This window comes from Lissotriton helveticus, chromosome 2_1 (genome assembly GCF_964261635.1).
Source record: "Lissotriton helveticus chromosome 2_1, aLisHel1.1, whole genome shotgun sequence".
NCBI classification, from domain to species: Eukaryota; Metazoa; Chordata; class Amphibia; order Caudata; family Salamandridae; genus Lissotriton; species Lissotriton helveticus.
The window spans coordinates 1820776974-1821353689 of NC_136059.1; the positions used below are offsets into that span (position 1 = coordinate 1820776974).

The 576716-nt window shown below is 42.5% G+C and overlaps 1 long non-coding RNA gene across 1 annotated transcript; it reads left to right on the forward strand.

Moving 5' to 3' along the window:
- Positions 1–92249: 92249 nt before the first annotated feature.
- LOC144819941 (uncharacterized) lies at positions 92250–391378 on the forward strand. Its single transcript, XR_013607631.1, has 4 exons — positions 92250–92283; positions 247477–247575; positions 334947–335008; positions 391319–391378. It is a non-coding gene; the product is annotated as an uncharacterized LOC144819941 (long non-coding RNA).
- The last annotated feature ends 185338 nt before the right edge of the window (positions 391379–576716 follow it).

The window sequence follows — 576716 nt, forward strand, 5'->3', positions numbered from 1 at the left end:
TTGGCAAGCCGGGGCCAAGATAAAAGGGGGGTCCCAAAACGTGTTTTCCCCATGTTAATTTCCATAGGGCGGTCTGTCGCACTTTTAGCTCGAACGGCTGAATGGATTTTCACCAAACTTGGCAAAATTGTAGGGACTGGTAGCCCGATGTGCCTTTGCTATGTCTCAAGATATGTGCTCCAGAGGATTTTGATTAATTTAGGTTAAAAAAAATGTATATATCTAGAGCCACGCGACTTGCGCACGGAAAGCTGATTGGCTCTCGGGTGTCTGTAAACATTCGAAACAGTCCGCAGCGGCCGCCATCTTGTGTCTCGGTAGGATCGAGACACAAGAGGTGGCAAAAATAAAGGGGGAAATAACCAAAAGGGGGCAGGGTAGACCCCCCCTGACCCCCTAGGTTTGATGTGGGGGCCATAAAAGGGTCCCGCGGGACCAAACATTTTTTTATTTTTTTCGATTTTCGCGGGGGGAGCGCACGGTACGCGTACCGGGGAGCGTACCAGGGAGCGTACTTTGGTGAAAAATAGTGAAAAATAATCATTTTGAGTGATTAGAGGTAGGGTAGCTCTGAAAAGAGCTTTTGGGTTCTGTGGCTGTTTTAGGTACCTACAAGTACGTCCCACACACACCCACACGCACACAACCCCACACCCCCACAGTCACACACTCCCCACACATACCTCACACACGCACACCTCCACCCACACCCAAACACCCCACACCCCCACACCGACACCTTACACATCCACACCCACACCCACACACCCCACACACCCACACACACACCTCACCCCCCAACACACACACACACACGCACACACAGATACATCACAGACACACCCCACACATCCCACACACACATCTCCCTCCCCCCACAGACACACACACACCTCACAGACACACCCACACATCCCACACATACACACACATCCTACACACATATCCCCCCCACACACACCCCCCACACACACCGCACACACTCACTCCTCCACCTACACCCAAACACCCCACACACCCACACCCACACACAGAGCTTACACAGCCACACCCCCACCCACACCCACATACCCCACACACTTACACACACCTATACACCTCACCCCCCGACACACACACACACCTCACAGACACACCCCACACATCCACCACACACACCTCCCCCCACCACACATGGGGAAAACTCAGTGAAACAGTAAAATAATAATTTAAAGTGCTCAGAGGTAGGGTAGCTCTGAATAGAGTTGTTGTGTTGTGTGGCGTATTTAAGTACCAACATGTAGGTACCAATGCAGAGTTTTAAATTCAATGTAGTCCGTCTCCTTTGTAGATAATTTGTATGTTGTTACAGAAGTTATTGTGGTATATGGAATCCATAGAATAGTCTGTCAGGAAAGTAGAAACAGATCCTTTAAGCACACCCTGAGAAGGTCTAGGGGATCAGAGGTAGTCTATCCTGCTCCCTTATGATATTTTCCAGTATTACATTTAATCTCTTCTAAATGTATAGAAAATTGGCGGTGATATCGTGCATTAGAGACAGACTGTGAGAGAAAGGAGGCAGGAGATAAAAAACAGATGTCAAATACACTTTGGAGATAATATAGTGAGAGAAAGGAAGTAACTATGAGCAAACTTACTATGTATCACAAAAGAAAATTGCACAGTATACTATAAGTCTCACATTATATTATATTCATTTTGGTACTATTTCATTGATTACATATAAAAAAGAATAATGTCTGGAACAATTTTTAATTATTAAATATAAATTTATTGCTCTGATTTTTCAAAATGTAATAAGACTTCCAACATTATGTCGTCGGGAATGTCCTCATTTGGATTACATGATTCCATTTCTTCCACATATTTGAGAAACTCTTCATCAAGAGACTGATCCAAAAAATCTGAATCGTTATTCTCTTCCTCTGGGTTGTCCTGAAGATCAAGTTCGAATGAAATATTACATTTATTTGGATCTCCTTCCATTATGTTGCTGTAAATTGCATAAAAAATAAATATATCAGTAGAGATAGGGCAATGTTGGGTTTAAGTTCAGAGAGGTACTTTTGAGTTTTTAACAGTCAAGTTATCTTTGGGCAGTGTATGGTATCAGGCAGGAAGTAGAAATATAAAAAAGTGCATGTGAAGAAGCCTAAGTAAATTTATAAATATACTAGAGAAGCCTAAATCAATCCATAACTATAACAGAGAAGCCTATCTGAATCTATAACTATAACAGAGGGACAGTAAAAAACTATCATAAAACGTTTTTCCAATTTAACTTAAAATGCAGAACATAGTTCCCCTTAAAAATTAACAAATTACCTTTCAGAAAGGAGTTGATGTTTTCAGAGGAAATCCTTTATAAATGTACCTCAGGTAGTAGTACTCAAAATGGCCGTGTTTCCCTCTCATTTTTCATATATATTCATGTTCATAACCAATGAAATGTCAGCACATAAAAATAAAAAATGAAAGTAACATTTTCATTGGTTGCAAATTCTAACACTTTCATATGTGTTTTAGTCATGTAATTTACCTCAGGATATTTAGACAGTGCTGCAGCTCAAATGGCTCAATGGAATTCCACCAAATTTGGGAAAATGGTAGGGACTGGTATGTAGTATGACCTATTCTATATTTGGTGAAAGTGTCTCCAGTGGTTTTTATGTAAATTAACTTTTAACATTTTTGGGAGAGCTTCCCGGTGCGCGCCCCGGTACACGTACCGGCAGCGCTACGGGAGTCCACCATTTTGTGTTTCGGTAGATTTGAGACAGAAAATGGAGGACAAACAACGTTGGGAATGGGTATAAGGGGGCACGGTAGGCACTCCCTGACCCCCTAGGTTTTCTGAGGGGGTGTTAGGAGGCCCATATAGACCAAAAAAAACAAACCATTATTTTCACATTTTCGCGGGGGGAGCGCCTGGTACGCGCACCGGGAAGCGTACCGGGGAGCGTACTTTGGTGAAAAATTGTGAAAAAAATTCAGAAAAAGATAATCATTTGGAGTGATCAGAGATAGGGTAGCCCTGAAAAGGGCTTTTGGGTTCTGTGGCTGATTTAGGTACCTACAAGTAGGTACCAATGCACAGTCTTAAATTCAGGAGGAATATTCTATTCCCCTCATCTGAAAAGTGCACACCATCTACTCTGTAGATATCTTGCATGTTGTAACGCAAGTTATTATTGGATATTGAACCCATTCCATAGTCTCTCATGTAAGCAGAAACAGATTTATTCACATGTTTCCGTCCTTTCTCAAATTGTGGACAAAATTGATTGGACCACTTCCATTTCTGCCTTTGGCATATATTGGAATATACCAAGGCAGTTTGAGGAAAAAATGCCATCAATTGATCAAAGGTGTCCTTTAAAAGCATTTCCAGACCTACCCCAGTCAAAGTGCCCAAGTCATTTCCTCCACAGTGCACAATTAAAAGGTCAGGGTGTGGCAAATGCAAAAAGGTTTTCACCAATGGTATCAATTGGTGACATTTCAATCCTCTCTGGCCAATCCATTTAATCTTCACATTTGGTAAGTCAAGGTTGTGAAAATTTCTGGTAGCTGCATACCTTTGAGCCCAGTGGATATAGCTATGTCCAATAATCCAGACAGAATACATGGTGAGAGGAGATTCTGATGCAGTCAGATGAAGTGTGGAAAAGAAATGGCAGTTGGAACAATAGGAGTTTGCAAAAAAAAAAACTGTGGAATTTCAGTGCTCTTGAATCACAAGCAATGATTGGTAGAATGAGATAGTTGAAAACTGAAAGTTAGGCTGCATGGTTGTGTTCTGTGTAAGAAGTAATTTGAATGGTTAAAAAAAAGTCATTTAAAGAAACATTGCACCAGATAAGCTGGTGTATTCGCAGGTCAAACATCCTTGCTGAGGTGATTTGCAACATTGTAAAATAAACTTTTAACCCTGGGAGCTCAGTGAGGAGGGAGTTGCTATGGTAACAGATAGAAAGGGCTGAGGGGGGAAGGGTGTTGGTTTGAAAATACAGAGGAAAGAGATTTGATTGGTTACCATGAGCAATATGTGTGTAGAATTAGAGGGTTTCTGTGCCTTTATGGTTTGCAGTGCCTGGAGAACATACCTTTTGCTCTGCTAAAGAAATATTGGTGTGTGTATCTGACACTGTTCTGAATCTCCTAAAATATTTGTAAAGGTGAGTTATGATTAATTTAATATGCATAGAGACTTGTATACTCTATGGAGAATATTTGGAAGCAAATTGTGGTTTTTTAATGTTGCTTTGTGTCATGCTTTTTGATAATGCTTGGTAAAAAGTTTTTACTGCATAGAGTAATTGTATTTTGTAAAATTGTGAAGTTTTAGTAGTGACATGGAATGCTTCTACATAGGACCTGTGCTGTGTTTTTTAAATGTGATGTCAAAAACGATTTTGGGAAAAATGAATGGCTTTTACATTTTTTAAAAGGAATAAAGAATGTGTGCATGTTTAAAGAAATACATTTGACTCTTTACAATGATGTTACCTGTGTTAACTCAGTGTAGGAAGCATATTGAGTTTGTTTGCATAGAGGAATTGTATTTTGTAAAATTGTGAAGCTCTATGTGAAAGCTTTTGCCTCAGTCTTATCCCTGGTTTTTACATTTTTGAGTATAATGTGGCGCAGAGGTTTAAAAAGTGATGCATCTAACTACATGTGTCACTTTTTAAATATGGTGCAAAAAGGTACATGTTTGGGCTTTCCTGGGGAGCGTAGGTGGTGAGGCTTGTGTCTAAGAGTGCAGTGGACTAGGCTTCATGAAGCCTATCCCCGACTGCACTCTTAGACACAGGTGTCAATTTGACTCTTTACAATGATGTTACCTATGTTAACACAGTGTAGGAAGCATATTGAGTTTGTTTGCATAGAGGAATTGTATTTTGTAAAATTGTGAAGCTCCATGTGAACGCTTTTGCCTTAGTCTTATCCCCGCTGTGAGGCAGATGGTTGTACATAGGATCTGTGCTATTTTGGGGGAAATGAATGGTTTTTACATCTTTGAGTATATTGTGGCGCAGAGGTTTAAAAAGTGACGCATCTAACTACATGCGTCACTTTTTAAATATGGTGCAAAAAGGTACATGTTTGGGCTTTCCTGGGGAGCGTAGGATGTGAGGCTTGTATGTAAGAGTGCAGTGGACTAGGCTCCATGAAGCCTATTCCTGTCTGCACTCATAGACACAGGTGTCAATTTGACTCTTTACAATGATGTTACCTGGGTTAACTCAGTGTAGGAAGCATATTGAGTTTGTTTGCATAGAGGAATTGCATTTTGTAAAAATGTGAAGCTCCATGTGAAAGCTTTTGCCTCAGTCTTATCCCTGTTGTGAGGCAGGTGCAAGATTTTGATGTAACAGTGTCCTAAAAGTGATGCAGTGAAATCTCATAGATTTTACTGCGTCATTATTACGATGCTTTTTGTGGAGAAATGACCCCTCTCTGTACATTACACTTGACAGAGGTATAATGTGGTGCAAAAGGTTTTACAAATGACGCATCTACCTACATGCGTCACTTTTTAAATATGGTGCAACAAGGCACATGTTTTATGACGCCAATGCGTCACAAAAAGTGATGCTTCAGTAGCGCAAAACTGACGCATGGCTTTATAAATGAGGATCAATTATGTAATCTGTGTTACCTGAGATTAGGAAGTAGATTGTGCAGATGAGGTGAGACATGTCCAGAGGGACAGAGGAGGTGAGGTTTATGATCAAGACTGTATTGGGAGAGAGGCCTTTCTCTGGAAGCATAGGTGGTGAAGCGTGTGTATAAGAGTGCAGTGGACTTATACACAGGTCTCATATTCTTTGTACTTGTGGACAGAGCTGTCTTCCACTATAATCTTCAATACAGGCCTCACGTTTTGTGCACCCCTGGAGAGTCCTCACCTGATCTGTAACCCTGAATAGATCGTTTGCTTTTTGTCATTGCTTTGTTGTTTGGTAATAGTGGTCTATAATGTGCTACTTTTTTCTTTAACACAGATTGAAATCGTTATTTGAAGAGTAAGCAAAGATGTCCACAAGGGAAAGGACAAGAAAAAAACGTAACCGGGAAAAATCAAAAACAGCAACGGAATTACAGCACTCTTCCACAACAAATACTTCAAAAAACAGGAACCAAGCTCCTGGTAAGACAACTAAGTCTTTTTTACGTAACATATGTACATCCCAAAAAAATGATGGACAGCATGTAGAAAAAGAAAATGAGAGAGTAAAATTGAAAAGGAAGGAGAGAACTTCAAAGAATCCTAAAACTGGAGCAGGAGAGAATAATATGTATAGGAATAGAAGGCAGAATCAGTTTAGAGACATTCGTAGACGAATGTTTTGCAATAGAGTGGTTTTAAATTTGTTAAAAAACATTAGGAAAGGTAAACGGAGAGCTGCTTTTTATAAGAAAAAGAAAAGTGTAGAGAAGATTGTTGATCAGGCTTTTGAAGTTAAGAAAAAATTATTTATTTTAATAATCAATAGAATTAGGACACTTAACAAGACAATTGATGTTTTCAAATCAAACAGTAGATGGAAAAGAGTAATTAATCGGACTAATTTTTGTAAAGTTTTTTCTGGAGAATGGATGCACAGTTCAAGTTGTGAGCCATTTTTTAATGAGGAGAGTTACTTCCAGGAGAATGATTTAGTGCATGCAGTTGACACCAGTGGTCGAGCGTATGAAGTGAAAGACGGTTGTCCGAGTGAAAAAGAGAAACTTGTGCCTAGAGAACCAGAAGAGGTGTTATCTGATGGAGTTTTAGGGAGACGTACTAAGGGTCCAGTGTACACTTGGAAGTGTAGTCGTATTTGTAGTGTGCGACAGGAATCAATTGATTTGTTTTGTAATTTCTTACGTACATATAGTAAGAAAAGTCTAAAGCAGAAAATGAAGATGTTGCAAGACTTAGATCCTTGCAGAGTGAGAGAAAAGACAGGTTTGCAAGGCCATTCACTGGCTTGTCTTTCTAGAAAAGTCTGTCAGAGTGTTTTTCATCATTTTAGGATGTTAGCAGTGCATCATACCAAATTGAGGAAATTAGTGAGAATGTTGTATTATGCAAAAAGTCCAGCACTTAAGCTTAAACAATTAAACAGTGCTCTTTTGCATGGAACTGAATTAGATGTGAAGAAGATTTGTGAAGAAATTGAGATTTGTTATTTTGATAAAAAAAGAGGATAGTGTAGAAATTGACACAGCAATTCAAGGTAATGTGGAAGACAATGTACAGCTTTCAAGTACAGAAAAGTTTGAGCAGGAAATTGCCAGGTTTAAGGTGAAATCAAGTGAAAGGCCGAATTTTACATGTGTGTGTTGTCGACGAAGTCATTATAAGCATCAAACTAGATTAGTTGATTTATACGTAAAACGGGAAAAGGTGAATAATTATGAGTGGAAAGATTTTGCAACTTATTTGTGGGTGGAGAATTGTTTTGATTTGAGTTCTGATCAGCGTATTTGTAAATATTGTTATGATAAATTAAATCAAAACAGAATGCCTGCTGGAGCTGTTCATAATAATCTGGAGTTGGTAGACATTCCCCCTGAATTGATGGATTTAAATACATATGAGTCTATTTTGATTCAATGTGTCCACCCTTTTCAGGCAATTGTTCGCATGGAGCCTAAGATAGGGTAATTGCCTCCTACAGATTTGTTGAGAGGATTAAAGGGAAGAGTTGTTTATTTGCCTCTAGATTTCAAAAAAAATATTGATACAATTGGTATAGAAAAAGTAGAAGAGGAACCTTTAGTTATTCTAGTTAATGGGGTTCCGACAAAGAGTAAAAAAATCTGGCAAGATTTAGTGGATGTTAGGAAAGTCAAAAAGGCAACGTTGTATTTAGTCAAAAACAATGAGTATTACAAACATGTTTATGTTGCAGCAGAGGAAACAGCTGCAGATGAAGACAGTGATTGTTCAGGTGGCCAAATTGAAAAAGTTGATGTCTCTAGAAGTGAAGAAATATATGAACATTATACTGTTCATCCTTTGCATTCCAAAGAAGTAATGGGGAATGCAATTGAATTGTTTCAAATGAAAGCAGCAAAAGGAAGTCCCGTTAGTGTATGGGAAGAAAGTTTGGAAGCTCGTTGTTTTCCTTTTTTTTTTTTTTTTTAAATTTTTTATTTGGCAGACAAGTCACAACTGAAAGACAATGTAGCAAAAAAAAATAACATACCATAATTTAGAGTGATATCAGGGATAGCATCAAAGTACAAATTAAACCAGTATTCTTTAGATATTACAGCTTCAGCCTAACAAAAAGACTTTTTACACATAAAAGTTCATCTTATAACACTTAACTTTTATACAAAATTAGCCCAAATCCTTTCCATTCTATCTACAGATTTCCGGCTCCTGTTCTTAGCAAGAGCTTTTTCCATAGTGTATATCTCATGTAATAACATTAGCCACTCAGTCTTATGAGGTGGGTTCGGTGATATCCAGGCTCTAGCTATTACCAATCTAGCACATGAAATTGCTATGTATAACCAATTTAGATTATTTTTGCTGCTCTCATGTATAGAAAGCAAAACCATAGGTAAATTAAGTGGAGAACTAATCAGTTGTTTTTGATATAAAATAATTTCTATTTCTTGCCAAAACGATTTCAGTGCTGGACAGGAATAGATCATATGAATAAGATCTGCTGCCACCAGGTCGCACTTAGGACATTTGGTACGTTCAATATCTTGTGACCATTTGGCAATAATCTGGGGCGTATGATAAAGTTGGCTGACCGTCCTGTATAATTGAAGCTTTAAGCTCGAAGAATAAACCATTTTGTTAAGAATTGTTAAAGCATTTGAGATATTCTGTGGTGTCACATTGATTCCTAATTCAAGCGTCCACTTTAGGGACAGTCGAGGGCAGTCATCCAAGTTATGCTGGATTAAATGTTTGTAACCTGTGCTAATTAGTGATTTCTCTTTAGAGCTGTACAAAAATTCCCAAATGTCCGAGCTAGTAATTTCTTTCAGGTTCATTTTCCGTAAAAAATAGTCCCTTACTTGCAGATATTTGAGTATCATTTCACTTGGTAGCGAATATATTACTTGTAAAGTCGAGAACTGTAGAAAGCCCTCAGGGCCATATAGGTCTCCCAATCTCTTAATCCCATAGTTAGCCCACTCTCTCCCGGCTTTATCGTTAAAAATACCAGGTAACCCTGGGTTGTCCCACAATGGTAAGTCTGAGTGAAAATATGTGGTGTCACAAAATTTCATAACTAATTTAAAAATCGCTACCACGTCCTTTGCGGTCTTAAATTTGACGCGTTTGAAAAAATTTGGGTCCTGTATTCTTGTTAAGAATTGTGATGAATTAATGCCTAACATAAATTGGTGAAAGAAAAAAATGTTATTCCTATTTAATAAACTCCTAAAGCGTCCTATAAAAGATGCAAAATAATATGACTTAAAGTCCGGAAAATCTAATCCGCCCTTCTCTAGGGGTAACTTTAGTATCGCCATAGACCTCCTGGGTTTTTTGTAGCTCCAAATAAAGCTACTGCATATTCCTTCTAATTTCTTAAAAAATATATTATTAACTCGGAGGGGAATGGAACGAAAAAAATATAAGAATTTGGGCAGGATATTCATTTTTATCAAATTAATTCTCCCCAGAATATTCAATGGGATTTTGTGCCATTTTTTAAGCGTTGATGTAACCTGCTTAAGTAAAGGTTCATAGTTCAGTTTGGTTATTTCATTTATTTTAGAAGATATAGTCACCCCTAAATAAACAGCCGACTTACATAGCCCAGTGACTGATTGGTTAGTTTGATAGTTCATAATAGTTTGGGTCTTATTAAAGTTTAATTTATAACCGGAAATGTCACCGAATTTTTCCGCTTCTTCTGTAATTCCTGATAGAGCATCTATTACATTAGTGGTAAATATAGCTAAGTCATCTGCATATGCAGTAATTTTAAGAATTTTATGTTCGTGTTCTACCGACGTTATCTTCTCTTGGTTCTGTAAGGCATTTATAAAAGGCTCCATAGAGAGGGCAAACAACAGGGGTGAAAGTGGACACCCCTGTCGAGTCCCCCTTAATATTGTGAAAGTTGATGAAAGTGCCCCTGCATAGCTGATTTTAGCATTAGGATCCCTGTATATGGCCTGTATACCTCTGAGGAAGCGTTCTCTAAACCCATACTGCATTAATACTTTCCACAGATAATCCCACCCCACTCGGTCGAACGCTTTTTCTGCGTCCAGTAAAATCATACCGAGTGGGGTGAGATTAGTTGCCGCTATATCGAATGCCGTAATCGCCATATTAACATGGGCAGTAGTATCCCTCCCAGCTATGAAACCGTGCTGTTGCTCATTAACAAGCTGCGGCATAAGAGATGCCAATCGCATTGATATTAATTTAGAATAGGCCTTAGCATCCGTATTTATTAGAGAAATAGGCCGATATGACCCACATTCCATTGGAGGTTTGTGTTTTTTTAGAAAGAACATAATTTTCGCCGTTTTCCAAGATTCCGGGGCTTTGCCTAATGTGCCTATTGAGTTCACAACTGAACAGAAAAGAGGAAGTAATTCTTCAGCACAGATTTTATATAGTTCGATAGGGATCGTATCCTCCCCAGCCGCTTTATTAGAGGGGAGTGAGAACACAGCTATGCGCAACTCTTCTATTGTATAGTTCTGTTCCAGATTATCTAAAATCTCCTGATCTAAAAAGTGTCTTACGGGAAGATTATCATTTAGGTAAGATTGGATCTGCTCTGAGCTAACCCTGGTCTCTGGGGTGTACAATTCTTCATAATAAGAAACAAATCGCTCCCTTATATCTACCGGCTGTGTATATATGATACCATTGGGGCCCTTTATAGATTTAATTAATGTCGATGCTCGCTCTTCCGCTACCTTATAAGCCAGAAGCTTTCCTATTCGATCCCCAGATTCGTATTGTGAAATTTTGTATTTAAGTATCTTACACCTGCTATTTTCCCTGAAAGAACTTTTCATATCTGTACGTATACTCATAAGTTTATTTTCCAGAAGTGATATATCTAAGCTATTCCGATGGTCCTCCTTGAGCCTGTCGGCCAATAATTTTTCAATATGTAAGATATTATCTGTCATTACCTTTGTTTCTTTTTTCCTTGTTGCATTTTGTTTAAATATATATTGTTGCGCAGTTCCTCTAATAAAGGCCTTACAGGCATCCCAAACAGAAAGTATACTAGCTGTATCTTGGTTAAATGTAATAAACTCCTTTATCTGTGTTTTAAGCAAAGTTACAAAGACCTCATCCAAAAGTAAGTATCTTGGAAAAGTAAAAGAGCGCCCTTCTTTTATACCTGAGGCTAGGTCAAATGTAAATATTATGGGGTTATGATCCGATGAGATTTTTGGCATGACCTTCATATCTCCCCTACTCAGTAATTTATCTGAAGCCCAGGCCAGATCAATCCTAGAGCAGAGTTTATGGGGAGATGAATAATATGTATATCCAGGTAAGCCTGGGTATAGGCTACGCCAAATATCTTTTATATTATGTATTTTAGCTAGCTCTAGTATAGCAGCTCTAGTTTTACGCATACGTAATCCTACTCCCTTTTTAGTTGTGTCCTGTTGATAATTCAATACACAGTTAAAGTCTCCCATTAGAATAAGCTCTCCTGACCAAGATAATAATTCAATATTTAACCAATCAAATAACCGTGGCTCATCTTTGTTAGGACCATACACCGAACAAAAAACATATAGTGTACCCTTCAGTCGTATTTGCATTATTACCCACCGCCCGGCCTTATCTGCCGCCGTTTTAATAACTTCCCCTTGCCAATACCTTTTCTTTAAGATAGCCACCCCTCTTATTGGTGCATTTAAAGTCGTGCAGATTACCATTTCGTACCCCAATTGACTCAGCAATCTCGTTGTTTTCCACAGCTATTTCCAACAGGTCGAGGTGGACGATATGACGATCGACCACTTCAAATTCCTGCATCTGAATATCGAACTGTAAGATTATATGCTGAAGATCCAAGGTTTCGTAAATGCATTCCCTATTTGTTTCATCTACTGTATGAAAGTGACTTGTCTGGGCTTTCTTATGCAGTAAACCATATACTGAAAAGTGGAGCACATCTGCAAAATGTTTCGGCGAGGGACTTTATGGAGAAAGTGAATCTGCAAGATAATATTTTGGAATCTCATCTAATCAATCTCATGGCATGTCAATGTGGTACAAACGAGTATTGGTACCGTCGTCATGGGGAATAGAAATGTATGCTAAGAAACTTAGGAACTCCTACATGGTTCCTCATTCTTAGCTGTGCCGAGTATGCATGGGATGACTTACTCCAATTTCTACGAGAGGCAAATGCAAATATATAAAATATAGAATTCAAAACACCTGGAGAATTGTGTTCTTTGGATCCAGTGAATGTATGCAGATATTTCAATCATATATTTGAAGCTATGATGTCTTTTATTACCAACAAAAAAAATCCTCCCCTTGGAGAGGTTTTGGATTTCTTTTGGAGAAAGGAGTATCAAGCGAGAGGTGCTCCTCATATACATATGTTGTTATGGATTAAAGATGCACCCAAATTTGGAACAGATTCGGATGAAACAGTGATGAGCTTCATTGAAGAGTATTCAACATGTGCTGTTCCTAAAACTACCAAAGAAAATAGTTTAAGGCAACAAGTTTTACGCTTTCAATCCCATCGTTGTGGAAAGTACTGTCGTCGAAAATTCAGAAACAAAGACAAGTTCTACACAAAATGTTGTTTCTCCTTTCCACGACCAGTGATTTCTAAAGAAAGAGTAAATAATTTGATGTCTTCTCTGCGACATAGTGTTATGAGGAAATCACCAAAAAATACATACAATTTAAAAAGAAACGAAGAGTCCAAGTACATCAACGACTACAACCCAGTGATTTTGTCCATGTGGAATGCTACCATGGATATTCAATTTGTTGCTGACAACTCTATTGCTGTGGCTCGATATGTGACGTCTTACATCCCAAAAAAAGAAAAGACAGAACTGAAAGAAATGTGGGAGGACATTTCACATGAAAAGAGTCTAAGCAAGAAATTATACAGTTACGGTCTGAAGATGTTGTCGTATCGAGAAATTGGAGCATATGAATGTTCTGATCGATTGTCATCAGCAAATCTCTATGCCAAATCTAGAACCATCATTTGGGTGAGTCTAGGTCTTGCTGCAACACAAAATCGAGTTTTGAAATCTGTACAAGAAATAGAGTATTTGGCGGAGAAAGAACCAGAAAGTACAGATATTTTGAAGACCAACATGTTGGATACATACTATCCAAATAGAAGTAGTCATCTTGAGAACGTTTGTTTGTATGAAGTTCTGCAAAACTATCTTTATAAGAGAACCATCAGAGAAGATATTAACAATGGAATATATGCTATCTTTGGGTGTGAAGGATGTCTAGTGAGACAGAAAAAATGCCATTTGATTAATCATCGAAAATTGAGTTGTGAAAATCCAGAGAAAAGGGAATTTTACTATTTGGCTCTTTTGCAACTCTTTAAGCCATGGCGTACAGAAGAGGAACTACTTATAGATTTTCTCTGTTACGAAGATTCTTTTAATGCAACCAAGGATACCATAGAATGTCCTGTTTTTCCAAATTATCTGCAAATGTTGAACGAAGAAATAGAGCAAGAAGCCACAATTGCTGCAGAGATTGCTAGAGACAGTTCCCAAGACAGTCAGAGTTCTGCTTCATTGAGTCAGGATCCACTTGGAGGACCAAGTATCCAAAATGAAGCTGCCACTGCCATGGATGAGGTGGGAAGAGCTATGGAACAAGCTCAAGATGATGAAGTTAACTTGTAAGATTTTGGTAAAACAACTAAACTTTGAGCAGAAACAGATATATGACGAAGTCACAGAACAGATTGAACATGGATTCAGTCATGAGAAAAAAGAGTGCTCATGTACATCATTTAAGCCTGTCCAACTGTACGTGAGTGGAGAAGCGGGAACTGGAAAAAGTTTTCTGATTAAAGCAATAGCAACTTATTTGCAGAAAAGGACTGAATCACCGCTGTCTTGTGTTGTTACCGCTCCAACTGGGCTGGCAGCACATAACATTAAAGGGATTACTTTACATCATTTACTGATGCTGCCAGTGGAGCATGATAACAAATTGGAGTATCACAAGCTATCTGGAGATGCGTGTCCGAAGTTTCGAGAGTCCTGAAGAAAATGATACTTCTTATCATTGATGAAGTAAGCATGGTGTCAAATATAATGCTTGCTTTTGTGCATTTGAGAATGCAAGAAATTCTTAAAACAGACTATGATTTCTTATTTGGAGGAAAACATATTATTGTTTTTGGAGATCTTCTGCAGTTGACTCCAGTGAAAGGACAACCTGTGTTCAAAATGCTCACACATGAAGATACCAGGAAGTGCTTAGGAAGCATTGGAAACGTTAATATATGGTTAAACTTCAAATATGCAGAACTGCTTCAAAATATGGGGCAGGCAAAGGATGAAGATTATAAAAATATTTTACAAGATGTAAGGATTGGAAAAGTAAGTCAGCAAGGGAAAGAAGCTTTACATGGACGGTTAATTTTCAAATTTGTACCCAAATGAAAACATTCTTCCAGAGAATATTTTTAAGAAAATCTGCCATATGTTTGATGCCAACTCTGAAAGAATGTTCCATGTTCAACAACAAAATGTTACATTTAGAAAATGAAGAGATAGTGAAACTGGAAGCTACAGATAAAATAGAGCATATGGGAGCAACAATTGTTTTGTCTGAAAATTTGAAATCAAAATTGGATTCATTAGAGAAGAGTATATCTAAAACTGCTGGTTTTGAAAAGACTATGAATGTGTGTTTGAATTGTCATGTCATTTTGAGAAGGAATTTAAATGTTGAAAGAGGTCTGGTAAATGGAGCAATGGGTCATGTTGTTGGTTTTGTGAATTACAAAAATAGAGATGGAATTGAAATTTTAAAAATTAAATTTGATGGCATTGATGAAATAGAACAAATTTGTCATTGTTCAGCTAGATTTTTGCTCGTGAAAGACTTATATGTTCGCCGAAAACAGTTTCCCATTTGTTTGGCATATGCGGTGACAATTAATAAATCTCAAGGTTTAAGTTTAGATAGTGCTTTGGTGAACATTGGAAGTTCTGTGTTTAAAGAGGGTATGGCATATGTGGCTTTATCACGAGTCAGAACTTTATCAGGATTGTACTTGATTGAGTGTGATGAAACAAAGATTTGTGCTGATCTAGATTGTGTTAAAGAATACAATAGGTTAAGAAGAGAGTATGCTTCACATTTGCCTCAATATCCTCTGATTGAAAAACGTGTGGTAGGCCGAAAAAGAAGAAATTGCAGTGAGGTAGTAGCAAAAAGACAAAAAGTAGATGAAACTGTAATTGTAAGGAGAAGGAAAAAGGATTCTGTTGAGGATGTTGTTGGATTTCAGTTTGAAAACAGTTCTGGTGTCAACTGCTATGCTAATGTAGTAGTTAATGTTGGTTTTTTTCTTCAAAATTTACAAAAACAGATTGTCGAAAATCGGGAACAAACATTGTGCTGTTTATTGAATTCTGTGTTAGAGAAATGTAGTAGTGATAGAGCAAAAATAGAAAGTGTTTCAGAAATTAGAAATCTTCTAGACATATGTTCAGGTCAAAATCAATTTTCACAGAATATTCAGCAGGATTGTCAGGAATTTTTAATGTATATGTTTGATGTATTGCAAGATGAAGGAGTAGATATAAAAAATCTTTTTAACCTTTCTTATCAATGGCAACATGACTGTGATAACTGTGCTTCATCAAGTACTACTAGAATAGACTCTGAAAGATTTATATATTTGACTTTACCAGACTGTAAATCAGTGCCTTTTAATAATCTAGTTAAAGCAGCGGATCACAATATGGTGTGTACCCAATGTAAGTCTGCAATGCTGTCCACAATATTTCTACAAAATTATGGTCACTATGTCATTTTCATGTTCCTACGATGTAGACCTGATGGAACTAAATTGACAACTTCTATTAAAAATGTAGTGGCTTCTCAGTTATCGATATCAGGAAGAACCTTTGCAACTGTAGCTATTATTTTTCATGACGGTCCTTCTACAACATCCGGGCATTACACATGCTATTTAAAAACTTCTAAAGGTTGGACCCAATGTAACGACACTCATTTGACTTTCAAACAACGTTTGCCTTTTGGCTTTATAAATTCATACCTAGTGTTTTTACAGCCAAAATTTAGGTAAAGGTAATTGGCCTATGAAGACGGGAGGAGTACTGATATATACTCATACATCTGACATTATTTGGCCAAATGGAAAGGTGCAGGAATGAGTAAAGAGTCATGACTGAAAAAAAGGACTATATGAAAATATTGAAAATATTTCAGATGTTCTTGGAGTTTTTCTTCTAGAAAGTAGATGAAATGGATTTTTTACTGAACAGCAAAGTACTTTGCAATGAGAAAAGGACCTCCATAATATACTATTTGGCCTCAAGGAAAAGTAAGTCAATCAAAGATTAGTGTACATTTGTTATTTGTCAGTATCTAAGGTTTTTTTTAAAATACAATCTTTTAGATTATGTTTTTTTCTTCCCGCTGTCATATGATGAGTAATTTGAACTCACTGTTTTAAGTGAAATTCAATATATTCTGAGAACAGCAAAAATAAACTATGTAACATGTTGTACAAGTTATTCTATACTTTGGATTGTGTAAATTAAATTGTATTCCCATTCTCTGACACTCACTTTCCTTTTTCCATCCTCTTTGAGCTCTTTTAACTCACTTATAATGTCTTTCTCTCACTCTCTGTAACCCCTGTTCTTTTACTCCACTTCTTTGACAAGCCCTCATTCTCATTTCAACTGTCTGCATCCCCTCTCTCCCTTGCATAACTTTTCAGCTTTCAGTCTCTCTGCTTTACTTCCCTTTTCCGTATTTTCCTCCTTTGCTCTTTTAGTAATTCCTGTTTACTCACTCTGCAGTATTATCGCACTCTATCACTATAAATCACCCACTCTCCCTCGCTTATCTTTGTTTGCTCCTTACTTTTGACATTTTCTATCTATTTTTCGTTCACTACTTCTATGTCCTCAGAGCCTCACTCTCCTTGTGTTATGTTCACTTGTGTTTATCTACCTTCTATCATTTCTTTTACGACAACTTCACTGCTCCTCTCTCATCGTTCTTCATCCCATTTCTTTTACTCTAGTTCCATTACTATCCCTCATTTCCTTTCTTTCATTGTCCTTCTCTTTACTTTCATCACCAAATTATTTTCTCTCAGTACCACTGTTTTAGTCGTCTTCTCCTCTCTTTCCTTTTTTTGATCCCTTACTCATTTCCTTTTCTCACTCATTGTACTCCACCTCACTCACTTTTTCTCTTAGTGTGTCTCTCTACTAACTTCCTCATTCCATTTCCCTCAATCGTTGTATATTATCATCTCTCCCTTCCTCCTTTCATTCTATGAGTGTTCTTCACTTACTCTCAGTTATCTTCTATTCCTCATTCTTCTAAATGCATCCTTAATTAGACTGTTTTCTGTCTCAGTCATTATCTTTTTACTTACTACTGTTTCCTGATTTAGTTTTGGTAACTCACATTGTTTTAGTATCTTTCTTACCTTCATTTCATTTCTCTGTTCTTCTCTCTCTTTTTCTCAGTGAATCTATATGCCTTACTCTTTGTAATTTGCTCTCCTTCTATTTTTTTCCCCTCTTTTTGTCCTTCTACCTTAGTTTATTTCCCTTTCTGTGTTCTTCACTCTAACTTTATTTCTAAATAGAGCGTTATGATTTTTAACCTCTTCATTTGGATCTTTTAATTTAAAATACATATTTTACTAATTATAACTTATTTTTTCTTCTCTCTTTCACAGATACAAAGTGTAGTTAAAAAATGTATTTATTATATGGTAAGTATGACTAAAAAAATGTAGTTTGTTATCACCCTTTGCTTATTCTTATTCTACATGTTTACTCCCCTTTTCTGATTTCCCATCTCATATTCAACTTCATTCGATCCCTATTTTTTACTTCACTTACCCTCTGTTCCCTTCCTTTGCTTCTTCACTCATTCTCTTTTTCTTAATTATTTACCTTACTTCTACACATAAACCTCATCCCCCTCCTAACACATACACACACCTCTAACATACATCCCACACACACACCACACACACACCTCATACACACAAAAAAACTCCCACACACACTCCTCAAAAACACACACACATTCCATACACACACATACATCCCACACATATACCCCCACACCCACACACCCCTGACACATATCTCACACACCCTCACCTCTACCCACACCGAAACACCCCACACAGCCACAATCACAGAAACACCTTACACACCGACACCCCGACCTACACCCACTGACTCCCTATAACTCACACAAACTGCATTACTTATCTTTGTTTGCTATTTCACTCAAACCCATTCAGGTACTGTGTAGTAAATTACTTCTCTACTGTTCTCCATACTTCTCTACTGTTCTCTAGTTCACAGTGTCAGTTGGTCAACTCAGGCTGAGCTGCTTGGAGCTTGCTCCTGGTGGGGCTACATCTGTACTTCCTATCTTCTCCTACTCATCTATCCTAGAAGAGAGCTACAATAAAGGATTATCTAACTATACAGCTGGACTGTGTATCTTCCTTTACCACAACTTGGCGGCGATTGTGAACCTACGCGTGGAGTAAGGAGAAAGGCCGACTAATTCAATTTAAGTTGGTTGTGTGCGTTCTGTATAGCTTATGAATATAGTGTATTGCCGCATGGTCCATTTAGTCTTCTCACATAGAGTGTACCCGGTTATTTGGGGAGGTTGTGGGGGGTAGTCAATGTCCACATCAGTTACTAGAGTCAGTATCTTGTGGTGCACCCTATATCAGTTCCCAGGGTGAATTTCCTGAGGTGTACCCTACTTTGGGGGGGTGGTAGTGTTTGTGGGTAGTCAATGCCCATATCAGTTCCCAGGGTGAATTTCCTGAGGTGTACCCTACTTTGAGAGGTGGTAGTGTTTGTGGGTAGTCAATGTCCATACCAGTTCCCAGTGTAAATTCCCTGTGGTGTACCCTACTTTGGGGAGGTGGTAGTGTTTGTGGGTAGTCAATGCCCCATTTCAGTTCCCAGGGTGAATTTCCTGAGGTGTACCCTACTTTGGCGAGGTAGTAGTGTTTGTGGGTAGTCAATGCCCATATCAGTTCCCAGTGTAAATTTCCTGTGGTGTACCCTACTTTGGGGAGGTGGTAGTGTTTGTGGGTAGTCAATGCCCATATCAGTTCCCGGTGTAAATTTCCTGTGGTGTACCCTACTTTGGGGAAGTAGTAGTGTTTGTGGGTAGTCAATGCCCCATATCAGTTCCCAGGATGAATTTCCTGAGGTGTACCCTACTTTGGGGAGGTGGTAGTGTTTGTGGGTAGTCAATGTCCATATCAGTTCCCAGTGTAAATTTCCTGTGGTGTACCCTACTTTGGGGAGGTGGTAGTGTTTGTGGGTAGTCAATGCTCCATTTCAGTTCCCAGGGTGAATTTCCAGAGGTGTACCCTACTTTGGCGAGGTAGTAGTGTTTGTGGGTAGTCAATGCCCATATCAGTTCCCAGTGTAAATTTCCTGTGGTGTACCCTACTTTGGGGAGGTGGTAGTGTTTGTGTGTAGTCAATGCCCCATTTCAGTTCCCAGGTAATACTCTGCGCTGTTTCCAAATTTTTGTTCGTTCAGTTTTTCAGGGTCAGTATCCTGGATATACCCTATTTAGGGGAGGTTGTAATATTTTACAGGGTTAGTACCCTGCGTTGTTCCCTATTTTTGGTGGAGATTGTTTAGACACCTTTTCATTTTTAACACTATGCTCCTGTCGAAGTTTACCTGCTTGGAACTCGTGGCCAAGGGTTTCATGATGGTAGGACTTTGAGTGAGGAGTTTTATCATATTTTCAGTGTCAGTATGTCTTGACCAGAGGAACTTTTGGTTTCTTTTCAGAGCGTTTTTCTCTAGGGAATCTTTGTTATGGGGCTTACACTCTTCTGGTTGTCTAGAGTGAATGTTACCCCTGTTGTATCCCTCCTATTTCCCTAAGGGAGGGGGATGAGGCAAGTAGTAGTAAAATTTAGTAAAATTTAGCATCTTATTGTATTCCTGCTCATCTATTATTTAGCATCTTATTGTATTTTTGCTCATGCTAATGATACTTCATGTCGTACAATATTAGATTTGTGTATCTCATTTTGTACTTTCTTGCAAATGTTATATGTGAGGTATCTTGCCTATCTTTCTCTTTATTCTGCTGTCATTCCCTAAGGAAGGAGGATGTGTAGTAAATTACTTCTCTACTGTTCTCCATACTTCTCTACTGTTCTCTAGCTCACAGTGTCAGATGGTCAACTCAGGCTGAGCTGCTTGGAGCTTGCTCCTGGTGGGGCTACATCTGTACTTCCTATCTTCTCCTACTCATCTATCCTAGAAGAGAGCTACAATAAATGATTATCTAACTATACAGCTGGACTGTGTATCTTCCTTTACCACATACTGTTTATTTTCTCTGTCCTTTGTGTTTGTCACTCCCCATCTCTTATCCTAATTCAATTTTTCACTCTCTTTCACCCCTCTTTACTTATACTAACTGGTCTTTTCTTACCCTCCCTCACCGTTCTTCATTTATCCCAGTTACGCCACTACCGTTCATTCTCAATTTTTTTCTGTCCTATCTTTTTCTTTAAACACCCACTCACATTCTCCCACTATCTCTAGTTTAGTGTTCTTCCTCTCTCTTCCCTTCTTTTGCTCCTTTAGTGATTTTACTTTTCTCATTTTCACCCTATTACACTTTGTCTGTTTTTAACTATGTAGTAAACAATCCCCCTGTGTTTCTTCCTCGAGCTCTCTTTATCTTAACATTACTCTCTTTGTGTTCTTCCCTCATGCTAACTCCTTCATTCATTTTTTTTTCTTTTTTTTTTTGGTGCGCTCCCCGGTGCGCGCCCCGGTGCACGTACCGGTGCATGTACCGGTACGCGTACCCTGCAGAAAAAAGATTGACACAGATTCTTTAAAAATATAGGTTTATTTTTATAAAGTAAAGGTAGTTCTAAAAAGAACTGTTTTTTTCTTCTTTTTGTTGTTTTATATTTTTTTTATGTTTTTTTGAACATTTTGTACTTTTTTTGGCTTTTCTGAACACTTTTATATTTTTTTTGTATTTTTTATGGGGAGAAACAAAAAACAGGGAATTGTAAATGGCTCAACTGGAGCATGAAAAAAATCAGGAAAAATTTGGTTTTTTTTGGACACTTATGGTTATCACCAGAAACCATGATAAGTTCAATGCTTTGCTCAACATAAGCAAGTAACTTGTTACAATATTTGCATAAAATTTTGCGATCATTAAACTTTGGTTGGATAGTAGCCAATGTGTCTCTTGCCCCCGAACCCGATGGAGTGGGTTCTTTTGATGTTGAGCATCGAGACGTTGATGGGGGTAGTTTACTGCAGATGTCCCTTAACTCTGCATTAGAGTAGTTGTTTGGATGCCAATGCATCATGTGGCGAATCATCGTATAATTCCCGAAGGAATACTTTTTGTTAGGGTTCCCCCTGGATAGCTCATCACCACAAATTAAGCAAGTCACCTTTGCTGCGTTGACTTTTTTAAAACCCCTTGGGAGTTTGTAGAACTGCCATATAAAGTGCTCTTTGGGTTTGTAGGGCTGTTTATCTTCTGGCAGGAACTCCCTTGTCTGTGCCTCCTCATCCTCCTCCTCTTCCTGTTCACCACCAATATAATCTTCTGGTGGTCTTTTTGATGGTGGTGGTGGTGGTGGTGGGACAGATGCTCCAGCTGCTGCTGCTACTGTAGCCATTTTAAAGTAGAAAAGATTAGAGACAGATCTCCACACAGGTCTTCCTCAGTCAAAGGACAAAGTCAGAATAAGGAAAAAAGGAGGGGGTTTCATCATTTGGAAAACAAAAGTGTTCTGAACCAATGAAAAGTGTTATTTTCAAGTCACATGATCCAAGCTTTCATCATTTGGAAACCAAAACTGATCTGCACCAATGAAAAGTGTTATTTTCAGATCACATGACCCGACGCGCTTATGCTACGCGCCCCGGGGCGCGCCTCGGGGCGCGTCGTGTAAGCGAATCGAGACGTTGCTCAATCGTATGCGATCGCGTGCTTCCGGGTGCGCTTACGCAGTGCGTCATATGACGCATCACGCGACTACGCGAAACATCATGATGTTGTATTCGTTCGCGGGAATAGCGCTCTCGGGACGCTCCCCGGTACGCACCCCGGGGCGCTCCGTAGCATTGCGCTCACCCGTACGTTCACCGGTACGCGCCCCGGGAGCGCCCCGGGGCGCGTACCAAGGCAAACAATAAAAAAAATAAAAAAAATATTCACACAATTTAAAATTTGTTATAAAAATTATTACTTTCATACCTATAGATATTTGCTATTAAAAAACCTATGAAATTCACTGAAAAAACCATAGGTTTCACACCAGTTATAGTTAGGAATTAGCATTTAAAAAACCTATTAAATTCACTGAAAAAACCATAGGTTTTACACCAGTTATAGTTAGCTGGAAGTTTTACTCGCATAAAACCATTGAAATTTCCACGTTCTAGTTAGTTGGACTCACTATAACTTGCGCGTGCAATGCACTGCTGATGAAGTCACATATTACATCACTCATGACATGGTCGGTGACATCACTCATGACATCACTGATGACACCATCCTTGTGACAGAGTGACAGACCTCCTTTCACTGTAATGTAACCCTTGAAACACATATTCAAAAATAGAAACTAAAATTTTCAAAAAAATGGAGATACCCATACCAGTTACAACAACCAATTCAGTAATTCCACCATCTATATACACATCCACTCATTCACCAACAGTTCTATGTAGTCACTCATACATATACTCACTCATCATATGTAGTGATACACCTATACATCCTGTTACACACCGACAGTCATCCAAAAGATACTGTCACACATACTCACACATGCAAATAAACTATTAAACATCCATTTATTTGCATATACAGTTATACACACACTACCACTTTACTTTTATGGAAACTTACACATACTTACTCTCTTAAACAATCACTTATAGAAACACATACTAATTTAAAAAGGAACTCTTACAATCCCTCACTCTCACATATACTCACTTATATACATCAATATTCACATATACTACATTAAAACATATGTAGTTACTGATAAAGACACTAGTGAGACAGTCATTCACTCACCAACATACACATATACACACTCATCCACCCATATAGTCCTGCACATGTGCTGTATTCAAAACACATACAAACTGAGAGTCAGTCATTCATGCATCTATGTGCTAAGTAATACCCCCACCAAACCATACAAACACTTATACTGATACTAAGAAAAACATCTAATAACCCATATACCTACAGATGTAGCTACACACCAACCCATGCAGCCACTTATACACAAAGTGTTACATTATTACATATATTTCAATATTTAAACATTACTCACTATTATTTATTTTTCAGAAAGACACACATTCACTGGATGGTGTCATCAGTGATGTCATTTGAGATGTCATCAGTGATGTCATGAGTGATGTCACTGACCATGTCATGAGTGATGTAATATGTGATGTCATCAGCAGTGCATTGCACGCGCAAGTTATAGTGAGTCCAACTAACTATAATGTGGGAATTTCAATGGTTTTATGCGAGTAAAACTTCCAGCCAACTATAACTGGTGTAAAACCTATGGTTTTTTCAGTGAATATATATATATATATATATATATTCACTGAAAAAACCATAGGTTATAGACCATATATAGTTAGGAATTAGCATTTACAAAACCTTGAAAATTCACTGAAAAAACCATAGGTTATAGACCATATATAGTTAGGAATTAGCATTTAAAAAACCTTATTTTACTCACACAAAACCATTGAAATTCCATATATAGTTAGTTGCACTAACTATATATCGCGCACCCGCAATCCACTGCTGATGATGTCACATATTACATCATTCATGACATGGTCAGTGACATCACTGATGACATCACTGATGACATCTCAAATGACATCACTGATGACATCACTGATGACATCTCATTTGACATCAATGACCACATCACTGATGATATCATTCATGTGACAATACAATGCATCTCCTCACATTTTAATATAACCTCTGTTTCACTGTTGTACTTCCTCAATGCCATCAAATTTAATTTTTAAAAATTCAATTCCATCTCTATTTCTGTATTTCACAAAATCAACAACATTACCCATTGATCCATTTACCAGACCTCTTTCAACATGTAAATTCCTTCTTAAAATTATACGGCAGTTTCAAGCACACATTCAGAGTCTTTTCAAAACCCGCAGTTTTAGATATACTCTTCTCTAATGAATCCAATTTTGTTTTCAGATTCTCAGACAAAATAATTGTTGATCCCATATGCTCTACTCTGTCAATAGCTTCCAATTTCACAATCTCTTGCTTTTCTAAATGCAACATTTTGTTGTTGAATTTGGCACATTCTGCAAGAGTTGGCATCAAACATATTCCAGATTTTTTCTCAGTAACTTTCTGAAAAATATTCTCAGGCACAACATCTTCGAGATGTTTTGCATGTGTATACCACTTTTCAAGATGTGGTTCACTGCATATGACAGTCCAGACAGATCGCTTTCAAACAGGAGATGAAACAAATAAGGAATGCATTGTCGAAACCTAGGATCTCCTGCATACAATCGCAAAGTCCGGTATTCAGAAGCAGGAATTTGATGAGGTCGCTCATCATATCTTCCTTCCTGACCTGTTGGAAAAAGCTGTGGGAAACACCGAGCTTCCAAACTTTCCTCCCAAACACTAATGGGACTCCCTTTCGCTTGTTTCATTTGAAACAACTCAATAGCATTCCCCATGACTTCCTTGGAATGCAAAGGATGAACACTATAATGTTCATATATTTCTTCACTAGTACAGGGTTCTACTTTCTCAATTTGACCAGCACACAAATCGCTATCCTCTTCCTCACTTACTTCCTCTTCTGCAACATATACATTTTTATAGTACTTATTATATTTTTTCAAATACAATGTTGCCCTTTTGACTTTCCTAACATCTACTAAATCTTGCCATATTTTCTTATTCTTTGTCGGAACCCCATTAACTAAGATAACAAGAGGTTCCTCTTCCACTTTTTCTACTCCAATTGTGTTAATGTTTTTCTTCAAATCTAGAGGCAAATAAACAACTCTTCCCTTTAATCCTCTCTGTAAATCTGATGGAGGCAATTTCCCTGTCTTTGGCTCCATTCTTACAATAGCCTGAAAGGGATGGATACTTTGAATCAAAATAGATTCATAAGTATTTAAATCCTTCAATTCAGAAGGAATCTCAACCAATTCCAGATTATTATGAACTGCTCTAGCAGGCATCTGGTTTTGATTTAATTTGTTACAACAATAAGTACACACACGTTGATCCAATCCCAAATCAAAACAATTTTCTACCATCAAGTATGTTGTAAAATCCTTCCATTCACTATTATTTTCCCTTTCACTTTTTCCATATAAATCCACTAACTTAGTCTGATTCTTATAATAAGTGCGTCGACAACACACACAAGTGAAATTTGGCCTCTCACTTGATTTCACCTCAAACGTCGCAATTTCCCTCTGGAAATTATCTGTACTGGAAACCTGTACACTATCTTCCACATGACCCTCTTCTTCTTGGTCAATTTCAACATTCTCCTCTTTACTTCCAAAGTAACAAAACTCAATTTCTTCACATATATTCTTCACATCTATTTCAGAACCATGCAAAAGAGCAGCGCATAATTGTTTAAGCATAATTGCTGGACTCTTAGCATAATACAACATTCTAACTAATTTCCTCACTTTATTATGATGCACTGCTAGCATCCTGAAATGATGAAAAACACTCTGGCATACTCTCCTGGAAAGACAAGCCAGTGAATGACCATGCAAACCTATCACTTCTCTCACTCTGCAAGGATCTAATTCTTGCAAAAACTTCATTTTCTGCTTCAAACTGTTCTTACTAAATGACCGTATAAAATCACAAAGCAAATTGATGGAATCCTGTCGTACACTGCAAATACTACTACACTTCCAGGTGTACACAGGACCCTTAGGACGTCTCCCTAAAACCTCATTACCTAACACCTCTTCTATCTCTGTTGTCACAAGTTTTTCTTTTTCAACTGGACAACCATCTTTCACTTCATAAGCTCGACCACTGGTGTCAACTGCATGCACCAAATCATTATCCTGGAAATAACTCTCCTCATTAAAAAATGCCTCAGAGCTGGAACTATGCATCCATTCTCCAGAAAAAACTTCACAAAAATTACTACGATTAACTATTCTCTTCCATCTACTATTTCTTTTGAAATCATAAATTACCTTGTTTAGCTTCCGAATTCTATTGATTGTCAAAATAAATAACTTACGTTTAATTTCAAATGCCTGATCAATAACTTTCTCAACAATTTTTTTTCTCTTATAAAAAACCACTTTCTGCTGACCTTTCTTAATATTTTTTAACAAATTCCCAATTATCCTGTTGCGGAACATTCGTTTACGAATATCCCTAAACTCTTGTTTCCTTCTACTTTCATGCATAGAGTTATCTCTTACTCTAGCAGTAACATTTCTCATTGGCCTTTCCTTACCATTTGAATTCTGTCTCCTTTTCTGGAGTGAAACATTTTCTGTAGTAATATTTTTTTTACTACACATATTTCTTATGACTGTTTTTCGACTCTTACCCGGTGCTTTCTTGGTGACTTGACAAATCTTTTTGTTAGAGGACTGCTGCATTCTTCCATGGTCCTGCTGTCTTTGACGTTTTGCAGCCTTTCTTACTCTTTCTTTGCTAGGCATCCTAAAATCTTGAAATAATCTGCAGTTGAATCTGTGGTAAAATATAATAAAAAATGTTATTAACCACTATTACCCAACAGTAAATTAATAACAGTCATCCAAAACTTAACACACTACTTAAGTATATAATATACTGAAGCCTATCTCCAATTTTTCACTGAACAGGACTCATCTCTTCTTAACCTTGGATAAACCTCACCTACTCTGTGTCCCCTGCACATAATTAAATGTAAAGGGGCAGATTTATATTAACTAGCACATCCCCAGGGATGCACCAGTTAACGTGCACCGCTGCTCTGCCACCCACGGTGTGCCGCATTTACAATCAGATAGGACAAAGCTACATCAAAACCCTGCGCCTGCTTGAAGCAGGCATAGATCTTGACGCAGGTAGGCTGAAAGCTAAAGCAACAACTAAGTATCGTGTGCAGAAGTAACAAAAAAGGAAAAATGGCGTTTAAACCAGTAATGAGCCCATGCTAACGTAACACAGTGTAAAAATATCCAGGATCTACATCAGTTTGGGGTTCACGAACCTGGCAGGTACAAGGCACTGAGGCTTTCCACCGTGCATGTCTCATCCCAAATCATATGTTGTTTGTGAATGAAACAATTTCCCAGACCAAATGCTTTGGATTGGCTACTTCTAAAAAATTAAACACCCCTACTATCCCGGAGTTAGAGGAATATGATGGTTGGAGTAATTTTACTCGTTGTCCATTAAAGATTTACAGGCCCTACTCCGTAATTCTTCCTTTAACATTTCCAGTATAAATCCAAAAGGTTCACTGCTTTGGCAACGTGCCTTATCCACGGTTTAATAACGCTGCCTTTTGCTTTATATAAGTTTTCAAATTGTATGAAATATATACCAATAGGTCGTTATTAACCTTTAGGTAGTGGTTTTCTTCATGAGGTCTGGTCGCTTCCATACACATACAGATTTTCAAAGATGATCAAGACCTTTATCTGAATGGAGAGGAATGCACTGAGACGCCAGATCATTCACTAATGTGTAGGCACATACAGTTACACGGTTCATGCAACAAACACCGACCAAATATGGCTTGCGTGTTGCAGGGCACGCCAGTTCCTGCTATCATCCCCACGTTCAAGTTCTTGGAAAATGGTAGTTATTTGATGCTCAATAATGAAGATTGTTCTGGGTTAATTAAAAGTATTCATTTTATCGTAACAGTAAATGAACGGGTTATTTGCTGCAGAAATGTTCTATTTCCTCCCACACATGAACATAGGGAGTTTTCAATCTGGCCACAAATACCAACCTTGGGAGCACATTTCAACAGCATGGCAAGAATAAGAGCTCTTTTGTCTCAGAGAGAGGTGGCCTTGAGTTCGGCCCGTGAAACTTTCGTGCTTCACATAGCGAACACCCGTACAGAGGTGCAGACCCTTTTAAATACAGATTCGACTTTGCATTTCAGCAAGATTACCCATTCATTTCCATGCAGCAGGAGGCCCATAGGAATGAAGGTGCAATTTGCGATTAGCAATTACCTCATCGCAAATTACGAATTTTTCCGACGGTGCAGGGGTGTCTCAAGAACACCCTGCTGCACCCCTGAAAAAAAAAATTGGGGTCATATGGCGCACATAAATTTTGAAAACATTCCTTTACCTCAAAAACGATTTTCAACTCATAATTTGAAAACACTGCACATGGGGAAATGACTTAAAATGTCCTTAAGACACATAAAAGCATTTTTTGATTGCCTTTGCAGCATGTTTCAGTCACCTTTAACATGCCTATGTAACGGAAACATTCAAAATCTAAATTTGCCATGCACAGGTGGGAGCATATTTACAAGCAATTTGCTCCACAGACAAACTTCTTACATTGAAATGGGAAAAATAACATCAGAGACTCTCAATTACCTTATAAAGAAGCAGACACCATTATGTCCTTCTCATCAATATTAAAACCATTGCTTTTTCTCAAAAACGATTTACAAGTCATAATTTGAAAACACTCCACAGCTCCTATGCACATAAAAGCCCTGTCAGTACTAATACTTCACATTTTCTCCAATTACAATTTCTCAAAGAAACAAAATCTATTTGTGAAACACTTGAGACAAAGCAACATTTGAAAAACACAACTTTCTTCATAATTTTCTCCTTAAAGCACACTATTTTCTATCTAAATTAAAGAAATTTTTTCTCACCTTAGCAAATACTTTGAGTTTCAAAACAGTCTCAGAAACACACCAATTTGTCTTCAGCAGAGCAAAAGGTATGCACTCCAGAGTCTGCAGCTATCAAAAGCACAGAAATGCTGTAATTCCTCACACAGATCTCTCATGTCACCCAATCAAAACTCTTCCCTCACTTTTTTTCAAAGCAAAACCCTTCCCCCCTCTGCCCCCTCTCTGCTTTTTCTGCATAGCAACCACCTCTTGCAAGACCTCTCACACAACAATGTTGCAATTGAACTCTGAACTCTCAGTGCACCTGCATATCCAAAGCATTCTTTCATTTAATGATTTTTTCTTCGCCACTCAAAATACATCTTTCAACGAACTCATCCATGCACACTAACTTTCTGTTTTCAGCAATCAAAATCCACCAATCACTCTTACTGCTTCATTAACACAGAAACTCCTCAGTTTTTTTCATTTTACACTCTCATTTTTTCAACTGCCATTTCATTGCCACACTTCATCTGACTGCAGGAGAACCTTCTCTCGCCATGTTTTCTGTCTGGATTGTTGGACATAGCTACATCTATTGGGCTCAAAGGTACGCTGAAAACAGGAATTTACCTAACCTCAATTTACAAGATGTGGAAATTAAGTGGTTTGGCCACAGAGGATTAAAATGTCACCAATTGATACCATTGGTGAAAACCTTTATGCATTTGCCAAAACCTGACCTGTTAATTGTGCACTGTGGAGGTAATGATTTGGGCACTTTGACTGGGGTAGGTCTGGAAATGCTTTTAAAGGACACCTTTGAGCAATTGATGGCACTTTTTCCTCAGACTGCCTTGGTATATTCAAATATATGCCAAAGACAGAAATGGAGGTGGTCGAACCAATTTTGTCCACAAATTGAGAAATCGAGGAAGCATGTAAACAAATCTGTTTCAGCTTACATGAGAGACCATGGAATGGGCTCCCTGTACAACAATAACTTGCGTTACTACATGCAAGATATCTACAGAGCAGATGGAGTTCACTTCTCAGATGAGGGCAACAGAGTTTTCACTCTGAATTTAAGACTGTGCATTGGTACCTACTTATAAGTACCTAAATGTACCATAAACCCAAAAGCTCTTCTCAGAGCTACCCTACATCTGATCACTCACAATTATTATTTTACTCTAACTTTTTTCACTAATTTTCAAGAAAGTACGCTCCCCAGACCGCTTCCCGGTTCGCGAACCGGGCGCACTCCACGCAAAAAAACTAAAAAAACGGTATATTTTTTTTTTGCCCTGCGAGACCCTTTCAAAGCCTCCACATCAAACCTAGGGGGTCAGGGAGGATCTACTATGCCCCCTTATGGTCATTTGCCCCTTCGCTTTGGCCTCCTCTTGTCTCTCGATCCTACCGAGAGACAAGATGGCGGCCGCTACGGACTGTTTGGAATGTTTACAGACGCCGAAAAACCAATCAGCTTCGCAAACCTCCGTAACGCGAAAAGTACGAGAAGCGGAGCGCTGTTACAGATATATATCTTTTTTTGAACGTTAATTTCTCAAAATCCACTAGAGCACATATATTGAGACCTAGCAAAGGCACATCGGGCTACCAGTCCCTACAATTTTGCCAAGTTTCGTGCAAATCCATTCAGCCGTTCGATTATTATTATTATTATTTTTTTTGCCCCGCGGTGCCCTTTTAAAACCTCCACATCAAACGTAGGGGGTCACCGACGATCTACTATTCCCCCTTATGGTCATTTGCCCCTTCGCTTTGGCCTCCTCTTGTCTCTTGATCCTACCGAGAGACAAGATGGCGGCCGCTACGGACTGTTTGGAATGTTTACAGACGCCGGAGAGCCAATCAGCTTCGCTTCGCAAAGCTCCGTAACGCGAAAAGTACGCGAAGCGGTGCGCTGTTACAGATATATATCTTTTTTTGAACGTTAATTTCTCAAAATCCACTGGAGCACATATATTGAGATCTAGCAAAGGCACATCGGGCTACCAGTCCCTACAATTTTGCCAACTTTCGTGCAAATCCATTCAGCTGTTCGATTATTATTATTTTTATTTTTTTTTGCCCCGCGGGGCCCTTTTAAAACCTCCACATCAAACCTAGGGGGTGAGCGACAATGTACTATGCCCCCTTATGGTCATTTGCCCCTTCGCTTCGGTCTCCTCTTGTCTCTCGATCCTACCGAGAGACAAGATGGCGGCCGCTACGGACTGTTTGGAATGTTGACAGACGCCGGAGAACCAATCAGCTTCGCTTCACAAAGCTCCGTTGCGCGAAAAGTCCGCGAACCAGAGCGCTGCCCGGTCCGCTGTTACAGATATATATATTTTTTTAAACGTTACTTTCTCAAAATCCACTGGAGCACATATATTGAGACCTACAAAAGGCACATCGGGCTACCAGTCCCTACAATTTTGCCAAGTTTCGTGCAAATCCATTCAGCCGTTCGGGCTAAAAGTGAGGCCAACCGCCCTATGGAAAACTCAATGTTAAAAACACGTTTTGGGACCCCCCTTTTTTCTCGGCCCCCCCTTGACGAACCCCCCCAAAATTTTCAGGGGCTGCTCAGAAACAAAATGTGCCATTTTCCTGAAAATTTCAGCCAATTCCGTCCACAAACGCCAAAGTTATTAGACATAGAATTTTCAAAAAACCCATAGAGAAAAAATCCTAACTATATATACCTACTGGCGACCGCCAGTAGGTAATATATATATATATATATATATATATATATATATATATATATATATATATATATATATATATATATATATATATATATATATATATATATATATATATATATATATATGTATAACCTACTGGTGGTTGGCAGTAGGTAGTTATAGTTAGGACCTAATTTCCATAGGAAATCCACAACATTCTATTTGGAATAACGTTGGCGCCGGTGAACGAATCTTCACGAATTTCTCCAAGAAAATGACCTGCTCTGCTCCGCTCCTTCCCTGAAAGTTTGAGGGTGATTCGTCAAGTGGGGGGCCGAGAAAAAAGGGGGTCCCACAACGTGTTTTCCCTATGCAGTTTTCCATAGGGACTTTTAGCCAGGGCTACAGCCCGAATGGCTGAACGGAATTACACCAAATTTGGCAGAGAGGTAGAGTTCGGTTCACAGATTGTGCTTTTTGTTAAATGGTGTAAATCCGTTCAGTAGTACCTGAGAAAATCAAAAGTAAAATCATAGTGATATCTAGTGACGAAGTACTGTACGGAATTCCGTACAATTGCGAGCACGAGCTGCATGTTGATTGGATGTCAACTGTCTGTCAACACTCCAAACCAGGAAGTGTTGGCAGCCATATTGTGCCTCGGTAGAACCAGTCGCAAGAAAACAGTAAAACAAAGTAGAAAAATAAGGGGCAGGGTAGAAACATCCTGACCATCTAGGCCTGCTCAGGGGGTCCCACATGGATCGTTAGGCCCCCACAACTTTTTTTTTAAAATCGCGTGGTACGCGATGGTACGTGTTTTGGGGGAAAAAAAGACCTATTTATTGTTAATTAGCCCCCGGGGGGGTCAAATATCGGGGGAAATTTTTTTTCATAATGGGGGGCCTTCTGCAGTGCCCGGGGTGACGAAAAGCAATGCCGGCTCCCGAAGGACGCGGGGAGCCGGCTGGGACCATGGGGGCTCATAAAAAACAGTTACTTTCAGAACTAACTTTACTGGTCAAAAAAAGAGCTATATTTCTATGATGGTATGTAAAACTTTCCGGGGTTTTTTCTTCACCAGTTGTACTCTACGCATGCACAGCCTTGTTTCCAAGCCCACGCTTCTTTGTTTCTTTTTAAGTTCACCAAGCAAACCTCTCCTCATTTCATGTATTAAATATGCCGCTTTCTTCTGCCGGGTCGTGTGCCTCATCCGCTGCTATACTTTTGTAATATATTAATAATCATATTCTATCTATATGTATTTGAAACGTATTGTCGAGGCGCCAAACGTTAATTACATACTCCGTCCTCCGCCATTTTAGTAGTTTTCCTCCGTTAATTTTATCATACCTGCTACCTGCTACTTTCATTTTACCCCCCGCCTATCTTCTGTGTGATCCTTGAGATTTCCTGCCACAGACACCACGTCCTTGGCCTCCAATCTTATCGGACTTGGTCACACGCATACCTAAAAACTAATTTGAAGCACTTAAGGCACATCCATTACAACGCGTGACCGTCACCACAAAGCCATTATCGTGCTTATGCCTTTATCATGCGTGGTAAATGTATACTAGTTGTAAAAGCATGCGTGGTAAAGCCAAATGCTTGCTAATGAATTTGTGGTGACGGTCATGCGTGTTTATGACCGCGTTGTAATGGCTGTTTCCCCCCAGGACACTGCAGGAACCGGGTCTGGGCATGGCAGACTCCAGGGCATCAGGCGGTGGGCAACGTAGCCTCCCTCACACAATTTAGAAATCTCCGGGTGGTGGTCGTTTTCGTGGTTTGAGGGGCGTCATTGAGGCCCACACAGTTAATTTTGTAGGGGGGTAGGTTTTCACGCGAAAATGTCGCAAGAGGTTTGTAAATGTTGTACACATTGTTTTGTTTTACTTTGATTTCCTTTTTATGTTGTAGTCCATCCAGAAAAATATAACTTATTGTACAGCCAGTACTTTTCAACCGTACTGTCAACCATCTTACTATTGTACTTCAAATTAAAAATATTATTTTTGTTGTGGACCGCCACCCCCCCCAAAAAAAATAAGTATATCGTTGTTTTTATTAACTTTTATTAAAGCAACAATAACTGTAAACGTAACTTAAAGATAATATAATAAACAACTGGAAAAATAACTTTAATAAAACAGTATTAAAAACAAATTGTGATGTGGACTCCAAAAGACATAGGATAGGTAATCTGCAAAACAAAAAAGAAAATTAGAGTTTAAAGTTATGTAGATGTGACTAAATAAAGTAAAGCATTACAAGTGAAGGTAACACTACGATTTTATGTGTGCAGTGTACCTAGTACATTTCACTTCTGTTATAGCCCCGCGTTCAAGTGGTGTCTATATGGAAGTGCCTACTGCGTTACTGACACAAAAGTGGCACAACAGGATTGTAAGTATGCCTATTTATTTCTAATGCATTGCAATGTAGGCATTGTATATCTTGGCCGCTGTGCTTACCTTGCATAAACACTGCAGCCACCAGAATTCACAACTTCAATTCAACTCTGATTCTGCACGTCAAAGTAGACAGCAGTGTCTATAACTTTAAAAGAGAAAGAGAAATGATGTCACAGAGAGTGAGAGAGAGAAAACAACATTAAAACTGTGAGAGAAAGTTATAGATGTAGTAGTTAATACAGGAGAAAATACTCATAGCTCACCTTTTGCCTCCGTTGTGTGTCCACGGATGTGCTGCTTCAGAATACACCCTCAACTTGCTCGATATGTAACATCCTACATACCAAATCAGAAAAGACGGAATTGAAAGAAATGTGGGAAGAGAATTTCCTACGAGAAGAGTCTGACTAAGAAATTATATACTAACAGTTTGAAGATGTTATCTCATTGAGAAATTGGAGCGTATGAATGCTCGGATGGCTTATCTTCTGCAAGTCTATACTCCAAATCTAGAAGAATCATTTGGGTGAGTCTAGGTCTTGCTGCAACATGAAATCGAGTACTCAAATCTGTACAAAAAAATGAATATTTACCTGAAAATGAGCCAGAAAGTACAGATATTGTGAAAACAAATATGTTGGATACATATTATCCAAATAGAAGTCATCATCTTAAGAACATTTGTCTCTATGAAGTGCTGCAAAACTATATTTTTAAACGGAATATTACAGAAAACATCAATAATGGTATATATGCCGGGATTGGTTCTGAAGGATGTTTGGTGAAGCAAGGAAAAGAACATTTGATTAATCACTGTAAACTGAGTTGCAAAACTCCAGACAAAAGTGAATTTTAATGTCAATTCTTAAAATTGCGTACCTAGACTATTGCACCCCATTAACTCGCAGAGTCTGGATTTGAGAGTTTTTCTTGAAAAGTCAGACGCAGATTTAGAAGCTCCTTGTGCCACTTTTCCCATGTTAAAAGTGACACAAAAGTGGCACAATAAGCTTGTAGTTCTGTTTCTCAGACTGTTGTAACCTATCTGTTGTCACTGCTCGGAGTTAATTATACATTTCTACACAGTCTAGCTGCTGCACACCACCCACTCTCTCCTTTCACAAATAATTTGTTGTTGTTTCGGAAACAAAATTCTTTGCTCACCTAGTGCCATTGGTGTGATTCAAAGAGGGTGCTCTACGTGTCGAAGCAGCCTTCACTGTAAGCAAGAGAGATCACCACTTCAACTCAGATAAGGTTCTATAGAGCAGACTGGAGACAGCAGCGTCCAAAACTTTAAAGAAGAAAGAGAAACGATGTGAGAGAGTAAGAAAGAGAAAGAGAGAAAAAAGGACATTAAAATGTGGGAGAGACACACACGATGGTGGGGGGGGGGTGCCTGAAGCCAGAGACGCAACCACAGTCAAAAATATCGGGGGGGGGCTAGAATTTTTTTTGGGGGGGGGGGCTTAACTTCAAGCAAAAAGCCGAGTGGAGCTACAAGCGGGGCGGGAGACATCAAAGCCTCATTAACAAGCAAAAAGTCTTTAAAAGACCTGTGAAGTACTCGGGTGCAACTGTGTGTGAGCCCAGGAAGCTATCTCATTCTAGCTGAAGCCCCGTTAGCCCAATGGGTGTTGCACACCTGCTGCCTACTACACATTCTCTCCTTTCACAGATAACTTGTCGTTCTTTCAGAAACAAGCTTCTTTGCTCACCTTGTGCCATTGCCGTCATTCAAACAGGGAGCACTACGTGTCGAAGCAGGCTTCTCACTCCTTGTTAGAATGGCCACAGATCATCGCAGAATACACAAACATAGATCTTTGTAAGTTTCTTTTGGTGGGTGTCGTCAATTTGGAAAACAAAACCTGAAAGATAAAAAGGAAGTTAACATTGTGTGTAATTTTTTTATGAAACGAGAGAGGAAATAAGAGAGTGATTGAAAACAATACTCGCATCTCACCTTTTTGTCAACGGTGTTTTTCACCACGTGCCGGACATAATCCATCCTGAACCTCTACATCTAAAAGATAATAAAAGAAAGATGTTATGATTGGTAATTGTTACTATATTAATTTGGAGTTATATAACATCGCGCTTTTATACACGTTCCTTCTCACATTTGTACCAACTGTTTGTATTGGTAATATTCCGGACATTTCAGCAATTATAAAAACGTTTCCTGCTAATGGGAAAAAAATGTATACATGTAAATTAATACACTATATAGGAGTGGGTTCGTCTAAAATACTAAGTTGCGTTTTTGTATCTAGTCTGCTACAACCCTGACTCCCTCCGATGCGTAGTCAAGCCTCACTGCTCACCTTTTCGTGGAAAAGACACCTTCTACATGATGTAGTCCCGATCTCCAACAAAGAAGTCTCATATATGGTGCCGAGTATTGATATCTCTATGGCTAACGACATACTCGTATTCCCATCATCATCATCGCAGGTTCTTCACCCGCTCAGTGCTTCGGGCACCACTAACTCAGTGACCAAAGAGGCCACGCATGTAGTAGTGGGCCCCTTGTTCGGTTCTTTGGGAACAACTCTAAAATGGCATTCAACACGTGCTTTTCGGCTTTTTTATACATAGGGTCACATGTGTAGTGACAAATGGGCTGGATGGGTGTGGTGTGGGTGTATACGAGCCATGAGGGAGTGTGTGTGCCGATCTAACAACTAGACCTGGAACAAAGAAATCCCTCATGGCTGGTATACACCCACACCACACCCATCCAGTACATACGTCACTACACACGTGACCCTATCTACAAAAAAGACGGAGCGTACAATTCCCCCACGGTCCCGCCGACTTCTCATGACCGTCATGTTCGAATAGAGCATGCGCAAATGAAATGAGAAACATTAGGGGTACACGGACTGATGGTGAGCATGGTGGGGCGTATTGTGCGCATGCGTACCATTAATACACATGCGCTGAGTGAAAGTGAGAACAGATTTCACAGTTGTGTCTTTCAAAGTTCAAACTAAGTTTGCTATGGGAGGGCGGGAGCCGCAATACTTCTGCCTTCTCATAGCAAACAACAGTATCCCGGGTGTAGGCACCCCGGGACACTGCAGGAACCGGTTCTGGGCATGGCGCTCTACAGGGCTCTCGAGGGCACCAGGCGGAGGGCCACTGAGCCAGTGTCACACAATACAGAAATCTCCGGGGGGTGGTTGTTCCCGGGGTTTGAGGTGCACACACTTTTAATTTTTAATTGGGGGACTGTGGACGCGCAAGTGGCGCAAGGGGGTTGTAAATGTGGTACAGTGTTTTGTTTTACTTTGCTTTCCTTTCTGTCTTGTAGAGGATCCAGGCTAAATATAATGTTTTTTGTACCGCCAGTACCTTTCTGACTGTTACCATAGTAACAGTTCATGGAACACTTGCGTGAGCACAGAGGTTAGAAGTTCACCACAATATGTTGCTAATTGAAATAGTTATTGTGCTGGAGATTTATATTTTTTTCATAGGAACCGTTAGTCGTACAAGAAGTCAGCGGAAACATTTGTTAGGGATTCCTTCCTGTTCGGGGAGTATTAGGGTAACATGCTCCAAGTGGGACTTTATGAAGCTTAATGATCATTGGCTGTGAAGTATTAAAAGTAGAAGGTTTGGCAGTCATTCCTTGCTCGTCTGTTGAACAACATGGACATTTTATTGGCTAAAGTGTTCAGAGCACAAGTTTGCTCCTTATTGGGTGGGAACGGTTCACTGTTGTCAGTGATATTGTGATGCATTTTCCAAAGGAGTATGGGGAAAGAAAGTAGTAGAGGGCAGGTTAGGAACACTATTAACTCTGTACAGTGCCCATAAGGTGGTAGAGAGGGATTATGAGGGAAACCATTTTTGTTATGTGTTTCAAGGGCCATTGATATAATTGCCTTGTGGTGTATAAATCACGGCAGTAAAATGACAGTGTCTTGCGCTGTTTTTTTTATCAAGTTTGTGGGTGACATACTTCTTAGGAGTACTATTTACTTATAATATGGTGTTTACTTTCCTGGTGGAAAGGTGTGGTTGCGCAGCAAAAAATTCTGTCTAGGTTTGAAACAGTTTTTATTAAGCACATAAAAATGAACTTTCTTCAGAAACTGTCGCTGTATATATGAAAGGGGTGACAATTAAAAATGGAATTTCATAAAATATCAGTTAAGCATGGCTATATACTTCTTTTTTGTGCTACAGTTTGTAAAAGTGTTGCCCCATATTCTTGATGATGTAAGAGGGCATCAGTTACTTTTAGATAAAGTAGAATAGAAGTGCTACAACAAACACTCACGCCCTACATTATCTCAGATCAAGAGAACAAGTAAAAAACAGTTAAATACAAATGATTTCATATTACATAGAAATGCATGCATTATTATTTTTCAAATTTGTATTCTGTACAATTCAGGAACGTGCTGTCGTAGTGCTTAGAGGTTGCAGACTGTTCCGCTAATAAATCACATACTCTCTAAAGAATATATATGATGGTACTCTTATAATATAAAGTACAGGTCATATATATTCTTTAGGGAGAAGGTGAATAGGAACCGCAAATAAGAATAGAAATTAGAAAATAACATTCAGATATGTAGGGTTTATTAAACATTTAAAGCAACAAAGTATGCATGATAGCTATATTTTTTTGTTCTGCTGTTTCGTACAATATGTTTCTTGAAAAAAATATCTGATCAAGTACTTTTTAATATTTGAAAGTTATATTATAGATGGCGCTGAAAAATCTCCGATTCCTCTTCTGTAGCTATAGGACAATCTATTATAATATAACGATCGATACCATTGTTAAAGTAAAAAGAAAAGGAAAATAAAGTTATGTATTTACCAGAACATCCATAATGAAATACTTTCGAGCGGTAATTATTTACTGAACTTCTTTTCTCCGGGAGGTGAAAAAGTTTGATCTTCGTGGTGACGGGTCATAAACTCCTCTGAGATCATGACGGTGAGAATAATAATATGTATATATTCTCACAGCACATGATCACAGATGGAAAATAGACTGAAAACCGCAAGCCGGTAACGTTGCTAACTTATCGTTACTCTTTGTGACGACGGATCATGAACTCCACTAAGAACACCAAGACTGTTAATGTTATAATATACATATTAACAGTATGTGATCTCTAGGGGAAAACACAATACCAAGTGGAAGATGGTGACGTTGATTGTAAATGTTTAGGGTATGCGTCGATGGGTCACCAAGACCTCTCAAGCGAAGTACAGTGTCAATATTATAATATAAATAGTCACTATAGAGTGAAAGAAGCCATAAAAGGAGCAATGTTTGTTATAATCTATCTGTTTCTGAAAACAAGCTGCTGACGTTACAGAGAAAAAGCGAAAAACATGAAAATAACATTTTTTTCTAGATATAAATGTTTAAATATTGACAAATAGCCACAAACTATTACTAAGTACTATTTCTATGCCATATTGAAACAACTTACAACTCCGGAATATGTTTGTTGACGCAAAAAGGGAATCCGATGCTAGAAAACGGAACCTGCAACATAGAATGGCGACTCAGAAATAACTCGCGAAAACGAAACTAATTGCACAGTAGGTGTGGTTTAAATAGTTTTTGGTTGTTTAGTAGTCAACGGAAGGAAGCTGTGGGACCGCCTATTTAGATGGCACGTTTTGCAGTTTACACGTGCTCAGGTTTTAACTGTTTTTCTTCTGCACGTGTTCAGAAAAGTTACAAACTGTGAAGCTCTAAAGGTTTAAATTTCGATCGTAACACGTATAAGGTATTATTATCTACATACGTTGGAGAGTTTAAAAAGTGTTATTCGGTAAACTGTGTTCTTTGCATTTTCATGATTAAAAACATCTAAATACAAGACATAAAAAAGTATTAATATTTGGTATTGGAATGCTTCTTAATTTTGTAAACTTATCCTGGGTAAGGTGTGCTGGCGCTTGGGGCGTTGGGAAGATTAATAAATAATAAATACACTGTTCTATGCACCTGTAAACTTGGCTTTTAAACTTTCATATGCCCAGTCTGTATCTTTATGCTTCCCTCAAACATTCTGCTACTGCTACTGCTACTTTAGTATTGTAGTGAGCCATACAGCAGTATGTGTTTATCTATACACTGTTTTAAAAGTAAAGCTGCTATATATTCAGCCAGACACTCTCCTTGCAGAACTCTAAGCATTCAGTCAGTTCCCAAGTAGTCATGCACGAAAGTAGGCCTTAGGGCATGAACTGCTTCAAATCTGTATAGACTATGCATGCACTCTTGTATGCACCTGCAAACTTGCCTTTTAAACCTTTAATTGCCTATTCTGTATCCTTACAGTTCCAATAAACACTTTCACACTTCTGTTTCAGTATTGTAGTGAGCCATACAGCACTATGTGCTTATCTATACCCTGTTCTAAAAGTGAAGCTGCTGTACATTGAGCCATACACTCGTCTTGGAGAATTGTGTAATTGCTTTTAGCACCTTCGACGCTCATGACGAGCTGAGCTCGTCATGAGCCATGGCACTCCGGTGCACATGACGAGCTCAGCTCGTCATGGCCCGTGGAACGCTCAGGTGTGGGGAGAATTCCCCTGCTGTGCTGAGCGTTCCACGGGAGTCAATTCACCTGTGACGAGCTCAGCTCGTCATAAGCACCGGAGTGCCGTAGCTCATGACGAGCTGAGCTCGTCATGAGCAGGGCCGGAGGCCGTGAGCAGGGAGTGTAGGTAGGGGGCCCGAGGCCGCCAAATCCCTGCCAGGGGCCGCCACGCAAATATGTATCTAAGGATAGATATTGGCGTGGCGGCCCCTGGGGTTTGGCGGCCCTGTGCAGGTGCACAGCTTGCACATGCCTTAGGCCGGCCCTGTCATGAGCATGGGGGTGCTGTGCGCACCCCTCCCCCCCAGCACAGCGGGGGAATAACCCCCGCAGCGAAGGGGTTAAAAGTAATATACGATTGTTAAAAGTTTTAAAACAAACTATTTTCATAATTACCCTAGATAATGTATTTTGTTAGTATGTACACTTAATCCATAAATACATGTTTTGAAACAACTAAAAACATTTGTGCCTTTCGCGTACGGGGCGCCGTACATGACGTCACACGGAAGCTTTGATGCGACGCGTAACGTCAAAGCGTATTTGTAGCATATGCGCGAGTACGCGCTGAGTACGATTAGCTGTACAAAGTATGGTGCGATCACAGTACGCGTACGGTACGAATACCAAAAAAACAACGAAAAAGGAATTATATAGAATTCAATTTGAATATATTGGGAAAAAAATAATTAATAAAAAAAATATTTTTCAAATTAGTTTTGTTATTATTTTACATTTAGAATATGAAATGTAATTTATAATTAAATGTAAGAAATTAGTATAAAAATAAATAAATAATGTAATTGTCTGCATGGTGGTCATCCCAGGCATGGAGTAATGAATCCTCAAGCATAGCAGTGGGCTATTTCTAGAATAGGGTCATGGAAGCGCAAGCTATCATTCTGGTATGGAGCATTTATAGGAACTGGGGATTGTTTGGAGGAAGAGCTTGTGAGGCGTTGGGGCAGTGTACTCCAGGAAAATGGGGAGGATTTGCGGATACTTTGGTGTGATTCCTTCTCTATGTTACAGGCAGTGGTTAAACCAGCTAACCTTAGAAGGAATCACTTGCACACTGCTCACAGGGTGTACTGGACTCCAGATAAATTGTCCAATATCTCAACAACAATCTATAATTGTCCCAGATGCAAATATCCTGCTGCCGACGATCTGCATGTGTTCATGGATTGCCCAAAGATCGGCCACTTCTGGATGGAGGTTTGTGGTTTCCTGGAGGAAGTATTGGGCCTGCAGATTGAAGTAAGTGCAAGGCTAATCTTTTTCGGTCTTTGGTGTGGTGTGAAGGCCCTAGCCTCAAGGTTTGCATTTTATGTAGTAATTATTGCAAGGAGAGAAATCTGTAGATCCTGGAAACTTGAGGCACCCCCTTCCTTTGCTGACTGCTTAAAGAACATCATTATGGTCAGCCAATCGGACATGGCTTGCGATATCTCTAGTGTGGATAAGATCTGGGCAGCCCTAGAAATGTGGAGAGAGAAGTAAGATCAAGTCCTATGCTTATGCCGGAGGGCTGTGGGTCCAGTCCTCCCTAGTAACAGGTGGGCCTCAGGTTGTGGAAAAGTAAATTTTGCCATGTTCTGTGTCCCTACGTGTCCCCCATCTTATGTTGCATGTGCATGATTAATATGCATATGTATTCCCCATGATCGATTAAAGACGCAATTACAGTTGTGTCCATCTCTAGTATGCCAGTTTCCAGTCCTCGTGAAAGCTACGAGTATTAGGCCTATGTAAAGCTACGTTGCCACGTTTCTCAGTGTGCACGTTATTTCATTGTAAAGTCCCTGTTTCTAGGCCTCAAAAGGGCCCGGACTCAGATTCAGCTCCTGTCTCCTGAACCCTCGCTGAGGAGCGATACAGCCCCCACCTGTATCCCTGACCCTTCACTTACTTCCTGCCTCACAGTGCCCGGCTCGGCCTGGCTCTGCCTGCCAGTCTGCCAAGAGTATGTTATGATTCTAGTTATCAGTCCAGCCCTCCTTCTCCGCATTCCTTAGCTACTGAATCGCATCAATAGTTTCAGTCATCGTCTAGCCTTTACGTCTCCATGTAAGAGAAATACTGTATTAATGGTCATTTAATATTCCTCAACACACACTACATGTAGAATAATGCATGCACCAGTCTTAGTGTCTGTTAGCCTTTGCCCTGATAACTTTTGGATTCTATCAACATGTTCTCTAAACATCAGATACTAGATAGTGTTTAGGTACATGTCGCTCTGACTCTCCAGACTTTCGTCTCTCCTTCTAGCTCAGAAGTCATAGCTCCCAGCTTCTCCCTAGTATCACGTCACTGCCAGCTTGCGCGCACCACTAGGTCAGAGGTCCCGGCTCTTTAGGTAGCCCCCTCCATGTTTCCGCCCCATTTATGACATATTCTGTTACGTTTACATCACATGTCTACGAATACGCCTCATGTTACACCTACTTTCACCCTTATCTTTCGCGACTGTTACTGACCCCACCCACTGCTCCGCCTATCGTATGTATTGTAATGCAATTGTTTTAGTATATATACTTGTGCACTGTTATTAAATGTTACGCCGATACCGATCCTGCCCCCGGCAGCGCTGCCATCCTATTCCTGTGCAGGTTGTCCTGTTCCTGTCCTTTATGCTGTATTAAACCTGCAAACTCCTACTACCTCGAATCTTGACTCTTATTTATTGAGCTATCTGTTATTACTATATCCAGTCAAAAATAGATCCGGTATTATTTATTTATATACCACATAATGGCGCCCGAATAGGGACTTGCCCTTTCCCCATGCGCCGGTGAAGCCACGTATGCCCCCTGATCCTCTGCAGCCGTGACGGAACCATACCGTGCACGTGCAGATATTTCTGCTTCAAGTATCCCTCAGGCCCACTGAGGAGACGGAGGTTGCGGTCCAGCATCCAGACGAGGCGGTGGAGGAACGCGGTGAGTCCCGACCAGAGCCCAAGCCGAGAGTCCAAGGTCCGAGGTATCCGGAGGCCCACCCGTAACAGAAGTCCGAAGTCCGTGTCCGTCCGGCGTCGAAGCAGTCCAGTCCAGTCCGAGGCCTTCCGTTCTTGCTGCCCGGTGAGTACCGTTGCTGGGGTAGTATCTAGACAGGGCCAATCTAATTGACTCTGGTCCGTGGGTTTGGTGGTACACAGACCCAACACGAAGTGTCCACTCCGGTGGATGCGGGTCCTGACGTGTCTCTTTATGAGACCGGTAAGTTCGTACTGTTTTAGCAGTGCATCTAGTTTCTGTTCTAGTCAGTTCTGTTCTCGAGAAAATTCATGTATTCTGTTTTCAGTATTCCAGGTAGTATTTTGTCAAGACTGTTATTTTAAAATGTCATTCATGTATTTTTATGTCGTGGTATGAAAGTGGTGTAATTATCGTGTTCATTGTGTATTGTATTGTGTCTAGATTACAGTTCAGTCATGCCTTTGTTTTCCAAACTACGTCAGTTAAGAACTAGAAAAGGTCTGTTAGAAGAAGCAGTTCCTGTCCCGCCTAGGGACAGTCCAGGTCATTTTATGTATCAGAAGCATGGCATAAGTGCCATATTATATCTAGATTTATGGGTGGAGTACACCAAAGAGTTAGAAGAAAAGTATAGATGGCCCGTATCAGGCACATGGGATGCCGAGTGCATCATGCGAGTAGAAGAAGTATTATGGAAAAAGAAAGCCAGACAGTCACAGAAAGATGCCATTGAGTTATGGCGCAAAGAATCTCATAAAAGAACCGAAAAAGAAATCAGAAAGTCAGAATTAAGTAGAGAATCCTCAGAAAGAGTCCAAGTAAAGGAACTAATCGAAATAGGTGAACGAGTTAAAACCGAACAGTCAGACAGGCAGAGAAATGCCCTTAGTAAGGGTATGTACCCTCTTCTTGCCGAGGGCTTGCCAAAAGCAACCCCGGAAGCATCCAGTAATTTTCCGCCACCCTTAGTTCCGACCAAGCTACGTCACAAACCGACCGCAGCTGATATTTTTCTCTCGTCCTATTTGGACGACACAGTCCCAGAATATGCAAATCCTGTTCCGCCAGTCCCTGTAAATCATGCAATTCCTGCTCCTCCAGACACCGGGGCACCTTTTGCAGTACCTGCTACGGTACCCCCGGTCCAGCCCATAGTACAACTTCCCGCCACATCAGCCACTCTGCCAGCACGAAGAGTATCAGTTGATGACTCCAGTATAGGGGCCGCAGGAGGAGGTCCTCCTGGTACCCCGCCGCCACACCAACGTGTAACGTTAGTCGAGTTACATGAACGTGCGTTACAGCGTACGCCCAAATATAAGTCCGTTGCAGAAATCCGACGAGCTCTTACTGAATGCCGCTATGATCCAGTCACAGGCGATGATAGTACGGTTATATATTCCATACGTGTAAGACGGGTGACTGGGTATTTGGACACCCTACCGGATATGAAAGAAGATCTAGACAGAATATATCGTTTCATCCGTACAGGGGATGATCCAGAAAGTATTGGCGAAGCCATGTCTCAAAGGAAAGCTGAGATCCAGCTCATGATATTAAAGTTTCTGATCAATTGTTTAATACGGGAACAAGATTCCCCGACTAAAGATCCGACCGAAATGAGAATTCTGACAAGGTGGAGTGATAATATAGCCGAGGGTAAGCACAGAACTATCAGTAGTATAGAGAGTATGTACAAGAAAATTCGTAAGGAGATAATAAGGTTACACGAACAACGTAAAACAGCACAGGTAAGCGAGAAAGAGAATGACTCTCCTACAGAAGAGGTAGAGGACGAGAATACCGCCAGAATAGCGTATGTAGGAAAATCTAGATTTCCAGACCGCCATTTACGCCTAGAACACAAGAAAATCTTTCATCATCCAGCACCAGAACAAGGTTCTCTAGAACAAGTATTTCAAGCTACCGATCAAATTCTGAAATCACGAATCGGTTATAGTGAGTTAAGTACTATGCATGAACAAGAACTAGTCCGATCAGCAGTCCGATGGGCTACTGATTCTACCACTTTTCCAGACGAAATAGTGGCACAAATGTTTCTGAAACTGCCCCCAGCCGAGCAGCGACTGGTGGGTATGTATATGATTCAGCACCTCATCACATTGTATGAGGGTCAACATTCTGATCCAGGTCCGTTACATGATGTCCTGAACGAGTTACTCCAGTATAGATGGAAAGGTTTAGGTACCGATTTAGTTAGTGTCATTCTAGAACAGCGTTACAAATATAGTATGTTTTTGAACCCGCATTTTGTTCATGTCTCACCTCCAGAAAGTAAACCGTTTTACATAGATAGACAGAATCCGTTACGAGAAGTACACCCAGTCAGGACAGCAGATGGTGAAATGCAACGAGTATTTGTTTACACCCCGATTACAAAGATGGAACTCTTAGAGATGAAGAAATTAATTCCCTGTCACGACAAAGATCCAGCAGGGTTCCACCGAGAGTTAAAAGACATGCTCCGTATGGGAGAATATACGTATCCAGATATTATTAAAATGTTAAAAGTCCTGTTGCCTGCGGGCATATATGAGAAACTCAAGGAAAAAGAATGGGAGGTGGGAGAGAAAAAGATCGATTGGGCAGTTCTAGAAGCTGAAGATAAGATACGAGTACCAGGTACCGGTCTTGGAGAGAAATGTAAAGAATTACCAGAACTGTTAATACAAGTTTTGCCCAGATTGTTAGCCACTAAAAAGGAAGACTGGGATGCAATCTCAGCCTGTAAACAGAAACAAGATGAAGACACTAGTGATTTTTATTCTAGATTTGAAAAATGTTTCATAATAAACAGTGGATTGAAGACGAGTAGTGAGTCATACCCTCATCTTTTTGTTACTAAATTAGTCGAGAATTCGAGTCCACAAGTTAAAAATCAAGTTTTGAAAGTCGAAAGTACATGGCAAGCTAGTACCCCGTCCCAGATGTTACAGATGCTCCAGTATCACCAGAATAGAATCAGAGAAGAGCAAGAACACGAGAGAAGACGTATGAAAGACACGAAAATGAAAGTACTAGTTGCACAATCTGTTCCTCAAGACAGTCAGAAGAGGGGTCCGAATCAAGCCAGTCATCCTGCAGCTCCCGTTAAAGGGACATGCAATTATTGTAAACAGCCAGGTCATTTCATAAACGAGTGTGCAGTTCTGAAACATAATATAGCTACCGGTAAAACTAAAGAAAGACCACGTCCGCCTAGACAAGAACAAGTTTCACAGACTTCTCAGCCACAGAACGCACAACAGACAGTTCCAGCACCGCAGCCTATCGCTGCAACACAGCATGTTACACAGCAGATGTACCAGTATGCACAGACAGAGTATCCAGAGTATCAAGCATACTCATGAAACAGCCTAGAGAAGGAGGTAGGCTTGCCTCTCATCGAGATTCCTGTAGATCAAGAAGGTCCCTATGTACACAGTCAAGTATTAGGGAAAGACAGAAAGTTTCTGATTGATACAGGGGCAAGTAGGACTACCATTAGTCACGACGAGGTTCCAGGGGCTCCGCTCTCAGGCTCTAGAAATGTTTCCCTTGGATTTTCAGGAAAGCCTATTGTAAACGAGATTTCAAAGCCAGTTACTCTAGAAGTAGGTCCATTGTCCCGCACTACTGATCTATTACTTACGAAATCATGTCCAGAAAATTTGTTAGGCATTAAGACACTGAAGGAATTAGGTGCAGTTATTTGCTGTTCCCCAGAGGGAATACGTTTGTTTTTACGTGACTTCAAGGGTCACTATGTTTTACGAGATTTTGATCCAAGATTGTCTAATGTTCCGCAGCATCTATGGGCGCAAGGTCCAACTGATGTTGGTTTTATGCAAATCACACCCCATCGTGTGACTCTCAAGCAAGGTGTAGTGTTACCACGAATCAGACAGTACAGATTGCCACCTGAGGCTGTAGCAGCCTTATCCAAAATTATTGACGAGCTCATGGCTCAGGGAGTAGTTGTAGAAACTGACTCCAATGTATGTAATTCTCCTATCATTCCAGTCATGAAGCGTACTGATCCAAATGCACCCCCAGTATATCGATTAGTGATTGACCTTCGAGAACTCAATAAATGTATCATTCCCCAGTACCCAGTTGTTCCCGATATTTCTTCCCTTTTGACAGCCATTGATTCCGAAGCCTCATTTTTCACAGTCATAGACCTCAAGAACGCGTTTTTCAGTGTCCCCATTCATCCAGACAGCCAGTTCCTTTTCGGTTTTTGTTTAAATGGAAGGAGCTATAAATTCACACGAGCTCCTCAAGGTTTCACAGAAAGTCCTAGTATTTACAGTCAAGCACTTAAGAGACAACTAGACAATATTCACATGCCAACTGACACTGCCCTGCTCCAGTATGTGGATGATCTACTGATCACAGCCCGTTCTGAACGTGCTTGCGAGCGAGCATCACTTACAGTTCTGTATTTCCTTGCCGAGATGGGGCACAAGGTGTCCCCTTCAAAGCTTCAATTTTGTGTCCAGCAAGTGATCTACTTAGGCCACTTACTGTCCAAGTGGGGTAGGCAGTTGACACCAGACCGTATCCAGTTAATAGCGAGTCTTCCTCAGCCCAAGACCCAGAAGGAGGTACGTGCTTTTATCGGCCTTACTTCTTATTGCAGACAATGGATTTCTCAGTATGCATTTCTAGCCAAACCACTGATACAGTTAACGACACAGGAGGCAGCCGTATCGACTGTCCTCCCTTGGACATCTGAGCATACACTTAGTTTCAATGAGTTAAAGAAAGCTTTATGCCAAGCTCCTGTTCTAGCTACACCGAACTACAGTAAGCCTTTTACACTTTTTGTCACAGAACGTGATGGTACAGCATTATCTGTTCTTACACAAGATCAAGCAGGTCAATACAAGCCCTGTGCTTATTTTTCGAGCACATTAGATCCAGTAGCCCAGGCTCTGCCTGCGTGCCTCAAGTCAGTTGCAGCCACAGCACTAGCTATCAGACAAAGTGATTCCATAGTATTAGGTCACTCCTTGACAGTACAAGTTCCACACTCCGTGGAAGTTCTTTTAAACCGAACACAGACTCAGCACTGACAATTGCACGTTTAACAGGTTATGAACTGACACTGTTCCAGCCACACATAGAAATCAGACGCTGCAACGTTCTAAATCCTGCTACACTGTTACCGTCAGCTAATTCGAATCCTGCCACACACGACTGTGTGGAAGCAGTTAACACTATGACTAAGCCAAGACAAGATCTGACAGATATTCCATTACCAGATCCTGACCTGACACTTTATGTGGATGGTTCATGTATGAGAACGAGTACAGGAGAACTAGTTGCCGCGTATGCAGTGACTACTGACACTGAAGTTATAGAAACACACCGTATTGACACCCTGTCTGCTCAAGCAGCAGAGCTAGTTGCTCTGACACAAGCCTGCATACACGCCAAGAACCTGAAAGTGAATGTTTACACAGATTCACGCTACGCATTTGGAGTTGTACACGACTTCGGAGTGCTCTGGCAGGAGAGAGGTTTCATGACTTCTCATGGAACCAAGATTCAGCATGGTCTCCTTATTCAAGCTCTGTTAGATGCCATACATTTACCGACATCTATTGCTATCATGAAATGCAAAGCACATACGAAAGTTACTGACATTATTTCCCAAGGAAATGATCTAGCAGATCGAACAGCCAAGCTTACAGCACAGACACCAGACATACCAGTTAACAAGACACTGACATCCACTCTAGAACAGACTACTTGTATGACAGTTAAGGACCCTACTCAAGATATCATAGATATCCAGTTACATGCTACTCCCGAAGAAATCAAGAAATGGTCCGAACAAGGAGGGGTCCAGACAGATCAGGGATGGGTGACGAAGGGTAGAGCCACATGGTTTCTCCCCGACTCTATGGTTCAAGTCATTATCAATACCGCACATAGTCCAGCACATTTAGGAGAAAAAGCTATGTTAGACAGTATCCAGAACATCTGGTTCAACAAGCATTTACGAGCTGCAGCCAAGCAGAAAGTCCGTACCTGTATGATATGTTTTCAATTCAATCCAGGTAAAAGTGTCCCGGTGGAACAAGGTGGATTCCAGCCCCCTGACCACCCTTTTGAAGTCCTCCAGATGGATTATATTCAGATGGAGCGATGTCGAGGTTTCAAGTATGTCCTTGTAGTTGTATGCGCTTTGTCTAGATGGACGGAAGCATATCCAGTCCCAGATTACACAGCCGCGACCACTGCCAAGCAGTTGGTTCGTGAATTCTTCCCCCGTTATGGACTCCCTAGGGTCGTATATTCTGATAACGGCCAGCCATTCTCATCTGAACTGATGAAACACGTTTCCCTGTTGTTAGGATACCAGTGGAAGTTCCATTGTGTACGCCATCCTGAAGCAGCCGGTCTAGTAGAGAGACATAATCAAACCTTGAAAATCCGTATTGCCAAAGTGTGTCAAGAAAAAGGTGTGGACTGGTTAGTTGCTCTGCCAGTCGCTCTGTTTTATATGCGCATGGTCGCACATTCCAGATCAGGTCTGTCCCCTTATGAGGTCGTTTTTGGCCGCCCCCCTAATATGTGGGGTACACCTAGACCTCGAAGTATTACAGATGTTTCAAGTAATATGCTGACAGATTACCTAGCTTCCTTGATGTCTGCCCTACACTCTTGTCGTTTACAGGTTGCCGCCGCATTTCCAGACAATACCGAGGTGGCACCGCATGAAATCGTTCCCGGAAGTCTGGTTCTCGTAAGGAACTTTGATCGTTCAAGTCCGCTGGAGCCCCGCTGGAAGGAGCCCAAGCAAGTTCTCCTGGCCACCCGTACTGCCGTCAAGCTGGAAGGCAGGAAGGGCTGGGTACATTTGTCGCATGTAAAGAAGTTTTATGGACTAAAGACTGTTTCCAAGAACATTTCCGAGGATTTTAAAGACTGCCAAAGTACTATTCTCAAGGACTGTCCCGCAAAAGACATTGATACAAACCCCTCCCTGTTAGAGAAAACTCCGCAGCAGGAGTATAAGTTAAAGTTAAGGTCTAGTGAAATAAGTCAGCCAGTTTGATTGTCTAAGTCCTCCCCTAGGTGAAACGGTTAGACCGGTTTCTGACATGTATAAAATAGACCCCCATAGAGAGAGAGTTAGTGAGAACTCTAAAAGTTGCATTATTATTTTATGTTTTCTGCTATATCTCAGCCTTATGATTACCTGCACGAGTTATGCATTTTATTTATGTTTTCCAGTTTCTCATGTAAATAAGTCTTCTAATACTACAGTAGAGCATACGTTTAGTGATCTGCCTCCTCATGAACTATCTTATCGTCTTGCTATGCGAAATAATTCCTTTATCCGCATGTTACATTATTCACACCAGACCAGCAATGCCACTAATTGTTGGGTATGTGGTCGACTCCCCCCTTTCCAGACACCGAAGGGAGTTCTGCCACTGTTTCCTTATCCATTTTCACATAACGGTTCATGTGGAGCATGGTCCACGTTAACGTCATCCTCAAATGATATGTCCTTTCTGAACAGTACATGTTTTCCAGACAAGAAAGGTCTTCCCCACAGAACAGGGTTAGATCTAGAAAATGAAGTTTATAATTTGGGTAATTATTCTTCGAATCTCATGGTCCTGAATGTCCAGTCTGATACTACTCCAGACTTACCTGCTATGTCAGTACTACCAGTCAAAGGTGAATTATGTGTCAGAAATAATGGTTCCGTACATGTAGGACATAGTGATTGTACTACTATTGTCAAGTATAGTGACAGTGGGAAATCTATTTTCAAAGCTTCACGTCATTCATATTTTGTTTGTGGTCAGACCGCATATGTTCGTCTGCCCCTCGATTGGGAGGGAACCTGTTACATTGCCTTCCTACTGCCACCAGTTTTTCTAGCCCCACCTGACTATCATAGGAACTCCCACCTAGTGCATACTAGACACAAGAGAGACCTCCCGATTGTTGATTATACTGAAACTGCTCTAGAACAATACATAGACATCAATAAAGGTGTCTTTCCCTACTTAGGTACTGTCGTGAATAGTAAACTGATACGTAGATTAACCAGAACACTTGAAGCAGTAGTGATTGAGACTACCTCTGCTCTAAGTAACTTAACCGAAGAGCAATCTTTTATGAGAATTGTCGTGCTCCAGAATCGTCTCGTCCTTGACGTCATACTGGCCGATAGGGGCGGGGCATGTAGAGTCATCGGATCTAGTTGCTGCATTTTCATTCCTAATAACGCGCCGTCTGTTTATTCAGCTATAACCAGACTTCATAAAATTGCCCATCAGTTACACCAAAATCCAGGCACCTGGACATGGTCCGGTTGGTTCTGGAATATAATTTCCGCCTGGGGATGGAAAGTGTTGTCCTTTCTAGGTATTGCAGTAGCGATCATATTCAGTTGCTGCCTCTGTATACAATGTGGCCCTGCGATTTGCGGCATTTGTGCTACCTCTTGTATTCCTAGTCCCGAGTCCCGTTCTAAATCCAGTTCCAAGAAAATTCGAGACGAGCAAATGATACTGTATGAAATGATAGATGGTATCATGAATATTGATGTTTCCTGATGGAAACGTAGTGACAAGGAGGGAATGTGGAAAAGTAAATTTTGCCATGTTCTGTGTCACTACGTGTCCCCCATCTTATGTTGCATGTGCATGATTAATATGCATATGTATTCCCCATGATCGATTAAAGACGCAATTACAGTTGTGTCCATCTCTAGTATGCCAGTTTCCAGTCCTCGTGAAAGCTACGAGTATTAGGCCTATGTAAAGCTACGTTGCCACGTTTCTCAGTGTGCACGTTATTTCATTGTAAAGTCCCTGTTTCTAGGCCTCAAAAGGGCCCGGACTCAGATTCAGCTCCTGTCTCCTGAACCCTCGCTGAGGAGCGATACAGCCCCCACCTGTATCCCTGACCCTTCACTTACTTCCTGCCTCACAGTGCCCGGCTCGGCCTGGCTCTGCCTGCCAGTCTGCCAAGAGTATGTTATGATTCTAGTTATCAGTCCAGCCCTCCTTCTCCGCATTCCTTAGCTACTGAATCGCAACAATAGTTTCAGTCATCGTCTAGCCTTTACGTCTCCATGTAAGAGAAATACTGTATTAATGGTCATTTAATATTCCTCAACACACACTACATGTAGAATAATGCATGCACCAGTCTTAGTGTCTGTTAGCCTTTGCCCTGATAACTTTTGGATTCTATCAACATGTTCTCTAAACATCAGATACTAGATAGTGTTTAGGTACATGTCGCTCTGACTCTCCAGACTTTCGTCTCTCCTTCTAGCTCAGAAGTCATAGCTCCCAGCTTCTCCCTAGTATCACGTCACTGCCAGCTTGCGCGCACCACTAGGTCAGAGGTCCCGGCTCTTTAGGTAGCCCCCTCCATGTTTCCGCCCCATTTATGACATATTCTGTTACGTTTACATCACATGTCTACGAATACGCCTCCTGTTACACCTACTTTCACCCTTATCTTTCGCGACTGTTACTGACCCCACCCACTGCTCCGCCTATCGTATGTATTGTAATGCAATTGTTTTAGTATATATACTTGTGCACTGTTATTAAATGTTACGCCGATACCGATCCTGCCCCCGGCAGCGCTGCCATCCTATTCCTGTGCAGGTTGTCCTGTTCCTGTCCTTTATGCTGTATTAAACCTGCAAACTCCTACTACCTCGAATCTTGACTCTTATGTATTGAGCTATCTGTTATTACTATATCCAGTCAAAAATAGATCCGGTATTATTTATTTATATACCACAAGGTACGTGAACAGGAGTGGGACTCGGATACAGCCATACCTCTGTGAAGACTCTACCTCTCCTTTCAAGCCAATTACAAGGGCGGTCTCCAATCAGTGCTTGCATGAAGGAAGTGGCATGTTTGAGGCCAAAAAAAAAAGAAAGAGATACCAATACCAGTTACTACAACCTATTCAGTAATTACAAAATCTACATACACATCCACTCATTCACCAACAGTTCTATATAGTAACTCATACATGCACTCACTCATCATATGTACTCATACACCTATACATCCTGTTACACACCGATACTCATCCAAAGAGTTACTCACACACATACTCACACATGCAAATAAACTATCAAAGATCCATTTACTTGCATTTACAGCTATATACACAGCACTACACTTACCTTTACAGAAACGTACACATACTTACTCTCTTAAACAATCACTTATAGAAAAACATACTTATTTATACAGGAACTCTTCCAATCTCTCACACTCTCACATGTACTCACTTATATACACAAATACTCACATATAGTAGTTTAAAGCATATGTACTTAGTCATAAAGACAGTATTGAGACAGTCATTCACTCACTAACACACCTATACACACACTCATCCACCCATACAGTCCTGCACACATGCTGTCTTCAAAACACATACAAACAGTGAGACACTCATTAATGCATCTATGCGGTAAGTAATATCCCCCACCGAATCATACAGACACTCATACTGATACTCAAAAAACCAACTAATAATCCATATACACACTCATGTAGCTACTCACCAACCCATACAGCCACTTATACACAAAATGAGACACTGATTGCTCGCTAATACATGTATTCACTAAGATACACTTAATGAGTCAGTTATACAATCAATTTTACCAATATAAAACATCCATTTAGACACGTATTTACCCATTTATTCTTCTATCGACCTTCAAATATACATTAAAAAAATACATATAAAAAATATTTATTTTTTAGAAAGACACACCTTCACTGGATGATGTCATCAGTGATGTCATGAGTTATGTCATTTGAGATGTCATCAGTGATGTCATGAGTGATGTCACTGACCATGTCATGAGTGATGTAATATGTGACGTCATCAGCAGTGCATTGCGGGCGCACGAGTTATAGTTAGCTGAACTAACTATAACGAGGGAATTTCAAAGGTTTTGTATGAGTGAAATGTCCAGCTAACTATAACATGTGTGAAACCTATGGTTTTTTCAGTGAATTTGCAAGGTTTTTTAAATGCTAATTCCTAACTATAACGTGTGTGAAACCTATGTTTTTTTCAGTGAATATATATATGTGGTGTGTGTGGTTTCTCTGCACTACAAGCCTTTGAAAAGGAAGTAATTCGAAACGCGTCAGGCTAATATTGTGGAGCTGTGAAAGGTGATAGAAAGGCAACGCTCTATACATGGGAGCAGGGCTGTACTTGGGGCCCGTGTCAGCATTCGAGTGCCTCTTGTAAAAGGAGCCAGTCCAGAGCGTGATGTTTAAGGCGGCATCCTTGCCGCCAAGAGTGCAACACCCCGGAAGGACTGGGGGCCATCGGGGATGACATCCAGCATCTTCGAAATATGGAATATCTGGCAGAGGATGAGGATGCGTTTCCTTACTGGGGCTCATTTGTGAGTTTTATTTCAGCAGAACATTGCACGTACTTTACCTGTACTGCAACTCCCAGCATTAAATGCGCAGGCTTCTGCAAATCAGCCCATAAGGGGCGCGCAATAAAGGAAAATACCGAGCAGCAGTGAGGTGGTGTGCGTGGTTTCTCTGCACTACAAGCCTTTGAAAAAGAAGTAATTCGAAACGCGTCAGGCTAATATTGTGGAGCTGTGAAAGGTGACAGAAAGGCAACGCTCTATACGTAGGAGCTGGGCTGTGCTTGGGGCCCGTGTCAGCATTCGAGTGCCTTTTGTAAAAGGAGCCAGGCCAGAGCATGATATATATATATATATATATATATATATATATATATATATATATATATATATATATATATATATATATATGTATATATTTATATATATATATATATATATATATATATATATGTATTCCAATGGCCTCAGCTTTTCAGGGTGCACTCAACAGCGCGCCACCACGAAGGTCACCGACATCTCTCGCCATCATCCGGGAAGTCACGCTCGCCTGACGCGTTTCTGTGGTCCAATTACCACTTCATCAGAGGCGTTCTCCTGCTTTTCATTGGAACGCGCTTCATTGACGCATGCTCATTTATTCATTGTCATTTGTGGAACTTACATGATTTTTTTAATTAATCCACACTGCATGCTGGTCATAGTAGTTCTTTTGCGCTGCATTGATTGTTCCATTAAAGCAGATTTGGAGATAATGTTTGTTTCCTTTAGTAGGATCCGATTTGTGAAAGCGAGTCATTTTACCCACAACGTGCTGTGCTGACAGATTGGAAGGGTTCCTCTGCCTTGGCCGCTCGCTTGTCTGAGCCGGTGCATCCTGCACGGGAAGGCTCCTGTGTGAATTTTTGTATTCCAATGGCCTCAGCTTTTCAGGGTGCACTCAACAGCGCGCCACCACGAAGGTCACCGACATCTCTCGCCATCATCCGGGAAGTCACGCTCGCCTGACGCGTTTCTGTGGTCCAATTACCACTTCATCAGAGGCGTTCTCCTGCTTTTCATTGGAACGCGCTTCATTGACGCATGCTCATTTATTCATTGTCATTTGTGGAACTTACATGATTTTTTTAATTAATCCACACTGCATGCTGGTCATAGTAGTTCTTTTGCGCTGCATTGATTGTTCCATTAAAGCAGATTTGGAGATAATGTTTGTTTCCTTTAGTAGGATCCGATTTGTGAAAGCGAGTCATTTTACCCACAACGTGCTGTGCTGACAGATTGGAAGGGTTCCTCTGCCTCTTGGGTGTGGTTTAAGCAATGCCCGGTAAATACGATCGCATGAACGAACATTTCTTGAATGCAGCCCCTGATGACGGGACCAAGCTCCCAGAAACGCGTCGGGCAGATTTGATTTTATGTGAAATGAGGCAGTGCGCTAAGAGAGAAGCCCGCAGGGCGGAAGAATGTCGAGTGCCTCCCCAAAAGCTTAGGCACATTGGACAACAAAATTCTCATCGGCCGCCCGGTCGGGGGGATGGCACCATCGACTGCAGCAGCGGACACCAAGTGCGGCAGTCGAGGCTAATCGCTTCCAAACTTGTTGGAGGTTGAGGACAGGACTCCATGAGAAAATTATAGCGCACTGAACCTTAACACAGCCTACTAAGGTATGAACACTTGCATCACTCTTCAAGAATGACCTAATAAAAACTACATGCATCAAACGGACTACCTATCCCAGAAAGCATGGCAAGACGGTGTACTGAACACACGCCTCCCTTGGGTGTGGTTTAAGCAATGCCCGGTAAATACGATCGCATGAACGAACATTTCTTGAATGCAGCCCCTGATGACGGGACCAAGCTCCCAGAAACGCGTCGGGCAGATTTGATTTTATGTGAAATGAGGCAGTGCGCTAAGAGAGAAGCCCGCAGGGTGGAAGAATGTCGAGTGCCTCCCCAAAAGCTTAGGCACATTGGACAACATATATATATATATATATATATATATATATATATATTACCTACTGGCGGTCGCCAGTAGGTAGTTATGGTTAGGACCTAGTTTCCATAGGAAATCCGCAACATTCTATTGAGAATAACTTTGGCGCCGGTGGACGAATCTTTGCGAATTTCTCAAAGAAGATGGCCTGCTCTGCTACGCTCCTTCCCTGAAAGTTTGGGGGGAATTCGTCAAGAGGGGGCTGAGATAAAAGGGGGGTCCCCAAACGTGTTTTCCCCATGTTATTTTCCATAGGATGTTTAGACACGGCTACAGCTCGAACGGCTGAATGGATTTATACGAAATTTGGTAGAAAGGTAGAGTCCGGCTCGCAGATTACGCTTTTCTTTGAATGGTGTAAATCTGTTCAGTAGTTGCTGAGAAAATTTACTTTGAAAAAATATATATTGAGCTACATTGGGCTATATATATGTTAGAGCCCAAATGTAGCCCAATGTAGCCCAATGTAGCCCAATGTAGCCCAATGTAGCCCAAAGATGGCCACCAGAGACAAAAAAAAGCAAATGTAGCCCAAATATCAGCCAGATGTAGCCCAACTATAGCCCAATGACAGAATGTCCCAGAGTGTTCTAAAGAGCAACTAGGGCGCTAACAGTCTTACTTATGACAAAAGTATGGCACACCTGAAGTCATCTTGATTGGAATAAAGTGTTAACACTTAAAACATTTAATTTGCAAAGGAACAAAATGAGGGGGTTCATTTTGCCATAGAAATTATGATTAGTGCTGAAGAAAGAAAAATTAGGGCACATTTTGAGTGACTTCTCAAATCCTCTTATATTTCATTAAAAAAATTAATTCTGATATGCAGTCTCCCAAGATGGCCACCAGAGACAAAAGATCCCAAATGTAGCCCAAATATCAGCCAGATGTAGCCCAACAATAGCCCAATGACAGTAGTTAGGACCTAGTTTCCATAGGAAATCCGCAATATTCTATTGAGAATAACTTTGGCGCCGGTGGACGAATCTTTGCAAATTTCTCAAAGAAGATGGCCTACTCCGCTCCATCCCTGAAAGTTTGGGGGGGATTCTTAAAGTGGGGGCTGAGATAAAAGGGGGTCCCAAAACGTGTTTTCCCCATGTTATTTTCCATAGGACGTTTAGACACGGCTACAGCTCGAACGGCTGAATGGATTTATAAGAAATTTGGTAGAAAGGTAGAGTATGGCTCGCAGATTACGCTTTTCTTTGAATAGTGTAAATCTGTTCAGTAGTTGCTGGGAAAATTAACTTTGAAAAACTATATATTGGGCTACATTGGGCTATATATATGTTAGAGCCCAAATGTAGCCCAATGTAGCCCAATGTAGCCCAAAGATGGCCACCAGAGACAAAAAAAAACAAATGTAGCCCAAATATCAGCCAGATGTAGCCCAACTATAGCCCAATGACAGAATGTCCCAGAGTGCTCTAAAGAACAACTAGAGCGCTAACAGTCTTACTTATGACAAAAGTATGGCACACCTGAAGTCATCTTGATTGGAATAAAGTGTTAACACTTAAAACATTTAATTTGCAAAGGAACAAAATGAGGGGGTTCATTTTGCCATAGAAATTATGATTAGTGCTGAAGAAAGAAAAATTAGGGCACATTTTGAGTGACTTCTCAAATCCTCTTATATTTCATTAAAAAAATTCTGATATGCAGTCTCCCAAGATGGCCATCAGAGACAAAAGAGCCCAAATGTAGCCCAAATATCAGCCAGATGTAGCCCAACTATAGCCCAATGACAGAATGTCCCAGAGTGTTCTAAAGAACAACTAGAACGCTAACAGTCTTACTTATGACAAAAGTATGGCACACCTGAAGTCATCTTGATTGGAATAAAGTGGTAACACTTAATACATTTAATTTGAAAAGGAACAAAATGAGGGGTTTCATTTTGCCATAGAAATTTTATATATATATATATATATATTCACTGAAAAAACCATACGTTTTAAACACGTTATAGTTAGGAAGTAGCATTTAAAAAACCTATGAAATTCACTGAAAAAACCATAGGTGTTACACACGTTATAGTTAGGAAATAGCATTTACAAAACCTATGAAATTCACTGAAAAAAACATAGGTTTGACACCAGTTATAGTTAGCTGGAAAGTTTACTCGCATAAAACCAATGAAATTCCCACGTTATAGTTAGTTGGACTCACTATAACTTGCGCGTGCAATGCACTGCTGATGACGTCACATATTACATCACTCATGACATGGTCAGTGACATCAGTCATGACATCACTGATGACACCATCCTTGTGACAGAGTGACAGACCTCTTTTTACTGTAATGTAACCCTTGAAACACATATTCAAAAATAGAAACTAACATTTTCAAAAAATGGAGATACCCATACCAGTTACAACAACCAATTCAATAATTCCACCATCTATATACACATCCACTCATTGATCAACAGTTCTATATAGTCACTCGTACATATACTCACTCATGATATGTAGTGATACACCTATACATCCTGTTACACACCGACAGTCATCCAAAAGATACTCTCACACATATTCACACATGCAAATAAACTATTGAACATCCATTTATTTGCATATACAGCTATACACACACAACCACCTTACTTCTATGGAAACTTACACATACTTACTCTCTTAAACAATCACTTATAGAAACACATACTTATCTAAACAGAAACTCTTACAATCTCTTTCTCTCACATATACTCACTTATGTACATCAATATTCACATATATTAGAGTAAAACATATGTAGTTACTGATAAAGACACTAGTGAGACAGTCATTCACTCACTAATACACACGTTTCCACCCATACAGTCCTGCACATATGCTGTCTTCAAAACACATACAAAGAGAGAGTCAGTCATTCATGCATCAATGTGTTAAGTAATACCCCCACCAAACCATACAAACACTCATACTGATACTAACAAAAACATCTAATAACCCATATACATACACATGTAGCTACTCACCAACCCATGCAACCACTTATACACAAAGTGAAACACTAATACATATATTTAAATATTTAAACATTACTCTCTAATATATGTATTCACTAAGATACACTTAATAAACCAGTTAACCAATCAATTTTTTTTTAAAAACATCCAAGTAAACACTTATTTAAACATTTATTCTTCCATCAACTTTTACATATACATATATAACACATATTTATTTTTTAAAAAGACACACATTCACTGGATGGTGTCATCAGTGATGTCATGACTGATGTCACTGACCATGTCATGAGTGATGTAATATGTGACATCATCAGCAGTGCATTGCACGCGCAAGTTATAGTGAGTCCAACTAACTATAACGTGGGAATTTCATTGGTTTTATGCGAGTAAACTTTCCAGCTAACTATAACTGGTGTCAAACCTATGGTTTTTTAGTGAATATATATACATATATATATTCACTGAAAAAACCATAGGTTTCACACCAGTTATAGTTAGGTGGAAATTTTACTCGCATAAAACCATTGAAAATCCCACGTTATAGTTAGTTGGACTCACTATAACTTGCGCGTGCATTGCACTGCTGATGACATCACATATTACATAGGTTTTAATAGGTTTTTTAAATGCTAATTCCTAACTATAACTGGTGTGAAACCTATGGTTTTTTCAGTGAATATATATATATATATATATATATATATATATATATATATATATATATATATATATATATAACTGAGCAAAGCCCTTGAGCTATGAGAGGCAACACTGCTCACCACCGGCCCTCCGGCTCTGGAAACCTGTAGCTGCTCGCATTCTTGAGCTTCTTTGTTTAATTGCAATTCCGACGTGTTTCAAGGCTATACACGCCCCTTAATCATGGAGTCAGCAACAAAGGGAATAATCTTTTCACCGCATTTCTCTGACGGCCTTTTATTGCTGCAGGGAAAACCAGGTGGTCGTGGCACATGCCGGGGCATGCTGGTGATGGTAGTCCTTAGTAGCGGTGAAAACCAGTGTAATGCCCTAAGTGGGCTCAGTCCCTTTGTACAATATGCTTTATAATAGACCTTAAGTAGGTCGAAGTTCGAGTCTGCTTGCTTCGTTTGCTTAAGGCGGTGAGCACTTTAAGAAACTGGAAATCGTTTCGCCTTCTGAGCTCTTCTCTCCCCGGCTGTATTTCCTCCTGTACTGAGAGAAGTGGTTCCCCTCTCCACGGCCAAGGAAACCGTGTGATTAATGACTGAGCAAAGCCCTTGAGCTATGAGAGGGAACACTGCTCACCACCGGCCCTCCGGCTCTGGAAACCTGTAGCTGCTCGCATTCTTGAGCTTCTTTGTTTAATTGCAATTCCGACGTGTTTCAAGGCTATACACGCCCCTTAATCATGGAGTCAGCAACAAAGGGAATAATCTTTTCACCGCATTTCTCTGACGGCCTTTTATTGCTGCAGGGAAAACCAGGTGGTCGTGGCACATGCCGGGGCATGCTGGTGATGGTAGTCCTTAGTAGCGGTGAAAACCAGTGTAATGCCCTAAGTGGGCTCAGTCCCTTTGTACAATATGCTTTATAATAGACCTTAAGTAGGTCGAAGTTCGAGTCTGCTTGCTTCGTTTGCTTATGGCGGTGAGCACTTTAAGAAACTGGAAATCGTTTCGCCTTCTGAGCTCTTCTCTCCCCGGCTGTATTTCCTCCTGTACTGAGAGAAGTGGTTCCCCTCTCCACGGCCAAGGAAACCGTGTGATTAATGACTGAGCAAAGCCCTTGAGCTATGAGAAGGAACACTGCTCACCACCAGCACTCCGGCTCTGGAAACCTCTAGCTGCTCGCATTCTTGAGCTTCTTTGTTTAATTGCAATTCCGACGCGTTTCAAGGCTATACACGCCCCTTAATCATGGAGTCAGCAACAAAGGGAAGAATCTTTTCACCGCATTTCTATGACGGCTTTTTATTGCTGCAGGGAAAAGCCCGTTGTCGTGGCACATGCCGGGGCATGCTGGTGATGGTAGTCCTTAGTAGCGGTGAAAACCAGTGTAATGCCCTAAGTGGGCTCAGTCCCTTTGTACAATATGCTTTATAATAGACCTTAAGTAGGTCGAAGTTCGAGTCTGCTTGCTTCGTTTGCTTATGGCGGTGAGCACTTTAAGAAACTGGAAATCGTTTCACCTTCTGAGCTCTTCTCTCCCCGGCTGTATTTCCTCCTGTACTGAGAGAAGTGGTTCCCCTCTCCACGGCCAAGGAAACCGTGTGATTAATGACTGAGCAAAGCCCTTGAGCTATGAGAGGGAACACTGCTCACCACCAGCCCTCCGGCTCTGGAAACCTCTAGCTGCTCGCATTCTTGAGCTTCTTTGTTTAATTGCAATTCCGACGCGTTTCAAGGCTATACACGCCCCTTAATCATGGAGTCAGCAACAAAGGGAATAATCTTTTCGCCGCATTTCTCTGACGGCCTTTTATTGCTGCAGGGAAAACCACGTGGTCGTGGCACATGCCGGGGCATGCTGGTGATGGTAGTCCTTAGTAGCGGTGAAAACCAGTGTAATGCCCTAAGTGGGCTCAGTCCCTTTGTACAATATGCTTTATAGTAGAACTTAAGTAGGTCGAAGTTCGAGTCTGCTTGCTTCGTTTGCTTATGACGGTGAGCACTTTAAGAAACTGGAAATCGTTTCGCCTTCTGAGCTCTTCTCTCCCCGGCTGTATTTCCTCCTGTACTGAGAGAAGTGGTTCCCCTCTCCACGGCCAAGGAAACCGTGTGATTAATGACTGAGCAAAGCCCTTGAGCTATGAGAGGGAACACTGCTCACCACCAGCCCTCCGGCTCTGGAAACCTCTAGCTGCTCGCATTCTTGAGCTTCTTTGTTTAATTGCAATTCCAACACGTTTCAAGGGTATACACGCCCCTTAATCATGGAGTCAGCAACAAAGGGAATAATCTTTTCACCGCATTTCTCTGACGGCCTTTTATTGCTGCAGGGAAAACCACGTGGTCGTGGCACATGCCGGGGCATGCTGGTGATGGTAGTCCTTAGCAGCTGTGAAAACCAGTGTAATGCCCTAAGTGGGCTCAGTCCCTTTGCACTATATGCTTTGTGAAAAGATTATTCCCTTTGTTGCTGACTCCATGATTAAGGGGCGTGTATAGCCTTGAAACGCGTCGGAATTGCAATTAAACAAAGAAGCTCAAGAATGCGAGCAGCTAGAGGTTTCCAGAGCCGGAGGGCTGGTGGTGAGCAGTGTTCCCTCTCATAGCTCAAGGGCTTTGCTCAGTCATATATATATATATTTATATGATGTACCATCCTTCAAAGAAGAGATCAGAGGCCAAAGGGGTTATCAGGTCAGGAAAAACGCTTTATTCAGATTGTCCCAGTGGCGGCGAATGCATTTCGGCTTGTTGCCTTCGTCAGCACCCTGCACTGTGAAGAGTCCTTCTCCAATTGCCTCCGTCCTGTGTAAAATACTTGCTAGCACCAGAGTCCCCTCCCCCAGATGCAGTCAGCACACCTGTGAATGTTCGCCGTAAATATCTCGAACTTCAATTCCCAGCAAGCACTGTGCTGGCGTTGCTGAGTTGGTGGTGTGAGGGAGTAGGAGTAAACATAGGTTGGTGCCAGCCGCAGGTGAGTAGTGAAGTAATCAAAGTTCAAAATGAAACCACGGTCTCTGCCCTGAGTCCCCTTCATACTGCAGCCGCCAGTCCTCACAGTTCCACACACAGGCAAGGGCAGTCAAATAGAGACAGCACGCCCCTTCGAGAATAAATACCTCAGTCTGTCCATGTTGGCCCGTGGTTCCTGGCGGACGCCGGATTATTTCGATCCCTCGAACACTAAAGCGCTGCAAGCAGCGTGGTGCCAGCTTAAAATCCGGGTCACTTGATGCCGCAGGGCCATCTGTTCTGCGCCTCTGGCCAGCGCAGTATATATGACGTACCATCCTTCAAAGAAGAGATCAGAGGCCAAAGGGGTTATCAGGTCAGGAAACACGCTTTATTCAGATTGTCCCAGTAGCGGCGAATGCATTTCGGCTTGTTGCCTTCGTCAGCGCCCTGCACTGTGAAGAGTCCTTCTCCAATTGCATCCGTCCTGTGTAAAATACTTGCTAGCACCAGAGTCCCCTCCCCCAGATGCAGTCAGCACACCTGTGAATGTTCGCTGTAAATATCTCGAACTTCAATTCCCAGCAAGCACTGTGCTGGCGTTGCTGAGTTGGTGGCGTGAGGGAGTAGGAGTAAACATAGGTTGGTGCCAGCCGCAGGTGAGTAGTGAAGTAATCAAAGTTCAAAATGAAACCACGGTCTCTGCCCTGAGTCCCCTTCATACTGCAGCCGCCAGTCCTCACAGTTCCACACACAGGCAAGGGCAGTCAAATAGAGACAGCACGCCCCTTCGAGAATAAATACCTCAGTCTGTCCATGTTGGCCCATGGTTCCTGGCGGACGCCGGATTATTTCGATCCCTCGAACAATAAAGCGCTGCAAGCAGCGTGGTGCCAGCTTAAAATCCGGGTCACTTGATGCCGCAGGGCCATCTGTTCTGCGCCTCTGGCCAGCGCAGTATATATGACGTACCATCCTTCAAAGAAGAGATCAGAGGCCATAGGGGTTATCAGGTCAGGAAACACGCTTTATTCAGATTGTCCCAGTGGCGGCGAATGCATTTCGGCTTGTTGCCTTCGTCAGCGCCCTGCACTGTGAAGAGTCCTTCTCCAATTGCCTCCGTCCTGTGTAAAATACTTGCTAGCACCAGAGTCCCCTCCCCCAGATGCAGTCAGCACACCTGTGAATGTTCGCCGTAAATATCTCGAACTTCAATTCCCAGCAAGCACTGTGCTGGCGTTGCTGAGTTGATGGCGTGAGGGAGTAGGAGTATATATATATATATATATATATATATATATATATATATATATATATATATATATATATATATCGTGGAGGACGGAAATCCAATTGAAAGAAATCCAGACGAGCCCACCGTTTGGGTTTTGTTCAGCTTTTATTTTTCTTTTGCCACAAGCGAGGACGATGCGTTTCGTACCCAGGTGTGTACTTGGTCACATGACCTTACGCCTCCATTAGAATTCTTAAGTAGAGGTAAGTCATGTGATAGTGAATAAACACAATAAACAGACTGTTGCCCCACAGTTTAAACAAATATAAATTGTCATAAACAAAACAAAATTGTATTCATGATAATGTCGTATATTATCAACACAGTATTTATTTTGTTACTGTTTGTAATTAGAACTAAAGGGCAAGGGAAAATTTATATTCTAAGCTTGTCCAGCTATGATAGTGTAGATGGAAGATTACCACACCTTTACGTGTGATCATTAAAGGGTATAGTACACTTAATTTAGGGTCTAGTGCCCATTTGAACAGTATAAGTATCAAGGTGATTGGTCATAGCAAGGATTGTACTATTATTCAATGTGGTATCAATGAAGAAATAAGAGAGCGACCAGAAGGAACTTCCGTGCTAATAACAGTAACCATGGTCTTCACATGCCCCAAGATGGTGTTGTAAATTCTGCGGAAAATAAAGGAAGAAATATAAATAATAGTTATGGGTTTTTTCGACTTTCAAAACTGATAATAAACAGTACAAAAACGATACATTCACCCTAAAAAGGAGGGAAAAAACTTGGCAGCTTTGTCCATTTCTTCCAGAAATTTGTGAACACATCATACACGAGTAAAAACTCAACATTAATATTCAGGTTGATATTGGGGTGACATATTAAAAACTGTGAGGCAAGTGCAAAGTGTACAACCAAGAGGGTAAGGAAGGGAGAAAAAAGGGGGGAATTGAGGAGAAGGGAGAAAATAGAAGTGTCATCAGGGTGTATTTTTCGAGTTAAGGAGCAAGATAGATGTTTTAAAGGCAGGAGTGTAATTCCTCCTCCTGATTAGGTCCATGGGGGAAACGGGAGCCTGCTTCAATTATAAAGCGTGATTCAAGTTTCCTGAGGGCAGCTGTTCTATTCCCCCCTCGAATATTTAGAGGAATTGTGTCAAGACCAAAGAATCTGACTTTGGTCCAATCTTTGTTGTGGAAACTGGAGAAATTGCAGGACGTGCTGTAGCTCTTCATTAGTTATTGCTCACCAATATATATATATATATATATATATATATTCACTGAAAAAACCATAGGTTATAGACCATATATAGTTAGGAATTAGCATTTACAAAACCTTGAAAATTCACTGAAAAAACCATAGGTTATAGACCATATATCTTTAGGAATTAGCATTTAAAAAACCTTATTTTACCCACACAAAACCATTGAAATTCCATATATAGTTAGTTGCACTAACTATATATCGCGCACCCGCAATCCACTGCTGATGATGTCACATATTACATCATTCATGACATGGTCAGTGACATCACTGATGACATCACTGATGACATCTCAAATGACATCACTGATGACATGACTGATAACAACATCCAGTGATTTTTTGTTTCTGTAAAGTTTAAATATGTCTTACATATTGAAGAATGAGTGGATGTGTAAGTGTCTGGACGAAGGATTTAGTAGGTGCATGACTGACTGTATGACTGAGTGATTAAATGTGTCTCACTGAGTGCATGGGTTAGTGACTAAAGTGTCTTAATTTGTGCATCATTATGTCTGTTGTTCTATAAACTGCTGCATGTGTTGATCAGTAGCTATATGAGTAACTATATGGGTTATTGATTGATTGCCCAAGTATTTGTATGGGAGACTGAGTGTGTGTGTGTGGCTGGCTGGGAGGTGTATGACTCTGTGCAGATCAATGTGTACTTGTATCAATGATTGTATAAGAAGGTAAGTATGTGTTAGTATATGTTTGAAAAAGTAAGGTGCTCTATGTTTAACTGTATAGACAAGAAAATGGAAGTGTCATTGATTCTTTACAGGACTGACTAGGTGTGTGAGTAACTCCATGGATGAGTGGCAGACTGTGAGTGTCTGTATAGGTGTATGAGTGCATATGATAGTGTTGTAAAGATGAGTGATTGTATGTATGAATGATTGTATGGGTGAATGAGTGAAGGTGTGTGTAGACGTAGGAATCAGTGAGTGTGTATGTAGTAACTAGTATTGGTGTGTCAATGGTTTCAAAAATTATACTCTGTATTTAACACTGGGTGAAACAGAGGTTATATTAAAATGTGAGGAGATGCATTGTATTGTCACATGAATGATATCATCAGTGATGTGGTCATTGATGTCAAATGAGATGTCATCAGTGATGTCATCAGTGATGTCATTTGAGATGTCATCAGTGATGTCATCAGTGATGTCACTGACCATGTCATGAATGATGTAATATGTGACATCATCAGCAGTGGATTGCGGGTGCGCGATATATAGTTAGTGCAACTAACTATATATGGAATTTCAATGGTTTTGTGTGGGTAAAATAAGGTTTTTTAAATGCTAATTCCTAACGATATATGGTCTATAACCTATGGTTTTTTCAGTGAATTTTCAAGGTTTTGTAAATGCTAATTCCTAACTATATATGGTCTATAACCTATGGTTTTTTCAGTGAATTTTCAAGGTTTTGTAAATGCTAATTCCTAACTATATATGGTCTATAACCTATGGTTTTTTCAGTGAATTTCAATGGTTTTTTAATAGCAAATATCATAAGCTGTCGAATGTCAAGTACGTGGTAAGTAAAAACATTTTCGTGTTTATGCACACTGATCTGCTTTGAATGCTGCCCCCCCCCCTCATTTCTATTAGGAATACTCTCTCTTTGCAGATAGTGAAAGGTAGTTAACGCAGGCCTTTGCCCCCGTTGTAATACGTCGTGCCTGCTTCTCTCTCCATTTGATTGATTGTTATCCAAGCATTTACTGTTTTAGAATTGGTTCTCTTTGGTTCATTCTCTATTTACAAACAAACACAGAGTCGCAATACTCTGTTTAGTCTTTGCAGATAACGAAAAATCGTGTAAAAAAACAAAAGGAATCGAGCAAAATCAGTAGGCCACTAATGGGATCTCTTTTTGACCTCGCTAAAATAGAAACATTAAGAACAACCCCTCATGACAAATACGAAACTAGTGAGATGAACTGAACTCCACACCATGATGGCTGCAATACAGCTCGGCTCCGCCACCCACCCCGCCCAAAATAACGATAAAGAGCGGCTGCCATGATTGCTCGCGGAATGGCCACGACGGAGCTACGAAATGGTGGTGCTCTCATGCTAACGCCAGCTTCAGTCTGAAACATCCAGAAACACTGTAGACTACCAATTCGATCAGTTCCGGTAGCGCCCCAATGTAACCCGGTAGAGAAGAACTAGCCCTCCCCTCTTTGACTGATGGTTCTTGTTGCCTGTCCCTTCTGTTGTCATTTAACAGAACTATTTAGCCTGCTGAAAGGGGTTGTGTTCCGACCGCTGGTTGGTGGAGACATTTTGACTATATTCTGGACCTGCGTTGTCGCGTAATGCGTCATATGACGCGCCGCGTTAGCGCATCCGGAAGTCATCCGGGGCGCGACGCGCAGCGCGTAACGTAAGCATAACAGGTCATGTGACTTGTTAATAAAACTTTTCATTGGTTCATTTTACTTTTCTTATTCTAATGATGAAAGGCTTAGTCATATGACCTAAAAATTACGCTTTTTATTACTTCCGAACATTATTTTTTCTTAAATATATGTTATAATGTTCCAGGCTAATGTACTTTCCCGGAAAATTTACAACTGTCCTGCAAGTAAAATATATTCTTTTTTCGAGAAAAAGGGCGTTTCTTCGTCCCATGACGGAGCCGTTGAGCAAAAGAGGGTCGACCTGCTGTCTTAGTCGCCGATACGCCTGAATATGAGATTCTTATCGATCACTTTATGTTGCAGGAGTAGAAAACACAACAGCCCTTGACCATTTATCTTTACTGCGTTCCTGCGTATTATACCTTTTACCCTTTATGTAATTGGTCTGCTTTATTTCACTTGCCTTTTAATGATTCTAAAACAGTGACTATTATTAAAAACTTTACCAATGTATATACTACTACCATGTTTTCTTTTAAAAACCTTTATTGTGAAAATTTCATTATACAAATACGAGCCTATAACCACGTGGGCCGGCCACGGAGCAAACTGTAATCGTATATGATGAGTAGACATTTACACTGTAGAGGAACGTAACGGGCGGGCCATTAGGTTGCAAGAACTAAGGTGTCTAAAAGTTGCGGAATCGGTGGACGTACATTTTATAATTAAAATACGACAGGGCCAGTTACAATAAAATTATCTAGATATACATTTGCGGGCAAGTACCATGCGTGACGTTAATTCGAACTTTCAATAGTGCAGTAATCAATAACACATCAGAACTTAATATCAATAGGGATGTCGAAATACTCAATCAATTCTCGTCCCCGCCCGCCATGTGCTTCAAAACTGCATACGTATCTCGTGATTTCAAGGTTCTGCAACCAGTACACAACAAGGAGTTACGAGTCCCATTTATTCCGGCGCCATTTTGGGCGAGGACGGGCAGGTCCAGGATATAGTCAAAATGTCTCTACCAACCATCGACTATGATGATGTTCATATGCTGTATTTATAGAGTAACACTCATCTGTCCACATGAAATTAATTTGCCACAATCTAAACATGTCATTTTAATCTTTCCAAAGTTCTTCTAAATATTTGGGACCGTTTCCCTTGCCTCTGATGCTGTCAGTGCCACTTCTTTGATGAATGTACTGGCAGGTCGGGGGTTCTCCTCCAAATCTCTCTTTTATGCAGCACTATAATTAATTGGTGCCACCTCTCCATATGACGATGCATGGTATAGTTACCATAACTATATTTTTTTTCGGTTCCTCTGGAGAGTACATCGTGGCAGATGAAGCGTATAACGTACCGGGCATTTACCTTTTTTTGCATGTAGAGGAAAGGAAAAAAAAAAAGAGCGTCCGAGTTCTAAGGTGTCCCAGGGCCATTTTAGTGGACCAGGCCCAAATCCAAAGAACAGGCCGCCATTTTGAGAGTCCTGTTGCAGCCGCCTGTCGCTGTAGCATCAAGAGCGGCCAAAACTCAGCTGAATGGCAACTGAAACGGTAAAGGGGCGCCCCACTACAGCAGACGAGCCTCCACCTAGGAAGGCCCGTTCACGCCGCCTCCCCCCCCCCCTTCGGGCACCCCACGCCGTTATTCGGAGCAGTATTGTAGGATGGCCACACCAGTGCAGCAACTTGCTAGACACCACCTCGGTGGTAACCGAATCTCAGCGCCTTGTGGTGTCTTCTATTCAGAAAACATTGTTGTGCTGCCTTCGACCTATTCGCCGCAAGTGCGCACGCAACTCAGCTGCATAGCTTGCTAGACACCACCTCGGTGCTAACCGAATCTCAGCGCCTTGTGGTGTCTTCTATTCCAAAAATATTGTTGCGCTGCCTTTGGCCCCATTCGCACATCGGTCCGCTACTGCCGCCATCTCACAGGCCAACGGGGCGCCCCACGCCGACTTTCAGCATTGTAGGATGGCCACACCAGTGCACCTTACTAGACACCACCTCGGTGCCATCCGGATCTTGGCATCTCAGCGCCTTGTGGTGTCTTCTATTCAGAAAATATTGTTGCGCTGCCTTTGGCCCCATTCGCACATCGGTCCGCTACTGACGCCATCTCACAGGCTAATGGGGCGCCCCACGCCGAGTTTCAGCATTGTAGGATGGCCACACCAGTACAGCAACTTGCTAGACATCACCTCGGTGCCATCCGGATCTTGGCATCTCAGCGCCTTGTGGTGTCTTCTAGTCAGAAAATATTGTTGCGCTGCCTTTGGCCCCATTCGCACATCGGTCCGCTACTGACACCATCTCACAGGCCAACAGGGGTCCCCACGCCGACTTTTACCATTGTAGGATGGCCACACCAGTGCCACAACTTGCTAGACACCACCTCGGTGCCATCCGGATCTTGGCATCTCAGCGCCTTGTGGTGTCTTCTATACCGAAAATATTGTTGCGCTGCCTTTGGCCCCATTCGCACATCGGTCCGCTACTGACGCCATCTCACAGGCCAACGGGGCGCCCCACGCCGACTTTCAACATTGTAGGATGGCCACACCAGTGCGGCAACTTACTAGACACCACCTCGGTGCCATCCGGATCTTGGCGCGTTGTGCTGCCTTCGGCCTATTCGCACATCGGTCCGCTACTGACGCGAACTCACAGGCCAACGGGGCGCCCCACGCCGACTTTCAGCATTGTAGGATGGCCACACCAGTGCTGCAACTTGCTGGACACCACCTCGGTGCCATCCGGATCTTGGCGCGTTGTGTTGCCTTCGGCCTATTCGCACATCGGTCCGCTACTGACGCCGCCTCACGTGCCAACGGATTTTCTACGCTTTTTATACCCTATGCCGCATAACAGGTCATGTGACTTGTTTATAAAACTTTTCATTGGTTCATTTTACTTTTGGTTTCCTAATGATGGAAGGCTTGATCATATGACCTAAAAATAACACTTTTCATTGGATGAAAACTTTTTTTTTCCCAAACGATGAAAGCCCCACCTTGTTTCTGGATGTTTCACACTGAAGCTGGCGTCACCATGAAAGCACCACCATCTCGTGGCTCCGTCGTGGTCATTCCGCGAGCAATCATGGCAGCCGCTCCCCACCAGAAGTCTGCAGGAGTCGGGGGCCCCCAAAACTTTTGTTGAATCCTCAAGGCGGAGGGGACGCTTTCGAGAATGGGGTCCAAGACCTAGCAGACAAGCGTCCGATTTCCAAGGTGTCCCAGGGCCATTTCAGTGGACCAGGCCCAAAAAGAAAAGAGCCTGCCGCCATTTTGAGAGTCCTGTGACAGCCGCCTATCGCTGCACCGCAAGAGTGGGCGCAACTCAGCTGAATTGCGGCTTTTGACACAGTGGACCAAAAGCGGACGGAATGGCAACTGAAACGGTAAAAGGGGCGCCCCACTACAACAGACAAGGCTCTATCCTGGAGAGGCCCGTTCACGCCGCCTCCCCCCCCCCCGGGGCGCCCCACGCCGTTATTCGGAGCAGCATTGTAGGATACCAAAACCAGTGCGGCAACTTACTGGACATCACCTTGGTGCCATCGTTCTGCTGCCTTGGAACTATTCGCACAACAGTTTGCTACTGATGACCCACCCCCCGCGACGCCCCACGCCGGATGCCGAAATCAGTGCGGCACCCAGGCAACATCACCTGGGTGCCGTCCAGAAATCTGGACGTTGTGCTGCGTTGGGACTATTCGCACAGCCGACCGCTACTTCGTTGTTTTTCCCTAAAAATGTTTATATGTTTTTACTGTTTTTGTTTTGTTGTATATATTTATAAGTTATTAAAGTTTTATAATCTTACTACTTTGTTGGAGTGCTATATATTTTTAATGTGACACATAATTGTAAAAACTTTGATGTACAAAGAGTCATCCCTGGAATCTTCCGCTTCAGGCTCGGTCCCCTCCCCAATCACAATACAGGATGGTTTTCAGATAGTAGGAACGCGTGTGCTGTGACGGATCTCATCGAGTGTGGGCCTTGATCTACTATAACTCCTTTGAAGAGGGGTGATTCTTTACAGCTGGGGCCATAAACTACATCTGCAGGGCTAGCTGATAGCCTAGGACCGGCCTGGACAATCGGACACAGAGGAAAAGGAGTGTCAGAGGGTGCGGTAGTGAATAGGGCGAAAGGGAGGTGTCGGGCGGGCACAGGGTGTGATTCTCAGGGAAGAGCAGCGCAGATGGGGGGAGGTTTATTACCCATGCATAAGACAGAGAACGAGGGTGACCAGTGCCTGGGGGAGATGCTTGCGAGGGTGGGGAGCCATGCTAAGGATCGACAGCGTGCAGAGAGTGGGTCTGGTCAAGGCATCTAAAATGACTGCCGTGCACGACAAAAGTGTGGCATTTGAAAAAAGGCAAGATGGCGCAGACAATGTTTTTCAACACTTCCTGATTTCCTTCGAATCGAACGTTAACAGACGTTGGGGCATATTACCAAAGTTAAGCGATATTTATCCCTAACGATGCTTAGCAACGAATTTTTTACCGCTAAGCATCGTCAGAAATTATCGCAGATAAACCTTGCTATTATCAAGGTTTATCGCAAATGCCATAAAAAACGACCACAATGCATTAATATCGCTGAAAACTCAGCGATATTCATGCATTACCGAGCTAATGCTCTTAGCCATGTTATCCACCTCCCATTGGATAACATGGCTAAGAACTGCTCAGGGCAGGTGGTAGCTTTTGGAGATATTCGCGCTTAGCGCGAATATCTCCAAAAGTTGGTAATAGGAGATAGCGATGTTAGCGACTGTTTCCAGTCGCTAACATCTTGGCATGCCCACTTTGCATGTCATTAGTGATAAATATCACTGACATGCAAAGTGGGGCCCAAGATGGTCACTATCTCCTACTAGCGGTCGCTAACTGGTGTTAGCAACAGCTAGGTAATACAGAGATAATTTTATCTCCGCGAAGCGGAGCGCTGTTACAGATATATATCTTTTTTTGAACGTTAATTTCTCAAAATCCACTGAAGCACATATATTGAGACCTAGCAAAGGCACATCGAGCTACCAGTCCCTACAATTTTGCCAAGTTTCGTGCAAATCCATTCAGCCGTTCGATTATTATTATTATTTTTTTTTTGGCCCCGCGGGGCCCTTTTAAAACCTCCACATCAAACCTAGGGGGTCAGGGAGGATCTACTATGCCCCCTTATGGTCATTTGCCCCTTCGCTTTGGCCTCCTCTTGTCTCTCGATCCTACCGAGAGACAAGATGGCGGCCGCTACGGACTGTTTGGAATGTTTACAGACGCCGGAGAACCAATCAGCTTCGCAAAGCTCCGTTACGCGAAAAGTACGCAAAGCGGAGCGCTGTTACAGATATATATTTTTTTTGAACGTTAATTTCTCAGAATCCACTGGAGCACATATATTGAGACCTAGCAAAGGCACATCGGGCTACCAGTCCCTACAATTTTGCCAAGTTTCGTGCAAATCCATTCAGCCGTTCGATTATTATTATTTTTTATTTTTTTGCCCCGCGGGGCCCTTTTAAAACCTCCACATCAAACCTAGAGGGTCAGGGAGGATCTACTATGCCCCCTTATGGTCATTTGCCCCTTCGCTTTGGCCTCCTCTTGTCTCTCGATCCTACCGAGAGACAAGATGGCGGCCGCTACGGACTGTTTGGAATGTTTACAGACGCCGGAGAACCAATCAGCTTCGCTTCACAAAGCTCCGTAACGCGTAAAGTCCGCGAACCGGAGCGCTGCCTGGTCCGCTGTTACAGATATATATCTTTTTTTGAACGTTAATTTCTCAAAATCCACTGGAGCACATATATTGAGACCTAGCAAAGGCACATCGGGCTACCAGTCCCTACAATTTTGCCAAGTTTCGTGCAAATCCATTCAGCCGTTCGGGCTAAAAGTGAGGCCAACCGCCCTATGGAAAACTCAATGTTAAAAACACGTTTTGGGACCCCCCTTTTTTCTCGGCCCCCCCTTGACGAACCCCCTCCAAATTTTCAGGGGCTGCTCAGAAACAAAATGTTCCATTTTCCTGAAAATTTCAGCCGATTCCGTCCACAAACGCCAAAGTTATTAGACATAGAATTTTCAAAAATCCCATAGAGAAAAAATCCTAACTATATATACCTACTGGCGACCGCCAGTAGGTAATATGTGTATATATACATCAATTACAACTGGCCCTTAAAATAGTAGGCCCACTTGGGCTCGATTTGAAGCAACTAGGACCTCATGACAACGCAGTCTTAATATTATAATATGATTTGTATTGATTTTAGTAGTTTCAAAGGTTATATTTTATTGTATATAACTATTTAAGTGGCTTTTAACTTTTATAGCATTTTAAAAGTTGTATGTAATCGTTGCAATGTAGGCTTTATCAACTATAGGTCTAGTTGTTACATCTAGCACAGTCTGGTCAAAAAATTAATTTTTACACACTTACCGGCTGCGACTATGACTAATTATCATTGATTTGTGAACCTGTGCAATTCAGACATTTATGTCGAGATATGAAATGTGTTGTAATAATATGGAAACTACATTAGTATGTTTTCTCTATCTATTACATGTGATGGCACTGCTTGCACTTTAAAAGGGTGATCAGCCCTCTTGACGCTTGTCATGTGATCAAGGCTATCTCTAGCCGAAACGCGTCATGGCGGACTGGTGCTGGGCTAAAACTCAATAAAAAGATTTGCACCTTCTTCGGGTCTCGCTGTTCCTGTTTGCTGCCTGACAGTTTTGCTGTTTGTCTATTGCGTAGCAGGAGCTTCACGTACCTTATATATGTGATCAAGGCCGTTTTGTGACGGCCGAAACGCGTCATGCCGATGGCGAGGGAAAAATAAAGCCACATCTTTGAAATTCTACCTTGGTGTTTTGAGATCTGTTCCGCGGTGGTGCGAGGAGACGCATTGCTGGACTCTTGTTTCGATATATATATATATATATATATATATATATATAGAGAGAGAGAGAGAGAGAGAGAGAGAGAGAGAGAGAGAGAGAGAGAGAGAGAGAGAGAGAGAGAGAGAGAGAGAGAGAGAGAGAGAGAGAGAGAGAGAGAGACAGACAGACAGACAGACAGACACACAGGGCCGTATGAGAAAGGAAGTAGTGGACTCAAGCAGTTAGTAGGGTATAGGAGAAGAAAAGCTGTAGAATTAAGACAGGTATAAAAAGGGAAGGGAAGGGGAAAGATTGAAAAGATGGAGGAAGGAAAGAAGAGAGGAAAGTTATGACAGACAGGAACAGAAGGGGCTTATGAGAGAGGGAGTTAAAAAAGAGATGGACAGAGTGTTAGAAGAAAAGAGATGGAGGAAGAGGAGGGGAGGAGAGGAGAAAGAAGAAGGGGAGAGGAAAGACGAAGTGAAGGGAAGAAGAAAAAATGAATAGAAGTGAGGAAGATAGGATGAGAGGAAATAAGGAATAAAAGGATGTGGGGTGGAAGAAGGTAAGGAGGACTGAAGGAAATAAGGGAAAGGAGGGAGATTGGTAAGTGAAGAAGAGAGTATTGTACAAGGAAAGAATAAGTGAAGTAGACAGAACGGGAAGGACAAAGGCAGGAAAAGGGTAAGACAGAAGAATAGGCATGCAGCATCTTTTCACGGCAAACAGTCCTGTGTCATGGTAATCAGAAATTCCACTCATGTTGAGACTGCTAATCCCACTTGTGGTAATTCCACCCATGTTCATTCTCCTAACTCCTAAAAGGACTGTCACTTATGGTTCTTGTTTTCTCCTAGCATATTTATGCTTCTTATTTTTCAGGTTATTGTAAATGTGAACTGAATCTATAAATAGGGTGTTTTGCATAAGTCTTTTTCCTTTGGAAGCACCACTAAAGGCACAAAATAATTTAACATGATTGATTAAACTTGTTCACTGGTAACAGACACTCTCCAAACTGTCAAAAATCATATTCACGTGCTAGAATAATTAGAGCGACACTCTTCACGTTGTAACATATAAACTTTGACGTTTTTTATTTGCATTTCACGTGTCAAAACCACAGGCGCGACCCCGCCCGAATTCTTTTTTTAAAAAAAAGCTATTTTTGAGCCCTTTCTTTTTTAATCTTTCTCACACCTTTTCATTTCTCCCTTAGTCCGAGGCACAAGATGGTTGCCAACACTGCCTGGTTTGAAGTATTGGCAGCCAATCAGAGGCAAGCTCGTGCTTGTGTGGTTAGGCTCCACCCAGATATCAAAACTTTTTTTTTTTAATTTCTCAGGTACTACTGAAGGGATTTACACCATTTAACAAGAAGGGCTCTTTCTGAACAAAGGGCTACTAATCTGGAGGACAGTGTGCGTCCACCACCTGGTGATAAAATGTGTACAAGGGGTTTGTGATCAGATTTAATAGTGAATTTTGTACCCCACAAGATTTGTCCAAAGTGCTCAGCACCCCAAACACACGCCAGAAGCTCTCTCTCAATCACCGAATAGTGACGTTCAGATTCCCTTAACGTTCTTGAGGCATAAGCCACAATCTATTCTTTACCCCATTCCTCTTGGATAAGTACTGCACCTAGCCCACAATTGCTCGCATCCACCATCACAATACAGTGTTTACCAATAACAAAAGGCTTAAGACATGGGGCTTTGATTATCAAATCTTTCACAGTGGTAAAGGTTGCAGTCACAGTGTCAGTCTAAACATATTTAGCATTCTTTTTTAGCAGGCCCCTAAACGGTTCAATCACAGTGGCATAGTTTGGAATGAACTTTGCATAGAATTCTACTAAGCCTAAAAAGGCCACCAATTGCTCTTTGTTTACAGGAATAGGAGCCGTGCTGATATTCTCCAAATGTGATGCTTTAGGTTTGATACCATCTGCACTGATGCAATGCCCCAAGTATTCCACCTCCTTCCTTTTGAACTTGAATTTATCTGCTCGAAGTGTTAGACCTTTGTCTGATAGCGCTTTCAGTACTTCTGTTAAATTGTTGTCATGTTCCACTTTGTTTTTACCAAAAACCAAAATGTCATCTTGAAATGCTATTGCTCCAGTAAGACCATTTAATGTTTTCTTCATCAACCTTTGAAATACAGCTGCTGCACTAGCCAACCCAAAGGGCATCCTGCAAAACCTGTATAGCACCTCAGGCGTAATGAATGCCGTCAAATCTCTTGAATCCTCATGAAGAACCACTTGGTGATATGCACTTGCAAGGTCTAAACATGAAAATACCTGTGCATCAGCTAAGGTTGAAACCATCTCATGAAGATTTGGTAGAGGATGAGAATCTACACAAATAGCATTATTTTAAGTGGGCAAATCTATGCACAAACGAAGATCTCCCCCAGATTTAACTGAAATCACCACTGGAGAAACCCACGGAGATGATTCTATAGCTTCAACTATTTTTTTTTCACACATCTCATTAAGCATCTCTTTCAGCTTGTTTCAATAGGATAAGGGAACATTCCTAACCCTATGCCTGATAGGTAAAGCATTGGCATGTACTTTTATGCGATGCTCAAAACCTCTATACCGACCAAGTTCATCCGTAACAACATAGGATATTTCTTTTCAACTTCACATGCAAATGAAACATTAGCATTCTTGGTGGACCCCGAATTTGTTGAGTTTGCTGCAATAGAAAATACAGGAGGGTCAGCATTAGGATCCAGATTTATACCAAGTTCCTCTTGATGAGGCCAACCTAATAATGCTTCTCCTACTTTAGTAACATATATTTTCCCTCGTGTACTACGTTCATGGAAAGTCAACTCAGCTGTACCCATCGAGCTGTAATTTATGTCCGGTGTAACCACTTGGTGAAATGTCAGGTTGAATAAGTTTAGTATCTGGCCAAATAGTCTTGACCAAGGAATGAGGTAAGATGGTATACCATGAACAATAGTCCACCAAAACTTTGGTAGGAATCCCATTAATTCCAATATGGCAGGAAGGAAATTTCTTGTTACCAAAGCCCTTATTTACACATAGTATAGTGTTAACATCATATTCACAATCATCCGATTCTTCATATTCCTGAATGACATTAACTCTCCTAGGAGCTGATCTACACACCCTTGGGAAATGTCCTTTTTTGTTGCATCTAGCATACAATTTATCCAAAGCAGGACACGATTTCGAGTTGCCCAAATGATAACTGCTGCCACATCTAAAACAGTACACTGTGATCATCCTTGAGTCTTGCTTTTGCCATCTGTACCTGTTGTCAGATCTATAATAATTTTCATTCCTGTTCTCAGGTCTGTAATAGTTTTTGTTCCTTGGATTAGTGAACTTTTTCTGACTATCAAAATCTTTCTGCTTGACATACTCTTTATTAACAATATGTACCTCAGACTTCTCACAAGACCTAATCTCATCAACAAACTTTTCTGAATGTTCGATAGATTTCGCTATCTCTATGGCTGCATTAAGAGACATATCTGATGTGATCCAGAGTCTCTGTTGTATCTTTTTGTTATTTGTTCGCATAAGGATCTGATCTCTAAAGACTTGGTCAGAGTTAATATGCTCAAAATCACAAGTGACTGCAAGGGCTCTCAAAACAGATACATAGTCATCAATAGATTTGTCACTTTTCTGTTTCCTGAAAAATTTAAAATCGCTCCATAACCATATTTATTTTTTTCCACACCTAATGGAAAGTTGTTTTGAAGCAATTTGATACACATTTAGATTCAAACTGTCACTTAGAGGTGGTACATTTTTGTACTCTTTAAGGGCTATGCCACCAACACAATGTTTAAGTAGCGCTAACTGTCTGTCTGGATCACATTCTTCTCCCTCAAGCACTTCCACATATGCCAAAAACATTGCTTCCCATATATCCCATTCAATCTGTGGCTCTCCTGGTAGGGTGAGAAATGAAGGTGGGGGTTGAATCCCTGCCATACTTGTAGTAAATAGATATAAGTGTTAATGATTTACAGGGTGTGTGCGTATCACAGATGATTAATACTGAATTTGTGACACGTAATATGTGAGTGCGTATCACAGAAGGAAATTCAACTTACTTGCCTTGAAGCAATTAATTCCGCTTTGCCAAAATCTTCCTGAACACTTAAAATTTTGTGAAAACAAACCGGTATCATTCCTTTCACGAAGACTTCCTAGATACCATGTGATTCCAACAGCCAATTATGATGAAGTGCAATATGAGATTAATCCGTGAGTGGATGATAATTGCCCAATAATATTACAAGTTGCGCAGCAAGAGGTTTCCCAAATTAGTGACAGCCAATAGTCTGTGAGGAAACAATTTCTGTAAATGAAATAATCAAAATAATCCAAACGATGTCCTTCCTCCGTGCGGGTGCTTCCCCAAACGTCGCCAATGTTGCAAAAGTCTGTTTCTCTCAATAAACATGAAGAAATGACAGGAGGCAGAAGATGATCCTAAGAGACATTTATTCCTCATCCAGTGCGAGTCTCAGGTACAAACGAATGAATCCTAACTGTCCTCTCGCTTCCATATATCACCACTCATTCATTCAAACACATACATACCACGCGGCCGCCGACCTGTCACACACACACACACGTGACACATTCAAACACATACACTCACACGCGGCAGCCAGCAGCAACCACACTAACACGCGACTACATTCAAACAAGGTATCCACGCGAATATTACACCAAGTTGACATGCGCCCGTGCGCGCCCATGTCAACTCCAAATAATAACATACCACACTGCCGATCCCGAGCTGCATTCTACTTGGCTGTCAACACTCCAAACCAGGAAGTGTTGGCAGCCATCTTGTGCCTCGGTAATTGAGTTGCGGGGGACACACAGCCTCCCCACAGCTCGGAGACCACCAACTCCTGGTGCTTTTTAAAAATATTGGCAGGGGCACATGACCCCCCGCCACGCCCGGTGCTTTAATTTTTTTTTAAAACCAACCTGTGTGGGGGTGTTGAGCTCCCCCACATGCCCCGGGGACCGCCACTGCCCCGGGGCACTCATTATTCAAATTCGGGGGTCAGTACTGGACCCCCAGAAAACACCACCCCTGGGGCTGTGTAGATATTGGGAGAAGGCCCCGTGGCCCCCCTCCTGGAGCCTGTGATGGCCCTGGGGACCGCCACCCCCTAGTGCCAGCTCCTGCAGTGTCCCAGGGTGCCAACCCCCGGGCCACTGCTGTTTGCTATGGCAGGGTTGCTCCTGCTCTGCCATAGCAAACTTGGTTTGGGTTATAGAAAAGAGAGGAGGAAACCTGCACTCTCTTCCAAAATGTAAACCAGATTGCTTTTGCAATGGAAAAGCAATGCCGGCTCGCGCAGGACGCAGGGAGCCGGCAGGGACCGTGGGGGCATTGGGGCTCCCCCCACGATCACCAACGGAGAGGGCCAGCCCCGGGGGATGGGGTCCCCGGGCTAGAAGTGGCCCGGGAGGAGGGTCACACGGCACCCCCTCCTCAAAAAAGAAATAATAATAAAAAACAATAGAGGCCGGCCCGAGGGGATGGGGTCCCCTGGGCTAATAGAGGCCTCAGGAGGGGGGTCACGCAGCCCCTCCATAAGAAAAAAATTACATTTATGTGGCCATGCCCCGGGGGATGGGGTCCCGGTAGTTGGAATTGGCCATGGGAGAGAGGGCCACGCGGCCTCCTTCCTGGTAAAAAATTTTTTGTAAATATGGGTAAGGCCCTGGGGAATGGGGTCCCCAGGGCCCACAAAAAGTAAAAAGAATGGGGGCCACACAGACCCCCTTCTACCTTCTAAATAAAACAAAACCCTGGATTGTGCCGGAGGCCCCGCCCCCTCACAGCAACAGTCTGCAAACAATGGGGAATTAATTCTCCTTCAATACTGGGGGTCCCCGGGGGCCAACTAGCCCACCAGGTACCTCCAGTAAGCGTCACAGGGCTGCGTTGCAGAGATGTGGTACAGGCCACACCCCTTTTTACACTATTCTGCAAGCCAGCTCTGTGGTGCTTACTGGAGGTACCTGGTGGGCTAGTTGGACCCCAGGGACCCTCAGGATTCAAGGGAACTTAATTCCCCAACTTAAAATGAGCCATGGGGCATGTTTGCACAGTGGTGAAGGGAGGGGGCAGGGTCTGAGGTGACATGTGTGCAAACACGCCCTGTGGCCTGTTTTAAGTTGGGGAATTAATTCCCCTTCAATCCTGATTGCCCCTGGGGTCCAACTAGCCCACCAAGTACCTCCAGTAAGTGCCAGAGGCCTGTGTTGCAGAGAGGTGGACCAGGCCACGCAGCTTTTTACACCTCTCTACAACGCAGCTCTGTGATGCTTACTGCTGGTACCTGGTGGGCTAGTTGGACCCCAGGGATCGTCAGGGTTCAAGGGGACTTAATCCCCCAACTTAAAACACGCCACAGCCGCATTTGCACAGTGGTGAAGGGAGGGGGCGGAACCTTTCTGCACCTCTGAGTTAGAGGTAGTTTTAATCCCCCTGCCCTATTGTGTACTAGGGCCTTACAGAGGAGGTCCTGCTAATCACAGCGGTACCCAAACGCATAGTGTTCCCTAGTGTATGTAGGTGTTTTCACTGTATTCTAAGTGTCTTTTAGCATAGCACTGACTCAAGGCCTGGTTAGGCAGAGTCAGTTACCACAGGTAACCGTCTTAAAAAGTTAAGGGCACAAGATGATTTTGCAACAAGGCCTCTTTCTGCTCCTCTGTTTGTTCTTTCTGCACTTCTTGCTTCTTCCTGCTCTTCTCTTCGTCTTTGTGGACTTCTGTTGCTTCTTTCTGCATTTCATTTGCTTCTTTCTGTCCGTTTCTTCTTCTTTCTTCCCATGTCCTACCTCTGTAGGCATAGTTAGAAACTAGCATTTAAAAAACTTTAGAAGTCACTTTAAAAACTATAGGTTTCAGGCCCTTTATAGTACAAAATTAGCATTTAAAAAACCTTCGAAATTCACTTAAAAAGGATAGGTTTCAGGCACGCTAAAGTTAGAAATTAGCATTTAAAAAACCTTTGAAATTCCCTGAAAAAACCATAGGTTTCAGGCATGTTATAATTAGAAATTAGCATTTAAAAAAAACGTAGAAATTCATTGAAAAAAACATAGGTTTCAGGGGCGTTATTGTTAGTTGGACATTTCACTGGTAAAAAACCATCGAAATTCCCCCGTTATAGTTAGTTGAGCTAACTATAACTCGCACGCCCGTAATGCACGGCTGATGATGTCACATATTACATCACACATGACATGGTCAGAGACAATACTCCCCTGGAGTGAGTAAGCTCCTTTGATTATCTTGGAATCAGACTATCAGAGGGTATAGCCTGGAAACACCACCTCAATAAGGCCTACCTTAAATTCTCACAAGTAACCGAGGCTCTGAGGAAGGAGCACTGTTTCTCTTACACCAAGCCAATTTCACCTGTGAGGAAATTATATAGCTACAAGGATGTGAGTAGTGGCCTTTATAGGGCAGAGCTGTGGGGTATGGTGAGAGTATGCGACCTCACAGCCATGAAGAACAAGTCCCTCAGAAATCTGGTATCCCTCCCGCAAAGTAGTCCTCTCTGCCCATTAAAGCTTGATATGGGCATCAAGCCTAATAATGACCTAGTGAAGCTTCGCCTCATGCTTAATTGGCAGAGATTGGTTACCATTCTGGAATGGCCACCCTAAGTCTCAGCCTTCAAAGAGGTTTGTGCCCTAGGTACTATAAAATAGGCTGGATCAACATGTCAAAGGCCTCTTATCCAGCATTTGTCTATCAGGACACAATATTGGCAGCCCACCAACCCATTACCAGAAGTCAGATCAAACTATTATACTGGGATTGGGTCGAGCAAAATGCACACTCTAACAGTAATCAGGGCAGACTAACCGAAGAATTTAGAAGCATTAAAACCTGCCACTCCCTAGAAAGCTACCTTGATATTATCAAGGTGCCGGCCGATAGGAAGCTCTACATACAATTTGTATATTTACAACAAGGGGTGGTGAGGGACAGAGTCTCTGAATTAAGCAGAATACTCTCACCCAGTCAAGAGATCAGGGCAAGATCCAACACCGTTTTTTAGCTCACTGCACCATACCAGTTTCAGAACCTGGCTGTATGCAAATTAGTCTGTTCCTGTCCCAGTGCATGATGGGAACAGGGCAAACCAAACTACAAAAGCCAATTCTTACACTGGGAAGGAAACAAGCTTCCGGGGACCGGTTTCTCGCATTACAGCCGTCTTTGGCCCGGCTTGCTTGAATCCTGATGGTGCAATGAGCAAGGGACTCATGTCTGAGTATACCCTTCCACGCTTAGGGTGGACAAAAATATTTACAACAAGGGGTGGTGAGGGACAGAGTCTCTGAATTAAGCAGAATACTCTCACCCAGTCAAGAGATCAGGGCTAGATCCAACACCGTTTTTTAGCTCAGTGCACCATCCCAGTTTCAGAACCTGGCTGTATGCAAATTAGTCTGTTCCTGTCCCAGTGCATGATGGGAACAGGGCAAACCAAACTACAAAAGCCAATTCTTACACTGGGAAGGAAACAAGCTTCCGGGGACCGGTTTCTGGCATTACAGCCGTCTTCGGCCCGGCTTGCTTGAATCCTGATGGTGCAATGAGCAAGGGACTCATGTCTGAGTATACCCTTCCACGCTTAGGGTGGACAAAAATATTTACAACAAGGGGTGGTGAGGGACAGAGTCTCTGAATTAAGCAGAATACTCTCACCCAGTCAAGAGATCAGGGCTAGATCCAACACTGTTTTTTAGCTCACTGCACCATCCCAGTTTCAGAACCTGGCTGTATGCAAATTAGTCTGTTCCTGTCCCAGTGCATGATGGGAACAGGGCAAACCAAACTACAAAAGCCAATTCTTACACTGGGAAGGAAACAAGCTTCCGGGGACGGTAGTCTGCCAATTGAAGCACTTACAAACATCTGGCTGATTAATAAAGACCAGCCAAAGGGCTGCCCCTGTTGCCCATGCCCGCACAAATCGATATGTCATGTTCTTTTTGCATTTATATCGTATGTAAACCTAGGGCAAATGGCCAAACCCAATTTAAAGGCAACTTGGGACTCGAAATTTTAGAGTGGCCCTGCGCATTTTGAAACCAGACGCAAGACCTTTATTCGTGTGCGCAACTGCCAAATTTTTGGGCCATACCTGGACGATTAGAAGTAGGGCACTGCCAACCCCCGTTTCCACCCATGAGTGCCACAGATGCGATAACCGTCCCCCAATTTACCAATTGCAATAATGGTTAATATTTTTAAATGTAACTAGTCCATCGTCTTTGAACATTATCAGACTCTTACCTTTCTATTCTGTTTTATTGTGAATACTGGTGTATTTTAAACACGTTCTTTTATTATGTTGTGTAATGTCTATGAATGTAAATTTTAGTGCCAGATATTCAGACATATTTTATATGAATGCATTTGCACTTTATATAGTGATTCTGTCACACTGCACAGTAAGGCTTTGTTCACTCGTGGCCTGGAAGTCTTGCCTTGTATGACAATTGTGGTGTTCAAGTACTGTTCGCTCGCTGTTACAGTTACAAACATTTTTGTTACATTCTTTATAAATTGCATTGCTCCGAACAACTACTTGTATGTTATTTCCTAATTGGAATGGATGATGTTCACTCTGAATGTTTGTATCTTTTATGGTACTTTTGCTGGAATAAAGAGTTTGATGTGATGTGTTTGAGACTGCTGGTGTAGGCTTTTCTCCATGTGATGGTATTCAGGATGTTGATGGCTTGTTCACTAACATGCTGTGTTTCTGATAGTACAGGGGCCTCCATACTAATTTGTATTTTACATGTGTAAAGCGCGCAGCTACCTAACAGGTTCTCCCAGTGCTGGATGTTTGGAGGCCACCACAGTTGAACAGAATTAAAGAAAAAGATATAGAAAAAACAGGGAGGTCCAACATAGTCACAAAACAACAGCATCTTTAAATTCTTATGGAAGGCCAACAAGGATTGACATTTTCTGAGGTCAAGCGGAAGGGCATTCCAGAGCGTGAGGCCAAGACAGGAGGAGGAGTGACCCCTCTTACGGGCCATCCAAAACCTGGGAACTGAGAACAATGAAAGACTGGAAGAGCGCAGTTGTTGAACCGGAACATAGAGTGTGAGTAGGCTTTGAATGTTAGAAGGAGCAAGGCCCCATTTGACGTGAAACATGTAACAGAGGGACTAAAACTCAATACGATTACTTATTCTAAGCCAATGAAGTTGATGGAGTAGAGGAGAAGCGGAGGCGAATCTCGGCAGATGAAAAAGAAGATGGGCAGGAGCATTCTGGATCACCTGTAGCCAATGTAAAGAGGCTTTATCAACACCCAGATAAAGGACATTACCGTAGTCCAACCTGGATGTCACCAATGCCTGCAAAATAGTTCTCAGAGCGGCCAATGGGGTTAATCAAAGGTATTTTATGATCCATCTGAGAACAGCAAAACAAGATGAAGCAACCCTGGAGACCTGAGATTTAAAAGAGAGCTTTTGATCGATAATAAAAACCCAAATTCTTGACTTTAGACACAGGAACAGGTACAGGGCCCAAATCATCAGGCCAGTGTTGGATACCTCCACAGCTCAGGGTTATTACCCAAAATCTAGGTTTTAGAACTGTTAAGCTTCAGAGCATTACTGGTCAACCAGGCAGATACATTCCTCAAGCCACACTGCAATAAGGAAGGAAAGAAAGGGAGAAGACGATCTGAGTATCATCAACATTGGAGAAGACAGTCAGACTCGACCTTTCTGCAATGTCAGCCAAGGGTCGAACATATATATTAAAAAGTAAAGGGGTCACAATAGAGCCCTGAGGGACTCCAGAGGTTAGCTGTAATGTGTGCCATCCCACATTGTTAAAAAACCCCTGAAATGTACGATCAGTAAGAAAAGACCTCAGCCATTTCAGAGCCAAGCCCATAATCCCACAGTCTTCAAGGCATTCTAACAGAATGGAATTAGACATCGTGTCAAACGCAGCGCTTAAATCCAACAGGATGAGCGCAGAGGTTCACCAAGAGTCAAGTTGTAATCTGAGATGCTCAGTGACCCCAAGGAGAGTGACCATGTCTGAATCCAGAATGAGATGGATGAAGCAAATTAGAAGTTATAACAAAAGAGGAAAGTAAGGTATTAATATGCCATGCCAAAATTTGAGAGAACACAGAAAGAAGAGAATTAGGACGAAAGTTGGATCAACAAAGCAGGTCAAGACCTTCCTTTTTTAATAAAGGAAGGACAAGAACGATCTTCCACACCTTAAGTACCAAACCTTTTTTTAAAGATTTATTGAGTAAGTCCAGAATCAAAAAAGAGTACTGTGTCATCCAGGCGACTGAGTATGGGGGGAAGGGATCAGCAGGAGAGCCAGACTTAATAGAGCTCAATGACAGCTTCAAGGACAGTAAATCCAGGAGAGGCCAAAAGCTGTTCTGTGGTGTTATCTGTTCGCGGTACTCATGTGCAGAGGTCTGGGGAGATAATTCATGGGAACCTGGCAGAGAGCAAGTAGGAAATAATATGATTCCTTGTTGAACAACATCAGCCGCGAGTTGAGCATGGATAGAATTAGCTTTGTCATCAAAGAACAATGCTAACTCATGACATTGTGGTTGAGTAAGTAAAGGGGAAGGCAGAAACGCACTGGTGGCCGAGAGTTGATTCACCACCTTAAACATAGTTTCCTGGCAGTGCTGAAAGCTAGAGATCGTATCTATGAAAAAGGTAGCACGTGCCGATCTAATTAGAGCATGATATTTCTTTAAAGCTCCCAAGTACTCTAATTTAACATCAGGCAGATAAAGTTTCCTCCATTGCCTTTCTAATGCTTTACAGCACTTTTTCAGAGTAAACCAAGGTGCAGGTCGATGTGTCCTGAACTGAGGTTTTGAGACAAGAGGCAAGACAGCATCAGTGGCTGGAGAGATCCAATAATGCATACTAACTTGAGCTAAGTCAGGAGAGGAGACAAGAACAGGGATATTATCCAGAAGCACATTATTCAAGGAAGCTAAATTAGGTTTGGACCAGTTCCTGATCTTCTCTGCAGCGGACGTGTGCAGCTGGTGCACCGCTGGAGCACTGAAGGCACCTGGACTACACCCAGCGCCAGAACCCCTGGCCCCCTCCACGCACCCAAGTCTGGACGAGAACACACCTGCTACCAGGCCACCCGAAGCGTACACTTCACCTGCCGGACCTGCAACTTCACCAGCATCCACCTCGCCAAACCTCTGCCCAGGAAAGAGCCCAACTACCTCAGATGCATCCTCCTCAACACCCACTCCGCCCGCAAACACGCCATTGAACTCTGGGACCTCCTCGACTCAACCTCCCCGGACATCGCCTTCCTGACGGAGACCTGGATGAACCCCTCCTCGGCACCCGACATAGCCATAGCATCCCAGAAGGCTACAAGGTCACCTACAGGGACTGTACCAATGGAGTAGGAGGAGGAATTGCCATTGTCCACAGGAACACTCTCAGAGTCTCGACCACCACAGACGACACACTCAGCACCGCCGAACACCTGCACTTCCAAATCCACACCAACCCCAACACCATTCTCAGAGGAACCCTCATCTACAGACTCCTCGGACTCCGTCCACAGTTCAGCAACTCCATCGCTGACTTCATCACCACATACGCCCTCGCCTCCATGGACTACATCCTCCTCAGGGACCTGAACTTCCACCTTGAGAACAACAACAACACCACCACCCTGATCGCCAACCTCGCCAACCTCGGACTCAGACAGCTCGTGACAACACCCACCCACGCCACCGGATACACGCTTGACCCCATCTTCTCCGCTAGCCCTCACGTCTCCTTCAACCACACCATCGAACCCCACTGGACCCACCATCATTGCATCCATTTCACCTTCAGGAAGCCCACCATCGCACCCAACAGGTGCCTTGTCGCAGCTGGGGCAAAGTCAACGAAGACCAGCTAACCACCACCCTCACCCAGAGGCCACCCGCCGACTCCGACACCACCGCCCGCAACCTAAGACAGTGGATCGACAACTGCGCCAACACACTCCCCCCGCTCAAGAAACTCTCCAACAGCCACACCAGCAAGAAAGCCACCTGGTTCACCGAAGACCTCCAGGCCTCCAAACGAACATGCTGAAAACTAGAGAAGAACTGGCTCCGCGAGCGAACACCGGCCAGCTACACAGCCCACAAGAACGCCACCAGCAGACACCATCACCTTATCAGAGCCACTAAGAAGGTCTCCTTCAAAGACCGCCTAGACAACCATGCACACAACAGCAAAGAGCTCTTTAACATCATGAAGGAACTCTCCAACCTCAGTTCCAACACCAACGATATCCCACCTTCGCAAGCCCTGTGCGACTCGCTGGCCATCTTCTTCGCCCGCAAGATCGCTGACATCCACAACAGCTTCAATGTTACGACTGCCCCGACTACCACTGAGACATCTGCCACCGCGACCACCACCCTCACCAACCTCCTGCTCTGCTGGACCTGCATCAACGACGAGGACACCAGCAAGATCATGAACACCATCCACTCCGGATCACCGTTAGACCCATGCCCACACCACATCGTCAACAAAGCCAGAACAGCCATTGCACGCCATCTCCGGAAAGTAATCAACATCTCATTTGAGACAGCAACCTTCCCGGAAAGCTAGAAACACGCCGAGATCAACGCCTTACTCAAGAATCCCAAGGCGGATCCCAAGGACCTGAAGTACTTCTGGCCCATCTCCCTGCTCCTGTCCCCGGCACAGGCCATCGAGAAAACCATCAACAAACTACTAACCCGCTACCTCAAGGAGAACAGCATCCTGGACCCATCACAGTCCGGGTCCCGCAGCAACCATAGCACCAAAACCACTCTCATTGCCGCCACTGAAGACATCAGGACACTGCCTGACAATGGAGAAACAGCGACCCTCATCCTTCTGGACCTGTCAGCCACCTTCGATATGGTCTGCCACTGCACACTATGAACACGCCTACACGACACCAGGATCCAAGAGAAGGCACTTTATTGGACCACCTCCTTCCTCTCCGGCAGAACACAGAGCGTCCGCCTCCCTCCCTTAGCTCTGAAGCTACCGAGATCATCTGTGGCTTTCCCCAGGGCTCATCCTTCAGCCCAACGATGTTCAACATCTACATGGCACCCCTGGCCCACTTCACCCGATAGCACGACCTCAACATCATCTCCTATGCCGACGACACCCAGCTTAACCTCTCCCTCACTAAAGACCCTCACACCGCCAAAACCAACCTCCATGAAGGAATGAAGGCCATCGCCGAATGGATGAGGAACAGCCGACTGAAGCTGAACTCGGACAAGATGGAGGTCCTCTTCCTAGGATCTTCGCCTCAGCTTGGAATGACTCTAGGTGGCTGACAACACTAGGAACGGCTCCGACACCCACCGACCACGCATGCAACCTAGGGGTAATCCTCGACTCCACCCTCTCCAAGACCAAGCAGGTCAACGCCGTCTCCTCATCCTGCTTCAACACCCTCCGAATGCTCCGCAGTATCTTCAAGTGGATCCACACAGAAACTAGAAAAACAGTCACCCAGGTCCCCGTCAGCAGCAGACTGGATACGGAAACGCCTTCTACGTAGGAACGTCGGCCAAGCTCCTGAGACGACTGCAACACATCCAGAACGCCTCGGCACGTTTGATCCTTGACATCCCCTGCCACAGCCACATCACACCCCACCTGAGAGACCAGCACTGGTTCCCCATCAACAAGAGGATAACCTTCAAGCTCCTCATCCACGCACACAAAGCTCTCCCTAACACCGGCCCAACATTCCTCAACAGACCACTCAGCTTCTACACCCCCACCTGCCAGCTCCGCACTGCCGGCCTCGCCCTCGCCACAGTCCCCCGCATCCGAAGAACCCCCGCAGATCCTTCTCCCACCTCGCCACCAAGACCTGGAACACCCTCCCCACCAACCTAAGGCAGACCCAAGACCTACTGGCCTTCCGAAGACTCCTCAATGCCTGGCTCTTTGATCAGTAGCAGCTCCCCCCCCCCAGTGCCTTTGAGACCCTCACGGGTATGTAGTGCGCTTTACAAGTGTCCTGATTGATTGATTGATTGATTAACTGGACAGGAAGTGCCACAGAGATAATAGAGAGATTAGAGAAATTAGGGTAAAGAAGATGACCAGCAATGTGAGTGGGAAGAGAATGTAATAGTATAAGAATAAGAATATTCATGTCCTCAATAAAAGTAGAGGCAGATTTATCTTCCAAGTTCTCAAGGTGGCCATTGAGGTCACCAAGCACAGAGGAGCCAATAGTTCACAAAATGCTGAGCACCAATTGAGCAATGGTCCAGGGGGATGATAGACAAAAGCACCAGAGAAGGTAAACTTATGAGTAAAAGAAATAGAAAAAGCCAAAGATTCACAATTCGGGATCTGGAGTTCCACAATTTTACAATTGTAATTAATTTTATAAATAATATCTATACCTCCCCCAACCTTGTGGGGTCAATTATAACCCAACAATGAAAAGTTGTTAGGCACTGCTGCAATAATATCAGGTACAGAACTATCACGATGCCATGTCTCCATTAAAAAAACAACGTCAAGGTCTTCATCAATGAGAAAATGAAACAAATGGAGCTGATGTTTGGACAGGGAGTGACAGTTCAAGCTAAACCAGCGAAATTCCCTCTGTGATGAAGAACTGTTTACCAAATATTAGAAGACTCAGACACCCCTTCTGAGTCTTGCCAGCTACCAGTTAAGGATTAGAAGTCCACTCAAAGCAGCAACAAGGGCACTGCAGTACAGGAGAGTGTGGATTGAAAATTTGACGTCTAAGGCTATGCAACATTAAGGATGTGTAGCGTCTTGAGCCTGACTGATAAAGGCGCGGGTTTCTGGCCCATGGTCACGGCCGGGTACGGACAGGGGCAGACGGGCTTGCCTTAGGCGCGCCTTCGTTGCGCCAGGGGAACGCCTGCTGCGTGCACCCACTTGCCAGCCTGCATTAAGTAGTAGAGTGAGTCAGAGGCAGCCTACCACCTACCCGGAAGCAGAAAAAATGCTGGGAATGACAAAGTGCAAAGTGACTCCAACCACGCCCTCCACTCAAACGGCACAGACCAGGGCAGTAACCTGAATATGTAAAGTGCAATAGGTGAATTAAAACGAATGATTAAAATAAGGCAATAGTTAAAACAAAAAGCAGTGATGATAAAAACAATCTGTAGCCAAGCGCGATAGTATCGCTATTGTAACAAGCATGCAATAAAGCGGCCGTAACTCACAACAGTCAGCTGCGCATCTGTTTGCCAGCCTGCATTAAGTAGTAGAGTAAGACAGAGCAGCCCACTGTAGAGCACATCTTTACACCCACCGCCTATCCGGAAGCGGAAAAAATGCTGACGTGGCAAAGTGCAAAGTGACTCCAACCACGCCCTCCACTCAAACGGCACAGACCCGCGGTGGACCAGGGCAGTGACCGGAAGATGTAAAGTGCAATAGGTAAGTTCAAATGAATGATTACAAGAAAGCAATAGTTAAAAGAAAAAAGCAGCGATGATAAAAACAATCTGTGGCCAAGCACGATAGGATCGCTATTGTAGCAAGCAAAGCAGCCGCAGCTCACCAGAGTCCTAATGCAATGCTCTTGTTATTTGAGCACCATCACTTTTCAGATGTGTTCTTCTTTATTTTGCATTCTAATGTCACATGAATTGACAATTTAATTTCCCAATATTTTAATTGTAAATAGTTGTCTTTCGTTGTAAATTCGTTTGTGTGATTTTAAAGCTGGGTGGGTGAATTCATGTTAACGTCTTGCCATTAATGTAGTATGTGTGGGATATGTGATTGTAGTAGTAGACTGTTGAGATGATTTTGTTTCTTCATCTGGATTGGAAAGTGCTGCTAAGCAAATGGATTGGCAACGGTAACTATTCTGACTATAGATTAAGTACCACCGTTTATGTTTGCTTAATGTGATGTATGTAGCTTGCCATCAGTGATTTGACAATGTTCTGTTCTGTGTCCCTCCTTATGACTGCATTTTAGTGTAATTATGGCTTTGCTTGAGTAGACCCATAATGTTTTGCACTGCTCTTAATTCGCACAATTATTTCAGATATGATGATGATTATGGATTTGACTAATCAAAATTAGTGGATGCTTGAATGTTTATGCAATCAGAATGAAATTTGCAGTTAATACAGCATATCCTATCAAAAGGCAATGATTTTTAAGTGGCATACTGAATTGCAGAGCAATTAAAAGGCTAACTTAACAAATTCCATATTCCCAGCTATGAAAGTAGTAAAGTCAGACAGGGGATTTAAATCTAGCATTCAAACAAAGCAGCCATGTCAACCATTCTTAAAAAAGTAGTTTGAAGGAATGCTTGTGGCTTATGCCAGGCCAAATACTAAACCATCAACTATTATGCACAACATGCTTGCCCATCCTTTGTAACCTGATGGAGGCAGACAGACAGAAAGGCGTACACACACACACACACACACACACACACACACATGCACAAGACCTATGAATAGAGTAGCCCCTACCATCTTACATTTTTCACTACATTACTCTACTTTGTTCTGGTCCACCCTGTTGATCTTTCACTTCGAGTACTTCCCCTATACTTGCTGGCCAAATGTCCTTGCTTTTCTTCTATTTCAATCCCCGTCAATTTCTCACTGAATATTTCACTCACTTGTAACTCCCAACATTATATCATTTAAACTATGGTTATGTAGGGGCATATTTATTACAAAATCACCCTATCACCTTGCTGTGCTGTGTGATAGGGAAAGGACAATAACCATATTTAACATAAAACAGCACTTTCCTGTCATGTTCCTGAGCTGGAGCACAATGTGCTGCTTGACGTTAACCCAGGCACCCTTGCACCATGGTGCAAGGGTGCCTGCATTGTAAACAGGATTGTTTTTGTGCAGGAAGGGACATTTACGTGTATAACACAATCCTCTGAGGCATTTTCCTCTTTCAGTGTGTGCTGCACAATGCAGCACATAGAGAGAAAGAGGAAGTGACCAGGAGAAATTAAGATATTTCTCCTTGTTACGCCTCACCTGGAGAAGCAAAGCATTTCGATGCATCCCCAGGTCTACCAGTAATGGTAAATTTGGGAACGCACCAAAATACATGGGTGTCTGCGCGTGAACACCCAGACTCCACCCATGGAATGCCTCCTTGGGGCGGAGTAATGCAACAAAGTGATTTGTGCTGCATTGCGTTACTCTAGATTTATCAAGCCATGCAAGGCCATGCAACGTGGCATTATGTGGCTTGATAAATCTCACTTAATACTTGAGTCACTCTTGCACCCCAATGCGTGGTGCAAAGTCAACACAATTCTTTAATGAATGTGCCCCTTAGATTCTTGAATAAACAAGCATTGGTGTGGCCAGTGCACCTTGGAGCCTCTTGCCAGAAAGGAATGTGGGCCGCCTGGCCTCCAGGCTGGACAGTAAGAGTCAGTCATAAAAGGGGAATGGCGTCGCCTTCACATAACTGGGCTTCAATTCAACTGCATCTACTTCAATATTAATAGCATGCCCCAGAACTAAAATCCCAGTATACCTCGGCCCCAGCACAAGCAGCATTAGACTTCCCACCGGAAACCAAGCTCTCTGCCTTCTGCAGCTAGGAACGGAACTTTCATCCTTCACGACCTGTCTGGATGGAGCAGCAGAAAGGCAAAATGGCAGCTTTGACACCGGAGCCTTATTACAAGGCCCAGGACTTTGGTTTACATAGCATGCAGGTGGTGCGGTTCTCGACACAAGAGCACAACCAGTGTAAACCTGGCAATGCCATAACTTCCAACACATGAGAGGTTCTTCATTAGAAAAATAATATTTGTGTAAAACGCTGGGAGAAATTTAAAATGCGAGAGGATGCTTTCATTTAATCATTGTGGTTAGTACGGCCTAGTCGCAATGAATAAATGAAAGCAGTGTGACTAGGTCCTTCACTTAAATCGTCATCTTGCTCATGTATTTGCTCCTCACTAATTGTTGAGTTGTCTTTGTTTTAATATATTATATTGGAATGAACCCCCAGTGCCACGTCTGAGCTTTTCATTTAATTTATAGTTTTAGTTGTACCAGCTGTATAGGCAAATTGAGCATGGAACAGGTTGACTTTTCTTTGTTTATTCAGCTTTTTTTCACACTGGTAGTGTACATTGTTTTGTGTTAATTTCCATTTCATGTGTAAATTCTTGCCCTCTAAAAATAGAGAGGAGTGAGTTTGAAAAGTGGATGTGGCCTTCTAGGTTTGAATCTCAATGGCGGCCCAAATCTTGTGATTGCTGTGCATGCAAAAAATAAATGCAAGCTTCTCTGATGTAACTGGTGCTCATGTAAAGCATCCCAGTACCTTCTGGTACTGACTGCAAATAAGTGCTTCCATTTTTAAATCACTTTAAGATACTGAGATGGAAACGTTTTTATTTACTATCTTCAACCACTTAAAGCTTCCTTTGTTTTCACTATACATATTTCGGACAGGGTTACCTTCTTCCTAGATGAGAGGCTGAGATTGCCGGAAGCTTCACTGCTGGACACCTGTGAACGCTCAGCATTCACCATTTGAAGAGATTCTTAGGTACATGGTGGCTAGAATATGTCCAAAGACAAGAGATGCTACCACAGTTTGGTCTCTCGGAAGCATTCCCAAATGTTTGTGATAAGGTCTAGTTAACAGCCATAGCACACAAATCTCGATGTGACACATATTAATCATGATGATATTTTCAGAGGGATTTATTATAACAAACTGTTCCTATGGAAATTAGGCTTCAAGTCAATAAAGCTGACTGTGTGGGCTCTCTGGAAGCAATGTGTGATTTGCTTGGCCTGTAGTAGCTCACGATGAATTTCACTGATCAGAAGTAGCTCTCACTAAAGAAAAGGTTGGAGACCCCTGCTCTAGTAAATATTAAGAAGAAATCATTTTTAGGATCAGTTAAAGGATGTACGATGGCCACTCCAGTTCTATTTCAGGTAAAACATATAGAATGCTCTCCTCAATAGGGATATTGGTATCCTTTTTTTAAACTTATCACTGCCTCTTGTTTCCTTTCCTCTATCTCATACCAAAAACTCACTCCCTCTCATTAATTTTTCCTGCTCTCAGTAAAGTTCTGCTCTGGAAGCCTTATTCCAAATATCTCTTTCAGTACTTCCCCTGGGTGTCTAGCATCCATCTTCTTTTTCACACTTTATTCTTCCTTTCTCTTTTTTGTCATTCAAGTTTCTTTGTTCCAATCCACATTATTCAATTTGATTTGTTCTTACCACCCATCATCACCTGCACATCAGTTGAATCTTCTCACATTACCCAATTTCTACCTTTGCATCTCCAAACAGTTCTTAACATTAGTAATTTGAATACAGGGAAATTATACATGAACTTACTCACTTTGGAATGCATTGCGTGTTAAAATCACATCTTGCCATGATTCATGAAGGGCAATTTGGTTGAATGTTCCCTTTCTTTTACCCACTTTGTCCTCTCTTTTTTCCCTATATCATAGTTTGTATTGTTCACATTATGGAGGACCCATTCCTCCTCTTTAGCCACTGAAGCACCAGGAATCATGTTTTTTCTTTGTCAAAGCTTTCTTCAGATGTAGCTAACTTTGTGTTTGTATGTATTTAACAAAAGACATGGAAAAATGTGGCACTGTATGCAGTGGGACCCCTTGTGACTTCGAACTGCATCTATAAGCCAAAAAATGAGGGGAGCAAAAGGATTCTTTCGGACTTTCAAACATTCTCCCAGATCAGGAAAATTCAATTCAAATGGAGTGATGTTCCATGTTTTGTACTTTAGGGGAATCTTCCTTTAAGTCCACAACTACCACAATCAAGTAGTATCCTCTTTATGCTGCACTGACCCTCATACATGCTATGTGGCATGCTTCATCATCAAGTCAAGCTCTACGTTGGGTAGGGTGAGCAATACCCAAGTGGCTCCAAGGCGGGCTATTTTCAGCTATTTATTTTTTAGCTCAAAGGGCCTTTGTTCTTTGCTAGAGCTTTTGCAAGTGATATAAATTTCCCTTTTGTAAATTTTTGTTGAGGAGTTTATTATTATTTAATTTGCACTTTCCAAAGTACGATTAAAACCAAAGGCCAGATTTGCGGGAATCATAAGCCCAAACTCCACATATTTCTGCCTTCCTGTCCTCACTGGTCATAGGTATTCTTCAGGGCTTCTATTACCGCAGTATACTGATCTAAGTGTATGAACATATTGTGTATTTAGACAGGTAAATGTAGTAAGGCTTCACTGTTTATGGGCAAACACATATATAAAAACCTCAATCACACACACACATCTATGCTAAAAATATGGTTTCACTAAACCTGATTCATAGGAGGCTCTTTTGGACCTGTGAAATAAAAGGCATGCAATCATATCCGAATTGTCTCAAGCTTGAACCTCATACCTATGAAAAACATGCAGAATCGTTTTTGAGCAGGAAGGGTTACCTCTCTGCAAAAAAACAATCCTTAGAGGAGTATTCCTCTTTTAATGTGTGCTGCAGAATGCAACACACACAGAAAGAGAAAGTAACAAGGATCAATTAAGATATTTCTCCTCAATAAGGTTCCACTGGGAAGACAAATCTTTTTGGTGCATTCCCAGGTTTACCCATTAATCAAAATCCATGGAGTGTATGGAGACACCTTTGCAATGCCCATGGAATACCTTCCCACTGCAGAGTAGGGCCATGCCTCGATTTTCTGTTTCTCCAGATTTACGGAGCCACTCGGGCCCCACAGTGTTGCAAACGAGATACAAGCCGGGTCATAAATATGGACCTTAGTGAACAAATAAATGCAATTTTCTCTTTGGCAGTCTCTAAGTGTTAAATGCCCTTAGATTCTGAGCCTCCTAGGGAACATGGTGTTGGTTTCCTCATAGTGGCAGTGTAACATAAATACATCAACTATTGAGAATTACAGGTCCAACCACAATCACTTGCTCGATCTCTAGATCTACCTTAAGAACTTACTGCCTCTAGAGAATACACAGGAATTGTGCCTAAGGTTTCTTTTTCTAATGAGACAGAATATTGAGTCCAAAAAAATTCAACCTACACAAATATCGCATGCAAGATTATCGTTGTCAAGTATATTGATTTGTAGGTAAGTAATATTGAATTTAAAAATATAGAAGTAATTAATATAAGTTGCAAAAATATAGTTCTTTAAAATATTGATTTTTTAATTAGTGTCATGTATTTTTGTATATATTTTAAATGTATCTGATGTATTTTTTTGCATTGTTTGTTTTTTAATATATGTGTAACATTTTTTGTAGTTATCAATTTTATATTAATTAAATGTTTTGTTTTTTAGTTCCATAGCAGGTTCTGGGTTTATAGGGGAATAAGGGAATAGGGTGTGAAGTAATTTAATCATAGAATAATAATGAATATTTTGTATTTATTAATATTTATTTAATTGAGATTTAATAGTGTTAACCGTGGGAAGTAATTAATTATTATTTATTCATTTGTTGTTAATTAATATTGTTTATTTAATTGGTAATTAATTATGGTAATTGTGCAATTTTGTTTAGGGGCAGGTTTTGTGGTTTATAGGGCTATAGGGTGTGAAGTAATGTATTTTTAATTAATTAATAATACTTTGTTAATTAACATTTATTAATTAATTGAAAATGAAATATGGAAATTGTGTAATTCATTTCAGGTGTGGATAGTGGGTTTTATATGGGTTAAGGGTGGGAAGTAATTTATTTTTGATTAATTCATAATTATGCGTTAAGTTATATCAATTAATGTATTGAAAATTAATCACAGGAATTGTGTGAGTAATTTTGGGTGTAGGTTGTGGAGATTATAAGGGTAAAGGGGGAGAAGTAATTTATGTTTAATTAATTAATAATTAGTTGTCAACTAATATTAATTAATTATTCAATAATTGAATATGGAAAGTGTGTAATTATTTTTAGGTGATGGTTGTGGGGTTTAAAGGGGTACAACGTGGAAACTAATTTATGTTTAATTAATTATTATTTATTTGATCATTAATATTAATTAATTAATTGATATTTAATTAGGGTAATGGTTTATTTTTTTGGGTGTGGGTTTTCTTTTATGGAGGTAAAGGGTGGGAAGTAAATTAATTTAGCTTACTTTATAATTAGTTGTAAAATACTGTTAGTTTTTTAATTGAAAATAATTTTTAATTCTGTTATTAATTAATTAAGTTTAATTTTAGCTGACGGTTGTGGGGATTATAGGGGTAAAGTGTGGGAAGTTGATTAGTTTTTATGAGTTATCATTTGTTTTTTAATTAATAATATTTCTTTAATAGGTAAATAATTCTGTTAATTATGGAAGTACGTTTTTTACTGCAGGACAGGTGAAAGGCGTCCAGCAACTGATGAATAAATTCATTATTTATGCAAGACACAACATAGTTATCTTTCTATGTGAGAAGGAACTTTGGAGAATGTGTTACAGACCTTGCTTGATTGGTCCGATTTATTGGCGCGCCCTTTGTTTTGGTGTTGCGTCAGTTTTAAACCGAGCACCTGTGTCCTGTATATATGTGTATATATATATATATTATATATATATATATCTATATATATATATATAGATATATATATATATATCAGCCGCGGGCCGTGGAGGGAGTTACGGTGGGGCAGGGAGGCGGGGAGGGGGAGGGGCGGGGTGGAGGGTGCTAAAAACAGGCATATGGATCATTGCAGGTAAGTACACAATTTAATTAATAAAACGAAATTCGTAACGCGCACAGCATTGCTTTTTGCCATGCACTGCGCGCTACGAATTTCGATTTATTAATTAAATTGTGTACTTACCTGCAATGATCCATATGCCTGTTTTTAGCACCCTCCACCCCGCCCCTCCCCCTCCCCGCCTCCCTGCCCCACCGTAACACCCTCCACGGCCCGCGGCTGATATATATATATAGACACAGTGGATGCACAAACAATGGGATCATTATTATTTCTGTATTCCCTGAGACTGCCCATCGGAATGAGTGAGCCCCTCTCTAGATGTGATAATATTTAAATGTTATTGACAATCACTAATATCTTCACTTCAAAAAGCATTCAATATGTCAATGCATTAATCACTTTATTTCCTATGCCTTGTATCCTTATTTGTAATATTATGAGGGTTTAAAAACACATTCATATTTAATGTATGTTTTTAAATGACATGATTTGGCAATATTTCTTTTATTTCTATACACTCTGCGTCATGCATTCCACTGTCACTTTAGATATGTGGGAAATTCTTGGATGGTCATGTGACCAAGATCTCAGTCGAGATCGAAAAGCGTCTTCCCTGTCTGCCTAAATAAACCTGCAACACTTTTTACCTGCATACCTGGTGTGGCTCGCTATTTCTGCACGGATTGGCAGAAAATCTCGTGGAATGTGGTAGCGGTGGCGTCCGGTTCACGAGCCCCGGCTCGCCTGGAAGGGAAGTGCTTTTTCGCCAACCCGACGTCTGGACCCCTAGAGAGCACGCCCACTGGCAGTAACTCTGAAGAAACCTCAGTGCTGAAAGGAGCGTCTCCTCCGCACGATATGTACACCTTTGACCGGGAGTTGACAAGAGCGAGCGACCAACGCGGTAAGAGAATTGAAATCTAACTTTCCCGTATTGCCCGTGACACACTCGCTCTTCCTTCCGGTGCATTGGTAAAATTGAACTTTCCGCTCGTGTAAGGTGACGTACTGGAGCGTTTCAGAGTGAAACCAGAGCCCGCCTGTGAGACTGCTTCACGGCACAGGGTGCAGGAATATTTCCAACGAAGCAGCGGTGTTTAAATATGGCAGCAGAATGGATTAAGGGGAGAGAAGCATCCGCAAACCTTATTTTCAAAAAGAAAATGTTGAAAATAATGGGAACCCTAGCAGCCAGCACACAGCAACACCAGAGACCACTAGTGTTAAACAACTGGGAAATCAACTGGAGAGACTGAGAAAGAAAGAAACCAGCCGGTGGTGGGAGGCCACTTCCCTGCAAAACTATCTAGAGGTTAGCAGGATCCCACGAGGTCTGAGAATTTTCATTATTCCTACCCTGAACTGCCCCAAACCCCAACTACTGAAGGACTGGACTGGAAATACCAACACCTGCTCCAGGAACACGCTACACATGTTAATAAAAAATGCATGTGATGAGCATAAAGAACTAATTGAGCAAATCGAAGCCCTGATGGTGGAATTCTCTAAATGCTCAGACCAGAATGAAGTTAAAAACACATTAAAACTGGTTGATGAAAGGATTACAATCTTTGAGAAAGGAGTGATTGAAAGAAAAGAAAGAAAATGTTCCTGTGATGAAAGAGATTATAAAAGCGGCAGAATACTAACATTTGCACGCAAATTTAACAAAATCAGAGCCAACATGGCCAAAGACAAAGCACTGGGGATCATGGCCAAAGACAAAGCAATGGGGATCGTGGATAGAGGAATCAGTGGCTCCACAACAGATGTGAGTTCCGACCTAGAATAAATTGACAGTGCTGCCTCCAATCATGGGTAACTTTCTTCTTTTTGTGAGGAGGTACGTCTCATGCAGATGAACCAAGAACAATCGTACAGGGGAAAACTAGGGGGAAAAGGAAGAGGCGCCAACACAAGAGCAAGAAAAGATTGTGGAGGAGAAGAAAGGAGCGGCAATATTGGCATGGGAACGAGAAGCCAGGATCCCAAGAAATAATGGCTGACAACACCCAGCAGCTCACGGTAATGAACCTGTCATGTAGACCTATCACAACCGCAGAAGAAGAGGTTTTAAAATTTGGTTTATCTTTTTGTCCAGATAATAATGTAGACTATGCCAATACTCCAGTTGACCTATACAAATGTGTGCGTAAGGTTATATTGTATAAATTACACAGCTCACAACTGAATACCATGACCAACAATGTAACTGCACAAATCTCTAATGAGGGCACTGCACCAACACTAGCGATAGCCGATATACCAGCTGTAGTGGACATGCAGGATCTATTAGACCAAAACGCGATATCCAGCCTTGCACCTGATCCACTGCACCCAGAGGGACATAACATAACACTACTTTCTTTAGGATTACCCACTGACATGATAAGTCTGACACATTTCAGAGCCCCCTCTAGGTATGTACCTCAGACACCCAAAGATAACATAGACCTATTTCATGAGACTGTCAGCAATGACATACTTAAACTCATGGATACCAGCCCCAAGAATAGAAACATGAAGAAAGAACACTGGGATGCAATTTCCAGTTTGCATAAATATGACAGCATTGTCATCAAATCTTCTGACAAGGGGGGTAACATCATGATAATGGACAGGGAGAAATACATACTAGAGGCAAACAGGCAAATCAACAACACTATCTGTTATGAGAGGGTTGACAAAAACTACCTTATTAATCTACAAACCAGATACCACAGTCATCTCCAGGACTAGTCTGACAAAAAACTCATCAGCTGGGATGAGAGAAAATTCCTACTTAATGAGACCCCTACCACACAGACATTTTACCTACTCCCTAAAGTACAAAAAGATGCCATCAACCCCCAGGACTTCCGATCGTATCCTCCAAGAATAGCTTACTTGAGAAAACATCTGAATACGTTGACCACTTTCTCTTCCCTTAGGTCAGAGACCTTAATTCATACCTCAGAGACACAAAGGACTTCCTCCAAAAAATACACAACATACATTGGGAAAACGACTATTGGATGGTATCTTTAGATGTAGAAAGTCTCTATACGAGCATTAGACACCCAGGTGGTCTCAGAGCATGTCAGCATTTTCTCAGAGCAAGAGACAATTAATTGCTTGAACACACACAAATGTTACCTCAAATGATCGAGATTTGCCTTACTGAGAATGTTTTTATGTTCAATGGGAGGTGGTATAAGGAACTGCAGGGCACTTCCATGGGTACCTGCTTCGCCCCCTGCTATGCGAATCTGGCGGCTGGCTGGTGGGAGGAGCAGGTACTCTGGAGTGAAGAGCTAGACCCAGGGTCCAGTAACAACAGACTATGGCTCAGATACATCAACGATGTTTTCTTTGTGTGGGAGGGCAATGGAAGTGATCTTCTTGAATTTGTGAAGCTACTTAACGGCAATTCCATGAACCTTAAATTTACTATGCAACACAGCCAACACAGCATTGACTTTCTTGACATTAGGCTTACTATTGAGGAGGGGAAACTCACAACTGACCTTTACCGTAAAAAAACAGCAGGCAATTCCATTTTGCACTCAGCTAGCTGCCATCCACCTAACTTCAGATGGAGCGTTCCCTATAGCGAGTTCCTACGTGCTAGGGGAAATTGCAACACAGAGGTCACCTACCAAAAAAAACAGACAGGACATGATGCAAAGATTCAGGAATAGAGGTTACCCGGTAAATAGGTTGCAGAAAGGGGCAACCAAAGCTGACTCCATCCGCCACCATGATGCGCTATACTCACCACCTAAATGCACCAACACAGTGAATAACTCAGAGACACAGGTCAGGTTTATTACCACCTACAACACACAAGCCAGCCAGCTTTGAAACATTCTCAAGAAAAGATGGCACATTCTCACACAAGACCCCCTCCTGAAAGACAATTTGGGCCAATCACCTCCAGTGACAAACAGGAAAACTACCTCACTGAAAGACATCCTAGTCAATAGTCATCTGCAACCCAAGACCAAAACAAACTTGGTTAGATCAGAAAGGAGGGTTCTACAAATGCAATAAGTGCAAGGCCTGCAGTCACAGTAACAATGTGAGCGAAGTATCTCTGAGGAGAGCAAGAAGGAAATGACGCATCACCAAAAACATTAATTGCAATACTGATTTCGTAGTGTATGCTATCACTTGTCCGTGCGACAAGTGGTCTGTAGGTTCAACAACCTTTCCAGTAAAAAAGAGAATCCTTGAGCACTGGAGAGCGGTGACCAACCGTGACTTCAGCTTTAGCACCACCAGACACTTCAGTGAAACACATGAGGGGGGCTGGACGAAGGGTAAATACTTTGGCCTGGCCACCATACCCAGAAACACTAGGGGTAGTAACAGAGTACAGGCTCTACGCAGACTAGAATCTAGGCTGATATTGCTGGCTGGCAGTACATTCCCTAATGGCATGAAGAATGATGAAGAATTATATATACACCTGTAATTAATTGAGTTTGGTTCTCAACCACCAGAAATGAATTTTCGTTTGACTATTAACAGAGCTTGTACTGTTATTTTTTAACTCACTTTGCCAAATTTTCATGTCAATTTATATATGTATCAGAATGCATTGTATAACTCAACCACACGTTGGGGGCGCATTACATAGGCACTTTAGATAGCAATTAGAAACTTACTTTGTACCATTGTACTGCATTGATCTGCTTTGCTTTTATTTTGACAGACCACCGCCCTGACCTGGTTGGAAGGATAGTCACTACAATAATCATAAGAGCACATGAGAACCAGCCTGTTCCCACTGGCCATCTCTACTATAGACTCACTTCAGCAACGTATTGTGGCGACTTGTTTTTATTTTGATTTATACCCCCACTGATACCATCACAAACCCACCTACCTTTCACATTACCGACACAACTTCACCTTATGGTCCACTAAGGTACTTTACCTTGATCCACCCACACGTCTGGGCACCACAGTGGATGCACAAACAATGGGATAATTATTATTTCTGTATTCCCTGAGACTGCCCATCAGAACGAGTGAGCCCCTCACTAGATGTGATAATATTTAAATGTATTTGACAATCACTAATATCTTCACTTCAAAAAGCATTCAATATGTCAATGCATTTATCACTTTATTTCCCATGCCTTGTATCATTATTTGTAATATTATGAGGGTTTAAAAACACATTTGTATTTAATGTATGTGTTTAAATGACATGATTTGGCAATATTTCTTTTATTTCTATGCACACTGCATCGTGCATTCCTCTGTCACTTTAAATATGTGGGAAATTCTCGGATGGTCATGTGACCAAGATAAAAACACAACGTGGGAGGAGGGTCTACAGGGGAAATGGTTTAATGACCTACGTGCACCCTATCCCCTACTCTAACTCACAAAAAACACAAATGGGGTGCTACTGGTCAGAAAAGGCTAGAAAGTGTCTGTTTTCTAATGAATGAGTGTGTGTGTAGACTAATAAGGGTGACAAATGGAGAGAAGAAAGGAAAAGAAAACCCATCAGCCCACCCATTGGCGGAACTTCATCATCTGGGATTTTTTGAATGCAGACTGGTATCCACTAGGTTCTTCACTAGTAAGTATTGTGAGGAGACTCTAGTGTCGGATCCGCCAGTGATGGAAAGCCAGGCAGCAGATAAGTTATGAGCTGTGGGTAATGAAAAAGTGCAGTGCTCAAAGAATATGTACTAATGAAAAGTGATAAAGAAGTGATATTTAAAATTGACTAACATGGTGCCTAAGAACTAATTTTATTGAGACGGTCACCATGATGACAAGGTTAAAAGCAGAGTGTGGATAGTTATCAACAAATACTACTATCCATTGGTGGATTAACTGGTCGACATGTTTCAGCCAAAAAATGGCTTTCTTCAGGACCTACTATTACAACACTACTGCAACTGTGACAAAGAATAGTGATAACTAAATACCATGCAGGAGCAGTTAACCTACCATCTGTTGAAATACTTAATGGTAGGATCTGAAGTCATGGTTGTGAAAAATCCTCTCCTGAAACACAAAAAGTGTACACACACACAATATAAGATATGAAAACAACATATATGTAATAAGACATATAGCAGCCAAAGAGACATTGCTCAATCATTATTAGTTGTGTAATCACTCACCCAAAATGTGCTTGGGAGTGGCCTCACCTCACCTGGCACTCGCTCAGGTAATGAGGCCCCGCTCTGGGGAAATGGAAACATAAATACCATTGTATCACATCTTGTATGGTACATATACACTTCATTCATAAATCTCTTAATGTCGAGAGTGGGCAGAAAAAACGGCAGTCTAAGCTAGCCTAGCCAGCTGATGATCAATGATTTTGAAAGTTAAATAATTATAGTTGTTAAAACCAAATGCGCACGAAAAATTGCCACTTGGAGTTATAACACTGCAGATCCACAGGTGTCCATATTGATCAAGAAATGACCATGATGTTTGTATGATCGTGTTATGAGGGACACCTGCTGAGCATAATGGGAAAAAGCTCAACAGGAGAAACAAGAAAAACCTCTTAACTTGGTCCCCAGAGATGGGTACATGACCTTATGGCAGACAATCAAATTAAGGTTCTCAGACTGAGATGTATAAACAATATTACATACAGTTAAAAAGTCGCCAAACAACGTCATAAGACGGAGTTAGATTAAGTAAAATGGACCTCTTATATGTTCTACCCCACTGCACTCACCTGTCCGTCGGTACCTCAGACCCTTACTGAGCTGAGGGGAAGGTAACATGACGAACAGGCTGGCCGTTTAAATACAACTTCTGCGGACCTCAAAGAAAGCATCTAATGAGTGGTAACAGCCTCCGGAGGTGTGCCCAAGGGTCGTGCTGTTCCGACATCGGTAGAAACAAGCGGACCAGAGAGAGAAACGATCTCGCCCGCAGTAGAAGTATCATAGTTCTAGGCAGATATTTGGAAGGCTTTACCTGATTGGTCTGCGCGATTAGAATTATCGCGCTCGCTATTGGTTACACAAATAGCCAATATGAGCCTAGTTTAAACAAAACGGCTCAATCAAGCATCGGCAAGGCGTCCAGAGTTTCCCTTATCATGGTGCATCAGAACGGTTCCAAATGTTGAGACAAAGCAAGCTTTCTATTTGTAAATAAATGAGATGGCCAACGGGAAACGTCAATGTACTTGACGGCTCCGTCAGGCTGCAGCGCGGCATACAAAGACTGACGTGTCACCGCCTATTATCGCGCTCACTATTGGTTACACAAATAGCCAATAGGAGCATAGTTTTAGCAAAACGGCCCAATCAGGCAACGGCAGGGCGTCCGGAGTTTCCCTTGCTATGGTGTATTAAAAAATGTTCAATCGTTGAGACAAAGCAAGCTTTCTATTTGTAGATGAGAAACGTTGAAGTACTGTCAGGCTGAGCGGCATGCAACGATTAATTTGTCACCGCTTATTGTAAACAGATCCAATGTGAAACGGTACAATCCCTTTATCAAGAATTAATTACAAAATTAAAATTAATTATCGGGTCAACTGAGCAACAAAAAAACCCTTAAACGAACAGTCTAAGTACCGTTCCATAGACCTGACCAAACCCTTCAAGGAGGAGTATAAGTGCACGAGTGCACCTCGTGTTAGGGAATGAATAGCAAAGTTTGTGAAAGAATCGAAGGTACGAAACTTGCTATAAAGACTTTATAGAATCTGAAAAACAGTGGATACTCGTGGTGTAAACATAATTTGGTAGAGAATGACTGGGGGTGCAGCCATTAAGCTGAATCAGCTAATCATTCAGCTGTATCTGTTGACATCGAGGTTGACTCAGATTAGATAGTCGTCAGAGGAACACCCATGATCATGGTGAAGATAGTATTAAAGTGTCATAAATGTCACGATGGTCAAATAGGTTGTCAATGTTTAATAGAATCTTCAGATTTGAACCCACGGGATCTCGTCATTCAACCCTGCAGTATCACACTTCAATCTAAAAATCCACTTTTGTTCCTTAACAAAAAGGTAATGGGAAACATCACTGACATGCTGAGGGATGAAGGGTTGTTCCAATATTATCCACTTCAAATCCTCAACGGTATGTTTCATGGTCAAGAAATGATTCGTCAGGCGTGTTGCCTGTCGGTTTCTCCTGATTGTACTCTTATGTTCGTGGATCCTAAGCTTCACCTTTCTCGTGGTTATTCCAACATAGCAAAGGGAGCATGGACATGATATCATATAAATTACCCTCTCGCTATTGCAATTGGTGTGATACTTCAAGATCCATGGGCGCTCTCTGCCGATGTCTACTGTTAAGGTCTTTTCTGTCTGGGGACACACAGAGCCCACACCGCATGGGTAATGACCCTGGACCGATGGTAGGTTCTATAATGTGGTAATGGACTCTTGTGAGAAAGAGCGAGGCCTATTGTGCACTAGACCATCGCGTACATTTTGACTCCTCTTAAAGGCGAACAATGGAAACGGAATTGTCACTCCGGCAGTATTCAAAATCCGCCAGTTCTTGCGGACTATCTTTTGTACCTGCGTGGAGGCCGTGCTGAAAGTACTTACGAAAGTCAAGTTTTTCAAGGCTGGTTTTGTAACTGGGAGGGCAAGTAAAGCCTCACGGTGGTTGTTGGAGGCCCTTTTCCGTGCCTTGCGTATCAGGGCATTGGGATAGTGTCGTTGTCTTAACTTAGTGCTCAGGTCTTGAGACAGGTCATCAAAATCACATTTCTCAGAACAATTTCTGCGCACCCTGAGGAATTGCCCGAATGGGAAATTTTCCCGCAGGGAGCATGGATGGTGACTGTGAAATTGGAGGAGAGAGTTCCTAGACATAGGTTTGCGATATAACCTACTGGCCAAATGACCATCTTTCGGAAACATGAGTAGATCCAAAAACGGAAGCTCTGACTCACTGTACTCAATGGTGAATTTAAGAAATTGATTCTGGGCATTGAGCCAACTTTGGAATGCAAGTATTGAGGTGGTGTCTCCACGCCAGACAACCAGGACATCGTCAATGTATCTCTTCCACAATATCGTCTGATGGTAAAACGGATTATTGTGGTCGAGTACAGACTGTGTCTCAAAAAGATGGACATATAAGTTCGCCAAGCTAGGGGTGAAAACGCTCCCCATTGAGGTACTTGATGTCTGTAGGTATAGTGAGTCCTCAAATTGGAAAACATTCTCTGTCATGGCTATCCTGGCTAGCTCCATGATAAAGCTAATAGGAGTAATGCTGTCATGAACTTGGGCTTCCAATAAGCCTCTTACTGCCAGTAGGGTCTCCTCCTGCGGAATGCATGTGTACAGTGATTCAACATCGAAACTGACAAGGATGTCAGTATCGATGTTGAATTCAACCTCAGGCAGCAGACGCAGAACATCCTTTGTATCTTGGAGGTAGGTGGGCATGGTGCGCACCAAAGGCCTCAAGAAGAAATCAACAAAAGTGGAAAGGGGCTCCAGGAGGGATCCGATGCCAGAAATTATGGGTCGGCCAGGAGGTGGTCTGGCTGGTTTGTGAATCTTCGGCAGTGCATAGAAGTACGGGGTCACTGGGTGGATGGTTACCAGGAATAAGGTTTCTTGTGGTGTAATCCAGCCCTCCGCACTTGCTTCTTCCACTAGGTTCTTTATTTCTGCCGCTAGTCTTGTGGTGGGATCTACAGTAAGTAAAGTATAGGAGTTAGAGTCCCCTAGCTGTCTCAAACATTCAGCTCGATAAGAGGTGGTGTCGAGAATTACTATCGCACCACCCTTATCGGCGGGTTTGATGGTAATCAGGGTGTCTCTAGAAAGTGTGTCCACGGCCATTCTTTCTGCCCTTGATAGATTTTGAAAGGTGTCCTGATTAGATAGATTCAAGGAGCCAATCTCATGGGTAACTGCCTTCTCGAAAGCGCTGACCATCGGGAGTACCTGCTGAAGTAGAGGAGTAAAGGTGGATTTCCTCTTGAGACCCGTATTAATGTCTTTCTCAATATGCTCCTGATCTTCAATGTGATCAGAAAAGAAGAAGTGAAGGCGAACCTTTCTGAAGAATTTTTCAATTTCAGTATGTAACTGGAAAGCATCACCACTATACGTGGGAACAAACCCGAGTCCTTTGTTAAGCACTTGGTGCTCAATGGAAGTTAATGTACGTGAGCTCAGGTTAACTACTAAGTCCTCCTCGCTTCCTGGGGTGGTTGTTGTTGACCCCGTCGGCTGCGAGTGTAGGGAAGTTCTTGTACGTCTTCCCATTGTACTAGGGGCTGCCCCCTCCGTCTGCCCCGGCTCCGGCCACGGCCCTGTCCTAAAAAAACGTGTCCGTCGTAAAATTGGGGCTGCGGATGGTACTGTGGCATGGGTTGTGGAAACTGTGGGTATCCCCATGGTGCTGGAGGCCAACATGGACCTGGTTGGAAATAGTTCCCTATTCCAGTCCTCTTGCGATTAGGCGGTTGTATTGGCCTCTCCCTCTCCATTGTGTAGCGCCACTAGTGCCTGGATCTGATTCATTGGAATCAGCATCTGAAGAGGATGTAGAATAATTAGATCCGTACCTTTTTTCCCTTTCTAGTGAAGTCAGGTGGTGTATAGCTTTCACTAGTGTACGGATAGATTTTTTCAAATGAAAATTTGATTAGATCCTTCTTAAATTTTTCTATCTTCGTGAAGAAGATAGAGTCCTTGTACTCCTTGCTAGTTTTATTGGCTTCATCCAGTTGTTTCTTGAACTGTCTGTCGGTAAGAGTGGCTTTAATCTGGCCCTCTAATACCTGTATCTCGACCAGAATGGCGTCAGATACTTTTTTTGCAGTCGTGATGATAAGGATGAGCCAATCGCGGGTGCATCGCCACGCGATTTGTGTCCAATCTTTAAGAAAGGTCTTATCTGTAAGGAATAGTCTTGGGACATTAGTCACTAAAAGACCAGTGGGAGAACATTTCCCATGAAGGTATTCTGCCATAATTTGCCCATGTATAATGGTGCGTGTGTGACTTTTTTTCAAATTAAGGATAGTATCCCAATCCCCTAGCGGCACCGATCCCGTTGTTGGTATAGAATCAAGCATACTCGGATTCTCAACAAGAATTGATTGTAAAGTGTGGTCATCGAAGGCCAGGCCCGCGAATTCTGCCATCCCAAAAAACCCACCCAGAATCACCACGGGAGAGCTAACGGCAATCCTAATTGAGGTTGCCTGAATATAAAGACCCGCAGCCGTGGCTGCACTATAGTAACAAAAAACACAACGTGGGAGGAGGGTCTACAGGGGAAATGGTTTAATGGAGAACAAAAGAAGGAGTACCACCCAGTGGAAATCACAGTTCCTAATGGGGTGCAGGCTGGAACAAAAGGGGGAAAAAACTCTCCTTTTGTTAAAAAAACCCTCACTCACCACCTAGTGGTGACATGCTTCATAATCGGGGTCCACCCTAATGACCTAGCGTCATCAGGGTGTGCTACAACACCTGATTACAGTGGAGCTGGTTGTGAGTGAGGATGCGTGAAAAGGAAAAAAGTATGTGTGTTAAAAATTGTCCTGGTTTAACGTAAGAAATTAAAGTTTTATTTATAAGCAACTGGACAATATTAAAAACAAAAGTGCGAGATAGAGTGTGGGTAATTATGAGCCCATGTATCTCTATGTGTTGTCAGGTCTACATGTTTCAACCATAAAGGTGTAGGTTCACCAGGTTTTCTTCAGGACCGTTGCCCTGAGAGTGGATGGTGTGCGTCCCCTAAAAGGCGCGCCCAGTCCTACTCTCTGGGACCACAATAGTGACAAAAAAGTAGATGTCTGTGGTAAACGCTAAAACCCGGTTGGGTTTGCGTGAAAAATCAAAATACCTGCAAAGGAAATTGAGGAGTAATGTCAGATAATCGGTCTATGTACAAGCCTGTAACGTCGTGCAGTGTCTCACATTCGTGTCTGCATGCTGATGATCCCATTAGGACAGGTATCTATTGCTCGTGTAAAGGGTACCGTTTCTCAGTGCCATGATGTGGAGGTACCTGGGTTGTAGTATAAGCGGTATACTGCTTGACTTATCTTGTGCACAATGTAGATTTTACGTGCGTCAATATCTATTCGATGCATACGCCTGACATCCAATTTATGTGGCGTGAACAAATCTTGCATGCCTATAGTGCGGGCAAAATTATTTTTAACGTGCATCGACTGCCATGCTCTGCATGCATCACTCGTACCGGACTCACAAACAAAAAACATTTAAAGACACACAAGGGTTTAGCTTACTCGTATTAGGGTATTGTGAAACCTCATAGGGCGGGGAGAGGTTAACCTCGTGGAGAGAACGTATTCTGAAACAAAGATCGGTGGAATGTTTCAAGAATAGCGTCTGACTAGGAACAGTGGTTAAGAAAGATCGGGACCAGGCGCAGAGGTCTGTGTAGCCCGCGGGTCCCGGAGCAATAATTACTTACAGTTCTGTGAGGAGGTCACTGGCCGAATACCTACTGCGGTCCTCCGCCCTGTTACAGAGAGAACGGGCGCCGCGGCCGGGATGTAAGCTTTCTGCTTCCGCAATAGGCGGAGTTGACTGCCAGTCACGTGTGGCGGCGCCAGCGCCGTCACTGTGGCAAAGTCAAAGACGGTGGCTGCAGTAGCTCAATCTCGCCCTGAAATGTAGGGTTCGATTCCCGTGATGGGAATCGGTCTAAATGAAAAGACATGATTTATTAGTTGCCAGGTTCAGGTCGAAGTGACCATAAAGCATAAGCTTTGAGGGGGGCCCAAAGTGGTAAATAGTTGAAATTGTGCTGCTTCGAGGGTCAAACAATGTAAAGCCCTGGGGAGCAGGATATTTTAATATTGGGAGAAGTTGGTCTGACGGGACATTGCTGGGGGTACATGGCTCAACCATTGTTAAAACATGTACATGGTGTCAAACATTGCTAAGGAAGTCACATAGAAATAGGATTTAATGGTGTTATAGCCGGGGTCAAGGATGTAGAGCCCTGCAGAATAGGCTATTGGACTATGTGTGGTGGGATGGTCACCCCGCCCATTACTAAGTGTTCCATCCAGAGGGGGAAAAAAATGCGGGAATCGAACCCTACATTTCAGGGCGAGATTGAGCTACTGCAGCCACCGTCTTTGACTTTGCCACAGTGACGGCGCTGGCGCCGCCCCACGTGACCGGCAGTCAACTCCGCCTATTGCGGAAGCGGAAAGCTTACATCCCGGCCGCGGCGCCCGTTCTCTCTGTAACAGGGCGGAGGACCGCAGTAGGTATTCGGCCAGTGACCTCCTCACAGAACTGTAAGTAATTATTGCTCCGGGACCCGCGGGCTACACAGACCTCTGCGCCTGGTCCCGATCTTTCTTAACCACTGTTCCTAGTCAGACGCTATTCTTGAAACATTCCACCGATCTTTGTTTCAGAATACGTTCTCTCCACGAGGTTAACCTCTCCCCGCCCTATGAGGTTTCACAATACCCTAATACGAGTAAGCTAAACCCTTGTGTGTCTTTAAATGTTTTTTGTTTGTGAGTCCGGTACGAGTGATGCATGCAGAGCATGGCAGTCGATGCACGTTAAAAATAAGTTTGCCCGCACTATAGGCATGCAAGATTTGTTCACGCCACATAAATTGGATGTCAGGCGTATGCATCGAATAGATATTGACGCACGTAAAATCTACATTGTGCACAAGATAAGTCAAGCAGTATACCGCTTATACTACAACCCAGGTACCTCCACCATGGCACAAAGGGATGTACAAAAGTTCCCCGGGAAGAGTGACGGAGAGAGGTGTGTGTGCTAGTAAGTGGGGGGAATCCCCTTGTTGGAACTAGAACCCTCACACACCCAGCAAGCTAGGTGTCATGCTTCATCATATGGGCTCTGCTCCTCGTCAGACTGGCGCTGCAATGTCTGACGGGCTCCCGAAACCGGGGCTCTTTATCGGAGATCTTCTGTTCCCGCCATATGGTGCATGCGTGTGAGAGGGCCTGGGGAGTGTGGTCGTGACGTGAATGTTAAATTAAAAAAGGTGAGTCAGTCCACATATTAAATTTATTCTCGTAGTAGACTCCCTTGGTTAAAAACAAAGGATGGTGGTGTGGGAGGGGAGAGACAATTACCCTGACACTATTAGAGTGAATTGGACTACTACCCTCAATTATCGGTCAACATGTTTCTTGCCTGATGGCAATTCTTCAGGACCTAATGGAATCGTACCACACTGTGAAAATTGTAGTGAAAACTATATAAATATATATACATAAAAGTGAAGGGTCAAAAACTTGCAGGCAGGTATACGACCGTATTTAGTCAGTAATACCAGGATGCAGGCCAGTCGGTCCTGCTGCAGTGTGAATGCCTGTAGAAATGAGATTGGGTTAAAAGACATCATACAGGATAACTGCATTAATGAAGTTACACCCTGAAAGGATAGTGAGCGCACACACACCCACAATAACCGTGCTAGATTAAAAAAACGATCATGAACGCTGATAATAATGGCAAGCCATTGATGTGGACAATTAGTACAAGCCATTGCATGCATCGGTCGGAAGTGACATGAAGAAACAATTTTGTACAGTGCTGTACAATCTGAGGAGTGTTATCTAGGTAACCTTACCCTAAACAGGATCCCTGATGGACCTCTCAGTCTGCTCCCGTGGGACCGGCTGGGGAGGTATGGTACCTAATTAGCAGGAGACAATGGTTGTTTACAGAGTGGGCAGTCTATCGACATATTTGTCTGGAGTGCTGGCACCCAGGCGTAGACTAACCCGGTGGCACTCGAGACAAGGTAAGGTAGGGTGCCTCCCTACGTGCCCCGAGCAATGGAATCGTCCGGTGTGCCCCCCACTGCCTCAATCGGCCAGGGCTACACCGACCACCGGGGCGAGTACGGCCAACAAGACCAGCGCCCGCCGTCTGTGCGCCGAGCCCCAAACGGAGCGTCAAGGACCCAGCGCGAGCCGGCAAAACAGCCGAGCCAGGTGGCCGCGTCCGTCCCGCATTTAAAGAAAGGCGTGCTGCACCGTCGTGCAGCGGGAGGCGGCCATCCAGAGAGTAACATGCCCATCTTTTTTACAAGACACCCGGGATGTCCTCCGACTTATTGAATCATTTGAGGGGAGGGAAGGTGTGGACCTCCTCCTCACGATGGATGTTGAGGCGCTCTACACCAATATCCCTCAACAGGCCACTCTGGAGGCAGTGGAGTCCACCCTACTGTTGGAGGACTGGTCCTCTCCAACTCCGGTTTCATTTATCATGGCATGTGCATCCTTGGCTTTAACCGAAAACTTTTTCCAATATGGTCCCCAACTTTACCATCAAATCCAGGGGACCTCTATGGGTTCTACATTTGCTCCAAGCCTGGCATGTATTTACATGGCGACCTTTGAGGAAAGAGTTATCCAGTCTGCACACAACCCCTATCGTGACAATATCACCTTATGGCGCAGGTATATTGACGATATCCTGGTCTTTTGGAAGGGTGATCGCAGGACCTGTGAGGCCTTTTGCAGCTGGATTAACCTTCAAAATCAATACCTTAAGTTCACGGAAACAATATCAACCACCACCATCCCCTTCCTGGACTTATGCATCAACCTCAATCCTACCAGCTTGAGCACGACCCTGTTTCGTAAAAACACTGACAGAAACAGTCTTCTACTATTCCAGAGCAATCACCCACGGGCCTTAAGGGATAACCTGCCCTTTGGCCAATTCCTCCGGATTAGGAGGAATTGCTCGGATACAGAAGATTTCCAAAGGGAGGCCACTCTGCTACAACACAAACTACAAGACAGAGGGTATCCAACTAGGTTAATCAAACAGTCACGTAAAAGAGCCCTGAATAACCCTAGAATAAACCTTTTGGAAGAACATCCTAAAGCCCAAGATGAGTTGATAACATGTGTGACCTCTTTCACTCCCAATTCCACATCTCTCAAAAAAACAATAAATAAACATTGGCCAATAATCAACTCGGGAGGGCTAGAAATTCCAAAGCCCAGATTCGCATTTAAAAGAACTGCAAATCTCAAGGATGCCCTTATACACACCCGCCCGAGACATAACAACAGTGATAACCAGAGGAGACTGTGGGACCTTCCCCCAGTGGTTGGTCATTTCCCCTGTGGCGGATGTGCGGCATGCCCCCAGACATCCCAATGTAAAGAAGTAAGATTTTCTGACACATTTCGTTGGCAACTACGCAAGCACACCAACTGCAACAGCACCAACTGTGTCTACATGATTACTTGCCCTTGTGGCAAAAACTACATAGGAATGACCATGAGGCACATAAAAGTAAGGATTTTAGAGCACAAGAGCAACATCAGGTGCCACAAAACACATACCAAACTTTACGAGCATTTTTTCCAAAACAAACACACAGAAAACAGTCTCACTTGGTTGGTGTTAGAAGCCCACCGAGTCATTTCCAAAAAAGCCCTGTTCAGGATTGAACAAAGATGGGTCCATCGTCTTCGATTGGACCTTGTTGGATTAAATGACTCTGTCCCTTGGGTATCTTTAGGCACATGACCTTATGATCTATACACTGATGCGACGTCCATCACGAGCAATGATATGTCTAGTACTGCATCCCTGCTATGTTGAGACCATTTTTACAATTGATTAGTAGGTCATTTGGATACTCGCAGTCACATGCTCTATGACCCAGCCTCTAAAAGGAACAACTATCATCTTCCACATCTGCTTTCCTCTACAAACTTTCACCTCTCTAAGATGGCCGCCATAGCCATCAGACCGTCTTTTAGCGAGTGTAATACTATATCCCGGTTATGTTGAGGCCATATTACAATTGATTATCTGGTGATTTGGATACTCGCAGTCACATGCTCTACTGCCCTGCCTTTATAAGGAACAGTTATCATCTTCCCCATCTGCTTTCATCTTTAACTTTCACCACTCCAAGATGGCCGCCATAACCAACAGACCGTCTCTTGGCTAAGTCCCCCTCTACACAACACATGCGCAGTCATGGGTGGGGGCGGTCCCATAATGGAAAGCGATGCTGCAGCAGGCAATCTCGATGGCGCTTAAATATGGCCCGCGCAGAGAGACCGTCACCAGCTGCTCTGCGTCATTATCCAGACGCTGCTCGTGGGGTAGGTGAATCGGCCCGGACTGCTGCCGCCGAAGGTGAGACTTTTTCATGTAGCCGCCTTGATACGCTGACGACTGACCAGGTAAGCTCTTTCGTGAATCCCCACTGTATCCCTTGGGCATGTTACTCTCTGGATGGCCGCCTCCCGCTGCACGACGGTGCAGCACGCCTTTCTTTAAATGCGGGACGGACGCGGCCACCTGGCTCGGCTGTTTTGCCGGCTCGCGCTGGGTCCTTAACGCTCCGTTTGGGGCTCGGCGCACAGACGGCGGGCGCTGGTCTTGTTGGCCGTACTCGCCCCGGTGGTCGGTGTAGCCCTGGCCGATTGAGGCAGTGGGGGGCACACCGGATGATTCCAGTGCTCGGGGCACGTAGGGAGGCACCCTACCTTACCTTGTCTCGAGTGCCACCGGGTTAGTCTACGCCTGGGTGCCAGCACTCCAGACAAATATGTCGATAGACTGCCCACTCTGTAAACAACCATTGTCTCCTGCTAATTAGGTACCATACCTCCCCAGCCGGTCCCACGGGAGCAGACTGAGAGGTCCATCAGGGATCCTGTTTAGGGTAAGGTTACCTAGATAACACTCCTCAGATTGTACAGCACTGTACAAAATTGTTTCTTCATGTCACTTCCGACCGATGCATGCAATGGCTTGTACTAATTGTCCACATCAATGGCTTGCCATTATTATCAGCGTTCATGATCGGTTTTTTAATCTAGCACGGTTATTGTGGGTGTGTGTGCGCTCACTATCCTTTCAGGGTGTAACTTCATTAATGCAGTTATCCTGTATGATGTCTTTTAACCCAATCTCATTTCTACAGGCATTCACACTGCAGCAGGACCGACTGGCCTGCATCCTGGTATTACTGACTAAATACGGTCGTATACCTGCCTGCAAGTTTTTGACCCTTCACTTTTATGTATATATTTATATAGTTTTCACTACAATTTTCACAGTGTGGTACGATTCCATTAGGTCCTGAAGAATTGCCATCAGGCAAGAAACATGTTGACCGATAATTGAGGGTAGTAGTCCAATTCACTCTAATAGTGTCAGGGTAATTGTCTCTCCCCTCCCACACCACCATCCTTTGTTTTTAACCAAGGGAGTCTACTACGAGAATAAATTTAATATGTGGACTGACTCACCTTTTTTAATTTAACATTCACGTCACGACCACACTCCCCAGGCCCTCTCACACGCATGCACCATATGGCGGGAACAGAAGATCTCCGATAAAGAGCCCCGGTTTCGGGAGCCCGTCAGACATTGCAGCGCCAGTCTGACGAGGAGCAGAGCCCATATGATGAAGCATGACACCTAGCTTGCTGGGTGTGTGAGGGTTCTAGTTCCAACAAGGGGATTCCCCCCATTTACTAGCACACACACCTCTCTCCGTCACTCTTCCCGGGGAACTTTTGTACATCCCTTTGTGTCACGAGTCTATAGGACGAGTACACTGGACCCCGTAAAATATTGTCCTATCCTAGTCCCTCCCCTTTGTACTGACCTCCACATCATGGCACTGAGAAATGGTACCCTTTACACGAGCAATAGATACCTGTCCTAATGGGATCATCAGCATGCAGACACGAATGTGAGACACTGCACGACGTTACAGGCTTGTACATAGACCGATTATCTGACATTACTCCTCAATTTCCTTTGCAGGTATTTTGATTTTTTACGCAAACCCAACCGGGTTTTAGCGTTTACCACAGACATCTACTTTTTTGTCACTATTGTGGTCCCAGAGAGTAGGACTGGGCGCGCCTTTTAGGGGACGCAAACCATCCACTCTCAGGGCAACGGTCCTGAAGAAAACCTGGTGAACCTACACCTTTATGGTTGAAACATGTAGACCTGACAACACATAGAGATACATGGGCTCATAATTACCCACACTCTATCTCGCACTTTTGTTTTTAATATTGTCCAGTTGCTTATAAATAAAACTTTAATTTCTTAAGTTAAACCAGGACAATTTTTAACACACATACTTTTTTCCTTTTCACGCATCCTCACTCACAACCAGCTCCACTGTAATCAGGTGTTGTAGTACACCCTGATGACGCTGGGTCATTAGGGTGGACCCCGATGATGAAGCATGTCACCACTAGGTGGTGAGTGAGGGGTTTTTTAACAAAAGGAGAGTTTTTTCCCCCTTTTGTTCCAGCCTGCACCCCATTAGGAACTGTGATTTCCACTGGGTGGTACTCCTTCTTTTGTTCTCTATTGATATACCAAGGGGTACAGGAGTATTCCCCCGTTCACTTGGTGAACCAAATACCTTGCTCTCCCCTCTGTTTTTCATGAAATGGTTTAATGACCTACGTGCACCCTATCCCCTACTCTAACTCGCAAAAAACACAAAGGGGGTGCTACTGGTCATTTATTTACAAATAGAAAACTTGCTTTGTCTCAACATTTGGAACCATTCTGATGCACCATGATAAGGGAAACTCTGGACGCCTTGCCGATGCTTGATTGAGCCGTTTTGTTTAAACTAGGCTCATATTGGCTTTTTGTGTAACCAATAGCGAGCGCGATAATTCTAATCGCGCAGACCAATCAGGTACAGCATTCCAAATATCTGCCTAGAACTATGAGGCTTCTACTGCGGGCGAGATCGTTTCTCTCTCTGGTCTGCTTGTTTCTACCGATGTCGGAACAGCACGACCCTTGGGCACACCTGCGGAGGCTGTTACCACTCATTAGATGCTTTCTCTGGGGTCCGCAGAAGTTGTATTTAAACGGGCCGTCCTTTCCGTCATGTTACCTTCCACTCAGCTCAATAAGGGTCTGAGGTACCGACGGACAGCGGGGTAGAGCATATAGGAGGTCCATTTTACTCCATCTAACTCCGTCTTTTGACGTTGTTTGGCGACTTTTAACTGTGTGTAATATTGTTTATACATCTCAGTCTGAGAACCTTAATTTAATTGTCTGCCATAAGGTCATGTACCTATCTTTGGGGACCAAGTTAAGAGGTTTTTCTTTTTTCTCCTGTTGAGCTTTTTCCCATTTAGATCAGCAGATGTCCCTTATAACACGATCATACAAACATCATGGTCATTTCTTGATCAATATGGACACCTGTGGATCTGCAGTGTTATAACTCCAAGTGGCAATTTTTCGTGCGCATTTGATTTTAACAACTAGAATTATTTAACCTTCAAAATCATTGATCATCACCTGGCTAGGCTAGCTTAGACCGCCGTTTTTTCTGCCCACTCTCGACATTAAGAGATTTATGAATGAAGTGGATATGTACCATACAAGATGAGAAGCAATGGTATTTATGTTTCCATTTCCCCAGAGCGGGGCCTCATTACCCCGAGCAAGTGCCAGGCAAGGTGAGGCCACTCCCAAGCAGATTTTGGGTGAGTGATTACACAACTATTAATGATTGAGCAATGTCTCTTTGGCTGCTTTATGTCTTATTACATATATGTTGTTTTCATATCTTATATTGTGCGTGTGTGTACACTTTTTGTGTTTCAGGAGAGGATTTTTCACAACCATGACTTCAGATCCTACCATTAAGTATTCCAACAGATGGTAGGTTAACTGCTCCTGCATGGTATTTAGTTATCACTATTCTTTGTCACAGTTGAAGTAGTATTGTAATAGTAGGTCCTGAAGAAAGCCATTTTTTGGCTGAAACATGTCGACCAGTTAATCCACCAATGGATAGTAGTATTTGTTGAAAACTATCCACACTCTGCTTTTAACCTTGTCATCATGGTGACCGTCTCAATAAAATTAGTTCTTAGGCACCATGTTAGTCAATTTTAAATATTACTTATTTATCACTTTTCATTAGTACATATTCTTTGAGCACTGTAACTTTTCATTACCCACAGCTCATAACTTAACTGCTGCCTGGCTTTCCATCACTGGCGGATCTGACACTAGAGTCTCCTCACAATACTTACTAGTGAGGAACCTAGTGGATACCAGTCTGCATTCAAAAAATCCCAGATGATGAAGTTCCGCCAATGGGTGGGCTGATGGGTTTTCTTTTCCTTTCTTCTCTCCCTTTGTCACTCTTATTAGTCTATACACACACTCACTCATTGGAAAACAGACACTTTCTAGCCTTTTCTGACCAGTAGCACCCCCTTTGTGTTTTTTGCATGTGACCAAGATCTCAGTGGTGATTGAAACGCGTCTTCCCTGTCTGCCTGAATAAACCTGCAACACTTTTTACCTGCATACCTGGTGTGGCTCGTTATTTCTGCACGGATTGGCAGAAAATCTTGTAATATATATATATTTCCTCTCAAATGCCCTGAGCTTTACAGAGGTCACACGATGCAGCTCCTATCATCCGGTCTAAAAGCGAGGCTGCTTGCAGTTTTTTGCATCCATTTCATTTGAAGAATTCCCTTTTCTGTTCCCGACGCGTTTCGAGGCCAGCGCCTCTTCTTCATGGGCTGCTACACAGGGGAAATGACTGACTCACCAGTGTTGTCTCTTTAGTTGCTTTATTGAGAACACCACCCACTTTGGGTGTTACACACAAGAGTTGCACAATAGCATGCTGGTTCACGTAGTCTCTAAGGTGAGTCGAAAAATTCATTGTCTCTGTGAAATAATTTGAAGCTTGTTTTAGTCCTTGAGTAGGTTTGGTTGCCAAACTGCAGGCTTCGTTTTGCCATGGGGCTGCATGCTTACACGGAGAGAAAAAGTTCCTTTCCAAGCCTTCCCTTTCAATTGTTGGAAATGGTGCTCCTCTGCCACGGCCAAGGCTGCCGTGTATTTACCATTTCCTCTCAAATGCCCTGAGCTTTACAGAGGTCACACAATGCAGCTCCTACCATCCGGTCTAAAAGCGAGGCTGCTTGCAGTTTTTTGCATCCATTTCATTTTAAGGATTCCCTTTTCTGTTCCCTTAAGGATTCCCTTTTTATGTTCCCGACGCATTTCGAGGCCAGCGCCTCTTCTTCATGGGCTGCTACACAGGGGAAATGACTGACTCACCAGTGTTGTCTCTTTAGTTGCTTTATTGAGAACACCACCCACTTTGGGCGTTACACACAAGAGTTGCACAATAGCATGCTGGTTCACGTAGTCTCTAAGGTGAGTCGAAAAATTCATTGTCTCTGTGAAATAATTTGAAGCTTGTTTTAGTCCTTGAGTAGGTTTGGTTGCCAAACTGCAGGCTTCGTTTTGCCATGGGGCTGCATGCTTACACGGAGAGAAAAAGTTCCTTTCCAAGCCTTCCCTTTCAATTGTTGGAAATGGTGCTCCTCTGCCACGGCCAAGGCTGCCGTGTATTTAACATTTCCTCTCAAATGCCCTGAGCTGATGCACAAGTGTTAATGTAGCCATAGTATTAAGAACAATATAGCATTCAAAATCAAACGCTCATTTGCACAAAGTACAGGTCAATTTCTTCCTGTGTTTTAATATGCACATGTCACTTTCATTTCTTAGGCGCCGATTCCTATCTCGCTGGGAGAAGGCTCCGTCCGACTTGGGCCTGGAGGGCCTTCTGACCGACTCGTGTCTGGGGCTCCGAGCGCCCGAGTATGATGCAAACAAGTGCCGACAGACACGGGTTTCTCGGAGCCCCTTAGAAGTCAATGGGAGCCTGTTGTACGATGCGTACATAGGCTCCCATTGATGAAAAAGGTACTTTGCGCACAAGGGCGCCCCCTGTAGTGGGGGCGTGTCTGTGCCACCTGCAACGTACATGCATGTGTAGGGGGGACTGTGATAGACTCATACGACTACGGGTGAAGGGGGGTCCGGCACGGACCTCCGAAGTCTGCTTCCCAGAGTGTTTACGTGTCGGAGGCTCTGACTCAATCCGGCTGTCCGAATCGTGCATCGTACTGGCTCGGTTAGAAATCAGCTCCATTGTACAGCATGGTTTGCTTACGGACAAGATGTATGGAGGGGTACAGACCCAGAAACAATTTAGTGGGCGATTTCGCATTTCTCACATTGTACTTACTTGCTTGTACAGCTGTACGAGTCAGTCGGAAAACACGCATACGGCTCGTACTTTTTCCGGCCAGATCGCGTTTGAAACCCTTCCAAACAAGATCGGAATCGGCCCCTAAATGGTGTAATGTCACTTTAATAATTTGTTGAAACTTTATTGAAGGTATAAAACTCTGTAAAATGGCTGCTACTTTAGGTTTGACAAAGACATACACTTCTTACATGTTTTTTTATTTATTTTTATTTTTTTATTTAATGTGATTTTATATAGCGCGAACTTTACCCGAAGGTGTCAGAGCGCTTTACATAAGAACCAGTTGCTAAACATAAGGACTTAGGATTACATGCGTTACATAAACGATACACACAGAAAAAAAGTGCAAATGTACAAGAGGTAAAGTCACACAAAGAAGAGACTGGTGATTATAGTTATGTCTATATACATAGGGAAGGGATGTGAATGGATATACTCTAAGAATCACATAGGAATGGTAGAGAGTACAATGGTCTACTGCATATACTAGTGATTAGAGTTATCTCTATATACATAGGGAAGGGATACGAATGGATATACTCGAAGAGTCACATAGGAATGGTAGATAGTACAAAGGTCTACTGCATATACTAGTGGTCAGAGTTATCTCTATATACATAAGGAAGGGATATGAATGGATATACTCTAAGAGTCACATAGGAATAGTAGAGTACAAAGGTCTACTGCATATACTAGAGATTAGAGTTATCTCTATATACAGAAAAGAAGAGTTATATTAAGTGGGGTCGGAGGGGGATGCAGTCACAACACCAAGGGAGGGACAGAGAAGGGCAGGAAAGTGAGACAAACGAGAGAGGGAAGCAGATATTAATGAGTAAGACAGTGAGGAGTGTGTCAGAGGCAACAGGAGAGACAATAGAAAGGTCGAAAGGACAGAGGGGGAGGTCAGAGATCGCTAAAATGGCGGAGGAGAAAGGTAGAAGAAGAAGCAAGTCATAAAAAGAAAATGGTGGGGAGCACAAAGGTCCAAGTCCGAAAGTCCAGGAAGAGGGCTGACATAGCCAGCAAGTCCAGGGGGAGAAAGGCAGTCCGCAGCAAAGTCGCAGCCTCATCGTTCATGAGGAGCTGGGGCAGAGGAGTTCAATCCGGAGACCAGGGGGTCATGGAAGAAAGACCACAGGCGCCAAGGCAGAACGGGAGGCAGCAAAGTGTAAAACAAAGTTTGAAGGGAAGGAGGGGCCTCTCATCAGAACCCAGTTAAACACAATGTGGGTGGTGGCGTTGTGCGTGGGGGGTGAAGGCTGTGTTGACGCTGTTGGTGCGGTCGCGCTCCCGCGCGTTGGCCGTGTGGCGCTGGCACGGCTCCCGGTGCAGCCGGTGAGTTGTGTGTGGGTTCATCCGCCCTGGTAGTTGTGTGGGTATTGGCGGCGGGCTGGCAGTGGGGCAAGCAGGCAGCAGACATGGCCTGAGAACAAGAGGCTGGGTTAGTAACTCATACTTGAGGATTACCCCTGATGAATGCATTTGGGGTTGAAGCAGTTAAGGTCACCTGTTAGGGAAGGGGTGCACATAACACTTTAAATGTATTGCAACAGTCATGCACGAGGTGCTCTATACAATGAGGCATTAAAGTTGGAGTTATTAAATCTCCTTGTATAATTGGTGCAAGGTTGGGCATGTGGTTGGGAGTCGGAGTAAAAATAGAGTCCTCTCTTAGCGTGGTTTGATTTCCAATTTTTCCCCCTTTATTGTTACGGAATGAAAGTTATCATTGTCTCCTTCCTAAGTCGACTATAGAAAAACTACTCTGGTTAAAGAAGGTGAAGTTCCCAGATTTTGGGAAGAGGGCTCATCACTTTTTATAAGGGCAGGTGCAAGCACTGGAACTAAACTAATGGAGAGTCTTCTTTCCGTCAGCACAATTTCCATGCTAGTGTCCCTCACTGCCCTTTCCAAAATTATGTATATAGAAGTACTTTTAACAGTGGGGTGGACCCCCCAGCGGCTTTCTTTTTCACCATAATTAGTAATCGGGTCAGGCGATTAGAATCAACATGTCCAGGTACACAAAATAACAGTAAAGAGTAGGGTAGACAGAGATAATACCAAATAACAAACAGCAAGTACCTTTATAGTGTAAGGGGTGATTCTGCCAGATCAGTTTCCGACGAGCCCAGAATACACCTTCTGTGCACTTTCAAACATTATTCACATGCTCTTCCAACTACCCTCACAAGACCTCCTGGGAGTTACAGTACCCCTCCACACACTGAAACATGGATATCATATAGACTGCATTGAGATCACACATATGCTTTGGAGACAGTTGTAAAGCTTACATGGAATAAACCGGTAAGGGTGTAAGGAGGGTTTGAAGATGAACAGGTCACGGAACCCCCAGCTCTTGTCCCCCAACCACAAGCAAACAACATTCTTCCCTGTGTCCTCCACATGTCCAGGGGGGTCAAAATCATCTGGCATTCTGAAGTGGTCTGAGGCCTCAGTAGCAGTGGTAGGTTGTGGGCTCTCTCTGGCAGTGATCAGTCAAATGCAATCCAAACAGCTTGGTCTCTCTGTTATGGGGATCCCTCGCCAAACTAAGCCAAGGATCACTTGCCAGTACCCCCAGATGGAGCAAGGGTGTGGGGGGAGTGTGTAGTGGCTTTAGTGGAAACCAGGCTACTCTCCTCTCCTGGCTTGGGAGGAGGATTGGGAGGTAGCAGGCAGGCAAGAGGCAGGGGTGTTATTTAGTGCTGGGTTGTTGATGTTTAGCTGCCGAGGTGGATGAGACCCTGGCTCCATGATGAGCTGTGCGCAGATGGCTAGCTCTGCTGCGGGACGCATCAGCAGTTCCAAGTCTGCTGCGTTGGTGTCTCGACTCTCCAGTGAGTCTCTGTCATCGCTGGGGGCCATGGAGGATGCAGGTAGCACAGTAGGGACTGGCCAGGCGACTAACGTCTGTCGTCCAGTTGCTGCTGGAGACAGGCTCAGGTTTGGGCCCAGGTGGCGGCAGTACTATGTTTCACCTCTGGTCAGTCGTGACCTGTGGGCTGCTATTTGTGTACAGATGGTCTGCTGGAGGGCCTGGCCACCAAAGTTCTTGGGCTGGCTCCTCACAGCCCACCAGGCTGGCCCCATGGTGTGGAGCTGCTGGTTTCGCCCTTGCCCTCGCTTCCACACCAGATCGTATGAGCTCCAGAACACCTCAAAAAGACCAAAATGGTCTGATGAAAGTACGGTAAAAATAGCATACATCTGATCATATCTCATTGATAGGCCTTGCATCCTCAAAGTATATGCTCTTTTAATGTAGGAAGTATCCTGTACATTTTTATGTTAATAACCACACATAACAAATGGTTTATCGGGCTAATCAGCAGCTACTATTGGGTAACAAAGGACAATAGGTGTTACTGTAGAACAAACAATAACAGTAGCTACTACTTAATAACGAAGAATAGACACAGGTAGCTCTGAATAACAGAGCGCTCAACCTAAGCTTTATTTGCTAGACAGCAATTTCTAATAAGAAAAGCGAAAGGATGGTACAAAAAACCCTGCTAGTTAGCCATGACCTAATACGCAACATAAGTATTAGGAGGTATTTGATTTAATTCATTTCAATATATTGAATGATCTAGAAAGAGAAATGACTGCATTAAAGCCCCTTTTTCTTTTCATGTTATAGAATTATAGAAACATATTCCATTACATTCTGATAATGAATGGATTTGAGCAATTACTATAACGCTTAATCAGACACTGCAAGATTTTGCTTAACAAAGAGGATAATGTGGGTTCAAAAAGGTCAGCAGTTGGACTCTGACACAAAGTAGGTTTTTCTAATAATATAGAGAAAACCCTGATTATATGTTCCTGGAATTACTAAACTATCCTTTGTAGCCGCATGAAACCTATTAACACGTGGTATTGTAAACTAAATGAATATTTAATGACTGGGGACTGCATTGATACCCAAATAGCTTTGTTTCTTCTAGTTTAAGTATTTTCACTACAGAACACACTTTTAAATAACTTTCATTTTCAAATGCATCTCTGGATTGTATACATATTGAATCCACAGTAAACCTGCAAACATTACACCCCCTTCAAAATCTGTGAGCTGCCAAGTTAAATGTGTTGACGTTTATCATTTGATGCTTCTGTTGTGAGCTGTTTTTTTTCATTGGTAGATTCAGTCAAATGTTTATTTATTTATTTATTCATTTTGCAAGTGTCTGGCTCCCAGCACAGTGCCCCTCTGTAGCGCAGAAAATAGTCTAAACTGCAAATCTTGGTAATTCCATCACCCATCCCCTCTGCACCCTGGATTGAAAGTAAATTCTTATTCTGAGTGATATTACTCTGTTTTGCAACCCTGACTGAAGCATTGTGGGCTGTAAACTCATAATAGCTACAATCACCTTTAAGGAAAAAACTGGGCTTTCTTCTAGCATATCCAGAATATTATCAAATTAGACCAAATCAGGGCACGTTGCTTGCATGGCTCTAAGATGGGCGCAGCCTGAGCGTGCTCCGGCAGCCGCCGATATTATCCTACATGATTTTGCGTCATTGAGGCTATAGATGGCTTAATCCTTGCTGGTAGTAGCTGATATACTGCTAGTGGAGCATCAACCAAAGTTTCGGATCGCTGAGTGCCACACAACCGGAGATCAGCCATGTGGTGTCATCTGTTCGAGCCAGTCTGCAGCTGTCTGAGGTGATCCGCTGTGCAGGGTCGTGCCCATGTAGATGTTGTCCCTCCCGTTACCTTTACCTGCATGCTGTCAGTGTCGCATCCACTCCTTCTGACGGCCGAGCCGGACTCCTGTGCTGCAATGCCACCCTCAGCAGACATGATCACCGTGAGCGTTGATGCCTGTAGATTTGGGCCTACGCATTCTGGTGTACAGCAGGGACCTGGAGCGCTGCGCCTGAACAGCCTGTTGTGTTGCCATGCCCCTGTAGCTGGGACTCCCACGGACATACATCGAAGTTCCCTGCTTCCTTGCCCTGTGACTGCTAGTGTCATCTCCGCCGTGGGCTGCCGCGTGCGAGGTGAGGATGGCGTGGGCTGCCTGCTCTGCTGGGTGGGATGCGCCTGCTCCCGAAGTATGGGGCAGAACTGAAGATAATACCAAGATAAGTCATACGGGGGCCCACAGGAATATCCTTCCTAATTATCAAGTCAAGTCAAGTCAAAGATCTTTATTCGGATTTGTAAAACATCCATGAAAGTACATGTAGATCACAACAATCATCCAAAAAACATGATACAACAATTATTTACAAACTAATAAAAGATGACATAATTGACCATCGTTGTACATTACATAAAGTGCAAATTTCGGCAGAAATGATGATTTCAGGTAATATTTAAGGCTCACAATGAGATACACAACAGTTAAAAACAATGCGGAATTAATGGCTATGATATGTGCAAAAAACAGCTACTTGTGCAAAATAAGCAGTGTGCAAACTGAGCAAAAGATAGTGCAAAACTTTTCAAACCATGTTCAATGATACTCTGGAACGAACAGCAGCTTTAAGAAAGCAACTGACTCTTAAAATTACTTCGTCAGAGCGTAACATCAGTAAGTCTCCAAGAGCTAAGTTAAAATCCATCTGGGCAGTCTTACGAAAATATGGGATTAAAAAATGTTTAGTGTATTTTACATAAAAGCCACAAAAAAACGTAAAATGTAAAAGGCTTTGTTTCCTGCCATGGTTACAGGGGCAATTTAGATTTCCCAAATTTCTGTTAAAGCCTAACGGGAAGCATAATAAGTTCTTAATGCTCCCATCCCTGAACCGGAACAGCAGGCTCCTGTTCCATTTACTCAGCTTTTTACACAGGTAGCCTTGGGGCATGTCATAGGACGTGTCGCTTGGCGCCAAGAGGGTTATGTACCTTATAATAGCTGGTTTTACAAGCTCTTTCTTTTCCCTCTCATTATTGTAAAGTTTATACAGAGCCTTTTTTACCAAATTCTTGTGTGTGCGGTCTATTGTATGGGGAGATGTAAATAAATGCCCCTGCTCCACACTTGCTAGACTTTCTTCCACCGCCCTGAGCCATGGTATATGATTGGCCCGCTCACTTTTTAGACAATCCAAAATGATGTCACGGGTCAGAGACGCAGCTGAATTCATCCATATTTTCAGCCAAAACAGGGCGGATCTAGATCTTATAAAATCCTCTGTGTACTGGAGGTCCAATTCTCGGTGGCACACGAAAGTTGGGGCAGAAATAACCCCCCCAAAATCTTCCTACAGAACCTGTTCTCCTCGGTCTGTATATTAGTACAGTTTGTGTATCCCCACACCTCAGCAACATAGGTTCCTGTGGGTAAGCATTGGGTCTTATAAATTTGTAGCAATGGTATAATAACCTCAGCATATTTGGGTTGACGGAGAGACGTTATAGAATTAATAGCTTTGCCCAATTTATTTCTCCCCAGGGCAACATGAGGTTGCCATGAGCCAGAATCGGTGAACAACAGGCCTAGATATGGAAAGTGCTTGTGCTTTTTAAAACATTATTCCCTGTCAGGATTTGATTAATCTTATGTTTTTTTGGGTCACAACACATTAAGAATGATTTATTAAAATTTGTGCAGAGACCAAGATCTGCCATATACGTGACAAATCCTGAAATTAAGGTTCGCAGTGCATTGAGTGTGCGGCCCATAGGGACCGCATCGTCCGCGTAAAGAAGGGCGGGGAGTGGTCTACCATTTACTTGCGGGATGTTGCTTGTTAACTTACACACAAAACTGCTTAATTCATTTATGTACAAAATAAAAAGCAAGGGGGACAGGACGCAGCCCTGTCTGACCCCCCTTCCAATTAAAATGTCACTGGAGACTTCACCAACATTATTCAATCGAACACGGGCTCCCAGATCACTGTGTAGGTGGGCCAAAAAGTAAACCAAAGGTTCATCTAAACCATAATTCAACAAAACTGACCATAAACGAGAACGGTTAACAAAATCAAAAGCAGAACTTAAATCCATGAAACCTAAATACAAAGGGGATTTTTTTGCGATAGTGTACTTTGCCATTAATAGATTTAAGTTTAGGCATTGCTCCACAGTTCTCACGTGGCTTCTAAAACCTAACTGGCATGGGTGTAGAATAGCATTATCCTCTGCCCAAACTCTGATCCTATTAAAGAGGACCCTAACTAAGATCTTCAAGGTGTTATCTATTAAGGATATCGGACGATAACAGGCAGGGTCCGATCTATTGCCTTTTTTGAAAATAGGCACGATAATACTATTTGACCATGTTACTGGGAGTGAAGTGTGGGAGAAATGATTGAAGATGTTACACAATAAAGGAGCCCAAAAGTCTGGTTCTGATTTAATTTGGTCGATAGATAGACCATCGGACCGTGGAGCTTTATTCCCCGCACTTTCTGAGATGGCATCTTCCACCTCCATTAGGGTGATATTCAATGTAGTTAAGGGGGGGGCAATACCCGTGGGATTAAGTAGAGCCTCGTAGATTTTCGAAAAATGATCCACCCTCACATCCCCTGGTATATTGCAATTTATGGGAGTGATGTTTGTTCCCAGTGATCTTAAACTCTTAACTTCGCTCCAGAACCCGGTGACATCTCTCAACGACGCTGAACGCACGAGGGAGTCCCAGTGGTCTCTTAGTAACTCCTCTGATCTTAATTTAAGTGTGCGCTTGTAGCTAGCCCTCAGTCTCCTCACCACAGACTGGTCCCGTGGATCCGCTGTGAGGGCAGCCCTTAGTTCCCGGTTAGCTTTAGAACATGAAGTGTCAAACCACCTTGGTTGTATATGGTTTGTGGCTAAGGCTGGTTTAGAGATCTCTGTTGTAGACTGAAGAATGACTCCACAAATGGATGTTGCAGGAAACAGCTTTATTGCAGTACAGAACAGGTAAGCCCATCCCTCATCTGGCCAGAGCTCCAACTGCCAACAGGGCGAAGGAGAACTCCAGAACCAAGAACACTAACAGGAATCTAGAGTGCCAGCTCAGGAGAAGAGCTAAGCACTGTACAACATATCTTCCCCTCTTAACAAGAAAAGAAAGCAAAATTGTATAAGAAACATAACAAAAATCAATGTACATAATCATTCAGATATGTGGGTGGACGACGAGAGCGAGGACACCTCAACTTAGCTTCCGATGAGGAAGAAGAAGAAGTAGTGGGAACAGATGTAATAGAGGCAGGATCAACCAAGGAATTATCATGTGTACACAAAGAAGTGGAAGCATCCCCGCTACCCACCTCCCCCCGTACAGTTGGTTGAGAAGTGGAAGAAGAGCTACCATCAGAAGTTAACAAATACCCATTGCATCCCCCTGAACCACTAGCCATTAAATCATCAGAATGAAAGTCCTTCTTCTTTTGGTATAGTGCTACTCTCCTATAATTCCAACTTTCCCCATTGGCCAAAACAACAAAATGCGGAAAGACTCTTTTAACCCTGTAGGGACCTCTAAACTTGCTAAGACCCTTAGAACACCTGCCTGGCTTTACTTTGACCAGATCGCCTACAGATATGGGTAAAGAAACACTACTTTGGGATAAGGACACCTCACCATCAGAACATCTCAACCATGCAGGAGTCAACCTTGTCACAGGAGCACGCCCTCGCATTAACTCAAAAGGGGATTTTTCACCATTCCTATGAGGTGTTGACCGGTAGGCCCAGACAAGTTCTTGCACCCGCTCATGGGAAAAACAACCACCTTCAACAAACATTTGAATCACTCCCTTTACGAGACGGTTTACCCTCTCGCAAAGACCATTTCCTTGCGGATTGTATAGACTCGTCTTGTGATTCTTGATGCCACACTCACGCACAAACTGAGCCATTTTCGAAGATGTCAGTTGAGTTCCATTATCTGAGATAAGAACGGAAGGATATCCTTCATTCAAGAACACACCTTTAAGAAAGTTAATGGTGGTATCGGTGTTTATCTCCCTCACAAACTGTACACAAAGCCACTTCGAATAACAGTCAATTATAACAATGGCATAACGTTGATTTAAGGGTAACTCACACATAGGGCCTATGAAATCCAAACACACGCTGTGCCAAGGTGTATTATCAAAACCAATTTTCTGTGATGACTGGGATCCCAAAACTTTCAGACGTTTCTCTCCCTCCTTGCAGAAACTACATCTTAGGACACAATCCACTGCATCACCATCAACAGAGGGCCACCAAAAGTTTTCCTTAACACGACGTTGTGTGAGGCTTTGGCCCAAATGACCCTCATGGGCCAAATCAAGAATCCTACACCTTAATGAACCAGGAGGAACATAACGATCACCCCTCATCAGAACATCCTTCCCTTTTAAGGAAAGTTCATCCAAGACCTTCAAAAACGGTCTAACCTGAGGTTCAACTGTGCTCTCTCTTCTTGCTCCTTTCGAGACAAGGTTTATGACAGCCTTTAAAATTTGATCCTCCTCCATACCTTTTGACCACTCATCATGAGAAAAAGAACCACCTCCCACAAACATAACATCTTCTGCTATAGCAACCGCTAAATCATCTAAAACATCCTCTACAGAATCCTCACCACTAGAGGATCACACAGGAAGCCGTCACAAGCAATCCGCCTGGATGTTTTTCCAGCCATGGATGAATTCAATTTCACACTGGTAATCCTGTAGGCGAGAGGCTAATCTTGCCAACCTCGGAGACCCCTTTCCAGCACCTCCCGGAGCCAACACTTTTAAAAGGGGTTTATGATCTGTGCGAAGGATAAATTTGTAACCCCACAAATAGGTCCTAAAATAACTCGTGCCCCAAGCAGCTGCAAGAGCTTCACGCTCTATAACCGAGTAATTCGATTCCGAAACAGACAAAGGCCTAGACGCAAACGCTATGGTCTTCTCTACCCCTCCGTGTTTCTGCAAGAGAACTGCACCAAGACCTACAATACTAGCATCCACCATCAAGATAGAGGACCGAGCAGTATCAAAAGGAGTTAGGACATTGGCAGATTTAAGCTCCTTTTTGATCATATTGAAACACGACCCGTGCTCAACAGTCCAATTGAACTTAACACCCTTCTTCAATAAGTACCTCAAAGGAGCAGTCTTTGAAGAGAAATCCTTCACAAATTTCGAGTAGAACTCGATCAGACCCATGAAGGATCGAAGTTGATCTTTATCAACTGGGAAAGGGGCGAGTTCAATGGCCTCTAACAAATTCTTCTTAGGTTTAATTCCTTCCTCAGACAGGCAAAAACCCAAGTACTCTATTTCTTTCAAAAGAAATGCACACTTCTCCCTACTCAATGTTAGACCAGCATCATCCACTCTTCGTAACACATTCTGTAAAATCTCATTGTGTTCTTCCAGGGAATCTCCATAGATCAAGATATCGTCTTGAAAGTAAAGTACTTTATTTAGCCCTTTAAAAACTTCAGACACAAGTCTCTGGAATACACTAGCGGCAGAGACAAGTCCGAAGGGCAATCTCGTGAATTGGAATGTCCCCTCGCTAGTGATGAATGCAGTAAGATGTTTGGAACTGTCATCTAAGCAAATTTGATGGTAAGCATGCTTTAGATCCAGTTTACTAAAGAACTTGGCTCCTTTGAGTGTTGAAACCAACTCATTAATGTTTGGTAGAGGGAATACATCTGCAACCACACATTTATTCAGTGAACGCAGGTCTACACAGAACCTAATTTTAATGTCTGGCTTCTGGGAAATTACTACAGGCGAAACCCACGGGGACGCCTCAATTGGTTCGATAATACCACCTTGAAGCATTTCTTCTAAAGTGGATTTAACTTCTTTACGTAAAGCAAAAGGGACTCTCCTCATCTTATGTTGAACAGGACAACTACCTTCTTTGAGAATTATGCGATGAGAATATCCTATAAGTTCCCCCAATTGGTCTCTGAAAACATTTTTAAACTCATCCAGTATCTCATCAATAGAAGATTTATCAACTATTGACACAGGATCATCAGACCTGGGATCCACCACAATGTGCAAATCATATTGATGGTGACGACCTAATATGGCTGGCCCTTCAGTTGAAATGTAAACTTTTCCAGGCGCTGATCTATTTCTGAATTCAATCTTTGATTCGAAGTAGCCTAATAGGTCAATTTTCTCGCCTTGATAACCAGACGGAAAGATGTCACACTCTTTCAAAACTCTTTCACCCCACACACTCTTCATCAGGGATAGCGGGATAATGGTCCACTTTGAACCTGTGTCAACCATGAGAGTTACTACTTTCTCATCAATTCTAAACTCAGCTTTAAAAGGATTTCCTCTTTGATCCTTGCAAGAACATACAGTGTCAGACAGAACTAATATCTTGTTCATTTCACGTTTCAAATCACCACACTCATTAACTACAGTCACCCTTGAACTATTTTTGTTTTTACACATCTTTGCAAAGTGTCCCATCTTCCCACAACGTAGACACTCCTTGTTATTTGCAAAGCAAAACTTGGCATCTGAAGAATGTGAAAAAACTCCCACACCTCGAACACATTTTTTGGCTATTCTTATTACCTGATACTTGTTGTATATTCTTTTTTTGAAGAATATAGCCTTTTTTCCTAACAATAGCAATTGCCATAGCTTCATCATCACTATTGTCACTAATCACACTCTTATTGGAAACTTCTGCAACTTTAGTTTCCAAACCACTCTTCTGCAACTCTCTCATACATTTCTCACTCTATTCTACTACTTTAGCCAACTCTATTGCAACTTTCAACGTTGGATTCTTCGCTGCCCATAAACGTTCCTGGACCTTCCTGTTATTGGCTTGAACAATCAGTTGGTCCCTAATCAGTTCATCCGCCATTTGGCCAAAATTGCATTTCACTAATAGTTCACGTAGTCGCGCAACAAACTCGTCGATGCTCTACTCCGCCAACTGTTTGTTTTTGTAGAATTTATATCTCTGTAGGACAAGGTTTTCCTCTTTACCAAATCTGGTTTCAAGTCTTACTACTGCTTCTTTAAATTCGTCTAAATCCGCCTGTGACCCAGAAGGTAATACTAGTGGTAAATATTTGAATAGACGCTGTCCCTCTTTGCCCAAAGTTGTCATCAAGAGAGCTTTCTTGCGTTTAGGTGAGAAGTCTTCTCCGTCTAGAGCCTGGATATAATTATTAAACATTATTATCCAGTCTTCCCACATTATAGGTGGATTCCCCGGCTCACAAAAGAATTGTGGTGGTAGTGCAACATTGATCGCTTGAGCCATGAGATCAGATTGGATAAAATATCACAATGTAATGACAATTATTTTGCGAGAAGCTGCTGTCACACGATAAAGTAAAGTACAGATTGACACTGAAGAAACAAGGAAAACAGTCCGCTTATATTTTACCTTTGTTTGGTATAAGCGCTTACTCCAATTTAGGATATTGAAGGTCCGTTACACAACGCTGCTTCTGACAGTCCGCAGTGAAGTTCCCGGTGAGATGCGTCGCTTAGCAACCACCGACAGACAGTGAAGATATAAATTAAAATGGCCGACCACGTCGTGCGTAGCGTCAGTCAATTCTCTGACGTCAGGATCAGAGAGTAGATGCGCATGAGAGTGGATGCGCTTCAGCAATGTGGTTCACGTGTGGCGTCGGAGATACGCGACTCACCAGGTCACGTCAGGATCACGCACACCGTCCAAGAAGAGACGTTGAAGGAGGTGACGTCACTCACTCCGACGAAGGAGACACAAACAGGAAAAATCCTCCGGATATCTCCCAAACACCACAATCGACTCCGCAGAGACACCACCGCAATGAAATTCTATCTAATGTCGCATACCACGCGGGGTTCGTGAGGAATTGGCGCTTCTGTTCTGTAATTCCTTTTCTAGCTGCAAATCTTCACGAGGAAGCTGTGGCCAGACACATCGCCAGTCCAAGTCGCCAAATGTTGTAGACTGAAGAATGACTCCACAAATGGATGTTGCAGGAAACAGCTTTATTGCAGTACAGAACAGGTAAGCCCATCCCTCATCTGGCCAGAGCTCCAACTGCCAACAGGGCGAAGGAGAACTCCAGAACCAAGAACACTAACAGGAATCTAGAGTGCCAGCTCAGGAGAAGAGCTAAGCACTGTACAACAATCTCCTTTTTTATAGCCTTACAAAGGCCTTAAAAAAGGCCTCGACAATATCATATTCGGGACTATCAGTGGATAGACAGACTGACACTAGTAGGGGGTGCTTTTGAATGGTACGAGTTAAAACCCCCTTGTTATCTATCCCTCCCTAATTATATTGGAGCACGATTACAACTTCTGGCTAGAATGTAGCTCATTATAACAATGTTGCTCTTTGGCACTAAGACATCAGGTCTTGTGCGCACGAGGATCCTTTGCTCTGGACTTTGTTTTGTGTGGGGCAGTGGCAGGAATACACTTTGATCGTTTCACCAAACACTGTGCGGAAATGGCTGACGTTGGCTCTGTCACTCTATGGCCCATTTTGTAGGCTTGCCTGAGCCTTCGCTACTCGTAAAGTTGCTGGTGCCTCAGTGATTAGTAGGACCCGGGGGCACTTGGTACTTTTTAAATCCACCACTGGCAGCTCCTGGTTGCCAACGTCATGGGGAAAATGGATAAAACCCAGACAAAGCTCCACTTTGATCAATGTAAATCTGCCAGGCACAGAGGGGAAGACTCCGATACTGCTAAGGCTGACGGCTCGGTTGGCCCCTCCGAGAGAAATCCTGGGGGCAATGCAGCGTAGTCTTACCTCAATAGATGCTAAAATGGACTCCCTCTCGTACTGTATGGACAGGATGGCTGAAAGGATGGACAAACACGTGAAGAGTATCGATCTAGCTGAGCGCAGAACCTCAGATGCCGAGGACACCCAGACAGAGATGGGGGCTGCGCAAAAACAGATGGAGAAACTCAAATTGGCGATGAGAGATGAGGCTGAGGACCTGGAGGCGCGTTCCAGGTGCAATAATGTGCGCCACTTAGGTCTTGCTGAGACAACCTCCACTGGCCCTATGGAATCATTTATAAAGAAGCTTCTGGTACAGCTCCTGGGCTGTGACACATTCTCTGACATCTTCATCGTCGAGCAGGCTCATCGCTCGCAAGGTCCGTGGCCCCCTCTGGGCGCCTCTCCAAGCCCGGTGATAATTCGTCCATTAATTACTGGGACTGGGATGCTGCGTTGAAGCATACAGGAGAACTGAAAACCCTCCCGTATGAAGGTTCGGAGCTGTCCCTTTTTCCAGACTTCACACCACTGGACCAGGAAGCTCGAAAGCTTGGTCCTGTTAAACATAAGCTGACAGAACTTCAGTTGGACTATGCAATGTTATACCCGTCCAGTTTGAAAATTAACTTTGATGGTAAAGCCAAATTTTACGCTGATCCAAATGTACTGCAGAAGGATCTAAAAAAAGTACAGTGCTGAGAGGGCAAATAGTTCTCCCCAATCCCAGGCAGAAGATGGTGTTTCGATGGAAGGTACGGAGACTGGCAGTGAGCTGCAGGCAGTTTCTCTATCCCCCTCCCTGCCATGACTGTAAAACTTTTTCTCTTATAGAAGATTAATATTAGTCGTTGCCTTCCCTCCGAACACTGGCTCTGTGAGATAGTCCTCATACTGTGCAAATATGTTTTGACTTTGTAAAGTACTACCATAGCACAGTTTGGTATGCAAATCATATGACGCCTCGTTGGAAAGATTTAAACTTGGGCAATGCCGGCCTACCCCGTGACACCTTGGGTCTGGCAGCCATTCTCCTTGTGTGTAACACCTAGGTACTCATTTTAGGGATCGGGCTCTGTTGGTAGGAAGTAAATTTGAGGGGGGTAGAGGGAAGGCCAGGAGGGAACAGTGTTTGCCGTTTCTAATTTTTTTATATGAAGTAGGTGGGTGGTTGGGGGGGTGTTTAATGTTGCATTTCAGTCAGGATGTATGTCCCCACAGCGGTGTTGCATGTTTACGGTAGGATCTAGGAACAGCTCATATTTGTATCTGCATTGTATAGATAGATTCACATATGCCAAACACTAGTGATCGCCTGGCGATTGTCTGGTTCCTTTCCTGGAAAGTCAGAGGTCTAAATGACCAAAGGAAAATACGTGAAGTGGTGGCTTATTTGTACAGGCACGAAATATAAGTGGCTATCCTACAGGAGACACATCTCTTCCCGCAGACTGGTCTGCTGTCCCAACGCCGAATGAAAGAACTCCCTATGGTTAGCTCTCCCAGACAAACATGGTGGTTTCCACAGTATTCCCTATTGGACACTGTATTCCGTGCAGAATTAGGCTCGGCCATAGACAAATTCTTCCTTACCTATCTGGGCAGCGTTCCCACCATGGGTGCAGTAAGGGAAGCTTTTAAACCTTACATAAGTGGGATAACAATCTCCAAACATGCGGGTGTTCTAAAATCCATACGCACACAGCTCTCTAAAGGCAAGACCACCCTGCGGTCCTTGGAGGGTGCACTGCAAGAAACAGGGGGCCCTCAGATACTAGCACAGATCCGGACCAAAATAAGTAAATATCAGGAGTTATCGGACAATGGGGTCAAACATCTGGGGAAATATGCCGTGGCAAGGTCCTCTTCTGAAGGGGACCGGCCCAGTGCAACACTTGCAGCGACTGTTAGATCTCCGAGGGGAGATAATCAAAAAATGCAAGTATATAACTCCGAGCAAGTCTTGGTGGACGGTACCCCTGCCATACTAGACGCTTTTGCGGATTATTATGTGGCCTCTACTCCTCAAGGGAAGCCACGACTCAGGAACCGGACGATGACTACTTAGCCCATATAGCTATGACTTGGCTGGCCAATAGCGATAGGGAGCGACTTATTGGACCTCTGAGGCCCACTGAAATTACAGCAGCATTGAAAGATATGCCTAATGAAAAGGCCCCGGGGCGGATGGCTTGACAGTAGCTTTTTACAAAGCATACATAGATAAGTTATTCCCTCACCTGGTCAATCTCTTCGAAAAGATGGCAAAAATGGGGACAATGCCCCATCAATTGCGGAAGCCATCATAGTTACCTTGCTCAAGCCTGGGAAGCTTCCAGAACAATGTTCCTCCTATAGACCACTCTCACTATTGAATACTGATATGAAACTGTTCGCAAAAGTGTTGGTGAATAGACTGTCCCCCTTACTGCCTAAACTGATTGGACCAGAACAAACGGGGTTTGTCCCCGGTATGTCACTGTCCAGCAACCTTCGGACGCTGTTTGGCACCATAGCGCTTATTAACCCAAAAATCAAGGTGACTGCTCTGTTTATTGACATAGAAAAAACATTCAACTCAAATGGAGGCTCTTATATGCTGTCCTGCGCAGAGTGGGGGCTGGCGATATCTTTCTGCACTTAATAAAAGTGCTCTATACCGACCCGACAGCCAAGGTAAACATTAATGGCCTGACATCACGTAACATACATATCACTAGGGGCACGAGGCAAGGGTGCCCCCTCTCTCCTTTTTTATATGCGCTGATGGCAGAAAATTTAATGTGCGTGATGCGCGAATATCACGCATATCGTCGTATAAGGTCCCCCAATTACAATCTCACATACGCAGATGATACTTTGTTGTATATGCAAAATCCAGAACAGAATTTAATCCCCATGTTACACGAAGTAGAGCGCCTTGGCTTGCACTCGGGGCTCCATATCAATTGGCATCAATCGATTATTTTCCCACTGACCTTTGTCACTGCTCCAGTGCAGACTCCGTTCCCACTGGAGTGGACGACTGACCCGGAGAGGTATCTGGGCATTAAGATACACACAGATGCAGATCTGATGTTGTCTCAGAATTATGGATGTGCAGTGCAGAAATTGTCGGACGCTGTGGAAAAATGGATAAAGTTACCACTCTCACTAGTTGGTCACGTGGCATTGTCAAAGATGGTGGTGCTTCCCCGCTTTTTGTTTTGTTTGTCAACATACCTATTGGTTTACCCCAGTCTTTTTTCTCCACATTGCGTAAGCTGTTGAGCCGTCAGGTCTGGGCTGGGAAACAGCCGAGGGTAAAATGGGAGGTCCTAACAAAACCTTATTCAGAGGGGGGACTAAATGCCCCAGACATGGAAAGATATTACAGGGCAGCACAAACCTTACATGCACATGTATGGATACATGGCCCTAAGAACATACCGCATCACCTCATCGAGCACAATATGGTGTCACCAGCTTCTCTGCCCAGTCTGTTGACGGGGGCGGCTCTAATCTCCCCGCGCACTATAGATCGAGTAAACTGCACTGGACACCAATTCTCTAAAATAGCCTGTAGGCATCATATACAACTGATTTACTCTGCTAAGCTGCCGATCCAATGGTGTGATTTGCTGCCACACAAAGAGGACAGAGCAATAATGAACACTCTATCGAAGTTAAATATTCACTGTATGGGGGACCTGTTCTTGGATCGGGTCTCTAAGACGTGGGTACATGTGTCCGCGCAGACGCTGGGAGTGATGGTGCTGGATACATTTAACTATTACTGTCCTACTAAGATCATACATGGGTGAAGCAGACGGGATGCCATCACTCACATATCTATTACAGACACAATCTCCACAATGTGGGATTACAATGTTATATTACCTATTTCAAGGTCCCCATGCCCAGAACAAACACAAATTTCAATTAGACTTGGAGAAGGAACTAAGCATGGATATCACTGATGCACAATAAGCCTGGTGTTTAGCTATTGTTAGATCCATCTCCTTAAATGGCAGACACTATCTGACGCATTTTAAATATATACATAGAACCTATGTCACTCTGGCTAGGCTACATAGATATGGGTTGCGAGAGGATAATAAATGTCAATGATGTGATGCTAGGAATGCAAATTTCACGCATTTGGCTTGGGATTGTCCAGGGCCACCTCCTGGAATAATGTCTTTGGGATTCTTTCTAAAATGCTGGGCTGTGAGTTGTCAGAGACGCCATTGGTTGCGTTATTGGGGTTTGACAAGCAAATGCCAAAGGGAGTGAGTACGCTTGCAGCTCTTGGACTGCTGTTGGCTAAAAGGAGCGTGGCCATACGATAAATGAGAGGTCCTTTGCCCACTACTAACAAATGGGAAAAAGATTTAGCTTACTGCTTAAACCAATCTGATAATTATAATGCTTTGATGGCTGTACGCTGCGCACCCAAGTATATATGGGGTTCGTATCGCCAATATCTGCTGGTTACAGAAGAAACCACAGACTCACAGAACAAACCTGACCACACCTGGGTGGGGTGAGAGAAATGTGCTAGATGCTATGGTCTCACTATAGTGATTCGTCAAGGACTACTCCTTCATCAATATGTTCTCACTAAAGGGATAAAGGAAAGGGGACTACACTTAAGGGCATGGTATTATTGTACTGCAGATGGCTATATTATTGGAATTTTGAAAGTTGATCTACAGCTGTACCGATCATTGTGTGGGCTCCATCTACACTGAGGAATGCATAACATACTAATTGCGGAAAAGTATGTTTATGAGTAATGTTTGTTATTCATTGTGAAAAAATGAGAAATAAAGTAAAAAAATATATAGACCCAATCTTGATATTTTCTTACAGTCCACAGAAATAAAGTCACGTTTAGCTTTTACAATATCGAAGATGTATTCATTAATAGAGGTTGCACTTACAATTTCCCTTTGGTAAATTTTTTGCTTTGATATGCATGATGCACTGCAAGTATTACAGGAGTTGTTTAATAAAAAAAATGCAACCCCAAATTGGTAGAATGTGTTGCTTTTTTCTATAACTTTGGTGTATATGAAGAACTTTTTGCTAATTTTACTGCATTTTGGGGCCAAAGATCAGCATTTTTTGTGATATATATTTGTTTCTACTTCTCTTCACTTCGAGCCTCTTTAACAATCAGTAGATTATGGAACACCACAGCTAGTCTTGCAAACATCTCTGGTTGGTCTCCAAAAAGAAGGATTGGAATGTTTCTCTGTCCAATTTTCCAGATATCCAGGAATGCTTTCAGCAACCTTTTGAGTATGTAGGAACAATGACACACCTGTCTTGGTCTACACAAGTTTCAGTTAATTAGCCTCCTAGGTCATATCACAACAGGCCTACAGAGTTGGTATCAACTCCGTTCACTGGGTAGGCCCATTTGTTAATCAGAGTTGCATTCTGGAGACTTGGTCTGTTCCTGCTGTTCATGCCTTAGTATTCATTGGACAGAGGACATTGGGAAAGATATCTGCCAGTTATATACCATTATAAACTGCAACTGTATTTAGGAATTGAACCAATACCCTTGTTGTGAGGGGGTGGTTGGTGGAATTCTGCAAGGCTCCACAATGTCATCTTTCCTTTTTAAATACAACAATATGCCATTTTCAGAATGCATGGTTCTTCATGTAGCCAAAAACACACAGATATTCCTGAATTTGAAGAATATACCTGGAGTGGCTGTAATTTATTTTGGAACATAGTGTGTCTTTTCATGTCTGTCCCTCAGTGATCATATGGTTGATATCCAGACATTTTGAAACTCAAAACCAGTTTGACGGATCTTCTATTGATTACTTGCTCTCTGGGGCAGGAGATGGTGGGTATAGATGAACATTTGCAGCTACAGAATAGTAAGTCATTTTTATCCTATTAGATTTGGTCAGGAAATTATGTATTTTCTTTTGTATATTTATTTGATGTCATTGTTAGGTATTATATTTTAGATTTTGTATTTACTTTTTTACCTTTGATTTTATTTGTCATTTTAAGCTTTGGGGTTGATAAGTGGGTCATTTAAAAATGTTTTTAGATAACACTGTTTTTGCTATTTATCATATGTTGTTTGGATAGATTTAAAAAAATAATTGCTTTACTATTTAGTTAAATGTATTTTTTCATAGGCTGGTGTGCATCTCTGGTAAATTTTGTTGGTTATTGTATAGATAGTTTGTTATTTATATTAGGGTTTTTTATATGGAGTCTAAGTAGTGTACCCCTTTGTTCCTAATACTGAGTTTTACTTTACATTGTAGCATGTCCTAAATTAATTTTTTTAAACTAATTTTAGATTTACTTGGGTTACTGTTTGCTCCATTCTTGGTACATTTGTCTTTTTTGTAGGGCTTCTATGAATTTGTTTAGCATATCTTGTGTTCTTCTTAGTGTATGTTAGAAGGCATTCTGACATTATTCTATTGCTTTGTTGGTTTTGGCTTCTTGACAGCTAGTGCTCTTGAAGACATTGCAACATGGTATTTGGAATTTGGGTTGATGTCTGTGTTCAGAGTCCTGCCACCCCATGTGTCTTCAAAGGAGTCTATTGGGGAACTTAGGGGGTTATTAGGATGGCGGACAGGCTGGAGTCCGTCCTCCATCCTGGTGTAAACCGGGACCCTCCACCATACGTGTGGTGGTCCCGCAATATGAATCAGGATGCGACCGCCACCATGGCGGTCACATCCTGCATCTTTAACATTGCAGTGGGTGCTGCTGACAGCAGCACCCGCCGCAATGTCAAAAATGCAGGTTCTGCATTTCAGTGCACTAAGTATCAGGCACCACACGGTGCCTGCCACTTGGTGCACTGAAATGTAGGGGGGTACCATGGGTGCACATACACCCCCCCAACACTCTGGGGGCCTGTAACAGACCCCCAAACAGAACCTCCACCAGCCTTTTCTTGACAGAATTGCTGGCTCAAGGGCTGCATCATAATATGGTGGACGGTGCCTGCTAGGCACCACCACCATTTATAACTCAATGGGCTGTCCACTGGGCAATAGTACCGATTGCCTGTGGCGGTCAGTGGCGGACGGTCTTTGTGTCCGCCATTGTCCCTGTCTGGATTACCCTGCCATCATAATGTGGCAGGGGCAAAATTCACTTTGGATGGCGGATGGATCGCCACCGCACGGTTGATGGTGGCCATCCTTCCGCCATCCTAATAACCCCCTTAGTTTGTATTTGTTTAGTTGGTAGAATGGACTTAATATAAGTAAGATGTAGCGGTTAGCTACCTCTGTCACAGGGATGTAGGCTAGTGCAATTTTTTTTCCAAAGGCAAATTGGCTGTTTGTTGAATATTCTACACTAGGTACAGATGTTGGTAGGTGTCTTTAAATAGCCTAGTTAAAATGGTAGTAACAGCCTTGTATGGCTGCATGCAGGTATATTTTAAGTATTGTTTGCTTTATCACTTGTTCAAAGTCAGTTAATATTGTATTTGGGTAGCAGTTGTTTGTTCTAATTTTTAGTTGATTTAGACATTCCTAGTAAGTGCTACCCTGTTTCTTAAGTAGCGAGGCATATATGAATTGTATATTAGTGTTTTGATATTTGCCATGTATGCTGTATATGTGAGTGACTGCTTTAGGACACTTTGAATGTTTTATCCGTGCTTGATATCTGATTATTTTTTTTAGGTTATTTGCTGCAGCAAATATAATAATGTGTTTCTCATTGTTAAGGTTGTCATGTAGGAGGACGGCTTCTTCATTACGCATGGTGGTTTAGAAATCAGGAATTAGTATATCTTGTAATATTCTAAGGGCAGGAGTAGTATCACTGGTAGCTGTTTTTGTTTCTGCTAGTAAGCGTTTGAAAGTAGGTACAGCTAGTAGTTGGCCTGTGATGTAGTCAGGTACTTTAGGCCGTATATCTTCTAATATTTTAGCACTGGGATCTTGGGAACTGGTGCTTGCCTCTCTTATATCCTGTAGTACTGATGTCGATTTTGGTGACACTTGGGAAGTGGTTGTGTTCTCTCACATGAATAACAACATCATCTTTTGTAGTAGCACTCCCTTCATAATAATTAGAGTATTCATTTTGGACATTAACAATTTTAGTGCTTGTACTTGCCTGTAAGTGTAGCCCATGATAGACAACAATTGTTTCACTTTCTGTGATCATATGTATCTAGCTATTTTTTCATTATTTCTGAAAATAGTTTAACAATATAATGAAATACCTCTTTATAATTTAATTTACATTTGTAATGTACTTGCAAATTTATGGCAACCTTTTTCTTTTTATACTTACTTATGTTGTTGATGGTAATTGTAGACCTTTTTTTTCTATTTTCCATTTGAGATGTTATAATGTGGATCAGGTGACTTTTTTCTGTTGAGGAAAAAATGTTGTGTTAATGTTATTTTAACCCCTTCAGTGCTCATGACGAGCTCAGCTCGTCATGAGCTACACCTCTCTGGTGCTCATGACGAGCTGAGCTCGTCCTGACCTCGCCCGTTCGATGGAACGCTCGCATGCTGGGCTGATTCCCCTACTGTGCTGAGCGTTCCATTGAAACGGGCTCGGTCATGACGAGCTCAGCTCGTCATGAGCACTGGAGAGGTATAGCTCATGACGAGCTGAGCTCTTCATGAGCACCGGAGCGCCGTACGCCCCCCGCCCCCCAATACAGCGGGGGAAAAAGTCCCACACTGAAGGGGTTAAACATGTATTTGTTGGTAGCTAGTAGGGGCGGAGGGGTTTTATTTTTATTTTTTAGCGTCTAAGGTTTAGTTGATATTTAGAACTGTTTTCAATGTATTTATGTGCCTTTTCCCAGGTTCTTGACTGCTAGCGTTTCTTCATGGGTTTTTTAATTTGTGGATGGTGTAGTAAATATTCAGCAATTTCTAAAGTATATGACATAAAATATAGATTGTTTGGGTATATATTTATTTTTAACAATTTTTATTTCAGTTATCTTAAGGCTTGTTTAATTGATTGCTTTACTTATTTTAGAAGATAGTTTTATGTAGCTTCTACTTCTTTTTCTGTATTGCTCTAGAAAATTTGGCAGAGCACCATCCTCTCTTGCAGCCTAGGACGTTTTTGGTATAGTAAGTGCTTAAATGTTGTGTTCCTTTTATATTGCTAGTTTTTGTTTATTATGTAGTTTCATTGGCTACTTTGCTTTACAGTTGTTTTTATTGGTTAGTGATCATTAAATTTGTATTTTGTTTCAGTTTGTGCCTTTCGTTAGTTTATGCATTTATGTTGTGTTTTTAGAGTTTGTTTTTATTCTGGTTAAAGTAAATAATGTTATATTGTTTCGTCTGTCTGTAATTCCTTTATCATTTGTAATATTACCATATTTGATATTATAATTTGCAAAATATATGTCAATTTGTATATTCATTTAAAGATAGTGATATTTTCGTTTCTTATATTTGTGGTATCGATATGAGTAAAATTTTGAGATTTTTAACTGCAATATTTTGGTAATTGAAAGTTGTGTTTTATTAGTTAGGTATTGAATGGTGATATTTTTAATAACAATATTAATTTTCTGATATTTACATGAAGCAATATTGTTACCATTGATCCCCAGATTTAAGCACATGTATCCATTGAGGATGCTGCTATAATTTTTGGAGGGCCATTCAGGCCTCCTGGGACGTAGAAAATGTCAATGAAGATTTAGGTATTCTAAGTAGCAGGTATATGGCCATGGGGTTGTGATGAATGAATATGTCATCAATCACTCACACTGAGAGAAACAACTTCACATGACTAAAAGATGAGCATAGGAATGTCCAATAGGCTAAAGTATGAATCTTTGCTATTTAGAGACTGCACAATATATTTAGAAATTAGTTAGCAGACATTATTTTAAACTTGACTATGTAAAGCATGAAAATAATTTGGTACGGTTTTAAACTGGTAGTCAAAAACCTTAGAGGTCGACAATTGGATAAACCACATTTTTAATCTAGGTACAGGTCATATTTAATATGACTTTCCAACTTTTTTATGATTTTACAAATTCCTGTCAGTGGAAATGATCAGCTCTTGGACAGCTAAGCGTAGATTAATCCAGCTCTCGATAATTACTTCAGAAAAGGCAAAGTGAGCGTTAATATTTTACTTAAAATGGTCATGAGTAAGAATTATCTATGGCTGAATGCTATATGTGTAGCTACTCATAATTTCAGAACTTTAAAACCTCTAACTGGTGTTTGATAAGTAAACCTATTTTTCAATCATGCATAAAGAAGAAGCCAAAGGTTTACAGTAATATCGCATTATCATTATCTTGTTAATAAATGCATTATGTGGAAAATGTAGGCAATTATATGCAAACAAGCTATTTAAAGCAAACACAAGAAGATGATGGACTCATTTTCTGAAACTTTTCAGACACTCACCCCCAGTCACATATCTTCATCACCACAGTACAGACCCATCCATAATCAGTCTTGACCCTATTCCTCATGGGAACAGTCCAGCTCGACCTGCCAACCTGGGTCTTCCCTGAACTGGAAACAAGCATTATGTGACCAGTTTCGGGGTAAAAGCTCACCCGTAGCAGTACCCCGGACCCTTGGACTCCAGAGGTCACAACAGGGTTTATGCTGTGTCAGCTTCTTTGAATTGGGGCCTGAGCCCTCCACCAGGGTGTAAATTTAAAAGGGTGATCCAAAATCTACTATTTCTGTACCAAAACTAAGCAGTAGTAACCGGGGGAGCACGACTCCAGCTCCCACTCACCATTGTGCCAGTGATGCCGCTGCTACACTAGGAGGCGCTAAAACATACCCAGGGCTGCCACAGCATGGGTGACTCAAACTAAGCAGCAGTAACTGGAGGAGCAGGACTCCAGTCCCCACTCACCATTGTAGAAATGATGCTGCAGACGCCGCAACAGGAAGCACTAAATCACACCTAGGGCTACTGCTGCTCAGGAGACCAAAACTAAGCAGCAGTAACCGGGGGAGCAGGACTCCAGCCCCCACTCACCATCGCAGCAGTGACGCCATCGATGCCGCACCAGGAAGTGCTAAAACACGCCCAGGGCTCTCGCAGCACAGGGTGTGCGCGGAAAAAGGCTGATCTCTCTTGGGCGGGGCCTACCCTCTTGGCTGGTCACTCTTGGAAGCGGAGGCAGTGAACGTGACATAATATCTGCCTTAATTGCCCAGGTACTACTACCTAAACGTCACAAGCCAGCGTAAGTCCTGGAAGACGCAGCAGCGTGGTGAGCACTTGTTCAATTGTTCAATTGTTTTCATTTTGGATGCCCCTTGCTCTGACAAGCTCTTTAGTGTCAGTAGGAAGCCCCCACGATTATTAACTATGGGGAAGAGAAAAGCTGCTAATACTAATCAACAAAATGGCTACTATTGATTCATTTTAGCAAAAGCGGTGGGGGCCATCACTAAGGAGATCGACAAAGCAGAGAAGAGACTATTCATGGGCTCGACTGGTCCCCAGTGCCTGAACTTTTGCATGTTCACTTATTAGAAGCAACTACTACGAGCCCTCAGGCTGTTACTATTGATAGTTCGCAGGTTGCTGCCACAGGGGCTGTGACATCAGGGGTAGGTGAGCAATGTGCAAGTGCTCCCTCACCAGGTCCTTCGGAGGTGGGTTGTGGGGTTCCCCAAGTTAACAACAAAAAGGGCATGGAGTCAAAGATTTCACTGGTACCCAGTAGACTGTGCAAAGCAAAGAAGATAAACGGGCCCACAAGGAGAGTGTAGGAACCAAAACCATCCATTAGCCTGATGGACATAGGGAACTTAGGAATGCTCTGAGGGAAATAGTTACAAATCTGAAGACGGATCTATTCCCTCAGCTCTGGGGCAAATTGGACAAAGTGTTATAAGACTCCAGAGAGACACTCATTAAAGTGGAGAATATGCTGAACTCTATCTCCAAATTACCTTCCCCAATCAGTGCCCTGTCACAGGCAGTAGGTCCTAGTTTGCTCGGGCAAAATAAGCCAGAAAGTTTACCACTAAATTATAATATATCACTGGGGATAGGGCCCCTTAGACACGTAATGGATCCGGGTAAGGAGTCTGGGAGTAGGACTAATTCTGTGATTTGAAGACAGGAGTTAAGGGTGTCTGGGACAAACATTCTGCAAGACCTATCAATGAGATATGATCAGAAGTCCGAGAATAGGCAGTGGACCAGTACCAGTTCTGCTGTATGTAGACTATGCTGTGCTTATAGAACGCAGCCCAAGAGCGATGCAAGTTTTAATCAGTGGGTTTGTCTCCTATATGAATGGGCTGGATCTGTCCCCCAACTACACCAAGTAGTTTGTGTTGGAAGTTGGTTGTCGAGTGACTAGCACAAAATCCTACAAGGCAGGTACTTTTTACATAGCCAAAGTTCCTGCCTTTACATACCTTGGGGTTTTATTTGACGCCAAATTAAATTTAAATAACCTGAAGGAAAAGAAGGTACTGGATTTGAAGAAAGCAATGGGAGCCATTGTAGATGGTGCACACAGATTAGGTACACGGTCGCCTGGGGTGATTTTAAAATTATATCAATCAATCTGTTTCTTTAAGGTCCTGTATGGGAGCGAGATCTGGGGTTACAAGGTTGAACTACAGACGGATGTTAAAAGTCCCTAAGGGTACTCCTGCATACTCCGTTCACGAAGATTTCGGGGTAAAGTATATCACTGACTTAGTTGCAGTCAAGCCACTGCTTTGTTGGGTGAATATTTGGTCCAATGAGGGGCCTCCTTTAACCAAGCTGTAATTTTGGAACGCCTTTCATTGGATCATGCCTTCAAAATCCCCTGGTTAAGATATCTCAAGGAAACACTCTGTGCCCTAGGAGGATCCGAATTTTTATAAATTTTAAAGCAGTGAAGAAAAGAGTATAAAAAACAAATTAATTAATTATTCTCTAAGAAAGTTAGTGCCAAGCGAGAAGGAAAGGAACTCCTTAAGTGGAAAGTTAGAGCACATACCTTAGATAAATCAGTGTTGGGAATAGAGTATTACCTCACTATTTTAAGCAGCGCTGATGATTGTTTTTAATCACCCATTTTATATTTAACATGTTTCATTATTTAGTTTCCTCTCCTCCTGGCTTTGTAGCACGAGCCGAGGATAGAGGGCTCTGTGGCTGCGACAATAGGTCTCCACTGAATATTTTGCATTTTATCTTTTTATGCAAATATTTTACATATCCCAGGCGCTGTATCTTAAACCCTGTTTAAAGGAAATGGGATTTAGACAGGCTTGAATTGCACTTTTGCACATGCAACTTCTACAGAATGAACACACTTTATTTGTGGTTATGCACTTTCTAAGAGCAATGATAAGGTCTAGGGAATCATGATATGATTGAGAAAGAGAGGGGTATTCGTTAACAGTTCCATACTGATATAGGAGTTTGAGAATTAGTGAGCACTTACAGTTGGGTATATGTCGGAGGTTTTCCAAGACCAGAGTATATTGTCTGATGCCATTTTAGGATCGTTTAATATAATGAAATATGTTTTTTAAGAATTTGATACTGTTTTAATATATTGTATAATTTATGGCTGTGTTCATTGCTGAATAAATATTGTTTAATAATAAGCATGGGAACAGTCCAGGTAGAACTGTCAAGCCAGGTCTTCCCTGGACCGGAAACAAGCATTCTGGGACCAGCTTTGGGGTAACAACCCTCATCAGCCAGGCTCACTTGAATCCAGTGGCAAAGAGAGCAAGGGACCCACATCTGGGTATACCCACCCAACTTAGAGTGAACAAAGCAAACACAAGTAGATGATGGAAGAAGCGCTGAAAGTTTTCAGACACTAACCCACAGTCACAGATTTAGTTTGACTCCACTATTGGTCTTTAGCTTACTTCGCCACCCCAGTTAAGACCCAGCCATATGCAAATCAGTCTTGACCCTATTATTCATGGGAAAAGTCCAGCTAGAATTGCCAAGCAAGGTCTTTACTGGACTGGAAACAAGCATTTTGGGACAGGTTTCTGGGTAACATCCCATATCAGCCAGGCTAGCTGGAATCCAGTGACATAATGAGTAAGGGAACCACGTCTGGGCATACCCTGCCAACTTAGAGCGAGCAACACAAACACAAGAAGAGGATGGACAAAGTGCTGAGTTTTTCAGACCCTCATCCCCAGTCACAGATCTGGGTTGAATCCCTCATCGTTCTTTGGCTCACCTTGTCACCCCCGTTCAGATCCATTCATATGCAAATCATTCTTGACTCTTTTCCTCATTGGAACAGTCCAGCCCAAACTGCCTGGCCAGACCTTCCCTGGACCGGAAGCATGCATCCAGGGACTGGTTTTGGGGTAACATACCTCATCAGCCAGGCTAGCTGAAATCCAGTGGCAAAGTAAGCAAAGGATCCACGTCCTGGGAATACCTTGCTGTTAACTTAGAGCGAGCAAAGCAAACACAAGGAGGTGATGGACGAAGCGCTGAATCTTTTTACACACTCATCCACAGTCACAGATCTGGGTTGAATCCATTATCGTTCTTAAGCTCAATTCTCCTTACCAGTTCTGACCCATACATATACACATCAGTATTGACCCCATTCCTCATTGGAACAGTCCAGCACAAACTACCAAGCCAGATCTTCCCTGGACAGGAAACAAGCATCCTGGGACTGGTTTCAGGGTAATACCCCTCATCAGCCAGGCTAGCTTGAATACAATGACAAAGTGACAAGGGAGCCATGTCTGGGCACACCCTGCCAACTTAGGGCAAATAAAGCAAACACAAGTAGATGGTGGACGAAGCACTTAAACTTTTCAGACACTCACACCCAGTCACAGATCCGAGTTGAATCCATCATCGTTCTTTAGCTCACTTCGCCACCCCAGTTCAGACCCAGACATATGCAAATCATTCTTGACCCTATTCCTCATGGAAACAGTCCAGCCAGAACTGCCAAGTCAGTTCTTCACTGGACCAGAAACTAGCATCCTGGGACCGGTTTCAGGCTAACACAGCTCATCTGCCAGTCTAGCTGGTATACAGTAGCAAAGTGAGCAAAGGACCCACGTCTGAGCATACCCTGCTAACTTAGAGTGAACATAGAAAACACAAGGAGATGATCAATAAAAGCCCTGAATATTTTCAGACACTTACCCCCAGTCACAGATCTGAGTTGAATCCATCATCATTCTTACACTCAATTTGCCAATCCAGTTCAGACCCATTCATTCACAAATCAGTCTTGACCCTATTCCTCATTGGAACAGTCCTGCACAAACTGCCAAGCCAGATCTTCACTGGACAGGAAACAAGCATCCTGGGACCGGTTTCAAGGTAACACCCCTCATCAGTCAGGCTAGCTTGAATCCAGCGGCAACATGAGCAAGGGACCAACATCTGAGCATGCACTGCCAACTTAGGGCAAACAAAGCAAACACAAGGAGATGATGGAAAAAGTGCTTAAACTTTTCAGACACACACCCCCAGTCACAGATGTGGGTTGAATCCATCATCGTTCTTTAGCTCACTTTGCCACCCCAGTTCAGATCCAGCCAAATGAAATCAGTCTTGACCCTATTCCTCATGGGAATAGTCCAGCCTGAAATGTCAAGCCAGGTGTGCCCTGGACCAGAAGCAAGCATCCTGGGACCTTGCTTGGTGTAACACCTCCCATCAGCGAAGCTAGCTTGAATCCTGTGGCAAAGTGAGCAAGGGACCCACGTCTGGGCATACCCTGCCAATTTGGGGCGCATAAAGCAAACACAAGATGATGATGGACGAAGCGCTGACATTTTTCAGACATTCACCACCAGTCACAGATCTGGGTTAAATCCTTCATCATTCTTTAGCTCAATTCGCCACCCCAGTTTGGACCCAGCTATATGCAAATCAGTCTTGACCCTATTCCCCAAGGGAACAGTCCAGCCCGAACTCCCAAGCCAGGCCTTCCCTGGAACGGAAACCAGCATCCTGGGACTGTTTTTGGGGTAACATCCGTCATCACCCAGGCTAGCTTGAATACAGTGGCAAAGGGAGCAAGGGACCCAGCCATATGCAAATCAGTCTTGACTCTAATCCTCATGGGAACAGTCCAGCCCGACCTGCCAAGCTGTGTCTAAACTGGGGTGGCGAAGTGAGCTAAAGAACGATGATGGATTCAACCCAGATCTGTGACTGTGGGTGAGTGTCTGAAAAGTATCAGCGCTCCGTCCATCATCTCCTTGTGTTTGACAACTATTTAAAGCCATTTCAATGTGTTTTTTTATCATGGAAAGCCCATTCTAGTTTTTAATAGGTGCAGTACAATACAGCTCTCTCTGTTTTCACCTACAATACATGCAATCAGATACTGTTCTACATTGTGCTAGTCTTGCAAAAAAAGAGAATGTAGAAACTAGTTGAGGGGCAATTATGATTTACTGAAATCAAATTGTGCCAAATGGTACCTGTTAGAATATGGGTTACTGGTTGACTGGTGTCAATAACCACATTCCTAGTCATGGTAAGAGGCAGGCTAGCTTGGCACAGAGCAGTCAGGCTTAACTTTAGAGGTTATGTTTAAAGTATTTCTACATAACTTCAAACAGTATAAAATGACACAAATTCAATAAGGAGAACTTGAGATATTGAATTTCAAAGTTTGTAGGTAAAGATAGTGCCTAAAAAAGTAGGCTCTATTTGGGATATATAATCATTACTGAGATAAAGTGAAATGTTCAGGGTGACCATGATAGAGTGCAGGCCTGATACAGGGACTTTGTGAGGCCCGCTGAACAAAAGTACCTTAATCCTTTGTACGTCAACGTTGAGTATGAGTGGTACAGTTGAGGTGATGTGTCGTGCCGATTAACACAGTGGAGATGAGTCACTGGTCTTGAGCCGCACAGCAGCTTCAATACCTCGGTCTCCAATGAGTAGTGAGCTGCAATACGGAGGTTCAGCGCCGTCGTTGAGCCTGCTGTCGAAGGAGATGACCTTGCAGTGGGAAGAGCATTGCACAGTGGTTGTTCCAAAGGCAATGCCCCTGAACCGATCCAAGGAGCAGCAGCAATGTATCTGTTCGACAGCACATTAGTCGGTACACTGAATCATGCACCTCAGGCTCACTTCCATGTGTCCAGGATTGGGGTGGCAACACTTGGCAGGACGGACTCACAGATGGAAGAGGCCAGGTGCAGAAGCAGGGTGGTTGGAAGTCTTTTATGCCCCTGAGACTTCAGGAGGCCAGCCACCTAGCCCTTGGAGTGACTCTGGATTCTAGTGATGCAGGTCCAGTCCTTCTCACTCAGGCAGGAGGGCAGTAGGCTAGCAGAACATCAGGGCAGCACAGCAAAGCAGGAGCCCAAAAAAGCAGTATTTCAACAGGGTGACTGTCCTTAAGAAGCATAGTAGTCTTTCTTCCTCGTAGAGTCTTCACAGGTCCAGAAGAGTACTGAAGTGGTGAGTGTGAGGTGAGTCTGAGGTCCAATACTTATACCTAGTTGTGCCTTTGAAGGGGGAGATTTCAAAGACATGCCTTTGATGCGCACAGAGGTCCTCGCTTCCTGCCCCCGTTCCAGACTCACTATGGGGGGTATGCGGCCCTTGGTGTGGGGACAGGACACAGCCTATTCAGGTGTGAATCTGGTGTGTGGCTGCCCAGGGGAAATACACAAACCCCAACTGTTGCAGACCTGCAGATGTGATCAGAGACAGGCAGCTGGCACCAAAATGCTAAAGTAAGAAAATGCCAACTTTATGAGAGCTAAAGAATGATGATGGATTAAACCCAGATCGGTTGACTGGGGGTGAGTGTTTGATTTGTTCAAACGCTCCGTCCATCATCCCCTTTGGTATAACTTTATAAAAATGGCATTTTTAGAACTGTAATTTAAAATCTGACTCTACCATAAGGTTGTGTTTTAAAATGTGATTTCAGAGACACCAACTCTATCTCTTCACAATTGGGAATTACACTCAGACACTCAAACAAGAGAATTCCAATGTTATCCTATAGGAGAGAAAGGCCTTGCATTAGTGAAGAATGAATTTGAGAGTGGTGCACTACCAAGACATGTAAAAGTTAAAAGTATAAGCCCTGCCTTTTAGATACATTGTACCCTGCTCTCTGGGTTGTCCAGGACCTACCTGAGGGATCAGTTGCATGCATAAAAAGGGAGGAATTCGGCCTAGCAAGAGGTTTATCTTGTCAGGTTGAAATGGCAGGTAAACTGCATACACAGGCTCAGTAATGTCAGGCTTGGGACATGGTAAAGGACTACTTAAGTGGATGGCAAAATAAGTGGTGCAGCCTACTAGTAGCATTTAATTTCCTGTCCCTGGGCACATTTAGTGCACTGTACTAGGGACATAGAAGTAAATTAAATATAGAAATTAGGGATGAACCAATAGTACCATTATTTAGGGAGGGTGTTTATGGACTTTAGCATTGGTTAGAAGTGGTAAAGTACTCAGAGTCCTAAAACCAAAAACAGATCAGAAGCATTGGAGGCAAACAGGTAAAAGTTTTGGGTGCAGACCAACCTACGGTTGAGTGGTCTCACAGGGATGGCTATAGAGACCCAGTAACTTAGAACAGAGTACCTCTATTCTTGGTTGTTCAGAGTTGAGTTGCCTTCCCTGCTCTGTCTCCAGACTGATTAAAGGGGGTACACAGATCTTTGTGTGGAGGCAGGACACAGCCTATTCAAGTGTAACTAGGTCTGTGCCTAGCTTCACCTTCCCAGCCTGCCAGTGATGGCCAATCCAGGCACAGCTAAGCTCTCTATTGCCTGTGGCCGTCGAGGAGGAATACACAAAGTCCAGTCATGTGTCCCAGAGACAGGCTTCAGACACTAAATGGCCAAGGCAGAAAAACGCCAAATTTCTACAAGTGCCATTTTCTAAAATCGTAACATAGAATCCGACTTTACCATAAAAGAGGATTTTTCATTCTAAATTTCGAAGACACCAAATATGAAATGTCCACCTGTACATACCCATTTAGAAGTTACAGGTTATTAAAGTTAATAAGGTACCTCTGAAGTTATCCTATAGGGGAAGCAGGCCTTGCAGAAGTGATCAAATGTTTTAGTTTTTCACTAGAAGGACATGTAGAATTCTAAATTAAAATACATTGGACCCTGCCGTGTGGGCTGTTTAGGAGCTACCCTAGGAGTGTACTACATGTATGAAAAGGTTGGTTTGGGCCTGGAAAAAGGTTTATTATGCCAGATCAAAGTGGCAGTTCATAACTGCACACACAGGCAGCAATGGCAGGCCTGAGACTTGTTTCAGAAGGTTACTTAAATGAATGGCACAAGAAGTGCTGCAGGCCCACCAGTCGAATTTAATTTACAGGCCCTTGATGTAAGTAGTACCAATTTTACCATGTTTAGAGGAAAGAGAACAAGCACTTTAGCCCTGGTTAGTAGTGCTTAAGAGCACATAGTTTAAAGGTCAACAGAACCAAATTCAGCAAACATAGGAGGGTAAAGGCAAACAGACTTACTAAAGCAGTTGGCATGGGCTAGAGACTCGAAAATCATGATTGAGATATAGTCATTCATAAAGCAATGTATAGATAGTTATTAGCCTTCAGGAAAAAAGAAAAGGCACTTTATTTTACACCTATTCTACAGGTTCCAGACTTTACACAATAAACTGACTTCTTTCTTCTTTTAAAACACTTTTATTGCTTGCTATTTTCAAACAACAGTACAGCACAGCACATCATTATCAACATCAAGCAGTAGCTCCAGAGGAGCCAAACACACAAAACATTGGTTATTGCCCAGCAGCATAGTGATGTCATCCACCGATCAGACATGAGTCTCTGGCAGCATCTGCTCCTTTTAAATAATAGACCCTTTTTTTGGAACGCTTGTAGAATAAGGGACGTCAGGTGGGTTAACCAACTCTTTGATCAATTATTACCTTGTTCCTTTCCCCAATTTCAACTTTTTTTTCATTGTCCCCGATCCTTTTTGCAGCAATTTACTACTCTCATGGCAATTATTCTCGACCTATATTACTCTCTTCCATCTTCCTCAGCACAGGTACCTCACTCTCCTCTCCTCAAAATTCTCACTACCCTCCCTAAAGCGGCTCTCATTTATACGTTTTTCTCCTCTCCTAATCCAGATTGTGCTAAAACTAAATTGGCATTTTCCTGGGAAGAGGACTTTAAATGTACTTGGTCTGTTGCTCTTTGAAAAAAATGTTGGTCCAGATCCTTAAAAGTTTCTAGTTCTGCTTCTCTTACTCAATCTCTATTTTATCTATATCATAGAATTTATCTTTCTCCTATTTCTTTGTCACGTTTCTCAGCCTCTTCTGATTCTAATTGTTGGACATGTGGAACTCCCAATTCTGATCTTCTTCGTCTCTTCTTTCCCTGTCCTGTTGTTTCTACATTCTGGGAAAAAAAATGGTCATACCTTACTAGCATCTTTACACTTTCTGTTCCTTATTCTATAACTCTTCTCTTTTTGGGCAGTCTTTCTGACTCTTTACACCTTCCTACATACTCACATGGTCTTTTCAATCTCATGCTTGCTCTTCCATTTCAACACATCTCATCTAATTGGAAATCCCTTACAAACATCTCCATACAAGGTTGTGGAACACCTTATGTCATTTCCACAGACTTGATGTTGCCTTTGCCTCCTCCTGCAAACCAATCTGTAATAATGATCTCTTCTGGTTGCCTCTAACTTCATACTTGAATCGTTTGGCCCTAAAGAAACCTCTGCATACCAATTCAGAAAATGTTATACCTCCTTGAAGAACTTTGACTCTCTCCTTTTTGTCACCTTTTACAGGTTTCGTACTGTTTATCTATACCATTTGTTTATATTCTGTTATAAATATTTAATATTTATATATTGCAATGTTAATTTCTATCCCCCTCCCCCTCCTTCCTTTCCTATCTTCTCCCTTATTTCCCCTTTCCCTCCAACCTTAAAACCCCATAAAATGCTTTGATGTTTTGATATTTGATATCAGCACTGTTCATGTTCTATATTATATTTGAGCATATTTTCTGTTTCTGCTGAAGTCTTTACATGTAAGCAATTTCTTCAATAAAGCTTTTCAAACATAAAAAAAAGAGAGTGCTCTCTCATAGTTTAGGGCCAGGTATTCTTCCTTATCTATGTGAGAAGTTGGCCTGGTATATGATGCTCACTAGTTCTAGTGATCACCTTGTACCATGCCACACAACCCTTATGGTGGAGGTTGTAAAGTCAACCTTATAGACAAGCTATCCTAGGGGTAGCATGGACTAAGCAGTCTTAGGCTAAACTCTGTAAATGCATGTGAAGCAAGCTGTTTTACCATAAACAATCCCCTTGAATACCAAATGAAAGGACACCACCCAGATATATATTGAAAATATATACAGATTTATTTCTACAAATATCCCCTATACTCTTTATGAGCACAGAAGCAAATGCATTAAAACAAAACACAGTTTAAATATACAAAAGTTGCACAAATATGGATGAGCCCTAGGGGCCACCTAAACCATATACTAAAATAGTGGTATAAGAATCACTATGGGGAAAGTGAAGAGGCCTAGGGCCTGGGGAATCGCTGGAGCTGTTCGGGACTAGCAGTGATGAAGTCGGGAAAGGCCCGCGGGACTCGGGTGCAGCGCTTACAGTGCACGCATGCACCAATGCAATGTCAATGGTGCGTAAAAGTTACAAAGTTAGTGTTTTAGGAACCTTCCGCTGGACCTACAAGGATAAAACTTTAGACACAAGCACTAGAGGTGTATACCAGTGTGGGAACACCGGCGTTGCTGAGTTACCTCACCCACAGGAAGCGGGTGCACAGGTGCGAAGTATTGTCGGGTTTCATCACGCAGGTCGATGGTGCTTGGAGCTGAAGATGCTGCAGGCGGGTCGTCAAGGAGAGTTCCGGTGGATCCAAGGGTGGATCTGAAGAGGTGAAGACCAGAAAGCAGAGGGGACAATGTTCAAAGTCACTAGCCAGTGACTACCATGGAACCAGGATGGAACCAGGCGATGTCGGGTGCAAACGGGTGGTGAAGTGAAGATTGGCTCTGCAGCCACGGAGACACGAAGAGGTCAAGGATGTCCAGGAGTCGATCACGAGCTGTCCCACGTAGGCTCTCGCTGATGGCAGTGTTGGCAACTTGATTGGAGCAAACAGGCCTTGGCTAAAGCAAGCCACGCAGGAATCGATGCAAGCTTCTCACTCGGACCAGCAAGGTCAGAGCGGGTGCTCCTTTTCAGGGGAGCAAGGGCCAGTCTGGAGCAACCAAACCAGCAGTGTAAGTTGTAGTTTTCGTCGCCAAGATGGCCACTAGCCGCGTGGCAAGTGACCGGGATGGCGCATCGAGTGGCAAAGTGCAAAAGGGCCCCACGCAGATCGTGGAGATGCTGGGGGGCTGATCTTCAGTGCAAATGCTACTCGGTGTTAGGGCTTCTCAAACTTCAAAGCACAGCATCGAGGGTGCCTCGGGTGCTGCGCAGTCAGCTCTTCGGGGGTCTTCCAAGATGTCCGGTCCACGTCTCTCGGTGCCTCCACGGGTCTCTTCTTTTCAGGGACTGTGGATCGGGCTCTGAGATGTCTGGGAGTCTGGGTCTTGTCAGGCTCTGGGCTTGGGCTCCGGTGGGAGGCGGCGGCAAAGCAGACATCGAGTTGCTGGTTGGTGCCTGTATTCACAGGGTGGTCACTCCTTGGCCACAAGGGAGATTCTCTTCAGTCTTCTGTGCAGCAGAATGTCGAAGCCCAGTTTTCTTCTTACTTCAAGTCGAGTTCAGGATGATCTGAAGTCCTGGGACACAGCTCCTACTCTTATTCCAAATCTAGGGGCCGGATTACCTGCTAGGTCCCTCCTCTGGGTGGGACCAGAAAGGGGGGTGGTTATACCCCCTTTCCTTTGTCCAGCTTCGCGCCAAGACTGGGACTGGAGAGCCCCAGCACCGGTTTGAACTGGCATATGCACAGGGACACCTTGTGTGCCCCAGGCATGTCTGATTCTATTCAGCCCTGTGCTACCCAATACACAAAATCCTGTCTGGGGTGGTGCTAGCACCTCCCAAGGCAGGAAACCCTTTGTCCAAGCTGCCCTCGCTGGAAGGACTCCCAGCAGCAGGAGGTCAGACTTGTGTCTGTGGTGGCAGCATCCATTTTGTGATGCTGAGGCTCTGTTTAACTTTAACCGGGGTTCAGGTTAGGTACATGTCGTATCCCTCTAGAAGGGTGGAATGCTACCCCCGTCGCCAGAACTGGCGAGGGGGTAGTATTCCAATTCGTATGACACCTTACTCGACATGTTTTGATAAAGCCAAACAAAAGTTAGCAAATAACCGCGAGGATTATAATGTACTTAAGAGTATATGGTATGGCAGTATCATGGAACAGCTAAAGGACTTGGTTCCGAAAGCTGCAGACAGGCTCAGCTCATGCCAGAGCACCATCTCACATATTTCCAAGTACTCTGCCTCCAGGATTGATGAGGCCTTCCATAGGAGTGGCTGATAGGAACATATGTGTCCATTTTAGGTTAGGTACATGCATACTATACCTAAGTAAGGGGTGATTACACCGACTTACCCCAGCTGAGTGATCAGCCAGTTGTGTCAAATATGGAGGCCAGGCCAGGGGTGGCATAATACATGCTGCAGCCCCTGGTAGGCCTTGGAACCACCTATGCCCTGGGTACCTAGGGTACACTGTTACAGGGGCCAATAAGGTGAACCAGTTCCAATTGGTAATGTACCTAAGGAACATGGAGTCCATTTTAAGGAGAGAGCAATTAGCCTGGGGCCCTGAATAGCAGGATCCCAGGCCAACTAAGTAAAAAACCAGCTAAACACTAGGCAAATAGGAGTGGTGACAGAGGACAACCCTGACAAGTGCCTCTGCAACTGAAAGGCGGCGGAGGATCGCCCATTCACTGCCACCTGCCCCATGGTCCCCAAGTAGAGCAGCCTAATCCATGTCTGGAAGGTGGGCCAACCCCCATTTTCTCCAGGACTGCGAACAAGTATGGCCATTCCACCTCATCGAATGCCGTGCATGCGTCTAGGGACATCACTACTGAGTCTTCTCTTATAGTTTCTTACATGCCCGTTAATGAACTAAGGGGGAACACATTGAGTGCTGCGTTTCTTCCCGATATGAAACCCAATTGGTCTGGTGTATCAAGTATCGCTAACATTTTAATTTCAGTGCTAAGGAGTGAGGTAGGGCGATAAGAGGCGCACTGATCTGATTAATACTATTGAAGCCAAATGTTAATCCTTGGGCAGCTCCCCAACCCTTACTCTCTCTGAATACATTTGAAGTAAATATGGTGCTACTTGTTGGGCCACTGCTTTATATAGTTCGATCGGTAGGCCGTTTGGTCTCATAGCCTTTCTGGACTGAAAACTATAGATGGCCGAAATTACTTCCTCAACCGTGATGCCACTCTCCATGCCGGAGGGATCTTCTGGAATGAGTACAGGTAGGGATATGTCTGCTAAGCTGCCTTTGCAATAACATTTTTGTATATTGGATCACACATAGAGCTACCAGGAAACAATGCTGAAGCACAGCCAAGCTTCCACAAAAGAGTCTTTAAAGATAGATATCTCTGCAACTGCTTAGCAGTTTTGAATGCAATGTGAGAGGTGCTAGAGTTACAACTGCCCTGGCAATACCCTCTAACATGCCAAAGTAGGCGGGAGGGGCAAGCCAATTCAAGTTCCTGGTGGGAGCGACATGAAGCATACATATGGGCTTCAGGGACAGAGGTCAATGATCACATTCTCTACAATGAGAAACTTCCCCTGGGTCTTACTGTGATGATGTATTTCAACTCGGCCACTTTGCACATCTTCCTCAGAAAACAGGCTGCAGGATATTTATCTCCAGCCCTGGTACTAACTCAATATTTAATATGTCCATGCTATGTGCCTCCTTCCATGGATTCTGATTTGTTATGAACATCTAGCGTGATCAGTTAACAGACGCCTTGGCAAATCAACAAGAAATTCCTTTTCCTCTTTTTCTTCATGTGATTCCATTTAATCTGTAAGTATTGTATAAACCTATCCCTACTATTGTAGAGACCTTGTCTGAAAAATAAAATCCAATCTGGATCTCTCAACCAAGGGTCAAGGAATCTTAAAATGTATACCTTTGTCCTGAAGATGGTCTCACTGACTTGATGCAACGGAGACCGAAACGTTGACGCCTAACCAATTCTTCCCTTTGGTTATTGTTAATTTATTTTCCTTGAGTTCTGAATCCCAAATATAGGATGGAACATTGTTTAACTTTATGTAGATGGGTAGTTATACATTGATAACTAGAATATTTTTGTATTCTGTTGTCAATGTATGCTAGATGTTCCCGCTGTTGTTTCTGTACTACCATTTTTATGTTTTGTGAAATATAAAATAAATCATATTTTTGATACACCTGGTTGCTGTAATTGGTCTACTGCTTAATTTAGTTGTATCTGATTTGAGGTATCCCATATACGTGCCATTAGATGTCCCTTTGTCGAAGATAACATTACTCAACATCCTGTCCTTCGAATGAATCCCTTGTAGTCACCTTTACCTTATTTCCTTTCATGGTCAAGCACATCCTTGAACACTGACCTGGTCTTCTTTATAGTATTATCCCTGCCTTCAGAAGAACATGTGGATTCCAAGAGCCTCATCAAGTTGTGGGTTATGTCTGGCAGTTGAAACGTTGGTTTATTCCAAAAGAGGCTTTTTAGCCACAGTCTTTAATCTGCCGCTTTAGCAGAAAAAGTGGTTGGACTTGGATGTGGACACAAAAAAGCAGCATCCATTTCCACTCAGCCACAACAGAGAGCTATCTGCAGTTTAACCTCTGGGAAGTGGGAAGCAAGAAGCTGCAGGGAAAGCCTGTGCAATAAAATGGGAGTTTACTCAATCCTTCTGCTACTGGAGCACAGCTCCTTTCAAAAGAGATTGTGGGGAATATGTAAGTGCCTTATGCCAATCAGCAATGGTCCAGAGCAGGTTCTTCCAAAAACACATTCTTTTCAGCAATATAAACACAGGCGCTCCAAATTGGATTCCTGTCTTCGAACCATAACACACAATACACACTCCACACTTACCTTACCACACTGTGAAGTCACCAAATAAGAAATGCGTCCAGAGATTCAGCTGCCTTTCTTCTCTTTCAATGTTTATTTTCATGGAATGTTTTCTTGTCAGCATCGCAAATCTAATTAAAAATAGAAGCCTTTGGCATTGCTCTCTGGAAGGAACAGGATGAAAGGATCTATTCTGTTTTAGAATGAATGTTGCCACCACTACCCTGTAAGTAGAGATTTCCAAACTCGCAGTATTCCACAGACTTTTCTGCGAATTTCCGTTGGCTGTTTAGAGATGGAGGAAATTTAGATGAGCCCTTAGCTACAGACAACATGTCCCATAGATAAAAATGTCATCTCTTTATTAATTTAAATCCTGGGTTACACATAATTTGACCTGTTGCACTCAAACCTGTACTGAGATTTGAGCAGTTTGTTTAATTTGTTATGAGGCAGTGGCTCTTAACCTGTGAGACTACTAAGGGTTCGAAACTCCTACTCAGGGGTTCCGAAACTGCTTAGTAACTTAAACAATATTAACTGATTAATAAAGTGTAAATAAATAAAGAAGCAAATTGTAAAACTGCATTGAACATGTAAATGTGGAGGAATTCCAATTGGAGATTGATTAGTTGGAGCACTGCAAATGCATTAAATAGAATACATTATTGACAATAGATGACCTCTATTTCATTTAGAAAAGACACAACCTTCCCAATAAAATGTAAATTTCGATTTTGCTTAGATTTGTTTATACCATTTATTTATTTGTTTGGTAGAAGCTTTGAGGTTTAAATTATCTACATTGCCTAAACAAGGGTCCCTGGATTCTAGTAATGACTTGGCTGTTGTCCCCTGATTCCAATAATGATAATGATTTGGTAGGTGTCTCTGGATTCCAGTAATGATTAAGTGGGGTGTATAGACGTCAACAAGTTAATAACCACTGATCTAAGGGGAATTCTACAGCAAACATAGAAGGAGCCTGTGGGAGGAGGAAGGCCTTGAACACTTGGCCAGCGAGTCAGCAGCAGCAGCAACAGTCGCAACAACAGCTACCAGGTGGAGCTGCGCAGTGAAGGGAGCAAGTCCACTAAGGGTCAGTGGACTTCACTTTTACCGTGCAGTGGCTGCCATTAAGTAGTGCTGCAGGAGAGGGTGGACAGCAGGGAGGAGGAAAATGCGGGAGCGGAAAGGGACTCTCGAGGAGGGTGGGCCACGGGGAATCACAGGGGCAAGAGCGGCGCAAAAGGAAGAAGCAGAGGAAAAATAGAACAAACGCAGAAGCCGAAAAAAGAGCAATAATAAAGACAAAACCAAAAAAAAGGCCGAAAAGAGAGACAGAGGGGACAGCTCTAGCAGCAGAGCAGTGACACTAGACCACCAGGGATGTTGAGCAGGCCGGAGTCTACGGGTGGAGGAGAGCCTTGAACTCCTGACTAGCGGGTCAGCAGCTATGGGGGCAGCAGCAGTTACCAGGCGGAGCTGTGCTGTGAAGGGAGCAAGTCCACTAAAGGTTAAACAATTAAAACACAATGGGCCTTCCTACTGCTACCAAGGAATTCAGGCCAAGGCTTTTAAATTAGCAGCTTTCACCTGCATTCAGGTTTACCCCTTGAATTCACCCAATTGACCAGATGAGATACAAATTAGTGATGTCCCCAGTGGAAGAACTCCCATGTATTAGCAGCCGCGGCCGGTAGTAGGTTTTCCTGCAGGGTGGTGACGTGGGGAGGGGGAGGGGGAGGGGCAGGGTGGGAGGTTGTAATGTATGGATTACTGACTTTAACAGGTAAGTAAACATATAAATAAATAAAACGAATTTCGTTGTGTGCGATGCAGTGCGCGCAAGGAAATTCATTTTATTTATTTATATGTTTACTTACCTGTTAAAGTCCGTAATCCATACATTACAACCCCCCACCCTGCCCCTCCCCCTCCCCACGTCACCGCCCTGTAGGAAAACCTACTACAGGCCGTGGCTGTGTATTAGTAGAAAGCAGGGGTTCGGCCTCCAAAAGTATAAAAGCTGAGTTCTGAATGCCATTAAATTAGCACAGAAACAACTGCATTTGCCGTGCTCATAAACATCAAAATGGGGGTATTGAGTGGTATTGAAATTATTTAGATACTCTTTCTGTAAAAATTTGGTAAACCATAATCGCAGGCCAGTGATCCATTGTGAACGTGTGCTATCTGAAGATAGGCCAAAAATGAAGAAGTTGCACAAAAGTTCCTTTGCAAGCAATCTTTTAGATAAACCTGAGAGTGCAAAGGGAATGTCTGTATTAGTCTGCTAACTGATTACACTAGTATTGAACACATCTAGGTTGCAGTCAATAGATTTTTTTTTATTTAAACGTTCTGACTGCCTGTCTTCACAGTCAAGTAGATTGAGACGAGGGGCAAGAAAATGGTTTAAAAATGTAAAAAAAACACACCGACTACAAGCTAGACATGTAAATTATACAGGGCGCAATTTAACCAACCAATAGACTTATGCTGCATTTCCTGATGGATTCCAAATCAGATAAGAGAACTTTCTGCAAGTATGCTCTAAATATAAGCACTCCATTCTGTCAAGAAGTTTGTGCCATATTTTTAAAAATCATCTTATGTCTGTAGCTATTTTTGGTATCAGAGTTGCTTGTTATTCTTGCTTTGCTATATTTAAAAAACTTCTTAGCCCACTATTCTTAATATTTGCATTTGTACATGTTCTTCAAACACATTCTAGCCACCTAATAATATGATCATTAAGTGATATTCTTATCTAATATGGCATTTTTGTCCGAAATATGTTTTCAGAAAATGCCAAAAATCCGAAATTACAAAAACAATAAAAGTAAAACCACACTGTTTATAAAACTTAGGGATACTGTACCAAGGTACCTCTACATATTATTTGCGTGCTAATTCATTGGCATCTCTTCCCTGTTCTCCGCTAAAAGAGACTAAAATATGTTATTTTTCCAGATTTTATTCTTTTACTTAGTTGCTACATTGGAATATATGTGTCCTAGTTAATTTTCTGCACTTCTGAGCATTTCAGCTACATGTTGCATTTTGACCTCATATTGGGAAATATCATATATTCTAGAGGTCTTGTTCAGGATGCTGACCCCTGGTGTAGTTGCATGTTGTATATTATTTTCAAAAACATGCATATGAATGACATTTCTGAAATGCGTTATTATAACCGTTTGTACTTTAGCCAAAAATAGCAATTTCGGTGAAATTGGTTTTATCATATGGCATAATGTCATCTTGCACATGGACTCCATTGGAAATGGTAGAACAGCATAACGTTTTGGTACTTGCTGTTACGTCTGTATTTGAAATAAAATCACTTGTTTTAGGTAGACATTCTGTTGCATTGCAGTCACAAGCATAGCTATTCAGTGGCAATACATGCAGCTTAAATTTCATGTACCAAGAACAAGATGGAAAAGATCTAAGTTCTTCTAGGTACATCTACCTGCCTATATCATCCTTGGCCTCCACGTGTTTACACAAACTTGTACCTGCAATAGCCAAGTATATAATAATTTTTAACCTTCGTCCCCAACACTTCTCCTTCACTTATGTTATTGCAATTTACGCAGAGCATTTAGATGGGTCAATATTTCTCGAAACTCAAATCACATAAAGTATTTTGCACGTGGGCAAACAATGAAAATGTCAATACTCTATAAAGGAAAGCCCATCATCTGTTCTTTAAAACATATTATAGTCCAGTAAACCACCGGTTTTAAAATTCTAATCTCTTTAAAAACCTTAACACTTAATTTCATTCCAAATTGCAGTTCAAGGGGCAGGGGCATATGGCTCTCTCGCAACTACAATGGCCCTACACATTTACTCCCATAAATTGCTGATGGTAGAGCTTTAGCGTTGAAAAGCTAAATCTCCACTTTCGTAGACGTACAGTCATATCAGATTGAAACCTGTCGATTCCTCCTGCTACCTGATTCAATGCAAGAGCCCATTTCTTCAAAGAAATAGCAAACCTCAGACCATGGTAATCAAGTTCATATTTTTGTTACTAATACTATTTTGAAATTTTAACTTCACTCTGCCTCCAAGAAATATAAACCTAGTCTAGGTTTCATTTTTACTTAGCCTTTTCATTAAGCAACAGATAGTTATCTCCCATATAGTTTATGAATTGAAAGCTCTTTTAGAGATATTAGAACCAGCAAAGCTGCAAGTAAAAGGACTTTAATGTGCATAAGATTTAACTTTGGGAAATCAATATTTAGGGAAATGTACCTCCATATTATCCTGGTCTTAATTCAATTGACACTGACACTTACCCAGCTGTATTTCTAGTCACATTACGTCCACCTTATCCATTTGTATGTTTATGCATCCGCTGTATTAATTAGTCCTGCGCCAACACAATTCAATTGCATCCAAAGTGTTGTGCTGGTCACAAATTCAAATGTTGCTTTTAAATCTATAAAGACTAGATATGTCAACATGTTCTTATTCTATACACGCTATACACGCTTCACCAATAGAACACATACCTTAAAACAGTGGGCAGTGGTTCCTGTGCCACTGCAGAATCCAGCTTGACAATCACTAACCCTACCCTCCTCACTGATCCAATTTAGGATTCAATTCCGAAATCTTTACAGTCATATTTATGGAGGATATCTGCCTGAAGTGTGCCGGGTGATTCTTCATCACCTTTCAAAACAAGGCAATTATTATAGCACTTGATCATGATGGTGGCAACATGTTCTTTTTTTTTTTTAAATAAAGTATTCATTAATATCGTCACCGACTAATACCTTTATCTAAAAACATCCATGAAAGAAACCGATGTTTCTCAAATCAGAGACAGAATTTTTTTTTTTAGCTTTTTGAAAACTTAACATATTTTGACCTCTTTTAAGCTAAATGGAAACATTTCAAGGATTGTATTTCAATGCTCATTTTTTCAGGGAGGACTGTGGCAACAATGTCCTCATAATATCTTTATGCAATGTGAGGAAATGATAGAGCCATTCACTGCCTGTGATATGGTTTTAAATGTCAGTGGTCAGTCGTTAGATTTATTGGCAACTTTTCCCCAAAATTTCGTCTGGCTTTTGATGGTATTATTGATTCATTCTGTATATTCTTTAGCAATACACTTTTCATGTTCCTTATCGTGATCTTATATTTCCTTTCCTTTTTTAAGCTCCTCTACATGGTTGAGGCCTGGTACTTAAGCTAGCCATACTATTTTCAGCACAGCAACTTTACAGTCAGTCATAATATGACTTGCTTCTCATCTGTGCTATGCTTTTTTAGATTGGTAAAAATGTACAATGCTGCCATTATGGTCCAATATTTTGTTAGGATAAGGCCAATTAACTAGATTTTTAGCATACCAGTTCCAACAAGGATTTGCGTTCCTTTACAATCTGCTACGGAACATGAAGAAGACAGTACAATGTACGTTTTCTTTTTCTTTTTATGGCTTATAATGATGTTCCCAAATTAAGAAGAAAAAGTGCATAACGAAACATAACAGAACAGAACATTTTGGATGAGTTCTTATTCGCTTAATCTAAACAGAGACAATACAGAGATAATGGTACTTGGCAAGAATCCACAGCAATGGGGACCCCAACACTGGTCTGCTTCTCTAGGGGCTCATCCAGACCTGCTCAGAAGGTGAAAAATCAAGAGTTTTGGCTAGACCCACCATTTACTTGAAGCCCAGGTGACCAAACCAGCCTTTGGCATCCTTAAATGGTTAGAAAAGATTCTGTGGATACTTCCTCTGTCTGCCCAAAGGGCAGCTTTCCAGGCTGTGATCCTATTGAGATTGGATTATAGAAATGTCCTCTGTTTGAGGGACAGATAAGATCATGATCAGATGTCTTCAGGTACTACAAAACTCGGCCGCTAGGCTCTTGTTTTGATTGCCTAAACATGCCTCAGTGTCCGGTTTATTGCGCGACCTACATTGACTCATAAAAGATAAACGCATCCTATTCAAGGTGTTCTGTTATATGCACAAATAAATCCTCAGCCTGGACCAGGATACCTGCAGAAATTGGCATCTCCTTACCACCCCAGTTGTGTACTGCGCCTGAGTAGTCAGTCCCTATACATAGTCCCCAGAATCAAACGATCTCAGAATGGGGGGCCACTCCTTCTCTTACCTTGGCCCTAAGATGTGGAATTCTCTCCAGAATCTCCGAGAAACTGTAGTTCTCTCCCTATTTTCCACAAGGAACTGAAAACTTGACCATTCTAGGATGTATCTGTCTAGGTAATCTGCCTGATACGTAGCAATGGGAAATCTCAAGGGGTAGCTACAAGTTTTATAAAACTAGAATAATGAAAATAATAACATATGTATTTGTAAAGTGCACGTTCTCCCAGAAGGGTATCTTGACCCTGAATAACAGATTTTTATTATTATCCAACTCGATGGTACTCATTTTATCAACCTCTGAAGGACGAAAGGCACTTTCATCTTATTATTTAAATGTATAAAAAGTGCTCTGAGGATTTCCTTAATACAAGCTTCACAATTCATAAGAAAATTACTTCACTCTATTTTAAATCCTAAGCTGGCATTTTCATTCCATACTGTTGGTGATAAAACTATTATCCAGGCTCAGCACCTTCCTTGTTCAGGGAGGAGGCAGGACATCTATAGTTTATATAGGACTACATCTCGCTGTAATGTCTGTAGTGCACTTCAGTTTATAAATGATTTGATTTAATGGCTTTTGGTGTTGCTATGGTGCGTTTATTTTAGTTTATTTATTTAGTGATGTCATTAGTTTATTGTCATTTACATGTGTATGTGAGCCCACATTGCCTTTTGTGTACATTAGCACCTGGAATACTTAGATTACTCAGTGGCTGCTGGTGTTGCCATGGGGAATTTATTTTAGTGTATTTTATCATTGATGCCCTTAGTTTATTGTCACTCACGTCTTTATGTGTTAAAACATTGACTTAAGTGTGCATTTATATTGGTATGATTAGATTACTCACGACTGCTTCATAACTTTTAATTGCATAACTTTGAGGAATGTTATGTGCCCACAGTTGTTGTGTGTTGCAGATATATTATTGTCTCTTTAGAAATCCATCCGGGTCGATAACCTTGTAAAGTAATACATTATTCATTGATAGATATATAAACATTTACAGTTAAAAAAGAACAAGGATGTGGCCATTGTAGTGCATTTTGATAGTTGTGGATCCTGTGTCTACCCCATTGTTAATAATGGCCTAGGAACTTGCACATTAATTCTGTTAGTATGCGTAGTAATGTTGTTCAAATGTTGTTAATTCTTCTATAAACATCACGTCAAAAATAGAAGTTATACAAGTTCATTTCTTCATAATATGCAAACATTTGATTGTTGCATTTAAAGAAATAATACATATTTCACTGCATTGTTTTATCTTGTCAGAGAGTGTTATCTCTTATTAGGAATTAAAAATGTTCAAAGAATGCAATAGTGGGCAGTTGCAGTACAGTAATTTACTTCTTGCACCATAGTGCACTTCAGTAAAAATAATAATCTATAACTTATCCCTGAATTTTGTTATTATTATTGTTTGGTGTGTTTGGAATTTTACACTGTACTCTGTGATTCAGACATCTAATTGAGACTGTATTCCACGAGGTGCAGTTTTAAAGTTACTCTGGATTACTTTCTCTGCATTATTTCTTCAACACTGCCACCCCTTGTCCAGGGTTTTATCCAGTCAAAGAAAATGCACTTCAAATCTTTTTTTAGTTACTTCTATCAAAAGAATGTTGCATAATTGTTGCTCTGATTGTTCTACGCATTATTTTTGGTTTGTGTTGTATCATTTAGTTCTTCTTTTCCTAGTTACCGTTCTCGAGGTTTGGTAGTTCACAGAGGAGGACAATGTGGGCTAGGAAGTAGGCCAGAATGATTTTGAAATCATATATTGTGGAAAAAATCCTCATTGAAATGCTTGAGTTACAGAACAAAAATACCATTCGAAAAGCTTCAAACGCTAATATCCACAAAGTGCCAGGATGCACTGTATCTGATCTTCGTTGAACTTTTTACACTTTTCAAACCAATAATAGGTGAAAGCATTATGTTGCAAGATCCCTACATTGTGTTGTAATGCTCATTATTTCTTAAAATCCAGCAATTTACGAACTCTATCAAAATGACCTATAGGAGATACATGTTAAATTTTATAACAATGTCACAAAATGATCACAGCACCAAGTAAGGGACTAGAATGTGTTTTAAAAATTAAGTTAAAAACTGTATGATATCAGTTCAACTTAATACATAATTTATAGGTAGAAAAGGAAAGATTTCCACAGAAAGTTAATATGTCATAAGGTCAACAAGATTGGGTTGAGATGTGCTTTTTCCAAACATAGCATATCAAAAAAAGAAATTAACTCTGAAACCATAAATATTCCCAGGCACCGGCTGATTCATACAAAAAGTACATAACTCACAGCTTATTTGAGTTCTTCGATTCAAACTCTTAGAATTTGAGAATATACTATTTAGCTCTTCCTCCATTTGCACCTAAAGGGTCATTCCGTGATATCCAGCCTCCATAAATTTCTATCACTTGTGGTATATAAATAAATAATACCGGATCTAGGTTTGACTAGGCATAGCAATAACAGATAGCTCAATAAATAAGAGTCAAGATTCGAGGTAGTAGGAGTTTTGCAGGTTTAATACAGCATAAGGACAGGAACAGGACAACCTGCACAGGAATAGGATGGCAGCTGCCTGGGGGCAGGATCTGGGATGAGCGCGCTAACATTTAATAACAATACACAAGTATATATAGTAAAACAGTTGCATTACAGTACATATGATAGGCGGAGCAGTGGGCGGAGCAGTAGGCGTATACATAGACATGTGATGCAAACGTAACAGAATATGTCATGAATGGGGCGGAAACATGGAGGGGGCTACCTAAGGAGCCGGGACCTCTAACCTAGTGATGCGCGCAAACTGACAATGACGTGTTACTAGAAGAAGCTGGGGGCTATGAACTCTGTGCTAGGAGCAGAGACTGAAGTCTGGAGAGTCAGGGCGACATGTACCTAAACAGTATCTAGTATCTGATGTTTAGAGAACATGTTGATAGAATCCAAAAGTTATCGGGGTAAAGGCTAACAGACTCTAAGACTGGAGCATGCATTATTCTACATGTAGTGCGTGATGAAGAATATTAAATGACCATAAATACAGTATTTCTCTTACATGGAGACGTAGAGGCTAGACAATGACGGAAACTATTGATGCGGTTCAGTAGCTTAGGAATGCAGAGAAGGAGGGCTGGACTGATAACTAGAATCATAACATACTCTTGGCAGACTCAGAGGCAGAGCCAGGCTGAACCGGGCACTGTGAGGCAGGAAGTAAGTGAAGGGTCAGGAATACAGGTGGGGGCTGTATCGCTCCTCAGCGAGGCTCAGGAGATAGAAGCTGAATCTGGTGTCCGGGCCCTTTTGAGGCCTAGAAACGGGAACTTTACAATGAAATAACGTGCACACTGAGAAACGTGGCAACGTAGCTTTACATAGGCCTAATATTCGTAGTATTCACGAGAACTGGAAATTGACATACTAGAGATGGACACAACTGTAATTGCGTCTTTTAATCGAACATGGGGAATACATATGCATATTAATCATGCACAGATAACATATGATGGAGGACGCGTAGGGACACAGAACATGGCAAAATTTACTTTTCCACATTCCCTCCTTGTCACTACGTTTCCATCAGGAAACCTCAATATTCATGATACCATCTATCATTTCATACAGTATCATTTGTTCGTCTCGAATTTTCTTGGAACGGGATTTAGAACGAGGCCTGGGACTAGGAATACAAGAGGTAGCGCAAATGCCGCAAATCGCAGGGCCACATTGTATACAGAGGCAGCAGCTGAATATGACCGCTACTGCAATACCTAGAAAGGACAAGACCTTCCATCCCCAGGCGGAAATTATATTCCAGAACCAACCGGACCATGTCCAGGTGCCTGGGTCTTGGTGTAACAGATGGGTAATTTTATGGAGTCTGGTTATAGCTGAATAAACAGACGGCGCGTTATTTGGAATGAAAATGCAGCAACTAGATCCGATGACTCTACATGCCCCGCCCCTATCGGCCAGTATGACGTCAAGGACGAGACGATTCTGCAAAACGACAAATCTCATAGCAGATTGCTCTTCGGTTAAGTTACCTAGAGCAGAGGCAGTCTCATTTACTACAGCTTCAAGGGTTCTGGTTAACCTACGGATTAGCTTACTATTCTGAACAGGTCCTAAAAAGAAGAAGAAGCCTTTATTAAAATCTGTATACTGTTCTAGAGTGGTTTCAGTATAATCGACAATTGGGGACTCGATCTCCCTTCTATGTCTAATGTGTACTAGATGTGTATTTCTATGATAATCGGATGGGGCTAGGAAAACTGGTGGCAGTAGGAAGGCAATGTAACAGGTTCCCTCCCAATCGAGGGGCAGACGAACATATGCGGTCTGACCACAAATAAAATAAGAATGACGTGAAGCTTTGAAAATAGATTTCCCACTGTCACTATACTTGACAATAGTAGTACAATCGCTGTGTCCTACATGTACGGAACCATAATTTCGGACACATAATTCGCCTTTGACTGGTAACACGGAAATAGCAGGTAAGTCTGGAGTGGAATCAGACTGAACATTCAGGACCATAAAATTCGAAGAATAATTACCTAAGTTGTAAACTTCATTCTCTAGATCTAACCCTGTTCTGTGGGGAAGACCTTGCTTGTCTGGGAAACATGTACTGTTAAGGAAAGACATATCTGTTGAGGATGACGTTAACGTGGACCATGCTCCACACGAACCATTATGTGAAAATGGATAAGGAAAGAGTGGCAGAACTCCCTTCGGTGTCTGAAAAGGGGGGAGTCGACCACACACCCAACAATTAGTGGCATTGCTGGTCTGGTGTGAGTAATGTAACATGCGGATAAAGGAATTGTTACGCATAGCGAGGCGGTAAGAGAGTTCATGAGGAGGCAGATCACTAAACGTGTGCTCTACTGTAACATTAGAAGACTTATTTACATGAGAAACTGGAAAATACAGGTAAAATGCATAACTGGTGCAGGAAATCATAATGCTGAGAAACAAAACGAAACTTAGAAAAACGATACATCGGATTGAGTTTTGACTAACTCTCTCACTATGGGGGTCTATTTTATACATGTCAGAAACCGGTCTAACCGTTTCACCTAGGGGAGGACTTAGACAATCAAACTGGCTGACTTATTTTACTAGACCTTAGTTTTAATTTATACTCCTGTTGCGGAGTTTTCTCTAACAGGGAGGGTGCAGTATCATTGTCTTTTGCGGGACAGTCCTTAAGAATAGTACTTTGGCAGTCTTTCAAATGATCTGAAATGTTCTTTGAAACGGGCTTCAATCCATAAAATTTCTTGATATGCGAAAGATGCACCCAGCCTTTGCGTCCCTCCAACTTCACGGCTGTACGGGTGGCCAGGAGGACCTGTCGGGGCTCCTTCCAGCGAGGCTCCAGCGGACTTGAACGATCAAAGTTTCGCACTAGGACCATGGATCCGGGAACGATTTCATGCGGTGCCACCTCGGTATTGTCTGGAAATGCGGCGGCAACCTGTGAACGACAAGAGTTGAGGGCAGACATCAAGGAAGCTAGGTAATCTGTCAGCATACTACATGGAACATCGGTAATACTTCGGGGTCTAGGTGTACCCCACATGTTAGGGGGGCGGCCGAAAACGACCTCATACGGGGACAGACCTGATCTGGAATGTGCGACCATGCGCATATAGAACAGGGCGACCGGCAGAGCTACTAGCCAGTCTACACCTTTCTCTTGACATATTTTGGCGATGCAAATTTTCAGAGTCTGATTATGTCTCTCTACGAGACCGGCTGCTTCAGGATGGCGTACACAATGGAACTTCCACTGGTACCCTAACAAAAGGGACACGTGTTTCATTAGCTCGGATGAGAATGGCTGGCCGTTATCAGAATACACGACTCTAGGGAGTCCATAACGGGGGAAGAACTCACGAACCAACTGCTTGGCAGTAGTCGTGGCTGTGTAATCTGGGACTGGATATGCTTCTGTCCACCTGGACAAAGCGCATACAACTACAAGGACATACTTGAAACCTCGACATCGCTCCATCTGAATATAATCCATTTGGAGGACTTCAAAGGGGTGGTCAGGGGGCTGGAATCCACCTTGTTCCACCGGGACACTTTTACCTGGATTAAACTGACAACATATCATACAGGTACGGACTTTCTGCTTGGCTGCAGCTCGTAAATGCTTGTTGAACCAAATGTTCTGGATACTGTCTAACATTGCTTTTTCCCCTAAATGTGCTGGACTATGTGCGGTATTGATAATGACTTGAACCATAGAGTCGGGGAGAAACCATGTGGTTTTACCCTTCGTTACCCATCCCTGATCTGTCTGGACCCCTCCTTGTTCGGACCATTTCTTGATTTCATCGGGAGTAGCATGTAACTGGATATCTATGACATCTTGAGTAGGGTCCTTAACTGTCATACATGTAGTCGGATCTGGAGTATGTGTCTGTGTCGGATTAACTGAAATGTCTGGAGTCTGTGCTGTAAGCTTGGCTGTGCGATCTGCTAGATCATTACCTTGGGAAATAGTGTCAGTAACTTTCGTATGTGCTTTGCACTTCATGATAGCGATGGATGTCGGTAAATGTATGGCATCTAACAGAGCCTGAATAAGGAGACCATGCTGAATCTTGGTTCCATGAGAAGTCATGAAACCTCTCTCCTGCCAGAGCACTCCAAAGTCGTGTACGACTCCAAATGCGTAGCGTGAATCTGTGTAAACATTAACTTTCAGGTTCTTAGCGTGTATGCAGGCTTGTGTCAGAGCAACTAGCTCTGCTGCTTGAGCGGACAGAGTGTCAATGCGGTGTGTCTCTATAACTTCGGTGTCAGTAGTCACTGCATACGCGGCGACTAGTTCTCCTGTACTTGTTCTTATACATGAACCATCCACATAAAGTGTCAGGTCGGGATCTGGTAATGGAATATCTGTCAGATCTTGTCTTGGCTTCGTCATGATGTTAACTACTTCCACACAGTCGTGTGTGTCAGGATTCAAAGTAACTGATGGTAACAATGTAGCAGGATTTAGGACGTTGCAGCGTCTGATTTCTATGTGTGGCTGGAACAGTGTCAATTCATAACCTGTTAAACGTGCAATGGTCAAGTGCTGAGTTTGTGTTCGGTTCAAAAGAACTTCCACGGAGTGTGGAACTTGTACTGTCAGAGAGTGTCCTAACACTATGGAATCACTTTGCCTGATAGCTAGTGCTGTGGCTGCAACTGACTTGAGACACGTAGGCAGAGCCTGGGCTACAGGATCTAATGTGCTCGAAAAATAAGCACAGGGCTTGTATTGTCCCGCTTGATCTTGTGTGAGAACAGATAATGCTGTACCTTCACGTTCAGTGACGAAAAGTGTAAAAGGCTTACTGTAGTTTGGTGTAGCTAGAACTGGAGCTTGGCATAGGGCTTTCTTTAACTCATTGAAACTAAGTGTATGTTCAGATGTCCATGGGAGGACAGTCGATACGGCTGCCTCCTGTGTCGTTAACTGTATCAGTGGTTTAGCTAGAAATGCATACTGAGGAATCCATTGTCTGCAATAAGAAGTAAGGCCGATAAAAGCACGTACCTCCTTCTGGGTCTTGGGCTGAGGAAGACTCGCTATTAACTGGATACGATCTGGTGTCAACTGCCTACCCCTCTTGGACAGTAAGTGGCCTAAATAGATCACTTGCTGGACACAGAATTGAAGCTTCGAAGGGGACACCTTGTGCCCCATCTCTGCTAGGAAATACAAGACTGTAAGGGATGCTTGCTCGCAAGCACGTTCAGAACGGGCTGTGATCAGTAGATCATCGACATACTGGAGCAGGGCAGTGTCAGTTGGCATGTGAATGTTGTCTAGTTGTCTCTTGAGTGCTTGACTGTAAATACTAGGACTTTCTGTGAAACCTTGAGGAGCGCGTGTGAACATATAGCTCCTTCCATTTAAACAAAATCCGAAAAGAAACTGGCTGTCTGGATGAATGGGGACACTAAAAAACGCATTCTTGAGGTCTATGACTGTGAAAAATGAGGCTTCGGAATCAATGGCTGTCAATAGGGAAGAGATATCTGGAACAACTGGGTACTGGGGAACAATACATTTATTGAGTTCTCGTAGGTCAATCACTAATCGATATACTGGAGGTGCACTCGGATCAGTACATTTCATGACAGGAATGATCGGAGAATTACATACATTGGAGTCAGTTTCTACCACTACTCCTTGAGCCATGAGCTCGTCAATAATTTTGGATAAGGCTGCTACAGCCTCAGGTGGCAATCTGTACTGTCTGATTCGTGGCAGGACTACACCTGGCTTGAGAGTCACACGTTGGGGTGTGATTTGCATAAAGCCAACATCAGTTGGACCTTGCGCCCATAGATGCTGCGGAACATTAGACAATCTTGGATCAAAATCTCGTAATACATAGTGACCCTTGAAGTCACGTAGGAACAATCGTATTCCCTCTGGGGAACAGCATATAACTGCACCTAACTCTTTCAGTGTTTTAATGCCTAATAGATTCTCTGGACATGACTTCGTAAGTAACAGATCAGTAGTGCGGGACAATGGACCTACTTCTAGAGTAACTGGCTTTGATATTTCATTTACAATAGGCTTTCCCGAAAATCCAAGGGAAACATTTCTAGAGCCTGAGAGTGGAGCCCCTGGAACTTCGGCGTGGCTGATGGTGGTCCTACTTGCCCCTGTATCAATCAGAAACTTTCTGTCTTTCCCTAGTACTTGACTGTGAACATAGGGACCCTCTTGATCTACAGGTATCTCGATGAGAGGCAAGCCTACCTCCCTCTCTAGGCTGTTTCATGAATATGGCTGATACTCTGGATACTCGGACTGTGCATACTGGTACATCTGCTGTGTAACATGCTGTGTTGCAGCAATAGGCTGCGGTGCTGTAACTGTCTGTGGTGCATTCTGTGGCTGAGGAGTCTGTGTAACTTGTTCTTGTCTAGGCGGACGTGGTCTTTCTTTAGTTTTACCGGTAGCTATGTTGTGTTTCAGAACTGCACACTCGTTTATAAAATGACCTGGCTGTTTACAATAATTGCAGTTTCCTTTAACGGGAGCTGCAGGATGACTGGCTTGATTCGGACCCCTCTTCTGACTGTCTTGAGGAACAGATTGTGCAACTAGTACTTTCATTTTCGTGTCTTTCATACGCTTTCTCTCGTGTTCTTGCTCTTCTCTGATTCTATTCTGGTGGTATTGGAGCATCTGTAACATCTGGGACGGAGTACTAGCTTGCCAGGTACTTTCGACTTTCAAAACTCGGTTCTTAACTTGTGGACTTGAATTCTCGACTAATTTAGTAACAAAAAGATGAGGGTATGACTCGCTACTTGTCTTGAGGCCACTGTTTATGGTAAAACATTTTTCAAATCTAGAGTAAAAATCGCTAGTATCTTCATCTTGTTTCTGTTTACAGGCTGAGATTGCATCCCAGTCTTCTTTTCTAGTTGCTAATAATCTGGGCAAAACTTGTATTAACAATTCTGGTAATTCTTTACATTTATCTCCAAGACCGGTACCTGGTACTCGTGCCTTGTCTTCAGCTTCTAGAACTGCCCAATCGATCTTTTTCTCTCCCACCTCCCAATCTTTTTCCTTGAGTTTCTCATATACCCCTGCGGGCAACAAGACTTTTAACATTTTAATAATATCTGGATACGTGTATTCTCCCATACGGAGCATGTCTTTTAATTCTCGGTGGAACCCTGCTGGATCTTTATCATGACAGGGAATTAACTTTTTCATCTCTAAGAGTTCCATCTTTGTGATCGGGGTGTAAACAAACACTCGTTGCATTTCACCACCCTCTGTCTTAACTGGATGCACTTCTCGTAACGGATTCTGTCTGTCTATGTAAAAGGGTTTACTTTCTGGGGGTGAGACATGAACAAAATGCGGGTTCAGAAACGTTCTATATTTGTGGCGCTGTTCTAGAATGACACTAATTAAATCGGTACCTAAACCTTTCCATTTATACTGGAGTAACTCGTTCAGGACATCGTGTAACGGACCTGGATCAGAATGTTGACCCTCATACAAAGTAATGAGGTGCTGGATCATATACATACCCACCAGTCGTTGCTCGGCTGGGGGCAATTTCAGAAACATTTGTGCCACTATTTCGTCTGGAAAAGTGGTAGAATCAGTAATCCATCGGACTGCTGATCGGACTAGTTCTTGTTCATGCATAGTACTTAACTCGCTATAACCGATTCGTGATTTCAGAATATGGTCGGTAGCTTGAAATACTTGTTCTAGAGAACCTTGTTCTGGTGTTGGACGATGGAAAGTTGACTTGTGTTCTAGGCGTAAATGGCGGTCTGGAAATCTAGATTTTCCTACATACGCTATTCTGGCGGGATTCTCGTCCTCTACCTCTTCCGCAGAGTCATTTTCTTTCTCGCTTACTTGTGCTGCCTTACGTTGATCATGTAACCTTATTATTTCCTTACGAATTTTCTTGTACATACTCTCTATACTACTGATAGTCTTGTGCTTACCCTCGGCTATATTCTCACTCCACCTTGTCAGGGTTCTCATTTCGACTTGATCTTTGGTCGGATAATCTTGTTCCCTTATTAGACAATTAATCAGAAACTTTAATATCATGAGCTGGATCTCAACTTTCCTTTGAGACATGACGTCACTAATACTTTCTGGATCATCCCCTGTACGGATGAAACGGTATATTCTGTCCAGATCCTCCTTCATATTCGGTAAAGTGACCAAGTATTCGGACACCTGCCTAACACGCACGGAAAATATAACCATACTATCCTCGCCTGGAACTGGATCATAACAGCATTCAGTAAGAGCTCGCCTGATTTCTGCAATGGACTGATATTTAGGCGTACGCTGTAACGCACGTTCATGTAACTCGACTGCTCCTGGACGTCTATTTGGCGGCGGGGTCTGAGGAGGACCTCCTCCTGCGGCCCCTAAACTGGAACCATCGACTGATGCTCTTCGTGCTGGCAGAGTGGGAATTTGAAATGCAGGCTGGATCTGGGGTACCGTAGCAGGTACTGCAAGGGGTGCCCCGGTGTCTGGAGGAGCAGGAAGTGCCTGATTTACAGGGACTGGCGGAGCGGGATTTGCATATTCCGGGACTGTGTCGTCCAAATAGGACGAGATGAAAATATCAGCTGCGGTCGGTTTGTGACGTAGCTTGAGCGGAACTAATGGCGGCGGGAAATTACTGGATGCCTCCGGGGTCGCTTTTGGCAAGCCCTCGGCAAGAAGAGGATACATACCCTTAATGAGGGCGTTCCTCTGTCTGTCTGATTGTTCAGTTTTAACTCGTTCACCTATCTCGATTAATTCTTTTTCTTGGGCTCGCGCTGAGGATTCTCTACTTAATTCTGACTTTCTGATTTCTTTTTCGGTTCTTTTATGAGATTCCTTGCGCCATAACTCGATGGCGTCTTTCTGTGACTGTCTGGCCTTCTTTTTCCATAATGCCTCTTCTACTCTCATGATGCACTCGGCATCCCACGTACCTGATACGGGCCATCTTTACTTTTCTTCCAACTCCTTGGTATACTCTACCCATAAATCTAGATACAATATGGCGCTTATGCCATGTTTCTGATACATAAAATAACCTGGACTGTCCCTAGGCGGGACAGGAACTGCTGCTTCTAGCAGACCTTTTCTGGTTTTTAACTGACGTAATCTCGAAAAGAGGGACATTGCAAACTTGAATCTGAACACAATACAATACACGAGGAACAATAACAATTGAGAAAACAATTCAGGCATACCACGACATTGAAAATACATTGAATAACATTATAAAGTAACAGTTCGGACAGAATACTACCTGGAACACTGAGAACAGAAACACATGAATTTCTCGAGAACGGAACAGACTAGAATTACTGGATGCGCTGCTGAAACAGCACGGAACATACCGGTCCCATAAAGGGACGCATCAAGACCCGTATCCACCTAGGTGAACACTTCGTTTCAGATCTGCGTACCCAGACCCATCGGACCAGAGACAATTTAGATTGACCCTGTCTAGATACTACCCCAGCAAGGGTACTCACCGGGCAGCAAGAACGGAAAGCCTCGGACTGGACTGGACTGCTTCGACGCCGGACGGACGAACTTCGGACTTCTGTTACGGGTGGGCCTCCGGATACCTCGGACCTTGGACTCTCGGCTTGGGCTCTGGTCGGGACTCGCCGCGTTCCTCCACCGCCTCGTCTGGATGCTGGACCGCAACCTCCGTCTCCTCCGTGGGCCTGAGGGATACTTGAAGCAGAAATATCTGCACGTGCACGGTATGGTTCCGTCACGGCTGCAGAGGATCAGGGGGCACGCGTGGCTTCACCGGCGCGTGGAGAAAGGGCAAGTCCCTATTCGGGCGCCATTATGTGGTATATAAATAAATAATACCGGATCTAGGTTTGACTAGGCATAGCAATAACAGATAGCTCAATAAATAAGAGTCAAGATTCGAGGTAGTAGGAGTTTTGCAGGTTTAATACAGCATAAGGACAGGAACAGGACAACCTGCACAGGAATAGGATGGCAGCTGCCTGGGGGCAGGATCTGGGATGAGCGCGCTAACATTTAATAACAATACACAAGTATATATAGTAAAACAGTTGCATTACAGTACATATGATAGGCGGAGCAGTGGGCGGAGCAGTAGGCGTATACATAGACATGTGATGCAAACGTAACAGAATATGTCATGAATGGGGCGGAAACATGGAGGGGGCTACCTAAGGAGCCGGGACCTCTAACCTAGTGATGCGCGCAAACTGACAATGACATGTTACTAGAAGAAGCTGGGGGCTATGAACTCTGTGCTAGGAGCAGAGACTGAAGTCTGGAGAGTCAGGGCGACATGTACCTAAACAGTATCTAGTATCTGATGTTTAGAGAACATGTTGATAGAATCCAAAAGTTATCGGGGTAAAGGCTAACAGACTCTAAGACTGGAGAATGCATTATTCTACATGTAGTGCGTGATGAAGAATATTAAATGACCATAAATACAGTATTTCTCTTACATGGAGACGTAGAGGCTAGACAATGACGGAAACTATTGCTGCGGTTCAGTAGCTTAGGAATGCAGAGAAGGAGGGCTGGACTGATAACTAGAATCATAACATACTCTTGGCAGACTCAGAGGCAGAGCCAGGCTGAACCGGGCACTGTGAGGCAGGAAGTAAGTGAAGGGTCAGGAATACAGGTGGGGGCTGTATCGCTCCTCAGCGAGGCTCAGGAGATAGAAGCTGAATCTGGTGTCCGGGCCCTTTTGAGGCCTAGAAACGGGAACTTTACAATGAAATAACGTGCACACTGAGAAACGTGGCAACGTAGCTTTACATAGGCCTAATATTCGTAGTATTCACGAGAACTGGAAATTGACATACTAGAGATGGACACAACTGTAATTGCGTCTTTTAATCGAACATGGGGAATACATATGCATATTAATCATGCACAGATAACATATGATGGAGGACGCGTAGGGACACAGAACATGGCAAAATTTACTTTTCCACACACTCACCCAGGATAAATTATGCAGAACAGGCAAGGCAAGGCAAAACAGTAGCTCACTGACTCACACCTTGGTGGGTGGGGCTGTGATCTCAGTGTCAGCCTGAAAGTTAAACCTCAAGGCTCAAACAGTGATGTTGATAGTTAGATTAAATCTGGAGCAAGCAGGGCACTGATGTGAGGCTCTAGTGGGTGGCCTAGAAATACAGAATAGTATCTCGTATTCAAAGAATGGGATGTGTCCTTCGTCATGGAATGTGCATTTACTGGAGAGCACTGTGCATGCCCATTCTTCATCTGAATCATGTCTCTTCCACGTGACAAGATGTCATTATTGTCACTCATGAGCTTTGCACCATGCCAGGATGAATGTATGGGCTTCATAATAGGAAAGGAAGGACACGTACATGCAGACACTACTTTCAAGGGCCCGCTAGACCCTTGCCAGTGGGATGGTCCAAAACAGTCTGACCACCTGAAAAGGTGTTTGGGAGGCCCAGTGGCACCCACCAGCACAAATTAAGCACTGGGTGTTACAGACTACATTTGACCTTCATTCCTTCCTATATAAATATATACAAATAATATTAGAGCATGATAATGAGCTGGGGAAATGCTAAAAAAGTGTTTCTTGTAGATATTTCAATCTTTCAACGGATAAGCTGAATCTTTGAAAATGATGAAAATTAAAGGGCAATAAGAGTATCCTATAATATTTAGAAGTTAGTGAAGGACCATAGTTGATGGCTAAATATGTGTAGGGATTGTGGTGTTATGTGGTTTTAGTAAAGCTGCGATCAGTAGAATGTACATAGCTATACATATAATGATTTTAAATGACCTCCTGCATTGAAAGTATTTTCATCGATTTGCACACATGCATGATGTTCAGCATGAGATTCTGTAAGAAGTAGGCTTGTTGGTTGCAGGTGGTGTTGACGCTGCTCAGGCAACAGCCACAATCCCATCGGAGTGAACTACGAATGTCACTAAATTAACCAGTGCTTAACCCTCTGATAGCTTGGTAGAAGAGAAGTCAGACTTAACTTAGAGGCAATATGAAAAGTATTTATGCAGCACACAAGCAGTAACAACGCGAAAAGACATCAAAGAACAATCTCACACCAATTTAGAAAAATAAAGTACATTTTAGTAAATTATTTGACATCAAAATAACAAAAATCCAACCAGTAGCTAAGGAGTTTAACCCTTTGGGTGCTCGTGACGGAATGGTTCCATCATGAGCCCCAGTATGCCTGTGCTCTTCACGGAACGATTCCGGCATGAGTACAGGCAAGGAAAATCCCTCTGCTGGAGACAGCAGAGGGATTTCCAATTTATTTTTGTGCAGTGGGAGGTGGGTAAGAGCTTCCTTAACCTCCTGAGGCCAGTTAGGGGTTTTCATGTTAATGACGACAGTGCGCCATGAAAACCAAACTGAAACTTAGGTTCAGTTTCACAGTTTCGGTGGTTGTGGGGCTATCTCTGCCCCCGTGCACCGAAACACATGGGAGAGGTATTGTTAGAAAGGGAAACATCTCCCCTTTTTAATGGTACCCTTACCTAGTAGATCTCTGCTTGAGGATCACCCTAGGAGGGCAATCCCCAAGCAGGGATCAACCCATTAGCACCAGGGAGGGGGCAGCGGCCCCTTGGGCAAGGGCCTTTGCTCCCCCCATAGGTTTTTGCCAGAGACAGTCTTTCTGCCTACATTGGAAACAGTTTGGGGCAGTAGCCCCCAGTCTGCCACCCCCGGGGGGACAGAAATCACCCTTGACACCAGGGTCTATGTTTTCTATAGGCCAGGTGTGGGGGCTGCCCAGAATCGGCATCCTAATGCCCCCACCCTACCCCCGCAAAGAAGGCAAAAGACTTTCTGCCTCCTTCAGGAGGCAGATGGGCACAATAGCCCCTGATTTGTCCCCCGGGGGACAGAAAGTTTGCTAGGCACCTGGGATTTTTTGTTTTATTTATACGTAGGATGGGGGCTGCCCAGAATTGCCATGCCAATGTCCCCACCCAAAGAAAAAGGTACAGTCTTTCTGCCCCCGAGGGAGGCAGATGGGGCAAAAGCCCATTATATGCATCCCGGGGGGGGGGGGGGCAGACAGCCCTCTAGGCACAGGGATTTTTTTTCCAAAGTTCGGGATAAGGCTGCCCAGAATGGGCCTGCCAATGCCCCCTTCAAAAAAACGCCACTGTCTTTATGCCCCCCCCCAGGAAGCAGATGGGGTAAGTAGCCCCTGATCTGCCCCGTGGGGGGCAGAAAGCCCTCAAGGCACCAGGGATTTTTTGTTTATATACATATGGCATGCCCCCCCTAAAAAAATTGCCGCAGTCCTTCTGCCCCCGGGAGGCATATAGAGGCAAAATTCCCTTATCAGCCTCCCAGGGGGCACAAAGCCCAGTCGGCATCAGGGAATATTATTTTTTTTTTATTCAGGGGGGTAGGCTGCACAGATGGGCATGCCAATGACCCCACCACGCCCCCAAAAATGACACAGTCTTTATGCCCCCAGGAGACAGATGGGGCAGTCGCCCCTGATCTGCCTCCCAGGGAGCATCAGAGGGCCCACTAGGCGCCAGCGATTACATTGGCTTTTTTATGCGTGGGGGCTGCCCAGAATGAGCATAAAAATCCCTTCCCAGAATGGGCATACCAATGCCCCCACCCCCCAAACAAATAGCCACGGTCTTTCTGCCCCCCTTGGTTGACATGTCGGGGCAAAACCCCACTCCCAGAGTCCCAGAAAGCCCACTAGGCACAGACTTGTTTTTAGCAATATACCTACTGTGCATTTTGGGCCATAGCGCAGCCGGGACATAGGAAAACCTAGCAAACCTGTACAATTAGGAAAACTAGATTCCAAGGGAAATCAAGGATGGGGTGACATGTGTGTCTCTCACCAGGTTCTGTTAAACAGAATACCTTTCAAACCTCAAACTCAGTTTTAAAAAAGAAAGTCTCAAATTGCTGTGATGGAAAGTACTGGGATTTGCGCGGATCAACAAATTTCCACCCACCACGCATTCCCCAAAGTGTTCCAATAAAAATGGTACCTCACTTGTGTGGGAAGGCCTAGTGCCCACTACAGGAAATGGCCCAAAACCCAATGTGGACACACCACATTTTTACAGTGAAAACTGGCCCTATTTTTGCAAAGTGCCTAGCTGTTGATTTTGAACCCTAGCTCTGCCAGCACCTAGGGAATCCTACCAAACCTACATTGTTGAAAACTAGACACCCAGGGCAATACATAATGGGGTGACTTGTCTGGCTCTCACCAGGTTCTGTTACCCTTAATCCCTTGCAAACCTCAAACTTTAAAAAAAACAAAAAACATTTTCCTCACATTTCCGTGGTGGAAAGTTCTGTAATCTGCATGGATCAACAAAATTCTACACACTCCGCATTCACCAAATATTCAGAGAAAAATGGTACCTCACTTGTGTGGGTAGGCCTAGTGCCTGCAACAGGAAACGGCCCATGACATAACATGGACACACCACATTTTCACAGTGAAAACTGACCATTTTTTTTGCAAAGTGCCTAGCTGTAGAGTTTGGTCGCTAGCTCTGCCAGCACCTAGGGAAACCTGGAAAACCTATACATTTTTAAAAACTAGACGCCCATGGGAATCCAGGATGGGGTGACATGTGTGTCTCTTACCAGATTCTGTTACCCAGAATCCCTTGAAAACCTCAAACCTTGTAAAAGAAAACACATTTTTCTCACTTTTCTGTGGTGGAAAGTTCTTGAATCTGTGTTGATCTACAAAATTTCACCCACCCTGCATATCTCAAAGTCTTCCGAGAAAAATTGTACCTCACTTGTGTGGGTGGGTCAAGTACCCTCGACAGGCAAGGGCCCAAAACATATTGAGGAGAGTTCAAAACTACCTATCACAAAACAACCTGGTTTTGCAAGGGGGGGGGGGGGTCACATGAGCTTTTGGTCCCGGGCTTGGTGGCTAACCTGGGAAACCTACCAAACCCACACATTTCTGAAAACTAGACACCCGGGCGAGTCTAGTGAGGTATGGCTTGCGTGGAAAATCCAATGTTTCTGTACCCTGAATCCCCAGCAAACCTCAAATTTTTATGAAAAAATCTAATTGTTTTCAAATATCTGTGTGGGAATGTTGTAGGGTTAACTGGGCTGACACAAATTTACTACCACCCAGCGTTCTCCCACATTTCCAGATTAAAATGGTACCTCACTCTTGTGGGTGGGTCAAGTACCCATGACAGGCAAGGGCCCAAAACGTTTTGTGGAGACATCAATTCATCACATTGCAAGGAGTAGTCACATGAGTTTTTGGTCCAGGGTTTGGCAACCTACCAAACCCACACATTTCTGAAAACTAGAGACCCATGAAAGTCCAGGGAGGGATGGCTTTCATGGATCCCCGACGCTTCTCTAGCCAGAATCCCCTGAAAACCGCAAAAGTTTATGAAAAAATCTAATTTTTCTTAAATTTTTGTGTGGGAAAGTACTGAAATCTGCATGGATCCACAAACTTCCTACCACCCAGCATTTCCCCAAGTGTCACAATAAAAATGGTACCTCACTCGCATGGGTGAGTCAAGTGTCAGCGACAGGCAAGGGCCCAAAATGTATTGAGGAGACATCAAAATTACATATCACAAAACAACCTGGTTTTGCATGGGGGAGGGTCACCTGGGTCATTGTTGAACCTGAGTCGGGTCGGGGACAATCGGTATTTGCCCGGCGGTATTGCCTCTGTGACCCTCTAGTTATTTAATCAATGAAGAGGCAGGCGCTGGAGACTGGAAGGCAGGAAACAAGGTTTTTTTATTCTCTCCGGAGGAGAACACAACAAAACGGGCAGAAGGTATCGTTCTGAGGTGCTCTAGCTACATTTCTGAGGCCTGGCCTCTTATACACTGTTTTATGACTTTATTGCAGATTACATATTCATGTTAAAGCTTTGATGTATGGAAAAGACATTCCCGGAACTCCCCTTTGGGCCCGTTCCCACACACATTTACAGTTGAAGTCCCCACCCTAGTCACAACAGGTGATGAGTATCGCGCAGCTGGATATTCCGCCGATTCACGGAATGTGGGGGGTTTGATCGGATCTCATGGAGTGGGGGCTTTGATCAACCCGGGGATCCTTTGATGGGGGAAGCTTTCTATTGTACGGGGAGGGGCAAGGAATGGTATCGGCAGAGCTGGGTGTCGGCCTGGGAACGGGGAAGACAAACGGGCAAACGGGGAAAAAGGGGGTTTGCATCTAAGGGCCGGGGATCATGAAAGGGAAGAAGGGAGGTGTCGCGCCGGGAACAGGATGAGGGCCTGGGGCAGAGCAGCGCCGAAGAGGGGTTTATGACTCGAGGCAGGTGCAAGCAGGGGGTTTGGTCAGCGTGCAGGCTTAGTGAAGGCGAAGGGCTATGTCAGGGGCCAGCGGCATGCAAAAGGGTTCGCTCTGATCAAGGCATCTTAAAATGGCGGGTGCGCACGACAAAAGTGTGGCATCAGGGGAAGAGGCAAGATGGCGCAGATAATGTTCACCAAAACGTACTAATTTTCAACAGTCCTCCCTTTAACATATTCAAGACATCTTGCTGGTTCATTTTCTACTCGGTTCTATTGTGGTGGGCATGAGAAAGAAAACGGTAGGAACCCTAGATGAAAAGAGTTGTAAACAATACATTTTAACATTTCTAGTTTTTAGGAGGTGGACCTATTTGATAAACTTTGATCAATTTGTTTAGCAGGAAAGTCATAGAAATGCAATATTCTGTAGCGAGAGCAGCAAGTACATTTCATAACGTGGACTGGTAGGTTATTACATATATCGGATTCGGATTGGAGCATGATCAATACAATGGCGGCTGGGAGAGAAATGAGGCATAGCAGAAACGGCGATTGAGGATGTCAAATGTTCGAAGTTAACGAGTTCTCATTATTCTTTGTTGTCTTTCGTTGGCGCTGTGGAGCACCGGCGGTGGAGCTACAAGTCCAGCTCTATTCTAAGTTCTGCGTTGCAGGGCACGACCCTTTCCTCGCGTTTCTGGTCGGAATGGTCCTTTTCGCCCTGTGTCCTTTGGGGTGATTGTCAGAAAGTTCAGATGGAAGAAGAGCGTACAAAACAGTCCATAGGGTAGGTCGGAGGAAAAGGGGGATGGAGCAAGGCCAAATTAGGAACAAACTAGGGGAACGAGAGACTTCAGATAGGCGGGCGTGTGACCGAATTCAGAGAGCGGGGACTTGTCGGCAAACACTGGACATCGAGCAGGGGCATCAGGTCGGCCCTTTCTTCTCATGTTGTCGAAAACAGTGCCTCGTCCTGCAGCTCTTTTCTGTCGTGGTCTCGCCTTGGCTGATGTCGCAAGTGTTCCTTAGTCTGCAGTCAGGCCTCGTGCTCCCACATCCGGTCCTTCTCTCCTCCAACAGCCGTACCCTTAAAGGAGTTTGAAAAGACAGTTTTTAGAGAATATGCAGAGGAAGGTAGTCACAAAAGTCTATTTCTCTCCCAGCTCCAGGCAGAAACGAAAAATGTCCGTTATATTAGGGTTCACAATTAACATATAAATGACCGATGACGGGCCTGTTGGATTTACTATGACTTTCCTTCACAATTATTTATTACAGTTTCGACAGTTCATCTGATGGAGACCCACCATTGTAAGGCGAGCCTGACAAAGGTATGCCGTTCTCTAGGGTTTTACATTTACCAAGGGTGCTGTGTGCTATCGACATGGTACTAAACAAGTATTTTTCTGAGGGACGATCATAGGTTAAACATTTATTTTCTATCAATGCCTCCTGCTTTTCAACTAAACATTTTCGCTTTCGGCATGGTACAGTGTAATGGTTTTCTTTGCTCCGGTCTAATCTTAAACTTTGCAAAACATCATTCTGGTCCCTATGCAGCCTCTCGCGGCCGGATTACTAAATTAGAGAAGACAGGGGTCTCATCGGAAGACACCTAGGGACATAGAAAACTTATGGTAAGGGCGTAAATCGACCCATCTCTCACAACCGGGAATGAGGGGTAGTTTCATAACTCCAATCTGGAGCGGCTGATACAGGGGATGTAACAGGGGTGATCATTTTTCCTGTTTGGGTATTGCGACAATTCGGGGTGGGGAGGGTCGCGTATTCTGAGGTCCTTCCTTATACCATAGGAGCCGTTGACATGTAGTTCCCTTATTACGGGTCAGATTAGGGAACCTCGGTCGTCTTACCTGTCCTTTCCCTTACGGCCCAACCTTAGTTCATTGACTTCTAGCGGAAAAGGAGAGGTAATGACACGGTCTCAGGGTGATTGTATTAAAGACAAGTTTTTGTGCAAATACTGACGGTATTTGAAGCCAATTAGGTGGTGCGCTAGGGGTGGCAGTCTGCCAATTTCGGGGCTAATCGTTCGGAAGAGTGGGAGTGCAAAAATAGAGGGAGAGAGAGAGAGAGAGAGAGAGAGAGAGAGAGAGAGAGAGAGAGAGAGAGAGAGAGAGAGAGAGAGAGAGAGAGAGAGAGAGAGAGAGAGAGAGAGAGAGAGAGAGAGAGAGAGAGAGAGAGAGAGAGAGAGAGGGTGCAACGGCAGGCTAAATAGTACACGTGCAACAGAGAGGGTGGCAGTGTATTCAAGAAAGGCTATTTAGTGCATTACACAGTAAAGGACATTCACGGGTCTGCGTTAGAATCTTGTAATCATGCAGTTTGAGCATTAGACAGGGTAGAGGGGACGTGCCTTGAGAAAAGGAAAGAAGAAAGGAGGTACCATTTTGTCGCACTTTCTCGCACTCTCGGTCCTTCGACCAGTTGGGTCAGCGCCTCGGTCACACACACACATTCTCTCATAGTTTCGCATCATACGTGACATGGGTTCATTCGTCCGGTCTGGTTTAAGGGTGATCACTTTTTATCAGGTCGTGCTAATTTTTCGGGTTTGTTCGATACGTGAGTAGTTTGCAGGCGTGCTTAGGCACCACCTTGCGGCGCTAGTCTGCTTCGTGTATTAGACATGGCAAGGCTTCAGATCTTCGCCACACCTCGGCTGTAATCTCTGATGTAACCTGCAGAGGGAGGAAAAAAGGGGGGAGGGGAGGGAACAGCATTCGCGCATATTTAAATACATGTATTCAAGAGTCCTTTACTCACCTCTTACTCGTCTTCCCTCCTCGGGGCAGAGTCCCCGGGGATATGGTTTCTGGAGTCGGGGGGGGGGGGCAGTGTGTCCATATAGGTCGTGTGCGGGGAAACGTGAAAAGGAAACCAGAGGTGCCTAGTGCGAGGTATCTAGTCAAAGGAGGTATCTCACTATCGGGATCCTTAAACCTCCCTCAACGCTGTGGCGTTCTAAGGTTCTTCGGTTCTTGGGTCAGCTCCGTTCCCTGATACCTTGGAACGTTGTACTTTATAACGTTTACATCATTTCATTTCACCCTCCTTTTACATTCCCTCATTTACACCGTTCGTTTTACCCATCCCTGGAAGTCAAGGTCTTCCTCCACGCGAGAGTTCATGAGTCAGTCGCGTACTTTGAAGGCAGAGTGTCGTGTTGTCGATCCGATCCGTCCTCCAGGGCTGGGCAACCATCTTCTTTCAACCTTAAAGAGAGAGCAGAGTAGGGTGCACAGAAAAGAACTTTCCCACCGATCCCACATTTTTAAAATTAAGCATGCAATACCCGTCCATAGTTTCAAAAAAACTTTATTTTGCAAAATCATTTCAGCACGTGGATTATGAGGGTGCGGTCGTATTTGGCCGGTCGTGGCAATGGCTAAAGTGCGTACAGTGGGGGGTGTCGTTTGCAGCAATAAAAAACATCGGAAAGTTTTATTCATTCATTTGCAAGAAACTAAAACGTCTATTAATTGGCTGGGGGTTCGGGGGCATTTATTTTCATAATCTAGAAGCATAATCATAATAGTTGCAATCAGATTTCCTATATGTATACCGTATGTGTGCGTCGTAGATGAGGTTATACATCAGCTATAAAAATATAATACATTGTACATTTGTAATCAACATTTTTAACGGGATCCTTTTACAATGTTCGTCGAGCGAGCTCTCCTTGTCCTTTCTAGCCAAGTGTACGAAGGATCATATAAGTCTCAGAACATCAAGTTTGTATTAGTGCGAAGGAACACCACGAGGTGTTCGTAAGTTCCGATTGATACCAGCGCCATTTTGGGCGGGGCCGGCTCAGTCCGGAAGTAGCATCAGGGGGAAATGTTTCCCATTACTGGCAGTTGGACCAGAGTCCTTTTCGGCAGTTCTAGAATTCATGCTAACAGAAGGAGTGGCAATGTCATGTTTATTTCGTTGGCGGTCAAGGCAGCCGTCCCTTACCGGAAACCTGCAGAGGCCGAAGGTTCCGCCGGGGACTTTTGTAGGGTCTTCAAGGCTGCGGAGATGCTGTCGGAGATGGGGGCTCGTGCCCCAGTGGGCAAATGTCCGAGTTATATTGCTGGTCAAAGTTACTCTAGTGGCCGGGGCCCGCCTTCCAGCGGACCCAGACGCCATTTTGAGGCCCTACAGGGGCCACTCTCGTCGAGTTTGCAAGAGTGGAAGAGATCCTTCGGAGTGAAAGGAAGAGGTCTCTGTTGTGTGAAGGCGGGACGTTCGGCTGGGGTGCAGCTGTGATGCCCCCACCTGGGGGGGCGAGGGAGACTCGTTCGCGCCGTCTCCTTCTTCCGGTGCACCCCATGCTGCTCTTTTTCATCGGCCCGCACGAAGGTCTCTCCCCATCCGGTACTCCCCAAGTCTTGTGCTCAGTGCTGTGGGAGTATGGCCACCTGTGGCGCGCATTCGGCGCGGCACGAGTATCAGTGCAGTCATTGCAGGTTCGGTGTTCCGAAAATATGGCCACCATTGCACGTTCGGTGCTGCGCAAATACTGGGGTGCCACCATGGTGTGTTCGGTGCTGTGGAAGTATTGGCACCATCGCCTGACTGGGGGTGTTCGGCGTTGGGCCGGGGGCTGGGAGACCTCCTATCGGTGGAGGTGGGAGAGGCTCGTCCGCGTCGCCTCTCCCTCCCAGCCCGACCTGGACGCATTCCTGCAGGGGTATGGACAGGACGTCCCGCCGCCCAGAGTTGCTGCGGCTGTCACGGAAGGGAAAAGAAAGAGGTGTCTCGTCCTTCTCTAGGCCGGCTTCCTTAGGTTATCGGCTGCAGCCGGACTCGGTTGGCCCCGGTCCCTGGTCATTTGGCGGCCGGGCCGGGGGGACATGTGGCGGGACTGCCTGAATCTCTCATGCGCCACCGTGGCCGGGCCGGGAAGGCATGTGGCGGGATTGCCTGCAACTATCCAGGGCCGCTGCGGCCGGACTCCGCTGGCCCCTGCCTCTCCTCCGGCTTCCCCATATGTTAAGATTTCCTGACCAAGAGTTGGCAGCGGGGTCCGCCTTATATGGGTTGCCGCTGGTTGTGCGTAGCTGTAACCCTGCCCTACTTTGGAAGGTTCCAGAATGGGGGGGGCGAATGTTCTGTTTGACTTTCATTTTCTACAGTTTACCGTTATTATTTCTTGTTTGCTGTGTTAAATTAAAAGTTCAAGTTCATCAATGGTCTACGGATTTTGTTGTACCATTTCTTTCTTTCCAGGTTGCTTTTATGCTAAGTTTCTGCTTAACAGAGGTTGAGTAACACGGAAACACGTGTAGAGGGATGACGCAGATTCGTACATTACATACACACAAACTCAGACGGGGGACAGTACAAGTACGACATACAAAGACCCAGGACGAATATAAAACAGTTATTGGTCATAATTATCTCTTTCCGTCTGTGAATTTAAAACGAGGCTGGGTTCCCGTCTTGACGTTGCCCGACCTAGGAGAACTTGAGCATGCCGCTGAAATTGTCCTGGCGAAATCTGTGCCATCGGGCATAATCAAACGTGGTGGATCTATCTGGTCTGTCTATGTAAGTCGGGTTCTTCTTTGTCTCGCGCTTTTTCTCATACTGCCGATCTGTCGTTCCTGTCGGCCCTTTGCCTTTACTCACGCTCAGTAGAGTCGGGCATTGGGCTTTCCAGTGTCCGACATATCTACAAAAAGCGCATTGGTCTGGCCCTAAGTCTGGTCGTCTTTTGCGTAGTGTCGGGGGATAACTTGTGGGTAGCGGTGTCCTGGGGTTGTCCTGTCGGTATATTTCTCTACTTGGTTTGTCCTCGTCTTTTCTCTGTCGCTGCATAGCCTCTCTGCGCCACATACCGAGACTGTCGAGCATAATAGGCGTTGTCTTATTATTTCGAAGGGCTATTTCTAACGTTTCTATTTTATCAAGGTCAAAGGATCCTGCCAGTGGCCACTGTTTGTCTTGACTTTCTTTGGTATACCTGTGCCACAATTTATTATAGGCTATGGTAACTAATCCATAGTTTATGAACATGTCCTTATTAGGGGTGCCTTCTAGTGGAGCTATATGGTCCACCTCTAATACACGGTCCGGGCTGAACCAATTATCAATCAATGGGGAGAAGACAGACATGACGGCTCGTAACGAGGGACTAATAAGTCAGCAGTGCCTATCTTATCACTAGGTGCAAAGACTAGACAGAATATTCCTATTCGACGTTGTTTGCAGGCAGTGAATACCTCATGAACAAAAATAAAAAAGAGTAACCAAGAACGCGGAACAATCAAGCAATTAATAAATAAATAAATAGGATAGAAAAAGGACAATGGGGAGAGTGAGTAGGGCGCAAAAGTCTGCGTCCTCTACCCTTTCACTAACCGCAAAGAGGAAGCTGTTGTTTCCGGTTTGCAGACAGAGAATCTCCAGAAGACAATCTGTGAACAGTAGTTCGGGGTTAAAGAACCCAGTTAATCAGTGAGGGAGTGGGGAGTCTCCCAAAAACCTTTAAGAAATAATAGAGTCAGTGGGGGAGAAAGATAGGCGCGACGGTTACGTTACCTATCCTTCACCGTTTGCAAAAGAGAAGGAGCCTACTGTTTCTCCGTGTGCAGACAGTGAATCTCCAAATAGGTCAAACAAAGAGTAATACTAGTATTTATAAATAATCAAGCAATCAAACAATCAAGCAATCATTTCGCAACTTGTCGTGATTACACGACCTTACCCGGACCATGTGGACAGTTTCTTGTCTTCCGAATCCAGCGCCCGATCGTCCTCTTTTTCTCGTATTTCTCACGGCACTCCTAATGGTCCCCAGTCAGGACCGTAGATCACTCGAGAGAGGTCTGTTCGGAACTAGTGAAGTTCGGATGATCGGCTGCCAGACGAGGGTCTATTGGGCAAGAGCTCTCCCGATCGTTGCAGTCGTTCACTCTGTCGTCGGGACCTCTCCCACTGGATCCACGAGTCGCTGATGGGCCCCACGCTTGGGACGCCAATTGTTGAACCTGAGTCGGGTCGGGGACAATCGGTATTTGCCCGGCGGTATTGCCTCTGTGACCCTCTAGTTATTTAATCAATGAAGAGGCAGGCGCTGGAGACTGGAAGGCAGGAAACAAGGTTTTTTTATTCTCTCCGGAGGAGAACACAACAAAACGGGCAGAAGGTATCGTTCTGAGGTGCTCTAGCTACATTTCTGAGGCCTGGCCTCTTATACACTGTTTTATGACTTTATTGCAGATTACATATTCATGTTAAAGCTTTGATGTATGGAAAAGACATTCCCGGAACTCCCCTTTGGGCCCGTTCCCACACACATTTACAGTTGAAGTCCCCACCCTAGTCACAACAGGTGATGAGTATCGCACAGCTGGATATTCCACCGATTCACGGAATGTGGGGGGTTTGATCGGATCTCATGGAGTGGGGGCTTTGATCAACCCGGGGATCCTTTGATGGGGGAAGCTTTCTATTGTACGGGGGGGGGCAAGGAATGGTATCGGCAGAGCTGGGTGTCGGCCTGGGAACGGGGAAGACAAACGGGCAAACGGGGAAAAAGGGGGTTTGCATCTAAGGGCCGGGGATCATGAAAGGGAAGAAGGGAGGTGTCGCGCCGGGAACAGGATGAGGGCCTGGGGCAGAGCAGCGCCGAAGAGGGGTTTATGACTCGAGGCAGGTGCAAGCAGGGGGTTTGGTCAGCGTGCAGGCTTAGTGAAGGCGAAGGGCTATGTCAGGGGCCAGCGGCATGCAAAAGGGTTCGCTCTGATCAAGGCATCTTAAAATGGCGGGTGCGCACGACAAAAGTGTGGCATCAGGGGAAGAGGCAAGATGGCGCAGATAATGTTCACCAAAACGTACTAATTTTCAACATCTTTGGCCCCAAGCTCAGTGGCCATCTTAGGAAACCTACACATTTCTGAAAACTAGACACCCGGGGAGTCCAGCAAGGTATGGCTTGCGAGGACCCCCCAACTTTTTCCTACCCAGAATCAAGGGCAAATGCCTGTGACTGAGAAGAGACAAAAATACATTTTTAGCCAATTCTGCATTGAACACCCACACAAGTGAGGTATCATTTTACTCGGAAGGCTGAGGGGAACGCTGTGGGGTAGGAAATTTGTGCCGGCATGGTGATTCCACTCAAAAATATGTGGAGAATGTGGTTTTTTCAGCAACATTTTAGGTTTTCAGGGGATTCCGGGTACGAGCCCGGGGCCAAAAACCCAGGTGATTCCCCTTGCAAAAATCAGGTTGTTTTGTGATGGGTAATTTTGATGTCTCATCAATATGTTTTGGGCCCTTGCCTGTCGCAGGTACTTAACCCACCCACGCGAGTGAGGTACCATTTTTACCGGGAGACCTGGAGGAACGCTGGGTGGTAGGAAATTTGTGCTAGCACGGTGATTTCACAAAAAAATATGTGGGAAATGTGTTTTTTCAGCTAAATTTGAGGTGTGCAGGGGATTCTGGGTAGGAAATTGTTGGGTCATCCATGCAAGCCATACCTCGCAATTACCTGAAACTGTGTGCCCAACAGGGCCAATGGTCCACCTACAGGGTTCCTCGTAGACCCAGTACGCAGTAGTTATTCCACCAACAGGGACACTCTGGTATCTGGAACATTGCAGGAGTTAGTTCCAAATTTTCATCACCAGATTGGCTTACTTTTATTGATTCATTTGATATTTGCTGTTTCCAAGAAACTTGGCTCTTAACTCCACAACATCAGGTAGGCTTTCTAAATTACAATGTGCCAGCAGTAAAAGAGGCTAAAGGCTGTCCCTCGGGTGGTTTGACCATAGGGGTACGGCAAGCACTAGGTATTAGTATCCAGGAATTATCTTCTAACAGCAATGACTTCCAAGTAGTGAGATTAACGCTGGGAATATTAGGCAAAGTCGATATCTACGATATCTACGTGAGGGGAACAAGAGGGGATAGGTCTCAAGTTTTAGCAGCTTTAGATGACCTTCTCGAACTACACTCACTACACAGCTACATAATCATAGCGGGTGATTTTAACTCAACATTTGAACCACTCATCTGTGATGAATGGCTCACCACTGACGAGGAAGATGCCAAAACTGGAGATTGCCCCAATAAAGAAATGGACAGAGGCGGTTATCCAAATAAACTCTATCTGCCTTGAGAAGGGGCTTAGGGCCCTGAATGGTAGAACCTCCGTTGATAGATTGGGGTCAAATACATTCAGTAATGGATCCAGTACAAGTAGAATCAACTATATACTTGTGAGTCTGGAACTCTGGCATACCATTGATGATATGGAAGTAAGGGTTCGACTCGAAAGCGACCACAATCCCCTTTGTGTGTCTTCTAGCTGGTGGCGGTTGGCGAAACCGTCCAGTAGAGAGTTAGACTTACACTCACGTGATGTTGTCCCTACCAACGACATGAGACGACTGAAGTGGTCAACTATAGTGGAACTTCAGGGGGCCCTAGAATCGATGGCAAAAGATATTGACAACGTTTTATCAATGTTGGATAGTGTAGGTCGCACTAGTTCAGGTGTTGAGACTGTTACTAGGTCCCACAATAGTTTCTTTTCTCACATGAAAACATATTTCATCAAACCAAATAAGTCTAGAAAAGTGACAATCCGCAAATCCAGCCGCTGGTATAACACTGATTGCTGGCAGTCAAGAGCTCTCTTAGGTAAGGGCATCAGAGGTGGTGAACCAGTGGCAGTACGTACCGCTATGAGGCATATAAAAAATCCATGTCCATAGCCAAACACTCTGTAGTGTAGCTCCTATCATCCCAATAGGCTCTGCGCATTGGAATAATACCTACAGCAGTAAAGGCCTAGACCGGACGTTAACTAGGTCTACTACTGTCGATACTAGACTTAAAGTTTTGGGTTTGCCAGCTTAGCTCAGAGTTCACTAGAAACTTTCTCGAATGTTCAAGGAGGACTTAACTTCCCTGATTAGACAAGAAGGGATTTAGTTTCTGACAACCATAGAACATGACAACTTTGCTCTCCCCTAATCAAGAGTAAATCTCGAGAGTCGTGTGAACAAAAGGCAATTTATTTTACTCAGTCAGTACGTGCATTCTTAGTCTCATCAGAATGTAGAGAAAAGGAAGAGACGGGCGTGTTCAATAAAAAGGTGTTATTTATTGATCAGTCTCTTTTCTCATACACGAGAAATGGATCGATATTATTGCAATACTTATAGTTAAGTAAAGTGCATACATTAAAAGAAATAGTATAAAATAATACTGTAAAAACATTGATATGGTTTCTAAGCCATAAGATGTTTTAAAATGATTAAAATATATTACATACACATATACATTTGACTAAACGTACTCAACTGGTGTTTCTAAATACGCCTACCCCGTGTACCTGACCTAAGTCTAATACGTGGGCGGGAATAGAAAGTTACAGTTTAAGTTAAGTTTGTTTTTGCCAAGTGACTAACTAAAGAATTCTCTGCGAGGGGTTATTCAGTTCTGTACCTGGAAGTTAGGATGAATGAGGAATGGTATCTCTCTCTCTGGTCTCGATATTCCAGGCTGCCTGCGAGGGCTACCCAGAAGCGCCGGGGCTGGATTCTCGGCAGGAGAAAGCAGCGCGTCTCGTTCTCAGCGCGTCAGGAAGGCGGGGCTGCTGCCAGCGGGGTCTGCTCTGCTCTGGGCTTCGGCAAGTATGGCTGCTCCGTCTCGTCACCACGCGTGTGTTTGCATAGGGCAAGATCGGTAATATTTATACCTTTAAGGTGCCGAGATTGACGTAAGGATGGACATAGATACGTCAATAAGGATGTCATACGACTTGCTCGTTAGCACATTCTTTTGCTGAAGTTCTGGGTGAAATCAAAACAATGGCCGCAGGGTTTTGCCCAGGTTGTCATAGGTTTGATTTGTTATGAGAACTCCGTATGCCTTATCAGGGGCTGGAGGAATATCGCTTGTCTAATTAGATCGCAAGCGTTATGACCTAATCAGATAACACGTTCCTGTGCCGTAGTGTGACTGCGTCAGATAACGGTATCTGCATCATGGGGGTTTTCTGCCTCATGGGCTGACTGCTAGTTAACTTGTTGGTTTGTTTAACCAGAATAGGGTCAGGAATAGGGGGACCGATTCAGAACCTATAGGAATACATCACACCCACTCCACGCTAACTATGGTCATATTTACTAATCTATGCATAGTATAACATAGTACAACATACTATAGAGTATTGTGTATACCTTACCACCCCAAAATACATAAATGCATTTTGAAATTATCAAATATACTGAAAAATTGCAGACATATGTATTGTATGCACTCAAGCTGTAGAATAATGCCAAAGTAATCGCATTAGTATACATTATTGCTATTTGGTATATGAGAATTACACATGAAATGGCTCTTAATACAGAAAAAAGTTCGAGACCATTCCATCACAGAATAAAATATTTATGAACATACCAGCGGGCAGCTAATGTCTATAAGCTATCTAAAATTAGAAATTTTAGTTCTCTAGGAATAGTTCTTACTTTAAGCAGAAGACTGTGTCCCGGAAAATATGAAAAAATATTTTGGGGCTGCTGAAAAACTTGCTGTCCGTGAACTGGAGGGAAATTTGTTCATGTGACTTTATTTTTAAAGTTGAAGGCCGAATTCAGGGAACGCCGTGTGCGAGCTTGTTCAAAAGTCTCTATTTCTGTTCCGGCGAGAACATCATATCATTTAGGCTTTTGAAAAAACTGTCAACAGCTTCCTGGGAAAGTTCCACTAACTCGGAAATAGGTGTAATCATGCATTCGTGCGCATGATTGTCTCCATTGACATTCTGATTCGCATTGCTGACAGAAGGTCGTACCTGTTCGATGCTGCTTTCATCTTGAACTTCACTACCCATCAATCGTAGTGGTGAAGCTTCCACGAATGCCGTCATCAGGATTGGTAGCCTTTGAGGGCAGCACAAAGCGTGAACCTTGATCGGGCTCAACAATATTTCTGCATCCATTGGCGCATCCGATTGTAGCGTCAGACAGGTGTCTAACACGCATTCTTCTCCGCATAGCAGACACCTTAGTACAGGTAAAACACATCGTTGCCACATTGGTCGAAATGATAGAAACCAAGTCATGTTCAGGTCTCTAAGCCGGGAGAGTCCCAGGATTTTTGATATCCGGTCCCGGTATCCAATGGCTAGGATTGTTTCTTCCCTTGTCGCAAGAGTTTTGTCTGTGACATGGGTTGCCATAACGAAAAATAAGGACTAAGAATAGGATTCCTGCAATTAGTCCCAAAATCAGGGGAAGTCCACCAAAAATCGAATGGACGAAATCTGGAAAAATACCCAGTATGGCTTTGAATGGTGTTAATGCCATCGAAAATACTGTCTTAAATACATTTGAGACCCCATTGGTATCAGAAATATTTAAGATTTCGTTCAGGATTTCCGCGAAATGTACGGGGGAATTAGTTGATAATAATGTATGTAGCTCTGCAGTCGTCCTTGCGACTTGTAGATCATACGTTTCTTTTGATGACGTGAGCCTTGTAGGCGTCTGAAGAAGCACTGTTTTCATTCTGCTTAAAGTATCTATTCGAATAGAAGTAATTTTCAAATTGGGCCATGCCCTTGCCTCCCTGTCTGGAAAGGAGCTGGGGAACAATGAGCGTCCACAGCACTTGACCTTAGCAGTCGTAGTTACTAGATAAGGAGTCCCGGGCATAAGACTACAACATCTGCGGTCTACAATTAGAATGTAACTCCCATTATAGAGTCTTTGAAAGAATGGTTCTATTTCTGTTGCAGGTGCGCCTTGCTGGTGACATGAAAGGTTGTATGAATTCCCTTCACAGGCTCCGTGCAAACTAATTCCGTTACACAGAAGCGTGCCGCTTAGTGACATCGCACAATCGTTGCCACTAAGAAACACTTTCTGTCCTTTATTACTGACACATGCATGTGAATAGGGCAGGTTCCAAGTTGTTTTAAGGTACCCCTTTCCCAATTTCTCGTACATGCCAGCCTGTATATATTTTTGGCAGTATTGAAACCTGAAGGTTGAGATTGGAATATTTATTATCCCATGTATTATCCATTCACTGACAGGTCGTTCTGACATTGTCACTGGTAATCTTTCTAGTTTTTCAATGCTCAAGATTGTATAATCAGCACCCTTTTGTGCCATACTGATTTGTCTATCAGTAAGGTTAAAGATTTGGAATAGTGACGTTGTGTTGATTAAACGCCAAGGCACATAGCCTGAACGCAGATTTTGTAACGTCCAGCCAAGCTGTAAAATAGAACGCAATTGAGACTGACCGTGTTGTAACAACAGTAAGTCCTGCAATAATATGTCGATTGCTGAAGACACAATGCTGTCCAAAGAAAAAATTCTGGAGGACAGAGTCATTAACCCATTGTCCACTACAGAAAGTGATTTTTCCAAATTAATACGGTCAATTTCCCGTATTCTCTCTGCTGTTTCAATTTGAGTAACCTTCCAGGCCTCATTGTATGCTGCATATACAGAGGCTGCTATGAAACGCTTTTGACGCTGTTTGCGTGGTCCCATAGTGAAATCACGCAAGTCAGCACCATCAGTAAGTAAAGTTAGGTGTTGCTTAATTTCTGCCAGTGTGGAAGTTTGTAGCCATTGAAGGCATAATTTGCCCACACTGTAGGTGGTTATTATCCCTGGGTGATGTCTTTGAGGATATCTAGGGTCTGGCCTGGTCATTTTGAACCCCTGTGTTTTGTTCAGGAATCTGTCTTGACAGTTATTTGTATCTGTGGGCCAGATCAACCACTGTTTCCAATCAGGATGTGTTCTGTTTTGGTTTAATATATGGTTTACGTCTATCTCTTCATCTGTAGAAGTGTTGCTAAACATTGCTGGCTTTGGAATAGACGGTTTATTTAAATCTTTGATTTTGGCTAGGCCAAGACAGGTGGTTTGTTGAACAGTGTCATTTAAAAATATCATTTGTTCTGGGATCATGCAGGCTCTAAACAAAGCTTCTATACCCTGCACTTGCCAATCTTTTGTACCCCAAACACTTTTCAATTCAACATTTTTGTCCCAATAATCAAATCCAAAAGTATTCATTTGTTCAAAAAAGGAATCTGAATATATCAATTTTGTGTTTGTTATCATGGTCTTTGTCCCTGTCTTATTTGACAATTTGAAATAAAATGTTTCAGCATTACTTATGTTAAAACCTGAAAAATATGAATATTTGTCGTAAACGGTTCTTGAGCTCCCTTTTGGAGGTGTTGCACAATGTTCCCATTGATTATAATTTAAAACATTTCTAGGTTGTGCAGATTTATGTAGAAAATGGTTCCCATAGTGGTAATAACAGTACATACTATCATAATTTGTAGAACCCTGCAAATAATCATGTTTGGTAAATTTAGCAGACATTACTAAGTCAGACATCATATTATTAATGCTTTCGAAGTCCCAATCATCAGCAAATGAGTTTGGTTTTACAAAGTCACTCAAGGAGATCTTAATTTGGTGTGGATATTTCAGGATCTCGACCGGACCATAAATTTCATAGTCAGTGTTGTCCCAGGCTACCCCACCCGGTATTGGATTTGCTGTGAAGTTGGCTGAAGAAAGTTCTCTTTTCTCGACGTGTGAAGATGTGTGTGGTTTGAGGATCAAGTTGATTTTCTGACTTGCTGTGTCCATTTTAGCATATTTTCCCTCAATGAAGCGTCCCAAAGTTAATACCATGATGAGCCAAAGTATGAGGATAAATGCACCAAAACCCACCCAAAATTCAATCCATGGAGAAATCAGATATGTTTCTTTCAGTTGTTTCAAAAGTTCTTTAGCTTTTTCTTTAAAGGTTTTTGATGATGACTGTGTCTTTGATTCACTGAAGCCTTCAGAGGAATCATCGAAGTTTATGAAGTAGCCGGATGCAGTTCTGTCAATTGTCCCAATTGGTTCAGGATTTCTGTTTCTTGCATTTTCACTTGGTACTTCATTATAAATTGGTGTGTCTCTGCTAAATGTTTTTATTTGGGTTTTCAGAGGTCTGAGTTCTATTGCATTGTTGCATAGTCCTTGTTGTTCTTCTGTAGGCGTTTCGAATGTGATGAGCCTCTTCGTTAGGACCTCTGTACTGGTAGCAAACCTTGGTGTTCTGCTACTTATTGGGAGTCCACTTGGCCTACTGTTTGTTATCGGCCACATGTTGTGGTTTTACCAGGTCGATGGATACAACTCGGTTCTCCTTTTTACCAGCAAGTGGCGGTAGTACAACTGATCTTGTCCCGTTGACAGACAAGACAAGAACTGCTTTTCTGTAAGAAGGCCCAAATTCCTTCTTTACCGCGATCTCTTCCCTGACTAGATCCCCGACTTTTGGAATCCAGACAGGTCTTGCTGGGACAGGTGGTGGTTCTTCAGTGGTTGTTGGCTGTTGTTTCAACTTTATGTTGCTCAGGTCTTTTCTTGTTTTGTTTAAGTCCTGCAAAATAGCCAAACAGTCTTTGATATCAAAGCTTTTTTCTTTCACCACTGAAGTCTGACTATCAATGTCAGAGATCATCATCCTAGTTCCAAATAATAATTCGTACGCACTGAATACCTTCAGAGAATTTCTTGGCAAGTTATTGAGGCTACGTTGGACACTTATTAGATGTTTGACCCACCCAGCTCCCGAACCTAATATCCTTTCCGTTATAGATTGCTTTATGCCTTGGTTTTTTCTTTACACCATCCCGTATCCCTCAGGAAGGAAGTGAGAAGATTCCCGCTGGGCTATGCTCATTTGGTCATGTTTCCCCTCAGGCTGGAGGGCTAGAGTGAAGACAATGGTCAAACGTAGCATGCTCTTAGCGTATATGCCATTTAGACTCGCAAATCTTTGTATAACAGTCCAGACGTCAGCCGAGTGCTGGTGATCTACATTATAAGTGGAAACTAGCCTGTATATGTTAATCGCAACCTTCCTTCTTACTTCTGATTTTTTCTGGAGTAAAACGACGAGGTATTAAACTGGTTCTCTCCCCACTGCGATTTCTGTTGCAGTTTGGGCAGTTTTTTACAAACATGGTGTGATGCAGGCTCATGCCTGGCCACCAATACCTTGATTGTAATTCTTCCAGAGAATCTTTTAGTTTGAGGTGTCTGAGACCCTCGCCCATATGTGCGTCTGCGATTTAACAGGTTTCTCCTGTCCATGTTTGGAATCACTCTATCCCCCACTCCAGGGATTCGAGCAAAAGGGACGGAGTTTGCATCGATTATGTATGTGTAATTGAGTGGATAGTTGATCGGTAACGCTGAGCAGTCGCCTTTTGATGACGTTTTCACCGCCAGCACTGTTTCACCGTCAATGTATTTTAATGTACGCTTTTTTCGAACTACGGGAGCCGATTTAGTGGCTGCCGCTGTGGCTGTTTCAGCCAATGAATTCCCTGCAACGTGAACGCCATCACGCTGATGACTCAGTGAGTGTGTCACGTGAGTCTTTGGTAGTTCTTTTTGTAAAAGAGCTATTTGTTCCCAGAGCAGTTTCTGCTTTATTGGTGCATCTGTGTCATCTTTGTAACTGTTTTGAATCCATGTCTGCAAATCCTTGTTATATGATTTGACGCAGTAATATGAATCTGACACTATAAGTGTCGGGAATTCGCGATCCGCATTATCTAGCGCCATTTTCAATGCTATTATTTCAGTCTGTTGTTCTGAATTAGTTTCAACTGAGTGTGTTTTTGTTAATAGAGGTCTTAGTTTACCTCCGCGCCACACTTCTTTTGTAATCCCACATGTGGGGTTGTATGCTTGTTCTCCCCAAACGGAGGGTTGAGCATGTCCGTCTGTATAGATTACACAGGCGTAATGTCGTAAAGGCAGAATGTCGATTGGCAGAGGGAATGTTCTTTCATATTCTAAATTTTCCATTTCTTCTAGTTCTGGATCAAAGTAGTAGTATACTTTGTCCGTTGTAATTGAATTCACCCATTGTATCCATTCCGGATTCAATGTTGTTGTTGGTAAATTACACGGTGTTGTTAATGCCTCAAAGGCTGATTCAGCTGTTCTGACTGTGATATGTCTACCGTCAGCTATGTCTTTTTCTCTAGCTATTGCGGTTTGAACTGCATGAACAATTTTTTCTTCAATGCTGAATTTCTGTTCAGCTTCTGTGTACAAGTGTGATTTGAATGCATTTGGTACCTTTTCTCCCTCATTAGAGGTCAGGTATGTGAATCCGCATCTCCCTGCGATGACTCGAATCACAAGATTGCGTGTGTTATCACGTGTTTCTAATTTTGTTTTAATTAGCATGTCTGTTTGTAAGGATCTCAAAATTTCTGTGTGTATTTGAGTCCAATTGGATTTTTTAAAATCTGGTTTTATCAGATCATAAAGGGGTTTAACCCTTTCTGCGTAATTTGCAATGTATGTTCTTCCGAAATTTAGGGAACCTAGAATTGACTGTAGGTTTTTTAGTGTTCTAGGTGCTTGGAGTACGGCACATTTCTCTAGGAAATTGTCAGCCAGGCTTTTGCCTTCACTTGATAATTCATATCCTAAGAACAGGACTGTCAGATGGGCAATTCTGGATTTTTTAAAGTTGAATTTGTAACCCTCTGCTGCGAACCCAAGTATTATGGTGTTCACTCTTTTCAAGTGAGTATCCAAGTCATCATCTGTCAAATAAATGTCATCGACATAAGATAATGCTTCATCGTCATATATTTGTAGTAATTCTGTTACTCTCGCGGAGAATACTCCCGGGCTGTTCTTGTACCCCTGGGCTAACCGACAGAATTGTTTTTGAGTGCCATTTATTGAGAACGCAGTTAAATATCTGCTCTCTGGTGCTATGTTTTGACAAAAGAATCCATTAGAGATGTCTAAGGTTGTTTTGTATTTTTTGCGCACTATGTTATTCATTAGTGCAGCACTGTGTGAGTTTTGCACTGCAAAAGTTTTGCAACATGTGTTAAGGTGTCGGTAATCCAAAACTAGACGATATGAATTGTCTGGTTTGGAGACCGGAAACAAAGGGTTGTTCATTTGTGAGGTGCAAGTTTCAATCACCCCCTGGTATTCTAGCTGATCTAGTATTTCATTTACCTGTTTTTTAGCTTCTTGCTTAATTGGGTACTGCCTTTGTGCAGTAGGTTGTGATTTTAACTGGATTTTGTGAGGAGGAGAGTCCTCATCTCATCCCACGTGATTTTTATATAAAGCAGGAGCTAGAGCCACTGCCCATTTTCTGGCAAGTGTGTATTTTTTATGAATTGGAATTTGATTTGAGAAGGCCGGCATAATTACTTCTTCGCCATGAGGGCACTCCCTGACAAACTCTGGTGGCCAGTCTTTTTCAGCTAGAAGGATATCATAGCCCTTGGAGAGATTATCCCAAAATAGACCCCTTATTTTTCTAGTCTTATCTCCCTCTATACGCAATGTTATTTCGTATATTTTGTGAGGTTTGCTAACTCTGGTGTCCGCAGTTTCCACTTGAAGATATTCATTCGTGTCCACTGTCTCCAGATGATTCATAAGGACTTTGCGAGCTATGCTCACTTCTGCTGCGCTGTCTAGCATTGTCTGAGCCCATTCTCCGTTTTTCAGTTGTGTCCTCAGTATTCTCGGCATTGTTAACTACCTTGATACTGGCTACCTTCTTTTTTGGAAATTGTAACTTCTTTTTTAGTTGAGCAGGTTCCTTGTCTTTGGACTTGGCGTGCTCTTCTCTTTGTTCTGATCGTCCTCTTCTTTCCGATTTCTGCGAGGAATTCTGAAAAGATTGAGAGGGACGTGTATCAATGACTTGATATCTATCAGGTTTTTTTATATTATACCTATTTCTAAGGTTATATTTTTTCCCAGAGGGGTCACTCTGGGGTGACCTGTGTCTTTGGTTCGGAGATTTTTCTCTTCGCCTAGGAGACCTTCCTCTGGACTGGAATTTCTTTTCTTTAGGATTGGATTGTTTGTTTCCATCCCAGTTCTTTTTTGGTGAATTATTATTAAAAAATATTTTTTCAGGACTTTCAGTCAGTTGCGGTTTTACTGGTATTCCACCTAAACTATCTCTACCTAGTTCCTCATAGGATTTTTCTATGATTCTGGCAATTTCAGCTGGTTGGTCTGCTATATCTGTCTCTTTTAACCTCTGGCGGATCGCCACGTTTGCTGCTTCACCCTTTATGTTGGCTAATAATATAGCCGAGACCTGCTTGAAGTCTTTCAGTAATTTCATACCAAGAGTTAAAGTGGGTTCTGGACCGTATTCGTCTTGAATTTGTTTTAGCACATCTGGTATCACCGAAATGGATGGAACACCGTGCGTTTTTGTGTAGATGGAAGCAAAGACTGTACCCCAACTGTCACAGTCCTCAATGTGTGGTGCGATTCCCATTGGGAGACAGATAGTCAGAATCCTGTGTTTTTCTAATGGGGTGGTGTCAGGAAACACCGCCTCTATTTGGGTGATTTTCTGTGCCAACCAGAATGGTATTTGTTCCCATTTAGCCGGTACTTTACCTAGGCAGGACTGGATGTTCTGTGGTGTAATTTTATTTGTGTTCCCCTGGTGAGGGGTCAGCTGTGGAAGTTTAATCGCTGGCTGAATTGTTGAAGTCCGCATCACATATTGGACTAATTGTCTATGTATTTTTATTAATTGTTTTAGTTGTACTAAAAGATCTGCTGCAGGCATTCTTTCGAAGTCTGGATGTGGTGTGTATCCGGCTAGGACCGGCCACGTTGCTCCTGGTCTACCTAAAGGACCGAGCCTGGTGATGTGATTATTATGTTTTAGGGCGCCATCAAATAAGAGCAAATGCTCTTGAAATTTGAGTGGTACTTCCACCTCCTCGAAAGGAGTGTACATTTCAGGAGGTTCCTCTATTTTGTAATAGTGGAAGTACTTTGTTACAGCATTTGCTGCTGGAAAATGTATCCATGAATAGTATACCTCTGTCTGCCGATATTCGTGAGCCTCAATTACGAATATGACTGTGCCACCTCTAGGTGTCAGTCCATTTTCTATAAGTTGTAAGGTTATAGATTTCCTTTTGATGACCGGGATGAGTATTATCTCCGGGTCTGCATTTTGTAGTGCAGTATCAGCTTCTGCTATGTCAGCTGCTAATCTAACTGCCTCTCTTTCTTCATCACTGTCTCCCATTTTACTGACAGGATGGTTATTTTGTTTGTTTGCAGATCAGGTTTCTTATGGAACAAAGATTAGATGCACAATATTTTGGAACTGTGTATCCTTCAACGTTGACTAAACCAAGTACCATACATAGGAGTTTCCTCCTGCGAGGTTTGGCGGATATTACCTTTCACCCACTCCAGACGTCTTTGGAGTATTGTGGGAAAAGGGGTCTGAGTGAGAAAGCACGACTGAGTTACTCTAAATGTCTTACGTTAGTTTTATCGCCCTTTCCAAACACGTTGGGCGCCATGTAGTGTAGCTCCTATCATCCCAATAGGCTCTGCGCATTGGAATAATACCTACAGCAGTAAAGGCCTAGACCAGACGTTAACTAGGTCTACTACTGTCGATACTAGACTTAAAGTTTTGGGTTTGCCAGCTTAGCTCAGAGTTCACTAGAAACTTTCTCGAATGTTCAAGGAGGACTTAACTTCCCTGATTAGACAAGAAGGGATTTAGTTTCTGACAACCATAGAACATGACAACTTTGCTCTCCCCTAATCAAGAGTAAATCTCGAGAGTCGTGTGAACAAAAGGCAATTTATTTTACTCAGTCAGTACGTGCATTCTTAGTCTCATCAGAATGTAGAGAAAAGGAAGAGACGGGCGTGTTCAATAAAAAGGTGTTATTTATTGATCAGTCTCTTTTCTCATACAAGAGAAATGGATCGATATTATTGCAATACTTATAGTTAAGTAAAGTGCATACATTAAAAGCAATAGTATAAAATAATACTGTAAAAACATTGATATGGTTTCTAAGCAATAAGATGTTTTAAAATGATTAAAATATATTACATACACATATACATTTGACTAAACGTACTCAACTGGTGTTTCTAAATACGCCTACCCCGTGTACCTGACCTAAGTCTAATACGTGGGCGGGAATAGAAAGTTACAGTTTAAGTTAAGTTTTTTTTGCCAAGTGACTAACTAAAGAATTCTCTGCGAGGGGTTATTCAGTTCTGTACCTGGAAGTTAGGATGAATGAGGAATGGTATCTCTCTCTGTTGTCTCGATATTCCAGGCTGCCTGCGAGGGCTACCCAGAAGCGCCGGGGCTGGATTCTCGGCAGGAGAAAGCAGCGCGTCTCGTTCTCAGCGCGTCAGGAAGGCGGGGCTGCTGCCAGCGGGGTCTGCTCTGCTCTGGGCTTCGGCAAGTATGGCTGCTCCGTCTCGTCACCACGCGTGTGTTTGCATAGGGCAAGATCGGTAATATTTATACCTTTAAGGTGCCGAGATTGACGTAAGGATGGACATAGATACGTCAATAAGGATGTCATACGGCTTCCTCGTTAGCACATTCTTTTGCTGAAGTTCTCTGTGAAATCAAAACAATGGCCGCAGGGTTTTGCCCAGGTTGTCATAGGTTTGATTTGTTATGAGAACTCCGTATGCCTTATCAGGGGCTGGAGGAATATCGCTTGTCTAATTAGATCGCAAGCGTTATGACCTAATCAGATAACACGTTCCTGTGCCGTAGTGTGACTGCGTCAGATAACGGTATCTGCATCATGGGGGTTTTCTGCCTCATGGGCTGACTGCTAGTTAACTTGTTGGTTTGTTTAACCAGAATAGGGTCAGGAATAGGGGGATCGATTCAGAACCTATAGGAATACATCACAACTCTTGGGACGACAAAAGATGGCTGGATCTCAAGGAGGCTAGCATTAAGAAAGACTGCAAACAATTTTGCGACATCATAAAGTGGGACATCGAGGGAATCCCAGACCAACCACACAACTATGTCTCACAGAAAGAATGGGTCAAACATTTTGAACCACAATACACATGTAGCTCACTCGCGTCAACCATGGAAGGTCTAAGTCACGTGTTTTATCAAGAATAGGCTTTTAACATTAGGGATGTAGAGAAAGCGCTTGGAGCAGTGGTAGGTGGGAGAGCACCCGGCCAAGATGGCATCCCTGCTGATATGTTCCTCCACGATAAATCCAGATGGGGAAAGTACGTAATGTTATTGGGTAATGCAATTGCACTAGGAGCCCCTGTACCAGTTTCGTGGAAAGGAGCTGAAATAATCCCCGTGTACAAAAAAGGTGATAAGTCACTCCCGGGGAATTATCGACCCATCAGCCTGATTGTTTCAGTACAAAAAATACTAGGGAGGCTGATTCTTAACAAAATACAGGACTGGGTTGAGGAGTACAGCATATTGTCAACATTGCAAGCCGGTTTTCGTGCATCCACAAGCACCATTGACCAGATGTTCCATTTTGTTTTAATACACTGGAAAGTGGTGGTCTTGGGCAAAGGCAGTTTGTATGCTGCCTTTGTCAACCTGAAAACTGCATTTGATCTTGTTCCCCTATCCAGTCCCTGGGCAACTCTCCATGAACTTGGTTTACCCATCGATCTACTGACTCTCCTAATGAGACTGCATGTGGGTAATTACACGAAGATATGAAGGGGCTCCCAGGGACAAGTGACTAGTTCTTTTCCTGTAGAGAGGGGGTTGCGCCAGGGCTGTGTTATGGCACCGACCTTGTTCACTGTGTTCATTAAAAGTGTAGTTGACTGCATGTCCCGTGTGAATACTGATGCCCCGATTTTAGCCGGGTCCAGAATCCCGATTTTAATGTTCGCAGATGACACGTTGATAATTACGAAGACTCCAAGTGGGCTCCAGCGAGCTCTGAAAATATTTGAGGAATTGTGTACCACACGTGGTTTTGAAGTCAACGTGTCAAAAACTACATTTTCACATACCTAGGGGTGAATATTCAGAGTGATCTCAAGTGGAATCACCTGATTGACATGGCCACACTGAAACACAGGCAACTCTCTGGGGCCCTAGGACTAGGTCCTTCACAAAACCCATCAGATCCGGTGCTTCAGGTATACAACACTAAAGTGGTAAGCTCACCATTATATGGTGTAGAATTATTGGGTCTAGACAACATATCCAAACTTAGCTTGTCAGAAAACAAGTTCCTACGTGGTATAACAACCTTCCACAAAGCACGCCACTGTGCCCGTTGTTTTTTGATCTTGGGAGAAAACCCCTTTCTGACATCGTAAAGCTACGTGTTGTGCTATACTGCCGTAGACTGTGGACTACACCTGAACTAGCACCATATGCCGCTGGCTTTGCAGATATAGTAAAATCTGACACTTTCCATAAAATCAGCTGGCTCCGTGGCATTAAAGACATCCTAGCCAAAATCGTTATGTTGATGCTTTGGGAGGACCCTGCCACAGCTTCCTTTCCCTCTAAAAAGGTTTTGAAAGAAAAGTATTGGGAAATGGCCATACTTAACAAACTAACAGCTAGCGATTCTTCCTTCATTAACATGAAGATTTTGGGATCTTAAAATCACCCCGAGCCTGGAACCATATTGGGACTCTATTACCAAACCATTGGACAGGAAGCTGTATTTTCAGCTGAGAGTACGCTCGCTGCCCCTACGGTCTTTTACATCAAGGTGGAACAAAACGGGTGATAGTAAGTGCCCTAGCTGTCAGGCATGTAATGAATCAGTTGCACACATGCTATTTGTCTGCCCAGCCTATGATGTACCGCGAAGGGCTTGGTTGAGCCCTATATGTAATACCATGGGGCCAAAATGTAGTCCGGTAGTGGAAAGAATCCTACGCACCAATACCACACCCCCTATTTTTATAGCAGTTGCAAAATATCTTGGGTGGATGTGGATAATTAAGATGAAATCAAGCCCTGCCTAAAATGCGCTTGTATTAATGAATTAAAACATCTTCCAGGGTCAGTAATTTTATCGATTTTGTACGAATTTTTTACTTTTAGTGTTTTATAAACTGAGACTTCATGTGCTAGGGTCTGACTAATAGTTACAGTGATTGCTCCAGTAAATATTGAACTACTGTTATATTTGATGATGTATACAACTGTCCATTGGCCAAACATGATTTTTTATCATTCCATCATGATTTTTACAATGTATTCATAAGTGTTCTATGTGCTTTTATGACTATACGCGAATAAAGCTTGTTTGATGAGGATGACATATGCTACTATGGATCAAGGATGCACCCAAATTTGGAAATGATTCTGATGAAACACTATTGTCTTTCATCAAACTGTATGTGACATGTGAGATTCCAAGAGAAGGAGGAGATAGAAGTTTCCTTTTTTTTAATATATTTTTTTTATTAAGATAAAGGCATCAGAATACGGACCAATAAAATACATATAGATAAAAAAAAACGTCTGATATAATCCTTCAGGAAAAACTTAACTAAAAAAAGAAAAAAAAGGGGAGGGTAGAAAGGGTACAGAGAAGTAGAGTATATGGAAGAAAAAAAACAATACTTTAAAGCAATTATTAGCAAGTTTTAGCGCTTTACACTTTCATTCAAAAATACGCCCCCATATTGACATACATTTAGTCATCGAACAAACCCCTCTCTACCCAGCCAATGAGAATTTCATATCATAGATCTGTCTTGCTAACAGCCACCAATCCATCACAGTTGGAGGTTTCGGGGATGTCCACACCTTAGCAATTACTAATCTTGCTGCAACTAGTAAGATAGAGACCAAGCTGTTACAATTTAGATTTCTGAAACTATATCCCAACATAACTTCAGACATCTGTAAAGGTATTCCTATCCCCAGTTTTTGATTTAGAACATCCCCAACTTTCTTCCAAAATGTTGTTAATTGTGGACACGTCAAAAACATATGCTTAAAATCTGCCGCATATAAGTCACATTGTGGACATTGTGTCCGCTCATTGTTAGCGTTATTACCCTGTGACCATTTTACAATCCTATCAGGAGTATAATATAAAAGACAAATCATGCGGTGCTGTTGCAGTCTCAAATTAGTCGTATGTACGGCCTTATCTATGGTATTAAATGCCTGAGAAATCGTATCAGCCCTTACAGGTATCCCCAATATCCCACTCCACCTTTCCGCCAATCTATCACCGTCGTCAGGTCTCCCAACGCTAAACCATTTAAATACTCTGCTTATCAGAGACTTTGATCCCCCGGTATTGAGAAGACCCCATATCTCAGAATTCTTTGTATTTTCCAATTTTTAGTGTTTAAAAAAAGAATTTTTTACAACTGGTAGCGCTTACTGGGAGTTTGCTCCTCGCTCGGGTGCTCCTCGATGCACCCTTCAGCGGAACCATGATTTTCAAGAAGCAGTGCGCTTCAGTGGTTTGCCAGCGCAGTTCTGCCAAAACATACAATCCCAGCCGCAACGATGAACGCTGAGCCGCCAGACACACGGCTACTCTGGTGGACGGCAGGAACCTTGATCCTATTACCCGCATTGAGCTGAAGCTCGTCAGAACCAACACCCGAGGACGAAAGAATTCCAGGGCAGAATCCAAGTGAGTCTCTTAATCTATAGCGGTATTTCCATCATTTTAGATTAAAGCACGGGGTTTCCTTTTCCACGCTTGTTCCCCCTTTATATTCCTTCAATTTTGATCTCTCAGCCTCAGCCCCCCTGGGAGCTCCACTGTGTGCCGCTGCTCATAGACGGAGTCAATCCGCCATCTTGCCTCCCGCACAAGTTTTACATTTCCAAAGTCATCGTTGTGGAAAGTATTGCAGAAGAAAATACAAGTGTAAAGGAAAACCTTACACCAAATGTCGGTTTGGAAGAGTAAATTCTTTTTTTCCTTTTGTAAGGCACACAATAACTCAGAAATCTCCCAAGAATACCTACAACTTAAAAAGAACAGAAGTGTCAAAGTATATCAATGACTACAATCCAGTCAATTTAAAAATGTGGAATGCGAACATTGACATCAAGTATGTTGCGGAGAACTCAATTGCTGTTGCACGTTATGTTACATCGTACATGAAAAAATCGGAAAAAACAGAGATGAAACAAATGTGGGAAGAAATTGAACAAGAGAATAGCCTTAGCAAAAAATTTACAGCTTTAGTTTGAAAATGCTTTCCCACTGAGAAATTGGATTGTATGAATATTAAGACCACTTGTGCTCTTCAAGTTTATATTCAAAGTCACGAGGAATCATTTGGGCAAGTTTAGTTCTTGCCTGCAAACGAAATAGAGTGTTGAAATCATTGGAAGAAATTGAACAATTAGAAGCAAATGAGCCTGACAGTACAGACATTCTTAAAACTAATATGTTGGACACATACTATCTGAAAAGGAGTAGACATCTGGAACAGCTATGTCTGAGTGATGTAATATGTGACATCATCATCAGTGCATTGCAGGCGCACAAGTTATAGTTAGCTCAACTAACAGGCGAATTTCTCTGGTTTTATATGAGTCAAATGTCCAACTAACTATAACGTCCCTGAATCCTATGTTTTTTTCAGTGAATTTCTAAGGTTTTTTAAATGCTACTTCTACCTATAACATCTGTAAAACCTATGGTTTTTTCAGTGACTATATATATATATATATATATATATATTTATATATATTTGTTGGTATTAGAGGAAAGAGGAGCTTAAATTTTCCTTAGTTAAATCAAAGAGGATGTTTTAACCCCTTGGTCGCAGCGCAAATTCCGCCGCAGCGCTGGGGGTTGGGAAGTGAGCGCGGCGCTGCTATGCTCTTGATGGAACCACACCACCATGAGCCACGGGCTGAGTGTGCTCATGACTGCGTGGTTCCCTCACGGCCTGCCCGCTCATTACTTTGCCCGCACAGGCGAGGAATCAATGCCGCGTGGGCGGAGCGGCCGCAGCATGAAGGAACCACTCCGTCATGAGCACACGCCGCCCGTGGCTCATGACGGCGGGATTCCATCATAAGCAGGCAAGGGGTTAAGAATGTTTGGAAGAAAGATGATTAATATAAAATAGATGGTGTATCCAAAATTGAAATTAGACAGACAGCAAAAAGAGAAATTATGTGTTTGCAAAAGAGGAAAACAATTTGGAAAAAGGCACATTGGGATCAGTAGTTCTGAACACACATTTGATGCTTTGGGAGGAGCTGTTCAAATTCTTACAGGGGAAAAAGCAGTCATTTCATGGGTTTATTTTGTTTGTGGATAGGACAGGTATTTCCAGTTACCTGCTAGCTGGGAAGGTATTGTTACTTGGACTTATTGTTTCCTAAAATGTACCATGTAAATAGTCATTTCACCATGAAACCATCTTATAGACATACACAAAGTGTTTATGATGGACCACATTTAGTGGGAGACATTTTTTGAGCTATCATACCACCCGTAGGAATAGTTTTAAATGATGAGAAGATTAGAAAGCTGTCAACATTAATAGGTAAATTGGCAACTAGGACATCTGGTGCTTTGCTGGCTGTTAACACAGAATTTTTGGCAATGAGATCAATGGTTTTACAAGATTGATTAGCTTTAGTCATTTTGCTGGAAGAGAAAGCAAGAGACCGCAAAATGCTGAAGGCTCAAGATTGCTGTTCAATCATTCCTGATGAGAGTAGAAGGATGGAAGAATTTGAAAAGAACATTTCTCATCTGAAACCTGAACTAGAACCATTAAAGACTACTAGTGTATTGGGGAAATTAGGGATAGGAGCTATTGGTAAATGGTCTGCAACAGTAGGAGGAGGACTTTTTAGAGTCATTCTGAAACCTATGCAAATTATAGGTGTTTGTCTAATAACTATACAGGATTTGTATAAAATAGTCAGATGCTGTATAAACAGAAAAAACATAGATGAAGAGACAAAGAAATTAGGTGAGGATTAGATAAGGAAGAGAAAATTAATAGAGAATACAAGAAATTGAAAGAACTAAAAAAGCATAATATAAAATAAAGAAAACACCACAGAGAGTGACAGTGTGTTCCAAAGATTTATTTGTGAAGAAATGGTGATGCTTTTTTAACCAAATCAAATCAAAAAGTCTTTATTTCGATTTTTTCAATCATAAATGACGATTACAACCTTGAACATTTTCATAATTTTTTACAATTTAAATTTTTTTTAAATTACCCTTCATTGACAGCTAGTAAAATCCACAGTTCATCACTTCCTCTCTCGATTAACAATTATTGGCCAACCACCGAACATAAAATCCATAGATTACAATCATTAAATAAGTTATGTTAAAAAGAAGACATAAACATTTTAACATTTTTCAAAATTCATCACTAGGTACATTACTCACTAGATACATTTTACGGTTTCAAGTGTCATTAGGCCAAAATTACTGTAGGCTCATTTTACGCGCCCGAATTATCCACATCCAGTGGAGAAATTTAGCTATGGCTATAACTACGGCTTGGGAGTTGTCAGTACGTAGAATCCTGACTGCCTCACAACCCATTTTAAGACCTAACTGGACACAAATAGGTTTTAACCAAGATCTCCTACCAACCTTATATTCTGGACAGGCAAAGAGAACATGCCCAATGACTTCCCGCTGATCAGGACAAAAGGGACAGGCCGATCCTTGTCCCCCTCGCCATTTTGCGGTGAGAGCATTTAATGGTAGTGTCCCCACCCTAAGCTGATGATATTTCTTCCTGTCCCCTGGGATGGTAATCCAATCCCAATATGCCTCTATGGCAGGAGAATGCTTACGTTCTAGGAAATCTGCCGTAAAAGATGGTTCAGTACATCGGCCAAATCTCTTTACCTCAAGCATGTTCCAGTACATGTCTCGAAATGTTTTTCTAGGTGGAAAGAGATTCCCTACTGGGTCATCCCACAATGGAGATAATCCCATAGCCTTGTATATTGCCTTTACCTCCCTCATCCATAATATTTTGTGAGCCTTATCGAAGTCTCTTACCTCAAGGAAGGCCCGTGCATACTGGGAGAGTTCTGGAGTAACCCATAATCTCCTCCAGTAGGCAGCCGATCTATATCTGGCCATATCCTCGAGGCTATGAGACCCTAGCTCGTAATGGAGAGGGATCAGTGGAGTGGAAGCCGGTAAGCCTGTGCTGTTGCGCAAAAATTTATTTTGCGCAACCGTCAGCCGTTTCAAATTGCTGAGCCCCCACAGTTCCGCCCCGTAGAGAACTGCTGCTCCAACTTTAGCATCATAAATCTTTAGAACCGAGGTAATTGGCCTAGTATGAGATAAGTAAAATTCCTTAGCGAGTGCTCCTGTCAATTGTGCGTTTTTCGTGACCATCTGGTTGGTGTGCTGTTTCCAATCTAATTTGGATGATAAGGTTATGCCCAGATAATTAAATACTTGGGTCTGCTCCAGTTGAACCCCATCCATAACCATCTTCCCTCTGACAAATTTATTTTTATGTAGGACCATGTAATTTGTCTTAGATGTATTAATGACAAGACCATGGTCTTTGCAAAAAGCTTCAAAGACTCCAACAGCCTTTTGGAGGCCCTGCTGTGTCTTCGAAATTAATAGCGTATCGTCTGCAAACATCAACAGGGGGATCGGCTTGCCATCCAGCTTGGGGGCATCGGTTGGTTGCTGGCTGTTAACACAGAATTTTTGGCAATGAGATCAATGGTTTTACAAGATTGATTAGCTTTAGTTATTTAGCTGGAAGAGAAAGCAAGAGACCGCAAAATGCTGAAGGCTCAAGATTGCTGTTCAATCATTCCTGATGAGAGTAGAAGGATGGAAGAATTTGAAAAGAACATTTCTCATCTGAAACCTGAACTAGAACCATTAAAGACTACTAGTGTATTGGGGAAATTAGGGATAGGAGCTATTGGTAAATGGTCTGCAATAGTAGGAGGAGGACTTTTTAGAGTCATTCTGAAACCTATGCAAATTATAGGTGTTTGTCTAATAACTATACAGGATTTGTATAAAATACTCAGATGCTGTATAAACAGAAAAAAACAGATAAAGAGACAAAGAAATTAGGTGAGGATTAGATAAGGAAGAGAAAATTAATAGAGAATACAAGAAATTGAAAGAACTAAAAAAGCATAATATAAAATAAAGAAAACACCACAGAGAGTGACAGTGTGTCCCAATGATTTATTTGTGAAGAAATGGTGATACTTTTTTAACCATTAAGTGGGGAAACTTCTGAGCAAATGTAGTTATTTGCAAAATGCTTTATTAAAAATATAATGTACAGAGCTTACATATAAAAATGAAGGGGCAGATTTATCAATATTTCACACAGTGCAGCAAGTCACCTTCCTGCATTGCACTGCATGAAAGGCAGGAATGCACTATATTTAACATCATATGGCACATTCCTGTTCTTCCCAAGCGCTGGTACACAGTGTACTGCCTAGCGGCAACGCAGGCACCCTTGCGCCATCGTACAAGGGTGACTGCATTGCAGACATGAGTATTTTTGTGCAGCAATGGGAACCTTTCTGCACACAAAAAACCCTCTGAGGCATTTTCCTTGTTCTGTGTGTGCAGCAAAATGCACCCAACAAATAAAAATATGAAAAACGTGGAGAAATAGAGCCATTCCTCATTGTTACACCTCACCTAGGGAGGAATAGCATTTGGACGCATTCCCAGGTCTTTCAGTAATGGTAAATCTGAGAATGTGCCAAAATCCATGGGTGGATGCATGGGAACAGCCACACTCCACCCATAGATCACCCCTCTGTAGCAGAGTTAGGCAATGCAGCAATTTGCATTACTCTAGATTTATCAAGCGACACAGGGCCATGTAAGGTGGCCTTGCATGGCTTGATATATCCGAGTTAGTAAATGCTTCACCCTCAAGCCCCCTTGCCTGGCACAAGTGAGATGAAACTCTTTGATGACTCTGCCCCGAATTGTGTTAAATGCACACTCTGTATTGTAGTGGCCAACCATACTTAAAGCGGTAGGCCTGCAATATAGAAATGGTGCAAAGTTTCTTACCTTGACCTATCCGAGGGTGCCATGTAAGAAATAAGTAGAAGGCATTTTAATACAGAAAGGCTTGTTTTTCAGTTTAAACAACAGTTGTGCAAGATGTTTTTTATGTCTTTGCTGCAGACATTGCCAATTTCGGAAGGTACTCTTTATTAGCTAGTGAAAAGACACTTGTTTGTATAAGACCCTCCATAGTGAGGTTCTCACTGCAAAAGATGCATATGAAGGGAAGATGATTAATGGGAAAACGTTTTGGGAAACAAGAAAGGATGTGCCGCAAAATTCAAGGACACTTGGGTAAAATATGATTGTAATCTAGTGAGAAGATGGGGAGCAAACCACTTCCTAGGAGCGTGTTGAAATCTTATTGGTTAACAAGAAGAAGAATGAATATTAATGTTGCAACATAGAAATGTGTTTATATTAGTGCATGTTCTTATAATATGAGGGAGTTCAAGGATTGAGATTTTTCATTTACCCTCATTCCCAGACTCTCTGACAGAGACTCTTACTGAGTTTTATTATACATCTCTTTATGAGTAGTCTTAGGTTATTTGTAGATCTGCTGTTGTTTGGCTTAGAGTGCTCTCCAGCTAATTGAGCTAAAGTGTCATGCTTATGCTTGATTCTCTCATCGGGTCCCTTCATGGGTATCTGAACTGACACCTTTTATCCTTTTTGCATTTAACACTGATTTATTTAGAATAGGGACATTTGTTTATGAAACACACTTGTTGCATATTTTTAATGCATTGATGCTTTATTAATATAGTATATTGATTTACTTTATTACCAAATATCAATTGAATAATTTTATTAACATTTAATAAAGAGATCTTGAAAACAATACCTCTATAAAAGATTGAGTAGCTAAAAGATTAGAAAATTAAACCCTTTAATTCACAATAGCTCTGTTTATTGGCTGAAGTAAAAGAAATTATATAATTGATAACGCTTTATAGTGACTTCAGCTCTTTACATCTCTGTCGACATCAAAGATCCATCCACCTGTTGATGTGGTTCATGATTGATGAGTGAGAGTGAAACCCTGTGCTCCAACAATACTTTTCCCCTTCTCTAAATGGTTATTGCATTCACTCACCCCTAACAATTCACCAATATTTTGTTGCTGACTGGGCTGAAAAGTTCAGGTAACTGAAGTGGTATGACTGGGCACCTAGAGCTTCATCAGGTCAGTGTTGTGTGATGCCATTAAAACCTTGCTGAGAGATTGTTGTCTATCCAGGACCAAATGCCTTTTTGGGCAAAAAACAATGTTCATAACGCCAAAAAAAGGTTTCAAGGCTACATGTAGCTGCAAATACATTACATGTAACTGTTCTATAGAGGGAATATTGGGGCATATTATCAACAACTAGCGACATTTATCGCTAAATGAGCTTAGCGATATTTTTTTATCGCCGCGCATCGCCGGATTTCATCGCAGAGATAACGTGCTATTAACAACGTTTATCTCAAATTTTTTAATCGCTGTGCCTGCGTGATGATAGGCGATAGCAAAGTTAGCAACTGCTTTCAGTCGCTAACAGGTTGGGTACGCCCAATTTGCATGTCATTAGCGATAAATATCGCTGACATGCAAAGCGGGGCCCAAACCGCTCGCTATCGCCTACACACTGTCACTAACTGCTGTTAGCGACAGCTTGGTAATAGGGCGATGAAATTATTGCCGCTTTAGCGGGAAAAAGTCCAGCTAAAGCGGCGATAAGGCCCTTGATAATATGCCCCATTGTGTTTATCATAATCAGCCTTAACAAAGACGCACACACATTTATCTTCATTTTACTACAATTGGCATCATTGCCACCCAGGTGAATGTTCAGTTTTTACCACCTCGGTTTTACAAATCTGAAGTGAGTTGATTTCCTCTGTGACCTTTTCAAAAGTCATCTGTCAATAAACTAATCATTACTGTGTTCCGGGAAATTGACCAGTTTATAAACAAAACGTATTCGTGTGCGCAATATGATCGTGAACTCGTTTTACTTTTGGCTCACTTTTGGGTGTCGGAATCAGTATTGCCGTATCCCATACAGATTGGGACATGAACGCTAATAAATTATATGCATTGTCCTAGTGGCATTTCTGTCAAGTAATTTTTGAAAAAATTGAGAATACTCATTATTTAGTATTATTTTCTTATACTGCATTGCTTGCTCGGTATGTAGAAATAAAAATGGAAATTTCATTTTGAATCGGCCTTCTGTCATTTGCTGTAATGTGTTTTGAACATTCGGAAAAAAAAGCTTAGAAAATGACAGAAGAAAAGCAGAGGTTCGATAAAACATTCATCATTACAAAATTAAAAGTTAGTAACAAGTGTTTCAATATGGCATGGTGGGCATTTCTATAGTTAATCTTTATGTAAAAGTTGTCCCTTCTGCAAAAAGTCGAAGATGCTGTTTAGAATTCCGCAAGGCGAGCTGTTGTGTTCTTCATTAGCTGACTTTCAATTGCCTAGATCAAGCCTGTCTTTCTGGCAAAGGTCTCTGTCAGCTGTGAAATCCACTTAAGGTAATTAGTATTCTGCTGGAATTAGCTCGGATATCTGGAGCAGAGATTTTTAATAGCGCCCAGTAGTTTTAACAGAGCCACACCATTTCACAATAGTTAGATTGGCTGTACAAAGTGGCAAGAACAGTTTTGGAAATCGCCAGGGCTGTGAACATTTGAAAATAACACTTGTCTCTCTTTATCCGTCGGTTTGCATAGGAATAGAACTTTGCATCACAGTGTGAACCAAACTCATTCTACTGTTTACCGATGCCACTAGAATAAATGAGGGATATCACTTTAAACACATGCACCGCTAAAATGTACAAAAAGGGTAACACATGAACAAATGAATGTTAGGATTTCAGAGGAAGAAAAATATTCGCAATTAGGAAAATCCTGCATCATACTCAGCACATTAGGAAAATTAATGCAGTGGTGTGGCACTTAGTCTGAGAAGGCTCAAGATCATGTTTATAAATACATTAATTAATTACTCCTGCATTTTTCACATGAGTGGCGTAGGAGCAAACAGTAGTGAAAAAACGTGCATTTTCTAATGAGCATATGCTACGTCTTCAGGAACTAATAGAAACGTGTGCCAGTGGATCAAGAATCCCTTATTTCATGATAAGTGTAGCAGGGTGGGATTGGGTAAGAAAATATGCCTGGGAACCAAAAAAAGGGGCCAATTAATGAATCAGATATTTAAAAAAGTTGCCGTCCTTAGTGACTCGGAAAAGCTAAAAAAAGAGGCCCACATTTGTAAATCAGGCCAGTTTTAAATCTGTAATGACAAGTTAAATAGGAGTTTTTCAAGGTGTAGGAGACTGCATACATTAGTGCATGCTACAGCTAAGTTTGTGGTAATATCAAGGAAACAGTAAAGACCGGCCCACCGGACCATAAAACCGGCACACAAACTCCCCGAAAAATCGACCTGACAGACCAGCCCTTCTGCATTGCCAGACTGCTCTATAGTCCAGTGCGAACCACAAAGGCAGAAATATCCACATCGAATGTCTGACAAAATGTCGATATACAAAATATCGACATACAAAAATATCGCAACAAAAATATCGATGTCAACAATATCAACATCCTATCTCCAACAAGGTAAATACAAAAAAATTGAGAAAAAAATGTATCAATGTAAAAAATATCGTAATTAAAATACATATAATACATAAGATATACTTACCTAATATTAACTTTTAATAATTATGTTATGAATTACAAATACATCTATATACATTAAATAATAATATAAATAAAAACTAAATAAAATTTTAAAACAAATTAAAAAAACTAAGGAAATGTTGGATAGAGTAAGGGTAAAAATTACTATTCCCACTCAAAGAGTGCAACAGTAGGGAAAGTGTTGGATAGCGTAGGGGTAAAAATTACTATTCCAACTCCAGAGAGTGCAACAGTGGGGTAAGTATTGGATAGCGTAGGGGTAAAAATTACTATTCCAACTCCAGAGAGTGAAATAGTAGGGAAAGTGTGGGATAGCATAGGGGTAAACATTACTATTCCCACTCCAGAGACGCCGCAACAGTAGGGAAAGTGTTGGATAGTGTAGAAGTTAAAAAATATCATACTTATAAATCAATTAATATTTTAAAATAATAAAAAAATTAATTATTAAATAAATCTAAACTTATTACAAATACCAATACATCATTATTAAAAACATAATTACCAATGAATAATTAAGTAACAATACATTAATAATAAATACCAATTCATAATTATTAATGACCAATTAATAATTTACCTATTCCCCTATAAACCCATAACCCGCTACAGAACATAATTATCAATTACTCAATTAATTAAAATCAATTACCAATTAATAAAAATTAATTACCAGTTAATAATTAATTAACAATAATATAATTAACAAAAAAATTAATGCAAATAAATTATTACATAATTACATTTAAATTACTTCCCACCCTATTCCCCTATAAACCCATAACGCGCTACAGAACATAATTATCAATTAATTATTTAATTAAAATTAATTACTAATTAATTAAAATTAATTACCAATTATTAAAATTATTTTATTATTCCTAAAAATTAATAAGTAATTTAGTATAAGTAAATAACTTCCCACCCTATTCCCCTATAAACCCACAACCCGCTACGGTACTTAAATACAAAATTTACCTAAATTACATTAAGAAAAAATACATATTAAATACATAATATTATACATAAAATCATATAAAAATCGATATTAGTAACATTGATATTACTAACATCGATATCACTTACATTGATATTAACAAAATCGATGTTACTCACCTTGGAAAGTCTGTCCCTTCAAATTAAAAAAATCGATATTAATTACCTTCTATATTCTGTCCCTTCGATATTAAAACATCGACATTATTGTAGGTCGATATTAAAATATCTATATTTTATCCACCTACCATCCACATCATCAAATGCTAGGTAGGAAAAGTCCATTTTGCAATATATGGAGATAGCGTTCGGATAATGAATGTCTGCAACAATGGTACCCATGGCTCTGATGAGAATGGTACTGATTTTATGCCACTTAGGCATAAAGTGGAATCCTCATGACACAGATTTCAGCAAAGTCTATGAAGCACAGGAGGGATACAGGGACCTTTCTAGGGAATAATAACCTTCCATGTTCCTGTTTTTCTCTTAAAGTTTTCACCGGAATGAAAAGTACAGGAAAATAAAACATACCTGACTCTATCACATTTGGACCAACACATTGGCCAGCCCTGCATTGTCTTATGAAGTTGAAGAAGGACACGCCTATTCCGCAGCATCATCTGAGATTCTGAAATGGTCCATCAAAAATCTACAGAATGTATTTTGTTAGATCATGACTGAACTACTGTCCCTACAGCAAAATAAAGTCTGACGGCTTAGATGATCAACAGCACTAAACACTGAGTGACAGAGCTCAAACCACAAACACTTTAAAGGAAGCATCCTACTGCTCTCTTATGGGTAAGTTACTGAAAAGAATGTCAAGAATTAAGATATAGACACAAAAAGGTGAGACATTTCACGAATGCTACTCTTATCACACCTTACAACAGTTTTGTAACACGTTTTGCTATCCCTTCAAAATAGAGAACAGAAGATGCAATTGAAATTAACTGGAAAACAATTAGAATTATTAGTATGACACATTATACTCGCACTAACAGATAAATGAAGGTATGGAGAGTGGCAGAGCAAAACGCATCTAAGTGATCGGAAAGAGCAATTCAAACAGACATGTCTTCTCTGAGGAGAAATTTATGAGTCTGAAATAAACATTATAAAGGCAAGAGATGTGACTTCTCGTTAGTGGACATGTTTGATAGTAATTGGGCCACTGGGCCACTGGGTGAGTGTTTCTCCAAGCTGCCCTAAAAAGAAACTCCCTTGATGCAGAAACATTTTGATTCACTGTCGTTGTCGAAGACTGGACACTGTGAAGGCCTGTGTAGTTTACTTTTTGATTTCCTGTAAAAAGGGTGACTACTCCTCCTCCTCCGTTAGGAGAATGTGCCAAAAACACATTAGAGCAGGGTGGAAAAGGAGCCCACCTGTAGACCTTCACAGTTAGAGAATCCTAATAAAGAATCCATCTGCAGAAAAATAGAGCAAAAATCTGTGAAATTGTTTTTTTTCAAATTGAGCGGTGAGTGTGATGACATATAAAAGAACAAATGCATTATGAAGCATTTGTCCCGAGGCAAAGTATCTTTTGTATGGTCCAGACAGGTAAATAAATTACAGGAAAAGGATTGCACCATCGTGGATTGGAGAAATTCAGACAGCTAACACCAGGAAAATGAATATCTTGGAGTGGAACAGCCTTAAGGCCAGCCATGCATTGTCTCCAACATATTGATTCCTTAAAGGACAGAAAGATCCCATTCTTTGACATTCTTCCTCTTTTCCATTCTCTTGCACTCTGCCCTCTCAAGTTGCCACTGAGTACATCAATTGAAAAAGCCCTTCTACTCGCCGTGGAGATCCTGCCACTGATAGAGTGGAACAATAGCCAGTGCCAAATCTTGCGTTGGGCATGGTGACCAGAGACACACTGCCTTTGCCATAGATGCGTAACGTATTAAAAATTCAGTTGTCTCAGCTGAGTATTCTGTGTTGATGTAAGAGCAATATGGAAGCAGGAAATATGGTCCAGTTTCTGAAAAGACTCATTAGCAGAGATAAACTGTACCATCGAAGAACTGATATGAAAACTAATCACAAGATGATGTTTAGTTTACAAGCAGTGAACTTGGGAAGCATACACAGAAACATATTACATGGCATGTACTTTTGACAGAGAGACTGCATTTTTATTGTATCTTTAAGTAAGTCTATGTGCATGCACATTTGTACCTTGTGAACAAACATTCTGTAAATCCAAATTCATAGTAAATATAACAAATAAATGTCAACAACCAATAACACTGTTACTTCATGAGAAGCTAAGGCATTCACACAGCTTGCCCCACCTGAATAAAATGTAATCAGCAATTAAACATCATTGTGTAAGCACACAAATACATCACGCTCGCTCTCAGTTATAAGTTACACTTCAAATAACATCTACAGACTAATAAAATGTGGGATGTCCCAAACTGATACACTTTGAGAACACAAGAAGGACAATGTGACTATTCACAAAATAAAATGGTTGTATGAGGAGCCCATTCTCACATTGGCAAACCATGAAAAAAAAATAGGAAAACCAACAGCTGAATAGGGCTAACCCAATAGCCACTCTATCTTCATACTTTTTCCACATGCACTTTTGAAAGTTTTGATGGCACAAGTCCTAGCAGACAGCTAAATCCGTTGACAGCCAGATCCACACTTTATATCTGGAAAAGTGAAGAGTTCCTGTGTTGTAGAAATCCGGTTTCTGGTGTCTGTATTTTTCTATAAAGTAGTGAAGGCATTTCACAGTAGTAACGGTGGATAAATGAGTTTTAGGTAACAGTCTGATAGAAGATTTAATCAGACTATGGCATTGGAAGTTAGTTAAGGTGAGTATATTGATGGAAATTCAGGTGCTGCACTACTCAAGTCCAACTAAATAAAAACATTTGAGCAGCACTAAATGTCTGCCTTCTTAAATAAAAGTGCAATAGAAAAACAGAATTCTGATTGGATGATGTTGGCGGCATGACTTCATAGTAATTAGATGCTGTCATTGCTAACTTTATTATTTTTACCTTAATTTCAAAATAGATTGATGAGCTTTCCAGGCAAATTAAGGCAATTGCAAAGTGGGTGTTGTGTTATTGATGCAGAATAGATGAATATGTGTGGTGGATGTTTGTCAAAGTTTATTGCTGTCCATTCATAACAGTGCAGTTTGAACTGCTGATATGATCAACTATGTTTCAAATTAATATTCAAAGAGGCCTGTGTCTTAACTATGTACTCGGGATCTATGGCTATGTCTTTCAGCAAGGTTAACAGGCTTTTGTTGCGGAATGTACTGATAAACCTCCTGGAGAAATTGAAAAATCCGTTCTCAGGTGCATAAAAAAGTCTAAATGTTATAAAGTGGCAATGTAAGTGGAGTATATCTTTTTGACTCACAACATCGACATTTTCCAGCCACCACAAAACATTGAAAAGTTACTGACAGCTCTTATTATCCTGTATTTATTTGCACTCTTATGTATATGCAGGAATATTGAATAGCTTGCACTGGAAACTCAGGGGCCATTCCCTTCTCTCACCAATGCCCCCCCAGCAATTTGTTATATTTGTAGCATTGTAACCCATGCAACTTTAAATAGGGGTTGCAAAAGCACTGCTATCACTTTACAAATGTGAATGCATTTATGGAGGTCTGTTGTCCTTTGTAGGACTTCATCCATGAATTCAGAGACTGTCACAAGTATTTGCAGAAGAAATACAAACTCATTGAAAAGGCAGATTTTGCGCAGATGTTTGAACCAAAGTTCGTAGCGGTTTGCCAGGCCTATACATCTCATAGGGTGTAAAGGATTGGCCAGCTTGTATTGAAGATGCTGTTCAACCCGAGCATTCTGATGTGCCCCTGACAATTATGCATTTGACCTCAGATTATGATTATGATTATGATTTGTTTTCAAAATATTGGTACTTTCTAGATCTTTTTCTGCTAAATATTCAATTTTTTAACAGATTTCAGTACCCGATATCACATTGCAGCAAGACCTAGACTCACCCAAAGGATTCTTCTAGATTTGGAGTATAGACTTGCAGATGGTAACCTAAATGAGCATTCATATGCTCCAATTTCTCCATGGGATAACATCTTCAAAGTGAACTGTATAATTTTTACTTAGACTCTTCTCGTGAGAAATCGCTTCCCACATTTCTTTCAATTGGGTCTTTTCTGATTTTGTAATGTAGGACGTTACATATCGAGCAACAGCAATGGAATTGTCCGCAACGTACTGAATATCCAAGTTAGCATCCCACAAGGACAAAATAACCAGATTGTTGTCATTTATGTATTTTGTCTCTTCGCTTCTTCTTAAATTGTAGGTATTTTTTGGGAGACTTTTTTGTAACGGCATGTCATATAGCTGACATAAAACTGTTCACTCTTCCTTTGGATATTACAGGATGTGGAAACGCAAAACGACATTTGGTATAGAACTTATCCTTAGACTTGTACTTTCGTTGGCAGTATTTTCCACATAGATGGCTTTGGAATCGTGAGACTTGTTGTCTTAAGTTTTTTTCTTCTGTGCTTTTGGGTACAGCACATGTGGCATATTCTTCAATAAAAGACAAAATAGTATCATCTGAATCTGTTCAGAATTTTGGGGCACCTCTTGCTTGATCCTCCTTTCTCCAAAAGAAATCCACAACTTCTCCAAGAGGAGGATGCTTTTTATTGTAGATAGAAGACATCATAGCTTCAAGTCTATGATTAAAATACCTGCATACATAAACAGGATCCAAAGAGCACAATTCTCCAGGTGTCTTGTATTCAATATTTTTTGTATTGGAATTTGCCTCTCGAAGAAATTCAAGTAAATCATCCCAAGCGTATTCAGCACAGCTTAGGGTAAGGAACCATGTAGGATTCCCTAAGTTCCGTAGCATACATTTCAGTTCTCCATGACGACGGTACCAATATTCGCTAGTGCCACGCTGACATGCCATCAGATTAATTAGCTGAGATTTTAAATGATCATCCCTCTGGTGCACTTCATCCATAAAATCCTTTGCAGAAACATTTTGCAGATGTACTCCTGTTTTCAATATGTGATTAACTGCATATGAAAGTTCAGACAAGTCCCTTTCAAACAAAAGATGAAATATATAAGGGATACATTGTCTAAATCTTGGATCTTCTGAATATGATCTTGTTGTCCAATATTCAGATGCAGGACTTTGCACAGGTCGTTCATCATATTGTCCTCCTTTTCCTGCTGGAAACAACTGCGGAAAACAACTCTCTTCCCATACACTCATGGGACTTACCTTTGCTTTTTTCATTTGAAACAACTCAATAGTGTTCCCCATCACTTCTTTTGAATGAAGTGGATGTACACTGTAATGTTCATAGATTTCTTCACTTCTTGGCATGTCCACTTTTTCAATTTGTCCACTTGACGTTTCAGTATCTTCTGCTAAAAGTATTTCTTCTTCTCCGATATACACATTTTTAGAGTACTCATTGTTTTTTATTAAATACAAAGTCGCCTTCTGCACTTTCCTAATATCCACTAACTCCTGCCAGATTTTCTTACTCTTATTAGGAACGCCATTAACTAGAATGACTAGTTGTTAATTTTCTACACACTCTACACGAACAATAGCCTGAAAGGGGTGCTCACATTGAATGAGAAGAGATTAGTAGGGGCATATGATCCAGCGGCAGCGATAATTATCGCTGACTCCAGTTAGCGTGAGAAAAACTATCGCCGGCTATCGCTGGCGATAATCTCCATGTTAGCGTTGTATTAGCAATGCTTAACGCCATGGAGATAAAAATCCCAGCAATAGCGGGGATTATCGCCGTTTTCAATGGAATATCGCTGGTTTTCCAGCGATATTCCATTGAAAATGAAATGGCGATAACCTTGTTGATAGGGCAGGGTAGTCTTAGCCATGTAAACCACCTCCCATTGGATTACATGGCTTGGAGGCATATTAACAAGGAACAGGGAAAATGAATGCTAAGGGCGCTTAGCGTTAATTTTCTTAATGCCCGCTATCGCTAGATAATATCGACTGGTTATCGCGTTATTAACAACGCTAACCGCCTAGGCGATAAAAAAATCCAGTGATAGCAGCATTTTGGGAGGTTATCGCTGATAATGCAATGATAAAACTACAAGGATAGGGATATCCTTATTGATAGCCCATGGTGGATTTAGCCATGTAATCCACCTCCTATTGGATTACATGGCTAAGTCTGAAAATCAGCAGACGTAAAAAAGCAGCGTTAACCGTGGTTAGAGCTCCTTTTTTTGTCTCTAACAGGGTTAGCGTGAAGCTTGATAATAGGAGAAATGTCGCTTAGCTACATTTCTCCTATTATTTTGCTCCGGAACGCCCACTTTGCATCTCATTATGCAAAGCTGGGCGTTGTTGAAAGGCTCGCTAAATCAGCAAAACACGAGATAGCATGTCTTTGCTGATAAGGCAATGAAATTATTGCTGCTTTTTGGCCAAAAATGGTGATAAATTCATATTGCCGCCTTGGTAATATTCCCCATAGCTATTTAAATCTATCAGTTCTGGAGGAATAGCAACTAACTCTAGATTATTATGCACAGCTCTCGCTGGCATTTTATTCTCATCTAATTTGTTATTAAAACATTTACAAATACGCTGATCAGAACCCAAATCAAAACAATTCTCTGCCAACAAATAAGTTGCAAATTCCTTCCACATATCATTATTTTCTCTTTCACTTTTTAAATACAGATCAACAGTCCTAGTCCGATTTTTATAGTGAGTTCACCGGCAACAAATACAAGAGTAATTTGGCCTTTCACCGGAAATCACCTTAATCTTTGTAATTTCACCTTCAAAATTTTTTGTACAACTATGTTCTGCATTCTCTTCAACATTTTCTTCTAATAATGTCTGAGTTTCTGCACTCTCTTGTTCAGGACCAAAGTAACAAAACTCAATATCATCACAAATCTTCTTCACATCTGAAACTGACCCACGCAAAAGAGCTCTGTTCAACACATTTAATTTTAGTGCTGGACTTTTTTGCATAATACAATCTTCTAACTTCCGCATTTGAGTTTGATGTACTGCCAACATCCTGAAATGATGAAAAACAATTTGACATACTTTTCTAGAAAGACAATCCAGAGAATGACCTTGCAAACCAGTTTTTTTCTCACTCTGCAAGGGTCTAGTCCTTGCAACATCTTTTGTTTAACACTTTTTTTACTCTATTCTCATGAAAAATTACGTAAAAGATCATTAGATGCTTGTCGTGCAGTACAAATGCTACTACAATCCCAAGTGTACACTGGGGATTTAGCACATCTGCATAGAACTTCATCAGCTATCACTTATTCTACATTTCTGGGAACCATTTTTTCTTTGTCAATTGGACAACTATTTCTAACTATTTCTAACCTCACAAGCTCGACCACTGATCATTGGTTTGAAAATAACTCCCTTCATTAAAGAAAGACTCTGAATTTGAACTGTGATTCCATTCACCCAAACAAATCACAAAAATTAGTTTTGTTAACCACTCTTTTACTCTTACTTTTGGCCTTCATTGAATGTATTGGTTTATCTAGTGATCGAATTCAGTTTAAAACTAAAGTAAATAGTTTTCTTTTTACTTCAAAAGCCTTTTCAACAATGGATTAAATATGCTTTTTCTTTTTATAAAATAGTGATCTCTTTTTATATGTACTACTCTATTATAAAATATTTTCTTTCAAATCTCTTTATACTGATTTTCTCTTCTTTTACCATAAGTCGAATTTTTTGATTCTACATTTGCTTTTTTTCCTTTCCGAATTTTTCGATTTTGTTTTGTCGTTGAAGCGTTATCACTGGTTTCAACATTTTGAACCTTCTTTTTCGGTATAGAAACATTTAAATAAACTTCTTAGTAATCTTACCAGAAGATTTTCTCTTTTGGGCCACATTATGTTGCCCATCCAATCCTTGTTGTTCAGTTTTCTTCAAGTAAATTTGCTTTAGCTCTCTTTTTCTTTTCAACATTTTTCAGGCATGATAACTTTATTTTAATGATGATAAACAATATATGTAAAAAATAAACATAAATGAAAATGTATTACTAATCTTATAAATTATGCTTATCTATTACTATGCGAACACATTCTATATAGATACTGACAGAGGAATTGTATACCTTAAATACAACTGTGAAAGTGGTTACACTACACTACATGCATACTGCATAGGAGTTTGAAGCAGTCCGTGCCCTAAAGCCTGGCTCACTCTATGAGTACATGCATACTAACTGAATAATTAGAATAGTACAAGAAAAGACACTGAGTGAATTTATAACTAGTTGACTTTTACTTTACTGAAGGGATTAAAACATAGTGGTCGATTAGGATGGCGGACGGACTTGCGTCCGTCCGCCACCCCCGAGGTGGAGGGAACGTCCGCAAGGGCAGCGGCGTTCCCTCCATGCCAATTAGGATGTGACTGCCATCCTGGTGGTCACATCCTGTATCTTTAACATTGTGGCGGGTGCTGCTTTGCACCCGCCGCAATGTTAAAAATGCATGCATTGCATTTGCATGCACAAAGTGGCAGGCACCGCGCGGTGCCTGCGGCTTTGTGCATGCAAATGCAAGGGGTACCATAGGTACCCCCATGTGCACCCCCACCCCCCTTCACCCTGGGGGCCCGCAAGGGCCCCCCAGAAGCAAAGGTCCACATGCTTTTCCACGGCGGAAAAACCACAGCGGAAAAGCATGTTTACACACGCTTCCTAAATTGGCTGGCGGTGTCTTGCAGACACCGCCACCAAATAGCGGTCTACACCCCGTGGATCAGCGACAGACGGACCTGCCATCTGCTGCTGATCCCACTGCCATCCTAATCTGGCGGGTGGTGTTGTCAGGGACCGCGGCGGTGAATCCGCATCCTCCGGGCCGGGGGTGGCTTCCACCGGCCTTCAGGATGCGGATTCACTGCCATCCAAATCAACCATATAGTAATGAAAGATTCACTGTGGCATTGCAAGAGCAGTGAGAGGGTGTTTGCTGTAGTGTTGGTATACTGACTGGAGAATTGTAGGCCTGAAACACAACTGTAAAGGTGATTAGACCAGTACATGCATAATGTATAGGAGTTTAAAATAGTCTATGTCGGAAAGCATTTTTTAATTTTTTAACGGAGAAATATGTGCAGGGTGCATGGATCTGCCATTAAAAAAAAATTAAGTACGGGCTTCTCTGCTTGTTAAAAAATTAGCTACCTGGGAAGGCCCAAATCCCGGGATCTAAAATATTACATTTCATTGGGGTTCAGAGGGGCCCTGTAGCCCGGGGACCATCATTCTTCGGTGCTACAAAATGAATGTGTGGGGGGAATCAAAGGAACTCCCCAGTAAAATACTTGGGTAGAATGGCCTTAAATTCCCCGTCTAGCTCCGTAAACCGCTACTCTTCGAGGCTTTGAAAAACAGTGGGTCGGAGGGCTCAAAGGTACCTCTAAACCCCGGGGATCACAACCGCCTGGGGCTCTTTATATTGCAGGAGAGAGGCCGTGTGGCCTCCATTCTGGAGCAGTCGAAAGCCTTGGGGAACACCACCCCCCAGGAGCGGCTCCTGCTGTGTCTCGGGGTGTCTAGCCCCGGGACACTGCTCTTTGCTATGGCAGGGCGGGAGTCGAGGTTCCAGGTCTGTCATAGCAAACTTGAGGACATAATAACAAGTAGCATTTTGCCGTATTTTTTTCAAAAAAAGCCAAAAATGCGGTGAAAATTATATTGCCCTATTTACTAGGTGACGCTAAGATGCATTAATGCATGTTAGCAGCTGGTTTGGTAACAGCTCGCCTCGTATCTCCAATGAGTTGCAATGTAAAAGTTTCCAGAGGCAAGGTATGTTTTCCTATGACAATAGAAGAGGGGAGTATGACAATAGCGTTGTATTTACAAGGTAACCCTGCACTTGAGGACCGATACCAAAACTCTCGCTAATTGCGGTTTATGCAAGATCCTAACAAGGGCTTTGAAGTAGACTTTAGCATGTTAAATATAGGAGGTGGATTGATACTTGATAACTTAACAACAATACAAACTTTTAAGCACTTATGTATCTGCAAACACATCAAGCAACCAAATGCAGTGAATTGCGGGAGCGCGAGTTATAGTTAGTAGAACTAACTATAACGGAGGAATTTCAATGGTTTTGTACGAGTGAAATGTCCAGCTAACTATAACACCCCTGAAACCTATGTTTTTTTCAGTGAATTTCTAAGGTTTTTAAATGCTAATTGCTAACTATAACATGTCTGAAAGCTATGTTTTTTTCAGTGAATTTCGAAGGTTTTTTAAATGCTAATTCCTAACTATAACATGTCTGAAACCTATGGTTTTTTCAGTGAATTTCACAGATTTACTACATTTTGATACTGATTTACAACATTTTTTCAACTATTTATTTTCAAGTATTTTATTTTTTATATTACATTATAATTACAAAATATACTTTCTCAGAATGAATTACTTTCTCAGAATGAATTACTTTAGTTTAAATACTTAGCAAATAGACTTTTAAGTACAGTAGCTACAGTTGTTGCAATGGGCAACACAAGTTCAAACACAATGCAACATTGACCTCAATGTGAATTTCTAGTTAAATGCAAACACTTACTTTATGGATTACTTTTCTAACCACAGGACTGGATCCTAGATTCAGTCCTGGGACATCTCCTGCAAACAGTTGAGTAAAAGCGTTTTGGTTACAGTAGTCATTTTTAAGGAATATTATTGTATTGACACTTAGAATCTTTTTCACCTAGAATAACCAATGTTATCCTATGGGAGGAAATTCAATTATCAGGTAAGTAGTGTTATTGATACTTTTTTTTACTCAGTGGTGGATCCTGGATCCAACACTGGTGCATCTCCAGTAAACAGTTGAAAGAATGCGTTTAAGTCATACAGGCGATTTTTAAGGGATATTTGCAGCTTGTGAAAATAGACACTTAGTAACTTTTCTGGTGAAAACCAGACAATGGATTCCTATGGAAGGAAAAACAAGTTACTGGTAAGTACTGCTAGAATTACTTTTCAGGGTCAGTGCTGGGCTAAAAGATGCGGTACAAAAAGGGGTGGTGATGGACGGAGCATCTGAACCAATCAAACACTCACACCCAGTCAAAAGATCTGGGTTTGATCCATCACCGTTCTTTAGCCCACTCTGCCCCCCCAGTTCAGACATGGCTATATGCAAATCTGTCTGACCCTGTGACTCATGGGAACAGTCCAGCACGAACTGCCAAGCCATGCCTTCCCTGGACCGGAAACAAGCTTCCGAGGACCAGTTTCTGGCATTCCAGCCGTCTTCAGCCCGGCTTGTTTGAATCCAGTGGCAAAGTGAGCAAAGGACTCACGTCTGAGCATACCCTGCCACAATTATGACGGCCAAAAGCGGTACAAAAGGCGTTGGTGATGGACGGAGCATCTGAACCAATCAAACACTCACACCCAGTCAAAAGATCTGGGTTTGATCCATCACCGTTCTTTAGCCCACTCTGCCACCCCAGTTCAGACATGGCTATATGCAAATCAGTCTGACCCTGTGCCTCATGTGAACAGTCCAGCCCGAACTGCCAAGCCATGCCTTCCCTTGACCGGAAACAAGCTTCCGAGGACCGGTTTCTGGCATTCCAGCCGTCTTCAGCCCGGCTTGCTTGAATCCAGTGGCAAAGTGAGCAAGGAAATCACGTCTGAGCATACCTTGCCACACTGATGGCGGCCAAAAGCGGTACAAAAGGGGGTGGTGATGGACGGAGCATCTGAACCAATCGAACACTCACACTCAGTCAAAAGATCTGGGTTTGATCCATCACCGTTCTTTAGCCCACTCTGCCACCCCAGTTCAGACATGGCTAAAAGATGCAGCACTGGGTTCTCTCCTGATAACAGGTGAGCAAATCAGAATTTGTTGTTCGGATGATTTTCGGTGAATATTTTTAAGTTCCAAAACTCCACACTTAGAAGAATTTCAAAGTGAAACCAGTCAATGTTAGCCTATGGAAAGAAATTCAAATTATGGTTAGAATTACTTTTCAGGATCAGTACTGGGCTCAAAGATGCAGCACTGAGGTCTCTCCTGATAACAGATGAGTAAATCGGAATTCGTAGTTGGGCTGATTTTAGAGGACTATTTGTAAGTTTCAAAAATCAACACTTAGAAACTTTTTCAGCAAAAAGCAGGCAATGATATCTTATGGAAGGAAATTCAAGTTACTGGTCTCTACTGATAACTGAATAAATCGGAATTCGTAGTTTGGCTGATTTTAGAGGAATATTTGTAAGTTTCAAAAATCAACACTTAGAAGAATTTCCACGTGAAACAAGTGAATGTTAGCCTATGGAAGGAAATTCAAGTTACTGGTAAGTATGGCTAGAATTACTTTTCAGGATCAGTACTGCGCTCAAAGATGCAGCACTGAGGACTCTCCTGATAACAGATGAGTAAATCGGATTTCGTAGTTCGGCTGATTTTAGAGGACTATTTGTAAGTTTCAAAAATCAACACTTAGAAACTTTTTCAGCAAAAAGCAGGCAATGATATCTTATGGATGGAAATTCAAGTTACTGGTAAGTACGGTTAAAATTACTTTTCAGGATCAGTACTGGGCTCAAAGATGCAGCACTGAGGTCTCTCCTGATAACAGGTGAGTAAATTGGAATTCGTAGTTTGGCTGATTTCACTTCGGTCCAGTATATTTAGATCCACTTTCCTACACCATCCTCTCCCTTCACCACTGGGCAAACAGGCCCTCGAGTGCATTTTAAGTTGGGGAAATAATTCCCCTTCAATCCTGAGGGTCCCTAGAGTCTAACTAGCCCATTAGGTACATCCAGTAAGCTCCACAGAGCTGCGTAGCAGAGAGATGTAAAAAAGGGGCACGGTCCGCACCACCTCTCTGCAACGCAGCGCAGTGGCGCTTCCTGGTAGCACCTGGTGGGCTAGTTGGCCCTCATGGTCCCTCATGATTGCAGTGGAATTAATTCCCCAACTTAAAACGCGCCACAGGGCATGTTTGCGCACATCACCTCAGGCCCCGTCCCCTCCCTTCACCACTGTGTAAACACGCCCTGTGGCTGTTATAAGTTGAGAGATTAAGACCCCTTCAATCATAAGGGTCCCTAATGTCAAAGTAGCCCAATAGGTACCTCCAATAAGCCCCACAGAGCTGCGTTGCAGAGAGGTGTAAAAAGGGGCATGACCTCTGAACACCTGTCTGCAGTGCAGCTCCCTGGCACATACTGGAGATACCTGTTGGGCTATTTGGCCCTCAGGGACCCTCAGTATTGAAATATAATTATTCCCCAACTTAAAATGTGCCACAGGGTGCGTTTTCACAGTGGTGAAGGAATGGGGCGTGGCCTAAGGTGACATGTGGGCAAACAAGCCCTGTGGTGCGTTTTAAGTTAGAGAATTAATTCCTCCTCAATCCTGTGGGTCCTTGGGGGCCAACTAGCCCACCGGATACCTCCAGTATGCACCAGGGGGCTGCGTTGAAGAGAGGTGTTCAGAGGCCACGCCCCTTTTTACAACGCTCTGCATCGCAGCTCCGTGGTGCTTACTGAAGGGACCCTGTGTGCTAGTTGGCCCCCAGGGACCCTCAGGATTGACAAGGAATGAATTCCCCAACTTAAACATCGCCACAGGGTGTGTTTGCACGCATGTGAACTCAGGCCCCGCCCCCTCCCATCACCACTGTGCCAACGCTTCCCGTGGCGCGTTTTAAGTTAGGGGATTCACTCCCCTTGAATCCTGAGGGTCCATGGGGTGCAACTAGCTCACCAGCTACCTCCAGTAAGCGCCACAGAGCTGCGTTGCAAAGAGGTGTAAAAAGGGGTGTTGCCTCAGAACACCTCTCCCCAATGCAGCCCCCTGGTGCATACTGGAGGTTCCTGGTGGGCTAGTTGGCCCCCAGGGACCCCCAGTATTCAAGGGGAATTCTTTCCCCCTCTGCAGGTGTGCCAGGGGGCGCGTTTGCAGAGTGATGCTGGTAGGGTCTTTTTCAATTTTTTTGGTTTAAGAAGGGGGTCTGTGTGGCTCCCTTCTTTTCCCAATATTTTGGCCCTGGGGACCCCAACCCCCAGGGCCTGCCCCCTATTTTTTTTTTTTATTAAAAATTCTGGAAGGGGGCCATGCATTGCTTTTCCATACTGGGTACAAATACTTAAAAAATAAACACAGCCACCCCCACCCCCTGGGGCTGTGGGGGGGGGGGCAGTGTGCCCCCACAATCAAAATTTAAGGCGAGCCCCCGGGGGTGGCGGTCCCTGGGGCTCAGGGGGGCCTCACCCGACAGTAAAGTATTGAGCCCCGGGAGTGGCGGTCCCCGGGGCTGTGGGGGGCAGTGTGCCCTCTGCAATGAAAACTGAAGTCGAGCCCCGGGGGTGGTGGACCCCAGGGTTCGGGAGGGCCTTAGAGGCCGCCTAACATCAAAATTTGAAGCCCCGGAGGTGGCGGTCCCCGGGGCTGCGGGAGGCTGTGTGCCCCCCGCAATTATTCAAAACTTTGCCCCGGGGTGGCGGTCCCCGGGGCAGTGTGGAGGGGATTGGGCCACCCACACTCGTTTTTCATAATGCCCCCGGGATTTGGCACCCCTGGGGGCTAATAAGCACTGAAGCGCGGGAGCCCTCGCTTCGTTTTTTCCTGTCTGGGGAGGATCCTCACATCCTGCGCGGATTTTGCTGATTTTTAATTTAAAAGAAATTGGCTTTAGGGGTCCTTGTGAGACCCCCTGTACATGCCTATGGGGTCACGGTGTTTCTACCCCCTTTTCGCGTTTTGCGCGTTTGTTTTATAGGTTTCTTGTGCCTCGGTTCTACTGGGGGGTGGCGGGGGGCATATATTTATTCGAATGGTCGTATTAACTAGGTCAAATACATTTCATATGCCTTGATGTTGCCTATGGCTGTCAGTGATCTATAGAACTACCATACTGTGTCTTGGTCTTTTGCCTGTGGGCGAAGAGTCATACTTTTCTGAAGAACTCCTAGTGTTTTTTGAAAAATAATATTCAAGGAATTCCTGTCTATAAAATAACTAAGCAAAATGCTAAATGTAATTGCATATGATAATGGGATATGTTGATAGGTCTCCTCTTCCTCAGCTGAAGAAGGTCAGTGTGCACAGATATAATTGTCCTTAGCATCTAAAGCTTGTGTGTATTCCTAAACTAGTCTAGAATAAACTTTGGTAAAAAACTCTTCTTTTGAATAATCTGAAAATTAAGTCTTCAATTTCTTTTCATTGATTGTGTGTGCAGGTGTTGTACTTGCAGGTGAATATACAGGCATCTCTATCTCTGGTGTAAACGTGAGTCCAACTAATAGAGCTATGATTGCTATTAATACAATTATTAAAGTGACACCTACAATGAAACTATGCGCAGCTTGGCAAGAAAACACGTTTGCCTATAGTCAGACCTTCAGTAGGCTATAACAGCAAGCAGATTCTTCTAAATGTGTTATCCCTACTTTTCTACTGAAGCCCAGGCCCTAAAGAACTCTGCTTAATCCTTTGTAATTTCTTTTATTCATTCTTTTATGACTTCAGTATCTTTGTACTTCTTGAATTTAACACAGTTAATCACTTGTTGTTGAAGCTGCTTTCAGTCTCAAGTTCAAATAATAATGTTCTTCAAGTTCCCATTTGTAATATTTGTTTCAAGTATTTTGTTATAGTCAATGCGGTTTGCCAGTGAGGCATTTCAGGGAGGTTCAAACATTTTGAAGCTCAATTTATCTGGACTTTTATTTGAAATGTTTGCCACATTTTGGCACATCAAGTTAATTCAGGTGCTGAATACCTTTGACAAGGTACTCTTGCTCTCTTGGATCTCAGAAGTGTTTGCTGATCCTCTTCTACGTCACTTATACCACTAGATTCTGTTTTGTTAATGATTGTTGGTGGTATACGTTCGATTGGCACTCACTTTCTTAATTGCCTCCTACCATTTAGCCATTCAAATATCCTTATTGATGTTTCTCCTCTCACACTTGTTCCTTCATCTGGGTCATTCAGTTGCTCTTGTGATACTCCATCAGTTTACTCAGTGGGTATTTCCACACCATTGTGAGATATTTCAAGAAGTTGTACTGGTGTGATATCTTGCATTACTTCACCTGTCATAGGTGCTCTCTGACTTGGCTCAAAGAACACTGTTTCTTCATTTGGACACCTTCCTTTCTGGGTATGTGATGTGTGCACCCATTTAGGTATTCCAGCACATTTCACACTCACTAGCCCTAATTGTTAACTAAGGATGGGAACTAGAGGCACAGGGCCTAGGGACTAGCCAGTCTCCAATACGACATGTAAACACAAATGTGGCTTTCCCTAATTCGGATTCCTACAGGATTTCTAGAGATACATGTCCAGTGGGGGCATCTCACAAAAAGTGAAGTACTCACCTCACACACCACCTGGTGTCATGCTTCATCACAGGCTGTCCTCACCCTCTGAAATCTCTGTTTGATAGAGGGCGAGCATACACCTGGAGACAGGAATGCACTTCTAAAACTAAGTGGTGGCCCGTGAATTTGTAAAAAGTGATCTAAAAACCATTACAGTTGTCAAGAAACAAATTTATTTAAAGGAACAACTGTATGGTATTTGAAGAAGTGGGAGGGCGAGCATACACCTGGAGACAGGAATGCACTTCTAAAACTAAGTGGTGGCCCGTGAATTTTTGAAAAGTTATCTAAAAACCATTACAGTTGTCAAGAAACTAATTTATTTAAAGTAACAACTGTACGGTATTTGAAGAAGTGGGCGGTGATTTAGGAACTCATTCTCCCAACACCGTGCTAGATATGGTCAACATGTTTCTGCTTGAGGGTCCCCGGAGGGTACATATGTATGTTTTCTTCACATTAAAGTTTTTTACAGCCAGGATTCCTTTGTCAGACTCTACAATATAGTATGCTCTCCAAGCAGTTGACTCTTTCTACTATAAACAATCACATGGCTGATAGTTTCCTAAAAAATGTCAAATTCAAAAACTAAAAGGACAAGAACACGAAGAGCTTGGACTTATAAACTAAGGGGATGATAATGTTGTCTAGTGAAAGTGGTGCCTCCTATATATCTCGGTCTATTAGTATTCGGAATCTAGTCTGTTACGGTGCTTAAGGAAGGGGTCATCATCCATAACCCCATCAATTAGATCTCTACAAAAGATCCTGAACAATTACTACAATATCCTAGCACACATAAAACCATATCATTGTGTTCATAACATTCATTTAAATAAAACAAAAGCAGTTTGTCTTCTCGGTCTTATTCTCTTTCTTTTTTCCAGTTGTTCCTGCCAACACGTGTTCCGTCGCCAGTTGGGTGGTTCACCCGCGACTTCGTCAGGGCTGGAAAGACATATATACAATGTGATGTGACAACGTCACACATACGTTTTCCTTATCTTATCTTATCTTAACAAGGATTTATACAGCGCACGTTCACCCGAGGGTTTCTAACCAACATATCCAGGAGACCACCTGACGAGGGGCCAGAGAGGGGCTAGGCTGAGGTCTGGACAAATAGCCAGGTTTTGAGTTTCCGCCTGAACTGTAAGAGGGTGGTACAGGAACGAATCTCTTGGGTGAGAGAGTTCCACAGTTTAGTGGCAAGCGTGGCAAACCTACGGCCTACTTTCCGTTGGAATTTATAATGGGGGACAGTCAGAAGGATTTTTGAGGCAGAGCGCAGGCTACGTGTAGGAGTATATCTAGGGAGGAGTGCCTGGATAAACTTGGGACTGCATGCATGGAGGGCCTTAAAAGTTATACAGGCGGTTTTAAAAAGTACGCGCTGTGTGATCGGTAGTCAGTGCTGTTGCTTCAGCAGGGGTCTTGCTGATTGCCACCGCGAATACGATATATGAGCCTGGCTGCCTGGTTCTGGGCCATCTGAAGGCGTTTACCAAAGGCCATAGGGAGGCCCAGGTAGATGGCGTTGGCGTAGTCTAAATGTGACAGCACCAAGGCCGACACAACCTGGGTCAAAGCAGGCTGGGTAAGCATCCGACTAATTTCTTTTATTTTTCGGAGCTGAAAGAAGCAGGATGAGGCCACCGAATTAACTTGAAGCCTTAATGAAAGCTCTTCATCAATGAGTAACCCTAAGCTCTTCACCGTACTGGATGGAATAGGGGGTGAACCCAGTGTGGGAGGCAAGTAGTGTGGGCCCCACAAAGATTTGCTTTTACCAAAGAGGACCAGTTCTGTCTTCTCTGGGTTCAATTTTAGTTTGTTGCTATCCATCCAGTGGCGTATGAAGAGCATGGTGGACTGAAATTGATGGATAGATTCTGGGGAGTCATCGATGGTAAAGGTAAGTTGCAGATCGTCTGCGTAATTAAATGTAGTGACTGTAAATGATTTTAGTGAGTGATGATGTGGTAACTAAAGTTGAGCCCTGTAAGAAGATCCAGGAGCTCACTCGCTAAGGGGCCGCCAGATGGACTATTGAGCCAATAATTAAAATCGCCAATCGACAGAATCCTGGTGTGATCAGTTACCGGTGTTGCCAGTTGGTCACACAAAGAAAAAGGAAACGTAGGCATACTCTGGGGGGGTCTATAAATAAGCACACAAAGAAGTGGGGCCGACTTAGAGTCCAATCTGATAACCAAGTTGTCCGCTACCAGGAGGTCGAGAGACGTCAATTTAGAAAATGCTAGGCGTTTATTAATAATTGCAGCTACCCCATCACCCACTTTGCCTGAGGCACGATCTACCTGCAAAATGTATTAGTTGTCAGGGAGCGCTGCTAGAATGTCTGGGGAAGAACCACTGGTGAGCCACGTCTCTGTAAGAAACAGAATATCCAGTTTTTGGCAAGCAAGAAGCAGAAAGATATCCAGTTGATGTTTTACAAGAGATCTGGTGTTAAGATAAAATATATTTATTTGTTGACTTTCTACTGGAGCAGTCCTCATTTGCGAAAGACCGTGATGTGTTTGTGATGGAGATTGGTAAATGCCTAATTGGAAAAGGCGGCTTACCGTTGGTGGACTGGGAGGGCCGGCGAAACTTCGAAGGTTCACCAGGCTCTCAGATGAATAAGTCGGTGGAGATGCAGGGGATGTGGCCGCTAGCCCCGGCCTGGCGCGGACGGGCGCAGAAGGACTTGCCTTTAGCGTGCTCTCGGCACGCCCGCTGCGCGCGTCAGCTGCGCGGCCGGGAGGGGATGCACATGATATGCAGATGAGGAGCCGTTGTGAGGCAGACTGCAGCGTCAATCCTGGGCTACTGCCAAGATGGCGGATCCCCTTCCAGTCCCGGTAACAGCGCCTAATCGGCTGTGCGGGAGGAGCAGGCAGAGTGAGGAGTGGAGGGAGGGTAAGTGCGCCGAAGTAGACAATCAAGTATTTAAAAAAAAAATGCTAAACAAATAAAAATTAGAACATTCGATGCTCCCGGCTTCTGCCTCAGGAGTTTACCGCAAATAGTTTATAATCAATACTTTAGTGTGTAAAGACCCATTATCCCTCCATTAAGGTAATTTTCTGCACCCAAATATCGTGAGTAAATGAGACAGATAGTATATACAAGTTGATTCTGGCATCATCTGAGTGGGAAACTCTGCAATTGTGGAGTTCCAACACATTATCTCACAGTATACATTTGTGTGATATTGGACATAAATGTGCTCTAGTCGTGTCTAATATGTTTGGTATAAAGCTATTGCATGCTGAGTGAAGCAAGCGGTGTGCACAGTGTATACTAAGGCATACCTGTTTCACAGTTGTGTAGATCATTTGGCCTGTAAATTGTAAGACTCATATAAGTTTTCGGGCAAATATGCAATAATATCTCACTGATACTTAGTACAAAATTTGCAGGATGACAGTGCCTACCTTACGACCGGTTGTGCTTCTGTCCCAGCCAAATGCCGGCCTGGGTATGGAGAGAATTCCGTTGTCCTAGTCTGGATATTCTGTGCTCTGTAATCAGACGGTTACAGGTTGAGTCTAACACTTATGTTCGAAAGTGTTCTTGTGGGTCTTTACACACTAAAGTATTGTTTATAAGGAAAATGAAGAGCTTGGAGGTTTATGTGAAAACAGGTGGATTAAAGCTTGTAAATCTACACCTGTTATGAGTGCCAAATCTCATGCCACTGCACAAGAGCACACCCTTGTCTGTAACAAACGTATATAGATTCCACAGCATGTTTCTATTTCTCAATGGTTTTCCCTACATATGTGCACCATCCGTGGTGGCAGTGATAGTCCCCCTCCACGTTTATTGTGGTTCATATACACTTGAATACAATCTTCATGGCAGTGATAAGTATCAAGCATGGACAAACTTGCCCACACTTACTGGCAGCCATGTGCAGAAGGAAATGCCGCTTTGCACATGTACTCGTGCAAGTCAACTTCATTGAAGCAATTATTGGAGCAACTGTTTGCACATGGACTCATATAAGCATTGTCAGTGTAACTAGCAATGTATGCAGCATTTGTATAATGCAGTCGTTAGCAAAGTGTGCAGCATTTGCACGATCGCTGCCGTTAGGAATATTGGGAACAGCAGTCATGTGCCCAAAGCATCTTCACGTGCGCTGTGGGCTATTTAATACAGAGAAGACAGCAGTTGCTTAGCGTCACAGCAAAGCAGCACTTACCTGGCTCTAGTGGACTTCCATCCAAGACTGCAGCAGGGGCGTAATGAAAGTTGACAGGCCCCCCAGCAAGGTACTTGGTGGAGCCTCAGCTCTAGATTAAATCCAGAGCTCTCAGGACAGAGTACTGTGCTAAGGGTCTCCCTTCGGTTGTTCGGCTTTACAACGCGTGCTTTTACACCGCGTGCCGTTACAACGCATTTTTTTCAACGCAAGTCGTTACCACGACTTGCGTTGGAGGTGTGCGGACGTAGGAATTTTTTAATTTACTATTCTAACACCAGCCTACGTACAGTAGGGAAGGTGTTGGATAATAAATAAAAAAATTCCTTGTCCTGCAGCGCCCTCCCGTGCAAGTCGTGGTAACGACTTGCGTTGAAAGAAATGCGTTGTAATGGCACGCGGTGTAACAGCCGCGTCGTAAAGGCTGTTCCCCCTCCCTACAGCTAGAGGCCTTCGCACAGCAGGGGATGTGGGTCTGTGTTATGCCACTGGATGGCGGGGTCATTCTCATATCCAGGCTTCCTTCCTATGGCCTCCAAGCTTCTTCTGTTATGTCGTCTTCAGTTCCCGTGTTATTTGTGGCATTATTTATTCTGGAGCTCTTGGAAAAGACAGTGGCTCTTTAATGTATTCTCATTAATACAACTCATGAAGAAGAGCTGCCAAAAGAAACGGTTGCATTGTATATATATGTTAAACCAATGACTTGTATATATGCCAGTGTGGATTGTGGTCATACGCCATATGTAATTGGTAGGTTCCCTTGCAGAACATAATGTATACACCACAGCAGACAACTTCAGAGTGCAGTAACCCTGTGTCCAGTTCAAGAAGCTGTACCCTCCCAAATCCAGCAGCCACTGATACAAGAATGAGATACCTAGAAGAAGCTGTTTTTTCTCTTTCTCTCTTATCTCAACCCCCCTTTCCCTTGGGAACTCATGAGGGGGCAGTGTTTGACCTATTTTCGACCTAGTCAGGGCCCATTGGAGTTCAGGAAATAGCATGCCCCATCGGAACCACCTTGAGTTTCAGGTGAGTGACTCTCAACACCACCAAAGGCATTCCCAGCCCCCAGAAGAAGTCATCTCTCATCATCTGTTTATAGCTTCGGACTTCAGCCATGCACATTGGGCCCGACATGATGTGTTTATTTTTAGGTCAAACCCTTCCCTCTGTCAGTGCTGTGCTGGGGTGCACTATGCATGAACAAAGGCCAGGCCTGGCATCTAAATCCATCCACATATAGATGGATGACAAGTGCAGCAAGTTCTTGATTTTGCTGAAGAGACAAGCATATTATTAAAACGTTAGAGAATTCATTGAAAACAACAGTTCAATCTTCACCCAGAAGAGAAAATGTTAGTTATAAAAAATAACAAATAGACATTATGGTTTAGATGCAAAATGTAAAAACCCTTCTATTCATCATTCATGGTGAGCATTGCATCCTAACATTGCTGCCGCAATGTAGTTCTCTTGACCTCAGACATACATATATATTGTCCCCACAATTGTGCAGCTGTTTCACCCCTAAATATTTTGTGTGTCACTTAGGTTTACCAAGATTACTTGTGCATTAAGGAATGAAAGCACTGGGAAGAGGGTAGACAAAGAACTGTTTGAAATTATCTTGAAAGTAAGATTTCCTTTAGATGACTACGTCTGTTGAAAGGTGAGTGGAATTCAGAGGATAGATGTGGCCTTCACAATAGGCATAGCAAATCCTCTATCACATCTTCCAGTCTTTTACCTTTTTGTCTTCATTGTCTGTTAGTAGGAAATTAACATTTTCTCATCAAATCAGAGCAATGGAGAAAAGGTGCATTTGAGACATTCAATAGTGTGAATCAGTTTAACTTGGAACTTGGGCATCCAGTAACAAAACAAATAGTTTGTTAAGCAAACACTATGGTCCAATTCACAAAGGAAAATGTAGACCAAAAGTCTAACTTAAACTGAAAGTGTAACTTTACCACTTTTTGGTATGTGCAAAGGTACATTACAACTGGTAACTTTACTACTGGTCATTTCACTACTAGTACATTTACTATTAGTAACTTTACTAGTTTTATGTTTACTAGTAGGAAAGTTACTAACAGTAATTTACCTTTGTGAATACCGAAAAGTAGAAAAGTTGAAAATTATGGTATAAGGTAGACGTTGGTCTAACTTTACCATTGCGAATCGGACCGTTAGTGTTGCAATCAGTCCCCAGTGCACTGTCCTTATGTTAAGCGAACCACACTAGGCAGCAATTTTTAAGCTTTAAGCTTAAGAAAGGTTTATTGGGATTAAGGAGCACGGCATAACCATCTATATCCTTATCAACAACATGATACACAATACAGAATAAATAATGACCAATGAACTATAGTGAAATATCCAGAATATAGCAGAAAAAGTAAAGAAAAAGAAAGGAGAGCAACAAAAGAGAAACAGAGATGATGAAAAGAAAATAACATGCATAGTGTATAAACAAACTGCAAACATAGGCATATTGTTAATATATTAAGAAATCCAATATACATTGCACATTATAAACTTAAACTCAATAAGTTCAACATTGTTACAGGAGTATTCAAGGAGGCTTGGTGACTTCTTCAGTAGAACGGTGATGACTTAGGGCAATGGCTGCAGATGAGTCTAAAAAGTTTGTGGCAGGTAACCAAAGAGAGTCTCTGCATATGGCCAGGGTTAAGACTCTAGACACCAGAGCTGAAGATGCAAAAAATAGGGCGTGATGAAATAATATCAGAATATTTGGACTGCTGGAGCATATTGAAGGAACTTCTGCAAATATGACAGTTTTTTGGGGAAAACGGATTAACCCCTTCGACGCTCATGACGAGCTGGGCTCGTCATGCAGTAGCCTCCCAGCACGCTCATGACGAGCCCAGCTCGTCATGAATAATGGGTTTTTGCATATTCCAGCACAGGGGCGGAACTCATCGAGCACCGATGTGGTTAAAGAAAAATTGGCTCCAGAAGGCTTTTCTTCTAACTTTACCTTAGACCAAGCTCATTGTGTCCCCTTGTGACTCCCACAGCCTGGAGTGTCACCCCGTCCAGTTGTGCTGCCTTTGCACTATAGGGACAATGATCACATCCTGACTCAAGCCGACTCCTTGGGAACATTATGATTGAGAATCACAGAATCATGTTCTTCCCTGACATCACACATGAGGTTCAGAAACAAAGGGCCTCATTTGTCAATGGCAAGAAATGCCTTCGCCTACTAGGCATCACATATGCATATTAGGAGGTACAGTTCTTCTCATCACCACGGTCTCTATGGGATTGGATAGATCGCCTCCCTCAACCGAAAGAAGACCTTGTACTGAAATTAAGCTAACTACCACCTCTGAAAAAAGCTAAAAGTACTCAGAGGGATGCTCCATTGCAGTCGCAAGTGTGCTATGTACTCAGGCAGGTTTTGGTGCCCGCTGCTGCCTTCGGTAAGGGGGGATCTGTACCTTTATCTGACAATGGAGCTCTGACTCTGATCAAACATCAGTCTTGTCCCTGAAATCTACTAAATCTTTGCCAATGATTACCCCAGACACATCTGATGTGATATTCTGAAAGAACTGCTTTAGTTTGGCTCTGTATGGATGTGGATGGTATGTTGACATGGATAATCCAATACTAGCCCAATTGTCTTGCAGGATTCTGGCATGAGATGATTAGTCTGTATGCGGGGTCCAATTTTGAGGTGAATATCCTGTTTGTTTTCTGCAGATGGTGGGCTGCGGAGCTGGGAACAACATGCGCCCCCATTGTTGTTATCGTGCTTGTAATGCATATACATAAGTTGGACCGTTTACGACTCGTTTGGAGGTGAGGTCATTTGCGTCTGGTCCTGGGGATGGGGAGTTGGGTTGGTTGTATTTGTTTCTGTGTTTTAATAGTGTTATCCCTGCCTGATGCTATTTGACAGTTTTTGAGGAAAAACTGTCCCATGTCATGTGAGGTGAAAAGATCCCTCCCCTTGGTCCATGTTATGTTATGTTATCAGCACTTTTATAGCCCACAGCTGCCCCAGCAAAGGGGCATCCCGGCGCTTAGGACAAGCATAAAAGAAAGAACACAAAAGACATCAGAGAATCAGAGGGCAGGCGCATGGCACATGGCGCCCCCCATGAAGTATACCATCATCTCCTGGAACATCCCTGGTCTCAATAATATGTCTAAGAGGTATAAAGTGTATTCCTACCTTAGGAGGTGGGGAACCCACGTAGCCCTATTACAGGAAACTTACCTTGCTAGGGCTGAGGGATTGGCTCTCCATTAGAGGTGGTGGGTCAGGTGTATGCTATGACTTACTCAGCCTGTGCCAGAGTAATTTTGCTATGGGCAACACGAGGAGTAACTTTCAAGAAAATAACTGAAATTTTAGACCTAGAGGCTAGGTAAACGGTTATTCCAGCGAGGTTGGCAGGACGTGACTTATCTATAGCAGGACTGTATGCTCCTAATACTGACCAGAGTGTGTTCTTTGCAGAGATTTCTAGGGTTTTGGTACCTTACCTGGCACAGACCAGATTACTGGGTGGGACCCCACCACACTTGATCGTTCTCACCCACCTCTGGGGGATTCCCAAGTAGCCCAGTTGGCTCGTATCTTCTATAGTTGGCAACAACAGTGGGCACTGGATAAACTCTTAGATGCAACTTAACCTTTTGACCCGAGCCTACTCATTCTATTCAAGCATGCACAAGCTCCATGTTTAGCTTGACACCTATTTTATGCACACAGACTATTCATGGAACAGTTCACAGGGTAGAAAATGTGTGCTGAACAGCTTCAGATCATAATCCAGTGTTACTCTCTTAGAATTGAACATGAGCACCCTCACATCCTTGACTGGAGATTATGGGTTGAGGCATTAGATGACCCAGTCTTCCATAAAAACATTGGAGAGGCCATTGGTGCACATTTTATAGAAAATGCTGGATCAGCTTCATCCCATTTGATTGACGGGGATGCAGTTATAACTGTGATCATAGTGCACTGCATTGCAGAGGTGGAAGGGGTGCAATGAAAACCAAAAATGGACACTGTGAGAAATTGAGAAAAAGAATCTGGGAAATCCAGCCCTTGAGAACCCATTGCTTGAGGCAAAGGAATTATTGGCAGCCCAAGTTGAGAGCCTGCACTGTTCTGACTACAAGGAGTGTCTGACTTGTTCACAAGCAGAGCGTGATAAAGCACATAGCTTATTAGTGTTGATCATTAACCCTAAACAATAGGGTTTCCATGATTTTAGAGCTGGAGTCAGACCCTGGGGAACCTTTATATAGCCACAATGCCAACAATACTAGATTCCAGGAATAATATGCATCCCTTTATGCCCCATCACAAAAGATACCACCTCAGCCCATTGAAGTCTTTTTGATACTGGGGCACCTATGGGTACTCCCACCGGAAGGTGCATATGAGTTACCATAACAACTAAGATTTATTGGATGGTAATGTTGGAGCACCAGTTGGAGCGCTTCGATCTAATATAATGTTTTGGTTGACTTTGCCATTATTTGTGGCTGGTTGAATAGCAGTGGCTAATATGGTGGTGCTTCGAGAGGCTGTTTGAAGAGCTGGATTCACTTCCATTGGAGCTGATCTGGGTGACTGGTAGACCTAGGGTATCACTTACTAAGTTGTAGTGCCCTGTAGTGGAAGGTGGGTTGGCAGCTCCAGATTTTGAGACACATTATTTGCTGGCACAGCTGCAAAGTGCTAGCTATATTGTCTGCAGTGAACTTGTGTCGCTGAGACCTACTCACCAGATCTGCTATTAAGGTGGTTGAAGATGGTGGACTGTGGAAGGGCTTTGGGGGGATTGTGGGGTGAACTGATATGGGATAAATTGAATAGTACATCTATATCAGGATGGAGAATTGTGCTTCATTTTGTTTGCGTTGGGCAATTGTGGTCACGATTAGGCAACATTGGGGAAATGGAGACTTGGAACCTGCAACGCAAAAAGTCTGTCAACTGCACTGCACAACTATATGTTGTGTAAAAATGGGCATGTCAATATATCAATCCATATGAGCTAACATTTCCATTAGCCTCACAGACTTAAAAGATAAATGGGAGACGGGTTTAGAGCTAGAGATTAAGTGTAAATGTAAATCCAGTACTTGTATAGCACACGAATCACCCCCGAAGGGGTATCTCGGCGTTGGGGGACGTTGGGAAGATTAAGCGAGCTATTGCTCAGAGTCGCATGGTGCTGGGCAGACCCCTGCCACAGGAGCCAGGGATCGAACCCTGATCCCCAACATCCAGCGTCAGTCGCCCTGGCCGTGGCGCCACACCTCTTCCCTTACAGATAAAGATTGGTAGAAGATAGTACACATACCCACTGTCTCTCATAATACCAGATTTAAATTAATTAATTTACATTTTTTGCATATATCTTACACCTGGTAGGATCAACAGGGTCTATTCAGCTGCTGCTGCAGCATGTCCAAGATGTGGGAGCTTGGCGCAGAAATGTTCCATATGGTATGGTCCTACCACTTTATATCGGGTTACTGGGAAGAGGTAGTGGTCAGTGTTAATTATATCACACAACAGGCGATCCCTTGTACACAACGGGCCTGTCATCTTGGGAGTTACCGGTGCCCTAAAAGCAAACAAACACCACTAGATTTATTAATTTGGCATTGATACGTGCAACACATGAATTGACAATGGATTGGATATCTGCTGGGGACTATGACTGCTTAAATGGTGGGATGAACTGGTTAAATGGGTGGGGCTTGAGAGTGCTGTACTGTTTCATGAATTGAAGAGAAGGCAGGGAACAATTGACAGGGCTAGAGCATGGGAACATTTAGTAGATAACCTCTGGGCTCCGTGTGTTGACTCAGATACTTCTGACAGTTCCCAGCTTTTACAGGAGGATTCAGATGGCGGAGGTTTTTGACTTTGCAGGGGAGGGTTTGGGTGGTATTTGAAACTTCAGTTTTGAGCTCTGCTTGGCAGAGGATTCTGGAACTCTATAAAGGACAGCTTGGTAAGGGGTAACTAAAGGTAGGGGTGTTGTTTGCTGTTGTTTGTTAGTAATATGTTATGCATTTTGGCTGCACAAGTTTCAAAGGTGTGCAGATCTCAACCAAATTCACTCTGTACTACTACGCATAGATCATTGCCTGTTTCTGATGTCCTGTGTCCTGGTCATGCTGATGCATCACATCTTTTACTTGCTTTACTCAGTACTACTATGTGGAATTCTTAATCTGTTTCTGATGTGCTATGCCTGGTCACGTGTTGCTCTATACTACCACTGTGCATAGATCATTGGCTGTTTCTTATGTGCTAAGTCCTGGCAGTTAATGTTTTTAGTTTTTTGTTATATGGAATCAATAACATTTTGTGTAATAGGGTTAAGGGGTGAACATATACTCTAGCCAATCGATGATTGTAGCAAACACCAAACCACCGAAAAGAAATAGCAGACGATTTGTTCCAGGTTTTGGTTCATTGTTTAAAAGCAACAACAATTTACAGATCAATAATATTTGCAGGATAGGGAGAAGTGTTCTACTAGTCTAATAAACTGCCTAGAAATATATTTTTATAGGAAAAGGGTGCATTGGCATGAAAAATAGCTCTAAGATCAGACCATATTTTTTATCAAAACTGATCAGTGTGAGGACATGTGAAGATAGTATGAAGTAAGTCAGCTGAAGAAGCTTTACATGACCAAGAATAAGGAGCTATAGCTGGATTTGAATTATTTAGAGATTTTGTTGTAAAAAAAACGCTAGTGTAAATTAAATAAACTGTGTTTGAACCGTGTTTGCCACTCTAGATGCTTTACATATTTTAATCAGGAATTTATTCCACAGAAATATTGACCATGAAATTGGAGTTTAGTTTAAGTTTTTGCACATGAAACAAGGAATGCATGAAGAGCTCTAAAAGCTGAGGATAAGATAAGATTGGTAAGATACGATTGGCATCTTTCAAAAGTGGCAGTATAGGAGAGAGACAATAAAAGATATGAAATCATTTCTGCAAGTTGTAGATGATTCAGAGCAAAGAAATGTTATGTCAAAGCGAGATTGAGTCTGCCCATATTCCCATCAACAAGTTGTTTATCTCATAAGAGTTTCTTAGCTCTCCAGGATTGGCCTTTCTTGTAATCAACCTATTATACAACATGGATGATTCTAAGAAAAGTTCTCTGTCATTGAAATGAATATTCATAATAGGAGGGAAAAGATCTACAGGGATTTTCAGGATAGGATGGGAAAGAAAGGAAGTTTTCCGAGTAAAAGATAAAAGTTCGGCAAACGAAAATGGAGTAATAAAGGAAAGTTTAAGTTCCATGTATAAAGGAGGACATGTAAGATCATCTATAAACAAAAATCTGGACTTATTGAGAAAGAAAGCAGTATGACAAGATAAGTAATTTGGAAAGTTGACTACGCCCAATTTTTGAACTAGTTGAAGTCTAGCAAGTGACATATGAGGAGTTTTATTTGTTTTATTGTTCCATAAGAATATAAGCAAGATGGTGTATATAGATTTGAAATAGTGCTGTGGAATACGGATGGGTAAGTTACCTAAATTTAAGAAAATAATAGGCACTAGCATAATTTGATGGAGTCTAATCTGCTGCACCAAGATACAAATAAATGGTTCCATTGAGATATAAGACAGGTAATTTTTGTGACTAGTAAGTTTAAATTTAAAGATATACTGAGCCTCATTTATGGCATTTTGATGTAGGGCAGTGCAGCAAGGCCTCTTACTGTGCTTACCTACGCCAAAGTGTAAGGGGAGGCATGCCCCTTATTTAAGCCAAACAGTCCATACCTGTCCTTTCTGCCTGAGCTGGCGCCTTTGGGCAGCTTAGTACCAAATTAAGCACCCTTGCACCACGGTGCGAGGGTGTGTCTGTTGTAGGCAGGAATATTTGTTTGCAGGAAATGGCCTCCTTCCTGCACAATAACAATTTTAAAAGGCTTTTTCCTCATTCTATGTGTGCTGCAGAAAGCAGCACACATGGAAAGACAAAAGAACGAGGAGAAATTAGGTTATTTCTCCACTTTACCCCTCACCTCAGGAGGCGTACAGATTTCGAGCTTCCCCAGGTGTACATGTTTTTGTAAATCTGGGCATTATCAAATTCTATGGGTATTGCGTGGGAAAATCCAAAGTAATGCCCATGGAATGGCTCCCGGGCACAGAGTAAGGGGACACAGTGATTTGCGCTGCGTCGCCTTACTCATTATTCATGAGGCCACTCAAAGCCATGCAGGGCGGCTTTTCGTGGCTTCATAAATCTTTATGAGAGCCCGGCTTCACGCATGTACCACTTTACGTGGTGCAAAAGTGGAACGGGCTCTAAGAAATAAGCTCTGATATCCTTAATATTGTTATCAAACCATAGTCCTAAGTATTTAATTTTCTGAGGGGTCCAGGTGAAGTTTGAAAATATAAGTTCTTCTTATAGCGGAAATTAGTAAGAGGAAGAATTTTACATTTACTAATGTTAAGTTTATAACCTGAAACTATCGCAAATTTACTTAGTACATTAAAGAATGCCAGTAAGGAGGAAGTTAGATTAGATATCAACATTAGAATATCATCCACATACACAGACATTTGAACTTGTCGTTCATCATATTGGAAACCCATAAAATCAGGATCTTTGGGAATTGTAAGCAAGGAAGTTTCTGAAGCCAAAATAAATAGTAAAGATGAAAGAGGACAGCTCTAATTCCCCTAGCAATGAGCTTTGCAAACATTTTATAATCTAAGTTAACTTACGAAATAAGTCCATCATTTTTGAAAAATGTGGATCTTTACCTTACTTAAGGATGAGACAAATTAAAGCTTCTTGAAATGTCCCTTTTGCTGAAGTATTAGTGATGAAAAATTAGAAAAATTGGAAACGTTTAGGTATTAGAATTTTGAAAAATGAAGGTAAAATTCAATCATGAATCCATTAGATTTAGGGGTTTTCCATTTCTTGATTGAATTCATTGACTTAATAATTTCTCAGGTAGTAATCTCTTTCTCAAGAGGAGTAAAGTTAATAGAAGAATCATCTTCTCTATGATTAAACGAAACATATTGTGGAAATGAGTCGGAAAGAGGGTGTGAGTCTGGAGTATACAAAGTAAGGAGAGGATTATTGTCCTTACTGAAAATAAACTGTACTCCAAGTCATCCCTTTTGAACCTTGCGATATTTAGGTAAGAGTTTGCCTGCTTCATATAGCCCTCCATAGTATTTACCACTATATTTAGGTAAATAAGAGGTGGCATCTTCATAAAAAGCTTATTCAAATGGAATTTAGCTTTAAGATACTTACCATGGTGGGTTTTGATTTGAAAGTATAGTAAAGGTTTTCTTAATGTTTAATATGCTGTAAGAATTCAGATGGCTTCTGATTATTAAATGTATGTTTTTTGGGAGCATATGAGACAATGAAGTCTCTACCCAATGATTTAAAAGAACTCCAAAGAAGTTGTGGAGATATATCAGGAGTTTCATTAAAAATAACTAATTCCTGAACAAATGATTCACAGCTTTGAGTAAATGGGATATCTAAAGGAAGAGAGTTTAAAGTGCCATCTTTTATAACATTTAATAACAGGGATACAATCAAAATCTATAATGACTGGTGAATGATTTGAGATCAAGATTGAGACAATTTCTGAATTTTTAGGATGTGAAGATAAGGGTTTAGAGACCTAAGGTGATCTATCCTAGACTGAGAAAAATGTACTGGAAAAAAGAAAGTATGTTCTCTCAAAGTTGGGTTACAGAGCCTCTATGCATCCACTAGAGATCAATGGTCAATAGTTGATGTGAATTGTTAATGTACAGTAGACGGATGAAGGTAATCTTCAAATTTCAATCAAGGAAAGGGTCCAAGATTAAGTAACATTGACCACCAAAAATAAGGTAATCATTTGAAATAGACATGCATTTTTGTGAGATTGCAGGCCAATAGTGTTAATCACATAGAGTAGGACGATACATGTCAAAAATAGGTATTGGAATGCCGTTAATAAATAATTTGACAATAATCCATCTCCCTTCTTCATCACTTTCCAATGGCATTAATTGAACATTCAGAGATTTTTCATAAAGAATACCACCCATTCTTCCTACATTTTTCTGGAGAAGAAAAGATTGCACACACCTAATTTCGGAGAGGTTTATGGACTTCAATTTGCATTACATTAGTTTCTTGAAGCATTTTAACATCTGTATTGAACTTAGCTACAGGAGGTAACATTCTCTGCTGTTTGACTGGTTAACGAAGCCCCCTAACATTTCAAGAGATTACTCTTTAAGATATTAACAACTATTCACAAAAATTGTGATAAAACTGTATAACGGAAAAAGACTATATGATATATTGAATTGGTATATAGAACAACAGCAAATAAAGCAAGGTGTTGCAAAATGGTGGTAGATACAATGCATATAAATAATTACAAGATAAGGAAAAATGAAAAGAAAGCAGGAAAAGATAACAAAAAAACTGAAATAAAGAACAAAAGAACAAATGAAGAAAAGACATAAAAACCAAAAGGACAAACATACCTATTAACAGACATATCTTCAGTGGTGATGGATCCGCAGGGAAAAGATGACACGGTCGAGTCCACACAGAGGAGTAGCAAGGTGGGGGCTGGGGTGGTCTGCGCTGTGCGGAATGAGTTTTGAGGGCGGCTCCACGCCCCCGCCCTCACATGCGTTTGCAGCACAACAAGGAATGTATCTAAGGGAAAATGTAGAATATAATGAAATGTCAAGCATGTCAGATATTAACCATAGGACAGAGTTTGAGCAGGTAAAGATCTTTGCGGAGGGGGGCGCTGGATGTTGGAATAGTATAATTTACTATTCCAACTCCACTCTGTACAGACACTAGGGAAGGTGTTGGATTTTAAATCCAACACCTCCCCCCCCTCCGCAAATCGTTGTTCCGACTTGCGGAGTAATGGTATGCGGAATCACAACGCGGTCGTACGACCGCGTTGTGAATCAGTGCGGGGAAAAAGTTTTGGGGTAAACGTTGTTTACCATATAGAACATATATCCATGTGAGCTCCACAACAGAAATCTAAATATTCTGAAGTAATTTAGGATCTTCATAAGTTGTAGTCATATTTTTGTATGTTGCTTTGAACACACATGGATGGAAAAGACCAGGTCTGGCATCCAGAGAGCCTAGAATGTGTATTTTCTGTCAATCTGCAGTAGATTAAGCTACATATTGAGAAAAATTGAGATTTTTACCAGACCAGGAGATGGCACCTTTATGTTTAGCGGACTCGAAGGACATTTAGTAGATAGTTATATATTAATTTGTTTTTTTTATTATCTAGAGAATGCATATTATAAGTTATACAGAATAAAAAGCAGGCATATACAAGTATCATGAAGAAGACAATATAGTTACATATCATATATTGAATAGAAATAACATCATACATAATACATTTCATCCTTATTTACAATATGTTATATACCAATCACTACCTAGGGAGAGCTGAATTGAACCACCCTTTAATATAAGAGGTTAAAACGGTTATAGGTGGCCAGCAAGCAGAACGATTACACAATCGATTTTGTTCTTCCAGTCCATAATGGGAGACCGCATTTTTTTCCCCAGCTTCCTGGCCTGTCTGCCCCTACATTCATACAGTGCCAATTTATAGATACCTAACAACCTGGCAAGCCAGGTCTGAAACAAAGGGGGCTCTGTATCCTTCCATCTGGCAGCAATTAATATCCTAGCAATAGCTACCGATACAAATACAAAATACATCTGTGTGGTACCTATGCCGCAGTTGCTATCATGTCCAATAATCATCAACGTTGGACTAAGATTGATCCTACGCCCCAATAATCTTGTCAAGAAGATCTCCAGCCCATTCTTAAGAGGGAGTAACCTGCAGCAGTCATAAAACATATGTACCAGTGTGGCTGGGACTACCCACACCTAGGGCACTTATCGTCTGTTCTCTTGCCTCACTGAAACAATTTGGCGGGCTGAAATACAGATTAAATAGCATTTTATAATGCTGTGCCTTTTGGGTTGTTGACAAGAAATTATTTGCGGCTAATGTTATCGTCTCATCTAAATCAGCATCAGGGTCACCTAACTTCCTAGCCCAATTTGCCTCTGTGTTCTCAAAATCGTCCGGCAAACTGTCCAGCAGCATGCTATAGATATTTCTTATATTACATTCAGCCTGGGCGATTACCTCCACTTGTGATATTTTATCTAGGGATATGGCCGCCCTGGTATTCCCTAATTTGCACATCTTTAAAATATTGCTTAGTAAGGATATCAAACCCTTGCTGCAAGTGGGTAAAAGGACATATCTGGTCAAGGAGATAGAGATCCCCTATTACTGTCAGGTCAAGTAAATCCCACATTCTTCACATTACATCATAGAATAGAGGTGAGTAAAACGAGGAGCACCACAGCGGTGTATATCTAAAGTATTTCAGGAACTTCATAGCTTTGTGAGCCTCACTCCATACTTTCCAAGCATTAAGTGATACCTTGAACTGGACTTTCTTATAACAGTTCCACTCCAGCTGCCACAGCAGGAATCCCTCAGCCTTCCTCCCAAGGACTAGACCATAAATTGTGGGGAAAGGGCACTATGGCTTTCCTAATCTGTCCTTTCACCATAAAATTTGCATTTGCTATATTAGAAGCGCCAAATAAAACATAATATTAGGGACTGACAGCCCACCCCGTCCCTATGGGAGAGACAGGCCAAACTCTCGAGCCACGGCTTCGATTTTCCTGACTGCTCCTTTAGGGACATTGTTGATAATGGCAATGTAATCTGCATATACAAGCACCTTAGTTTCATATACCCCACAAATAATCAGTTTTATTCCCTGGTTATTCAAGATCTTCTCAATTAATGGATTTATATAAATGGCAAACAAGATAGGAGAACATTTTTATGATTTCTGGCTCTTAACCCAGAAGCTGGAGCCATGCATATGGATCGGAATACATAGCTTTAATAGCGGTGATCATTCGGGGGCTAAAACCCCTTAATTAAAAGTATCCCCACAGCAACCTCCAGGCCACCACATCAAAAGCCTTCTTGGCATTGAGGAGGAACATAGCCATCTGTCCCCATCTCAGCTGTGATGTCAAATAAAGTTATAGCCCGCCTTATATGGTCCGTTGTTCCTCTGCCTTGTATGAAACCATGCTGCCAGGGTGACACCAGATAGGCTATGACCCTCCCCAGTCTACCTGCCAAAATGTTAGCGTAAATCTTGGTGTCAGAATGTATCCGTGATATCGGCCTATAAGACGCAGGGTTGTCCAGGGGATTGCCTTTCTTGGGAAATATAATTATATCTGTACCATCCCAAGACTCAGGTGGAGACCCATTGTATTTAACCCCCAGAAACAAGTCTAATAAAATAGGGGCTAATTGGGGTTGAAGTGTCTTATAGAAATCAAGAGGTATTTTAACAGGACCGGCAGCTTTCCCTGAAGGAAGATAGTTTAAAACTGCTAGGACCTCTTCAAGTGTTGTATCTGCTTCTAACTCTTTCCTGGAGGTATGATCTAATGTAGCCCCAAGCTCTGCCTCTGATACTGCTCTGCAGCTATCCAGGGGTACCCCGACATCTCCTTTAATAATGCCTGATAAAATTCCTGAAACACTCAAAGTATGTTGCTAGTTTCTGAATAAGTTCTTCCATCCTTCCTAACAGAGGTTATCATACTTCTAGCTACTTTCTGCCGTGTGCACAGTGCAAGCCTTCTCCGAACTGATTCTCCATACTCATATGTTTTGTTCCTATGAGTTTGAAATTCTTCGGTCGATCTTTGAGTCAGCTGTTAATCTCTGCTTTTAAGCCAACAATTTTGACCTAGGTTTGTGCCACCCCTTGTCCCAGTGCAATACGAGTCACATGTTCTTGCTCCACCTCAGCCAATTCCCTCAACAGTCCCTAACTTGACACTGCCTCTTCTCGTGGGCAACATAGCTAATGCTCTCACTCCTCAGGCCAGACTTAAAGACATCCCAAACTGTACCTCATGAAGCACTGCATCTAATTCCTAATATGCTCGACAAAAGTTTTATTCCCCAGCAGTTTCCTATCATATGTCCACTTATAGCGACGCAAGAAAAATAGATATTTTTACCAGACCAGGAGATGCCACCTTTAAGTTTAGCAGACTCGAAGCACATTGAGTAGATCTGTATATTCCAAGAAGAAAAGGATAATATTGCTGGGCCTTATGGAAGAAGAGCTGGGAGAGAGAGGACCAAGCCCAGGTGCTCTTTGAATGTTTACTTTGGTACCTTCTGGTAGATAAAACATCTTGGGTAGAACATTTTGAAAGAAGGAGATAGGATCTGAACCTTCCAGGCCCTCTACCAGTCAATAAATGCAGATTATTCCTGGGTCTGTGATTTTTAAGTTTCTCAACATATTTTTTAAGATGCGCTACTTCTGTTTGGATAACATCTTGTAAGTCAGTGACTCTTCATTCCACTTCAGTGACTCTATCTTCAATTGAAGTCCATTCATCATCCAGTTTCTGAAGCTTTGGATTTATTTTCTCCAAATAAGTTATAAGTGCTCTAATCTCATCCAGAAGATGCTCCATGGAAATTGATGTAGGGGACTTGACGGGAGATGATGGAACCTTTTTGACCAGCTTATGAGGAAGATGCATCACTTTTCCCTGCATATTTGGTAGAAGAGATAGGTATAGAGGAGGGTGTCACATCTACAGAATCCTGTGAAGTATTACAGTTGATCTCCATGGCGGCAAAAATCATGCTGAGGAAGTGGAGATAGAGGGTGGGAGTTTTGTAGGTGGTAAAGAATGTCTAGGTATTGAGGCATATTTGCAAGAAAAATGTGTCTTGAGCATTTAGTATGACTCATGTGACGAATGAAGAAAGCAAAGATGATATGATGTTTAGACACAGAAAAATATCAGAAACAAATTATAGGCTGCAGTGGTAGTCAAGAGTAATTTGTGGACGCAAAACTGGCAAGGAAAGAGCTATGTCGTATTAAAAAATAGCAAAAAAGACTTTCTGATGCATAACATAACGGTTACTGTAAAGTTAAGAAATATGAAAAATGACTCAACATGCCTGGCAAGGTATTGTCTTGCATTTATATTGGTGAATCCACATGCTTGGCAAGTTATTTCCCACATTATTGAAGTGATGCAACAGCTACGTGAATCATATCCCTCTCCACAGCGTTACCTATAAAATGGCATGCACCATTCTCCTCAGCCACAATACCTCTGATGAGGAGAGGAGCTGACAAGTAATGCTATCCCCGGCACTAAAAGTAAGTGTAATGGAAACAGAATGAGTCTCTTAGCCTACAGGATAAGTTGCATTGACATGAGCATGCAGTCTGTTTTCCTCTTCGACCACCGCAGAACTCCATCAAAAAATGCCCATCTTCCTCAGCATCAAGCCATGCCCACCACACTAGACATAAATGATGCCATGCTGGTTTGTGCTGAAGGGTTTTCTTCAATGTCAAAAAAGGGTTTTACTTTAAATCAATATGTAGACTTTCTGTAAGCTTTGGACTGTCAACTTTGATAAATAACAGTTTCCCAACAGTTCTGACTAACCTATAATAAGACATGGTTTGCAATGATTTTGTTTTCTGTGTATTTCTTGAACATTTGAGCCACAGGAGGAACAATGCATGGTCACCCCATGATTTTTTTTACTGTCCTGTGTTTAGGTTTGGCATTCCCCATTACCTTTTGATAATGCACTTAAACCTTGTGGTTTTTATCCAGATCCCTTTATCCATTAAATTGTTTTTATGTCATTCACATCTTTTCTTTCCACTACAACAAACACCATTGGTGGTTCAGCCCTCTGCAGCCCTTGACTAACTCCAATGTGAGTGACAGCATACACTCATTTACAGGGAGTCATCCACACACAAAGTAGTTTCCTTCGCTGTCGGGGAATACTATGGCAAGGAGTGGTTTTAGAGATTAAAAAATGCTTTTTCTTTTACCACCTTTAATAATTTTTAGATTGCAAAGGTTATGCAGCTTTTTTAAAAGCCATGTCAAAGCAAGACATGCATTAACAAAGCCAAAAGAGAGGAGGAGGAGCTTTGCGCGCATCCATGATGGCCGCGTGAGCACAGGGCTCCCGAGGACCCTCGCTGCCTCCCGCATTTATCCTGTCCGATATCCTGATCTGATGGAAGATCATTGAAGACACAACCCGGCTGATGTACTAGCAGGTTTTTCGATCGAAATCGGACGCAGGGTTCCCGAGCTTTGCCGTCTTGAACTTCGCGGCCTTCTCCATGGACCAGCCTGGACCTTGAGTGGTGGCAGTGCCCGGGTCGTAATTCAACAACAACGGCTCGAGAAGGTCGGCCCTCGGCCTCACTTCACTTTCGGTTTCGTTTCTCCGGCGCACTGCATCATATCTGCGGTGTGTCTGTTGATCGGACTGATGCCAACTCATTGAGTTTCGAGCAGACGACTGTTTGGCTGTGGTCTCCACTTGGCTTAACTTGGTCTCCTGTGTTTCCGTGTGTGACTTTTATGGAGCCATTTGGACCAGATCCCAAACCTCCCTCCGGGGCACCCGACTCGCCATGACGGGCAAGCCTGAGGGTGAGAAACGGAAGGTCAAGACCACCATCCGGGGAGGTTCTACCCAGACGAACGTCATGGATCGCTATACGCTTTCTAAAGGATCCCCCGGTGGCGCACCTAAGACCCGGGAGGAGGTTGTCGATGATCCTGCTGTGTTGGCGGACTTAACGCTACAAGACGTGATGGGCGCCATTGCTGGGATACAGTCCTCCATTGGCAAACAATATGAAGCCCTGGCTCTGAAGTTGGACACGGTGGCTATCGATGTCAACCTCATTCGCACTGACTTAGCCAAGACAAATGAGAAAGTGAAGTCATTAGACCTGAAGACATCTAGCCTCACCACGGACGTGTCTGACTTGCAAACGGAAGTGCGCAACTTAAGATCTGCCAATTACTTTTTTGCTCGTCGCTTGGAGGATTTTGAAGGCCGTGTGCGGCGCAATAACGTGCGTATTATTGGGGTCCCGGAAGAATCTAGTCCACTCGCCATTGATCTTCGAGTGGAGGATCTCATTCTAAATCATCTGGCTCCCAAGGGCCTAAGCAGGTTTTTTGCCATCGAACGTGCGCACAGAGTGCCAGGGGGACAAGCGAAGCCTGGTTTCCCCCCGTCCGATTATTGCACGGATCTTCAATTTTAGAGATTGCGACACCATTAGTTCAAAAACGCTGCTGTGAATTTTTATCCAGACTTTTCTCAGTCGGTCCAGAAACAACGTATGGGATTTCAAGGTGTGAAAAGGCGACTAAGGGACATGGAACTAAAATATGCTATGTTATTCCCGGCCCGACTACGTGTTGAGTATGAAAATCGAACATTTTTCTTTGTCAGGCCTGAGGAAGTGAGTGACTGGTTGGACACTTTGCCGACACGCCGCACTGGCCAAGAACATGCTGGTGGTGCGGAAGGGGGACTGATGGACCAAGAATGACTACGGTGACTGTGTCCGGAACCATTTTCAGCGTGATCAGCCGGAGTTTCACTGACTTTCTTTGATCATTCCATCCGTATCCTCGGAGGTAGCGGGGATGGCGGGACCCTTTCCTCCTCTGGGGTTTTCTTTGTGTATATTAGTTCATGTTTGTCTTTGCTAGGGCGACAGGCACACTGCAAATTAGGGTGGCTTTTGAGTCGGTGCTGGGGTGCAGGGTGGGGGGAAGTTGTGTTGGGAATCTTGGGGGGGACAAGTTCAGGGATTGTTTGTTTTTTCTTTTTCAAGGCAAGGTACTTTCATTATCATTGACGTTTGTGTGATGCTCGTTTTGCGATGGGAGTTCATTTTGGATTTGGATGGGGGTAGAGGGTTGAAGGTATTATGCTGGAATGTGAATGGGTTGGGTGATCGCATAAAGAGAGGGGTGGTTATGCAGCTGTTGTGGCGCCTTTCGCCTGATGTCGTACTGTTACAGGAAACGCATTTGATAGGGAACACTTGTCATGCTCTTAATAGGAGGGGTTATCGTCTGGCTGCCCATTCGGGATTCACGTCTAGTTCTAGAGGAGTGGGTATTTTGCTTAAGGTTTCCCTCCCCCTCGAAGTTGATGATGTGATCCTCGATGCCAGGGGTCGATATGTTGCACTAGTCGGGCGGTGGGAGGGAAAGCCAATCTCGTTGGTGTCAGTTTATTTCCCTCCGGGCTTGCAATCCACGAAATTTACGGACCTGGGGTGGATGGTTCTGGGTCTCCCCGAGGGTGTTTTGATACTGGGTGTGATTTTAACTCCGTCATTTCTGGCAGGATCGATCGCTATCCCCCCCGAGATCTTCCTTCTGCACAATCCTGGTTAGGCGACTTCCTGGAAACCCTGGGCCTCGTAGACTGTTGGAGACTAATGCACCCAGAACAAACACAGTTTACTTTCCACTCGGGAGCTCATGGCAGTCTTTCTCGATTAGATTACATCCTGATACCGGCGGCACTGTCCCCCTCGATTGGAGAGGTTAGACACCTGGCCCGGGGCATATCAGACCATTCCCCTATTTGGTTTCATTTTAATCTTAGCATCGGTCCGAAGGCAGGGTGGCTCCGATTAACCCATGGTATCTTCTCAACCCCAAGACGCGCTCTGAATTGATTAAATCATTTGATTTGTATTTTGCTGAAAATGTTGGTTCTGTATCATCACCTGTCTCGTTGTGGGAAGCTTTTAAGACTGTGATCAGGGGACAGGCATTGTCTTTGGTGGGGTGTGCTAAGGAATGTAAGAACGAGGCAATTGTTCAGCTCGAGACTGAAATGACAGACCTGGAAACTGCATTGGAGCGGGGGGTATCTCGAGAAGCCTTACATGTCCTCCGCCTTAAACAACTAGAATGTAAAACTTTGGTTACTGATGCGGCAAAGACGATGAGTAGGGAACAGCAGGGACGGCTCTATGACGTGGGTGATAAAGCAGGGAAATGGATTGCCTGGCTGGACAGAAGGGAGAGAGCGAATCGAGTGGTTCCGGTGATCGTAACGTGTGATGGTGTGAGTGTAACTGATCCAGTTGACATTGTTGAATGCTTTGCTGAGTATTTTCGAAAGGTATATACTTCGGTGTCCGACAGGCCTGAAAGGGATTCGCACTTGTTGCTTCGGGACATAGCGCTCCCATGTTTGTCCGACTCGGAGCGTGATTGCCTGGATGCCATGCCCTCGGTGGACGAAGTGGCTCTCGCGCTGCGCTCCCTTCGCTCTGGCAAGGCTCTGGGTCCCAATGGCCTTCCTGTGGAACTGTATAAGTTACGCCCTGATACTTTAGCTCCCCATCTACGTGCTATGTTTTTGGCTGCGCGAGACAATGGCTCCCTCCCTAGAGATCAGCGTCTTGCGACCATTGTGGTGATCCATAAGGAGGGTAAACCACGGGATCGTTGCTCGTCTTATAGACCCATTTCGCTCTTAAATGCGGAACCCAAGATCCACGCCAAGTTGCTTGCTAATCGTTTGATTACGGTTATCGGCGACTTGATTCATCCGGATCAATCCGGTTTTATCCCGCACCATAACAAGGCACTAAATTTACGACGTCTGCATGGTGTTCTCGCGAGGGCCCCGACGCTGCGTGAACCGGCCATCTTGGCGTCCTTGGACGCCACGATGGCCTTTGATACAATCGAGTGGTCTTATCTCTGGGCGGTACTCGCCAAGTTTGGTTTCGGCGCCGGTTTTATCGGTTGGGTCAAACTCCTGTATGAAACACCACTAGCCCAGGTGGTGGTTAATGGCCGCGTCTGCATGCCTTTTATTCTAGGTAGGGGCACGCGACAGGGCTGTCCGTTGTCCCCACTCCTTTTTGCTTTGGCGTTGGAGCCTCTTGCTGCTTGGCTGCGGTGGGAGCCCTCGCTGAAGGGTATACGCTGGACGCCGGAATTTGAGGATCGCAGTTCCTTATACGCGGATGATATTTTATTGTATCTTACCTCTCCCCAAAAATCGCTTAATGTGTTGTTTGACGTAGTTACCTCCTTTGGGAAGAACTCGGGCCTCATCATTAATTGGTCGAAATCCTACATTTATGTACTCGCGGGTGATGTCCCTCGTTTACCACGGGGCTGTCCCATCCAGCTGTCGCAATCTGGCTTTAAGTACCTGGATGTGTTTATCTCTATGGATCCGGCGGTTCGCTACGAACGTAATTTGCTTCCCCCACTTCAGCGGCTACGCTCCAATGTAGCGCGTTGGCGTAAATTACCGCTGTCTCCACTAGGGCGTGCGGCCCTTTTCAAGATGATGTCCCTACCTCAGTTCCTATATGCCCTCCAGAATAGTCCTGATGTCATCCCGTCGACGTATTTTCGGGAAATTGAATCGTTACAGAGGCAACTAATATGGGACGGACGTTCGCGTATAGCTCTTCCGAAATTGACACTCCCCTGGTATGATGGCGGTATAGCGCTCCCGGATATTCGTAGGTATTACTGGGCTTCCCACCTTGCGGCTATCAACCACGGGATGTATGGCCCGGCGTTGAACCCAGCATTTGAAATAGACAAATGGCTGCTCCCGGGGGGGGATTACTATAGGGCACTTTATTCGGGACCCTCTCGTTCACAACTCACGGGACCTACCGCTATAACTGTGCGAGTATGGCATAGCGCAACGGCGACTATGGGCTGGAGTGATAAATTGACGGGTGCTACACCGCTCTATGCCTCTGCCAAGTTGGGTTGCCTCTGGAGGACGAAGGGATTTGATAAGTGGGACGTGATCGGTATAAGTGAAGTGCGCGATCTCTGGGTTAAAGGAAAGGTTAAGACCTTCTCTGAACTGCAAACAGAGTATAAGCTGAGTGACAGGGAGAGATTTCGTTACATCCAGGTGCGTCATGCTCTGAATTCTGTGTTGCCAGTGGGTAGTGCTGTTCCGGATTCCTCCCCCCTCGAAGATCGTATACTAGACGGATATGTGCCGGATAGCACTATCTCACTGTTCTACAAAAAAATGATTAATGATAGATCGGGTCTGCTTGATCGCCTACGTGAGGCCTGGATTGCTGATGGTATTGAACTGGATGATGAGGATTGGCAGTCCGCGATCTCCGATCCCAAGGAGGTGGCAATTCCGGCCCGCCTCCGTCTGGTCCAACTCAAGATCCTCCACAGAATCTATGTCACTGGCCCCCGTCCTATTCATATGGGTTTTTCTACAGATGGCATGTGTCGGCGTGGGTGTGGTCTCCTTGGCACCTATCTTCACATCATTTGGGAATGCCCAGAGGTGGTGCAATTCTGGAAACGTATACATGAGGTTATGGATGATGTCACGGGTGTTGTTATGATGCCGGAAGCCCGGCAATGCTTATTGAACGTATGGGGTCTGAATGATTATGACGTGTCACAGCTTCGGTGGGTAACCTTGGCCAATATGGTTGCAAAGAGAGATTTTGCCCAGTTGTGGGGATCCCTGAGGCCGCCTACAGTGACTGCTTGGAAAGAGAGTCTGGACTGGTGCATGTTTCGAGAGAAAACAGTGTATATTGCAAGAGGCAGACCCCAAAAATGGGGGAAGATTTGGACTCCTTGGAACACATACCGTGGAGATATTTGTACACCCCCGCTCATCGCCTCCCAGAGTCCTCCTCAGTCACCCTGACCTACATCCCTTCCAGCTGTGATGTGCTGTATTGTTCCTATGTAACTCTGCCTGTGCCTTCCTCCCCACATCTGTATTCAAAGAATTTTCTTCTCCTGTTAACATGTGTCTCCCGTCCTCCTTGAGCTCATATCTAATGTCTGTATTCATATTCTACGCCTTGCTTGTTTGTTTGATGTTTTGTTCCTTTGTGTTTCAAATAATAAACAGTTAAAAAAATAAAAAAAACACAGCCAAAAGAAGGGTCACAGCGAGTTCCAGACCTAATGGTTTTGTCAGTGTTTGTTTGATCTTTTTATTTATGAATCATTTTTTGTTCATATACCATAATGACATATACAATCAACTCTCCCTACATTATGGTTTGCTTAACATATTGTATAACACTGATTATCTGACCCAAAACTTCTATTACTAGCTTTCTTCTGAATATTGTTGTTTTGTCAGGTGAAATTGGGGAGGGAGCATGGCAAGACCTGCTCTACCCAGCATTCTCTGAGAGATTTGACAGACAATGTTCCCTCTATTGACTTCCATGGGAAACAACATTGGGCCAGATGTACAAAGCACTTGTCCGGTCGCAAAAGACCTGATATGCAGAATTGGTACGTTTGCAACTGGTAAATACTTTTCTACTGTACAAAATAAAAAATGGGATCCTGTTACTTGTTAACTATTCACATTTTGCATTTGTGATTCTGTATTTGGAAGGGGGTTGTTTAAGGCATCCCTTCCAAATACAAAATCAGTATGGTATTTATTACTGTTTTGCGACCTAATTCCGTTCGCAAAAAAGTAACCCATTCACAAAGGGGAAGAGGTCCCCAAGAGACCTCTCCCCTTTGAGCATGTAAATGCAAATATTTTTTCAGAGTAGGCAGTGGTCCTATGGACCACTGCCTACTATTAAAACGTGAAACTTCAAGCTTTCATTTTTTTGTTTTTAAGCGCATTTTGTTTTCCTATCAGGAAAACGGGCTGCAATTAATAACAAAATACTTCTTTATTAAAAAGCAATCAAAACATGGTTTTCTGCGCACCTCAACAGGCCACCATCCCCTTGATGGCTGTAGTTGCTAAAGGGTCGCAAACTGTGACCTGCCACATTAATACTCATGAGGTAGGTCGGCTTGCGACCCACATAAAATCCCTAAATGAATCTCAGTGAGCTTCATCCATTTGCGATACTGATTTCCTAATTGTGATTCAGAGAGAACCTGTATTCCTAATGTTTTTAACTCAGGCCCTTGGTTCCTTGGTCTCAAGATGTTTTAATTTATAGATGAACTAGCTTACCCATCACGCGTTGCTGCGATCTCCGAAGAAAGGCAATAAGCGGAAACTCGTTATGATAACATTCAATTTACATTGTGTCATTTTTATTGAAACTTATTTATTTTAATATGGAAAACATTTCAATGGGTCGTTTTAATTCTATTTATTTATTCGAGTGCTTGTGGATACAGGATTTTTTGTTTTTCCGTCTGGTGCGTACATCAGTATTCGAGAGATTATGAGGGCCCTGGGGGGCCGATATTTAAAAAAAATATATGCCAGAAACATTCACGGGAGTGTACTCAACAACTTTCCAAAGTTTCCTGGCAATCGGATGAATGGTGTTTTAATTCTATATATTTATTCGAGTGCTTGTGGATATACGATTTGTTGTTTTTCCGTCTGGTGCGTACATCAGTATCCGAAAGATTATGAGGGCCCTGGGGGGCCTATATTTAAAAAAATGTATGCCAGAAACCTTCGCGGGAGTGTACTCAACAACTTCCCAAAGTTTCATGGCGATCAGATAAATGGTGTAGTAATAAATAAAGGACACACAGACAGACAGACAGACAGACAGATATACATTTGTTTTTATATATATATAGATAATTGGGCGAAGTAACTATTGGGTGGAGAGGCTGAAGGAAATGAATATTTTAAAGAGAATTTCGCCCCTATACTGCATGGCTCTTCACAGTCATTGAATGAATGAATGAGTGAGTTTGTATAGCACTAAGCTACTCCAAAAGGAGTGTCCCGGCGCTGCAAAATCACAGGGCTGCTGACATAGAGATGGTTTAGTGCCCAAAGAGCCAGATTTCCAACAATTGCTTAAAACTCATCAGATCCGGGAGTGGTGTGGCTCACTGGTTAGAGGCGGCAGACCCGGAAGCAGAGAACGGCCCGGGACCAGGGTTCAATTCCCGACGCGGCAGGGTCGTAGACCAGGGTCAGCGGACTCAATAATTCTCGCCTCGGTGCCTACTCTAACCAGGGATGACACTCGGCAACTCTGGGCATTAAGCTTGCCTCATCTCTACAACGGCCCCCCACAGACGCGGGGGGTGCCTGGTTTCACCTTGGAGATACCCAGAAGGGACCATCTCACAGGGAAAGCCAGGACGGGTTCCCCAGCGGTCTTCAGCGCCAGGACGCTTACGGGCAGCAGTGCGCTTTACAAGTCCCACACATTTACATTTACATTTAGATCCGTGGAGAGTCTGAGGGGCAGCGGAAGTTTGTTCCATGCCTGTGCCCCCAAGAGGCTGAAGGATTTACCCCCCTACGTACGAGGCGCACCTTAGGGAGACAAGCATACGCCCCCGAGGTTGTTCTAGGAGCCCTTGTCAGAGTGTACTAGCTGACACGTCTTCTGAGGTAGTAGGCCCCTTACCTTAAAGAACATTACTAAGGCCCTAAACTGTGTCCGATCCCTGACTGGGAGCCAATTAAGGGCTTTAAGATGAGGTGCCATATGGGACCCATGTTTTAAGCAAATAATGCCCTGGCTGCAGCGTTCTGCACCACCTGAAGGCGTTGTAGGAGAGAGTCTGCTAAACCTAGATAAAGGGTGCGTAAACAGTCAAAATATCGACTACAAAATATCGAATGGACATAATATCGAGTTTAAAATATAGAATGGACAAAATATCGAATGGACAGAATATAGACATCAAAAATATAGTTTTTAAGGTAAGTTATGTAATATCAAATGTTAAAAATATAGAAAGTTAAAATATCGAAGTATATAATATAGGTTATTAAAGTTATCGAATTTTTAATAATATTGAATTTTTTAGTGGTTTTAATGTTATTATATGTGGGAAAAGTGTGTATTTATGTTATAATTTATTTTAATTAATGAATTTTGTTTTTTTAATTTTTGCGTAATTTAATTCTGTAGCGGGTTGTTGGTTTATAGGGGAATAGGGTGGGAAGCAATTTAATTATAATTAATTAAATATGTAAATTTATTTATTGGTATTCATTTTTAATTAATTGTTAATTAATTTATATTTGGTAATTAATTACATTTTAATTGGCAATTAATTTTAATTAATTGTTTAATTGCTAATTATGTTAATTTTACTAATTTATTTTCTGTAGCGGGTTGTGGGTGTATAGGGGAATAGGGTGGGAAGTAATTTATTTATAAATAATTAAATATGTAAATGTATTTATTGGTATTCATTTTTAATTAATTGTTAATTAATTTATGTTTGGTAATTAAATACATTTTACTTGGCAATTAATTTTAATTAATTGATTAATTGCTAATTATGTTAATTTTACTAATTTATTTTCTGTAGCGGGTTGTGGGTTTATAGGGGAATTGGGTGGGAAGTAATTTATTTATAATTAATTACATAAATCAATGTATTTAATTGTATTTAATTTGAATTAATTGTTAATTAATTTTTAAATCTTAAATTATTAATTGTTAATTTGTAATTAATTTGTATTAATAGGTAATTAATTGGAATATATAATTTTAATTTGTAATTTTAATTGATTAATTATTATATTATATTAAATTGGTAACTACTTGTAATTAATTTTTAATAGATATTAATTTCTATTTTTTTAAATAATATATGAAGTATTTACTTTCCCTACTGTTGCACTCTCTGGAGTGGGAATAGTAATTTTTACCACTACGCTATCCAACGCTTTCCCTACTGTTGCACTCTTTGGAGTGGGAATAGTAATTTTAACCCCTACGCTATCCAATGCATTCTCTACTGGTGCACTCTTTGGAGTGGGAATACTAATTTTAACCCCTACGCTATCCAACGCTTTCCCTAGTGTTGCACTCTTTGGAGTGGGAATAGTCATTTTTACCTCTACGCTATCCAACGCTTTCCCTACTGTTGCACTCACTGGAGTGGGAATAGTAATTTTTACCACTACGCTATCCAACGCTTTCCCCACTGTTGCATCCACTGGAGTGGGAATAGTAATTTTTACCTCTACGCTATCCAACACTTTCCCTACTGTTGCACTCACTGGAGTGGGAATAGTAATTTGTACCACTACGCTATCCAATGCTTTCCTCACTGTTGCACCCACTGGAGTGGGAATAGTAATATTTACCTCTACGCTATCCAACGCTTTCCTTACTGTTGCACTCACTGGAGTGGGAATAGTAATTTTAACCCCTACGCTATCCAACGCTTTACCTACTGTTGCACTATTTGGAGTGGGAATAGTAATTTTTACCCTTACGCTATCCAACGCTTTCCCTACTTTTGCACTCTTTGGAGTTGGAATAGTAATTTTTACCCCCACGCTATCCAACGCTTTCCCTACTGTTGCACCCACAGGAGTGGGAATAGTAATTTGTACCCCTACGCTATCCAACGCTTTCCCTACTGTTGCACCCACTGGAGTGGGAATAGTAATTTTAACCCCTGCGCTATCCAACGCTTTCCCTACTGTTGCACTATTTGGAGTGGGAATAGTAATTTTTACCCCTACGCTATCCAACGCTTTCCCCACTGTTGCACTCTTTGGAGTTGGAATAGTAATTTTCACCTCTACGCAATCCAACGCTTTCCCTACTGTTGCACTCACTGGAGTGAGAATAGTAATTTTTACCCCTACGCTATCCAACGCTTTCCCCACTGTTGCACCCACTGGAGTGGGAATAGTAATTTTTACCTCAACGCTATTCAACGCTTTCCCTACTGTTGCACTCACTGGAGTGGGAATGGTAATTTTTACCCCCACGCTATCCAACGCTTTCCCTACTGTTGCACCCACTGCAGTGGGAATAGTAATTTTTACCCCTACGCTATCCAACGCTTTCCCTACTGTTGCGCTCTTTGGAGTGGGAATAGTAATTTTAACCCCTACGCTATCCAACGCTTTCCCTACTGTTGCACTATTTGGAGTGGGAATAGTAATTTTTACCCCTACGCTATCCAACGCTTTCCCTACTGTTGCACTCTTTGGAGTTGGAATAGTAATTTTTACCCCTACACTATCCAACGCTTTCCCTACTGTTGCACCCACTGGAGTGGGAATAGTAATTTTTACCCCTACGCTATCCAACGCTTTCCCTACTGTTGTACTCACTGGAGTGGGAATAATAATTTTGATCCCTACGCTATCCAACGCTTTTCCTACTGTTGCACTCTCTGGAGTGGGAATAGTAATTTTTACACTTCCGCTATCGTACGCTAATAATATTGGATATTATTTAATTATATTATGTTACTATATATATATGTTTTAATAAATATGATTGTAAACATTTTTTTTTATAACTTTCATTAATTATTTAATTATTATAAGTTAATTTAAGTATTTTTAAGTATATTTTAGTAATTAATTTTCAATATTAATTTAATTTAACACTGTTTTTAATAAAGTCGATATTTTTTGTAAACAATACTTTTTTACTCGATATGTTTGTACTTACCTGTTTGTAGATACAAACTCGATATTCTGTCTGTTGATATTTTGTCTCCGATATTTTTGCTAGTCGATATTATGTCCCTCGATGTTATGTCAGTGATCCAAAGGGTGTTCCTGTAATCCAGCCTGGATGAAATCAATGCCTGGATCACAGTTCTCCACAGTCCAGCGGAAGTTGAAGGAACTTTCTCATCATCAGAAGTAGTTAATACAGGTCCCCACCAAAGCCTGAACTTGGGAGCGCATAGAGAGAGCATCATCAATACGGATTCCCTCGTTTCTGACTATAGGTTGAGCCACTCTGGGAGAAGAAAATTCCACCGGCCACCAATGACTCCAGCCATGCACTGTAGGCAGGCCGAAGAAGACTATCTCTGACTTGTCGGAGTTACACTTCAGCTGGTTTTCCTCCAGCCACCCAAAGACTTTGGTAAGGCATAATCGAATCATGCCCCCATCAAACTCATTACCTCTATTGCAAGAGAAAACCAGCTGAGTGTCATCAGTATACAACATTATCTTTGCACCATAAGACTCTACCAATGTTGCCAAGGGGGACATTATAGATTAGAAAGCATTGGGCTAAGGAAGGATCCCTGAGGGACTCCCACTTGTAGGCTGGGCAAGGGGGAAGAAAAAGGAAGAGTCCAAATTACCTGCTCTCTATCCTCCAAATAGGAATTTAGCTAGGCAAGAGCCCCGTACCCCAAATCCGATTTTTTCCAGTCTTTTGAGTAGCCTCCTATGTGGCACCGTGTCAAACGCTGCCGACAGGTCCAACAATATGAGGATCACTCTACCCCCCTGATCCAGCTTCTCCTTTAGATATTTTGTCACTTCCAACAATGCCGTTTCTGTGCTATAACCAGCCCTAAAAACTGACTGAGTGGGGTGCAAGAGATCATGGGTTTCAGCAAACTCCATATTGTTTTATTTACGTGCTTCTCAAGCACTTTGGAGATGGCTGTAATGAGGGAGCTTGGCCTGTAATTTGTGGGTATAAGTGGGTGAGCGCTTGGTTTCTTTAGAAGGGGCAGGAATTACGCCTGTTTCCAGAGAGGAGGCTTTAAACCTGCAGCCAATGTAGAATTCAGGACCTTGTTGATGCGTTGATTGATGGTGGGAGCAAGAGCTTGTAAAAGCTTCACGAGACATGCATCCCCTGGTGAGGCTGATTTCAGGCTCATTAGGTAGGAGAGTGAATCCCCAATTTCAATGGCTGGAAACTATAATAGCTGAGGGCCTTGTAGGGGCTCCCTTAATGGAGAGGAACTAGTTGGATCTCCTACTGTCCCCAACCCAGCCATTTTATCCTTAGATGAAACCAGGAAGGACTGCTGGATTGTCATTATTTTGGTGTGCTAATTACCTTTAGAGCCTTAAAAGACTTCACGATCCCAAAGATCTCTTTGCTCTTATGTTTTGAAGATGTGATTTTATTCTGCCAATAATTCACCTTAACCTCTCTCACCATTTTATAATATGCTTTTTAGGTGGCCCTATAGAAATCTCTATCGTCCAGGAGATAAAGGTTGTGCCACTTCCTCTCAAGCTTTTTACATTTCCTTTTACTGGTTCTTAATGATTCATTGAACCAGGGAGCTGAGTGACGACAACCTCTAGAGGTCCGTACTGTTAAAGGTGCAACGGTGTCGATGTTCATACTTAGCCAGTCCTCAATTGCACAGCCATCCTCTGCAGGACTGTCTAACAGTCTTGGGATGGATGAGGCAAGAGCCCTCCGTAGCAGTGGTAGTGATATCTTGTTCAGGGCTCTAAAATTATAATCAGTGGCTGTAGTCACACACACACTTGCACACACTGACTGCTATAAAGCCCTTGTGTGGATGAGCTTTATTTCATAGTAGCTTGCAGATGTTTTAGTTATGGAAAACACAGTATTTAGGCCCAGATTTACTAATATTTCGCGCCTTGGTAGCGTCACTTTTTTGATGCAGCAGATACGAAGTCTATTTTTGTATTTATTGGTATTCACTAAGCTTTGCGTGGCTTTGTAAATAAAAGTAATGGCAAGCAGCACATAGCACTGCCTTGCATCAGGAACGCAGTACATGGGTGGAGCATGGGTATTTTCTGTGCACCGCACCCATGTATTTTGATGTAAACCCTTATTTACAAAGACTTGGGTTTGGGCCAAAAGTATGGGCCTTCCAGAGTCTGGTGTAACAGGTGGAAATATATTTATTTTTCTTCATTAGTTCATCTTTACATGTGTGCTGCATTCTCAGTACTGAGTAATAAATCTGAAAGGACAAGTTTTGTTCAGGAAGGTGTCCGATTCCTTCACAAAAATCATCCTGACCCTAAAACAGGCACCCTTGCAATACAACACAAAGTCTGCAGTGGCACTAGGCTGATCTGTATCCCAGTTTTAGAAATATGATGCAGTTTGTCTCTCTCCCATTAATGCAATACAGTTCAGCAACCTGAATTGGTGTTTTGTATTGTGTCAACTTTTAGCAAATCTGACAACTAGGAGCATATCTATGAGAGGACTGCACCAACGTGGCATCACTTATTTTGACACGATAGCGGGCCAGGCATTACTCCAGATGTATATGTCGAGGCATGTGGCCAAATGTGGCCGTATTTGTAGGCCTGAGTCTGGAAATACCTGTGCAAGAACCGGTAGCACCACAGTGAGACTAAAATATGCAAGGTAGGTGTTCCTTCTTAAAATCTATCATAAAACTAACACAGTGATATTTATGGCTTTGTCAATGTGTGATGCATCCTTGGCAAGTAGTGTGCAGAGCCTGTAATGCGTAAAAATTCCTGAACATTGGAAACGCAGACGTATTGACGCATTGAGCAGCCGGACTGGGGAATCCCCACAGACTGAGCAGGGCATCTTTCTAGGCTGCTCAGGCCAATCCCTGCACTGCTCTGCTCTGCAGTGCGGGAATTGGACAGGGAGTCTGTGATGTAGTCACAGTTTGTCTATTGGGACAAGTATGTCCCAGCACCGAGGAGTGAGCGGGAGGGGGCCGGCAGCAGGTAAACGTAACTTGTTATATTTTTATAATGGTGGTGTTGGCGTCACATGAAAGTCAAAGAGGAGGGGCGCACCCTCCTCTTTTTGTATATGGCAGTCGCCACTGTGTCACCATAGTTCAGAACAATAGGTACTGTCTACTAACCTTGAGGAGCTAGGTATAGTTAGTCAAACTGGGAAGACTGCTACCACTGACGCTCCCCCATTACATCATTGCCAGAGTTGGTTATGTGCAGAGTGTCACACACCGCTTAAGCCCCACTGACTTGTACTTGTACATGGCTCATCTGGAAATCCTCATTTAGACCCAGGGACTCAACTTACTGTCACACACTAATTGCACCAAAATCATACATTGACTTTTATGTGACGCCAACACCACCATTGGAAGTCACCATATGGAATTAGCCGATATGGCTGCCTGTATTTGAGGGCTATGGTTAAATCTGTGCCCCACATGCTAGTAGTAATCAAATTTCAAAGCTTTATTCGACAGCATGTCATAAAAGCATTTATACATCCTAACACTACACAATAAATACTACAAGGTTAAATTCATTATTTAAAAAACTCATTAAACCATAATGCTGTCTTATTCCAGATTATAAACAATTTGTACAATATAATTAAAATAATTCAATTCAATAAAACAATTCAGTTTGGAAAGTTAATCTGGCACTAAGCGGTGTCATAAAATTCATTGGGCAGCATCTGAAAGCTTCAAGGTGCGGGTGCGTATAGTTCAGGCCCACCCTAGAAATTTTGCGACAGCAATCGCCACGCAGGGTGTACAATCTGATTCCAGTACTCCTAACGCCTCTATGTACCTACGCATTCCTAGATTTAAACACACAGATTTTATCCACTTGCGGCAGGGGCTTACATAAAGGGGACATACAAACAGCTGAATTGGAATGTTCTCAATCAAGTCTTTACAGTAATGACATTTGTCATCCTGAGTTGCAGACTATTTGTGGGCAAATGCCTTTAAAGGAAGGGTCCCGGTTCTGAATTGAAAATACAATTTTCTATCAAACGGCCTTTCAATAATGTCCCAGTAAGGCTCACAAGATGGCAACGGTTTAAAATCAAGAAAACGACCAGTTAAATTGGTATTGGATCGATTACTATAAGCAGTCAACCAAACCATATCCCAATACATTTTTTCATAGTAGCCTTTGATGGAAAGCTTAGGGCATTGGGAGTGATCCATAAGTGTTCTAGTTCCAGCTTAATTAGCATGCCCCTTAATTCCTGAAGCCATGGGATGGAAAGAAAGCGATCTGCCCTCATGATGTCCTTTAGGGCAGTAGCTTAATGGGCTAATTCAGGGGTAGTCATAATACGTCTCCAGTACAGTAAAGGTCGTAGGCGTGCCAAATCCTCTATGGTCTTCCTACCAAGATCATATACCAATGGGGCGGTAGGAGTACTTTGAGGAACCCCGACTAGACGGCGTAGGAACCTGTTCTCCGCCAATGTTAGTTGTTTCAAGTTGGAGAATCCCCACAATTCCGAACCGTACAAAGAGGCACTTAACACCTTCATATTATAAACTTCTAAAGCAGGGGTGATTGGCTTAGACAATGAAGCTTTGTGCTTAAGTGCTACTACGCCCGCCAGCTGATTGAATTTTAAAACAGCCATGTCAATGTGGTTTTTCCATCTCATGTTGCACTGTAGGGATATTCCTAGATACGTAAAGGCCTCAACCTGTTCTAGGGGAGTTCCATTAAAATTGATTGAGCCTTTCAATGTATTATTCAAACACATGAACTTGGTTTTAGCGGTATTTATTTCAAGTCCACGCGTTTGGCAGAACTCACCGAATGCATTAACTGCCTTCTGGAGCCCACTCGGAGTTCGAGAGACTATCAGCGTGTCGTCCGCAAACATGAGAACTGGCACACGTGCCCCTGCTAATACAGGGGCGTTGGTGGGAGAGCGGCTTAGATGGTCTACAATGCCATTGATGTATATAGAAAACAGTGTGGGTGCCAGAACACACCCCTGCCGAACACCACGTTCGACAGGGAAAGTGTCGGTCACCTCACCCTGTGCCCCCCACCTGATTCTGGCATAATTGCTCTCATGCAGGCGGGCAAGAAGCGTTAGTAGTTCCGGAGCCAACCCAACTTTGGCAAGTACCCTCCAAAGCTTAGAACGAGGAACTAAATCAAAAGCTGATTTTAAATCTACGAAAACAGCGTAGAGAGTCCCGTTAGTTAGCATCACATTCCTCCAGTATAGAGCTATTAAAAAAAGACCTGATCAACTGAACTTGTACAGGGGCGAAAGCCAGCTTAATATGGGGACAAAATATCTTTTTCTTCTATCCAAGATTGCAATTTGTTTTGCACTATACGACCTATTAATTTTTGAGCCGAGTCTAAAAGACTGATAGGTCTATAATTGCTAGGTAGAGATTTGTCTCCCTTTTTAAAAACCGGAATTATTTCAGCACCCTTCCATGAAATCGGTATTGGTGCACCCCTAGCGACAGAGTTGGCTAACCATTTGAAATATTGACACCAGGATAATCGATCACTTAAAAACACATCGGCAGGTATGCCATCCTTTCCTGGGGCTCTGCCCCCTATCACACAGTCTTATTGTGAATAACTGACATTGATAGAAAACTGTGGGGGGTGGTATACACTCTCCTTCAGCTGGATCACAAGCATATTGTGGTTTGAAGAAGTCTACCCACTGATTTTTGGCAACGTTATTTTGCGGGGGTTGTGCTACCCCTCCTCTGTCCCACTTAACAATGGCCCAGAATTGCTTTTGGTCCTTTGTCGCACAGGCGAGTTTCAAATCACGCCAGAGATCCTCGTCCCACTGTTTCTTGGCTTCCTTCAGGGTCTTCCTATATATGTCCCGCGCCTTTCTCACACCTAGAATGTTCTTATTTCTGAGTTTGAAGCCAAGATTCTGGTGGGCTACTCTACAGGTCTGGTTGTACCACCCCACCTTGGGTGATTTTCTATGAACATTATCTAGTTTGGTGGACTTCATGAAAAACCCTTGGAGCTTGGCAAAGAAGTTCGTGTGAGCCTCAAGCATGATTTATGGAAAATTTTGTTTTTGACTGTGCGAGTTTATCTTGCCCACTTCTTCGACCACCACTTTTTTAAGATCCTCTAGCCTCTCCGGGTTCTCAATTAATCTACCCCATTTTATATGGCGCTGGTTATTCGAGGCTATAATATCTAGGGTGACTTTACCACCCCCATGAATTGGTTCTCTTACCCCCATGTTGGCTAGGAAGTCCATACAAAGAGGGTTGTGGTCACTCTCCTGCCTATTTTTTTACAGTCATATCAATAAGCCTATGCCATTCTCTAATGTCCACCAGGAAATAATCTATTCTACTGGAAAATCTACCGTTATCAAATGTTTTGTCCCCCTTGCGATCTGATGGGGTACGCCCATTGGCAGCTCTAAGTCCTCTTGCTAGACATAAAGCCTTAAGTTGAATGGCCACCGCTGTCCATCTTCTGACTGCGGGTAATTCGAGCTGGGGGACACCCCATTTACTTTCCTCCTCTGCAGCTAGTATTAGTTCCTCTTGGCCAAGTGGTTCAAAGGTAGTGTTGACATCACCTCCCACTATAATGGACAGCTTTGTTGGGAGCATCTCAAGCTCGAGGTCGAGAGCGGTGATTACTTCAGATGTTTGACCCCCCGCTACTCCCCTGGCATAATGGCATAAATGTTGAAAATGGCCACCCCCTGTCCATTAACCCAGGTAAGATTAACTGGCAGAATGTCATTTGATGGGGAGCTCCTTTGCTGGATTCTACAGCATAATGATTGACGAATCCAGATTATCAGGCCCCCTGATGGGCGACCTTTGGGATTTTTCGTAGCTGGTACTTGGAAATTGAGGAACCCAAAATGATGTACTGGGGTCAATGACCATGTTTCCTTGAACAGGATGATGTCAAATAGGTCAATAAAGTTACACCATTCTGGAGATGTTAACTTGTTAGCAATTCCGGCAAGGTTCCAAGAAAGAAAAGACAACCCTGCCTCCGTTGCTGGGAGACGTAAAGGAACTTGAATTGTTGTCATACCTAGGGTTTCAACCTCCAGCCCAAAATCAGGTTCTGTATTGATAGGGTGATGGACTGATGGTTCTAATAGGGGTACCTCTGGATCAGAGCTAATACTTATCTTCGACAAATTGGAGCAGGACTGTTGTTCGGAGTCTTTATTCTCTTTCCTCACCACTGGGAAATTAAGTTCACCCCCCCTTTTTTCTTGGGTCATAGGGATAACATTCGTAAGACCAGTCCCCTCAGCTGTGAAAGGACACGTTCTATCTAGGTCGGCTAATACATTAAACGCTGCGCTGTCAGCCCTCCCAAGTCAGTCGCATTCATTCAAGTCTGACAGTGCCGCAAACCTGTTCTCAAGGCTAATACCCCATTCACTAATTTGGCCACCCCTTCCTCACTTATTTGGCATTGGGTTCCACTTTGTCCTTAATACACTTGGATTCACTGTACTACCTCTACGATAGAAAAAATCTAGGGTTAGCGGAATTATATCTATACTTCTACGCTGTGGAGGAAATATATTTGCCAAAACGTTAGGGAGTACTTCTGGACATGAAAAATTCAAGACTACACAATCTCCTCCAAATTTTTTAGCACTATTCCCTATCCAATTTACCCTTCTTGCCATATTGATTTCTCCTGCTAGCTGCTGTTTACCCCATGGAGATATCAACATATTGTTTGATAACCAGTGGAACACTTTGCTGATCAAAGAGGATGTGGATTCCACTTGACCAGACTTCAAGGGGGGTACATTGGTCAAGACCAGGACAAGGGGAGATGCCTCTACAATGAGTTGGACAGGGCCTTTCTCTGAACACGATACAGTGGGATTTATTGGCAGATCTATGTTGGCCGTATCCTGGTCACCTATACCTGCAGAGTGTTAAACGGGGGGAGGATTCGATACCATTTTCTCCTGACCCCCTACCACATTCCCAGTAAGCTCCTCGTTAGATTCTGCTCTACATGAAACTAAGTTTGGTGTGTTGTCCACCTTCTCCACAGCCTTATTTAAAAGTCCACCTAGTCTGTTAACCTCAGCAGTCAACTGGTCAATTTTGGCAACCAATAGTTTAATAATACACTTAATCTTTGAATCCAGCATGCTCACTAATTTCTTTTTTTTTTTTTTTTTTAAAACCTTTATTGAAAAACAAAGCAGGTACAATTACGGGTCGCAAACCAATAAAAGACATAAACATTCAACCGTCCATTACCAAAGCGTCCCACTACATTGCAGGATAATGTCCGTACCATATAGGCACCAGGAATAGAGAGGTTTCGAATTTTCATTGTTAAATCAAGGGGAAGAAATAAACAGGATAGGACATCGTACAATCCAATAACATCATCGCAGGGGCGTTCGATAATCAGGATGTTGGCAGTCAGAGACAATGTGAGTAAGGCGACAATAGTAGCGCTAAGTACACAGGATAAACAAATACCGTGTAAATCACGTATCATGCAATATATATGCAGTGTAATTGAAAGCTTCTAACAAAAACATCCACCCCCGGAATTCTAACCACAAGAACATACGATGAGGAACCCGGAAATCGATATAGAAAAGGGGAAAGGAAAGAAAACAGAAAAAGAAGAAAGCCAAAAGATTCAGACAAAAAAGAGGCCCTAGAAACACAAAAAGACCAAGAAGAGAACAAGACCCCCCCACCCTGCACCCCTGCCTACGGCTACGGCCCCCCCCACGGCAGCGTGCCTGTCGCCCATTGTATGGAACCCAAAATTTAGAAGAAAGCAGAAAAGAGCTATAGCTCGATTAGAAGAAGAAATACTAAAGGAAGAAACACAGATGGAGAAGGAAAGGAAAGGGAAAAACGGAGGAGGAGACCAGGGCAGACCCCAGCACGCACTCAGTTTCACCTCCCCCACCACAGGAAACACCCACTCCGTATCAAACCCGAAGTCAGCACAATAAACATATGCGGAGTGGGGTCAATTCTAACCAGCTCGTAGTTAGCGCCATCATGACGTGTGTAAAGAGTCCCGCATTGGCACAATACTGAAAGTAACACTACCACACTTAACCCAGGCCCACCCTATCCAAAGTGCGAACGCAGTCCAGTCCCACTGAAACAGTTGTAGCCGGGTCAAGGAACCGGACAGGGAAGAGGTCATCATCCTGTGAAACGACAATATACAGCGAGAACGGTCGAGGGTCGTGGTCATCCATGCAGCCAGGGGGCATCCGGGGGAGCAAGTGGCCGTGCGCACTCTTCGGCAGTCGCTCCAAACAAAGGAAACAGGATATGTCGAGACACCACCACTGCTCACAAGCGGTAGGGAGCCGATAGTCATAACATAGGAGTCCTCTCAGAAAAAGTCCGCCATCAATAGGACCCTCCGCCGCCGCCGCAGTGAATACATCGCACGCCTCATTACCATCACTCCGTTGACCGCAGGCACACAAGTCGCAATCGTACCTTTGACTCACAGCAGCTTGCGATCTGTCAAGCGGGTTAAGAGCAACACCACCTGTACTTGCCTCCCGCACTATAGCATCCAGTGCGCTTCCAACGGTCTGCGTCTGATGTTGCAACTCAGAATGTAAGTCCGATATGGCCGCCAAAACATCCCACAGACGCAGTTCCTCCGTCTCGCCCCGGGTAGCTGTAGGCGCGCCCTCCGTCAAAGCTCCGACACCCCAGGCTGACCCAAAGCCGGCATTTGAGCGCACCATTTTTGCGGCCCCCGCTAGAGAACACAGGATAAGTCTGTTCAGCACAGTTAGCGAAGGGCACACAGGCACAGAATCACGGGCTGGGAGGGGGGTGGTCACACGATCGCAAGTGGTGCAGATCAAGCCTCGCCAGTGCTGCGGCACCATGCAGGAGGCGCCAACGAAGATCGAGTGGATCTGAGCTCCATCTCCCCAGACCGGCACTTCCGGCGCACTACATGCCGTTGTTGTTGTATTCAGGGCCGGGCGCGTCATTACTCCAGACCCCGGTTTCAGGGAGGGGCGGGCCGCCAACATCGAGATGACGTATCTCCGGCTAGGAAGCCGTCAAAGTTCCCGGTCGCGCACAGATCCGCGCCGCTTCATCTCAGCCATGCGGGAGGATTGCAGAAGAGCTGGTTAGGAGGCTGGTTGCGGTGGCGGGGGACAGCAGCCGACGGAGCCGAGAGTCCGAGCGGCCATCTTGGTCCGCGACCTGGCTCCTCCTCCACTAATTTCTTAATTTGATCATCATCCATGGTCTCCTTCCCACCACACACCCCGTTTTCTTCATTTGTAGCCATATTTTTAGGTGGAGAGGCTATCCTTTTTCTACCAGAGCGTACCCCACCACGTTTAGTCTGGCCTTTTCTACACGCTCTAACTGCTCTGGTTACGGGCACAGACACAGGGGGGGGGGGTGAGTTTTCTTCTATCATATGCAGCTGATCTTAGGGGTCGTTCTCTAGGTCAACAACGAGAGGTATACTTTGGTTAGGAATATCGTTTGGGGGAAGATCAATGTCAGGGGCATCGCTGTTGTTATCCTGTACCGGGGGTTCTATCAGGGGGAATTCTGGCAGAGAACACTGTGTAGGGGTTATGGGAGGAGAACTCAAACCCAGTGACATCCTTCTCTTACTGTTGATTTTACTAACAACATGCACTAAGTAGTTGTCCATGGTGTTGGATACAGAAGGAGTCTTTTGTTTGGACATCTTACACACAGTTAGCTGATAGCTCGTTGGTACTTGGTAACCCACAAGTAAAAAAATAGCCGTTTCAAGTAAAACGGAGACACAGGAGGTCCACAATAAATATGGGAACATTTAAGTCTCACTAGAGGGATACTGCGGATATTTCCCGGCAGCAGCAGCCAAAGATCCTGGCCCAGCCCAGTCACGATCAGTCTCGGACGGTCTCAGACGGTCCCGCCCTTGTCCCGGGCTTCTCCCGGCGCGTCCCGGGAGTGTGTCAGTTTTTAAGCGCCTCCAGGCACTGGAAAGTGCGTGCGCGGCTTGTGCGCTTTGCCCCCTGGAAATTGCAGTCCTCCTCTCGGCGGCCGCGATGATGTAAGACGCGGCGGCGGGAGGACTGCAGGACTGGATGTAGGGAGGCTGTCAGGAACAAAGTAGAGCCACAAAAATGCCCAGGTAGGATTTCAGAAGCACCCGCTCCACCGGGAGTGTGTCCGTTTTTAAGCGCCTCCTGGCGCTGGAAAGTGCGTGTGTGGCTTGTGCGCTTTGCCCCCTGGGAATTGCAGTCCTCCTCCCGGCGGCCGCGATAATGTAAGACGCGGCGGCGGGAGGACTGCAGGACTGGATGTAGGGAGGCTGTCAGGAACAAAGTAGAGCCACAAAAATGCCCAGGTAGGATTTCAGAAGCACCTGCTCCACCGGGAGTGTGTCCGTTTTTAAGTGCCTCCTGGCGCTGGAAAATGCGTGCGTGGCTTGTGCGCTTTGCCCCCTGGGAATTGCAGTCCTCCTCTCGGCGGCCACGATGATGTAAGACGCGGCGGCGGGAGGACTGCAGGACTGGATGTAGGGAGGCTGTCAGCAACAAAGTAGAGCCACAAAAATGCCCTGGTAGGATTTCAGAAGCAGTAGTAATGATATTCCCTTTTCTTTTTTTTATCCCTGTAATGTATAAAGGTGCGTCATACGCCGCGTGGTGTTCCACGCGGCGTGTGACGATATGATTAATAGTTCACGAGCTATGGCTCGTGTATAAACATATTGTTGTATGAATGTCTTGTCACCCGCGCATGGTCGTTGGATCTACGGTTTGCCATTGTAACCGTTGGCTTGCCGCTGATCGGACGCTCCCTTGCTGGGTGGAGTTTATCTTGGAATAAACTTCTTAATTCAACTTCCAAGTGCCTCATCAATTCTTTGCTACATTTGACGACGCTGGGGAACAAACTCCACCCTTTCCCACGCAATTAGGGATTGTCTACTCACTTGCACGATTCTGGATACCGGCACCTCATCTCATCTCCTTCGTGACTTCCCCGCATTTCCTGAATTCGGAGCGCAACAATTTCAGCATGTCATGACCTCCAATAGGTTATTCAGGAATTAAGAGGTGTTTGTTTATTCGCCGGCCAAACTTTCGTGTTTGCCAGATCGACCCTCGCCTATTGGACGGTTGCAATCGGCGGTTTGAAACGCGCATTACTATTGGGTTGCGCTCTACTCTGTATTTCCGACGACAGAAAACGGAAAGGTAGACGTTTCTCCACTTTGGAACAAGGTACTGTTGGTTATTAATTTAAAAAAAATATTTTCAACACGGCGCAATTCTATTTCAAGACTCATGCGCGTATTGCTACAGCGATACGCACGCTCCTGCCAGATCGCTTATTATTGTTACTTACATTTACAGCGATACGCATGCTCTTTTGTTCAATTGTATATTTCTTCAGCGATGCACACGCTTTAATAAACTGGAGTAGCTATCACTGCGTGTCAATACTGTGATACGCACGCTTTATGAGCACGCTTTAATAAACTGGAGTAGCTATCACTGCGTGTCACTACTGCGATACGCACGCTTTATCAGTTCTGTTTAGGGTTTTTTTTAGTTCCAGACAAATTTTATTTTCGAGCTATTTTCATTGGTAATCAGCAGCCTATCTGAAACCTTAAATTTACTCAAGTCTAAGCCTACTTTTCCAGTACCATTTCCATCTTTGTGCCTTATTTCCTGCTTTTATCTAATTTTAATTATGACTGATAACCAATGGCATCAAATTATGCAGCCACCTCCCTTCTTGAGTAAACCAGGTACTCCCGACATTATATGGTGGGATTGGTTTGATTTATTCGAGAATCATTTGGTTGCTATTGATGCTGCTGGCTATTCTGCGCAGCGAAAATTTGCATTACTTTTTGGTTGTTTGGGTCAAGCTGGTCAACGGATTTTTAAAAGTATTGTTCCTATAGCCGCTCCTATTTCTCAAGACGAAAGTGGAGATAATCCTTGGAATATATATATTGAAGCCATCGCTAGACTTAAAAAACAATTTTGTGATGAGCCTAATATCATGCTTGAGAGACACAATTTTTATTCCAGAAAACAAAAGGAGGAAGAGAAGGTGGAAGAATACATTGCTGCTCTTAGAGTTCTTGCTATCACATGTAATTTTGAACCTTCCCCGGATAAATTCATAAGAGATCAATTTGTGTTCAATTGTGTCTCTAGGAAAATTAAACAAAGGATACTTGGATGTAAAAACCCCTCATTGAGTGAAGTCATCGACCTTGCTCTTAGTATCGAGCGCTCCACGTTAACCAGTAAGGTAGTAATGGAACCGTCTAAACAAGGAATTAATGTTCTAGATTGCTCTGATTCCGACCAAGAAGGAGCTGTTTGTGCAATTAATCCTAAAAACAAAACTCAAATTAAATCTTTTCAAAAGAAAAAGAATGTTTTCTGTTACAGATGTGGGTCAAGGGACCATTTAGGAAACGCTACAAACTGTCCAGCTATCAAGAAGCGTTGTTCTATTTGTAAAAAAATTGGCCATTTTCAAGGCGTTTGTAGATTTGCAAAGAAGCACACTAATGTCAATTGCATAGATGTAGATGCTTGTTCAAATTCCTTTAAAAACATTGTTGTAACTTTGGATGCAAATGGCGATGTAGAATCTATTAAGGGTCCTTTATGTTCCGCCATTATTGATAATGTTCATTTGCAGGTCATGGCGGATTCGGGTTCGCCATATACTATCCTCAGAGATTCTACCTTTTATGAAAAATGGGACAAAAGAGTTGAGTTAATGAAATCTGATGTCAACCCAAAAGCGTTTTGGGAGAAGGATATTAATATGTTGGGTTATTTTGAAGGTTTGGTTCAGTGTCTTGGAAGAGAAACAGTTACAAAAATGTATGTAGCTGAAAAAGGTAAAAACATTGTGGGGTGGAAGGATTTAGCCTTGATGGGACTTTATCTAGTTCCTGGTGACGATAATCTCATCAAAGTGGGGGACTTACCTAAGTTCAAAACGGTTTCTGATGGGCTTCCTGTGGCTAGCATAGAGAATTCTAATGTAGATATTCATGATATCTTTTCAGAATTTAAACCCGTTTTTGAAGAAATGGTTGGGAGCGTGAAAGGATTCGAGCATAAAATAAGGCTAATACCAGGAGCTCAGCCTGTAGCACACAAAGTCAGATCAGTTCCATTGAGCGTAAGATCAGAATTGAAAGAAATGTTAAATGATTTATGCAAGCAAGGCATCATTTCTCCTATCAATTCTTCTCAATGGGTCGCACCAATTGTAGTTATTCGAAAAAAGACTGGGAAAATTAGGTTGTGTGCGGATTTACGCTCTTTAAATAAGAACATTATCATTGACTGTCATCCTCTCCCAAGAATCCATGAACTACTAGCAAACATTGGTCAGGCAAAGTGGTTTTCGCTGATAGATTTGAGGTCAGCGTACCATCAAGTTTCATTGTCTAAAGAGCTTACATCTTTCATTACCCCCTTCGGGGCTTTCAAATTCCTGCGCCTTCCTTTTGGGTTGGCGTCCGCAGGTAGTGTTTTTCAGAAGTTGATGGATGAGTTACTTCAAGGACTTACAGGTGTACAAGCATACCTGGACGATATTTTAATTTTTGCTGAAACTTTAGACGAACATAATAAAATTCTCAGGAAGGTCCTATCAATTTTAATATCTAGGAATATGACAGTTAATAAGGAAAAATGCAAATTTGCAGTAAATAAAATTGACTATTTGGGCCATACTGTTTTAGACAAAGGTATTACTACCAAATTTTCTGTTATTAGGGCTATTGAAGATGCAAAACCTCCACCAGATAAAGACGCTTTGCGATCTTTTCTCGGTCTGGCAGAATACTATGCCAGGTTTGTGCAATCTTATGCACAGCTGGTTGAACCATTAAGACAACTTTTAAGAAAAGGGTCCAATTTCATTTGGTCTGATGATTTAAACAAAGTTTTTTGTGAAGTTAAAAAAATGATTATTTCAGCAAAAGCCATACATGCGTTTAGAGAGAATGCCATCTCAATTATTACAGTAGACGCAAGTATTTCTGGTTTAGGGGCGGTCCTCACCCAGAAAGTGAACGGACAAGAACAAACAGTCGCGTTCGCTTCTAGAGCTCTTAAAGATTTTGAGCAAAGATACAGTACAATCGAAAGGGAAGCTTTAGCTTGTTCTTGGGCTGTCCTTAAATTTAAAATGTATATTTGGGGGAGGAAATTCGAGTTGGTTGCTGACCACAAACCCCTGATTTATATATTTAATAAGTCTAACTCTACATCTTTGTCAGCTCGGCTGATGAGGCTAGTGTCAAAATTGCAAGAATTTAATTTTACTGTTAAGCATATAGTAGGAGGCAAGAATTTTCATGCTGATTGTTTATCCAGGATGGCTATGATCAAAGATGATGAAGAAGACATTTTAGTGGAAGATGTAGAGTGTGTCACGTTAGTAGATGCCATAAATGAAGTCAGTGCAATTATTTCTGAGGAGGATTGGAAAAATGCCACTAAAGCTGACAATGTCTTGTTGAAAGTTATAGAATTTTCTACACACCATTGGCCTGAACCTAGAAGTCTGAGCGGAGATCTACGAAGTTTCGCTCAAGTTGCAGATGAGCTCTTTGTTGAAAACGATATTGTACGTAGAGGTGAGAAATTTGTTCCCCCTTTTAGGCTGAGAGAATCTATAATTAATTTGGCTCATCAGGGGCATTTAGGAATAACGAAGACTTCTATGCGAATTAAACAAAACTATTGGTGGCCGTCATTGGATGCTCAGGTCAAGAATTTAATTGATTCTTGTCCTGAGTGTTTATTATCGGACAAACATTGGCGCACGGAATTTCCAGATTCACCTTGGGAAAAAGTTGGAGTAGATTTTTCAGGTCCATATTCCATTCTATAACAGGAGAATAAATATGTAATTCTTTTAGTCGATTACTTTTCAAAATGGTTGTATTTTGATTTTGTTAAATCACCAGATTCAAATTCCACTATTACTTTCCTGAAGAAGGTTTTTGATTTAGAAGGGCCTCCAAAATCTATAGTTACAGATAATGGAACGCACTTTGTGTCAGATAAAATGTGTACATTTTTGAAAGAGTTGGATATTAAACAACTGAAAGTAGCCTTATATTCCCCATCTTCAAACGGTCTTGTGGAAAGAGGGAATAGAGTAATTAAGGAGGGTATTCAGACTGCAATGTCTTGTGGTTACAAAGTGGGGGAGTTCGTTACTCAAAAAGTCTGGCATTACAATACGTCCCCTCATTGTGTAACTGGTGTATCCCCTTTTTCTCTTTTGAGAGGGAGAGAAAATCGTTCGGTTTTGTTTCCATCCTGGCTACAGAGAGATTCTGTAAGGAAATCTCCTGAGTTACATTCAATTAAGAATGTTACGCGAGAAAAACAAAACCAGATGAAATTGCATTTTGACAATAGTTTAAATAGTAATCTTGTAAATATTGTAGTAGGTGACTGGGTGTTAATTAAGAGTCCTGGAAAGGTAACGAAAGGTCGTTCGAAATTTTGTACACCTGTCCAAGTGTTGAAAGTTAGCAAGGGGTCCGCTTTCCTTGATAAGAGGGGTTGCTGGAATAAGCGTCAATTGGTAAGAGTTACAGAGCGTCAAGCTGAAATTATTAAAAGTAGAGTGTACAATAACGATTCAGGTAATTTAGACTGGTCTTTTTGGATTAATGCTCCACATATACCGAATGATTCTCTTACTCCATGTCAAACTTGTGAACCACTTCCTGTCAGACATGGTTTGGATTCCCAAAACGCTACCAGTAACCACATTTTTTCTTGTTTTGGCAGGCGTATCAAAGCCCCAGAAAGATACAATGAATTTGTGAAATTCTAAGTATTTTCTTAATTCTTCTTTGTTTGCTGTTGTAAGGAGGAAGGTGATGTAATGTATAAAGGTGCGTCATACGCCGCGTGGTGTTCCACGCGGCGTGTGACGATATGATTAATAGTTCACGAGCTATGGCTCGTGTATAAACATATTGTTGTATGAATGTCTTGTCACCCGCGCATGGTCGTTGGATCTACGGTTTGCCATTGTAACCGTTGGCTTGCCGCTGATCGGACGCTCCGTTGCTGGGTGGAGTTTATCTTGGAATAAACTTCTTAATTCAACTTCCAAGTGCCTCATCAATTCTTTGCTACAATCCCCTTTCCTTTTTTTAAAAACTTTTTTCCCAAAGTCAATTTAATGTATTGTACTGCATTTGCACATATACTTTTATGGTCAAATCGACTGAAAATAAAGATTTTTTGATGATGACGATGATGATATTTTGTCACATTTACCTCCCCATGTTATGCCCATACACCTGACCCACAAAACATCCCGAAAAACTGCCCATCGTCGTGGAAATCTCTCTCATTCTGTCACTTCACTATTCCCTGCTTCACATCCTCCTGCTTTGTCATATATGGCAAAGACAGACATTTTGTTCTCCTGCACCCACCTGACATGTGCTGCATCTTCACCCAGGTCCACATCACAGGTAGGATGTAGGACGCCAATGCCCTCTTCTATAGTATCTCTTATCCCTTCCCAGCTGCAACACAAGTGTGACACTCTCTGTCACAGCAGTGCATGAGTATCGCTCAAGTTAAATTGCAGTACGCATGTCACAGTTGTGCAATGTCTACATATTATATTTAACTGGGCAGTATGACTTACATGTATGTGATGTATGAAAGAACACATGAGATATTCCTACCCTTTACCTTGCACGCAATGCAGTGCAGGAATGTAATTTGCTGCGCTGCACAGTATGACCTTTGTGGGCATATTAGCCCTTGTTTCCACTTACCCTCTAGGTTTTGCTTGTCTTCAAAGCCAGCACTGTCCTGTCCTGCTACCAACTACGCTAGGACGACTTATGCCATCTACTCCTTAATGGCATACAGCTCCTCCTGGTCCTCAGGTCCTCCTCGTCTGGTCAAAATGGCTTTACTCAGGTTATTGGACAGTTTCTCCTTGGTCCCACGCTTATAATTATGCCAGAAATGTGTGTTCTCCTGCACTATTCTTTTAGTTTTCCGTACACTGTTAATCTTCTCTTCCATGGACTGCCAAATGGTCTCTTATTTCCATAATGCAATTAGGAGGCGACAAAGATTTGATGTTCTTGCTTTGTCACCTCTGCCTGCCTGCTGTTTGCTCCATTTCTCCCTTTTGAGGTGTAGGATTTTCTTTTCAAGGGTGTCACTTTTTAAGAGATTTTTTTTGCACGATGCATCCCATTGTGACGCTAAGGTGATTTGTGACATGTAAGCATTGCTTTATGACCCGTAAAGAAGCTGCTTAGCTTCACTTTGACTGTACATGCATTAATTGTCTCTGCAGCATCTGTCCCACAGATGCATAATTTTTATTTCTGGACATTGGGAACCTACTACTTGCCAAGCCGTTCCATAAATACATCACATCCATGGTGTTTGGAACTGTCGTACCACAGCACAAATTTTTCTAAAACATCGCTGCCTTGCTGCAGCAATGCATCAGTTCTCATAAATAAGCCCCTTTAGTGCTTACAACTATCGGGCTTCGGTTGAGTGATGTGGCAGAACTTTAATAGGGTGATGCATTGAAGTATTTGCCGCAACTTCACCACTCTGACATGATCCCTGTGTTCCTTGGGCAAGTTTAAATATAAACACAGTAGTTGATGAAAATCTTAAACTAATACTTATAACCACAAGGACTTCTCTCTGGCTGGGAATTTTGCAATATTGTAGACCTTCTGTACCACTTGTATGATAAACAATTGGGAAAACAAATATCATGTCAAAAATATTGTGAAACAGAATATCATCAAAAAAGGTGAATACCTTCAAAATATACACTTATATACCATTATATTTAACATTACATTTTTTAACAATTAAAAATGGTTACATGGAAATATATTATCAATAAATTAAAAATGCTAATTAACAAATATATTTATATATACACACACATATATATTTTATAAAACAAAAACATATCAAACATAATAAAAACGTAAATGAATATGAAACCGACAAAAATGCAATTTAAGTAAAACATATCTTTTTAAATAATTTAAATAAATAAAAAAATTATAATAAAATAATATCAATACAATATAACGTTAAATAAAGTACTGGACTTGTGGGATTAGATCTACTGTTTCCACACCAATCTAAGAAACAGTTGGGGAAGTGTTGGACTTAGAAGGGGTTCATTTTAATATTCCCATTCTAAATAAAGTACTGAACTTGGGGGGTTAGATCTACTGCAACAATGGAGATAATGTTGGACTTTGGTTGTGTGAATTTTTATATTCCCATTCTAACATAAGCAAAGGCAGAGAAAGTGCTAGACTTTGAAGTAGTTAGATTTACGATACCCACTCAAATCTACGCTACTGCAACATTAGCCCGACTTAGACCTTTGAGAAACCCAGAAGAAGTACAGAATTCAAGAAATGTCTCTGCTCCTCTACGTGTCTGGCTGTCATGCAGAAGGCATCACTGTATATATATATCACTTCTGAGAAATCGAGTTATCAGCCAAGGAGAATTTCAAGAGGTTGGATAGCCACTAAGTGAGATCCTAGTGAGGCTGTTGGTTCTTGGCAGGAAAGCTCAATGTAGGAGAATTCTGAATTTCATGTCCTTGCCAGCAAGTTCATTTATTAGCCTAAGCATGGTCAAGATATCTATGTTTGGGCTTAGTCACTTCTGTGGAGCTTGTACTTCCCCAGTGGAACAAAGTTGTAGTTGAAGAGAGCTGTGGGAGGCTGGATACCGTCTCCACCAGGTCCAGCTGAATCACGTTTGCGGCTGAAGAGAAGCTCAAAGACAGAGAAATCTGAATCCTTAGCCCAGCGGCAATGCACCCCAGTCTGTTTGGCTTGGCAGGTTTGTCCCAGTCCTCTGAAGGTCTTTGAAGCCTTAGGTTTCTAAATTCCAGGTTTTAAAGGGTGGTAGAAGACGTCCAGCCAGACACATCCAAGGATTTCAGGACCTAAGGATCAGCCCTTTGGGTTCAAGACACATTCCATTATAGGTCAACAGAAAGGTCCAGGCAGGTGCATGTGGAAATGGTCAGCTGGGTAGTTGCAGAAAAAGCCTCTTGAAGCTTTTTGTGTCACTGTAGCTTGAACAGCAGGTCAGTCTTATGACCCTTGGATTCCACTTTTTTTCCTGGGTACAAGAGAGATCAGGTCCACTCATTTGCAGCAGGTTCATTCTTCCTCTAATCTTCCTTATGTCCAGTAGTGTTCTAAAGAGGGTACTGGGAATGCCACATTTATGCCTTATACCTGGCTGCTCCCTAACCAATGGGGTACATGTTTCCAGGGGTTACTTGACCCCCTTTTACAGCATTCAATAGTGTGTCCCATTTCCCTATGGAACATCCAGACCTGCTACAGTTAAAGTAGCTTTTGGGTGCTAATCACTGGAAGGATATGCTTAACTTTATCTTTATATTTGCTCTGCTTTTTCGATACCATGCACCCTGCCTTATGAGCTAAAAGACCTACTTAGCGGTGGCTTAATAATTTTTTAAGAAGATTTAGACCTGTAAAGAAGGTTTATTTTAGCAGATCAAATTGTAGTTTAAAAACTCCTTCCATCAGGTTACGATGTAGGGCTTGAAGACATGTTTTCACGGCCACTTTGGTGGATGGCACAATAGGCACTGCAGTCCAGTAGTAGCATTTAATTTACAGGACCTGTTTACCACTTTGTATCATATGGTAAGGACTTATAGGTAAGTTAAATATGCCAGTTAAGTATGCCAATTCAACCATGTTAAAAAGGCAGGACAGGGGCTTTACTAGTAGTTAGCAAGAGTAGGGCAAAAACTTGGGGTGCACCATGGAAAAGATGGCGATTGTGTACAATACGTGAAGAATTATGTATACTTTGTAAGATAACATAGTAGTATGAAATGTGACATTGATTTCTTTATGTTTTTTAGTGATTGTTTATTTTGTGCTGTTGCAAATGACGGACTCCTGAAGAAGGCAATAGCCGAAACGCGCGTAGAGTTTTCATCCACCGCTTTGCTAACTTCATCAGCCCACAACTACAACTAAGTCATTTGGTTTTTCCCCCCTTTTCTGTTATATAATTTTGTGTTGTAAAACTGTATGTTCTTTATTGATTTATTCATTGAATTGCAATTTTAACCGGGATACTTTACAAAAAAATGAAGAAAAAAAAAAATTTAAAACAGCACATTGATATATAAATTATCTTTGGTCTCTTTTAATCATGTTCATATGTCACAGTGAATGTACATCTAGTTGATTCCCCTAGGTTTTGGCATTTGGTTCATTGTTTTTCACTACTGTTCTTTTTCAAAATAATTGGTAGTGAATATATCTTGAGTAGGGGTCCCCTTATTTTCCAAAATTCAATACGTGAAGAACTCCCTTGAATGGTCATGAAAATTGGAACTGAAGCAAAGTGGGGTGGTTTGATCCAGAGGATGTGGAGCCACTATCTAATTTTTCAGAACCTTTTTGGGTGGTTCTCTTTCAAATTTAATTTTAAGGATGCTCTATAGACACAACGTTTGTTGACGTTTATTGCTTCCACAGCAAGTAGCAGTGGGGGTGGCTCCAAACACGAGTCGCCAAAACAAGAGCATAATGGATTCTGAGTTTTGCACCTGGCTTGCATCAACTTTCCGAAAGCAGTACACACAGACAGACACAACAGCAATCCATGCTAGAAATGTCCTTAGATTGGGCAACCTAGATTACACTCCCAATTTGTTACTTTTAGCATCAGCTCGAGGGCAGTGCTCAGCAATAACTAATCAGCAACCCTTTGGAACAAGGTCCTCACTGAATTTTTAAACATAACACTGTTTCCTTCCTCCTCACTTTACTGCCTGGACCACTACCCTCAAGTCACACCAAATGCTTGCATACACTTCCACTGTCTGAAGGAGTTATGTCCATACTCCATCTTGTGCCATGCCAACACTGCAGCATCCAAAATGGATCCCACTGGTCGTTTCCACACTCTCAAAAGACACAGAATCTTCCTACCATATATGTGCTACATACTCTCTGCACATTTGCACGACATACACACAACATGTCAGTGCAAGCTTCTGGGTTTCACATGACAGTGGAACTCTACATAAGAGGAGCTAGTTGGCATGCCTCTCCTTTACAAAGAGAAATAGATTTTGCCATACTACTGTTTTAATGCCCAGTTTTTGGGGGCATTCAGGACATACCTCCAGGTAACAGAATAGCTTATAGTCCACATATTAGCGTGGACAGACCTACACTTCTGTGCACTCACTACATTAGCATGTCTCCAAGGCTGAAGATAACGTCAAGATACCAGTTTAACATGTAGACTGGCCTTGAGGGCAGGAATACATGACAGCATACCATACAGGGGATATTACCATCCCACCAAATACACAATGACAAAATAAAAGAAAACTTTAAGGTCATAAAAAAGTAAATAGAATAGCCATATCAAGGGAACAATTCAACACAAACTTTATTAATAATAATGATACAATTATAATGTGCACAAAGAACACAAGCACCTCAAATGTAAGGAGAATGAGGAGGGTGAAGGGTCAACAGTTTAACTTCCCATTCATGTGATCATACAATAAAAAAGAACTGTGATCTTATATGTAGAAAATTGAAAAAGTTCTCTATTCCATTTAAGCAGCCTGTTACTTATCCAAATTAACTGTATTGCTCCCAGATACTTTTCAAAATCAGGACACTGAATTCTCACCAGAAATGGTTGCATGCTTCATCACTGAATCTGATCATTGCATGCTGCCTATCAGGTCTTGGGTTGTTGTCGTAAAATGTGAGCCTGCGTCTATATGAAAACTCTTAAGGGATTTTCTGGGTGCATTGATACTGGTCAATGGAGTGTCTGTCATCTAACTGGGTATCCACATTATAATTCTTTAGTGGTAGAGATGAGACTCTTCATTAATATTTCCCCTAACACAAGGTTACAATTAGAAGAGGTTTTAAGGATCTCCATTCCCCCCCACCCATATCTGGAAACAGTGGTGGCATGCTCCATCCTTTTGTGAAGCCTTTGAAGGTCTGGGGCATTCATTAGGACATATCCACAAAGTCTTAAAAATGAGGTAAAATCCAATTAGTGTGTGTTGTGCTGAAATTAAAACTGAGACTATTGGTAGGCAGCTACTCCTGACCAAAAATACAACATGCATACATCTTTTATCTGGCCTCGGTTATGAGTTCTTCAAAATAACATTCTGAATTATTGCATCTGATACCCATCTTGTTTGGTATTGATTTGATTCAATTGATCAGCAATTACAGTTTTAGCACCAAACTCCACATAGGTTTCTTTCTTTTGTATTGAAATTGAGGACATTATCTCCAGTTGTAGATGCCCAAATACGACTGACACCCAATCACGCACACACAAACAATTGTGAATGCACTGCATGTTGATTACACTGTACACTTTGCCAAAATGTGTCACTCTTATTGCAGAGTAAACCACAAAGCATCATAATAGGATTATGCCTCCTGGAAATGGAGGAAGGAGATGAAACTTTCAAAGCCTTTTGTGAGTTGTAGTTTAAATGGTTATTTATATTGTGTCAGATAAACAGATTAAATCAGATTAATTCAATTAGAAATCACCCTCATGACCACAACACCTCTGTTTTGTAAGGACCGTGATTGCCTTCATGCTCTGTTCCAACCATTCCAAATGATAGCTATAAAAAAGAGAACTGTTAATTGGTCTACCACAAGTAAGGACAAATATGTTAGGTCTAGTAAAATCAAAGGTTTAAATAATTAAAAACTGAGCTCAACCTATGGTAGCTATGGCAAAAGCAGCCATGCTTAAATTGGAGAAAATGTGTAAAGCATTTAGAATTACTCAAAAAATTACAATGTTAGAGCCACAACAAAGTGAAAATCTCCCTAACAACAGTGAAAATTGGAATAAGCAAAGTAACACCAACATGATGAAAATCAAAGATTTACATGGAAAAAGCATGGAGAGAAAGTAAGGAGCAAGTACAAGTCAAATGTTGAGGTAAACTAGGATGAAGGTGCAAGCAGGCTGACCATGATGGAGCACTGGTAAGATAGAGCAAGGGAATTGGTCTTGATGAAAGTCTAGAAGACAAAAATGTAAATGTAAAACAAAATCCAAGCCCCACTTCAGGTAGGGATTTTGTCACATTTTGGATAGTAAAATTGTCCCCATGTAGGTCGTTGTTAATACTGTAGCTGCTGATCTAGAGCTTTAGAGAGTTCTCACTTAAAATCCCTATGCAGAATGGGGCTTTGTCATTTTTTCAAAGGTATGGGAATCTTCGTGTTGAATGAAGCTGAAATAAAGTTGGACGCAGTGGAGATGCCAGTTGCAAACATTTTCTCTGGCTAGTCCCACTGAAGCTCTGGAGGAAATGTTTTCGAATATTTCCAAACTTTCTTCTGTTGCAAAAACAGCATTTGGAATACACTTCTATAGACCCAAGTCCCCATGGGAATGCACTTTGAGGCTCTCAGGTAGTTAGGCGTTGGCCAACACCAGGGTCTAGTACAGGACTACTTGCTATGTTCAGCTGAGCACTTCAGGGAAAAGGCTCTTGCAGCTTGTTGTATCCCTGTAGAAACACAAAAATTCGGATTAATAAACCTTGGAGTCCACTTGTTTGTACAATGTGCAAGTGCAAGCAGTTCCAGCCCTTCAGACCCCCTCACAGGTCTCAAACAGCAGGTGCAGTCCTTCTTCTGTTCCTCCACAGAGAATGATCGGAAGATGCTGAATTGGGGTGTGACATTTATGTCTGGAACTAACTAGTGGTGGGGGTGAGTCCTGGCTATTCCCTAACTGATGGGATAAAAAGTTTCCAGGTACAACACTACCCACTTTTGCAACAGGTCCTGTTTGCCCTGCTGCAAATAATGTCAGAGTGCACCTTATTCCCATACTCCAAGATGGGGAACCCATCTCCCATTATACTGAACCTGCATGCCCACCCAGGGTTGCGGCCAGAGTATTTGTAGTCCTATCTACTGTGGTCTCTCAAAAATAGCTCTGATGGTAGCTTCCCTCCAGTGGGTTTCATGACCAATTGACTATGGTTTCACCTGACATTTACTTATGACAATGAAGCCCCCTTTAAAGTTATTTAAGTTTTGGGGGCCCACTCTCAACTGGTCTTCCTGACAGGGGAAGAAACAACTCCCCGCCCCTAAGTATACCTGCTCTAGGAGCAGTTTTCACGCCTCATTAAGGTCAGGGCCTCTGGAGAGCTTAAGTAAGTTAGCCTACAAACGCTTCTGCAGGGAAAGGGTTACTTTCTAAATATTACTTTTCCTAAATATGTATCATACACTCAAACTTTACCATTGAAATCTGCTTTTAATAAATGTTAAAGAATGATTGAATTATTTTATTAGATGATCCAATACCCAAGATGCAGAATTAATGTTTTAATCTGTATTCTAGTTTTTCCATAGGACAGCCGTGGCCTTCCACAGTGAAAATAGCTTTTTAGCGCTTTTAACCACAGGGACATAATGGCATTAGGCTCATTTTCTACATGTTCCATTTTCTAATACTATGCATTTTACCTGGTGGCCTACCCCGCTCACGTAGGGGTTATTTCTTAATATTTAAAAAGTATGTTTTTCCCCGTCGAAAGTATTATTTTGACAGGTCTGTTGCATGCTTAACCCCTTCCATGCGTCGGACGGCCGGCGGCCGGCCGACGTCACGGTGGGCATGTGCGGAGGACGGCCAGGGGCCGTCCAAACCACGCCCACGCCGTAAATCACCCGCACCGCGGCGGAATTTTCGCCGCGGTCAAGGGGTTAAACTCTAGCAGTCAGGCTACAGTGGTAGGCCTGAAGCCATGTTCTCTCTCTCACACAAATGGGTGCAGTCCACAAGTGGCATTCAACTTTCTATGCCATGAGTATATTTTCTGCACCATGTTCTATGGCCTAAATTTAATAGCTAATTTGAAGTTGGCCAGTTCAACAATGTTTCAAGGGTCGGAGGATGTGCAAGGGGGCCTGGATATCAGTGCCCCAATGCAAAGAGTCAAGAAACCAATAGCAACAGCCCAAAACAATTAGGCAGTTTCTCAAGGTAATGGTAGCAGGATGGAGGCCTCCATTTACCTAGGAATACGAGCAGTGAATGTCGCACTGTGCATGCTGACATATTCACAAAATGGTGATTTTGATGCCCCTGATGCGAAGAGTGCATGGGAATTGAAGTCCAATGATATCAAAATTGTGTCTGCTCAAAATGGTGGAAATCACACTCGGAATATGTAAGTATTAAAAAAAGGAAGTAAAGTTGCATTAGCGGTCTGCCCATCTATTAGCAAACAGTCTGCATCTCAGCAAAAGAGGGAATGGAAGGCTGTTCTCATCGTAAACAGATAGGTGGATAACATCATCCCGATTGTAGTCTTGACCAGTGGTATGACTCTAAATCTGGATTAACGAAATGTGAATGCACCTGTTTGTGAGAAATGAGGATGCTGTTTATTTTCAAACAAGCTATGGTTTTCTATCTGCAAAGGTCATTACATTCAGTATTTCTCTGTAAAATGTATTTAGAAGTACATAAGTGGTATTTCTTGAGAATAGTACAGCTACAATGCATTTAGATGGTAATAATTGGTGAGGCTGAGTCATTGTAATAAGCAAATTAACATTTATTTTCAAAAAGATGCATATTCCTGAGGCACATTTATCCTCCACGGACTTTGCACAGTACACAAATTATCATAATCTGCAAATTACTGGATATCTGAGGCAGAGAAAACAAGACGCTCCTATGGAGTAGCCTTTTCATCTTTGCTAATTAAAGCTTTTACACCATTCCCTTATACTAAATAATTGAAACTATCATGTATGACATGATCTAAAAGGGAGATAGCAACAACTTGAAGCTGCTCTGTCTTCAAAGAGATCATTATCTGATTTGGTTTTTCAGTAAAGCACTTAATGATGAGGAAATCCTCCATTTTCATGCATTAAAGAGGACTAAGAAGCTTCATTATCGATCTTGAATGGGTGCAAAAAACAGCAATGTTCAAACGCTGACACTTCTTTGAGTTATTTCAGTAGGATGTGGATGCAGCGCGAGTGTGCACGACACCAAAGTCTAAGCAAAATTGCCATAGATGAAAGGAACATATATGGATTCAGTCTAGATGTAATTTGATGTTAGCAAAAATAATCTCTGGTATTATGTGAATTTAATAAACATCATTGCCATGTTTAAATATTAATAAGCATGCGATGGTAGACAAGTTCGACACCTGTTGTGAATCACATTGGGGAAGATTTTATTAAACTTTACATTTGTTAATAAAAGTGATGATATTTGGACTATGCACTCAAGACATGTTTTCATGTCTTTTGCCTCTGTTATTGGTAGAGAGTTCAATGGGTGCAATGAACATTGAGGGTGAATGAACAGTCACATGCCTGATGACTGAGGCATGTATGTGCAAGCTAAGCAGGTTCACATGACTTCTGGGACTGACCAAAGTTCACCTATAGGGGGAGGTTCAGAAGAAACGCATTTGATAGGGATGCGCCTTGACCCATGACACATCTCCCACAATAGCATTCTGTACCGCACATTTGGTTACTAATCTCAGTCACAGCTAGCGAGTCAGGGCATGTGTGGAAGAGCTTATTTAGAAGATGCAATCTTTTGAACTCAAACCTGTGATTCCTAGTGACCAATGGACTGACTGCAAAACAGGGGGGTAATGCTAAGTACATTATCATCCTATTGTCAGGCAGACTGGATAGTTCTGGTTCAACAATGCTTTCTTTCATGGTAGACAGCAATGAATGAATGAATACATAGTTTATTAGTCAATTAAAACCATTAAACATGATTCAAATCATACAGTACAAACCATTAAGCTGAATGAAAGAAATCTAAAACGTATTATATTTCATTTGCAACCATTGCACATCTAATTGTTAAAAATTCTCATTATTTGCTGCCCTTCATAAATATATATGAGTTAAAATGCCAGTGTTCAAGTGATAAAAGGTGGTTGTGTGAACGTGCCGACCCACCACCTTCCTACGACTCAGATTGATTCGTCACAAACCTACCTTTTCCCTGATTGGCTAGGGTGTGTGTTCTTTACGATGCTGCCAATTGTGATTCTACTGATAAAATACCAGTGATCAGGACTATAATTGATTAAAATGCCCATGTGCAGGTCTACGGAGAGGGTAAAGTATATGTGCTTTACTAAGCTTTACTAAGTGCCAGGTTGCAAGACTATATGCGGTTAAAGTGCCCGTGTTCAGGAAATAACTGCTTAATAGGTGATTAGTGCTACAGCATGACGAGATAGGGAGCGGCTACTGTCGTTTTCCCTAGCAGCCCACCCTTCCATATCCATTTTACCCGTTCATGAATGTTTACAGAACTTGACGGGATTGGCAGAATCTTATATCAATTTCTCTGGCAACCCTTACCAACAGACCCTGGAACCTACTAGGAGCTTATCCATTCTCTTTGCGCCCCACCCCCCAGGTTCACCCAGCACCACACCTATGCACCAATCAGATTTTTGAAGATAGCCAGGAACTGCACTAATCTAATGTTCAACATTGTATTGCTTGGGTCAATCAACTTCACCAGTGCGGTCCTGCAGGAGCTGATTCCCAGATCAATGAACTCTCGACTTCATAGGCTTCTTTGTTGCCTGACCAGAATTGGGCAGATACATATAATGTGAAGCAGAGTCCTGATCCCTTGATGGCATAGTCAGCAGTTCTGGTCTTCACTTAGGCCGCTTTTCCTCCATGTTGGCAGCAAGTCTAGTGTGGGTATCGCACCAAGTGTGAGGGCCAATAATGACTGTTTAACCATCCGATGGTAGGGTGCTGCAAGAAATAGTGATTCTTTGAAGACTGAATATGATTTCAGCACCAGCCACCCCTGGCTACATTTGATCAGTTGTTTCTTGTCTACATCCAACTTTGCAGTTTGGTCGACTTATTTACCATTTCTTGAAGGTTTGCCCAGGTATTGTGGAATTCCAGAGATCACCCAGTTCTAGCATCCCAATACTTTTCTCAAGATATTTCTTGTAAGCGCCGTTCTCCCCTTGCATATTGTTTTCAGACCAAACTTGGTTAGCCAAAGTGTAATTGGCCACTGCACACAGTTTGTGACAAAGCTTTTCAAATGCCGCCAGCCTGGCAAATGACTGTTGTGTTAATGAAAACTGGAGTTGCGCAGGTGAGGTCGACCTGGGTAGGTGGAAGATTTGTTCGTAGGATCTTATCAATAGTTTATCAAGCCTCAGCACCCAGCATTATCTCTGATCCATATGCAAGGGTTGGTATCAATTTTGCTTTCATTACTGCTCCCACAGATTTCAGGTCATGACCTCAGATGGATCTTGCCAATGATGAAAATGCATAGTTGATCGGCTTTTTCTGGGATACGAATGTACCATTTGCATCTATTTTGGCCCCTAGATATACGTAGGTGGCAGCCTCGTCAATTTTCTTTCCACGAAAATGCCATCTTTGATTTTTTTTGGTCCCCGAATAAAGGGCATCACATTTGTTTTTTTGCGATTTACTTCCAAAATCAAAAGAGTTTGCCTGCGCTTTTTGTTTTTTGGGGGGATATGGAGTGGCATAGTTATAGATTCACAATGAACCAGGCGAGTACCCTTATGCCAACTGTTCTCTTTGTGGGTTTTGGTCAAGTTGTCGGAGAGTGTTAACCATGCCAATATCAGATTAGGGCCAGTTGGAGGTAGATCCTGCAGGCTTGTACTGCTTTCTCTTCAATGCTGTGCTTGAGGACCACTTCAGACGTTTCTGGTTTTCTGTGCCAATTTCCCCTGTAGCATAGAGACTACTTTGTGTTCGCACATTAATGTGTTTAACATAATCACCTGGGGATTGTGGTCACTCTCCACACGATGGACTATGCCATATTCACATACCTGATTGTATAGGGACAGTGAGATGAGTAATCTAAAATGGAGACTACATTACCCCAGACTCTTGTACAGGCGGGTAGGGTTTCACCTGCCTTCCAGCCATTCAAAGCCAATAGGCCCATTAGCTCGCAGACCTTCCTTAATTCATCACCACAATTTATCCCTCCAGTTTTTAAGTGGCATTTCTTGCTCAGGGAGAGGTCCACCTGCATCAGTATGTACCTCCGTTGGCTGATGGAATAGGTTAAGGTTAAAGTCTCCTGTGACTAGCCAGTATGATTTGTGATGAATATCTTTTAGTTTGGCTAGATTGGCTGCCATTCTTCTAGATGATACTCCTCTTTTCTTTGGGTTGATTTATAGATTTACAAGAATGATCGATTCTTCAGTACTATTAGCCCAACCATCCATTTTCCATGCTTACATACCTGGAACATCCACTTACAGTTCTGTGGTTTTGCCCTCTAGGTTATAGTTGATGTAGATTGCCAGGCCGCCTTTTACTCTTCCAAAGGCCCTACTTCTATTGCCGGTTTTCTGTATTCTTTATAGCCGATAAGGGGATGCATCTTGCGGCCGGGTTTTCTGTATCAATAATATATCAAATGATCCCAGATATTATGCAACCATTGAATCCATGGATTTTGTCTGCAGACCACTGATATTCCAGGAGCAGATTGACAGTCCACCGTGTTCGATTGTGGGTGGCAGCCCCTCCACTCAATCATGACTACTACTGACTCGAAACAGGGCTGTGGGTAAGCAACCCTAAGTGTTTTGGTGAGCACAGTTTGTTACAATTCTTCGCTGTAGGCCTAAAACCTCTTCTTTGCTTACCATAATTATCACCTTTGTGAAGTCCGGGGGACTTTTATGATCAGCCAAGGGGTACCCATCACTAGCTCCTCTTAGTACTGACAAGATAGATACTCTTGCTCATCTAGAGGTGGCCCTACTAGAAGTACATGGAGTATTTATCCCCCAGCTGGGCTATTAATTCAATACCTCAGGCTTTTAGATGCTTTCTCTTCTCCAGGATCTGCGCTGGGAGCACCGGCGTGTAGAAGGTAACCAAGGTGGGGTCCGTATGCTGTCGCCCTCTTGCTGGCATAAACTTAATCAATTAAATGTCCTCTGACTTATCATGCTCCAGACCCGTAGGGCCTTGATCAGCTTAATGACACTTGAGTGATTTAAAATATCTTCGGGCCTCTCAATTTATATTCTGGGATCCATAATAGCCTCTGCCCAGATGTGATCTGACATCGGGGTTGATCACCGAAGCTGAAGGGGTCTCCCGTTGGTAGCCTCATTTCCCGGCAGTACACAAGGTTCCTGGAGGCTCTGGTCCCCTATAGGCTGGGCTTGAGTTTCTTCCTCCTTAAGCTCTTTAACTTGGAGTTTTTCAGAGCACAGTATGTGGTCATGTTGGGAAACTCATTGTGTTCCAAATATTTCCCCATCCAGCAAACTGCCTGTCACTGGGGGCACACTAGCTATAGTAGAGGTTGCTCTAATTTTTACAAGAGTCACAGATTTATTGAGTGCATTGTCATGTGCAGCGGTTGGCTTGGCACTTGGTACACACAGCTCCACAGGGGCCTTCCCAAGGTGGTCAAGATCTTACTGTTGTACTATTAATGAGGGGGAAAAATTCTCTATGTGCCCAGAGCAGATTTTATTCCTTACCCTCCCTACTTGTTTCCTTTCCCTTTTAGTGGGTTGGGATGACACAAGGGTTTTATCCTTCATGTTTCCATCTTCAGAGGGCTACTTTTGAGGCCTAAGTGGGGTTCCTGAGCTTTGCTTCCCTACTTCTATGATCTAGGGTATCCTATAAGAGCTTACTGTGAGCAGTGGCCGACTTTAAAAGGGCTATATGATGGGCCTGCAGCTGTGACTAAAATAAGTATACTGTGGTATAGTCTAGTATAATAGTCCGGTTTGGGTGGCAAGCTCAAATGCATCAACAGACAACTGGCTAGGGCGAGGCCCAAAGTGGAAACCAATGGCAAGCTAGGGCCTAGAAGTGAGGGCTGGGTCTGAACAGGAGCTCCCCGGACTGCTCACAAGCCACACTCAGTCCTAGCTGAGCTGCCTCTGTTGGGAACCCACGCTCATACTCAGAGTTCCGTTGCTACTACTGCTGTACTCTAGCAGGCGTTTGGCTTCTGGCAGACATTTGGGTGGTTGCTGAGAGCACTTGAAACACTGGTGCTCAGGAGTTTCCTGGCAGCTTCTGTGGCAGCACGGGGCAGTGGGGGAGGTAAAGGAGACGGTGGGGGGAGGGGAGCAGACTCTGATGACTCTCTGGCAACGCTCTGTCTCCCTGCCACTGCTGCTGCCACTAATCCTTCTCCCGGCACCAGGCACAAGCTCCAGGATGCGGGCTCAGTGTGAATCCAGCTCGTGCAATTTCCAATTATCAACGTTCGACATCTGGCGTTACTTCCGCACTGATCTGAACCAACTTCTCCCTTGAATGGTTTCACTGTGTATGTCTCCAATGATGCTCAAAGATGATCCGATAGGTACCGTCAAGTGACAACACAGAGAAGGAAGATTCATTTACTTGGGCAGGGACCTGTCGACCACAAATGTGTGTGAAGATAAACTGGCTTTACTAGGAGGCGGCCGCCAGTAACCTTGCTGCGAATCATAGAGAAAGCCAAGGATGTACTTTAAACCCACTGAGTTATCTTAATTAGGTCTATGTAGAAATCAAAACTTCTTCATCGATGTTGGTCTGTGTGATTAGTATTGAGCCCTGCAGCAACAGGTCTGCGCTGTGCACTGCCGTCTACATACACACTCTGCAGCATCTAGTGTCAGACCGGTTCTGTAACTACTGAGCCCTTTCCTCTCCCATGACACATATAGATGGCAAATTTCCCAGGTCAACGCCTGAGTTTCCCAGGTCATGAAGAGCATACAAAAATCATTAGGATCTCATTTTATACTTTATGAGCCACAGAGAAACTCCACGGATTGTTTCAACCAAACCATGTAGTCTTAAACTATCATTGTGTTACACCTATATACCTCCCACTCACCTCAACTTCTGGCTCTCAGAAATAACATTAATAGTGACAGAGATTATGTATTAAATTGGGAGGAAACACCACTTAAGCAACAACCGCAATCAATGTTAGGGAGAACCACAAAGGTCACTAAATTAACCTTTGCTTAACCCTCAGGTAGCTTTAAACAAAAACAGTCAGGCTCAACTTATAGGCAATGTGTAAAGTATTTATGCAGCACACAATCATTAATAAAGTAAAAGCACACCACAAGAAAAATCATAAACCAATTTGGAAAAATAGAATCAATTTTAAATATATAATGATACCAGAATGACAAAAATCTAATTAGTAGAACCATAGATATTGAATTTTTTTTCAGTGGAAATATCACCAAGAAGCTGAAGGCGCCACTCATGGTTATCTGGTCGTGCTAGTCTGGGTGACAGTCATAAGATCAGGCCAATCATGAGCCCAGAGATGCCGGAGTCAGATTTATTTCAGCTAACTACAGTTGGTTCCTCTCGCACACAATGCTTGTGACAATCCAATCTGCAGTAGCACAATGCCAGAAATGGGGAGCTCCGTGCTTCTCTTGTATTGCTATTGTCTGCCTGAGATTTGGCTATGGAGGTTATCAAAGGATGTATTTTTACTAGCACTGTGGAGAGTGCTTGAAAAGAAGGATCCTTTGCATTTGCTTCTTATTCTAGATTGAGCGAAGCAGATATTTAATTTGCTAAAATGCTCATGGATCACTCTGGGATAGAGCAGAAATTTGCCTTCCATTATTGAAACGGAAACTCCAGTTCAGAAAGTATCTTGATGTTAAGGTCAGCTTTTTATGTGCACAGGCAAAAATAATCTCTTTAGAACATAATCATCAGATTGGGAAGACCTTCATTTCCCTAAGGAAAACAATCAGGGTTGGGTGGAACTTACTGAATTCCACTCACCCCTACTCCCAGGGAATTGCTCAGAGTTACAAAAACACTCTGCGAGATTCTGTGGAATTCCTCAAACAAGTCAAAAGAATGCACAAAGAAAGTATTCCAGACACTTTTTTATATTGGTAAACTGTTTGTGATACTCAATGTGATTTATGAGGAGTTCATCTCTTTACATTCTGAGTTTTGCTCTTCATCAACTGCTCAGAATTAATTCTGGAAAAGGACATTTCTCTGCTTCCATGTTAGAGGCTGCAGCACTCGAAGCTCCCATACAACCACAACTGGACTGGGAACAGCAACCAGCCCTGGCAGAATCTTGGTCGACAAGCCCCGGGAGCAGCAGAGGGTGCTAGTGAGAAGCACAGCTCCTGCTTATGTTACAGGGGGCTGATGTTGCAGCACTGCTGCAAAACCAGCCCCCAGTAACAATACGAACAAAACGGCCCAACGGGTAAACGCCCAGTGCCCGCTATGGGCAGTTCAGCCCTGAATACAACTAGAGCAGTTCCTTACTTTTAGCAGGAATCTAACCAATGGCATAGAATTTACAGAGATGAAATCAAGATATACTACGTGATACTGCATTTTGAGGAGCCAAAGTAATAAGAATGTTATTTAACTCAACCACCTTGGGAAAATGACAAGAAGGAGATGTAGTCCCCCCAAAAATAAACTTGTCCTAGAATATTCACTTATAGCAAGATCTCTTTTTGAATGGTAATTGTAAACTCCATACAGGCTTTAGTGACTGTCTCGGACAATACAGGGTGATTATCTCATGGAATTTTTCAAATGCATGTTTAAGGCTTTAAGTTCCTTGTGCATAGTATTTTGGGATATTGCTAATATATTTTTAATACCATCATTTCATTTTGCCACTTGTAGTGATTCATGATGCCTGTATGATGAGGTGAAAAACTAGGACATATTTTTATGGACACAATGGACTAGAACACCCTCTATCCAAAGTATAAACATAACACCTAACCCTAGTCACAAGTGGAAGCTATTTTCATATGTTTCCAAGTGAATAATTAGGAGAGAAAGTATCTCTTAGTGGTTCCATGAGATGATATGGAGATAATGAAAATGACGCAAAAACATTATTGATTCAAAATATTGAGAGCAGAAAACTTACCACCCTTTGCGTTAAGCAAAAAGAAATGTCTACTGCACAAATATTGACATAAAAATATCTAAATACCTAAATATCGAAAACAAAAATAGTAATTATTGTCAATACAATAAAGCATAAGAATCATGGACAAAACCACAAACACAAAAATATAGTGAAACAAAATATTACTAAAAAGAATTTATAACATATAGATTTATATGTATTTCTTAAAAACAAAATGAATATATACTCAACATAAACATGCTCAAAGACAAATGCATAGTTAATATTTACAAAAAAGATATCAAATAAAAAATGCAAACTACTAACTGATCAACCAATGAAATTAAACGTAAAAACAGTTAAAATTAGAAACAGTTTCCAATTTAAAAAGTAGTATGAAAAGTTAGCGAAATTTTAAACTTACTGCTGCATAAGAAGCCGCCACAACTAGAAGCCTCACTCTACCTGACTGAATCTACAACTTGTAAGGTTGCACCACTTTCCAGAAATAAAGCCAGTACACCTTAAACGTAATTATCAAATCATAACATAACTTAACATTAACTGCAAAAATATTTTAAACATTTAATGCGCAGAAACAAAAATAACAATCATTTAAAAAAACATCTCCAAAACATAGGTACCACAATTGCAAAAAATTACGGGAAAATATGTAAAAAGAAAAACAAGACTCAAAAAGTTTGCAAAATTAGAATGCAACAAAAGAAACATATGCAATAAAACAATACATTGAAGCACAACTCCTAAAGTTAATTAATAACAAACATTTGTTTAATATTTAGAAGTAGCTAAGAAAGCATACTAACAAAATAATGAACTTAACAATATTAAATCAAATATGTTGCGTTCTCAACTGTAAAGAAAGAAGAATAACAAAAAAGAACAGAACTCAAAACAACACAGAAATAACCAACTGAAATTAAAGAAAAACTAAAATGAAAGTACATAATTTAAAGCAAGCAATAAAAATAACATGTTTTAAAACCACAGCTATAATGTAGGAACTTAGAAACATCCCACATGATATAAAAGATGCAAGCACAAGCTTGATGAGTACGTAATTGACATGGATCACGAGGATGATCTAAATGATAACTTAAGAAGTTCTTCAGCCCTCTACTTCTAAGGGAGTTATTAAGGATCCTCTAGGTGAGGAGATGTTTAGCCCTTACGAGTTAAGCCATCCTAGAAGTGTGGATTGATGGCCATTGGACCATGTGGCAAAGTTTATCAGACAGTGGATTCAAAAACCTTTGGAGAAAGAGGTTAGGGGTGTGTTGAAGGCAGAGTGCTCTAGAGCTCTAATAAATGTGCTACACACCGATTTTGGATCCAGATTTGATTTCATAGTTATTTAAATTAGGGAAGGAACCACGTAAATGTCTGGAACGCTCATTGAAACAATGCCAAGGCCATTTTTTGGATGTCTTGGGTCTGTTCGCTAAAATAATGGAAATGGCAGAGGAGGCTTACATAAATGGTGAACAAATCGATGTACAACTGTGACACGAATTGAGCCAGAGGGCTATGGTCTTCTTGGGCAACGCAAACTCCGGTTTATTAGCAGAAAGAAGAAGAATGATAATAAGTCCTAAGTTGGAAGACATGGCAAACAAGGAGGCAAGTGAGGAGCCAAAAGGCGTAATTTTTTTAGATGGATTTGGAAAAAGTCTAGGAAAACACGTTTTGACTTTCACTGCACTGGAGAAGGCACAGGACAAAAAGGTGTTTGGAGGTGTTTTTGGCAGGGCAGGTAGATGGGGACCATATGCTGGCTGAGGTTTTCAGAGGTCCCAATATAATTTTACATGCAGAGGAACAGGAAGGGGTTTCCACGGTTCCTCAGCATTCATTCCTTGGAGAGGGAGATACCCTAGAACGAGAGGTGGAAGAGGAAGAAATCAGTTGGGTTCAAACATAAGAGGTGAGTATGCAGATGAATTCTGGTTCTACCCTAGAAAAGGCAGGAGGACATTTGAGGTTTTTTCTGCAAAATTGTCAGGGGATAAAAAGGGATTCCTGGATCTTAAACATTGTTCTAGGTTTCGAAATTGATTTTGTGCAACAACAAGTTCAAAATGTAGAGCAAGGGCTTTGGTTTTGTCAATGGATCAAGAAGAGTTAGTGGATTTAGAAGTGATGGAAATGTTAAAGAAATGATCAATCTGTATGGTAGGGGATCATTTAAAAGGGTTTGTAAGTACATTTTTTTGGTGGAAAAAATCGGTCATTAGTTTACAGGCATTACAGAATGGAAGGGATACATCTTCTGAGAGAAATGTTGCAGTTAAAGCATTGGTTGGTGAAGTTAGATTTTAAAGATGCATACTTTAAGGTTCCTGTGGATGAAAACAGTAAGAAGTATCTTCAGTTCAGGTGGAAAGGCATTTTATATCAGTTCCTGTGTCTACCTTTTGGCCTGTCTTCAGCACCTTGGTGCTTCACAAAATTGATGCGTGTAGTAGTGGCATTGTTCAGAGAGAGGAGTTTCTGAATGATTGTATGTTTGAACGACATTTTGTTGATGTCACAGGATTCTGTGGAATATGAGAGTTAGCTGAGATTTGTGAAAGGTGTATTAGAATGTTTGGGGTTCTTGATAAATCAGACCAAGTCAATTTTTATACCAGGACAAAGTTTGGAATTTCTAGGTTGTTCAATAGATACAGTAGGAGAAGTGCTGAAATTTCCAGAAAAAAAGGTGAGGATGATAAAGAAGTTAAGAGTTCTGTTACAGATGTCATCAACCTTGAGAGACTTGGCAAGGATTCTAGATTAATTTTCCTCTTTGATTCAGGCAATTGTTCCACGGCCTTTGCAGAGGGTGAAGGCAGAATGTTGAGAGCAGGTTTATGGTATGGGGACCAAGTAGAACTGAATATAGATGCAAAGGTGGAGCTAGAGTGGTATTTACACAACTTGGAGGTTTAGAACAGAAAGGCAATTTTTGATTGCCAACCGGATGTGACCATGGAGACAGAGGTCAGCCTTTTAGGTTGGATGGCTCATTTGGGACTTCAGGAAACAGGTGGTACATGGTCATGGAAAGAGAAGGACCTACATATACATTGTCTGGAATTTACAGCAGGATTATATGCATTGAAGAGTTTCAGGGAGAAGTTACATGGTAAGACAGTGCTTTTGAAAATGAACAACATTTCTGCAGTATCATACATAAACTGATTGGGAGGATACAGATCAGAGAGTCCATCAGATGTGGCCAAGGAGTTGTGGACATTTTGTTTCAGGAACAAGATACCGTTAAGAGCAGAGTATCTTCCAGGAGTACAGAATTTGGTAGCGGATTGTAATTCCTGGCATGTGAAAGATTACAGTGATTAGATGCTGGGTACAAAGTATTTAAAAAAATTCAGGACGTTTTAGGTCCGCTGGATGTGGACCTGTTTGCAACGAGTCTGGCATGCCAATTGGTGAGGTATTACAGTTGGTTACCAGACCCAGATGCAGTAGCAATAGATGCTTTTTAGCATGTCTGGTCAGGCACAAAAGGTTATGCTTTCCCGCCGTTTGCTTTGATTCAGAGGGTATTGCTGAAGGTGGGGAGAGAAGGTTGTCTATTTGTTTAGGTAATGCCATTCTGGGTTTCTCAGGCTTGGTTTCCGGTGGCTCTAGATTTGGCATGCGAGGTTCAGTTTTTAATGAGAGGAGAAGAGGGTTTGCTGGTAAACAAGTTAAGAGAAATTCATCTTTTGATTCAGAGCAGTACATTGGACCTTCTTGTCTGGAAGGTTGCCAGAACTTGGGCTTCTATGGGAATTCATAAGGGCATATTATCAAGCCCATTATCGCCACTTTAGCTGCGGTTTCCTGCCAATAAAAGCGGAGATAATGGATCGCCCTTTCTTGATAATATGGCCCCTAGTTATAGAACAATTAATTGTCAGCTGTTTCAGCAGGACATGCTTTAGTAGAAGGTATATCTATGGGTTGTAATGTTTTGTTTTGTGGAGTATTAAAGAGTATGAGGCTAAAGAGGCCTGCTAAGGCAAGATAAGGTGTGATGTGGGATGTTACTTTGGTTTTGAAGTTGTTTTGGATTGGTCTATGAATATGTTTTTAAGTAATAAGAATATTTCTATTAAGCTAGTGACCCTGTTGTGTTGGATTTCTCCTAAAAGAGTGTCTGATGCGAAATGTTTGGAGATAAATAATAGGCATTTTTGCCCAGATGGTGTGTTTTTTGACATTCATATAAGATCTAAGACTATGTCTTCATTGGTTTTTTATCCTAAGTATGATGAGTGTAAGAAATGATGTGTGGTAGAATGTCTGGGATGGTAAACATCAACTTCTGATTTAGTTTGTCAGGCCATTTAGGGCAGTAAGTACAGCAACAATCTCAAGTTGGGTGAGGTGTGTGATGGATCAAGCAAGTCTGAGTATGGATAAGTTCAAAGCACATTCCATCAAAGGAGCTATAGTTAGCAAAAGTTGTTGGTATAGTGGAAGTATTGAAAATATTTTGAAAGCAGCGGATTGGTCAAATGTGGACACTTTTGCAAAATATATCTGAGGTGGTGTTAAGGGGCTTTCAACATGCATAACGTTAGCCTTCAGTCTTGTAATGAAATGAGGATTCTCAGATTAACATGAAAAGAGAATCAGAATGTCATTAAAGACACGGAGGCTAACATTATCCCTCCCTCCACACCCTTATTTGGAGAAAATATTTATTGCATGTTGCATATATAAAAATAAAACATAAATTATTTTAAGAATAAAGAAAGTGATGATAGGAGTTTCATTGTTAACTTAAAGCTTGTTGGTATGATGTTTATTTGCAGGTGCTGTAATGTTGTGTTTGTTTCATTTAAAGAAGGTGTTTTTGTTTGCAGATTCTCAGTCATAAGGAAATAAGAGTGGAATGGGTTAGGAGGTGGAAGAAGTTGTTGGCAGAATCGCATTTAAAAGAGGATGAGCGTTCTATGCTGAGGACATTTATGGACTTTCCAATTCTGGATTTTTATGGTGAAGTTCTTAAATGGGGCTGCTGTTCAGGAGTGGCAATAAAAGGTTATGATAATGTTAGCCTCCGTGTCTTTAATGAAATCCTGATTCTCTTGTCATGTTAATCTGAGAATCATCATTCTTTCATGTGTAGTGTGAGGCCGTTCCATGCTTTAGGAGTGATGTGAGAGAAAGGTCATCCTCCTGATCTGGATCTGTATATGAGGGGGATGTGTGCGAATAGTAGTCCTGCGTAGCAGAGTTGTCTGGGTGGTTAGAGAAAAGAGATACAACCGTTCAGGCTGGTGGGGCATAAATTGTATATTTAGAATATGAGAAATGATAGAGCTATAAACTGGGATGCCATGCGGGCAATCTTTATTTTTCACACCATGGATACATGGATGTTTGTTAGTCCTATCATCCTAACGGTGGTCTTCCCCAAACTGTATTGCCGGCTTACCTCCTCTTTTTGATGATTCTTTTTGTTGACCTTAAGACTCCTACAACTTTCCCACTGTTGACCAGTGCTAAAGTGCATGTAACATTGGTGTATACACAACTGCCATATTTAGTTTACTTGTATGTCCCTTACAAAGTGGTATGCCATATATCCAGGGCCTCTAACCTAAATACTACTATTGGGCCTGCATCACTGATTGTGATACCCGCACAAGTAGCCTTTCAAACCTGTTTCGGGCCTGCCATTACTGGGCCTGTGTGTGCTGTTTACTGCTACTTCGACTTCGCGTTTTAATCTATTTGCCAAGTCTTAAACTCCAGTTGTATTACATGTAAGCCACCCCTAAGGTAGGCCCTTGGTAGCCCATAGGGCAGGGTGCTGTGCACATAAAAAGTAGGACATGTACGGGTAAGTTTTGCATGTCCTAGTAGTGACAAAGACCCAAATTTGTTTTCAATACTGTGAGGTCTACTCCCCTCATAGGTTAACATTGGTAATCCCTTAAAACATGTTTAAGTTGTACTTTTTAATCGGAAAGTAGTGGTTGCATCCTGTTTTATATGCGTTTTTCATTTATGAATGAATAGTAATGATACATCATCTTTACTGGTAAAGTGAGATTTAACATTACTATTTTAGAAATGCCACTTCTAGAAATTGGACATTTCTCTATTCTTACTGCTCTGTTTGTCTGTAGCCTGTCTCCAATGTTCGTCTGGGGTGGGTGATAGCTCCAGTTTGTGCCTTCCCTCTAGGCAGCCACAAGCATAGGAAGGAAGGGTAGGAGTGACAGAGGACCGATTTGCAGTCATCTGTATGCTGATAGCTCTTCCTGGGCAGGAAAAGATGAGGGAGCAGACACTTGCACCTCAACAGGCAGTGTTCTGTTTCTCACACAAATTACCCCCTACTGATAGTCTGGAGCCAGGGCTGAGAAGAACTGGCTTTTATGCATTTCAAAGACACTTATTTGAAGTCATCCCCACCTCAAAGGCACAACTGGGTACTGGACCTCTGACCCTAACAAGACAGTACACTGCTAGACCTGTGAAGAACCCTGCCAGGAGTAAAGACTGCTGTGCTACAAGGATTGTCACTCTGCTTAACTGCTGATCAGGGAGAGCTGCTTTTTAGGTTCAGCATTCAAGACCTCTTGTATATACTTTAGTATATACTTATATGTATATGTGTATGTACTTTGTGGGCTCTGGAGATCAGCCCTAGGACTTGTCTGCTTCCGCTCAGAGACTTTTTATTCTGTTCAACTGCCTCTATTTCAATCAATCAGTCGGTTGTTGAGGTACACTGTTCCGGTGTTGTGGAGAGCCTTGTGTGCGTGGGTGAGGAGTTTGAAGGTTATCCTCTTGTTTAACTGTTTTGATAGAAAACTACCAGTAGAGGTCAGTAAAATACCAGAATTGCTTTCTGCTGAGGATTTTTGTTTTTTTAATTTTTCTGGCAACTTCCTCTTTTTAACTTTCTTGATAGAAACCAACCAGCAGAGGTGAGTAAAATACCAGAATGACTTTAGCATTCTCTAGATTCCAAGCCATAGAAATTGTCTTCCAGGAGCACCCGTAGACAATAATATTTTTTTCAAATCATGTATTTTCAGTGATATGTCCACTAAAGGCCCCGATTTTATATTAAAAACAGAGCTTCGGACTATACCATTTCCCATCAGAAAAGCAATATTTCTCTCCATGTGTTCCCATACATGGCGTGTCAAGCAGTTTGGTTCTTACTTTCCCTCCATGTTAAAGAACATGATTCAGCACCCAGGCTAATGTGCTGCATAGCTAAATACATATGAGGTCCAAACGGCGGGACCGATTGCATTGCAAATGCTTGTTTCCTTTGCTGTGCTGCACTGCTGCCTGCTGATCTCTGCCCTGATGAGGACAAAGACTGGACCAATTTCATTTGAACCCATGGTGACTCCAAGGGCTTTTCGATGAGGGCTATCATTAAACCCTGCAAGAGCACCTGGACTCTGTCATCTGTGAATCCTGCCCTGCCAAGTGGTGACAATCCAGTCCTGGGTCATTGAAAGCTTATATCTTGGTCAACCTGAACTTTGGATTTACTCCAGTATAGCACAACCAGATGTCTCCATATTCTTTATGACTCTATAATTGTATTTATTAATTATAAATTCATAACTCCTGTTCAACTCATTGTATCTTTGTCATTTTGGTCTTGTTTTAATAATAAAATTATAGTCTATTCATTCTAACCCTGTGTGGAGTATTGTTGTGGTGTTTCCATTGTGTTACTGTGTGTGTTGCACAAATACTTTGCACAATGCATCTTTAGATAAGCCTGACTGCTCTGTGCCAAGCTACCAGAGGGTGAGTACAGGATATCTTTTAGTGTATATCTAGCTTACCCGGACTAGAGTGGTGATTCCTGCTTTTACAAGGTGCAGACTCTGGCAACCGGAAACACCATTTCTAACAATGTTCAAACATTTCAACTATTAGATTTGCGAGTTATAGCTCAGTTAAGTTCTCACTTCTTTCCATTACTTGCTTTGTTTCATACTTACAGGTAGTGAGTACTTCAGAAGATAGCCTGCGACTTTCTGAAGGGTTTTGTATGTGTTAAAAAAGTTTACTATCAAAAATACCATCTTACAATGGTGGGAATGAGAATCGAAGGTTTAAAAAATATGATAAGCTTGATTTGATGAGCCAATGACAGTTTTTAAGAATGCCAAACCAAGCTCAGTAAAATGACAAGGAAATACAAAAACTAAATAAGTTGTGTTTTATCAACATCCATTTCCTCTTTTGGTATTCAAAAAATAACAAAGTACAATTAACTCTGGTTTAGGAGATGAAATGTGGTTGCCAAAAAGTGGTTTGGAAATATGTAACAGGAAAATATGATAATTTGTCGTACATTTGTAAAGGGGCAGAACAACAATGAAAAAGAGGAGGCCCAATGTTTCAATAAATCAAATGATAAAGGATTTTTTTACACCCATAATGAGATAAGAGGATTTAAGTTGAATACATTTAATAGGCACCTGCTTATTCTTCCCGTATTGAACATATTACCTATGGACCCCAATATGTTGTCTGCTAATGTATTCAACTAACAGCCCATCATCATCATCAATGGAAAACATTTGAAGGAAATATATGTTTGATGAGTCATTTGTGTGATTCTTGTAAGGTGAACTGTCAGTGCAATGGGAACCCTTTAATTAGTTTAATTAGGCCTTCTCCAAAACATGATATGAACTCCATCTAAAAGTGATTTAGTGGCTTAGCTCTACCTATAGGTAAAATATTATACTTTTTTGATACTAAAAAAATGACTTTTTGTTTCTAGTAGATAAATAATAGTACTTTGATTATTACTTCGGAGTTCCAGATGGTCTGTATTGTAGTTCTAATCTTCAATAAATGTTGTGTGACATTGCTTCAGTCATTTTGAAATTCACTTACACAAATGTGAATTTTGGTGCACTTTCAAGTCTGAGTTGAGGCACAAAATATAATCTAGAAGTTTTAAACAGGCTTACGATTAGGATCAGTAGCTGCCCGTTGAGACTGTTCCATGTGGCGGTGAGGCGGGGCAGGGGAGGGTCAGGGTGAGGGGTAGTAAACACCGGAATATGGATGAACAGAGGTAAGTAAACAATTAAATACATAAAACGAATTTTGTTTATTTTTTTACTGTGTGTAACAAATTGGGTTACTGGTTGAGAGTATGAAACTCTTCTGAAGAAGCAACCACAACTCTTCTCATGGTGAAGTCAAAAGGAAACACTAAATTAACCTGTGCTTAAGCCTTAAGACGCTTGGCACAGAGCAGTCAGGCTTAACTCAGAGCTAGGGATGAGCGGAACTTGGGAAGATTCACTCCGTTGAATTCCATTGAGTTACATGAAAACTCTTCAAGATTCGTGGCGATCCTTGAATGGGAGGAATTAGACAGTTCACACGGCTTCCATTTATTTTTAGTAGGGGAGAATGGAGGTTGTGGAGTTGTACTCCATGTAATTCCGCTGAGTTGTACTCTGTGAAAATCCATGGAGTAACATAAACACTCAGTGAAATTCTGTGGAGCTCTGCCCCCTCCTTTATAACAAGACTTGTGTTTTAAGTGCCAGGCTATTCCGCTGATCTACCACTTGATAGCAGCATCTGAAACAATATCGTGTTGAATAACAATATAGATACATTCACACAGTTTTTGAAGATCCCAAGACATCAATACAACTTTCGGCCCCACATTACGTATACAATTTGCAGCACAGAAATCCCTGTTTATAGGTTTGTACTCAAGGCACTAAAACGTGTGCCCCTACTGCCAAACATACACCTTTAGATAATGATTATTCTTTCTGATGACCCCTTCACAGCTTGTACACACACACACACATACACACACGCACACACTCCCCCGTACACGGCCAGTCTACTCTCTTCCCAACTATACTAGTGACATGCTCCACTCTGAGCTCTATAGCTTGCTCTTGGCGCAGCTCACTCTGCAGGACTCTGTAGAAGATGAGCAGCAACGCCATGATCACCAGTCTTGTGTAGGCTAGCGCCTTGCCCTTGAGTAAGGCCAGGGTGGCACATTGACATTCAGCTGTGGAGTCCAAGTCATCGTTGATCGGGGATAGGGGTGGATCTACTTCTTCCATGGCTGGAGACTTAGCAAACTGCAGGTTTCTGGGACCAAGATTTGGGGTATCGGAAGGGAAGGTGCTGTGCCTGGGTAGCGTGGAAATATTTAGGAGGGCTCCGAACAGGGAAGAGGCTGCTCTTTTAGGTTTGAGTGCTTTTTGGTACCGGTCCCAGTAAGGCCACAGAGCTTACATAATATTACACATGTTACCTAAACAGCTAGGAAGCGATGTCCCTCCTGCATACTCTATTTTGCCCTTATCAGTGGGTGGCATAGAGGGGCAGGCCCGGTCACTAAGGAATTATATGTAGAGTGACCACAGACACACCTCGTCTGTGCATGCCACAGCCCCTGGCATGCTCTCAGGTTTAGTCAAAATGCTAAATGTAGCCTGTATCATCAATACTCTTTACAGCCTGTCACAAATCACTTTAAACCAGTTGGAAGTCAGTAACCTTGAAAGTTGGTGCTAGACAGATGTCCTGCACCATGAGATGCTTACAGCTCACTGGCGCCCTTCCACGGTCAGTTATGAGTCACACCGTGAAGACTGTGATACGCCAAGATCCCCCCTCAGCCTCCCTTCCATGATATCCTGGCTACTCAGGTGCCCATGGCTTCTGCACAGTTCTTTCTGGTCAGCAGCTACTGCCTACCTAACAGCATGGCAGACACCTAGTTGGGGACAAGGAGATATACATTTACAGAACTGGGTACTGTACCACAGGATGATGCCCCTCGGAGGCTCCCCTGCAGCCAAAACATGCTGAGGTTATGTATGGCTGCAACACCCTCTCTGCAGTGCGTCAAACTCACCTTCAGAAAATGTGGCCTTCCGGTCTCCAAACATTGGTTTTGTAACATCTCTTTTAGTCGGCAACATTACTCAGCATGTTAAACTGTCACTGCTGACATCTGCTGTGCTGTGATCTGCAGATCACAAGGTTGAAACAGTGGGTGCCTTTACCTCTCTTAGACCAGTGGAGATATTGTTCCTCAGTAGAAAAAGAACGATGTCAGCAGACTGAGAACCATTCAGTTGAGTAATGGTTACCCCCCAGCAGGATGCTGCCCCTGAGCAGAAAGCCCACCTTCATGCTTTTCATACCCTCACATTACTAGCGAGGTCCTGCTCCAAATGCTGCATCTTTATACATTATTTATTCAAGGACCTAGCGGCTTTCCCATCTAATTTACCTGGGTAATTTAGCATTCATCTTGTCTTGTTCTTCTACTTATTTATATAGTTCGATCCAGCGTACATTAACCAGAGAGTACGTTTATTGATGGCCAAGCGTCATTTTCCTTTGTGTCTCACCCAGTATACATTTGCCTAAGATGATTAGTTTAATTATTGATTTAAATGATCATTACAGCCCGTAAGCTTATACTAGCAGTATCTGCTTTATGCTGTTGACATCAGCAGCCCAGCAGTGCACTTGGAGCAATAGCAACAAAAACAGAGTTGTGCAAATCAAGTTTTGCCATCTCTGGGCTTTATTTTTTAATGAAATTGACACATGTGTGTAAATCCATTTTAATGGCCATGTGCATTATGGTGATTCTTGAAATGTGTAGGACTTTTCACAAGCTGACATCCGTAGTAAATCTGCCAGGAGATTGCATGCATTCAGTTTCGGATTAGAAAACAAAATTGTTCGGTCAAGTTTGGCACAAACACCTTTCTTGCAATCAAGACAGTGGAGCTCATGCATCCCACTGTCGCTCGGAAATCTACTGACATACAAATTGTACGTTCTGGCTTTGGCAAACTCTACCGGTGGAACAGAGTGGAACAGAGTTTACTGCTCACCACTACCTTTTATTGCTGGTTGCTCATTGTGTGCTATAAAATCAGCGTGAACAGCACCACTCATCTGCTTCTTGAATTTTGCTATAGTGGCAGCATTCTGACCATGACCATGAACAGTCACAACCACCCGCATAGGGGAAATCTCACGCGGTGCCCTCCTTGCAACCAGAAATCATGCTAGGCAACGCCAAATCTTGCTCATGCTCGCCAACCTACCCTTGGTGAGCTGCGTCCAAAGAAAACTCTGCCACACACTTCTTGATGGTATTTGGCCGGAATTCTGTGCAATATGCTTAATGCAGAGTGGCCAGGGTGCGGTGTATTTAAAAAATTTGATATGCATAATTTAGTTTTACATATCCTAGTAGTGAAAAGTTCAAAATTAGTTTTAACTATTGCAAAACCTATTTATCTCAAAGGATAACATTGGGTTATCTTATTATACTTAATAAGTGCTAACTTTTGGTTGAGAAAAGGTAGGAACATCCATTTTGGTCATTTAAAATCCCATTTAATGGTAAAGTTGGATTTTAAGTCACAATTCTGAAAAATACAGTTTTGGAAAGTTGACATTTATTGTCCTAACCTGCAGTCTGTATCCTTGGTCAAATGACTAGGTGTAGCTGGCAGTTGGTTTTTGTGTATTTCTTCCAGACAGTGAGACAAAGGAGGAGCAGGTGTTGTCAGGGTGGGCCATATCTGTCAGTCATTACCACATTTCAGCCTAGGCACACTTACAAAGTGTTTCACACTAGTCTTTTGGGACATCAAGCTGGGTCAGGGCAGGGAGGATGGACATTCCAGACACTCTGTAGGGGGAAGAGCTAAGAATCTTCAAAGAGGGCAACATGTATAAATAGTGGTCTCTCAGACCCAACCTTTCAGATCACGTCTGAATCAGTGGAAGACTGAGAAGAAAGACTTCTTAGCTGCTCTAATGCAAGTAGCACTACCTTGCTGCCCTGCTACCTGAGTGAGAAGGACTAGACATGCACCTTGAACCCAGGACCCCCAGCGTGACTGCAATGGCTAGTTGCCTGTCCTCCTACTCAGAGTCTCTGGGATAGAATAGGCTCCAACCACCTTAAACCCTGCATATGGACTCTGCCTGCTGAGAGTCCTAATCCCCAAGTGCTGCTACTCCACTCCTGGGCCCAGGGACGTGAGGATAATGTTGTTCTGGCGGCCCAGCTGTGTTCTAAACCAGCACTTATGCAGCACAATGCAAACCGAACACAGATCCTCCAATGCCCCTTCAGAACCAAAGAGTAAAATTCAGCCTCAAAGGAATTTGACATCACAGCCTTCTCGGCTCATCAAACCATCACTACACCATGCATCCTCAACACAGACTTTTCAGCATCTCCTTTCACCCGACACTGCGTACTGCATGATGCAAATTCATTGCACACTGGCATCACAGTCCTCGGAGCGCATCAGAACTGCTGCTGTGAGTTGAGTTGCATCCTTGTTGCAAACCTTGCATGACTCCTCAGGGCCGCTACTGCGCAGGGCAATGCTACAAATCCAGGACTTAAGGTACATTTCTCTGCAGGCCTATCTTAATCCCCTCAGCAAGCCCGCACTCCATCATGGCTAGTCTGAATCTATGACTTTGTCCTGGTCCAGAGCAACCAGGAAACCAATGTGGGTGCTTTGAGGCACTATTTCTGCCTAAACCTTTAAAATTGCATAACTCTGGTTCTGTTGAATGGATTGTTTTTATGATGGTGTCAAATAGTTTATTAAAATATACGCTATTTTTCTAAATTGATGTAGGATTTATTTTGCATTATGTTTTCACCTAATTCCTGTTTGTGTATTGCATAAATGCTTTATACAGTGCCTCTAAGTTGAGCCTGATTGCTTTTGTGTCAAGCTACGAGCGGTTTAAGCACAGGTTAATTTAGTGACTTTTGTGGTTCACCCTGGCAAGGATTGTGGGTGTTACTTGAGTAGGGGGCCTCCACCTAGAACCAACAGACACATTTCTCACATTGGTGTTCAGGCATTGGGAGTCAGTACTTGTTTTTGAGCAGTGCCATGCAGACATTTTGTGTAACACTAAAATCCTCTATAAATATTTTGGTACCAATTCGAGGTTTTTTTAATTCTTGATTGGCTCTTTTGCTTTTCCAAATTCTCCCTTCATCTACCTGACTGGCTTTGTCAGTGACCACACCTGCAAGAAAGGAGTTTGAGCTCATGAACGTGGAGAGCTACGCTATGGCTGAGCTCAAGCAGTTCTATAAGGAACAAGGACTTCCAGTTAAGAGAATCACCAGTAAGCTGGAGCTCAAGAAGGCTCTGAGGATCAGTGCAGAGGATCACCAGTTACTGGCAACAACAGAGGACCAGAATGAGAAGGAGGATATAAAGGGGCAGATGAAAGACCTTGGCACTGGTCCTGAGCTGCAGCACTTAGTGAGCAAAGACAACTCAACACCAGTAGTGGAGCCCATGGTCAGGGTAGACAGCAGTGTATCTTCCAGTGGCCTGACCCCAGAGAAGCTGGTGGAAAGCAAAGTTGAGAGGGAATTCCAGCTGCAGATGGCCACATTTAAAATGGAATAGAAGCTGGCTGTAAAGCAACTAGCTCATAAGAGAAACCTTGAAGATCTGTAACTCAAAGCAAAGCAAGCACAATCCAGCAGTAATGGTGGCAGTGATAAAGCAGTGTCCTCAAAGACTTGGTCCCAAGCTATGTGGTAATGAATGATATGTGGTGGGATGTTCCTCAGCCTATGAGGTAGCCCTAAAGATGATCAGGTTCTCAGAGGAGAATTGGGGGGTGAGTCTCTGGAAACACAAGCCTACAGTGGAGAGGGACACCTTTTTCACACTAGAGATAGGAAACTAGATGAGTTATGCCTCCATAAAAGCCATTCTTGTTATCAAATTTGGGCTAACCCCAGAAAGAGTCCGCATAAGAATTAGAGACAACCAGAAACTGTAAAATCCTGTCTTTGGTGGATTTTCAGGATTAATCCAGTAAGGCGCTACGTGGTTGGGTGAGGGGTAGCAAAGTCAATGGTTATACTGGGATGCACTCTTTGTTTGTTTTACACAGCTACACCAACACCTAGTGTAAAGCTCACTGACGTCAGGGATCTTAGTAAGGAGGCAGATCTCTGGGCCAGCAGCAGAGTGTCCAAAAATGAATCCAGGCGGACTCCCAAAAGGTTGCTAAGGAGTCCCATCAGAAGAAGGGAGACGAGAAAAACTTAAAAATTAGGATTTCTCTAAAGACCCCCTGTTGGACCAGTCAGCCTTTGGGTAGTCGGTAGATACGGTCCTCCTTTCTAGGACACAGAATGGTCTACAACAACTATTTGACCAATTTCAAATTTTTATTAGGAACAGGAATTTGAAAATTAACAAAGGGAAGACCGTCACCATGGTTTGTGGTAAGAAATCTAGAAAACACAAACCCTTTTTCTTAGATGGAGAGAAATTAGAATCTGTTAATAGTTTTTGTTATTTAGGAATAAATTTTTCGGGTAATGGGAAATGGACAAATGAACAAAATAGCGTCCTTTTCAAAATGGCCCGGAATACAAACTGTATTTTCAGATTCGCAGCGAAATTGGGGGATTGCAGAATTCGTGAAATGTTAACCCTTTTTAATGCTAGATGCATCTCCTCTGCTATCTATGGGGCTGGAGTATGGGGGTATGATGTACAGTGTACTAAATCTATCCAGGTGAGGGAGAATGTGTTTTTAAAAAGATTAATTTGTGCTCCAGTTATGGCTTCAACAGAGTTAATACATAAGGAATTAGATATGTATTACATCAATGATCTAATTGCCCTTCGTCCTCTATCCCTGTGGCGCTCTATATGGGCAAAGGAGGAAACCAGGTTTACACAGGACGTAATAACAGATTGTATTAAACTTGACTGCCGATCGAATATTCCTTGGCTGAAGCATATACATTATTGGTATAAAACTTTATATGGACTGGACATTTATAATGATTTAACAACGGACCTAATTTTATCAAAACGGGAGTTGAAGGTCTCGTTTATGAAATATACTGAAGAGACCAGGCTGGAAAAATATACTAAACAGAGTACATTCATTTTTTATCAACGATATAACATTAATGTTGGTTTCCAAACTTATTTTACAACAGTTAGTATCCCATCCCACCGTTTTGTTTTAACCCGTCTCCGCCTAGGAATTGTACATCATCTTGTGGCTTTTCCCTGTGCCCAAAAAACCTGGAACTTGTGTATGCCCATGTGATGGTAAATCAAAGCAAAGCACATGTCACTTTATACTATCCTGTACTTTTTATACTTTTTTAAGGAAATATTACCTGAAACCCATCTTTTTAAAATATAATACGCATCATCTACAAACAGCAATGTCACTAGTATTTAATCTAGAGTCTTCAGATGTATGCTTTTATGTGGCTACTTATATTTTAAAATGCATCTCTGCAAGAAAATCAATTATTGTATGAATTTCGTTAGTTGTTAATTGTACTATGCACTTTAAACTTGATGCTGCTGAACTACGTATTTGTGTTTTGCACAAAACCATGGTGCACTTTGAATTTGATGCTGCTGAGTCATATAATTGTATTTTGCACATATATTGTGGTTGGACTAATTGCTGCTACCAATATGTTCCTTGTGTAAGATTGTCTTATTACCTGCAGTTTATTCATAATTATTTTAAGTCAATAGTTAGTTTAGGTGCTGCTAATTGGACATGCACTTTAGAATTGTTAATTTGCACATATACTATTCTTGAGATAATATCTAGCACTTTAAATTGTATATTTGCACATAACCAAAGGTCGCAGGATTGTTACGTTTTTAGCCAAATTTGTTGACCCTATGACCATGCACTTTTAGTATTGTTAAAATGTTTTTATCATGAGTGCTATTACGCAAGATTATTTTCAAGATAGCTTAATTTAGTATTGTGTTAAATTCTCTTGTGTGTATGTTGCTATATGGTTGTATTTCTTTTACAAACCGAATAAAGCATCTTTTGAGTTTGGGTAGTCTTCTCCCCAAACATTTTACCTTCACCCTCCTATTTTTCCGATTTTGTTTTTGGTGACTTTAGCACTTTGTGCACTTTACCACTTCTAACCAGTGCTAAAGTATTGTGCTCACTCCCTAAGACATGATAAAATTGGCTTACACCTGATTGGCATATTTAATTTGCTTACACATGCCAAATATATGATACTATATACCCAGGACCTGTAAATTAAATGAAACTACTGGGCCGGCAGCACTTATTGTGCCACCTACTTAAGTAGCCCCTTAAACATAGCCCAGTTATGCCATTGCAGCCTGGATGCAGATTAAACTACCAATTCAACTTGGCACAATAACCCCATTGTCAAGCCTTGAAATTCTCATTTTTGCATCTAAGCATTGTAATTGAAAGGTTGAACTGGCATATTTTAATTTACATGTCCTGGTAGTAAAAAACTCCTTTTTAATTACTGTAAGGCCTACCTCTCCCTTAGGATAACATTGTGTTGCCTTAATATGTTAAATATGTGATAACCTGTGACTGGGAATAGGTAGAGTTACTATTTGGTGTCAAAAACATTGTAATTTGAATTCCTCTAAAGTTGAAATTTAAGCTACAAATTTTAAAAGGTCACTTTTAGAAAGTTGGTGGTGTTTTCTGTCTTAGATATGTTGAGCCTGTTCCTGGGTCACATGACTGGGTGTACTTGACAGTTGAACGTTGTTTATTCCTCCCAGACAGCAGCACAAGCAAGAGATTAGGTGTGCCTGAAAGGGCCATCTCAGGCAGGATGGTGGTCGAAACTGCATACATTCCCACTTACAAGTCAATAGGCTGTGCCTGCCATCACACAAAGAACTTCACACAACTTCATTTTTTATGTAGCCTGGCTGGACCCAGGTCATGGAAGCCAGGAAATTCTAAGCACTTCAAGGAGATTCTTTAGAAACGTCCCCTACTTCAAAGAAGGCACCAGGAAAAGACTGGGTGCAAGATGAAATATATGCCACTTGCTCCCAAACTAAAGTCAGCAGGAACCTCACCCACTGCGATGTATCCACTGGTGAACTAATGTATACTCTATTGTGTCAATGTGTAAGTACCATTGAATATTGCTGGAAAGTATATAATTTTTCTCTGAATCAAAATGTCAATAAAAAATGTTTAAAAAAAAAAGAAGGCACCAGGTATAAAAATTGGACCTTAAGACACATTCTTTAGTTCTGCGGTGTTGCAGGGATTCTGCGCAAACACAGAACTATGCGTAGGATTATGGGGCCTCAGTATATCAGGACTGAGTCATCCTACGACCTTAGTACCCATGAGCCCAGGACCGACTAGCTATAGTGTCTCACTTCCAGAGGAACAAGTGATTAGACACCCCAGACCACAACACTCCCAACTCTCTCAAGAATTGCGGTTGCAAGACACTACCTTGCACTCACACTCTTGTACTTGTCCACAATAAAATCTGATAGAGACATGAACTCATTTTTTAACTAACGTGCTCTAGTATGCACAATACATGACACAATAAGCTGACAAATGCATAATACAAATATGGTCAGCATAGCAAGTAGTCCATAAATCATAAAAGGAGCTGTTATAGTGAAAGACAGTGTAGTCTAAATATATTCCCCTTGTATAGAAACAGGATGATTATATATTAGAAGATCTCCGGGCATTATCTGTAAACCCCCTACCTAAGTCTATAGGTGGTAGATCTACATCATAGGTGCTATCATGCTCTTCTCCCTGGACAGGCCCCTCTCCAAGTGTGTGCTACCAATCTGTGTATTCCAGTAAGACCAAATTACATATTCCCAAACAACAGCTGCATCTGTATGTTTTGTCTAGGTGCTAGGGCCTGACCAGAACAGAATAACAAGAGGCTTTGTTGTTCGACCGTGTTCACAATGTTCAGACTAAATCCCAGGAGCCTGCAAAGCGTGAACACAGTGGTTGGTTCTCATGTGAAAATATCAAAAGAGGCATTTTCAATATAAACTTGTGTAGTTATGCGCAAAGCAGTGGGAGGTCTACAGTGTGCTCATGCTAACTTAGGGAAGACGACAATGGCACATGGGCCACGTGACAGCGAAAGGGCTGTCAGAGGCTTACCTGCTCCTGTTGCCTGCTTTGTACTTCAGACGACTGCTTTACTGCACCTGAAAAGACTGCGTTCTTCCATGAACCCTCAGAGGCATGCCCTACTGCTTGAGACCTGTTCCACTTCTTGAACTCAGGACTACCAGAATGAATCCGAGGGCTAGTTGGTTGGCCTCATGATCAGAGCCTCAGACACAGAAAAGGCTCCAACCATCTTGAACCCTCCCCTGGACCCATCTGAGTGAGTCCCAACCCTCCAAGTGGTGCCTCCTCAGTTCAGGGACTATGAAGAAGGCACAAAAGGTACCCAGATAGCCAAAATCCCAAACTCTGTACTTAAAAGTTTTTGGCTAAATATTGATCTGACAACTGAGTAAAGACCAGGATCAATTTGCTCCTCTATCCACCCAAGGTATATTGCAGCTCTGCCTGACTTCACAACGTTTTTCTGAGCAGCAACAAATTCTGTACAGAGGTCCTTCACAGAAAAGGTAACCGGCCTTGAGGAGCCCTCGTAAGCTAAAGCCTGCAGCATCACCCCACTGGAACTTTTCGACTTCCAAAGACTAAGTAGCATATGTATCAAGCCCTTTTCCCGTTCGCAAACGGGCTGATTCTCAGAATCAGCTCGTTTGCAAAGGGGAAAAGGCCTGTTGGGATGAATCATCCCAAAAGTGTATCGCAAATTAGAGAATCGCAAAATTTGCAATTTTCTATTTTGCGATTACATTTAAGGAATCGCAAATTGTGATTCCTTAAATGAAATGTATGAAGCACGTAAGTTGTGCATTTTCTCCTTAAGAAATCGCAAATTACCACCAACTTCAAGTTGGTGGTAATTTGCGGTTTCTTTGAAAAATGCACTTTTTGGCATTTTTCAAATTGCCATGTGGCACACATACATGCTCTTAGGGCATGTATGCAGGTATACTGAGGGTGCCGAGCGGCGAGGGCGGTGTGTCAATTACGTTACCACCCCCCTCCTGTGACCCATGGTGTTCCCCTGTTACACCATAAAAGTGCAGAAACCTTAATGCAGGAAGCCTCCTAAACCAGGAGTTTTAGGAAGACAGTTTTTCTTCCTAATTTTTTGCACTTTTTTCACCTTTCCTTTTCACTTTCACGTCCCTAGGTAAGGGTGGGCCTTAGCGTGCCCATACCACCAGGGTTTAGTACACTTACAAGAGTCCTGATGAATGTCTGGTAACTTTACACCGTTTCAGAGGCAGAAACATGTTGACTGACAATTAAGGAAATAACCACACAATTAACTGTGGACTGTTTTCCCACACACCATTTTAATAATATGTCCTAAGTGATCACATAATAAATTATTTTTGATACACTACAGACATTTTTAATCACTACTAATTGTTTATTTCTCACCGCGCGCCCTTTACTCACATAATCCTGCTCCGCAGTAGATCTGGCGTTGAAGCACACTAAAGAGGCACTCGGCCTCTTTAGTGGGGCCCGATGATGAAGCATGTCATCACCAGGTGGTGAGTGAGGGCTTTCTTAAATGTCCTGAGTTAGGCCGTTCCCCCTTTCCATTGCTCCTTTGTGTGATCTCATCGATACCACATGACACTCTTTTTTTGCTTATCTAATATAACCGGGGAATAAGAGTGTTACTTGATACTCCCTACCTCTCCCTTTGTTGATATATAGTTTTTTACTCACCATGTCACCTCAGACAGGAACTAGCCATGTAAAAATGAGCAGTGGCCATGAGCTGTAGCCCTGCCCCAGTGAGGTCACCTCGAACTACCATGTCAGAACATCTCTATACAGGAACAAAAGTAACCCCAGAACATTTGGATACTTTTGGATCATGTCACTGTGGTGCAATATGAGTTCTGTTGCACAATCTTAGAATAACTAAACCTTTTTATGTTATGTTATGTTATGTTATGTTATGTTATGTTACTGTAGTTTTGTATAGCGCAAATCACCACTGGTCTCTAAGCGCTTTTCCAAAAGAAAGGAACACAACACATAGCCATCGGTAACGCCCCCTCATCCAGTTGGCCATTTACGTTGGAGATATCATCTTTTTAAACAGGTACGTTTTTAACGCCTTTCTAAAGGGTAGCAGCATTGCCTCCTCTTGCAGAGATGCTGGAAGCTCGTTCCAGATTTGAGGGAGAAGGACCGACAGACCTCTCCCTCCCTTCGATTTAAGATTGAATCTCAAAGGGGTTAGTTTGCAGGTTTCAGAAGAGCGCAAGGTTCTGCCAGGCACGTACTTCCTCAGACGATCTTTGATGTATTTGGGAGCCTCTCCATAGATAGCTTTATGGGCTATGCAGAGGCATTTAAATTGCACTCTGTGCTCAATGGCAGCCAGTGCAGCCTCTGGAGAAGTGGTGTCGCTCGTGTGCTCCGTGGTAATGAGAAAATCAGCCTGGCCGCATGATTCTGGACCACCTGTAATTTCTTCAGGAGCTTTCGGGGGAGCCCCAGATAAAGAGCGTTTCCATAGTCCAACCTCAAGATGATTGTGGCAGACACAATAGTTTGTAGAGTCAAGGTGGATAGAATGGGAACAAGTCTTCGCAGCTGCCTTAGTAGGCCTACACACAAGCCTACAACCGCGCGGACTTGGGGAGCCATTGACAGATCTGCATCAATTTTTAGGCCTAGGCTTTTTACTGCTCTTCCTGGGATTGGTACCTCCCCGAGTTCGGGAGGCCAGAAGAGCTCACACCAGGGACTTTCTTGATTTGATATGATAAGTACCTCAGTTTTGTCCGGGTTAACTTTCAGGAGGTTGTTTGCCATCCAGCTAACCGTAAACCTAAGAAGGTTTTTCACTGAGTCCTGTGCCTGACTGGTATTGTCCAATTGAACCAGCAGTTGTGTATCATCTGCATAGTTACAAAATTTACAGTTTCTGTGCATTAATTCCTCCACTAAAGGTTGTAAATAGATGTTAAATAAAAGTGGGGACAGTGCCGAACCCTGAGGAACGCCACAGGTCACACCACTAGCAGAGGATAGTTGATCTTCCATTTGCACTCTCTGAGTCCGGCCTGTGAGGAAAGATTTAAGCCATTTAAAAGCTTGCCCTGTTATTCCCAGTTTCGCTACACGGTTCAGCAAGATGGCATGGCTGACCGTGTTGAAAGCCGCCGACAGATCTAAGAGAATCAGGGCACATGGCTGTTTGTTATCGGCCCTGATTCTCAAATCATCCACAACAGCCGCCATCACCAGCTCAGTGCTGTGTTGTGATCTAAAGCCTGCCTGCCTGGGGTGGAGAAGTACGTGTTCTTCCAAATAGCTAGCCAGGGTGCTCAGAACTTGCTTTTCAAAGATCTTTGCCAGGAACGGAAGTTGGGAGACCGGCCTATAGTTTTTTAAGGCTTTTGTATCTGCTCCTGCTTTTTTCAGGAGGGGGGTAACCCTAGCTTCTTTCAGACTCACTGGCAAATAGCCTGAATTTAGTGACTCATTTAATAGAGCCACCAGCTGTTTTTCCAACCCCGGCAAAGCCATCTGAAATATCCTCGGCGGACAGGGGTCCATTCTGGAACCTGATTTGATCTGGTGAGCTATTGCTGTTCAGCTCATTTCGTCAAAATCAGGAAAGCTATTCAGATTTCTACTCAGGTCTAGAGGACTAGGGGGATCTAGTATACTAAGGTCAGTCGTGGTGCTAGTAATGTCCGTGATAATATCCCGGACTTTCTGGAGAAAGAACTCCTGAAAAGTATCACAATCCGGGCGGTCCTTAGATGAGGCTTTACGCTCTGTCTGTGTGAGCTCCTTCAGAATTGAAAAGATCTCTTTTTGCTTATTACTCACTTGACCAATTCTGTCCTCATAAAAGGCTGTAGGATAGGATATCGGCCTTATATTTGGCCAGGAGGATCTTATAAGTATCACAGTCCACTAAATTGTAATTCAATCTCCATCTCCTCTCGGCTTGACGTAGAGCTTGCTTACCTTTCTTTAAGGTTGCGTCAAATCAAGGGGCTCCTTTTCCTTTCGCTCTGATCCTCTTAGTCCGTTCCGGAGCCAATGCATCAATTGCCTCCAGAAGCCAAGAGGTCAGTGCTACCGTTTTTTTATCTAAATTACCCATACCCATAATGGGGGGTGGGATCGAGAACAGCATAGAGATTAGGGAATCCGCCTCCACTTTTTTTCCAAGCTCTGACCTACCTCCATAGAGGGTCTGACGGAAATGATGAGTAATCACCTGGAACCCAACATTTAATCAGGGAGTGATCCGACCAGACGCAAGGGCTGATATCCGTAATCTTTGCCCGAGCGATGGAGGTCCAAATCAGGTCAAGAGTATGGCCCTTAACATGCGTGGGGCCGGTTACCAATTGTCTCAGATCCAGGGAAACTAAGTTAGATTCAAACCCTGCCTCCACCGGGGATCTAGGTAACTTCTCCCAGTGATGGTTAAAATCCCCTACCACCAGGAGATGTTTATATCTTGAACTGAGATCAGTTAGGAGCTCCAAGTAGACGTCATTAAAATCAGGAGAGTTTTTGGGAGGGCGGTACACTACTAGCAATACCAAGCAGGATGATTTCAGGGAGATTTTTATTCCCAGGAGCTCTGCACTAACACAGTTTTCTGCTACAATTTGACTCACCATGAGTTTTTTTTTTAAATAATCGCAATTCCCACCCCTCTGGCATTTCCAGGTCGATTATACCAAAGCGCATCAAATTCTGTACGTTGTGCTGATAGGATATCTGGGGTGGAGGAGTCTCCCAACCACGTTTCTGTGAGGGCAAGGATATCAATCTCCCCTTCACAGAGGAGGGCAAACACTTCAAGATGATGTTTTTGCAGGGAGCGTGTATTAAGTACAGCGACTTTAAAACCCAAAATCATGCTCATCTCGGAGGGTTTCTGGATTCGTATGGGACTTTGTTCTCTCCTCAATAGTGATTCCTCTTGCAACCTGTCTCGCGTAGTGCCATCTAGCTCCTCAATGCCTGTTTTTAAAGCCCGCAGTGACTCAGCTGAATAAATTAGAGGTCGGGCATGGGTCCCTGCCCCTGGGCCCGTCAGGGCGTGGACGGGCGCAGACGGGCTTGCGCTTCCATTCCTGGTGTTTAAATAGTGTTGGGCCCTAATCCCCCCAACACTATAGCGCTAGGACGAAGTCCTAGCAGCATGCAGGAATCCCCGGTCCCTCACCCAAGATGGCGGTTCAGGGCAGAGAGGACACGAGAGCTCACCGAAATGGTGAGTTGTGCAAATTCAGTTTTATTGTGCAAGCAATGCGGAGTATGAGAGGGCGTGAAAACAAGGAGCAAAAAAAAATGCAATTAATCAGCTTATTTACAAAGCGGTTAAAAAAAGTTCCCAATTCATTTAAAAGTTTCTAAAAGACGATTAAATTTCATACATGAAAGTGCAAAGTGCCAAGCAGCATTCCGCTCTGGAGGATCAGCGTTTCCAAAGCCAACAGCGTGTTTATAATCTTCTGTTACGGCGCGCTTGCATTCCTGGTGTTTAAATAGTGTTGGGCCCTAATCCCCCCAACACTATAGCGCTAACCAGGACGACGTCCCAGTAGCATGCAGGAATCCCTGGTCCCTCACCCAAGATGGCGGTTCAGGGCAGAGAGGACACGAGAGCTCACCGAAATGGTGAGTTGTGCAAATTCAGTTTTATTGTGCAAGCAATGCAGAGTTTGAGAGGGCGTGAAAACAAGGAGCGAAAAAAATTGCAATTAATCCGCTTATTTACACAGCGGTTAAAAAAACTTCCCAATTTATTTAAAAGTTTCTAAAAGACGATTACATTTCATACATGAAAGTGCAAAGTGCGAAGCAACATTCCGCTGTGGAAGAGCAGCGTTTCCAAAGCCAACAGCGTGTTTATAATCTTCTGTTTTGCTGATTCATTTTAACCCAGAAAAACCTTCAGATGCCACAGGTTTACTATATACTGTGACACAACTCTGTTAATTTCTTAAACTCAGAGGTGCCTGTTCACAAAGACATTTTTAGAGTACGGAAATTAGTACTCCTCTTGTGATATACATGCCTCTGTGCCTTTGTGAATTGCCCTCAAAACATTTAAACAGGAATAACATGGGACTACTCAGGGAATCTTCATGTACAATTAGTACAATAAAAAAGGATTGTGCTCTCATTGGACTTTTAATAATAAGGTGAAGGACATTTCCGGACGTATTCAGGCATCTACGAGTATGTAAAATAATACTCATGTACTACTAATTTGCGTACTCAAAATACTTTTGTGAATCAGCCCATATGATCTATACCCCTGTGAGGTTGTATACTAATGGGTGAAAATTGCTTTTGGAACTTGGACTTCTGGACAGGATCTGTATTTCTTTTATTGAGCAATATTTTTGTTGTTTTAATGGGCTCTAAATCAATAGGACATGCCCTTCTAACAGTATTGCTTTGATACACCACTGCCTAACTAATAAATTGCATTTTGATATTCAGAAAACGCTCTACCCTCCCTATTTCCCCCATCCCATAGTTTGAGAACCCTGTTTCCTGACACTATGGGGGATATTTACAAGAAACTGTCGGAGTGTGGCATTGAATCAAAATTGCTAACACCGGACTCCGCCAGTTTCGAAATGCAGATGTGTGCCGTATATCAAAATTGCAGCGCACCCCTGCTTTTCCCTAGCGCTGGCTCTAAATTTAGGTCCCTTCCTGCACATGAACAGTCGCTAATGGCGATTTAATCATTTCTCTTTGTTGCGCCTGTTTGAGACCAGGTTTTGCCTGGTCTTAGATTTGGTGCTGCCCCATATTTATGGCACCCTTGTAATTAGGGGGCAGCATCAAAAAGCTGTGGTTGTTGCAATGGAACACCCAAAGTAACACCAGTTGCCTGCTCATTTGCCGCAGCAGACTGATGCGGTACAAGGCATATTTACAAGGTGGTGTTAAACCATGTTAGGTGGCTTAACATCATCTTGTAAATATAGAGTAAGGAATTGGGCCACAGTAATGTCATTAAAAGTGACGTTTCTGTGGCCCAATGACCTTGTAAATGCGCCCCTACATGTGCTATATGAAAACAGTAATAACATTTTGCAAATGCCCAGCATGATCTCGTCCCTCATTGGAGTAGTGGTTATTTTATGTTCTATGTACTGGTATTTTTGATTGTCAGGGGTCCCAACATAAGTGTCCAGAGGTTGGATGGTAAAGACAGTAGCAGAGACTGGAATTGCAAGTAGTCAATGAGTAGTTTACTTATATATCTAAATTTTCTCTCCTAATCTTGCAGGTCCATGGTAAGCATTTCTATTGCCAGAATTGACTATATTCTTCCTAACCAATTGTTGCCATTTCCCATTTAGCTGCTAGTGGCAATGTTGGAGAATAATACAAGTTATTATTCGTCAATCCTTCAATTTCTTCTGGACTCATTCATAGCATAATGATTTGTGGGTCCGTTGGCATAGGAAGCTCCTGCACCCCCCCAAAGTTGACTCAAGGTGTATTTATAATATGTATACAGTACCGGGAAGCTCCATCACATATAAATGGCATCAGCAATTTTCCCACATTGGCCGCGGAACATTTTATATGGCCTGCTTGTTCTCCTGTACCAATTAAACATACACTTGTATTGTTTGGGTTAATTTTGGAATGTCTTGTCATGTTCTTTGCCATTGCTATAGTTTCTCTGCCTATTGTCATTTCTCAGGTATTAAAATATGAAAATTGTGGGGGGGTCAACTGCTGGTTTATGTTTAATAAATGTTGGAGACTAGACCTCTTGAGGTCTCATAGTTAGTAAATAGTTTCTTAAACTACATTAAGTCTCAATTGTCAGCTTCCAATAGCTATTGTATTGTGACAATGTTTTTACTTGTATGCATTGAGTGTTTCATTTCCTTTTAAGGCAAAATCTTTTTTTACATTCCTCAAGTGTTTTAATGTTGCCTCAGTGAAACACGTCATTCACCATCCTGCAGTCTCCTGCAGATGTGAATGGTGATGAGAAGGATGTACATTTTGGTATCTTCATCTCATATATCAAACAATATTAGTTTTATTTCTGAGATCTATGCTATCGCTGCTCAATGTTTCTTGACCAGCCAATATTGGTCCTAAAAGAAGTACCCTATCATTTCCCTTTCCATACCCAGCCACAGTTTTCTTTGTTTCCCATACAGACCACTCAAATGTAATTTTTACTTACCTGGTTTGCAGTATCACAGTTAGGGAGACCCTGGTCACCCTTGTTTTGCTATGATTTAAGAATTTCTGTGCTATTCTGAGTATTTGAAATCCCAGGTAAATGTCTCCCATTCTTTCTGCAATATGTACAAATTTCGCTCATGAATGCGATAGGTGATAGGTAGAGGATGGTAGAAATTTAAAGACATATAGTAGTCTGGAGAGGATAGCCATCTTTAATGCAATTACTCTCCCCAGCTAGGAAATAAATGGTGGTTACTATCTGGTACGGTCACTAAAAATAACAGGTAGCTCACACTATCAAGTCACTGGATTGTTTCTGTTGAGTTATTGCCCAAATATTTGACCCTCGATGTTCACATCAGATCAGCGATATGTTGCTCAATCTCTTTGTTTTTTGTTGTAAACCTATTCCTTAAATTTCCGATTTTTTAAGATTTGCCTGGAACTCCAGTATCAAGGATCTGAAATATTGCTGGGATTGATGTTTGTGGGCTGGTAAGTGATATCAGGAAATCACCCAAAAATAATATATTTATGTTTTTCCATTGCAAAAGGGACCTTCTCCATTTATATTATTTGGCTAATTGTTTAGGCTAATGGCTCTATTGATAGGGCAAATAAGAGATGGAAATGTGGGAGCCCTGTTTTGTACTTTTGTGAAGTTTAAAGGATGCTGTTCTATTGCCATTAATTTATATTGAGGATGTGTAGGTGGCATATGCTGCCCCTATATAACTGTGCATCATAAGACTTACTCCTATATTCTCCAGGATGAGCTTTAAAAACTGGGAACCAAAACCGGCCCTGGAAAAGAGTCGTGGAGGAGTGGGGAAGGTGTTGAGGTGCTAGTGGAAAACTGTGTGACTCTTTTGTAGCTGGGGGTTGATATTGCAGCCACCGGGGTCTGAAACCCTCCCTCACCCCGGCAGCCCACTGGGAAAATGCCTGGTGCCTGAAACAGCCAGTCTGGCCCTGCAGCTGACACAAGGTCTAGACCTGAGGACACACATAGATTTAAGGTGGGTAAACACAGTCCAGCAATATGCAATTGCACCTATAAAGGCAATCACATTTCTGACACCGAAATATTTAAGAATTTTGTTTAATCTGTGAACCATGCTACAATTTATTTGCCTTGAAAAATTAAAATTATCTATTTATGAAATCATGGGGGTCAATTAGGGATCATCGGGGGTCGTATCTGCAATCCCTAGCTTACCCTATGCTACCCCTGGCAGAGTCTCTGCGACCCCCAATCAGAGATCATGTCAGCAGTTAACAGTAACCAGGGGACATATTTATAAAATAGAGGAGCAGTGCAGTGCCACTGGGAAAGAGCAGGAATATGCTGTATTTAAGTCATACTGTGCATTCCTAACTTCACTGGCCCAAAATGGGATGCCTATCGCCAACACAGTCACCCTTGCACCAAGGTGCAAGAGTGTCTGCTTTGCTTTTGTGCAGGAATGAACAGGACACCATTCTGCACAAAAACAATCCTGAGAGGTATATTCCTCTATCTAGGTGTGCTGCAGAGTGCAGTACCGATAGAAAGAGGAAGTAACTAGGGGAAATAAATATATTTCTCCTCATTACGCCTCTCTTGGGGTTGTGCATCTTTTTGGTGAATTACCAGGTTTACAGGATCTTGTAAGTATGGGAATGGGTCAAATACCGAGGAGTTTCATGGGAACAACTGAGCAATGCCCATGGCACCCCTTCCCAGGGCATAGTGACGCAACCCAGCAATTTGTGCTGTGTTGCGTTACTCCAGATATTTGGAGCTACTCGAAGCCACATAAGGTGGCTTTGCCTTGCTTCTAAAATGCGACTTAAGGTTTGCGTCGCTCTTGGACCACATTGTGAGGTAAAAGAGCGACACAAACTGAGTCATAAATATAGCCGCAGGTCTCACTGTTGAAAACATGCATTTTGGCTGCGTAGGCACTCATTTTTAAAGCACACTTTCGCCAGGGGAAGTGTAAATCGCTCCTAGGTAAGGCTCTGAAGTGCAGGGCCCCTTCAAAGTGAGGCCGAATATCCCATCAGCACAGAGTCACCTTTTTAGCCTCTAAAATGTCACGAGCTGCGCAGAGCTGTTGAAGAGCAGTGAAATCCGTAGGTCAACTTGGCTCCCTCTTCCTGTCTGTCGACTGCTCTGCACATTGGAGTGTGGTCGGACCGACAGACTCTCAGATCCTGCAGCTTTTTTTCTGTGAGGCCGCTGGCTGACTTCTTTTTAAAGTACCCTCAAATGTATCATTATTTTTTTTATGTCATTGACCTGTAGACTGAGCTAGACTTAAACAAATACTAAATCCTTCAGGATTCACAATCAGCTTCCATAACAATGTCAAAGATGGCAAAGATTGCATTGCAAAGATGTTTTTAAAAATACCAGAGTAAAAGATCTTTGAGATGATGACCATTTATTCTAGCAGGTCCAATCGAATTGCACTTGAAGTTGCAAGTAATTGTACTTGCTGTTGCAATTTAATGATCACATGTAGGTATATGCGCCTCTCACATTTCATATATGTGGTGTCGCGCTCTAGTGTTCAGGCTGGGAAATAGCAGGCGGACATTTCAGAGGCTGAACGTGAGTGCGCGCGTAAGGTTGTGTTCCCGGCACTCGGGATGAATAAAGTATAAAACAATGGGCAAACCTCAGCTAAGGTATTCCTTTATTATGCCGCAGCTGCTACAATTGGCGACGAGGCTCGGAGGGGCGCCGCCCCGAGTTCAAGCTAGTGGTACGCACCCCAGAACCCACAAAACACCGGCACATAACGCCCGAGCACGGCAGAGGAAACAGCCGCACCTCAGGGGAGAGCGCACCAGAGAGGCCTTTGGCAGCGCATGTCGGCGCTGTGCCCCCCCCACCTTGCAAGTGCCCACAGACACAAGGGGAACAGACAGACAGGGCCCAAGGCCAGATCAGCACAAGGGTAGCCCACAGAGACCAGGGCTCACCAGAGGTGAGCTTCACACGGGCCATCCAGCTACCTGGAGTGCCCCACGTGCGGAGAATAGACACGCTGAAGAACCAGGACAGCTGCGGGATAGTTAGGAGAGAACTATTCATCATGCACAACTGTGAGTGCCCAGAGAGTGACACAGCAGCGCACTTTTGCACGAGCAAAGATCAGCCCAGTGAGGATGAGTGTTGTTCCAACCAGAGCCAGTCACCTCGCCCCACGGCGGGCACAGAACGCTGGAGCGCCAAGGCGTAGCCCACGGAGGGATATCAACCCTTCATCCACGCAAGTATTAGAGCCCGCCAGGAGCAGCAGCACAGCCGAACTCACAGCCACGCAACGTTCCCAACATGTGCGCACAGTAGTCCTCCCTCACCAATCTAGTCCCTTTCTTGTCCAAAATGGGTGATCCAACAATGCCATGGGAAGACTGGAAGAACTATTTCTTAAATTACTTATCCGCACTGGAAGAAGAAGGGGAAGCGACTTTCTCCAACTCAAGGAGAAAGAAAAACCTCCTGCACAACCTAGGCCCAGAAGGAATTAGGGTGTATGACAACCTTGTGAAGAAGACCAGACCCCCTGACGACACGGATGTGTTCCAATACGCGCTAGAAGATCTTGATTCCCACTATCACCCAGTAGTATGCACCGCGATTGACAGATGCAATTTCTACCAACGGAAACAGAACAGCGGAGAATCGATAGATGAGTACGTAGTGGCAGTACAGAAGCTAGCTGTGACATGCAAGTTTGGCGCACTTCATGACAAACTAATCAGAGACCAGATCATAATGCACACAGTAAACACAGTGATCCAAGAAAAGTTATGGGTCAACGGAGATGCCTCCCTCAAGGAAGTTGTGGCGCTCGTGAAGAAAGCTGAACTGTCTAAGAGCTGCGCAAAAGCACCGAGAAGAGAAAGCATCAACAAGACCCCCCTTGTGCAAGATCTCGGACAGGAACAAACATAAAGCGACGCAGCGTCAGACACCAAAAGGTGCGAGGTACCAGAAGAAATACCCTTCCAGGTTCTCAAAACCCCAAAGACCGCAAGGGGACAGCAGAAATACCTGCTATAGGTGCGGTAACTAGACACATGCAGGCAACGATAAAGGATGCCCAGCCTTCAGAGCCAAGTGCTAATACTGTGGTATAATGGGGCACTACGAAAAAGTATGCTGACGCAAACCCAGAAAAGCGGAAGTGAAATATGTCACTCAGGGATCGAACAGAGAAGAAGAGGACCCCGGAGAAGAAAGATAAGATGAAGTCTTGTGCATAGATGACCTGGTACTAGGAATAGACTGCCCCAGATCCAGGAAGCCGGCATTACAAATGTCGATTGGAGGAGTATAAGTGACCATGGTACCGGATTCAGGCTCCCCGTACATCATAATCCAACGCAACGTGTGGGAGCGAGACTTCGAACCCAGAGTAGGTGCCCATCTGATCCCCAAAGACATACACCCAGTCACGTTCACAGGTGAACCCATACCCATGGCAGGTTATCACCCACTGATGTTTGAATTGAAACGGTGGGCAGCAGAAGGGAAATTGTATGTCGCAGAGAAAGGACCTTCAGTACTGGGGTGCATAGACCAAGGGGCCCTCGGCATCCAACTGAACCCGGGGGGACTGACCCAAGTGCTTATGACAAACACAGTCCAAACTTATGAAGAAAACGTGTGGAAGGAGGAATATCCCGAAGTCCTCAAAGGGACTATAGGTCTTCTGACAAAATTCACCCACAAAATATGCCTCAAGGAGGGAGCGAAACCAGTGAGCCACAAGGTTCGCAATATCCCCTTCAGGAGCAGAGAGGCTGTGCTGGAAGAACTACATCGTCTGGAAAGAAATGGAGTCATCGAGGCCATTGAAAGCGCAGAGTGGCTTGCACCACTGGTAGTCGCTCAGAAACCAAATGGTAAAGTGTGCCTCTGTGTCGACTTGAGGTAACTCAACAAGAACATAGTGGTAGACAAGTTCCCGCTACCCAGGAAAAACAAGATGTTGGCGAGGAAAAAGGGAGTCAAGTGGTTCTCCACGGTGGACCTTACCTCAGCATACCACCAAATTGCCCTGCACCCTTCGTGCAATCATCTGACATCATTCATCACGCCTTTTGGGTGCTACAAGTTCCTAATGATGCCGTTCGGCTTAGCGCCTACTGCCACAGTATTTCAAAAGCTCATGCACCGGCTGTTCCAGAAGATAGAAGGAGTGCAATACTTTCAAGACGGCATTCTCGTCATGGGAAAATCAAAACACGATCACGTTGTAAAACTGAAGGCAGTCCTGACTGTACTAGCACAAAATGGACTCACAGCAGAGTGGAAGAAATGTAAATTTGGATTGGGAGCGGTGATGTACTTGGGCCACGAGATTAGCGGAAGAGGGATAGAGCCTAAACGAGCAAATGTAGCCACCATCAAAGAAGCGCCCACGCCGAAGCAGAAAGAAGACGTCCGTTCCTTCTTAGGGATGGCGGAGTTTTACAGTAAGTTTTTGCCCCATTTTGCGTCCAATACACACCACCTGCGACAACTCCTGAAGGAGAAGAATACCTTCAAGTGGTAGGAAGAGGAGCAAAAGGAGTTTGACCTCTTGAAACTTTACAACTGCGCCGCAGTTCCTCTCAACGGGTTTGATCAGACAGCCCTGTCTATCCTGACCACGGACGCCAGCGACAAGGGGCTGGGCGCGGTGCTAACACAAAGGTCTCAAGAAGGAGAAGTCACCACAATCAGTTTAGCACCACGGTCACTAGCACCCAACGAGGAGAAATTTAGCGTGATCGAGAAAGAAATGTTGGCAGCAATCTGGGCCATGGAGCAGTTCAGACAGTTCCTCAGTTCCTGTGGGGCTCAAAATGTCTGCTCCGCACGGATCACAAACTGCTGGTGAGAGTCCTGACCTCCTGCAGGCACGCACATGAGACTCCCCGCATTGCGAAGATGACCCTGAGGCTACTAGATTACATATACGAGGTGGAGTACCTCCCCGGCACTAGAAACAAGGTGGCGGACTTTCTAAGCAGGGCCGCGGCAATGGAACCAGCAAAGGACCAAGAGCCCGTAGAGTGGAAAGAATACATGGTTGCACTCACGCAATACCATGATGTAGTGATAAGCGCGCACGAGTGAGAAGAGGCCTACACAAGTGACAACACACTTAAGGCAGTAAATAAATACGTGACACAAGGGTGGCCGGATAAGACGCACCTACACAGAAGTTTGAGGATATATTGGGATGTCTGGGAAGAATTATCCATAGGAGACAACCCAGTGATCCTACTAAGAGGAGACAAAGTGGTTCCCCCGCAGCCCTTAATAGATCATCTTCTCATCATTCTGCATGAAGGACACCTGGGAATAGTAAAAATGAAGGTGGGCTGGCAGAGCACCTTGAGGCCCACTTCCAGGTGCCCAGGATTTGTAGGGCAAGACCCTATGGTGGCAGAATCCAGTTGCTGGGTGTAAGGTTGTTGGAGCCTTTTACGCCGCTAAGGCTCTGATCAGGAGGCCAGCCAACTAGCCCTTGCAGTCACTCTGGTGGCCATGGGTTTAAGATGCAGGGACAGTCCTTCTCAATGAGGCAGGCGGTCAACAGGGCAGCAAACAGGGCAGTGGAGTGGTAGTCCTACTTGCAGAAAAGCAGCACAGCAGTCCTTCTTCTGAGTCTTCCACAGGTCCAGATGTGCACTGAAGAGTTGGGTCTGAGGGTCCGTTATTTATACCTGATGCCCACTTTGAAGTAGATTAAGGTTATGGATATTTTGAACCCCCAGATTTTCCAGGCATTCCCTTCCTCCCTATCCTTGCCCCAGATTGTCTCATCACACATAAGACCAGTGACAAATGCTTATTGAGTATGTTCAGGCAGGGCCTTTGTGATGTGAAAGTGTAATAGGTGACAGCTTCACCGACTTGTTTAGTCAGAATGTCCCATCCTGTCAACATCTATCTTCCCTTTGTCTCACTGTCTGGGGGCAATACACAAGGACCTACTGCCAGCTACATCTAGTCATTTGACCCAGGGGCAGACTCCAAGCACCAAATGGTTAGGACAAAAAAAGCCAACTTTCTGAAAGTACCATATTCAGACTTAAAACCAAACTTTACCATTCTAGAGGGCATTTATTGCAATTCTTTAGACACCAATCTCAATCTCAATCTGTCTACCTGCTCCCAAATGAAAGTTATTAATTATTATGTTTAATAAGGAAACCCAATGTTATCCTAAGGTGAGAGGCAGGCCTTGCAGTGGTGAAAAATAAATTTAAGATATTTACACTACCAGGACATTTAAAACGTAAAGGTACCTGCCTACTTTTTAAATGCACTTCTCCCTGCCCTCTGGGCTGTCCCTAGGGGTGACTTAAATGTGTTAAAATGGAATGTTTGGATCAGCAAAATGTTTATCTTGCCACACCGAAATGGCAGTTTAAAACGGCACACACAGTCTGCAATGGTAGGCCTGAGACATGTTTTACATGGTTACTTAAATGAATGGCACAATCAGTGATGCAGGCCCACCTGTATCTTGAAATTAACAGGAACTGGGTGCATGGGGTGTCACTTTAATAGGGACTTACAAGTAAATTAAATGTGCTGATTTGTTACAAGCTAATCTTACCATGTTTAAGGGAGAGAACACAAGCACTTTAGCACTGGTGCACAGTTTCATAAGGCCTACAAAATCGAGATCAGCATAAATAGGAGGGGTGAAGAAAAATGTTTGGGGGAAGACCACCCTAAGATGGACAGGTCTAAAAGAGCTCATACCCCATAATGGCAATTTATTAATAAAGTAATACTAAACTCTATTTACAGCCTACCATACTGGCACTCTTACAACAGGACATGTTGATATCAAATAGTTCTCAGTTTTTGCCTTAGATCGTAACCATATTGCTGAAATTCTTACATACGTCATTGTGGTGGGTGCCAGCAGGAAGACAGTGCTACACGAAAGGTCCCAGGGTGACTGTATGGCTGGATTCCACAGTTTTCGTTAAGCCACAGCACAGAGCACTATTAGTTTGCTGTGAGCACTGTTATTCCTAGAGAGTTAGGTGTTAGTTTTACTTTAGGCTGTATTTCAAAAAGCAGTGAAAGAACACATCATAAGCTGAGGCAGTAAACAATGAACACCAATAGCTATGCATCACAAAGATTTTTCTTTGTATGTGTACACTAGGAAGCAACGTTTTCATATCTCCCAATTCCAATCAGTTGTAACTGTTGGTGTCTGAGGCCATGGAGTGCCAGTTAAGCCATGCTGCCTGCTCAAGGGGAAGCTTTAGTTATGCCTTAGCCAAAACCTTGCTGATGCTGGTGTAGGAGGTTATGCCTCGTCATGTGAAGCTATGTCAGGGAAACTGACAATTGTACTTAAGCCTCGGGATATTAGATCAAATTTGGCAATATGGTTGCTCTGTTGGTTGACTATGATAACTTGCATCTTTGGCTATCATGGTTGTACCTCTATCATACCATGGTCACACAGTGCATTATTTATGGATTGAAGCTTAGAGATCTATCTGCTTCAACATCTTTTCTATTTTGAAGGTAATTTGCTTTCATTTTAGGCTTTTAAAGTTGAATTATGGCATTTCTTTGAATTTCACCAGTGTCAAATGTCATGCAAGGCCACTTACTGTGATGTCATGTGGAGCATGACAAAGAGTGTGATGTCACTTCCAGATACCCCTGGCATTTTGATGCATTGACAGTCATGCATGAAAGTAACAAAAATGTTCCCTGAATATACGTTGCACGGTAATGTGGATGGGGGGAAAATGCATGAGATTTTACACTTTGCTGTAATTTCTCACAAGTACTGTTCAATTAAATGTAAGTCTATGGAATGGGAAATTACTATGTGCAACCAATTTTTCCAGTCCTAAAACCACATGAGGTGTCTGTGCTTTAGTAGGAGGAGAATGCGGGAAGGAAGTGGATGTTGTTTTCTAGCCGGAAGGTGCATTGTATGCTCCACGTGTTAGAAAAAATATAAATTGAGGTGTGGCTGCTGCTCCAGCCACACGCATTTCACCAGCAGGACTTACCAGCCACAACATTTGGATATGGTTCTCCCAAAACCAATGAAGCCTGGTGTGGAAAAATATGACAACTTCTGAATCAAGTGGAATCATTTTGCTCTGTCTGTCTCAGATTCAGGTGCATTGTAACCTGATAATCACCACTGCCTATGGGTGCTGACAAGCTGCATTGTGTTGTTTTGAGTGGAATATTAGTGCAGTAGCACAGAGTCAATCCTGTAGTTACTACTGCAAAGGAGTAGCACACTATATGCACAGGGGTTCACGTAGGTTTTGTAGTTGGACCTCTCCTTGGTCCCCAGTCGAGACTAAAGTTCCTTCAACCAACACTGACGCCGATATTTTAAATATTAACGGTGGACTGATTAATGCGCGTTCCATGTGTGGCCATAGCCAAGATATAAAAGACCTAATCCTTGACTTAGAACTGGACTGCCTCCTCATAACTGAGACATGGTTAGCCGACAACAGTAACCCAGATCTAGCAATAGCCCTTCCTCCTGGCTATACCATCTTTAGGCAGGACAGATTGAAGGGGAGAAGAGGAGGAGTGGCTGTGGTGCTGAGAAACCACATGAAATGCCACACCTTCAATTTAGGTCCCCTCAAAGAAGTAGAAAGACTTGGTTTTTCTATTAAGTTAAACGATACCTCCTCTTTTTCAGGAGGCTTAGTTTACCGCCCCCCAGGTAGTGCAAACATGTTCTTAGAATCACTAAGTGACTCCTTAGGGCAGCTCCTTCTTCGTTACCCTCACTTTACATTGTTGGGAGATTTTAATTTGCAGCTTGAGTCCAAATCTGATGTGCAGGCACTTCATTTCCATCAGTTCTTAGAGATTTGTAACTTACAGCAAAGGGTAACAAGCCTACACATCAAGCAGGACACACTCTGGATGGGGTATGTTCTAATTTTCCCCTTCTGGAGATCCAGACACCCGTCCCACAAATTTGGACAGACCATAGCCTAATTCCTTTTTGCATCCATGTACCGCGCCCTCAGAATTTAGTATAGTCTAGTCAACATCCAGTGAGCTCTGTTAAGTGGACAGTGGTTGAAGATAGCTTCAAGCTCAAACCAATCTCTCAGACACAGATCCCCGGCATGTCCGGAGACGTAGAGTAGGACTCTAAATGTTTTCATATTTGGATGCAGCAAGAGATTAAAAAACAAGCCCTACCCATACGCCCCCCGGGAAGGGAGAAAAGAGGGAAGATAAATGCCCCCTAGTTCACATTAGAACTAGCCAAATCTCATCTACTTTGTCAGAAAAGTGAAGGCAACTGGCGCAAAACATACGTTCCTGCAGCTAGAAGCCTTTACACCCAGCAGAGGAAACTATATCTTTGCAGTATCAAAATCGCTAAGAAGGAATACTACATTAACGCCATTAAAGAAGCTAAGCAAAAACAAAAAACGGTGTTCTCCATTGTTAAGACCTTTACACATCCAAGAGCCTTACAGCCGGAAATTCCACCATCCTCAGAATTCTGCAATCAAATTGCGGACTTCTTTGAGAAAAAAATGTATTTAATACAAAAGGACTTTCCGACCCCTCGAGTATCCCAGGTACCCGGCCTCCCTGACTGTGGAGAGACCATGACCGGTTACACTATCCCAAACTCGTGAAGTGATCCTGGCGTGTAAATCTGGCGCCCCTCCCGATTCCTGCCCCCCACGAATTCTCCATCAGCTAATTGATGTGGTTAATCCCATTATAAATGGGATTGTAAACGCTTCCCTTAGCACAGGTGTAGTTCCAAGAGAATGGAAACAAACGATGCTGAAACCTCTCATGAAAAAACTCAATAAAGCCACCACAGACCTCGCCAATTTACGTTCAACCTCACTCCTCCCAGCCCTGGGTAATATAACCGAACAGATGGTTTACAAAGAGCTAAAAAGCCATGTCGAAACCTACAATATCCTTCATCCCCAGCAATCGGGTTTCCGTCCACATTATTCTACAGAAACGGCCCTGATTGAACTCACCGACTCCAAAAAATTACTACAGGATGTAGGGAAGAACGCCGTTTTGATTTTATTAGACCTCACAGTGGCGTTCGACACCATCTCTCACTCAATACTGATAGGTAGATTAAGAGACATCGGAATTTCAGATGTAGTACTGGCTTGGATAATCTCATTTTTGACAGATAGATCTCAAACCAATGCATTGGGTCCTTTCCTCTCCAAGGAAAAAAAGGTGTTGTTTGGAGTTCCTCAGGGCTCTATTTTGAGCCCAATATTATTTAATATTTATATGGTCCCCCTCATCTCTTTAATTGAGTCATACGGCATACTTGTGACATCATATGCCAATGATACTCAACTCATTGTACCCCTTGATAGGAACTCCTCCAATGCCGAGCAAAATTTAAAGCACTGCCTTAAGGATGTTTTCCTTTGGATGGAAAATAACCATCTAAAATGCAATGCAAACAAGACAGAGATTCGTCCTATAGGAAAAAATCCCCAATTCTGTCTTAGCAAATGGTGGCCGGAGGATTCCCCTGCTCCTCCACCGGCCGTGGTGTCAGCCAAAAATCTAGGCGTCCTATTTGACGCCGAGCTATCATTCGATCGGCATGTGAGGAATGTGGCAGGAAGTTGTTTTAATATCATCAAATCTCTAAAGAAGTTCTTTGACTTCCTTCCCACAGACTCAAGAAAGACAGTGGCAGTGGCTTTAATCCTCGCCCGCCTGGATTATTGTAATGGCCTGATGGCAGGTGTTAAAAAGGCCACCTTGAAAAAACTCCAAAGCGTGCAACATGCAGCAGCCAGACTCGTATTAAAATTACCGAGGAAATCTTCAGCTTCGGCCGCTCTGAAGACCCTTCATTGGCTACCTCTGCATAAGAGGATATTGTTTAAAACCCTGGTGATCGCCTTCCACGCATTTAACGGCAAAAGCCCGAAGTATCTTATCAGGCGATGCCCCCACTATAACCCTTCCAGGATGCTCAGATCTTCAGGTGATAACCTGATTAAGCTGTTTAAATTTAACTACAAAACTAAGGGGGGTAAGACTTTAGCCTTCTTGTCCTCTAAAGCCTGGAATGCAATGCCCAAGAACCTCAGATTCCTAAATCAGGAAAGCCTGTTTAGGAAGCAACTTAAAACCTGGATGTTAAATCTTCCAGATGATTATGTAATGGCCGCTATCTAGTTTTCTAACTGTAATTGTTTACACACTGTTTTTCTAGTGCCAGGATGCTCCTTTCGGAGCGATAGTTGCGCTTTACAAATAGACAATACAAATAAAAACACAAAATACTCATTAATTGATTCCACCTAACAATAGGATTTATGTGCGATAGATTGCCAAAGGAATGCATTACAGTAGAGTACATCATAAAATAAAGTACTTTAGAGAGTTAAACATTATTCATATAGAGGCTCATATAAGAAGTTCATTCCTTATACAATATTATTTTCCTCTGCTTTCTAAACTGTGCTAATAAATCGGATTGAACTGGATTACACTGCACTGTTACTTTTTGACTAAGGCATTTGCGCTTCGGTGATGCCCCTTTGCGCAATACACGTACATGACTCCGATACATATTGTGCAAAAGATTAAAGGGTGCCAAAAACTTTCATAATTCCTAAGGGATAATGGAACTTAGCTGAAACTTGCTGAAAATAGTTTTCTTTTTCCTGATGTGCCTATTTTCTATGTTAAAAGAAAATTCTTCTCATAAAATCAAACTCTTTGATTCTGATGGCAGCCATGAATTTCCTTTCATCACAGAAGCAAAACGTAAACTAAAGAGTTATAATCCTTCTCATATAACTACACTGGTGTTCAAAGCACACTTTATATAGCTTCACGTACTTGTGGATATTTCTTTTTTTTTTTAAGGTAAAGCAGCTTATTGAGAAAAGTAATAACAGAAACAGAAGTAACAATATCAAGGAGTATGCATAAATGATAAAAATGAAGTCAACTAAATATAACAGAGAGGCTGTTTAACAATTTTTAAATATAATCGTAAAAAAGAAAAAGGGGGACGAGAAAAGAAAAATTGAAAAATAATAAAGGAAGACTAATCAAACAACCGTGTAGAACATCATCGGAAAGAGCAGCGTTTCCAAATAACAGAAAACCCTAACAGGTATTAAGATAATACATATGCAGAGAAACAAAATATTCATGGCGATTTAACATTTTCAGATGAAGTACAATTAGAAGACTTATGAACAGCAACATCTAGAAGTCGGAGGTAACCAATAGAAATCTCTTTTAACAGATGGACAATACAAATAGATAAAAGCTGTATCTATTATATGATAGTGCCATACATTATACCACCAAGATTTGTAAGAAATATTTAATGAGCATTTCCAATTGATAGACATTTGCTGAAAGGCTAAAGCTAGGATAAGATCCAACAACCATAAATTATTATAAGGTGAATGGATATCTTCAGAAAGACTACTCAGAAAAAGTGTCAGGGGAGTCAAAGGACAACTAAAGTGAAAAAGTAAGGAAAGCTGTGACCATAACCTCTCCCTAAAGTAAGCCGTATGAGGACAATGGAATAATAAATGCATAAGATCACCAATATGATGATCACAGGACCAACATTTTGAAGATTAACTCATGGAGAATTTAGCTTCTATAACCTATGATAGAGAGAAAACTAAGACTGAGATGACGAAGCTGTTCTGGAAGTTTTGTACAGTTTATCCCAAAACTTATTCCAAAATGGAATAGTCCAGGTACATCCCAAATTCAATTCCCATTGTGTCTCTATCTTAGTTTTAGATCTTATAGAAAGGGGAGAACAAAGGAGGCTATGAATAGGTGAGGCATTAGGAATAGAAGTAAGACATTAACAAAGAGGGCACTGAGGCGATGAAGAAGAAAAAAAGTAAGGCAATGAATGAAGAACATCAAGAGGAATATTTATAAGAAGGAGAACCAAAAAAAATTAACGAGTACATTCGAAAAGGTGTTAAAGTTGTGAAAAGGAAATGGAAAAAGTATTAGATAATACATTCTTAACATAAATAATACCTTTTTGTCTGAAAGTTTTCAAATTAATAGTAATAAGATTATTGTACCAGAGAGGGAAGTGTCAGAAGAATACACAAGTTACAATCTGTTGCTGATAAAAAGGTTTTAGGGTGACAAAAGTGTGTTTAAAAAGAGGTGAATATGTTATAGATGTCTTAAAGGAAAATAATTCAACTTCTCGAGGTAGAAAAGGAGCTAGAAAAAGCATTTAATGTTCAACTGCATAGGAATAAACAGATCTCGCAACACGGAAAGCAATCTAGAAGCTCGTTGCAATATAACCGAAAGCCAGGAAATTAAATCCACCTTCTCCTTTAAATTTCTGAAGGTAAGTAAGAGAAATTCTAGATGATTTATTCATCCAAAGAAATTTAGGTATGTTTGAATCATTTTTTTTTAAATAGCATGGATATATACTGTGATGAATGAAAGGACATATAAATATTATGGGTGAAAGCATTTTGGAGCCCATACAACCCCACCAGGAGAGAAAGAGAGGGTTCCAAGAGGAAAGGAGTTTATCTACTTTATCTAAACAGTCATTAATGTTCACAATAACTGTATTTTTAATGGAAGGTCCGAAGCAGATATCCAAATATTTTAACTTGGAATTATTCTAATGAAAACCCATAAGAGAATGATGAAAAGTAAACTTAGTTAGCGGCATCATTTCAGTTTTTATCAGAATAAATCTCAAATCCTGAAACCAAGTAAAAGGTAGCTATTTCCTAAAGAAGGGCTGGGAGAGATTGCTCGGGATTGGAAATGAAGAGAAGTATGACATTTGCATGAGCTGAAATTTTTAGGTGATTATCTCCATTTTAAAATCCATCAATTTCAGCATTTTTTCTGATGCGGCTTAGGAAAGGCTCTAGAGCAAGTATTAATAGAAGAGGGGGTAAATGAAAACCTTGACGAACACCATGATTTAGCGGAAAATATCCAGAAATCTTCCCATTAATCAAAACCAATGCCATAACAGATTGATATAGTAAGGAAATAAATGAAATAAAATGGGGACCTTAGCCTTTCTAGGCAAGGGATTTAGGTAACCATGGATGGAGAACTCCGCTCCGCCCACTCAGCGTGTGGAGTAGGCAAATCTCCGCACACTCGGCAGCGGAGCGGAGTTGGCCCGCCACCCGTCTCCACACCCCTATTAAGATATGTTACTAGTAATTTAAAAAAACTAAAAAAACACTTACCCCTTTACTGCGGCATCCTTGTGCTGCCCTCTTCCTCGTCATACGGTTACTGCTTGAGAAAACTGTGCACGCGTATTTCTTGCCAGAAATGTGTGGGCATGTACGCATGTGCAGTTTTCTTAAGCAGTAGTAGCATTATATCTTAATATGGGGGTTGAGGCTGGCTGTGAAGCCGAGCTCCACGGAGCTCCAGAGAGTTCCATAGTGTTTGTTTCCAACTCTGTTGCCCTCCACTTAGCCCCGCTATACACGCTACACCCAGGGTTAGATTTAAGCAAGAAGAACCAATCTACACGATAAAATGCTTTCTCAGCATCAATAGAAATTGCTGCCAGGGGGAAATGAAAGAGAAGAAACCTTGTTTAGAACATTGAAAAATAAACTATTGTTATCAGATGTAAACCTACTTTTAACAAAACCTGATTGTTCCTTGCCAATCATCAAAGGTTGGAAGGGCTCAAGACGTAAAGCTAGTAATTTTGCAAAAATGTTATAGTCCACATTAACTGACAAAATTGGCCTGTTGTTCTAACAAAAAGCAGGGTCTTTGCCTTTTTATGAATATATCACCAACAGTAACCTCCTGGAAGGTGCCAACAGCATAAACAGAGTCAGAGAAAATTTTTAAAAGATGTAATAATTCAGGAAGATTAGAGAAGGGAAGAACAAATTTGACAGTGAAACCATCAGAGCCAGGTGATTTGCTCTTCTTAGGAGATTGAAGAGCTCGAGGAATCTCTGACATGAATATGTCAGCCTCTAAGAGTGAAAAATCTCTTTGGTCATTAATGGAATTTTTGGTGTCTTTCAAATGAAGGGAGGGGTGGAGATTCGTGTGTGTAGACAGGAATTCCTGTATCAGTGTTTATTGTATCTTAATTGTGACCTTGCTTACAAACCTACAAACAATTAGCTAAACGCTTCCCCATCTTATTACGGGCACCATAATAACGAGCACTATTGTGAAGTAAAACCAAGGAGGTTTTGTCTGTGGAGACATTATTAAACTGAAGTTTTGCACTAATTAGTTCTTGTAGATTAGGTTTGGTAGAGGCAGAATAATATTTATGTTTTAAACATTTAATATCTAATAAATTAGATTGATGTTGTTTAATAAAAGATTTCTTTTTCCTGGAGACAAAATCAATAATGTATCCTCGAGAAGAAGCTTTAAATGGATCCCAAAGTTATTGAGGGGAGATAGTAGAGTCTGCTTGGATACTAAAGTATTCCTCAAAAAAAACAAAAAAGAAGAAGAGAAATCAGAGTTGAGTAAAACAGAGTTATTAAATCTCTATCTATTAGATTTGTCATGTAATGGGAGCAACTCAAAGTCTGTAATGACCGGAGCATGATCATTAATCCCAATTGGTTCAATAGTAAAGCATATGAGATTTTGGAAAATAAATTTAGAGACAAAGCTATGGTCAAGCCAAGAGAGGGAGTAATGAGGTGCAGAAAAAAGGAAAATTCTCTGCTATAAGGATTACAAATTCTTCATGAATCAACCAAAAGGCACTGGGTAATGAAGGAAAGAAACTGCTTCTGCATTTATGGGGGATATATTTATCTGCAAATTGTAAACAATTTTTGGAGATAGTAGGCCAAAAAGAAATATCAGGTTGAGTGGGGCCATAAATATTAAAGCAGGTTAAGGGAATGTCATTAATATTAAACCACAAAAAAAGCCATCTGCCTTTGGTATCAGAGTCTTGGGAAATAGTTATCAATTTTATATTCTTATGACATAGAATAATAACGCAATTTTTCTCATTCAAAGGAGAAACAAAAACATTATCCACCCAACCTCATTTAAATTTTAAAGGTGAGTTTCTTGGAGAAGAATGAGGTTTTCAGAATATTTAGCTAGGTGAGAAAAACATCTGCGCCTCTTTATAGGGTTAATAACTCCTTTAACATTCCATGAGATAACTCTGAATTGTACAATGAAGAGTAATATGTACAGATAAATGGTCTATTAAGATAACATATTCAACAACCATTGAAAAATTGAAAAAGTAGAAAGGAAGAGAAGAAAGAAAAACTAGGTTAAAGGGAAGAAGATAATAGTAGGAAAGAAGATAAAAAAGAACAGACATTACATGGCAAATGGTGATGACTGCAAAAACCTACCTGATGAATATCAACACGGGGAAGGGTTGATGACAGCACAGGGTAAAGACAGCACAGCAAGGGAGTATGCATTGACGAACAGTCGGGACACAAAGAAGATGAAAGAATGAGAGAGAACACCAAGGAGCCTGTAAAAAAGAAAAAGGTCAGTCAGTATAAGCATAATTAATACAAGCACAAAAGATTAGCATGAAACTGTAATTGAAAAATAACACTAAGAATGAAAAATCTGCACAATTCAGGAGTAACAATGAAATACAGGTATCTGGAAGAGGAAGCAGAAGTTTCCATGGAACTGGAAGAATGAAGACTTAGAAACTCTTGTAGATCTGCAGGAGAAGTGAAGAAAGGTGTTTATTCTGGGATGGAATTGACAAAAGTGGGCTTCCAAATAGCTTATTTGAGGTAGAAGATTTAAAGACTCTTTCTGCCTGGCCACTTTACCTCTTGAGACCTCTTGTGTGATGAATATCTTACTTCCGCAACATAAAAGTTGCTTCTTAGACTTCACTGCATTGAGGACCTTGAGTAAGTCAGTCAATTCCAGAAAAAAGATAATGACTCCTCTGGGTTTAGCTGACGCATGAGAAGATTGAAAACATTGACCTTCACGATGAGTTCTCTGAATATTTAATTGTGTGGAAGATGGTTGGCCCACTAAATGAGGTAAAATTGAAGTGAAAAAGGAACTAGGATCCATTCATTCCAAACCTTCTCGAAGACCATAAAGCAGTAGGGTATTTTGTCTATTTCTATTTGCTAAGTCTTTGGATTGAGCCTTCAACAATGCCACCTCCTTTTCCAAATCTGAAATTTTTGTTGCCTCATCTTGTACATCACTAATGCGTCGTTCAAGATCTGAGACTTTCCATTTAAGACCACTTGTCATCAATATTTTTTATTCGCCTATTGATTTCTTTCACAAATGTACACAGTGCATGAATTTCCTCAAGCACTACATCAAGATCGATAGGAGAAGAGGATTTATCTGGAGAAGGCAGGTCATGCTTGACTCTCTTGCGCGTTTATGGGGTCATAGTCGAACCAGTTTCAATAGAAGATGAGGATGAGGATGACATATTAAATGAAAATAATGAGCATCTTGTTGCACAATTGTCATATTTTCAGAATAGTGACAATTTCCCTGAGGATGTTGCTGCATGATGAGGAGAAGCCTTGTTCTTCTTCAGTCCGCCCATAAAGTACTTAAAAACACCTTCATGAACACCATAATAAAAGGTGGACAGAGCATTATATAACATTGGCCATAGTGAGAACCGCCAACCAAATCCTTGCAATAGAACAGAGCAGAGCGTCGTACAATTTAGAATGAGAAAAAAATCAACTCAGCATGAGGAACCAAATCAAAATAAAGTAAAGAAGTTAAAAATATGTACAGAGCCAATAGAAAGCTATAAAATAGCCAAGTGTGTCCTCAAAAGTAGAAAAAACTTCCTGGAAAAGCATAACAAAGAGTGCAGGAAAGAGGGTAATGTCCACAGAAAAACGTTGGCATTTTATAAAAAGGCGTGGTGATCCCAATTAGGAAGCCATCTTAACCGCTGTCCACGCACCTTCCACTTGTGCATATTTCTCAACAAAGTGATGTTTTGTAAAATAAAATAGAAATGCATATATTTGAGTAATGTTTCCAATATTATATTGAGAAGTCTTTAAATTAATCTTTGTTAATACTTTGGGCTAATTTACTTAACTATTTTCATATATCTATACTGCTAACACAACCAGACAGACCTGTAACTCGCAGTGCACCAATTATCATGATAAAGCAATTGATAGTGATAGATCAATGCAGAAAATATGCAATATAAAATAATATTTTATATTTCCATAAGATACAGTCATGAATGTAATTTTTTTCCCAAGTGACGAAGGAGCAGTAGTCTGCTTTCATAGATCACACAAATGATTACAGTATATGCAGGGCTAGTTCAGAAAATTGAAGCTTAACAAAAGCACAAATGAAGAGTAATTATGCGTTGTTGCAATGCCCAATTAGGGGCAATTTCCACTAAGTTCACTTGCCAAAAGCCAACATGTCTACTCATTGGTTAGGAGTCCCTCGATCACTTTCAGGACAAACCAAAACAAAAGAATGGAAAATAAGCTATGGCAAATGGGGGAGAAATAAATAAGAGTAGGAAATAAAGTCAATCGAATCACAAGCATCGATTTGATATCAACAATAACAGCATCCAATCATCAACAAAATCTTGGCCCACATCCTACAGCATCCTACAGGAAAGAAGATCAAAACAGGACAGACAGTACATGTTGTCAACAACAAACACCTGAGTCAGTCGGTGTTGCATCAGACAACAAAAAGTCAAGTGTGTGTCTGTCTTTTAAATAAACTGACCATAGTGAACATAAATCATGGGACCAACGGACTATAGGAGATGGCAAGCAAGTTGTCAGTTGATCACAGGTAAAGTTATGTTTTAGAAGATTCTTCTGGCATATCACTCTTATTGCAAGCACCAGCAAAAGTGTCACTTCTGAGGAAATAGAAACATAGGGGTTTATTTATGAGATCAATGAGTCACTTTGGCACCACGTAAAGCAGTAAATGCATGCTGCATGGCTCTTATAAATATTTATGAACCCACGCAAAGCCACCCTGCAGGGCTTTGAGTGGCCTCATAAATCATGAGTAAGGTGGCGCATGCGCAAATCTCTGTTTTGCCTCACACTGTGCCTGTGAGGCGTTACACAGGCGCTGTGTTGGGTTTTCCGATGCAACCGCATGGAATTTGATGCTGCCCCAGATTTACAAAGTAATATAAACTTGGGGAAGTAGGAGAGGGGTAACAAGGAGATATATGTTTATTTCTCCTAGTTTAGTCATCTTTCCATGAGTGTTGCATTGTGCATCTCACATAGAAAGAGGAAAACACCTTGTAGGATTGCACAAAAACAAGCTTGCCTGCAATGGAGGCACCCATGCACCATGGTACAAGGGTGCCTACATCCATGGTAGGCTGCCAAAATGGTGCCAGTGCAGGCAGAAAGTTCCTGTCCTTTCACTTTGGTTTAGGGCAGCGCCTACAGCAAAATGCATAAATGTGACCCATAGTGTTGACAAGTAACATGGTGGTAGTCAATTCCCATTAAGTATAAAGCTTTTGTGCTAAAGAGAAATATAACAATGTTAATTGAAGCAATGGAATAGCCTTATTATTTTATTTCAATTCTGGGGCACTATGGAGGTAGGATGCTGTTTTCCTGTTTGTGCCAAGGCGCACCTTTAAACTGTGAGAATGTGCTGCCTGGGGGTAGCTCATTCAAGTGAAACACACAGTAGCTGCTTCAGAGCTGCTCCGTGTTTAGTTGTGCAGGCAGCAGCACCCCTGCAAGAGGGAGTAGAGATTACATTGCAGATGGGTGCAAAGAGATATCTATGGGGGTCCATGGTATCCCCTTACCACCTCTTGGGTGCTACCATCAAGGGGTGCACTGACAGGTCGCCACCATTATGTGGTGTACTGTCAGTGCACCTCCTGAAAGCTTGCCTTTGCATCTGCATCCAAACTACAGCGTGGGTACAGAGGTAAAGAAATTCGCTCATTTGCATTGGGCCATTCCCCCATACAAATTAAGTCATGCCCTCTTGAGAAGCCACATGTCCCCCAGCACTATCTGTATTACAGAAATGGCAGCTCAAGCATCTGTGGGCCCTCATGTCATACCAAAGATCCTTTGGGGCATACAAAGCGGTCACACATGCCTGAGGCACTCTCTTTACTACAACCTCTGTAGTGCTGTATTATCCAGACTTCATTACCTGTCACATGTGATGTATGAAGTAAAGTAAAGTAACATTTTATTTGATCCAGACCTCAACTAAGGTCAACAAATACAAAAGTGATGTATGAATAAATATTAAAACACTGCTGTACACAAATAAGCCTACCTATTCTGAAAAATAGTATGAGATAAAAACCATATGGATCCTTGTTCTTGACATCACTATGTATATCCCAAATATCATTTTGGTATACTGGGAAACCCAATTTTTCCTATACTGATAATGCCTGTTGCACTACTTTTTGCGCATATTCAGTGTGAATATATAGTCCCAGATTTATTTAGGATGTGTGCTAGTGCTAAGCATTGCAAAGACTTGTAAGGTCTTTCAAGGATATTATCTTTCTAGATCCAAAAATATATTGCACTCGTAATGTACCCTTTACTTAATGCAAATAGTGAATTGTGCTGCTTTGCATCACTTTATGACAAGGTGCTTTACTTGCGTGTAGCTTGGGAGGATCAGTGCTAACACCTATAGTTGTCGATGCAAAGCCCTATCTATTAAGATGTGCAAACAGGGTTTTGGGTAAAAAAAATAACACCTTCTTGAAGCAGGCATTAAAAAGTGAAATACAACAAAAATAAATAAATCAGGGCCATAGAGTCAAGTCTGTATTCTAGTATAGTCCCAAAGGCTGTAAGGATGCTTGAAGTACCAGTGTTAGTTTGCTACGTAAAAAAAAAATAAGGTGCATGTATATATGAAAATAATTACCTTCGCACCTTAGCGATGATGAAATATAGGCTTTTCATCAATTTATACATCAATGATTTATAAAAATAAAAACACATAAATTAAAACTTCTATCGCACCCCTGTGCCCCTCAGAACATGTGTGGGCTTAGCTCAAGACTAGACAGGAACGGTTTGCAAAAGCTTTGAAAATAGTTACTTCCCAAGTTTAAACAGTATCCCATTCCAGAACGCTGGAAACAATCCACGATATTTTTGATATGTCTCTGTAAACAAAAGTCCTCACGCAGAGAAAGAAGTTCAAGTATTTATTATGCTTCCAACACACAGGAGAAGATATATGAGGAACAATGGGTTCCTGCATCCTCTCCCGTCAGTCATCAGCTACAGGTCTGTCAATAGTCCAGAATGCTCACCTGTTGACAATGATATCAGGGAGCACCGGGTACGATGTCACAAAAATGACACAAGATAATACGGTACACAACACATATTCCCCTTTATAAAACTAACACAAGCTTTCAATATTGTAACAACTAAGTAATAAATCATACACAAATTAGTCAATTTTCCATAAAATGCTTTCATAGCTAATTCATACATGTTTATATGGATAACATTTGCTTGCAATAGGTAACCCTTGAGGAAGGAGTTAGTCACATACATAGTCTTGTAATTTTCTTGGTTTGACAACTGTATGGCCTACTCAGCTAAATTTATAGCCAGAATGTGCCATTTTATTATTAGGGGTAGAGGATTCTCCACTTGTTGGTCGCAGTAAATCGGGTGATCCTGATTGTTGCATGTGTCACATCCATCCTCGAATCACCATCTGCAATCCAGTTTTTATAGTACCTTCTATATTTGTTTTATGAGGAATAGCATTCACATCTTTTTGCTTACATACCAAAAGAGCAGAAAATGCCATACCTACCCATTGCTTAGTAAAGCTGCATTGCAGAATCATTTTTCGACTGTAGGGTGTGGGAAAACCTGCTTTGGCTCTTCCCTATCTGTCCACTGCTTTTTACTCTTACTAAATTCCCAATGTTTAGTTGCACTGATTTGCTGTTATGTTTCATGTCATATGTTTTACACCCTCTCTGTGCTTTCTATAAGTTCTCATTAACCACTTCAGGTGACCAATTTACTCTTCTGGCTGCTTCCTTCCAACCTACGTTCTCTTTGGATATGGGCGTTCTACCTCTCATGAGATCAAAGGGGTTTAGCAAAGGGCTACAGCATGGAGTGATTCGGTATGCCGCTTTATTTAATTCACTCATCCAGGCACGGCTATTGTTGCATGCTTATCGGACGATGCAGTTAATATCAAGTTTGAACGGTTCAAATGCCCCATTGCCAACTGGATGATACACAGTCCTGGACTTGTGCACAATAATCTTTCATCACAATTATGCCTTAAAACTGTCAGTCATAAATGGTGGGCCATTGTCACGTAAGATACTCTTGGGCAGCCCTTCTTTGATGAAAGGTTTGTCCAAAAACCTTTTGATACCTCCTGTATCAGCTTTTTGCACTACATCTATCTCTGGCCATTTGGGAAAGGGTTTGATTAAGATAATCACATGCACCTGCTTTTCCTATTCTTGTATAGGTCCCATCATATCTACACCCACATCTTCCCAAAGCATAATAGGACTGGTCATGGGATGTAGGGGTGGTCTGAGTATACCCTGAGTTTTGTCAGAATTGTCATGTAGTATACAATCTCTGACATTCCTTTCTATTTCCTTATCAACTCCAGGCCACCAGCACCAGTTCTTCACTCTACTCTTAATTTTGCAATTCCTAAACTCCCTTCATGGCAAATTTCAAGAGTGTTGGTTCAATAAGCCACCCTTTGCAGACAATTCATGCAAGGCCCTACAATTCCTCAGATATATGTGCCACACAAATGTCTGCAGCCATGTCTACAAGTATGTCACTCAATGGTACAGGCATGCAACAAAGAAAATCCACCACCATATACTTAGTCCCATGTACCTTGTAATTGTAATTAAATAAGTGGAAAAGCATCATGCAGTCCTTTGGAGCTCAAGACTTTGTTTAGGGGTTTATGGTCACTGCCCAATATAATTTCATTCCCCAGATGTATTGTCTAAAGTGTTCTAGCCCCAACACACATACTTTTCTTTAGTAGAGGTCAGCTAACTTGATGCAACCACTATTGAATCTTTTTTACCGAAGAATTATATTGTGGGAGTACAGCCCCTAGACCATTTCACTTTCATCGCTTTGCACAATTTATTTTGCAGAGAACAAAATGCATCATGACAATTACTGAGCCATTTAAATTTGTTTATTAGTTTAAGAAGTTGTCTCATATCATATGTCTGTAGAGGGGTTGGGCATGTGCCAAGTGATGAAGTCCAGGATATCATATGTCTTATTGGAAAAGTCTTTAAACAAATTTTGAAAAGAATTCCACTAAACGAAGGAATGCGCATAACTAATCCAATTTCTTTACCTTTGGTACATTTCTAATGGCATCCAGTAGTTCTTTTTTGGGTTTAATGCCATCCCCTGTAAACAGATGTCCTAAATAAGTAAACTCATTGCATGCACATCTACATTCTCTATGTTCTGCAGTTAACCCTCTGCTCTCGGAAATACTGAGCACTCGGAACAACTTTTGGCCGTGTTCTTCTCTCCTTTTACCTATTACTAAGATGTCATCCTGAAACATTAATAGGTTCTTAACATCTTTAAATATTACATGCAAGAGCCTCAGAAACATAACAGCATCAGAGGCAAGACCAAACAGTTCTCTCTTGAACCTGTAACAACCGAACGGTGTAATGAACATGAGACTTCTACTATAAGTGTCTAAAGGGACCTGATGATAAGCAGCCTTAAGGTCAATGGTAGAAAAACATTTAGGACTAGATGTAGGTAAGGGTAGTGAGACAAAATATCGAAATTAAAATATCGATATACAATAATATCGATGTTTTAATTTCGATAGTAAAGAATATCGATGTCCAAAATATCGACAGACAGAATATCGTTTTTTAAGGTATGTATCTTACTAATATCGAATTTTACTAATATCGAAATTTTGTTTTGTGTTATGTATTTTATTATGTTGTTTATATGTTTGTTAAACATGTTTTGTAATGTATGTTTGAAAATTTGTAAATTTGTTTACATTTTGCGTTTTAGTATCAGAGCGGGTTGTGGGTTTATAGGGGAATAGGGTGGGAAGTAATTTAATAATAATTAATTAATTAATATATGTTTGCAAATATTTTTTATTAATAATTAATTGGTAATTAATTAATATTAATTAGTTAATTAATTAATATAATTTTGTACATATTTTTAATTAATAATTAATTGGTAATTAATTAATATTAATTAGTTAATTACATTAATTACAGTACATTTTTAATATATATAATTTTTTGTTATTGTTAATTAATTATTTGGGTAAAATTAATATTAATTAGTAAATTAAATTAATTATAGCTAATGTGCTAATATATTTACTTTATTGTTATTGTTAATTAATAATTAATTGGTAATTAAATAATGTTAATTAATTTTGGGTAAAGGAGTATTTTTAGGGTTCGGGGTCAGTTTTCAGTTCTTGGGTAAAGGGGTATTTTTGGGGTTCAGGGTCAGTTTTCAGTTTTTGGGTAAAGGGGTATTTTTAGGGTTCAGGGTCAGTTTTCAGTTTTTGGGTAAAGGGGTATTTTTAGGGTTCAGGGTCAGTTTTCAGTTTTTGGGTAAAGGGGTATTTTTAGGGTTCAGGGTCAGTTTTCAGTTTTTAGGTAAAGGGGTATTTTTAGGGTTCAGGGTCAGTTTTCAGTTTTTGGGTAAAGGGGTATTTTTAGGGTTCAGGGTCAGTTTTCAGTTTTTGGGTAAAGGGGTATTTTTAGTGTTCAGGGTCAGTTTTCAGTTTTTGGGTAAAGGGGTATTTTTAGGGTTCTGGCTCAGTTTTCAGTTTTTGGGTAAAGGGGTATTTTTAGGGTTCAGGCTCAGTTTTCAGTTTTTGGGTAAAGGGGTATTTTTAGGGTTCAGGGTCAGTTTTGGGTTTTTGGTATTTTTACGGTTCAGGGTCAGTTTTCAGTTTTTGGGAAAAGGGGTATTTTTAGGGTTCAGGGTCAGTTTTGGGTTTTTGGGTAATTGGGTTTTTTTTGGGTTCAGGGTCAGTTTTCAGTTTTTGGGTAAAGGGAAATTTTTAGGGTTCAGGGTCAGTTTTGGGTTAAGGGGTATTTTTAGGGTTCAGGGTGAGTTTTGGGTTTTTGGGTAAAGGGGTATTTTTAGGGTTCAGGGTCAGTTTTGGGTTTTTGGGTAAAAGGGTATTTTTAGGGTTCAGGGTCAGTTTTGGGTTTTTGGGTAAAGGGGTATTTTTAGGGTTCAGGGTCAGTTTTGGGTTCTTGGGGTACAGGGGTATTTTTAGGGTATGTAGAGTTTTTAATTTATTTTAAATGTATATGTATTAGTTTTAATTTTTTAATTATGTTTTAATGTTTTTATTTAATATTTGTAAAATTATATGTATTTTAAAATTATTTTCACATTATTATTAATACATTTAAAAAAACGATATTTTTAATTTCGATATTTTTGTACTACGATATTAATTTTTCGATATTTTTGTACTTACCTTTATGAAGATATGACTCCGATATTTTTGATTTCGATATTTTTGTGTCGATATTTTTGTATGTAGATATTCTGTCCGTCGATATTATGTCATAGATTCGTAGGTAAGTAATATTTACCGACTCTTAAATACCGAATTTTACTGATTCGGTATTTAAGAGTCGGTAAATATGAAGGGGGGACATGTAGGGAAATCCAGATGTGTTTTTTACTGAATCGGTAAAAATCGGTATTTACCGAATCGGTAAATACCGACCGGTAATGCCCATTCATTCCTATGGGCTTTTAAGCCCATAGGAATGAATGGGCATTACCAGTCGGTATTTACCGAATCATTAAATACCGAATTTCACAAGGGTGCAGGGGGTGTCACTTTGACACCCTCTAGCACCCCCAAAACAGGTTCGGGTGCCATGTGGCAGGCATACCTGCCCTAAGGGCAGGTCTGCCTGTCATATGGCACAGGTGTGCATGCACATATGTGCATGCACACCGGAATCGGTATTTTACCATCAAATAGAATTTGATGGTAAAATACCGATTCGGTAAGGCTTGTGGGACTCAGTAGAGTCAGTCCCACCTACATCTCAAAATTACCGAATCGGTAAAAATACCGATTCGGTATTTTACAGAATCGGTAAATTTACCGATCAGTAAATTTACCGATCGGTAAATTTACCGATTCTGTAATGTCCCTACATCTCAAATTCCATTTACCGGTCGGTAACGGCCGAATTCGGCCGTTACCGACCGGTAAATGCCTACCTACATCTGGCCCCTAATTCCCTTGGTGAGGGCAAGCATTTCATTGATGCTTGGTAGTGGAAATTGGTTGATAAGAATATTATTATTAAGCTCACGAAGCTCTATGCAAAGTCTCAACTTGCCATTGGCCATTTTGGCAACTACTAGAGGGGCCACCCACTCATAGGACTCCACTTGCTCTATGACTCCCTCTTTTTTAACTTTTCCAATTGCACCTTAACCTCATTTATTTTTTAATTAAAAAGGAATGTTCCTAACCTTAGGTACTTGGGGTTTGGCATCATATTTCACACAGTTCTTATGATTGAAACCTTTCAATTTCCCTATAATCCCTGAAAATACTTTAGGAAACTTCTTTAACTTGACTTACTGAATTCTTCCTCAGGTTGCACCACAAGTACAGGTTCTGCAATGTTAGGATCCAAGGTGATCCCTATCTTGCATTGTTCCATCCACCATAAAACTGATGGCCCACTGTCTGAAACATACAATTGTCCTATGGCCTCCCTGACTTTGAATTGGAATTTTAATTTCCTATCCCTTACTGTGTCTATGGGTTCGCTTGAGACTGTTTTGATGGAAATGTGTGACTGGTCTAACTCACAGCCTAAAGCCTGCACTCATTTCTTTTCCCACAGATCTTTGTTAGAAATCGTGTAAGGAGATCCAGAATCAGCATATCCAACTCTCCCATTAACATGTTACATATGGGTTTCTTCTTCTTCACCATCTCTTCATTGTCAATTTGCAACACATTTACAGCTACTTCTCTGAGCACACACGATTAATTATTCGTCTTCTGACATATTAGAAGGACACCTTTCATCTTATTCCACTATTTTTACAGTAGTGACTGACTTTTTCTAACACACTTTTCGAAAGTGTCCTATATATTCCACACTTAGAACATTTCTGTTTTCGTGCCGGGCAATTTTTGTCAATAGCCAAGTGATTGGGGCTGCCACCCCTGTAACATCATCTTCTGTTGAACCTTTTGAAGCTTTTACTATCAGAGTCCTTTTTCTCTTTACTTTTCTTTTTGTGCATCACAAATATTTTGGTTCCACCTATTTTAGCCACCACAGATTCTTCTTTCTTTTCTTTCCATTCTGATAGGACAGCTTTAGTGCACCTACCTATTAGTTCTGCTCTTTTGACAATGTCAATGCTGTCTTCTAGTGGATTTTCATCCTTAACTCACAGATTGTCCTGAATACTTGGGTTAGAGGCTTGGATCACTATTTGATCTCTAATAAGATCGTCCTGCAGGTTACCAAAAGGACAAGTAAGAGCTAGATTTTACAAAGAAGACATATTGTCCTACATTGATTCCCCTTCAACCTGTTTTCTGTGATAACATTTGTAGCAATCTACAGTGACGCAAACAGTTGGCTTGTAATAGGTGTTTAGATCCTCAAGAGTCCTGATGTAAACATCTCCTTGGGCTACCGCTCTTGGCTTTTTGTTTATATTGTTATACAGTATTAATCCCCCTGGGCTTTAACAATGTAATAACCTTTTCAGTGTCTTTTCCGCAGTGAAATCTTCATCATCATCAAATGTAGAGATGTAGTTTGTGAAATATTGTCACTGTTCCTCCCATTTAAGTGCTGGTTCACCCGCAGCGGGTAGAAACGCTTGTGGTGGTGAAAGGTTCCACACATTTCCTGACGCCATGTGTACACTACCTCTCACTACCTATCACACAGCTATTAAAGAATGAAATAGCTAAATGAAAATGCAGTGCTAGAAACGCTCCTTGGATGAAATGTGATAGATACAGAAAGAACTGATATGTCTCCTTCACAAAGGACTAAGGTTGAAGATACCGTCCATGAAACTCAAAGATACAGCTAATGAGTGACATATGAAACACAGAAGGCTAGACCCAGAGGAGGCCCAGGTGTAAGATAACAGCACACATGTTACATAGTGCGTAAGTTATTGGGTATATCCAGTCAACGCCTTGGTAAGTACTTCCAATATGGTGGGAATGTGTGAAATCACGCACCTACAAAGTAAGATTTATAGTTGAGTGACGGCTGTTGGAGCAGTTGAATTTCCACAAGGGAATAATGCACACAGTTCCAAAATATTGTAATAAAGGTTATAGGTACTAGCAGTTTATTATTACATTACATCTTTCAAAAATCATATGTAGTGTCCGCAAGTGTTGTGATCGCTCACGGTAAAGAAGAAGCCTAGTGCACAAAAGTTCACAGGTACATGCTGGCGGGTCTGTGTGCTGGAACTCATCGCTACTCCTGTGAGGATGAGTCCACATGCAGAGAAAGAAGTTCAAGTCTTTGTTATGCTTTCAAAACACAGGAGTGGAGATATGAGAAACAATAGCTTCCAGTGTCCTCTCTGGTTTGCCACTAGGTACAACTGTTGGGGGTCTTTATTGAAAGGTATGCTAACGGAACAATATAAGATATATCTGTAAAAATAGGCAAAGGGAATAAGGTGAAGACAGGCCTTAGTGATCAGGATAGAAACAAATTGCAGGATGGTCTGACCAGGCTTCTTGTGGCCATACCCAGCAGGTGTAGGAGGAGGGCTGTGGAATTGGACACATATGATAAGTCACCTTGTCAGAACATGCAACCTTTTAGGGACCATGTGACTAACAGAAAAAAGGCAAGGGGAGAAGAGTAAGAAGTGGACCCCTGCCAAGAACATGGTTAGCTTCTGGGGGTAAGACAGTGGGGGATCTGGCTATCCCCAGTTTAAGGGCACTGAACTCAAAAAGAGCCCTGTTGTATATTAAAAATACCAAGGACAATAGCCTAATAAAAAAAGCGGAGAAACAGACAAGAAGGTGCAAAAGTCAAACTTTAATATGGGTATTAGCAACTGTTCCTTCTAAGCCAATTTGGAAGGACTGAAACAAGTGATCTCATAACTATCATCCAGGGTGATAGGGTACAAAGGGGTGTTCTTCGTATGTGGAGAACACGCATACTTTTTTCTGCCAAAGGGATGGGATGGTAACTTCTGTCTCTCTCCTGTGATACCTCAAATTACCCATGGTGTTCAGTTGTCACCTATAGGTCCAAGAAAAAGAGTAAGGGACTGTGTCAAGAGAACAGCGCAATGGGTGGACCATATGCTAATATGAGGTTCCATTCTGGCCCTGATGCTCATTTTATGGAAATTAAACTTCAACCGGAAACTCTTACAAATATAAACACAGCAGGTGCCTGGAGTGGCAGCCATCTACAATAGTGGGATGGAGGTAAGGAACACAGTGGAAAATTCAGCAGATACCTTTAGGAATATGGCGAAATTCACTGTAGGGCTACAAGAATGCCCAGAGTATCACTTGCCTGGCAGAGGGGGTCTTCTGGGGCCACACAGATAATGAAGCAATGTCCAGGAGAAAGAAAGAAGAGGTCATATGCCACCCTCCATGCAGCAAACACTTCGTTTGAATACCTACAAATCTGGGAGCCGATCCATGGATTTATGTTACCACAAATTTGTGGATCAATACGCTTGAGCAAAAATCACATTGCCAAAATTGCAAGCACACAAAGTCACTGGAGACATTTCCTTGTGGTCCATTACAAAGCTGTAGTGCAGAATATGCACAAGTTATTATTACCCAATGAGGTGGAAATTACTAATTAACCGGTAGAAACTGCTGCTGTTGGGTAGAATTTTTTCCCACAAAACTGTGAACTCTTTTTCGAGAAAGTGGCAGGTGAGGCCCTGTTCTGGTCCAGTCATTCATAGAGCTACTGATACCTACACTCACACACCCACTAACACATCCATTCAAACCCTCTCACATAAACTCATAGCCACTCACACACCCATACAGCCACTAAAACACCCACTCACAGTCCCACACAGCCCATCACACACCCATAGTGTTACTCACACACCCACATAACCATTCACACACCCATGCAGCCACTCACACAACCACTCATACATCTACTGAAACACCCATGCAGCCACTCATGCACCTACTTACAAACCCATACAGTCACTCAGACACCCACTCACAGACCCATACAGTCAATCACACATCCACTCACAAAGGTTACATGTTACAGTTAGGAAATACAAAATATAAAAACGTCAATATTAAAACAAAACAGAAACTCGCTAAAAAAAGGTTACAGGGATGTTATAGTTAGGTAATATAGTAAATTTTACAATTCACTAAAAAACAAAGGTTATAGGGAGGTTACAAATAGGAAATAGAATTTAAAACCTTAGCAATTCACTGAATAACCCAAAGGCTACAGGGGCTTAATAGTTAGGCTCAGATTTCACTCATAGCAAACCAATGAAATTCAGCAGTCATAGTTATCTGAGCTAACTATAATTTACACCACTGCTTATAACCTCACATATTACATCACTCATTGCATGGTCAGTGACGTCACTGATTACATCATCCTGCGAATGTAAGTGTTTTCTAAAGGGTTTATGATTGTTAAAAATATATACCAACCTACTAAACAGATTAGTAAACTAGGTGCACTACTAATGAGTAATAATATTTATAACATATATTAGGTGAGTGGCTGTGTGACTGTCTGTATCTGTGTGTAAGTGGGTATCTGAGTGGCTGTATCGGAGTGTATAAGTTGGTGTGTCAGTAGCTGTGTTGGTGAGTGAGTGAGTTGCTGTGTGAGTGATAGTGTTGGTGAGTGAGTGAGTGGGTATGTGAGTGGCTCCATAGGTGAGTGAGTGACTGAGTGAGGGCCTCCAAGGGAGGGTACATAGATATGTGAGTGACTATATGGGTTAGTGAGTGGTTATCTAAAAGGCTGTATGAGTGAGTGAATGGGTATATATATGTGGCTGTATGGGTGAGAGTGGCTGTTTGAGTGTGTGTTTGGTTAAGTGAGTTGATGTGTTCAAAGATTGTGTGGGTGAGTGAGTGGGTGTGTGAGTGCTGTATGGGTGAAAACATGGGTATGTGAGTAGCAGTATGGGTTAGTGTTTGGCTGTGTGAGTGGCTTTATAGGTAAGTGATTGGTTCTATGAGTAGCTGTACGAGTGAGCGAGTAGGTGTATGAGTGACTCAATAGATGAGTGATTGGTCCTGAGAATACTTCAGTGGGTCTATGAATGGGTATGTGAATTGGTATGTGAGTGGTTGTTTGGGTATGTGAGTGGGTAAATGAGAGGTTATATAGCAGGTTGAGTGGGTGTATGAGTGCTTCTGTGGATGATGTCATGAGTGATGTCATCAATGATGTTATTTGAGATGTCATCAATGATGACTTTAGTGATGTCACTGACCATATCATGAGTGATGTAATATGTGAGGTCACAAGTAGTGCATTTTGTGGCATAAGTGATAGTTGGCTCAGCTAACTAAACCGGCTGCATTTTACTGACTTTGTACAAGTGAAAGCTGAGCCTAGGTGTAACACCCATGTAACCTTTGTTTGTTTCAGTGAATTTCTTTGTTTAAAATTCTATATCCTAACTAAACCGTCCCTGTAACCTCTATTTTTTAAGTGAATTTCAAAGTCTTTTGTTAATTTTATTTCCTAAATGTAACAACTAACGTTTGACAGTGCATGTGTGAGTGAGTGCATGAGTCTCTCTGTAAGTCTGTGAGCAGGTGTCAGAGTGTCTAAATGGGTTTGTGAGTGGGTGTGTGAGTGGGTCTGTGAGTGAATACATGAGTCTCTGAGTGGATCTGTGAGTAAGTGCATGAGTATCTGAGTGGGTCTGTGAGTGAGTGCTCAAGTCTCTGAGTAGGTCTGTGACTGGATGTGTGAGTGTCCAAGTGGGTTGGGGAGTGGGTGCATGAGTATCTGAGTAGGTCTGTGAGTCAGTGAGTAAGTCCCTGACTTGGTTTGTGAGTCGGTGCCTGAGTCCCTTTGAAAGTTTATGAGTGGAAAGATGAGTCTCTGAGTGGGTGCGTGAGTATCTGAGTTGGTCTGTGAGTGGCTGTGTGAGTCTCTGAGTGGATTTGTGAGTGGGTGAGTGAGTGTCTGAGTGGATCAGTTAGTTGGTGCATGACTCTATGTGGATGTGTGAGTGGGTGCATGAGTCTCTAAGTGGGTTTGTGAATGGGACCATTAGTGTCTGAGTGGGTTTATGAATGGATCAATAAGTGTCCAAGTGGGTCTATGAGAGAGTGTGAGAGTCTATGAGTGGGTTTGTGAATGGGTGCATCAGTGTCCAGTAGATATGGGAGTGGGTGCTTGAGTCTCTAAGTGGGTCTGTGAGTGGATGCATGTGTATGTGAGTTTCTGAGTAGACTGTGAGTGTATATCTGTGAGTCTCTCAGTGGTTTTGGGGTGGGTAAATGAGTGCTTGAATGGATTTGAGAGTGGGTGCATGAGTATCTGAGTGGGTCTGTGAGTGAGCGCATGAATGTGTGAGTGGGTTCTATTAGTGGTTGCATAAGGGTATGAGTGGGTCTTTCTGTGGGTGCAAATAGAAAGATGGCTCTCTAGATAGTGTTCTATAATGAAGTACACTGTGCAGAGAATCCAATGAGTCCCTTATTGATTTACAGAGGCAAAAGTAGATAATGCTATCATTCTATTTGTGATAGTGTGGGGGAAAGCAGTTAGGCTTATCAGATGGCAGTGATAAGCATTTGTTGAAATTATAGAGGCAATAAATGAGACACACACTCAAGAATAAGTCCAAGACCAATTTATAAAAATAGTAATTGATGTTGTATGTAACTTTTAAGACCAAGAACTTCGATTTACATTAAGTTCTTTCAAAGACACGATTTTTCACAGCTCTCAAATAAATCACTTTTGTGCACAATTACGCACTATTGAAGTCAATAGAGAAAAGCTGAAAAATGCAGGTGATTTTGGGGTAGCTGGGCCACTCATGATGTGGCTGTCAGGAGTCTTGTTGTCTTTTAACAGGTGCTTTTTTCTGGGGAAGTTAGAATCCAGAACGGACTCTTCAACTTGCTCCTTGCTGAAGGAGGTCTGGTACCCTGGGTGATAGTACAGTGCGGCTCCCGCAGGTTCTGGTGTCTCCAATCTTGATAGGGAGACAGATCTGTGCATCCAGAGTTCATGTACCTCTTCTGGTTTGGGTGCTGTCCTGGAGTCGCCAGAAAGCAGCAAGTCGACAAACTGGACTAAGGGGGATCAGTGCCTGCAGTGTGCAGGGGAGTGATACCATCACTCCAAGGGTGGTTCTCTGTGATTTCTTGAAGGCTGGATGAGCTCTGGGGTTCTTGAAGTCTACACAGCATCAGGATAAGACTGCACAACCACAATTGTTGAGTCCTTGAGGCAGCAGGCAGGGCTTGGTGCCAATTTTCTCTGCAGCACGGCTTCTCTTCTTGGGCAGCAGTTCTTCTTTGTCTGTGTCTTCTTTTTGTCCATTGAATCTAATGTGCTATCTACCCTCTAAGAGACCACTTCCTGTGGTAAGGGGCAATACCCTGATAGGTTGTTTTCCCACCACCATAAGATGGTGGATTTTCAAGAGAGAGGTCCTTCTGGCCTGCTACACCTTAGTGGTGGTGCCGGCTATATGTGGACACTCCTCCTCATCTAGCTGATTTTCCTGCCTCTCCCCATACTAAGGGGCACATTATGATCGTGGACGGACTTGAGTCCGTCCGCGACCATAGAGGAGGATGGAACCTCCGCATGTCCTGCGGAGTTCCCTCCTGTGCAATTAGGATGTGACCGCCACCCTGGCGGTCACATCCTCTATTTTTAACATTGCGGCGGGTGCGGCTTCAAGCTGCACCCGCAGCAATGTTAAAAATGCACGCATTGCATTTGCATGCACAAAGTGGCAGGCACCGCGTGGTGCCTGCCGCTCTGTGCACGCAAATGCAGGGGGTACCATAGGTACCCCCCATGTGCACCCCCACCCCCTCTTCACCCCTGGGGGCCCGCAACGGGCCCCCAAACAAGAATCCGTATGCCTTTGCACGGCGGGCATGCCGTCGTGTAAAGGCATTGAAATACAGACATCCTAATATGGTGGACGGTGTCTGAGAGACACCGCCACCATATCAGGCCTTTTCCGCCGCGGTTGTAAGCCAACCGCGGCGGAAAAGCAGCGGACCTAAACCAGGACCCACCAGCCATCCTAATGTGGCGGTGGGTCTCTGGTGGGTCCGCAGAGGATTTTCCGCATCCTCCGGGCCGGCGGTGGCTTCCGCCGGCCCGGAGGATGCGGAAAATCCTCCATCATAATGAGCCCCCTAAATGTGGAGCAGGTTAGTTGGATTGGCATCTGGTCTGCACTTCAAAGGTGGACATCACCTTTGAAGCTTTCCACTCTGGAAGACCATTCTGGCCTGTGTGTGAAGCACCTTCGCCCAGAGCAGGCTTTATTTCTGGCCTCTGACAGTGCTGGCTTTCACCCCATGAAGGTTAGAAACATGTCTTTTGATGGCACAGTGGCTATGACTAGCTTGCTGGAATTGGAGTGTTTGCTTTCACTTGGTGCCAAGCAAAAGCAAACAGGTATGTCTGTGGGGTGGGCACCTCAGGACATAGCAGGAGTGGTGGTCCCCAGAGCTATTATTGTCTCCAGGAGGGGGGATGCGTGACCTCCCCTCCTTTTATCTGCATGGGCTGGCCTCAGAGATATGATGATTCCTGGGGCCGTATATGGCCCAGGATGGAGGCCACATGTCCCCCCTCCCTCTTTTTGAAAAGGAACTGGCACAAGGGAGATGGACGTTCCTGGGGTTTGGGGCTCCACACTGTCCCCCTGTTAATTGTTGACACTAACGTGGGGAGGTGGTGGTCGTGGGTGTTCTGTGCTGCAAATTTATCAATAGCCCCAGGGAGGTTTTGGTACCTGGGTTCCGGGTGTGCTACCACAGACCCCACTTCATATAAACTATAGCCTTAAAGAGGGCCCCTTGTTCCCCCTCTTTTTTTTAAATGCCCACATGCCTCGGGAACATGGCCCACCCAGTGGCAATAATTTAAATTAGTGCAGGAGACCATGCCTCTTTTTAAACTTTTTGTCACAGAACTGCAGCTCCTCTGCACTACCACAGCAGATTTACATTTTTGAAGTGTTTTTGGCTTTGTTGGGATTGCAGGGGGACCACAGGACCACAGTTAGGGGTCAGGTATTCCTACCCCACCCTTTTTCTCTTTTTTAAATGTTTTTTGTGGGACTAGGCTGAAGCCGAGGCGCAAGATGGCAGCCAACACCTCCTGGTTGAAGTGCTGGGAGCCAATCATATTTAAGACTGAGGACTGTCAGATCCTTGGAGTAGCCACGTCCCTATATATCCACATTTGGATTTTCTATAGTATTTCAAAAACTACTGAAAGGATTTACACCAATTCACAAAAAGGTCACTTTTTGAACCATCAGTAAATTGACTGCAAAATGTTGTGTAATTCCGTTCAGCAGTTCGAGCTTTAGTTGTGTCAAAAATGCCTACAAGAATTTGTATGGGTGAATACATGTTGGGGCCACCTTTTTCTGTGCACCTGCTTGATGGATCAAACCGAAACTTTCAAAACAGCAGCTGAAGAATGCGTTGTACAAAATGTGAAAATTTCATGACAAAGTTATTGGCTTAAGAAAAAAACACTCTCCCTATGGAACCAAGGTCTCAAATAAAAATATCTGCAGGTGACCGCCCATAGGTAATATATATGTTTATATATATTATAGTTATAGTTTGAACCTGGTTTCCACAGGAAAAGCATTTTTTTTACTTTCTAATAACTTTGTCGTTGTTTGTAGAATCTTCGTGAAATTCTCAAAAAAATGTCTATCCCCATCAGCTCCTATCCTGAAAGTTTGGGAGTGATTTTCAAGCGGGGCTGAGAAAAAAGGGGGGTCCCCAAAAATGTTTTCTCCATGTTAATTTCCATAGGAAATTTTATTACAATTACATCAAAATTGGCAGAAAGGTAGAGCTTGGTTCAGAAATCGACCTTATTTTAAATGGTGTAAATCGGTTCAGTAGTTGTTGAGAAATTCAAAAAATAAAAGTTTCAATATCTGGGGCGGCGGTGGGTTCACGACCCTCCCGAACACGCGCTTCACTGTGATTGGCTGCCATGACCACAAGCTTCACTGTGATTGGCTGCCAACATTTAGGAGTCCTAAAGTAAGAAGTCCTAAGTTTACTACTCCGAAACGGAGAAAAATCCTAACATTAGCACTTTCGGTATTCACGTAAGGCATTTAGGAGTCCTAAAGTTAGGACTCCTAACTTCTGTGAATACCGAAATGAGTAAGTGTCTTCTGTGAATACCAAAATCGTAGTAAGTTTAGGATTTTGTCTTAGGTTAGTTCTGTGAATCGGGCCCACAGAGAGGAAAACAGAGAAAGAGAGAAAGAGTAAGAGAGAGAGGAAGAGAGAGAGAAACAGTGAGAGAGAAGAAGAGAGAGAGAAAGAGAGAAACAGTGTGAGAAAGAGGAAGTGAGAAACAGAGGAAGAGTGAGAGAGAGGAAGAGAGAGAAAGAGTGATAAAGAGAGGAAGAGAGAGAGAAAGATAGAAACAGTGTGAGAGAGAGGAAGAGATAGAGAGGGAGAGGGAGAGTGAGTGTTGATACTGTGGACAAAACCCTTACAGCTTACCTTTCCTCCACCGGTTTGTCTCCAACCACATGCCAGGACATAGTGCAGCCCTCAAGCTTACTCATCTGAAACATAGTATGGAACCAGTAATGGCAGTGTACATACAACTGCGCACGCCTAAATCGCTGTCCCGCTCCTGCGCACCCAGGCTCCTGCACCCCATCCACTCCCACTGTCCAGAGGTGTCTGCCCCCTCCTGCGCAGCCAGGCTCCTGCACCAACACCACTCCCACTGCCCAAAGTTTTCTGCCAAACCTTGCGCACCGAGGCTGCTGCACCCCATCCACTCCCTCTGCCAGAGGTGTCTGCCTGTCTCTGCGCATCCAGGCTGCTGCACCCCATCCACTCCCACTGCCTAGAGGTGTCTACCTGCTCCTGTGCACCTAGGCTGCTGCACACCATCCACTCCCACCGCACAGAGGTGACTGCCCGCCACTGCGATAACAAGCCTCTTCGCTCACCTTCTGCCACCAGAGTGTTTGAAAGAGGGTCCACCACGTGCCGAAGCAACCTCCTCAGCCGTTGTGTACACACGGTCGAGCCGAGCTCACAATTCAAATTGGGTCTTGATTGCCAGGATGGTGTATCAAGGCAACGCATCATCACAGGCTGCGCACACACTCAGCTCTTGTGGCACTAACTCAGTGGAACAGAAGTCATCACCACCTGGTCGGAGGTCTGTGTTGGGGGGGTCGTCAATCTGTGAATCACAGCTTGCTAGACAAAAATCAAGATAAGATTGTGCGAGTGAGAGAGAGAGAGAGAGAGAGAGAGAGAGAGAGAGAAAGAGAGAGTGATAGAGAGGAAGAGAGAGAAAGAAAGAAAGAATGAGAGAGGAAAACAGAGATGGAGAGAAAGAGTGAGAGAGAGGAAGAGAGAGAGAAACAGTGAGAGAGAAGAAGAGAGAGAGAAAGAGAGGAACAGTGTGAGAAAGAGGAAGAGAGAAACAGGAAGAGTGAGAGAGAGGAAGAGAGAGAAAGAGTGAGAGAGAGAGGAAGAGAGAAAGAGAGAAACAGTGTGAATGAGAAGAAGAGATAGAGAGAAAGAGTTTGAGGGAGAGAAAGGAAGCGATGGAGAGGGAGAGTAAGTGCTGACACTGTGGACATAACCCTTACAGCTTACCATTCCTCCACCGGTGTGTCTCCAACCACATGTCGGGACATAGTGCAGCCCTCAAGCTTACTCATCTGAAACATAGTATGGAACTAGTAATGGCAGTGTACATACAACTGAGCAATGCCTAAATCGCTGTCCCGCCCCTGCGCACCCAGGTTCCTGCACCCCATCCGCTCCCACTGCCCAGAGTTGTCTGCCCCCTCCTGTGCAGCCAGGCTCCTGCACCAACTCCACTCCCACTGCCCAGAGGTGTCTGCCAAACCCTGCGCACCGAGGCTGCTGCACCCCATCCACTCTCATTGACCAGAGGTGTCTGCCAAACCCTGCGCACCGAGGCTGCTGCACCCCATCCACTCCCAATGACCAGAGGTGTCTGCCAAAACCTGCGCACCCAGGCTGCTGCACCCCATTCATTCCCTCTGCCAGAGGTGTCTGCCAGTCCCTGCGCATCCAGGCTGCTGCACCCCATCCACTCACACTGCCTAGAGGTGTCTACGTGCTCCTGTGCACCTAGGCTGATGCACACCATCCACTCTCACCGCACAGAGGTGACTGCCCGCCACTGCGCAAACAAGCCTCTCCGCTTACCTTCTGCCACCGTGGTGTGTGTAAGAGGTCCCACCAGATGCCGAAGCAACCTCCTCAGCCGTTGTGTACACACGGTCGAGCCGAGCTCACAATTCAAATTGGCTCTTGATTGCCAGGATGGTGTATCAAGGCCACGCATCATAACAGGCTGCGCACGCACTCAGCTCTGGTGGCACTAACTCAGTGGAACTGAAGTCATCGCCACGTGGCGGGAAGTCTGTGTCGGGGGGGGTCGTCAATCTGTGAATCACAGCCTGGTAGACGAAAAGCAAGATAAGATTGTGCGAGATGAAAACAGAGGGAAAGAGAGAATGAGTGAGAGAGAGGAAGAGAGAGAGAAACAGTGAGAGAGAGGAAGAGAGAAAGAAAAAGAGAAACAGTGTGAGAAAGAGGAAGAGAGAAACAGAGAAAGAGTACGATAGAGGAAGAGAGAGAAAGAGTGAGAGCGAGAGGAAGAGAGAGAGAAAGAGAGAAACAGTGTGAGAGAGAGCAAGAGTTAGAGAATGAGAGAGAGAGAGAGAGGAAGTGAGAGAGAAAGAGATTGAGGGAGAGAAAGGAAGAGATGGAGCGGGAGAGTGAGTGCTCACACTGTGGACAAAACCCTTACAGTTTACCTTTCCGCCACCGGTGTGTCTCCAACCACATGCCAGGACATAGTGCAGCCCTCAAGTTTACTCATCTGAAACATAGTATGGAATCAGTAATGGCAGAGTATATACAATTGCGCACCCCTAAATCGGTCCCCCCCTGCGCACCCAGGCACCTGCACCCCATCCACTCCCACTGCCCATAGGTGTCTGCCCACTCCTGCCTCCTGCGCACCCATGCTGCTGCACCAACACCACTCCCACTGCCCAGAGGTGTCTGCCAAAACCTGTGTACCGAGGCTGCTGCACCCCATCCAATTCCATTTGCCCAAAGGTCACTGCCCGCCGCTACGCAAACAAGCTTCTCTGCTCACCTTTCGCAACCTGAGTGTAGAAAAGAGGGCCCACCACATGCCGCTGCAAGTCCCAAGCCCGGGGCCTGTGGACAGGGCTCCCTCCATATTATGCTGCCCCGCTCCGCAGGCCACCAGGTCTCACATTTGGTGCTGGGTCTTGATTTCACCATGGCAGAGGACATACCAGTACACTCGACTTTTCATCGCAGGCTGAACACCCGCTCAGCTGTGCCACTAACTCTGTTACCAGCAAGGTGACACCAAGTGGCGGTAGGCCCGCGCTGTCTGATGGCTCAGGCCTACACTGCAATCCAGCAGGGCACACAAAACCTGAGCTGTCCGGACCCCCAAGACAAGGCATCATTGCAGACTGCACACCCGCTCAGCAGTTACGGTACCCCTATCTCCCTGGGCCCTCATGCTCACCACACGGATACACCCCGAGAGAGGTTGGAAATGGGGTCAAGCACATGCCTCAGGTCATTTTTATTGGCAGGGTCATGTGTCCTGTGATGCCTGTGCTGCATGGGTGTGGTGTGGGTGTAAACCAGCCATGAGGGAGTGGCTGTGGCATGCTGACAACTAGACCTGTGATCAGCAGTTCACTACAGGGAAGACTTGGGACATGTGGCGTTGTCGTTCCTTCCTGTAAGCGTAAGCGGAGTGGGCTGGCCTGACGTATGCCAGTCCTACGTGAGGCTGTAAACAATGACTTCAGAGCTCTGGTGTGGTTCAATCCTGGGCTGTATGAGGAATCAACTGATGTGGGCGTCTCTGTTGTAGTGTTGGCGCCAAGCGGGCCACAAGCGCCAATGTGACACCCTATGACCCAAGTCCCACAACATAGCCAACATGAAAGGTAGGGGGAATCACTGACCCTACATTCATCCATACTTCCACACATAAAGATCGTGCACATGAGATATCTGTGTTGATATGAATGCTTATTGCACATTCAGTGGAGTGTTCCAGCTGTAGCTATACAGGGCCATGCAAAGCCCATATTGCCGTTTTTGGCACATGGAGGGCAGCCAGTTAGAGCCAAGCTTGTGCTCGGGGGTTAGGCCCCGCCTATGTATGTACTTATCCAATCACTCCGCCAATCCCCATGCACTTATAAATTCACTATACACTCTCTTTGCAGTACTCTAATGATCCAGTCTCTACCAATGTACTTATTCAATGACCGAGACAAAGTTACATAAATGAGGTTTTGCCCACTGCCAGAGGTAACATAGTTGCGTGCGCTGTCCACAGTACAATGTAATGTGATATAGATAGATAGTGGAACTGGGTATGGGCATGTGCACTCAGCCCCTTTTCATTACCAGGGTCACATGTCCAGTGACGTCTTTGCTGGGTGAATGTGGGGTGAGTGTAAGCCAGCCCTCAGGGAATGGTTGGTGCGGATGTATGTCGTTACTACGCATGCTTTTACAACGCATGCCTTTACCATGCAACTTTTACAACGCAAGTCGTTACAATGACTTGCGTTGGGGGCGCTCGATAGTGAATAGTTTAATTTACTATTTAAACTCCAGTCCCCGTGGATAGTAGGGAAGGTTTTGGATAGTAAATTAAACTTGTTGTAACGACTTGCGTTGTAAAAGTTACGTGGTAAAGGTAGTGCGTGGTAAAAGTTGCGTTGTAAACGCTGTTCCCCGTGCTGGCAACAAGTACAACAGTAATTATCGGATCATACACAGAGATTTAATCATAAAGGGTCTATGACTTGTGCTGCACAAAGGTAGGGGCACCAGATGTGAAATATTACACACAAGATTCTATCGTTAAGGGTCCATGAGTTGTGGTGCACTGAGGTCGGGGAAGCAGATCTGAAATCATACCCAAAAGAATAGGGGCACCTGAAGCACTCAGCGTGTGCACTGCCAGTGATGATACGTGATCCGGACGGGTCTCACTGGTAGCAATGTCTGTTGCCTACTGGACTGCGTCATCTGCAATTGCGACTCGATCTGAATTGTGAGCCCTGCTATCCACAGTGTGGGCTCGAGGCAGCGGTCAGCAAAAACCCACAGCCAGGTGGCGTTGAATTGAGCTGTACAGTTAGTGGCACCAGAAGCACTCAGCGTGTGAGCAGCCTGCGATGATGCGTGGTCCAGGCGGGCCGCACTGGTAGCAATGTATTTTGTCTAATGAATTCTGCCTTAATAAGGATACGTGGCATTGACTTGTGGTGCACTGAGTTAGTGGCACCAGAAGCACTCAGTGTGTGCACAGCCTGCAATGATGCGTGGTCTGGGCGGGCTGCCCTGGTAGCAATGTCTTTTGTCTAATGAATTCTGCCTTAATACGGCTATGTGGCAAGGACTTGTGGTGAACTGAGTTAGTGGCACCAGAACCACTCAGCACGTGCGGAGCCTGCAATGATGCGTGGTCTGAGTGGGCCACACTGGTAGCAATGTCTTTTGTCTAATGAACTCTGCCTTAAGAAGGCTACGTGGTGATGACTTCTGGTGCACTGAGTTAGTGGCACCGTAGGCAACCAGCGTGTGTGCAGTCTGCAAAGATACGTGGTCCGGGTGGGCCGCACTGGGAGCAATGTCTCTTGCCTACTGGCCTGCATCATCTGCAATCGCGACTCAATCTGAATTGTGAGCCCTGCTGTCCACAGTGTACATCGAAGGCAGTAGCCAGCATAGACATAACTCTGCAGTGTGGTGCCTCTGGGTTCGCAGGGGGGTTGTGTCAAGCAGGCCGGCGGTCACAGTGGCAGCCTCATGGCAGGGTGAGGGCTGCTGCTCTGGGAGATGCGTTGGCCTTCCCAGAAGTGAACTACACCCAGAGCCCCGGCCTATTTATGCACACTCCTATGCTGGAGTGGCGTACGTTAAACCTGCCCACTCAGCTTCCGATTCCACTTACAGGGGGGGGATGACACAGCTACATGACCGAGATCTTCCCTACTGCATGGATGCGTTCACTGTCTGTTAGAAATGGGGGTCTCTAGTTGGCAATGGCTGGCCACTGTCCAAGTAGGGACCCTTCTTCCTAAATCAGAGTAAGGAGGCTACACCCTTTGATAACCCTGCTCCACCCTGTGGTAACGAAGCACGAGCAGCTAGGCTTATCTCAGAGGCAGTGTGTAAAGTATCTATGATCATACACAGTAACACAGTGAGGAACACTACAAAGGGACACCACACAAGTAGTTATAAAAAATAAGTATCGTTATATATAGACTTAACACAAGACCAATAATGTTAAAAAGCCACAATACTGTAAAATAGCGTTATCCTTGAAATGCTGTAAAAAAAGAGTTCAAAGTGTGCAAATAGGAGTGCAGTTCAAAGCAGTGATCTTTGCGACCCTTTTACTTACAAAGTACCTGGATTTCGTAGCAAATCAAATAAAATGTCGCAAACAAGCTGTAGTGATGATTTTCCTCACACAAGGGCGGCAATGCGTTAAATCGTTGCCACAGGATGCGCCGATCTGCGGAAGCGTGCGGGACACAGCGACAAACTTCTTCATGCAAGGCCAGCGATGAGTTGAATCCTGGCCGCAAGGGAGGATGATGCGCTGAGCCTGTTGCGGGTGCAACCTTGTTGCGATGAGAAGAAATGGCGCTCCAGAGGGAGGGACGCTCCGGGTGTGATGCGATGAAAATGACGGACACACGGCGCCTGCACTGCGATGTCATGATGCGATAATCTCGATGCGAGGAACCGGGGTTAGCGAGCATTCGAAAAGCCCACAAACGTGCGATGCATTGATCTTTGGGTGTAAGTGAGCACTTTGTGGTCCACAAGCGTGTGATGCGAGGATTTTTGGTTTGCGAGTGCTCGGCGGCAGCAGCATATTTATTCTGCAAGAAGACTTTCGGGTCTTGCGAAAGGAAGTCATGTTTAATAATTGCCTCTCGCTGCGTGTACTTGTGAGGTCATCTGATTTGCTCGTATGTTAAAAACAGTAACTTTCTACACCTCTTTTTCATTGGTTGTGAGGATATATTACCGACAAATCCGTTTTCTTGCGCAGATTTTGAAAAATATTTGATTGGCGCTTTTGTGTGGTTAACTCTACCTTCCTGATCTTAATGTTTATTGGCTTGTTTTTTCTATGTGACGTTACCATACCCTCACCATGTACGTAGCCCATTTTGTGACGCACTCTATTTTACAATGCGTTTCAAACCCTCCTTGATAATATGCCCCCAGTTGTGGTAGGGTGTTTTTAATTTAAACTGTCTACTGTGCTTACGAGTTTGTTGACTGCGAATGTATTTAAAAATATTATTCTCTTTTCAATTCTATCATAATTGTGCTGACTTTTCTCCTTTAGTGTTGAGTCCTTTGTCCTTTCATTAAATGTATAATTCTTCAAACCATCCTTGAAAGAAAAATGCACAAGTTTTCAAAATATCTTTATTGAGTCTTTTATATTCATCACATGGGTGAAAAGCAAAACCTTTTTTTCAATTATTGGTATCATGTGTTGGACCACATTTATTTTATTTTATCATAAGCACTCATTCCTTATGTTTACATTAAGTAAGTGTTGCCCATTATTTTTATTTAAATGTTTTGACTTTTTTTACTTTCAGATAAAGTAGAATAGAAGTGCTACGACAAACACTCCCTCACTACTTCATCTTTCTTTTTTTATGTACATTTCATTTCAATATTACATTTAATAATCATTTTTAAAAATGTAAAGATTTATTAACATTTAAAGCCACAATTATATTATTTTTTTCAAAAAAAGTGCTTGCGAAGATAATCCTCCTGTTCTTCACGAGTAAAAATTGGAGAAAGTACTACTCAATAAAAATGCTTTTAGCCCTTTTTTCACTCTAGAAGATAAAGAGTATTCTCTTGTATTCCAAAGTATTTCGTTTTTTCGTCAATAGTTTATTTATACTGCATTTTTCAATCATTAAGAAATACTTGCATACTAAAAAAAATATTATTTATTATGTTTTGAAATCCTCTGTTGAAAGTCATTCAACTCCAGTTGAAGGACCATAAAGTTATATATAAATTAAAATATACATTAACAATATGATCCCTCTGTGGAAATAAAAGATAAATTCAAGATGATGGTTTTGCTCCAAATTATTACTTTGCACGTAGTAATTCGTTAATTACCTTCTATTTCTTGTAATGGTTGCTTCGTCAACTTGTTATTATATCACATTTAAACTTAATCATTCCACATTCTTTAATCATTTACATTTTTTGCTTTCTTTTTAAAAAATATCAAACATATACCCATTCAGATAATTTACTTCTCTTCAATATGTTGTCCTTCCTCCCATTGAAATTCATCCAATTCCTCTAGAAGGAAGATTAAGTTTAATGTATTTTTAAATATACATTAACAATATGTTCCCTCTGAGGAAATGAAAGATATTCTCAAGATGCTTCCGCAGCCCCGAATCTTAACCTTGCTCGTAGTTTCTTCGCCCATATTAATTCTCTAAAACGAAACTAATTTTCCCACGGGTGTGGTTAATATACCTTTTGGTTACTTAACACTCTATGGGATAAATTTATTGCTCCTCCTACTTTTAAGTCACGTTTTTCAGTTGACAGGTGTTCTCATTTCGTCTGTTTTAGTGCGTCACGTGTTTATGTAAATATGCCTCTTTCCATACTTTTTACCTTTCGTATAATTTCTAAAATGCTTTATTTAAATTTGTTTTTCTTATTAAAGCATTTCTATAGGTTACTTTTTTTAATACGAGTATTTACATTCATTCCCTTTTTTTCGACTTATCATTGTAGTAACTTCCCTTTTTTTGTAAAACTTTTTTTATTATTCTTCATTACCCTAAAGCCCTATTTTCCTTGTATATACTCTGAATTATACTCTGTATTAAACTTTCAGTATTCTACTTTATATCCGACTATTAATTTATTTAATTCCATTACTGCGAGTTTTATTACATTTGCTTATCTAATATTTTTTATCTTTCTTTATAGACTGCAAGGATTACTATTATTTGTCTAGAATCACACTATGAATCAGGGTCCATTTGGCAAAATTGAGAGAGAATGATTTGGTTTGTTGATGTGTTTGCAGTTACATAAGTACTTATACTCGTGCAGTAAGCCAGGCTTTAGGGTATGCACTGCTTCAAACTACTATGCATTATGCGTGTAGTGGTGTAACCAGCTTCACACTTGTGCTATAGGCTTACAATTCCCCAGTCACTATCTATATACTTCAGCAAACACAGTGTGATTGCTGTTGCAATTTCAAAATGAGTTTTTCAGTACCATGTAGCAATTCATTCACTATAGTAAAAATCAACCAATTAGGAATTCACCCAGTGTCTTTACATATTTTTATGTAATCATTCAGTCAGTAAGCATGTACTCATGCAGTGAGCCAGGCGTTAGGGAATGGAGTGATTCAAAGTGCTATGTTTTATGCATGTAGTTGTGTAATAACCTTCACATTTGTGCTTCAGGACTACAATTTCCCCCTCTCTATACATACCAAGGGTCTCCAACCTGTAGCTCAGGAGCTACTGGTAGCTCACCAGCACTCTGAAAGTAGCTCTCAGAGGTGAAGCCAAACCAAGCCAATCTCAGAGATTCTGTGTATATTAAAGAAGGTAGTACTGCTCATTTCACTACCCTTAAGAGTACAGACAACCAAACGAATGGCAGGGCCTGTTGATAACACTCAAACACACACTGTGGTGGCGTATCAATTAATCAATTAGGGACGAATAGACCGCAGTACTCACCTGTGAGGGTTCACAGGCGCTGGGGGAGTTTGTGAGGGGGATTTGTGCAGCTTTCGTGATTCGAAAAGCCAGGTCTTATGGGTCTTCTTGAATGCTTTCAGTGTGAGGGTTCTTCTGATGCTGAGGGGGAGTTCATTTCAGGTCTTGGCCATGATGTAGGCGAAGGGTGTGCTCCTGTCTGGTTCTGTGGATACAGAGAACTTCGGCCAAGGCCTAGTCAGCGAAGTGGAGGTTTTTTTTTGGGGGCTTAGAAGGAGATTGAGAAATTGGAGTCTGGTGTTGTGGAGGGCTTTATAGATGTGTGAGCAGCTTGAAGGTCACTCATTTTTCGACGGGGAGCAAGTAGAGTGCTTGTTTATGCTGGGTAATGTGGTCTTGTTGTAGGATTCTGAGGATGAGTCTGGCTGCGGTGTTCTGGACAGTATGAATTTTATGGAGTAGACATTTGTTGATTTCGGTATAGAGGGCGTTCCTGTAGTCCAGCCTCCTGGTGATGAGTGTTTGGGTGATGGTCTTCCTTGATTCGGGGGGTGGGTCTATTTGAAGGTCTTGCTGAGTATGTGGAGGGTGTTGAAGCATGTGGAAGCTGCAGCGTTGGCCTATAGGTCTGTCACATGAAACATGTTTATCCACTTTAAATGTAAGTTGGGGAGACTTACTGTTGTGGTAATATCATTTGTGGGACACTGCATGTAATGATTTGAAATGTACTTAATTAGAAGCATTTCATTTGATAAATGTTTTCCTAGCATTCTGCTGATAACTTCACCTGAAATGTTTTGATGGTTAGTAGTGATAATTGTGCTTTGGGTGGTCATAGTGTAATATTAATACATACCCCTACACTTCACAAAAACTACTACACTACCCTAAACCTTAAAACACTACTCCCAGCATGAGCTTCTATAGTACATAAACACCACTGCACTTCTTTAAACCCTAAAACACTACCCCCTACAGTAGATGAACACCACTGCACTGTTCTAAACCTTAAAACATTACCCTCAGCAAGACCCCCTACACTACACAAACGCCAGTGTACTACCCTAAACGCTAAATCTACCATCAACACTACCCCCTACTCCACACAAAGACCACTGCACTACCTTAAACACTAAATCTATCCCCAGCACAACCCGTTCAGTTCACAAACACCACTACACTACCCTAAAACCTAAAACACTACCCCTAACACTTATACAAACAGCACTTAGATAGTTACTCATAGTTAGTGTTATAAAATCACTATTAGAAGTATACAGTTATCCATACACTTACTGATGCAATCACTTAGTCATATGTATACTTCTTTATATACAACAAATGTCACACACAGTGGCTTTTATTTTTTTACTTTATTGTACATGTATCATTGAGAGATATATTTGCTCATTATCACTCCCATAAAGATATTATCTCACCCAAACAATTGTTATAACATGTAGTCTAAACATCATATACCTACTGAATCAACTATTCACATATCTTTGGGCAGTCACCTCACCCCACCGAACCACACACATATTCACTCTCCCATACAAATACTCAGTTAACTAATCAGAAAGTGATATAGATTTTCAAGTAGCTAGTAACCAAATGGTGCCGCAGTTTATAGAACAATTGACAAAGTAATACACATATTCACACAGTTTAGTCACTATCCAATATATTTAATGAGGCACTATAAATTATTCAAGTAAACAATCAATTACACTGCTACTAAATCCTCCATCCAGACACTTATACATCCACTCATTCTTCAATGCAGATTGCTATATATATAATACAAATTGAAATATGGAACCACACCACATTCACTGGATGATGTCATCAGTGATGTCATTTGAGATGTCATCAGTGATGTCACTGACCATGTCATGAATGATGCAATATGTGACATCATCACCAGTAGATTGCGGGCACGAGAGTTACAGTAAGTAAAACTAACTATAACGGAGGAATTTCAATGGTTTTGTATGATTGAAATGTCCAGCTAACTATAACACCCCTAAAACCTATGTTTTTTCAGTGAATATATATATATATATATATATATATATATATATATATATATATATATATATATATATATATATAACCTACTGGCAGTCGCCAGTAGGTATATATAGTTAGGACCTAGTTTCCATAGGAAATCCGCAACACTCTATTGAGAATAACTTTGGCGCCGGTTGTTGAATGTTCGCGAATTTCTCAAAGAAGATGGCCCGTTCCGCTCCGCTTCTTCCCTGAAAGTCTCGGGTAGATTCGTCAAGCGGGGGCCGAGAGAAAAGGGGGGTCCTAAAACGTGTTTTTCCTATGTTAATTTCCAGAGGACCTTTAGACACGGCTACAGCCCGAACCGCTGAACGGAGTTATACCAAACTTGGCAAAATGGTAGAGTCTGGTACGCAAATCACGCTTTTGGTTAAATAGTGTAAATCCCTCCAGTAGTCCCTGAGAAAATTAAAAGCGAAAAAATGTATATCTCTATAAGCGCGCACCGTGCGAGCACCCCGCGATTTTTCGTTTTTTTTTGGGGGGGGGCCTTGGGGGTCCTTGTGGGACCCCCTGAGCAGGCCTAGAGGGTAAGGGTGCTTCTACCCTGCCCCCTTTTTGAGTTCTACACGTTTGTTTTTCTGCTTTCCTGTGCCTCAGTCTGTCTGTCAACACTCCAAAACAGAAATAGATGGCAGCCATCTTGTGCCTCGGTAGACTGAGGAACAAGAAAGCAGAAACACAAACGTGTAGAACTCAAAAAGGGGGCAGGGTAGAAGCACCCTGACCCCCTAGGCCTGCTCAGGTGGTCACACAGGGACCCCCAAGGCAAATTTTATTTTTATTTTTTCAAAAATCCCAGGGACCCCCAGTATGCAAGGGGAGCTGCATGCTGATTGGCTGCCACTGTCTGTCAACACTCCAAAACAGAAATTGATGGCAGCCATCTTGTGCCTTGGTAGACTGAGGCACAAGAAAGCAGAAAAGCAAACGTGTAGAACTAAAAAAGGGGGCAGGGTAATCGCGGGGCATAGTGATAAAGAAGTATGGGGGGCCCCAATCCCCCCCTACACTGCCCCCGGGACTGCCGCCCCCGGGGAAAAGCTACGCAGCCCCCTGGCGCATAATGGAGCCTCATGGTGGGCTAGTTGGCCCCCAGGGACCCCCAGTATGCAAGGGAACTTAATCCCCCAATTTAGAACACTCTACAGGGCGCGTTTGCACAGTTTAAGTTGGGGAATTAATTCCTGTTCAATCCAGAGGTCCCCTAGAGGGAACTAGTCCAACAGGTATCTCCAGTAAGCGCCATGGAGCTGCACTGCAGAGTGTTGTAAAAAGGGGGCGTGCCCTCTGAGCACCTGCCTGCAAAAATGTGGTAAATCAGTATAAAAAAATAACAACAATTAATACATTTAAAAATTGTCATTTAAAAAACCTTCGAAATTCAATGAAAAAACCATAGGTTTCAGGCCTGATGAAGTTAGGAATTAGCATTTAAAAAAACATTGAAATTCACTGAAAAAAACATAGGTTTCAGGCCTTATATAGTTAGGAATTAGCATTTAAAAAACCTTGCAAATCCACTGAAAAAACCATAGGTTTCAGGCCTTATATAGTTAGGAATTAGCATTTGAAAAACCTTGCAAATTCACTGAAAAAACCATAGGTTTCAGGCCTTATATAGTTAGGAATTAGCATTTAAAAAACCTTGCAAATTCACTGAAAAAACCATAGGTTTCAGGCCTTATATAGTTAGGAATTAGCATTTTAAAAAACTTTAAAATTCACAAAAAAAACTATAAGTTTTAGGGGTGTTATAGTTAGATGGACATTTCACTCATACAAAACCATTGAAATTTCTCCAATATAGTTAGTTGCACTAACTATATTTCGCGCACCCGCAATCCACTGCTGATGATGTCACATATTACATCATTCATGACATGGTCAGTGACATCACTGACGACATCTCAAATTACATCAATGATGACATCACTGATGACATCATCCACGTGACAATCACATACACCTTTTCATACACTAGTAAAATCTTTCATCACTCTTTGTAAAATACAGAGTATCATATTTGAATCCATTGACAAAGCAATACAAGTATCTAAAAACCCACTCATTGATTTCTAGATGTATACACACATCTAATCACTTACCTGCAGATTCATTCATACATGCTGTCAATGAACAATAGAACACTATCAAAAATACTTATACACCTATATCGACATTACACACCAGCACACAACCTATTCACTGATGAAGTCATCCTACTCACATATGCAAACAATGGATCATACTTCAAACTTACTTAGCTACACACTTATACAAACACCACTTCATCTATTCATTTAGATAGTAAGTCATACTTAGTGTATTATAAAATCATTATTACAAGTATACAGTTATCCATACAGTCACTCACTCAATCATTGAGTCTTATGTATACCTATTTATATACAACAACTGACAAATACACTGCCTTTTATTTTTCTAGTTTGTTGGACATGTACCATTGAGAAATATATTTTCTCATCACCACACCCATAAAGATATTTACTCACCCAAACAACTGTTAGAACATGTAGTTTTTACTTCATATATCTACTGAATCAACTATTCACACATCTTTGGGCAGTCACACACCCTCCACCGAACCACACACACATTCACTCTCCCTTACAAATACTCAGTTAACTAATCAATAACTAATATAGACTTTCACATAGCTAGTAATCAACTGGAGAACCAGTTTACACAACAACTGACAAAGTGATACAGATATTCACACAGTTTAGTCACTATCCACTATATTTAGTGAGACACTATAAATTGTTAATGTCCTCCATCCAAATATTTATTTTTATATATCCACTCATACTTCAATGCAAATTGCTATATATATATAATGCATATTTAAATAACGAAGTAAACCACATTCACTGGATGATGTCATCAGTGATGTCATCATTGATGTAATTTGAGATGTCATCAGTGATGTCACTGACCATGTTATGAATGATGTAATATGTGACATCATCAGCAGTGGATTGCGGGTGCGCGAAATATAGTTAGTACAACTAACTGTATAGGAGCAATTTCAATGGTTTTGTATGAGTGAAATGTCCAGCTAAGTATAACCCCCCTAAACTTATAGTTTTTGAGTGAATTTTAAAGTTTTTTTAAATGCTAACTCCTAACTTTATAAGGCCTGAAACCTATGGTTATTTCAGTGAATTTGCAAGGTTTTTTAAATGCTAATTCCTAACTATATAAGGCCTGAAACCTATGTTTTGTTAGTGAATATATAGATATATAAATATATATATATAAATTCACATATACATACTTGAATAGATAGATAGATAGATAGACAGACAGACGGAGACTTGGCAACGCAGATGGACTTTCCAGTTGTGAAAATGAGATAAAGAATATTTTTTTTCTTTTATGGATGAGTCTATCACCTTTACAAGTTTAAAAGTATCATACTTCTAATTGTAGCTTAAGGACATTTAGCAAAATCAAAACTTAATTATAGCTTTCCTTTGAAAGCTGAGCACATCTTTTTAGGAACAACCTGTACGCAGTCTATTTTAGAGTTTAGTTTTGCGGCAATTTTTTTGTCTTTGTTGTGGATATGTTCACATAGTGGCAACGTGGTGAATTGAAAATTCTCAATTTAGGCTTTATTTACGAAAATACAGCCTCTTCCTTTCTTTCCGATGCATCATAATCAACACACGAACAAGAAACTGCACACACACACGCTCACTGAATAATCCAGTGTTTTTTAAATGACTTCAGTTCATCTGAGCAGTTTTTAAGATATGCACAGACATTTTGCTATTAGCCTTGCCATTTGCATATGATTGAATGTGTGGACTTTGTTATTTATGAGACTGAAAAATTGCACTTCAATTGAATAAACGTGTCTCCGCTATCCCCGAGGACTCTGATGAAAGTGGGAAATTTGATTGCAAGGGATTATCCTGATAAGCAAAACTTTGATGCATTTAAATATGTAGGCCAGTATTTAGCTATAATGTGTCTGATATAATTGCTGTTTGCCCAATTTGTGTGCTTTTTAAATCCATGGTACTATCATCAGTGCATTTTTACCAACCATTTTATCTAAAAAGAGAACGTTTTTCTTAGTGTTTTCTATATTATCTACTGAAGGTGATTTGGCAATTTCATGGCTCCCATGTGTAATATTAAAGCGGAGCTTTGTATCAAGGCACTAACTAGGGAACATAATGTATTTCCTTACCTTGTCAGTATGGATTTTCTGTATTCATATACAAGGCTGGGGAGAATGGTAAATTGCTTTAGTGTCAGAATAAACTAGATCCAATGACAATGGTTAGCGTTGTGAGCATCTAACAGCTACTCTAATACAATGTAGAGAGCGCAGATCTAGTATTTCTTAAAGCTTGCTCTACATTGGAGGGAAGAGGTTATCTAAGATTATTTGATAGCATTAGTTCAATTGCAATTTGTAAGAAAATGATGTATTTATTCACATGGTTACTGTAGAAAGTATATTAATAATGTTATGAATTGCTCATTGAAATTTTATTTTCAATATTTTTCGAAAAATCTGGAGATAAAATCTGGAGATGAAATGCAATAATTATGACGTGCATTTTAATCACTTAAATAAAATTACACTGTAAAGTGGGTTCAAAATGGGCAGTAGAACACTGCGCATGGTGAAGCTGTAGTCAGAATGAGGTATGTGAGTTGAAATTACCAGGACTATGGCAGCAAGTTACCAATCTAATCTGTGCCAGTGACTTTGGGTACAACAATGTTGTCACCATTAGTTCAACGCTCTCCTCTTCCAACTCCTCGTGCTGTTTTGAAGTTGCCCCATTTGTTTTCAATTATTCTTGCAGCATCTACATAACCACACCTCATTGTCAAGCTTAGATAACGCCATCTTCATCCATTGGACACTTTGAAAATTGAAGTTAGTCACATTGCAAGTATCATTCACTGAGCAACGCAACCACATTGCACATTTCCAGGTTATCCAAAAACCCTATTTCCGTAGCGGTGTTTTTTCATATGTACTCAGCGCATCCAGGCATCATCTTTGGTATGAAAACAATACATCTAAAATGCCAATGGCTTGTGGGCTACTGAACATGTACACTTTAACATACGTTATTATAACATTATGCTATTCAAGGCATGTTTTTTAATATTGAGACATATTGCTTCGGAGAAGAGGTTATCGCCACCAGAACGTCACTTTTTTGATGTTCTGTTGACAATAACACCTTTACCAGTTACAACGTGGCGTTTAGCCACCTAATGTGCTTTAACTCTGCCTTGTAAATAATGCCGCCATTCATGCTGCACTTAGTGTGAAAGGGGCGGGCAATAGGTGTTGCAGTGGGTGTTCCTCAGCAAACCCCTTTTTTTTACGCTGCCCCTATTTACAAGGCTGACGTAAACATAGGGCAGCGCGTAAACCTTGGTCTTAAACTGGTGTCATTTCTCCTCATTTTTTATGTTTCTATGTGTGCTGTATTTCGCAGCACACATAGAAAGAGATGATCGCCATTAGTGATTGTTTATGTGCATGAAGGTCTCCCTTCCTGCACATAAACAATCATAAAAAAATGACGAATTGCACCTGTTATATGTGCCACTTTCTGCAGCACACACAAAAGTTATGAAATCACCATTTGTGATTATTTATGTGCAGGAAGGGACACCATCCTGCACATGTACAATCATTCCCTAAAACGAGGCACCCTTGCAGTATGGTGCAAGGGTGCCTGCTTTTGAGCTAAGCAGCTAAATTTAGCATCAGCACTTGACGAAACATAGGGGTGCACCATATAATTGTAAATATGGCGCATCCCAGCATTTTCAGAATGTCTGAGCACAACGTTACCAATTGAAGCATAACACCAAGCTCCATCATTCTGTTGTGAATATGCTCCAAAATGTCAATGAAGCGCCAAATCGAAAACTCTATCAGCACAAAGTTGTGCAGCCGAACTAGAATCTATGGGAATTACATGGATCTACTAACATTCCTATGGATACTGCAATACTGGATTCCCCTGAATACCATATTAAACAGCTTGGGATACTGAAGCCTTGGCAAAGGTTTCACAAGCTGAGGATTGACCTAGAAATAGAGTCAGCATATGTATGGCAAAAATAGGGTTTTAAAAAAAACAAAAAACAGGAGTTTCAATAATAAAAAGCAAAAGGCACTTCTTATCCTTGAAGCATTTTGATCCACCTCCTTTCAAGGTACTGTCATTATAAATATTTTCTTTGATCTCTGACTCTTGCTTGTCAACCTCGGATTTATGGTGATCTATTCGATTACACTTTAGAACTCCAGTATATCAACAAAAACATGGACGTTTTTCCCTCCCATTTTCTAACATATTATCAATATGGTGCTGAAAAGAGATTTGGAAGCTGTGACATGAATGCAATTGCCATTTGCATCCCTATGGACTCGCCCTGACCTTCTTGAGGATTACCCTTATATTTGGACTCAATAGGAGCGACCCGAAGTCTGTAAAGTCGGAGGACGCTAGTCTCAATCAGAAAATGACACAATCAGGTATAAACAAATAGGTCATGAAGAAAATGGATGAAAGTACTATTATTCTAATGAAATGCGTATTGACCAATCTACAGGAGTACCCTCCACAAAAGGCATCAATGGAGGTCTAAAGAGGAATGGGCTCCTTGTAGCCTTTCTGAAATTATTATGAACTTATATTAGACTTGTACATAAAGAGTGTATGAGAGTGGAGTATAAATGAGAGAGAGTGATTGATGGGTGGGTAGATTTATTGATGTTCTGTATTGTATTGTGTTATTTCACATTACATTTATTGTAGTTCTGTTTCTGATATTTATATTTTGCATGGTTAATTGTAAAAAAAATAAAACATATGTGAATGTCCAAAATGTGCAGAAAATAATTTATGAATATTTGTAATAAAACCTTAAAAAAAAAGAACAATTTTGTTTAGGAGGGATTGATTCCTTTGATTGATGTAGAATCTGATGGAAGTTCATTATCGTTAACTAAGTATTTTTCATTGTACCTTTGGGATTTTTTGTTTTTCTAGTCTACTATTGACAATTATCGATGCAGTCAATCGTCACTGCACATTACTTTGATAGTGCACATAAGTGGTTGCCTACAGGGTATTGGCCAGTTCCCTTGCCAAACCTTCTGTACTGTCAACATCAGTTTTGGGTGACACCAAAATTGTATTTGAAGGTGCAATAGTCTCATTTTTCTAAAAACCTTCATTTGTCGAGGGGGATATTGAATTCATAAAGTGGCGTTCCATCTGATGATAGCCTCTGCTGACTAAGTGGGCTGTCAGGCTTCTTTCCAGAGCATAAATGACCCTCCTATTCCTTTCAATAGGGAAAATAGTAATAGGACTGTGGCACAATAAAGAAATGACCCAACTTCACAAGTCTTCTGTTCCTTTATATTTTGTTTATTTATTTGAAAAGACAGACTGATTACAGTCCGTATTAATTGTTCTTGGTTCTTTCTTCTAGGGTCCTCTGTGTGATCCCTTGACGTTGTCCTTGCCACCGTGATCCCTCGGACAAGAAAAGGCATGGGTGTGTATTTTTATGTGTTTATTTTTGAGGAAGGAGAGTGGGGGATAAAAAAGGTAATCTACAACGATTAATGTGGTGGAGGGTCCTAGGGATATTTAGAGACCAACCACGGACTATTTCCCCTGTACAACTCTATATCAAACAACAGTCCGGTGGTCTACAAAACAGGACATGGAACTAAATTACCAAATGACAAGAAAAGTACTACGAGGAACCCAAAGAAACAAGACCTTAGAGAAAAGTAAGATTCCCATCAATTACCAGAGTGGTCAATGTCATCATTTGGATTTCCTTCCTGCCCTCCACTGAGCCTCAAAATGTCAGAGGATAATCATGTGGATCAGGTTTTCGACCAGGTCATGAAGGTCATAAGGGAAGGACATACAGAAGACACCAATTCTCACATAATAATAGATATGATCAAATAAGTAATGGACAGAAAAGGTCACCCAGCAACTCTACTACCACTATCATACTATAACCTTACAGTATTATCAAAGGAAGACCAAACTGTTGTACAATATTGGCTCTCAACACCAAAGAACATATAAGGATTTCTGTTGCCATGACACAGATAAGTAAAAGTAACATTTGATGAGTGGACAAATAGTCCCGGTCCTTTTCCCCATTCATGAAAAAGATTCACAAAATCTACCAAACCCTACACTAATCCTAAAACAGAGAAAACCCTTTTAAATCTGAGTAACAAGAAAGGTGTCAGGATCAGAACCTCTGTAGAAGTTCCATAGGCAAAGATCATGTATAGGCTGAATCCACACAATCAGATGTGTCCTGAGAAATCTGTACCTCTCCAAGTCCAAAGGGCATCTAAAGAACTTCGAGGTGAGTCCTCTAATAAGAAACACCTGGGGCCTCATTTATGAGGCCTTGCGTGAGTTTTGCGCTTACGATGCGTCACTTTTTGTGACGCATCGGCGGCGTAAAACATGCCTCCTGATGCGCACTATTTACAAAGTGACGCATCTAAGCAGATGCGTCACTTTGTAAACCCCTGCGCTACATTATACCTGCGTCAGGTATAATGTATGCAGAGGGGGCGTTCACCCGCAAAAAGCCTCGTAATAGTGACGCAGTCAAATCTATGAGATTTCACTGCGTCACTTTTAGGACGCTGTTGCGTCAAAATCTTCTGGCTGCCTCACAGCAGGCGTAAGACTGACGCAAGCCCTTTCACATGGGGCTTTCCCCATGTGAAAGGAAGCATTGCTGGAGTTGCGTCACTTTTGTGACACACTCCAGCAATGCGTCACTTTTGTGCCTACAGATACGTCAGAAATACTGACGTATCTGTAACTCCTTGCGACAAGATGCGTCATATTATAAATATGACGCATCAATCATGTCGCAGGGAGAGCGCAGTGAAAAGTGACGCATCGCTGTTTTCACGCAGCGATGCGTCACTTTTCATAAATGAGGCCCACAGAACGTTCGAGAGCCTTGACCTCACATCATTCTACTTGTTATTCCAATTTCCCATAGAGAGTCTTGGCGCCTGGTACGATGCCCCTATCTTACAGTCTCTGCTTCTGAAATGTCCTTGGATTCATCCCTTTGACAGATATAGCCAACTGGTTGTACTCCCTTTGTTCTTCATTAAATTTAACTGACCTTATCAGTTCTTCCTAGCTTCACTATCTCCAGAGCACAATGTGCCCTCTTACACTAGCTTAGAATGATTTGGTCCACACCTGCAAAGAAGAAAAACATGTTAAACTTCCACTTTTCGTATTAAATGTCTTAACTGTAAGCTTAAGGCCCAGAGTCATGCTAATTTAGCAATTAACACTAACAGCATTTTTAATTCTGCATCACACATAAATCATGAAAATAAATCAATAATAAGGAGATGTATTCTTTTTATACTATACTCGTGTCTGTGAATTCACATTATTTAGCTAAAACAACAACTGATGATATTTTAAGCACAATACTAACACACATTGGTTCCTTCATTTCTAGACCCTGGCAAATGCACTGCATTAAAATCCATTTTAGCACACCACCTTACAATCTAAACCTATAGGAGAATATTTCCAGCAAACCAATTGTCCCTAAAATGTAAAGATTAATATGCACACACACGTTTATATAAAAACACACAATAAATGCACCTTGTATTCTTACATACACATATATGTGGCCTAGTCAAACCAGAAAGGATGGAGCAAAGTATGTTACTCCACTCCACTGCACTTATTAATCTTCAATTGAAATCATGGTGTAAAAGGACACTCAATCAGCCCTATGAAGCAGTTAAAACAAGCTTACTTTTTAAAAAGTATTCAATTAAGACTGTAAAATATGGTATGCTTGGGCTGCAAGTGCACCCTACATTCAGGCATTTTCAACACTAGGCACAGTTAACCGACATTTAAAACAATAGGTTGCAGAAAAGCGAGAGCCTTACCAAGCTCGCTTAAGTAGGTACTTGTGAATGGCTAATTCCTAGGGTACAGCGAGTGCCCCCGCTTGCAGTTTGGCACACTCAGATGTATCTACTCCCTGAATTGTTCTGGCTAGAGATTTGCTTATTTACTATAAGACAACGATCATGATGTTATTCACACATAGGTCTGTTTCTCTTAACTGCCCACTTATCACATTCTAAGTGGCTAATTGGGAGTACGTATTACAAGTTAATTAACCCTAAAGCTATCGTATTTGTTAATTAAGTGCTTGCTTAGAACATTTAATTTGGAGTGATAACATTTCTTACTCTTGGCAAGCAGGTCGATATAAGTCTATTTTTATTCAGCCCATATAAAGAGCAAACTGCTGCAAATGTTTTCTTTTACACTCTGTAAGTGCTATAAACAGGATCAAGTAGAGATTTTTTTGGGTAAATGTCTTTTATAAGGATTCTAAAACACAATGGGCCGTTTCTCAAGATTTAGCCGCAGCTTACTTCTGTTGTTCTCCTGGCTTTCTCCTCGAATTTAGTAGCGTGTACTACACTAATACATCACTCTGACTCATAGAAAAATCTTTGTGAATTTGGCCCAGTATTTATTATCGTATGTGAGCATTTGCTATTAATAGGAGACCACCTGTGTTGATATTACTAAAAACTGCCGTCCTGTGACCACTACTTACGATGTTCTCCCTCACCCCAATAAACTTAAGTAAGCCAGCAATTGCATAATAGCAATTTGTATCCCCGGGGTTCTTGTTTGAACTTTATATATATCTTTTTTTTTAACAGAAAATACGCATTGCAGTAAATTAATTAAATGTTCCAAATGAGTAGAAACCACAAAATATAATGACTAAAATATCAAGCTTAGCAATGTTACAAAAGTTGACAGATGTCACATTATCAAGGGAATGTGCGAGTGTAATAACTACTTTCATTCCATTTTGTTTTCCGAGGAATTTAACATTAGACAAAGTTATTTGACAAATGATTATCTTGTATTAATCTTTTAAATGTCATTATTTTAGGGCAATAGTTGTACAATAATACAGTTACATACAGATTAATCACAAAAAACGACAGCTACGACAAAATAATAGATACAAATTATAATACTAGCATATCAACATGCCCTCATCCACATGGCCTTTAGATTCCCTGTCGAATCCCTTCCATCCAAGATCAACTCACATATAGTTAGAAACTCAATTCTGTTACTCCAGGCCAGCTTACCTTAAAACAGTGCAAAACACCCTAACCACTGCATATCGGCATTACACCTTGGGTGACCTCATCAAAACACTATGCTAATTCCCTGACAACTTGTAAACATACAAACACTGCCCTTACCCTAACCACAGTTCTTGATAAAGACAAACATATTCCAATTATATATATAAATTATTAATTCCAGAGCTTGCAATGATTGCTCTCCGTGTGTCAGAGAACATGCCCCTTTTTGTGTTGTCACCCCCATTTTTAGGTTGAGCCTAGAGCCAGCGTGCATGCGCTGCTCTGAGAGACTTGTTGTGGTGGAGTAGCGAATAGAAGCCCGCCCACTCTCCACTCATATTTGCCACTGGCTTGTGTCATTGTCTGTCCTAAATTCTGGCTTCTGATTCGAAAATAGGTTTGTTAGTCCCTCCTTAGTACAGCCTCCTCTTCATTTGTCACTTCCCATGGTGACTGGCCCATTTACTTCGGTTGTTAAAGGGTATGTGCTATTTAGACTGCGAGCACTATTTTCTTTATTCAGTTTCTCTGATAGCAGGCGTGACGCGCTTTGATGCCTTCTTTACCCCCCTCCCTCCCGTTGTCGTGCCTTATTTACCCCCTCCTTCCCGTTGTCAGTGGCTTCTCCCTCCACATCCCCCCGCCTGCCAACTGTCCGTGCCTTCTCCCTCCCCGTACCCCCTGCCCGCCCGTCCGCTGGCCCTCCCGTTGTCCTTGATGCCTTGCATTTGCAATGCAATAAGTCTTGCATTTACACGAATTTGAGCTATTGGCACTGTAAATGACAATGGGCCACATGCATCAAAGTTTGCATTTGCGATTCCTAAATTGTGATTTTTAAGAAATTTTGAATTTAGAAATCTCAAATACTTATGCATGTAGGAATCGCAAAAAACATATTGTGAATCCTACACATTCCTCAATTGCTATTCACAATTAGCGAATCTCAATTAAGGAATTACTTCCCATGCACAATTTGCGAGTACCAAACAGGTACTTGCAAATTGCGCATGCAATTTCAAGGGTGCAAGGGTGCCAAAGGACACCCTGATGCACCCCTGAAATTGCATTGTTATCAAATGTTGCACACACACATTCCCTAAGGGCATGTGTGCATGCAACATGGAGCTTTGAAATTTTTTTCAAAGTTCTCGCAAATTACCATCAACTGGGAATTGATAGTAATTTGCTTTTCATAATTGCGAAATCGCAATAATTTGTTTGTTAATGCTTTGCATTTAAGAAATCCCAATTTGCGATTCCATAAATCCAATTGCAATTTAAGTAATTGCAAATTTAGCGATTATTTAGGTTGCAATTTTTGCATTTGGGATGATGCATTCCAAATGCAAAAATACCGGTCGCAAAGGTGCAGATCTCGCAAATATGCCCCTTTGCGACCAGTTTTTTCAATGATGCATGTGGCCCTATGCCTTTTATTTATATTTTTATTTTAAAAACATAAATAAAAGGCATTGTAATTTACAATGCCAATAGCTTAAACACACGTAAATGCGAGACCTATTGCATTGCAAATGCTTGTTTGCTGGATGTTATTGTTGTTTTATAGACTATTCACACTGGGATATTGCTTTCTAGTGCCCAGTGTATGTGGTCTGACCCATAAAACACATAGAAATTGCCTAATCCCTGAGAGGTGTATCTAACTCTCCTACTCATATATGATGTACAAACTGCAGCCATTGCATGGAAAGTTAAATGTCACCTGTGGACAGCGGTACTATGCCATCCACTATTGCGACAAAGGCCTAACATTGTATCCTGACTACTGCAGTTTACAGGGTAACCTCTTAAAATAAGCCTTTTTATAAGTCAAAAACCTCCCTTTTAAATATTAGTATGTCACCTCTATATAGTGTTGTAGCCCTCAGAAAGTTTGCATTAAACTTAAAAGTAGAACATATAGAAATGTCATGTTACCATATCCCTGAAGTGTCAAGGCCCTAAATGCTAACTGTGGCAGGCCTAGCTGTCCAATGTAGGAAACAAAGAGTGCAGATCAAAATACTAATAATGCCTTTTTGAGAATTGAACAAGCTAGAAAAATATTTAAACGGCTATTTTGAATAGTTATTAAAAAGCCAATTCAATGGTGAAGTTTGGTTTCAAGTAAATATTAAGGAAAAGTAACTTTTAGAAAGTTACTATTTACCTACCTGAACTGTCAGACAGCTAATTAGCATAAGCCCCTGCCAGCTGCTAACTTGAGCACAAGCCCAGAAATAGATGTGAAAGATGTGAAATGCCTCCGAGGAGCAAACAATAGGCCTACCTGAACGGGCAGAGATGACTTCTTTGCACGCCATAAAATATTCAGAGTAAGGGGGGATGTAGGCATTTTGTTGACACCACACTGTCAAATCCTGATTGATAGGTCTCGTGAGCCGCATTTTACACTTGAGGTGCGCTTGAAAGGGAGAGATCATGATGCCAAGACATTTCATGTGTTTGTTTACTCTGGTTCTTGAAGGACCATGCTTTTGTCCTGCCCAACTTCTATCTCTGAGCTTCCTGTCGGTATAATGCCTGCTTTTAGTGAGAGATGTGTGAGCACTCAGATGATTTACCCATGGCGCTCCCACAAACGATTTCAACACTCAGAGTTCAATTTTAGTGAACCTGAAGAAATTTACCATCTTGACAATGCCCTGCACATGGAATTGTGGGATGTTTTCAGTAAGATAAACAGAGACTACAGAAACAATGGATAGGGTTTTCCCTGAAACTTTTACCTCATTGGTTAGGTAGCACCCAACAGTCACCCCCATTGACAAGCTGGTGCGAAGCATAAATGTATTTACCTAAGGCATATTTATCAAAACACTGCAGGACTTAAGAAAGGATATCAGGTGAATGTAACCTGATGCACCTGCCATCTGTGACATGTGAGAAGAATCTGAGGAGGTTGGACAAAAAGAGGCTTCTGATCCCTGTGGTGGTGCCGGGAATATAAAAAAGCTGAATAGGACGTTCTTGCAGTTGCGGCCGGCACAGGTAAGAGCGGTGGCGGCAGTAGGGCAGGGTGTGGTAATGGAAAGTCGACAGACGACGGGATAGGTCAAATTAAATAAAAAATAAATTAAAGCCCTTACCTTGGGCTTGGCACAAGTGCAAAATGAGTGGTTTTCATATTCTGTTGACTTCCCCACACCCCGCCCCACCCCACTGCTTTTACCTGTGACTGCCACTACTGCATTCTTTTGATGAATCCCAGAAAACAAGTAGCAACTGGACCTGGATTGGACTTTGCTGTTGCCCTCTTCCAGACACTCTGAGAGTCTCTAAGCGCTCCCCCAAGATCTTGGATGCCTTAGAAATGTGTTCCTCTAGATGTTAGGGAACCCTAAGAGTTTTGGGAAATCTTTCAAAACTTTTGCTTTAGAGCTTCAATGGAACCGAACACGTAAAGTATTCAACTGAAAGTTCAGTGGTGTGTTAGACCTGGCAACTTTGGCGTGGTTTCACCTGACTTTTTGCCTCTATCTCCTGTATTTATTGACACTGTGCTGGATTTCGTTTTTGCTGGTTTAGATACTTTGGGCACTTTGCCACTGCTGATCAGTGTCAAAGTGCAAGGGGTCCCTAGGTAAATTGGTATTGTGATTGGTTATCCATGATTGGAATATGTGTTTTACCAGTAGGTCCCTAGTGACGTTCACTGAGTGTGCCAGGGCTAGTGATTCAAATGCTACTAGTGGGCCTGCTTCACTGATTGTGCCACCCACAGGAGTAGCCCTAAAATGGTGTCTCAGGCCTGCCACCGCAGTGCCTGTGTGCAGTTGCTAACTGCCATGCTAACCTGACCAGTGTCTACACTGTCCAGGCCTAACCCTTTCCTTTCTGTACACATTGGACACCCCTATGGAAGGCCCTAGGTACCCCCATGGACAGGGTGCAGTGTATTTGAAAGGTAGAGCAAGTACTAGTGTGGGTGACATGCTCAGGTAGTGAATTATAGCCATTTTTGTTTTTCACTATTGAAAGGCTATCTTGCCCATAGGCTATAATGGGGAATACTGTGTATAATGTTTACCTGCATACCTTCCCATAGGAACAAGATAGAAAATTAAAGTCTGGTCCCTGAATTCAGAATTTAATAACACATCTTTTAGGAAGGATAGTTTTTAAATCCTGTGTTTGAAAAACAGACCTTTTAGAAAGTAGCTGTTTTCTTGTCTGACCTTTCTGTGTGCCTTGGACTGTTTGTCAATTGACTGTCTGGTTTGTGAGTGGCAGGGGCTGGGGTGGCTCCCAGAGGCTGAGTGAGTCATCCCTAGGCTGAATAGGTCCATCAGCATCTTGAGTGGCGGGAGGGGATAGCACCTGGAACTGAATAGGGCTGTGCCTGCCTTCCACAATGCTGGCTCCACCTCCTGCTGGGCAGCTGACAACCCTGCACCTCTCTCTCAAAGGAAAGAAGAAGTCATGTAAACAAAGTGCTCCAGGACTGACCAGAACTGGCTCTGACTAAGCTAAGGCCTCTCTGCCCTCAGAGAACAAAGATATAATTGGTATAAAAAGGGCTACCCAGACTTCAGAAAATTAGATCATCCAGGAATCAAGAAGGAACCTCTGCCAAGGAGAAAGCTGGGAGACTGAAGAAGAAGGACTGACCTGCTGTAAGGTTTAACTGCAGTTGCTTTACTGCCATGAGAGAGAAAGGATGTTGTTGCTGTTTCCCCTTGATGAAGAGATCCCCATGGGCCTGAGAAGAGCTGGCCTTCTGTTAAGAAGTCGCAGGAATAAAAGGACTACCCCCCAGCTTCCCCCCTGAACTCTGCTTTGTGAGTTCTGACCACCCTAGAGTGCTTGATCCATGTGTAAGGCCTCTGGAGGTTGTTGCCTGCTGTAGTGGAGCTGGACAAGAAAAAAAAGAAGATCTACAATTTGCACGCATCGCTCGCTTGTGGAACGCATCGTCGACAGTGCGAGAAAATTCCCGTTGCCGCGAAGATCGTTGCAGCGCCTGTTGCCGCTGCAAGAACCGACGTCTCGTTTGCTTGTGGAGCACATTGCCCAGCTGCGTGCAGATTCCTGTCGCTGCGAGTATCGTCGCAGAGCCTGTTGTCGCTGTGAGAAACCGTCGCACCGCTTGCTTGCGGACCGCATCCTGTCAATGCGGCCATCGTTTTAGAGTCAACGTATCGAGGGGGCACGACAGAAGAAGATCAACGCTGCGCCGCGCATCGCCGCCACATCGAAGATCGTCGCCATCCAGAAGATCGTCGCATCATGCCTTTGTGAGATGCTTCTACCGGAGAAACCTGCGCCCCGGAATCCATACAAGGTATCACATAGCTCCCCCTACAGACCGGATTCATCGCAACACACCCGATGCGTGCCAGGGTCTCAGGAGTGACGCTTCGCTTGTTTTTTTAAGCTGCAGTTGCCGCTAGGAACTTTTGTCGCATCTACAGGTACTTTGGACTAAAATGGAAGCAACTGTGGGTTATTTTGGTGCAACCCTTTGAACTATTTTTAAAGACTTATTTTTGGAACAGTGTATTTTGATTTTTGTCGTTTTGGTCTTGTGTAGTTTAGATAAAAATACTTTTCTAAACTGGTGTGGAGTCCATTTGTGGTATTTTCACTGTGTTACTGTGAGTGTTGGTACAAATACTTTACACATTGCCTTTGATAAGCCTGTCTGTTTGTGCCATGCTACCAAGGGGGTGAGCAGAAGTTATCTAAAGAGTGTATCCCCCTTACCCTGACAAGAAGCAAGGGTCCCTATTTGGACATTGGTACATACCTCTGCCAAATAGAGACATCTAACGGTGTGGAATTGAATTTCAGTGTTCAGAATGTTTTTCCAACTGACCTACCTCCATGCCTTATGGAGCCAATCTGCTTGGAGTATCTTTTCTATTCTTCATTGAGGTAGGCCTCAAATCACATTTAGGTCCCAGTGTACATTTACTATTGACTACCATTGACACTGTTCAGTTTTTGGCATGAAGCTCTCTTAAAAATCCATATCCAGTTTACCTTGTTGGATTTTTTATTGTTTTGGTGTCATTTTGTTCATTAAATGTTACCATATTGTTACAAATTGGAGTGGGGTATTTTTCTGTTGTGTTTTTTTAAATTTTTATCTGTTTTGGTGATACTAAATATTTTACACATTTTCTTAAGTTAAGCCAGTCGGCTCTGTGCCATAGCTACCAGTGGTTGAACTGAAGTTCAAATTAATGAAACTTTTGACTTGATCTAAAGGATTGATGACTTTATCCCTTGTCGTGGACACCAATCCACCCCAACTAATAAACCAATTGCTCACACTCTCTCACAGCTCTTACATGGCATCAACTCTCAAAGTAATTTTACTAAATATTTCCGCTTAAAAATATCCTGTATCAGGACCATTCTGCCTACCCTCTGGTCAAAGTGTAATAGAGTAGCCATATCTAGTCTTTTGACTGCTGGTTATTTAAGATTAAGTGTGTTAAGGTTATGTGTTCCAGTTCTTCATATAGAACCTTGTATATCAGCCAACAATCAAAAGCAGAATACTGGCCATCAGTAGAAGTGTAAAGAAAGAAAGAAACAACACCAAATGCATATTAATTACACCATTCCATCATTAAATTACATTTCAATTGATGCCCTTTAGTATTATTTGGTTGTGATACTACAAAGCACAAACCTCAAATTATGTGTTTCCATACCATAGAGGCAGAGAGGGAATCTACAGTTATCCTTTGTAAACAAGTAGGTAGGTCATCAAAGAGACGTGGACTCCGCAGAGATGGTTGCAAGACAATCAAACTAACAGCCACTCTACTATTTATAGTCAGCGCATGTGACCCATTTCTGGTATCCCTAGAAACATTGTCGATAGATTTCAGCTCGTTTTCAAGTTGCTGCTATGGTTTTCATAGACTAGCTTAGCTCTCAGGATATTGCCTTCATGTCCTAGTATTTTCTAGCTTCTGGCGGAATTTTGTGGATCAAATTATCTAGTTCTTGCCTGTGTCATTAATGCATTATTGCATAGTGCATTGCTAAATTTGTGCCATGCCCAAAGTGTTACTCAGGTGCCCGTGTCTGGCACTATTAAATGTCAGAATGCCAAAGATAGTCTTGAATCCACCTCAGGCTATCTTTAATCTGTCCTTCTGTGTAAATGTAAATCTGTATTTGTAAAGGGCAAACTACTCACCCTTACGGGTCTCAAGGTGCTGGGGCCTGTTGTGGAAATTCAGTGAGCTATTGCCCAGAGTCACATGGTGCTGAACTGAGCTGCCACCGGAGCCGCGGATCGAACCATGAGCCCTCTGCTCCGAAGTCAGCTACCTTGGCCGCTGTACCATACCTCTCCACTGTGTCAGCTGTGTTCCGACTGCACATAAATGGCATCATTTGCTATTGCATTCGGTCTGTAAAATAGAAGTTTAGCAATACACAGTTTCAAGGCAGACACCGACCATCAGAGATATGCAGTGGCGTAACGAAAAGTGAGGGGGCCTCCCTGCACGACACTTAGGGGGGCCCCCTCCGGGCTCAATCAGGAGCTCTCCCGGCCAGAGTTCAGTGCCGAGGATGCCCCTTGGAGCTAGGGCCCCCCCCCCGCACTGCGTGGGCTGTGGGGGCCTGTGTTACGCCCCTGGAGAGATGCACTCTGCTAATGTCCTACCACCTCATGATACACAACTCACACATGGTCTCAGATCAACTATTGCTCCTTCAATAAAATTGTGACCTGCGACTGTTTCAGATCCATATCATACTATTTTTTGTTTTTAAAATCACTTTTATGGGAGGTTTTTTGTATATGTACGCTTACCCATATTATTTTTCAATGCCATCCTGAGAGCAAGGCTGTTGGTACTAGAATGCCAGGCAAAATGTCAGCCTCTCTGCTTCTTGGCACCCCATCTAGGCCGCAAAGAAATCTAATTTCTGGCATAATATTTGTAATAGTGTCTTCTATATGTTAGGCAAAATTCACGAAAGTATGCTAGTCGTGTAATTATGCTGTTGCTCATGGTAAAATCATAATCTGGGAGAGAAGGAACAGAGTGAATAACCTGAAGGGAGTGGCTATTGATCATTGTAATTGTGTATTTTGTTTCTTTTCTGCAAAATACATCCTTGTGTCGAAAATTGATGAAAGGGTGCATTCAGTGCTAAAACAGAGTCCTAAATCAGGGATTTATACTTCTCTTGATTTCCTGTATTTCTGTGTACTTTTTCCAAAACCTTGTGTAATCAATCAAAATAAATGTACTAGACTTTCGCGCTCACCCCTGGTGCATGTTCGTAAACATTGTAGGGGCCACAATTTCACTGTTTTTGTGACTAATACATTGTCACATTAAACTGGCGTATGTTTTTTTCGTACATAAAGGGGCAGATTTATGTTGCCTGACGCATCTCTGCAAATCAGCAGAGATGCGCCAGGAAAGATACGGCAGGCAAGTTTATCATTGCGCCACCCATGATGCACCGCATTTACAATGCGGCGCACCATGGCGCAGCAATAAACAGATGCGTGTCACATCTAGGGAGTGAAGTTGGCGCAGTGCTGAAGTTGTGTTGCATGCGGCACGCAACTCCAGCACTGCGCCAACTTGCCCTATCTGTTAACGTGGTGCGTCAAGCCTTACGCCTGCTTCAAGCAGGCGCAGGGTTTTGACGCATCAGAGTTAGTAAAGTGACTCAGTGAAATCTTGTAGATTTCAGTGAGTCACTTTCCAGGGGCGTTCCTGTGACGTAAGGCCCTCCCCCCTCGTGGAAACGCCCACATGAAACCTGACGCAGGTTTCATGTGGCGCAGGGCTCCACAACGTGACTCATCTCTCAGATGCGTCACATTGTAAATACCCCGCATCATGGCGCATCTTTTGCGCCACCGCTGCGTCACAAAAGTGACGCAACGGCGGCATAAAAGAGGCGCAAGGGGCTTGTAAATCTGCCCCTAAGTCTTTAGTCAAAATTCGGGAGAGCATCTTAGTAATCCCATCAGGGGCCTCACACCGTTTAACTTAACGACATTGGGGTATATGCATGAGCCTCTTTTTGTCACTCTTGCAATATGCAATGTGGTGCAAAAGCGACATCAATGAAAATTGAGACTTACGAAGCCACAGAAGACCACCTTGCATGGACCTGCGTGTATTCATAAATCTCGAGTAATGTAATGCAGCAAAAATCGTTGTGTTGCATTTCTCTGTGCCAGGGAGGTGTTTCCATGGGAGTTCCCACGCAACTTACATGGATTTTGACGCAGTCCCTGTTTTCAAGAACAAGTCAACCTGGGTATGAGCCAAAAAGATACTCCTCACCAGGAGAGGCGTAATGCGGAGAAATATCTTTAGCTCTGCTTGTTTTTACCTCTTTCTGTGTGTGCTGCATTCTGCAGCACACTTGGAAAGATGAAAAAAGCCTCTCAGGATCGTTTTTGTGCAGGAAGGTGCCCCTTCCCGCACAAAAACAATCCCGCGTGCAATGCAGGCACTCTTGCCCCTTTGGTGCAAGTATGTCTGCATTGGCGCTGGGCTGCTCTTTGTGTGCCAGTGCAGGAGAAAGGACAGGAATGTGCCATATTGTCTTTAACCGCATCGCCGCTAGCGGTTTTCCCGCTGTGTGCAGCGTTTTTTCAAAAGCCGCGTTACATGAGCTCGTCATGAGCGTGCAAGCGGCACAACTCATGACGCGCTCAGCTCGTCATGAGCGCGGAAGGGGTTAAATATGGCGCATTTCTGCCCTTTCCCGGTGACGCAGCGCAGTGCAGCGAGGTGAATTACTGCACTGCCTTGCACCACTTTTTCATAAATATGACCTTTATTTCTTACAGCATATGACTTCTATAGCGTCGCAATTTTTGCACTTAATAAATAAATATGTTGAATAATTATGCGTGGCATTTATTTTGTATATTCTTGGACTATACCGCCAGGCTCATCTTTTTTTCTACATGGAGCAGAAGCTATCATTTGTCATGATGCTGTGATATGAAAAAGCTTTTTATCTGTGCTAGAAAGCCAAAGCGAATCGTAAATATAATACATTTTACTGACAGATGACATTTCAAAAACAAGTACAAGTGCAGAATGTATCATTTTAGAGACGTTATGTAAGAGAGGAGGATTAGCAACAGCTGCATCTAGGTTCACAAGTTGAAATGCATGTGTCTCCCGCGCCCTGAATTAATCTATTCACTTTCCCTAATTGCATCATTGTGTTATATGCCTTTGTCTTAAAGGCTTGTTTTTCATTGTGGCAGATGATGTGATTGGTTTTACAAGTGGCCCATTTTATCAGTTAACAACCAAGCAGCTAATCCTATTGCTCTCGTTTTCTCTTAAAGAAACACTGCTCCATTTGTCAGACAGAGTTTGTGCCCAATCAAAATACATAAAAATCGATCGACGTTCGAAAAGGTCTTCATGATTTTGAATCATTTGAAATGTTTAGGGTGTGTTCTACATTCCGTATGAAACTGAAGTTAATTTGTCTCAAAACTGACCTACCTACGTTCATCAAGAAATTCAAATGTGAGACTCACAGGAAACTGGTGAATTACAACAAGCATAGAATGCAAATAACACACAGAGGCAAAGCACACATTGTTGTGTACTCATTAGCATTTCAGCAGATTTAAAAAAGACAGGGTCGTTTTGACAGAAGCACACTGATGCTCATTTGTATGAAAAAAAATGCCGATGAACGAATTAATAGATTTCATACACACAATGCTGCCCAAAAAGTGTGCTGACGCTATGACCTAGAACTAGAATACGACCAGAGATGCATTATCTAGAGGGAGGAAACAACCACGTTTGAGATGCTTAGAGAACTTTATACGTTTGGATAAGAGAGAAAGGGAGCAGTAAGCGAGATTTGTCGTTTTGCCATATAAGATGGAAAAATATTGACTGCCATTATGAGTTTTCCTGATGTGAAGGAATAGGAGGAGATACTGAACGTGGCAGAGTGCAGTGCTTGAGGATAAATGAAGATAAGAATAAAACAGCAGCACTGTAGGTAGTTGTTTCGTGCATTGGCATAGCAAGGAGGTGTGGGGGGCGGTTCGCCCTGGGCGGCATGATTTTTGGGGAGGTGGTAATTTTACTCTTGTCATCTTCTGTCTCCGTACCAGCAGCCATCGCGGGGCATCAAACACAGGGACCGCCAAGGGCAGAAAAAGGTCCAGCTTGCCACTAGTTTAATGTTTTGTAGATAGCTCGATAGCACTTGACCATGGCATGGATTAGAGAATATTGGACTATAGGGGCCCGTTGCAGGACCATGAGACAGAGAAATGAGGGTGCAGGTTGTAAGTGCAAAAATAGTCTGTCAGTCTACCTCGAATTGGTCAGGTTCGAAAGGAGGCCCTCGTAAAGAGCACTGCAATAGACCAGGAAGGAGAGGATATCTAACTATGTCAGAGATTTGTGGCTATAAAGAATGACACAGTAGATGACTGTTAGAAAAATCTGGATTTAGAAGATGCGGGTGGATGGCATACAGCTGACTTAGTTAGAAAGTAGAACTAATCTAAACAAAAGCTTAATTTTTTTAGCAGATTTGAGGAAAAAGCTAATAAGGCCGCCAAAGTTCAGTTCAGACAGTGGTATGGCAACAATAATAATAATAATCCACATTTGTAAAGCGCAAAGTTTGACTCCCAGTTCTCCCTGACCCCAGGTATCACCAATTGGTGCATCCATGATGTGGACACTGGAGATAGTCTGCCTGTGAAGCAGAAATTTTACAGGGTAGCTGACAAGGTCAGGCCCAGCATCAAGGAAGAGATTTCCAAGATGTTGGCGCTAGGGGTAATTGATCCCTCCAGCAGCCCATGGGCTAGCCCCATGGTCTTAGTGCCAAAAGCTGCTGCGCCTTGTGCCACTCCAGAACTCCGGTTTTGTGTGGACTACCGTGGGCTCAATGCGGTCACCAAAACTGATGCACACCCCATCCCGAGAGATTATGAGCTTGTGGATTGGTTGGGCACTGCCCAGTACCTCTGTACGTTTGACTTAACATCTGGGTACTGGCAGATTGCCTTCACTGAGGGGGCCAAGGAGAGGTCAGTGTTTTCAATGCCAGAGGGGCACTTCAAATTCTGTGTCATGCCCTTTGGGATGAAGAAGACCCCTGCCAATTTACAGAAACTGGTCAACCAGGTCCTGTTCGGGCTGGAGGAATTCAATGCCGCATACCTGGATGAAATTGCTGTGTTCAGCTCCAAATGGGAAGAACACTTGCAACACCTCTGTGAAGTGTTGAAGGCTCTGCAAAGGGCAGGGCTCACTATCAAGGCCAGTAAGTGCCAGATAGGGCAGGGATCTGTGGTGTACTTGGGACACCAGGTAGGGAGCGGCCAGGTGGCACCCTTCCAAGCGAAGATTGATTGACAGGGGCACTAGTCTACCATCCTCCGGGAGGTAATAAAAGAGAGTACTGCTTATCTCTTTTACAAAGGTTGGCCCCTTTCATACTGCAGCCAACTACATTTTTGTTAGCAGGGGATTTCAACCACCATTTGGAGGCTCATACAAACAATGAATTGGCAGGTCTGCTTAACGTGTATTAAACCTCTGTTGAAAAAGGCACTAGCAAACCCTACGGATGCACAAAATTATAGACCCATCTCTCTTCTTCCGTGCTGGTCCAAAATCATGGAAACAATAATAAATCATCACCTCTCAAATTACTTAGAACAGAATAAGATCCTGGACCTCTCCCAGTCAGGCTTTCGGGCATCTTATAGCATTGAGGCCGCCTTGCTCGAAGTTACGGTTATGCTTAGGATGTCGCTCGACCAGGATGCTCCAGTCATGCTAGTGCTGCTGGACCTGTCGGCAGCCTTCGACACGATCTCCCGCCGCATTCTGTGAAGCAGCCTGCAAGAGATTGGTGTCGGAGGCTTAACCTTTAAATGGATTCAGAGTTATCTCTCTGATAGAACCCAATCTGTTCAGCTCGATGCCTATGTGTTATCTACAGCTGCAGTGGAGAAGGGGGTACTGCAGGGCTCTATATTGAGTCCCATGCTATTCAATTTATATGTTGCCCCCTTGGCCCCAATCATCAGAAACTGTGAGTTTGAAACCATATCCTACGCTGATGATACACAACTGACTGTACATATAGAGAAGGATCCTGCCGAAACGAAAGCTACGTTTTTAAAGTGCATGATCAACATAGCAGATTGGATGAAGAGGAACTTTTTACAACTAAATTCTTCTAAAACAGAGATTCTCCTGTTTGGCAAGGTTGTTGACCTGTGGTCCTCAGACTGGTGGCCATCAGAATTGGGAGAGACTCCCTCTCTGAGAAGTTGGGCGAAGAACCTAGGGGTAAAGATTGATATTCAGCTTTCAATGGAGGAGCAGGTAAAGACACTTGCAGTCTCCTGCTTTGGGACCATGCGGATGTTGAGAAAGATCTTCCCATGGAACCCGCTCAGCACCAGGAAGACTCTTATTCAGGTGCTATAAATTAGTCACTTTGACTACGGTAATTCCTTGCTAGTAGGAATTAGGGAGGGCCTATTATCCAAACTACAGGTCGTGCAAAATACAGCGGCCCGCCTTGCCCCTGATAAACTAGTCCGAACCTCTTCCTTGCCTCTCCTATGCCAATTACATTGGCTTCCAGTCAAGAAGCGGGCCACCTTTAAAATGTTATGCCTGGTCTTTAGGTCCTTGCATGGATTGGGACTGGCTTATCTGACTAATAAACGTAAATGGTATCACCCTGCACGTCAGCTCAGATCCAGTAATCGTAAGCTGCTGTGCTGCCATAGAATTAGGAAGGTAAAATTGGGAGGACGTGCCTTCTGCTGTCTGGCACCTAAACTTTGGAATGACCTCCCTGAACAAATTTGGGAATGCCCAAATCTGTCCCAATTTTAAAAAATGCTCAAAATCGGACTTTTTAAAATCTGTCCTTACTGATTGCCTGTCTTTCCCAGGCACCGAGAGATCCCCTTGGGGATGATTCATGCGCAATATAAATGACCTAAATAAATAAATACCATTCTGGCTTGGGAGCCCCCCAAGACCCAGACAGAGGTGAGATCCTTTTTAGGACTCACCGGGTATTACCGCCGATTTGTCAAAGGATATGGCACCATTGTTGCCCCCTTGACAGAGCTGACTTCAAGGAAGCAGCCCAGGAGATTAAATTAAAAAGATGCCTGTCAAACTGCTTTTGCTGCCCTGAAGACTGCCATGTGCACAGCACCTATGCTCAAGGCGCCTGATTTCCCCAGTGAGTTTGTAGTGCAGACAGACGCTTCAGAGCATGGTGTAGGAGCAGTACTCTCACAGATCAATGACGAGGGCTTAGAGCAACCTCTAGCCTTCATTAGTAGGAGGCTACTTCCCAGGGAACAGAGGTGGAGTGCGATTGAAAGGGAAGCTTTTGCTGTGGTCTGAGTTCTGAAGAAGCTGAGGCCCTACTTGTTTGGGACTCACATCCGGGTTCAGACAGACCACAGGCCCCTTAGATGGTTAATGCACTTGAGGGGTGAGAACCCAAAACTGTTGAGGTGGTCCATCTCCCTCCTATATTTTTTGATGCTGTACTGGATTTCGTTTTTGCTGGTTAGAAAAATCCGGATTTTAGAAGATGCGGGTGGATAGCATACAGCTGACTTAGTTAGAAAGTAGAACTAATCTAAGGGAAAGCATAATTTTTTAGCAAATTTGAGGAACAAGCTCATAAGGCCACCAAAGTTCAGTTCAGACAGTGGTACTGCAATAATAATAACGTAATCCACATTTGTAAAGCACAAACAACCACCCGTAAGGGTCTCTAGGCACTGGGGGCCATCAGGAAGATTAAGCAAGCTATTGCCCAGAGTCACATTGTGCTTTGCTAATCTGCCGCCGGCACCAGGGATCAAACCGTGATTCCCAGATTCCAGCATCAGTAACCCTGGTTGCGGCGCCACACCTCTCATAGTGTGTGTTAGTTTTCAAGGAGTTTAATTTCATCCAGGAAGCAACCACTCATTGGCGAGATCGAAAGTTTTATTGGCCATCATCCATATCAAGGCTGAAAATGAGTTGGATGTTATCAGCATGTTTTATGAGGGATATGCTGAAAGATCAGGTTAGAAAGACTAGTGAAATGATGTAAGGATTAAATAGAGTTGGAATAGGGAAAAAGGATTGAGGTACAGAAAAAGTTCAAAGGGGGACTATGAAGAAACATGAAGCGATGTAGATTTCTCAAACATGAAATCAGATTTGGGGGTCTCTAGTTGGTAGAGGTAGGTACCTATTAACAAATAGGGACCCTTGCATCTAGTCAGGGTAAGGGGGTACACTCCTAAAATAACCCCTGCTCACCCCCTTGGTAGCTTGGCACGAGCAGACAGGCTTATCTCAGAGGCAGGGTGTAAAGCAGTTGTGAACACATACAGTAACCCAGTGACAACACTACAGATGGACACCACACAAGTTGTAGTATAAAAAGAAGTATTTTTATATAGACTTAACACAAGACGACAAACGACAAAAATCCACAATACTGTACTTCAAAAATGGTAGAAATAGCTTAGTTCTCTTTAGATGTAAAATGGGACAATAAGTTCAATGTACCTTTGGATGTGTAAATCTATACAACAAAAGTGTTGCAGGGAAGATGATGCGTCGGTTCCTTACTAGCAAGAACGGTTATGTGTCGGGTCCCTACTGCTGTGCAGGGGATGCGTCGGTTCTTCTCTGAGTGGGGAGGTGATGCGTCAGTTTCTTACTGCACTTCCGTGGCGATGCGACCAGTAGTACCGTGATGCGATGAAGATCCTGTGCCATGAAACAAAATGGTGTCTTCTTCTTTATGGGACAACTAAGCGTGCACTCCAGACGGCCGTGCAGCGGCTCAACGATTCTACTGAGCCGCAACAGGCCCTGTGACACGCTTCTCCGGTGATGCGATGGTGTCTGCTGCGACAGCGACACTCTTCCCTGGTGATGTGAGGCACTTTGGGTGATGCGATGGCGACAGGGGCAGCCCGCTTCTCCCGTGATGCAATGGCATCTGCTGCAACACTCTTCTCCGGTGATGCGACACCAACGGCTGCGGCGGTGTCACGCTTCTTTGTCTTGAGTCACACTTTCAGCTCCCAGCGACACGCAGTCTCTCAGAAGGCCCAGCTCAACAGCAAGGGAAGGCAGGGGAGCTGGGTGGTGAAGTGTGTTGTCCCTGAGACTTCAGCCGGAGAGAAGCTCTATCTCAAGCCATTGGAGATCCTTTACAAGTATATTTGAAAGTAGCACAAAGTCCTTTCTCCTTTCTTTGGCAGTCAGGCAACCAACCACTGCAGGCCAATCCACCAAACAGCAGTCAGCTTAGGGATAGTCTCCTCCTCAGTTTCTCTGGTTCCTCTCCTCAGCAAAGGTCCTTCATGTTTCCCAAAAGTTATCTAAAATACTGGGGTCTCGGTCCCCATATTTATACCAGCAAATCCTTTGTCCTCTGAAGGCAGAGTGTCCTGTACCCAGTCCAAACCAGTGCTGTGCAGTCCTGGAGCACTTTGTTGACAAGACTCATTCTTTATTTTGACAATGTGGGCCAGGGACATCAGAACTACCACTGGAGGTGGAGCCAGTATTGTGGAGAGAAGGCACAGCCCTATTCAGGTCCCAGATGCAACTCCTCTCACCCATCTACATGCAGATAGCTCTATTCATCCCTGTGCTGACTCACCCTGTCTCCTGGAATCCCTCAGCCCCTGTCACTCAGACTCCAGACAAGGAATACACAACCTAGCAGAGGCAGGCTTGGACAGTTAGGCAAGAAAATACAGAATCTTAAAGCCACATTCACTAAAAGATGTATTTTATCTTGCTGAATTCAGGCATACTAAACTCGAATTTCTACCTGGTTCCCTGAGTCAGTTAGGATTATAAGATGTTATAATCAAACTGCCCATTCTAGCCTATAGGTAACGGATAGCCTTGCAATAGTGAAAAACAAAAATGGCTGTAATTCACTATTAGGACATGCTACACACACCAAGGCATGTCCTACCTTTTACCTACAATGCACCCTGCCCTTGGGCCTACCATAGGGGTGACTAATATGCCCAAAAGGGAAGGTGTTGGGACTGGTTAGTGGGTGCACTTGCCCAGTCAACATGGCAGTACCAGACTGCACACAGGCTCTGCAATGGCAGACCTGAGAAACATTTTACAGGCTGCTTCTGTGGGTGGCACAACTGGTGCTGCAAGCCCACCAGCAGTATTTGATTTACAAGCCCTAGGCACATGCAGTGCACTGTACTAGGATCTGACAAGTACATCAAACCAGCCAATCATGGAGTCACTAATCCTTATATCAATTTACAATAGGGAGAGCATATGCACTGTAGCACTGATCAGCAGTGGTAAAGTTCCCAGAGTCATAAAACCGACAAAAACAGGTCAGACAAAATGCAGGAGGAAGTCAAAAAGTTTCAGGAATGACCCTGCAAAAATGGCCAAGTCCAACAATGCTGTTGTGAATACCAGCTTGGGCATTACAACTAAAGTGAATCGAAGGTGACACAATAGTAAATGGCCTGGAAAGTTCGAGCAGGATCAGGGAGGCAGAGATCAGTATCAGATATACCGCCAGGGTTGACTCAGCAACATGCATGGGTTGGAAAGTCGATTGAGGGTGGTTATAAGATCTTTATGTTATAAGAATTCTGAAACCTGGTAATTCATTTATTTGGAAGAGAGAGAATGGATGAGGAATTTTTATAAGTGGCATATTCAGGGTACACTATGGGGTATATTAGCAAGGGCCATATCGCAACTTAAGCGGCACTTTTTGCCGCTAAAGCGGCAATATTTTTATCGCCCTATCAGCAAGCTGTCGCTAACAGCAGTTAGCGACAGCTTTTAGGCGATAGTGACCGGTTCAGGGCCTGCTTTGCATGTCAGCGATATTTATCGCTAATGACATGCAAAGTGGGCGTACCCAAACTGTTAGCGACTGAAAGCAGTCGCTAACACAGCTATCGCCTATTAGCAAGGCAGGCAAAGCGATAAAAAATATTGCGCTAGGCGCGATTCTCCCTATAATCTAACGCCTGCTAAAAACATGACTTACCTGTTTATCCAATGGGGGGTGGATTGTCAGGTTAAGTCCCCACTGGCGTTAATGCGTGAATATCACTGGATTTCCAGCGATATTCACACATTTTGCCACATTTTGCCGCTTTCGCTGGATATTTTAGCACAATGGAGAAAAACATTGCTAATAGCATGTTTTCTCCGCTAACATATCCAGCGATAGGCAGCGATAAAAAAATGCGATAAATATCGCTATTATTTGCTAATATGCCCCTTTATTTCCAGGGCAACGTGGCAGAAGAAATGGAGATTGTAGGAAATTGGGTTATTGGTTATGCAGGATGTGAGGGCTGCACAAGTAATACGTCCACAAGTGTCCCTTGCTGGGAACTAAACACCCCATTATTGTGCTTGACTCTCTTATAAGTTAGAGAAGCATAGCAGTCCAAGGCTTGATCAGGGGATGTGGTGTGGTCTAGCAATCACAATTCGCTTGCACACAATAATAACACTCAATAAATATTGTCCAATCACTCTTTTTTTTCTTTAGACAAAGGAAAAGTACATTTATTACACACAACAAGCAATTCTGTGAATTTTAACTGAGAAATTGAATAAAGAAAATTGGAAAAATCTTCAATCAACTCTTTTGAAATTCTTACTTGTGGGAAGTTTCTGTCTGAATATCAACTATAACTGTGAAATATAGAAATTTGATAAATGAAATACTTGTGTACAAACCTTGGTGCGGGTAAACTTTCTGTGAAAAATACATTTATTACGCACACCCTGCTATACGCTATGTATTAATTTACAAATAAATACATAAGGCAGATAGAAAATAAATCAGATTTGGCCTTCCTAAAGGGTCATATGAACATATAAGATAAGTTCATTGGCTTGGCCAAAGGTTCACCATATTAAAAGATCAACAAACCACATCATAAGAAAAGCCACCTTTTTTGTGAGTAATTGCAATAATAACCATGAGTGAATGCACAAATTAATGTGAATAAACATGCATTCAATTATCAGCAAGTATTTTCAACATTATTATGTTAATAAAGAATTTTAAAATGAACATAACATGAGCCTGTGTGGGTTTTTAATATTTTCATATTAAGGCAACCATAAAAGAGCCCCTGGAGAGCATCATCCTCTGACCCCATAACATGTATCCATAGATTCAGCTCCTAGATGGCACTACATACTATATTCCTTTTTAATGCATTTTCGGTCACATAAAATGCAGCATACAACAAGCCCCTAGAAAACACTTCACGTCACCTGTGGAGCAAAAGCTCAAGCCTTGGGAATGCTTTGAAAACTTGTGTGAGAATGCCAGAGGGTCATGGAATCCTTAACCCTGCAAACATATGCTCAGTTCATAAACATTACTTCTGGGGGCTACTCTAACTTCTACAGTGCTCCCAACACTTTTCACATTTGGTGGTGGCTCCCCTGTCCTCCTGGGGCCACAGGAAATCAAGAAAAGTAAGCAAATTGAGAAGCCCCGCAGGGTATCATGTGGTGCTCCTGGTAGTAGCAGTGAATATTTTAGTATTTGCTTTCCTGCTGCTTTCTGGAGAGCTGCGCTGCTTCTAAGTGGCCTTGCTTTGGGGTTTCCTTTCCCAACGCAAGTTAATTGAAGCAGTGGCGGCTGCAGGGGAAGCTCCAAGGCCACCGTGATCCTAGCTGGCTCCCTCAATCTTAGCCTTCTTTCTCAGTCAGTGTAGGAGCCAGCCTTTCCTTCTTTTCACTCCTGCAGTCCATGCAGCAAGAGTCAGTCTACCACAAGTCCTCTGCCCCCCAGACACAGAAATGTAGGGGTGGAGGAAGAAAATAAAGAATACTCCTGACATCGACCCATGGGCCCTGGCCCAACCTGGGGGTGATTTTTGAAAATGTGGCAGAGCTCCACATGCTCTGTTTCTTCAAAATGGGTCAAAGGTCGCCAACCTTAGAAAGCCCTTACTCTGGCCCTGTTGAGCTGATTTGGACGATCTTGTCCTCATTGTCCTCCTGGTGGTGAGCCCTAGCAGTCAGAAGTAGTTTTAGCAGACCTTCTCACTTCTAAGATGGTGCATTTTTCAGGGAGCTGTTTCCTTTGGCTTGCTCCGCTAGCTATCCTAATGGCCTTTGCTCCTGTGTGCAGAAGTCCAGACCTTCCCCCAACTGGTCCTCTGAGATTGTAAGGTGGCCAGGTGCAGTGTAGAGCAGAGGTGGGCTGAAGCATATCAGAGGTTTTGTGCAGCAGGCTTCACACAAGGTCCTTCAGTGGACGTCAACCAGGCTTTGGAGGTAACTTTGGAGGCAAACTCGGCTGGCCTTTGGCTGGCTTTCAGGCCCAAATATAGCTGTCAAGACTGTCACCACTGCCACCATTGACTTTGAAGGCCACTGCACCACACTTGATGGGAGTGGGAGAGGTATTGTGTACTGCAAGCCTCCGACTCAGCAGTCTTATTATTATATTATTATTATTATTGCATTTATAACGCGCAACAGCTATCCACAAAGGGTTTCCCGGCGCATACATGAACTAATTCTGTGGTTCTGCTGCAAATAAGACATGTTTTGGATGTTAAACAGCCAGGTCTTTAAGGCTTTCTTGAAGCTCATATTGCTAGTCTCGTTTCGTGCCGTAAATGGCATAGAATTCCACAGCATGGATCCCAAAAAAGAAAAGGATTTGCCACCTACGCGTGACAATTTGATTTTGGGAATTACAAAGTTCTTTGCTGTGGCGGATCGAAGTGCACGGGAAGGACAATATGGACGCACCAGACTTTGAAGATAATTTGGGGCTCTTTTTGTGGAAATTTTGTGCATAAAGCAAAGTGATTTAAATTTAATCCGGTTCTCCACTTTTAGCCAGTGGCGATCTCGAATATACTTAGAGGTGGAGGTCATATTTGGAATTTTGCATAACAGTCTAGCTGCAGCATTTTGGACTGTCTGCAGCCTACGAATCGTTGCCTTCCTTGCCCCTAGCTACAATACATTTTCGTAATCAAGCCTAGATGTAATTAATGCATTGATTACAGTTTTCTTGGTTGATTCTGGCAACATCCAGCAGTTCTTCTTTAGCCATTTTAGGATTACAAAACAGGTAGCGGACGTTTTCACTGCTTGTTGATGAATGTTGAGGGAATCATCAAAAATAATACCTAAGTTTCGAGCCTGCAGTACGGGAACCGGAACCAGGCCCATTTCCTGTGACCAGTGTTGAGGGCTCCCTAGCTCTCTATCTCTACCCAGGATCATCACCTCGGTTTTTTCACCGTTTAATTTAAGAAAGTTTTCTTGCATCCATCTTGCGATTTCCACAAGTCCTCGTTTTAAAGTAGAAGGGTTTTCATTTTTCTCAGAGGAAAGCGAGAAGAGCAGCTGTGAATCGTCAGCACAAGAGAACATTTGTAGTCCAGTCTCTTCTACTACCTTTGACAGTGGGTTCATGTACAGATTAAATAATTAAGGACTTAATATAGAGCCTTGTGGTACTCCATGGTTAAATACCTGAGTGTCTGAACACGCCGAACGAGAAAAAACTTGAAAGGTGCGTTTCTCCAGCAGTGACTTAATCCAGTTTAGCGCCGGGCCTCTAATACCTAATAAATATAGTGTCCTCATTAATACAGTATGTGATACCGTTTCAAATGCGGCACTAAGGTCCAATAATACTAGTGCAACCGTTTCACCTCCATCCAGCATAGCACGAATATTCTCTGTGACTCCCAGCAGTGTAGTCTCCGTAGAGAAACCTGATCGAAAACCTGATTGCTGGGGAGGCAACAGATCCTGGGCTATAATAAATTTAGTTAAGGAACGATGTACATGCTTTTCTAGGATCTTGGAAAATATGGGTAGTAGGGAAATTGGTCTAAAATTTGAGGGCAAATTAGGGTCGGCTGCAGCTTTCTTTAATAGTGGGTGGATCATGGCATGCTTCCATTCCTTTGGTACGATCTCCTCCTGAAGGGACACATCTAGGAGGTCTGTAATAGTGTCCATTGGCTTCTTGTCAAGTGTTTTAAGCACTGAGCATGGTAATGGATCGTTAGGTGAGCCAGATTTGATGGTACTAAGTAACTCAATAACGGTGTCAGTGCTAAGTATAGGCCAATTCTCTAATAGACTACTAGGGACATGAGGGGGCAACCGATCAGTATTATTAGTAGATACCTAAGTTGAGGCATTATATGAAGCAGTGTCTACCTGATAACTTTTGTTCTGGGCCTGTTCTATCCCTTGATACATTTTGTCCACTTTGTTAACAAAGAACGTGGCTAATAGATCACATTGATGTTTATTCAGATCTGGTGGAGTTTGTAATGTTTTCGAGCCAGCTAGTTCTTTCACCATTTTGATAAGTGCTTTTGATCGATTAAGGGCCTCCGCAATAGTAGAGCACACAAATTCAGCTCTTGCTTTACTGCAGAGCGTGTGATATTTAGTTAGTTTATTTTTCTATTCTTTTTTAGCTTCTGGTGAATAGATTTTTCTCCACATGCGTTCGGAGTTTTTGCACCTAGATTTTTCTTGCTTCAATGTTTCTGTAAACCACGGAGCAGGAGGTCGATGATTTTTACATTTTAATTTAGTTTTTGGTAAACAGGTATCTATGGCTGTCATAAGCCATTTCTGAACTGCTACAGATAGATTATGAACGGATGGTTTCGAACAAGGCGTATGTGAGTTTAGGAAAATATTCAGGGCATCCACATCTAATTTCTTCCAGTTTCTAATAAACTGTGTTTGCTCAGGTGAGTCCCCTTTCCCTAAAATAGCGACTTGGAGTGAGAATTTAACTAAGTGATGGTCCGACCAACTCATAGGTAGAGCAGGGAGGGTGGTGATTTCATTGCTATTTGAGAAGATCGGATCGAGGAGATGTCCTGCATTATGCGTAGGTCCAGTGTTCCTTAGGGTTAAATTGAGGGACGCCAAATCGGCTATGAACTCTGTGGCTTTTACTCAGTTAGAGTTTTCCAAATGTAAAATTCATGTCCCCAATAAGGAAGAAATTGGACGTCTTTATGACTAGATGGCCAATCAATTCAGGGAGGGCTGTCACCCAGTTTGTCGCCGTCCCTGAAGGGCGATATATAAGTGCTCCAGATAGTGTATAATTGGGGGTAAGAGTGAGCTTAAATATAGCCGCCTCACAATTAGGGCAAGGTAGTTTGGTGAATTCGCAATTGAATTCCTTCTTAAATAGGATAGCAATCCCTCCCCCTACTTTTTTTTCTCGATCTAATCTTACTATTGCATAATGATCGGGTAATGCTTCGGCAATTTCTGGCCCGGAGCTTTCCTGGAGCCATGTTTCCGTTAGGAACAAGGCGTCAGGTTCTTCATCAATCAATAGATTAAAAATCTCAGCTTTGTGTTTTGGTAATGAAGCTAAGAAAGGAAAATGTTCTTACTTTGGGTTCATTGAAGTACTTCTTAGTCCTATCTCTACTTTCAATAGCCTTTATGCCTTCTGGGGTTACAGAAAAGTTACATTCTTGGCATACTGCCTTATTTCCACCTAAGTGCAGTAGGCTGCATTTCGTTATCAGAGAGGGTCTTAAAAGCCGCAGCTGCTCAAAGTTGTATTTTATTGTTAAGTACGATTTTTTATTTAGACTTAGTTCAGCAGAGGACGTTACCTCCTCTTGTTCATTAACTGAAGATAGTGGCTGGGCCATGGCCCTAGGCCCGGCCTCGGCGCGGACGGGCGCAGACGGGCTAGACTCTGGCGTGACTCCAGCGTTGATGCGGCGCGTCCACTGATCACGTCCGCTGCGTGGAGACATGCCCGTCTCTTTATATAGGAATGGCTAGAGCACTGAAATTGCTGCCGCCTCCCACCCAAGATGTCCGCTGTCGGAGATATTCTCCCGGGTCTCGGTACTCAGCCCTAAGATCGGCTGGGACCGTCCAAAGTGCGGGGGAAGGGAATGAAAACTGCCAAAATAATAGTGAGTGCTAAGGGAAATGAAAATAAGTTTTTAAAATTCGCCGCATAAAAAATATGTTCACCACACGCTAGTATTCAGCAGAGTAAACAAAGCACAGCACACTACCTCCCGGCTTCCGCCTCAGGAGGGGTCCAGTATAACACAGTCACACAACAGAATCTCGCGTCTGTCTCAAGTGTGCTCTTTATATAGGAATGGCTAGAGCGATGAAATTGCTGCCGCCTCCCACACAAGATGCTCGCTGTCGGAGATCTTCTCCCGGGTCTCGGTACTCAGCCCTAAGATCGGCCGGGGCCATCCAAAGTGCGGGGGAAAGGGAATGAAAACTGCCAAAATAATAGTGAGTGCTAAGGGAAATGAAAATACGTTTTTTAAATTCGCCGCATTAAAAATATGTTCACCACACGCTAGTATTCAGCAGAGTAAACAAAACACAGCACACTACCTCCCGGCTTCCGTCCAGTATAACACAGTCACACAACAGAATCTTAGCCTCCTCATCCTCAGTCTCAGCTTGGACAGCCACCACACTCATGGTTTGGCAGTTGAGTGGAGAGAGGAGGAGTGGGCCGAATATGCAGCAGCAGTGGTACAACTAGTGAGACCAGTGTGACTAGCATAAGGGCAGCAAGAGAAGTTAAAGTAAGCTTTAGGGCTGTGGTTCACCGCTGGTAGGCGCGGAGTTAGCAAACACTAGGCTGGTGCGGCTAGCGTCTTAATGACACAGGTCCATGGACCAGCTCTACCCTGCCCTAGTCACAATCTGGTTTGCTATTGCTTGATTAACCGTGCACCACTGCAGTACATCTCAAGCAGTGTCATTGAAATCTGCAATCTGCAGCTGAGCAGCTTGAGAGCTACTTGCCCCACAACCTATCTACAAACTCAACTCTTAGAACTCACCACTGGTCCCTAGGGCACTTAGCAACTGCACTTTCCATGGTCAAAGGGTCTAACATCACTGCCCTCAACCAAAACCGGTATAGTGTACAATCCTACATCCCTAATAAGCAGCTAGCATCTTAGGAGGGGACACACAGTCACAAGTACAGGGCTAAGTGACAACACTTCCACACAAGCTAATATGGCTGGCTAGGCCATTGCACAGCTTACAGATGTGTTGTGAGGGTAAACCTGGGATTTGTGCGGAAGCGGTCTGGCCAGGTCTCAGTGCAATTTGCACCACCCTACGAGCTACCCCGCCATGTCAGCTGCCTGCTCTGTGACGTTCATCAGCTGATCTTTTGCCGGAAATACAATTGTCAGAATTCCCCCCAGCATTTGCAATTGTGACATCTGGCAAGGTACACAGCAGTGTGAGGCCAGCCAAAAAATGTGGAGGTAAGGAGAAGGTAAAATCTAAAGTCTGAGCCCTCAGCTCATTTACTCACACCAGTTACCATCAGTAATACTGTGGTGACATCAATAAGTTACCCACAGTCCCCCACTATCAGGGGCTCCACAATGGCATAAATAACAGACTTTTTAAAGTCACCTACAGAATCAGGCCCTCCTCATAAACATATCTGGACCGTCTCACTATTCGCTTCATTGAGTTGGATTCTGCTTGAGTAAGGCCAGGACCAGACTCAAAGCCAGAAGGTACAGGCCTTTGCCTTCCCTTGCTCCCTCACTCCACCAGGCATTAAGGTTGCTCCCAACTCGACCCTATTACTGGTCAAAGAGCAGGTGCACACAACAGATCAAGAGCAAATACAGCAAAAACAGGGTAAATGCGCCTACATCCCACCTGTTGCATTTCCACCTAGCACCCGGGAAAAAATGGCACCCACAACTAGTCCTCAGGCGCATCTCAAAATGACTCCATCTCAGCTCTCCACTCATAGTTTGGGCAAAACTTTATTAGAAGGGGCACCAGAGTACACCGTAGTTTGGCAAGAGTTGTTACTAAGCCTCTTTGTTCAGTCCCATACAGGCATTATAGCACAGCACTGCATCCAACCCAGGTCCAAACCACAATTACAATGCCTTACTTTCCTCCATCAAATTGCCTCATGGAAACACCATAGCCCAGATTGAAATTAGCTCATATTGTTGGACAACCAAAGTGGGATGAACAGAGGGCAACATTGATTTGACCCATGTTCAGTCTAACGGCAGTGAGGCTTCAACTATCTCACTCAACAATGAACAGAAGAGACTTTTGCATGTTGAAAAAGCCCAGACTTCCAAAAAGTACTATTGTCACCTCTGCTATACACCATGAAAGTGATATCTTCAGCATTATTGTTCCATTCAGAAAAACTAGAATTCCAGGTGGACCTTCTAAATGCCTTGTTAGCTTATGTTTTAGGCTTCAAACAAAAACTGAGGCTCTATATAGCCTGATCATGAGAGTACAGGAAGGCCTGCCTACATTATGGACCTCTTCAGAATACTCCCAACATTTTTTTTGGACATATTAGCAGAAGTCAACCCCTCCACCATCACATACAGAACAATCTGCTTCCCACCACTCGCCAGATACATATCCTCACAACTTGGTCTGGCAGGAGTCTGACCATCCACAGCCATCATCCTTGTGGAGTGACACTCAGCATGCCAACTTTACTAAGTCCTGTCATAAGGATAATCTGGAAATCATCAAGGAAACAAAGTGATAACCAAGTAATACAAGCAGCAAAAGCATCCACCAATCAGCATCTTAAGGAGGTCTCCTGAGCACTCTCATCCGGTGCAGGACACAGTTTATCAAGGCCCAAGAACATCCCTGTCGAAAAGAGAGGGTAAGCGCCATAGAAAAGCCAGGTACACCAGACAAATACAGAATGGTACAAGGGCACAAAACCCCCTCTCCCCTGGTTATACCAATGAGTAACTAGGCAGCCTGCTGGTCTCAATGGAGACCGAGCACCAACAGTTAAGCCAAGGGACAATGCGTTCTTATCTGATATTCCTACAAAATGAAGGGACTAATTAAGTCACTCAGCTACTAGGGTCGAGATAATGTGACTCAGGCATGGTAGCCACTACACCTCTTGAGCCAGAAATGGCCAACACCTTTTCTAAAACTTTAATAGTATCTCCTGAGACAGAAAATGTATGCACCAACTCTAAACGACAAAGTATCTCACACCCGGGGCATGGTTTCCTCTACCAGAACCAGTTTAGTCGCAAGTCAAGATTGGTCAAGCCAAGTTTCCCCACTCTCTGTAAGGACAGAATGTCAATCTCATTCAAATATACCACCAGTATACCTTGAGGCCGGGTTGTGCCCTCCTCCAATTATACATCTGCAGCTGTTCAGCCAAACTCTTCAAGCATACACAGCCCCTGAATCAACCATTTATACCCATTGCAATTTGAGTTTCCTCCTCTGACATTTTAGCAGCCTGGGCTGGGGGTGCCACTACAACCACAGGTAGACACCACCGATACAGCCCCAGCAAGGCTTAGATTAGTCCCACGTTATAAAACTAGAGGGTCTTACGGTGTTTAAAACTGAGGCATTTCAGGAATTCTGCTCAGGAGCAGAACTATGCTTGGGACCATAGAACAACGGCATGTAGGGACTGAGTCACCATGCTACCTCAATACCTATGAGCCCGAGTCTGACTAGCTATTGTGCCTCATGTGCCCTCCTAACCTTACCAGAGAAACAAGTGTGTTAGAACCCCAGAACACAAAACTCTTGACCCTCTCAGGGAACGTGATAACAAGACACACCCTTTCACACTCCCACTCATACTCATCCACAATAATGTAAGCAAGAGACACAAAGGAAGTTTAGAATCTGTATTTAAACTATTGTGCTCCAAAATGTAGTATTCGTACCAGAATTACAAAAGAAATTTATATCAAAAATGCTGTTAGCATGGCTAATGAACCTTATACTATCAAAAAACATCTGCCACTTTAAAAGACAGATTTATACTTAACCTCCCACTTCTTCTACTGAAGCTAAATATTTATATATCAAATATCTCTGGGTTTAGTGGCGGACCTTGTACTGCAGCATACACAGATAGATACTCTCATCTCATCACCCTCACTCCGTAGGTATTTTCTTAAACTCTTGTGCTCAGTTATATGACAAAACATGCTGGCTCCTAAAAACCAGCAGTGTTCTTGTGTTTTCTCTAGGTAGGTGCTAGTGTCTGACTAGAGGGAATAACAAGGGGCATTGTTGTTTGATCTTTTCTAGCGTGTTCATACTAAATCCCAGGAAAAGAACAGAATGCAAAAACATATGCAGGTTCCGTTGAAAGTACAATGTGGCACAAAAGCAAGCATATTTACATAGTAACGTGAGCAAAAAAAAAGGCAGTACAATGTGCATAATTAGGCTAACATAGGAAAAACGACAACAGGCAAAGCAGGAAACACATGATTTTAGTGCTAACCTAAAATTGACCACCACCCTGCACAACCTAAAACATTTACAATCAAACCATATAAAAGGATGTGAATTTAAGTCCAACTTGTCTATTACAGGTAACGAAACCATGGTAGTAATGTGGGTCAATTCAATGACAGCGACCCAGGTATGGCAGAATAAGGAACACTCCTCAAAATGGGGTATTGAAATAAGGACTTCGCCAGAGTTCTACCCCAGCCCCCTACTTTCCTTGCAGGGATCGTCACACAAGAGGCAGATCCCAGCTGGTGAAGAATTAAGGGGGCAAAAGAACTAACAGACCTAAGAGCACACAGAGACTCTCTGCAAGTTTAAAGTAACCAGCAATCTAAACCATTAAGAGTGTCATCACACATAAGGATGTCACCTTAGGTTCCTCTCAAGGGTGATGTGGGCCATATGAACTAAAAGGCAATAGGTCCTCAGCACTGAACAACACTCACTAAAATGGTGTTCCTGGTATGTGAATGGCCTTAGTAGCAAGGAGTGCAAGAACGACTTCAATATTTCAGTACCCTGCTACTGCAGCAAACACCTACACCACTAATCAGCTTCAAAGAATTTCACATCAAAAGAACCAAATTGAACCCGGCAGAAAGAGCCACAGGTGGACTTTCCATCTACATCATAACTAACTGACAGTTGGATCAAGAAACCTTAGACCTGGGCCTGTCCTGGTCTCAATGTGAAAAGTTGTCAGCCTCCTCTCCAGCACAAAATTACTTTTGCCTCTTAGTTTGCAACTTATACAACCATCCAGGCAACATGAGCAACGCTAACAAAATAAAGTGTTTGATAGCCCTGCTTAAAACCCTTCAATTCATGTTTCCTACAAGCTCATCTGATTCTGTCAGGGGATTTCAATATGCACTTGCTGTACACCAATTCTCCGACACCTCAGAAGTGTCAAACACAAATTCAAAAATCTGTGCCAGCAATTATTACAAATTACACTAGAACCGACCGGCATGGAAAATCATGTCTTTGGGCTTTAGAAAGCATCAGTCTTTCAACACCCAATGGCCACCTCTCCCAGGACCAGCCAGCAGCTTACACTAGGCTGTCACATAAAATAAATACAATTCTGGGCTACACACTGCCAGATGCTGAGCTGTTTCCAATTATTAATTTATATGGCATAACCGTCAGGGTGGTGAGCAATCACTTTCCTCAGCACGCTCAGCTCCTGCTATGTCCCAAGGGCCTCACATGTGAGTGACCTGCTAACATCTCGCAGGGCCTTTAACCTAAAACATCTCACATTTCAAGTCCAGTAACAGAGGAGATCATTGACTTTGTAAGATCCCAATTGACAACTGTGCAATCAATCTCCATACAACACATAACTCCAGCTCAGGCCTCTGAGTCCTTGGCTACCGCTCTCACTTCCTCCTTCTTAATAAAATCCATCCTAAAGAAAAACAATACCCGGGTGGGGGCAGCCTGGTTCTTCTCATCATTAATGCTGAAAAAGAGGCAGCTAAACAAGGAGATCTGACAGGTTCTTAAAGCAGACCTTGTGATTAGTCAACATACGAGGAAGAAGCTTTCATCACTAAGGCAAGCTTATAGAAAAGCTGTTTGGTCGGCTAACAAATCCTACCATACAAAAATATGGATAAACCTTCTTCACAGGAGCAAACAGAAGAACCGTAAATCATTTTGGGTGGAAAACAATAAACTTGCATATGGGAGCTTTTGCCACAACCATGCTGCCATCACTGAAGCAGATTTGGTAGCACACATAGCAGAGATTTTCATCTTGGGCAACCCTGTCCATTTTCTAAAAGCCACACAGGTCCAACCAAGGATCCATATTCAAAGCACTTATTGGAGGCTTTAACATCCATCCTATTTGACATCCAGTGGCTGGAAGAACTGCAGGACTGACACATCCTTAGGCAACTCAGATCTGAGAGGTTTCCATACCTGAACAGACTCCCAAACACTCTATTCACAACCCTCTGTTTAATTATGCCCTTTTCACCAATTCTATACCGGCATCCTGGTGAGGTAGTATACTGCATTCCATTTATAAATCTGACTCAAGGTCCAACCCCACAAATTAAGGACAAATTGCCATTACTAATGTGGAAGCAAAGATATAGGTGTCCAAACTCTTGATAGAGTTGTAAGACTGGGTTTCATCTGCAAACATAATTAAAAAAACTCAGCCTCTTAACAGTCAGCCTCCTCATAGAAAAGCCAAGGCCAAAAGTTCATAACTTAATGCTTGTTTTGTGAATCAGAAAGCAACTTTTGATAGGGCACCAAGTGATCACTTCTGGGCAAAAATAGCCAACTGGGGAGTGCCACCAAAACTACTGGAATCTTTTATCAATTCATACTCAGACACTTGGGTCCAACTCAAAGTTGACAGCAATATAACAATATGTAAGATCCCCACTCACATGGGCATTAAGCAGGTGTGCATATTAGCCCCCTGCCTATTCAATATGTATATGGCAGACTTAGACAATCTACTACCAAAAGTGGTATCTGATCCTTCCAAAGTAGCTGACAAAGTTTTCCAAGGTCTCCAATTCACTGATTACATTGCTCTACTAAGCCAAACTCTGATTGGTCTTGTTAGAATGGGGGGTCTCTAATTGGCAATGGTTTGCGCCGTTGTCCAAGTAGGGACTCTTCTTCCTAGTCAGGGTAAGGGGGATATGTTTCTAAAATAACCCACAATCACCCCTTTGGTAGCTTGGCAGGAGCAAACAGGCTTATTCCAGAGACAGTGTGTAAAGCATTTGGGCGCACATACAGTAACACAATGAAAACACTATAAATGGACAGCACATCAGTTTAGAAAAATAAGTAATCTTTATCTAAACCAAACAAGACCAAAACAACAAACATCCACATAACAGTATAAGTAAATTACTTTTAAAAGGTAGAAACATTAATGTTCAAAGCAAATTGCAGATGCAACACTTTCAACACAAAGTACCTTGAATGCGCCAAAATCAAAAGCAAGAATAGCCGCAGGAAAGGTGATGTATCAGTTCCTTACTGCCATGCAGGAGAGGTGATGTGTTGGTTTCTTACTGTGCGTCGAGGTGATGCGTCGGTTTCTTACTGTGGCCCTGGTGTTACTTGGTGCACCGGTGCGATGCGTGAGGATGGGAGATGCATTGGTTCACGATGCTAAGGTAGCAACTGTGATACATTGGTTTCTTCAGCTGTGGTCCCACGAGGCTTTGGTTCTTGCAGCGTGTGGTGTGTGACAATTTCTCGAGCCACGTTCAGACGCTGTGTCGGTGCAGTGATCTCGGCCTTCCTAGATTGGTGCACTCGATGCAGCAATCTAGTGAACTCTAGAGCCTTGGGCAGGAGCTGCGTCGGTTTCTTCGGTGATGTGTGGGTTAAAGGGACGAATGCATCGCGCCTCTCACTGTTGCATTTCTTTTCCAGCTCCCAACTGTAGAAACAACCTCCAGAACTCCAAGCAAGGAAGTTCAGGGGAACTGGGGGTCAAGTTTTTGTATCTCTGAGACTTCAAAAAACAGGAGGCAAACTCTACTTCAAGCCCTTAGAGATCTTCCTCCAGCAGAGAACACAGCACACAACAAAGTCCTTGTTCATTCCTTGGCAGAAATAGCCACTGCAGGCTAGCCCCAGATAGCTCACAGCAAAGAAGCAGCACTTCTCCTCAGTTTCTCTAGCTCTCCTCCTTGGCAAAGGGTCCCCTTGAATTCCAGAAATGATCTCAAGTTCAGTGGTCTGGACCCCACTCTTTATAGCACAACATCATTTGTTCTCTAGTGGAAGAGAAGCTCTTTGCCCAGCCAAAACAAGTCCTGTCCATTCTGGTGTCACTTCCTGGCACAAAGTGAAGACAGCATTATCAAAAGCAGACCAGGCCCATTCAGGTTTGAATGAAATCTGCCCCCCTACTCTGAATGCAGCCCAGGTCTATTTAGCCCAGCCCTGACTCACCCTGGAAAGGCAGGACACACCTCGCCCTCCCAAGTGGCTTTTTGAACAAAAGGCATACTCCCAGTTCAGGCATACTAAACTTTACCTTCCTATATTGTCCCAAAGGGAAGTTATATTTATGAGATGCTATAAATGAACTCCCCCATTCTATCCTATGGAACAGATAGCCTTTCAACAGTAAAACACTAAATTGGCAGTATTTTACTATCAGGACATGCCACACACATAAGGGCATGTCCTACTTTTCACATACACTGCACCCTTTCCATGGGGCTACCTTGGTCCTACGGAAGGGGTGACTCACATGTCATAAAAGGGAAGGTTAGGGCCTGGCAAGGGGGAGCACTTGCCAGGTCGACATGGCAGTACCAACTGCAGTAGCAGGTCTGAGTTACATTTACAGGACGCTTATGTGTGTGGCAAAATCAGTGCTGCAGGCCCACTAGCAGCATTTGATTTACAGGCCCTGGGCACTCACAGTGCACTGTACTAGGGACTGACTAGTAAATTAAATATGCCAATCATGGACTACCCTATCCATAACAACAATTTACAGGGAACACTTGTACTTTGGCACTGAACATCAGTGGCAAAGTGCCCAAAGCATCTAGACCAGCAAAAAAGAAGTCCAACACACAGCAAAATAACAGGAGGCAGAGGCAAAAAATAGAGGGGAAACCCACGTCAATGATGCCAGGTCCAACAGGTCTCCAGTGTCTAATCACCCAATTGGCACAATACATCCGAAAGCTGGGGCTGGAACTGAACCGCAATAAATGAAAAGTGTCATGCTTCTCGAATTGATACCGGAGTACTTATTCTAACTTCACACAGAAAGCCTTTGGCAAACCCTTATAACTGGTCAATTCTTACAAATATTTAGGTATTCTAATGGACGCCCGATTATTGTTTAGAGAGCACCCCACTTCAAGAACAGCCATCACAAACAAACTAGAGTTTACGTTCAAACCACTGCAAAAAATGATTTGCTGCACATCACTCTACTTACTACAGGTCATCAGAGCAAAGTTACCTCCATCGCTCACACACAACTCTGAATTGCTAAAACTGACTGATGCATTCATACTTAGGGCCTAACATTCCTGAGCCTAATACTGAACATTGGAATAGTGTACAAACCAACCCTAAAGTCCTACTGGTCGACTCGTAATGTTTGGGCAACACCCAGCTTCATGCTGACCTTAAGAGTCCAGTTATTTAGTAAACCATACAATGTTGGCACTTTGGCTTGCATTACAAGTTAAAAGCAAATAGAGGGTTCCACCTGGAGCTTGTTTGAAAACGCTCTATAATGGCCAGAGCAGTGAGCTGCTTTGTAACAAACTGCTTGCTGTAAAATTCTTAAATAGCTGGAAAGTGCAGATGCTCACCGAACTTTACGATTAGAGCACTTTATCAGTCACAGTTTGGGGTCAATTGACAGAAGTCCACAAGCCCATCTGACTATTTTCTTACAATAAGAACATGAGAGGGGTGGTTAAGAATGACCAGGTTCTTTCAACCATATCATATGTGTTGTAAAACTAGGACATGGAATAAAAATTTGGCTACCCTCCTTATTCATTTGGCAACTGTTGGACTTGGCTCTTTTTTCAGGGTCATCCCTAAACTTTTTGCCTTTCTCCTAGCCTTTTTTCTGACATTGTGTTGGTGGTTTTAGGACTCTGGGCACTTTAGCAACTGTTGTCCAGTGTAAAGTACGTGTGCTCTCTGTGTTACGTATGGTAAGATTGGTCTACACTTGTTTGGCCTATTTAATTTACCTGTCAGTCCCTAGTAAAGTGGTATCTCAGATACCCAGGGCTGGTAAATTAAATGCTATTGGTGGGCTTACAGCGCTGATTGTGCCACCCACCAAAGTAGCCTTTCAAACCTTTCTCAGGCCGCTGCCATTGCAGGGCCTGTGCGCGCAGTGTTACTGCTGCTGTGACGTGGCACCTAAAGTGTGTGCCATGTCTGTGACCACCCTTTTACTGCAGGTAGGTCACCCCTAAGGTAGGCCCTAGCTAGCCCTATGGGCAGGGTGTTTTGTAGGTAAAAGGTAGGACATGTAACTTAAGTGCGTGACATGTCCTGGTAGTGACAAACAACCATTTTGGTTTCTCACTACGGTGAGGCTGCCCTCCCATAGGAATGCGTTGGGGATTCCCTGATAAGTGTTTCAGTGGTAATTTCTGTTATGAGAGGAGCAGCGTAGTAGTATATTTGGAATGGTAATAATAAATACTGCACAATGGTGTGCACAGATTTATTTTAACTATTTTAGAAATGCCACTTTTAGAAGTTATACCAAAGGGGATGATGGACAGAGCATTTGAGCAAATCAAACACTCACCCCCAGTCAACTGATTTGGGTTTAATCCATCATTATTCTTTAGCTCACTCCACCACCCCAGTTCAGACATGGCCATATGCAAATCAGTCTGACCCTGTGCCTCATGAAAACAGTCCAGCCCGAACTGCCAAGCCATGTCTTCCCTGGACCGGAAACAAGCATCCTGGGACTGGTTTCGGGTTCATAACCCTCATTAAGCCAGGCTATCTTGAATACAGTGGTAAACTGAGCAAGGGACCCACGTCTGGGCTTACCCTGCCAACTTAGGGCAAACAAAGCGATACCAAAGGGGATGATGGATGGCTTGGTAGTTCGGGCTGGACTGTTCTCATGAGGCACAGGGTCAAGACTGATTTGCACCACCCACCCCTCATTGCTGCTCATTTAGCGGGTGCCCACCCCGCTTTATGCACCTTTGATGGTGGGTGCCCATCCGGCAATGATCTGGGTTTAAGACGTGTGCCCACCCCGCATTGCGGCAGATAAAGGAAAGCCGCTGGCCCGACCCAGAAGCCAGGCAGAGTACACCTGCCTATGGGAGGGGCTGAGGAGCCATCTGGAGGAGCAGGGAGAGGAAGTCCTCCCCACTGCAGGAGCCTTCCGGAGCCTTGCGGAGCCTCACAGGCTCCTCTCCGAAGTCCCGTAGCCCAGGAGAGGGACCGGGTGAAGGCCAGTGAAGTGGGAGCCTCGTGGGCTCCTCAAGCTGCCACGACTGGTGCAGAGAGGAGCATTGGTGGTGCCAATCGAGGCACATTGTTGGTGCTTATTGTCACAGCTGCCGCGCCTGACAGTGGGCAGCTGCAACGTTTGGGGCACATTGTTTGTTGGGCCCCAGTAGCGGTCCAGAGGGCACCGAAGTGCCAGTGCCTCTATTTGTACTCACAGCTGTACCGCCGTAGCGGCAGCTGCACATTTGGGCACTTTTTGTCTTCAGAGTCCTAATGGGGCTCACGAGGCACAGTGAGTGCCAGCGCTTGTTTCCCACAGCTGTAATGCTAGAGCTCGGGCAGCCTCAACGAGGGGGCCATTTCTTCTAGGTGAGACAGGGGTGAGTGGCACCCCATACCCCACCGCAATTGCCCACTTTGCTTGCTGCATTGGCAGCCAGAGGGCTAACGGGATAGCCCTGGAGAAGCCCTCACATTTTTGGACAGAGGGCATTTGAGCCCTAGAGAAGGCCAGTTGGCCATGGGGTCAGTTCTATGTTGGTAGGGCGGATAAAAGATGGCGCTCAATGTGAACCCATTGCAGAATGTCTTTGATTCCTGGTAAAAAATAAGAGAAATGAGAGATGCACAATGCAATGGAATAGTGTTCTATGGATTTGAGACCCATTCCGCTATATAGTTGATGAGCTTTTAGTTTTGTAATTGCAAGATGAGGCCTAGCTGTACCCCATATAACGGCCTTAATCTTGGAATCTATTGAGCAAAATGTAGAAAAAAGGGTTTTGAGGAGGGAGCACACCTAAAATATAAATGAAACGCGGAAGAGTGACCGTTTTAATTGGTAGGACTCTGCCCTAAAGGCATAGCACAAAGTTCTCCATTTGTCAAAATCATGTTGAATTTGAGAAAACAGAGGAGCTAAATTGTCCGTTACCATGTTATCCAAACCCTTATTAATTAGAATTCCTAAATATTTAAGGCGTGAAGATTGCCAATGAAAAGAGAAACCGTATACAGCTGCTTTTGTAGTCCCATCAGAAATGGGTAATGCCTCACTCTGGTCCCAATTAATCTTATACTGTAAAGAGGTAGTCCCATTCAATGTGATTGAATGCTTTTCCTGTGTCAAGTGAGAGAGCTAATTCATCCTCTGATAGATGTTTGGCTGACCACAATGTATGAGCTAATGTACGGAGATGATTCTGAGAAGAGCGTCCCGGGAGAAAAGCCACCTGAGTGTAATGTATTAGGGAAGGTAAGACTTTACGGAGGCGGGACACTAGTATGCTGGCCAATATTTTGATATCACAGTTTAATAGCGAGATGGGACGGTAACTGCTGCATAGCATAGGATCTTTACCAGACTTGGGTAGCACAGCAGTCACTGCCTTGTTAGAAAGAGGACCCAATGAAGATTCACTATCTGTCTCCTGAAATGCAGCATGTAAAGTATCAATAATATTGTGTCCTGTCCATCGGTAGCATTCAGCAGGGAATCTACCTTCCCCAAGTGCTTTGTGGTATGGCAGGGCAGAAATGGCTTTGGAAATCCCTTCCCTGGTGATTTCACCTTCAAGTAATGTTCTACCCTCATCAGAGAGGTGGGGAAGTGTCACTCCTGAGAGAAAGGAAGTCATCCTATCTAAATCTATTTGGTTGCCTTGAGTATAAAAGGATTGGTAGAAAGTAGCAAATTCATTGACAATCTCCTGAGGTCTCGTGAGTATGTCACCTTGTGCTGATCGAATACCTGGAATGGCCATGGCAGCCTCCCTTTGGCGCAGTTGTGCAGCTAACAATCTCCCTGCCTTTTCTCCCTGTTTATAATGTCACCCCTTCAGTCTCTGCAAAGCATATTCAGCTTTTGGAATAAAAAGGCTATTTAAGGCCATACATGATTGGTCTAATGGTTTGCGATTCTGCAAGGTTGGGGTTGTTGTGTATAGGCGAGAGTAAGATTGAATGTCATGTTCTAGCTCTATTTGCCAAGCAGCATTCTGCTTATTAGCGACTGCCGCGTCACGCATTAGCTGACCGCTAATAGTGGCTTTAGCCGTGGCCCTCATAGTCCTGTGGGAGGTTACAGAGCACTGATTAATGGAAAGATAATCTTGGGAATACGATTGTAGTTGATGTTTTCCCTTGGGAGTCCTATGTCGTTGGATGTTTAAATGCCATGGTTTGCGCCCTGGCCGAGATAACCCTAGATCAAGAGACAGGAGGCAGGGGTGTGATCAGACAGGGCTATGTCTAATATGCGAGACTCCCTGACCAATTGAACCGCCTTATGTAACGTCAAAAAGTAATCTAAGCGAGAGAATGTGCCATGAGTAGATGAAAAGAATATGTATTCCGTATCTGTTGGATGACAAAGACTCCAGTGATCAACTAATCCGTTGTCTGAAATCATATTTTCTAGGATAGCTCTGTCCGCCGCATTTCGTTTATCTAATGGACCTGTTTTGTATAGAACTGAATCACACACCAAATTCCAATCTCTGCTAATGAGATACTGCGAGGCATCAATCTCTGTTAATAGATGGTTCGACTGAAATAATAATGATTTTTTAGTTCCTGTCGGAGCATAAACTGATCCAAGGCAGATATGGGAATTCCTAATGCATAAATTAGCAAATATATATCGCCCATCAGGATCTGACCACGTTTTGAAGATCATGACTGGGAGGGATTTGCGAATAAGAATTGCATCTCCACATTTGCAGATAGGATTAGTATCTGTGAGATCACCGTTTCGAATGCTGCTGTGGATGATCATTCCCACCCAATACGGGCAGAGTTTGTCAGATTCTAATGTATCTAAATGAGTCTCTTGTAACAACGCCACGTCTACATGTTTGGATTGAAGAAAAGAAAGTACCTTATTCCTTTTAATGTAACGAGTGAGGCCATATTCATTCCATGTAATGGTGCATAGAGGATGAGTATTCGTCCTAGTGAAGCAGTTACAAAATGGGTTTAGTTGTTCAAGATTTAATATTTCAGAGTAAAGAGAGCAATAAATTAGAAAGAATACAACAAGAGGAGAAAAAAGTAGTAGAAGAAAAGAGTACTCTGGCTTACCACAGAGAAACGAGTATATTGGTGTGAAGGAAACAACCAAGAAGAGTAAAGAAATAGTCTAGGTAAATATTATAGTGTGCTGGGAGGGGAAAGAAAAATAAAAGAAACTATTAAAATAACTTGTTAACTAATAAGATTTAGTAGAAGAAAATTACAGAGAAAAAGATATCAGAAATAGGAAAGATAAACGGAAATAAATGTGAAATGGGAAGTGAAAGGGAAAACAAGAAATGTTTAACTTTAGCCTCGGATCTGGGCTCACTAGAGCACCGCCACAGGTGAGAACCCCGTCCAGAGGTTTGAGACTTATTGAGGACTGTATAGAAAAATAAAGTAAAGATCTAAAGAGCGAAGGGCGCAAAAGAAAGATGTAAAGAGCCAATCATGTATTATAAAGACTGTTGAAGGAAGAGATAAAGGCTAACTGAATACATAAATGTACATATTGAAATATATATGAATTCAATACTACCTAAATATAATCCATAATATAGAATAAATTACTAAATATTGGTAGCTGGTATAACAGTATATTGAACAGCAATTCCATAAATAATAAAAATTGATAAGAAAAAAAGTAAAGATAAATATAAATAGAAGTAGTATCGGGAAGGATGGGGAAAGGTAGCTGTAAAAGGGAAAGACAAACGCTAATAGAGTATATAAGCAAACATTAGAAAGATATATGAATTCATTGATGTAAAAGCACTTAATATTGAACACTTGACCAATACTTTATAGCATTAAATAAGATAAAAAATTTAATAAATATGTTTGTATCAAGAATAATAATATAAACTTTATTTTTTTTTAAAGAGAAAAGACCAAGACATATATGGATACATTAAAAGCACTATGGATCTAAAACTGTAAAGAGGAGTAAATACATTGCATGTAAAAATTAAACAAAACATCAAAGCACTAAATATTAGATAGAATAAATATTACGCAAGGCAAAATCCAATAATACTCTACAATAAATGACAGGTGGTAGATAATCCTATTATCATTCTAAGATGAAAAACAAGTATGTGGATAAGACCAAAGAGTAAAACTCTAACATGTAGAATTAGAAAAGAGTTATGCAACGGATATAAGCTATCAGACATATCTAAAACAAAATATGAATATTATGAAGGTCATTCTTCATCCGAAGCAGATTTTAAGGCACATGTGAATCTTGTGTGAAGGTAGAAACGGACTGAAGAGCAGAGATTTTGTCTTCTTGGCTACAAATTGATCGTTTTACATCTCAGCCTGAAGGACAAACTTCACTAGTGTTACGTCTCAGTAAATCTGAGGGCTATGGAGGATGTTGAGAGTCAAGAGCAGACTGAGCATTAGGAGCATATTGTACATCCATGTCCTGAATGCGTTGTTCATCTATAAAATGTTGTAGGTCTTCAGGATTGTAAAAACAGGCAGGGTCAACCAAACCATATTTGATGTCCAATCTCAGCAACTGTGGCCTCATAGAAAGAAAAGCTTTCCTCTGTTCATTAGTTTCTCGCGAAAAATCAGCTGCAATGCGGATTTCATGGCCAGTGTAGATATATGAACCTTGTGAGTATGCTGACATTAGTATGTGTTGTACTTGTTCATGCCTCACGAAGCAAGCAAAAAGGGGGTCGTTGTGGTCGAGAATCTGAGGCAGTACATGGGGCACCGATTCAATGAGCATGTTGGATTTAAAGCGGTGGACTGAAGGTGATGCCCAGAAGTTTAGAGAGGACATTGCATAAGAAAAGTTTGGCCTTCTGACCTTCAATCTTTTCTGAAAATCCCAAAAAACGGACATTGTCTCGTCTATTATGGTCTCCTAAATCAAATAGCTTACTGCGAAGAAACAAGAAGTCCTGATCCTTGTTTTGTGTGGAGTGATAAGCATTGATCTAGTTCGTCCGTCTTAATGTTAAATTGTGTAATTTCTGCTCAAATGGACTTGGTCTCAGCTGCAAGAGAAGAGATATTAATGTCCATATCAGTCAAGCGACAACTGATAGTTGATATCGCTTGTAAAATATGATCCATAGCTTTTCTGTCAGTGCAGAGGAGGTGGCCGAAGATGGAGTAGACATCGATGAGGTGGGATCTTTCATCACAACACTTTGTGGTTGTTTGAGAACTTCTGCAAAGAAAGGTTGCTTGGAAGTTTTGTGCTCACTTTTATGATTTATGTTTTGCTGAATTGTAGCAGACATCGGGTGTGTGGAGAATATTCTAAAACAATTTAATCCAGACTAAGTTTAAAAAAGTGTGGAATCGGGATGGCGTCGCCTGAGCAGCCTTATGGAGTGAAATTGATTACCCAGGCAATGAGGCGCCAAGTACTGACTACAGTCAAGCCGTCAGTACAACTTTGTAAAGTCTCTGTAGCAACTGGGATTTCTAACTAAAGATGTTTTGTCCCATGTCATGGCAAATTGAACCGTCAGGCACTTAGAAGAGGTTTCAGCAATTCCTCTACACACAGGGCGGACGCACATCGTGCCGCTTTCAAGAGATATCAACCTTGTCCAAGTCCTGAGGAGAATCCATGAATTGTGTGGATTCGAAACACGTTGGCTCTTGTGAGCTGGGGATTGTGTATATATTGTGCCTTAAGGAATGTAGTAATAATGTTTTCCTCTTGTGTAGGCAACATTGTTTTGAGGACATAACCCCCGGTCTCTTGGCCTAGGCAGGACACTTAACAACTTCTAGTTAAGAATCTAATGTCCGCTTGACTTCGGTGATAGGCTGCACTCTCCCCACAGCCCCTACTCTTTGCCGCTTTCTGCTGTCTGCTGAGCCCCATGCCCTGGGTTTTCGAGGCTGCTGCCTCAGGTATCTGCAATAGTGGTTAATATGTGCTTTTGACCAAACTGTATTCCGTTTTGCTTCCTGCATCTGTCCTTTGTATTTGGTAATTCTTGGCATTTTACTGTTTCCCTGCTTACTGCACTCGCCCCCTCGTGCTTCTTCCCTGTTTCTGCCACTGCTGCCCCAGCCCTTCCCCTCTACCTGCGCCCGTTTTCCCACCTCCCAGCTGAGCCGCCCTCCGTCCCCTACTTAATGCAGACCGCTGCGGAGGAGCGTGTCAGAAGGCTCCGGAACACTTCGCAGAGGCAGTATCGAAGCTAGTCCCAATCGCCCCCCCACCAGTGCTTCCGCTACTAAGAGCAGAATACACCAGCCAGAGGGAAAAGGGGAAGTGGAAGAAAGAAGAGACACCTTGAACTTGGTAGTCACTGGCAAGCCTGCTGGACTCTCAGTAACGTCTGCTGTCGGTCCCAAAGGAGTGCCTAATACACAGAAGGGGGAGAGAATAAACAACCACCCATCTCTTCTTATGCCACTCTATATTTGATAAAAGTAAGCTTATCCTACCAGTGGTTCTCAAGGCATTTGCAACTCTTCATGTAGTGGGAATACTCAGCAGAAGACTTTCTGGCTATAAGGCAAGGGAGACTAACATTACACACTGTACTGTAATTGGGAATTCTCTCTCTGTCTAAGGTTCACTTCACTAAGTACCTGAGAATCCTCCAACTGCGGCTGTAATGGGGTTCTTTCTCGGCAGATCCTTTCAGTTCAGCTTGTCACCAAAATGCAATGTCCTGGCCAAAAGGAATTCCTTTAGCGCGCAAAAAGGAACAGGGTAAGGTACAATAGGAAAGGTGAAGATAGGGCAAGCGCAAAGGGTAGGGTTCTCTTGGCCATAAATACGAGCTCAAAATGCGTGCCAGCAGTCTTACTGTAATTGTCCCAGTTGCTGCTTACTCCAGACTGCTTTCACTCGTATTGACGATGTGCTCTGAAGCACCGAACTTCTCAATGTCTCTGCTGCCGGTCTTTCTCCTCAGGTGCGAAGTTGAACGTTAACCTCACTCGGACTATGGATTTGAGACCTACAGTCTCTGAGTCTAAACTAACCCTCGCTCTGAGCTAAGAATAGTTGCCCTGGAAAAGCCTGCTCCACTGAACTCCCGTCAGGAAAATAGACGTGGAGCTCAGGGAACAAGCGGCAGATTTCCAGAACGAACTCTGTTGAAGTGTGCAACACGGAGGTCGCGCCCTACCTAAGTCAACTAGACCTTCTAGCTTTCTACAGTGTAGGAAGACAGCCCAACTCGTCGGCCATCTTAGGAGGGGATACCAGATACTTGTGATACAAGAATTAACTAACTGGAACTCCCGGTACGTGGGATAGGGGAATTGACTAACTGGAACACAGGAACTATTTACAAGATACAATGAAGTATTTTACTACAGGCAAGGAAACCAAACATTTACCCGATTGGGTTTTATCAATGTTCGAGGCTTTCCCTGAAACGGAGGAACACAGGTCGCTGCAATTCGTAAGATCCTGACAGTACCCCCTCTCAACGACCGGTTTATCGGTCCTGCTTTGCATGGGTTTCGTGCATGAAATCTCTTAATCAATTGTGGTGCATGAATGTTAGATACAGGTTCCCACGACCTGTCTTCTGGGCCATACCCTTTCCAGTCCAACGAATAATGGAGTTTACCTCTCTTGAATTTAGAATCTAAAATGTCCTTGATTTCATACTCGGAATGACCTTGAGTACCTAAGGGGGCTGGAGGTTTACTTAAACGCATTTGTGGTTTGGTCTTTTTCAGTAATGACACATGAAAGACTGGGTGAATACCCATCTTAGTAGGTAGTTTCAATTTTATTGTCAATGGACCCAAGACCTTCTCAACTGGATAAGGACCCACAAACCTCGGTTGGAACTTTCTATTCCCTTTTAAACAAAGATTCTTAGTTGATAGCCACACCAGATCTCCCTCTCTATATTGTGGAGCTGCCTGTCTATGTCTGTCAGCACATCTCTTGTAAGAGGTCTTAGCTTTGATTAGATTTTGTTCTGCAGATTTATGAAGAGAGTTAATATCTGATATCAAATTCTTGACTGCCGGAACCTGCAAATCTTCTTGAGTTACAAAGGGATTAGGGTGGCGACCAAAATTCAAATAAAACGGGGAGTAACCTGTAGAAGTGCTCCTCGCATTATTGCAAGCAAATTCAGCCATCCACAACCGGTCTGACCACTCACCACCCTGATCAATGAGAAACAAACAGAGGTATTGCTCTAACTCCTGATTGATTCTTTCCGTCTGACCGTCAGATTCAGGATGATAACTGGTAGACAATCTACTCTCAACGGATGTATGACGTTACAACGCATACTTTTACAACGCCTACCTTTACATCGCAAGTTTTACAACGCATACCATTACAACGCATAATGCTTTTGGGCGCTGGATAGTGAATAGTTTAGTTTACTATTCCAACTCCAGTCCCCGTGGATAGTAGGGAAGGTGTTGGATAGTACATTAAACCTATTCCCTATCCTGGAGCGCCCCCCAGCGCTATGCATTGTAATGGTTTGCGTTGTAAAAGTTGCGTTGTAATGGTAGTGCGTTGTAAAAGTTTCGTTGTGAAGGCTGTATACCACTCTCAACTCCCAGTTCCTTAAGATAAGCTTGCCAAAAATGAGAGATAAACTGGGGGCCTCGATCTGACACCACAATTTTAGGAACTCCATGAATCCTCACAATGTTTTCACTAAACACCCGAGCTAACTCTGGAGCAGTAGGGGTACCCACTATAGGAATAAAATGGCTCATCTTAGTGAAGGTGTCCACTATCACTAAAATGGTATCAAACCCCTTACTAACTGGCAGATCTACAATGAGATCCATGGAGATGGTGTGCCATGGATGAGTAGGAGTGGGAAGTGGCTGTAGAAACCCCTGAGGAGCCTGTCTACTCGATTTGCCCCGTGCACATATCTCACTTGACTGCACGTACTCCTTGACATGAGAGGACAACCCAGGCCACCAAAAATACCGCTGCACCAAATCCAGAGTTTTGGAAATTCCCTTGTGACCCGCTAAGGGGTGGTCATGAAAACTTTGTAGCGCTTTCTGCTGCAGAGTGGATGTTGGGAGATACAGTGCATCCTTAAAGTAAGGTAATTGCTGATGGCAACGTCTTCCTTCTCCAACCAAGACCCATTTCAGAATCTCCTCCTGCGACAAACTCTTCCGGACCTCTTCTTGGAAGTTGTCAATGGAAAGGGTACAAATAATCTTAGCTTCTGGAATGATTGGTTGAGGTTCCACAGCATGTTCGCATTCTTCAGTATTCAAACGGGACAAGGCATCCACCTTCCCATTCTTAGGACCAGGGCGATATGTGATCACAAAATCGAAGTCCGCAAAGTATAAGGACCAGCGGAGCTGCCGGGGTGTCAAAGTCTTTGCTGTCTTCAAGAACTGAAAATTTTTATGATCAGAAAATGCCATCACAGTGTGTCTGGCCCCAAGTAAGTAGTGTCTCCAGTCTTCGAAGGCGTCCTTCACTGCCAACAATTCCTTTTCCGTGATGGTGTAGTTTAATTCTGCTGGAGTCAGCTTCCTTGAACGGTAAGCCACCGGGTGAAGTTGTCCAGTCTGCAGATGACGTTGCGAAAGGACTCCACCAATGGCTTGATCGGAAGCATCTGCCTCCACAAAGAAGGGTTCCGCCGGATCAGCGTGTAGCAGAATGGGAGCAGACACGAATTTCTACTTCAGGTCAGAGAATGCCTTCTCTGTCTCATTAGTCCACTCGAATTTGACTCCCTTTTTCAACAAACGAGTCAAAGGAGCGATCAACTGCGAAAATCCTTGAATAAAGCGTCTGTAAAAGTTAGCGAAGCCAAAAATCTCTGAATCTCCTTGATGTTATGTGGGGCTGGCCGATTTTCCACAGCTTGCACCTTCCCAGGATCCATAGTGATACCCTGTGGGGAGATGACAAATCCCAAGAATTCCACCTTGCTTGCATGAAAAACACATTTTTCCAACTTCACATACAAGTGATGATCCCGAAGTCGCTCCAAAACCAATCTCACATGCTTAGGATGATCCTATGAATTCTGAGAGTAAATCAAAATGTCATCCAGGTAAATTATGGCAATGTTATCAATCAAGTCGCCCATGATGTCATTAATGAAATGCTGAAACACCGCAGGTGCATTACACAACCCAAAGGGCATCACGCAATATTCGAATAGGCCAAACTTTGTACGAAAGGCAGTCTTCCATTCATGCCCTTCATTCATACGAATAAGGTGATAGGCACCTCGCAAGTCCAATTTGGTGAATACCTGAGCTTCCTTGATTTGATCTAACAAGACTGAAATCAACGGTAAAGGGTATCTGTTCTTTATAGTTGCCTGGTTCAAAGCGCGGTAATCGATACAAGTTCTTAAGCCTCCCTCTTGCTTCTTAGGAATAAAAAATAAGGGAGAGGATACCGGCGACTGAGAGGGTCTGATGAACCCGTTAGCAAGGTAACGATCCAGATACTCTTTAAGATGTACATTCTCAGGAACTCCCTCCCCCTAGAAGTAGATGACGAGGTACTGGATGATAGGGGACGGTATGCTGCAATCGTGGGTCGATGGGAGGGGAAGACGATCTCCATTTTGTCTGTGTATGTCCCCCCTGGTCTACAGTCTACCACGTTTTCCGATTTGGGGGGGTGGTCCTGGGGCTCCCCGATGGCATACTGGTGGTGGGTGGAGATTTTAATTCGGTTGTTAGCGGAGAAGAGGATCGCAGTCCTCGTAGGACCCTCCCCGCATCGCAATTATGGTTGGGCAGTTTCATTGATACACTGGGTTTAGCAGATTGTTGGAGACGACTTCACCCTGGACAGCTCCAGTACACCTTTCATTCGGGGGCCCATGGTAGTCTCTCGAGACTTGATTACATTCTTATACCAGCGGCGCAGATGGTCTCCGTGAGAGAAATTAGGCATTTGGCTAGGGGGATTTCAGATCACTCCCCACTGTGGCTCGCTATTGATGTGCGGCTAGAGTCCGGAGGTCGTGTCGCTCCTATTAATCCTTGGCATCTTCGTATCCCCACCATTAGTAGGGAAGTGGTTAAATGTGTAGATTACTTCTTCGCTGAGAATAGATCAGTATCCTCTCCTGTGACCCTCTGGGAGGCGTGTAAAACCGTGATTCGGGGCCAGACTCTCTCTTTGATTGCCAGTGAAAGGGGGCGAAAAAATGCTGAAGTGGTGCGACTTGAAAACGATATCTCTGAGTTGGAGGAACGGATGGAATCTGTAATTACGCCTGATAGTCTGCACTCCTTGGCGCTTAAACAGTTTGAATATAGGGCTCTGGTGACTGATGCGGCTAGGACGATGCATCGTGAGCAACAAGGACGTATGTATGATGTGGGTGATAAGGCAGGGAAATTGCTAGCTTGGCTTGATAGACGAGACAGAGTGAATCGTGTGGTGCCTGTTATTGAGCGTATGGATTGTTTACTGGTGGTGGACCCGGTTGAGATCGTTGAGGTCTTTGCCCATCATTTTTGGACGGTGTACTCGCCGGTCTCGGACAGATCTGAGGAGGATTCGCATCTGTTGCTCCACAATATCACGCTGCCTAGTCTGTCGGATTCAGATAGGGAGCTTATGGAGGCGGATTTTTCTACCGATGAAATAGCACTCGCTATCCGTGCACTTCGCAGTGGTAAGGCTTCGGGCCCGAACGGTTTGCCAGTCGAGCTGTATAAGTTGTGTCCCGACAAAATGGCGCCGTACCTTCGTCGTACGTTTTTGGCGTCACGTGATCTCGGGCTTCTTCCCCGAGATCAGAGACTGGCGTCCATTGTGGTCATCCATAAGGACGGAAAGCCCCGGGAACACTGTTCGTCTTATCGGCCGATCTCGCTTTTGAATGTAGAGCCTAAGGTCCTTGCAAAAATTTTGGCAAACCGCGTGATCACGGTGATTGGCGATCTGGTGCACCCTGATCAGTCTGGGTTTATCCCCCACCGTAATACTGCACTCAATCTTCGACGCCTCCATGGTGTCTTGGCGAGGGCGGAGTCTCTTGCTGAGCCAGCCATTTTGGTTTCCCTTGACGTCTCGATGGCCTTCGACACGGTGGAATGGCCTTATTTGTGGGCTGCCCTCGCTAAATTTGGTTTTGGTCCTAAGTTTATCGGTTGGGTAAAACTTTTATATGAACAACCGCTCGCACAGGTGGTGGTTAACGGACGGGCCTCGGATCCTTTTGTTCTCGGGCGTGGCACACGACAGGGCTGCCCTTTGTCGCCCCTCCTTTTTGCGCTTGCTCTTGAACCCCTTGCCGCGTGGCTCCGCTGGGAGCCCTCGCTCAAGGGTATACGGTGGTCGCCTACCTTCGAAGATCGGGTGTCGCTTTATGCCCACGATATACTATTATACCTTACCTCTCCCCGTAAGTCGTTGGGTGTCCTGTTTGATGTCCTGAGCTCATTCGGGAAGAATTCGGGTTTAGTTATCAACTGGACTAAATCCTGTATTTACCCACTTGCGGGTGGTCAGCCTTCTCTGCCCCGCTTTTGCCCTATACCTGTTTCCAGCGCTGGTTTCAAATACTTGGGGATCTACATTTCTATGGACCCCAAGGTCCGATTTGAGCGGAATCTGTTGCCTCCGCTTGCTAGACTTCGATTGGATGTAGTGGCGTGGTGTAGACTGCCTCTTTCCCCCCTGGGGAGGGCGGCCTTGTTTAAAATGATGTCTCTTCCCCGATTCTTATATGCCATTCAGAATACGCTAGATCTGGTTCCAGCTGGTTACATCTGTGAAATCGAGGGCCTCCAGCGGAAATTGGTCTGGGGCGGGCGGCCACGCATAGCGCTGCCGAAATTGACTTTGCCCTGGTATGACGGTGGTATAGCATTGCCTGACATCAAACGCTATTATTGGGCGTCCCAGTTGAGTGCTATCAACCACGCCATGTATGGTCCTGTTCCTAATCCCGCTTACGATATGGATAGGTGGCAGCTGCCAGGGGGTGATTATAACAGAGCGCTCTATTCCAAATTCGACAGGAGGTGTTTGACAGGCCCCACTGTGGTGGCGATACGTGTCTGGGATAGTGCAACATTGGCTACGGGCTGGACTGGTAAACTTACCAAGGCGACTCCTTCATATGCTTCTGAGAGATTGGGTGGATTGTGGTCTTCAAAGGGATTCGAAAGATGGGACCTTATCGGTATTAGCAAAGTAGGGGATCTTTGGGCCACCAATAGAGTCAAAACTTTTGACGAGCTGAAACAGGAATACAAGCTGAGTGACAGGGAGCACTTCCGATACCTTCAGCTCCGCCACGCGCTCGACTCGGTTTTCCCCGCCGGTACCTCGATCCCTGAGTCATCTCCCTTGGAGGATAGAGTGCTGGATGGGCATGTCCCTGACAGCACCATTTCCCTCATATATAAAAAACTTATTAATACCCGTTCGGACCTTATTATACGGATGCGTGAGGTGTGGACTGATGACGGGCTGGAATTGGATGATGAGGACTGGCAGGCTGCAATATCCTCCCCTAAGGAAGTCGCTATTCCGGCGCGTCTGGTGCAGCTAAAGATTCTTCATCGCATCTATGTCACAGGTCCACCTTTGATGCATATGGGCTATTCTGTGGATGGGTTGTGTCGGCGTGGCTGTGGCTTGCTTGCTACCTTCCTTCATATTATATGGGAATGTCCGGCGGTAGTGGTTTTCTGGAATCGTGTACATGCGGTGATGAGAGAAGTGACGGGCGTCGGGCTACTTCCGGAGGCCGGACGCTGCTTGCTGAATGTCTGGGAACCGAATGACTGCACCGTTGCTGAGGTCCAATGGGTCACTCTGGGCAACATCATTGCAAAAAGGGACATTGCTCAACTCTGGGGCTCTAATAGGGCACCACTGGTCTCGGCCTGGGAGTAGAACATGGATTGGTGCATGTTTCGGGAAAAAATCGTGTAGTCTCCCGAGGCAGGCCCAGGAAGTGGGTTAGGATCTGGGGTCAATGGAACTCCCATCGCAGAGGGATTTGTGACCCTCCCCTTGCTGAACCACCTGATACTATGGGATCTCCTTGAATTTGACGTTCCAGCACTTTGCCTAGTATTGTTCGCTCCTGGTCACCGCTCCCCACCTCCGTGATTTTCTGATGCTTGCTTTTTATTGTCTCCCCCATGCCGCACGTAGCAGCACTCATACTGATACTTTTGCCTCAACTTTTTCTTGTGGGTTTTCTTTTTGTTGTTTGTATGTATAAAAATATAAAACCTATTATTTATCCTCCTTTGCCAAATGCTCCTAACTACATCCTGCTTCTATGCTGCCGGACCCTCGGGTTATCGGCAGTGAGCTCTGTACTGATTTCTTCTTGTTGATTTGCATTACTGACCGGCCTCGATGGTTGTAGGTCTGTATCTGTCTTCATTTTCAAACAATAAAGGTTTTTCAAAAATTCCAAAAAAAAAAAAGATGAACATTCTCTGCTTCAGTTAGGGCATAAATCCGACTGCACGGAAGAACGGCTCCAGGCTCTAGGTCGATTGTACAGTCATACGAGCGATGAGGCGGTAACACTTCGGCTTCCTGTTCACTAAAAACAGCTTCAAGATCTCGGTACTCCACAGGAATTTCCCCAGAAGAAATTACTCCAATTGACTGACCTCCAAACGACAACAGAGACGCCTGAGATGGCTCTTCCAAAACTTCTCTGGGTCCATAGCAATGTTCCAAACAAAATTGAGATTGCATACTGACAGTTCTGATCTTCCAGTCAATAGTTGGGTTATGAGTAACTAACCATGGTAACCCCAAAATCAATTGAAACTGGGGTGCAGCAATCAAGTTAAATTGCAGCGTCTCCCAATGTCCATCAGACTGAATCAACGTTAGTTCTTCAGTGTGACTGGTAATGGGGCCTGAGGTCAAATTCGTTCCGTGTACTGCTCGCACCGGTTCCTGCCTTTCTTTACGAATAGCTTGAATTCCCATGCGATGAGCGTATTTGATATCGCAAAAATTGCCAGTGGCCCCTGAGTCTAACAAAATGGCCACTCCAGAAAACTGAAGTTCTCTGAACTTAATTGTCATATGAAGGATCACATGAGGAGTCATGGTCTGTAGAGTGTTGAGAATTAAATGGGATTCTGGAGCCGACTTCTCCTCCTTTACCACCAGAGCGACTCCGCCTACTGATGGCTCACCTAGTTTCCCTTATACGGAGTCTTTGGCCGCTTAGTGCATTCCTTCACGAAATGCCCGGAGCCCCCGCAGTATAAACATAGTTTCTTAAGTCGTCTCTGTTCTTTTTCTTCCTTGCTCTGGGATCCCCGGACTGCTCCAATTTGCATTGGCAGTACATCGTTAGAACTTCCAGCTCCCTTCTCCGATCGAGTCCAATCAAAATGAGGAAAAGCTGCTCTCCAATCTTTTCTCTTCTCCCCTTTGCGTTCCGACTGGCGAAAATCCAGTTCTAACACCAAATCCACCAAGGCAGATAATTCCGTCGGACGATTAGGGACTTGAGCTAGAGTATCCTTAATTTCATCTCGCAAACCCCGATAGAACAACGCCGCTCTCTTTTCTTCAGGCCAGTTGGTTTCTAGGATAAGTTTATTGAATTGCGTGAGGTACGTGATTAAGTCTTTGGATCCTTGACGCAACTCTAGCAGCTCATTATCAGTGGCCTGGAAAATCCTTCTCCTATCAAATATTCTAAGGAATTCACTCTTGAATCGACCAAAGTCACAAAGAAGGGGATCATCTTCACTAATCAATGGCATTGCCCAATTGGCTGCGTCACCCCCCAAATAGGAAAGAATAAATGCCACCCTCGACTGAGCATCAGGGAAGAGTGTAGGCCTACACATAAAATGTAGAGAACACTCCGTTAGGAAAAGTTGAGCCTTTTGGCGATCCCCCGTGAATCTTTCTGGGGCTGCTAAAGGAATTAAGGGAGAGACCGAGTGAATGACCTGAGCTACAGCCTTAGGGTCAGGGCTGAGATTACTAGTACTAGGAGTGGATGGACTCTGAACTGGATTCCCCATAGCCAACCCATCGACCTTATGAGCTATCACCCTAGTCTCTTGACGGGACACTACCAATTCATGCTTCAAATTTTTATTCTCTTCACGAACTGCACCTAACTCTCGCTGAATTCCCTCTAGAATATCTCCTAAAGTCTTCAAATTCATTCCCTCAACCATACTGCTCGGGCGAAGTAAATACGTGGGCACTTCAAACTGTCAGAAGGCTCCGGAACACTTCACAGAGGCAGTATCGAAGCTAGTCCCAATCGCCCGCCCCACCAGTGCTTCCGCTACTAAGAGCAGTATACACCAGCCAGAGGGAAAAGGGGAAGTGGAAGAAAGAAGAGACACCTTGAACTTGGTAGTCACTGGCAAGCCTGCTGGACTCTTAGTAACGTCTGCTGTCGGTCCCAAAGGAGTGCCTAATACACAGAAGGGGGAGAGAATAAACAACCACCCATCTCTTCTTATGCCACCGTATATTAGATAAAAGTAAGCTTATCCTACCAGCGGTTCTCAAGGCATTTGCAACTCTTCATGTAGTGGGAATACTCAGCAGAAGACTTTCTGGCTATAAGGCAAGGGAGACTAACATTACACACTGTACTGTAATTGGGAATTCTCTCTCTGTCTAAGGTTCACTTCACTAAGTACCTGAGAATCCTTCAACTGGGGCTGTGATGGGGTTCTTTCTCGGCAGAGCCTTTAAGTTCAGCTTGTCACCAAAATGCAATGTCTTGGCCAAAAGGAATTCCTTTAGCGCGCAAAAAGGAACAGGGTAAGGTACAAGAGGAAAGGTGAAGATAGGGCAAGCGCAAAGGGTAGGGTTCTCTTGGCCATAAATACGAGCTCAAAATGCGTGCCAGCAGTCTTACTGTAATTGTCCCAGTTGCTGCTTACTCCAGACTGCTTGCACTCGTATTGACGCTGTGCTCTGAAGCGCCGAACTTCTCAATGTCTCTGCTGCCGGTCTTTCTCCTCTGGTGCTAAGTCGAACGTTAACCTCATTCGGACTATGCATTTGAGACCTACAGTCTCTGAGTCTAAGCTAACCCTCGCTCTGAGCTAAGAATAGTTGCCCTGGAGAAGCCTACTCCTCTGAACTCCCGTCAGGAAAATAGACGCGGAGCTCAGGGAACAAGCGGCAGATTTCCAGAACGAACTCAGCTGAAGTGCGCAACACGGAGGTCGCGCCCTTCCTTAGTCAACTAGACCTTCTAGCTTTCTACAGTGTAGGAAGACAGCCCAACTCGTCGGCCATCTTAGGAGGGGATACCAGATACGGGTGATACAAGAATTAACTAACTGGAACTCCCGGTACGTGGGATTGGGGAATTGACTAACTGGAAGACAGGAACTATTTACAAGATACAATGAAGTCTTTTACTACAGGCAAGGAAACCAAACATTTACCCGATTGGGTTTTATCAATGTTCGAGGCTTTCCCTGAAATGGAGGAACACAGGTCGCTGCAATTCGTAAGATCCTGACAGAGCGCTTGTAAGACCTCGACTTCGGTCATAGGCCTTACTCTCCCACAGCTCCTGCTCTTCGCCGCTATCTGCTGTCTGCTGAGCCCCCTGCGCTGGGTGGTCGAGGCTGCTGCCTCAGGTATCTGCAATAGTGGCTAATTTGTGATTTTGACCAAACTGTATTCCGTTTTGCTTCCTGCATCTGTCCTTTGTTTTTGGTAATTCTTGGCATTTTACTGTTTCTCTGCTTACAGCACTTGCCCCCTCGTGCTTCTTCCCTGTTTCTGCCACTGCTGGCCCAGCCCTTCCCCTCTACCCTTGCCCATTTTCCCGCTTGCTCATCCCTCCCACCTACCCTTATATGGAGGCCCCACAGCGGCCGCGCCGCTGGCACACCAGAGGTGTGCCTAAGACAAGCCCGTCTGTGCCCCTCCGCGCCTGGACCACGCCCAGCACCAGGACCCCTGGCCCCTGCAAGTGCCTCAACGCCCGCCTCTGCTACGACTCCAGCACCCTCCTCGCATTCAATGCCGGAGGATCACGCACCTGCTGCCTGGCCGCCCGAGGCGCACCCAAGGACCCTTCTCCTGCCGGAACTGCAGCTTCACCAGGATCCGGCCCACCAACCCACCATCTCCGAAGGCTACAAGATCACCCGCAAGGACGGCACCAACAGATTAGGAGGAGGAATTGCCATCGTCCACATAAAAACTCTCAAAATCTTAACAGACACTAATGACACCCTCAGCACCGCCCAACACCTGCATTTCCAGATCCACACCGACCTCAACACCACCCTCACAGGTATCCTCGTCTACAGACCCCCCAGACCCCGACCACAGTTCAGTGACTCCATCGCCAACTTCGTCTGCACACACGCCCTCGCCTCCACAGACTACATCCTCCTCGGGGACCTGAACTTCCACCTCGAAAACAACAACGACTCCAACTCGTCCACCCTGATCGACAACCTAGCCATTCTCGGAGTGAGACAACTCGTCACAACACCCACCCACTCCACCGGCCATACGCTCGACCCCATCTTCTCAGCAAGCTCCCATATCTTCTTCTACCACACCACCAAACTTCACTAGACCGACCATCGCTGCGTCCATTTCACCTTCCAGAAACCCACCACACACCACCACACCCAGCAGATGCCTCACCGCCATTGGAGCAAAGTCACCAAGGACTAGATAACCACCTCCCTTGCCCAGAGCCCACCCACACACCTGAACGACCCTGACGCCGCAGCCCGTAACCCCAGACAATGGATCAACAACTGCACCAACACCCTCGCCCCGCTCAAGAAGCCCTCCAACACCCACAGCGGCAAGAAAGACTGCTGGTTTACCGAAGACCTCCAGGCCTCCAAGCAAACCTGCCAAAAACTCAAAACGAACTGGATCCGGGAACGAACACCGGAAAGCTACACAGCCCACAAGAACGCTACCCGCAGACACCAGCACCTCATCAAAACCACCAAAAGGACCTCCTTCAAAGACCGACTAGACATCAATGCACACAACAGCAAAGAGCTCTTCAACATTGTGAAGGAACTCTCCAACCGCAGCTCCAACACCAACGACATCCCACCGTCACAAGACCAGTGCAACTCGCTGGCCACCTTCTTCCATCACAAGATCGCAGACATCCATGACAGCTTCATCGCCGTCACTACCCCGGCAACCGATGAGACCCCCACTCCCACGACCACCAGCGGCACCAACCGCCTGCTCACCTGTACCAAGATCACAAACACCATCCACTCCGGATCCCTGAAGACCCCTGCCCACACTACATCTTCATCAAAGCCAGCAGCACCATCGCACCCCATCTCCGGAAAAACATCAACATCTCCTTCGAGACAGTGACCTCCCAAGAGAGCTGGAAGCACGCAGAGATCAACGCCTTACTCAAGAAACCCAAGGCAGACCACAAAGACCTCAGGAACTTATAACCCATCTCAGTGAGGTTCCCCGGATTCAAGTTTTGATTCAGTGGGGGTCCCCAGCTGTCAAAAGGCTAAGAACCATTGGCTTAGAAGAAGAGGGCCTAATGTTTGCGGGCTAAAAAACCCAATTACAGTAAGGGTAAGTCAAATTGAGATATAGTACCATCTGTTATTTAAAGCACAGGATCGAAGCTTTGTAAATTGGGAGCTGAATTCAGTGTCTCCTTTATGTTCCTAAATTCTTTTAACACTCCTCATTCCACCTAAAATCTGAGCCCTTCGTTAAGAAAGTCCTAATTTTATGGAATGTTTACAGGAGACACATTTTTATGAATAATATTCGACACTTTTGCCTAGTCCATGTTGTGAAGATATCAATCCCCCTCAATGTTGTAGTTCCCAGAAGCAAAATATCTTAGGTGCAAAGGAAAAATAATAGTAACTGACAATAATTTATCAATGCCAGTATTGCGCAGACATATAAATCTGGACGAAATGTATTTCCTAATAGCTAATCCACCTCTTGCAAAACGGATGACCGACATGTGCCTAACATTTTCTTATCTTGCAGGACCCAATGCAAGTTGCAGTCTAGTTCTCATATAATGCGATTGGGATGTGAGGAAATAAAGGTCACTTCTATGTGATTCGGTCTTTTTTCCGCATCATTGTATTTCACTACTTTACAAGCATTGATTATGCCAGTGCTGAGACGCCGAGGGCTTAACATGATGCTACACTTATATGGAATTCTGCTGCTATTCAAGGATCAGGATGTCTTTCTGTTGTTTTCTTTTCAGAACATCTCACAATCGGAGTTATGTGGTAAATTAAAATTGATTTCATGCAGTACAGTAATATGAACCTCTATTCAAGCGAGTCTAAATTGCAAAGACTCCCATGGTAAAAAAACCTAAATAAATAATGTATTATTTGGACCGTTCTTATATTCTTTTACCGTTGTTATCCAACTCCATTCATGTGAAATGTATTAAGTAATGGATCTGCATTGGCGCCTTTGCCATCATGTTTAATAATTCGGCAATTCAAGACTGTACGGTAGAACCTCTTTGTTTCTAAAACATATGGAAGCATAGAGTGGAAGAGCCATATTTGTCACCATCAAAAAAGAAAGTAATTGAATCAGAAAGCATTTTGTGAGCTAGGGCATAATATACAAGAATTCCTATGATTGAGGAAAGTAGGTTTCACCAGTTTAACGACCAGTAGGTTTCAGTAAATTAAACAATTAGGTATAACACATAGAGAATTGTTTTATTGCACAAAGTCAACATTTCGGCAAAAGGCCATATTATCCTTCTCGAAGACATGGATTGTAAAGCTCTGGTCCATCTAGCCAAAGACTTTGTTATTTCTGGCTTAATAGGTACATTTTCATACAAGTTCTTTGACCAGAACTTGCAAAGGCTGGAGTGAATAGGAACTTGTTTGGCTAATCTATCCCTCCTCTCATGTTAGTCATTACTTTGTGATTCACTAATAGTATACATCAATATTTATGAACAGTCAAGACCTATAGAGATTACCCAAATGCCTCTCAATCTTTTTTAGCAGTTTGGCAGGTCATCCATGCCAATACAGACTTTAGGTGTGAGAGTTCCTATTTTTTCCAACTTATTTTACTCCAAAATGACATTATTTTACCACTGTGGCCACGTGTAAGCCCTGTGCTTAAAGCAAGCATGTCTATTTTAAAGATGTATATTGAAAATGCGCCATTCCTGCAGGGCAATCCACAATTTTTTTCGTTTTTACAGAACTCTATTTATGTTGACTGTAGAACTTTCCGCTCTTTACCCCTGCTAACTAGGGGTAAAGTGCTTGTGCTCTCCTTTTCAAAATTCAGTATACATGTAATTGACACCTTTTGTTTGCTTATAATACCATAGTATAAGGTGCCACCTGTTCCCAGGGCCGGTAAATTAAATGCAACTAGTGGGTGGTTGTATGGTGGGTCCCCACATGCATTTACCTTGCACGCCTTTACAACGTAGTCACTACCCATACTGCAACGTAACCACGCGTTACTTTACCATGCAAGTCATTTCAACAACTTGCTTTAGGGGCGCTAACTTTGGAAAAGTATAAATTACTATTCTAACTCCAGTGTACGCAACATTAAGGACGGTGTTAGACTTAAAAATCCAACACCAGTCCAACAATGCAACCCCTAAATCAAGTCCTTGTAAAATCTTGTGTGGTAAAGTAACGTGTGGTAACATCACAGTCAGGGTAGTAACTGCGCTGTAAAGCCACTGTGTTGTAAATGCCCAAGCAAAGCTTTCCTACCTACGTCCATGACTGCATAGGACCCTGCTCTTCAGCAACCCACTGTCATCAAACACAACTTCGTATCCACCTTGCAGTTTGCCCCGGTGATGACTCGTCACTGACCACTTTTTTCCACAAATGTTTCACAGTCTGAAGTTAAACTATCCACTGGGATGAACTTTTGAATTGTCCCTGTACCTGAACCGCACTCCATCGCAATAGGTTGTAGCTTCTGTCATAGGACCAGTCTACCGCCACTGGATTCTCCGGTTCTACTTGGATTGGATTTTTGTTGTTTTGGTGTCCTTTTTTTTTTATTGACATGATTTCTATTTTTCTAAATTAGTTTGAGATTTTTCTTGTCTTATGTTTTGACTTTATTACTGTTTGAGTGCTACGTGAATACTTTACACATTGCCTCTAAGTTAACCCTGACTGCTTTGTGTGAAGCTACCAAATAGTTAAGCACAGGTTTATTTAGTGAAATTAGTTATTCGCCCGCACAAGGATTGTGATCATTATTCGAAGTGGGTTTTCAACCCCATTAACTAATGCTCCAATTTATTACAATTTATTTTTGGTCAGGAAAGCATCACTGTTTTTACCCATGTCCTATGGCAGGAGGTCTTACAGCGCCTCAGCCCCAGGTACTAAAACTGCTTGCAAGCAAGCAGTTCGTCGAGAACAGTATCAGCGCCTCTGAACTGCAGCTTGTGTCTACAGTATACATGGATGTATGTCAGTACAACGCAATCTTTTAGATCGTGGTACTTTACAACGCGGTTTCTACAACGCAAGTTGTTACAACGACTTGCGTTGGAGGGCGCGGATTGAGGATTATTATAATTTTATATTCCAACACCAGGCCACGTAACAGTAGGGAAGGTGTTGGAATATAAAATTACAATATTCCTTAACCAACAGCGCCATCCAGCGCAAATCATAGTAACGACTTGCGTTGTAATGGCAGCGTGGTAAAGGTAGTGCGGTGTAAACACCGCGTTATAAACGATGTTTCCCGTATACACCAGCAAAGCAGCCCAAGTGGATCAAGAAAGAAGACGGGCACGTGAAAGATGCTGCAGAGCGTGTCACACAAAAAGGCGCGTGCTTTGAGAGAGGTATGTATTTCCTGTGACACTGCTGTCGGTATACATGCTTATTTTAAGCGTATATATATGCACAACAGAAATATTGTATGAGCTCTAAAAATCTATCAGCAGCCTGATGCATGTTTTATTTTTATTTCAGTTTCCTTTTTTCTTATTTAAATGTATATAGACAGAAATGCAGGGAGCGTAGATTAGTTGCAGCCATTCCCTTTCCTAGACCCTTTTCTTAGTGGATGATGCTTTTGTGTGACAATGAGAAATTAAACGAGTTACCCGTTCCGTGGGAAAGATGCGAGTGGGAATGATGGAAAGGCCTTTTTAGTTTGAAATCGGTCTTTAACTTCCAGTTGATGGCATTCAGCATCGATCCTTTGCGTACAGCTTCATTTATTCAGACAGGCATGAAGAGCTCGATGGCGACATGAAATATCCACACTAACACATATGTCTTCTGAGTATATTTTACTTTGTTAGGCACCCTCTTCATTTGAACCAATGTGACACTTGCATTCACTGGAACAACTGTGAGTGACATATCTTCGTTACTGTGTGGGTTGCCAATACTGAGAGGTCACGGTTTAGGTAGTGTTCTGCTTGAAATATTATGACATTGCTCGTCGTGGTATCCGTCACTTATCGCCTACTCCTCAACACAGAGAATGTGTGGAATCTTTACTTCTTGAATTGCAATGAGCGAAAAAAATCACTCAGTATTAAACTGTAAAATTAATAAAAAGATATATTAGAGGTCCATGTGCGAACTAAGGGCCTACTGCCCTAGTGCCAACATAGGATGGTGCAAGGGTGCCTCCATTGCAGGTAGAATTGTTAATGTCCAGGAAGGGGCACTTTCCTGCACAAAAACCACCCTAAGAGGCGTTTTATTCTTTCCTTATGGACTGCAGAATGCAGCACACTTGGAAAGAGGAAAACACAAGGAGAAATGTAGTTATTTTTCCTTGTTACGCCTCACTTTGGGAGGAATACGGATTAGCGTCTTCCCCAGGTTTACGTATTTTTGTAAATCTGAGGCAGCATCAAATTCCATGGGTGTTGCATGGGAAAACCCACTGCAACGCCCATGGATTGCCTCCTGGGTTCAGAACCTTACTCTTGATTTATTATGCCACTCAAAGGCATGCAGGCTGGCTTTGCGCAGCTTCATAAATATTTATGAGAGTGCAGTGCCACGCATGTAGCACTTTACATGGTGCAAAAGTGACACAGGGCTCTCATTAATAAGACCTTAAGTGAGCGTGATTTTCCTGCAATGATGCAATAAAGGGTGAATACAATGTAAGTGCTGGTATTTCAGGTACATCAGCATTATGTTGAAAACAGTGTGGTGCAGGGGAAAGATGGCGGCATATTGGTGTGGCTCCTTGTTAGGCTGTCAAAGGGACTAAAGCCTTGCCAGAGCTATAACAACCCTTACAGGCAAGAAACGGCTGATCTGAGTGAGATGTTGGCTATGATCGAAATTTGAATCAAAGCTAGCCACAATGGGAGTATATTTACACTTTGAGTACTGAGTACAGAGCAACATTAAGTCCTCCTATTATGTGACATTTAGATTATACCTCATCTTTTATTTTGTTCAATCAATCAATCAATCAATACATTTATAGAGCGCACTACTCACCCGTAGGGTCTCAAGGCGCTAGGAGGGGGGGGTGCCTTTACTGCTCGAACAGCCAGGTCTTGAGCTTCTTCCTGAAGGAGAGGTGGTCTTGGGTCAGGCGCAGGACGGTCGGGAGGGAGTTCCAGGTCTTGGCGGCCAGGTAGGAGAAGGACCTTCCTCCTGTTGTCGCTCTTCGGATGCGGGGGACGGTGGCGAGGGCGTGGCTGGTTGATCTGAGGTGGCGCTTGGGAGCGTAGAAGTTGATTCGGTTGTTGAGGTAGCTCGGGCCTTGGTCGTGTAGGGCTTTGTGTGCGTGGGTGAGGAGGCGGAAGGTTATTCTTTTGTTGACGGGGAGCCAGTGCAGGTCTCTCAGGTGTCCGGAGATGTGGCTGTTTCGTGGGATGTCGAGGATGAGTCTGGCTGAGGCGTTCTGGATCCGCTGGAGTCTCTTCTGGAGCTTGGCGGTGGTTCCGGCGTAGAGGACGTTGCCGTAGTCCAGTCGGCTGGTGACGAGGGCCTGGGTGACAGTCTTCCTGGTCTCGGTGGGGATCCCCACTTCTTCAGTATTCTTTGAAAGAGCAATCGATATTCACCAGTATTGGCACTATTATTACCTAACAATAGGAGGAGAGGAGGGTTTAACCCTTCAGAATCCTCTGGCCCTGGTGGCTGTGGTGGAGGGTATCCATAGTAATCACCAATGTGGAAAGAAGAGAAACTGTTGGGAACCATGGGAATCAGATTGTAGCTCTATGCACAAATCATTGACTTCTAGACTGATTTCCTGAGGCTGGTCTAGGCTGCAGTTCCTGCACAGAGGAGGCAGCAGAGTTTGTGATGAACAAAGGGCCACAGTTTCATCAGGAGGTATTTTCCTTTCTGCTCCGAGTAGCAAGCTGATTAACAAGGCAGTGCCAAAAGGGAGAAAATTAATTGAAGCAAACAACCCAGAAGTGCTATGGAAAGAGGTAGGCATCAAAAGATGTTGCTATCCGGAGAAGAATTTGGAGCCTGTGCTCCCTGGAGGGGAGACTGAGTAGTGTTACGTTCAATCTAAACTATGTCCAGAGATCTGCACTTATGAGGGGGCAGAAGAGATGCAAGTAAGAAAATAAAGGGGCCAATGCATTATCTGTGTCAGCAGAGTCCATAATAACCAGAAAAGGCATACTGTCACTATGTTATAGTAAGAACTCTATGTCTTCCTCAATATTGTTAGGTGTCAGAGAAATATAAAGATAAGGCAAAGAAAAAAGTAGTGTTTAGTTCTGCACCCTTCAACAGTTGACCTGGTAAGGGGCTTGGTTCAAGCAGTTGTCTAGCTTGTGGGCCTCCCTTAGAAGCATTTGCCGCATGGCAATCAATGTGCGCCCCCACTGGTTATACTAAGCTATACCAAAGGGGATGATGGACGGAGCACTTGAGCAAATCAAACACTCACCCCAGTCAACTGATCTGGGTTTAATTCATCATCATTCTTTAGGCCACTCCACCACCCCAGTTCAGACATGGCCATAAGCAAATCAGTCTGACCCTGTGCCTCATGGGAACAGTCCAGCCAAAACTGCCAAGCCATGCCTTCCCAGGACCGGAAACAAGCATCCTGGGACCGGTTTTTGTTCATAACCTTCATCAGCCAGGTTATCTTGAATCCAGTGGCAGAGTGAGCAAGGGACCCACGTCTGGGCATACCCTGCCAACTCAGGGCAAAGAAAACGATACCAAAGGGGATGATGGACGCAGCGCTTGAGCAAATCAAACACTCACCCCCAGTCAACTGATCTGGGTTTAATCCATCATCATTCTTTAGCTCAGCCCCGTGCTCTCCATGCCACTAGAATCAAGCTATCCTGGCTGATGAGGGCTGAAAGCCGAAACTGGTCCTAGGATGCTTGTTTCCAGTCCAGGGAGGACCTGGCTTGGCAGTTCGGGCTGGACTGTTCCCATGGGGCACAGGGTCAACACTGATTTGCATATGGCTGGGTTCAAACTAGAATGGCATAGTGAGCAAAAAAACAATTAATTTAGGCCCAGATCTCTGTACTGGGGTGCATGTATGACATTGTTTTGCATTCTGTCCATCAACTATTGTTTTTGCATTTCCCACTGGTTATACTGACAGATTGGCACTGTCACAAGGATTGCTGGAGAGTACAAAGGACTAATGTATGCCCCCAGATGATGGTGCTAAATATAACATATGCCCAATAACGATGTCGCCACATGTCAGATTTATGACAATGCTGGCACTATTTTGCTTGTGAACAAACAGGATTGCAGGCACGGGTCTAAACCCTCTTGTGAGACTTCGGGAAGGTGGCAGCCATGATGATTGTGATCGGGCGTGGCAGCTATTTAAGGCCATGGTCATTCCAGATGCGCCGCTTGGTAATTGAGACTCTTACCTGTATCCAGCTTGAGTCTCCTGCTCCCTGGTAGCAATCCTTCAGTGGCGGTATTTTCCCTTGGTCCCTAGTCTGCACGCATCTGAAAAACAGATGAAAAGCGAACACAGCATTCAGTGCTGGTTTTGGCAGTGATACGCTGCACAATTGTTTAAAACAATTGTTCAAAACTTATCAAATGCTTATTCAAGCTGCCAAGCTTGTGAACCTTGAAAAAAACCAAAAGTTTAATTGCACAAACTTTAAGATGGTGAACAATGTATCATTTCACAATACTCAAACAACGAATCGAGTAACAGTGTATTTCTGTACATGTAACCTTGCAACTTGGGTTATCTTTTCAGCAATTCATGTAGTTAAACTGTTAAACAGTGGAAACTGTTGCTAGCAGGTTCGGAAACTATGGCCCACATTATGATGTCGGGCGGACCACCACGACAAACTGTTGGTGGCATCCAGGGCATCGGTCTGTCAGCCGTATTGCAATGCAGGCGGTCGGAGCAATAATGTCCAAAAGATAAGACTGCTGCCTCAAGGAGCCCAGCAGGGCAGCGGTCGGACTATAATTGCTACAATGGCAGTCTCTGCACAGCAACTGCTGTAGGGGTTAGGATGTCCCTTTCTGACTACCTTTTCATGGAGGTCCCACTGCCATGAAAAGGCAGGCAAAAACAGACTTTGGGACCCCCAAGTAGGGTCCCGTCCCACATGGGCTACTAATACTAGTTTGCCAGGGGTGCCCGCCCACACATCCATGCACCATGTGCTAGACATTGCATGGTGCATTGGCTCACAGTGTATGGATGTTTGAAAAGTGCCTTTTTCTACTGTGGGTTGTGCTGCAGCCTTTTTCCTTGGCTGCATCAGAGGCAACAGTAGAAAATTGCATTTTACAACCGCCTGCATGACTCACTGTTGGACGGTTCCTGCCCAAAACTATGGAGGTCGGCAGTCTGACCAACTGCCTTCATAATGGCTCCATGTGTGTGGGACTAACATATGTTTTCACTGAGACACTGTATTGTGTAGTAAGACATACCTGTGTACTCATGATATCATGATATGAAACTTACCACTATGCTTATGCTAAGATACTTACCATTGTGCCCTGATACTAAAGTTGTATTGTGCAATTGTTTTTAAAGCTAGTTGAGTTTAGGACTCAGATTCTAAAAACATCATAGAGCAGATACAGAATAAGAAGTAAACCCCATTGAAAATGTGTAGGTGTAGTACATAGAGGAATAGGCCATGGGGTTAGTTGTTACCAGATTCGAAAGGTGCTTTTTCTTTTAGGTTGTACTATTTGTACTGAACATATATCGCTCAGAAATAGGAAGGGCCACACAAGTGGGAAAGTTGAACCTCACAGGTAGGTAATTGAATTTGTGGGAATACAGCCAAGAAGGATAATGTAGAGGAACCAATCACGTATATTACTTCTTTTAACCAGCTCGTAGCAGAATATGAATGCCAACAGAAAAATTGGGTATCTTTTTCTATCCAGGGATGAAAGACGAACTGAAGGATCTGTTAACACAAGTAGTTTGTGTATACTCACTTCCCAGCACCTTTGTAATACAATCTGTGTCCCCTGTAGCCCCGTTCCTCCGCAAGCGCTAGGCTTGTTTGTGGGGAGGGTGCAGGGCGGTACCTTGTTCCGGCTTTGAGGCTGGGGCAGGTCCTGATTGGGTAAACTGAGTGGTAGAGGCGGAGCTGATCAATAGCCCGTCCTCTACAAAAACCCTTCAGCTGTAATCATCCTTCTGTTGACACTCTGATGAATGAAGGGTATGCTGTTGCCGAATACGAGCTGCGTGACTGATTATAAGTGACGCCGCCTTCTATTTTAAAATAACTTGCTTTCTCACCAAGCAGCGCTGGAAATCCAACGCCTGCTCTAGCGTGATACTTTTTAAAATTACACTGCGCCGAATCGATTTTAAGAAACTGCACTGTTTGATAATATTTGTGTATACTCACTTCCCAGCACCTTTGTAATACAATCTGTGTCCCCTGTAGCCCCGTTCCTCCGCAAGCGCTAGGCTTGTTTGTGGGGAGGGTGCAGGGCGGTACCTTGTTCCGGCTTTGAGGCTGGGGCAGGTCCTGATTGGGTAAACTGAGTGGTAGAGGCGGAGCTGATCAATAGCCCGTCCTCTACAAAACTAGTCACTCCCTATGACGCGCAGCAAATACGCGTAGCAAACGCGCCAAGAACCGCGCCAAAGACTAGCCTAAGACATGCCCGTCTGGGCCTGTCCGGGACAGGACGGGGCATGGGGCAAGAAACCTTGCACGACCAATCCAGGTATGAGCTCCATACAACTGAAAGCGTTGCGTCCCCCATTACATCGTGATTGCATGGTACTCTCGCCATTGGATAGTTCACGTTGCAATAACTGTAAATTACATCTGTCTAATATCCAGCCTTACCCTGATGCAATAATCAATACTCAAACGCCTTTTCACCGCCCTAAACGCACCAGCTTCAATTATTCCTTCCTCAGCGTCAATTGCAGATCCCTGCCACAGCATAAACTTGACATATTCAACCTTCTATTAGAAGAGGCACCTAGAGCTCTCTTCCTTACGGAAACCTGGCTACACGATAGCTCAGGACCGGATGTTGCAACTGCTCTCCCGGCCAACTATGCCATCGCAAGGAAAGATAGACAAGGCCAAGTGGGTGGAGGCATTGCTGTGATATTTACAAAAGAGTTTATTTGTAATTTGGTTCCGGCGAATATTCCGGACTGTGAAGCTGCCTCGTTTCAAATTACTTTAAATCCCAATTTTACGCTCTCTGGTCTCCTAATATACAGACCCCCGGGGAATCCCAGAAATTGGACATCTAATCTTGCAAACTATATCACTCCTTTTTTGTTAGAATACAAAAATTTTACCTTAGTAGGGGATTTAAATCTACACCTCGAGGACTTAACTAACGCACCCTGCTGCAATCTAATAGATGACCTGACAGCTTTAAACCTTTCACTCCTTAACTCCGGTCCTACGCATAAGGCCGGACACCTACTAGACCCCATTTTAACAAATATCCCAGATTTAAAATGGACCAAGATCAGTCCTCTGTGCTGGTCGGACCACTATCTTCTTGAATTCAATCTTAATAGAACTGTACCCCCAAGAATTGATAAAAGGTCGGTAAATCACATGAGAAATTGGAAACAACTTGACATAAATAATTTGAACCAAATACTAATAAACAGCACACCCGCCTATGACCAAAATATGGAAAACCGAGTGGTAGCCACCAACCTGTGGTTAGAAAGTGCAGCAAATCAATGCCTCCCTTTAAAGGTGATAAAAAGTAATTTCCACCATCCCCCCGCCCCCTGGTTCAACGAACTCCTTAAAGCGGAAAAGTCTAAATGTAAAGCGTTGGAAAGGGCATGGCGCAAAGAATATAATCATGAACAAAAGACAATATATAAAAAGGCCAGAAATGCTTATCACTCCTCATGTATAAAAGCCCGGGCCCTTTACGTCGCTAGCTCCATTAATAATGCGGCAAACAAAGCTAAGTCTCTATTTAACACAGTAAAGGATTTGGCAGGCGCACAAACAATTGCCACTGCCCGCCCCTTAACAAAACAACAATGTCATGACCTGGCAACATTTTTCAATGATAAAATAGTAAATATCATCTCCAACATCGCTGCCAGACCTCATGACAACTGCCCACAGTCCACTATCCCTATGCTACCAGACAATGCAAACGTCCTTGAGAAATGGCCCCCAATAACTACGGATTCCTTAAAAATCTGTCTGAAATCCATTACATCAGGCTCCCCCTGTGACCCTCTCCCTGTGGGTATTTTAAAACAACTTGATAATATCCCTCTAACCACTATAGCAGACACATTAAATGCTTCCCTTCAATCCGCTACAGTGCCGTCAAGTTGGAAGCACGCAATGGTGACCCCCTTACTGAAGAAGCCATCAGCTGACCCCACAGTTCTGTCTAATTACAGACCTATTTCACTGCTCCCTGCCTTTTCCAAACTCTTGGAAAGGCACATCCACTCTGCCCTCAGTACCTTTACTGAGGAGAACAATCTCCTTCACCCCTCACAATCAGGCTTCAGAGCAGGATTCTTTACAGAAACTGCCCTCCTGGGTGTAACCGGAAAAATCCGAAAATTCCTGGACGAGGGTCAAACAGTCGCACTCATCCTTTTAGACTTGAGTGCGGCGTTTGATACCATTTCACATAGTACCCTCCTGACTACCCTTGAGAGAAATGGCATCCGTAGCAATGCTCTACAATGGATAAAGTCCTTTCTCACAGGAAGAACCTTCCAGATCAAATCCAGTATTGCCTGCTCCGACATTGTTGCCGCTCCACAAGGGATGCCACAAGGCTCCATCCTAAGTCCGTTGTTTTTTAACCTGTATCTAAGACCACTGGCCGATCTAGCTGATAGCACAGGTCTGACATTAATGACCTACGCTGACGACTCCCAAATCATTTTTTCTTCATCTGAGTCGAATCCATCAACACCCTCTCTACTCAAAACTGGACTCCATGAAATCTTCAACTGGATGTCCGACAACCAGCTGAAATTAAATGGGGACAAAACAGAGGTTCTTGTACTGGGGAAAAACAAGGAGCTCTGGAATCCCTCCCATTGGCCGCCTGAGCTGGGTAATCTTCCCCCTCCAGGGTCTCAGGCAAGAAACCTGGGGGTCATTCTTGACAATACTTTGTCAATGAAACAGCAAGTAAACAAAGTCGCGGACCTATGCTTTACCATTATAAAATGGTTAAAAAAGATCATCTGGATGTTGCCCCCTGTCACACAAAAAACCGTAGTCAACGCATTAATAACGTCGCGTATTGACTACGGAAACATCTTATACCTAAGCTCCAACCTAGCAGTGATCAAGCGACTCCAAATGATACAAAACTCCGCAGCGAGACTCTTGTGCAGGATACCTAAGTTTGAAAGAGTATCACGGCACCTAAATGACTTGCATTGGCTCAGAGTTGAACATCGGATTAGTTTTAAAACACTCAGTTTTATGTTTAAAATAAAATCCAAAACGGCACCCTCCTATCTACAAGCCTTAGCTTCCCCCTACCTACCAACCAGAAACCTGCGTTTCCAAACTGCAGCGAAGTTTTCTGTCCCCAGACACAAACTCCAAAGGATTGGCGGAAGATCTTTTTCGGTTCAAAGGCCGGTTCTGTGGAATTCCCTCCCCCAGTTCATCCGGAAAGAAGAAAGCTACACTAAATTCAGGAAATCTGTTAAAACTTGGCTTTTCCAGAAACAACTGTGCTAAAATTCCACACAGCACCTCCCTTCATTCAATCCAAAGTCACAGGCGCCGGGAAACCCTTGTTGGGTAGCTGAGTGCCATACAAATGCAAAAAATAAAATAAATAAATAAATAAATAATAGTTAACCCCACACAGTCTTGCAAAGAATTAATAGATCTAGTCATGAAATTTGATCATTGTCTTTCCAAAAGACCTACTGATAGGAGACACTTAGATAACAAGATGTTAGTGATTCATGAGAAGAAACACAAGGGTGTAAAAACCCCAAAAGAGGTAGAATTAATGCAAATAGGTAGCACTAGGGTACTCCTTACAAAGGAAGAGAGACAATGAAGTTGTGATGTGATAATCAACTGTGTTTAAACTATGGCAAAAAGGTAATTTTCTCAAAGATTGTTTAGCTAAACAAAAGAAAAAAGATAATGAGACAGAAAAGAAGGAGGTGGGAAACGAATATATCCGATGACGGTGGAGACTAGTTGTTCAGGTTTAAATGCTCATGAAGTCTCCCATTCCTTAGTCCAAACCAACTGGTTATAGACATTTGTATATTTCAGCTGAGTTGAGGTTGAATAAAGACACTGAAGTAGTCTCTGTGGAGGTCCTATTGGATTACGGAGCCACTGGAAACTTTGTAAATCTAATATTTGCTAAAAAACTAGGTATACTTCTTCTAATGAAAAAGATTTCAGAACTAGTCAAAACTATTGATGGCAGTTCATTATCATAAGAACCCAGCCACTATACTGAAGATGTGTTTATAGTACTAGTCTAGGACTCATATCAATAGATACTACAATGTGATCTTATCAATGCACCACAGCTTAAGGTTATCTTAGTCATTCCATGCCTACAAACCCACATCCCTCATATTGACTTGGTAATGCAGGAAATTGCCTTACCTTCCCATTTTTTGGATAAAACCTCTCTATAGACAACCTGATATTGGTGCTATTGAAGCAGTAAAATCGACCATGGGTAGTGAGTTACCACCAATGTATCAGGATTTCGCAGATGTTTTCGTCAAATGAAAGACAACTATGCTACCTTCATTTCACCTTTTCGATTGCTGGACCAATTTCCAGCCAGGTTCTCCAATCCCCTGCAGTCTCATCAAGGCTTTGACCGAGAAGGAATATACACATTTACGCAAATACCTAAACGAGATGCTGAAGATAGAATTCATACGACCCTCCCCTTCCCCAGGATCCTCTCTGTTATTCTTTGTCTCAAAGAAGGGTGGCTATCAGAATCTGCATAATTTACGGGGCTCTGAATAAAATTACTGTAAGAAATAGGTGTCCTTTACCCCTGGAATCCACCTTGTTCAATCAGGTCAAGACTACACACATTTACACCAAATTGGATATGCATGGTGTGTACCACCTTGTGAGAGTCTGGGAGGGTGATGAGTGGAAGATGGCATTCTTTACCAATCTGGCCTCTATGATTATCTCATCATGCCTTTCAGACTCGCAAATGCCACCAAATCTTTCAGTATTTTATAAATGAACAGTTGAGATAATTTATCAACCACTGTGCAGTTTTGTATGAAGAGGACATTCTCATATACTAAGACTCTTTTGAACAACATGTCAATCATGTGAAGCCCATTTTAGATACCCTGTGTGAACACCATCTTTGCGCTAATTTAGACAAGTGCTGTTTCTGAATGCAGGAAGTGGAATCCCTAAGTTGCATAATATTTCCTGAAGGGATTCCAATGGTTTCAAGGAAGGCTGAAGCAATTATGAACTGGTAGTCTTGACAGTGTATGAAAGAAGTCGAGAGTTTCCTGGGCTTTGCAAATTTTTATAGGAGGCTTATAGACCATCTTTCTGCCTTAGCCTCAATCACTAAGGGCCAGATGTAGGAGGCCATTTACTGACCGGTAACGGCCGATTTCGGCCGTTACCGACCGGTAAATGGGTATTTGGTATGTAGGGGCCATTTTTACAGATTCGGTAAATTTACCGAATCGGTAAATTTACCGATTCTGTAAAATACCGAATTGGTATTTATACCGATTCGGTAACGGCCAGATGTAGGTGGGACTCTTCAGAGTCCCTAAGACCTTGCAGATTCGGTATTTTACCACCCAATCCAATTGGGTGGTAAAATACCGAATCCAGGTGTGCATGCACATGTGTGCATGCACACCTAGCTATGTGACAGACAGACATGCCCTTGGGGCATGTCTGTGTGCCACATGGCACACATGCCCGTCTTTGGGGTGCTAGAGGGTGTCAAAGTTACACCCCCTGCACCCTTGCAGGATTCGGTATTTACCGAAACGGTAAATACTGATTCGATATTGCCCATTGATTCCTATGGGCTTCAAGGCCCATAGGAATCAATGGGCATTACCGAATCGGTATTTACAGAATCGGTAAATACCGAATCTTAACGATTCGGTACCGATTCTGAAATACCTACATCCCCCCCCCTCTATTTTACCACTTCTTAAATACCGAATTGGTAAAATTCGGTATTTAAGAAATAGTAAATAAGAATTACCTACATCTAGCCCTAAATTGTTTAGAAACGCAGTATGATTCCAAGGGGGCGAGGGATCTGAAAAGGTCTTTGGTCTATTGAAGGAGAAGTTAATTCAACCTCCTGTCTTGAGTCACCCAGACCCTTTCCAGCCATTCATTGTGGAGGCTCACACATCTCACGTGGCAGTGGGAGGGTTTCTTTCACACAGTGACAGGCCCCCTGGGGAGTTACACCCTCTAGTGTATTTCTCCCATAAACTGAACCCCTCAGAAGTAAACTTTTCTGTAGCAGATCGGGAACTCCCGGCCATAATTTGAAGAGTGGAGACAGTACCTCCATGAAATTCTACATACAGTCACTATTTTAATTTGAACAGGAACCTGCAGTTTCTCAAGTTTGCACGGGCATTGTCAGCTAGACAGCTGTGATGGTCTAATTTTTTCGATGATTATGATTTTGTGAAACAGCTTTAACCAGCTCATAGAAACGGAAAGGCGGATGCCTTTTCGAAGTATAGGCATCTGATTGTAGAACAACATGAAGAGGCCCTGTTAATAATTTCTCCACATAAGTGCAGGAGGCTATTGCACCCAGCACAGACTATTTATATGAAGTTTGTCAAGAACAGGAAAAAAAGATGACCTAGATATGTTGCAACACTACACTACAGATACCGTAGTTCAGGAAGAGCTTAGATACATAAAACATGGACTCTATCTCCCAAGTACATCATTACAATGCAAACCCCTACAGTGGTGTCATACAAGTCTACTTGCAGGATACCCAGGTGAAAAGAAAACTATAGATTTGCTGCAATGACATTTCTGGTGGTCATCTATGTCTAAGGATGCAAAGAAATTCATAGCAATCTGTGTAATTTGCACTCAAAGAAAAGGATTTTATTAAGTCCCTGCAGGTCAACTGATGCCCCTTCCAATAAAACATGCACCATGGCACAAGGTCTTGTTAGATTTTGTGGTGGAATTACCCAATTCACTGGCTGGATATACAAGTATATTAGTGGTAGTGGAACATTTTACAAAAAAACAATACCATCCTCCTTACAATTGGCCAAAACCTTTTTATAATCTGTACTGCACCTTCCTGGCCTTCCGTCAGTATTAATTCCAGACCAGAGCTCGTTTGTTTCATCCACGGTTCATCAGACATTGAAGATATTCAAAAGATTAATGAAATAGCAGTGACACAGGATCTACCAGCTATTCTGCCCATACAACTGGCTTTTCTGGCTTTTCCTGTTCACTTCTCACAATTAAAGTCTGTCCCAGAGCACATGCATTATTCTAAAGGCCCTTCTCCATTATTAGTTGACATTCACCCGGAAGCCCAGGAAAAGGCTATCCTTGACTCCAAAATAATGCACAACAAACTGTATTACCTATTGGACTGGAAGAGCTATGGACCCAAAAGACAAGCATGAGTACCAGTGGGTCAGGCGCATGCCCCATGTTTCACTCGACAGTTCTATCAATGCAATCCAGAGAAACTTAAACTCATTGGTGGCTCATTAGGAGGGGTGTACTGTCAGACTTGTGGGCTTCCCTCTGCAGCATCCGCTGCATGGCCAACAATGTGTGCCCACACTGGTAGTACTGACAGATTGGCACTGTCACAAGCGTCTTCCCTTGGGATGCTTGCATCTGAAATGAAAAAGCAGAAGAGAAGAAAATACAGCATTCAGAACTGGCTTAGGTGGTAACTCGCTGCACTGCATGCTTGTTTAAAACTTAACAGATTTTAGTTTAAGCTGCAAGGCTCTCGAACCTGGAAAAGAATCAAAAGTTTATTTGCACTAACTTTGGGATAGTGCAAGGGTGAACATTGCTTCATTTCAGAATACTGGGAGAACTAAACGAGTGACAGTGTATTTCTATGCATACAACCGTGTAACTTGTGTTATGTTTTCATCAATTCATGTAGTTAACAGTGTTAAAGTAAACTGTTGCAAACAGGTTCGGAAATTTTATGTGAGACTTACCTCTGTGCTCATGATATCATGATATAAAGCTTACCACTGTGCTTGTACTAAAATACTTACCATTGTGCTCTGATATGTGTTTGTGCTAAAGCTCTATTCGTATTCTCAAAACACTCTAAAGCAGATACAGATTAAGACATGAACCCCCTTTAAAATGGGTAGGTATAGTGCATAGAGGGAGAGGTCATGGGGTTACCAGTTTCTAAAAGTGCTTTTTCTTAGATGTTGTTCTGATTTTATTGAATAAACATCACTCTGAGAGAAGGAGAGCCACACACATGGTAAAAGGGAACCTCACAGGTAGCCTATTGCATTTGTGGGAATACAGGGCAAGTTGGATAGTGTAGAGGAAGTAATCATATATTTTTACTTTGTAGCGTGCCACATTCTCCAGACGGGAAACATCACATGGACAATGCAATGTCAAGTGATCAACATTTCTCTTTCTCGCTCATCTCATTCCTTCTCCCAGGATGATCCTGCACTATCTGCGTGAGTCTGCAGGTAGAGCTTGCATGTCCAGGTGGATCTGGGAACAAGATACTTAAACTAAAGAAGGTGGAACAGAAGAAAAGCAAGAACACTTTGTAGATAGACTGTATTGCAACAGTGAAGTATTGGAGATGACTCGAGAACATCTTGAAACTCATTCCAGAAGGAACAACTTGAGTATAATAGGGACCCCAGAAACCTGAATGTTAATAAGGATTTGGAAAATAAATGTCATCTTAATTTTGAAATGTGTATGTCCAATCTGTGATTTTGATTGCTAAAAGGATATTTAAAGAGCTCATATGGAGCCCACATCAGTGCAAAATGGCAAAGAGAGGCCACAGGAAGATGTCTAAATAGTCTTACTTAGAGCAATGTGGAAACATCTTTTTGCCATTTATAAAGCTTTTATATGGAAAAACACAAATACTGGCATGCTCAAACATTTTTAAAAAAGATTAGCGCAAAGGATATGGAAAATAAAACAATCATTGAGCTATTTATAAACAATGGAGTGACAGCTTTTTGCAGCACCAATCTACATCGAAGATATTGGTGTGAAACTCCCCTAAATGTATATTTTCTAAAGAACAAGGGGGCATATTATCAAGGGGGTTTGTCTCCGCTTTTTTGGCTTTAAAAGCCAAGAAAGCGGAGATAAAATTATCTCCCTATTACCTAGCTGTTGCTAACACCAGTTAGCGACAGCTAGTAGGAGATAGCGACCATCTTGGGCCCCACTTTGCATGTCATTGATATTTATCACTAATGACATGTAAAGTGGGCGTGCCAAGATGTTAGTGACTGGAAACAGTCGCTAACATCGCTATCTCCTATTACCAACTTTTGGAGATATTCGCGCTAAGCGCGAATATCTCCAAAAGCTAACACCTGCCCCAGAGCAGTTCTTAGCCATGTTATCCAATGGGAGGTGGATAACATGGCTAAGAGCATTAGCTCGGTAATGCATGAATATCGCTGACTTTTCAGCGATATTCATGCATTGCGGCCGTTTTTTATCGCATTTGCGATAAACCTTGGTAATACCAAGGTTTATCTGCGGTAAAAATCGCCGCAGCTTAGGGGTAAAATTTTCTCTCTAACCAAGCAATAGCGATAATTATCGCTATTGCTTGGTAATATGCCCCAAGCTTTCTTAGTGAAATTCAAGAGGATATTTGAGTGTTTGGGTTGTAGTTTTGAAAAGAGCTAGTTTGTTTTCCCAGTTAGATTTCATATATGATATTTTATTGTAAGGCTCCAGCACTGTTCCCTATGGGGGTGAGAGTCTGAGCATCAGTGGTAAGTTATTAAGTGTATATGGATCTAATAAATACCACTCCTCCAGTCTTGTAAAAGTGTAAATTAGACTAGCAAATTTACCATTGCCTTTGTTTTTTGAGGTGATTGGAATATTACTCTGTCAGGTGCTGTTAGATTGAGTACATATGTGGCTTCCTATAAATTCAGTAGTAGGATTTGGAAGAAAAAACTGATTGAGAATCTAAGATTGAAAACTTTGGAGAGAAGTGGATAAAGAGGATCTAGGGCATATATGTACCTTGGGTCAATTCTATGACTTTTTCAGTATTGATTATGACAAGGGAAAGTATAAAATGCATAAATGCCTGACATTTGTTTCAGGTAATTCGCAGATTTTTCTTTTGATAAAATCTTTCTTTGTAGAAGATCCCAAGCCTGTTCATTTGCTCTTTGATAAGTATGTTTATCTGAGGAAGTGTTTATTAATTATAATCAGGATAAGATTCTTAAGTTAAACAATACACATTAAAATAGTTGACTTTTTCTGTCTGGTTTGTCTATAAATCTGTTCTAAGATGGCTATTCTCAAAACAAAAAGTCAGAATCAGACACAAGCACCAGAATAAAAAGAAAGAGCTACCAGATGTTGCACATTTCAGAAGTAGATATCCAGATCTATTTTATTTGAAAGAAGATATAAAACCTCATTACATATATAAAACATAACCAAATTGTTACACAGATTGGTTATCAATAAATGTTACAAAACAATTACTTCAGCAAGAAACAGAATTCTGTTGGCAGCATTAAAGGGGGCAAGGTGTTATCATAGCAGTACAGAAGCTGGGCCAATAATAATCGAACTTCCCAACTCTATTTCCAAGGCATGAACTTATTAAAATAATGAAATTGTTGTTGGATTTACTCAGTTCCTGCTCAATATGTACTATTATGCTGAAAATGTATTACTGAACAATGTAATATGTTCCTTATTGTGATCAAAATTTCAATGTAGACTTTAGTGAATCAAATTTACTTGAATCAGTCTGTTACATCTCAAGAGCATCAATTAGGCCTAAACCTCTAAATCTCCTGGTCCAGATGGAATTCCAAATGAAATCTGGAGTTTCTGCAAAGATTTTATTTCTATCATATCAACTTTATCAAGGCCTTCGTATTGACAGAAAGCAAATATAATGCTGTTATCAAAACAAGGGGAAGAATTTAAGTTACCTGCATCATATTGCCTTATCTCATTATAAAAAGACAATTGTAGAATGTTAGCCAAAATATTCACTAACTTGCACCACAACATGATGGGCAAAATTATTCACCAAGCTCAATAGGGCTTTATATGTGGGTGTAATATAAATTAAAGTATACCTGCAATCGTTGCATGTATTGACAAAGCTACTTGACTGTCAACTCTTAGGTGCAGTTTTAGTGGATGTTGAGAAAGTATTTTATAGAGTTGACTGGGATTGTTTTGGGCTCACATTTGAAAAATAGGCCTTTCCTTAATACTTTATCAATCTGACCAGACTGGTCCAACTTTGAAGTCTTTGACAAACACTCTGTCTCGAAAATTCTATCCTCCTTAAACCCGAACAATCACTTCAATGATCCTCACCCCTTTAACTGCTTAGCAGCCACCTCTCAGGCTATCATCCCTTCCTGGACTGCAATAATCAATGCTTCCCTCCTTCAGGGATCAATAGCTGACTCTCTTAAAGCCGGCTAAGTCGCCCAATCCTGAAAAAGCCTACGCTGGATTCTGCCTCCCCTGACAACTATAGACCTATATCTAACATCCCTCTCCTTGAGTTCTTGAGAAATGTGTGCAACAGCAGCTGAGCCTACACATCACCAACTTCTACTTACTAGATGACTTCCAATCCGGGTTCTGACCTGGACACAGCACTGAAATCATCTTCCTCCACATCGTAGATGATGCCCTCCAAGCCCTTGACCAAGGCAAAACCTGTCTCCTTATCCTCCTAGACCTATCCTCGGCTTTCGATATGGTTAACCACGAAACACTCCTTAAATGCCTCAAACTCAGGATGGGTTTGGATGGCACCGTTCTTGAATGTTTTAGGTCCTTCCTCCAGAATCGCTCACAGAGAGTCCTAATCAACGATAACCTATCCGCTCCCTCTCCAATCAGATTGGAGTCTCCCAAGGTTCAACCCTGTCCACTACCCTCTTTAATCTTTACCTTGAACTGCTCACAGAGGTGCTACGCACCGCCAATATCTCCTACCACATGTATGCCAACGACACAAAGATCTACATTAAAATCTCTTCTCCTGAGGACATTCTCTCCCTGAATGAGGCCTTGAAGCAGACTGTTCACTAGCTCACTTCTAACCAGCTTAAACATAATGCAAATTAAAATGAGTTTCTTCTAATCTCCCCACCCTAAACCAATCCAAACATCTAGGAATGGATCAAGGCTATCACAGCGCTAAACTGCCCTCCTACCATGGTGGACTCTGCTAAATCCCTTGGATCAACCCTAGACGGCAGCTTGAACATGCGTGGCCATATCAACTTGATGGCCAAAACTGCAAGATTTCACCTGAGTTACCTAAGAAACCTGAAACCCTTCCTCGACGCTTCCGACCTAAAACTCGGCAATCCAGGCGCTAGTCATCTCCAGACTAGAATATGGATGCTTTACTCTCGCAGGTCTACCCAAGAAGTCTCTGGCCCCACTGAAAGCCTGCCTCAATGCGGCCGCCACACTCCTAACCGGTTCAAAGAAATTCAACCACATCTCTCCCCAACTTAAAGCTCTGAACTGGCTTCCTCTCAAAGCCAGAATCAAACTTAAGCTGGCCTGCATTACTCACAAGGCTCTATACTCAAATTCCTCTGCGTTTCTCACCCAGAAACTAGTGATATCCGGAGGAACCAGAAACTCCTGGTCTGCCAGAGACCTTTTGCTCCAACCAGCTCATTTCGAGAAGAAAAAAAACCTACAATCGGGCCTTCTCTAGGGCCGCTCCAAGAATATGGAACTCTCTCCCACCCACCATCAGAAGACTTTTGTCTTTGGCACGTTTTAAAAAGGAGACCAACATTTTCCTAATGGGCAAATTCCTTGCCTAACGATTGCATTACAATCACCTCTGCGACCTTGTTCCACCCACCATTACTGCATTATCCATGGCTTTTCTGGTTGATACCTTCCCGGCACTTTTGGTCTTCCCACCTGGTATAATGAATCTACCTGTTTTTATCACAAATGTATCCGGGATTTGAGACTGCTTGTTTTACTTGTGGAATGTATCTACCTGTTTGTATCCCAATGGTATCCTCCCCTCCTAAGTATTTTGTATACCACCCGTCAATCCTGTAAAGCGATTTGATACCCTCATGGGTTTGGTTCGCGCTCTATAAAACTTTAAAATAAATAAATAAATAAATGATTTACATCTCAAGTGGAGACTGAGTAACTAAGTACTGACTCTTTAATATTGAAAGGTATGAGACAAGGATGCCTAATGTCCCTTTTGCATTACTATATATTGAACCTACTATATATTAAAACACTAGCTATTAAACTGATCTAAACTGTTGATTGCTCCATTTATAATGAGTATACTCGACGACAAGGTTCCCTCTAACATATGCTGATGACTCATTGTTATTTTCTATTGCTATATCTGCTTATAATCATATAATGCTTGACCTAAACAAATAATGGGTTTTGCAGGATAACTAAATCAAGGGAAGTCTAAAAATCATGTGCTGGAATTTGGCATCCAATGAGACTGAAGCAATTTAATTAAATCACAACTTAGGTACCTAGGGGTGAAGATAACTAAAAATATGGTGGACTTAATGTTGGATAGTGGATTATTATTAATAGTAAATATATATCTACCACTAGCAATAAGGCCACTAACAGAGTCCAGGACTCAGAATAGGCCTCAGAAAATGATTCCCATGTTCAACCTTGGTAGCTTGACTGCAGGCAGGCAAGCATAACTTCAGAGACAGGCATATAAATATTTAAAAACACCAATTCAGTAAATAATTAAGACACAAAACAAAATAAAAATGCAACCACAATATATATCAAATTTGGAAATATTTTTATCTTTAAAATAAATATAAAATTGGAATATTTTTATCTTTAAAATGAGACCATAACAAAAACAACCTGATGTAAGGAACTAGAATTATGATTTTTTTAAGACTTAGCACTATATAGCACATAGAAACTTATAGTGCCTATTGGGATATCTGTCCGCGCTAGACTGGAACAAAGTCAAAGTTTCAGTGTGACTGCGATGGAACCCTGCATGTCTACCCCTTTAGTAGGCCTCGGTCAAAGTTTTTACCTTTGGACTTAGACACTTGTCCGGAGCTTTTTCTGCCATGGTCCCTTGATGCTGTTCACTAGTCCAAGTTTGGCGAGGGTTCACTGGCTTGCTTTTCCAGGAAGTCGAACCTCTGGAGCATTTCAGCAGGATGAACCAGTAGGGCAGGCTGGCTCGCGGTTAATGGTCGCTGGCTTTGTTCTCGCGGTTGAGTCGATCCCACTCTGGAGCTTTTTTGCAAAGTTGCTCCAAAGTAATTCAAACTAATGGAACTTTCCCTAGTGTACAAACCCCCATCCAAGGGCCTGGTATCTCTAAGATGGTCCTTCGCAGTTTGGGACTTCAGGTCCCACTATCTACATGGACAAAACATTTACAAAACCAATGGACACACTCCAGGCTGGGCATTCTTGGTGGTGAAGGTCCAGGTGAGCTCAGGGAGTCAACTCTTTATTCCTCTTGAAGTAAGTTAGGTCCACAGGGCACTAGTTCCAGATTGTGCCACAGGCAAAGTCCATCAGAGTGCAGGGCATGGTTGGTGCAAATCAAACGTTCAGCTTGGACCCTTCTTCTTCTCTTAGCTTCAAGCAGCAGATCTGAGAGGCTCTTCCCCCCTCAGATACTTATTGAGTGTTCTCTGGGGTCAAGTAGGAGGGCAGTCCTGTCTAATGAAGGTCAGGGCAACACCCCAGAGCTGACCACTTCCTACAAGTGTGGCATAATGGTCCCGCGGGGAGCACTAAAGCTCCAAAATTCAATTTGACTGAAATCTCAGCAGAGCAGTTGGAACTATTTCAACCGACTTTGAGTATGGCTCATTTCCATAGGTCACTTCCCCCTGACATCTGCAAATTCATTCCTTAAGCCTGCCATTTGGATGGGTTCAGAGGGGATAGGGGTAGCTCGACCTGGCCTTTTCTTTCTGTCCTCTTCTTCCTTTGATGCTCATGGTTTACAACCCCTCCACCCTGCTCTGGAATCCCTGTGCAGTAGAGATACTCCCAGATAGCCTTTCTCCCAGGGTGCAACTTATCAATTCATCAAAGCAGCCTGGCTAATCCTCTTAACTCTGACCAATCAGGGGAGACCCAAGGAAGACTGAATTTTAGCTTACAGACAATACAGCATTATAACTTATGTATGTATATTTTAGGATAAATATAACAATAGCATATTTCAGGATAACAATAGCATATTGGTGGATTTATCAGTATCATTTTCCTAAGTCCTTGAGTGATATTTGTCGGCCATCCTTAGCAACAGTTATGCGTTCATAAACTATTGCAATGTTAACCTATGTGGCAGCAAAATCTACAATGAGAAAATTAAATGTTCAACTTCTGCAACATCAGGCCCTATAAAATATCTTTTATAAGGACCCTGCTTATAGCTACATGATACCCCAATCCTAGGGAGGACTTTGTGGGTTCTGAATACACAAATATAATGCAGATCCGCACTCCAATGTGCTCCTAGCACAATAGTCGATTTTGGGAAGCAATTTACTACAATGAGGGGAGTGGAAAGTGCAATTTATCTATTCCCTGGGCATATAAAACCTATCTTATAGGGGTCCTCCTTATAGGTACCTGACCCCCTGCCCCTGGGATATCTAGGGGAGACCCTGGGGGTTTCTTATATACCAAAATATTGAAGTGTATCAATCTTTCAGTGCCACTCCCACCAAAGGCTAGTTAGGGCACAATTTACATTTAAAAGCAGTCCTGCAACACAGGGCAGCTTTTAAAATGATATTGGACTCTCAGCAGTGCACACATGGAAGTGCAGTAAGGGCTGCTGGCCTCTAAACTGTCATGACCTATTATTTCTCATTGTTCCACAATTCACATATCGCTCCTTTAAAGATCCACCAGATATTCAAAAAGAGTGACAACCACTGTACTCAATATTGAGCAATAAAGGCTGATCATCACCATACGTTTGTTTGATGTCCAACATTAGACAGACATTGGCAATAGGTTAAGCAATTAATAAAGAAAAATATGAATCCAAATTCAGAGATAGAGGACATGGCATTATTATTCGGGATGAATTCAATCACTAAAAAACTTCCCCCATTGTGTCCTATGGCCTTAATACTTGTGACCACATTGGTCAAACTGGAAATAGCCAAATACTGGAAATCTATGTAGGGACCTAGTTTTTCACTCAGCATGAAGGAAGTTATCAATGTGGCTAGGATGGGCACTAACTTTAGGTAACCTACACAGATATGTTGGTAAGGATACACTTGGTAGAGCTTAATAGATCTGTTAGTGGCAAAGACTCATACTACTGAAACAAAAAGAAAAACATCTTATTAGTTTCATATGCTACCCAGTAATACGTTTTTATTTTTTCAAGTACTCCGAAGTCCGAGAATTACCGGATGCAAACGAGGCTTTGTGCTTCCTGGAAATGCATGCTGTTAGCTGGGAGAATATTTTCTAAGTGTGGATAAGGGTTCCCCCAAAAAAGTAATCACTGCACTGCATAATCTGTTATATTGTACATGCATGCAACCTTTCAACTGAGTGGATACTAAAGAATGAAGTTAGAGGGTGAAAGCGAGAAATTGTCATGTTTCTACTAAAATTCATTGTGAAGTGGTGATCAGTAAGTGTTGGATGGAACTTCAATAAGGAGTATGTAGCTCCTCACCCTCTGAGTCCTGATTGCCCATAGAGCAAGGTACATAATGGCTTTTTTACAAGAAACTGACACATCTTCGTAGATCCAAATCCAGCAAGGAATGGGGAGGCATATTCCTAATACACTGCCTCACTCCTTATGCCTGCTCTAAGCAGGCGTAGGGTTTCGACGCAAAGGGGTCCTAGAAGTGGCACAGTGAAATCTTTTAGATTTTGCGTCACTTCTATAAGGCTTTCCCTCAAGGGAACGTTCACCCTGCATACATTATACCTGATGCAGATCTAATGTGGTGCAGGGCTTACAAAGTGACATATCTCCCTAGATGTGTCACGTTGTAAATGGGCCGCAACGTGGCACATTGTTTATGCAACCGCCGTGTTATCAAAAGTGACGCAACGGCAGAGCAAACATGTGACAGGGGGTATTTAAATAGCAGGATTTGTGTACTTGTGTTTTACATGTTCAGGCAGTGAAAAATCTCCGAAGTGGTTTTTCACTGTAGCTGTCCTTCTATATAAAGGCACTGGGTTACATTTTAACACCTTATAAAGCATACCTTCAGTTTGGCAATGATTCAAAAACTCAAAATAATAGCAAACTAGAATACAATCTTATGGTCAAGTCAGATTTTAAAATTGCTATTTTAAAATAACACAATTAGAGAGTTGGCATTTCCCTGCTTACCTCTTGTAGTCTTTTCACAGTTAATCCCCAATTGTCACCTGGCAGCCTGTTTGGAGTTGTAATGGATCTAAGGAACGATAAAAAAAGAGTCTTGACTGGGAGCAGTTGTGAAATCTACCTGAATAGACGGCCTGGGGGGATGTGCCCACCAAATGCACAACCTTCAAATGGCATCCCGTGTCACAGGCAAATGTAACGCACACCTAGGCAGCCCCTGACATTTTCCAAGGTTCCTAAGTGGATCCATGGCCTGTGTTAGACTATACTCTTTCCCTTTACAAAACTGCAAGACTGACACTTAGAAACTTTTTACAAACTTTCTGCGAAAAGAACTAGATGCTGCCAGATTCAACTGGCGGATGGACTCAACTTGCTGGGTTGTTCTGCTGAAAGGATCCTGCCTTACTGAAATGTTTCTAAGTTTGAACACAGAGGATTTCACTTTGACCAACACCAAGCAGCATCTTGTGGCCTCTAATGCCTTCCTGAGCCTCAGCTTTAGACTTTACTTATCCCGAGTTTTTCCACCATCAAAATCAAGAGCCTCGAACTTCCTACCAGAGCAGAGTTTCCCAGTGCGGTCTAGTGATTCAGCTGGCTACTGTTAACGAGTCTCTCTTTTGATCCATCTGGCAACCCTGCCTGCTGATGAGCTCATCAGCAAGGATAATATCCCCCAAAAATGGTTAGTCAGAAGGCAAACTTTCCACAGGCCGAACCTGGTCCCTGTATCTGACCCACACTTCATTATTGTTAGCTTTAAGTTTTGACTTTTACCCAGTCTAACATGACTAGATATTGACAGTTGTCAATTTGGGGCTCATTACAATGTCGGGCAAAGCGAGTTTCTCAGACCACGTCGGAACCCTTCCGACCCACTCTGTTCGTTTACAATACGTCTGACCGATTACGATGTTTGTGGTTGGAAATTAAACTGTCTGGTCATTCCGAATCAGTTCCGAATGGTTCTCAGAGTATCTGTGTTGGTCGGAACGTTACCTCTAATAATAGCGTTTCCGGCCAACCGACTACGATGCAATTTCCAACAACTTTTCTGAGTTGGCCTGTCCAACACAAAAAGGCTGTCGGAAAGTCACTTTGGGGGTCCCTAGCAGTGCCCCCATCAGCTTCCGGTCCGACTGAACAGTGTTCGGTCACATCGTAATTGCTCTGGTGGAACCACCGACCTCAAGTTGGTTGGTTCCCGAATCCAAGATGGTGTCGGTTGGAAACATTCTGTCCGACATTATAATCAGCTACATAGTGTTCGGCACTAGTGACATAATACTTTGGTTCACTACATCAGATATTTGTTGTTCTGGTGTCTAGATTCTTATTACAATTTTCACAATTGTTATCAATTAGTGTGGGGTTTTTAGTGTGTTGTTTCATCTACATTTTAATTGTTTTGGTACTGATAAATGCTTTACACAGGTGGGTATGCTGTAGTTCTGAAACTTACCCATCAGTAACAAACCTACTAGTTGGGTAGATCAAGGCCGGTGTCAACCTCAGTTTAATGAATCAATGTATCCCATTGACAAGGTACAAATCAACATATTAAAATACAGTCAAATAAGAAAAGACTGTCTCAATAAATAAAATAAGTGATTTTTAAGGCCAAATTTAGGAAATCTACTAAGATTTATTACAAAAATTGTAACTCTACAATACAGAATCAGTAAAGTGCAAATGCAGTGAATCCCTTTTAGCTGCATACAATTATTGCCATAATAGTATATATCCTTTTAGTAATAGGAGAAAACAGAACAATAGGCAAAATCAAAAACAGACTAAGTCTCAAATATACAACAAAATCAGTAAGCATTCAGGCAGCGTCTTTGTAGCCTAGGAAAGATCTCTGGCTCACAGCTTAATTTGAAGGTTTTAATAGGAAATTTCCCCATAGAACATTATGAATGGTGCAGAAACATTGTGCTATGAGTAAAGAAATATATTTTCAAAAAATCAGTATACAGAATTTAAAATTGCCATACAGCCCTACAACGTAAGTACTAACCAACAGCCTGTATTTTGATTCAAAGAGACTAAAATAATAACACCCGGAGGTTCATGAACAAACTAGTTACTTAAGCAACAGTGACCCTTTGTGAACGATCATAATGCTGAGTACAAGCGGATGATCCTTAGAAAAATGCTACATTAGTGAGCCGGTTTAGAGAGACTTTATCGAGGACAGTGCCATTCAGAAATAAACAAACATGACTTGCTTGGCTAGGTGCAGCAGATATAACCAACAGTGTATTTGAATCCATTTTGGACAAAATGAAGTCAAGGCTTAGCTGAGGTCTAATTACTAAAAGTCAAGAAAATTGACTTTTACCAGTTATATCAAAATGGTTTCAAAGGTAATAGCTCCATGAAAGTTTTTGTATTTATTGGTTTTTGCCAGCACCTGTTTCCATTTTTTGAACAGTTGTCACACTCTAGCCATGAATACATTTAATAATAATAGAGAGGAATTAGCCAAGGCTTTATTCGGTAGTACCGTTGCTTCGTCATCAACAGTTAACAGTCCACACACTAACAATGTTGAACGGTTAAAACGAAAATTTGTGAAGTTGGAAAGGTTAAAAAAACAAGAACTCATCAAATGGTGGGACAGAATAACCTTAAGAAAATATTTAGAGAACAGAAAGGTCCCACGAGGATTGCGCATCCTCACCTTTCCAAACTTTGACGATTTAGACAGTGACCTCCTCCAGGAATGGGAGGACAATCTATTCAACAGTTCAGCCAGCATAATGAATATTTTGATAAAACATGCTTAGAGAAAGTCAGAAAAACTAAGAGAAGAGATAGCTCAGGTGGAAAAGGAAATCTTGGAATAGAATTTGAAGGAGGCCACTGAGAAATATTTTGAGAGATCAAATTATTAAATATCGGAATATGATCAAGGACAGAAAAAGGCACAAAATCCATAGGGATGATCGAGATTATAACAACGGCAGAGTGTACACGTTTGCCAAAAGGTTTGACCAAGTGGTGACCCAGCAGAAACAAGTTCAACAGGATAATCCTCCGAGACTCGTTAGTGGGAAAAGTAGTTGAGATGTATCTTCTATAGAAGACTCTTCAGGCCCATCTAAACCTGCATTTAATCCCTTAGGTTCCTCCAGTTTTTTAGAAGCACTGAAATGATACAGAATAGGTGCCAAACAAAACACAAAATAAGCAAAACCAGGAGAGCTGGAAGAAGGGTCAAATCAACAAAAAATAGATCCAAAAATGCGAGTGAGAACACGATTACTGACAAAGGGTAAACAGAGATTGGCATAAACACTTGCTGTGAGGAAAGTGAAGATGTGAATCTAATATTAAATATGTAGGATTACGAACTGAATGAACAAGAGAGCATGGTATCAAACAAGGGACTTGGGTTTTGTCCAAGCAATGCTTGTGAATTTTCTGAAACATACATGGATTTGTTTAAATTTTTGAGGCTACAAAAATTTAAATGTTTTTTGCCTTAAATCCTGGTAAAGTCTATGTTGTAAATAATAGCATTGAATTGACTGACATGACCATTTATGATGTTACGAATATACAATGTCTCTTAATGATGATTGTGACATTCATGATGTATTAAATGAAATAAAGATTAAACCAGATAAGTCTACTGATAGTAAGTTGAGGCCAAGATCTAAGTTTATACCCCAGAGCACACAATTCAATATAGATCTCCAATACAGGGAAAAAAGGAAAAAGAATCTAACCAGAAAGGAATTTCAGGCACTGTATGATTTGAAGCTCAACACGTCCCTCATAATCTGTGAAGCGGATGAAGGGGGTAACGTGGTGGTGATGAATTGCACACAATAACTTGTTGAGGTCTCAAGCTAGAGACAGAAAAGAAAAGCCATTGGCCTTAATAACTTCCTTTAATTCATTAAGTCACCAGTTTTGGCGTGTTCTTAATAAACATTGGGGCCTGCTGGAGAACCTACCAGGTCTCGGCACGCTAGTGAGTAAAACTCCTAAAGTCACATACAGGAATGGACGTTACATTAAAGATACAGTTTTGTCGTAGTTACACACAAGAGGCAAAAGAGATAAACATGTTGAACTGGTTAGCTCCAAAACCAAAGTGTTTTTATACTTGTACAAATTGCAGTATGTGTTCTCTGGGCATGAATAAGACCACCAGGTTTAGGTTCAATACTAAGAAGGAATATATCATCAACAGCTTCATCAATTGTCGCACTACTTTTGTTGTTTATGCAATCATCTGTTTGTGCAGGAAGGCATACATTGGCGGCACCACTAGAGAATTGTGGTACAGGATTCCAGAGTATTGGAGAGCGATTAAAAAAAAGACCCTTCATATTTATGATCAGCCCATTTTTGTGACAGAAATCAGGGGTCACCATTTGGGTTTCATGGAATAGATGTAGTAAAAGCACATGTAAGGAGAGGCAACAGGGAGCTGGAGTTGAGGCAAATGGAATCCAAATGGATTTCCAGGTTATGAGCTGTTGAGTTAGGCCTGAGTGTGGAACATGAATTTCACTATTTCCTTTAAAGCAGAGTTAAATGATTGTTAGAAATGTACGAACATACCAAATCTTTGGGTGATTTGGATAAAAGAGTAGGTGAAGTGTCATTTTCATTTATTGTCTTCTTGTTCATTCATGTGGTGAACCCTCTGAGGCATGGGTTTGCCCTTGACCCGGCAAGGATTATACTTGTATTTGATCTAGGTAATGTGTCTTGTTGATTGAACATTAGAGCTCATGGAAGTAAAGTCTGGCATAAGAATGTACTTAGTTATACTGAATTCCTTGCTATGTAAAGGAACCTCTCAATAGATTTAAGTGTATAGCAGTTTAACTGGTAGAGTGAGAACCTATTAGAAGCTATTTGAGAAAGAAAAAATAATTAATAATTTTTTGTTGAAAGTTGCTTTTATAATTATTTTATCTTGTCTTTGGTCTTCTTCATTCTGTTTATTTTGCTTGGTGCACTTGATGAGAATTGTAATATATATAATGAACGGAAAAAATTAGATTGGATAGCCTGTCGAATATACTTACATAAATAGATTCAGTGAATAACAGCGGGAGTTGGAGTAGAATTGACCATATAGGTCAATAACATGTTTGGAAAATGGCTGACATGTTAGAAATTACCCTCTTGTCCCTTTTAGCTTGCATGTATGGATGTGGACAAATCACGTTGTGGGGAGGTATGTTTTTTGTTTTGTTGTTGTATTTGATGAGAATGGTAATATACATCAACACAACATATGAGATTAGATGGTTTGTTAAATAGAATCATATAAATAGTTTTGGTGAATAACTGCGCAAGTTTGAGTAGAATTGACCCCATAGATCAAAACCATGTTTAAAGATGGCCGACGTGTTTGATAGGACCCTTTTGTCCCTCTTTGCTTGCATGCATGGATGTGGACCATTCACGTTGAGGGCAGGTATTTTTAAATGATACCGGAACACTGATCGGGTTTGGACTGGGATACTGCTGATGGCTGCTCTTTGAGAGGAATAGGTGAGTTGAATGGAAAGTTTTTGGCACTGGATTTGGCTGAGGGAGTGTTGGGAGTATGGCTAAAGAATGGGTGTAAACGCTATTGACAACACGATGATTTTAGCGTGTTGTGAGGTACAACTATGGACAGAGTGGAGTAATGGCACACTGTTATGTTTTGTGCAAGATTGAAAGTCGGAGACGGACGCAGGCATAGTGTAAGGGGCACAAGGCTAAAGTGCGTGTCTGCGGGGTGTGGAATATGGTCGCACACAACAGTGGTCATTAATATGGAACCACTGGTGCCCGACATAGTTAAAAGCTTTTGGAGGGCCAGGAAGGGTTGTGTTTACATTGAGCCAGACATGCAGAGACTGGTGGGCTGGCACGATGTACAAAATGTATTTGGAAAATCCTTGCATTGGCTTGGGCAGTTTTTACTAACTGACGTGAGCTCCCTGGTTGAAATGCTGGGTGCGATGGCTATATTGTTTTGTGTACTGTTCGACACATGTAACAACAAGTGGATTTCCGCTGTGTTTAGCGGTGGGATCAAGATGCAAATTTAACTCTATGAGCATCTTGATTTTATAATGAAGGATGCAGCTTGCGATGTTAGAGAAAATGTTTTGCCCTCACCCCTGTGTTTGGAATAAGGATATAAAGGATGGATTAACTCTTGTGGAGGGAAGTTACTAATTATTGGTAGTTGCCGCAGTGTCCAAAGAATGCATGGATTCGATAATTTGTTTGTTTTACCGATGGTGTATTTAACTTGAGCGTGTATATAGATAGTAGTGACTTTCGGTATGTTTTCTCCTTCAGAAGGCACTACACGCCTCTTGGAGTGCAGATGTGCACAAGAAGGGTCCGTTTAAATTGAGGCCGGATGGAAATGGAATTTTAAGACATATCGACTGCCTGCCTTTTAGAATTTAAGGAAAGGTGAGTGTTTGTAAGATAAGTCCATGCAGTCATTTCATTGAATGATTTGAGGGTATCATGGTGGTATTTTATTGACAGCTGGAAAGTGAATAGGGCACCGCAAGCGAAATTGATGACGTCTTTGGTTTGGCTAATATGTGCTGAACTCATAGAGGACGCACATGAGGTAGGAGGTTTTTCTGGTGATGGGTCTTGGTGTGTATAGAAGTGTGGTTAAGATAGATTGGACTGCTGAGTGAAGTATACATTTATCCTTGTTGATTTCATCTGAAGGATGACAATAGCTGACACAAGCTCCACTCAGAGTGCTAAACAAGCATGTGATCTTTGAGGTTAATATTTCTGCAATAAAAAGTGCTGGTAATTTACTAACTCTTCATGATTTGAGGAGGGTGGTAAATTCTGCTTGAACTATGGTGCTACCAAGACTATGTAATTAGAACAATGGTGGTGTTTATTGATTCACCCACTGTGCAACAGGAGATACAAGTACGAACTCATTGTTTTTTATTAATGTTGGAATAAGAGACAGTGAAACAATGGTTAGGTGAACATGAATTAATTTAGAGTCGAGGCAGGTGTTTTGTAGAAACCTTGTCCTGATCTCAGTGCACTATAACAAAGGGTGTAGGAAAATTGTGTGTTTTTTTTTTGGGAAAAAGGACATATGTGTATATGCACGTTGTTGTTTTAAAATAATCTTTCAATGTACAAGGTGTATTTATTAGGACAAGTGTGTTATGTGTTGTGTATAGAATTTAATTTTGTCTTTTGATGTATAAATTGAGAGAAGGACCACTAATCAACTAATGTCTAAAATGTCTGTATGGAATAACAACTTTATCCAGTATGACTTTTTGCTTATGTTAAGTGTATTTAGTTTGGCTGTTTTTTTAATGTCTTGTCTATATATGTGTCTGTTTATATCCCTGAAGAAGTCCCATGTGAATCGGGACGAAATGCGTAGGCTGTTTGTTTTTGACATGTCATCTTGTTTTATCCAAACATTTTGTGTGAATAAAGACGATGAGAAAAAAACCTGCATGTGGAAGAAATGGATTATTGCACTCTAATTAATGGTTTTGCTGTTGTATGTTTCGTTATGAATAATGTATACATTTTGAAAAAATCTCTCCTGACTTTCTGAACTTTGTGCTCCTCAAATTTGTGGTGATTTGTATTGACTAAATTGGGTTTTTCAGTTGACCCAAAGAGTGGGCACTCTTTAGACATTTGGGACAGACAGTGTGCAGGCGAAATCTATACCATAACCGTTTTTTCAGTACTGATATTATGATTAGATCCATATACTGAGCATATTGAACATTTCTTATTAGTGACCAAGCATTCCAGTATTGCCCAGCAATCATATTTGTCTGCAAGACTTCTGTCAACCATTTACATGTTATTCCTAGCAAGAATGGCCACACCTCTTGTACTAGTCCCTTGCAAAGTACATACCAAAATCTTGTACCCTAGCTCGCTTAACACCTTATGCTTACTCCAAGGAATGCGATTCTCTTAAAGGCAGACCACATCAGGGGACATAGTCCTAATTTCCTGTACAACTCTTTTACACTTGGCCCTATCATTAAGACTGCGTACATTGAAAGAACATATAGACAAAATATTCATCATTAACCTGTTTTAAGAATGCATTGACATCTCCTCTGTACCAAAATATCACATTGTTTCCTCTTATATGCTTTAACATGTCTTTTGGCTTATTTTCACTTTTATCCCCATGCCACTAAGGCAGTCACCCCCCTCCCAGGGACCCCCCCTCATCCACCCCTGTGCCTCCTCTGCCAGCGGAGACTTCCCCTACCCCCAACATTGAGGCTACAAGACCCAAGGTCTAAAGTAGTCAAGAGCCTCGCAACCCCTGCTGATCGTTCTCCCCCTCCTCCCAGTTTATCCAATCCCTACACACCATAAGAAGATATCAAAGCACAGCACATTTTGAAATCCAACAAACTAATGTTAAATATATACATCTGCCACTGGTCTTCAAAAACAACACTCTAAGCAGGTGTTGTCTACTTCTGACCACTTTTCTAAGATGTAATAGAATGTAAAAACTCCTTTGCTTTAACCTCAGATGGGAAAAACTGTGTCTTATCATTGTATATTACTTTAAGTTTTGCGGGTTTCAAAAGAAATGCCTGAGCTCCTTTAGCCTGAAACGAATTTATCAGCTGCCAAATCTGCCATATTTTCCCACTGTCGTGTGGCAGTATTCAGGGCTCACAAAGAACTCAAACCCGTTCCCATTTTCTTCCTGCCTAGTCTGGCCAGATCATATAGAGCCTGCCTAGATAAAAAGTTAGAAATACATATCAGCATAGATCTGGGTTGTGAACCAGAGTGGTTGGGCGCTGTGCAATGTTCAACCGAAAAGGAAATCAGTGAGCTCATTGCACCTCAATGTCCCATGCCCATTGTGTCAGTTCCGGGAAAGCTTCAGTGAGAAGTCCCACAATAAACTTCCGTGGATCGGAACTTTCGACACCTTTGGGTACCCCAAAAATTCTTAAGTTATTGCACTGAAGGCGATTTTCCATGTCCTCTAACTTCCAGGCAATGTCTCTTTTCTGGGCAGTCAAAGCGTCTGTAGCTGCCTTCTGGGCCGTCATTTCATCTTTGAGGGTAGAAATCCTATTTTCTTCTTCGAAGATCCTCTCTGCAAACTCCGAGCAGGACTTAGACACTCGATGATGTGAATTTTCAAGTTTTCGACAGGCGTCATGTGTTTTCTGGCTCTCAGCCTGGGTTTCATCCCTAAGTGACATAATTGTCTCATAGATAACGGCCAGGGAGATATCTTCCTGATGCTTAGATAAATTAGGCTGTTCTTGTCTCATTGCCCCCCCTGAAGCTATATCTATACCTGAAGAGGTGCTTAGTGGTCTTTCCCTTTTTGACTGACAAGAAGATTGCAGGAGTTGTTTTCTTCCCTGGAGCCAGCATGCAACTATTTCCAGATCTAGCTGCAGTATCCATAGCCGCTCCGAGTTGTTGTCTGATTTGGGTGTTTTCAGGGAGTTTCAGGGAGGCTGTGCTTTCACCAGCAGCGAATAGCTTAGCTGCTCGAGCAATCTTTGGGGGCATCCTCGTCCCAACCGCCCCAGGCCAATCCCATGACGAGACCCAATGGAGTCCATGGGTGGGGTGCCACACCAATCGAGTGCACAGGAGTGTGAACCAGGGACCACAGACCATTAGCCTGTAGGATGCAAGTAAGTCCCACAGCATCTCACATTAATCATTGAAGTATGGCAGGCTTTAACCGCAGGAAAAACGGCTCATTGCTGTGCTGCCATGCTTCTGGTAGAAGGTGGGGAGAGTTATAGGCAGCATGAGCTCACTCTGCAGACCACGCAGTCGCCATCTTGCCTCTACCTCTGCAACATCCTTAGGTGCTGAAGCAGATGAACAGTGATCAGTGTTGACGCAGTCATCCCTTGACTAGGTGAAATCAACCCATCTCCACGTCTCCCTCTTTTCAATCTTATTCCCTCCTTCCCCTTGGGTACTGACACTAGCGCAGAGCCTATTATCTTATGCTGAGGACAGTGCTCTAGTGGAGAGGTGATTCAGCATCACCCCATCAGAAGCATCTGGCTTCAGTTCAGTGGCGCAGCTTAGAACATCGACATGCTGAGCCACACCAAGGGTTCAGGACCCGAGGAGCACCACTTGAGGGACAGGAACTCACTGCAGCTGGCTCCAGGGGCTTGTACATGATGTCAGAGAGTTTTATGTCCCTGAGGCTCTGATAAGGAGGCCAGCTGACTAGCACTTGGAGTTACTCTAGTGTCCTAGTTTAAAGATGAAGTTGCAGGTCCAGTTCTCCTTCCCCAGGCAAGTGAGCAGCAACAGGTCAGCACAGTTGGGCAGCAGTTCCTTCAGAGTAGCTTTCCAGCAGAGTGGCAGTCCTTTCAGCAGCACAGCAATCCTTCTTCCTGGTAGAGTATCCACAGATCCAGACGTATACTGAAGAGTTGAGGTCAGGTCCAGATTTATGTCCAGTTGTGCCTTTGAAGTAAGGGCAAAGCTTCTGGAGGTTTCCCTTTGAAATCATCAAGCATCCTGCCTTCCCTGTCCTGACTACAGACTAACTATAAAGGGTATGCATCCCTTTGTGCGGCGGCAGATCACAGCCCTTTCAAGTGTAAGTGGGGCTGTGCTCAGCTTCTCCCTCCCATCCTGTCAATGATGGCCCATCCACTTACACCTAAACTCCTCATTGTATGTGGCTGCCTGGGAGGAATACACAAAGCTCAACTGTCAACTACATCCAGTCATGTGACCCAGGTACATGCTACAGGGACTAAATGATAAGGCAGGAAAATGCCAAATTTCTGTTGTTTTCAAAATTGTAATATTAAATCTGAATTTACCATAACTTAGGATTTGAAACCAATTTCAGAGACACCAAACATGAACTGGTCACCTGTTGCCATTAGGAAATTGCACTTATAAGATATAATAGATAACCCCATTGTTATCTGGAGAGATAGGCCTTGCAGTAGTGAAAAACGAATTTAAGAGTTTTTCACTACCAGGACATGTAAAACGTAAAAGTGCATTCCCTTATTTTTAAATACACTGCACCATGTCCTCTCTGCTGTCCGGGGAATATTCTAGCAATTACTTATATGTATTAAAAAGGAAGGTTTGAACCTAGAAAAAGTATTACATTGCCAGGTCAAAATGGCAATTTAAAACTACACTCACAGGCTCTGGAATGTCAGGCCTGAAACGTGTTTAAATGGCCACTTAAGTGGGTGGCACAAACAGTGCAGCATACCCACTGACAGCATTTAATTGATAGGCCCTGGGTACATGTTATACCAGTTTGCTAGGGACGTTGAAATAAATTAAAAATACCAGTTGGGTATAAACCAATTTTGTCATATTTTGAGGAGAGAACACAAACACTGGCTAGCAGTGGTAAAGTGTGCAGAGTCCTAAAGCCAACAAAAACTAAATCAGCAAAATTTGAATTAGTGAAGGCAAAAGGTTTGGGGATGACCCTGCTGAAAGGGTGAAGTCCAACAACACTGAAGATGTCCAAATATTTAGTTACTTGACTATGTTCACCCGAAAGGAGTGGTATGAAAATTTGCAGAATGATTTTGAATCACAATCCCCGTGTTTTTCTTTTATAACCCCACTTGGCTTCTATCACAATTACACCCAGTATGTATAGTAGAATGGAATGACTCAGGCCCAGTCAGATACGCTGCACATAGGACCATGCCAGTAAATAAAAAAACAAAAAACAAACTGAAAGTACGCCAGCACACTCGTTTGCATCTATTACTATTGAAGACTCTGGGGCATATTATCAAGGACGGGTGATACAATATCGCCGTTTTTATCGGCAGGAAACTGCAGATAAAACGGCGATAATGGGCTTGATAATATGCTCTGTAGAATTCCTATCGAAGCCCATGTTAGATGTGAAGACATCCAACATGGGCTTCGATAGGAATTCTATAGAGCATATTATCAAGCCCATTATCGCCGTTTTATCAGCAGTTTCCTGCCGATAAAAGCGGCGATAATGTATTGCCCGTCCTTGATAATATGCCCCTCTGTCCTTCTATGTGCTTCTAATGCTATGCTGGTAATGTTATGCTCTTCTTCATGTATTACCCTCCTACTTTAAACTATACGGTTATTTATGACAGCATAATTTTAGTAGTCTTTTCTCCTGGTACATTTGCTGAATCAGACAAAAGTTTCCGCTGATATTCTCGACTTACTATATAATGTTTAATAACAGAACACACATCTACAGAAATATGAAAGTTTGACATGCTCAACACTGAAAGACCGAATATTCTTTTGCTTTGCCAATCACTTAACATCCTGACATGTGCAACATGATCTCGGTTTGCCTACTTGTCATCAGGTATATGTGTACTTGTCCTTTAGTAAGTCATTGCTTGTAAATTTACAGCACCCATCCACACAGGTGCTCGGATGAAAGTGGCCCAGAGGTGTGCGCGATTCGAACACAGACATCATTCACGCAGACAGGTCGGCAACACGACGACATCTTCCTTCCTTAAATAGTGCGTATTGTGTTCCTGCGACCCTGTCCTGCTCGGAAAGGTCAACCAGCAGAGAGTTTACAAGGAGAGACAGGCGCAAACATTCAGCTGACACAATGCTTCTCCGCATCGCTTACTATTCATAGCACCACGCGTAGACGGCGCGCACAACAACTGGCTGAATGGAAAATAAGCAAGGACCACTGCTCGGTGAGGATCAAATCTGGCGCGGGTCAAGGTGCTCCTCTCTGATCCATATGCATAAGCAGTCGGCGGATGAAGAATGCGCCTCACAATCTCCGCGCTCCACTCTGCCACGGAAAAACACATTTGTATGCAGAGGTGTCTCAAGAGTAGGAGCCCGAAAGGCATGAGTTGGATAGCTGATATTAATCCACAAACAGCTGCTATTCACGCACGCTGGCATTGTATTATGCGCGTTGTTATTCTGGGCAGTGCACAGGATCAAGCCTCCTGCTGCTTTAAATGTGCAAGCAAGTTTATCTTGATACTTAGGAAAAAATGCAAATATTCATGAATATGCATGGCACGTGGCAGGTTTACTTTCGGAATATCTAGTCTGGTGCTTTTCAACAGATGGACAGGGGTAGTCTGTTGTTCTGAAACAAGTATTGTGCTTTTAAAAACTTTTCAATGTTTCAGCATTGTATGTTCCATATTTTTTATGTTTTGCTCAAACTCTGGTTACTTCAATAGTTTTCTTCAGGTGGCGTTGGAATATGTGGGAAAATCTTCATCTACATTTTTCCATGCTTATGTGTCACTTAGGAAAGGGGAAAGTCATGGGGCATATTCTCAAGGATGTATTGCCGAGCTGTCAGCACTTTATCGCAGCCAGAGTGACGATAAAGTTATCGCCCCAATTACAAGCTGGTGCTAACAGCCCATATCACCAGTTTTCCTGTGATAGCAGCCGCAAAAAGCATCGCCACAGATGACCCCCGGCAACTATTGCTAATGAGATGCAGAGTAGGCATTCCCGTGCAAAAAGCTGTGGCAACACCACTCCGCAACATTCACAACGACCAGCCAGATCGGCGATAAGAACACAAAACCGGCAATAAGGCGCGTTAGCAGCAGGAAATTAACACCTGCTCTGACCTGGTGTAAAGTCGTACAACAACCTGCACCAGAAAAGGGAACCCAGGCCAGAGCCACATCTGAAGAGCAACAGATGTTATGAAGCTACCGATCATGCAGCTTGGAGCCCCAAAAGGGCCACAACACCCACCTCCACCACCCCCAGGCCTGCCCCTGGACCACCACAGAGGCAACACAGATAAAACCAGTGTCCTTCAGGAAACGCACCAACCTTGCAGACTTAACACCAGAGAACGTCATGGCCCACTACAGGCTCAAAAGGACAACCATCCTCTGCATCCTGATCATCATTGCCCACAGGCTGACGGTAGCAACACAGTGGACAACCAACATCCCACCTCAGACAAAGCTGCAGGCTGTGCTGGATCTGTTGGCCTCTGGTAACTTCCAACCAACAACTGCCTGAGTCGGAGGAGTCTCACAGCCAGCCCGTCAAAGTACATCACAACTGTCTTAGATGCTATCATCAGCTTGGTACCCCAGTACCTATACTTCTCCCTCACTGCACAAGAACACCTGGAGACCAAGCAAGGCTTCTACGAAATAGCTGGCTTCCCACACATGTTGGGGGCAATTGACTGCAAACATGCCCTACTTGTGCCTCCTGCCGGCACTGCACACAATTACCGCAACAGAAAGCACTTGCATCCCATCAATGTGCAGGCAATAGTGGACCACCGGGAATTCTTCACCAATGTTGTAGCCAACTACCCAGGCAGTGTGCATGATTTATACATCTTCCAACCGTTCATCATCAACCAGCGCTTCCAGGATGGCCCCTATGGGAATGCACTGCTCGTTGCTAAATACCAAATGAACACACCACACACCTCAACTCCACAATCATGCAACTCGAAACAATGGGAATGCTCACGTGACAAATCCACATGCAACATGCCAAACAACATGCCAACCCACCAGACGTGACAGCACAACGTACTGTGGGAACATGGGCCAGCCATGTACATAAGCCATCAACAGCATGGCAACTCAGCCACCCAATAGCAGTTTGGGGGGAGAGGTGTGAACCAGGCATGTGTGAAGGAGGCAAGTGACCCATGAATGAGAATGTACACAATGCCAATTGTGGCATGGATGTGATGGCCAGACTGCAGTTTGCAGACCACACACATATCCATGTCAACATACACTGCTGGTGTATGGAGTTTAGTGGACAGTGGACACAACCATGTCTCCCCAGCCAGAAGGGAAGATCGCGGAAATGTAGCTTGTTACGTCGCCCCCTGTAAGCGTGAGCAGAGTGGGCTGGCCTGGGATACGCGAGGCCAGAGTAGGGGTGTGAATAAAAAGCATGTAGCTCTGGGTGTGGTTCTCTTCCAGAATGTCCAACATCTCTGCCTGGGCGGTGACTCTCACCCCGCCTCGAGGTCAACGCCGTGAGTGGTGTTGCCTGTGATCCTGTGCACCTGCTGCACCCCGGGCCGCTGGTCCCCGAACTCATCTTACCCGTCTTACCCGTCTTACCCGCCCCTATGCACCCAGGCCTAACTGCTCCCCTGCCGACACCGGCATGTGCCAAAGAGGACCGACCACATGCCGGTGCATTCTTCAAGCCCGAGGCCCATGACCTAGGCAGCCTGCTCAGACCATCCCGGCCTCCGCGTCACAGGCCCATAGTGCTCCTTTCTTGTTGACATACTCCACCGGCATACACAGCGGACAAGTAAGTCACACATTTGGACCTGAATACTTGATTACACCATGGCAGAGTACAAATTTTATGGCAGAGTTTATATCACTATACTCCCTTCGATGTGGTGCCACCAAGTCTGTGTATAGCATTCCAACCACACATGGCTGTGGTCCCTCACGGACTGCTGCCATCGGCCCCCACTGAGCTTGAGTAGGTCACACATTTGGAACTGAGTCTTGATTTCACAATGGCAGAGTTCATAGTGTTGCACGCAAGGAGAGGTATAAGGGGAAGACGCGTTTCAGTCAGGAGGAAAAAAGGATAATTGTTATGGAGGTGATCAAACACTACCAACAACTGCCCTGGTGTCACTAACTCTGTGCATAGCGAGCCAACACGTGGCTGTGGGCCCCTAATGACCACTGCCTCTGGCCTAAACTGCGGCCAAGTGGGTCACACATTTGGGACTGAGTCTTGATTTATATATGGGAGAGTTTATATCATTGTACCAGCCTCATCGCAGACTGCATCCCCTCTCAGCCCCGGTGCCACTAAGTCTGTTCCCCGACATTCATGGACACTCTCTGGTTGAACTTTGGTGGCATCTGAGTCCATGGACTGGGGGTTGTCTTCATCATCATGTATCTGATACCAACTTGGTGGTAATAACGAGGCTGTAGTATTCCACTCCTCAATTTGGCCACTTCCAGGCGGCTTCTGCACTCTGCATCATTCCCTGAAGGACACCTTCCTCTGTCCCCCGCAGCCCTCTGCTACATCCACCTTTACATCGACGACGACCCCCTCAGTCTGTGTGGCCCTACCCCAGTGCATCCCAAGTCACCATCCCATGGTTGTTTGCCTGTGCAGGCCGCAGTGCATCTGGGGCCACTAACTCTGGTGCAGCTCAAGTCAGGGACCCTGTCTGATAGGATATTGGATGACCTCTAGGTCAATGGCCTTGGGGTCACCAACATCATGTGTCTGTGGCCCTGTGCTATTTCCTGCCTCTGGCCTCAACTGCGGTCCACCAGGGCTCACTCATCAAATCGAGTACTGACCGGCCCGGATGTTGCATCACCGCCGGAGGCACACGCCACCACTGCCAGTACCACCTCCAAATGACAATTGCCAGAGTCGAAACAGTTGGACTGGCTGACTAACAGAGTTGCTCACACCTGTCATGGATGCCATCAACAGCCTGATACCCTGCTCAGCTCTTCAGGTGCCACTAACTCAGTGCACCACAGCTCATGGACCATTTCTGATTGAGTTGTGTGTTGTGGAGGGCACACACAGCAATGTCACCCCAAGTAGTGTGGGAGACCTGGGACAATGATGAGGAAGATGATGCAGGTGTAACACACCCCACTGCAGCTGCTTCAGGAATATCCCAAAGGGACACAATCCTAGACAATTTATTCACATGAGCACACTCAGTTCTTGTGCCCCAACCTCAGTGCACTGTAACTCACGGACACTTCTGTTTGCATATCGGGTGACCTCTGTACTTGCTCCGGCTACCACCATGATGCTTTGCAGTTGTTTCTGTAATGCTGGTGTTTTCTGTTTCCGTTTTAATAGTGATCACTGTTTAAGTTGTTGCCAGCACCAACCACTCTGTGAGGGCTGACTTACACTCACCACACACACATCTAGAACAGGTGTCACTGTACATGTGACCCTGCCAATAAAGGGCCAGGCACACATGCCCGTAGCCAGTTCCACATACTATCTGACTGTGTCTGTGTGGTCATAATGTATGCATGAGGGCCCTGGGCCCTACAACATTACATTGTGCTGTGTACAGCGGACGCAACCATGTCACCGCAGGCAGAGGGTAAGACCTTGGACATGTAGCTTTTTCGTCACCCACTCAATACATAAGTGGAGTGGACTGGGCTGTCGTACGCTGGTCCAGCGTGGGTGTGTGAATGAATATTCTGGCACTCTGTGCGTGGTTCAGTACAGGAAATGTGCAAATGCATGTGTCTCTGTCACAGTGCGGGTCTCCTTTGTGGGGTGTAGGTGGTCCCTGATGGGACTTAGACACCCATGTATGTGATCTAGTTCAGCTTCCATGAGGTCGGACCCCACCCGCACCTGTTTGGCCACTTCCTTTTGGCATTCTAACACCTGCAATTTGAATGCGATGTGTGCCGCTGTGAAGTGTTGGGAGCCAGCCGTGGTGGTTGGTTCTTCCTGTTGTGCGGTCTGTGCAGGGGCTGGGGTCTCCTCTACGTAGCTGGGCTGCCCTGCTTCTGGAGGTGGGTTGCCTAAATGTCCATGAGCTGTTGTAGGGCATCAGTGTCGAAGGTGTGGTGATCCTCTCCAGCATCACTGCTGAGTTGTCTGGTCTGTTCTGCTGGAGGTGTTGTTTGTCCCTCAGCAATGTGAAGGGGAGATGCATTTTGACATTGTTTTGACATGTATGTTGGCGCATTAATCTAGTTTACATGCAGACTGTATGACAGTGTACATTGTAACTGTTCGGGAGATGCGGACTATGCGGGCTGTGGACATTTTGGACTACATGACGGATGTGAGGTTGTACATGTACATTTTCATCTCACAGTTTCCTGCTCTGTGATTGGCCTGTTTCTACGCATGAGCAGATCCAGTTGTAGGTGTTGCACTTTGTACCACATTGTCATTAATGTGGATGTGCTGTTATTGCTATGTGTGTGTGCAACATTGTGGGAAGGTCGCCCCTGAAGCTGTGATTTTGTGCCTTTGACTTTTGTGCTTTTACGGTGCTGACATGTTGGCGACTTAGGTCATTTGTGCTCTTCGACGGTTATTGTACTCTTGCGCATTGTTTGTCTGCAGATGTCTTGTTGATTTCAGGGGTTGTTTTTGCACGTGGATGTGTCAGAGTGCAACCTGCTCCTTTACAATGTCTTGATGAATGTACTGCAGCCATGCTGATCGTCATGTAGTGTCACTTGCATTGTCAGTGTGGATCACAAATACGCATCTGTGCAAGGTTTCGCACGTGTGCATGTGTTGGTTGTGAGATTGTTGATATGTGGGGTTGGACCCCTTTGGGCACATGGTGGACGGGGGCCTATTTGGTGTTTGTATGTGTGCTGCAGTGTGCCACGGGGGTTAGGGACACGATCCAGGGTCATTGTGGGTGTGCAGTGTGCTTCACATTGGTGTGCATGTGTGCCATTGTCCCCATCTCTCCCATCCCCCCAGTCGCTGGTCGTTACTCACCCTGTTGATATTGTGCAGGTCCTATTGAGCTGTGTCTGGACTCCCAAATTCTTGCACCCTCTCCACACTGATGACTGTGGCCACCATGTCCTCCAGCTCCTCCTCTGGTGCAGGACTCCCAACTCCTGTCACCATTGCTGCCTTCCTGTTGGCAGCGGGTTTGTGCTTGGTTTGGCTTTTCACACCATGCCAGTGCATTTTGGCCTACTCCATTGACCTCTTCAACACTCCGACTACATTCACGTTTGTCAAATTGAAGTTCAGTTGATGGTAGTGTTCTGTCCCTCTGTGACGCTGATCTGTTTTTATGTGGACTGCACCCCATCTTCCTCTTCTCCTTGGCCTTCTCGAACCCCGAGCTTCCTTGCTGGGTTTCTGTGGGGCTTGTGGGATTTGTGTTGACCTCAGCACTTGGTCCAGGTGCATCCATGGTGCGACTCAGTGTATTTCTGTTTCCCTTTGTTTTTGTTCTGCTTTTATGGTGCCTTTTACCGCTTGACGTGGGAATGGCAGGCCTGTTGCTGGTTTTCTCTCATTTTTGTATCATAATTGGCCTCATCGCAACTTTATTTGCGTTCGTGTTTCGCATTTTTGTGGTGTCGCGTTGAGTTTATTGCAGACATTTTTATACGTTAACATGAGCATATCTCATGGTATCGCCGTGTTGAGAATACAATGTTAACATGGCGTTATTTTCCCACGATAGACTGCGATGTGAAGAGTTGCGTTAAGCTAATTTTGCAGTAATTATCACACATTCTTGAGAATATCCCCCCTGACATGCATAAGTTAATGGCAATTTCGCATGGCAGGAACATTTACGTTGTGTATAAAGAGTAGACAGTAATACGTACTTTGAAAAAGTGTGCATACATTTTGCACTTTTGAGTTACTTGTAAGTGTGTAATGGGGTCAGAAGTGTGGAAAATGAAATGAATTATAAATGAGTTGAGAACCGACACAGTTGGAACTTTGTGGGTGCTACATAAAAACTCAATAAGATACTTGTGCTGCTGAAAGAGTGAATAAGTGCACTATGCCCCATTTTCACAGGGTATTTCTTTAAACAAAGGGCAGTTCAGAGATATTAACTGAAGATAAGTTCTGAAATAATGACTGAAAGCAAGAATTGACATTAAATGAAAGTGTGCGTAATGGCTAGGGCGGTCAACCTCAATTCTGAGGAACTGGGTTCGAGTCTTGGCAAGGACGTGCAACATCCTGTGATTCTGGGCCAATCACTTAATCTCCTCATGCCTAACAAAAATGAATGTGTCCTCATGTAAAGCTACTGGTGCTCCAGTAAAGCACTCTGATACCCGATACCTTCGGGTCAAGTTTGCGCTATATAAAACTCTGTAAAATTAAATAAAAATATATGTTCAAACCCTCTGCGTGTATACGCAATGCAGTGCAATGCAATGCATAGACTGCAAAAAATTCGGAAAAAAAGCAAAATGAGCACATTAGCAGCAATAAACATATACAAGTCTGAAATAACCTTACATTTCTGCTACGCCTAGTCCTACAATGCACATGCTAGCTCTTATCACTTTCTTTGAGGAGTGTTGTATTTTAATGTTGCCTACAACATTTTATGAAGATGCCAATTTCCTTGTTCAAACCTTTGTTGCACTTACAACCTTTGTAGCAGCACTTTTTCTACCTCACACCATTTTAGATTATTCATTTCCATTCTGGTAGAGATTACCCAACATAACGTATAGAGTGCAACAAACACGCACACAAACACACACACACACACACACTCACACACACACACTGATGCATGCTACTTGCATACACCCTAATCTTGTGATCCCCAAACTGGACTTGCTTATTTTTTGGAAGTCTTTTTGAACTGCAAATGCTTAATATTGTATGTTCATGAAATGGTTGCAGAACCTCTTTCTCACATTGCTTCTGTTACAGATGATATTTGTCTCTGTTCACCCTGCTTTACTTTTCTTCCAGCCTTGCAATGCATTTTGGTTTCCTTTATTTACAGTCTTTGGCCTGCACTCAGCTGCAGCTCTGAATAGGGCTTTGCTTCTCAGATTGATTTTTCTTTTTCTGTTTCAATTTATATTTACTTCTTCTCTAGTTGCCCTGTGCTTGTGATCTCTTTGGTACTTTTGCTCTTTGGGCATTATTTAGAAAGAGCACTTACACGTTTGTGTAATTTATGCTGTAGACTTATCAAGTCTACTATTGGTTGCTCATTGATTAAATCTGAGCCTAGGTTACTACTTAAAATAATTAAAATAAGTATAGCATCAGCTTTCCCTATACTTTACCTTGCGGAGATAACCTCCTCAACTGTGGAGTCTCCCTATTCTAAAGAAAAGGGAACATTAAAGAAATGCATTTAACTTGAAAATAAGTATTACAAATACCTGTATACTAAATAATAATGTAAATTAATGTTATATACGTATTTTAAATGTAGAGCAAAATAAAAAAATGCTACTTTTGAACTAAATTCTGAAATGAATCTTCAATTAATGGATATGTATTTAATTAAATTAAAAGTATTTCTTTCAAAGTTTAAATAAAAAATTAATTCCCAATAATATTAATTGCATTAATAATTATTAAAAACGATGTATATAATTATTGTATTAATATTTGAATCCAAAATATTGTTACGTTAATTTTCAAATTCAAAATAGGGTATTAAATATGTTATAATTAAGTAATACGTATGCACTCTTGTTATATATTTTTAAACAATAAATTATATTTATAACAATTTGAATAATGTAATTTAATATATTTTAACTTTATTTCCACGTTGTTTTAATTTAATTCCATAACTCTATTATTTTCTATGGGATGGTGTTGCTGTATCAGTGGTTTACTTTATGTGGTGCTGGATGAACTTTTGTTTCCTTCATTCTTTTTTAGTACTAACATACATGCATATTTACAAATAAACAAAAATGTGTAAACTTGCTCAAAAGTGTAAATTACTCAAAAGTGTAAGTTACTTTTGTTAATCAGGCCCTTTGTGTTTTGGTCCTTAGCTCCTGTCCTATGATGTGCACCTTATTTGATCTAAGCCTCACCTATGATTATCTCCTGCAATCTCCTATTTAAGTTGCAACTCACATCTGTTGATTCCAACAGTTTATAAACTCTTCAGGTCAGATTTACATATATTTTGTTTAGCAGTGCCAACAGTTTTTTTGGCAGAGCCACAATGTAAAATGTTAGTTGATTTTTACTATGCCACACAAGGTCTGACTTGCGCTGTCTTGCATGGTTTGGTAAAGAAAATGCATCACTACGCAGTCCCTTGTGATGCATTGCATTACACTGTATCTGGGAGGTGATCCATGAGTGAAGCATGTGCATTCCTTTGTATGCATCCATGGATTTTAGCGCATTCACAGATTTACTAAAGTTAATAAATCTGAAAATGCATTTAAATGGTATGCCTTCCACAGTGAGGATTAAAAAGTGAAATAACTTTACTTCTCTTTGTTACTTCCTCTTTCTATGTGTGATGCACTCAGCATCACACATACAAAGAGGAGATTGCCTTACAAGGTTCTTTTTATGCAGGAAGGTGCCCTTCCAACAGCAGCAAAAATCCTTCCCATAATGCAGTTAGCCTTGCACATGCTCAAAGGTACTTGAATTGGTACTAGGTAGTCATAAGTGCACCACCACTAGGAGGGAGCTAAAGAGCACCGTATCTTAGTAGATATGGCACTTTCAGCTTTTTCCTACTCACAAGATGCAGCACAGCATCTTTTCTTGCTGCCCTGAGTTGCCTGAACATTTGCTAAAAATGTCATTTTGTTCGCCCTGATAAATTGGGGCTCCAGCTTTACCCTGAGCCTTTTTCCTGACTTTCATTTTACTATTCCTAACTTCCTTGTGTTTGGTCTTGCAGTTACAGTGGGCATGGATCAAGGGTGGCAGGATAGGAAAGGGTAAAGATAAAATAAGAAAACGTATCTCCTCCCGTCTCTCTTCGTCGTCCCTCATCATCATCGTCCCTCTGCTCCAGCTGGAAAAGGTAGCATTAAGGGTCCCCTGACCAATCACAATGCTGCAATGTAGCATTGTGATTGTGATTTACGTCTCTGCATCAACTACCTGTCCTTCAGAAAACTGTTAAAAACCTCACTGTTCTGATCTTCCCTTTTTTGGTTGTCCAAGGCTATCCAGCATGGAGATACCCCAGTTGGGGTGATTCATGCGCTTTATAAATGATATCAATAAATAAATAAGCACCCAGGCTCCCCTGACCAATCACAGCGCTGCAATGCAGCGTTGTGATTGGCCTGAGATTTCGCACTCAGATGGGCAATGGAGGTCTGGGCATGTTCTCCATTCTAGCTGTAATGTAGCCTGCATGGAGAACATGCAAAGTGTGCATGACTATTTGGCCTGCCGAATCAAACATTCATGTGCACTTTAGAGAGTGCCACCAATCCTCCCCCTGCTCTGAGAGCAGAACAGCCCTGCCCTGCACAGAAGCAGGAACATATAAAATGATAATGACATCCAGTTATTATTTTATTTTTCCTTCATTTCCACTGCTAAAGGCAGTGGGGCGACGCTCCTCCACCTTAGTGGAGGAGCCGCCACTGTCTTGTTGAGCTTGACCTAAAAACCTTAGCCTGCCATACTTGCTAGTTTTTAGGTTCCTTGATTTTGCCCTGTACAGTTGGGTCCCAAGCATTGCCTTTTTGTCTAGCTGTCCGTGTGCTTGTATTCCTGTGTATTCTCCCTGACCAGTGCTCTTTACTTAGAGCAGATATCTCTCTGGCATTAACTTTGTCTTTCATTTTAGCTTATGAGGCCTGATTTACAGTTTGGCAGATGGGTTAGTCTGTCACAAACGTGCCCAATATCCTGTCTACCTTATTGCAAGTGGCATACAGATAATGCATTTATACTAAGGCCGATACATATTTGTCACATTGTGATGTAGTAACCTGTCTGACATACTCTTAATCAGGCATTTAGTTTTTGAAGGGGGAACATTTTTGTCTCCCATGCATTTATCTGTATTCCTTTTGATAAAAGATTGCTCATTCATCCCACGAGGCAATCCCTGCTCCATCTTTTGTCAGGTGTTCATTCAGTTTCTTCATTGTTATAGTTTGATATGATTATTTTCTGAGGGTTATATAATATGTTTCTGTATGGACCCATTGGGCTTCCCTTTAGTAGGTAAGTAAAATCCATGTTTGAGCCCTAGAGCTCAGGATCACTTCTGCTGCTGTGTTTCTTTGCATCTTAAAAATGTTCATCTATAAAAAATAATCTGGACATAAACATTGAGTTTCTCTATAATTCTGTGGGAAATGTTAAGTCTTACCTTTGTGCATAAATGGTCGCAATCCAGTGCGTCCGTCTGTCCTGGGTTTAGTTCCTATCTATGGCTGTACATCTTTGGGTTGTTCTTTGATACCCGCTCCTCATTTCTCTTAATGTGGCTGTCCTTAATCTTTCCTAATCTATGCCATTGTCTGCTCCTCAGTATCTATATTATATTTACCCATATTTTTATTCTGATACTGTTAAACGTAAAGATGAGCTCTACAAGTGACCAATTACCCCACAAATTACCCCACTGTCTGTCCTTTATAATCATCAATTTTCATAATATACATGTAGGAGTTTGTCCCGTACTGTATTTGAAACACACCCTTCACATTTCGAGCCATATACTCTGGTATTCCCACCCTTTCCTATTTTGAGCCAGGTGTCCATGTATCACAGACCCTTATATTCTTACTAACTCCCCAAGGCCTGATTTTGTACCAATAAAATAGCTTCTCTGTAGGTGCATGAATGCGTTTCTTGGTCTCTCTCTATCTCTCTCTACTGTTATTCTTCTCTATTCATCTGTTCTGTTCTTACTTCACTATCCCTCCAAGTGTGTGTACGAATTCTTTCCCCAGCATCTTTCCTTCACTGCCCTGTTGGAATTAATTGTCTAGTCTTTTCAAATACAAATTGGATATCCTGTTAGAGTTTGACATGGTGAATCATGGAAGCTTCATATGAGAAGAGGATGTTTCAAGTTTTTTTTTACCCATGACAGCAGCCTGAATTGATTACATGAGAATTAGAATTGAAGATCTTGTGGTTCTATCATTGGACTTCATGATGTATTGTTTAGTGTTGTGTTCTCAGTCTAGGTGGCTGAGCAACCTGAGCCAAAGCTTGAACAGTGGATCCTGTAATCTTAAAGACATTCAGCATCCAGAATTCATTGAGCAATGCCATGGAGTCAGAGGGGAGGCTCTTTTCTTGAAGGAGTGTCCGGGGTATCTGTGAAGTGGGCCAGAGGCAGGTTTGGGTAATCTTGTTTGGAAGAAACCTATCATTGGTGGTAAGCTATTAGAGATCAAAATTCAAGCTGGTCTAAAATTGTTTTGTCCCTGATTTTGTGGCATTGCCAGTATGGGATCCCAAGTGCAGAATCGTGTGAACAGTAAGTCTGTGCAGGTAAAAAGGATGTAGGCCTGAATTATCTCAGGGAGCTGTCTCTCGTTGATACAACAAAGTTTGTGATTACAGAGCAGCTAATGAAACCAATACAGACAGTCAAGTGAATGTGATTCCAGGCATGGGTGGGCCATTATTGGAATGGTTTTAAGGGGGAATTTTCAATTGGATCCATGTCACTTGAGAATGTTTAGAAGAGGAGATAAGCAAACACTATTGCAATTAACTCACAGCAGATTCAGTGAGCCAAATGATTCCAGATGTTGCCAAATGAATGATGTGAGGGGAACATGTAGTTTAGGCCTCAGTGTTTGTAGTGGGATGTGGTGAACTAACGATCCCTTGTTGTGAGAGTAGTGCCTCTTCTTATTTGGTTTGGGCATAATTTCTACTTTGCATGGCAGGAAGGCTGGAGTGTACATTGTTGCATGGTTAGCAGATATAGTAGGGTTTTAGAGGGGCGATTGTAAGTCTAGAGTGCTGTGTTTTGGAAATTGGGTCTTACACACCCACTTGTCATGGTATTAATGGTTGCTAGGTAATTGTTTTTTTCTCTGTCTTAATGTCATGATTTCATTTTCATTATAGAGTCACAGCTTTTCTTTGAGGACAATACCAGAAACCTCATGGAACCTGGTGGTGTTTCCACCTGCCTCCATGCCATTTTGTGAGCATATCCCATGCTACTGTTGAAGGAAGATCACACTTCCTTCTCCGCTCTCCTTTGGTGAGGATATAGGTAGAGGAGTTGTGAGGAGGTGATGATGGTCACCTATTACCTGTTGTGAGTTAGCTTTTCAGAGAGGTGAGAAGAGAGGTGAAGGTTTTTAGATGAATTGCAAATGGCAGTGCACATTATATATCTACTTAGGCTCCTGGAGGCCATTTGTAGAAACTGAAAGATCAGGAAATGAATTAGCTGGTTAATTGATGACTAATAACTGTAGGCAGTGGAGGGTGGCCTTGTTAGATGAATGGAACGTTGAAGATCTTGATCTGGCCTTCTACTGGGCTTATATTTGGCAGTGCATTATTCTACTGCCTTTCCCTTCTTTAGTGTGGTAGGGCCTGCAATTCCTTTGAGCTTCTGGGTGGGAGCGTCCAGTAATGTTCCAGAGGGTAGGAAGTTGATGAGCAGATTGTTCCTAGACGTCACACCACCTTGGATCCACTAATATGTATCCCTCCAGAACGTTTAGAAACTGTGATACTGATCTTGTTCTCTGATCTGCTTCTTCAGCGCTACAGTTCTCCTCTGCTCTGCTGCCAGTGTTCTGCTTGAGCTTTGTGCTGCCTGTATCTGTATCTCTGTCATTAGTGAGTCAGCCGTTCAATTGTAGCTCTTTTTGTGCAGTCTTTGTCTAAAGATTCTTTTTCTGTACTGGGCTGCTGCTGGATCTGCATCTCTGTCATTAGTGAGTTAGCCAGTTTTATTTTAGCCATATTCGTCCAGTATCTGTTTAACTTGTTTTAGTCTCAGTTCAACTTGTTCATATTTGTGCAGTCTTTCTTACATTTTTCTCCCTGTGCACTGCACCATTTTTTGGATCTGGCTTTCTCTCCCATTCGCTCTACCTCTGTCATTAGTGAGTTAGCCAGTTTTATTTTAGCCGTATTTGTGTAGTCTCTGTTTAACTTTGTACAGTATGTGTTTTACCTGGACTGACCATGCCATCATTCACTTCAACATTGCAGGAGCACAACACACTACCACCAAGACCCAAACTCCTCCCACCACAGCTGGAACAAGATGACAGAGACCCAATGGACGGGCAAATTCAACACCACCCATTCGGACCCTGCAACCACCCTCGAACAGGCCCTCAAGAACCTCTCCCCCTAGATCACCAAATGTGCTTACATAGTTGCCCTATTAGGCTCTCGAAGACCAGTAGATTCACCAAACAAGCCAACTGGTACACACCAGAACTGAGGACCATGAAACGTAACTGCAAATGTCTAGGGAGACGATGGCGCTCTCACCAAAGCCCTCAAGAAGGCCATCTACGGGACAACTCACTTGGCACCTGAAGAACAACAATCTGCTGGACCCCTCCCAGACCATGATCCATGCCAACCACAGCACCGAGACCATGATCGCTGCCACCGATGCCATCAGAACCCTCTTTGAATGTGCAGACATAGTTGCCCGATCCTCCTTGACCTCTCAGCAGTGTTTGACACTGTATCCCACTACACCTTCATCAAGAGACGCCATCACATTGGGATCCAGGGAGATGTTGTTAGATCTCAAATCCTTGGTGTGAAGTTTTTTTCTTTTTGCCTCTACCTCCTGTATTTATTGATTTTATGCTGGACTTCCCTTTTGCTGGTCTATGTAATCTGGGCACTTTACCGCTGCTGACCAGTGCTAACGTGCAAGTGCTCCCTATGTAAATTGCAATTCGGATTGGTTCTCCATGACTGGCATATTTGATTTACTGGTAAGAACCTAGTAAAGTGCACTTGGTGTGCCCAGGGCCTGTAAATCAAATGCTACTAGTGGGCCTGCAGCACCAGTTGTACTATCCACATAAGTAGCCCTGTAAACTTGTCTCAGGCCAGCCATTTCAGTGTCTGTGAGGGCAGTTATAAACAGCCATGTTGACCTGGCAAGAGCACCTACTTGCCAGGCCCTAACCCTTTTACTACATGAATGACACCCCTAAGGTAGGCCCAAGGTACCCCCATGGGCAGGATGCAGCGTATGTAAGAGGTAGGGTATGCCCTGGTGTGTTTTACATGTCATGATAGTAAAATACTGCCAATTTTATTTGTCACTATTACAAGGAATAGCTCTCCCATAGGCTATCATTGGAACGGTCTTTTAACATTTTACATGTGTAACTTTCAAATGGGACCTAGAGAGTTGGAGTTTAGGAACTCTGAGCTCAAATTAAAAAAAAAAAATCTTTTAGTAAAGATGTTTTTTAAATTGTGTGTTTGAAAATGCAACTTTAAGAAAGTGGGCATTTTCTTGTTTAACCATACTGTGCCTCTGCCTGCCTGTGGAATCAATGTCTGGATTAGACTAACAGGGGTATGTTGGTGCATTTTCTCTAGATAGTCACACAAAGGGGGTTGAGGTGTACCCTGTATATCCTGATGACCCAACACCAGGCTGATGGGCCTTCCTGAGCTAGAGTGGTGGGAGGTGTTGTCACATACACCTGAATAGGAATCTGCCTGGCCTCTCACAATGCTGTCCCCACCTCCTGGAGTGTGTTTGGAGTCAAGACCAGACAGGACTAAAACTTGTGCACTACAAAAACAATCCTTTGAAGAATGCCTACTTCAAAAGCCAAAAGGGTTCAAAGTATTGGACCTAAAACACCAGACTTTAGAACATTTCTGGATCAAGAGGAGATTCTGCCAAGGAGAAGAGGTAACGAGCTGAAAGGAGGAGTGCTGCCCCTTTGGTGTGTTGCTTTGCTGGGTTAGCCTGCAGGTGCTGCCTCTGCTTTGGAGAGGAAAAGGAGTGAACTTTGCTATGTATCCGGCTTGTGAAGTTTCTCCAAGGGCTTATGTGTGCTTGACTCCTGTTGAGAAATCTCAGGGCCATCAAAGACTTCAACTTCTATATCCCCGAGCTCCTCTGCTGAGAGGTCTGACCTACCAAGTCGTACCAATTCCAGGTCTGGGCCACTGGAAGTGGTACCAGCTGCTAAAGACTTCAAAGGCAATGCCTTGCCTTTCCAGCACTTGTGTTTGAGATGCAGCACCGCTGTGGGGAGGAAACTTCCACACACTGCAGCCAGATGGCCAAAGAAATTGATGCAGTGCATGTCCACTGCCAAAAACACCGCCACAGTCCAAGTTCAGAGCACCGTGTCTCCAAGACCCTGCACTGACTTCAATGCTGGACTTGCTGTTTGGTTGAAAGAATCAACACATTTTGGGATGGCAGTTTAAGAAATCGATGCTGCGCCTGTCTGCTGTCACTGCATCGACCTCCAGCAAGTTAGGATTTCCATGCATTGCACCTGTGTAGCAAATTTTCCAACGCATCACCCCAGACCTACCTAGTCAGGCTGCATACTAGGCCTGGGTGTAAAACTCTGCTCTGCTCTTGGAGTTTGCTGAATTTGGGCAGCCTGAGCTCTGCAGAGGAGCACTGATTTCCTGAATTCCGCCAAGCAAGGCGTGAAGCAGATGTTCTCTTTTCAGGTCACGCACTCGAGATTTGTTTTGGTGCTCGTGAGCGAGTGCCACAATAAACTCGGGCTGCTAGTGAGCTCGTGCAATACTTTGTGCTTGCTTGCATGACTTACGGCCGCAACAGCACTAATGTAGTGCCTATCATGAACGCCTTGCTATGGCAGCTTTTGTGCTTGAGAAGAATCTTAGAGGCTTTTTGAGTGAATTTTCTCCTCCAATGGGGCATTGGAGGTGATTTTTATGTTCGTAAATAACTTTTTTCAACAGGAAAAAGTTGCCCAGAGATTCCAACTTCATTTTCCTGTCCAGCAGGTTCCTCCGAGTGCTTTGCCCATCTCCTGGTCACTTTTCATTTGGATATGGAGCTGGAAGAATCACTCTCCTTTTATACCGCATGTATACCATTGGATTGAAGAACTTTGTATCTGAGACTTCACAAGTAACTTCAAAAACTGTTGTATAAGGGTGTTATTTATTTTATTTGGGGCATGGTCCAGGATTTATTTATACTTGTGTTCGATGTTTTAATTTATTGTGGTGAATAGCCTATGGCTTCAATAGGAGCCTAGTTATTTTTTGCATGTCATTTTTTTATTCTTTTGTAAATTAAAAATGTTGCTTGGTTTAGTACATTTCTCCATGTTTTTAGTACATTTGCAATTTTCATGTAATTCACTTTGTGTCCTAGTCTGTCAATAGGCATTCCTTCTGCTTGTTGTTGTTTGACTAAGTGGCTGGTAGCCATTTGTGTAGGCAGCCAGTGTGCTCATGCCATAGGCCTGCATGTGTTCTTTCTTTTTCATGTCTCCTTGCTGGTTGTTGTTGTGACTATGTGGTCATTTTGGGTAGCCAGCCAGTGTGCTTTTGCCATAGGCCTACATGTGTTCTTTGTTTTCCTTGGCTCCTGCTTGTTGCTGTAACCATGTGATTGGCAGCCATTTTGTGCAGCCAGCCGGTGTGCTTTTGCTAAAGGGCTGCACATGTTCTTTGTTTTCCATGCCTCTGACTTGCTGCTTGACCATGTGACTGGCTGCTATTTTGTGTAGCCAGCCAGTGTACTTTTTGCCATAATCATGCATGTTTTCTTTGTTTTCCATGCCTCCTGCTTGTTGTTGTGATCATGTGGCTGGCAGCCATTTTGTGAAGCCAGCCCGTGTGCATTTGCCATAGGCCTGTATGTGTTCTTTGTTGTGGCCATGCCTCCTTGCTAGTTGGTGTTGTTGTTCACCATGTGACTGGCAGCATTTTCTGTAGCTAGCAAATGTGCTTTTGCATATGCCTGCATGTCTCCTTTGTTCCCCATGCCTTTTTGCTCAGGGTTGGTGTTGACCATGTGGCACTGTCTGGCAACCATTTTGTGTGTCCAGCCAGTGTGTCTTTGCCATAGGCATACATGGATGGATGAGATATCAGTTTAATGATATGCTTGAGGATCATTGTATTATGTATATAAGAATATGATTTTGATGAACTGTGCCTATATATATATTACATGCATGTTTTTTTATTTTGTACCTCCAATAGGTTTTCTTCTCATTCGGCAATTATTGTTTTTTTTTTATTATAATTTTTATTTTATCTTTGTGATTTTTTTATTGTTGTTTTTATTCTTTATTTACATCTTTTAAATGTCACTTATTTTTACTTTCGCAATTTGATTTTTTTGATTGACATGTTTTAATTATTTTTTTAACTCTAATTCTTTTTATAAAAAATGTATGATTGTTGTTTATTTAATTTAAATTTGTCTCCATTATTTGTAAATTTTAAATTATAATATTTTTGTATTGCCTCTGTCGATCCATCAACCACCCATCCACCATAGGCGCACAGCCGTGCAACAGCATTCAGTTTTTTAGGTATATAATTTAATTTCCTACTGGACACCCTGGCTGTGGTGCACTTTAGAGTAGACATATTAGCATCATTCATTTGTGCAACGATGATTATTATACAATTCTCCCCTGCACCACATTGCCTGCCACAGGTGCAAACTAACCTCCATTTTTAAAAAGATTACTATTCCATTTACCCATTCAGTTCCCTGAGTGCCTCAAGTGCCTCCTTCAGAAAATATGAACATAAAGGAAAGAGCTCTATCTTTCTCTTTATTGCGTGCTCTTTTGATGGGGAATTTTGGTGGTGTGATTTGACTTTAAAGTTGATACTTACGTAAACAAAACAACCACACTAATATAGTTTTTATCTAAAATAATTAATATTACAACCAATGCCAGGGTTTACACTAAAAGTTTTTCTTGCTTGTTTGATTTTAGGTGCACAAGAGAAGAGACATCACCTGCAGTACTGCCACACAGAAGGCCTGTGCAGTCACCCGTCAGTCCTCCAATCTTTTCCGCTTATGCAGCTTCATGCCACTGCCAACTGAGAGCTTTAAGACAGCCCCAAAGAAAGTTGCAGCCAAGAAACAAGTCAGTAAAAAGAAGCTACTTTCCAACAGTGACTTGTCGGTGTAAACACTTTCTCACAATGTGTGTCTGATCCACTGGCCTCCAGAAAGCAAGATGGGAGCAGCTCTCCTGCATCAACCACACCACTTCAACCAAGGTCAGGGCCTGCCAGACTCATCCTCTACATCCCCAGCTGAAGCCACATCATCAGCCACCTGAGAGACCTCCACTGGCTCCCAGTCAACAAAAGGACCACCTTCAAGCACCACACAAATGCCTACAAAGCATTGCATGAAGTGAGACCTGCTTCACATTCAAGGCACCAACTAGAGATCTCCGCTTCGCCGAACTTGCCCTGGCTACCGTCCAACGTATCCACAAGACCCTTCTCCAGCCTTGCAGCAAAGACCTGTCCACCTCAGGCAATCTGTCACTGCCTCACTTCAGGACAGACGACGAGGCAGTCATTGTAGAAGGTGACAAAGAGGACTCTGACATTGCTATTCAACCTGTTCCAAGGGATGTGGCACAGGTAGCACCACCAGCTCCCATATTTGCAAAGGCCTAGCTGAAACCTGCACCAACCCCTACCTCAGGAAAAGCAGAGAGGCATTTGACAACACACCCACCTACCTCAGGGATTGGCAGCGGCATAGTAAAAAAGTACTTCTCCACAGTTTGGTACTTTTTTATGGTTAGAAAAGAGGGGGAGCATATTGCTGTATGCAGCAATTGGCACGCAAATGTTTCTCCAGTTAAACCTGGTACAAATAATGGTACTGGAGGCCAAATGACCCATTTGAAAAACCACAATACATTCAAGAGGGAGGGGCACCTTAAAAAATTGCTGAACGTAGTCGTGATTGTGAGGAGAGCCAGGGAACATCAACTACAAGTCCAATCACAGTGAGAAGTTATAATAAGAAAGAAGAGCGTGAAATCTTCATGCAAAGCAGCCCTGTCCCCAGCAGTACACCTGCAGATTCGAAGTGAGATGGAGACACCACAGCATACAGTGACTGCACCATCATGACGCACATTGAGTCTACCACCACCTACTACGAACAGTGCCTGTGTCATTGAATCCAGAAAAGAAGAAAATCAAGGCTACTGTTATCAGCATGTTTAAGCAGGAGGGGTCCTACGAGTGCAACAACTAAACCACATGTTTGTACAATGGGAAGCTGACAAAAATGTTAGTGCTAGACCTCCTTCCAGTTTCATTGTGGAAGGAGTGGAATTCTTAGAATTTGTGGCAGCTATCTGCACAAAATGGAAGGTTCCAAGGTGGACCTATTTTGCCAAGGTGCTGTTACAGTGCTGCATCACGATGTGCTGCAGTTGGTTAGACAAGCTTTGTCAGCAAAGTGTTGGCCACACTATCCACCTGATGACATACAAGTGGACATGTTGTCAGGCAACTAATTACATTTGCATCACTGTGCATTGAATCTCTTTTGCAGGGGTAAAGCAAAAGTTATCTAAAAGTCTTGGCCCTAAAGAAAGTTTTAAGAGGGTTTGGAGGCATGCAACAGCGGTCATGTTCGCAATGGAAAAATCACATACAGCTGTAACATTCTTGGACGAATTTAGCAGCAAGGTGCATGACAGGCTGTAACACAGATGCTCCAGAATTGGATTGGTTGCCATGGACAATGGCAGTAACATAGTCAAGGCCATGTCAGACAGTGGCTGTTTCAGGGACATGTGTTTGATACATTACATCAACCTGGTGGTGCAAGACTTTCTCAAAACTGAAGACATAATCAGCAACATATTGGCCAACTGCAGAAGAATCTTCAGTCATTTCAGCCATTCTTTTAAAGTCTGGAAGCAGCTGTGGATTATTCAGCCTCATAATAAATTACCAGTCAAAACCCTGATACAGGAGGTGTCAATCATTGGTAACTCGCCCTATTACATGTTGCAATGTCTGTTTGAGCAGTACAAACAGATCAATGACTATGTCATTCAAAGAGGAGGGGGTACAGTTGGGTGAGCTATGAATGTTCTTCTGGACAAATGGGGCCTATTCAAATGCCTGACACAGGTGCAGATGCTACTAGTTTTGAGGTTTTCACACAGGACGTTAGGAAGGCATACAGTCCCATGGGCCAAGCTATCCCGTTGTTGCATCTGGTGAAGGACCAGGTAAACCATGAGGCTGAAAGTTTTGACCCCGTAGGTGTGAATGAATACACAGAAGTGCATGCCTTGCTTAAGAGCTTAATTATTTGCTTGGCTTGTAATACAAGGCAGCAACAGGACATCATCTGATCCAAACAGGACATCTATGCCACACTACTTGATCCACAGTGCAAAAAAATCTGCCCATGTTCATTCCTTTTTCTGAAGAGGATGTTTCAAAATACAAGAGTTGGATTGTTGAGCAAGCAGAAGACCTAGAAGAAGAATGTCTGTAGGTTAGACTCCTACCCCACAATTCTTGGGTGCAGCATTCAACCTCCAAATTGGGCAGTCTTGTCTCACAGCAGCCAACAATACCATCAACCAGACACAGGCAACAACAGCAGCAGAAGGGTCAGACCCAACCTCTGCATCACATTGGTTTCAATCGGCAGGGCTTAAGTCCAGTGCAGACGTGATTACAAGAGAGGTTTAGCAGGTGGCAGCACAAATGAGCATCTAAAGTATGTTCCAGGAGTATCTGGATGATCCAACAGAGGTCTATGTGGATCAAAACGAATTGATATATAGGAATGTGAAGATGTGTCAAATGCCAGAGCTCAACAGGCAGGCACTAAAGTATCTGTCTTGTCCTGTAGCCAATATGTCTAGTGAGCATGTTTTCAGTACAGCTGGTATGTTTTTTTTACACTGTGAAGGACCCTTCTCTCACCTCAAAATATGGAGAGATTGACTTTGATCAAAATGAGCCAACATTTCTTACCATGCAATTACACTGCTCCTGAAACAGTACAGGATAAGGAAGAGAGTGATTGATCAGAACCAAGTGTGTTAGTTGACCAACTTCTGAGTTTGAGGACTTTCCAGACTGATTATGCTAGTGCACCCAAAGAAATGTTTATTTATTTCTCATTGAACTTCTATCTTTGCAACAAAAAATACACATATTTAGTGAAACATTATTATGTTTGTGCTAGATTTATGCTGCCCCTCCATTTTGTAGTCACATATATTGCCGAATTGCAGTTGGACTAGTGTGAATTGAAGAAGCCTCAACAAATCCTTCATGACATTGGAGACAATGTCTGCCCTGCTCGCATGCCTATCCTTTTTTTGCATCACTTAACACTAGCAAGGCTGATTGCTGATTTACAACAATGCCAATACCAAATTTCAAATGTGTTGCCTGTGTCAAAGATGAATATCTACTACCTAACCTACCCTGCTTAGATTGGAAGAGGTAACTACAACTATTGCAATGGTGAGTGAGTGATTGTGTGAGTGATGATTGCTGAAGCATTTGGTGGTAGACAGGAAGGTGTTGAACTCTGATTTGTGAACTTGCTTGAGATAATATGCAATGTTTGTGGCCTGCCTGATGGGCAATCATGTTTTCCCTGGAGGTGATTGGCCTTTACAGACTTCCTTAGGAAAAATAAAATTAACCTGTAAGGTCCAATACTATGATTGTTCTTTATTTGCATCACCTAGGAGGGCTGTCCCATGAGATCATTTGATTTACAAGATTGCCACTTTCCAATCTGTTGCTTGCATCAAAGGGGAGATAGTGTACCTACCTTTGTGCCTGGATTTGAACAGGTAACAATTGCACCAATGAGTGATCTGATTATTGAGTCACTTGAGGGATGAATGTGTTTCATGTGGTGGCAGACAGTGAGGGAGGGTATGTTGAACTGTAATGCAGGAACTTGAGATGATTTGAAACGTTTGGGGCCTGAATGATGGGTGATAATTTTTTCACTGGAGGTGATTGGACCTTTCACACTTAGCCACATTACCTTGGAGGGTTCTCTCCTTTTTTGGGGGTTTTCAGAGACCAGAAGAGTCACTTTAGTTAACAAACAAAAACCTAAGCAAATACTGCAATTTTGTTTCTCTACTTGTTCTTCAACAGCAGTGCACAACACGTCCATCTTGCTCAGGTTAGGAATGGTCTGGGACTTAGTTAATCAGAGTCAGGAGGAAGATGGAAGAACTCTGGGTGGGAGCTGCAGGATTACTTCATAAATAGGTAGAAGCAAGAAGTTAATGACTTCGAAGGTGAGTCTGAGGTCTGTACTCAGCTATGTTGAGTGGAGAGAGGTGCATTGATGTGTGAAATGCTGTGTGTGTTTGTATTGCACTCGTGGTAAACATGAATCTCTGAGTCTCCCTCTTGTTTTTTTTCTCTGCCTCTGAGTCTTCTTGATGTACTCCTCATGAAGCTTACCTTCCTTCTGCCCTTCTCCAGTGCTGCAAAATGCAGTTTCTGTTTTACAATACGTAGGCATTTTGGTCTCCTGCATGAACGTAAGGCAAAAACTGAGCTCAACACTCCTTACCTACTAGACCAGTCCAGACAGGCACCAAAAACTGATGGACATTCCAAAAGGAAATGCAGATTTACCACCTGATTTTGCAATGCCGTATAATTGTTTTTTTAGCAATCATATTCAGAGAACTTGGTTGGTGGGTCGACTCCCAAACCTGGAAGACAGAACATTAAGATATGTGATAACTTGGGTCTCGGGGCAGAAGGACTGTTTGTAATGCATTTAACTGTACTGTGTCATACTCATTCCTCCGTTTCCTCCCACAGCAGTTTGAAGATGAAAGGTATGCTGCTCATTGCTTATGTGAATGTTGTCCTTGTGTAGTGTTTGTCTTTGTCAAAAATATCCCCAAATCACCTTTCCCATTCATTTATCAAACCTCTAACCCTCTTTCAAACCGGGCTGTGTGATTTATTGAGGTGTGGCTTAATTTACACCATCAATGTATCATACACTTGGTGGTGCATAAGTGGTGAAAGCAGTACCAACTTACTGCAGGATCTTCTAAGCAATAGCCCACACTGACCCCATTTACCTACCTGCGCATAAAAGTGATCCATATTCTAGATATAGAACAAAGAAAATTAGTCATCAGCATCATCAATCAGGCCTTGTGTTGTGTAACCATAAAGGCCTAAACTAATCTTGTCCACTTCAGACTTTGAGTCCATTTTTTATGACTCAAGGATTTTGTAAGTTACTAGTAGCTCCCCATTGCTCAAGTTACTACTATTGCTATTTTTTGTTATTTGATCACTATCAGAAATTATTGTTGTGTCATCATGTAGTAGTTTGGTCTCAATTCTTTTTAGCTTTGATATGATACAATCCACTAACTCAGTGTTTTAATTTTAATTTATTTGCCTATGATGGATAATCCTTCTGATTAATCCTATATTGAGAGCTCACCCGAGTGGAAGTAGGACCTCGCTTGTAAAGTTGTGATGCCTTCCCTGTTATTGCTTCATCTATATTCATGCAAGACGACTATGAAGCAAACTGAACTTTTAAGTTAGTAAGTAAGTAACTAACGCCAAGACGCCCCTGGCATTCGCGTGCTCTATAAATCCAATAATCAAAATCAATCAAATCTAACAGCTATTGCAAGTAATCATTTATCTAGATTGTTGTAGCCAATATAGGTCATGGCAGCATCCCCCTTGGGGTCAAGATAGTTAGAGAAGTTTAACCCTATAATTAAGTAGTACACTCCTACAACCACATAAACAGGCTCTATAAAAATGAAAGGCAGCAGTGCAAAGTCAAAGTAAAACAAACTACTTTAGCCATACATTTTGATAAAATACAATAAGTTTGTCCTTTATTTTTTTATTGACAGCCCCACCCTCTCAACCCACAACAGGCCCACCTTCTCCCCAAACAAATGTTCCTAACAACCAATGTCCAAAAATCTGAAATGTCCAATGAATAAAAAACCTAGTCCCATCTCTCTTTTCACCTTCTCTACCAACAAGTCCCTCCGACCAAAACAAAAAATTTAAAAAGGAACTTAAAGAGGGCATTCTGTATTTGGGTACCAGAGCTTGTCCAGTCTCTGCTCAATCACGCTGAGCCGGCTCTCCATAGTGTCCAGCCACTGCAGGATGTACCACAACAATGGCCTGCTATTGTCAGAGAACAATCCATACATTGTCAAAACTCTTTCTTACAAAAATGTCCTTATGGTGCTTAAAGTCTGTTTGAATCTGAAACGTACAACAAATTCTTTTTCACACTGAAAAACCTACACCTTTTTTATAATAGCATTCTCATATTACGTGGCCTCTGCGACTTTGAGAAAAAATTTGCTGTAATATTCTGACGCATCCAAAAATGTAACTACTTTTTTCTTGTTCTCAGGTGTGGTCATTCTATTTATGGTATCCATCATCTCTTTTGTAGGCTCAATTCCTGATGTTGTCATTCTATGGCCCAAGAATTCAATATCAGTGACATAAAATTTATTTTTTTTTTTGCTTTAAGCATGAGCTCATTCTTTTTCAATCTTTCCAGAACATTCCTGACACATAACTTGTGCTCCTCAAATAATGAAAGTTATCAAAGTCTTTAAAAATGCTATTAGGCCAGAAGATTATATGTTGCGGCATCCCAAAAGGGTTGCAAAACTAATGTGTGGTGAGGGAGGATGTTGATGGTGAGGTTAATTGTTCGCTTGCTGCTCACTCCGACCCCGGTCCACCACAGCTGTTAGCTGATTGAGTGGAGGGTGGACCGGCAGAGCGTGACACGCCCCCGACACGTCTCAAGTCAGGAGGGAACCTCATAAGGGGCCGAGGCTGGGACGCCCAGTAGCTCTGTGTGTAAGTCACGTTTAGAAAAGCTGCTGGCCATACTTATTTTGAGGTGCCCTGCTTTTTAACCAAGCAATTTTTAACTGTGTGTTAAACATTTGTTTGGGAAATTAAGCCTTCCGCTTTTGTTTTAATCATTACCTGTTCCGCTTGCTGCTCGCTTCGACCCTGATCCACCACAGCTGTTAGCTGATTGAGTGGAGGGCGGACCGGCAGAGCGTGACACGCCCCACGACACGTCTCACGTTAGGAGGGAACCTCATAATAGGCCGAGGCTGGGACGCGCACCAGTTCCGTGAGTAAGTCGCGTTTAGAAAAGCTGCTGGCCGTACTTATTATGAGGTGCTTTGTTTTTTAACCAATTTTTAACTATGTTAAACATTTGTTGTGGGAAATCAAGCCTTCCGCTTTAGTTTTAATCATTACCTGCTCCGCTTGCTGCTCACTCCGACCCCGGTCCACCACAGCTGTTAGCTGATTGAGTGGAGGGCAAACCGGCAGAGCGTGACACGCCCCCGACACCTCTCATGTCAGGAGGGAACCTTATTAGTGACAAATGGCAAGGACGCGTGCAGCGGACTCGTGCAGCGGACGCGGCAAAGGCAAGCCCATCTGCGCCCGTCCGCGCCTGGCACTGGCCGAGGGCCAGGAATTTTGGTTCTTTATCCATTTTAAACACCAGGAAGGTACCTATAAGTCAGGACCATACACGCCTTTTACTGAGCCCGCTGAAAGGTTTGAGGCTCACATACACTTCTGAGCAATTAATGGTCTTAAATGTCCCCGCTACCCCAGATTGCTCAAAATTTCATGCTGATGATAATATATATATATATATGTTTAAAGTGTGTTTTTTTTACCTAAACTAAACTTTCTAACCAACAAGGATAAAAAAAGTATTAGCACTAAACAACAAACCCTTTTTAACAAACACTTTTCCTTCATTAGCATTAACTGCCGATCTCTCCCAAAACATAAACTTGACTTGTTTGACCTACTAATCAGCGACAAACGCGACGCAATATTTCCCATAGAAATCTGGCTCCAATAGAGTTCAGGTCCCAATATTGCTGCCGCCTTACCCACCAACTATGCTGTTGCCAGGAAAGGTCGTAACACCAAAATAGGTGGAGGCAATGCCATTGTTTTAAAAAAGATTATCAATGTGAGTTTGAATCACTACCTTTTCTCAATTGCGAAGCAGCCCTATTCAAGTTGTTTCTTAGTCCTAAATTCACCTCTTCTGGTTTACTCATCTATTGACCGCCTGCACCGGCTTCTTCTTGGGCTTCTGTTCTTCCTGAACTTATAACTCCTTTAGTTATGAAAACAGCAAATTTTTCCCTTCTAGGGGACCTCAATCTTCGCTTAGAAAACCCTGCTTGAAAAACCAGTACTAACTTTATTGCTGACTTGGCCTTCATAAGCATCAAGTTACTTAACTCTGGGCCCACTCATGAGGCAGGTCATTTACTAGAGTCTATCTTTTCCAAACTCACTGAGATAACTTGCTCCCCGGTCCTTCCAGTATGCTGGTATGACCACTACCTAATTAGGTTCAATCTTACACTCCCTGCACACTGTGCTTCAATCTCCTCCATTCCAGAAGCACAAGTCAGGAACTGGAAAAAACTTGACATTACTGCCCTATGCACACATTTAAATTCCCACCTACCTTGCTCCAAAGAATTAGTCAACTAACTGTCTACCTCAGTGCAAAAATGGCTTCTTACGCATTAGACTCTTGTTTACCACCCTAAAAAAAAAATTAAGTCAGCACCAGCCTCCATCTCCTTGGTTTACAGAAGTCCTGAAATTAGAAAAAAATAACTGTAAAGTTATGGAACGCCAATGCAATGGAGAAAGAGCTATTCACCTGAATCTAAAATTAGCAATAAAACCACGTTAAAAAATACCATAACTTTTGCAAAGTTGCACGAGCAACTTACGTTTCCACTACCATCGCAGATGCACTAAATTGCTCCAAGAGATTTTTTAATATGGTCAAGGAGCTCGCCGGCTCCAAAACTCAAGCCACACCCCCCTGCTTTAAAGAAACAGAAATGTGAGGCATTGGCCTCCTTTTTTGTCCATAAAGTGGAACAAATGTACCAAGAAATTGTGCTTGCACAAGATAAGAATCTCACTCCCCATTCTGAACTATCTACTACGTTCTCCAGAGACAACATACAATGTAACCAAGTGGAGTTATCTGCTACTCCCGAATGTCTTTTAGACGCCTGGCCCCTACTAAATACGGACACTCTAGCAAAACTTCTTAACAATATCAGATTAGGATCCCCCAAACACCCCCTTCCCGTTTCCATACTCAAGCAATTAGATCCTTCGTTGTTACTTGTGATCGCAGACCTTTCAAAGGCATCCTTAAAGGAAGCCAAGGTTCCACCTGACTGGAAACACGCTATGATACACCCTCTCCTGAAAAAGGTAAACGCGGACCCTGACCAACTGTTCAATTATTGACCTAATTCTCTACTGCCCGTCTTCTCTAAAATTCTAGAGAAGCATATTCACTACCATCTATCTCAATTTGTGACAGCCCAGAGACTCCTGCACCCCTCCCAGTCAGGTTTCAGAGCAGGTTTTTCCACCAAAACCACTCTGTTAGGGGCCACTGAAAACATACGCCACCATTTAGATACTGGAGGCACCATGGTTCTTATCTTATTGGATCTAAGTGCTGAATTTGACACGGTGTCTCATACTGTGTTAATCAAAACTCTCAGGGGCATATTAGCAAGAACCTTCTTATAATTATCGCTGTTCTAGCGGCTGGAAACTGCAGTTAAAACAACGATGATGGGCTTGCTAATATGCGTTATAGAATTCTAATAGAAGTCCAGGTTAGATGTGCAGGACATCTAACTTGGGCTTCTATTGGAATTCTATAACGCATATTAGCAAGCCCATTTTCACCGGATTAGCGGCAGTTTCGCGGGGCTAAAACGGCGATAATTATAACGAGGTTCTTGCTAATATGCCCCTCAATGCTTTAGGCATCGGTGACTCTGCTCTTAACTGGTTCACCTCATTCCTCACTAACCGCACCTTTCAGGTTTTCTCAAATACAGCCTGCTCAGAAACTCATTCTTTTCCCATTGGGGTACCACAAGACTCCATCCTCAGCCCCCTTCTTTTTAATTGATATATAAGACCTTTAGCTGAGGTGGCAGAGAAATCAGGGCTATCCCTCTTTTTATATGCAGACGATTCCCAAATAATTTTTCCTCTCTCCCTAACAAATACAAATGATTCTTCCCCTTTACAATTAGGTCTAAAGCAAAATAGCATCATGGATGCAACAAATGTTTTTTAAATTAAATGGAGAGGAAACTGAGGTCCTTGTTTTTGGCAAAAACAAGGATCTCTGGGGTCCCCAACATTGGCCATGTGAAATGGGCACTCTACTCACACCCTCCCCTCAAGCACGAAACCTGGGGATCATTATTGATGATTCGCTGAACATGCACTCTCAGGAAGCGATGACCACGTATTTTGCCATTCTTAAATAGTTAAAAAAAAATCTGTAGGATGCATCCATAATCCACTCAGATTACCGTGTTCAATGCCTTGATCACGTCAAGACTGGATTATGGTAATGTTCTTTACCTGGGCATAAACAAAGCTGTAACCCGCAGGCTGCAGATTGTTCAAAATTCTGCAGGCAGGCTCTTCTGCGGTGTCCCGAGAGCTATGTCCATTTCGGCTCATTTACGGAATTTGCACTGGCAGGGTGGAGAACCAGGTCAAGTTCAAAGCCCTGAGCTTCGTGGATAAAATTAAAACAGGTAATGCCCCGGAATACCTTTAATCCTTGGCTTTTCCCTATGTCCCCTCTCGTAACCTCTGCTCTTCTACGCAAGGAAAATTTGTCATCCCCAAAATCAAACTCTCTCGGACGGGTGGTAGGTTGTTTTCTTTTCTGGGTTCCTCATTGTGGAACACTCTGCCTACAGCATTGCGCAATGAAATGAAACTATCTTCAATTCCACAAATCTTTGAAGACGTGGCTTTTTGACAACTAATTTGCCGATATATTTTCATCTACGTCCTCTGGTCTGCTTCTGCGCCGGGAAACCCTTTTTGGGTAGCTATTGGGCATTATAAATTTAAATTCAAATTCAATAGAGATTGTAATCACAACAATGAGAGTAGAGAAGGTGAAAAATGAGAGTAGGAGAAGAAGTGCTCGACGCCACATCAAACCAAAGTATTTTCTGATTATGTATAATAGGTTTAGTTCCTACTGTAAGGTTTATGCACTTGTTTTGAATCTTATAATATATTTAGCAATCCATTTAATATTCTAGCTTAGTAATCTCATTGGTTGTATCATTATGTGTTAGATTTGTGTATGCTGTGTATATATTGGTAACTTTTACTTTTATTGTTGTGTATTATTATGGAGAGGAAGTAGTGTGGTATCCTTCCCTTCCTTCAGTGCTCTCTCCTTGGGTTAGGGAGCTATACATTTATTAGAATCTAGCTTATGTGTTCCTTGTGTAGAATGTTATCATTTGAATGTGAAGCATAGGCTGAAGAAAGAGGTTGAGGTGTATGGAACATCATGAAAAAATCTATTTGTTTACACATTTCAAGAGTGTGCTGCCCATCTTTAGACAGACCCCTCCCAAACACACACAGGGGAGTAAAGTAAGTGTTCTGTGCCTTCACAATGGTGGCATGAGTGTTGGTAAATGCAAGATGGTCTCTCTTTAAGATAACTTGAGGACAGAACATAAAGAGTGTAGAGCAATTACCCTAATGTAAATAGAAATAGAAAAACTGTTAGATTGGCACTCAGAAGTGGGATCTTAGCAGAGTCATGTTTGTGTACAGGAGTGAGGTCTCTATGCACAGGAGAGAGGTTTTAATGCACAAGTTAAGAGCGATCCTGCACTTTAGATAGGTGTGAAAGGAGTACACGGCACATACATGGAAGAAATGAAGCAGCAAGTAGTATACATATAATGGAGATCTGCCTCTCTTGCCCGTCTCAATCGCTTGTCAGTTCTCTAAGTGATGAATATAACAGAGGCTACACCCTCTTTATATGTAAAAGTTGCAAGTTCACTTGCCCTTCTGATGCAAAGTGCCCTTTTTGGATGATCACCCCTACCCCCAATATTTGCTCTGGATGCTGTGGTTTTAAAACTGGAAATGCACTGGGACCTGCTAACCAAACTCCAATGCCAGTGCTCTTTCCCTCAAAAGATAACGGTAATTGGAGCAACCAATTGGCAAGATGCTTTAACTCCCCCCCTTACTAGTTCCAAATAAATGGTACCAGTGGTACACAGGGCAATGGTGTTAAAGTGGTCACCAGGGCTGCAGCACTATTTGTACCACCCTGAGTGACCTGAGTAGAAGTAAAGTCTGCAGGGCTGCTAACACAGCCTGGCTCAGTAATTTCCCTGCTCAAGTTCAACTTTGGACACACCATGTGTAACAGAGTTCCCTCACTGCCTTGATATATGTAAGTCATCTCTATGGTGGGCCTCTTAAAGTCCAGGAGGTAGGGTGCGTTACACTAATGGTGAAGGCATATATATATATTTTGCGGAGTGAAGGTATACGGAATGAAAATTGCATTGTAAAGATGTTTTACCAGCAGAACAGGTGCTAAAAAATTGTCTTAATAAAATAACAGAACATGATCTAACATTACTTAACATAACGTAACATAGCACGACATGACATGACATAACATTACAGGACATGAAATTCAATGACGTATCAGCCCTCTGCTTAGTGAATGATGGCTAAAGGTGATAAAAATCTGTCTATCCATTGTGTGCGACTGAATGAAGGGAGCAGCTAAAAATCATGTGCTGGGGCCTGTGCCCCCTGTCCATCGAGACAGCTAGACTTTAACTTAGGCATCTTCTTTTGCCAAATGGACTTGGGAAAATGCATTCCCAAAGGGCAAAACCTTTTCCTAGGAACTGCAGCACCTGATGTAAATCTGCATGTGCTCCACTGGTTTCCTTGACCTGTGGCTGCTTCTCATGTCCAAATACCTAACAGTTTCTATTCTGTAGGCAGGGAACATGATGCAGGATGTGGCCAAAGTCCACACCTTGTGTTTAAATACTCACTGTGCTTAGCCAAATGCTTTGGTAGAAGGCAGTACTGTGGGGTAGAGCAACTGGATGCTGTGACTGGACCCACACTAGGCTCTAATCTGCTGTTATTACATCACTAATGTATTACCAATGCCACACCCTCCAACCAAAGCTCATTTTGCATGGCTGCATTAGCTGAAAGAGTTCCACAGTGGGATCGGACCTCATTCTGATAAGCCATATCATTTAGCAACATTTTGATTAAATTACATTGTTAATTAAGGATCAGTCACAATTCTGTTATACTTAGATTTTAACCAGTTCTTGTGTGTCTATGCCTGTTTCACAACTCTTACTTCTAGCTGCACCATGCACTGCTCTTGACCTAACACACGGCATTGACATCTGATTGACATCATCCCTTCACCACTTTAGATTGTGAGTGAGAGAACAGGGGTGTTAAGGGCTGGGACAGTTAGGTTGAAACCTTTTAGGCACTGTCCCGAAGAGGAATGTTATGCATATGTGCGAGCTTATTTTGTCTTCTAAGTCTACAGCCTGTCATTTGTTTCAGATGCTGGACTTAAGCCTTGGGCTATGCACAGTACTGAGTGGACACAGGCTCTGGGCTTTGGTCTGGCCTTTAACTAAAGATCCTTGCTACTTCGGTATCAATCTGTGTCAGAACCCCATTCAGAGGGCAAGAAGGCACAACCATGGGGGTTGAGGGCTTTTGCTCCTGTTGTCCTGGGTCCTGACCTACCATAGACCATCTATAGATCCTGAGCAACTGGACCAAGTACCCCATCAGCACTTGACTCTCAGTGGCAGTGCGGGTTTAGCAGTCCAGGGACTCTCGGATGTGGAGGGTAGATAGAGGGGTTGAAGACAGGTGCATAATTCAAGGTGCATTCAATAGCAACAATAAATCATTTCCCAGTCAAATACTGTCTTTTAACATAAAAGTAGTATTTTTATATGAACACAAAATGAAATAAGCATATGCACACAGCCCCCTCCTGACAGAGTTCTAGTGTCTAATAGATGACATTCAAGTTAGGCCCCACTGGCAGTCCGAGTTGATGGAGTTCCAATCTGACTCTTTTAGAAAAGTCAAAACTGTTCCAGTGCCGAAGTGCTATCTGGCAGACAGGATTCCCCGGGGCCTTCCAACCCTTGGATCAGTCTTACCCGCTCTAGCAGGAACTGCATGACTGAGCCACCAGGAGCATTTCACTTGCAGGTGTTGAGGCTGGAGCAACTGCCTTTAATGAGTAACACCCACGGCTCTGTAGGGACAAGAGCTAGGTGTCTTCAGCCCACCTCTGGTGCCACTGTAAGTTCCCTTTGATACTTCCCACTGGTGGGAGGGATTTAATGGCTACTGGTTTCCAGTCGTGAGTAAGGGCTTAGGCCAGCATGGGTGACCACAGCAGTTTCTCCTCTTAACATAGGCATAAATTAGGATAAAATGCTTGTCCTTTCCTCTGGCCCCCTCTGTCATACATGGTCACCATTCCTACTCCTTACTCAAGCGATTTCCCTATCGACACAGCAGCAAGTTCATCTTTATGGTGGCCCTGTCTGGAATACAGTGTCACCAACTCTTCAGCCGCATACAAGCACCTGCCATGGCTAACTTCATTGCAGCCCCCTCTGGCATACACGGTCACCAGGTTACTCAACATTCATGGGCAACAAGTGCAGCACACTTAGAAAGAGGAAACAACAAGGAGAAATTAAGATATGTGTTGGCAAATCTGGGAATGCGTCAAAATGCATGAGTCAACACGTAGAAACACCCATGCTTTAACCATGGAACACCTTCTGAAGGCAGAGCAATTCAAGGTAGCGACTTGCGCTGCCTTGCGTTACTCCTGATTTGCCGAGCAACGCATGGACAAGAAAGGTGGCCTTGCATTGCTTGGTAAATCTGACTTAAGGATTGCGTTGTCCTTGTGTCACCCTGCATGAGTCAAGCACAACAAAATCCCTTAACAAATCTGGCCCTTTGCTTTTGATGGTATTCAATTGTACGCTCCCCTTTCTTCCAACTTCTTTCAAAATTATATATTAAATAAACAATCATCAAAGTTCGATTCGAAGATGCATAAAACAGTAACTTGAAATGTCCAGAACTTTCACTAACAAATACATTCAATTTGCATAAAAAGTTTCACATTAATATTTGATGTGCAGAGAAACGCAAAACTTGCAATCTGTAAGAGAACTTGATCTGAGGGTTTTATTACCCTCTCACAGTCTGGGCAGATGTTAAGCCAGACGGTCTTCTCCGAAGAGAAAGGGAATATTTGATTGTCTGAACCAAGCTCCTGGTTGAAAAAAACAAGATTTGCAAAGGGTGAGCAATCGTTCCAAGCATTATTCATGTAATGCTGCTGCAGCAGGTTTTTATGAAATAAAACACAATTGGATCTGTCAGGTTTGCCAATAACGGAAAGGTGCACGCTGGCTCAGAATCGCCCACTAGCAGCACATTTGATTGGGATGGCAGATGGATGCAGCGGGGACAAAAATGAATTGCAGAACAATCAAACGAAATGACTGACTTTCCAAAGAAATGGGTTTCAATTATTGATCATATTCAGTGTGGTCAGAAATGTGACAGGCAAACACTGCAGCTGCCTGCCCTGAGGCCAGTGAAGGTTCTCTGTTTCATTGTAGCTGCCCTTCACTGTATGCCATTTGCTACAAGTGAAATGGACCAGGATGCAGTTGTGTAGCATTTTGCCGAAGTGGCTAAAACAAGCTTGTCTTCTGCTTGCGTTCAGTTTCACAGTAAGTACTGATCTGGAAACAGAGCTGTCACTTACTCTAGTCAACGAATTAACTCAAACAGACAAGCCAGGTGAATGCTTACTAAACACACATGCACACAAAATATGCACCTCCGACATACAGTTTTGTCACTTAAGTAGTTATATTTATTTATATGAAAACATAACATTTAGTATGATTGTTATTAAAAGAAATGTTCGAAGTTTGTCTATAAAGAGGAGTCATTGTTTTGATCTAAAACAAAAAGAAAGTGCAAATGATTACCAAGTATAATGTCTGGCATAACAATAACTCCAATAACTCACATTCTATGCATTGCTCAAGATCGTAAACATGGTGATAATGATACCCAGGACATAATTTATGAGCAATTTTGTGCCACCGGAACGTCACTTTTTTGACGTTCTGGTGAAACAATGTGCCTGACATATTTACAAAGCCACGTAAAGCCATGGCCGTGTAAATAAGTGCCCCTTTCATGCAGAAGACTGTGTGAAAGGGGTGTTCCATGGATGTTGCGGTGGGTGTTTCCACACAACACCCTTGGAATCTGAAGCATTCCCAGATATTACAGATATCGTAAACCTGGAAATGCATCAGAATCTAACGCCACCACAGGGGTGGCATTAGGGAGGTGCAACGAGGAGAAAAGTTTCATTTCTGCAGCACACATAGAAATTGACTAAATTTACTGATTTTGAGTAGGAAGGTTTCCCTTCCTGCAGTAAAACAATCATCCCCATGACGCAGGCATCCTTGCATGGCAACCCATTGTGCGCCAGCGCTGGGGAAAAGGACAGGGATACACTGTATCTCATAGATATGGCACATTACTGCTGTTTTGTTTTGACATAGGGCAGAGCAGCAAGATTTCTTGCGGCACTGCCCTATGTCAAAACCTCATAAATGAGGCACCCAGTTAGCTGTTTTGCCATTACTCACCCTAGCAAAGTGCTGGCAAATGAGGGCCAGAGAAGGTTCTGGACAGCTGTCCCTGGCAACATATATATGTGCATTTATATAGCAGCAACGGCCCGATACATACGTAAACTTCAGAGATCGGCCTGTCTGATCTTTTTAAGTTCTCAGCCCTGACAGCATAGTATTCTCAGTCGTAAACCTACTATTAAATATTTTTTTGTCAATAGCCAAAAATTGTAAACAAAGGAAAAGTGTAAATTTACCTTTGTGAATCAGACCCAAAATATTCAAGCATAGGATTAATTGGTGCTCTCCACACCAAGTTGAAAAATGACAGAGGCGTAAAATATGTTCCCTGAAAAAACAGTTAAATGGTTCAGCAAATGAAAACCCTAGATTCCACAGTCATCCGGCAGTTATTTCATGCAGTACTCCCCAAAAATCAAAGCGTCTGCCACATTTTGCTTTCTGCAATAGGCATTCTTTCCGGTGCTATTACCAAAGTGGTGTACTGAGCATGGAATTTCGATTTTCAAATAGTTATGGCAAATATCTCATCTTTCAGCACCATCTTTTCAACGATACTCATTGATCCTAGGAGGGTTTGTTGCAGTAATCATGACTGGGATTCTTATGCTGGAGTGCTTCTTCTACTACATGAAGGTTAAACAATTAAGTATGAACATGTATTCCAAATTAAATTTGACAATCTTTTTTACAGCCCTTTTAAAACTGTGAAATATGTGGGGGCTGTGAAGATCTTTTCCTTGGTATTCGAGAATGGATAAAACGTATCATTTGACTGTGCACTGTCACGATTTGGCAGATTTATAGTATGGACTATTAATTTTAATATGGACAATAAATATGGATGTATAAACATGAATTTGTATGAAATATCCATCCGAATGCTATTCAAAATGCATTACATAACTAATTATCCTAGCAGGTGGCTAGAGCTTTATGCGGAAAGGAGCAGTAGGCATGAATCTAGTACAATTGCTTTCATATCATCAAAATAAAAAAATGCTACAGCACCAGAAACTTAGGGCCTTATTTATGAAGGCCTTGCGCCGCCGATGCGCCACTTTTAAAATGGGAAAAAGTGACGCACCGGCGGCGCAAGGCCTTCATAAATAAGGCCCTTAATTTTGAAGAATATTATGCTTACAAAATGTCAGCCCTGAATGTTTAGAAAATCCCAACATCCATCGCATTCCCCCGTAGCAGAGACACACATGCTGTAGGGTACAGCTTCATCAGAAGCTAAGCTTAGGAATGTCAAGCAGCAAGAACCTTTGTCAAGTTATATCGGCAGCTGCACTAAAAAAAAACCTGAAGCCTCCACTTGTGTATTTCCTTTAAGAATTGGTCTAATTTATCACAACGAAGAGATATATTGTTAGTTGCTTGAACTTGTGTAAGCCCAACCTATGGGTACATTTACTTACCTCTCATGACACCAGAAAATGATAAATCTTATGACCTGTAGTGACATTGCTGCCACACGGGAAACAGTATTTTTCACGAAGGCTAAACAACTAGAGGTCTTTACAACGAAGGCTTTTTAATGAAAATGCCTTTACAAAGAACGGTTTTTACAACTAAATTGTTTACAACTAATATGCCTTTACAATGGAAGCTTATTACAACGAAAAATGTAAGAATATTGCAGGTAAGTAAAAAGCTTGTAAATGTATATTTGTATGTATATGTATATTTATATTCAAAACCATAGGTTTCAGGGATGTTATAGATAGTTGGACATTTGACTCATATAAAACCAGAGAAATTCGCCTGTTATACTTAGTTGAGCTAACTATAACTTGCTCGCCCACAATGCACTGCCGATGACGTCACATATTACATCACTCATGACATGGTCAGTGAAATTACTGATGAAATCTCAAATGACATCACTGATGACATTACTGATGACATCATCCAGTGAATGTGAATTTCTGTAAAGTTTAAATATTTTTCATATATATCTATGCCAAGGTATATTGAAGAATGAGTGGATTTACAAGTGCCTGAATGAATTATTTAGTAGGTTCGTGACTGACTGTATAAGTGAGTAATTGAACATGTTTTACTGAATGCATGGGTTAGTGAATAAACTGTGAAAGTCTGTATTAGTCTCTCAGTTGGTGTGTACGCTGCTGCATGGGTTGGTGAGTAGCTACATGAGTGTCTATATGGGTTATTGATTTGTTGTCTGAGTATCTGTATGGGTGCCTGAGTGTGTGTGTGGGTGGGTGGGGGGTGTGTGACTCTGTGCATAGATGTCTGAGTGGGTGATTCACTGGTTGTATGGATTCAAAAGTGCATCTGGGAAGGGCTGTATGGGTGCATTAGTATGTGTATTGGGTGTGTTGGTGAGTGAATGAATGTGTCAGTGGTATATGTGTGAGTATCTACATCTTTTAAGGCAGTATATGTGAGTGTTGGAGTATATAAATTATTTTAAGTATGGATGTATAAATGAGTGTCTGCTTGTATCAGTGATTGTATAAGACAGAAAGTATTTGTTAATATCAGCATAAATAAGTGATGTGGTGTGTGTATACATAACTGAGTTGGTGTGTATAACTGCATACATGAGTAAATGGGTATGTGTTTCATTCTTTGCTTGACTGACTAGGTGTGTGAGTAACTATGGATGAGTGGTGGAGTGTGTCTATATGTAGAGGTGTATGAGTGCATATTATAGTACTGTATTGATGAGTAACTGTATGTATAAGTGACTGGATTTGTGTATAGACCTAGGAAATAGTTGGTGGTATGTAGTACCTGGCATTGTTGTATATATGGTTTCAAAATAGTAGTCTGTATTTTAGAGTGGGTGTATCAAAGTTTATATTAGAGCATCAGTATGTGAATCAGATTATCATGTGGATGATGTTATCAGTGATGTCATCAGTGATGTCATTTGAGATGTCATCAGTGATGTCACTGACCATGTCATGAGTAATGTAATATGTGAGGTCATCAGCAGTGCATTGCGGGCATGCGAGTTATAGTTAGCTCAACTAACTATAACAGGCACATTTCTCTGGCTTTATATGAGTCAAATGTCCAACTAACTATAACATCCATTAAAACTATGGTTTTTAGTGAATTTCAAACGTTTTTAAAATGTTAATTTCATATTTTAATATTTATAAAACCTATACTTTTTCACATTTTTTTATAATATTTTAGAACTCTATTATCCTTTTTTTTTCTTTAAAAATTATGTGATGTTTTATAACTTAAAAAAAAGCATGTATATAATTTTTGGGGGGAGAAAACTAGAGTCCCGTACCGCTAGCCTACCAAGCTCCATCAGCACCGAATCCTATCCGCCATGTTGCTAAACTCGTAAATGATGCACATTTCGTATCCGACGGGTTTGTGGCACTGCGTCCCGCTTAGCATCATATACGTATGAGGTCGCGCCAGCTGCTACTTTGGTATGCGATGGGTACACAGTACCAATCTGAGACTTATGTCATGTACGTATAGGGTCGGGCCCTCTGCGCTTTGCATATGCGACGAGTGCACGCTGCTAGGCCCTGTGTTACGTCATAGACGTATAGTGTCGCGCCGGGTACGCCATTCCCTCATTTTTTTTGTATGTCTCAAAACTATATCTAAATAACTTTAAAGTGTATATGAGTGCAAGAGATAATCTATAATAATTCAAACATTTATATGTTTCTAACTGTAATAAACTTATATTATGGTAAATATATTGTCTCAAAATCGCGTTGAGTGCGGTCTCCTTGCCCGCTGGGTGTACGATTGCCATGTGACCTTAAAAAATAGCATTTGATTACTTCATAACATTTCCCATTGCAGCAGTTGGAAAACGCCACCCATTTCAGTCATTCTCTCTACAGCATTTGATGAGACACACCTCTTCTGCTTATAGAGCTTTTTGGAAAACATTTTGCTATGTACATATATCTTACACTACACACAACATGCAATCATCATCTTTATCAATATTCATGGTCTATAAAGTAGCCTACCACCTGTATTAGCCATGCACCTAAAAGTTACATAAACTGCCAGAGGTAACATGGTTACATACGCTGTCCACAGCACAATGTAATGTGGTACGGCCCAGGGGCAGTATCATGCATAGATAATGAACACAATGACACAGATAGATAGTGGAAGTGGGTACGGCCATGTGCGCTCGACATCTTTTTATTACCAGGGTCACATACCCTGTGACGTCTGTGCTGGATGCGTGTGGGGTGTGTGTAAACCAGCCGTAAGGGAATGGTTGCTGCTAGCATCAACCACAACAGTAATCATTGGATCACACACAGAGATTCAATAATAAAAGAGTCAGTAGTTTGTGCTGCAGTAGAGTAGGGACAGTAGATGTGAAATAATACAGAAAAAATTATATCGTAAAAGAACCACAACTTGTGGTATAATGAGACACAAGCAATAGATCTGAAATAATGCACAAAAAGATTGTATCATAAAGGGTCCATCAGTTCTAGTGCACTCAGATAGCCACATCAAAAGCATTCAGCATGTGCACAGCCCGCGATGATGCATGCTGCGGGTGGGCAGTTCTACGAGCAATGTCTGTTGCCATCAACACTGCATCATCTGCAATAGCGACTCGATCTGAATTGTGACCACTGCTGCCTGCAGTGTAATTTGAAGGCAGTAGTCACACAGGCATACATGAATACTTTTTCTCACTTCCTCTTCACAAAATACAACAACATAAATTACAGAAAACTCTGCAATAATTAAATCAAAACAATTCGATTTACAATCTCTGCTGTCCACAGTGTAGATTGTTTTACAGTGTTCTTTTCCACTACCAAGAAGAATTTGGTCATTGTACTAAACCTATAACTCATCTAAAAATAGTTCTTCAAGCAAGTATACTAAAAGGATATTGTGTATATTTCAATAGACGTTGTAGTTACTTGACTACTGGATTCTCTAATTAAACAATCACCACTCGATCTGAATTGTGAGCCCTGCTGACTGCAGTGTAGGCCAGAGGCAGTGGTCATTAATGCCTCACAGCCACATGCCGTTGGATTCGGAAGCACGGACTTGATTGCACCTGATCGGAGGGGTTACACAGAAATGATCACACACTTTAACTTCTGACATAATCAATCATAGAATCAAGACCCCGTTTCACTGTTTGGACCTGCTGTACCGTGGTGTACTGCACCGACTGTTGTCAACCAACACAATAATCATGTGCAGCAGTTAGCTACGGAAGCACAGAGTCTGATGCACCTCAATGGAGAGAGTTGTGTAAAACCAAGCAGCAGGTAATATCGGACATCGTCCATTGTGGATTAAGGCACCGTTCTACTGTTGAGACCCACAGTTGGTTGCACCTGGTCAGGGAGGGTACACAGAAAATATCACAGACTTTAACTTCTGACATACTCAATCACAGAATCAAGACCCCCTTTCACTGTTCGGACCTGCTGTACCACAGTTTAGTCCAGCGACTGCAGTCAATCAAGCCCAATAATCATGTGCAGCAGTTAGCTTCGGAAGCACAGTGTCGGATGTACCTCAACAGAGGGAGTTCTATATAAATCAACCATCAGGTAATATCGGACAATGTCCATTGTGGGATCGAGCCAGCGTTCCACTGTTGGGACCTAGAGTTGGTTGCACCTGGTCGAAGGGAGTACCTTCATCTCCACTCTCAGATGCAGTTCTAACATCGTGCATTGTGGGATCAAGACACCGTTCCACTGTTGGTACCTGTTGGACTACTGTGTTAGTAGTATACAGAGCACTCCACGCTGCTGTGCCTCAGACTGGGTGCTGTGTGCCTGTGTCGCAGTAGCCAGCATTGATCTCAGGAACCTTCCGACCTCGCAGACCTCGGCCCAGGAGCTTCCGCCGGCACGTGGTGGGCCCTCTTTCACATAATGCGGTAGCGAAACGTGAACTGAGGGGCATATGTGTGTCGCAGCGGCCATGACGGTTTCTTAGTACCAATACTGGACTTGATTCAAACTAATTTGGTGCTAACCTTTATGAATGACACATAATGGTCTGTTTTTGTCTTACCTCACTAGTTAAATTTTTATTTTCTTCACTAGTTGAGCATTACAATTTTTAAACCATGTCAAGGACTATATATGCATGTACAAACAGTTATAGGATTGAACATATCAAACCGGCAAATTTACACATATTTACAAATTATACACATCCTACCAACAACATTCATACTTCACTCAAACAGCTATACATAAAACAACAGTGTGGCCCTTTGTCAACAAAAATCTAAGTACTTGGACCTATAGATGGTAATATTTCTCTAGATTTATAGATCAAATTATTTACAACTATATATATTGAACACAAATTCTTGTTTTTAAGTCAAGAATAGATCTTTGAAGTGTTTGGAATTGACAAAGTGTCCAGTCAGGTTTAAAAATTGTAATGCTCAACTAGTGAAGAAAATAAAAATTTAACTGGTGACGTAAGACAAAAACGGACCGTTATGTTTCATTCATAAAGGTTAGCACCAGATTAGTTTGAATCAAGTCCAGTATTGGCCCTTGTATTGTTCTTTTGTTGTATTTGGCTCAGCCTTACTGGGGAAAAGCCAGAACCCTGTGTTGTTTTTTCCGGTTTCTGAGTACCAGCATGCTGAGAGCATCATTCACGTAGCCACCTTCGCTCATGAGGTCAACCTCATGGAGGTGTAAGCTGCGCAGACCTGGCAGACATGTTTGCCATTCCTGAACAAAACCACACTCACAGAAACGTGCGCTTTATTCATACCCCTACGCTAACCTTGCGTACGCTGAGCCAGCCCACTACACTAAAGATTTGGGGGGAGTGTACGCGCTACGTTTTTGTAATCTCTCCTACTGACTGTACTATCATGGTTGTGTCCACTGTCTACTTCACTCAATAGACCATCAGTGTATGTTCATATGTACATGTCTGTGCTCTGCATACTCAAGTCTGTGTGGCACATCCCCTCAACACTTTGCATTTCGCTGTCTTAAAGACGATACAGAAATTTTTCTCACAGGTGAAAAGTGCGACCACAATGGCAGTCATTCATTACTATCCAAGAATGTCCAACTGCACAATGCTTCTAACCTTACAGTCCCCAATCTTGCGTGCTTTCTTAAAAGCATGCCAACTCCCACAATCAGACCAACATTCACAAAGCTTTCTAACAGCAGTTATCTGCTTCTCAATAACATGCACTCCTACAGAATGTGAGCTGGCATACCGTATGTCCTTACTGTTTCAAACCGAGTAACTTCCTATGGCATTGTCTATTCCCACCCACACAAAACAACTCCCAAACTTCAACTTGACCTTCAATACCTACTTTGAAAACAGATTTAATTAAACTAACCAAACTGAAAGCTATTTTGTTCAGAAAAGAAGTGTCCCTCACTTCTGCAAAAGAAATTTATCGACTGCAAATACACGAACTTCAAGTAAAATACAGTCCCTTTTAAACACAAACCTCACATTACACTTTGTGAATTGTTACACAATTTTCAACACATCTCACACTCAAGGTCAGGCACACTTTTTTAACACTGTCTCATCCAGCCTTCTCACAGTCTTTCAAACTGTTTTTGGTATAATACTAGACTTAATTTATTCAATCATCTATGGAATAACAGGAACAGTGCCCATAATTCTCTCTATCTTTGTGGCCATCCTACTACCATTTTTGCTTGTAAAAATTGGCTGCACTCCCTGTGGTAACAACTATGTCCGACAGAATACGCCTCTACGCGAAGCTACATCAATATTGTCAAAAAATGGAACAACTTTTCGGCTGCCTGCCTCTTTCTGTTATCATAGCCATCAACAACATTACATTTATTTACACATATGCAATCTGTGTGCAACCATCTTTTTATTGCAAAACTTGCCCATTCGACTGGCGAATGGATCTATGCCTTGCCAACATCCGAACGATCGCTCCCGATATCCAGCAGGTAATGGAGCGTCTTCATTAACTTAATTGTTCAGGCAGTGGAGCATTGGCGGATGCAACGCAAAAAAGTATCATGGCGGAACGGGATTTCTGTGCAGCCGCGAAAGATCTCCTGCAACGTGCGACCTTTGACAACATCGCAGATTGCCTGCCAATTCAAATTGCTGCTCCAACATTCGAGGAACATTACTATCCCTTCGCAGATATGAATTGGATCACTTCGCTTTTCTCACGTGATGGCAACAATGACCTCTTGGAACATTACGCATCTCAAGCCGCTGAAGAACTTCCGGACTGCAATCTCCAAGACTTATAAGAAATGCATGTTATTCTTGGATTGATTTTTTTCCAACTTTTTTTACTTTTTCCTTAACATTTTTTTAATACACTTCAATTTAACTATTTTCATATAATAACTTTCTAAGTATGCTCAGGCATTTGAACTCTGTTTTCATTATTGCCCCTTACGTCTCCAGTCTAACCAGGGATGGGTTATGTATGGCCTATGTAAATATGGTATTTACTTGCTAAATTAGCCTAAACCCGACATCCATTTTGAAACCATGTCTATTCTTTCTGCACATGTCTCTCTGTCTGCCTGTTATCCACAAAGTCCTTTCACACAAATTTACTCATCCTAAGCCTCTGCTCACGAGCTGGCGATCAAGATAAAAGAACACAACATTGTTTAGGAACTGGTTGCCACAGTGTGGTAATCGTATCCTACCTTTATTTTCATTATAGAATTTAGTCATTCATGTCTAATAGCTATTGTTTATGTCACATGGAACTATAACATGTAATGTCGAATTCACTGATGCAGGAGCTTCGGTTTGAATACAACAGAAGCGGTTGGAGTTTGCCGCAGCTCGGTGCCTTAGCTCTTTGCACAAGAATTTTTTTTTGAAAGAGCTGAAGACTATAATGTATGGTTTGACGAAAAGGGTACTGAATGTGCTTCTTAGAAGCACAGTTTTGTGTGCCTCCTCAAAGTTCCGATGTGGGTAGAACTATTATCAATTCTGACACACACCAGATTGAATCTACTGTACAAGAGATGGCTGGCTGTCCTACTGTTCATAATTTTGTGTTACAAAAAAGGAGTACCAGGGTACCTAAGAAGTTTGATGATTATATTTTGGATTTTTTTTGTTTGTTTTCTTAAAGGCTCATGTGGTAATCATATCCTACCTTTATTTGCATTATAGAATTTTGAGTCATTCAAGTCTAATAGGTATTGTTTATGTCACATGGAACTGTAACATGTAATGTGGAATTCACTGATGCAGGAGCTTAAGTTTGAATATAACAGTAGCGGTTGGAGTTTACCTCAGCTGAATGCCTTAGCTCTTGTACCAGTGGATCCATTTATGGCACTTAAATAAAGACACTTTTTGTATAACTTAATGACTCAATAGCTTTATTACACACAGCCACTTTGTTAGACACACCTGATTTCACCATTTCTCTTCTGTGGCATTGCAACATTCTGCAATATATTCTCCATGATTATTTCTATATTCCTGCTTCCTAAAACACTGCATTTGAGTCTTCAGAAAGTAGAGGTGAGTAGTTTGCTTCCCACTCCCTGTATAGTATAAATGCATACTAACACTACTTACACAGGTATGCTACAGCAGCCAGTATCCTACAGCGCCCCCAGCACATCACTTTACAGCAATAACCTCACGGCTTAGGCTTACGGTTTCATCCCCGAGTCTTCAGACCGGTACCAGTGAGTAGTTTGCTTCCCACTCCCGCTATAGTCTAAACACATACTAACACCACCAGCACAGCTATCCTACAGCGGCCAGTATGCTACAGCGCACAGAGCACATCAGTTTGCAGCACTCAGCTCACTGTTTAGGTGCACGCTTTCATCCCCGAGTGTACCAGCTCCTCACCTCAGCACCATCTCACTCTGGGCAAAACAGCACTTTCACACCGGTAAGGGTAAATACTTCAGCACATCAGTTTACAGCACTCAGTTCATGGTTTAGGCACACGCTTTCATCCCCGAGTGTACTGGCACCTCACCTCAGCACCTTCTCACTCTGGGCAAAACAGCACTTTCACACCGGTGGGGGTAAATACTTCACTTCACACTCCCTGTATAGCACACCCTAAACACCCCACAGACGTTACAGTGCTCCTACCCTCCTCTTTCCTACTTTTTTCGCCCTTTTATCCCCTTACTCACTTCAACATAGTCACAAATGGCTGCCAACACTTCCTAGTTGCAACCGCTCGCAGCAATTAAGCAGCAAGCTCGTGCTCGTAACGCCTCAGCCAATCAGATGGCAGAATTCCCACATATCAATATCTGTAAATTTCGATATTTCTTCAAGACTTCTAAACGGATTTACAACAAATAAACAAAAGCGTGCTTTGTAGACCAAGACCCTTCTCCCTGTCAAATTTGGGGTAATTCCGTTCACCCGTTCGACCTGTAGCCTTGTCTAAAGTTTCCTATGGAAATTAACAGGGAGAAAACTCGTTTTGGGACCCCCGTTTTTTCTATAACTACCTACTGGTGACCGCCAGTAGGTATATATATATATATATATATATTACCTACTGGCGGTCGCCAGTAGGTATATATAGTTAGGATTTTTTCTCTATGGGTTTTTTGAAAATTCTATGTCTAATAACTTTGGCGTTTGTGGACGGAATCGGCTGAAATTTTCAGGAAAATGGCACATTTTGTTTCTGAGCAGCCCTTGAAAATTTGGGGGGGGTTCGTCCAGTGGGGGCCGAGAAAAAAGGGGGGTCCCAAAACGTGTTTTTAACATTGAGTTTTCCATAGGGCGGTTGGCCTCACTTTTAGCCCGAACGGCTGAATGGATTTGCACGAAACTTGGCAAAATTGTAGGGACTGGTAGCCCGATGTGCCTTTTGTAGGTCTCAATATATGTGCTCCAGTGGATTTTGAGAAATTAACGTTTAAAAAAAGATATATATCTGTAACAGCGGACCGGTTAGCGCTCTGGTTCGCGGACTTTTCGCGCAACGGAGCTTTGTGAAGCGAAGCTGATTGGCTCTCCGGCGTCTGTCAACATTCCAAACAGTCCGTAGCGGCCGCCATCTTGTCTCTCGGTAGGATCGAGAGACAAGAGGAGGTCAAAACAAAGGGGGAAATAACTATAAGGGGGCATAGTAGATCCTCGCTGACCCCCTAGGTTTGATGTGGAGGTTTTAAAAGGGCCCCGCGGGGCAAAAAAAAATAATAATAATAATAATCGAACGGCTGAATGGATTTGCACGAAACTTGGCAAAATTGTAGGGACTGGTAGCCCGATGTGCCTTTGCTAGGTCTCAATATATGTGCTTCAGTGGATTTTGAGAAATTAACGTTCAAAAAAAGATATATATCTGTAACAGCGCACCGCTTCGCGTACTTTTCGCGTTACGGAGCTTTGCGAAGCGAAGCTGATTGGCTCTCCGGTGTCTGTAAACATTCCAAACAGTACGTAGCGGCCGCCATCTTGTCTCTCGGTAGGATCGAGAGACAAGAGGAGGCCAAAGCGAAGGGGCAAATGACCATAATGGGGCATAGTAGATCCTCGCTGACCCCCTAGGTTTGATGTGGAGGTTTTAAAAGGGCCCCGCGGGGCAAAAAAAAAAAAAATAATAATAATCGAACGGCTGATGACCATAAGGGGGCATAGTAGATCCTCGCTGACCCCCTAGGTTTGATGTGGAGGTTTTAAAAGGGCCCCGCGGGGCAAAAAAAAATAATAATAATAATAATCGAACGGCTGAATGGATTTGCACGAAACTTGGTAAAATATTAGGGACTGGTAGCCCGATGTGCCTTTGCTATGTCTCAATATATGTGCTTCAGTGCATTTTGAGAAATTAACGTTCAAAAACAAGATATATATCTGTAACAGCGCTCCGCTTCGCGGAGATAAAATTATATGTGTATTACCTAGCTGTTGCTAACACCAGTTAGCGACGGCTAGTAGGAGATAGCGACCATCTTGGGTCCCACTTTGCATGTGAGTGATATTTATCACTAATGACATGCAAAGTGGGCATGCCAAGATGTTAGCGACTGGAAACAGTCGCTAACATCGCTATCTCCTATTATCAACTTTTGGAAATATTCGAGATAAGCGCGAATATCTCCAAAAAGTAACAGCTGCCCTGAGCAGTTCTTAGCCATGTTATCCAATGGGAGGTGGATAACATGGCTAAGAGCATTAGCTCGGTAATGCATGAATATCGCGGAGTTTTCAGCGACATTAATGCATTGCGCTCGTTTTTTATCGTATTTGCGATAAACCTTGATAATAGCAAGGTTTATCTGCGATTATTTCTGACGGTAAAAAAATCTTTGCAATGCATCGTTAGGGATAAATATCGCTTAACTTTGGTAATATGCCCCAACGTCTGTTAACGTTCGATTCGAAGGAAATCAGGAATTGTTGAAAAACATTGTGTGCGCCATCTTGTCTTTTTTCAAATGCCACACTTTTGTCGTGCACGGCAGCCATTTTAGATGCCTTGACCAGATCCACTCTGTGAACGCTGTCGATCCTTAGCATGGCTCCCCACCCTCGCAAGCATCTCCCCCAGGCAGTGGTCACCCCCGCTCTCTGTTTTATGCATGGGTAATAAACCTCCCCCCATCTGCGCTGTTCTTCCCTGAGAATCACACCCTGTGCCCGCCCGACACCTCCCTTTCGCCCTATTCACTACCGCACCCTCTGACACTCCTTTTCCTCTGTGTCCGATTGTCCAGGCCGGTCCTAGGCTATCAGCTAGCCCTGCAGATGTAGTTTATGGCCACAGCTGTAAAGAATCACCCGTCTTCAAAGGAGTTATAGTAGATCAAGGCCCACACTCGATGAGATCCGTCACAGCAGAAGCGTTGCTATTATCTGAAAACCATTCTGTATTGTGATTGGGGAGGGGACCGAGCGTGAAGCGGAAGATTCCAGGGATGACTCTTTGTACATCAAAGTTTTTACAATTATGTGTCACATTAAAAATATATAGCACTCCGACAAAGTAGTAAGATTATAAAACTTTAATAATTTATAAATATATACAAGAAAACAAAAATAGTAATAACATATAAACATTTTTAGAGAAAAACAACGAAGTAGCGGTCGGCTGTGCGAATAGTCCCAACGCAGCACAACGTCCAGATTTCCGGCGTGGGGCGTCGCGGGGGGTGGGTGATCAGTAGCAAACTGTTGTGCGAATAGTTCCAAGGCAGCAGAACGCGCCGAAATCTAGATGACACAAAAGTGATGTCTAGTAAGTTGCCACCCAGCAAATAACGGCGTGGGGCGTCGCGGGGGGTGGGTCATCAGTAGCAAACTGTTGTGCGAATAGTTCCAAGGCAGCAGAACGATGGCACCAAGGTGATGTCCAGTAAGTTGCCGCACTGGTTTTGGTATCCTACAATGCTGCTCCGAATAACGGCGTGGAGCGCCCCGGGGGAGGCGGCGTGAACGGGCCTCTCCAGGTGGAGTCTCGTCTGTTGTAGTGGGGCGCCCCTTTACCGTTTCAGTTGCCATTCCGTCCGCTTTTGGTCCACTGTGTCAAAATCCGCCATTCAGCTGAGTTGCGCCCACTCTTGCGGTGCAGCGATAGGCGGCTGTCACAGGACTCTCAAAATGGCGGCAGGCTGTTTCCTTTTTGGGCCTGGTCCACTGAAATGGCCCTGGGACACCTTGGAAATCGGACGCTTGTCTGCTAGGTCTTGGACCCCATTCTCGAAAGCGTCCCCTCCGCCTTGAGAATTCATCAAAAGTTTTGGGGGCCCCGACTCCTGCAGGCTTCTGGTGGGGAGCGGCTGCCATGATTGCTCGCGGAATGACCACGACGGAGCTACGAGATGGTGGTGCTCTCATGGTGACGCCAGCTTCAGTCTGAAACATCCAGAAACAAGGTGGGGCTTTCATCGTTTGGGGGAAAAAAAAAGTTTTCATCCAATGAAAAGTGTTGTTTTTAGGTCATATGATCAAGCCTTCCATCATTAGGAAACCAAAAGTAAAATGAACCAATGAAAAGTTTTATAAACAAGTCACATGACCTGTTATGCGGCATAGGGTATAAAATGCGGAGAAAATACGTTGGCACGTGAGGCGGCGTCAGTAGCGGACCGATGTGCGAATAGGCCGAAGGCAATACAACGCGCCAAGATCCGGATGGCATCGAGGTGGTGTCATAGTTGAGAGTTCTGAGCAGCGGTTGTAACACTGTCTGAAGCTTATTTGCAGCTGCTGCAGCTTCACTACGCGCCAAGATCCGGATGGCACCGAGGTGGTGTGTAGGAAGTTGCCGCACTGGTGTGGCCATCCTACAATGCTGAAAGTCGGCGTGGGGCGCCCCGTTGGCCTGTGAGTTTGCGTCAGTAGCGGACCGATGTGCGAATAGGCCGAAGGCAGCACAACGCGCCAAGATCCGGATGGCACCGAGGTGGTGTCTAGTAAGTTGTCGCACTTCTGTGGCCATCCTACAATGTTGAAAGTCGGCGTGGGGCGCCCCGTTGGCCTGTGAGATGGTGTCAGTAGCGGACTGATGTGTGAATGGGGCCAAAGGCAGCGCAACAATATTTTCTACTATATTTCCGGTGTAGAAGAGACCACAAGGCGCTGAGATGCCAAGATCCGGATGGCACCGAGGTGGTGTGTAGCAAGTTGCCGCACTGGTGTGGCCATCCTACAATGCTGAAAGTCGGCGTGGGGCGCCCCGTTGGCCTGTGAGATGGCGTCAGTAGCGGACCGATGTGCGAATAGGCCGAAGGCAGCACAACAATATTTTCTGACTGACACCACAAGGTGCTGAGATGCCAAGATCCGGATGGCACCGAGGTGATGTCTAAGTTGCGGACTGATGTGCGAATGGGGCCAAAGGCAGCGTAACAATATTTTTTGTATGGAAGATACCACTAGGCGTTGAGATGCCAAGATTCGGATGGCACTGAGGTGATGTCTAGCAAGTTGGTGTGGTCATCCTACAATGCTGAAACTCGGCGTGGGTCACCCCATTAGCCTGTGAGATGGCGTCAGTAGCGGACCGATGTGCGAATAGGCCGAAGGCAGCACAACGCGCCAAGATCCGGATGTCACCGTGGTGGTTTCATAGTTGAGAGGCACTTCATCTGCAGTGGGGCGCCGAGATCCGGATGGCACCGAGGTGATGTCTAGCAAGTTGCTGTACTGGTGTGGTCATCCTACAATGCTGAAACTCGGCGTGGGTCGCCCCATTAGCCTGTGAGATGGCGTCAGTAGCGGACCGATGTGCGAATAGGCCGAAGGCAGCACAACGCGCCAAGATCCGGATGTCACCGTGGTGGTTTCATAGTTGAGAGGCACTTCATCTGCAGTGGGGCGCCGAGATCCGGATGGCACCGAGGTGATGTCTAGCAAGTTGCTGTACTGGTGTGGTCATCCTACAATGCTGAAACTCGGCGTGGGTCGCCCCATTAGCCTGTGAGATGGCGTCAGTAGCGGACCGATGTGCGAATAGGCCGAAGGCAGCACAACGCGCCAAGATCCGGATGTCACCGTGGTGGTTTCATAGTTGAGAGGCACTTCATCTGCAGTGGGGCGCCGAGATCCGGATGGCACCGAGGTGATGTCTAGCAAGTTGCTGTACTTGTGTGGTCATCCTACAATGCTGAAACTCGGCGTGGGTCGCCCCATTAGCCTGTGAGATAGCAGTTCTTTGGATTTGGGCCTGGCTCGTCTGCTGTAGTGGGGCGCCCCTTTACCGTTTCAGTTGCCATTCAGCTGAGTTTCGGCTGCTCTTGATGCTACAGCGACAGGCGGCTGCAACAGGACTCTCAAAATGGCGGCCTGTTCTTTGGATTTGGGCCTGGTCCACTAAAATGGCCCTGGGACACCTTAGAACTCGGACGCTCGATTTTTTTTTCCTTTCCTGTACATGCAAAAAAAGGTAAATGCCCGGTACGTTACACGCTTCATCTGCCACGATGAACTCTCTAGAGGAACCGAAAAAAAATATAGTTGTGGTAACTATACCATGCATCGTCATATGGAGAGGTGGCACCAATTAATTATAGTGCTGCATAAAAGAGAGATTTGGAGGAGAACCCCTGACCTGCTAGTACATTCATCAAAGAAGTGGCACTGAGAGCTTCAGAGGCAAGGGAAACGGTCCCAAATATTTAGAAGAACTTTGGAAAGATTAAAATGACATGTTTAGATTGTGGCAAATTTATTTCATGTGGACATCTGAGTGTTACTCTAATAAATACAGCATATGAACATCATCATAGTCGATGGTTGGTAGAGACATTTTGACTATATCCTGGACCTGCCCGTCCTCGCCCAAAATGGCGCCAGAATAAATGGGACTCGTAACTCCTTGTTGTGTACTGGTTGCAGAACCTTGAAATCACGAGATACGTATGCAGTTTTGAAGCACATGGCGGGCGGGGACGAGAATTGATTGAATATTTCGACATCCCTATTGATATTAAGTTCTGATGTGTTATTGATTACTGTACTGTTGAAAGTTCGAATTAACGTCACCCATGGTACTTGCCCGCAAATGTATATCTAGATAATTTTATTGTAACTGGCCCTGTCGTATTTTAATTATAAAATGTACGTCCACCGATTCCGTAACTGTTAGACACCTTAGTTCTTGCAACCTAATGGCCCGCCCGTTACGTTCCTCTACAGTGTAAATGTCTATTCATCATATACGATTACAGTTTGCTCCGTGGCCGGCCCACGTGGTTATAGGCTCGTATTTGTATAATGAAATTTTCACAATAAAGGTTTTTAAAAGAAAACATGGTAGTAGTATATACATTGGTAAAGTTTTTAATAATAGTCACTGTTTTAGAATCATTAAAAGGCAAGTGAAATAAAGCAGACCAATTACATGAAGGGTAAAAGGTATAATACGAAGGAACGCAGTAAAGATAAATGGTCAAGGGCTGTTGTGTTTTCTATTCCTGCAACATAAAGTGATCGATAAGAATCTCATATTCAGGCGTATCGGCGACTAAGACAGCAGGTCGACCCTCTTTTGCTCAACGGCTCCGTCATGGGACGAAGAAACGCTCTTTTTCTCGAAAAAAGAATATATTTTACTTGCAGGACAGTTGTAAAATTTCCGGGAAAGTACATTAGCCTGGAACATTATAACATATATTTAAGAAAAAATAATGTTCGGAAGTAATGAAAAGCGTAATTTTTAGGTCATATGACCAAGCCTTTCATCATTACAATAAGAAAAGTAAAATGAACCAATGAAAAGTTTTATTAACAAGTCACATGACTTGTTATGCTTACGTTACGCGCTGCGCGCCCCGGATGACTTCCGGATGCGCTAACGCGGCGCGTCATATGACGCATTACGCGACAACGCAGGTACAGAATATAGTCAAAATGTCTCCACCAACCAGCGGTCGGAACACAACCCCTTTCAGCAGGCTAAATAGTTCTGTTAAATGACAACAGAAGGGACAGGCAACAAGAACCATCAGTCAAAGAGGGGAGGGCTAGTTCTTCTCTACCGGGTTACATTGGGGCGCTACCGGAACTGATCGAATTGGTAGTCTACAGTGTTTCTGGATGTTTCAGACTGAAGCTGGGGTTAGCATGAGAGCAGCACCATTTCGTAGCTCCGTCGTGGTCATTCCGCAACCAATCATGGCAGCCGTTCTTTATCGTTATTTTGGGCGGGGTGGGTGGCGGAGCAGAGCTGTTTTGCAGCCATCATTGTGTGGAGTTCAGTTCATCTCACTAGTTTTGTATTTGTCATGAGGGGTTGTTCCTAATGTTTCTATTTTAGCGAGGTCAAAAAGAGATCCCATTAGTGGCCTACTGATTTTGCTCGATTCCTTTTCTTTTTTTTTACACGATTTTTTGTTATCTGCAAAGACTAAACAGAGTATTGCGACTCTGTGTTTGTTTGTAAATAGAGAATGAACCAAAGAGAACTAATTCTAAAACAGTAAATACTTGGATAACAATGAATCAAATGGAGAGAGAAGCAGGCACGACGGATTACAATGGGGGCAAAGACCTGCGTTAACTACCTTTCACTATCTGCAAAGAGAGAGTACTCCTAATAGAAATGAGGGGGGGGGGCACCATTCAAAGCAGATCAGTGTGCATAAACACGAAAATGTTTTCACTTACCACGTACTTGACATTCGACAGCTTATGATATTTGCTATTAAAAAACCATTGAAATTCACTGAAAAAACCATAGGTTATAGACCATATATAGTTAGGAATTAGCATTTACAAAACCTTGAAAATTCACTGAAAAAACCATAGGTTATAGACCATATATAGTTAGGAATTAGCATTTAAAAAACCTTATTTTACTCACACAAAACCATTGAAATTCCATATATAGTTAGTTGCACTAACTATATATCGCGCACCTGCAATCCACTGCTGATGATGTCACATATTACATCATTCATGACATGGTCAGTGACATCACTGATGACATCACTGATGACATCTCAAATGACATCACTGATGACATCACTGATGACAACATCCAGTGACTGTATGTTTCTGTAAAGTTAAAATGTGTCTTACATATTGAAGAATGAGTGGAAGTATAAGTGTCTGGACAAAGGATTTAGTAGGTGCATGACTGAATGCATGAGTGAGTGATTAAATGTGTCTCACTGAGTGCATGGGTTAGTGACTAAAGTGTCTTAATTTGTGCATCATTATGTCTGTTGTTCTGTAAACTGCTGCATGTTTTGATCAGTAGCTATATGATTAACTATATGGGTTACTGATTGATTGTCCAAGTATTTGTATGGGAGACTGAGTGTGTGTGTGGCTGGCTGGGAGGTGTGTGACTCTGTGCAGATCAATGTGTACTTGTATCAATGATTGTATAACAAGGTAAGTATGTGTTAGTATATGTTTGAAAATGTAAGGTGCTCTATGTTTAACTGTATAGACAAGAAAATGGAAGTGTCATTGATTCTTTACAGGACTGACTAGGTGTGTGAGTAACTCCATGGATGAGTGGCAGACTGTGAGTGTCTGTATAGGTGTATGAGTGCATATGATAGTGTTGTAAAGATGAGTGATTGTATGTATGAATGATAGTATGGGTGAATGAGTGAAGGTGTGTGTAGACGTAGGAATCAGTGAGTGCGTATGTAGTAACTAGTATTGGTGTGTCAATGGTTTCAAAAATTATATTCTGTATTTAACACTGGGTGAAACAGAGGTTATATTAAAATGTGAGGAGATGCATTGTATTGTCACATGAATGATATCATCAGTGATGTGGTCATTGATGTCAAATGAGATGTCATCAGTGATGTCATCAGTGATGTCATTTGAGATGTCATCAGTGATGTCATCAGTGATGTCACTGACCATGTCATGAATGATGTAATATGTGACATCATCAGCAGTGGATTGCAGGTGCGCGATATATAGTTAGTGCAACTAACTATATATGGAATTTCAATGGTTTTGTGTGAGTAAAATAAGGTTTTTTAAATGCTAATTCCTAACTATATATGGTCTATAACCTATGGTTTTTTCAGTGAATATATATATATATATATATTACCTACTGGCGGTCACCAGTAGGTATATATAGTTAGGATTTTTTCTCTATGGGATTTTTGAAAATTCTATGTCTAATAACTTTGGCGTTTGTGGACGGAATTGGCTGAAATTTTCAGGAAAATGGAACATTTTGTTTCTGAGCAGCCCCTGAAAATTTGGGGGGGGTTCGTCAAGGGGGGGCCGAGAAAAAAGGGGGGTCCCAAAACGTGTTTTTAACGTTGAGTTTAACGTTGAGTTTTCCATAGTGGAGAAGTGTGGCTCAGGGGTTAGAGGCAGCAGACCCGGAAGCTGAGATCGGTCCTGGACCAGGGTTCAATTCCCCGCCTCGGCGGGGTCTTGGGCTAAAAATTCCACGGACTCGATAATTCTCGCACCGGTGCCTCCTCGACTCACGGGTTCACACTCTGCGACTCTGGGCAATAGCTTGCTTAATCTCCACAACGGCCCCTCGCGGCGGGATGCCTGACTTTCACCTTGTGGATACCCTGCTATCTCACAGGGGAATACCAGGAAGGGTTCCCTAAGCAAGCGCCGGGAAACCCACTGCGGGTAGCTGTGCGCTATATAAGCTCAACTACATTTACATTTACATTTACATAGGGCGGTTGGCCTCACTTTTAGCCCGAACGGCTGAATGGATTTGCACGAAACTTGGCAAAATTGTAGGGACTGGTAGCCCGATGTGCCTTTTGTAGGTCTCAATATATGTGCTCCAGTGGATTTTGAGAAATTAACGTTTAAAAAAAGATATATATTTGTAACAGCGGACCGGGCAGCGCTCCGGTTCGCGGACTTTTCGCGCAACGGAGCTTTGTGAAGCGAAGCTGATTGGTTCTCCGGCGTCTGTCAACATTCCAAACAGTCCGTAGCGGCCGCCATCTTGTCTCTCGGTAGGATTGAGAGACAAGAGGAGGCCAAAACAAAGGGGGAAATAACCATAAGGGGGCATAGTAGATCCTCCCTGACCCCCTAGGTTTAATGTGGAGGTTTTAAAAGGGCCCCGCGGGGCAAAAAAAAAAATGTTTTTTTTGTTTTTTTTGCGTGGGTAGCGCCCGGTCCGCGAACCTTAAGCATTACGGGAGTCTGTCAACATTCCAAACAGTCCGTAGCGGCCGCCATCTTGTCTCTCGGTAGGATTGAGAGACAAGAGGAGGCCAAAACAAAGGGGGAAATAACCATAAGGGGGCATAGTAGATCCTCCCTGACCCCCTAGGTTTAATGTGGAGGTTTTAAAAGGGCCCCACGGGGCAAAAAAAAAAAAAAAAATTTGTTTTTTTTGCGTGGGTAGCGCCCGGTCCGCGAACCTTAAGCGTTACGGGAGTCCACCATTTTGTGTTTCAGTCGAATTAAGATACAAAATGGAGGGCAAATAATGTTCAGAATGGGTAGAAGGGGGCACGGTAGACTTATCTTGACCCCCTAGGTTTTGTGAGGATGGCTGAGGAGGCTTATATGTGCGAAAAAAAACATTTTTTTTTAAAATTTCGCGAGGTTAGCTCCCGGTTCGCGTACCGGGTAGCGCCCCGGGGAGCGTACTTTGTTGAAAATTAGTGAAAAAAGTTAGAGTAAAATAATAATTGTGAGTGATCAGATGTAGGGTAGCCCTGAGAAGAGCTTTTGGGTTTATGGTACATTTAGGTACTTATAAGTAGGTACCAATGCACATTCTTAAATTCAGAATGAAAATTCTGTTGCCCTCATCTGAGAAGTGAACTCCATCTCCTCTGTAGATATCTTGCATGTAGTAACGCAAGTTATTGTTGTACAGGGAGCCCATTCCATGGTCTCTCATGTAAGCTGAAACAGATTTGTTTACATGCTTCCTCGACTTCTCAATTTGTGGACAAAATTGGTTTGACCACCTCCATTTCTGTCTTTGGCATATATTTGAATATACCAAGGCAGTCTGAGGAAAAAGTGCCATCAATTGCTCAAAGGTGTCCTTTAAAAGCATTTCCAGACCTACCCCAGTCAAAGTGCCCAAATCATTACCTCCACAGTGCACAATTAACAGGTCAGGTCTGGGCAAATGCATAAAGGTTTTCACCAATGGTATCAATTGGTGACATTTTAATCCTCTGTGGCCAAACCACTTAATTTCCACATCTTGTAAATTGAGGTTAGGTAATTTTCTGTTCTCAGCATACCTGTGAGCCCAGTGGATATAACTATGTCCAACAATCCAGACAGAAAACATGGTGAGAGAAGGTTCTGCTGCAGTCAGATGAAGTGTGGCAATGAAATGGCAGTTGAAAAAATGAGAGTTTAAAATGAAAAAAACGGTGGAGTTTCTGTGTTAATGAAGCAGTAACAGTGATTGGTGGATTTTGATTGCTGAAAACAGAAAGTTAGGGTGCATGGGTGAGTTCTTTGAAAGATGTATTTTGAATGGTCAATAAATAATCATTAAATGAAAGATTGCAGTGGATACGCAGGTGCACTGAGAGTTCAGAGTTCAATTGCAACATTGTTGTGTGAACTTGCAAACACCAGAGGTCTTGCAAGAGGTGGTTGCTATGCAGAAAAGGCATGAAATGGCAGAGGGGGGAAGGGTTTTCATTTGAAAAAAAGTGAGGGAAGAGTTTTGATTGGGTGACATGAGAGATATGTGTGAAGAATTACAGCATTTCTGTGCTTTTGATAGCTGCAGACTCTGGAGTGCATACCTTTTGCTCTGCTGAAGACAAATTGGTGTGTTTCTGAGACTGTTTTCAAACTCAAAGTATTTGCTAAGGTGAGAAAATATTTCTTTAATTTAGATAGAGAATAGTGTGCTTTAAGGAGAAAATTATGAAGAAAGTTGTGTTTTTCAAATGTTGCTTTGTCTCAAGTGTTTTACAAATAGATTTTGTTTCTTTGAGAAAATGTAATTGGAGAAAATGTGAAGTATTAGTACTGACAGGGTGTTTTTCTGCATAGGAGCTGTGGAGTCTTTTCAAATTATGACTTGAGAATCGTTTTTGAGGAAGATGAATGGTTATAATATTTCTGACAAGGACATAATGGTGTATGCTTCTTTATAATGCAATTGAATGTCTCTGATGTTATTTTTCCCATTTTAATGTAAGACCTTTCTCTGTGGCGCAAATTGCTTGTAAATATGCTCCCACCTGTGCATGGTAAATTTAGATTTTGAATGTTTGTGTTACATAGCCATGTTAAAAGTGATACAAACATGCTGCAAAGGCAATCAAAAAACGCTTTTATGTGTCTTAAGGACATTTAAAGTAATTTTCCCATGTGCAGTGTTTTGAAATTATGATTTGAAAATCGTTTTTGGGGAAAAGGAATTGTTTTTAAAATTAATAACAAGGACATAATGGTGTATGCTTTTTTATAAGGCAATTGACTGTCTCTGATGTTATTTTTCCCATTTTAATGTAAGACCTTTCTCTGTGGCGCAAATTGCTTGTAAATATGCTCCCACCTGTGCATGGCAAATTTAGATTTTGAATGTTTGTGTTAAATAGCCATGTTAAAAGTGACCCAACCATGCTGGAAAGGCAATCAAAAAACACTTTCATGTGTCTTAAGGACATTTTAAGTCATTTCCTCATGTGCAGTGTTTTCAAATTATGATTTGAAAATAGTTTTTGGGGAAAAGGAATGGTTTGTAAATTTATGACAAGGATATAATGGTGTATGCTTCTTTATAAGGCATTTCTGTGTCTCTGATGTCATTTTTCCCATATTATATTAAAAGACCTTTCTCCGTGGGCCACATTCATTGTAAATATGGTCACACTTGTGCATGTTAATTTTGGTTTTTACTGTTTGAGTTACATAACCATGTTAAAAGTGACCCAAAAAAATTGCAAAGGCTTTCAAAAAACACTTTCATGTGTCTTAAGAACATTTTAAGTTATTTCCCTGTGGGCAGTGTTTTCAAATTATGAATTGAAAATCGTTTTTGAGGTAATGGAATGTTGTTAAAATTTATGTGCGCCATATGCCCCCAAATTTCTTTTTCAGGGGTGCAGCAGGGTGTTCTTGAGACACACATGCACCCTTGGAAAAATTCCTAATTTGCGATGAGCTAATTGCTAATCGCAAATTGCACCTTCATTCCTATGAGCCTCCTAGCCCATGGAAATGAATGGGTAATTTGCAATTAGCAATGTGCTCATTGCAAATTAGGAATGGTAAAGAATTGCTATTTATTCCTTAAAATTTGCTATTTTGGAAATGCAAAATAGTTATATGATACATATGCCGGTTGATGTCTAACAAGATAAGAAGCTTAGGGATACATTTATGATGACTGGCGCAATGAAGTGGACATTACTTACTTCATTGGTAGAGCTTTACATGTATTATGTCCTCTGTATTCTTCATCAAGCGTAACTTTAATCTGCAATCCTGAGTAGGCCTCACCTTAAACAAACCTCTGGATAGGCCACACCTTATCGTCATCATGAATTAATCATTTAAAATGCTAGGGACAGATTTATGATAGGTGTATGCCTCTTTTGCGCCACTTACAAAACACTGTCCACGGGGAAATGACTTAAAATGTGCTTAAGACACATGAATGTGTTTTTTTAAAGCGTTTGCAATTTTTTTGGGTCACTTTTAACATGGCTATGTGACTCAAACAGTCAAAATCTAAATTCACCATGCACAGGTGGGAGCATATTTACAAGGAATGTGCTCCATGGGGAAAGGTCTTATAATGTAATATGGGAAAAATGACATCAGAGACAGTGAAATGCCTTATAGAGAAGCATACACCATTATGTCCTTGTCATAAATTTGCAAACCATTCCTTTTCCCCAAAAACGATTTTCAAATCATAATTTCAAAACACTGCACATGTGGAAATGACTTAAAATGTCCTTAATTCAAAATTTGCTATTCCTTATTTTGCGATTGCACTGAAGGATTTGCAAATTTTGCGATTTCTTAAATGCAATGTATCAAACAAAAAATATGTAAAAAATGACATTAAGGATTTGGAAACTACCACCAACTTCTAGTTTGTGGTAATTTGCGAATTCTTTTCAAAAAGAATTTTTTTAAAAAAAACAAAAGGTGCCACATGACGCCAATTTATGTGCGCCATACGCCCCCAAATTTCTTTTTCAGGGGTGCAGCAGGGTGTTCTTGAGACACCCATGCACCCTTGGAAAAATTCCTAATTTGCGATGAGCTAATTGCTAATCGCAAATTGCACCTTCATTCCTATGAGCCTCCTAGCCCATGGAAATGAATGGGTAATTTGCAATTAGCAATTTGCTCATTGCAAATTAGGAATGGTAAAGAATTGCTATTTATTCCTTAAAACTCGCTATTTAGGAAATGCAAAATAGTTTGATGGTACATATGGCGGTTCATCTGTAACAAGATAAGAAGCTTAGGGATAGATTTATGATGACTGGCGCATCACCAGGGATGTGCCAGTCATCTTGCGCCGCTGTTCCGCCACCCATGGTGTGCTGCATTTACAATGCGGCGCAGCATGGGGCAAAAATGGCACAGATGCGTGACGTATCTGTGCTGTAAAGGTGGCGCATTGCTGGAATTGTATCGCAAGTGCGATGCAGCTCAAGCAAGGCTCAGGGGTGCCCCATCTCCACAATGTTGCGTCAAGACCTATGCCTGCTTAAAGCAGGCGCAGGGTTTTGACGCAGCTTTCTCCTATCTGATTGTAAATACGGCACACCATGGGTGGCAGAGCAGCGGTGCACGTTAACTGGTGCATGCCTGAGGATGTGCCATTTAACATAAATCTGCCCCTTTACATTTAAGTATGTGCAGGGGACACAGAGTTGGTGAGGCTTATCCAAGGTTAAGAAGAGATGAGTCCTGTTCACTGAAAAATTAGACATAGGCTTCACCTGCTCAGCATCGCTGGACATGGCTAAATAATAGCTGCAAAATGTTACTCTTGTTAAACAATTTTACTATTATAATCTCTGAGATTTGTCTCTTACTCTGCAACATCTCATTGTTGTTATCTTTCTTTAAAGATAAAGACAACATCAACATGAGCGACAATCTGCAATCAGTTGATTTTGACCTCATCATTGAACTTGTAATTGAAACATCAGTGGATGTTGATCCCTTGGATGATTTAAATCCTGAGGATGAAGAAGAGCGTGATGAGGATGCAGATTTGTCCGAATTATATGACATAGGGTGGGAATCTGACCTGCTTGAGCCTATGGAACTATAAACATTTATTTTTAAAATTTATAATAAATAAAAAGTAAAAGTGTAAACCGTTTAATTTAAAAATAAAGACACCTTCAAAAACAGGTTATGTGTAGTGTCTTCAATAAAATATTAAAATATGCTCATAAAATTAGATCAGATTCACATATAAAATAGCACAGGTAACATGAATATAAATTCCATTTCTTTTCTGCTATTTCTGTATTGTAAATTTGCCAAGGACTAAAAAATCTTCTATTTAAAATGTCAAGTAGTGTGTTAAGTTTTTGATCACTGTTATTGATTTACTGTTTGGTAATAGTGGTTAATAACATTTTTTAATATATTTTACCACAGATTCAACTGCAGATCATTTCAACATTTCACCATGCCTATGAAAGAAAGAGAGAGAAAGGCTGCAAAACGTCAAAGACAGCAGGCCAATCAAAAGAAGCAGCAGTCCTCTAACAAAAAGAATTGTCAAGTCACGAAGAAAGCACCGGGTAAGAGTACAAAAACATTCATAAGAAATATGTGTAGTAAAAAAAATATTACTACAGAAAATGTTTCAGTCCATAAAAAGAGAAGCAATTCAAATGGAAAGGAAAGGCCAATCAAAAATGTTACTGCTAGAGCAAGAGATAACTCTGTGCATGATAGTAGAAGGAAACAACAGTTTAGGGACATTCGTAAACGAATGTTCCGCAACAGGATAATTGGCAATTTGTTAAAAAATATTAAGAAAGGTCAACAGAAAGTGGTTTTTTATAAGAGAAAAAAAAAAGTTGAGAAAGTTATTGATCAGGCATTTGAAATTAAACGTAAGTTATTTATTTTGATAATCCATAGAATTAGGAAGCTAAAGAAGGCAATTTATGATTTCAAAAGAAATAGTAGATGGAAGAGAATAGTTAATCGTAGTAATTTTTGTGAAGTTTTTTCTGGAGAATGGATGCATAGTTCAAGCTCTGAGGCATTTTTTAATGAGGAGAGTTATTTCCAGGATAATGATTTGGTGCATGCAGTTGACACCAGTGGTCGTGCTTCTGAAGTGAAAGATGGTTGTCCAGTTGAAAAAGAAAAACTTGTGACAACAGAGGCAGAAGAGGTGTTAGGTAATGAGGTTTTAGGAAGACGTGCTAAGGGTCCTGTGTACACCTGGAAGTGTAGTAGTATTTGTAGTGTGCGACAGGATTCCATCAATTTGCTTTGTGATTTTGTACGGTCATTTAATAAGAAAAGTTTGAAGCAGAAAATGATGTTGTTGCAAGAATTAGATCCTTGCAGAGTGAGAGAAGTGACAGGTTTGCATGGTCATTCACTGGCTTGTCTTTCCAGGAGAGTATGCCAGAGTGTTTTTCATCATTTCAGGATGCTAGCAGTGCATCATAATAAAGTGAGGAAATTAGTTAGAATGTTGTATTATGCTAAGAGTCCAGCAGTTATGCTTAAACAATTATGCGCTGCTCTTTTGCATGGTTCTGAAATAGATGTGAAGAATATATGTGAAGAAATTGAGTTTTGTTACTTTGGAAGTAAAGAGGAGAATGTTGAAATTGACCAAGAAGAAGCGGGTAATGTGGAAGATAGTGTACAGGTTTCCAGTACAGATAATTTCCAGAGGGAAATTGCGACGTTTCAGGTCAAATCAAGTGAGAGGCCAAATTTCACTTGTGTGTGTTGTCGACGCACTTATTATAAGAATCAGACTAAGTTAGTGGATTTATATGCAAAAAGTGAAAGGGAAAATAATAGTGAATGGAAGGATTTCACAACATACTTGATGGTAGAAAATTGTTTTGATTTGGGATTGGATCAACGTGTGTGTACTTATTGTTGTAACAAATTAAATCAAAACCAGATGCCTGCTAGAGCAGTTCATAATAATCTGGAATTGATTGAGATTCCTTCTGAATTGAAGGATTTAAATACTTATGAATCTATTTTGATTCAAAGTATCCATCCCTTTCAGGCTATTGTAAGAATGGAGCCAAAGACAGGGAAATTGCCTCCATCAGATTTACAGAGAGGATTAAAGGGAAGAGTTGTTTATTTGCCTCTAGATTTGAAGAAAAACATTAACACAATTGGAGTAGAAAAAGTGGACGAGGAACCTCTGGTTATCTTAGTTAATGGGGTTCCGACAAAGAATAAGAAAATATGGCAAGATTTAGTAGATGTTAGGAAAGTTAAAAAGGCAACATTGTATTCGAAAAAAAATAATAAATTCTATAAGAATGTATATGTTGCAGAAGAGGAAGTAAGTGAGGAAGAGGATAGCGATTTGTGTGCTGGTCAAATTGAGAAAGTAGAGCCCTCTACTAGTGAAGAAATATATGAACATTATAGTGTTCATCCTTTGCATTCCAAGGAAGTCATGGGGAATGCTATTGAGTTGTTTCAAATGAAACAAGCCAAAGGGAGTCCCATTAGTGTTTGGGAGGAAAGTTTGGAAGCTCGGTGTTTCCCACAGCTTTTTCCAACAGGTCAGGGAGGAAGATATGATGAGCGACCTCATCAAATTCCTGCTTCTGAATACCGGACTTTGCGATTGTATGCAGGAGATGCTAGGTTTCGACAATGCATTCCTTATTTGTTTCATCTCCTGTTTGAAAGCGATCTGTCTGGACTGTCATATGCAGTGAACCACATCTTGAAAAGTGGTATACACATGCAAAACATCTCGGCAAGTGACTTTATGGATAAAGTCAATGTCCAAGACAGTATTTTGGATTCTCACCTGATTAATCTCATGGCGTGTCAGCGTGGTACTAATGAGTACTGGTACCGTCGTCATGGTGATTTAAAATGTATGCTGAGGAACTTAGGTACTCCCACATGGTTCCTCACTCTGAGCTGTGCCGAGTATGGCTGGGAAGACTTACTTGAATTTCTACGAGAGGCAAATGCTAACGTAGATAACATCGAATTCAAGACACCCGGAGAACTGTGCTCTTTGGATCCAGTCAATGTATGTAGGTACTTCAATCATAGATTTGAAGCTATGATGTCTTTCATCATGAATAAGAAGAATCCACCTCTTGGAGAGGTGTTGGATTTCTTCTGGAGAAAGAAGTACCAAGCAAGAGGTGCTCCTCATATACATATGTTGTTGTGGATCAAGGATGCACCTAAATTTGGAACGGATCCAGAAGACTCAGTGATGAGTTTCATCCAACAGTATTCTACGTGTGCTGTTCCAAACGCAAAGGAGAAGAAAAGCCTAAGAGAAAAAGTTCTGCGTTTCCAAAACCATCGATGTGGAAAGTACTGCCGTCGTAAATTCCGAAACAAGGACAAGTTCTACACCAAATGTCGTTTCGGCTTTCCACGACCGGTGATTTCTAAAGGAAGAGTAAACAGTTTGATGTCTTCGCTGCGACATAATGTGATGAAGAAATCACCTAAAAACACATACAATTTGAAGAGGAACGAAGAGTCCAAGTACATCAACGACTACAACCCGGTGATTTTGTCCATGTGGAATGCTAACATGGATATACAGTTTGTGGCTGATAACTGTATGGCTGTGGCTCGGTATGTGACATCTTACATCACCAAAAAAGAGAAGACAGAATTGAAGGATATGTGGGAGGACATTTCCCATGAAAAGAGCCTCAGCAAGAAGTTGTACAGTTTCAGTCTGAAGATGTTGTCGCATCGAGAAATCGGAGCTTACGAATGTTCTGACCGGTTGTCTTCAGCAAGTCTCTATGCCAAGTCCAGGAGTATCGTTTGGGCGAGTGTTGGTCTTGCTGCAACGCGTAATCGAGTTCTGAAACCTGTGCGGGAAATTGAGTATTTGGCGGAAAAGGAGCCAACAGTACCGACATTTTGAAGAGCAACATGTTGGATACATATTATCCAAATCGAAGCAGTCACCTCGAGAATGTTTGTCTGTATGAGGTTCTGCAAAATTACATATTCAAGAGGAACATCAAAGAAGATACTGAGAAAGGAGTGTATGCTGTAATAGGAAGTGAGGGATGTCTGGTCAAGCAAAGAAAATGCCACTTGATAAACCATCGAAAATTGAGTGGCGAATCTCCTGAAAAAAAGGAGTTTTTCTATTTAGCACTTTTGCAACTTTTTAAGCCATGGCGTGCAGAAGAGGAACTGCTTGGAGATTTCCTTTGTTACGAAGACTCATTCAATGCTGCCAAGGAGACCATAGAATGTCCTGCTTTTCCCAAATATGTAGAAATGTTGAATGTGGAAATTGAGCAGGAAGCAACGATTGCAGCCGAGATTGCCAGAGACAGTTCTCAGGACAGTCAGAGTTCTGCTTCATTGAGTCAGGATCCACTAGGAGGACCTCTTATCGAAAATGAAGCTGCCACTGCTATGAATGAAGTGGAAAGAGCCATGGCACATGCTCAGGAGGATGCGGTTAACTTAGAAGAGTTGGAAAGACAACTCAACGTTGAGCAGAGGAAAATATATGACGAACTTACCATGCAAATGGATCATGGATTAAGTCATGACAAGAAAGAGTGCTCATGTACGTCGTTGAAGCCTGTCCGACTGTATGTGAGTGGAGAAGCAGGAACTGGAAAAAGTTTCCTTATTAAAGCAATTTCATGTTATTTGCAGGAAAGGACAGAGTTATCGCTGTCTTGTGTTGTCACCGCTCCAACTGGACTGGCAGCACATAACATTAAAGGGATTACTTTACATCGTTTACTGATGCTGCCAGTGGAGCATGACAACAAATTAGAATATCACAAGCTATCTGGAGATGCTTGTTTTGAAGTTTCAAGAGTCTTGAGGAAAATGAAACTTCTTATCATTGACGAAGTAAGCATGGTTTCCAATGTCATGCTTGCCTTTGTGCATTTGAGAATGCAAGAAGTTCTCAAAACAGAGTATGATGTGTTATTTGGTGGCAAACACATCATTGTTTTCGGAGATCTTCTGCAGCTGACACCAGTGAAAGGGCAACCTGTGTTCAAAATGCTCACGCATGAAGATACCAGGAAGTGCTTAGGGAGCATTGGCAACGTCAATATATGGTTAAACTTCAATTATGCTGAACTGCATGAAAATATGCGTCAGGCAAAGGATGAAGTTTACAAGACTATTCTACAAGATGTTAGAATTGGAAAAGTGACCGAGCATGGGAAAGAAGCTTTACATGCACGATTACTGACAAATTTATATCCAGACGAAGATGTTGTGCCTGAGAATATTTTTCAGAAAGTTACTGAGAAAAAATCTGGAATATGTTTGATGCCAACTCTTGCAGAATGTGCCAAATTCAACAACAAAATGTTGCATTTAGAAAAGCAAGAGATTGTGAAGCTGGAAGCTATTGACAGAGTAGAGCATATGGGATCAACAATTATTTTGTCTGAGAATCTGAAAACAAAATTGGATTCATTAGAGAAGAGTATATCTAAAACTGCGGGTTTTGAAAAGACTCTGAATGTGTGCTTGAACTGCCGTATAATTTTAAGAAGGAATTTACATGTTGAAAGAGGTCTGGTAAATGGATCAATGGGTAATGTTGTTGATTTTGTGAAATACAGAAATAGAGATGGAATTGAATTTTTTAAAATTAAATTTGATGGCATTGAGGAAGTACAGCTAATTGCTCGTTGTTCTGCTAGATTTTTGCTTGTAAAAGACTTATATGTTCGTCGTAAGCAGTTTCCTGTTTGCTTGGCATATGCGGTGACAATCCATAAATCGCAAGGTTTAAGTGTAGACTGTGCATTGGTGAATATTGGCAGTTCTGTGTTCAAGGAGGGTATGGCATATGTGGCATTGTCACGAGTTAGAACTTTATCGGGATTGTACTTGATTGAGTGTGATGTCACAAACATTTGTGCGGATCTAGATTGTGTTAAGGAATACAATAGGTTAAGAAGAGAGTATGCGCCACATTTGCCTCAGTATCCTTTGTTTGAGAAACGTGTGGTAGGCCGGAAACGAAGAAATGTGACCAATACTGGGGAGGTTGTAGCAAAAAGACGAAAAGTCGATGAACCTGAAATTATAAGCAGAAACAAAAAGGATTCTGTTGAAGATGTTGTTGGTTTTCAATTTGAAAACAGTTCTGGTGTCAACTGCTATGCTAATGTAGTGGTTAATGTTTTGTTTTCTCTAGAAAATGTAAAAGAAGAGATTGTGGTCAATTCTGATCAAAGATTTTGCAGTTTGTTAAATTCTGTGTTAGAGAAATGTAGCACTGATAGAACAAACATAGAAAGTGTGTCTGAAATTCGAAATCTGTTAGACAGATGTTCAGGCCAAACACAATTCTCTCAAAATAGTCAGCAAGATTGTCAGGAGTTTTTAATGTATATGCTTGATGTATTGCATGATGAAGGTGTAGATGTAGATCACCTGTTTGGGCTTTCTTATCAATGGCAGCATGACTGCGAGAACTGTAGGGTATCAAGTACTACTAGTGTAGACTCAGAAAGATTTATATATTTAACTTTGCCAGACAGTAAATCAGTCTCTTTTAATAAGCTAGTAAAAGCAGCTGATCACAACATGGAGTGTAGCCAATGTAAATCTGAAATGATGTCCACATTATTTATACGAACATATGGCCAGTATGTCATTTTAATGTTCCAACGATGTAGGCCTGATGGAACAAAATTGACAACTTTAATTAAAAATTTTGTGGCTTCACAGTTGTCAATATCAGGAAGGACTTTTGTAACTGTAGCAATTATATATCATGATGGTCCTTCAATAACATCAGGACATTATACAGCTTATTTAAAGTGTAGAAATGGCTGGTCATTCTGCAATGATTCTGTTTTAATTTTCAAAAAAAAATTGCCGTATGACCTTAAAAACTCTTACCTGGTGTTTTTAAAACCAAAATTTTAGGGAAAGAATCTCGGGATGTGCTCGGAGGAATTTCAAGAAGTTCTAATGGCTCGTACACGATTTGGCCTTGAGGATAAGTGTAGTACAGAGACATAACTTCTTACCATAACACTGGACGTCATGGAGAAATACGTGCACTTTGAATGAGTTCAGAAAAACTGTTTCTTTTTATAAGCTAATTGAAGCAGCCAATCAAAACATGGAGTAGAGGGAATGTAAGTCTGCAATGCTGTCTACTGTTTTACATTGCTTTGTCATTAAAAGTGATGTAGAGAATTAAATAATTGTACTAGTCATAAAGGTAGTGTAAGTCTGCTTCATAGTAAGCAGTATCAGTGTGATAGGAAATGTAGAACATGATTGAGCAAGAAGGGGAAGATATTACTAGTCCAGGATTGTGAAAATGATCTTCAAAATTTTAATTGTGAAAGTTGCGGAAATACAACATGACGGGATTGGCTTAAAAGAATTCTAAGAGTTATAAATGGCTCAGACACGATTTGGCCTTGTGGAAACGTGTGGTAGAGAGCGAGAAGTCATTTATTGTATGTAACATGTTTTTGAAAACGATGGAGGTTTTCTTTCAGAAAGCGGCGGGTTGAAAGTAATAACAGCACAACAGAGTGTAAGCTGTTCATAGGACATCCTTGGCCGTCATGGAAAGTAAGTTAACTTTAAGGAGTTCTGAATTCTGATTTGTTATGTTGTATGGGTTTTTTAAACACAATCATCTTGATTGTGTTTTTTTTCCCCGCTGTTATATGATGAATACCTTCAAGTCACTGTTTTAGTGAAATTTGATACATTCTGAGAACAGCAAAAATAAACCATTTAACATGTATAATTAATTCTGTTCTGTTTGCATTTATGATGTACATGTAGAACTGTGTAGGAGGCATGGAGAAGGTGAGGCTTCTGTAAGTGTCAAAGTTGTTGCATACAGTGCTCATATTCTACGTAGTCTTTTATATTTCATTACTTTCACTGTTTCTGACTGATCTAAATTTTTTTTTTTAAAAAGAACAGTAAGTATAAGGGAAGGAAACAGACAGTTATGTTAAAAGAAACACAGCTATAGGGAATAAACTAGGGATACTGTTACCCGCAATCCTCTGCTGATGATGTCACTGAGCATGTCATGAATGATGTAATATGTGACATCATCAGCAGTGGATTACGGGTAATAGTATCTCTAGTTTACTCCCCTATAGCTGTCTTTCTTTTAACATAACTGTCTGTTTCCTTCCCTTATACTTACTGTTCTTTTTAAAAAAAAAAAATTTTGGGTTCGCTTCCGGTTCGCGTACCGGGGAGCGAACTGGAAAGCGAACTAAGAGAAATAGAGGTTGGCACAGTTCCAAATATTGTACCAATTTTTTAATAACGGGGAGGTAGTTCTGAAAAGAACTTTTTTTTAATTGTTTTTGTTGTTTTATATTTTTTTTATTATTTTTCTGAACATTTTTTTACTTTTTTTGAATTTTTCTGAACAGTTTTATATATTTTTTTTTTTTTTTCGGAGGGGGCAACGAAAACGATTCATTGTAAAGGGCTCAACAGGAGCAACAAAACAAAAAAAAAGAATTTATTGTTTGGGGCGTTTCGGACAAACATGAGCATGATTGTCAATAGCTCTGTTTATCAGAGTGATGCTACTTTCTCCGTAGCAAATGAATCCACTGCAATGTACGCAGACTTGTTTTACTTCACGAAATCTCGTTTGTATATTTGGCACCATCTCCCTGCCCTCTGGTCCCGTTACTTCCGGTACAACAGATCTTCTGGCCATAATAGGGAGATTATCTAGGTCGTCCTGTTCCTCTTCTTCCTCTTCTTGCTGAATTATAACTTTAGCAGGTGGTCCACTCTTCCTTGGATGTGGTGGAGGTGGTGGGGAAGCACCAGCTGAAGCTACTAAAGAAGCCATTGCTCACTGGTAACAAAGGGTCTTTCTCTCACAATGATGAAAGTCAGAGTGAGGAAAGAAGGAGGGATTTTCATCATTTGGGAAAAACAATAGTTCTCAACCAATGAAAAGTGTTCATTTTAGATTATATGACCTAGTCTTACATCATTAGGAAACCAAAAGTGAAATGAACCAATGAAAAGTGTTATTACCAAGTCACATGACCTGCTGTGTTTACGTTACGCGCTTTGCAGGGCCTCCCGGTTTGCTTCCAGAAACCTGTGCTTTGCGACTCGGTAAGCGTACCAGTTCGCTAACGTAGCACGTCATATGACGTATCACGCGACAACGCGAAACGTCATGCGGACGGGAGGCGTCACGATGTTGTTTTCTAACGCGGCAGTTGCGGTAAAGAAACGTTTACCGGCTCGCGGTCTATTTCGCGGCATCAAGGTCAGCTAACGGGAAGCTTCCCGATTCGCGAAGCGGGAACGAAGAAAAAAAAATATTTAAAAAAAAAGTTATTAATAAACATATAAAATATATTTTTGGATTTAAAGAAGAATACATTTTACAGCTACAGATATTAGCTGTTAAAAAACCAATGAAATTCACTGAAAAAACCATAGGTTATAGACCATATATAGTTAGGAATTAGCATTTACAAAACCTTGAAAATTCACTGAAAAAACCATAGGTTATAGACCATATATAGTTAGGAATTAGCATTTAGAAAACCTTATTTTACTCACACAAAACCATTGAAATTCCATATATAGTTAGTTGCACTAACTATATATCGCGCACAAGCAATCCACTGCTGATGATGTCACATATTACATCATTCATGACATGGTCAGTGACATCACTGATGACATCACTGATGACATCTCAAATGACATCACTGATGACATCACTGAAAACAACATCCAGTAATTTTATGTTTCTGTAAAGTTTAAATATGTCTTACATATTGAAGAATGAGTGGATGTATAAGTGTCTGGATGAAGGATTTAGTAGGTGCATGACTGACTGTATGAGTGAGTGATTAAATATGTCTCACTGAGTTCATAGGTTAGTGACTAAACTGTCTTAATTTGTGCATCATTATGTCTGTTGTTCTGTAAACTGCTGCATGTGTTGATCAGTAGCTATATGAGTAACTATATGGGTTATTGATTGATTGCCCAAGTATTTGTATGGGAGACTGAGTGTGTGTGTGGCTGGCTGGGAGGTGTGTGACTCTGTGCAGATCAATGTGTACTTGTATCAATGATTGTATAAGAGAGTAAGTATGTGTTAGTATATGTTTGAAAATGTAAGGTGCTCTATGTTTAACTGTATAGATTAGAAAATGGAAGTGTGATTGATTCTTTACAGGACTGACTAGGTGTGTGAGTAACTCCATGGATGAGTGGCAGAGTGTGAGTGTCTGTATAGGTGTATGAGTGCATATGATAGTGTTGTAAAGATGAGTGATTGTATGGGTGAATGAGTGAATGTGTGTGTAGACGTAGGAATCAGTGAGTGTGTATGTAGTAACTAGTATTGGTGTGTCAAAGGTTTCAAAAATTATACTCTGTATTTAACACTGGGTGTAACAGAGGTTATATTAAAGTGTGAGGAGATGCATTGTATTGTCACATCAATGATATCATCAGTGATGTGATCATTGATGTCAAATGAGATGTCATCAGTGATGTCATCAGTGATGTCATTTGAGATGTCATCAGTGATGTCATCAGTGATGTCACTGACCATGTCATGAATGATGTAATATGTGACATCATCAGCAGTGGATTGCTTGTGCGCGATATATAGTTAGTGCAACTAACTATATATGGAATTTCAATGGTTTTGTGTGAGTAAAATAAGGTTTTCTAAATGCTAATTCCTAACTATATATGGTCTATAACCTATGGTTTTTTCAGTGAATATATATATATATATATATATATATATATATATATATAGTATTTTTAGCTTTTAGGGTAGCTATGGGTGTTTTGGTGGTAAGGAAATGTTTAGGGTTTAGGGTAGGCAGGGAAGTTTTGGGTGGAAAGGTATTTGTTTAGGGTTCATATATTTATATATATACATATATATATATATATATATATTCACTGAAAAAACCATAGGTTTCAGGCCTTATATAGTTAGGAATTAGCATTTACAAAACCTTTAATTTTAGTTTTAGGGGTGTTATAGTTAGCTGGACATTTCACTCATACAAAACCATTGAAATTGCTCCTATATAGTTGTACTAACTATATTTCGCGCACCCGCAATCCACTGCTGATGATGTCACATATTACATCATTCATGACATGGTCAGTGACATCACTTATGACATCTCAAATGACTTCTCTGATGACATCATCCAGTGAATGTGGTTTGCTTCGTTATTTAAATATGCATTATATATATATAGCAATTTGCATTGAAGAATGAGTGGATATATAAAAATAAATATTTGGATGGAGGATTTAGTAGCAGTGTAATTGACTGTTTACTTGACCAATTTATAGTGTCTCACTAAATATAGTGGATAGTGACTAAACTGTTTGAATATCTGTATCACTTTGTCAGTCGTTGTGTAAACTGGTTCTCCAGTTGGTTACTAGCAATGTGAAAGTCTGTATTAGTTATTGATTAGTTAACTGAGTATTTGTATGGGAGAGTGAATGTGTGTGTGGTTCGGTGGGGGTGTGTGACTGCCCAAAGATGTGTGAATAGTTGATTCACTAGATATATGAAGTTAAAACTACATGTTCTAACAGTTGTTTGGGTGAGTGAATATCTTTATGGGTGTGGTGATGAGCAAATATATTTCTCAATGGTACATGTCCAACAAACTAGAAAAATAAAAGGCAGTGTATGTGTCAGTTGTTGTATATTAATAAGTATACATAAGACTCAATGATTGTGTGAGTGACTGTATGGATGACTTTATACTTGTAATAATAATTTTATAATTCACTAAGTGTGACTTACTATCTAAATGAATAGATGAAGTTGTGTTTGTAGAAGTGTGTAGCTAAGTAAATATGTAAGTATGATCCATTGTTTGCATAAGTGAGTAGGATGACTTCATATGTGAATAGGATGTGTGCTGGTGTGTAATGTCGATTTAGGTGTATAAGTATTTTTGATAGTGTTCTATTGTTCATTGACAGCATGTATGAGTGAATCTACAGGTAAGTGATTAGATGTGTGTATACATCTATGAATCACTGAGTGGGTTTTTAGATACTTGTATTGCTGTATCAATGGATTCAAATATGATACTCTGTATTTTAAAAAGAGTGATGAAAGATTTTACTAGTGTATGAAAAGGGGTATGTGATTGTCACGTGGATGATGTCATCAGTGATGTCATCAGTGATGTCATTTGAGATGTCATCAGTGATGTCACTGACCATGTCATGAATGATGTAATATGTGACATCATCAGCAGTGGATTGTGGGTGCGAGAAATATAGTTAGTACAACTAACTATATAGGAGCAATTTCAATGGTTTTGTATGAGTGAAATGTCCAGCTAACTATAACACCCCTAAAACTTATAGTTTTTTGAGTGAATTTTAAAGGTTTTTTAAATGCTAATTCCTAACTATATAAGGCCTGAAACCTATGTTTTTTTCAGTGAATTTCAAAGGTTTTTTAAATGCTAATTCCTAACTATATAAGGCCTGAAACCTATGGTTTTTTCAGTGAATTTGCAAGGTTTTTTAAATGCTAATTCCTAACTATATAGGGCCTGAAACCTATGTTTTTTTCAGTGAATTTCAAAGGTTTTTTTAATGCTAATTCCTAACTATATAAGACCTGAAAGCCCACCCGGAATCTCCAGTATGTGTCAGGGGACTGCATTGCAGAGAGGTGTAATGAAGCCACGCCCCTTTTTACACCTCTCTGCAATGCAGCCCCCGTGCATGTTTGAAATGGGGGGGAACTAATTCACCTTGCATACTGGGGGCCCCTGGGGGCCAACTAGCCCACCTTGAACCTCCAGTATGCGCCAGGGGGCTGCATTGCAGAGGTGTAATGAGGCTATGCCCCTTGTTACACCTCTCTGCAACGCAGCCCCCTGGCGCGTTTGCAGAGGGGGAACTAATTCCCCTTGCATACTGGGGGTCCCTGGGGGCCAACTGGCCCACCAGGAGCCTCCAGTATGCGCCAGGGGGCTGCATTGCAGAGAGGTGTAATGAGGCCACACCCTTTTTTACACCGCTCTGCAACACAGCCCCCGTGCATGTTTGAAGAGGGGGAACTAATTCCCCTTGCATACTGGAGGTCCCTGGGGGCCAACTAGCCCACCTGGAACCTCCAGTATGCGCCAGGGGGCTGCATTGCACAGAGGTGTAATGAGGCTATGCCTCTTTTTACACCTCTCTTCAACGCAGGCCACTGGCGCGTTTGCAGAGGGGGGACTAATTCCCCTTGCATACTGGGGGTCCCTGGGTCATATCTGCCCAAACGCCTAAATTCCGAACGATTGAAAATGACTTTTCTTGAGAAACATTTGGATTTGGATTATCATGTCCTGCACTTTGGAATTATTGAAAGACTGACTTTGAGGATGCTATAAATTACTCAAGTCTGCCCGAATTGTGTGGGTAAAATTGATACCTAGTCACTTTGAATAAGAGTGTACTTGCGTCTCGTCTAACATTTGGAAGAAATATCTAGTTATATGACAACAGGATACCGACATAACTTGAAGGAAATAAGAACGCCCTGAAGAAGTTCTGTTGTACAGAACGAAACACGTCAGCTGGCTGTGGTACATAAAACTGAAGGAAAATAAAAGCATTTGAATATACACCAAGATTCAGCGCTTCAATAAGGACTCTAAGTGATATGATTTGATTGGACTTATTATGCAAGTGGTGCTGTGCCAAACTTTGGAATATTCTCCACTACTCTCTACTACTTACTCTCTACTACTCCACTACTCTCTAATACTCACTCTCTACTACTCATTCTCTACTACTCTACGACTCTCTACTACTCTCTCTCTACTACTCACTCCCTACTACTCACTATCTACTACTCTCTACTTCTCACTCTCTACTACTCTGTACTCTCTACTACTCACTCTCTACTACTCTCTCTCTGCTACTCACTCTTTACTACTCACTATCTACTACTCTCTACTACTCACTCTCTACTTCTCACTCTCTACTACTCTCTACTACTCACTCTCTACTACTCTCTCTCTACTACTCTCTACTACTCACTCTCTACTACTCACTCTCTACTACTCTCTACTACTCACTCTCTACTACTCTCTCTCTACTACTCTCTACTACTCACTCTACTACTCACTCTCTACTACTCTCTACTATTCTCTCTCTCTGCTACTCACTCTCTACTACTCTCTACTACTCACTCTTTACTACTCTCTACTACTCACTCTCTACTGCTCTCTACTACTCACTCTACTACTTACTTTCTACTACTCTCTACTACTCACTCTCTACTACTCACTCTCTACTACTCACTCTCTACTACTCACTCTACTATTCACTCTACTACTCTCTACTACTCACTCTCTGCTACTCTCTCTACTGCTCTCTACTACTCTCTACTACTCACTCTCTACTCTATAACTCACTCTCTTCTCTCGACCTCTCTCTACTTATTTCTCTACTAGTCTCTACCTCTCTACCTCTCTACCTCTACCTCTCTACCTCTACACCTCGACCTCTCTACCTCTCTCTACATGCACACATATACACATATATATATATGCATATATATGCATATGCATTTATGTATGTGTATATATATATATAAATACATATATAAACATATATAATCTGCATAACTATATAAATACAAATATAAATGCATGCATACATATACATATATGCATACATATGCATGTTATTTACATGAAAGTTTTAAAAACACTAATAAAAGCAAAGCTAAAAAGCCACCTCATTACAAACAGAATGGCTTTAACTTAAACGAGGGCGAGATCTATTGCATTTTCAATGCTTGTTTACTTTGGTTCCATCAAGAGGGCATTCAGATGTGTCACACATTAGCCATAAATTCTGAATGTTAGCACTCTAGTTGCTCATTAGATCACTGTAGTAAAGCTACTGCTCACCAGGGAAGTATGCTGCTAATCATACTTTCTATGGCAAAATGAACCCCCTCATTGTGTTCCTTTTTAAATTAAATGTTTTCAGACTTACCACTTCATTCCAATCAAGATGGCTTCTGGTGTGCCATACTTTTGTCATAAGTAAGACTGTTAGCGCTCTAGTTGTTCTTTAGAACACTCTGGGACATTCTGTCATTGGGCTATACTTGGGCTACATCTGGGTGATATTTGGGCTACATTTGGGCTCTTTTGTCTCTGGTGGCCATCTTGGGAGACTGCATGTCAGAATTTTTTAATGAAATAGAAGAGGATTTGGGAAGTCACTCAAAATGTGCCCTAATTTTTCTTTCTGCAGCACTAATCATACTTTCTATGGCTAAATATACCTCCTCATTGTGTTCCTTTTTAAATTAAATGTTTTAGGAGTTACCACTTTATTCCAATCAAGATGGCTTCAGGTGTGCCATACCTTTGTAATAAGTAGGACTGTTAGCGCTCTAGTTGTTCTTTAGAACACTTTAGGAGGCTGCAGTAGAACACAAAGGAATCAACTGACAGTCTCTGTCCTTGTTGGATGTACATGTTTTACTGAGAATGTCAGACTTCATTCTCACATGACTGAGAATGTGAATTTACAGAAAAGATGCTTTCAGTTTAGCTTATAGATCCCCTTCCAAACCACTGTGGGAAAAGCATGAGATAATAGTTTTCTTTCAAACATGATTCATGATATCCCAGCAGAAGGCTTTTTCACATGGTAAAATCACCTTAGAACACACCACAATTCCTAAAATGAGTATGGTACCATCAACAAATGATTTATAATGTAACTAAAGTCCTAAAACCCTCTATTAACTACAATGCTTTTTAATGAGGTGCTATTATGTATATTGGTCCCAAGATGGCTGCCAACACTTCTTGGATGAAGTGCTGACAGCCAATCAGATCTCACGATGAGATGTGTGGTTAGGCTCCGCCCAGATATATATGTGTTTTTGAAGTTAATTTTCATAAAAACCACTGGAGCAATTTTCACCAAATATAGCAAAGGCACTTCTGCGTACCAGTCCCTACAATTTTGCCAAGGTGGTGTAATTCCGTTCAGCAGTTCGGGCTGTAACCTTGTCAGAACATCCAATGGAAATTAACATGGGGAAAACACGTTTTGGGACCCCCTTTTTTCTCAGCCCCTACTTCACGAATCTCCCCGAAACTTTCAGGGAAGGAGCGCAGCGGAGCTGGCCAAAATTTTAGAAAATTACACGCAAATTCCTCAGCCGGTGCCAAAGTTATTCCCAATAGAATGTTGCGGATTTCCTATGGTTGCTAGGTCCTAACTATATCGCCAATAGGTAATATATATTAATTATATATACACACACATATATATATAGTTATAGTTAGGACCTTGTTTCTATTCAAAAATAGTTTTTTCGTTTGCCAATATCTTTGGTGCCGTTTGACGAATCCTCTCGAAGTTATCAAAACGAATGGCCCTCTCCGGTCAGCTCCTGTCTTGAAAGTTTTGGGGTGATTCGTCAAGCTGGGTCCGAGAAAAAAGCGGAGTCCCAAAATGCCTTTTCCCTATGTTAATTTCCATAGGAAAAATTGGAACAGGCTACAGACCGGACTGCTGAACAGAATTACACCAAATTTGGCAAAAGGTTGCTCTTGGTTCAGAAAGAGACTGTTTTTTTAAATGATGTACATCCGTTCAGTAGTTCCTGAGAAATTCAAAATATAGATATCTGAGCACCGGGGAGGGTTCGCGATACCTCACGGCAATGAGCTTCACTCTGATTGGCTGTCAACACTCCAAACCAGAAAGTTTTGGCAGCATTCTTGTGACTCGCTAACCGAGTCACAAGAAATCTGAAGAAAAAAGGTGAAACACAAGAAAAGGGGGCAGGGTAGAAACACCCTGACCCCCTAGACCTGCTCAGGGGGTCCCGCAGGGAACCCCAGACCCAAAATAAACAGTCTTTAAATAATAAATCAGCAGAATTTGTGCTGGGTGCCCGAATCCTGCTGAGAAAAATAAACAAAGCGCGGGCTCTGCGCCTCTTTATCTGTAACCCCCGGGGGTTCAGGTCCCGGGGACAATGCCAAATTATATAGAGGGGGCTATACTAACTATATGCGGGGGCACGCAGCCCCCCGCAGCCCCAGGGACTGCCACCTTCCTGGTTTCTTGTTTAATAAGATGCAGGGGACTCCCAGGCCCCCATGCCCTGGGGATCGCCACCTCCCCGGGGCTTTTTTAAAATATGCATGGGGGCACATGGCCCCCGCTGCCCTGGGGGCCACCACCTCTCTGGGGCTTAAATGTATGGTTATAAAATGTGGGTGGCCAAGCCCCAGGGACCGCCACCTCCCCAGGGCTTTCTTCAATTATTTGCGTGCAGCCACACAGGCCCCCCAAGCCCCAGGGACTACCACTTCCCCGGGGCTATATTAAATGATGGGAGGGGGACACGCGGCCCCCCCTTCTAGAGCCCTTGATGGCCCTGGGGACCGCCACCTCCAGGGTCAGCTGCTGCAATGTCCCGGGGTACCCACCCCTGGGACATTGCTGTTTGCTATGATAGGGCGGGAGCACGTCTCCTGCCCTGTCATAGCAAACTTCTGCTTTGCTTCATTGAAGCCAGAGCAGGAAAACCTGCTCTTGCTTCAATGAAGCAAAGCAGGATTGCTTTTGAGCAAGGGGAGCTGCATGTCAGCAGCTCCCCTTACTCAAAAGCAATTCCTGGCCCCGCAGGAGGTGGGGAGCTGTCTGGGACCATGGGGGTATTGGGGCTCCCCCCACGGTCCCTAACTTTAAGGCCAGCCCCAGGGGATGGGGTCCCCAGGGCCAGAAGTGGCCCGGGAAAGAGGGCCACTAGGCCCCCCTCAATGTAAGTTTTTTTTTTAAACAAGAAAAAACAGCAGTCCTACCCTGGGAGATGGGGTCCACAGGGCCAATAGTGGCCCCAGTATATTGAAGAATGGGTGGGTATTTAAGTATCTGAATGAATGATTTAGTAGGTGCGCGACTGACTGTATAAGTGAGTGATTAAATGTGTCTTACTGAATGTATGGGTTAGTGACTAAACTGTATGAATGTCTGTATCAGTTTGTCAGTTGGTGTGTAAGAGGCTGCATGGGTTGGTGAGTAGCTAAATAAGTGTCTATATGGGTTATTGATAGTTTGCCTGAGTGTCCGTGTGAGTGGGTTGGGGAGTGTGACTCTGTGCATAGATGTATGAGTGGGTGATTCACTGGCTGTATGGGTTCAAGAGTGCATCTGTGAAGGGCTGTATGGGTGGGTGAGTGTGTGTATGGAGTTGGTGAGTAAATGGATGTCTCAGTGGTACATGTGTGAAAGGCAGTATATGTGAGTTTTGAAGTATATATATAACTATATGTGAAAGTGAGTGATTGTGAGAGTGGCTGCATGGATGAGTGTGTGCTTGTATCAGTGATTGTGTAAGAGAGTAAGTATGTGTTAGTATCTGTATGAATAAGTGAGGTGGTGTGTGTATAACTGTATAGGTGAGTAAATGGGAGTGTGATTGTTTCTTTGCATCACTGATAAAGTGTGTGAGTACCTCTATGGATGAGTGGTGGTATGTAAGTGGCTGTATCGGTGTATGAGTGCATATGATAGTGCTGTATTGATCAGTGACTGCATGTATGAGTGAATGTATGGGTGAATGAGTAGATGTGTGTGTAGACCTAGGAATCAGTGAGTGGGTATTTAGTAACTGGTACTGGTGTGTCTATGGTTTCGAAAATGGTAGTCTGTTTTTTAGAGTGGGATTATCAAAGGTTATACTAGGATATGAGGATGTGCAACAGATTATCACATAGATAATGTCATCAGTGATGTCATTTGAGATGTCATCAGCAATGTCATCAGTAACCCTCAGCAAAGCACTACTCTACGCTTGTATAGTTTGCGAAGTTTGTGCTACTTCACACTACGTGAACTGCACGTAGCACAGTGCAAACACGCGTAGCGTAGCATAGTATAGTGCAGCAGTCATTTTTTGCTTGCTCGCGGTCTTCAAAGTCAAGTTGGCGGCCACGAGCAAGCAAAATGACATCCGGGCGGGACTTTTTCCTCGTTCGCGATCAGCAACTTCAAGTTGACGATCGCGAGCATGGAAAATAAACCTCCTGGTGAGATTCTCAACGCGGGGAGGTCAGGTTTCTCATTGCGAGTGGTTGCGTATACCAGTCCGCGTTGAGAAAGCTGCCGCTCGAGTAAAAATCTACTTGAGCGGCAGAAAACTACAGCTCGCACTGTGCAAGATGCCGTTTTCAATGATTGCACAGTGCCGGAGACTTGTCTGCACTGTGCAATCATTGAAAACGGCATCTTGCACAGTGCGAACAGGGTACTACGCAGTTCGCATAGTGTACGCGTAGCTCGCATAGTGCGAAGTGCACTTCGCGTAGCTATGCGTAGCGCTACTTTGCGAACTACGCCCCGTCCTAGTCATCAGTAATGTCACTGACCATGTTATGAATGATGTATATGTGACATCATCAGCAGTGAATTTTGGGGCTGCAAGTTAGAGTTAGCACAGCTAACTATAACGGCCAAATTTCTCTGGTTTTGTACAAGTGAAATGTCGAAATAACTATATTGTCCCTGAACCCTGTGGATTTTTTTTGTGAATTTAAAAGGTTTTTTAAATGCTAATTTCTAACTATAACGTCCCTGGAACCTGTTTTTTCCAGTGAATTTCAAAGGTTTCTGAAAAAATATATATTTTTTGCATTTCCAAAAAAGAGAAAAATATATTCAACTTATACCCATAGAACGCAACGTTCCCCCCGTGTGACAACTAGTGCACTATCATACATTATATCTTCATATATCAGTGCCACACATGGTCGTGCAGTTCACTATTAACATTGTTAGGTGAATTCAACCCTCCTGTGACATCTTGAGAAGTAGACAATAAATAGGCATTTAGAGGTGCCCAAACATCTTTTGGTCTAGATGATGCTGGAAGTTCTTAAGCATAATACTCCAGTTGGTCTCAACAGAACACCAAGTCTTTTATCTAGTTTTCGAATTTCGGCAACAATTTATTAGCCCATGTTTGAGCCACTTTCCTCTTTGCTAATACTATTGCAATTAGAGCCAAACACCTGTTCAGTGGCTGTAATTTCTAATTTAAAACACTTGTAGAGCGCGGCGTACACCTTGCGGTTTCTTGGCGCTGGAGGTTCAGAACTGAGGGGGAAAGACCATGGAAGGGTGGAGTGAGTATTAGGCGGGGAAAGCCTGGCTGAAAAGGAAAGTTTTCAGGTCTCTACGGAAGGAGAGATACTGAGTTGCGGAACGAAGATTGTCTGGAAGTGAGTTCCAGAAAGTAGGAGCCAGAGTTGAGAAGTTAGAACCGCCCCATTTTTTGCGTGAGAAGCGGGGGATCTGGAGAAGGGACTTGGAGGAAGACCGGAGATTTCTAGCGGGGACATAGGGTTTAATTAGTGAGGCGATGAAAGCGGGGGCAGTGCCCTGGCGGGCCTGAAAAACCATGCATCCGATCTTGAAAAGGGAGCGTTGTTTCACAGGGAGCCAGTGAAGCTCTTTTAGAAGGGGGGTGGAGTGGTGATAGCGCGGAAGGCCGTATATCAGCCTGGCCGCCTGGTTCTGGATGGTTTGGAGTCTACGCAGGCTGTATGCTGGAATGCCATGATAGAGGGCTTTGGCGTAGTCCAATCGTGAGATTACCAGGGCGGCTATGATGATCTTAAGTGCCTGGGGAGAGAAAAAGCGGGAGACAGAGCGGATAGTTCGGAGAGTGAGGAAACAGGAGGAAACCACGGAACTGACTTGTGAGTGAAGAGTGAGCTGATTATTCATTTTGACACCCAGTGTTTTGACCGTGGTGGAGGGGGATGGTGCCGGGCCAAGAGAGGGGGGCCAGAAAAGAGAGTTCCAGGGGCTGGATGAACCACCAGTGAGAACCAGCTCGGTCTTGTCGGGGTTCAGTTTAAGATGGTTGTGGTTCATCCAGTCCCTGATAAATGTCATAGTTGACTGGAAATTAGAGACCAAAAGAGGAGAGGGGGACAGATCAAAGATGAGCTGGAGGTCATCCGCGTAGTTGTAAACAGTGACCTCCAGCTGCTGGAGTGCATAGATAAGAGGAAAGATATAGAGATTAAAGAGTAAAGGAGAGAGGGAAGAGCCCTGGGGAACACCGCAGGTGACAGGGAGAGGGGTGGAGGTGAAATCGCCCAGTCGGACCGCCTGAGTGCGGTCCCTCAGAAAGGAGGAGAGCCAGACCAGAGCTGATCCCCCGATGCCGGCCGCCTTGACACGGGCAAGTAAGATGGTATGGTCCACCGTGTCAAAGGCGGCGGAAAGATCAAGGAGGACCAGTGCCTGGCGGTTGTTGTCGTCCATACCCTTTCTGAGGTTGTCTAGGGCTGAGACTACGACCGATTCGGTCGAATGCCTGGGGCGGAATCCTGCCTGGCGAGAGGCCAGCCCCCCATTCGCCTCGATGTGAGCGCTCAGAACCGCGGTGACATGGCGTTCCATCACCTTGCTCAAGAAGGGCAGCAGGGAGATGGGGCGAAAGTTAGCCAAGATGGAAGGGTCCGCGCCGGGTTTCTTCAGCAGAGGCACTATGGTGGCGGCCTTTAGTGCAGGGGTCACAACACCCTGAGCCAAGGAGCTGTTAAGGAAGGCGATAGGGGGGTCAGGGCAGCTAGAGTAGATTTGCTGTAAGATGCGCGCGGGGCAGACGTCCGCCGGAGACCCTGACTTCACTTTGGGGAGTATTGCCAGAAAGGATTCCTGAGTGAGGGGAGGGATGAGGGTGAGAGGGTTTTGAGCAGTGTGGGGGAAAGGATCAACAAAAGCAGACGAGGGTAATGGAATATTAGCCTTGATAGTTGTGATTTTGTCCAAGAAGTAGTGATTGAGTTGATCGCAGAGGGGCTGGGAGGGAGGGATTTGGGACGAAGTTCGGTCAGAGAATGCCAGGTCATTCACAATGCCGAAGATTACCCTGGGTTTGTTGTCAGCAGACGTTATTTTCGTGGAAAAATAGTCGGTTTTTGCAGCCAGAATTGCTGATTTATATTTAGCCAGTGATGCCAGGAAGTGGGTTTTAGATGAGAGACTATAATCTTTCCTCCACTGCCTCTCCGCCCGTCGGGCGCTCAGTTTGAGTTCTTTTAGGTGGTCGTTAAACCATCTATTGGAGTCCTTGAGTCGACGGATGGAAATGCGACGTAGGGGAGCCACTGAGTCGCAACCTCCAGCCAGCCAGGTGTTTATGGCCTTGGCTTGAGAGGCAGATGATAGGCCAGAGAAGGGGGGAATGGAATTGCGGAGCAGGGAAGTCAAGGAGGGGAGATCCAGTCTGTTCCAGTTCCGCGCCCAGGTGTTTTTGGCAAATTGGGTTGTGGAGGATGGAGAAGGAGATGAGGGCATGGTCGGACCAGGGGCATGGAGAGACAGCCACCGAGGCCAAAGGAAGGTTGAGGGACCAGACCTGGTCGAGTGTGTGCCCGTGAGAGTGAGTGGGGACAGTTATATGTGACACAAAGTTGAAAGAAAGAAGGGAATCTGTAAATTCTTTTGAGGCCGGGCACTCGTGTGGGTCTGAGGGCCAATAATTAAAATCCCCCAGCACCAGAACCGAGGCATAATTGACTACCAGATTGGCCAGTAGGTCTTGAAAAGCAGGTAGAAATGACGGTGAGGGCTGAGGAGGGCGGTACACAAGAAGGCAAGTGATGGGAGGGGAGGATACGAGGGAACGGACTACTAGAAAGTCAGCAGGGAGCATAGGGGGAAAAGGAAGTGATAGAAAATGCAAGTCTGCCCTGGCGATTAAGGCGACCCCACCGCCAGCCCTGCCCGCCGGACGATCGGCACGCAGGGCCACATAGGAAGGCGGAAGGGTAGCCAGGAGAGCGGGGAGGGAGGAGTCGCAATACCAGGTTTCGGTCAGGAGCAGTAAGTCCGGTTTCTCAGAGTCGAGTAGGACGTACAGCTCGTGTTGGTGCTTGACCGCTGACCTGGTATTAAGTAGGATAATAGACAATGCTGGGGTCGTGGGACAGGGATCGGCGAGGGGGGGCAGGGTGACAGGGGAGTGCGTAGTGGGGGGAGCGGAGGTGTGGGGAGGGTAGGGGCAAGGCCTAGTGCAGAGACGAGTCTATGGACGGGTTCCGGGAGAGGCCAGGGGCCTTGGAGAGCGATGAGGTCCTTAGACGAATAGGACAGAATTTTGGCATAGTGACGTGCCCCTGGCCCCGATCGGCCGCGGACGGGCGCAGACGGGCTTGACTTATGCGCGACTTCGGCGCGAAGTCGGCGCTCCCGCCGCGCTCGTCCGCTGCGCGTTCTGAAATGGCACATTGTTATAGATGGCCGTAAGGGCGGGAAGGGGGCGTGGCCTGAAGGTGGGCGTGGCCAGCCGGCAGGAGGGCGTCACGTGAGCGCTTGATCCGCTACACGGAGCCCTCGAGGTGCAACCCAGCGAATAGCAGCAGGTAAAGTTTTACAGTTTTAAAATCACAGTAAACACAAGTTAAAAATAGCGTCTCCCGGCTTTCCGCCTCAGGAGATGTGAACCCAGTGAGCGCTCGAGAACTGGCGCTTAAGAAGGGCGGGAAGGGGGCGTGGCCTGAAGGTGGGCGTGGCCAGCCGGCAGGAGGGCGTCACGTGAGCGCTTGATCCGCTACACGGCTGTAAGTATTGCACCAGACGTAACATACAGCACCGAAGGGAGCAGTCTACACTCTCCATTGCCATGATTGTAAAGCTTGCGTAACTGGCATCCAGAATTCATGGACCTTGGAGCAATCCCAAGCAAGATGACGGGAATCAGCCTCCTGCATCCAACATCGTTTACAATTGGCCACCTCCCTCAGTCCATACCTGTGCAGCTGAATAGGGGTGAAGTATAGCTGCTGCAGGTGTTTGAAATGTATGATGCATAGATTACAGTTAGCTGTCAGGCGTCTAGTCATGGAGCAGATGAACCCCTAAACGTCCTCGCTGAGGGCTTCCCCCAATGCCTGTTCCCAACGCTCATGTGCCTTCCTGAAATGGGTGCAGTGTCAGATTGTAAAGCGTTGTACCATTGGGTGAGCAACCTACCCCTGGATCGACCCGCTAATAGTATCTGCAAGAGGCTCAGTGCGACCGGTTCAGTGGGGTGTCTATTGTTATAAAGCCTAAACGCCTCCCGCAGTCTGTAATACGTGAAAACTGACATTAACTCACAGTGGTGACGTTCTTTTAATTCCTCCATCAGAATGAAAGAAACACTCCGGATACACATCTTTCATGGTGACTAAAGCCATTTCCGCCAGAGTGTCCAGCATTCTTTTTTCTTAAGTCACTGAAAGTTTAGCATGGTGCGCTATGGGGAGAGCCGGGGCGTGTACAAGTTGTCTGCCTGCATACCTCGCCATTGCAAGCCATGCCTGTGCCGTACAGTCCGCAGTGCACATGTATCTTAACGGGTAATTGGATTTTGTCTTGGAGATTAACACCACTAAACAGTCAGGTGCCACATCATATACCTCCACCATCACATGTGGGAGAAATGGGGGAGGAAAACACCAGTAGTGTGCAAATTGTGCCTGTGTGAATAAGTAATATAAGTATAAATCAGGTGCTGCAAAACCCCCTCTGCGAGTAAGGACTAGTCAGAGTTCCCCAGCTACAGCTGGACTTTTTCTTCGCCCAGACCAGACGCATTGAAATTGAACGGAGCTGCGAGAAAAAAGCCTTTGTTAATTTAATGGGGACATTAGCAAAGAGATACAGGTACCGCTGAAGGACGACCATCTTTGCCACTGCTATTCTGTTTGCAAGGGAGAGGGGTAGACTAATCCATCTGTTCACCTATTCCTCAGTAGCGGACAGAGCCTTGCCATAATTCTCTCTCAGCACTATCTCCGGATTGGAGTGGACCCAGACCCCTAAATACCATACAGGCTCCGTCGTCCAATCAAGAGGATATTCCATTTGGAACTGCGATGTACCCGGTGTAAGAGGGAAGACTGAGGATTTACCTCAGTTGATTTGTAGCCCCGATAAATGTTCATATTTAATGTTCCCGCGGATGAGCTCATGCAGATTCTCTTCTGTGTTTTGGATATATAAAACCATGTCATCCGCATACATGGAAATTATCAGGGGTCGATGGCTGAATTGCAGAGCAGGCCTCACGTATCTCTCTCTCACAACACAGTCCGGGCGCTCCATCACTATGGCAAAAAGGATAGGGGAGAGTGGACATCCCTGCCTGGTTCCTTTGTAGATTTTAAAGGGTTTAGAATGGCAATTGTTGACTCGCTGTTGGAGCCGTATACAGGATCTCTACCCATCGTATAAATGGGAACGGTAAACCCATCCTCCGCAGTGTGGCAACCATATATCCCCATCTGACCTTAGCGGCATCTAACAACAATGCCACTGCTCTGGACTCCAGATCTAATTGGTGTAAAACAGCGGAATTGAGAGAATAGAGTTATGAGATGTTGAGCGGGAAGGCACAAATCCCGATTGATCCGGGAGGACCAGGGCAGGTAACAATGGGGGCAATTTGGTGGCAATTACTTTGATGGTTATTTTAGTATCTATTTTCAACAAGGACAGTGGCAGGTAAGACTCACAAGTATCTGCCCACTTCCTTGGCTTTAGCAGAGTAACATTTAGGGCTTCTCTAAGAGTCGGAGGGAGTGAGCCTCTTTCATGTGCTTCACTGTACATATTTACCAAGTGAGGGGCTAAGGAATCAACAAATTCCTTGTAAAATTCTCCCAGCGCAGTCCATTTATCCATGCAGACTTGTTGGATGGCAGGGATTGTATGGCCTCTTTAACATCCTCTGTGAGGGGCTTCATTAGGTACTCGTGTTGACCATTTGAGAGCCAAGCCAGAGCTATCTCTTCAAAAAAGTCTTGGATCTCATCGCTGCCAGCATCATAATGAACCACACCATCGCTTGGCCCAAACATAGGAACAGTGTTCAGGTTCCTCACACCTCAGTAAGATTGTTCAACAGGCCTGTTGTAAACAACTGGCTGGAACTCAAACACTTACAGTCACAGGCAGCCACCTCCCTGCCATAGATGTGAATATCCTTGTACTCTGCAGTTCACCGACAGGTTCTCCAACAGTCCAGACAGGTACAGAAAGGTACTTCACTGCCTTACAGAGGAAGTGCAAGATGTTTTGAGATAGCAGACTCCATTTCCGTCTTCCGTATCTGATCTCACAGAGTGATTGGAAAATGTATTGCTCTTTGCTGCCTGTCGTTTAGCATGTAGTTGCCGTAGGAAATCTTGTGCTGCCCTCGGGGATTGGGAAACCCCCACCTTACCATCCAACGTGATCTTTAGCCTGGCTGGGTATAACATAGCATAGGGTATCTCTAATGTGCATAGATTCTTCTTCATCTCAGTGTATTCCCTGCAGGCTGTCTGCACCGCTATGGTAAATTCACTCCCATTATTCGCAGGTTACAGTGTCGGGAACGCACTTCCCGGTCCTTGTTTTTCACTCTGATGACCTCCAGC